This window comes from Hemiscyllium ocellatum, chromosome 8, assembly GCF_020745735.1.
Source record: "Hemiscyllium ocellatum isolate sHemOce1 chromosome 8, sHemOce1.pat.X.cur, whole genome shotgun sequence".
NCBI lineage: Eukaryota > Metazoa > Chordata > Chondrichthyes > Orectolobiformes > Hemiscylliidae > Hemiscyllium > Hemiscyllium ocellatum.
In genome coordinates this window covers 28,198,741-28,635,564 of record NC_083408.1, presented here as the reverse complement: position 1 = coordinate 28,635,564, position 436,824 = coordinate 28,198,741, and the positions used below count along the sequence as shown (strand labels likewise).

General features: G+C 41.4%; 4 protein-coding genes and 1 non-coding gene across 7 annotated transcripts; 3 read left to right on the top strand and 2 right to left on the bottom strand.

Moving 5' to 3' along the window:
• Positions 1-25,188: 25,188 nt before the first annotated feature.
• Positions 25,189-123,631, top strand: vps39 (VPS39 subunit of HOPS complex). Its single transcript, XM_060828743.1, has 25 exons — positions 25,189-25,317; positions 29,160-29,225; positions 30,330-30,394; positions 38,518-38,560; positions 54,235-54,329; positions 56,064-56,162; positions 59,219-59,311; positions 68,125-68,308; positions 72,827-72,947; positions 74,719-74,839; positions 78,488-78,617; positions 80,045-80,187; positions 81,232-81,372; positions 90,159-90,300; positions 90,884-90,970; positions 91,549-91,622; positions 91,991-92,089; positions 96,460-96,577; positions 98,949-99,077; positions 100,671-100,773; positions 103,954-103,999; positions 104,398-104,547; positions 110,367-110,501; positions 111,693-111,784; positions 119,471-123,631. The coding sequence occupies exons 1-25, from the start codon at positions 25,245-25,247 to the stop codon at positions 119,550-119,552; spliced, it is 2,631 nt and encodes an 876-aa protein (XP_060684726.1). The 5' UTR covers positions 25,189-25,244; the 3' UTR covers positions 119,553-123,631.
• A 45,610-nt stretch (positions 123,632-169,241) lies between these two features.
• On the top strand, positions 169,242-273,906 carry LOC132818040 (cytosolic phospholipase A2 zeta-like; the record flags this gene model as incomplete). Its single annotated transcript, XM_060828647.1, has 19 exons — positions 169,242-169,320; positions 175,719-175,855; positions 180,942-181,064; positions 182,765-182,805; positions 192,388-192,434; positions 198,468-198,528; positions 207,078-207,162; positions 209,732-209,845; positions 212,628-212,665; positions 217,760-217,895; positions 223,136-223,272; positions 228,513-228,735; positions 240,555-240,669; positions 241,843-241,985; positions 242,894-242,996; positions 252,547-252,729; positions 267,511-267,677; positions 272,229-272,415; positions 273,409-273,906. Coding segments are annotated over 19 exons (2,325 nt in total), but the record flags the coding sequence as incomplete, so codon positions are not given.
• On the bottom strand, positions 224,842-224,915 carry trnai-aau (transfer RNA isoleucine (anticodon AAU)). The gene has a single exon. It is a non-coding gene; the product is annotated as a tRNA-Ile (tRNA).
• A 2,288-nt stretch (positions 273,907-276,194) lies between the features above and the next one.
• eif2ak4 (eukaryotic translation initiation factor 2 alpha kinase 4) lies at positions 276,195-407,593 on the bottom strand. 3 transcript variants are annotated; one of them, XM_060828744.1, is made up of 40 exons: positions 407,376-407,593; positions 406,682-406,797; positions 395,922-396,024; positions 392,438-392,611; positions 387,554-387,634; positions 379,889-380,052; positions 377,142-377,257; positions 376,842-376,999; positions 375,147-375,682; positions 372,970-373,085; positions 367,379-367,539; positions 363,229-363,632; positions 356,937-357,009; positions 353,190-353,231; positions 349,149-349,247; positions 346,923-347,045; positions 341,028-341,132; positions 338,793-338,856; positions 337,496-337,575; positions 336,618-336,719; positions 331,562-331,612; positions 323,713-323,949; positions 322,108-322,183; positions 313,033-313,154; positions 312,640-312,689; positions 310,665-310,833; positions 309,480-309,596; positions 301,975-302,040; positions 301,514-301,684; positions 300,211-300,345; positions 297,220-297,324; positions 296,881-297,009; positions 294,529-294,609; positions 291,746-291,855; positions 289,497-289,555; positions 287,283-287,380; positions 284,736-284,804; positions 283,134-283,178; positions 282,440-282,558; positions 276,195-278,034 (listed from the first exon to the last, which is right to left on the bottom strand). In XM_060828744.1, the coding sequence occupies exons 1-40, from the start codon at positions 407,487-407,489 to the stop codon at positions 277,977-277,979; spliced, it is 4,998 nt and encodes a 1,665-aa protein (XP_060684727.1). In that variant the 5' UTR covers positions 407,490-407,593; the 3' UTR covers positions 276,195-277,976. The 3 variants fall into 3 exon arrangements, with proteins under 3 accessions (XP_060684727.1, XP_060684729.1, XP_060684730.1); XM_060828746.1 differs by lacking the exon at positions 353,190-353,231; XM_060828747.1 differs by lacking the exons at positions 379,889-380,052; positions 392,438-392,611; positions 395,922-396,024; positions 406,682-406,797; positions 407,376-407,593 and having other exon boundaries at positions 387,554-387,631.
• Positions 407,594-417,852: 10,259 nt separating this feature from the next.
• LOC132818039 (EEF1A lysine methyltransferase 3-like) lies at positions 417,853-425,606 on the top strand. The gene is made up of 3 exons (XM_060828646.1): positions 417,853-418,008; positions 419,703-419,814; positions 425,194-425,606. Exons 1-3 carry the CDS (start codon positions 417,853-417,855, stop codon positions 425,604-425,606), a joined length of 681 nt encoding a protein of 226 aa, XP_060684629.1.
• Positions 425,607-436,824: the final 11,218 nt, after the last annotated feature.

The following is a 436,824-nucleotide window of genomic DNA, read 5'->3' as shown; positions in this document are numbered from 1 at the left end:
CCTCAAGGATCTAATTTTCAGCTTCTTGTCTAATTTCCTATATTCTCTCCACAGCAGCTCATCCTTTTCATACCCATGTCATTAATTCCAATGTGTTACGAGAGCCTCCTGCTGGACCCTCTTCTCCTTTTAGAATATACTGCACCCTCTCCAAGATATCCCTGATCCTGGCACCAGGGAGGTAACACACCATTCTGATGTTTCATTGTCGGCTGCAGAAATGTCTGTCTGTGCCTCTGACTAGAGAGTCCCCTATCACAATTGATCACTTGGAATCTGACATACCCTTCATTATATTAGAGCCAGTATCAGTACCAGAAACTTGGCTGTCAGTGCTACATTCCCCTGAGAGTCCATCAATTCCTACATTTTCCAAATCAGCATACTTGTTAAAGATGGGGATAGCCACAAGTGAATCCTGCTCTCCTGCCTACGCCATTTACCTGTCCTGGAGGTAACCTATCTACCGGACTGTATCTGCGGTTTTTCTTCCTTCCTGAAACTGCCATCCTGTGCACCCCCTGGCTCTTGCAAATTCCTTATTGCCTCTAACTGCAGCTTAATTCTCCCTAACCCCTCACATCTGACAAGCACATCCTTGCATCCTAACAATCTTTAGACCCAGAAAATAGCAGTCTTACTGCTCCAGAATAAGGTAGTATCTGTGTTCTATATTATGAAAGTTGAATTAGATTAGATTACTTACAAGTCCACACCAACCCACTGAAGCGTAACCCACCCATTCCCGTACATTTACCCCTTTACCTAACACTACGGGCAATTTAGCATGGCCAATTCACCTGAACTGCACATCTTTGGACTGTGGGAGGAAACCGGAGCATCCGGAGGAAACCCACGCAGACACGGGGAGAATGTGCAAACTCCACACAGTCAGTCGCCTGAGTCAGGAATTGAACCTGGGTCTCTGGCGCTATGAGGCAGCAGTGCTAGCCACTGTGCCGCCCAAAATCAAGAGACAGAACTCAATAAAATGTGTATTATAAAAAAAAGCTACTCTACTCACGATTGTGAATTTACAAAAAGAAAGTAAGGTTACACTTTCAAAAATAAGCCACTTTGCTGCTCCCTTGCTGTATGCTCCCAACACAGGTTTCTCCAAAGTCAGCTGTGAATTTTACGATTTATTTTTCTTAGAATGCACTCCAATGTCCAGGGATACTTGAAACTAAATGTCGGAGGCGGTCAACAGTTAAGGTTCATTGCTGGGTCACATAGCTATGCAGGTTTACTTTTCTGTTTTCTTCACCTCCAGTGTCCTATCTGCTTTGTGTCTCACTTTTTAAAGTGCTATTGTTTTGATTTTTTTTGAAGTTTCAAAATACAACAGCTTATAAAACAGTAATTACTGCTCTAAAAATTCAAGGAAATCAGCTCCAACACTGAAAAGGAGCAGCTCTTACAGCCACATCTGTTTCCCATCCTCCATCCTGGATTACCTGTTGGCTGACATCAGGTACCATCATAGATCTGACATGCTATATAGTTCATGTGTCCCAGTTTTAAGCATTTGGCATAATGGGGGCTGCACTTCATTTGTCATTTCGTACATTGAACTATCCACAGTATCATCTAATCTCTGGGAAGAACTCCATCTCTTTAATCTTCTGTTTAAAATCGCGAATCTGTGAAATGTTGGTGCTGTACTTTTGTTTTGCACTTATCTTACAAATATTTTTCTTTTGTGCCTGATGGAAAGGGTACAGCAGTGAGTCTAACTTGCTTCTTTGCTATACTGTTTGAACTTTCCAACATCTCGTCGAGGTGTACTTTCCCCAAATGCATGCCACATTCTATTTCTGAGTTGTCAAATTCTCATCATTCGTATCTGCTTCAGTATTTCACTTTTTTTTAATTTACTCCTTGGCTTGTAACCCCCATCTCTTCTATAATCATCTACAGGTTAAAACTACCTATCTTCCAGTAATGGACTCTCAATCATATCTTAGTGATCTGACACATTCATTTTGATAATTTTTATGATTTTGCGCATTTATATGTTTATCAAGGGTTATACGCATTCCATTTTGATACCTACTATCAAGAATCCAGAAAAAAGAAATGTGTATACAGAGCAAAGCTTCTCCTAATCTGGCCCAATAATTTACCTAACCCCTGACTGCAAGTACAACCATCACATATCAGGGTGGCATACTTTTCTTTCCATTTCCTTGAATAATCAACTTATTGCCTCTGAGTAAGATTCAAATCAGTGTCAAATTAATGGATTTGTTTAAACTGTGAATTCATAACCACAGAACTGTTTGCAAATCACCAAATGACTTTCACCTAGATTAGTATGTTCATCAACTGGGTCATGGTCTTTGCTGTACTTGATTTGTGAATACATAAAAGAAGTAATATTCATGGAACTTTAAATAGAATGAATTCCAAACAGTGTTGTTCAAATTGGATTGATTCCAGTTTTGGAAGCTGAGAAAAAGAAATTCCAGCTTTTGCATGTGAAGAATTTTTGCAGCAAGGAAAACATCCATTGTATCCTGTATGCAATTTCACACACAAAAACCATGTCAGAGAACCTGAATTAACTCAAACCCTTAACTTTTTTCATAATATTTCAAATGTCTTGGTGTCTTTTTTTCTCTTGGGTGCTACATGAAAGCAAAACATGAGGTAGGTGAAAGTACATATTATATTCTACCAGTGGCATCTTATGTTTTTGTTAGGTGGGAAATATTTTACATCTGCAATTTTGCACAGTTTGTTGCTAAAGCATTCTTAAAGTATTCAGATGAATTTGATACTTTATCCCAGTGGATAAATTACTTACTGCATTAACAGTACTGACTTGTAGTTTTTATTATGTCAATTTCTCCCAATGTTTGAATCTTTAATTGCCAACCATTTTTCAAACTTTAAAGCAATGCCTTACAAGATTTTCAGTATATTGAGCTCTGGCCATATTCAAAACAGCTATGTATGAGAATCTCACTTGGCTAAGCATCAAAGTCCAGCAATTCACTCATCAGTCAAAGCAATTGTGAACTTTGTTTTAATTAAGTCTATGAATAATTAATAGGATTGAGGCTTTGAACAGCTATACACTTTTAACAATTTTGGGAGCATCTCAAAGACTTCCCATCTCCAACAATATGGCACACCCTCAGCACTGCAGTGCTGTGTATCGACCTGGCTTAGGAGCTCAAATCTTTGGAATGGCATTTGGACCCATAATGTTGTGATTCAGAGGCAAGTGTTAACCACAAAGTCAGCATTCACAGGAATGGGTGTCTACCACTGATTTTCATGTCCCATTAAACAGAAGCAAGTCTTCTAAATTGCCTGTCTTGCTATTTGTCTGCCTTTGTTGCAGTTTCCAGCATGCTGCAGAATACACTTACCCCAATTCCAGCCAATGCCATGAAAAAATAGCATGTGTAGACAGCAGTTGAAACCAAAATGTTAGGAAATTGCCCAACTCTCATGAGGATGAAAATCTGTGCTCAGATAAGGATAATATTGTGACATTTTCCACATTGGTTCACACAGCAAAAGCCACCAGTAAAGTAACCGAAGATGAACAGCAGCTAAGAGATTCATACAAATGAATTCCTATGAACTGTAAAAGAGAGAACTGGTTCAATAAAGACCTCTGGTGGAGACCTGAAACACAAAGCAATTGCTGGCAACACCCAGCAAGTCTGACAGCATTTGTGGGAAGAAAGCAGAGTTAATGTTTCATGTTTGGTGCCTTCAGGATACTGATGAGAGAACTGCTTGATTTATATCATGCCATTGTCAACTTATATACTTTGGATATCCCAGCAGTTTCTTTTTTTTTTGAATGTATCATTCCTAACTCCTCAATCAACTTTTAATCGAAGTATTATTACTAAAAATAATGTTTAATTTTGAATCACCTTTAGAGATGTTAGCATACACCTCTCGAGCAGGTGGGATTTGAACCTGGGCTCGAAAATAATGTTTATAATTTTTCACAGAAGTGGACAAAGATTTTATAATTAATTCCCACTAGTTTGTTCACTTTCAATTCTTCAAATAATAGGCAGCAAGTGAATTCTATCTGTAAACACCTGCATATGAGTAAGTATTAAACAAAGGTTAACTCACTCTGGTGGAGATGATGGTTGGGTCTACATTTACATCTCCTATTTTCAAGAGTATTGGTTGTGAATTGATTTGAAATATGGGTTAACATTTGAATTTTGAATTGCCTGTAATAGATACAAACTATCAATAGTGGTGTAACATGCCAATGGTCTCCTGTAAAATTTAAAGATAATTATTGCTTCCACACTAAAAGTGAGGAAAGAAAATGGTGGATTTTTGTTTTTAGTCCATGGGTGTCTGATTTAAAATCAATTAAAAATACAATTTCTTCAAAAATCATTTAAATATGTATGTTCATTGACCCAATAACCAACTTTGAAAGTCAGTAACGGCAAAAAGATTGGAAAGTTCTAATTATTTTAAGTGTTGAAGTCAACACAAACTCACCAAATATTAGTAAAATATTTGTTCAGAAACAACCATGATTTCCTGATGTGGGTGACTGGGACAGTTGTATTTGTTACCACAAATGGATCCAAAGTTGCTAGGACACTTTCGCGGACATGCCCAATCCATTATTTAGCATAGAATCAGTCATGTTAAGTTGGGAAATCCGGGAAAGGATTGACCATATGCCAGCATGATAAAATAATTATTAGCATCTTACTTATAAATCATAGGATCCCTTGTGTGGAAGCAGTCCAATTAGCCCATTGAGTTTGCACTAATCCTCTGAAGTATATCATGCCCACCCCCCTACTTTTTCCTTGTAACCCTGTCCTTCCCATGGCTAATTCATCTAGTCTGCACATCCCTGGACACTATGGGCAATTTAGCACAGCCAATCCACCTAAACTGCAGACATTGGAAGAATGTACAACTTTACACAAATTGAACCCGGGTCCCTGGCACTGAGGCAGGAATGCTGACTACTGAGCCACCATGGCACCCAGAGAAATTAGCAGGATGCTTGGTCCTTCCATAAAAGTTGCTCCTGTAATGTTGATAGATGGCCAATTACTCATCAACAGAAGAGAATAAGTGTTATATTTGGCCAAATATTACTGTTAATTACATTCCAGTGAATCGGATGTCTTCCAGACAGCACTGGAAGTCGACTTGCCTGCAGTTTCTTGTCATGGATGAGTTAGATGAAGAATCCTTATCACTTGAGTTTGAGAAGGCCATAGATCACCTACCAAACATAAGGGCACCATGAAAGAAGACGTCCCAGTACTAAGGCATGGCAAGTACAACTTATTGTCAATTCTTTATGAATTTTTCTGCTGCAAGGGAGGCTCATTAGAGATGAGTCACATCAAAATCACCTCACTCTGCAAAAACAAAGATAACAAGAAGAGACTGCAAAATCTACAGAATATCTCCTTAGCACCACAAAGAAGTTCTTTGCTTGGATCATATTTGAAAGGCTCCATTTACTTGCAGACTTGGTGTACCAGGATACATGGTAGTTTCTATGTTTGATCGGAAAGCTATAACTTTTGTAGTTCTTTTTAAAATATACAGCACTATCAGCTCAACAAGATTTTAAGGAAAAATGGCTTTCCACCATAGTTCCTCTGTCTCAACCGTTCCTTCCATTACAACATGCACTGCACTGCACTGTATTGTTTGGTGCTTGCACCTCCGATAGTTTCAGAGTAAAGAATAGGGTGAAACTAGGCTGTATCCTATCCACCACTCTTTGGTATCATCTGCGTGATCCTAATCTTCACTTTCCTTGCAATTATGGAAGGAGTATGTTTGCACTGTGAACTAAATAGTAAGCTCAACAATTCTTTATCAAGACTGAAAATAACGACAAAAACATATTGTGTCCTGGTCAAAGAACTGTTCTATTCTGACAATGATGTACTAGTTTGCCACACGCAAACTTAGCTACAGAGACTAAATGACTGTTTCTCCTATGCCTATAGTTATATTCTACCTAACTAACCATCAAGAAAACCCATGGTCCTAGACAAAATTTTGCATCTCCACCCAATCGAACATACATGATAGGAAATAATAAATTTTGCTATCTTGGAATCCTGGTGAAAGTGTGTCTTTGCTGCAGAGCTCAATAAGTGTATAAGGAAATAAATCTACCATACTTGTGCGTGCATACACAGGCTGACTTCTGGGACGAAGTTGATGGTTTAAAGGGCCTGTGTTCTCAGCACCTTGTTATGTGGCTAAGAAAAATTACTGTCTGCTGCACATTATGGATACACCCTGGTAGAACAAATTCAAAATATGGCAGCCCTTTCAAAAGCAGACTCCCAGGTATATCGCCAGTGATGTTTAGAGGCAGGTCCAGGTACATCCGCAGGAATCGTGACAGTTACATGTATAAGGTAGCCAAAGCCTGACAGCCAGTGGGTTCACAGTTCACAAAGCCTTTTCCTTCAGAATACTTGCAAGTATCACATGAAGATGCTAGGTACTACCTGCCACATCACAGAGTCACTAGCTGGTCAAAGAGGAAATTGGTCACATATCCCGTCAACCTTGGCATGACGATCAATGAGGTCAGCTTAGTAACAAGTGCCACCAGTGAAAACCAACAATATGCCACTCTAAAGTTTCTGTACAATTTCAATATTCAGTTTACAGATTGGTTTCTACTCATCAAAAGAAAAAAAATCTCTGCAACCAGAAAAAAGTCATGGACTTGAAACATTAACTCTATTTTTCTCTCTCTGCCAATGCTGTAAGATTTGCTGAGTTTCTCCAACACTTCATTTTTATTTCTCTGCACAGAAGCTGCCTGCTATATATTTCCAATATCGTCAGTTTTTTAATGGAATGAAAGATTTCTTTGGAAAGGTAGAGATAGTATACCTTCAGAGAAGTAAAGGGTAAAGTCATCATAGTCTTACCAGATCATAGGCTTGTTCTTTCATTAGAGAGAGATGACAGATGATGATTCAACCTGAGGGTCACCTTGCCTCGACAAGGGAAAGGTTGAGAAGCAGAATCTTTCATGGTAAATTCAGCTGGTTCAGGATTTGTACCCAAGCTGTTAGCATCATTCTGCATTGCAAACCAGCCATCCAGCCCATAGCCCTAACCAACTCTCCCTTCCCCACCCTCTATGAAAAGTAAGAATAACATGAAACAGTATATACAAGCATATTTTTGACATAAAATACACAATTCAAATTTGTCATTATTCCTCTGCGACAATTGTTAAATGCCATTAACATGAACACCATGATATTGAAATCTTCTCTGTCAGTATTGAGGTTTGCTGTAGTGTTTGCCTGTATTATAATTGTGTGTAGGCATATACTTTTCAGAACTGATAGAAAATGCAGCAGGAACTACTTGCTTTGCATCACACTCTTCTTCTCTCAACTGTAGCATTGGCCATTGATGATTATCTCAATATAAAGCAATTGCAAGGAAAAATAGATTTCATAACTATGAAATATGAGCAAAATATCTTCAACAATATCAATGAGAAATATTTAAGGATTTATGAAAACAATCAATCCTGAATGACTAGTCAGAATATATTAAATAAAGAACCAGACACTCGGTGTGCCATATTTTCTGAAATTTCTAATGCACATAATATGATTTTTAACATACATATATTAAGGTTAAAAGGAGGGAGGATTCAAAGGAGAAATTATTGAGGGTGAGGACCAGTTCAGCCTTCTATTATCTTATATTAAGACAGTTGAACTTAACCACAAAGCATAAGTATCTTCAATTATACTTGTAAGCACGGGGTGCATAAAAAGTCTTGGCCTCTCTAAAAGTCTGCTGTTGAGCACCATCCTTCTGCCAACAACTTCGACAGTCTGAGTGGGTCGGAGTGTGCAGTTTCATCAGTCAGTTCAATATGCTTTTGATCTCCCAGAAATGTCAATTTGATTGTACTTTATAATTATTTTAAAAAGCTAAATGATGAATTTCAAATGGTTTAGGGCTCTGATTGGGACTGTATCATTAAAATTAGGGTAAACGAGAGGAATGGTGTGGTCTGTGCTGGAGTCTACTTTATTGTAAAAGCTGGGTGGTAATTAATAAAGATCAGAGTTACTGAAAGAGGGGTGATGTCTGTATAATCATGACTGTTGGTATGATGAACAAAAGATTTTAATATTTTGGAACTTGAAAGATGTTATTGGTGTCAGGATTGCAAATCTGTCTCTGTTTTAAAGATGAAAGGCTGTTGTAGTCAAAGTTAACTAATTAGGAACCCAGGAACAGGCTATTCAATATGATCATGGTAGATCGAACGTTTCAATTTCTTTTACTCACCCCACCTCTATAACTCTGTACAGCATTGGTAATCAGAAATGTATCGATCTCTACCTTAAGCATACTTCCGCAGAACTCTGTGGTACAGAATTCTAAAAAAATACAACCCTCTGTGTAAAATAATTTCTCCTCAACTCTGACCTAAATGTCATCCCGCTAATTTTAACTGTGTCCCTTGGTTTTAACCTCCCCAACCAGGAAAACATTTTACAAAATAGTTAGTCATAAGATAGATTTAGGCAGGTTTGAATAAGATCACCTCTCATCCTTCTTAAATATTACAAAGAATAGCATTATATTAAAGACAATAACAATCCCTCTGTACAGTATAGAGAAGGGTAATTCACGTATTACTATGGACAACAGCTGCCCCTATGCATAATATAGAAAATAGCAGTACCTGTGTGTATTATGGAGAATAGCAGCCCTAGAGTATGTTAGAGAGAAAGGTAGCCCTTGTATTTATTCTAGAGAATTGCAGTTGCTGTCTATATTATAGAGAATCAGTTTATATGTTTTTATAGAGAATAACAGTCCCTGTGCATATTATAGAGTACAGCAGTCCCTGTGTGTGTTATAGAAAATAACAGCCCTTGCGTATAGTAGCAAGTAGAGCAGTCCCTATGCATTCATTGCTCAGACCTTTGATTATAGGTGTTGGGGCATCATAAGACATAGGAGTGGAAGTAAGGCCATTTGGCCCATTGAGTCCACTCCGCCATTCAATCATGGCTGATGGGCATTTCAACTCCATTTACCCGCATTCTCCCCATAGCCCTTAATTCCTCGAGACATCAAGAATCTATCGATCTCTGCCTTGAAGACATTTAGCATCCCGGCCTCCACTGCACTCTGCGGCAATGAATTCGACAGGCCCACCACTCTCTGGCTGAAGAAATGTTTCCGCATTTCTGTTCTGAATTGACCACCTCTAATTTTAAGACTGTGTCCACAGGTCCTAGTCTCCTCGCCTAACGGAAAACATTTTCTAGCGTCCACCCTTTCCAAGCCATGTATTATCTTGTAAGCTTCTATTAAGTCTCCCCTTAATCTTCTAAACTCCAATGAATACAATCCTAGGATCCTCAGCCGTTCCTCATATGTTAGACCAACCATTCTAGGGATCATCCGTGTGAATCTCCGCTGGACACGTTTCAGTGCCAGTATGTCCTTACTGAGGTGTGGGGACGAAAACTGGACACAGTACTCCAAATGGGGCCTAACCAGAGCTTTATAAAGTCTCAGTAGCACAACGGTGCTTTAATATTCCAACCCTCTTGAGATAAGTGACAACATTGCATTCGCTTTCTTAACCTGCATGTTTACCTTTAGAGAATCCTCGACTAGCACTCCCAGATCCCTTTGTACTTTGGCTTTATGAATTTTCTCACCGTTTAGAAAGTAGTCTATGCTTTTATTCTTTTTGCTAAAGTGCAAGACCTCACATTTGCTCACATTGAATTCCATCAGCCGTTTCCTGCACCACTCTCCTAAACTGTCTAGATCCTTCTGCAGCCTCCTCACTTCCTCAGTACTACCTGCCTGTCCATCTAACTTCGCTAGAATGCCCCCAGTCCCTTCATCCAGATCATTAAGAAATAACGTGAACAGCTGCAGCCCCAACACTGAACCCTGCGGACACCACTTGTCACCAGCTGCCATTCCGAAAAAGAACCTTTTATCCCAACTCTCTGCCTTCTGTCAGACAGCCAATCCTCAATCCATCCCAGTAGCTCACCTCGAACACCATGGGCCCTCACCTTGCTCAGCAGCCTCCCGTGTGGCACCTTATCAAAGGCCTTTTGGAAGTCTAGATAGACCACATCCACTGGGTTTCCCTGGTCTAACCTACTTGTCACTTCTTCAAAGAATTCCAACAGGTTTGTCAGGCATGACCTCCCCTTACTAAATCCATGTTGACTTGATCTAATCAGACTCTGTTCTTCTAAGAATTTAGAATCCTCATCCTTAATGATGGATTCTAGAATTTTACCAACAACCGAGGTTAGGCTAATTGGCCTATAATTTTCCATCTTTTGTCTTGATCCTTTCTTGAACAAGGGGGTTACAACAGCGATCTTCCAATCATCCGGGACTTTCCCTGACTCCAGTGAGTTTTGAAAAATCTCAGCCAATGCCTCCGCTATTTCCTCAGCCACCTCTCTCAGAACTCTAGGATGTAGCCCATCGGGGCCAGGAGATTTATCAATTTTAAGACATTTAGCTTTTCTAATGTCAACCATTTTGTAATGGCAACCATACTCAACTCAGCCCTCTGTCTCCCTTTAATTATTGGGATATTACTCATGTCTTCCACTGTGAAAACTGACACAAAGTTCTTGTTAAGTTCTCCTGCTATTTCCTTATCTCCCATCACTAGGCTTCCAGCATTAGTTTGAAGTGGCCCAATGTCTACTTTTGCCTGTTGTTTGTTTCTTATGTATTGAAAGAAACTTTTACTATCATTTCTAATATTACTGGCTAGCCTACCTTCATATTTGATCCTCTCCTTTCTTATTACTCTCTTTGTTATCCTTGTTTTTGTAGCCTTCTCAATCTTCTGATTTCCCAATGCTCTTGGCCATTTTATAGGATCTCTCTTTTTCTTTAATACATTTCCTGACTTCCTTTGTCAGCCATGGCTGTCTAATCCCTCCCCAGATAATCTTTCTTTTCTTGGGGATGAACCTCTGTACAGTGTTCTCAATTATACCCACAAACTCCTGCCATTTTTGCTCTACTGTCTTCCCCGCTAGGCTCTGCTTCCAGTCTATTTTCGTCAGTTCCTCTCTCATGCCCTCATAATTACCTTTATTTAACTGTAACACCATTTCATCCGATTTTGCCTTCTCTCTTTCAAACTGCAGACTGAACTCTACCATATTATGATCACTGCTTCCTAAGTGTTCCCTTACTTTAAGATCTTTCATAAAGTCTGGTTCAAAGCACTAGGTCCAGAATAGCCTGCTCCCTTGTGGGCTCCATGACAAGCTGTTCCAAAAAGCCATCCTGTAAGCATTCCATGAATTCCCTTTCTTTGGATCCACTGGCAACATTATTTACCCAGTCCACCTGCAAATTGAAGTCTCCCATGATCACTGTGACTTTGCCTTTCTGACATGCCTTCTCTATTTCCCGGTACATGTTGCGCCCCTGGTCCTGACCGCTGTTAGGAGGTCTGTACACAACTCCAATTATGGTTTTTTTGCCTTTGTGGTTCCTCAATTCCACCCACACAGACTCCACATCATCTGACACTGTCATTCAATGCCATAGACTTAATTTTGTTCTTAACTAACAAGGCAACCCCACCCGCTCTGCCGACCTCCCTTTCTTTTCGATAAGTTGAAAATCCTTGTGGGTTTAACTGCCAGTCCTGACACCCCTGTAACCAAGTTTCTGTGATGCCTACCACATCATAATCATTCACTAATGTCTACCACATCACAATCATTCACTTATTGCACTTGAACAGAAGGTTGGTGAGGCTTCTTCCTGAGTACTGAGTGCAGTCCTGGTTACCATGCTATAGGAAGAATATTATTAAATTGGAGAGACTTCAGAGAAGATTTATCAGGATGTTGCTGGAATGGCGAGTTCGAGTTATAAAAATAGACTGGACATTTTTCACTGGAGCATAGGAGGTTGAGGGTTGACCGCATAGAGGTTTATAAAATCATGAGGAGCATAGAGAAGGTGAAAAGCAAGGATCTTTTCCCTAGGTTGGGGGTGTTCAAAACTAGGGAATATATTTTTTAACGTGAGAGGAGAAAATTTTAAAAAGGACATGAGGGGCACCTTTTTTTCACACTGTGGTTTATGTATGGAATGAACTTCCGAAGGAAGTGGTGGGTGAAGGTACAATTACAACATTTAAAAGACACTTGAATAAGTACATGAATAGAAAAGGTTCAGAAGGATATGGGCCAAACGTAGGCAAGTGGGACTAGTTTAGTTTGGAAACATGTCAGTGTGGACTAATTAGACTGACGGGTCTGCTTCCATGCTGTTATGACTCTATGAACATAGGTCAGGTTTGCCCAAACTCTCTTCATATAATAGTCCTGCCATCTGGGAAAAAATCTAGTTAACCATTGGTACACTTCCTCTATGATAATATCTTTCCTGAGATAAATAAACTAAAACTGTACACTGACTCTGCCATATTCATGAGTTTGGTGGCATTTAATGGCAAACTCTCATACAAATGAAGTAAGACTTCCCCATTCTTGTACTGAAATTCTCTTCCAATAAAGATACTATTGTGTTAGCCTCCCTAATAGCTTGCTAGCTTACAGAGACTTATCAACAAGAACATGTGGGTCTCTTTGGAGACCTTCGAGTGTAGGTTCTTAGCTCCTTGGAACTAGAGTCGCAGGTAGATAGGATAGTGAAGAAGGCGTTTGGTATGTTTTCCTTTATTAGTCAGAGTATTGAGTACATAAGTTGGGAGGTCATGGTTCGGCTGTTGGTTATTGCATGCGAATTCTAGTCGCGTTCCTATCAGAACGATGTTGTGCAACTTGAAAGGATTCAGAAAAGACTTACAAGGATGTTGCCTGGGTTGGAGGATTTGAGCTATAGGGAGAGGTTGAAATAGGCTGGAGATGTTTTCCCTGGAGCGTCAGAGGCTGAGGGGTGACCTTACAGAGGTGTATAAAATCATCAAGAGCATGGATAGGGTAAATAGACAAGTCTTTTCCCTGGGATGGGGCAGTCCAGAACTAGAGGGCATAGTTTAGGATGAGTGGGGAGGGGTAAGACATAAAAGAGACCTAAGAGGCAACTTTTTCATGCAGAGGGTGGTGCATCTATGGAAATGAGCTGCCAAAGGACGTGGTGGAGGCTGGTACGATTACAACATTTAAAAGACATCTGGATGGGTACACGAATAGGCAGGGTTTGGAGATATATTGGCCGGATGCTGGCAAGTGGGATTAGATTAGGTTCGGATATCTGGTCGGCATGGACAAGTTGGACCAAAGGGTCTGTTTCCATGCTGTACATCTCTATGACTCTCTGTACATCTACATTTCTAAACTTTTATTATTTAAAAAATACTCTCCACATCTGTTTCTCCTGCCAAAGTGGATAACCTTCAATTTTTCTCACATTCCACTTGCCACATTCTTGCCCATTCACTAAGTCTGTGCAAATCTTCTCGAAGATACTTTACATCTTCCTCACAACACATATTCCCACTTAGGTCTGAATCATCAGCAAACTCGGAAATATTATATTTGGTCTCCATCTTCAAATCATTGATATATTATTGCGAACAGTGAAAGTCTCAGTCCTGATCCTTGTGGTGATTCACTCATCACTGCCTGCCAACATTTCTACTTGGAGAGAGGTGTTTCTCTTGCCAAGGAGAATGGGATAAGCGGAATTCATTTTTGGAATCAAGTTGCATGTTTTTATAAACTCATGAATATGGCAGAGACAATTGCGACTTTGATCTTTTAATAGTTGCAGTTTACTGCAATAGAGTTGAGGGCCCGATAAAGCTAAATATCTTAAGAAGAACAAATTGTGGACTTATGGTTTGTATTGTAGAATGTGGGAGGGAGCTCATGCTTAGTTTGGCGACAGAGTTCCTAGAGTGAAAAAGACGAAAAGATTTTCCCAACTTGGAGATAATGGAAGAAATCTAAGTAACCCTCATAATGGAAGGGCAGTTAGGCTGAGAGCACACAAATATAATCCAACACATGCCTGTTCAAAGACAGGACAAGGAAGATATAAACAATTACGAATCAGCAACATTCTGATTTTTAAATCACTAAACATAAATATAGGGAGGCCCAAGCCTGAATTAATTGTTTTGAAGAATAATTGGAGGGTAGTTAGGAGCCACTGAAGGGATTCCCCTGAAGTCTGAAACCTCAGAGAATAACTGGAGCACTGAGGTGAAATCAAAATTAATTCCAGAGAGCTGTGGTATTCTCACTTTGATCTCAAATGGGGTAGTAAATGAACCCTCAAGATATTAATGTATAAAAAAAACTTGTGTGGAATTAGGAAGTAAAAGGGGATCTAGATTTATACTCTCAGCCTTAGCGTGATTAGTACAGCTTGTTTGTTAAAATTATCTTAATGTACGACATAGCTTGTTTTTGTCTAAAACATGAAATCTTGAATAATATATTGCAGGTGATAACTGGGTATTCAAATTTGCCTTTAAACATTAATAGTCTCTACTAAAAACATACAATGTATGACATATAAGTGTAAATATTTCCGGCAACTTTCGCAAAAATACTCTGGAACCCTCATCTCAGGTTACATTTTGTGACAGTGTCAATGAATTGTAGAATAGTAAAGCACAAAAGAAGGCCATTCTGCAGAAATTGTCTATGTTGGCCCTGTAAAGGAACAATTCATCTCATTCCACTCTCCTATCTTCCCTTTTAATCCAGCTTTTTATTCCTGTTAAAATTGTCATTAAATTGCATTTCAAAAACCTCAGTTGACCTTGCCTCCATGCACTCTCAGGGCACTTCATTCAAGATCCTAATCCCTCACTGCTTGAAATGGTTTTCTTATGTTTCAATTACTTATTCTGTTAATTGTTCTAAATCTGTGTCCCTAGCCCTTCCAGCAATGGCAACAGTTTTCTCCTATCTACTTTGACTCTCACAATTCTGAATACCTCTCATCAATCTGCCTGAGCCACATGCCAATTGGCATAGGGATAAGAAAATTAGGGAAATAAACACATGGCTAAGGGATTGGTGTGGGAAAGAGGGATTCCACTTCATGGGGCATTGGCATCAGTTTTGGAACCGGGGGAGATCTGGACCGTTGGGACGGTCTCCACCTGAACCGATCTGGTACCAATGTTCTAGTGAAGAGGATAAATAGGGTGGTCAGTAGGACTTTAAACTTCTGAGTTGGGGGGAAGGGAAAGTGAAAGTGACAGGGAGTATGGAGTTAAATGTAAAGATAAGCAGCAGGATAGCATGTGTGCAGGTGGATTTAAACTTGAGGCAGACTGGGAATGCAGCAAAAAAGAAGGATAACTTAGGACATCTTATGACTTCCAGTATCTCTAATGATAAGAAAGTTAGCATTAAGGCACTTTACCTGAATGCTCGTAGCATTTGTAACAAAGCAGATGAACTAATGGCACAGATCATCATGAAAGATTATGATATGGTAGGCATCACAGAGACGTGGTTGCAGGGGGGTCAGGACTGGCAGTTAAACCCACAAGGATTTTCAACTTATTGAAAAGACAGGGAGGTGGGCAGAGGGGGGCAGGGTTGCCTTGTTAGTTAAAAACAAAATTAAATCTATGGCACTGAATGACATAGTGTCAGATGATGTGGAGTCTGTGTGGGTGGAATTGAGGAACCACAAAGGCAAAAAAACCATAATTGGAGTTGTGTACAGACCTCCTAACAGTGGTCAGGACCAGGGACGCAACATGTACCGGGAAATAGAGAAGGCATGTCAGAAAGGCAAAGTCACAGTGATCATGGGAGACTTCAATTTGCAGGTGGACTGGGTAAATAATGTTGCCAGTGGATCCAAAGAAAGGGAATTCATGGAATGCTTACAGGATGGCTTTTTGGAACAGCTTGTCATGGAGTCCACAAGGGAGCAAGCTATTCTAGACCTGGTGCTATGTAATGATCCAGACTTTATAAAAAATCTTAAAGTAAGGGAACACTTAGGAAGCAGTGATCATAATATGGTAGAGTTCAGTCTGCAGTTTGAAAGAGAGAAGGCAAAATCGGATGTAATGGTGTTACAGTTAAATAAAGGTAATTATGAGGGCATGAGAGAGGAACTGACGAAAATAGACTGGAAGCAGAACCTAGCGGGGAAGACAGTAGAGCAAAAATGGCAGGAGTTTGTGGGTATAATTGAGGACACTGTGCAGAGGTTCATCCCCAAGAAAAGAAAGATTATCTGGGGAGGGATTAAACAGCCATGGCTGACAAAGAAAGTCAGGAAATGTAGTAAAGAAAAAGAGACATCCTATAAAGTAGCCAAGAGCATTGGGAAATCAGAAGATTGGGAAGGCTACTAAAACAAACAGAGGATAACAAAGAGAGAAATAAGGAAGGACAGGTTAAATATGAAGGTAGGCTAGCCAGTAATATTAGCGCTGAAAATGTGTTGCTGGAAAAGCGCAGCAGGCCAGGCAGCATTCAAGGAGCAGGGGAATCGACGTTTCGGGCATGAGCCCTTCTTCACAAATGAGGAAAGTGTGCCAAGTACGCTAAGATAAAAGGTAGGGAGGAGGGACTTGGAGGAGGGGCGTTGGAAATGCGTTAGGTGGAAGGAGGTTAAGGTGAGGGTGATAGGCCAGAGTGGGGGTGGGTGCGGAGAGGTCAGGAAGAAGATTGCAGGTTAGGAAGATGGTGCTGAGTTCGAGGGTTGGGACTGAAACAGGGTGGGGGGGAGGGGAAATAAGGAAACTGGAGAAATCTGAGTTCGTCCATTGTGGTTGGAGGGTTCTGAGGCAGAAGATGAGACGCTCTTCCTCCAGCCGTCATGTTGCTATGGTCTGGCGATGGAGGAGTCCAAGGACCTGCATGTCCTTGGTGGAGTGGGAGGGGGAGTTGAAGTGTTGAGCCACGGGGTGGTTGGGTTGTTTGGTCTGGGTGTCCCAGAGGTGTTCTCTGAAACGTTCGGCAAGTAGGCGGCCTGTCTCCCCAACATAGAGGAGGCCACATAAGATGCAGCGGATGCAGTAAATGATGTGTGTGGAGATGCAGGTGAATTTGTGGCAGATATGGAAGGATCTCTTGAGGTCTTGGAGGGAAGTAAGGGGGGAGGTGTGGGCGCAAGGTTTGCATTTCTTGCGGTTGCAGGGGAAGGTGCCGGTGGTGGAGGTTGGGTTGGTGGGACGGTGATAGGGGAGGGGAGGGCAATATATCCCTGGTGGTGGGGTCCTTTTGGAGGTGGCGGAAATGACAATGGATGATACGATGTATATGGAGGTTGGTGGGGTGGTAGGTGAGGACCAGTGATCTTCTTCCTGACCTCTCCGCCCCATCCCCACTCGGCCTATCACCCTCACCTTAACCTCCTTCCACCTATCACATTTCCAACGCCCCTCCCCCAAGTCCCTCCTCTCTACCCTTTATCTTAGCCTGCTTGGTACACTTTCCTCATTCCTGAAGAAGGGCTCATGCCCAAAACGTCAATTCTCCTGCTCCTCGGATGCTGCCTGACCTGCTGCGCTTTTCCAGCAACACATTTTCAGCTCTGATCTCCTGCATCTGCAGTCCTCACTTTCTCCGAGCCAGTAATATTAGAAATGATAGTAAAAGTTTCTTTCAATACTTAAGAAACAAATGACAGGCAAAAGTAGACATTGGGCCACTTCAAACTGATGCTGGAAGCCTAGTGATGGGAGATAAGGAAATAGCTGGAGAACTTAATAAGTACTTTGTGTCAGTCTTCACAGTGGAAGACATGAGTAATATCGCAACAATTAAAGTGAGTCAGGGGGCTGAGTTGAGTATGGTTGCTATTACAAAAGAGAAAGTGCTAGAAAAGCTAAAAGGTCTTAAAATTGATAAATCTCCTGGCCCCGATGGGCTACATCCTAGAGTTCTGAGGGAGGTGGCTGAGGAAATAGCAGAGGCATTGGTTGAGATCTTTCAAAACTCACTGGAGTCAGGGAAAGTCCCGGATGATTGGAAGATCGCTATTGTGATCCTTTCTTGAACAAGGGGGTTTAGACAAAAGATGGAAAATTATAGGCCAATTAGCCTAACCTCGGTTGTTGGTAAAATTCTAGAATCCATCATTAAGGATGAGGTTTCTAAATTCTTGGAAGAGCAGGGTCGGATTAGAACAAGTCAACATGGATTTAGTAAGGGGAGGTCATGCCTGACAAACCTGTTGGAATTCTTTGAAGAGGTGACAAGTAGGTTAGACCAGGGAAACCCAGTGATGCGGTCTATCTAGACTTCCAAAAGGCCTTTGATAAGGTGCCACACGGGAGGCTGCTGAGCAAGGTGAGGGCCCATGGTGTTCGAGGTGAGCTACTGGTGTGGATTGAGGATTAGCTGTCTGACAAAAGGCAGAGAGTTGGGATAAAAGATTCTTTTTTGGAATGGCAGCTGGTGACAAGCAGTGTCCCGCAGGGTTCAGTGTTGGGGCCGCAGCTGTTCACGTTATTTTTTAATGACTGGGGGCATTCTAGCGAAGTTTGCCGATGATACTAAGTTAGGTGGACAGGCAGGTAGTACTGAGGAAGTGGGGAGGATGCAGAAGGATCTAGACAGTTTGGGAAAGTGGTCCAGGAAATGGCTGATGGAATTCAATGCGAGCAAATGCGAGGTCTTGTACTTTGGAAAATATGCTTTCCTTTATTGGTCAGAGTATTGGAGTACAGGAGTTGGGAGGTCATGTTGCGGCTGTACAGGACATTGGTTAGGCCACTGTTGGAATATTGCATGCAATTCTGGTCTCCTTCCTTACTTACAAGGATATTGGGTTGGAGGATTTGAGCTATAGGGAGAGGCTGAACAGGCTGGGGCTGTTTTCCCTGAAGCATTGGAGGCTGAGGGGTGATCTTGTAGAGGTTTACAGAATTATGAGGGGCAAGGATAGTGTAAATAGGCAAAGTCTTTTCCCTGGTATCGGGGAGTCCAGAACTTGAGGGCATAGGTTTAGGGTGAGAGGGGAAAGATATAAAAGAGATCCAAGGGGCAACTTTTTCACACAGAGGGTGGTACGTGTATGGAATGAGCTGCCAGAGGAAGTGATGGAGGCTGGTACAATTGAAACATTTAAGAGGCATTTGGATGGGTATATGAACAGGAAGGATTTGGAAGGATATGGACCGGGTGCTGGCAGGTGGGACTAGATTGGGTTGGGATATCTGGTCGGCACGTACGAGTTGGACCGAAGGGTCTGTTTCCATGCTGTTCATCTCTATGATTCTATGACTTTATAAAGCCAAAGTACAAAGGGATCTGGGAGTCGAGGATTCTCTGAAGGTAAACATGCAGGTTGAGTCCGTGATTAAGAAAGCGAATGCAATGTTGTCATTTATCTCAAGAGGATTGGAATATAAAAGCACCGTTGTGCTACTGAGACTTTATAAAGCTCTGGTTAGGCCCCATTTGGAGTACTGTGTCCAGTTTTGGTCCCCACACCTCAGGAAAGACATACTGGCACTGGAGCGTGTCCAACGGAGATTCACACGGATGATCCCTGGATGGTAGGTCTAACATACAAGTAACGGCTGAAGATCCTGGGATTGTATTCATTGGAGGTTAGAAGATTAAGGGGAGATCTAATAGAAACTTACATGGCTTGGATAGGGTGGACGCTAGGAAATTGTTTCCTTTAGGCGAGGAGACTAGGACCCGTGGACACAGCCTTAGAATTAGAGGGGGTCAATTCAGAACAGAAATGCGGAGACATTTCCTCAGCCAGAGAGTGGTGGGCCAGTGGAATTCATTGCCGCAGAGTGCAGTGGAGGCCGGGATGCTAAATGTCTTCAAGGAGAGATTGATAAATTCTTGATGTCACAAGGAATTAAGGGCTACAGGGAGAATGCGGGCAAGTGGAGTTGAAATGCCCATCAGCCATGATTGAATGGCGGAGTGGACTCGATGGGCTGAATGGCCTTACTTCCACTCCTATGTCTTATGGTCTTATCTCCTCTCAATCTTCTTTCCTTCTCCAATCCATCTATCCAGGTGACATTTCACATCCCTGTAACCGTTCTCTAATCCCTTTGCATTCATCCCAAAGTGTGCTGCTCAGAAGTAACATACTCAAGTTGAGGTCAATCCAACGAATGATAGCAACATGAATCATTCCTAACAGCTGATTACAAGATCACTTCCACATCCACTTTTTAAGATGCACAGAAAGTTGAGGCAGAATATTGCTAATTGAATAGAAAAATACAAGGACAGAAGCACATCAGAATTTATATATCCATGTGGTTCATTTATCGGAGAATACTTAATTCAACATAGCTGTCGGGAATTTTTACATTCCACTTATTTACATCTGGGATGATCTAATTAGTACAAGAGCTCTATTTCATACTTGTGGAAACCATTTTAGGACCCTGAGGAGCTGTCTTTGGAGGGAACCATTTTGTAGCTAAGTTGTTTTCTAACTGAAGTTGTTTACGAGAATTCTTTTGCTGACCTTGCTGCTGTATCCCCTCACTCACTGATAAGTTCCTCTCTCTCTCTATACGGGAACTCTGTTAGAACCGCACCACTGTTTATCTGCTACTAACTTCTGCAAACAGTGTGCTACGTGACAACCTAATGTTGTTAGACCATCTAATTTGTTAGACATGCATTGTTCTCTAATTAACAATCAGTCATTTGAAATCCTATATAACCTGTGAAACCCTGTAACTTGACGAAGAGGTCATGGTCCATTCGTGCTGAGTGGTCACTGTTCGCTTCCCATGATATCATAAATAAACGTGTCAATTACTCAAGGCCTGTGTATGAAAATTAATGAATAATGAATAGGAAAATTTCTACAACAGTACTGCAGGACTCCAGCAAAATGCACTCACTGGCAGAAGTACAGAAATTGAGCATGACAGGTTTACATGAATATTTATAATGACAGTTACCACGAAATACAAAAAGACTTTTTTTTATGTTGCATATCTATGTTAAAGGGCATTTTAAACCAGAATTGTCATCATAATGTCAAACATTTTCATTATTCATTCATGAATGTAGGCATTGATGACCATTGACCAGCATTTATTGTTCATTTCTAGTTGCCCGAGAGAAAGTGGTGTGAGCTGTTTTGTTTGATCAGTGCAGTCTTTTGGGTGTAAGGACACCCACAGTGCCAGGAGAAAGGGTGGTCTAGGATTTGACCCAGCAACAATAAAGGAACAGGAACAAGTCAGGATGATGAAATAGAGGGGAACTTGCAGATCAAGGTGTTCTAATGTGTCTGCTGATCTCGTCATTCCAGATGGTGGAGATTATAAGTTTACAGAGATGCTGTTGAAGGAGCCTTGATGAGTTACCACAGTGCGTCATGGAAATGGTGAAAGGTGCTGCCATTGTACGCAGTGGTGAAGTAGTGAATGTTGAAGGTGGTAGATAGGATTCCAATTAAGCAGTCTATTTGTCGTGTATGATGTCAAATCTCTTTAGTGTTGTTGGAACTGCATTCATCCAGGCAAATGGAAAGATTCCATGACATTTCTGACAAATGCCTTTTGTCAGGCATGAGGGAAACAGGAAGCAACTTTCTCACCACAAAAATCAAAGCAGCTGACCTTCTCTTGTAACCAATTTTCTTTTGACTGGTCTATATGGACTTCAGTAAGGCGTTCGACAAGGTTCCCCATTGGAAACTTGTTAGCAAGGTTAGATCACACGGAATACAGGGAGAAATAGCCATTTGTATACAGAACTGGCTCAAAGGTAGAAGACCAAGGATGGTGGTGGAGGGTTGTTTTTCAGACTGGAGGCCTGTGACCAGTGGAGTGCTACAAGGATCGGTGCTGGGTCCTCTACTTTTTGTCATTTACATAAATGATTTGGATGCGAGAATAATAGGTACATTTACTAAGTTTGCAGATGACACCAAAATTGGAGGTGTAGTGGACAGTAAAGAAGGTTACCTCAGATTACAACAGGATCTTGACCAGATAGGCCATTGGGCAGAAAAGTGGCAGGATGGAGTTTAATTCAGATAAATGTGAGGTGCTGCATTTTGGGAAAGCAAATCTTAGCAGGACGTTTACACCTAATGGTAAGGTCTTAGGGAGTGTTGCTGAACAAAGAGACTTTGGAGTGCAGGTTCATTGCTCCTTGAAAGTGGAGTCGCAGGTAGATAGGATAGTGAAGAAGGCGTTCGGTATGCTATCTTTTATTGGTCAGAGTATTGAGTGGGAGGTCATGTTGCAGCCGTACAGGACATTAGTTAGGCCACTGTTGGAATATTGCAATTCTTGTCTCCTTCCTTTCGGAAAGATGTTGTGGAACTTGAAAGGGTTGAGAAAAGATTTACAAGGATGTTGCCAGGGTTGGAGGATTTGAGCAATAGGGAAAGGCTGAACAGGCTGGGGCTGTTTCCCTGAAGTGTTAGAGGCTGAGGAATGATCTAATGGAGATTTACAAAATTATGAGGAGCATGGATAGGGTAAATAGGCAAAGTCTTTTCCCTGGGGTCAGGGATTCCAGAACTAGAGGGCATAGATTTAGGGTGAGAGGGGAGAGATGTAAAAGAGGGCCTGAAGGGCAACTTTTTCACGCAGAGGGTGGTACACGTATGGAATGAGCTGCCAGAGGGAGTGGTGAAGACTGGTACAATTGCAACATTTAAGAGGCATTTGGATGGGTATGTGAATAGGAAAGGCTTGGAGGGATATGGGCAGGTGCTGGCAGGCAGGACTAGATTGGGTTGGGATATCTGGTCGGCATGGACGGGTTGGACTGAAGGGTCTGTTTCCATGCTGTACATCTCCATGATTCCAGTTTCTGGTCAATGGTACCTCATAGGATGTTGATTGTATGGGATTCAGTGATGTTAATGCCATTGTATGTGAAGGGTCAATGGACAGATTCTCTTTTGCTTGAGATGGTTGTTATGTGACACGAGTAAGGCACAAGTGTTACTTGCCACTTATCAGCGCAAGCCTGGATATTGTTTAGGTCTTACTGCATACCTACAAGGACTGGTTCAGTACCTGAAGAATCACAAATGAACTGAATATTGCATAATTTTCAGTGAAACTCCTTGCTCCTGACCTTATGGAGGAAAGATTATTGATGAAAAAGCTGAAGATGGTTGGCTTAGGGCACTAACCTGAGGAGCTCTTACAATGATGTGCTGGAGCTGAGATGATTGACCTCCCACAACCACAACCATCTTCCTTTGCACTTGGTATGACTCCAAACAGAATCAAATTGGAAGCCAAAGGAAAGGACAATCTAAAAGTCTTCTTTTTAGTTCTTCAGCTTCTCACACGTTGATCTTTCTATCCTTGGTCTACTACAGTGATAAGGGGTTCTTTTTTCAGGTTGGTGACCTGTAACCAGTTGAGTACTGCAACTGTATACATTACATGTTAATGACTTGAAGGCAGGAAGCAAATGCATCATAAACAAAAAATAGGTAGAAAGGAAAGTTGTGAAAAAGTCACAAATAGTTGAGAGAGATATTGACACATTAAGCAGGCAAAAAGTTGGCAAATGGAGTATAATGTGGGAAAACGTGAAGTTCATTTTGGAACGGAGAACAAAAGAGCAATATTATTTAAATGGAGAAAAAAAATGCAAGCTGCTGCAATACAAAGAGACTTATGGGTATTTGTGCACATTAAGCTAGGACACAGATGCAGAAGGTAATTAGGAAGGGTAATGGAATGTTGGCCCTTATTTCAAGTGGTTTAGGTACACTAGTCAGGAAATCCTTCTGCAACTGTACAAGGGTGCTGGTGAGACCACATCTGGAATCTGAGAGTAGTTTTGGTCCCTGTACGTAAGGAAAGACATAGAACAGTAAGCACGGTACAGGTTCTTCGGCCCTCCAGGTTGTACCGGCCTTTTATCCTGTTCATTAGTTAATTAATTAACTCAAGGCAGTTCAGAGTAGGTTCACTTGGATGATCCTCAATATGGAGAGACTGTTTTATGAGCAAAGGTTAAACAGTTTGGGAGTCTACTCATTGGAATTTAGAAGAATGAAAGATGATCTCATTGAAACATATAGGATTCTTAATGGGCTTGACATAAATACAGGATGTTTCCCCTCAGCGGGGAGAGTCTAGAACTAAAGGGCAAAGTCTCAGATATTACATACCTCCAGAGCTGATAGAATCTGAACCCAGGCTTTCTGGCTGAGAGGTCAAGATGCTACCACTGCGCTATAAAGCCCTCTAAAGCTCATGGAAACCCATAAAGTGTGGAAGCAGGCCATTTGACCCATCGAGACACAACAACCATCCGAAGTGCAATCTACCTACCAACTCTATCTCTGCAACCCTGCATTTCCCATGGCCAATCCACCTGACCTACTCATCTTTAGGCTATGGGAGAAAATGGGAACATTCAGAGGAAACCTACACAGACACGGGGGGAAGTCCACACAATTCTGGAATCGTACCTGGTGCTATGAGGCAGCACTGCTAACCACTGAAACAATGTGCTGCTCTGCAGAGGTATTTCTTCTCTCAGGATTGAGTCTTTGGAACTGCTTGATTTGTTGTGTATGTGGGCTTGAGCAATGTTAGATCAACCATGATCCTCCTGAATGCAGAGAAAGCCCAAGGGGCTGAATGGTCTACTCCAGTTCCAATTTATGATGGTCTTATGGAAAATTCAACCTATGCTTGTAAGCACCTGGTATAGCCATGATTACCATCTACAGTAGCACATAAGGTCCAATAAATACATTGACATCTACTTGTTAAGACAGTTCTCGACTTCGTATTCTCCTTGATTAGAATGGAAAGGACTCAAATTTGAGCCTCGACCAACAGCTGACATGTCTCTCCCTTCTACCCATCACCAAGGACAGTGGTGGTGTCCCTTGGTCAGGAGAACTGAGTTCAAGTCCCATCTGTTCCTGAGGTGTGTAATAGCACCTCTCAACTACGTTGATTCCAGTGAACAACGAAGAACCATTCTCTAGAGAAGGAATTCCGATCAGAAAAACTGCTATAGGGCGCACACTCGTTAATTTTCTCAGTGTAACATGGCCATTTCCACAGAAACTGCTACCACGCTGGTTCGGTCAGTGACAACGCTTCGACTGTCAGAAATTCCGAAGCACTGCCCCGCGCACCTGCGCGCGAGCGGTTGGTGGAGGCGGGGGGGGGGGGGTGGTGTCACGGGACTAAGCGCCTGCTCACTTCTGCCAACGGTAGCGCGCGTGCGCCCGAGCAGCTGATCGGAGTTTGTTTTACTGGCCGTTCTGTGCGGGCGGTCTATGTCGCCGAGATGCACGACGCCTACGAGTCGGTGCCGATTTTGGAGAAGCTGCCGTTGCAAATCGATTGCATAGCGGCCTGGGGTAAGGGCGATTTGTATGTGTATATATATATGTACGTGTTGCGATCATACGTATGGCGACGCGGGCGGATGCTATGGCTTAACGGAGGAAAGGCGAGTGGATTCCGAGCTCATGGAGCCAGATCTTTTTCGAGATGCCGAAGTTGAAGGATGACATTGGAGGACCGTCGTTTACAAACCAATAAACGATCAAAAACTGGGTTTATATCTCTGGGGGAGGGGCTGAGGAAAGTTTTTGTCGCCGATTGATGACATCAGTATCAGCCCAAAATTGAAGTGAGATATCGAAACGGTGGTGGTTTAACAAATGTTTCAACTTGTATAGAGCCTTTTTTTTAGTTCATTTTGAAACACACGAGTAATTTGGCCTGCTTTTTCCTTTCTTTTTAATTTCAAATCTTAAGTCTCTGGAGGGCGATATGTTTTTCCATTTTTATTCATTATCTTTCACCATGACAATGTTTGTCAGTTGTATGCCTTGGCAATGCACATCTATATACCTCTGAAATGTCATGTGGGTTTCTGCCTCTGCCACTCTTGCAGGCAATGAGTTCCAGATTTCCATAACCCTCTGGGTGAAAAGCTCTTTCTTCACATCACCTCCTAAACGTTCTGGCCTTTATCTTAAATCTACACCCCGATCCTTTCGTCAAGGGGGAAAATTGTTTCTTCCTGTCTACTCGATCAGTGCCCCTCAATTTTGTACATCTCAGTTACTCTAAGGCAAAGAACCCGAGTTTATGTAATCTCTCTTTTTAAAATCTCCAGCAACATCTTGGTAAATATCCTCGGCACCCTCTCTAGTGCTATAGTGTTCCTTGCAATAATCCCTTGCAATCTTAAATAGTAAGAAACTGTGACCATTCAGGTACAGAGAAAAGTAAGGATTCATGTAAAGTTATAGAAAAATTTAAAATATTCAATAGGCTTGATACAAAAGGGCTGAAGTTATGCTAGTTGTTTTTTTTTTCAAGCTTTGGTTAAATATAGTTTTCAACTCTGGCACTGCAACCCAAATTGGATACATTGAATTTGGAACAATACTGTGTAAATTCAATTAGAGCAATTGATATAAAAGGATGAAGATACATAGAATACACTTGTTTTTCCTTTTGATTAAAAGTAATTAAATTGAGGTGTTAAAAATGTTTAAAAGGGCTTGAAATACCATCGCTGATCACTTTCCCATATCAGCAACACTCACACTTTCCTTTTAGGTCCCAATTTTATTTCCCATATCTGTACCTGAAAAGAAACTAGCCACCAGTTCACTTGCAACTGCATTTTAAAAAACTCAACTGTCCAGCCTTGACATTGTATTCACCACAATTTCTGCAGCTACTGATTTTCCCTATCATGTCTCCGCCTCCATCTTAGATGTCTTTGCGCCCATAAAATAATTATTCTCTCATACCCTGTATGTTCCCTGGCAGACCTGTCATCTCTGCTCCCTAAAGTCTAACAGTATGCAGGCTTGAATGCATGTGATGAACATCTAGTTTACCCATCAACTTGACAATGTAAAGTCCTATTTGAGCCTGTTCTTGCCTGCAAAAAACAGTCACTATTCCAAAATCTCACTAAAACGCAAAAGTAACTGAGCTTTCTATTCTGCAAATCATTGGTTTTAACACCTTTTCTTGTCTCCTTTACCTTCATGCCAAGGTACTCATGGAGACTTTTGTCACTAAGGTCAACACCATCTGATCAACTACCAGCTGACTTTCACTTTCACGAGTCCATGAAACTAAAATTCCTCTAAAGTTCCTCCCCTCACCACATCCCTGAAGTTACTTTTCTTCAGTGTATTTCCTACTTTCCCTCAAAGTCACTGAGTTCACTCTGCCGATAACAATAACCTGCTAACAGCAAGATATTCCCTTCTGGCACCATGAATTATTCACTTTTCAAGTGTCTTCCTCTCATTTTAATCTGTAGTTGTTGCTCTCTTTTAAATAAAGATCCCACAATCCTTGTAAATAATTGTCTATTTCCAATCTCCTTTTCTTCTCTAAAATTCTTAAATATTGATGCCTCCTAAATCTTCACCCATCCTTCCAGAATTCTAGTTTCAAATCCGTCCAATCAGGTTTCTGCAACTGAAATCATTCTTAACAAAAGCAGATTTGTGACTGAAAGTGGTAAATTTCCCCTCCCATCCTTCTCAATTACGCAGCACCCTTTGATGTTGTTGACTACACCATCCTCTTCACATATCTCCTTCCCTGTCAGTCAGCTGGATGGGATTGCTCTCGCATTGTTCCACTCATATAGCTAATTATAATCAGAGTATCACTTGCAATGGCTTCTCTCTTACTCCCATATCAATCTATTTGTTGTTCCCCTGAGGATCTATCTTTGCACCCCTCCTATTTCTCATCTACATGTTGCCCTTCATTAACATCGTCTGAAATCGTGGCATTAGTTTTCACAAATACATTTACAACTTTTGACTCCACCTCCAGCACAGTTATTCTGCTATAACGCACGTTTCGTCGCGCAAATTGGCTATAACGTGATTAAAGAATTGAGGATCTTGTTTGGACGATGCAAACCCGTTCTGCAGAACGTGTATAGCGGTTTTTCTATTAGCGATTGTCTACAACATGATTTTCTATCGTGGTTTCCCATAATGCGATTTTCTATAATGAGAGGTTGCAGAAGAACGCAGCTGTCATGTTATTGCAGAGCAACCTATATTGTTGCTATATTATTAGTTTGAATATACTACATCCTATACTGGATGACCAGATTTTTCATCCAATTAAATATTGGGAAGACTGAAGCTATTGATTTCAGTTCTTGACTTGAATCTAGCAGCTTCCTTTTTGACATCAACAGCATTATCATCACTGGGTCACCTACCATTTACGTTCTGGTAGTTCTGATAAGCAAGAAGTTCTCAATAAATACTATGGCAACAAGGGTATGTTAGACTGGTTATTCTACAAACAACTCATCTCCTCACTCCCCAAAACCTTTACGACATTAGGAAAGTGTAAGTCCTGAAGTGTGATTAAGTGTATGAGACTTCAATGTGAATCTTGAAATCGTGTTGTTCTGACAAAGCAGCAAACGTGGTAAAAATGAGCCACGAATGAGAATTGTGAAAAATCTCCCAGAAGGAAATTGCGAATGGCCAAACACTTTTTTTTCATTACTGACATATGAAAGTCTCTGGAAAGACGTGCATTTATTTGTCCATCCTTAGTTGCCTTTGAATGATGAATGATGTATAAATAATGAAATTTATCGTGACTTTGTGAAATTTTCACAACTAGTGACAAAATTATAAATTCTGTCCTTTGTGGTTTTTATTCAGAATAGTTTTACTGTATATGTCTGTACATACTGATTGTGATAGACATAATTTGAGTGCATGAGCTTAGAATATTAGGCAAAGAGAAGTGAACAAAAACAAAAACAGAAATTGTTGGAAAAGCTCAGCAGGTCTGGCAGTATTTGTGCAGAGAAATTCAGGTAACCCTTTCATAAAACTGAACGACATTGGAAGTAAAGGATTAGTACTTTTTTTTGTAGTTTGTGGCCAAAAAACTACAAATGCTCTATCTCTGTGAAGCGGCTGACTCAAACCCAGCGTTCATGGAAACTTTTCGGTTGTTGCGCAATTGTGCAATTTAGAGGGAGCATTTCTCATTCACTAAATGTAGGATTGTATGACTGTGTACTCTAACAATGATCCTTTTCAACAGCGTACCTGTAAGTGAGCATTTCAGGACTGAAGTTTCCTGTAGACTATGATGATGGCTTTTCAAATACTTTGTAACTTCATACTCTTACTCTAAAACTCAACCTTATTATATCCATTTATTTCCACCATAGAGGATAGACTTCTTGTTGGTACTAAGCCAGGACATCTTCTCCTGTACAGGATCAAGAAGGAATTAGGTGAGTAGATTATTCAGTCTTAGTTAAACAATATAGTGCAAGATTTTCTGATTGCTGGAAAATGAGGGATAGAAGACGTGAGCAAACCTATTGCAATGTTTCAAACTTTTCCACTAAGACTCTTCCTTTTACAAATCTCTTGATTTGTAACTTACAAACATAAGGAAAAAATTAGTTAAAATAAATTGTCATTGCCAGATGCACTTAAGGCAGTCTAAGCCAAATTGTGTTGCAAATTGTTTGTGGTTGCAATTTTTCACTCATCATTCCTAAAGTATGAATGTGATCACAGCAGGAAATAGGAGTGATACCATGGAAAAATAAATTGAACTTCAGTGATAGCTCTTGCCACAGAGTAAAGCTGATTTTTGTCATACCCAAAATGTATGTGTAATGCACGTTTGTAATCATTCCTATTGTATTCAAAAGTTTGTACCTTTCAGTTGAAATGAATGGAGAAACCAGCTTGGAGGAATAGAGATCCAAAATGGAATATCACCAATGTAATTTTTATTTTAAAATAGTAATGAAGACTTCAGAATTGAATGTGTTTCCCACAATTTCTCTTAATTTATCATTTCAAGTTGTCTACTCCTTCCACCATTACTGATTTGTAACAGTCAGTAGTGCACCCTTATTTTACATTTTTTAAAATATCTGTCCAGACACAGATTACAAAGATAAATCTTCAGTAATGCAGCAGTATTAAGAGAATTCCATGACGTAACTGTTGAAGTTTATTGAAGTGCAGGCGACAGTGCTAATTCTAACTGTAAAGGAAAAACAGAAGGATGGAGTTGCGCATTTAGTTACAATTTGTGCAGTTTTGATAGAAGTCAATTAAATGCAATTTGCATTTTGCACTTGGTTATCTAAATATTGAGCGAATCCCACAAATTAAAAACGCAACAAAAAAAATAGAAACTCCAGATCTGCTTGTTCATTGTCTGGAACCTAAATTATTGATATAGTGACAAAATTGGGGAGAGACCTTAAAAATGTATATATATCTAGAGAGCTGAAAATTATTACTGGCATTGAATTATGTAAATATTTGAAATATCATTTGTTGCATAAGTCATTACGTTTCCTTTCTTTAAACAGGTAGCAACAGATTTGAAGTCTTATTAGAAAAGTCTAACAAGAACTTTTCAAAGAAAATTCAGCAGGTATGTGTGGCAGTCTTAATTAAATACTTTCCAAGGGGCAATGGTGGTGTTTGTGGAGCTCGTAAGATAGAATAATCTAACTGATACATTAAGATATATTCAATGTTTTCCTCTTCAATTCTTTTAGGAGAAAGTGAGGACTGCAGATGCTGGAGATCAGAGCTGAAAATGTGTTGCTGGAAAAGCGCAGCAGGTCAGGCAGCATCCAAGAAGCAGGAGAATCGACGTTTCGAGCATGAGCCCTTCTTCAGTCCTCACTTTCAAGGATGCCTTCCTTGAAGAAGCTCTCTTCCTCCCTCTACAAGGATTCCTGAAGAAGGGCTCATGCCCGAAACGTCGATTCTCCTGCTCCTTGGATGCTGCCTGACCTGCGCTTTTCCAGCAACACATTTTCAGCTCTTCAATTCTTTGCCTTCTGTCTGAAAATAGTTATTTACAGTGGTGTATTTATCCATTTGCACTATCTAGACAACTTGTCACTTATGTAAGAAGGTACCAGATAATTTTGATTAATCACCTGTATAAGTGGAAAAGAAGGTACATGTCTTAAGTCAATGCTGCAATAGCATTTCTTGAGGTTTCACACCTAGTGATCATTCATGTGAATCATGACAGTGAGTAGATATATCCTCTTCACCTGAGGAATCATGAAGGAGTAATGTTGAACAAGAATTGCGTTTTGAGTTTGTGATTTGGAACTTGCAAACCAATCTTCCAAAACTCAAATTTGAAAATTATTATCCTACTCTTCAAATCCCTCCATGGCCTCCCCCTCTCTTTAAAGTGACTGTTGCAGCCCTTTAAAAGTTTTAGCTTTCTCTCAGTCTAGCGTTGTACAACCCCACTTCCTCTTTTCAGTGTTGGTGCCCATTTCTTCAGCTGAAGTTAATTCTTTTTTTCCCTTTTTAAAATACAGCTTGACATTGACTTCTTTTACCAAATTCTATTCTAATATTTCCTTCAGTTTGGTGCCAGTTGTTATAGGATGAAATTTTTTAAAAAGCTATTTTTTAAAAAAATGCAAATTGCTTTTGACCCCCAAGGTTGGGGCAAGTTTAATTTATCTATGCACCTTTTTAATACTGGGGCTTCCCAATAGAAAGATTGTTATTTTCCTTTTGTTTGACTTAGGAATTGATGGCTATGTTGTTCCTTCGTTACTTCCGCCTTGCATTGAGTTACCACGGAAGAGTTAAATCCTGTGTTGCAGTTAGTTTGGTGATTGAGATAACACTCTGAACGGAGCCTCAGTCTTCTGGACTGCACAGCCAATTTCTCTCTCTCAACTGCTGAAAAATTCCCTGCAATAGTTATTTTCATGATTACAGGAACTAATCACTTAGAATTTGAACCAAGTTCTTAAACCCACAGATCCAGAATTTCTGACCGTGATCTGACAGCTGGCCCACATTTTCTCACCATGCACGTCTCTGACAGTTAATCTCACTGCGCACATGTCAGTTGTCATGCTACTGCACTTTGGAACATGAGGCCAGAGAAAAGTACCTGCTCTTAATAGGCTAAATGCATTTTGTTTAGTTCAGTCCAGAGGTAAAGTTTTGTGGTGGCAATGCACATACATGAAGAAGAAATACACTTGGAACGGATGTGTGAGACGTTTATATTACTGTAGGAGACGATTCAGCCAATCATGTCCGTGTGCACTCTCTGCAAAAGCAGTTCAGATAATCCCACTCCTCTGCCCATTCTCTGTGGGCCTACAGTTTATTTTCTTCAGCTGCTTATCCAGTAGGGCCATTCAGGATCAAGAAAAGTACAGAGAACTCTGCCGAACCCCATGTCCAAACAGGCCAACTGGAAACAAGTTCTGACCACAGAAGTAACCTCCTGTCCCTTCATGCTTGAAGGTAGTTGGCAACATTTTGAATGTACCACTGAAATGCAGCCAGAGGCCTTCCTGCAGTGTGGTCAACAATAGAGTAACATCTCAAAGCATTGATGATTGACAAATCTGGGTCTGAAAAGAAATCAAACATGTATGGCTTCCATGTGGAAAAGAAAAATTAATTTCTGTTCACAATTGTAAAAGACGAGAGCATTTGCTTTTTATGTTACCAAAGTATAAAGGTAAAAATACCATAGTCTTACCAGACTATAGGCTGCTCTCTCTCATGAGTAAAAGAGAGAGAGACCACCAGGGGTTGGTTAACTTGAGGGTCACCATGCCTCATGTGAAGGGAGAGGTTAAGAAGGGGACTCCTTCATGATAACTTCGGCCAATGCAGGAATTGAATTCATGCCCTAAGTGTTACTTTGCATTGCAAACCAGCTGTCCAGCCACTGAAGTAACCAGTGATTCTTTATTCAATGACTTTAAGAACAAAGAATAATGATGGCAAACCAAAATATGTCACTTAGAGTTTCCACAGTATCATGACAAATTTTTGAAGAACTACAGCAGGACCTGAAGGACTGACGGTGCAACAGTCATGCCTTGTGCACATGCAGCCATCATTGCATTTTCCAGACATGATCCTGATTTCTTCTCTTTCGCCAATTACCACTGTATAAGCCACCAGCAAGTAATAGCGAGTAAAGTCATGAATTTTTCTCAGAAGATTGTAAACTTGGTTCAAGTTAGTCATTCAGTGTTACTTGTTTAAATGCTTACTCAGTGCTGGCTATGATGAACTAATCCTCCATGCTGATATCAGATGTTTAACTTAAGGGAAGATCTGGCAAAGGTTCTAAATTTGATGCCTGAAGTCATCACTTTTCTTAAATCAAGGAATGAAGTACAGTATGCAATGAGATGTTGCACAATGCATGGTTGCTTAGCTTCAGATTCCTTACAGACATAATATCCACACTGAACTGAACCGTAAACAGGAAAGAATACAGACTTAGCACATATGATGAATGCTGTGAATACTTTTCAATTGAAACTAGGTCTGTGATCCTCCTGATTTATATTTGGGGGAAAAAAAACCCTTCTGAGTCTGGAGATTTATATTAGAATAAAATCACAAAGACAGAGAAAAATGAGTCCTCTGTGAAAATTTCAGCGCTCACCTAAGAAAGTTAGCCCACAAATTTAATAGACAATTTCAGAAATTAGATATGGTTGTTGATTTTTGTTATATATCTCTCATTCATTCTTTCAAGTGGATGTTGGTTGGCTACCAAATTCCATCAGGTATTGATCCACGTATGAGCAGTAGCATTGGTATGGAAGTAGTTATGAAGCAAAATGGTATTGAGCTTAAAGTCAGATCAAGAGCCAGTAACTTCTGAGGACTCATAAACAGAAAACTACCTGCTTTTATCATCCTGTACTCTTTGAGTGAAAGGTTGCTTTTACTCCTGTACCTTTTGTGAGACTGTGTTCTCCAAAATGAGGGTAATCAAGGCTCTTTAGTCATGCCATTATTGCCCTGTTGAAACAATTGTTGACTTCATTCACTGCCACTGTAGCCGTCAAACAGACCACATTTTTACTACTTGGAGTGTAAATTAGAATGCAAGTTGGACTGCTATATAACTGAATTAATGAGGAGAGTTTTGCAACTTGGAAAAATCAAGTGGTAGATGCTTTTAGCAGTGCAGACAATGTCTTTGGAGCAGTATGGGTATTACATTATAAGGTTAATAGTACTAGGAGTTTTTCAGTTAAGGAAAAACTGACTGACAATGGCCTTCCCATTTGGTGTTCATCAGTTTTTTTTTGCAGAACTGAGCTGGCTCTCGCTCTCTTTCTTCCTCCCTCCCTCCCTCCCTCCCTCCCTCCCCTAGATCCAACACATCGCCATCCATACATCTGAAGTCATGATGAACTGAGAAACACAATCCTCTTCAGTTATGAAGTTTTGATCTTCAGAATTGTTTTCTCGACCCTTGATATTTGTATCTAACCATCTGTCTTTGTTTCCTATCTGTGAATATGTGTCATGATTTGGAGATGCCAGTGTTGGACTGGGGTGTACAAAGTTAAAAATCACACAACACCAGCTTATAGTCCAACAGGTTTAATTGGAAGCACATTAGCTTTTAGAGCGTCGCTCCTTCAGGTGGTTGTGGAGGACACGATTGTAAGACAGAATTTATAGCAAAAATGTACAGTGTGATGTAACTGAAATTATACATTGAAAAATACCTTGATTTTCTGTTGAGTCTTTCATCTGTTCGAATACCATGATAGTTTCACTTGTTTCATGTTTAAATGACGAAATCTTTTTTAAAACGTTGCATTCTCGACTTAACTGTAACAATTGGTGTGAGCTAGACAATATGTTGAAGGTGTTGGTCCCCTGTGTTCTCTGTCTATGCCATGATGTTTAGATTGATTCTAATCTAAAAAGTGAGATAACGGTTTTCTACATGAATTGATGCAGTTTTTGAACAAAGTGCAATGTAACTCTGCAAGTACAAATTCACCCCACAAAATATACGTACATGTAGGTTTTTGTGTGTGTGTGTGTGTGTGTGTGTGTGTGTGTGTGTGTGTGTGTGTGTGTGTGTGTGTGTCTGTCTGGGTTGGGGGGTTGAGTGTCTGAGAGAGAGAGTCTATATGTGTGTGCATGAGTGAGTGTAGAGCTGTCTGTGTCTGTGTCTGTGTCTCTGTATAGTGCAATAGTGGTCACCTGTAGTGTGACATGAACCCAAGGTCCCAGTTGAGGCCCTCCCTATGAGTATGGAACTTAGCTATCAGCCTCTCCTCGGCCACTTTTCACTGCTGCCTGTCCCAAAGTCCGCCTTTGAGGATGGACACCCGAAGGTCCGAGACAGAATGTCCTGGACTGCTGAAGTGTTCCCCAACTGAGAGGGAACCCTGCTGTTTGTTGATTGTTGTGCGGTGCCCATTCATTCGTTGCCGTAGCCTTTGCTCGGTTTCCCCAATGTACCATGCCTCAGGGCATCCTTGCCTGCAACGTATATGATAAACAACATTTGGCTGAGTCATATGAGTACCTGCCACGTCTATGGTGGGAGGTGTCCCCACGTGTAACGATGGTATCCATGTCCACACTCTAACACGTCTTGCAGCACCTACCGTGACAGGGATGTATGGAGTTATCCTGAAAGCTGGGCAGCTTGCTACGGACAGTGATCTGTTTGAGTTTGGCAGTTGTTTAAAAGGTAAGCAATGCAGGTGTCAGGAAGGTCTTGACGAGGTGCTCATCCTCATTGATAATGTGTTGCAGGTCATGAAGAACATGGCGTAGTTTTTCAGCTCCTGGGAAATACTGAACAACAAAGGGTACCCTGTTGGTTGCAGCACATGTCTGTCTCCTGAGGAGGTAATTACGGTTCCTTGCTGTGGCACGTTGGAACTGGTGGTCGATGAGTTGAGCATCGCACCCCGTTCTTATGAGGGCATCCCTGATTACTTCCAGGTGCCTGTCACGTTCCTCCTCATCTGAGCAGATCCGGTGTACGCATAGGGCTTGTCCAGAGGGGATGGTTATTTTAATATGTTTTGGATGGAAGCTGGGGAAGTGTAGCATTGTGAGGTTGTTTGTGGTAGTGTGTGGTGCTGAGGTGTCCATCCTTGATGAAGATGCATGTGTCCAAGAATGGGACAGATAGTCGAGAATAGTCCATGGTGGTTTGATGGTGGGATGAAATTTGTTGATATCACTGTGTAGTTTTATCAGTGACTCCTCGCCATGAATCCAGAGGAAGAAAATGTCGTCAATGTACCTGGTGTATAATGTTGGTTGGAGATCCTGCACAGATCTGAAGTCTTGTTCGAACCTGTGCAGGAAGATGTTGGCATATTGTGCTGTAAATGTGGTCCCCATGGCTGTTCCATGTGTCTGGATGAAGAATTGGCTGTCAAAGGTGAAGACGTTGTGATCAAAGAAAAAGCGGATGAGTTGTAGGATGGTGTTTGGAGATTGGCAGTTGGTGTTGAGTACTGAGGCTGTTGCCGCGATGCCATCATTGTAAGGGATGCTGATGTCGAGTGCTAAAACATCGGTCGTGACGAGGAATGTTCCCGGTTCGACTGGTCTGTGGGTGTTAAGTTTCTGTAAAAAAAAAAAAAACCCTTGTTGCGACAGAAGCTGGGGATCCCGTGTACAAAAGGTTTCAAGGTGCCTTCAACATAGCTGGAGAGATTCTCACACCAGTCTCAAAACCAATCACAGCATTATCATCAAACCAGCAGATAAAAGAGGAGCCATTGTCATTCAGAATGGAACAGATTACTGCAAGGAAATGTACCAAAAACTGAACAACCAGGAATACTGCAGGCAACTGCCTGCTGATCCGACCAAAGAACACGCCTGTGAATTAAACACATTGATCAGGACTTTGAATCCAGTCCTTCAGAGTTCCCTACACGTGCCACGTACTTCTCGTTTAGGTGACTTCTACTTCCTTCCAAAGGTACACAAAGCCAATGTACCAGACGTCCCATCGTATCAGGCAATGGGACCCTTCGTGAGAATCTCTCCGGCTGTGTCAACCAGTAACCCTCCATACCAATGCTGATACGTGGATTAATACCTGATGGAATTTGGTAACCAACCAACATCTACTTGAAAGAATGAATGAGAGATATATAACAAATATCAACAGCTATATCCACATGGAAGCCATACATGTTTGATTTCTTTTCAGACCCAGATTTGCACTATACACACAGACACTCCTACAAACGCACACGCGCGACACAGAACACACACGCATATCCTCTCAGAAACTTAGACCACTCTACACTCACGCGCACACATATACACTCTCTCTCTCACAGATACTCACAAACCCCCAACCCAGACAGACAGACACACGCAGACGCAAAAACCCACATGCGCACACATTTTGTGGGGTGAATTTGTACTTGCAGAGTTACATTGTATACTTTGTTCAAAAACTGCATCAATTCATGTAGAAAACCGTTATCTCACTTTTTAGATTAGAATCAATCCAAACATCATGGCATAGACAGAGAACACAGGGGGCTAACACCTTCAACATATTGTCTAGCTCACACCAATTGTTACAGTTAAGTTGAGAATGCAACTTTTAAAAAAGTTTTGTTACTTATACATGAAACAAGTGAAACTATTCGAACAGGTACTTTTCAATGTAACTGAAATTATACATCACATTGTACATTTTTGCTATAAATTCTGTGCCTTACAATTGTGTCCTCCACAACCACCTGATGCTCCAAAAGCTATTGTGCTTCCAATTAAACCTGTTGGACTGTAAGCTGATGTTGTGCGATTTTTAACTGTGAATGTGTGTGTGTGTGTATTTGAAGTTTTAAGGAGTATAGGTTGAGTTGCATAATTGTAGATTTGTAATCTTTTCTCTGCCACTTGTTAAAAGTTATCTGTTTATAAACAGTTAATTTCTTTTAAAGAGACGATCTGTCAGTTGAATTTGTCCAGGATTGCCGTCACTCTGACAAATTTGTTGCCTTGTTGGTTTAGTAGAGTGTTTACATGTTTCTGACAACTTGTGGAATAGTGGGAATCAATTACTGGTGATTACTTCAGTGTTTAGTCACAACAATAGCAAGGTTAATGATTATGCTAATAACACACTCAGTCAATTTCCTTGTCTCATTGTATGGCACACTAGCTATAGTGGTACTTGGGGTGAATGAAAAGTGAAGCTTGGAAAAGCACAGTAGGTCGAGCAGCATCAGAGGAGAAGGGGAGTCAACGTTTCAGATCAGAACCTTTTATCAGGACTGATGATTCTGAACTAAAAATTTGACTCCCCTTCTCTGCTGCTCGACTTGCTGTGCTTTTTTCAGCTCTACTCTTATCCATTCTGACTCTCCAGAATTTGCACTCCTCACTTTCTCCAATACTGGTACTTGCCCTGGCTGCACATCCAATCCTCCTTTTGACATTTTTATAAAGGGCTTGCAATTGGGGAAGAGTTCTTCTTAATTTACAAACAATTTTGATTTACGTTGCCTTACATTATGATCTGTGAGTTCTTTCCATCAATTTGTGTTGGCAATTTTGCCAATTGTGTACCTTTCACATGCTACAATGTACGTGTCTCCTTTTTTAATTGAACATTTAATTAATTAAGAATGCTAAATGTGAGAGCTAAGCTGAGTCCTGTGATTTAAGCATGACTGATGTGTAATTTAGTTATATTGTTCCATCCTGAAAATTTTTAATTTTTTTTTCCAGTTATATGTTGTATCCCAATTTAAAATACTGATCTCTCTCCTGGGTAAGTTAAATTGAACTGTTGATGTTTAGTCCATATGAACACAGAAATTATTTTCTATACCAGTGCAATAATTTTAGAAAATGTAGCTTATTTATGTTGCCAGTTAATTATAATACTCTCAAAATTAAGTGAGTAGTTGCTGTTAAGATGTAGCGACTAAATTCAATTGTTTTGCAAGTAGTGGGCATTAACTCAGAATTCACTTGAGCTCCTATGAAATAGTCTAGAACTGTGAGTGTTGTGTTAGGAGATGCAGGGTTGTAATGTGCAAAGATGAACTCCAGTTGAATGCATCATCAACTGGTTTTCCAGAGTAAACGGCACCTTGTATACAAGTTCATTGCATCATTGATGGATTTATTCAGGTTTTTTGATACATTTAGCCATTTTGTTGATTATGATTTTCTTAAAGCATTCTTTGTTTTTTTAAAAAAAATCTTGCTGTGTTGTCCCTGTTGTTTTGTTTCAGTGTCAGATGGCATAGAACAATGAGCCACAAGAAAGTAAAAATTAAATCTGCTTCAGAATAAGATTCTATTTCTCTATTGTCACTCCCCAACATCAAAGATTGCTCTCCCCAGATCATACTCTGCTTCTGTTGTTGGTCATTAAGATTCTGGGTAATCCAAGATGGCGGATGGAAAAAATTTCTGGCTGTAACAGGTTGTTCCTTTTTTGTTGAGGTGTTTTAGGAATTGGAGGTGATCTCCTCGAATTCCAGGAGCAGCAATTACTGTTTTGTATGTTGTTGCATTGTTTTGGAACTTTGGAGAAAAAAAAGTTAAAACAACATTAGTTTTAAAAGGAGGAGGAACAGACAAAGGAAGCACATGGTGAGATCAGTGCAGGAGAGAGAGAGAGAAAGAAACTGACACCACAGTGACCTGCACAGTTACTGCCTTTGCTCTTTGAATTCATGTATCGCTGGCAATCTGAGTGCCTCTGGGAAAATAAACAAACGGTGAAATTCACATCTGGTCTTGGAGGAACTTGTTTGGGAGAGGTCACAGAACAGAAACAGAAGTGAATATTTAAGTGTGGCCTTACAGTAAGTCTGCAGTAGTGAGTAGAATGGGTTCTTTCTTGATATGTCTCTTGATTAAACTTAAAATATAAGCCATAACTATTCATTTAACCTGGAGCAGTGTAGACGAATAAGACAATTTAATTTTCTGGGTCTGTAGATTGTGAAGGAGTAAAAATGGCCTTTAGTAGAGTGATATGCTCTTCTTGGAGAGGAGAAAGTGAGGTCTGCAGATGCTGGAGATCAGAGCTGGAAATGTGTTGCTGGAAAAGTGCAGCAGGTCAGGCAGCATCCAAGGAACAGGAAATTCGACATTTCGGGCATAAGCCCTTCATCTGGAATGAGCAAAGTGTGTCCAGCAGGCTAAGATAAAAGGTAGGGAGGAGGGACTTGGGGGAAGGGCGATGGAGATGTGATAGTGGAAGGAGGTCAAGGTGAGGGTGATAGGCCGGAGGGAGAGTTTACTGGTTACTGAAGATTATATCTGCAATAAATGCTGTTGGTTGCGAATCCTGTCAGATCAAATGGATCAGTTGGAGAGACAGTTAGAGGCAATGAGGAATTTACAAGAGCAAGGCGATGTGATGGATGGTAGTTATAGGAAGAGGTAAAAGTCACAGATGCAATCACATAAATGGGTTAACTCCAGAAAAGGTAAGAAAGGTAGGCAGTTAGTAAGGAGTCTTCTGTGGCTTTCCCCATTTCAAACAATTATACTGTTTTGGAAAATGTAGGGGTGATGGATTTTCAGGGGAACGTAGCATGAAACAGCCAAGTTTCTGGTATTGAGACTGGGTGTGAAGCAATGAGGGGAACATAGGGTTCCAAGAGACCGATTGTATTAGGAGACTCTCTAGACCAAGGTACAGACATAAGTTTCTGTGGCCAGCAGAGAAAAATCAGAATGGTGTTGCTTCTCTGGGGCCAGGATCAAGGATGTCTCAGAGAGGGTGCAGAATGTTCTTAAGGGGGAGCGGGGCCAGCAGGAGGTGCTTGTGCACATTGGAACCAATGATATAGGAAGGGAAAAGGTTGAGACTCTGAAGGGACATTGCAGAGAATTAGTCAGGATTTTAAAAAGGAGGTCCTCGAGAGTAGAAGTATCTGAATTACTCCCAGTGCTACGAGTTAATGAGGGCAGGAATAGGAGGATAGGCAGATTAATGCATGGCTGAGGAGCTGGTGTATGGGAGAAGGATTCACATTTTTTGGATCATTGGAATCTCTTTTTGGGCAGAAGTGACCCGTATAAGAGGAATGGATTGCACTAAATTGGAAGGGGACTAATATACAGGCAGGAAAATTTCCTAGAGCTACTCAGGAGGATTTAAACTAGTAAGGTGAGGGGATGGAACCAGGGAGATAGTGAGGAAAGAGGCCAATCTGAGACTGGTACAGTTGAGAACAGAAACTAGTCACAGTCAGGGCAGCATGGGGCAATAAATTTAAACTGCATTTATTTCAATGCAAGGGGCCTAACAGGAAAAGCAGATGAACTCAGGGCATGGTTAGGAGCATGGGACTGGGATATCATAGCAGTTACAGAAACATGGCTCAGGGATGGACGGGATTGGCAGCTTAATGTTGCAGGATACACATACTACAGGAAGATTAGGAAGGTACGCAAGAGAGGAGGGGGAGTGGCGTTTTTGATAAGGGATAGCATTACAGCTGTAGTTAGGGAGGATATTCCCAGAAATACGTCCAGGGAAGTTATTTGGGTGAAACTGAGAAATAAGAAAGGGATGATCACCTTATTGGGATTTTATTATAGACCCTCTAATAGAGGGAAATTGAGAAACAAACTTGTAAGGAGATCTCAGTTATCTGTAAGGATAATAAGGTGGTTATGGAAGAGGGTTTTAACTTTCTAAACATCAACTGGGACTGCCATAGTGTTAAGGGTTTAGATGGAGATGAATTTAAGTGTACCAGACAATTTTCTGATTCAGTATGTGGATGTACCTACTAGAGAAGGTGCAAAACTTGACCTCCTCTTGGGAAATAAGGCAGGGCAGGTCGTGGTGTTTCTGGGGGAGCACTTTGGGGCCAGCGACCATAAGTCTGTTAGATTTAAAATAGTGATGGAAAATGATAGACCAGATGTAAAAGTTGAAGTTCTGAATTGGAGAAAGGGCAATTTTGACGGTATTAGGCAAGGACTTTCAAAAGCTGATTGGGGGCAAATGTTCACAGGCTGGAAAATGGGAAACCTTTAGAAATAAGATAACGAGAGTCCAGAGAAAGTGTATTCCTGTTAGGGTGAATGGAAAAGCTGGTAGGTATAGGGAATGCTGGATGACTAATGAAATTGAGGTTTGGTTAAGGAAAAGAAGGAAGCACAGGATAGAATCAAGTGAATCCTTCAAAGAGTATAAAGGTTGTAGGATTATACTTGAGGGAAATCAGGAGGGCAAAGCGGGGACATGAGATAGCTTTGGCAACTAGCATTAAGGAGAATCCAAAAGGTTTTTACAAATACATCAAGGACAAAAGGATAACTAGGGAGAGAATAGGGCCCATCAAAGATTAACAAGGCAGCCTTTGTGTGGGGCCGCAGAAAATGGGGCAGATACTGAACAAGTATTTTGCATCTGTATTTACTGTGGAAAAGGACATTGAAGATATAGAATGTAGGGAATTAGATGGTGCTGTCTTGCAAAATGTCCAGATTACAGAGGAGGATGTACTGGATGTATTGAAATGCATAAAAGTGGAAAATTCCCCAGGACCTGATCAGGTATACCCTAGAACTCTGTGGGAGGCTAGGGAAGTGATTGCTGGTCTCTTGTTAAGATATTTGTATCATCGATAGTCACAGGTGAGGTGCCAGAAGACTGGATGTTGGCTAATGTGGTGCCACTGTTTAAGAAAGGTGGTAAGGACAAGCCGGGAACTATAGACCAGTGAGCGTGATTGGTAGTGGGCAAATGTTGGAGGGAATCCTGAGGGACAGGATATACATGTATTTGAAAGGCAAGGACTGCTTATGGATAGTCAACATGGCTTTATGCGTGGAAAATCATGTCTCACAAACTTAATTGATCTTTTTTGAAGAAGTAACAACGCATATTGATGAGGGCAGAGTGGTAGACATGATCAATATGGACTTCAGTAAGGCGTTTGACAAGGTTCCCTATGGGAGACTGATTAGCAGTTAGATCTCATGGAATACAAGGAGAACTCTCCATTTGGATACAGAACTGGCTCAAAAGTAGAAGACCGAGGGTGATGGTGGAGTGTTGTTTTTCAGACTGGAGGCCTGTGACCAGTAGAGTGCCACAAGGATCTTTTCGTCATTTATGTAAATGATTTGAATGTGAGCATAAGAGCTATAGTTAGTAAGTTTGCAAATGACACCAAAATTGGAAGGGTAGTGGACAGTGAAGAAGGTTACCTCAGGTTACAACAGGATCTTGATCAGATGGGCCAATGGGTTGAGAAGTGGCAGTTGGAGTTTAATTTAGATAAATGTGGGGTGCTGTTGAAGTGGAGTTTTGAAAAGGCCCAGGGAATCCCTTATGGGCTCAGATTTTTAAAGCCTCTCTCTTGGTTCGTCCTGGATATCGTACTCTTTGGAAGTATGGAATAAAAACCTCTTACAGACAGTTTACTTTAATTCTAGTCATTTCCTTTGTTCACTCATAGCATCATTGTTGCAACGTAACACTGATGTCTATAAGCTAAACTAACTAGGTTCTAATAATCTTGGAGAGTAGGATACCAGTTCTTCAAGTGCCCCAGCAGGCTACTCCAATCTGCTGATACAAAGTGGCTTCCTTTATACAAATGTTTACAAAATCTTTGCATGTTCTTAGTACCATCATAAAGTCCCAAAATGCAATTAAATTCAATCCATAGCAGATCAGCTCTAAGAGTTAACATTTTACTGGCTTCAATAATCTCAGCACTAAAATGCTCGCGCTCTCTCTCTCTCTCTCTCTGGTGTCCTTATGAACTCTCAAGTCAGGGTCTTGTAACAGCAAAGATGTTTTTTCCTTCTGTGTGTCTGTCCCGCTTACAAGGGGTAATGAGAATCCATTATAATTGACAGGATCTGACCGTTAATTACAAGGCTTTTGATAGTACCGAGTTTTGTTTCAGGGTCAGAATCAAACACTGTCATTAATTTCACAAAGGAATGGCTGTGAATGTTATCACTTGGTGTCCTTTTCTCTCACAGATTCATTGATGCTAAGGCAAATGTTCTTAATTGCCTTATAGCATCCTGTTATCACTTGGTGAGCCCAGATGTCCCTATCTTCTGCATTTCTTGAGTTACCCCCTTTTTGAGTCTTCCTGCCTGTCTATTTTCTAGTGCAGTACATGTACTCTATAATTCAGCATTACATTTTAGTCTAAATGTTTGAAGACAAATTTTAAGGCTATAGACTTTCTCACTTCTGCATTTTGGGAAAGCAGATCTTAGGACTTAATGGTAAGGTCTTAGGGAGTGTTGCTGAACAAAGAGACCTTGGAATGCAGGTTCATAGCTTCTTGAAAGTGGAGTCACAGGTAGCTATGATAATGAAGAAGGCATTTAGTATGCTTTCCTTTATTGGTCAGAGTATTGAGTACAGGAGTTGGGAGGTCATGTTGCAGCTGTACAGGACATTGTTAGGCCACTTTTGGAATATTGCATGCAATTCTGGTCTGCTTCATATCGGAAGGATGTTGTGAAACTTGAAAGGGTTCAGGAAAGAATAACCAAGATGATGCCAAAATTTGGGCTATAAGGAGACTGAATAGACTGGGGCTATTTTCCCTGGGGCATCGGAGGCTGAGGGGTGACCTTTATAGAGGTTTATAATATCATGAGGGGCATGGATAGGATAAATAGGCAAAGTCTTTTCCCTGGGGTGCGGGGAATCCAGAACTAGAAGGTATAAGTTTAGAGTGAGAGGGGAAAGATATAAAAGAGACCTAAGGGGCAAACTTTTCTCGCAGAGGGTGATATGTGTATGGAATGAGCTGACAGAGGAAGTGGTGGAGGCTAGTACATTTGGAACATTAAAAAAACATTTGGATGGGTATATGAATAGGAAGGGTTTGGAGGGATATGGGTCAGCTGCTGACAGGTGGGACTAGATTGGGTTGGGATATCTGGTCGGCATGGATGGGCTGGACCGAAGGGTCTGTTTCCATGCTGTACATCTCTGACTCTATGACTCGAAATGTGATAGCCAAAATTTGGAAGCAGGCCTGCAGCAAGAGAAGTCTAAGGAAGAAGCTGTTATGGCTTCCACTGAGATGAAAAGCAGAAAAAATTCTGAAGTATAATTTGGAAACCAAAATGACATAGAACCTGCTTTTACACCTTACTATCATAATTAAGATTCTGTACATCAATTTTACTGTGGAATGTAATAGTTTAATTTAAAATCTCTTAAATTATCTTATCCTATCTTAAGAGGATGATAAAAAGATAAAGAACAGTTTGAACCAGCATCAATGAAAGTATGCCATTCAGACTGCTTATAGGAACAATTAGTGCTACCTGAGGTAGCGTTCGTAACAGAAATCTAGCAAAGAGGAAGTGAACCTTATGCATCAAACTTTGCATTCATTACAGTATCTAGTGAACAGTATCTAGAAATGTTAAAAATTGTGTGTTAGTTTGAATAGCTAGCTACTTGCATGCTTTCTGGTATGAAAGGCTATTTGTTTTGTGTATTCTGGAAAAATATTTCGTTTTGCTTAGCAGGGTGCAGAGGCATTAGCTTACCCAATTATCGGTTGCATTTTAGCCTTAGAAACACACGCAATAAGTGACTGTTTCAAAAACCATTTGTATTGCCTTTTTATGTAATAAAATACCCGATGTGCTTTACGGTTACATTGCAAAATAAAGCATGGTTTGATACCAAATTGGGAGAAATTTAAATCAGATGATCAAAAACTTGGTCAAAACTTAGGTTATGAATATTTTTAAAAATTAAAGTGAAATGGAAAGGAATAGGGAGACAATTTTTAGGATTTTAATTAACTCATCTAATTCTATTCAACTCAGGTCATGGTCATCATTTTGACGTATCATGCTCCACATCAGAGCTTCAGGAAGGCTCCACAAAAAGCATGCCACACTTACACACGCACACAGACAGACAGAGATGCATGCGTGGGTACACATCTCCTCCATTTATAGTACATTCGTTCATGGGATGTGGGCATTACTGGGTAGCATCATAGGATCCCTACAGTGTGAAAACAGTCCATTTGGCTCAACAAATCAACACCGACCCTCAGAGTATTCTACCCGGACCCATTTTCCTGCCCTGATACACTACATTTCCCCTGACTAATCCCCATAACCCACACATCCCTAATGGGCAATTTAGCATGGCCAATTCACCTAACCTGCACATGTGGGAGGAAACTGGAGCACCTGGAGGAAACCCACATAGACACAAGGAGAATGTACAAACTCCAGGGAGAGCTGCCTGAGACTGAAATCGAACCCAGATCCCTGACGCTATGAGGCAGCAGTGCTAACCACTGAGCCATTGAGCCCATGCTAGGTGAGCATTTATTTCCCAATCCTAATTACCTTTTGGGAAATTAAGAATCAGTCACATTGCTGAGAGTCTGTAATTGCATGTAAGCCAGAATGGGCAAGGTTGCTGGATTACTGCCATGGCACAAATATCTCCAGAAATGTGTACCATTACCACTCCAGATAGCTGATTTGCATTAGAGTGATGTCAACAGCATGGGTTCAATTCCCATAAAGCTGAGGATACCATGAAGGTCCTGCCTTCTCCTTACCTCTCTAATGAGAGAGAAGTCTTACGATCCTCTGGGACTTTGGTGACGTTACTTTTACCAATACGCCACGGCTTCACCCTAATTTCTCAAACCCCTCAGTATCAGCATCACTGCACTGCAATGCAAGCCAACTATCCAGAGTTTCTTCCTTGACCCCGCGACTCCTTGTCCATCTCCTTATCGAATGCCAGTGGAATACAGAGTAACTTCCAAGATGATGTCAACAGCTCATGCGCATTTGTGACAACATCAGCATGTACACTGGTTCTGATGGTTCTGAGCATTGACCATGATGATATTGGTGGTGCACATAAATGCATCCATTCATGGTGACATCAGAAGACTGTATGCAGATATCTTCCATAATGGGCGGCACGGTGGCACAGTGGTTAGCACTGCTGCCTCACAGCGCCTGTAGACCCGGGTTCAATTCCCGACTCAGGCGACTGACTGTGTGGAGTTTGCACGTTCTCCCCGTGTCTGCGTGGGTTTCCTCCAGGTGCTCCGGTTTCCTCCCACAGTCCAAAGATGTGCGGGTCAGGTGAATTGGCCAAGCTAAATTGCCCCTAGTGTTAGGTAAGGGGTAAATGTAGGGGTATGGGTGGGTTGCGCTTCAGCGGGTCGGTGTGGACTTGTTGGGCCGAAGGGCCTGTTTCCACACTGTAAGTCTAATCTAATCTAAAAAAAAACTTATGGCCACCTGACATCATGGACTATCTTTCCACATTCAAGGTGCATTTTGGCTGTCTGGAAATGTGCAGGGATAATTTTGGTGTTCTAGATAATTATTGTATATCCAATCTGAAACCCTCTCCTTCTTTCCTATGGTCATGCAAATGATTCAGTTTTGAAAATTATTCTAAATTCTGCATGAACTATCTTTTCCAGGCAGCGAATGGCTACCCATTGTATATCAATGCATTAAAACGTTCCGCATCTCACTGCTCGTTATTTGATGAATTCCTATTTATTTAAATACTTTGGGAGTGGAAGCAGTTTCTCCCTGTAGTAGAAGATCTCTTTTAAAGACCCTCCTCATCATCATCACTTCTAGGGAAATAATCACAACTTAGAGTCGTAGAGCTGTGCAACACAGAAACAGACTCTTTGGTCCAACCTGTCCATGCTAACCAGATATCCTAACCTAATCTAGTCACATTTGCCAGCACTTGGCCCATATCCCTATAAACCCTTCCTAGTCATATACCCATCCAGATGCCTTTTAAATGTTGTAATTGTACCAGCCTCCACCAGTTCTGGCAACTCATTCCACCACTGTCTACATGAAGACGTTGCCCCCTTTATCCCTTTTAAATCTTGCTCCTCTCACCCTAAACCTATATCCTCTAGTTCTGAATTCCCTCATCCTGTGAAAAAGACCTTGTCTATTTACCCTATCCAAGTCTGTCATGATTTTATAAGCCTCTATAAGCTCACCCATTAACCTCTGATGCTCTAGGGAGAACCACCCAGTCCTCCCTATCGCTCAAATCCTCCAACCCTGGCAACATCCTTGTAAATCTTTTCTGAACCCTTTCAAGTTTCACAGCCTTCTTCCTATTAGCAGGGAGACCAGAATTGCACTCAGTATTCCAAACAGTGCCTTACCAATGTCCTGTACAGCTGCAACATTGAGCATATACTCAATGCTCTGACCAATAAAGGAAAGCATGCTAAACATCGTCTTCACTATCCTATCTTCCTGCAACTCCATTTTCAAGGAATTGTGAACCCACTGTCCAAGGTCTCTTTGTTCAGCAAAACTCCTCCGGACCTTCCCATTAAGCATTTAAGTCCTACCCTGATTTGTCTTTCCAAAAATGCAGCGCCTCACATTTATTTAAATTAAACTCCATCTGCCACTCTTCAGCCCATTGGCCCAATTGATCAAGATCCCATTGTACTCTGAGGTAACCTTCTTCACTGTCCACTACACCTCCAATTTTGATTTCATCTGCAAACTTACTTACTATACCTCCTGTGTTCTCTTGCAAATCATTTGTATAAATGATGAAAAGCAGTGAACCCAACACCAATGCGTGTGGCACACCTCCAGTCTGAAAAGCAACTCTCCACCACCACCATCTATTTTCGACCTTCAAGCCAGTTCTGTGTATAAATGACTATTTCTCCCTGAATTCCATGTGATTTAACCTTGCTAACCAGTCTACTATGAGGTACCTTATCGAATGTCTTACTTAAAGTCCTTCTCGAAGCAATTTTCCGATCCCTAGCTCCTTGAAAGTGGAGTTGCAGGTAGATAGGATAGTGAAGAAGGTGTTTGGTGTGCTTTCTTTTATTGGTCAGAGTAATAAGTACAGGAGTTGGGAGGTCATGTTGCGGCTGTACAGGACATTGGTTAGGCCATTGTTGGAATATTGCATGCAATTCTAGTCTCCTTCTTGTTGGAAAGATATTGTGAAATTTGAAAGGGTTCAGAAAAGATTTGCAAGGATGTTGCCAGGGTTGGAGGTTTTGAGCTATATGGGGAGGTTGAACAGGCTGCGGCTGTTTTCCCTGGAGCGCGGAGGTTGAGGGGTGACATTTATAGAGTTTTATGAAATCATGAGGGGCATGGATAGGATAAACAAGCAAAGTCTTTTCCCCAGGGTTGGGGAGTCCAGAACTAGAAGGCATAGGTTTAGGGTGAAAGGGGAAAGATTTAAAAGAGACCCAAGGGGCAATTTTTTCACACAGAATGTGGTACAGGTATGGAATGAGCTGCCAGAGGAAGTAGTGGAGGCTGGTACAATTGCAACATTTAATAGATATATGGTAGGATATCTGGTCAGCGTGGACGGGTTGGACCGAAGAGTCTGTTTCCATGCTGTACATCTGTATGACTCTTATGAGTAATACTTTTCTAGTAACAAAAACAAAAATAGCTTAATCAGCAAAAAAGTGTTCTGAACGAGGGTCACTAGATCCAAAACAATAACTTGACTTTCTTTCCACACATAGTGCCAGACCTGCTGAGCTTTTCCAGCAATGTTTGCTCTTTGCATCTAACTCCTACCATCTACAGTCCTTTAGTTTTTATTTAAAACTATTATTGTAAATCTGATCCGAATGCTGCTCAAGGGCTTTACAAACTTCCTCCCTCCCTGTCCATTCTTGCCATTTCCTATCTAAACCACTCCTCCAAACTATTCACCAACCCTCCATTTCACAGCTTCCTTCACTATACAACCCACTTACCACCTCTCACTTTTTGATCTTCTTGCCACTTCTCACCAGTCTACACTGTCTTCTCCCTCTTTCTCTTCCACTTGCAGCTCCTCTCACCAACTTCCTCCTTCTCATCAACACTCTTCTGGGCCTCATTCCAGTAAATGCTTAGGACAGGGTGCAGGAGAAGAAAATTATGATTAAGAGGTGGCAAGCAGCAGGATCAGGACAAGGAATAACTAAAGGAGGTTGAGGAGGTAGCAATGAGTAGGCGGTAAGTAGAATGAGTTAGTAAGTTTTAAGAATTCTTAATAACTTAAAAGTTAGTAAATTCAAGTTAGAGCAATTTTAGACGAGTTGGTTCAGTGCTGCTAGTAGGTTTTTAATATGAAAAATAACATGTCTGGAATGTGATCCACCATTATTGCATCTTTTCTTCTGGGAATGTCTTTTTTTTGTTTGGCATATTTTCATTAGCAAGTTAATTTATGAATAAGCAAAACCAAGAACTGGAATGCTGGTAATCTGAAAGAAAACAGAATTCGCTGAAGACACTCAGCGGGTCTGGCACCATCTGTGATTCTGCTTGCTCTTCAGTGTTTCAGGTCCCGTGATCCTCTTTCAAACCTGATGAGTTTCTTCAGGAACTTGTTTTTGTTAATTTAGGAAAACATTAGGAGAAGTAAACAGGAATTGCTGTATCCCCCAATCTTGATAATTAATGTCAAAATGTCAAGAATCGAACATTTTGCCTTGTAATTGCATACTTTAATTATTTTTTCATGTATGAATCAAGTTCACCAGTTTAGTTCATTACAATGAATGAATTCAATCTCTGTGACATATAATAAAGTAAAATGTCATCACGTAGAACCAAATCAAATGATCTATTTGGATTTGTACAGAATGCTAAATTTTCTTTCCTCTAGTACATTTAGCTGTTTCTTAAAACAGGTCTAGCATTCTAGATGAGCTGAAAATGTGTTGCTGGAAAAGTGCAGCAGGTCAGGCAGCATCCAAGGAGCAGGAGAATCGACGTTTCGGGCATGAGCTCTTCTTCTCAGGACCTTCTGGACCCTGAAGAAGGGCTCATGCCCGAAATGTCGATTCTCCTCCTTGGATGCTGCCTGATCTGCTGCACTTTTCCAGCAACACATTTTCAGCTCTGATCTGCAGTCCTCACTTTCTCCTAGCATTCTAGATGAGCCACTTCTTGGCATATATTGCAGCTTTATCCTGCCTTTTGGCCTAAGTAAGCAATTGTGTTGACAGATTTTTATAAACGGAAGAGGGCGTAGAAGGATGGGTTAGTAAATTTGAGGATGACGCTAAGGTCGGTAGGTTTGTGGATAGTGACGAAGGATGTTGTACCTGTGCAGAGGGGCATAGGTAAGCTGCAGAGTTGGTCTGAGAGGTGGCAAATGGAGTTTAGTGCAGAAAAGTGTGAGGTGATTCACTTTAGAAGGAGCGACAGGAATGCAGATTACTGGGCTAATGGTAAGGTTCTTGGTAGTGTAGATGAGCAGAGAGATCTCAGTGTCCATAAACATCCCTGAAAGTTGCCACCTAGGTTGATAAGGTTGTTGAGAAGGCATATGGTGTGTTGGCTTTTATTTGTGGAGGAATTGACTTTCAGAACCATGAGCCCACGCTGCAGCTGTACAAAACTCTTGTGCGGCCGCACGTGGGGTATTGTGTGTAGTTCTGGTCACTGCATTATAGGAAGGATATGGAAGCTTTGGAAAGGGTTCAAAGGAGATTTACTAGGATGTTGCCGGATATGGAGGGAAAGTCTTGCAAGGAAAGGCTGAGAAACTTAAGGCTGTTTTCGTTGGAGAGAAGAAAGTTTGAGAGGTGACTTATTTGAGACATTTAAGATAATCAGAGGGTTAGATAGGGTGGACAGTGAGAGCCTTTTTCCTCAGATGGTGATGGAAGTGGGGTAGCTTTCAATTGAGAAATGATCGATATAGGACAAATGTCAGAGGAAGTTTCTTTACTCAAAAAAAGTAGGGGCGTGGAATGCATTGCCTGCAGCAGTAGTAGACTTGCCAAATTTAACGGCGTTTAAATGATCATTGAATAGACACATGGATGAAAATGAAATAGGGTAGGTTAGTGGGCTTCAGACTGGTTTTGGCACAACATTGAGGGCAGAACAGCCTGTACTGTGCTGTTATGTTCGATGTTCTGTATTCTAGCTATGACAATTGTGTTGGCTTATGTGGGAAATGTAGAAGACGTATTTAAACTTGCGAATGGATGGAGCCAGGTAGATAGAAGCCAATAGAAGTTAAATATATCAGAAACTTCGTCACAGTGTTGTAATTTTTTTTCATCAAACTGTTCAGCGATGTTATGATGCAACTCTGGAGCAGGTGGGAATTGGACCCAGGAGCCCTGTCTCAGAGTTAAGGCACTACGACTGCACCATAAGAACCCCAATTTCAGTCTTGTATGATGTGGGATTCTCACTCAGGGTTCATGTTTGAAGTAGAAATTGCAGTGTCATTTAAGATTGGAAAGCGCAGTGTCGGAAAATGGGTAGAAGAAAGAGATATGAGATTAGGGTGAGCAAATGTGATTAGGGCTTTTTACTTGTGAAGAGTGTAAGTAGTAGTAAAATTTTATTGGCCTGAATGTTTTGTCTAGTACAGTGTGGATGTGCCTCCTTCAATATGTCAAGCATTGTTCATACTTGTTTAAGATCCTCATATTAGGTTTGCTTTCAAAATAAAAAGTCATCATTTTAACATTCAGAATAAAAACCAGTTAATCTCTGGTGTGATCAGTAGTTTCTAAATGGCACCCCATCATAATGCATTGGAAACCTCAGGGGTTTGGATACTAAGTCATTGAATTCTTAACCTTGTATTCTTGAAAATAATAATAGAAAGTAGTAGAAATTCTTGAAAGTAATAGAAGACAGTCCTGAAATTTTACAGGTTTTTTTTACTCCTTCCTAGAAATATTGACTCCTCCTTCCTAGAAACATTGACTCCTTATTAAGTCAGGTAGACTTTGGGCATTGGTTAGAATCAAAACTCTGGATGCATTGGCAAGCTTTATGACAAATGGAAATCATTGTGCATAACCTCTGACCTCCATTCATTCCTTCATTGCCAAGTTTCCACATATGCATACCATCAGTCAGAGTCATTAGATTGTGATCAAGAATAGGTCCTCTATTTATTTATTTATTTTAACCATCTAGAGTAGGTAAAGTTAATTGTTGCACTTCAATTGCCATTCGAACTAATTCAAATTGGAACTTGGGCTTTTATGAGAAATGTGTGATTTAGTTCACTCTTCCTTTCTCTGATCATGCAACAGCAGTTGAGTTGCTATAAACCAACCTCATTGTGCCTAATACAAATCTGATGACAGGAAATGTACCATTGTCAATAATAGAATCATATTGTGCTATGACTCGGTGGAAGTGTTCCATCACTGATCTTAAAAAAAAAATTTAGCACCTGTTGTGACCAGTGGATTTCCCCCATTTCCTCAACAAAGTCTAGGATGGATTCAGTTTTATAAATGTATTTTAAAGCAGTCCTTCGTATAAGGCCTAAGTGTGTATATGCTACTAAATAGCATATTGAATCATCTGTGTGATTTTATTTTATTGAGCATTTGATTAACTGTTCTGACCTGTTGCAAATTAATATTTCATAAGTTGTGCATACTGTATTTTTCTTTTTAACTTAGTTGTTATTCTCTAATATTCAGTTTGATGACATTTACAGAAAAACCTCAATTATCAGAAAGACATGGGCGAGCAGTATTTTATTCATATAATCAAATACCGAGCATCGGGACCTTGCAATCATGTTTGGATCATCTGTAATTCAGATAATTGTATGACAGATAATCAAAGTTCCTCTGTACGATAATGCAGAGAAACATTACATTGGCTTCTCTATTATAAGAGTTTGTACGAAGGTTCAAAATCAGTCGTACTGAAAGCTTGCATGAAGGTTCAAGAGAAGATCAGTTAGGAAGTAAAGTCTGATAAATCAATATATGATTTTATTTCTTTTTCCCTGGAGGTAGAGGGTGAACAAGTTTAAGCTTCTAGGAATTACTTGAGGTTAGTGGACGCTCTGGTCTTGTGAATTTAATAACCCTGTAGTATTTTGCTGTATGTAGTGAAGTATACTAGTTGTGTCACGTTTGTATTTTAAATGATGGAAAGTATCCAGTCCATTAGTTGTGGTTGAGAGCGGTGCTAGGTAGCACTGCTTACAAGTTTGATGTAATCTTTTTAGGCAATTGAAGAGAGACATTTTAATCTTAAGTTGTGCAACTTTGGAACGCTGCACCTCAGAAAATGGTGAATTATGGGGTTATTAAATGTTTTTAAGGCAGAGATAAATGGTGTCCTGTTAGATAAAGAAATCAAAGGTTAATGAGGTTAAATGTATTTGTGGAGTTCTGGACACAAACATACCAACCATAATTTTTCTTGTAAAGTAGGTTTAGGCTTGAATTCATATGTTTATGTAGTAGCAGGTTTTTGATAGTCCAAACTGGAATGAGCACCTTCAGCATCTGGATTTAGTTAAAATAGTTAAGAGAGCATCGTGCAAACTTGACATGCTGGTTTCAGTGACGTTTTCCCGTAAGATACAGGTAGCATGCTAGAAGACTGGTATGTCAATAGAAAAGTGTGTTTTTTTCTTAATTGAGTTCTAATATTTTCTTTCTTTTATAGAAAATAATATTTATGTTCATGACTTGCTTACGTTCCAACAAATTACTGTGGTTACCAAGGCCAAAAGTGCCAGTCTGTTTTCGTGTGACTTAAAGGTAAGAGGCAAGATGTACTAAATAGTAGTATTACTTTTGCTTTGCAAGAGTATGGGATATCTCCCAAATTTAAAATAGAAATCAAAAGGAAGTGATGCTGCTGTCATAATTTGTATTTTTTTCTGTTGGGCTTCACCAATAAAGTAGAGAGAGCATGTGAGAAAATAAAGATGCATGTGTCGCTGTTGGTAATGCTGTTTCTTTAATGCTCCTAAGTAGTTCCACAGGCTTTCTTTCCTTTTAAAAATAGAAAAATTCTCTTCCCCACCACTTTTGGAAAAATGAACCGCATTCTTATTCTGAAGCTTTTGCTGGTGATTGATATACATTTGCACAATACAGGCAACCTTGTATCTTTGGCAAGTGCTTTATATTTGAGTCCAGACAGTGACTAGGGGACATTGGGAAATACAGTAAAATGAAGCAGTTGTACTAACTGCTGTCTTCACACCTGCATTTTCCAGAAATATCCCAAGGTACTTTTCCATTCCTTTTTAAAATACAGCATACCACAAACAACTATTGCCGGCTGAGACCACTAATCAAAGTAAGGTTGGCACAGTTTCATGCTTGCTACACTAGGCAGTGTTTTTATTTGCTATTGTAATCTGGAATGCAGGTTCAGAATTTAATTTTATGCATCGACATGAACAATAATTTTTAACATGGACTCTGTTATTTGGGAACAATCCAGTATAAACTAACTTGTATTTTAAAAATTCAAGGAAAGGCCTGTAAGATGTCTATACTTTGAAATTCATTTGTATTCTGGGCATCTTGCCTCGTTACAACATTTTATTTTATATTTCTTCTATGCAACCTCTCCTGTTTTCGTTTTAATTCTGTCTTTTTTTTGTTTTCCTTAGATGTACCTGCTTTGTTTTCCTGACAATGAAAAGATAAATTGCTGTCAGTGTTGAGATGGTTGCAAAACTGATTTATAGGGATTCCAGGAAGCTGTACTGCTGTTCTTGCTTATTCAACATTTTTCATTCATCTTTTAGCCTTTTCTTTTAAAAAAAAAGCCAAGCGCTGCCTTCCATCTACAAAACTGACTGGCAGATTTCTAGTATTTTTTTTAAATGTCTTTTCAGTTGGATATAAACATTTTGGCAAAGTTGGTATTTGTTATTCATTCCTAATTGCACTTGAGCTGCTCCTGACATGTTCTCTTGCACTTCTCGGTGCTGATATGGGACTTAGTGTAAGTATTAGTGAATTTCACAGCTGAGAAAAATTCAGAGAACAGAACTTTTGTTTTGTCATTAAAACTTATTTTCTAATACACAATTAAGTTTAAACATACATATCACCAATGTCGGAGTTATTGCCCATTTTCTCCCCCAGAAATCCCATTACGAAATCTGGCTTCTTCTGGCTGAGTTGCATGGCTCAGCCACTCCTTTGTCTTAATAGCCTTTGGAAGAACCCTGAACGAAAGTTTGATCTTTGGACTTAAAGATGTATTTTCTATCTTCTGATTGTAGGTGAGGAAGATCTGGTTGCAGTGATCGTTATGCAGTCACTTGTGAGAATAATGAAAAATAAAATTGTTGTAGATTGAATATAAATAAAAGTCAGGTTGTGAACACTATTTGTGTAGATTTGTATATCAAGGTGTTTATATTCCATATTAGCAAGTTGTCAATTATATATTTTCAGGTGTTTCAACCAAAGGAAATTGGACTGACTGGGATTTCTTGAATCAATTGTTAATGTATTCTGTGTTTTTAGCGATCTGACAGTGATGAGCTGATTCTCAATATGTGTGTAGCTGTGAAGAAGAAACTTCAACTCTACTACTGGCGGGACCGAGAGTTTCACGAAACGCAGGTGAGTCATTCTCAACTCGAGATCTCCAGGAAAATATTATAAAACAAAGAGCCTGTATCCAGAATCCATGATCTTCTGAAGATTAAATGGAAGTGCAGAATTCGTATCTTGCTCCATCTTCTTTATGATGTAAAGTGACTAGACTTTGAGAATTTTCTGATTTCATTCAGCTATCATTGACCAGCTAATTTATTTTTGTGATGATGAATGTGGAAGACATATCAAGTCTCTGGTGCCTCACAGCGCCAGAGACTGCCTCACAGCGCCAGAGTTGCCTCACAGCGCCAGAGACCCGGGTTCAATTCCTGACTCAGGCGACTGACTGTGTGGAGTTTGCACATTCTCCCCGTGTCTGCGTGGGTTTCCTCCGGGTGCTCCGGTTTCCTCCCACCTTCCAAAGATGTGCGGGTTAGGTGAATTGGCCATGCTAAATTGCCCGTAGTGTTAGGTTAGGGGTATGGGTGGGTTGCGCTTCGGCGGGTCGGTGTGGACTTGTTGGGCCGAAGGGCCTGTTTCCATACTGTAACTAATCTAAAAAAAAACACCAGCTCCCCTGCTCTTCACACCAGTTCAATGCATCTTTTAAATCCACCAGATTGAGCTTCTCTTTAACGCCTGATTAGAAGGATGATAGTGCAATCCAAAAAAAACAACAGTATGAATCGGGGAAACAGCAGACCATTTTTGAATCTGCTTCATCATTCAATAATGGCATGACTGATGTGGACATATCCTGCTTACCTCTTTGCTTCACAAGAATATATCTGCCTCTACTTTAAAAATATTCACCCACCTTTTGTGGTAGAGAGTTCCAAAGAGAATGACCCTCTGAGATTTGTTTTTTTCTTTGTCCTAAATGGGTAACACTTTATTTTTAAAGAGAAAGCTTGCTTTTCACCCTCAAGATCTGGTATGTTTCAATCAAGGGAGTTCTTATTTTTCTAAGTTTTGTGAGGAAAGCCTAAAACAACCTACCCATTGCAGGAATAATCCTATAACTCGCCAGTGCCTATCCACCATCTACAGAGCACCATGGCAGAGTGAGTGCGGTTTTCAGGGTGAGTGCGGATCCAAACCCCAAATTATTGACACAATCCAGGAAAAATCTGTTTAATTAGCACTCCGTCCACCAGCTTCAGTGTTCATTTGCTTTCCCACTGATGCTCAGTGGCAGCAATATACACCATGACCAAGATGTGCCGCAGTAACTAACAAAGTTCATGTGTTTACACCTTCCAATACCACCATCTTTACCATCCAGAAGGTAGCAGATGTTTGAGACAATGACTATTTGCAAATTCCCCTCCTTGTAATGCATCATCCTGTTACAACTATGACTGGCAAAATGTGCTAATATCAAGCGCCACTACTCCACTGGTTACACCATTAGTATAAATGTGTTGACTCCATTGCCAAAATGACCAATTGCTTCTTTCTCGTACTGCTGTCTGCAATAACAGACTTCTACCAAGCTTCTTTAATGAACTTAAAATAATTCATTGTGGGTGGCACGGTCACTCGGTGGTTAGTATTCTTACCTCCCAGTGCCAAGGACTGAGGAATGATTCCACCTTTGGTCCGTGTGGATTAGATTAGAATCCCTACAGTATGGAAATAGGCCCTTTGACCCACAAGTCCATACCGATGCTCCAAAGAGTAACCCTACCTGGATCCATTCCCCTACCCTATATTTACCCCGACTAATGCACCTAACACTATGGGCAATTTAGCATGGCTAATTTACCTAACTTACACACCTTTTGGATTGTGGGAGGAATCCGGAGCATCCGGAGGAAACCCACGCAGTCGTGGAGAGAATGTGCAAACTCCGCACAGACAGTCGGCCTAGGAAGCAATTGAACCCAGGCCTCTGGCACTGTGAGGCAGCAGAACTAACCGCTGAGCCAGCGTGCCGCCCTAGTTTGTGCATTGTCACTATGTCTGCATGGATTTCCTCTACGTGCTCCAATTTTGGCCCACAATCCAAAGATGTGCAGGTTAGGTGGATTGGCTGTGCTAAATTGCCCATAGTGTTCAGGCTAGATGGATTAGCCATGGGAAATGCAGGGTTACAGGGATAGGTAATGGGTGTGGGTCTGGTTGAGATGCTGTTTGGAGGGTTGGTGTGATATTGATAGGCCGAATGGCCTGTTTACACACTTTAGGAATTCTATGATTCAATGAGTTATAAACAAAACCTTTTTTTATATTTTAAAAAAAAGGGCAACCACCAGCTTTCCCTCTGATTTTTTTTTAATAATTGCCCAGGCCTCTGAGGTCTGTGTCTGGCAGCAACAACCAGAACCGGAAGCAAATGTTGTAATCAGCATATGCAGAACATAAGAGAGGGTGTGCAGCCGCACATTTTAGAATGAATGATAACCGCTACTGCTATGGACAGCTGATTTGTGATGCAGTGTGCTGCCAACTCAGAGGCTAGAGGGAGAGGATTGCCTCGTTGATGAAGTAAACTGACGTTCCTTGGTGAAATTCTACATCAACCCTACATAGTGGCACTGTAGATGTGCCTAACTCCTGTGGACTGAAGAGGTTCAAGAACTGTATGGTCAAGACCATTTAGTGATGAGAAATGCCTGCTGGCTCAGCCAGCAATGTGATCAAATATTTAAAGAACCAACCCCTTTTACCCTGTCACTGACCCCAGCCATCATAGTTCCCACCATGATGGGCTGAATTAAATCTAGCCCTATATATCTAATGTGTTTCCGAAATAGACCAAAATTGGATCTTATAAGGGATATTGTTGTTTCTATGGTGGCCTATTTTCTTGCACATATTGTTTGTTCAGGTGTGTGAGCCAAATTCTTCAGTAAGTAGCAAAAGCAGAGTACAGACAAATTTGATAGCTTTTGTTACAAAAGAAGCAATTGAAATGTGAGAGAGAGAACAGTGTATCGTGGTAATATTGTATTAAGTTTCAGACCAGCCTGCTGAACCTCAAATGGCCGCTGGTCCTACATATTACAATACTAACTGAAGTGCATTCCAAGAATGAGGAATCTACCGAGACCAGTTATCATCTCTCTTTGTTACAGGCAGATTTCAGCGTTCCTGATGTTCCTAAGTCGATGGCTTGGTGTGAGAATTCTATCTGCGTGGGCTTTAAAAGAGATTATTATCTTATTCGGGTATGTAGTTCGAAGTTTTTAAGCATGACCTTTCACAAAAAAATTAATCTTGTCAGGTGTACAAAATAAAGCCGAATGGAGCTGCAGAAACATATGATGGAGAATAAACAGAGGGTATTTGTAACCTAACAAATTTAGCATATTGAAAACATTAGAATTACAAGGAGGAGTAGGCAATTCAGGCCTTGGAGTCTGCTGCACCGTTCAACATGATCATAGCTGATCTTATCATGATATCAGCTCCATTTCCTGTCTGCTCCCCATAGCCCTTTTTCCTGCCTTTCATTAGAAACAGAATTTCTTTCCTGAACCTTTTTTTTGATTCTGTCTCCACTCCACTCTGGGCAGAGAGGTCCACAGATCTTTTGAGAAAAGTAGTTTCTCCTCATCTCAGTTGTGAACCTGCCTCCTCTCACTCTATATCTATGGCTTCTTGTTCGAGACTGTCCCACAAGAGAGAAAATCTGCACAGCATACACCTTATCAATCCCCTTCAGCATTTCATATACCTCAATTGGATTCTCATCATTACTCTGCACTCCAATAAGCCCAAGCTATTCAACTGTTCCTTACATGACAGTCCTTTCATCTCTTGAATCAATCTGGTGAACCTCCTGTGAACTGCAACCACATCACTCAGTGGTTAGCACTGCTCCCTCGTAGCACCATGGAACCTGAGTTTGATTCCAGTCTCTGGTGACTGTCTGTGTGGAATTTGCACATTCTCCCTGTGTCTGTGTGGGTTTCCCCCAGTTCCTCTGGTTTCCTCCCACAGTCTAGAGATGTTCACGTTAGGTGAATTGGCTGTGCTAAATTGCCCATAGTGTTCAGGAATGTGTAGGTTAGGTGCATTAGTCAGGGGTAAGTAGAGGGTAGAAGGAATGGGTCTGGGTGGATTACTCTTCAGAGAGTCGATGTGGACTTGTCAGGCCATAGGGCCTGTTTCCATACTGTATGGATTCTATCATTCCTGAAGTTTGGAGAACAAATCTGAGCAAAATATTACAGGTGTGGTCTCACCAATGTCGTATAGAGCCTTACAGTGCAGTACAGGCCCTTCGGCCCTCGATGTTGTGCTGACCTGTGAAGCCTATCTCAGCTGTACTGTTCCATTATCATCCTTAAGTTTGTCCAGTGACCATTTAAATGCCCTTAAAGTTGGCAAGTCTGCTACTGTTGTAGGCAGGGAGTTTCACACCCTTAGTACTCTGAGTAAAGAACCTACCTCTGTTCTATATCTATCACCCTCAATTTAAAGCTATGTCCCCTCATGCTAATCAGCACCATCCAAGGAAACAGGCTCTCACTGTTATTAAGTCACCTCTCAACCTTCTTCTCTCTAACAAAAATGGCCTCAAGTCCCTTTCCTCAAAAGACCTTCCCTCCCTACCCGGCAAAATACTGGTAAATTTTCTCTGCATCCTTTCCAGTGGTTCCACATCCTTCCTATAATGCGGTGACCAGAACTGTATGCAATACCTCAAGTGCAGCCGCACTAGTGTTTTGTACAGCTATGACATGACCTGATGGCTCTGAACCTCGATCCCTCTACCAATAAAAGCTACCACACCATACACTTTTAAAACAATCCTATCTACCTTGGCGGCAACCTTCAGGGATCTATGAACATGGACACTGAGATAACTGCTCATGCACGCTATTAAGAATCTTAATTAGCCCAGTACTGTTTATTCCTTCCAAAGTGAATCACCTCACACTTTTCCAACTTAAACTCCATTTGCCACCTGTCAGCCCAGCTCTGCAGCTTATCTATGTCCCTTTGTAACCTGAAATAGCCTTCCTCACTGTCCACAACTCCATCGACCTTAGTGTTATCCGCAAATTTTCTAACCCATCCTTCTATACCCTCATCTAGATAATTTATATAAATGACAAACAGCAGTAACCCCAAAACAGATCCTTGTGGTACACCACTGGTAACTGAACTCTAGGATGAACATTTCCCATCAGCCACCACCCTGTGTCTTCTTTCAGCTAGCCAATTTCTGATCCAAGCCGCTAAATCACCCTCAATCCCATGCCTCCATGTTTGTGGAGTAGCCTACCATGGGGAACCTTATCAAACGCCTTACTGAAATCCATATACACCACATTAACAGCTTTATCCTCATCCACCTGTTTGGTCACCACCTCAATGAATTCAATACAGTTTTGAGGCTCGACCTACCCTTTACAAAACCATGTTGACTACCCCTAATCATATGTCTGTATTCTTCAGTTGTCCTGCCCTTTAATATTTTTTGCCCAGCCTGCATGGAACAATTACTTCCTCAGGCCTGTATTATCTTTACCCAGCACTAAAATTCTCTTATACAATTCAGTCTTCACTCTTTTAATCAGAATTTGAAACTCTAGCACGTTGTTGTCAATCTTTCCAAGAGAATCCTGAACTACAAGACATTTTATCAATCCTTCCTTGTTACATAATACCAAATCTAAAGTAGCCAGTTCTCTCGTTGGCTCCGTGACATGTTTCTCTCGGAGACAATCACTCATACACTCTATGAACCTTTCTTTGAGGCTTCCCTTACCAAGTTGATTAATCCAATCAATATGCACATTCAAATCACCCATATACCATTGTGCCCTTCTCACAAGCCATTATTATTTCCTGGTTTATTCTCTGCCTTATGTTCACCCAGATGAATTCAGCATTTTGGCTCCTCGTGGCAGTATCATTTTTAAAAGCCTCAATGTTATCCTTAACTAATAAAGCAACTTCACCTCTTGCTCCTTCTGGTCTATCCTTTTGGAATATTGAGTATCCTTGGACATTTAACTCCCAGTCTGGTTCATCTTGTATCCCTGTTTCAGTAATCCGCACCTTGATTGTTTAAGTCTCTCATCTGTTAGAATGACCATGATAGTTTCACTTCTTTCAAATATAAATCAGAAAACTTTTTTTAAAAAGTTATCTTCTCAGGTTAACTTAACAATTGGTGTCAGCCAGATAAGATGTTGAAGGTGTTAGCCCCCTGTGTTCTCTCGTCTGTGCCATAAGGTTTAGACTGATTCTAATCTTAAAAAAATGAGTTTTCTGCCCCACCAAAATGGACCCGTTGGTTCTTGCAGCAGACACGGAGGAGTTCATTAGACGAATGAGACTTCAGGAATTCTTTCAAGGTGCCAGCCGTGGTCCCAACAACCCCACTGACGAACCAGACCAGTCGTCACAGGGATCTGTGGACAAGTGACCAAAGAAGGAGTCAACTTGGACCCCACTAGAGGGCCGCTGCCCTGGGCTTGATATGTATGCTTAAACCATTAGGAAATATATAAATGCCAGGTTCATCAGCCATGCCCACAAGGTAGTGGAAAACACCACCCGTTCACAACGCAACGCCATCCATGCTGTCAAAACTAATCGCAACATTGTCATCAAATCAGCAGATAAAGGAGAACCCATCGTCATTCAGAATAGAACAGATTACTGCAAGGAAGTGTACTGAAAACTGAACAACCAGGAACACTACAGGCAACTACTGGCTGATCCGACCAAAGAGCACACCCATGAACTAAACACGTTGATCAGGCCTTTGGATCTAGTCCTTCAGAGTTCCTTACATACCCTCATCCCACATATTTCTCTTGTAGGTGACTTCTACTGCCTTCCAAAGATGCACAAAGCCAATACAGCAGGGCATCCCATCATATCAGGCAATGGGACACTGTGTGAGAATCTCTCCGGCTATGTCAAAGGCATCTTGAAACCCCTTTGTACAGTGAATCCCCAGCTTCTATTGCGACACCAAGATTTCTGACAGAAACTCAGTACCCCCCTACCAATCAAACTGGGAACATTCCTCGTCACGACGGATGTTTCAGCACTCTGCACCAGCATCCCCCACAATGACTGCATCGCAGCAACAGCCTCAGTACTCAACACCAACAACTGCCAATCTCCGAACACCGTCCTACAATTCATCCGTTTTATCCTCAATCACAACGTCTTCATCTTTGACAACCAGTTTTTCATCCAGACACGTGGAACAGCCATGGGGAATAAATTTGCACCCCAATATGCAACATTCTCATGCAGAGGTTCAAACAAGACTTCTTCTCTACGCAGGACCTCCAACTAACATTAAGCACTAGGTACATTGATAACATTTTCTTCCTCTGGACCCTTGGTGAGGAGTCACTGATAAAATGACACAGTGATATCAACAAGTTTCATCCCACCATCAAACTCACCATGGACTACACTCTACTATCTGTCTCATTCTTGGACACATGCATCTTCATCAAGGATGGACACCTCAGCACTACACTCTACCGCAAACTCGCAGACAACCTCACAATGCTACACTTCTCCAGCTTCCACCCAAAACATCCCCTACGTGTACACTAGGTCTGTTCAGTTGAGGAGGAACGTGACTGGCACCTGGAAGTACTTAGGGATGCCCTCCTAAGAACTGGGTACGATGCTCAACTCATCGACCGCCAGTTCCAACGTGCCACAGCAAGGAACCGCAATGACCTCCTCAGGAGACAGACATGTACTGCAACTGACAGTGTACCCTTTGTTGTCCAGTACTTCCCAGGAGACAAAAAACTACGCCATATTCTTCAAGACCTGCAACACATTATCATTGAGGATGAGCATCTCGCCAAGACCTTCCCCATACCTCCGCTGCTCGCCTTTAAACAACTACCAAATCTCAAAACAGAATATTGTTTGTAGCAAACTGCCTGACTTTCGGAACAACTCCATACGACCCTGTCACAGTAGGCATTGCAAGACGTGTTCGAATGTGGACATGGATACCACCACTACGTGTGGGGACACCTCCCACCATGTACGTGGCAGGTACTCAGCCAGCATTGTCTACCTCATATGCTGCAGGCAAGGATGCCCTGATAATGGTTCATTGGTGAGACTGAGCAAAGGTGACGGCAACGGATGAATGGGCGCTGAACAACAGTCACCAGGCAGGAGTGTTCCCTCCCATTTGGGGTACACTTCAGCGGTCCAGGATGTTCAACCTCAGACCTTCGGGTGACCATCCTCCAAGGCGGACTTCGGGACAGGCAGCAACGAAAAGTGGCCGAGCAGAGGCTATTAGCTAAGTTCCCCACAGGGAGGGCCTCAACCGGACCTTGGTTCATGTCACACTACAGGTGACCACCATTGCACTACACACACACGCACACTCATTCCTGCAGAGACACATACACCTATATGCAGACATTCAGACAGGCAGTCACACGTGATCCTAAAGACACACACACTCCCCCACACTCACATGCACCCTCTCACAGACATAGACCCCTTTACACTCTCACTGTCACAATCTCTTAGAACTCTCAACCGCCCCACCCCAGACACACGCGCACATAGACACACGTGCGTGGGCATACACACATGTACGTTTGTGGGGTGAATTTGTACTTGCAGAGTTACATTGTACTTTGCTCAAAAACTGCATGAATCCATGTAAAACTATGTTAACTCATTTTTTTGATTAGCATCAGTCTAAACATTATGGCACAGACAGGGAGTACAGGGGGCCAACACCTTCAGCATTTTATCTGGCTGACACGAGTTGTTAAGTTAGCCTGAGAATGTAACTTTTCAAAAAGTTTTCGTGATTTACGTATGAAAGAAGTGAAATTATCATGGTCATTCTAACAGATGAGAGACTTAACAAGCAATCAAGATATTTCTGAATGTGTAATTTCAGTTATATCACACTGTACTCTTTTGCTGTAAATTCTGTGTCTTACGATCTTATTCTCCACAACGACCTGATAAAGAGCAGTGCTCCGAAAGCTAGTGCTTCCAATTAAACCTGTTGGACTATAACCTGGTGTTGTATGATTTTTAGCTTTGTAGATCCCAGTCCAACACCAGCATCTCCAAATCAAAGGTTGTTATGACTGTGAAACAAAATGTGATTGAGACTTGGAATGATAGTATAATCTGGCTGGCTTTGCATTGTTTACCCTAAACATTTATGATATTCTTTAGTCATCTCCAATTCAGTAAAGTTATCTGCTTCATTTGATTGTTAACCAATCTGTTGCTTCTGGTTACTATAAAAGTGTAGCTTCTTGTAGTGTTTCACTCTAGGGCAGGAGGCCTGAGTTCAAATCCCACCACCTCTTCCAGAGGTGTGTAAGAACGTCTCTGAACAGGTTGATTAAAAGTATCTATCTATAAGTGTAGCTAATAGATTGTGTGCCAGGATATTCTCCACTCTAGGAAACCATTTTGCCTTGTTCATTGGCAAGTTTTGGCTGAGTACAAAGCATTAATTAAAAAACTTGTACTTGCCCATGAGATGGACAAAGCCATCTAAATACGTGCAGCCAATAGTATTAAATGCAAAAACATTGCTGTGACTTAGAATGATTTGTGAATGGAGCACTTGTCACATGTTCTCTGTAGGCCATTTGGTACTGAGATGAGAAGAAACATTCTCTCACACACAATGATGAGCCTGTGGAATTCTCTATCACAGGAAGTGGTTGAGTCCAAACATTTAATGTTTTCAAGGAAGAGTTAAGAATAGTTCTTAGGGCTAAGGGGATCAAAGCATAAGTGCAGAAAGTGGGGGCAGGCTACTGACTTGGATGATTGGCCATGATCGTATTGAATGTCAGGGTAGGCTTCAAGGGCTGAATGGCTTTCTCCTGGTTCTATTTGTTATATTTCTTCCCCATCCCATAGTTGTGTTAATACTTAGAATATGTTTCAACAAATCCCAAAATGCATCAGCATCGCATCATAATTGTTGACCTTCAATTTTAAATTAGTCCAAAACAGAGGTAGTTATACAGCCATTCACAACAGAGTGTCAGCAGTAAAAACATCTTTCATAGTAAAACACCTCCCAGAGTCTATGGGTTTCATCATTTATGTAAATGATTTGAATGTGATCATAGGGCGTATGGTTAATATGTTTGCAGATGGCAGTAAAATTGGATGTGTAGTGGACAGCGAAGAAGGTTATCTCGAGAGTACAACGGGACGTGGATCAGTTGGGCCAATGGGCTGAGGAGTGGCAGATGGGGTTTAATTTAGATAAATGTGAGCTACTGCATTTTGGAAAGACAAATCAGGGCAGGACTTGTGCACTTCATGATAAAGTCCTGTGGAGTGTTGCTGAACCAGGAGACCTTGGAGTGCAGGTTCATAGTTCCTTGAAAATGGAGTCGCAGGTAGATAGGGTAGTGAAGAAGGCGTTTGGTATGCTTTCCTTTGTTGTTCAGTGAATTGAGTGCAGGAGTTGGGAGGTCTTGTGGAGGCTGTATAGGACATTGGTTAGGCCACTTTTGAAATGCTATGTACAATTCTGGCCTTCCTGCTATAGGAAGGATGTTGTGAAACTTGAAAGAGTTCAGAAAAGAACTACAAGGATGTTGCCAGATTTGGAGAGTTTGAGATATGGAAAGGCTGAATGGCTAGGGCTATTTTCCCTGGAGTGTCAGAGACTGAAGGATCAAGTTATAGAGAGTTGTAAAATAATGAGGGGCATGAATAGGATAAATAGACAAGGTTTCTTCCTCAGGTGGGGGAGTCCAAAACTAGATGGTCTAGGTTTAAGGTGAGAGAGGAATGATTTAAAAGGAAACTAAGGGAAACTTTTTCATGTAGAGAGCAGTGCACATATGGAATGAGCTGCCAGAGGAAGTGGTGGAGGCTGCTTTAATTACAACATTTAAAAGTTATCTGGATGGGTACATGAATAGAAAGGATTTAGAGGGGCATGGGCCAAATGCTAGCAAATGGGACAAGGTAAGATTAGGATGTCTGGTCAGCATAGATGAATTGGACCGAAGGGTCTGTTTCTGTACTGTATATCTGATTCTGTGACACATTTGGCTATGACACAGGTGTGGGCAGTTCTTAACATCTCCTTGGAGCTGATACAAGCATAGATTATTTTAAGTTTATTTAATTCTTCTGAGCAGAACGTATTCATACCAATGATTGAAACAATCATGCTAATATCTTAAAATAATACTTCATCAGGATGAATATTTTTTGATAGTTCTTTCTGCACAAGCGTGGTCTAAAGAGTTCTCTGAAATTTCATTTACCATATAGTTGCTGAATACACAAGCTCACTGAAGGTTAAAATGTTAAACATAATGCAACCTTTAAAACATAAGGCTGCAGACTTATGGAAGGGTGAGAAGGAGGAAGAGTCGCATTTGATTAAATGTAGGTGCAAAATGGAGCATGTATACTTGGCTTGAGACAAAATTCTTCAAGCAACTTACTGGGTTATCAACCTGACAATCGGAGGTATTGCAACCAAAGATACTTAGATTTCTGTAAATTATGGAATGAAGAAGTTGGAGTGCCTCCCCTCAAAAGGTGGAGAAACAGAATAGTTGGCTAGTTTAGCCACACAAAGAAATGTCTCCTGCTACTTGAGCATAGAACAGCAGATGTTCAATCGAGTCCCTGATCATTTCAAACTCGCTGACTGATTTAGCGGGAGACAAGAACTTTATATGATTTGTTATCTGGTAGACTGCTGAGAATTTCCATCTTTATTTTGGATATTTGAGAGTGGTGGCCTTGCTGTCTTGTTCGGAATTGCTTGAACACATTTAGCTCTTTGCTCAAAACAGTGCGAATCGGGAACAAAGTATCTGGAGGAATGTGATTATGCAGCATGATTTGCTCTTCTCCACAGTGGATTTACTATGGATTGGAAATGTGTTAGTAAATTCAGTTGTGGTGTTAGTATGTCTAAAAGCTATTTGTTTAAAGTTACCTTGATTAAATTATTTTGAATCAATTCAAACAATGAATAACCTGCCTCCCTTCTAAACAGTTGGATGGGAAAGGTTCAATAAAGGAGCTTTTCCCAACTGGGAAGCAGCTGGAGCCTCTTGTGACTCCTTTGGATGACCAAAAGGTGGCAGTTGGGCAAGATGATTTAACGGTGGTACTGAATAAGGATGGAGTCTGCACTCAGAAATGTGCCCTGAACTGGACAGATATTCCACTTGCCATGGGTATGAAAACTTTAAGTTGATTGTTCAAATATCTTGCGACTGTTCAAGAGATTTTTATTTTGTAGAATTGCTACAGGGTATGTAATTACTTTGGACTCTGAAGGATAATTAATGGATGCTAACTAATAATTAGGTAGTGACAGTCAGTGCTATTACAACAGGTTAGAGGAGTACTCCGTTTCATTCGTCTCACTACTCCACAGGTCACAACATAAAGTAAAAATAATTTAGTTGTTACTAAGATAAGTTACAAGAAAATCAATTAAATACTTCATCGTGTTTTAAACAACAAGATCTATCAGATTTGTTTCTTAATAAATTCAGTTATTGGTATGCATCAAAACAAAATTTCACCAATTTTTGTGTCTTTATTGAATGATATTCACAGGCAGAGATAAATTCCTATCCTTCTAAGTATCCCAAAAGCGCACAAATCACATGCTTTCTTGGAATTGAGCGCACAACTTTCACTGTAAAGATTGGTTTTCTTGAAGAAAAAACATTTTGAACAGTAATTTATTCTTGAGTTCTCATGTGATCAAGTCACAAAATCACATTGGTCTGTGAGCTCTTGCAGATGCAGCTGCTCAGGGAATGCAGTGTAAGATGTTATATCAATCACTCTTTAAAAAGAACACCAGTTTCACACTGAATTCAACAGGAGGATTTTCTTTTTTGAAGTAGGGGAGATCAGCTGGGCAGCTTTGCTTAACAAGCTTTTGTCTAACTCCAATGAAAGTAAAATATTGTGGGTCTGGAATTCTGAAATTAAAAATACAATTGCTGGAATAGATCAGCAGGTCTGGCAGAGAGAAATAAAGTGAACTTTTAGAGTCCGATGACTCTTCAGAACTTTTGATGCAAGTCATTCACGCTGTTTCTCTTTCCCCAGATGCTGCTAGATCTGCTGATCTTCTGAAGCACTTTTTGTTTTGCTTCCTATAACTCAGCTTGTTTTTTAACAAGCTTTCCTTCACTGAATCATCTGAAACCAGAATCTCTTCAAGTCAGCCACTCCCATAAGGCATTTTCAGCAGAGCAAACCATTATCACCGGTCATCTGTTTTAGGTTAAGCTATTTTTTAATGTAGATTAAACTAGTTTTTTAAAAAAAGACTCGAGTATCAATAATTACCTTTTTTTTTAAAACAAGTAAGCCGCTTTGGCTATTTCCATAAAACTTGAAATACAATAATCCACTTTCAACAACTCTTCAAAACCAAAGTCCTCACAACAATTTTAAATATAATGCATTTCTTGTGGCGAAAACTGTATACTTCTGTGTTACTACCTTTGGTGGATCTGCCCTGCAGGTGGGACAGGTCATACTCAAGGATGGCAATGTTGTCTGAGTCTTATTTATACCTTTCAGACAGAGTCGGGCTCGTGCTTAACTCATTAGTGGGGGAGCTCTCCCAATTTTGGCACAAAATACATTACTCAAACTGTTGCTCTTCTTTCAAAATCAAGGATATAATTGACTGTTTAATATATACATCTCCATTACTCCTCCTATTCAGCTTCCTCTCCATCATTTTCATTCTTAGATTTTTGCATCCACTGTATAAATAGACAATGGAGACTTTTGGTTAGGAGAGGAATAAAATATCAAGAAAAATACTGACAGTAGTACTGAAAGCACATTTTGGCAAGACGGAATCGAGTGGACTATGTCATTAGACTACGATTCCAGAGGGACCATGGTACTATTCTCACTTGCCATAAAAATCTATCTGGTTCACTCATGTCCTTGAGGGAAAGAAGTCATCTGGCCTGATCTCCAGACCTGCAGCAACGTGACTCTTCAATCACCTCTAAAATGACTGACAAGCTATCCAAGTGTATTCAACCACTAGAGAGGATAAAAGGAATGAAACCAGTCAAACAAACCACTGTTAACCTAGCTGTCAGAAATGACAAGGGCAAGCTCAGCACTCTTGATTTTGCACAGTCCTTGTTCTAAACATCAGGAGGTTTATGCCACAATTGGAAGATAAATTAAGCATTAGCCTGACCTCGTCTGCAGGTAACAATTTAGTGAGTATGTGCATGATCCCGACAACATTGCTGTTCTTGTTTATGACCTGTCCCATCTGCATGGCAGACCCACTAGAGGTGGTAGCACAGTGGTATGTAATCTTGAGGGAGTCACCTTTGTCATACTCAACATTTGACTCTAGACCCGATGAAATCCCATTACATCAGGCCGTGGTTAAGACAACCATCTGTACAAAGCCACAACTAATGACCGGTACTGTTCTAAGTTGAATACCAATTTGAAGAAACACTGATTGTAGCAAGGGCACAGAATGTACTCAGTTGGGGAATTTCAGTTTCAAAGAGTGGTTTGGAAGCACCATTACTCACCAAGCTGACTGAGAGAAGGGTGGAGCTGCTGAACTGGGTCTGCAGTAGATGATGAGGGAACCCACAAGAGGACAAAGCCAACTTGATGTTGCTTTTCCCAGCTACTTGTCTCAGATGCATTGATGGGTGACAGTATTGGTGGAAATGACCACTGCACAGTCTGAGAATGAGAATATCCTCCATTGTGTTGTGATGCACAACCAAGGGCTAACTGGTTTAGCTTTCAAAACTAAACATCCTTTACTGAGGGTGATTTTGAACAGCAAAGTTGTATTCAGCATAGAGTCAGAGATGTACAGCATGGAAACAGACCCTTTGTTCAACCCGTCCATGCCCACCAAGTATCCCAACCCAATCTAGTCCCACCTGCCAGCACTCGGCCCATATCCCTCCAAACCCTTCCTATTCATATACCCATCCAAATGCCTCTTAATTGTTGCAATTGTACCAGCCTCCACGACATCCTCTGGCAGCTCATTCCATAGACGTACCACCCTCTGCGTGAAAAAGTTGCCCCTTAGGTCTCTTTTGTATCTTCACCCCCCCCCCCCCCTCAACCCTAAACCTATGCCGTCTAGTTCTGGACTCCCCGACCCCAGGGAAAAGACGTCATCTATTTATCCTATCCACGCCCCTCATAATTTTGTAAATCTCTATAAGGCCACCCCTCAGCCTCCGACGCTCCAGGGAAAACAGCTCCAGCCTGTTCAGTCTCTCCCTGTAGCTCAAATCCTCCAACCCTGGCAACATTCTTGTAAATCTTTTCTGAACCCTTTCAAGTTTCACAACATCTTTCCGATAGGAAGGAGACCAGAATTGCATGCAATATTCCAACAGAGACCTAACCAATGTCCTGTACAGCCACAACATGACAACCCAACTCCTATACTCGTACATATGCCCCAACTACCATTATCATAAAACCAATGAATCCATAACATAAGTTAGAATGTCAAATAGTGGTAGCAGCATGCGATAGACAAAGTTAAGTGATTGGACAACCAATTAATTAGATCTAAATTCCACAGTTCTGTCGCATTCAATTGTGAGTGGTATTGAGCAATTTGTTTTCTATTTATTCATTTGTGGGATGAGGGTCTTGCTGGCTGGCCAGCGTTTATTGCCCATCCCTAGTTGATCTTGAAAAGGTGGTGGTGAGCTGCCTCTTGAACTGCTGCAGTCACCTGCTATGCATTGATCCACAATGCCTTTACAGAGAGAATTCTAGGATTTTGACCCAGTGGCTGTGAAGAAACTATGATATATCTCCAAGGCAGGATCGTGAGTGGCTTGAGGGAAGGTTGAAAGTGGTGATGTTCCCATATATCTGCTGCCCTTGTCTTTCCATATGAAAGTGGTTGTGGGTTTGGAATGGGCTATTGATACCAGATGATTTGCCTGGTATCATTTCTTTAAGACTTTGTAGCAATTTGTATAGTTGAATGGCTTGCTAGGCTATTTTAGAGGGCTAAATTGAGAGTCAATGACATTGCTATGGGTCTGGAGTCACATGAAGGCCAGACCAGGTGGGGATGACAGATTTCCTTTCCTGAAGGGCATTGAACCAGATGGGTTATTTCAATAATCAACGAAGATTTCATGGTTATCATAGATTCTTAATTCCAGATTTTTTAAAAAAATCATAATTTAATAATTTAACAATATAATTAATAGAGGTAGATGCTCCCCAAATTTACCCATCTTCAATGATGGAGTCCTATAAATTACTGCAAAGATAAGTTTCAATTCCAACCATCTTCAGCTAGAAATACCAAGTGAAAGATCCAGCTCTGCTTCCTCATGAGGTCTCCAACTTATAAATGTCGCACTTCAGTCTATTTGATTCATTCAATGTGATATCAAGAAATAGCTGAATTATGGAATCTCAGAATTGTTAAGAATACATCGTGGTTTTATTCCCTCTCAATCTCCCATACTATTACCATTGAGAATAATTGTAGCTTAGATTAATTAAATCAGCATAGCCAAGGAATTGATTTTGAACCAACTGCCGCACTGTTTTAAAAGTACTTGTTTGTGGCAACCGTGAAGAGAGAAACACTGAGCAGACTTTCCCACTAAAGCCAATACAACTGCTCAAAGAAAGTTGTTTCTAAGCAATTGCATTCATTTTATAATTGTCTCCAATAGAACATCAGTCGCCTTATATCATAGCAGTGCTGCCACGATATGTGGAGATCCGTACCTTTGAACCACGCCTGCTGGTACAGAGTGTAGAGCTGCAGAGGCCACGTTTTATCACATCGGGAGGGTAAGTAAATGCATGTGACCATTTTGTTGCCTTAGCAAAACAAACATTGCACACACAAGGTTTTCAGGAAGTTGAAACAGGAACAGAAATTGCTGGAAGAAAGGGTCACTGAAGAGGAGTAATTGGACACGAAACATTAATTCTGATTTCTCTCTAAAGATGTTGACAGAGAGGCTGAGTATTTCTGGCAATTTTCTGATTTTGTTTCTGATTTCCATCATCCGCAGTTCTTTGGGTGTTTTTTTGTTTCAGGAAGTTGATCCTTCCAGGCAGGCTGTTTTTGGTCAACTGAGAGCAAAATCATTATAAAGCTGGAAAATGTAAGTGTCACATGGAATGGGGATTTGAATGCATTGCCACAAATTACTAAAGTGAGTTCATATGAACACACCAATTAGGAACAGAACTAGTACATTCAGCCCCTTAAGCCTGCTGTGCTATTCAGTAAAATGGTTTGATTTGTTTGTGTTTTAAATTCCGAATTCCCATCTAATCATATTGATGTTCAGTTCCCTTACCTTAGACAAAATACCTCCACCTTTTAAAAATATTTATTAATTGCCACCGCCATCCAACCTCCACTGCCTTAAGACCTGAGAGCTCCAAAACATCTCAACCTTTGGAAAAAGAAATTTCTACTTGACTCCAAGCCCAAAGGGTGTTCTCTAATTTTTAATCACTACCCCTAATTCTGGACTCATCCACAAAAGAAATCATCCTTTCCATGTGGACCTTGTCAAGCCTGTTTAGAATTTTATATAATATATGTATTATCTCTAAACTTAAAACATTAATTAATAGTGCTGTTCTGTTGTGCACTGCATAGTTTTGTTGTACATGATTAATTTAGTTAATGTACAGTACCTTTTATTCTCTTAACAGCCTGCAGTATTTAATATGGCAGAAGACCTCAATGTCCGTCAGACTGCAAAGCTTATGCTTGTGCTCAGTGTTACTGTTATCTGAAGAATGCATGTTATTCAGCTGAAATAGTGAGATACACATGCCACGCTATATAGCCTCAATATTGTTCTTATAGTGTGGAACCAATAGTTTACACAGCACAATATAAATTATTCTGATAACATGAGGGCTACTTATTATCCCTTGGCTGTATGTTCCAGAAGCTTGTTTGTACTACTGTTTTTTAAACTCACTGTGTCATCTCACATTCGTACAAATCAGTAATTAAGTACATCTTTTATTTCCACATTGATGTCATCCTTCTGTATCACAACACAGGCAGTCCTAGAGTCTTATTTTGCTTCAGCCATCTTCATTTTCCATGCGGCCATAAGATCAGCATTGTTTTAGCAATCAAAGAGAAGCACTGGCCTGAATGTTTGTTTATTTCTACCACTACTGACCCAATTATAATGGTGTACTTTCTTGCTTGAAAGAATGGTGTAACTTGTCAAAGTAATGAGCACCAGAAGCATGCAAATACCAAGCTGATTCCACCTGATCTGCTCTTCCCTTTCTAAGAAGTTGCTCAACACCTCTCAGAAATATATATTTTGTAAGCAGCCTGTTCAGAGATGTTACGACACATCTCTGCAGCATGTGGGACTTGAACTTAGGCTTCTTCACTCAAAGGCAGGGACACTACCTTTGCGCTCCAAGAACCCTCATCTTACAGAAATAATTTAATGATCAAATAGTGGTCACCTGGAGTCATTTGTGATAAACCAACTAGCTGGCGACATGTAATGAATGATCCAGTGTTGATCTCTTTGCCCTTTTTTCTCTCCTTCTGGTCTCCACTTCCCAGGCCTAATATTGTTTATGTGGCTAGCAATCACTTTGTATGGCGACTGGTACCAGTTTCAATTGCAACTCAGATCCGACAGCTTCTTCAGGACAAGCAATTTGAATTGGCCTTGCAGCTTGCTGTAAGTATTCACAACATTTACTTTCACAATTGCATATCTTCTGAAATTACCCCAAAAGCTCCGTGTATACTCAAGGTTCTTGCTCCATGTCTCTTCCTGCATTTGGTAGATGAAATGATCTCAACCTCTGGCTGCAGTTTTGCAGTATCATGTCAAATAATTTTAATAGGATCATTGGTTAAAAAATATGTTCTGTATCATGTTGAGAGATGTGAATTATAGATACTAGACTATTTCACGTAACTTTTACTGGATGTATTTTATTATCTCTGGTTGTAATTAATTTTATTTTTTAATTCTTTAGTAAGGCATATTCCAGAAAGATATGGACAATGAACAGATAAGACCGATCAATACATTCAATTCAGTGCAGTGGCATGTATAGTAATACAGCTTGGAGAAAAGAGGGTGAACAGATTTTTCTGATTCGAATAACGACACAAGTCTGTGGATGCAGAGAGAGTCATAGCGTCAGTCTCCATACTGTATAACTCTTCGGTCCACACCAACCATTGTCTCAGACTATGTCTATATCTGTCTATATCTCTCCAAATCTTTCCTATTAATGTACTTATCCAAATGTCTTTTAAACATTGTAAGTGTATCTGCATCCACCACTTACTCTGGCAGTTCATTCCAAACACTAATGACTTTGTGTGAACATGTTGCCGGTCATGTTCTTTTTAAATCCTTCTCCTCTCGCTTTAAAAATATGCTCCCTGGTTTTGAACTCCCTCACCCTAGGGAAAAGACCTTTGTCATTCACCTGTATGCCTGTCATGATTTTATAAACCTCAACAAGGTCACCCCTCAACCTCCTACGCTGTTGTGAGAAATGTCCCAGTAGTTTTATATCTCAACTCCTCAGATCTCTGAGAACTTGAAATAAGACAAAAATATTTTTAACACTCTCATTGTTGAAGAAGTATTAGATATATGTTGCCAAATCAAAACCCCAAGTTAAATATGACCCATCGGCAAGGCTTCCTGCTACTTCCAGTCCGTGTAATCAAACCCTTTCTTTTCCAGTTCAGATTTCATGGATTCCCTTTTTCCTTGTAATTCAATGCTTTATTTTTCTCTTACTTTGAAAGGTTTTGGCTTTTCTCCTATTACTTTTCATGCCTTCTGATTTTCTTCCATGAAATTCAAATTCTAGCTGTTTCAATTTTTGTTTAATTCCCTTCCACTTTCCATTTTGAGCTGCTTCATTTATAACTGAATCCTAACTAATTTAGCATTTTACATAGTTTAATCTTTTCATCCTCAAGCTGCAGATAATGAGGCAATACTTCAACTGCTTCTATTTTCATAGTGCCAACTTGTAAATTTATTTATTATTAATCAGCAGTGGCATAAAAGTTAACATGTTTTACTCTTGCACACAATGCATAGACAAGTTCTCATTTAAAGGATGTAGCTATTTTAATTTACAATAAATACAACAGATTTCATTGTGAAATATTGAAATCAATGTGAATGCTGGCCTTTCTTAATGTACTTATGGATTCTAAATCCTATAAAAGCCCCTGAACTGTTACTGTTGAAGAGGGATTTTAAAGAGGAGTCTGAGTCCCATGTTCAGTAGTACAAATAAATCTTTGTTTGGAGCTCCTTGCCAATGCAGCATGGGAGAGATCTCTAGGGAACTCTTTTTTTTTAAATAAAGTACAGGATATGAATAATGCTGCATTACAATAGTGAGACCTCAGTGTTTACCACATCCTCTCTGATCTACACATCCAATTATTTCAATACATGATCAATGATTGGCAACTTCATGGTCAAGCCTAGATCCTCCTCCACCCTTGAACCTCACCCCTCCAAGCGCAACAGGGGCAACACAGCACCCCCCCTCCCCAAGTCCTCACCTTCCACCCCACCAAACTCTGGATACATTGTGGGTAGAAATGGCAGAGGATGATACAAACAGACCCCACCAACAGAGATATATTTCCTTTCCCACCCATATCTGCTTCCCTGACTACCTTGTTAGATCCACGCCCCCCCCCCACCAACCCACCATCCACTCCCGGCAACTTCCCCTGCCACTGCAAGAAGTGCAAAACCTGCATCCACACCTCCCCGCTCACCTACGTCCAAGGCCCCAAAGGAGCCTTCAACATCTAACACAGATCTACCTGTACTTCCACACACGTTCATCCACTGTGTCTGTTGCACTCGATGTGGTGTCCTCTACATTGGGGAGACAGGATGCCAACTTGCGGATTGTTTCAGAGAACATCTCTAGGACACCCACACTAAATAACCCCACGGCCCTGTGGTTGAACACTTTACCTCCCCCTCTCTCTTCGCCAAGGACATGCAGGTCCTGGGCCTCCTCCATTGCCAAACCCTAACCACCCGATGTCTGGGACCTCCAACCATTGGATCAATGTGGATTTCTCTAGTTTCCTCCTGCCCCCCCCCCCCCCCAATCTTATTCCAGTTCCAACCTTCCAACTTGGCACCATCCTGTTAAACTATCCTACCTGTCCATCTTCCTTCCCACCTACCCATTCCACACTCCTCTCCGATCTATCACTCTCACCACCTCCTTCATCCACCTATTGCATTTCCAGCTACCCTCCTCCCTCAGCCCCATCCACCTCCCATTTATCTCTCAGCCCCCTTGGCCCACAAGCCTCACTCCTGATGAAGGGCTTATGCCCAAAATATCAATTCTCCTGCTCCAGGATGCTGCCTGTCCGGCTGTGCTTTTCCAACACCACACACACTTCCACATTTTAATACTGACTGTAATGTGCCTTCCCAAACATTTTCCATTTGTATCGTATATTTATTTATCTATTTATTTATTTATTTATTTATTTACTAGTGACTTTCCAAACTCTGTTATGCAATTTATAATCCTTTCCTAACCTTAGTACAAAAGATTAGAAAGGATGTTAATTTCTATCAATAGTTGTAATGTTTGTAATATTAGCCCTAATATAAAATTATTTTATAAAGTTATTCTTGAGGGTGGCACGGTGGCACAGTGGTTAGCACTGCTGCCTCACAGCGCCAGGGACCTGGGTTCAATTCCCGCCTCAGGCGACTGACTGTGTGGAGTTTGCACGTTCTCCCCGTGTCTGCGTGGGTTTCCTCCGGGTGCTCCGGTTTCCTCCCACAGTCCAAAGATGTGTGGGTCAGGTGAATTGGCCATGCTAAATTGCCCGTAGTGTTAGGTAAGGGGTATATGTAGGGGTATGGGTGGGTTGCGCTTCGGCGGGTCGGTGTGGACTTGTTGGGCCGAAGGGCCTGTTTCCACACTGTAAATAATCTAATCTAATCTAATAATCTAATCTAATCTAATCTTAATAGAATTCTGTGTCAAATCTGACAATTTAGGGACCAGCTTCCCTCTTTTGAAAAGCTAGACAAAGCAGTCTCTTTGTCTAGTAGCTGCCATTTACAACTTCTTCTATTTGCATGCTGCAAGATGGTTTAAAATGTTTTTGATGTCAGGATGGACTTTTTTGTCATTACTTTAAATACTTTTTGTACTGTTGCTCTTTACTAAATGAGATAGCACCTATTCAAATCCCATTGATAGGAATGATATTCAATAACATCTACAGTTTTATCAAGTCAGGCCACCCATTTTTGAGTATTTTGTCTGAAGAGTTGCTGTTTTTGTTTCAGAAAATGAAAGATGACTCCGATAGCGATAAGTGGCAGCAGATCCACCATATTCAGAACTTGTTTGCTTTCAATCTGTTTTGCCAAAAACGCTTTGATGACTCCATGCAGGTCTTCGCGAAGCTTGGCACAGGTGACAAAGTGGCTTTATTGTTTAAAACTTGGGTCACCCGTATTTACAATGCAGTAAAGAATTGAAGTTCAAAAGAAAAGACCATTGATATCCTCTCAAATAAAATATTTCTTATTGCTTTCATTTCATTCCAGTTATCAATTTCATGAGGCATGAATTGTTGCTCAGTGATGCTGAACTTGTATTTTAATGCTTCCTCTGTTGAAGAGGTGAAAGAAGATAGTGCTGTATTTGGAGTTCTTGAAAGCAATTTGGAGTCAACAGCTTTATGATGGTTTTAATGTCACCATGTGAGAATACAGTGGAAAGTGGTAATACTCAAAATGTGATGCTTTCAAGAAATTGGAGGGATGGTTTCCTTCTGAAATTATCTGCAAACTGAAGAGTCATGAAACACATGTGGATGGTCACTTTTTATGAAGTACAGAAGCAGTGAAAAGCACTGAGTTCGAGTAAATTCAAAATATGACAGTGAAGAACGTTACCTCAGATTCAACAGGATCTTGATGAGATGGGCCAGTGGGCCACTGAGTGGCAGATGGAGTTTAATTTTGATAAATGTGGGTTGCTCCATTTTGGATAGACAGATCAAGGCAGGACTTCATGGAAAGGTCCTAGGGAGTGTTGCTGAACAAAGAGACCTTGGAGTGCAGATTCATTCTTCCTTGAAACTGGTGTCGCAGGTTGGTAGAACAGTGAAGATGATGCTTGGTATGCTTGCCTTTATTGGTCAGTGCATTGAGTATAGGAGTTGGGAGGTCATGGTACATTGATTAGGCCACTTTTGGAATACTGTGTTCAATTATTGTGTCTCTGCTGTAGAATGATGTTGTGAAAGGTTTCAGAAAAGACTTAGAAGGGTGTTGGCAGAGTTGGAGGGTTTGAGCTGTCGGGAGAGGCTAAGTAGGCTGGGGCTATTTTCACTGGAGAGTCTGAGGCTGAGGGATGACTTTTATAGAGGTTTATAAAATCATGAGGGTCATGAAAAGGGTGAATAACCAAGGTCTTTTCCCCAGGATGAGAGATTTCCAAACTAGAGGGCTTGATTTAAAGTGAGGGGGGAAAGATTTAAGAGAAATCTATGGGGCAACTTCTTTAATGTAGAGGGTTATGCATGTCTGGAATGAGCTGCCAGAGGAAGTGGTGGAGGCTAGAACAATTAGAACGTTTAAAAAGCATCTGGATAGATATATGAATAGGAAGGGTTTAGATGGATATGAGCCAAATGCTAGCAAATGGGACTAACTTAACTTCGGATATCTGGTCGGCATAGACGAGTTGGACCAAAGGATCTGCTTCTTTGTTGTACATCTTTATGACTCGATGATCTATCTCTGCTACAATTTTTGGACAGTTTTTGTTACCAAATAGAGCTGAATTAAATTCATTATGTGCTCTTCATTAACTTTCTTAATTTGATTTTGCAGATCCCACTCATGTAATTGGGCTGTATCCAGATCTGTTGCCAGCTGACTACAGGAAACAGCTTCAGTACCCAAATCCTCTTCCCACGTTATCCACTGCAGAACTGGAGAAGGCACATTTAGCACTTATAGACTACTTGACACAGGTAAACATGCCAAGTGTCCCTGACCTAATAGATTTAAATGAACTTAGGAAGAAGATATAGGGCTTATACCTAACCTCTTGTGAATGAATGAATGTGTTTGTGAGCTCAAGACCTGCTCAAATTAAAAGTACCTGGGAAGCAGCTGAAAAGAATGTGGATCAGATAGCCTTATTCGGCTATCAGTTAGCTCAACTTGCTATGTACCAGATGGCCCCTTTGTTTTGTTTTTTCAAGTTTTACTGCTCTTTCAGTACTTTTCCACTGGTTCAGTTATCTTCCTCAGACCTCGTGTCTGTTTCCCCCTCTGGGGCCCACTGGCTACATCAGCCTGAGAGCTACTTCTACCTAACAGTAGGCTGCTTTGCGGCATGGTGGCTCAGTATGGAAGGTACGGAGGCTCACTGTTAGCACTGCTGTCTTACAGCACTAGAGACCCGGGTTCGATTCCAGCCTCAGGCGACTGTCTGTGTGGAATTTGCACATTCTCCCCATGTCTGCGTGGTTTCCTCTGGGTACTCTGGTTTCCCACCACAGTCCAAAGATGTGCAGATTAGGTGAATTGTCCATGCTAAAATTGCTCCTAGTATGCAGGGATGTGTAGACTAGGTGCATTAGTCAGGGGAAATGTAGAGTAATAGGGTGGGGGAATGGGTCTGAGTGGGATACTCTTTGGAGGGTTAGTTGGACTTGTTGGGCCAAAAGGCCAGATTCCACACTGTAGGGATTCTATACTTGATGCAATTGTGCCAGGTAGAGTGAGAGGTGCAGGGGTCTTATTTATACAGTAGAGTAAGTACCCTAAAATTTGGAGGTAACTGGGAAGATTGGTATGTTTCCTGGTGTTAATGTATATCATTGGACTTGAAGTGCTTTATATCCATCTGTGAGAAGATGTGTAGAACTTAATGTGGGTGAGTGGGTACTGGGAACAGTGGAATGAAGTATTTAGTGATCTGATAGGAAAGCGCACAGTGGTTTTAAAGCCAACATTGTTGTGATCATGTCCTTCATTAGCATTTTTATAATTCTTTCATTTCTTCCAAGAAACGAACTCACTTGGTAAAACAGTTGCATGATTCAGAACCCTCTACCACATCACCCCTGGTGGAAGGGACACCAATCATCAAGTCAAAGAAAAAATTGCTCCAGATCATTGATACAACATTACTGAAGTGTTATCTTCATGTGAGTATGACAATGTTTTGATTGAGTAAGGCAGTAAGTGCAACTTTGGAAAGAATGTTACATTTTTTTCATTCCAAGTTCTGAACCTGGAGAATGATATTTAGAGGGGTTGGGTACCTGATGACTGTTGTCCTCCTCCTCACTCATCGTAAGGCTGTACAGTAATACTAAAAATGTCTACAAATGTTAAAAAGACAAATGTAAGGATATTATAGATAAGTACATGTAATATTTGCAATAAGGTAGACAAATAAACAACACAAATAACTGTAAACAGGTATGGCATGACTGTGATTATAGAGCATAGCTATATGGTGACTAAGGCTGGGAACTGAGCATCAGAAGGTATTGCACCTTCAAGCACAACAGGCAAATTTTTTTTTTAAAATTGTTAGTGAAGTCAGTGCAGTAGTGAAAAAGGATACTGGTTCAGAAAATGCAGATGCAGCATCAGTCTAGGTGGAACCGAAAAGCAACAAGGAGTGAAGAAACGTTGGTGTGGGTTGAGTGTAGAATGACCTCAATTATCCGAATGAGACAGGCGCGGTGCATTTTGTTTGGATAACAGATTGTTCAGATAATGCTTTTGTGGGATCTTGAGATCTTGTTTGGATAGAGCGAAATTCAGATAACAGAGGTTGTTCTGTATATGCCTCAAACCAGTAGATAGAGATTCCATTCAACAGGAAATTAGAGATGCGTCTAACAAGAGGTTACAATAATCACAGGTGACTTTAATCTGCATTTTAAACTGGTTAAACGACATCAGGAATGAATTTAATGTGGTATAATTGTTAGACTGTGTGCAGGACTTTTAGACCTGTTGATACAGGAACTGACTAAGAAACAGGCTATCCTTGATTTGATTTTGTGAAATGTGAAAGGGTTCATTAATAATCTTGTTGTGAGATGTCCTTTTGGAAGAGTGATTGTGACATGATGGAGTTCTTTTTGAAACAAGAACTTTATACCTTTGTTATTTATTTTGTTTAGCTTTGAGGGATGAATTGTAGTCGATAAAGTAACTTCATTTAAAAAAATGACATAGATTAGGCATGGCTAATGTTTGAGGAATGATTACATGCATTGCAACAGTAATTCTTTCCTTTTGGGCGAAAGAACATAACAGGAAATGTGGCTAACAAAATTAACTTCAGGATAGTATTAGTTCCAAAGAAGAGTTATATAAAATTGCTGGAAAAACTAGCAAACCTGAAGTTTGGAATGAGTTTAGAATTCAGCAAAGAGCCAAAAGATTGAAGAAGAGCAGAAAAATAGAATGACAGTAAACTTGCAAGGAAGATTTTCAGCCTATCACACATAAAAAGGAAAATGTTAGTAAAGCCAAATTCCAGGCCCCTAAAGTCTGAATTGGGCAATTTGGCATTGAAGATCAAAGAAATAGGTGCAATTAACCAACTACTTTTAGTTCAGGATTCACAGAAGAAGGCATAAATAACTTGCCAAAAATGCTAAGGAGCAAGGAACTATTAGGAAGAAGGAATTGAAGGAAATTGGTATTGTTTAAAGAAAAAAATGCTGGAAAAGTTAATAGGACTAATAGGTGATAAATTCCCAAAGTCTGAATTTACATCCTGGAGTACTAAATGAGGTGGTCATGAAGATTGTGGATGCATGGTTGTTGTCTTCCAAAATTTCTGTCACTACTGATCACTCCTGGCAAATTGGAGGGTAACAAATGTAATACTACTGTTTTTTAAAAAAAGGAGGGAGAGAGATAACAGCAAAATACAAAATAAAAAAAACAAAAGAACTGCAGATATTGGAAATCAAAAACAAAAGCAGAAATTGCTGGAAAAGTTCAGCAGGTCTGGAAGCATCTATGGAGAGAAATCAGAGTAAACATTCTGGGTCCAGTGACCCTTACTTATAGCAGGATCTGAAATGTTAACTCTGATTTTTCTTCACAGATGCTGCCAGAACTGCTGAACCTTTCCAGCAATTTCTGGTTTTGGAGCAGGGAAGTACAGACTCTTTAGCTTAATCTTAGGTTTAAAGAAAATGCTGAAGTCTATTAAAAATGTGCAATGGGACTCCACAAATCCAGTATGGATTCCTGAAAGGGAAATTACATTTGACAAACCTGCAGATGTAACATGCTTAAAAAACTAGTAGAACAGACCAGGAAGAACCAAATTGATGAGATGTAATTAGATTCTCAGAAATGTTAAAGTTCCAGAAAAGAGGTGAGTGTCCAAAAATCAAAGCACATGGAACTGGGGGCAGTATACTTGGTAGGGATTGAGAAATTGATTAGCAAAATAGGAATAAATTAGTCTTTTTTTTAACTTGGAGTAGAAGTTGGTGAAAGTGGTATACTGCAGGCATCAGTGCATCATTCCCCTGTTATTCATAATACATTTCAGCAGTTTGGATAAGGCAGTCAAGTTTAATACTTGTAAGTTTGTCAACAAAATAATACAGAATTGACTGGTGAATAGAAAGTTAAAAGGTCTCGTAGACAAATTGAGTGAATGGGCAGAACCGGTATAACGTGGATAAGTGTGAACTTAAAAATGGATTGTCAGGGTATTATTAAAATGGTGATAGATTGGAGAAAGCATGATGTACACAGCAACTCGGGTAACTTTGTACACCATTCACTGACAGCATGCAGACAGATGCAGCAAACAGTTAGGAACACAAATGGTATATTGACCTTCTTTGCAAGAGTATATAATCCATCATTGACAAATCCGTCATCCCAGGAATCGAAGGCGGGGAGGTTGGGTTGACTAGGCCTGTACTCGGGAGAAAGACTGCAGATGCTGGAGATCAGAGTCGAGAGTGTGGTGCAGGAAAAGCACAGCAGATCAGGCAGCATCCGAGGAGCAGGTGAATTGATGTTTTGGGCATAAGCCCTTCATCAGGAATGAGGCTGGTGAACCAAGGGGGTGGAGAGATAAATGAGGGAGATGGGACAGGGAGGCAGGGGAGACTCGCTGAGAGTGCGATAGGTGGATGGAGGTGGTATAATGGTGATAGGTCGGAGGGGGGATTGGATTGGATAGGTGGGAAGGAAGATGGACAGGTGGGGCAGGTCATGAGGGCGGTGCTGAGCTGGAACTGAGATAAGATGGGCGGAGGAGAAATGAGGAAACTTATGCAATCTATGTTGATGCCATGGGGTTGGAGGGTGAGGTGTTCTTCCTTTAGGCATTGGATGGCAAGGGAGTAGCAATGGAGGAGGCCCAGGAGCTGCATGTCCTTGGCAGAGTGGGAAAGGGAGTTGGAGTGTTCAGCGACAGGGTGCTGAGGTTGGTACAGGTGTCTTGGAAATGTTCTCTGAAGCGCAGTGTGAGTAGGCGTCCTGTCACCCCTGTAGAGGAGACTGCATCAGGAGTAAACGATGTGTGGAAGTGCAGGTGAAACTTTGATGAATGTGGAAGGGTCCTTTGGGGCCTCAGATGGAGGTGAAGGGGCAGGAGTTGGTGCAGACTTTGCAATTCCTGTGGTGACAGGGGAAGGTGCCAAAAGGGGAGGTGGGTTGTTGGGAGGCATGGACGTGATGAGGCAGTGGTGGAGAGAACTGTTCTTTCCAAAAAACGGATAGGGGAGTGTTGGGGTCTGTTTTGTAGTTGGTGGAAATGGCAGAGGATGATGCGATGTAAATGGAGGTTGGTGGGGTGGAAGATGAGGACCAGGGGGTTCTGTCATTGTTGTGGTTGGAGTAATAGGGTTCGAGGGTGGAGGTCCGGGAAGTGGATGAGATGCGCTGGAGGGCATCATCAACCACGTGGGAGAGGAAATTGCAGTCTTTAAAGGAGGAGGCTATCTGGTGTGTTCTGTGGTGGAACTGGTCCTCCTGGGACCAGATGCAGTGGAAGCCAAGGATTTGGGAATAAGGAATAGCATTTTTCTCAGAGGCAGGGTGGGAGGAGGTGTAATCACGTAGCTGTGGGAGTTGGTGAGTTTATAGAAGATGTCAGTGTTGAGTCGGTCACCATTGCTGGCGATGGAGAGGTCCAGGAAGGGGAGGGAGGTGTTTGAGATGGTCCAAGTGAATTTAAGGTCGGGATGGAATGTGTTGATGAAGTTGATGAAGGTCAACCTCCTTCTGGGAGCATGAGGTGGTGCCGATGCAGTCGTCAATGCAGAGAAGGAAAAGGTGGGAATGGTTCCAATGTAACTACAGAAGGTCGACTGTTCCACGTAGCTGACAAAGAGGCAGGCTTAGCTGGGGCCCATGTGGGTGCCCATGGCTCCCCCTTTCGTGGGAGGAAGTGAGAGGATTCAAAGGAGAAATTATTGAAGGTGTGGACCAGTTCAGCCAAACAAATTACTCTCAGTGGAAGGGTCCTGGTGAGAATGTCAGAAGAGGAAAGAACTGAGAGCTTGGATGCCCTAGTCGTAGCAGATGGAGGTGTATGGGACTGGATGTCCATGATGAAGATGAGGCATTGGGGGCCAAGGAAACAAAAGTCTTGGAGGAGCTGGAGGGCGTGGGTAGTGTCCCGAATGTATGCAGGGAGTTCCTGGATCAAGGGGATAGAACAGTGTTGAGGTATGTGGAGATGAATTTGGTGAGGCCGGAGCAGGCTGAGATGATGGGTCACCCTGCTCCGGCCTAGTCAGTCTTGTGGATGTTGGGTAGAAGGTAGAACCGGGCATGCGGGGTTCCTGAACTATGAGGTTGGAAGCTGTGAATGGGAGATCCCCTGAGGTGATGAGGTTGTGTACTGTCTGCAAGATGATGGTTTGGTGATGAGAGGTGAGGTCATGGTCGAGGGGATGGTAGGAGGAGGTGTCTTCAGCTTGGCACCTGGCTTTAGGGTGTAAAAGTCAGTTGGCCAAACTACCACTGCACCCCCCTTGCCTGCTGGTTTGATGGTGAAGTTGGGGTTGGAGCAGAGGAAGTGTTGCGTGTTATGAGGATGAGAGATTGGAGAGCTAGGACGCAGGGATGATGTTTCTCCTGACTGGGTGGTCCAGAACGAAGGATCTTGGGGTATGATAAGTCATTTTGGACTGAGATGTGGAGGAAATTCTTAAGTCACACAGTCATCTTGAACCTGTCGGTTTCCTCTGATTGTAGTCCAACTCCTGATATTCAGTTAGCAAAATCTAATCTGTTCTCTTTGTTTATAAAATGCGCCAACACTAGAATGTGAAGTTGTTGGGTTGCTATTGAAGCCTATTAATAGGCGTGCTTTAGATGCTGCTGCTTGTATGTCGTATGGTTATTTAACAAGAAAGTTCTCTTTTGACTTAGTTCGTTTGTGCAGCATTCTTGACATCATTCTGATAAGTGTGTTTTTGGCTTCATTTCTAATCTGGGCTGAAGCTAAACAGGTTTACAAGTTGTAGCACTATAAAATTGTCCTCAGCACCTATGAACTAGGGAAGATAACTGCCCTGAGCAATACCAAGTGATTGCTTACATAATATTTATATGGATCAGGTAACAAGATTCTGGAGTCTTCCATAGTTGTTGATCAATGAAATCAGTTGTAAGGAGCATCGTAAAGGAGTCGAGAGAGATGATGATGTTTAGGAAATATATTTCAGAACTTGGAAGTAAGCCAGCTTTGAAGGTATTGTTGCCACTGGTAAAACAAAGATGTATATTTGGAGGAGTACAGCAATGTTAAACAACTGGAGAGCTTAAAGAGAGTACAAAGGTGAAGCCAAACAAGATTATTGAGAAATTTGGGAGTAAGAACGAGAATTTTAAGATCCAGGCATTGTTGGACTGCGCATCTATGTAAGTCAGCAAGCACAAAGATGAGGGATGAATTAACCGTAGTACAAGTTTAGATACAGACAGTACAGTTTAGGATGAACTTGTGGAAGGTAGGAAACTTACAAAGAGTGTGTTTGCACAGTTCAAGCAGAGAGAGAGTATTAAAGCTATGTGTGCGAGTTTCAATAGTAAATTAACTGAGGCAGGATCAGAGATTGATAGTAGTGTGGAAGTGGATGTGGATGATTTTGATAATGAAGAATCTGACAAGGGTCAGTTACTTACCTCGGTATCAAATCAAAAGCCCCAGAGTGAAAGTTGTTATTCAGCCATAGACAACTGTTAGGGAGAGTGAAGAAGTCACTGGCTAGGGAATGGAATTTGTCATGGGGATCAGAGGCATTAATTCAATCTTCCTAATGTTTAATCGGATGAAATATATCCTCATCCAGTCCTTGATATTATGTGAATAGGATGCTGCATACATCACAGGCAATAGAGAAGTCGAGAAAAGTTTGCCAGCAAAAGTATCTGTCCACTTGTAGAGTCCTAGAGATCTACAATATAGTTAAAGTCCCTTCAGCCCATCATGTCCATGCCTGTCAAAATGAAACCACCTAATCCCATTTTCCAGCACTTGTATGCCTTGCAAGTGCACATCTAAATGCTACATATGAGCAATTTACTGCAGATGCAGGGATCTATACTTAAAATAAAATGCTGGAAGTCACAGCGGACCAGGCAGCATCCATGGAGAGAGAGCGGGCTAACATCAGAGCTGATGTGAAGTGTGGAGGGATCAGCATTTTATGCAGCAGTGGAGGGTGGACTGCTGAGGGAGTAAGGGTGCTATATATTAAGTGATGGGAATGTGAGAATGGCAGAGCATTGGTGTGTCTAACTGCCAAACTGGAAAGAACAGACACTGGAATGGAGGGGTGGGGGAGTGGTTGGGGGGGGCGGGGGGAGGACGTGGTGACAGAATGCAGCATGTAAAGCTAAAAGAAAGGGCAGGAATGGGAGTGAGTTCACAATCTGAAGGTGTTGAATGCAATAAATTCAGAAAGTTGTAAAGTGCCTGAAGATGAAATGTTGTTCCTCCCAATTTCTGCTGTGATTTGTTAGAGCATTGCAGCATCGCCCAAAGGACCCATTTCTGTGCTATATTGTTCTGCGTTCTATTACAGCATGTCAAGAACAGACAAGTGGGCATGTGAGCAGGATGCTGGAAAGGTCGCTATGGAAAGGTCAGGGTCATGCTTGCATACAGACTAGAGGTATTTCACAAAGTGGTCATTCGGTCTGCATTTGGTTTCTGCTACTTAGAGTTGGATGCAACAAATACAATGGACCAGATTAGAGGATGTCCAGGTGAAATGCTGCTTCACCTGGAAAGACTGTTTAGGTCCTTGGATAGTGAGCAGGGTGGAGCTGAAGGGACACGTGTTGCACCTGCGGGTTACATGGAAAGGTGACATGGGAGGTGGGGGAGATTTGGTGTTGGTAGACTAGGGTGTCCCGGTGGGAACAGTCCCTGCAAAATGCAGATGAGGGAGCAAGGGGAATAAGTGCTTGTTAGTGGCATTTTACTGGAGTTGTCTGAAATGGCAGAGAATCATCTCTTAAATTTGAAGATTGATGGGATGAAAAGTGAGGACAAGTGGGACCCATTCAGGTCAGATGCAGATGAGGGCCCTGTCAACCACAGTGAGTGGGAAACTGCGGTTATGGAAGATTGAAGACATGTTGTGAAGGTGGCATTGTTCAAACAGATATGATGCAAGTGAAGTAAATGGGAGAATGGTATGGAATCCTTACATAATGTGCAGTGTGAAGAGCTGTAGTGAAGATAGCAATGGGAGTCAGAGGCTTCATACTGGATGACAGTGGACAGTTTTTTTTCCCCAAAATATCCTCACTTTTTATCCCACTGGCCTCTGTATTCAAAGGATCATTCTCAGCCATTTCAGACAACTCCAGCAGAACGCCACCACCAAACACTACTTCCCTTCACTCTCTACGAAATGCATACTGGGAGACCGTTCCCTTCAGGACATCCTAAACCATTTCTTGCCCACCAACACCACCCTGCTTCCTACGCCACCTTCCCAAATAACCACAATAGGTGCAACTCCTGCCCTTCACCACCTCCCTGCTCACTATCCAAGCGCCTGAACAGACTTTCCAAGTTGAAGCAGTGTTTCACCTATATCTCCTCCACTCTGGTCTATTGCATTTGCTGCGCCCAGTGTGGCCTATTCGACATTGGAGAAACTAAATGCAGACTGGGTGACCACTTTGCAGAACACACCTCCATCCATACGCAGGCATGATACCAACCTCCCATAGCCAGTCATTTTAACACTGCATCTTCTCTCATGCCCAGTTGACTGTACCCGGCATGCTGCAATGCTCCAATGCAAGTCACAATGCAAACTGAGGGAACAACATCTCATCTTCAGACTAGGCATTTTACACGTTTCTAGACTTAACATTGCATTCAACACATTCAGATTGTGAATGCACTCCCATTCATTCCCTTTCTTTTAGCTTTACCTGTTGCATTTTCCATCACCATGTCATCCTTTCCCCCCCAACCCCCACTCCAGTGAGACTGTCTGTTCTTTCTAGTTTGGCAGTTAGACATACCATTGTTCTGCCATTCTCATATTCCAATCACTTAATCTGTATTATCAGCACCCTTACTTCCCCAGCACTCCGCCCTCCACTGCTGCATAAATGCTGCCCCCTCCATACTTCTTGTCGTCTCTGAGTTATCCAGACTTGAATGTTACCTTGCTCTCTCTCTCTGTAGATGCTGCCTGACCCGCTGTGATTTGTAGCAATTTTTTGTTTTCAGTCTAAATATTACTTAAATGTTGTGAGTGTCTCTGTCTCTACTACCCTTACAGGGAGTTCCAGATTCTGCCGTCCTCATTGAATAAAGTTCCTTATTTATTTTTGGAGGATATTGATGAAGCTTAGCATGTAGATGAGAAATGGGAGTGAAGTCCAATCAGCCTCTCCACCCATGATGCAGTTGGCAATTTGTGATCTTTGTTGCCCCTTGTTTTATTTTCAGACAAATGTGGCTCTTGTGGCCCCCCTCTTACGGTTGGAGAACAATCACTGTCACATTGAAGAAAGTGAACATGTACTGAAGAAAGCGCACAAATACAGCGAGCTCATCATTCTGTATGAAAAGAAGGGTCTGCATGAGAAAGGTGTCAAGATTTGTTTATTGTATTTTTATTTTAAATTTTCTCTTGTAAACATAGAAGCAGGAGGAGGGTATTTTGTGCTCAAGTTATTGCATGATTCTGTTTGATCATCTGTATCTTTACTGTTTTGACTTATTATGCATTTTTAACCCTTAATACATCTCTGAATGCAAACCTGTTAATCTTTGTGCCAAAATTTTTAATTGATCCCCAATCTTTTTGGAGGCAGTGGAGGAAAAACTACCAGATTTCTGATACCTTTTGTAAGAAGTGACTTCTCATGTCATCCCTGAACCACCTAGTTCTAATTCACTGCAACGTCCTCTTGTTACGGATTACCCTCACCAAAAGAAATTCTGTCTCTCATATTTTCTTGCATTACAATGGCAGTTGTATAATTGTCCTAAAATCACAATTACATTTCCCCCTAATATTTTCTAAACAAGTATATACAAGCTTAGTGCTGGTCTTGGAAAGACTTTAATAATTATTGTCACGTTTTGTAGTGAAATAATTTCCTGTTGCTGCTCTGCATCTGTCACTCTTTCATCTTTAATGATGAGAACTTTACTGTTTCCCACTGTAGCCCTGCAGGTTCTCCTAGACCAGGCAAAGAAAGCCAATTCACCACTAAAAGGCCATGAGCGAACTGTGCAGTACCTCCAACGACTGGGTTAGTAAGGATTCCTATTTTTGTATCATACACTCAATGACTAACAATGCCCTATAATATACAATTCTGATAACCATTTGATAAAGACACTGGCCAAATAAGGAAAACGCTTGATCATGGCACTACGGTGTGTTAGCTAATCTGAGACAAAGCAAGACTTTACTGTTAGAATTGGTCTCTATACTTAGTACCTATAGTGAAGAAAACAGCAATTGATCGTGATCCAGTATAGTATATTTGTAGAGTGAGATCAAGAATGATTTTGATGCACAGTTATGAGCATTTATTATTCAGATTCTAATATTCAGATATTTGGCAAGTAGAAAGCTGTCAGTATTAATGTTTAATCATGAGCATATATAAAATCTGAAATTTTATAAATAGGAAATCCGACGTAGAATTCTTTTGAAAGCATCAAGATTCGGGCAGTCATTTGAAGTTCTCCATTAAATTTGAAGTTCTGTTATTTTAGGTTTGATCAGTCGACACTTCTTGCACTTAACTTAAGCAAGTGGTGTTGCAGATGAAGCTGTTCTCTATATATCTCTCTGCTCTGATCTATTTCTGTTTCTTTTTAGGGAAAGACAACTTGAATATTATTTTTGAGTTTTCTCTATGGGTTCTAAAAGCATGTCCAGAAGATGGGTTAAAGGTACAATTCAAAATATTCTTGAAAGTTTTATTTTCAGCTAAGGATTTTTAATCAAATCCTTCAGAAATGTTATTATACATGTCTAGAGCAGGTAGGCCTTGAGGGAGTTCAACCACTGTGCCATAAGAGCCTAAGCACCTTTCTATATACTTGCAATTCATTAAGCTGATGTTCAACTCTACCTTGTACAATATTTATCAGCAAGAGAAAATTGTTTACCTGCTGCAGCATGATGAAGATGTATGATGTAGATAGGGCAATGTGTGACATGAATGGAAGGGTGCTGTTTGCAGCAGAAATGAAGTTGTGAATAATGCAATAAATAGTTTAATGTATTGGTTGAAATTTAGTTTTCCTTCTGTGTTCAGATATTTACAGAGGATCTGCCTGAGGTGGAGAACTTACCAAGAATCAAAGTGTTGGACTTCCTAAAGGATAGCTGTAAGGATCTTGCTATTCCATACCTGGTAAGAACCATTCTTGTTTGTATGCTGTATTAACATTCATCGCAAGTGATGCTTCCCCCATTTCATACACCACTCAATGTAAACTTCACCTCTGAATGATTACTTGAAGTGGGTAAAAAGTGATGATTGCATGGTTTGATTTTCAAGCATTTCCATTCTGCTTGCTATGTAATTGTATGATAAATTTGAACAAACAACACAATAAAATAGAAAGCATGAAATGTGTATTGCAGCCAAGAATAAACTATTCTCCAACCCATCCTTGTTGTTTCATCTAAATAATTTCCTGTACAGTCGTCTATTATTTCACCCAAATAGACTCATAAAGATGGACAGCACGGAAACAGACCCTTCGGTCCAACTTGTCAATACCGAGCAGATATCCTAACCTCCATCTAGTCCCATTTGCCAGTACTTGGCCCATATCCTTCTAAACCCTTCCTATTCATATACCCATTCAGATGTCTTTTAAATACTGTAATTTTACCAGCTTCCACCACTTCTAGCAGCTCATTCCATTCACACACCATCCCGTGTGTGAAAAAGTTGCTTTTAAATATTTCCCCTCTCACCCTAAACCTATGCCTTCTAATTCTGGACTCCCCAACCCCAGAGAAAAGACTTTGTGTCGATTTATCCTATCCATGCCCCTCATGATTTTATAAACCTTGATAAAGGTCACCCCATATCCACCGATGCTCCAGGAAAAACAGCCCCAGCCTATTCAACCTCTCTCCCAATAGCTCAAATCCTCCAACCCTGGCAACATCCTTGTAAATCTTATTTGAATCCTTTCAAGTTTTACAACATCCTTCTGATAGGAAGGCAATTAGAATTGCATGCAATATTGCAAAAATGGCCTAACTAATGTCGTGTACAGCCACAGCATGACTTTCCAACTCCAGTAGAGGTCCTCACCCTCAACAATTTCTCCTTTGATTCCTCTCAGTTTCAAGATTAGGATAGATAAAAAGATAGATACAAAGTTCTGAGGAAGGGTCACTCAACTAAAATGCTAACTCTGCTTTCTCTCCACAGATACTGCCAGATGTGGTACATTTTCCAGCAATTTCTGGTTTTGTTGAAAATTAAAATTCATTGTTCAATTTAGAGGTCCTGTGGTAGCATAAAGTAGCAGTAGCCAGAATGGGGTCAGCTTAGAATATGGGCAAATGATTAGAGGACACATTGCTGCATTAGATGGGGTTAATGTAGAGTTGGGGAATGGGTCTGGGTGGGTTCCTCTTCAGAGGGTTGGTGTGGACTTGTTGGGCCAAATGGTCCGTTTCCACACTGTAGGGATTCTATAGAACACTACTGTACTTTCCTTCTTAACTACTGCCTTCCCAGACTTTCTTTTTAAATGAGCCTCTAACTTCCTTGTGTGTCTTTTTGTTTCAGCATCTTCTGAGGGCCATTCGCAGCACTCACCATTGTGTTTGCTGTACATAGAGACAATTAGTACCATTCTAACTTCATACTGATTTACATGCCACTATTTGTTAATCTTTCTAATCTCCCTCCCTTCTGATGCTCACTCCGATGGATTCTGCTGCCAGGCCCCTGTCATTCATAAGTGTACGATTGATGATTGCAGAAAGATTAGCCTCTTAGTCTAAAGATTGACAGGCTGGATGGATTAACCATTGTAAATATAGGCTTATAGGGATAGGGAAGGGGTCTGACGAGATGCTGGTCAGGTTCAGTGTGGACTCGATGGGCTGAAATAGCCTACTTCCAACTGTAGGGATTCCATGATTTTTAATTAAACTTCCACTCTTGACTACACCTTTCCCCAAATCACTGAAGTGAGAAAGAGAGCTAAGAAGAGCCAGGAGGAGACATGAGAAGCTGTTGGCAGATAGGATCAAGGAAAACCTTAAGGTGTTGTAGAGGTATACCTAGAGTAAAAGAATGATTAGAGTAATATTAGGGCCAATCAAGCTTAGTAGTGGGAAGTTGTGCCTGGAGTCCGAGGAGGTGGGGCAAGTGCTAAATGAATACTTTTCATCAGTATTCACGCTAGAAAAAGGCAATGAGATACAGGCTACTAGACTACATGGGAGTGAGGTGCATAAGGAGGAGGTGTTCGCAATTCTGGAAAATGTAAAAGTAGCTATGTCCCCTGGGTCGGACGGGGTTTATCCTTGGATTCTCTGGGAAGCCAGGGAGGCGATTGCAAAGCCTTTTGGCTTTGATCTTTGTCATCGTTGTCTACAGGAATAGTGTCAGAAGACTGGTAGGTAGCAAATGTTGTTCCTTTGTTCAAGAAAAGGAGTAGAGACGACCCTGTAAATTATAGACCTGAGAGCCTTCTTTCGGTTGTGGGTAAAGTGTTGAAAAGAGTTGTAAGACATAGGATTTATAATAATCTGAAAAGGAATAAGTTGATTAGAGATAGTCAACATAGTTTTGTGAAGGGTAGGTCGAGCCTCACAAACCTTATTGAGTTCTTTGAGAAGGTGATCAAACAAGTGGATGAGGGTAAAGCAATTGATGTGGCGTATACGGATATCAGTAAGGCATTTGATAAGGTTCCCTATGGTAGACTATTGCACAAAATATAGAGGCAAGGGATTGAGGGTGATTTAGCAGTTTGGATCAGAAATTGGCTAGCTGAAAGAAGACAGGGTGGTTGTTGATGGGAAATATTCATCCCAGAGTTCAGTTACTAGTAGGATACCGCAGGGATCTGTTTTGGGTCCATTGTTGCTTGTCATTTATAAAAATGACCTGGATAACAGCATAGAAGGATGAATTAGTAAATTTGCGGATGGCACTAACATTGGTAGAGTCGTGGATAGTGACGAAGGATGTTGTAGGTTACAGAGAGACATAGATAAGCTGCAGAGCTGGGCTGAGAGGTGGCAAATAGAGTTTAATGCAGAAAGTGTGAGGGGATTCACTTTGGAAGGAGGAATAGAAATGCAGAGTACTTGGCTAGTGGTAGGATAGATGAGCAGAGAGATCTGTGTCCAGATACATAGATCGTTGAAGGTTGCCACCCAGATTGATAAGTTTGTTAAGCAGGTCTACAGTGTGTTAGCTTTTATTGGTAGAGGGATTGAGTTTCAGAACCATGAGGTCATACTGCAGCTGTGCAAAATTCTGCTGCAGCTCCATTTGGAGTATTGCGTACAGTTCTGGTCACCCCACTATAGGAAGGATGTGGAAGCTTTGGAAAAGGTTCAGGAGATTTACTAAGATGTTGCCTGGTCTGGAGGGAAGGTTTTATGTGGAAAGGCTGAGGGACTTGAGGCTGTTTTCATTGAAGAGAAGAAGGTGAGAGGTGACTTAATTGAGACCTATAAGATAATCGGAGGGTTAGGTAGGTTGGGCAGCGAGAGTCTTTTTCCTAGGATGGCAATGGCTAGCATGAGGGGACATATCTATCACTTCTCAATTTAAAGCTGTTCAATATCGGGCGTAGTTTCTTTACTCAAGAGTAGTAGGGGCGTGGAACGCACTGCCTACAGCAGTCGTAGACTCGCTAACTTTAAGGTTATTGCTCATTGGATAGGCATGTGGAGGAGAATGGTAGGTTAGATGGGCTTCAGATTTGTTCCACAGGTCAGCATAACATTGAAGGCCGGAGGGCCTGTACTACTCCGTAATGTTCTATGTTTGTGGAGATGTGACCCATAACACAAACAATAATATTGTAGTTATCCTCCTAATCTTGGGGCTTCTCCTTCTTTGAACCTCTCACCTTGTTTAAATTTTTGAAATATTCATCTTGTTTAACATCCTCGTTCTCTATCAAAGATTTAACCCTAGAAACTAACCTTGTGGTGCTATTGCTTTTTAAGACTGAACTCCACTATTCTTCTCAACTTCTCAAAGTGCTTTGATTCTCCTGCCACTAGCAGCACTCTATTCTTTAGGTAAACTGATGGGATATTTCCTCATCAGGAGGCACGGATCTGAGACAGCTCAACAATGCATCTTTACCCAGTCAAATTGACTTTTAGATTAGATTAGATTACTTACAGTGTGGAAACAGGCCCTTCGGCCCATCAAGTCCACACCAACCCGCCGAAGCGCAACCCACCCATACCCCTACATTATCCCTTACCCCTTACCACTATGGGCAATTTAGAATGGCCAATTCACCTGACCCGCACATCTTTGGACTGTGGGAGGAAACCGGAGCACCCGGAGGAAACCCACGCAGACACGGGGAGAACGTGCAAACTCCACACAGTCAGTCGCCTGAGTCGGGAATTGAACCTGGGTCTCCAGGCGCTGTGAGGCAGCAGTGCTAACCACTGTGCCACCGTGCCGCCCACAAACCATTGATACTATCACTGTCGCAGGTCATCTTTATTAATGTCGTAGAAATAAATGTTGTTTATCCTCCTCTTTCCTAGGAACATATTATCTATATCTGGGACGAAACTGGGCCAGTCTTCCACAACTGCCTGATCCAACTATATCGTGAGAAGGTGCAAGCCCTGATGAAGGAATACCTCAATTCTCTGCCTGAGGGTAAGAGCTACGACTGTGAAGAATCTGCATTGTATGCAAGTGCATTTCCTTCTGAGTACATATTTTCTGCTATTAGTTTGCTCCCCTCTCCTTGAAAGCATTTGCTTGAAGCACTTTGCTCACCTTGCTTGATAGTGCCATAGCATTGATCTCCCTTGCTGTCAAATTCCACCCTGTTAGAGAAAGTAGGATTATGTAGTCCATACCCACATTTATACTGAATCCGGCTCAGAGGAATAAAAGTAGCCAATCCACTTTCCAGTACCACAGCCCTGCGCAGCAGCAACAGAACTTTATATGCTTCTCTTTCTCATAAAAGTCGCTCCGAGTTACTTTTAGTTGCACTTGGTGTGCAACAAAATATCAGTACAATAAGATGGGAATTGAATCTTGTACCATTCAGCCAAAATTGAGTAGTTTTTTTTCTCATGGCGACGACTATTTCTCTCTCTTCCAATCTTTTTCTTCTATTCTTCACTATATTTTTAATGGGGTGTACTCTCCATGTTCAATTTTGAACCTATTCTCAACAAATAATATGGTTGAATAGAACAGTTGCGCAGCTTTAAGTCTTATGAAATAGGAAGATTAATGCCAGTATGAAGAAAAAAAAATGAAGGACAAGAAAAGTCATGGTGTATGATTGTCTTTCGGATTGCAGTATGGCATTGAGTGGTGTGCCCAAAGCTCAGTGCTAGAATTAGTGCTTATATACATCAACAAATAAAAAGAAGTTATATAACATGAAGTCATTGGATCTTTGCTGCAATAAGACTAGTTTTCTCCAAAGAAATCAAGGTAATTTTAACTCAACATGTGTAGAAAAAGTTAGACTTAAAACCAAAAACTTTCGCATTTGCTGGAGATCTAAAACTAAGCACAGAAATTGTTGTAAAAACACTGAGGGTCACAGGTCTCGAAATGTTAACTCTGTTTCTCCCCAAAGATGCTGCCAGATCTGACTGAGCTTCTGTAGCAATTTTGTTTTGTTAGAAAAATACAGAAAGCTGGTGAGCTGTTAAGTGATTTGTTGATTTCCCAGGCCTACTTTGGAATATGAGAACTTCACTTTTAAGATCTGTGCAATTGAACATTACAAGAGCTTCATGCTGGAGCACTATCAAGTTGCAAATGTTGGGATTTACACTACATTGTGTTAAAACAAGATAAAGAAGCTCTTAGTAAGCACTTTATCTTTGGCATACTGTTCCCAATGGTAGTGCTGGACGTGGGTAGCATTTCTGTTCTCATGTCAGGAGCTCACAATTAAGTGTGGATGTTATGGACTCTGGAAGAAGAAAGAGACCAAGAGGGAACACATTTTCGTGATGATAATGAAAATTAACTGAGTTATTTAAGCTAAGACAAGTAAATCCATTTTCTAAGTATTTGTGGAAGAACAAAAGTTGAGTCCCTTCTTTGGAAAAGCAGTACACAATCTTTTACATTCATCTAAACAGGCATTTGAGTCTTACTTGAACGTCTCATTGACAGTGCACAGCTCCCTCAGTATAAAGCTGGAATGTCAACCTTGATGAAGTCACAGTGAAATCTCAATGAAGTTGACGTTTTCAATCCACTTTAGAAAATAATTAAAAATGGAGATTACATTTTTGAATGTGAAGTCTTAAGTCGAAAGGTCTGTAGTCTCTTCTTTGCAACATCGTCAGTGGCGCCAGGTTCCGTTTTTCTATTTGGATCTCATTTCATTATTGCTGACTCTGTTTGTGCAGGGATACCAACAGATTTTAGTTTGACGTTTGTATTCTGGCTCAAATTTGTTGTCTTTTCACGGTCGTCACAAATATGACTTCTCTTTTGCCTTCCTTAGCTTCTTCAACATCAAATACTAGGTACACCTATTCCCTTTTCTACGTGCAATATTTTGGTTTTGTAGTGCATCAGCACTTAATGGTTATTGTTCAGAGATATACACTTAGACCAGACAAGTGCAAAGTGTTGCATAAAGGAAGAAGAACATGGATGATCCATTACTCCATGAAAGGTTTTGAAGCCATTCAAGATGACGTTAAATGAAAGTTAGGAGTTTTGTGCACTTGATCTGAAAATCAGCAAATCCTAAGAAGTTCTGAGCTGTAAGGTGAAAACATTAGGATACCAGTTATTATATACTCAAAATGTGTACTAGTCTAATTAAACTGTATGTTGAATACAGGATGTAGATCGTATCCATTTTGTCCAACTCATTTTGTCATTTCTGAGCAGCCAGTTTATCCGAGATTTTCTGCCTGTTTCACCTTCTTAAAACATCACCAAAACTTGAAGTCTCAAGTTCCTTTTTTTAAAACTTTCTCGTGCTTTGCATGTAGTTTAAAAATTGTATTGTAACCACTATGGTTTATTGTTCCAGATGAGATTCCTGTTCCTGCTGGAAATGAGGATGGGGAGTTGGGAGAGTATAGAAACAAGCTGTTGTGTTTCTTGGAAATTTCCACACATTATCAACCTAGCAAGCTCATCAGTGACTTTCCATTCGATGGTAAGTGGCCAAACGTCCAGACAAAATGATCATAAATATAACTTGTTTGAATATTTCATTGCTTTTGTGAAACATGTGTAATGTGTATTGAGATAGTTGTTATCACCACTGTGTAGTTTTGTTAAATTTATTTAATGGAGGTATGTTATAACATTAGCAGGTTAATTAAAAATAGTTGTACATGTTGCTGCCATACATTTTGACATTATTTTTGAGCAATGAGGGAAGATTGGATAGGAAGGATTTTTATTTTAGAGCAGTGAAGGTTGAGAGGGGACCTGATAGAAATGTGTAAGAGTATGAGGAGCATAGATGAGGTATATGGTATACGTTGTAAAACTGTTTGATTCAGGAGTCTTTTCTGACCTCTGAAATTTTTTATTTGTCCCAAATTATTGTATTAACTCAAAGACATTACAGCACAGAGGAGGCCATTCCATCCATTGTGTCTGCGGAGGAGGCCATTCCATCCATTGTGTCTACGCCAATCAACAAAGATCTAACCACACCTAATCCCATTTTCCAGCTCTATTCCATAACTCTGGAGGTTGACTTTTCTAAAAAGAAAATGGGGAATCTTTATCATTTAGTACAGTCTGAATGAATGCCTACAATCCTAATGGAATGAGGGAATACGTGAATATATCATTTGAGAGCTAAATGGGTTTAAATTGGTTGTCTGAACAAAGGGCGCTAGTATTCAATGTGATGAGAGTTTAAAGGGGTGTGGTCAGCTGAAATAAAGCTGGATCGTAAAAGTGTGGACTTGAATTCTGTTTAAATGCTGTTATCATTTCAAGCATATCATAGATAAATTCTGTCCCTTAGTCCTCTTTGTAATATCTTCTCCACCACCAAGGTTTAAAATGTCTGGCCTGTAATTTCTTCCTCCCGTTTTTAATAATGGATAATGTTAGCAGTTCTTCAGTCCTGGCATTTTGCTTGTGGCCAGAGTGGATTTGAAAATTGCTGCTGGGACCCCTGATATATTCTCCCTCATCTCCATTACCTGCCTGGTATAATCTCATACAGGCCTGTGGATATATCAATTTTAAAGCTGTTAAACCCACGAATACTCTTCTTCTCCCCTCCCCCCATATTAACTTCTGCTAAAAATGTCAATCTTCCACAGTGGTGTCTCTACCTGCATAATCATTTTTCATTGTGAAGAAGAATCAAAGTATTTATTGAGGATTATGACACATATTCTGGGTTATCTCCAATTTCTACTATGATCCATAAAAGGCCCTATTCTTTCCTGAGTTAATCTCTTCCTTATTCTACATTTAAATAAGACATGTCTATTGCTCTTCTGAAGTGTCATCTTTAATTCCTTCTAAAATTGTCCCACAGGTCTTGCCTCCTTCTCAAAGCTCTCTGTGTCATCCCTGTTCTGGTTCATTCTTTTCATGGGTCTTTGTTTTCTGAAATGTGAAGTTGGAACACGGTTATTGCTTTTTGACTTGTCTAGACTTTACGACCGTGGCAACTTCATACGCTGCAGCTTGGTCTTTATTTTAAGTGAAGAAAGTCCTCAATGGGAAAAAGGAGGTGAGAGTGAACATGGTAATTATGTTTCTGGTTGTATTTCAGGGTTACTGGAGGAGCGAGCATTGCTGATGGGTCGGATGGGTCTACATGAACAAGCCCTTTTTATTTATGTTCACATACTGAAGAATATCAAAATGGCAGAAGAGTAAGTAAATCACATTGCATATTTACTGGATTTTATATATTCATTTCAAACTTCATCGGACTATTTTTAAGATGGAAATGGTGGACGTGCATTGCTAACGTCCTTCTGTTCAAATTGAGCACTGCACAATGAATACAATTACTGTTCCTTTGCTATATAGTTCTCCACCAGCTGTCAGCAGGATGGGTTTGATGTACATCTTGCATACTCAATTTTTATTAGTACAAATTTGTACCTGTGTCTGCAAGTTAATTTGTCTCCTGTTGGGGAGGGAGTTTTCACTTAGTTACTTTAGATTAGATTACTTACAGCGTGGAAACAGGCCATTCGGCCCAAAAAATCCACACCAACCCTCCGAAGACCAACCCACCCAGACCCATTCCCTTACATTGACCCCTTCACCTAACACTACAGGCAATTTAGCGTTGCCAGTTCACCTAACGTGCACATTTTTGGACTGTGGGAGGAAACCGGAGCACCCGGAGGAAACCCACGCAGACACGGGGAGAATGTGCAGACTCCACACACAGTCGTCCAAGGCTGGAATCGAACCTGGGACCCTGGTGCTGTGAGGCTGTAGTGCTAACCACTGAGCCACCGTGCCACCCATAGTCATAGAGCTATTTAACTTGGAAACAGACTTTGGTCCAACACGTTCATGCTGATCAGATATCCAAAATTAATTTAGTCCCATTTGCCAGCATTTGGCCCATATTCCTCTAAAAGGTTCCTATTCATGTGTCCATCTAGATGTCTTTTCAATGTTGTAATTGTACCAGCCTCCACCACTTCCTCTGGCAGCCCATTCCATACACTCATCACCCTCTGTGCAAAAAGGTTGGCCTTCAGGTCCCTTTTAAATCATTCCCATCTCATTCTAAACCTGTGCCCTCTAGTTCTGGACTTCCCCACCCCGGGAAAAGATCTTGACTGTTCACCTTATCCTTGCCCTTCTATAAGGTCACCCCTCAGCCTCCAACACACCAAGGAAAAATAGCCCCAGCCTATTCAGCCTCTCCCTATAGTTTAAGCCCTGCAACCCTGACAACGTCCTTTTAAATCTTTTCTGAACCCTTTCAAGTTTCATAACATCATTCCTATAGCAGGGAGTCCAGAATTGCACACAGTATTCCAAAAGTGGCCTTACCAATATCCAGTACAGCCACAACATGACCTCCCAACTCCAATTCCCAATGCACTGACCAATAAAGAAAAACATACAAAGTGACTCCTTCATAATGAGAGGCATAGTTAGAGTGAATAGTCAAGACATTTTCCCAGGGCGGAATGGCTATCATGAGGGGGCATACTTTTAAGGTGATTGGAGGAAGGTTTAGGGGAGATGTCAGAGGTAGGTTCTTTACACAGAGTAGTGGGTGTGTGGAATGCGCTGCCAGCAGTGGTAGGAGAGTCAAATACGTTAGTGACTCTTGGATAGGCATATGGAAGGTAGTACTTGAAGGGTATGTAGATTTGTTTGATCTGACAGTAGGTTAAAGGATCAGCACAACATTCTGTTCTATGTTCTTACAGACATGAATGAGTTGTTTTAGTTTTCTGTCACCTATTTCCAATTCTTTGCGAGCAAAGCATGGTTGTGGATACACCAACTTTCACAGTCTGTTAAAGATGCAGCCTTTTGGGTGCCTTTGAAGGTGGATTATCTCATTTATCCTTTCAATAAGGGAAGTTGCAGAGAGAGCAGTTCAATACAAAATGGTAAGCGAAAACAGTTGCAGGGAATGTTCTCCACATACCAAAAGAGAAAATGCTGGAAAATCCCAGCAGGTCTGGCAGCATCTGTAAGGAGAGAAAAGAGCTGACGTTTCAAGTCTAACTCACCCTTTGTCAAAACTGTTGGAGAGAAGAGCAGTACTACTTCAGGGTAGGCATTCCTGGAAGAGAGGTGGCAGTGGGTTAAACACTGGATAAAAGCAAAATACTGCGAATGCTGGAATCTGAAACCAAAAGATTAGGCAACATTATAGATACAACTCAAAATGAGTTATGGTAACGCATTTTTAAAACTGCAATATCTTCAACAGTTTTCCTTGCTTTAAACCAGTACCTATTCCTAATTTTTTAGTCCAGTTCAAAACAAAAGTGATCTTTTACAGTATTTTATGTTTAAGATCAGATTTAGATTAGATTAGATTACTTAGTGTGGAAACAAGCCCTTCGGCCCAACAAGTCCACACCAACCCGCCGAACTGCAACCCACCCAGACCCATTCCCCTACATTTACCCCTTCACCTAACACTACAGGCAATTTATCATGGCCAATTCACCTAACCTGCACATTTTTGGACTGTGGGAGGAAACTGGAGGAAACCCACGCAGACACTGGGAGAATGTGCAAACTCCACACAGTCAGTCGCCTGAGGTGGGAATTGAACCCAGGTCTCTGACGCTGAGGCAGCACTGCTAACCACTGTGCCACCGTGCCACCCACAAATGCCTGAAAAAGTACACCTACAAACACAGACTTACCATTTCACCATAATTCTCTTCAGAGAAGAAAGCTGTTGGTGGCGTACAATTCAAGAGGCGCTAGGATTCCTCGAAGATCTGACTTTAAGAATATGCTTTATTTGCAGTTCAGGATATCAGAGGCTTCTCCTTCTGTTGTGACCAGGAAACTGCAATGAAATGTGTTCGAAATTGTACTCAAAGGATGGTAAATTGCGACCTTCTGTACTTTAGAGGGCTACAGAATCATGGAATAAGATTGTAGAGACTCAGTTGTTCACAATACCAAAGACGAAGATTGCTAGATCCCTAATATTATTAATACAGTGCAGGAAAATGAATGGGGTAGAAGATTAATCACAATCTAGTTGAATGGAAGAGCAGGCTTCAGTTTGAATGACTCACTCCTGCTCCTATATTATTGTGTCCTCTATTTAGAAATTTAATTTCAACTATCTTACCAATTTCCTCTGTAAGTCTGACTTCCAATACACAGCCTCAGTGAGTTGTGACAGTACTCAAAGAAAATGTTAGAAATTCGCCTATTGGATTGATTTCTTACTAATCTTGCCAAGTTCTATTTAGCTTTTTCTAGTTCAGAAAATTGTTTTTGAAGTGGAGTTCACTTGCTTTTACCCTTATTAGTGCAATTCAAATGGATGTGATTTGATAGGTTGATTTTAATGAGTACGTTTTCCTTTCCAATTTCAGATACTGTCACAAACATTATGACTGGAACAAGGAAGGTGACAAAGATGTGAGTATACAAGTACTAATCCATCCTGTGCAGTAGAATTACAGTTTTAAACTGTAGGGGCTCAAGTCTTGTAGCCCTTACTTAAGGGAGGGAGGAGGGGAGGTAAATCCAATGTGTAGCTGTACTTCGAGTTAAGTGAATACCAAGATGGAGAAGCTCCCCAGAGGACTTGGGCAATTTGTTAAATAGTGATCAGGGCAGTTGTATTCAGCACTTCAAGAGTATATGGTGCTATTTATTGATGTTTACGTACTGGCTTGTCTCACATAGCTAGTTAAGTTAGTCAAAAACATATTAATATTGTTAATGAGACATTGTCATGATTTTTTTTCTCTTGCTCATAATCACAGTACTTTGAAAGGTAAATGGTTACATAAACAATACAATTATTTCATTAGGTGTATCTTTCTCTACTACGTATGTATTTGTCACCTCCTGATATTCATTGTGTTGGACCAATCCGGATGGAAATACTAGAGCCACAGGCAAATCTTCAGGCTGCACTGCAAGTACTAGAACTGCACCACAGCAAACTTGACACCACAAAGGTACTGTCAGTGTTGTACCTGGACAAGCAGATGTAAAATTCAGTGCCACTTTTTTAGTACTTGTCAACAAGACTGAAACTGCATAAAGAATTATTGCACTAAAGTGCTAAAGATCCTCGGTTAATGTTGAATTTGAAATATGAGGTAGGTGACTTTTTTGTCTGTTCTATTCTCCAATAAGGAAGCAAACTTCCAATTATATGATCTCACATGTCAAGTGCAAACTTGTTAGCTTGGTTGGCTCGAGTCCTCTTTAGCATTACTGTGATGTCTTCTCTGACCAGTAATGCAACTCCTCCACCCCTTTTACCTCCCTCTCTATTCCACCTGAAGATTTGATATCCTGGAGCATTTAGTTGCCAATCATGCCCTCCCCTCAACCAATTCTCAGTAATAGCAATAACATCATATTCCCAAGGCAAGTCACGGTGATAATGGGAGACTTCAATATGCTGGTGGACTGGGTAAGTAATGTTGCCAGTGGATCCAAAGAAAGGGAATTCATAGAATGCTTACAGGATGGCTTTTTGGAACAGCTTGTCATAGAGCCCACAAGGGAGCAGGCTAATCTGGACCTAGTGCTTTGTAATGAACCAGACTTTATAAAAGATCTTAAAGTAAGGGAACCCTTAGGAAGCAGTGATCATAATATGGTAGAGTTCAGTCTGCAGTTTGAAAGAGAGAAGGCAAAATCGAATGTAATGGTGTTACAGTTAAATAAAGGTAATTATGAGGGCATGAGAGAGGAACTGACGAAAATAGACTGGAAGCAGATCCAAGTGGAGAAGACAGTAGAGCAAAAATGGCTGGAGTTTGTGGGTATAATTGAGGACACTGTACAGAGGTTCATCTCCCCAAGAAAAGAAAGACTATCCGGGGAGGGATTAGACAGCCATGGCTGACAAAGGAAGTCAGGAAATGTATGAAAGAAAAAGAGAGATCCAATAAAGTGGCCAGGAGCAGTGGGAAATCAGAAGATTGGGAAGGCTACAAAAAGAAACACAGGATAACAAAGAGAGAAATAAGGAAGGAGAGGATCAAATATGAAGGTAGACTAGCCAGTAATATTAGAAATGATAGTAAAAATTTCTTTCAATACATAAGAAACAAACGACAGGCAAAAGTAGACATTGAGCCACTTCAAACTGATGCTGGAAGCCTAGTGATGGGTGATAAGGAAATAGCAGGAGAACTTAACAAGTACTTTGCGTCAGTCTTCACAGTGGAAGACATGAGTAGTATCCCAACAATTAAAGTGAGTCAGGGGGCTGAGTTGAGTATGGTTGCCATTACAAAAGAGAAAGTGCTAGAAAAGCTAAAAGGTCTTAAAATTGCTAAATCTCCTAGCCCTGATGGGATACACCCTAGAGTTCTGAGAGAGGTGACTGAGGAAATAGTGGAGGCATTGTTTGAGATCTTTCAAAAGTCACTGGAGTCAGGGAAAGTCCCAGATGATTGGAAGATCGCTGTTGTTACCCCCTTGTTCAAGAAAGGATCAAGGCAAAAGATGGAAAATTATAGGCCAATTAGCCTAACCTCGGTTGTTGGTAAAATTCTAGAATCCATCGTTAAGGATGAGGTTTCTAAATTCTTGGAAGAGCAGAGTCTGATTAGAACAAGTCAACATGGATTTAGTAAGGGGAGATCGTGTCTGACAAACCTATTGGAATTCTTTGAAGAGGTGACAAGTAGGTTAGACCAGGGAAACCCAGAGGATGTGGTCTATCTAGACTTCCAAAAGGCCTTTGATAAGGTGCCACATGGGAGGCTGCTGAGCAAGTTGAGGGCCCATGTGTTTGAGGTGAGCAACTGGTATGGATTGAGGATTGGCTGTCTGACAGAAGGCAGAGAGTTGGGATAAAAGGTTCTTTTTCGGAATGGCTGCCGGTGACGAGCGGTGTCCCGCAGGGTTCAATGTTGGGCCCGCAGCTGTTCACATTATATATTAATGATCTGGATGAAGGGACTGGGGGCATTCTAGCGAAGTTTGCTGATGATACGAAGTTAGGTGGACAGGCAGGTCGTACTGAGGAAGTGGGGAGGCTACAGAAGGATCTAGACCGTTTGGGAGAGTGGTCCAGGAAATGGCTGATGGAATTCAACGTGAGCAAATACGAGGTCTTGCACTTTGGGAAAAAAGAATAAAAGCATAGACTACTTTCTAAACGGTGAGAAAATTAGTAAAGCCAAAGTACAAAGGGATTTGGGAGTGCTAGTCGAGGATTCTCTAAAGGTAAACATGCAGGTTGAGTCCATGATTAAGAAATAAAAGCACCGTTGTGCTACTGAGACTTTATAAAGCTCTGGTTAGGCCCCATTTGGAGTACTGTGTCCAGTTTTGGTCCCCACACCTCAGGAAGGACATACTGGCACTGCAACGTGTCCAGCAGTGATTCACACGGATGATCCCTGGAACGGTGGATCTAACATACGAGGAACGGCTGAGGATCCTGGGATTGTATTCATTGGAGTTTAGAAGATTGAGGGGAGACTTAATAGAAACTTACAAGATAATACATGGCTTGGAAAGGGTGGACGCTAGGAAATTGTTTCTGTTAGGCGAGGAGACTAGGACCCGTGGACACAGCCTTAGAATTAGAGGGGGTCAATTCAGAACAGAAATGCGGAGACATTTCTTCAGCCAAAGAGTGGTGGGCCTGTGGAATTCATTGCCGCAGAGTGCAGTGGAGGCTGGGACGCTAAATGTGTTCAAGGCAGAGATTGATAGATTCTTGATGTCACGAGGAATTAAGGGCTACGGGGAGAATGCCGGTAAGTGGAGTTGAAATGCCCATCAGCCATAATTGAATGACGGAGGGGACTCGATGGGCTGAATGGCCTTACTTCCACTCCTGTGTCTTATGGTCTTACTAATCCAAGTCCTAATTCATCTGCTTTGCCTACTATACTTCTTGCATTAAAACAAATGCACCTCAGACCACCAGTCCCTCTGTGTTCATCCTGCTTTCTGCCTGCTCTTCCTCTTAGTTGCGCTGATTTTAATTATCTAGTTCCTTACAGGCTGTAATTACTGCTCCTTCCTGTCCACCAACCTCATTTGATTCCCATCCCCTGCCGCATTAGTTTAAACCCTCCCAAACAGCATTAGCAAAAGCACCCCCAAGGACATTGGTTCCAGTCCCATCTCCCCCAGGACCAGTCCCAATGTCCCAAAAATCTGAACCCTTCCCTCCTGCACCTTGTCTCAAGCCACGCATTTATCCTAAATATTCTATCATCCTTTTCTGACTCGCACGTGGCACTGGTAGCAATCCTGAGATTACTAGCTTGGAGGTCCTACTTTGACTTGGTTTCTAACTCCCTAAATTCTTCGTATAAGACCGCATCCCATTTTTTTTTTTACCTGATATCATTGGTGCCTACATGCATCACAACTGGCTGTTCGTCCTCCCCCATGAGAATTTTCTGCAGTCGATCCAAGACACCCCTGACCTGTGCACCTGGGAAGCAACATACCAATCGGGAGTCTCATTTTTGACCACAGGGAAAAGCCTATCTGCTCCGCTTATAATTGAATCCCCAAGACCATATAGACCTTCTGTACAGCAGAGCCAGCCACAGTGCCATGAATTTGGCTACTGCTGCCTCCCCTGGTGTGTCATCTCCCCCAACAGTATCCAAAACAGTATACCTGTTTTGGAGGGAGATAACCGCAGGAGACACCTGCACTATCTTCCTGCTCTTTCTCTGCCTTTTGGTCACTCATTCCCTTTCTCCCTCCTAATCTGAGGTGTGACCAATTCGCTAAATGTGCTATCCATGACCACTCAACATCGCATATGCTCTAAAGTGAGCCCATCACAGCACCAGAGCCATCATGCGGTCTACCAAGAGCTGCAACTGGACACACTTCTTGCACATAAAGGAGCCAAGATACCAACTGTGTCCCTGAGCTCCCACATTGAACAAAAGGAGCATAACACGGGTTATGGATTGATAGCGCACATTGAATAAATAAATACAATCTGGTAGGCAAAACACAACTATAGCTGTAGGATGACAAGAATTGGGTCCTGAATATTGAGAGGTTTTTATATGAAAGAAAAATAGGAAATCAAGTAAAGCTGGAAGGGTAGAACAGTTAATCAAATATGGCATTTGTGCAGTAGTTAGAGATTACCTTGGTTCAGTAGATTAGGATTCAGAATCCGTTTGGGTGGAGATGAGGAATGTTAGATTAGATTTGATTCCCTACAGAGGAATTGACTGCAGAAAATCCTCAAGGGGGAGGGCGACCCTCCAAAGAGTAACCCAACCAGACCCATTCTCCTACCCTATTTTTACTCCTGACTAATGAACCGAACACGATGGGCATGGCCAGTTCACCTGCCCTGCATATCTTTGGATTGTGGGAGGAAATCCACGCTCCATATTGGAGGGAAGAAATAATTAGTGGAAGTGATCTGTGCTCTTGCGCCCCCACCCCAGCAACAATAACCACAATGTGAAATAAAGTAAACGTATTGGGTTCTTGTGATAAAGCAATGGCAATAATCATGGCTGACTTTAATCGGCATATAAACTGAAAACTGGCAGTGGTAGTCTGGATAAGGCCAAAGAATAGTTTTATCATAGAATAATAGAATCCCTCCCAACATGCAAATTTTGATATGCTTTCTTCAAACAGCACATTTTTAAACTGACCAGAAAGCAGGTGATTTTTAGATTTAAATATTGTGTGATGTGACAGGATTAATTAATAACCCTGGAGTTAAGGCATCCCTAAAGAAAACTCAAAGAAACTAAAAATCAATAGACTTTGATCGACATTTAAGGGATATTTCAGCATACTCAGAATAATTACATTCCTACTGTAAAGACAAATATTCACTGGAAGACATGCCATCAAACTTATATGACTTGTTGGAGTATATTGAATGGCAGAGAGTAACCAAAAGGTCATCAAGAGGAAGAAATTAGAGTAAGAGAGAAAACTAACTAAGAATATAAAAACAGGTAACAATTTTCTGAAGATATTTCTTAAAAATGAAAGAGCAAGTATAGAGTAGATATTAAAGATATGGCAGACAAAATGACCAAATATTTTGCTTCTGTCATCGCAATAGAGCTTAAATGAAGTATTCCAGTAATAGCTGAAAATCATGAGGTGTTAGGGAGAATGTAATCAAGTTGCTTTATGACATTATCTAGGTATTAAAATTGACCATTCAGCAACACATCTTTCTGTAGTTCCTTGTTAACAAGAAGGAGTCTGTTCAAGCATGGTGATTGCATAAGAGTACATCCAATACAATTGTGCAATGCTGAGAACTTCTATTAGCTTCAACCTGCAGGGAAAGATTTGAAATTATTTGGTGCTTGTTGTTCAACTGCGTCTGTAACAGAACTATCAAGGGCAACTGAAGTGCTGATTTAGGAAGGTAGAACTATTTCTCCAAACTGCAGATTCATATTTTAAAATTCTGAAATCATACAAAGATAATAAAAGATACCCTGCATTATAAAAGAAGGTGCCAACAAACATAATTATCATAAGATCACAAATGAGCCATCAAGGCATTGCCTGCTCAAGGAAATTTCAGCCAACTGGCCATGGTTCATGTCAGGCTGACCACTGGGAGTTAGCAACCAGTTCAATTTTTGAGCACCTCAGAGCTGAACCTGATCCTTTTTTGAGTAAGCATATTCCAGTTGACGTCAATATTCACAAAACATCATAAGTAAGCATTGAAATTGTTGTAAAACATAGCATATATAGTGAACAGTATTTCACTGTGTTAATAGGCAGGGATGTTTTTCCTATTTCTGTAAAATTTCTATTAAAAATGTTTCTACAGACTTTGAATCTGCTACCTGCCAACACGCAAATCCGGGAGATCAGAGTATTTCTGGAGAATGTCCTTGAAGGAAATGCTCAGAAACGACGCTGCAATCAAGTTATGAAAGGGCTCCTTCATGCAGAGTTCCTTCGTGTAAGTCACTTATTTGTACTTGGACCCAGTGATTTAAAAATTGGTTTCAGGTAACTATTCCTCATCCAAGCATATGGTCTCTGCAAACAAAAGTACTTTACATTCTCTCTCACAATTGCAATGACAAGAAAGCAAGTTCCATCACTGCTAGTTGCATCAATTTCCAATGGGCTCAGCTCAATTTTATACTTTTGCCCTTTAAAGAGCCCCCACGAGTAAAATCATTTCCCGTTCAGTCCAACTCCAATAGACTAGACTGAGCATTTTCGATACACTTTTAGAAGCAATTAGTACTTCCCTTTTCATAACCTATTACAAAATCTTTAACAGGAATTGATTCTTACGGTGGATTAAGTACTGAGATTGTTTACCTCTGAGACTCTAATCGAAATTCAGAACCAACATTGGGAAGACCATAATCTCTGCATCCAAAAGTTTTAAGAGGTATTATTTTGGGCATAAATCCATATGGCACAAGTGTCCCTAATTTAGTAACCTCATCCAGGGATGTCAAGAGATGCTTGCCTGGGAACTCGGGTGAAAAATGATTTGAAATGTTCTTTTGCTTGAGACCATTTAGGCTGGAGTTCTGACAAATATATATTTATGCTTCCTATCTCTGGCCATAAATTTCTCAGTCCGATCTGTTTACTCAAGGTGAAACCTGTATACAATAACATCTCTGATACTGATTAATGTAGAATTTCAAGAAAAGTAGTTGAATAGGGTAAGGAAGCAGGGTAACGTGTACTATATTAGCCCTAGATAAAGCAAAAAGTGAGAAATTGAAATTAATTATTTGACAAAAAGTTTTATAAGGGCAATGGGATTATTGTGCCAGTTTACATGTTTTGTTTGGTAGGGCTGCAATGATGGCAATTTCAGCTTCGGTTAAGAATCTCATCAACAAATGTGGACGTAATTAGTCTAGGGATACACTTTAATGTAACACTGAGTGCTGTTTTGTGGTGATACCTTATTTTAGATGAAATGTTAAAGCAAATGGTTCCTTCCAATGTGTGTGATACGATTTGAAGAAGCAAAGGAAGTTCATTGGACACACTGGGTGCTATGCAGAAAATAGCAAATTGTATTTGGCTATTCTATGAGCGACTGTATTCCAAAAATACTTGATTGGCTGAGTTAACTACTTTGGCATATAAAGTGCACGTTCTCTTTTTTATCTAATAGATCCAGGAGCAGAGGATTTATCACCAGGAGGTGAAATGCATCATAACAGAGGAAAAAGTCTGTCGGGTCTGCAAGAAGAAAATTGGAAACAGGTTCAGTCACTAAATGTTTCTCCCTGTAGCAAATGGTTACCTGTGGAAATCTGACCTCCATTCACTCCTTGGCAAAAGTGGTGTTTGGAGTCCCCAAGTCTTTACCAAAAATACTAAATGTATTATGTTCATTTGACCTGTGACTAAAAGCCAGCAGTTATAATTATGTTTCCAAATGTAATTTATGCCCATAAAGAGCCATTTTAACTATATAACAATAGGTTCTGTTAGGAGAAGTAACAACAAGGGATAATGAATTAATAACATTGCACAAGAAAATTAACGAACAGGGTTTTAAGGTCAAATGTACTGTTTCATATGCTCCTTCATATATTCCCACTTTGATGAAATCATGATGCTTATCCAGTCATCTCGGTATATTAATTACTTCCAGGACTTTGGAACCGTGAAAATATTCCCTTCCTCAAAAAAGCTTCAGACTTCTATAAATAGGATCTTCACAGTGTGGAAACAGGCCAGGGTTGGCATAAAAACTGCTGTTTTCTACTTTTCACTTGCTTTTTGCAACATTTGGTGCTAAACTGCCAAATGGATCTTGGTTCTTGAGTTTATTAATTTACAAATGGCTTGCTGTTTCCTGGTATGAATTTTGCTACATCATTGTTCTCAGTATGCATAGAAATCCTGGTATTCATACTGTGTTGGATTGTTTCACAAGATGCACTATTACGAACTAATCCAAGCAAGGTGGATCTCTAGCAGCACATTTTCTTTGCTTTATTAATTTTATGACGCACATAATAAAATTAACAAAGGAGAAAGTGATGACTGCAGATGTTGGAGATCAGAGTCGAGAGTGCGGTGCTGGAAAAGCACAGCAGGTCAGGGAGCATCTGAGAAGCAGGAGAATCGACATTTTGGGCATAAGCTGTTCATCAGGAATAAGCCCTGATGACATTTCGGGCATAAGCCTTTCCATCAGGGCTTATTCCTGATGAAGAGCTTATACCCAAAATGTCGATTCTCCAGCTCCTCAGATGCTGTCTGACCTGTTGTGCTTTTCTAGCACCACAATCTCAACTCTGATCTCCACCATCTGCGGTCATCACTTTCTCCTGAGTTAATTTTATTATGTGTGTCCTAGAGGAAGAGTTGAATATCTTTTTTATTGTTTTGATTTATTGTAGTCATGGACTGAGATACAGTGAAAAGTATTGTTTTGTGTATTAACCAGACAAGTAATACCTCACGTGAGTACATCAAGATAATAGAACAAAATGGAGAATAGTGTTACAGCTACAGAGTGCAGAGAAAGATCAACTCTGATATATAAGAGGACCATTCATAATTCTGATAATAGCAGGGAAGAAGTTGTTCTTGAATCTTTGATACGTGTTTTTAAACTTGTGAAAATTCTGCCCAATGAAAGTGTGGAAGAGAATATAACTGGCATGGGAGGGGTCTTTAATTATTTTAACTGCTTTCCCAAGGCAGTTGGAAGTGTAGATGGATTCAGTGGAAGAAAGGCTGATTTGTATGGTGGACTGGGCTACATTCACAATTCGCTAATTTCTTCTGATCATAGAGCAGTTGCCCTACCGAGCTGTGATGCATCTGGATTGAATGCTTTCTGTGGTCCATCTATTAAAAATAGTAAGTGACATTGTGGGCATGCTGAATTTTGTTGGCCTTCTAAGGAAGTAGAGGCATTGGTGTGCTTTCTTGATTGAAGTTCAATGTGGATGGACCAGGAAAGATTGGTGATATTTACTCCCAGGAACATGTCTTCCAATCCATTTCTTGAAGTCGATGACCAGTTTCTTCATTTGTTGATGTTGAGAGAGAGATTGTTGGCCTCATAGCATGCCAGTAAACTTCCTATCTCTTTCATACGCTGTCTTATTTTTGTTTGAGATCTGACCCACTGGGGTGTCATCAGCAAATTTGTAAGTGGAGTTATGGCTGAATTTGGCCATAAGTCGTGAGTGTAGAAGTATAGTAAGGGGCTGATTGCGCAAACTTGAGACACTGGTGTTGAGGAACGTCGTGGAGGAAGTGTTGTTCCCTATCCTTACTGGTTGCAGTCTGTGGGTCAGGAAGCAGAGGACCCAGTTGTAGAGGATAGAGCGGAGTCCTAGGTCTTGAACTTTCTTGATTTTGGTTGGAATTGTGATGTTGAAGGTGGAGCTAAAATCAATAAATAGGTGTCTTTTGTTATCCAGATGTTCCAGGGATGAGCATGGGCCAGGGAATTGGCATTTGCAGTAGACCCTACTGTAATGATGGGTGACTTGTAGTAAATCAAGGAAATCTGGGAGTTGATATGTGCCATTACTAACCCCTCAAACCACTTCATAATGATGGATGTCAGAGCCACCAGGCAGTAGTCATGAAGGCTTGTTGCCTGATTTTACTTTGGCACCAGGATGAAAGTGATTGTCTTCAAGCAGATGGGGACCTCTCATTGGAATAAGAGAGGTCAAAGATTCTGTGAAATATTCCTACCAATTGGTCTGTATAGGATCTGAGTACAAGGCTGGGTCTCCATCTGCGCCAGTCACTTTTTTTCTTGGGTTCACTCTTTCACGAAGGTTGATCTGATCTCTGAGATGGCAACTAGGTACATTTGCAACCGAGACTATCTGGACAGGTGACATCACTTCACTGACCTTCTGTTTATAACAAACAGAATGTATTGAACTCATCGGGAAGGAATGCATTGTCATTCTGCCCAATTTTGTTTTGTAGCACATTATATTACCTAAGACTTGCCATAGTTGACATATATTCATAGGTTAGTCTGGGACTCTAGTCTGGTATTGTCTCTTACTGACCCTGATAGGTTTGCAAAGATGATTGCAAAGCTGGGGTCATAGCACTAGATGTATTGAGATGATAATTTCACCTTCAAAATTTAGGCCTATTGCATGTGACATGTTGGAAACAGCTGACCCTTTAGCTATCTATAACTTCATTTTTTAGATTTAAATGAATTTGAAGCTAACAAACTGATTCTCAAGCTCAAACTGTATATTTCATGTTGAGATTAATATAATAGATACAATAGATGCATATTTTTGTCCTCCCTCGTGGCAAGTTTGCTGACTGTTATTTATTAGCAAAAGAATAGCAGGTGGAAACCCCACCATCCTCCTACCTTTATCCTGATTCAGACTGCAGCTAACCAGAGCTACGGATCAGATGATAAGGTAGCTGTGAAGGCAGATACAGCGTGCAGAGTCTGAGAGGAAGGATAGACAATTGATAGGGTAAAGTTGCAGTCAGTGTGATAGGTTAAAATGTGTGTATTTTAATACAAGAACTGTCAGAAAGAAGGGTGATTAACTTAGCGCATGGATCGTTACGTGGAGCTACAATATTGTGGCCATTGCAGAGACTTGGATATCACAGGGACAGGAATGGTTGTTGGATGATCCAGGATTTAGATGTCTCAAAAAGAATAGCAGAGGAGGTAAAAGAGGTGGGAGAGTGGCATTGCCAATCAGGGACAGTATAACAGCTGCAGAAAGGGAGGTAGCTCAGGAGGGTTTGTCTACTGAGTCAGTGTGGACGGAAGTCAGAAACCAGAAAGGAGCAGTCACTATTGGGAATTTTCTGTCGTCTTACCAAGTAGGATTAAGGAAAGTCCCAAGACATTCTACACTTATGTGAGGAACAAGAAGACGGCCAGAGTGAGGGTAGGGCCGATTAGGGATAGTGGGAGGACCTTGTGGCTGGAGTCAGAGGTGGTGTGGTATGTCCTTAATTAATAGTTTGCCTCACAATTCAGTAGTGAGAGGGACCTTGTCGTCTTTGGGGGCAGCATGCAACATGCTGATTTGCTCAAACAGGTTGATATCAAGAAGGAGGATGTGCTGGAAATTTTGAAGAACATGAGGATAGATAAGTCCCTTGGGCCAGACAGAGTATACCCAAGATTACTATGGAAAGCGAGGGAAGAGATTACTGCCCCTTTGGCAATGATCTTTGCACCCTCACTGTCCCCTGGAATAGTGCCAGGTGATTAGATGGTGGCAAATGTTATCCCCTTGCCCAAAAAAGGAAGTAGAGATAACCCCGAGAATTGCAGAGCAGTCAGTCTGTAGTGGGCAAATTATTAGAGAGGATTCTGAGAGATAGGATTTATCATTATTTGGAAAAGCATAATTTGATTAGAGATAGTCAGCATGGCTTTATAAAGGGCAGGTCATGCCTCAGAAGCCTTATTGAATTCTTTGAGGATGTGACAAAAGACATTCAAGATAGAGCAATGGATGTGGTGTACATGGGTTTTAGCGAGTCGTTTGATAAAGTTCCAATGGTAGGCTCATTCAGAAAGTAAGGAAGCATGGAATACAGAGCAATTTGGCTGTCTGGATACAGAATTGGCTGGCCCATAGAGGGTGGTGATATTAAGCCTGGAATTTGGTGACCAGTGGTGTTCTGCAGCGATCTGTTCTGGGACCTCTGCTCTTGTTGTGGTTCTGCTCGCCGAGCTGGAAGTTTTTGCTGCAAACGTTTCGTTCCCTGGCTAGGGAACATCATCAGTGCTGTTGGAGCCTCCTGTGAAGCGCTGCTTTGATGTTCTTCCGGTATTTATATTGGTTTGTTCTTGCCGCTTCCGGGTGTCAGTTTCAGCTGCAGTGATTTGTATGTGGGGTCCAGGTCGATGTGTCTGTTGATGGAGTTTGGGGATGAATGCCATGCTTCTAGGAATTCTCTGGCTGTTCTCTGTCTGGCTTGTCCTATGATAGTGGTGTTTTCCCAGTCAAATTCATGTTGCTGGTTGTCTGAGTGTATGGCTACTAGAGATAGCTGGTCGTGTCATTTTGTGGCTAGCTGATGTTCATGGATGCGGATTGTTAGCTGTATTCCTGTTTGTCCTATATAGTGTTTTGTGCAGTCCTTGCATGGTATTTTGTAAACTACGTTAGTTTAGTATTTTTACATCCGCATCCATGAACATCAGCTAGCCACAAAACGACACGACCAGCTATCTCTAGTAGCCATACACTCAGACAACCAGCAACATGAATTTGACTGGGAAAACACCACTATCATAGGACAAGCCAGACAGAGAACAGCCAGAGAATTCCTAGAAGCATGACATTCATCCCCAAACTCCATCAACAGACACATCGACCTGGACCCCACATACAAATCACTGCAGCTGAAACTGACACCCGGAAGCGGCAAGAACAAACCAATATAAATACCGGAAGAAACATCAAAGCAGCGCTTCACAGGAGGCTCCAACAGCACTGATGATGTTCCCTAGCCAGGGAACGAAACGTTTGCAGCAAAAACTTCCAGCTCGGCGAGCAGAACCACAACAACGGATACCCGAGCTACAAATCTTCAATCAGATTTTAAACCTCTGCTCTTGGTGATTTTTATAAATTACCTGGATAAGGAAGTGGAAGGGTGGGTTAGTAAGTGTGCTGATGACACGAAAGTTGATGGAGTTGTGGATAGTGCATAGGTTGCAACAGGACATTGACAGGATGCAGAGCTGGGCTGAGAAGAGGTCCCGATAGAAGCATTACATCAAAGACGTGTGTCCAACACTGATCGTGTCTTTTGTTTACAGTGATTAAAAGTGCTTCCGAGAACAGTCCTGAACTGATGAGCATGCACGCTCTCTCTCGCGCGCGCTCTCTCGCGCTCTCTCTCTCCTCCTCTCGTCCATACTTTCCCTGGTGTTCTACACAGGTGTGTACCCTAAACCCCCTTCCCCAGACAATTTCTCTAACATTGTTCTGTACAGGGCAAGATGTAACCTGTCAAAAAGTTACAGTAAAATGGCACGCGCGTGCTATTTAGAGACTCACACCCCGAAAAGGCAGTAGCAGCAGCAGAAGTCGTGTTGATGTCGAATTCGGCTGTCCAGGAGAGGGGAGCGGGGGGGGGGGGGGGGGGGGGGGTGGGTGGGGGGGGGGTGTAGGTAGTGTTGGGAGCTGATAGGGGAGCATTCGAGGAGCGGTGTTGGGGGTTGACAGGGGTCACTGGTAGGGTGGGAGCTCACATGGGCTGTGCTGCTGCTAGTCTCCTGAACGGGGAACAGACTTAATAGAACACTCTGAGCTCCAGAGGAGAGGCATTGAATCGATTAACCAAAGAATCAATTATTTGAACAATGTAGCGCCCACCCATCTCGTTCGGATAATCGAGGTTCCCTGTATTTAGATTGCTAATGTTTTCCTTGTGTGTTGTTTTAGCTTTAACAGGGTAGATCATTATTTAGGATATGGATGAATTCTTCTAATTCTGTCCAAATACCCTGTATACCAACTGTAATGTGTAATAAATCAAAATCTAGCCCTCAAGCAGACCCCTCAAATATATTTTGTACCTGATTGCAGCCCTACTTCAGAAATTAAATACATCTTGTATTTTACAGAAAATTTGCTCTTATGCCTACTCATGCTATTTTTAAGCTGTTAGAACATTACAGTGCAGTACAGGCTCTTTGGCCCTCGATGTTGCACCAACCTGTGGAACCAATCTGAAGCCCATCGAACCTACACTATTCCATTCTCTTCCATGTGCCTATCCAATAGTTATTTAAATGCCCTTAAAGTTGTCAAGTCTACAACTGTTGCAGGCATAACATTCCATGTCCCTACTCCTCTCTGAATAAAGAAACTACCTCTGACATCTGACTTATATCTATCACCCCTCAATTTAAAACTATATCCCCTCATGCTAGCCATGGCTGTCTGAGGAAAAGGCTGTCAATGTCCAACCTGTCTAAACCTCTGATTATCTTGTATGTCTCAATCAAGTCACCTCTCCAGTGAAAACAGCCTCAAGTCCCTCTTAAGACCTTTCCTCCATACCAGGCAACATCCGAGTAAATCTCCTCCCGAACCTTTTCCAAAGCTTCCTATAATGCAGTGACCAGAACTGTACACAGTACTCCAAAGGTGGCCACACCAGAGTTTTGTGCAACTGCAGCATGAACTCATGGTTCTGAAACTCAATCTCCACCAATAAAAGCTAACACACCATATGCCTACTTAACAAATCGATCAATCTGGGTGGCAACTTTCAAGGATCTATATACCTGGACACAGATCTCTCTGCTCATCTGCACTACCAAGAATCCTACCATTACCAAGTATTCTGCATTCCTGGTCCTCCTTCCAAAGTGAATCACCTCACACTTTACATATTAAACTCTATTTGCCACCTCTCAGCCCAGCTCTGCAGCTTATCCATGCTTCTCTGTAACCTACAACATCCTTTGTCGCTATCCACAACTCTACTGACCTTAGTGTCATCTGCAAATTTACAAACCCATCCTTCTATGCCCTCAGCCAGGTAGTTTATAAAAATGACAAACAGTAAACCCAAAACAGATCATTGCAGTACCCCACAAGTAACTGAACTCCAGGATGAATATTTTCCATCAACAGCTGCATATGTACAAATCCCTTTCCATCACTAAAGTAAACATAACTGAATTGTGGTCATTATTACCAACCTCACCTACCTCCAAATCTAATACCTGGCCAGGTTTGTTACCCAGTACCAAATCTAATGTAGCCTCACCCCTTGCTGTCCTGCCTACATACTGTGTCAGGAGACCCTCCTGCACACACTGGACAAAAACTGACCCATCTAAAGTACTTGAACTTTAGTATTTCCAGTCAAATTTGGAAAGTTAAAGTCCCCCATGTTGATTTGCCTAGTTATTTATAATTGTTTTCGTATCTTCTACAGTGCTTTTGCTCGTTACCCGAATGGAGTTGTGGTCCATTATTTCTGTTGCAAAGACCGCAAGGTTTGTCCCACAGAGGCATAGATGTGACGAGTCAAAATCAGGATGCAAGACCCTCCTGTGTTCTCAGTCGACATTTGAACAAGATGAACTTTCAGATAGGTGGCCTGACTCTGTGTTAGAGGATGAGTGGGCAGATGGTATGCACTGTGTAATATATTGTTAGTTTCATTAATATTGTGTACAGAAACTGATATTGGCATGGATGCTCTATACTTACATTTGTGAATTGCTGAGAAATTGGAAGCTAACTTCTGTGTACAGTTGTATATTTGACCTTTGCCATTTCCAGAAAATAGTTGCACTAAATCCAGAGAGTCTGAAAGAGCACTGTCTGAGTGCTTCAGGTTTTTTTTTTAAAGACTCTATTTTTGGACTTCTCTAGAGATTAAATTCCTTATGAAGAGGTGTGACATTTTGAGGGTTTACCTTAAATCTTCTGTTCAGATTGTAATTTCATCCTTTATTTGCACCTTGCATTTATTATGAGTGTTGTGTGCCTTGTTCTAACATGCAAAAAAAAACTAAGCTTTCATAGTGATGCATTATGTATATAAATAACATGTTCATGACTAGTATGGACTCCATTCCATGCTACAACATTTGTCTTCTGACAGTATTGAAGCCATGCAGCTCATCTGATGATTTCTCTAATTTGGAATCTTGAATCCATATGTTAACAAAATTGGGTGTATCTTGTAACTTATCTTCACACGTGCTTAGAAGTCTAGTTTGAATTGAAAAAATAATTTTGTTGTGCAAAATACCACTTTAGATTTCTTTCACTTTTAAATCTCACTTATTAAAGTAACTTGTAATTTGAAGTACAAAACCAATCCCCGCCTCTTTGGCTGGGAAGCAATTTTGTAGTTGCACTTGATTTGTTTCCCTTCATCATCTGCCTATCTGAATTGAAAGAAGAAACAAAACCCAAGGATTTTTAACTGCTGATTGCCAGTATTTGAAGTGGAAATTCTGAGTTTATGAATGTCAGATAAGAATATGACTAAGTTCAGTGGTGATCCTCTGCACCATTCCTCCAGAACTATTGGACAAAAATCAGTACCCAGGCAATATGAATGATCTACCAGAGGACTATGGGACTGCTGCAATCTTGTCTTTTGGTTACAATCAGTTCTGCTGTAATGCATGTTTCATCAATGCGAATTGGCTTTAACGCAATTGAAGAATTTAGGCCATTATTTGTAGAGAACAAACTTTCCTAACCTGTATTAGGTATAATACGATCCCAGCCCATTAGTTTAAATGATGCTGCTGCTATGAGTTTTTCTTATAATGTGGGATCGCATGGAAACGGAACTATCATGTTACATCAGAACTGACTGCGTAGTAATGACTAAAAAAGTAAATTTTAAACAGTATTCAAAATGAATGGGAATGTTTTTGTGTATCTGGCTAAATGCAATTGGTGATGTCTGGTTGTCAAAATGAATTTGTTCCAGTATAAATCCTGTTGAGTGCTTAGAACCAAGTTTGAATTTTAATATTTAGCGGATGGTTAGATTTTGGAAATGGGTTTATAGTTTTGTTTCAAAAATTGTTGCTGTTTCTAAAGTGGAAGATGTTGAAAATTGTCTTTCTGCACGTTCTCATCTGAATTCTATACATGCCATCTATTCCAATGAGCTGGGATACTGTAAAATCACGTAAATTCTGATCAATTATTTACTTTTGACAACACTTTTAAGAACAGTATGTGGAAACAAAAGTTGAAGACTAGAAAATGGAGTTTGAAGAAGTAATTTGTTATTGATTATTCCGGATAGTAAGCCTCAAGGGTACAAAACATCCATGTCAGTTTTGCATGTCAGTCTTTCGGTACACTATTCTGAATTGTTATGTTGATCCTAAATTTAGGATTAATTTAGGTACTCGAGTAATAGTCAAATTTTTTTCGACCTTTTAAGATTATATTCATACCTGTCAAAATTCATACCATATTGTTAGCAGAAATCCAACTATCTCTAAACAAATAAAGAAAAATGAACAATGAATTTCAGTAATTCTGAAAACCCGAAGTGGAACACAACGGCCAGCGGACTAGAAGACTGGGAGCATAGCGAAACAACTGGCAGACTGGAAAGCTGGAGTGGGACGTGACGACCAGCACACTGATTCATCTGTTATCTATGAAGAACTATGGTCGACTTTTGCATGAGATATGTGGAAAATTCCAGATTATTTGGCCAAAAATAGGGGGTTGACTTTTACATGAGAGCGACAATACTCGAGTATATATGTTAATTCCTAATGGCCTTATTGCATTATTGCATTTCAACTTGGAGCCCCCAAGTTGAAAAATAGAAAATAGACCGAAGCTTGCTTGCATGGCAAACCTCCATAAAATTATCAGCTGGACAAAGGAAAAACAAGTAGGTTAAGGAAGTTGTGGATATCAATATACTGAATTCTGTCTTCTGGAGAACAAACAAAAATCCAGACTGACCATAGATCTGCATTGTGTCTAAATGTTGGAGTGCTCACCTACTTAAATTGGGATAATATCTGGAAGAACAGAAATAATTTGGAAGGCAGAGATAAGGCGTTAATCATGGATAAAATATTTAAATGGACTACTTGTGCAACAGATGACATCACATTAACAATACAGCAAGTCCTCATTTAATGTTGTGTAGGGTTCCTGGAAATGATAACTTTCAGTGAAACTTTGTTGCAGTTGGGTTTCGCCAGACCTATTTTATCAGAGCAAAACAATTATACCAAGTTTAAATATTTTGCATTACTAAATTTCTACATTGGTGAATGAAATAATGTATAAAAGGATAAACAATAAAAGTGTAACTTGCTACTTATAGTACCTTCTTTTCACCAGTATTCCTGCTTCCTAACCCTTCTGCTCCTTTTCCTCCTGGTTGGTCCAGACCCTTCGTGAGCCATGGCCTCTGACCTTTCCTCTGACCACTTTTCCTGGTTTACGTTCCCACTCAAGATCCAGAAGCTGGAGCTGCAGTGTTATCGAAGCGAGAGTCCTGATTGTTCAGATGTGCTGGGGCTTTTGCAGTATTTTTTCAAATGTTCCCACTTGCATCTCCTTAACCCTCACTTTGAGCATGGTTTGGGAGAAGGCAGGAGCAGCTTTGAAAATAATGTGATGATCACATGAATTACAAAAGACCCAGCAGCGCTCAACCATAGGTGCTTGCACTTCCACAATATTAGGCCCTCAACTTTGGATCAAATCTGGATCATGAATGGGAATGCAGAGATGTAAGTAGAGCATGGGTGAGCTAAGGAGTGAGAATAAGGTTATAACCCATAGGTTGACAAATGGGGAGAAGTCATTACCTAAAGCTTCAAGGGGGCAAGAAAGGGGGCAATTCTGAGGACAAGGAGCAAATGCAGTGTCAATAGTTTTGTGCAGGAATCAATGTTAAAACAAATTTTGCAATGCTGAACAGGATGATGGACCCAATTAACTTTCTGACATTAAAGTGAAATTATATCGAACAGGGTAACTTCAAATGAGGTCTTTCTGTATTACATTCTGCACCATGCAGACAATAAAGGAAGTTGATTGAATAGTGATGATTAGGCACCAATTTTTAAAAATTTAACGGTGACACGGAGAATGTGGCAGCTTGATATTGCTTTCCATATTTATTGAATTTAGATCTGTGTGATCATGTTTGAATGTGATTAATTTTTCTGTGTTTCATATTTTGTACTTAAAGTTGTCCAGTATATGCTTGTGAATGAGAATTTTTTATTAACTATCCAGAATGAAGCATCAATGGCTGAGTGGAATTCAGCTCTGACTGGGTCTTGACTTCCATTTTTTGCTATCAATAGAATTTTGAATTTAGTTGGAATGACTTCCATTCGGTTATACATGTTTGCATATTCACCAAGGAAAACTTCATTATTTACAATAAATTGATATTTGTTTGTTTATTTTGAAAGGTCCTGTAAAAAAACACGTATACTAGACAAGTTAAAGTGGAATTTCTGGATAGAGATGCATTTGTTCCTCCAGGACTGTTTGCATGTTATTGTGACCATTACGGTCCCTTTATCTGCCACGTCTGTGTTTTTGCAGCAAAAGTAAAAGTTGGGTAATGTTATTGCCTAATCTGCAAAATTTCTGACTCATTAAAATATAGTGCTCCTTTTTACCTGAAATCTGTCTGAACATAGATAATTTTTAAAACCTTTTCTCTTCCTGAGAGAAATCAAAAGTTGGTCATTCAAGGTCACTGACTTTTAAGGTTACATTTAGTACCTCGTTAGCGTTTTTCCTGTGCCTCCCCTCCCAAGTAAAAGATAGAATATTGAAATTCTAGGCACCTCATTGGTAGAAATAGTTTGTGTTCTTACCTCAATATTTGACTGTTGTATTTACAAAACCTTCCAATTCTGCAATAGATTTGTGCTTGACTAGTGAAGTAAGCCTGTGTTCGGTAAAGTGATCGCATCTAATACAATTTTGGGACAGAATAAGACTAGATCATAGTCTACGTATAGGGATTTTCATTATTCCAATGGGCAAATATGCAACCAATAATCATAATTAGGTTCACATATGAATTATGCCTCCATATCTAAGTATTGGAGAACAGTTGGCACCTGTGAATCCGCACTTTTACATTAGTGCCTTCAGTACATGATGGAAGTAAGCAAGGTGGTACAAGTACTTATAAGCCATAAGTTACAGCTTAGTTTTACTATAGTTAATGTTGTGAATATTGCCATAATTGTTTCTCTCCCACTTCCTCCACTGAACAATAGCTGTCAACCTCTTCTCACAGCAGGTCTCACCAATGTAAACTGGAGTTGACTCTTCAACTGCAAAGTGCATGGATGCAGTGGCTGTTAACAGATCTAGTGACGTGAACTTGCAATTTTCTGAATCAAAATATGGGAGTATGAAATACTAACTGAAATAAAGACACAGTACGATAGAGAAATAATTCACATAGCAGTTTTTTTTAAATGATCTGAAGTGCCTAAATGTGGAGGGAGAAAAACATTTTCATCAACTGCCATCATATTTCTAGTTAGTCTTAACTACTGCACACCATTCTGATCTTCTGTCTTATTGCAAGGCATTGCTATGGAGATGTTAAGGGAAAATACTGTCAATATTAACAACAGGTGCTTTTCAGTTATTTTTGGAAAAATCAACTCTTCTCTGCTCACACTCCAGAAGTTCTACGTTTTGATAGTGCTATGTCACACCTAACCTCTAATGATTGAAAAGCTTGTGCACTTTTTAGCCTTTTTAGAAATTAAAGATTTGCTCAACAGCGATTCTGATGACTTCTGTATTTTGTGTTCATCTCAAATGCTTTTGTATTATTTTAAGCTATATTTGTACGTTTGTATAAATGAAAATCATTTTTATGTTCCATTTTACTTGATCTGCTTTACTGAAAAAAAAATAGAAAATGAAATAGCGAAGAATGCTTATGACTCTAAATATTGTTTAGTTATAGAAATGCATTTTTGGAAAATCATGGAATGTGCATTTAATGGAATTCTTCTTAAAAATATTTAGGTTCATAGTGTAAGCTGATTTAGGTTCTCTCTTTTGAAACAGAAATTAGAATGCAGTAACAGCTACAATATCCCTGGCTTTAGGAATGAAATGCCACCCTGATTACTACCCTGTTGGGCACTTTCAGTTCATACGTTAAGATGTCAGCTGAGTGGTGAGGCTTAGCTATAATAGCGTCTGAAGGCACGTAAATTCTCAGCACTGATTGACTCCAACCATAAGTGAAGTATGAGAAGACAGCACATTGTTTACCTAGTTAAGGCCTTAAAAAGAGGCTAAAAAGAATCTAAAATTGAGATTTAATGCAATGAGCAATTGTTTTCACTCTTTTTCATTGAGAGAAATATTTATTTTATAAGAAATTACTGGATTAGCATTTACGATAATTTTGACTAGTTGATTTATTTTTGTCAAATTACACAGCTTTGAATCATATAAATCCTATATGGAGTCATAGAGATGTACAGCATGGAAATAGACCCTTCGGTCCAACCTGTCCATGCCGACCAGATATCCCAACCCAATCTAGTCCCACCTACCAGCACCCGGCCCATATGCCTCTTAAATATTGCAATTAACCAGCTCCACCACTTCCTCTGGCAGCTCATTCCATACACACATATGTGTGAAAAAGTTGCCCCTTAGGTCTCTTTTATATCTTTTCCCTCTCACCCTAAACCTATGCCCTGTAGTTCTGGACTCCCCACCCCAGGGAAAAGACTTTGCCCATTTACCCTATGCATGCCCCTCATAATTTTGTAAACCTCTGTAAGGTCACCCCTCAGCCTCTGATTCAAGGAAAACAGCCCCAGCCTGTTCACCCTCTCCCTATAGCTCAAATCCTCCAACCCTGGCAGCATCCTTGTAAATCTTTTCTGAACCCTTTCAAGTTTCACAACATTTTTCCAATAGGAAGGAGACCAGAATTGCATGCAATGTTCCAACAGTGGCCTAACCAATGTCCTGTACAGCGCAACATGACCTTCCAACTCCTGCACTCAATATTCTGGCCAATCAAGGAAAGCATACCAAGCGCCGCCTTCACTATCCTATCTACCTGCGACTCCACTTTCAAGGATTCCACTTGGAATCTACGACTCCAAGGTCTGTTTGTCCTGTAATGCTCCCTGGGAACCTGCCATTAAGTGTACAAGTCCTGCTAAGATTTGCTTTCCCAAAATGCAGCACCTTGCATTTCTCTGAATTAAACTCCATCTGCCACTTCTCAGCCCATTGGCCCATCTGGGCAAGATCCTGTTGTAATCTGAAGTAACCCTCTTCGATGTCCACTACACCTCCAATTTTGGTATCCTCTGCAAACTTACTAACTGTACCTCTTGTGCTCGCATCCAAATCATTTATGTAAATGACAAAAAGTAGAGGACCCATAACCGATCCTTGTGGCACTCCATTGGTCACAGACCTCCAGTCTGAAAAACAACCCTCCACCACCACCCTCTGTCTTCTACCTTTGAGCCAGTTCTGTTTTAAACTGGCTAGTTCTCCCTGTATTCCATGAGATCTAACTTTGCTAATCAGTCTCCCATGGGGAACCTTGTCGGAACACCTTACTGAAGTCCATATAGATCACATCTACAGCTCTGCCCTCATCAATCCTCTTTATTACTTCCTCAAAAAACATAATCAAGTTTGTGAGACATGAAGCCATGTTGACTATCCCTAATCAGTCCTTGCCTTTCCAAATACGTATACATTCTGTCCCTCAGGATTCCCTCCAACATCTTGCCCACCACCGACATCAGGCTCACTGGTCTATAGTTCCCTGGCTTGTCCTTAACACTCTTCTTAAAGAGTGACACCACATTAGCCAGCCTCCAGTCTTCCGGCACCTCACCTGAGACCATCAATGATACAAATATCTCAACAAGAGGCCCAGAAATCACTTCTCTAGCTTCCCAAAGAGTTTGAGGTATACCTGATCAGCTCCTGAGGATTTATCCACCTTTGTGTTTCAAGACATCCTGCACTTTCTGCTCTGTAATTTGGACATTTTGCAAAGTGTCACTATCTATTTCCCTACAAACTATATCTTCCATATCCTTTTCCACAGAAAATACTGATGCAAAATACTCGTTTAGTATCTCCCCCATTTTCTGTCGCTCCACACAAAGGCCGCCTTGCTGATGTTTGAGGGGCCCTATTTTCTCCCTGGTTACAAAAGTCGGTGGAGTTGTGGATAGTGAGGAAGGAAGTGGTAGGTTACAGCGGGATATAGATAAGTTGCAGAGCTGGGCGGAAATGTGGCAAATGGAATTCAATGTAGCTAAGTGCGAAGTCGTTCACTTTGGTAGGAATAACAAGATGATGGATTACTGGGCTAATGGTAGGCTACTTGGTAGTGTGGATGAGCAGAGGGATCTTGGTGTCCATGTACACAGATCTCTGAAAGTTGCCACCCAGGTAAATAGTGCTGTGAGGAAGGCATATGGTGTACTGGGCTTTATTGGCAGAGGAATTGAGTTCCGGAGTCCTGAGGTCATGTTGCAGTTGTATAAGACTCTGGTGCGGCCTCATCTGGAGTATTGTGTGCAGTTTTGGTCGCCATACTATAGGAAGGATGTGGAAGCTTTAGAACGAGTGCAGAGGAGGTTTACCAGGATGTTGCCTGGAATGGTAGGAAAATCTTATGAGGAAAGGCTGAGGCACTTGGGGCTGTTCTCATTGGAGAAGAGAAGGTTTAGGGGAGATCTGATAGAAGTGTATAAGATGATTAGGGGTTTAGATAGGGTAGATACTAAGAACCTTTTACCGCTAATGGAGTCAGGTGTTACTAGGGGACATAGCTTTAAATTAAGGGGTGGTAGGTATAGGACAGATGTTTGGGGTAGATTCTTCACACAGCGGGTTGTGAGTTCATGGAATGCCCTGCCCGTATCAGTGGTGAACTCTCCTTCTTTATGGTCATTTAAGCGGGCATTGGATAGGCATTTGGAAGTTATTGGGCTAGTATAGGTTAGGTAGGATTCGGTCGGCGCAACATCGAGGGCCGAAGGGCCTGTACTGCGCTGTATCCTTCTGTGTTCTATGTTCTATGTTCTACCCTTTTGTTCTTAACGTATTTGTAAAAACCCTTTGGATTCTCTCCTTAATTATATTTGCCAAAGCTATCTCATATCCCTGTTTTGCCCTCCTGATTTCTCTCAAGTATACTCCTTCTGCCTTTGTATTCTTCTAAGGATCTATCCTGTCTATACCTAACATATGCTTCCTTCTTTTTCTTAACCAAATCCTCAATTTCTTTAGTCATCCAGCATTCCCTATACCTACCAGCCTTTCCTTTCACCCTAACAGGAATATACTTTCTCTGGATTCTCTTTATCTCATTTCTGAAGGCTTCCTGTTTTCCAGCTGTACCTTTACCTATGAACATCTGCCCCCAATCAGCTTTTGAATGTTCTTGCCTAATATGTCAAAATTGGCCTTTCTCCAATTTAGAACTTCAACTTTTAGATCTGGTCTATCCTTTTCCATCACCATTTTAAATCTAATAGAATTATGGTCGCTGGCTCCAAAGTGCTCCTCCACTAACTCCTCAGTCACCTGCCCTGCCCTATTTCCCAAGAGTAGGTCAAGTTTTGCACCTCCTCTAGTAGCTACATTCACATTCTGAATCAGAAAATTTTCTTGTGTATGCTTAACAAATTCCTCTCCATCTAAACCCTTAACACTATGGTAGTCCTAATCTATATTTGGAAAGTTAAATTTCCCTACCATAACCACCCTATTATTCTTACAGATAGCTGAGATCTCCTTTCAAATTTGTTTCTCTGTTTCCCTCTGACTATTAGGAGGTCTATAATACAATCTCAATAAGGTGATCATCCTTTCTTATTTCTCAGTTTCACCCAAAAAACTTCCCTGGATGTATTTCCATGAATATCGTCCCTCAGCACAGCTGTAATGCTATCTCTCATCGAAAACACCACTCCCCCTCCTCTCTTGCCTCCCTTTCTGTCCTTCCTGAAGCATTTGTGTGATGGAACATTAAGCTGCCAGTCCTGCCCATCCCTGAGCCATGTTTCCGTAATTGCTATGATATCCCAGTCCCATGTTCCTAACCATGCCCTGAGTTCATCTGCCTTCCCTGTTAAGCCCCTTGCATTGAAATAAATGCAGTTTAATTTATTAGTTCAACCTTGTCCCTGCCTGCCCTGACTGTTTGACTCACTTCTGGTCTCAACTGTACCAGTCTCAGATTGACCTCTTTCCTCACTATCTCCCTGGGTCCCACCCACCCCAGCACCTTACTAGTTTAAATCCTCCCAAGCAGCTCCAGCAAATTTCCCTCCTATTATATTTGTCCCCTTTCAATTTAGGTGCAATCTGTCCTTTCTACCCCAAAAGAGATTCCAATCATCCAAAAATATGAATCCTTCTCCCATACACCAGCTCCTCAGCCATGCATTCATGGGATGGCTGAGGAGCTGGTGTATGGGAGCTCCTCCTATTCCTGCTCTCACTAGTTCGTAGCACCAGGAGTAATCCAGATATTGCTACTCTTGAGCACCTTTTTAAGTTCCTGCCTAAAACTCTGCAATCGCCCTTCAGACTCTGTTCCTTTTCCCTTTTTATGTCGTTGGTTCCAATGTGGACAATGATCTCTTGCTGGCCCCCCTCCCTCTTGAGAACATTCTGCACCCTCTCTGAGACATCCTTGATCCTGGCACCAGGGAAGCAACACACCATTCTGATTTTTCGCTGCTGGCCACAGAAACGTTTGTCTATACCTCGGACTAGAGAATCTCCTAACACAATTGATCTCTTGGAATCCGACATACCCCTTGTTGCATTAGAGCCAGTCTCAATACCAGAAACTTGGCTGTTCATGCTATGCTCCCCCGAGACTCCATCCCCACCCCTACATTTTCCAAAACAGCATACTCGTTTGAAATATCTTCAGTTAACTTGCATGCTGAGAGGTTGCTTGCCAGCAATGCTGTTGCTCTCGAATAAAGGTAAGATGATGGCATGCAGCATGTTAATTAGCATGCAGACCATTTTTTTGGATTGTTTTGCAATGTCTTTTTAAAATCAGTTGGCAAAGAGCAGTGCTGTCGATGTGAACTTCTGCTAAATAGCAATAGACTGGATGGTAGGTTCCTGATCTTTCATGGGGGAATTGGAGTCTGGGAGTAATATTGTCTCAAATAGAGAATATCCGATTGGAGGACGAACCTAAATATATATAGTCTTTTGTTCCATATTGTACTTTCTCATTGCAATTTAGCACAACTTAAGCTTAAATCTAGAAGTAGTTCATTCAGATAAGTGTTTGGTCAACATTGAGGGCAGTAAATTTTAGAATAAACTAACAATAAACCTAAACAAACTGAAGGGGAGGAATAGTAGAAACATGAAACCAGCTATCAACATAAGTTTGAATGTATCTTAGAAATAATATGAGTGGCTGGAAAGCAGAAGTTTTAAGGTACTGTGCAGCTGTGCCACTGACCAAGTGGACTGAACTACAGTCCCCTCCCAGGATTGGCTGGGATGCTACAATTTCAAAGCCTATAAGCAAAAGAAAGGACTAGTCGTCAAGATTCTCAGTCATGTCCACTATTTCTACTATGTAAATGACTCAATTCTTAGTCAGTTCTTTGAGCTGTACTTCCATAAGTAGCCTAATGACATTCAGTTCTGTGTTTACAAGTTAAACAATGCCCACTTTTGTGATTCCAGGATTGTACTGGTTCCCACGTGGCTTTATTGTTGCAAATGTTAGAAACGTCAATGAAAAAAGCTGGAAAATTTGCAAGGAAATGGGAAGAAAATATCTGCCTTTGATCCTACATGAGGATATCACAATTAGCAGGAAATGGAAAAAATAAACAATATCCTGTGTCTCTGTTGGTACTATTTTAGCTGGCTTTGGTTATGTATATAAGTCATGCAGCACTGTAGCATAATGGTTATATTACTGAATAGAGCAGAAGTATGGATTAATGATCTGGATATATGAGTTTATGTCCCACCATACCAACTGGGGAATTGAAGTTTAGTTAATTATGTAAAACTAGAATTAAATAAAGCTACTATTAATAATGGTGATCATGTCATTAAAAACGGGGTAAAAACAATGACTGCAGATGTTAGAAACCAGATTCTGGATTAGTGGTGCTGGAAGAGTACAGCAGTTCAGGCAGCATCCAAGTCACAGCAAAATCGACATTTCGGGCAAAAGCCCTTCATCCCTCCTGATATACGGCTTTTGCACGAAACGTCGATTTCGCTGCACCTTGAATGCTGCCTGAACTACTGTGCTCTTCCAGCACCACTAATCCAGAATGTCATTAAAAATGTCAGGTTTCACTGTGCTGTTCAGGGAATGAAATCTGGCATTCTCAATTACTTTGGCTTTCAAATTATTTTAGACCCACAGCAGTATAGTGCTGCCCTCTGAAATAGTCAGTTATAATAAACTGCTATGAAAATGTCTAATAAGAATAAACCAATTGATCTGAGGGTCGGAACAGTTTAGAAGTTAATGAAAAAAAACTATCGGGTTGATTCAGAAGGAGAAAGTAGAGTATGAGTATAAATCTGCAGAAAGGATAAGAACTGACTCTAAAAGTTTCTATAAGCATGTAAAGAGAAAAATGTGTCCCTGCTAGAAACAGGTAAACAATGGGGAACACAAATCACTGACAAACTATTAAATTCATACTTCGCTTCTGTCTCTTCACAAAGGAGGGCACAAATAATGTACTGGAAATTATGGGGAACACAGGGTTTAGTGAGAGGGAGGCTGAAGCAAATCTGTATTTGCTGAAGCAAATCTGTATGTGAGCCAGCAGTGCTAACCACTGAGCCACCATGCCATCCATTAATGGAGACGTTAATGGGATTGAAGACTGATAAATCCCGAGAGCCTGACAATCTATGTTCAAGAGTACTTAATGAAGTGCTCCTTGAAATTGTATACGCAGTGGTGGTCATCTTCAACTGTAAAATTAGCTCACATGGGATTAAAGGATACTGTATTGAGATGGAGAGAAAATTGGTTAGCAGACCAAAAACAAAGAGTAGGAGGAATAAGTTAATCTATTTCTGAATGGTAGGCAGTGACTAACGGAGTACTAGAGGTTCAGTGGTAGGACTGCAGCTCTTCACAATATATATGAATGATTTATATGAGGGAACTAAATGTATTATCTCAAAATTTGCAGATGACACCAAGCTGGGTGGCAGAGTGAGCTGCAAGAGGGTTGCAGTGTGAGTTGGGCAGGCTGAGTGGGCAAATGCACAGCATATGCAATATACTATGGATAAATGTGACGTTATCCATTTTAGTAGCAAAAATAGCAAGGCAAATTAATTTTTGGCCATAAATTGCAAGAAGGGAATGTTGAGCGGGACCTGAAGGTCCTTGTGCACCAATTGCTGAAAGCCAACACACAGGTGCAGCCGGAAGTAGAGGGCAAACAACTTTGGCTTTCATAGTGAGAGGATTCCAGTGCAGGAACAAAGATGTCTTGCTGCAGGAGAAAGTGAGGACTGCTGGAGATCAGAGTCTAGAGTGTCTTGCCAGAAAAGCACAGCAGGTCAGACAGCATCCAAGGAGCAGGAGAATCGACATTTTGGGCGTAAGCCCTTCATTCCTGATCTTGCTGTCTTGCCGTAGGGCATTGGTGAGGCCACACCTGGAATAGTGTGTGCAATTTTGCTTTCGTCTGAGAAAGAAGACTCTTGCAAAAGAGAGTGCAGCAACAAGTTTACCAAATTGATTTCTGGGTGGCCAGGTTAATTCTTGTTGAGAGATTGAGTCAGTTAGGATTGTATTCACTGGAGTTTAGAAGAACAAGGAGGGTATCTCCTTGAAACCTGTAAGATTTTTAACAGGAAAAGGCAGGTGAGATGCAAGGAGGATGTTCTGATGGTGGGGGAGACCAGAACCAGAGTTAATAGTTTAAGAATAAGCCAACTGAGATGAAAAATGTCTTCACCTAGAAAGTGATCAGCTTCTGGAATTCACTCTCTCAGAATGTGCTTGAAACCAAAACATGTTTTCAAGAAGGAGATAGATACAGCTCTTGTGGCTAAAGAGATCAAGGGATATAAAGGGAGGAGAGGCTTTAACTATTGAGCTTGATGCTCACCTATGATTATAATGAATGATGAAGCAGGCTCAAGGGGCAGTTGGCCTACTCCTGCTCCTATCTTCTATGTTTCTATGTAAATATTTTGCCATTAAAGTTGATTAAATGTTACCACCCACCCTCCCATAACTATGAAAAATAGTCACCTATTTTGATCATGTCTAGATTCTATAGGTCTCAATCCTTGGCTTCCTGTTACTTAGAGTTGAAGTTCTCCAATCACAGTTTTTTCATCTTCGTGGAAGTCCATCTACCATGATCATACAAACCTTCAATTCTTTTTCATCAGTTCATAACTACCAGCCTTTTCGATTTGAATTATTATACTCTTGGTTCCATATTTAATTCAGTTTTTGTGGTTCTGTTCGCCGAGCTGGAAGTTTTGCTGCAAACGTTTCGTTCCCTGGCTAGGGAACATCATCAGTGCTATTGGAGCCTCCTGTGAAGCGCTGCTTTGATGTTTCTTCCGGTATTTATATTGGTTTGTTCTTGCCGCTTCCGGGTGTCAGTTTCAGCTGTAGTAGTTTGTATGTGGGGTCCAGGTCGATGTGTCTGTTGATGGATGTTCTTGCCGCTTCCGGATGTCAGTTTCAGCTGTAGTGGTTTGTATATGGGGTCCAGGTCCATGTGTCTGTTAATGGAGTTTGTGGATGAATGCCATGCCTCTAGGAATTCCCTAGCTGTTCTCTGTCTGGCTTGTCCTATGATGGTAGTGTTTTCCCAGTCAAATTCATGTTCCTGGTTGTCTGAGTGTATGGCTACTAGGGATAGCTGGTCGTGTCGTTTTGTGGCTAGCTGATGTTCATGGATGCGGATTGTTACCACACACCTTACATTCAACAATCAGATATATGAACAAATCAACGGAACACCCATGGGATCACCAATCTCAGGACTCATAGAGGCAGTTATGCAAAGGTTAGAACATACAGCCCTACCACAAATCCAACCCAAACTCTGGATCAGATACGTCGATGACACCTTTGTAATCATCAAAAACACAGAAATAGAAAAAACACACCGAATCATCAACGCCACACTCACAGGAATACGATTCACAAGAGAAGAGGAAAAGGATAGCCAACTCCCATTCCTAGACGTGTTAGTAGAGAGAACACCCAACGGAGAATTCACCACAAGGGTACACAGGAAACCAACACACACAGACCAAGTCCTAAACTATGAAAGTAACCACCCCAACACACACAAACGAAGCTGCATCAGGACACTATTCAAAAGAGCCACAACACACTGCAGTACACCAGAACTGCGAAAAGAGGAAGAGGAACACCTATACAAGGTATTCGCCAAAAACGGAAACCCACGCAACTTTATCACCAGATGCCTAAGAGATAGACCACGGAACGAGGACATGCCACAACCAAAAGGACTAGCCACACTACCATACGTCAGGAGCGTCTCAGAACTGACAGCCAGACTACTGCGATCCTTAGGACTCATAACAGCACACAAGCCAACTTCCACACTCAGACAACAACTCACTAGAACAAAGGACCCAATAGCCAGCACGAGCCAAACTAACGTAGTTTACAAAATACCATGCAAGGACTGCACAAAACACTATATAGGACAAACAGGAAGACAACTAACAATCCGCATCCATGAACATCAGCTAGCCACAAAACGACACGACCAGCTATCCCTAGTAGCCATACACTCGGACAACCAGGAACATGAATTTGACTGGGAAAACACTACCTTCATAGGACAAGCCAGAGAGAGAACAGCCAGGGAATTCCTAGAGGCATGGCATTCATCCACAAACTCCATTAACAGACACATGGACCTGGACCCCATATACAAACCACTACAGCTGAAACTGACACCCGGAAGCGGCAAGAACATCCATCAACAGACACATCGACCTGGACCCCACATACAAACTACTACAGCTGAAACTGACACCCGGAAGCGGCAAGAACAAACCACTATAAATACCGGAAGAAACATCAAAGCAGCGCTTCACAGGAGGCTCAAATAGCACTGATGATGTTCCCTAGCCAGGGAACGAAACGTTTGCAGCAAAAACTTCCAGCTCGGCGAACAGAACCACAACAACGGACACCCGAGCTACAAATCTTCAACCAGACTTTAATTCAGTTTCTTCAGGCAAAAGAACCACCGTGGGTCCTATCTGCACTATTCTTTTTATTGCTTATGTGGAAATCATCTAGTTTTGTTATTTTGCCTGTTCTTGTTTTGATCTCTGGTATTTCATTGAACTTCTTGGAGAATTTCTTTACCATTTCCTATTTCCACCTTTGTATTTTTTGGCCCATTTACTTGTCCCATTTCCTATCTGGACTTGTCTCTACTTATTATTAATTTCCATTAATATATTTTGTTGTATTATCAATAATTTCCAGACATCATACTCGAGAGTGAAGTAAAAAACATTCTTAGACTCTTGCCTGCCTTAGACCACATCTGAGACCTAGCACAAGTTTGTGCAAGACCTATCTCCTCTCACAATGGGTCAAAATCTATTGAGACGTGAAAGGTATTAAAATTGTTAAAACAGCTTTGGTTTAAAAAATTGGTTTTGCTGGATTTCAACACGAATTCCACAAATCACATGATTTACAAGTTGGCCAAAAGTTCTGAAAGCTTCTGACAGTATGTAGAAGGGGAATATAGCCAGACTGATTACTCTTATGGGATTTTCCATCTATTGTTTGACTATCACACAAAACATCTTAACAAAGAGGGTTCAGACTCCCAGCTTCGAAGTCCAATTCAATAATACAAGGGGCATCTTGAATCTCATTGTGCTTGCAGTAGTGCTGAAAGAAGCTATCCATCTCCCAAGATATATTATGTCGATTTCCCCAGGGAGGTGGAAACTCCTTTGTTAATGTGAAAAGTTTAGTAATGGCTATCCATTATCTGGCAGTGTCTGGCATTGTGATTTAAACACCTCTGAAATTTGAGAGATTTGATCAATATTTCTGAACTTTTGAGTTGTTTTGCTGTGAAACTCCTTTACAGAGGACTGCACCAGATCGAGACTCTGAATGAAGCTGAAGGCTATAACTCCCTCAAATACCTGTTTACCAAAGGGATCTTGATGCACCTAGAAAACCAATGATCTCCTATCTACTAACCTTGTCAGGAACTCCCATCTCATTTTTGTGGCCTTATCACCAACTGTGAAAGAATTCTTTGACTGCACACTGCAGCCATCCAGACTCTGATCTTAAAGTTAACTGATAACTGCTACTATTTTTTTTGGTTTCAATAATCACAGATGTGAAACTCTGCTCCTGAACATGTACTCAAGAAAGATACAGTGTATGTGTGAAGCCACATAAAACAGGATTGAATATGTGGAATAAATCATCCTGTCACTTTAAAAATTGACTTCAAACAATTAGGGTCTTGGGAAATATGCCTCAGTCTTTTCAAAATTAAACCAATCTGTGGATGGGATGAGCTGCCAGAGGAAGTGCTGGAGTCTGGTACAATTGCAACATTTGGATGGGTAGATAACTAGGAAGGGTTTGGAGGGTTATGGGTCAGATGCTGGCAGGTGGGACTAGATTGGGTTGGGATATCTGGTCGGCATGGACGGGTTGGACCGAAGGGCCTGTTTCCATCCTGTGCATCTCTATTTACAGAGTGGTGGCAGGGAAATAAAAGGATTCAATCTGTGTACTCTATTCTGTAATGCTTTGTGTAATTTAATTGTGACTGACATCTACTCATAAAAGCTAAAAACACCAGTTTAGGAAGTGCTTGCGCATGCTCAATAAGCCTTCCTTTAACACACATGTTACAACTAAAGTCAGATGCAGGCACCAATTTCCTTTCTAGTCAACTCCACTTGTTCAGTCCAATTTTAAATTTAGCCATGTGATGATATGGCTAATTGCATAGATTTTAAACTTTATCTCGCTTAGTATTAGAAGCATTTCAGGCATGTTTCTTTCATAAACAAAGAATAATTAGTTTATTGCAAATAAAACCTTGGGCTGTCCAAAATGATGATGTGATAGCAGTGCTGCATGCAAGCTCTTACCTGTTCCCATCTGCTTTCTTTTTCTTTCGCTTTTTTTCATTTCATTTTTGTTTTCTTCAGCGGCATTGGTGCCGCAGCGAGAGCAGGTCATGTGCAGAATAATGGCAGCCTCCCAGCAATTGGAAGCTGCAGCACCACTAACGTCTTCCCTGCATTCAGGGCCAGCAGCTATGGATTTGTCTAGATAGTGGTACCAGTGAGACATCTCTGAGGGTTCTTGGTACGGTGGCGGCCTGACCTGGCAGCGGAACCGGGGACTCCTGGTGTTGGCCAGACAGTGACGGCAGCATGGTATGCCTGAAGAGGGAACTCCTGGCGTCATCAAGGCAGCAGCAGAGTCAGGAACTCCTGGGTGAAAGGTGAGTGTGGCTTCAGCATGGGTCTCGGTGTCAGCAAGGTAGGCCCAGTAGCAAAGCAACGGTGACTAAAGAGTAGTGACTCCTATGTTGGTGGGCCCTGCACAGACTCTGTCAAGGTAGTGGAGGAGGGGTAGCGACGCAGGTGTTGTGTCGCTGGTGAGTTGACTTGGGATTCATGGAGGTGGCAGAACAAAGACAGACTTTCTTTCAGTTATATTTTTTACTCTTTATTGTTTAACATCTGTCACCATTTTGAATAGTTTGTGTTGTATTTACTGTATTATTCACTATAAATTGCAAGTGACCAATTATTCAATCATTCAAATTCAAATTAAATATTAGATTCTCTACAGTGTGGAAACAGGCCCTTTGGCCCATCAAGTCCACACCAACCCTTCGAAGAGAACCCACCCAGACCCATTTCCCTCTAACTAATGCACCTAACACTATGGGAATTTAGCATGGCTAATTCACCTGGCCTGCACATCTTTGGACTATGGGAGGAAACCGGAGCACCCGGAGGAAACCCATGCAGACACGTGGAGAATGTGCAAACCCCACACAGACAGTCACCCCAAGGCTGGAATCAAATCTGGGTCCCCAGCACTGTGAGGCAGCAGTGCTAATCACAGAGCCACCGTGCTGCCCTTGATATGAATCTTGAATGCTGGCGTAGAATTTCAGAAGAACAGTCAAGTTGGTGGAGTTGGCAGATAGGTGGCAGATGAAGTTCAATGTGGAGAAGTATGAAGTAAATCATTTTGGTAGTAAGAACATGGACACACAATTTTAAATGAAGTTTTCAACTTTTGAGGGGACACAGGAGCACAGGGACCTGGGTGTATGTGTGCACAAGTCATTGAAAGTAGCAAGACAGGTTGAGAAAGCGATTAATAAAGCATACAGTATCTTTTAAATAGCTTTATCAATAGGGGGATAAAGTACAAGAGCGGAGAGGTCACTTGACATTAGGACTATTTACGCTGAAGAGAATGAATTTGACAGGAGATTTGATGGAATTATTCAAAACAATGAACAGAGTAGATGGGGAGAAATTGCTCCCACTAATAAAGAGGATGAGGCATAGATTTAAGTAACTGGTGCAAGCAGCCAACAAAAAAAAAGTGACATCAGGAAAACACTTTTTCATACTAAAATGGTTAAGCCTGCAATGCACTGCCTAAATGTGCAGCTCAATTGTAATATTCTAAAAGGAAACCAGACTGTCGTCCAAGAAAGAAAGAACATGCAGAGATTTGGGGAGAAAGCAGGAGAATGGCACTAAGTGAATTGTTCATTCAGGCAGCCAATGCAAACATAATGCACTGTAAAAATTCTGAGATTCTATAATTGACATTCTATGATCAATTGTCATTAAAAAAAACATCTAGTTACTCACAATCTTTCAGGGAGGAAATGTACAGTCCTTACCTGGCCTGGCCACATGCAACTCCAGAACCACAGCAACTTGACTGACCCTCAACTGCTCTCTGAAATGGCATCCCACCAAATCCCTTGGTCTAAAGGTAATTAGCAATAGGTCACAAATGCTAACGACAGGAATGCTCCATGAAAGAATAAAAGATAAGCCCACAAGATATAGCCTGTCATTCATACACATCTACATTTCTAATACAAGATTATTTTAATAACTGCTCCCATTTTTTTAGTCAGAGGGGCTCATTGGTATACACTCAGTAGTGTATTTCAGAGGTCTACCAGCTCATCATCCACCATTCCCAGGCAATAGGACTTTGATAAGACTCAGTGCTACCCACCATAAGTTCTCCCTCCATTGGCCACTGTTATTCAGTTTTAACCGATCATCTTGTCTGGATCCACGTTTTACTTTATACTTGTCTCATTGTCACCCTTTCCCCTACCTTATTCTATCATCCCTTTTGTCATTTAATCGCTTCTGTCCTCTATCCCGTCACAGGCTTTTCCCATTATCTCCTGCCATTACCTCTATGTGTTTGTATTTAAAACTTAAAATCTTCCAGTATTGATGAAAGGTCACCAATTCAGAACAAATTTGTAACTTTTTATAGAGTTGTTGAGTCATAGTGCTGTACAGCACGGAAACATGACCATTTGGTCCACTTCATATGGAGATGCTGAATAACATACTGAATACTTCCTTTTTCATTCTTGTAACAATTATTAGATAGTAAGTAATGATGTTTATTCTGCTTGATTTTCTTCCCCTTTGCCTCACCCAGGCTAAATTTACAAATTAATATCTGTCAATTGAATGGAGAACAGGGCAGGGACTTTGAGTGCATGCAAAATTCTCAGATTAATGGTTTACTGAAATATCCACGAAACATTTTTCTGGTGTAATGTTCCAAGAAACCACTACCACATTTGTGTTGCAAAATAAAAATTACACAGCCTAGAATGTTGACCATTAAACCAAAAGCTTTGTTTATATAAAGTGGTAGCTGGAGTTAGTATCCTGATTAATTTAAGTTGCATCAGCAGTTACCCGTGCTGAAGGGTTTGACCAGAAATTAGAGCTTTGAGACAAACGTAAGAGATCATATAGAATTCTGCACCTGCAAAACAGTTCACTGAAGACTTTACTCAAATATGCAATGATTATTGACAGAAAAGCATTTAGACTGTCCAAAAAAAACATGTTAAGTTTAGAGTGTTAAGTCATAGAATCCCTACAGTACAGAAACCGGCCATTTGGCGCATCAAGTCCATACCGACCCTCCAAGTCCATACTAGACCCATTCCTCTACACTATTATTCTATGTTTCCCCTGACTAATGTACCTAACCTAAAAAAAAAATCCCTGATCAGTAAGGGCAATTTAGCTTTGTCAACTCACCTGACCTGCATATCTTTGAACTGTGGGAGGAACCCGGAGGAAACCCACGCAGACATAGGGAGAGTGTACAAACCACACATAGACAGCCACCCAAGGCTGGAATTGAACGCGGGTTCCTTGCACTGTGAGGCAGCAGTGCTAACTACTGTGCCACCCACTTGCATTTAGACAATTTCAGGCAAACCCTTCGTCATGCGTATACAGCCCATTTTTAGTGCATTGGGTAGAAATTGTCATATTGGAGGTTTTTAAGAAACTTTCCTTTAAGAAATTTCCTCTTTTATAGATCAGGTGACTATTCCCTTATCCATCCATTTCCTCCACCTTCACAGTCTTTTGCCCTTCCATTTGAGCTGCAAGTTTGTGGTATTCAATACGTTCACCTGTTTAAAAAAATTCCCTTCTTAAAAGTGCTCCCTTAACTAAAAAAAAACTGATGCGCAGGTGTTTAAGTTTCAGTTTGTAGTTTGATAATAATGCTGGCTGGTTCTTGCCTGAGCAAAGGAATTGTACCAGGGTCCCCTTTTTTTTGCCTCCCTCCGTGAATTCTGCCTGTTGTCAGATCTTCAGGTTGAAGTGAAAAGTCTTCTCCTTGTTATTGTTTAATTTCCGCACTTGGTGAATGACCCCCAGTTGGGGAAAAAAAAATGAAATTGTATTTAAAGTGTCAATTTAGCCTGGCTTCAGTCATTGCAGCATACCTACCATGAGGTCACCATCGGTTCCTGCCATTCTGTAACGTTTTTGTTTTGAATGCTTTCTGTGCTTCAATTTCAGCAGGGTTTTTAAATAACCACACAAAGAAAGGATGTGATCAGAGTTGTCATATCCAGCCTGTTAGGCAAGAGATGAAGGTAGGCAAAAGCCACCGTTGAAAATCAGTAGTTCGGAGTGCAGTGAACAGGCTGCAGAAGGATAATATGCTGAGTCACAACGTCAGCAGAAGAAAGGCATAGAATGCATGCTAAAAGTGCTTATTTCCCAGTCCTGTTAATATGAGGCATTACATCTGCATGCTGCTCCAAAATCTGGGCATGTCTGCTGAACTGAGGTTAAGAGACATAAAGAAAAGATTGTTAGGTTGTATTCTATCTCATCTCTAACTTCCAGTCATTTTACCTAACTATTCCTCCCGTTTTGTCTGTAAGTACTTTGTGTTCATTTCCAAAAGAGACACATGAAGCAGACCATGTAAGTTTTAAGAGTGTTGGAAGTAGCGAGTAGTGAAGGATGAATAGGCTTAGTTTCCTTGAAAGTAGATAAATCGCTAGGCTTGGATTAATAGCCCAAATCTTCCAAACGCAACATTCATCAGTAAATTTCTACTCACCCCTTTTTTTTAAACTCTCTTTCCATTCCCCGTATTTCCAAGTTCACTTTGCAATGCTGGGGATTTCGGAAATGCACAGTGTATCTTTTCATCAAACTGAACCCAAGTACTGTAGGTCAATCAGGGAAGCCAAGTCACATTCCTTTTTTTAAAATGAAGAGCATAGAATATAGAACATAGAAAAATACAGCGCAGTACAGGCCCTCGATGTTGCGCCTACCCAAGCCCACCTAACCTACACTCGCCCACTATCCTCCATATGCCTATCCAATGCCCATTTAAATGCCCATAAAGGGGGAGAGTCCACCACTGCTACTGTCAGGGCATTCCATGAACTCACGACTCGCTGAGTAAAGAATCTACCCCTAACATCTGTCCTATACCTACCTCCCCTTAATTTAAAGCTATGTCCCCTCATAATAGCTGACTCCATACATGGAAAAAGGTTCTCATTGTCAACCCTATCTAAACCCCTTATCATCTTGTACACCTCTATCAAATCACCTCTAAACCTTCTTTTCTCCAATGAAAACAGCCCCAAGTGCCTCAGCCTTTCCTCATACGATCTTCTGACCATACCAGGCAACATCCTGGTAAACCTCCTCTGCACCCGTTCCAGTGCCTCCACATCCTTCCTATAGTATGGCGACCAAAACTGCACACAGTACTCCAGATGCAGCCGCACCAGAGTCTTATACAACTGCAACATGACCTCAGGACTCCGGAACTCAATTCCTCTACCAATAAAAGCCAGTACGCCATATGCCTTCTTCACAGCATTATTTACCTGGGTGGCAACTTTCAGAGATCTTTGTACATGGACACCAAGATCCCTCTGCTCATCCACACTACCAAGTATCCGACCATTAGCCCAGTACTCCATCTTCTTGTTACTCTTACCAAACTGAATTACTTCACACTTACCTACATTGAACTCCATTTGCCACCTTTCTGCCCAGCTCTGCAGCTTATCTGTATCCCGCTGTAACCTGCCACATCCTTCCTCACTGTCAACAACTCCACCGACTTTCGTATCATCCGCAAACTTGCTCACCCAACCTTCCAGCCCCTCCTCCAGGTCATTTATAAAAATGACAAATAGCAATGGTCCCAAAACAGATCCTTGCGGAACACCGCTAGTAACTGCACTCCAAGATGAATCTTTATCATCAACTACTACCCTCTGTCTTCTTCCAGTCAGCCAATTCCCGACTGTTTCCTCCGGGTGCTCTGGTTTCCTCCCACAGTCCAAAGGTGTGCGGGTCAGGTGAATTGGCCATGCTAAATTGCCCGTAGTGTTAGGTAAGGGGTAAATGTAGGGGTATGGGTGGGTTGCGCTTCGGCGGGTCGGTGTGGACTTGTTGGGCTGAAGGGCCTGTTTCCACACTGTAAGTAATCTAATCTAAAGTAATCTAATGTAATGTAATCTAATCTAATCTAATTCCTAACCCAAATCTCTAACACACCCTCAATGCCATACCTCCATATTTTTTGCAGTAGCCTACCATGGGGAACCTTATCAAATGCCTTACTAAAATCCATATACACCACATCTACCGCTTTACCCTCGTCCACTTCCTTAGTCACCTTCTCAAAGAATTCAATAAGGTTTGTGAGGCAAGACCTGCCCTTCACAAAACCATGCTGACTATCCTTGATCACATTATTCCCATCGAGATGCTCATAAATCCTATCCCTTACAATTCTCTCTAAGACTTTGCCCACAACAGAAGTGAGACTCACCGGCCTATAGTTACTAGGGTTATCCCTACTCCCCTTCTTGAACAAGGGAACCACATTTGCTATCCTGCAGTCTCCAGTTACCAGCAGTAACTACTCTGGTAAATTTATCTATTTACTAACGTGCTGGACAGCTATGGAGCATTTACACTCAATGTAAGTGGATAAGGGGATGGAAGGGTTAAGTTATGTGCGTAAGGAGCAATATGCATAGGGTGACAGGGTGGGTCACGGACAATAGAGGATAAACGGGGTGGGTTGGGAGTGGAAAAGAGGAAAAGTGTCAAGGAGGAGTGGGACAGAGAGGGACAAAGCATACAAATGAGGATCTTGTTTTATACTTAACCAGGATTGGATGTTTGGGAGGGATGTGTTGAGTCACTTCTGAAAGTTAAGGGGCACCCAAACAGTCAGTTGGGTCCAGAGGTCTGCAAGAAGGAGTTGGTTTCAGATGGTGGTTATGTGGTTAAAGTCAGAGAGCATTTAATTCCACAAACTTCTGCCTAACTATTTGTAAGTCAGTGCAATGACTGCCATGAGATCTGATGTGTTTTTAAGGTATTGCCTGTGGCCTCAGGGGTCTTAAAATCCAGGCCAGATCTATCCCATGCTAAGAAAGGCAAGAAATGAAATAAAGCTGTGACCACCATGATTCAGTTCTCTCAGGTTATATAGACCATAGGATATTACAGCACAGTACAGGCCCTTTGGCCCGCGATGTTGCGCCACCCTGTCATACTAATTTGAAGCCCATCCCACCTACACTATTCCATTAACGTCCATTTACCTGTCCAATGATGATTTAAATGCATTTAAATTTGGCGAATCTACTTCCATTGCACGCAAAGCATTCCATACCCTTACTGCTCTCTGAATAAAGAAATTACCTCTGACATCTGTCTTATACCTATCTTCCGTCACTTTAAAGTTGTGTCCCCTCATATTTGCCCTCCCCATACTTGGAAAAAGGCTCTCCCTGTTCCATTCCTGAAGAAGGGCTTATGCCCGAAACGTCCGAATCTCCTGTTCCTTGGATGCTGCCTGACCTGCTGCGCTTTTCCAGCAACACATTTTCAGCTCTGATCTCCAGCATCTGCAGTCCTCACTTTCTCCTCTCCCTGTTCCACCCTATCTAACCCTCTGATTATCTTGTATGTCTCTATTAAGTTACCTCTCAACCTTCTCTCTAATGAGAACAGCCTCAAGGCCCTCAGCCTTTCCTCATAAGAAATTCCTTCCATACCAGGCAATATCCTAGTAAATCTCCTCTGCACCCTTTCCAAAGCTTCCACATCCTTCTTATAATGCGGTGACCAGAACTGTATACAGTACTCCAAGTGTGGCCGTACCAGAGTTTTGTACAGCTGCAGCATAACCTCTTGGTTCTGGAACTCAATCCCTCCATTAATAAAGGCCAAAACACTGCATGCCTTCTTAACAACCCTGTCAATCTGGGTGACAATTTTCAGGGATCTGTGTACATGGACACCGTGATCTCTCTGCTCATCTGCACTCCCAAGAATCCTACCATTAGCCCAGTACTTTGCATTCCAATTACTCCGGCCAAAGTGTATAACTTCACACTTGTCCACATTAAACTCCATTTGCCACCTCTCAGCCCAGCTCTATATCCTATCTATGTCTCTCTGCAACCTACTACATCCTTTGTCACTATCCACAACTCCACCGACCTTAGTGTCGTCCGTAAATTTACTAACCCAGCCTTCTAAGCCCTCATCCAGGTCATTTATAAAAATGACGAACAGCAGTGGACCTAACACCGACCCTTGCGGTACGCCGCTAGTAACTGGACACCAAGATGAATATGTCACATCAACTACAACCCTCTGTTTTCTTTCAACAAGCCAATTACTGATCCAAACTGCTATGTCTCCCACAATCCCATTCCTCTGCATTTTGTATAATAGCCTACTGTGGGGAACCTTACCGAACGCCTTGCTGAAATCCATATACACCACATCAACCGGTTTACTCTCCTCTATCTGTTTGGTCACTTTGTCAAAAATGTCAGTAAGATTCGTTAGGCATGACTTACCCTTTACAAAACCATGCTGACTGTCCCTGATCAGATTATTCTTTATTAGATGGTTATAAATCCTATTTCTTATAACCTTTCCCAACACTTTACCAACAAATGAAGTGAGACTCACTGGTCTGTAATTACCAGGGTTGTCTCTACTACCCTTTTTTGAACAAGGGAACCACATTTGCTATCCTCCAGTCCTCAGGCACTATTCCTGTAGACAATGATGATTTGAAGATCAATGCCAAAGGCTCGGCAATCTCTTCCCTTGTTCCCAGAGGATCATGGGATAGATCCCATCCGGCCCAGGGGACTTGTCTATTTTCACACTCTGCAGTATTTCTAATACCTCTTCCTTGTGAACCTCAATCTCTTATAGTCCAGATGCAAGTATCTCTGTATCTTCCTCACCAACATTTTCATTTTCTATAGTGAACACTGTCGAAAAATATTTATTTAGTGCTTCCCCTATCTCCTGTGACTCCACACACAACTTCCCACTATTATCCTTGATTGGCCCTAATTTAACTCTCATCATTCTTTTATTCCTGTCATACCTATGGAAAGCATTAGAGTTAACCCTGATCCTATCCACCAACAACTTCTCATGTCCCCTCCTGGCTCTTCTGAGCTCTCTTTTTAGGTCTTTCCTGACTTCCTTGTAACCCTCAAGCGCCCTAACTGAGTTTTCACATTTTGTCCTAACATTTTGTCAGTGGCAGTGGGTGGCACTGATGCCTCATAGCGCCAGAGACCCGGGTTCAATTCCCGCCTCAGGCGACTGACTGTGTGGAGTTTGCACATTCTCCCCGTGTCTGCGTGGGTTTCCTCCGGGTGCTCCAGTTTCCTCCCACAGTCCAAAGATGTACGGGTCAGGTGAATTGGCCATGCTAAATTACCCGTAGTGTTAGGTGAAGGGGTAAGTGTAGGGGTATGGGTGGGTTGCACTTCGGTGGGTCGGTGTGGACTTGTGGGCTGAAGGGCCTGTTTCCACACTGTAGGTAATCTTAAAAAAAAAAGCTGCTGCCTTCTTCTTGACCAGGGATTCCACTTTCTTAGTAAGCCACGGCTCACGCGTTCTATATCTTCCTCCCTGCCTGACAGGTACATGCTTATCTAGGACACACTGGAGCTTTTCCTTGAATAGAGGATTTTATAGAGGGTTTCTACAATTTTATTTTTTGGAAAGCTTATGGATATTTTTGAAGCTGGTGTTCTCTTTGGGGGTGCTGTGAAGGCAGGTTTGATCAAGATATCGAAAATGCTCAAGTGGCTCTAAGATTGATGTGGATTGATTCACTGCAGCTCCTCGGACAGTCATAGCATTACTGAGCTTGGAAAGAGCTGTTCCAGCAGAGCAGCCTTCAATCATGCTTGGATCTGGTGACTCAAATAATGCAGACTGTAGAGAGGGCGTTAAACAATTTGTTGGGAGGGAGGATTTAGGAGAGGGGATATGTCATCATACAAAGTAAAAGGATATGGCAGTATTGCAGAGCAATTATTTGGATAACGGTAACCAGAGTGGGACAGGAAGGGACAGAGGATAGCAGTCAATAGAATAAAAAGGAGATCGGAGATAAAAAGGCAAACTTAACAAGCTTGTTACTTAAGTGCACATGATAGTCAAAAGAAAGTAATGAATTAATGGCACAAAGTGGAAGCATTACAGAAACCGTTACATGAAAGTTAAAAGTGGGAATTAATTATTCAGGGAATGTGACTTTCAGAAGGATAGGCAGAAAGGAAAGGGAGATGGGATAACTTTGTTGATACAAGATGGAATGTGTACTGTAGCAAAAAAAAACTAAAATACAAAATTGCTGGAAAAGCTGAGCAGGCCTGGCAGCATATGTGAAGAGAAATCAGAGTTAACATTTCGGGTTCAGAAGATCTGAGGAAGGGTTACCAGACCTGCTGATTTCACGGACCTGCTGATCTTTTTCAGTAATTTCAGTTTTTGATTCTGCTTTATACTGTATCTGCAGTTCTTTCACTTTTTATGTAGCAAGAAATGACCTTGGCTTATTTGGTTGTGGGTATCCCGTGACCATGATGGATCTGTTCACGAGGTTTCCAGAGGCTGTGCCATTGAAAAAGATGTGTGATTGAGGGGTTAGTCTAGTTTTTCTTTATTGTAAAAAGAAATTAAATCTGACCAAAGGTCAAATTTCATTTCATGAGGTTATATATAATGTAGGAATGAAGCAACTCAAGTCATTTGTTCACCAGCTGTGGTCACAAAGTGTTTATTTAAAATTCATTCAAAGGATGTGGACATCGTTAGCTAGGCCAGCATTTGTTGCCCATCCCTAATTAACCTTGAGAAGGTGTTGTTAAGCTGCCATCTTGAACCACTGTAATCTATTTGATGTAGATAGACCCATGGTGCGATTACGCAAAAGTGAGGACTGCAGAAGCTGGGGATTAGAGTCGAGAGTGTAGTGCTGGAAAAGCACAGCAGGTCAGGCAGCATCCAAGGAGCAGGAGAGTCGATGTTTCAGGCAAAAGCCCTTCATCATTTCGCAGGTTCCCTCCTCAGGCGGCTGTCTGTGTGGAATTTACGCGTTCTCCCTGTGTCTCTAGATGCTCTGGTTTCCTCCCATGGTCCAAATGATGTGCGGGTCAGGTGGATTGGCCATGCTGAATTGCCTATGGTGTTGAATGCATTAGTCAGGGTAAATATAGGATAAGGGAATGGGTCTGGGTGGGTTACTCTTTGGAAGGTCGGTGGGGACTTGTTGGGCCGAAGGGGCTGTTTCCACATTGTAGGGAATCTAATCTTTCCCGTAATGTGGCACCAATAACTATATACATATGCCAGCTGATAAGTATCTTGTGCGAGTTCAACAAAACCTTCCTGCTCTTTAACTCTAAGCCCCTATTAACAAAGCTGAAAACACCATGGTTTATAAACTGCTCTCTCACTTGTCCTGCTGCCTTCAATGATCTGTACATACCCAGGCCCCTCTGCTCCTTCACCCCTGTTCGAATTGTATGCCATATTTTCTATTCTCTTTCAATTTTTTTTTAAACAACCTCACTCTTTTCTGCATTGAAACCCATCTGCTGCCTCTCTGTCCACTGTTCCATCTTGCAAATGGCCTTTTGGATTCCAGTATTGTCCTCCCCATAGTTTGTAATCCTTCCAAGTTTAGTGCCATCTGCAAACTTTGAAATTGTCCTCTGTAAACCAAGATCCAGATAATGTATTTCAAGAATGTTGTGATCTCTATTCCTTTCACACGTGTTTGTATCCCATCAAAAGTCGCACAACACCAGGTTATACTCCAACAGATTTATTTGAAAACTTTTGGAGCGTAGCCCCTTTGCCAGGTCACCTGTTGGACTATAACCTGGTGTCGTGTGACTTCTAACTTTGCCCACTCCAGCCCAATATCGGCACCTGCACATCATGCTTGTATCCCAGTTGATATCTGGGAAGTCCCAACTGTTATTGCTGTGTTGTAGAGTCATACAGTTGTACGGCACAGAAACGGACCCTTTGGTCGAACCAGTCCATGCTGGACGTAATCCCAAACAAAACAAGTCACACCTGCAGGCCCCTGGCCCATGTCCCTCCAAATCTTTTCTATTCATGCATCTATCTAAATGTCTTTTAAATAGTGTAATTTTACCCACATCCTCCATTTTCTCAGGAAAATGCTCATGCGAACCACCCTGTGTGTAAAAAAAATTTACCTCTGATGTCTTTTTTAAACTCACTCATTTCATCTTAAAAATGTGCCCTTGTCTTGAAATCTCCCATCCAAGGGAAAATACACCTACCACCAACTCTATCTATAAATTTGAATGTTCGTGCTACGTTCCCCTGAGAATCCATCGCCCCCTACATTTTCCAAAACAGCATACATGTTTGAAATGGGTATATCCACAAAAGACTCCTGCACTAGCTGCCTACCTCTCTCACCCTTCCTGGAGTTAACCCATCTATGTGACTGTGTCTGAGACTTCCCCCCCCTTCCTATAACTGCCATCCATCACATACTGTTGCTGATGCAAATTCCTCATCGCTTCTATCTGTCTCTCCAACCGATCCACTTGATCTGATAAGATCCGCATCCATAGGAATTGGCTGGCTGGAAGGAGACAGAGGGTAGTAGTTGATGGATTATGTTCATCTTGGAGCGCAGTTACTAGCGGTGTACCACAAGGATCTGTTTTGGGACCATTGCTTTTTGTTATCTTTATAAATGATCTAGAGGAAGGACTTGAAAGCTGGGTAAGCAAGTTTGCGGATGACACAAAAGTCGGTGGAGTTGTGGATAGTGAGGAAGGAAGTGGTAGGTTACAGCGGGATATAGATAAGTTGCAGAGCTGGGCGGAAATGTGGCAAATGGAATTCAATGTAGCTAAGTGCGAAGTCGTTCACTTTGGTAGGAATAACAAGATGATGGATTACTGGGCTAATGGTAGGCTACTTGGTAGTGTGGATGAGCAGAGGGATCTTGGTGTCCATGTACACAGATCTCTGAAAGTTGCCACCCAGGTAAATAGTGCTGTGAGGAAGGCATATGGTGTACTGGGCTTTATTGGCAGAGGAATTGAGTTCCGGAGTCCTGAGGTCATGTTGCAGTTGTATAAGACTCTGGTGAGGCCTCATCTGGAGTATTGTGTGCAGTTTTGGTCGCCATACTATAGGAAGGATGTGGAAGCTTTAGAACGAGTGCAGAGGAGGTTTACCAGGATGTTGCCTGGAATGGTAGGAAAATCTTATGAGGAAAGGCTGAGGCACTTGGGGCTGTTCTCATTGGAGAAGAGAAGGTTTAGGGGAGATCTGATAGAAGTGTATAAGATGATTAGGGGTTTAGATAGGGTAGATACTAAGAACCTTTTACCGCTAATGGAGTCAGGTGTTACTAGGGGACATAGCTTTAAATTAAGGGGTGGTAGGTATAGGACAGATGTTAGGGGTAGATTCTTCACACAGCGGGTTGTGAGTTCATGGAATGCCCTGCCCGTATCAGTGGTGAACTCTCCTTCTTTATGGTCATTTAAGCGGGCATTGGATAGGCATTTGGAAGTTATTGGGCTAGTATAGGTTAGGTAGGATTCGGTCGGCGCAACATCGAGGGCCGAAGGGCCTGTACTGCGCTGTATCCTTCTATGTTCTATGTTCTATAAACAGCATTTATGGCAGATATATGCCACAGTAACCCTTAAACTCTCTTTAAACTCCCACATCTGACAAGAAGTACATATCGCTACAAAGGCCATTTTTGCTCCTTCACAATCTACAGACCCAGAAAATAACACAGGCTTATTTTCCACAAACACTGCCCCAGGTTAAATTAATAGCTATGGCTTATATTTTAAGTTTAATCAAGAGACATATCTCCAAAAACATATAATCAAGAAAGAATCCACTGTACTCACTACTGCAGCCTTTCTCTTGGACAGACTTAAAACAACAATTAACTTATCTGATTCTGTGCTGTGAACTTCGCCCAACAGTTACTCCAAGATTAGTTGTGAATTTCACTGTTTGTTAATTTTCCCAGATGCACTCTGATGTCCGGCGATACACGAATTCAAACAGCAAAGGCAGTAACTGTGCAGGTTCTCTCTCTCTCTCTCTCTCTCTCTCTCTCCCTCTCTCTCTCCCTCTCTCTCTCTCTCTCTCCTGCACTGTCCTCACCATGTGCTTCCTTTGTCTGCTCATCACCCTTTTAAACTGTTGTCGACTACTTTTTTTTTCCAAAGTTCCAAAACAATGCAACAGCATATAAAATAGTAATTGCTGCTCCTGGAATTCGAGCATATCGAGAATATGACTCTCATTATTTTATAAACTTCATCAGATCACATCTCTGTCTAGAGTCATAGAGATGTACAGCATGGAAGCAGTCCCTTTGGTCTAACTTGTCCATGCTGACCAGATATCCCATCCCAATCTAGTCCCACCTGCCAGCACCCGGCCCATATCCCTCCAAACCCTTCCTATTCATATACCCATCCAAATGCCTCTTAAATGTTGGAATTGTACCAGCCTCCACCACATCCTCTGGCAGCTCATTCCATACAGGTACCACCCTCTGTGTGAAAAAGTTGCCCCTTAGATCTCTTTCCCCTCTCACTCTAAACCTATGCCCTCTAGTTCTGGACACCCCAATACCAGGGAAAAGACTTTGTCTATTTACCCTATCCATGCCCCTCATAATTCTGTAAACCTCTATAAGGTCACCCCTCAGCCTCTGACGCTCCAGGGAAAACAGCCCCAGCCTGTTCAACCTCTCCCTATGGCTCAAATCCTCCAACCCTGGCAACATCCTTGTAAATCTTTTCTGTACCCTTTCAAGTTTCACAACAGCTTTCTGATAGGAAGGAGACCAGAATTGCACGCAATATTCCAACAGTGGCCTAACCAATGTCCTGTCCAGCCGCAACATGACCTCCCAACTCCTGTGCTCAATACTCTGACCAATAAAGGAAAGCATACTAAACACCTTCTTCACTATCTACCTCTTAAGTTCCAGTGAAGAGAGTCCTAGCCTATCCAGCCTTTCTTTTTTACTCAAGTCATCCATATCCAGCAACATTCTGGTAAACCTCTTCTGAACTCTCTCCAGCTTGATAAAATCCTTCCTCTAATTGAACGACCAGAACTGGACCCGGTTTTCTAGAAGAGACCTCACCAGCGTCCTGTATAACCTCAGAATGACTTCTCAACTCATCTACTCAAAGAACTGAGCAATGAAGGCAAGTGTACCAAATACCTTTTTAACCACCCTGTTTATATGTGATGCAAACTTCAAAGAATTATGTACCTGCTCCCCTTGGTCCCTCTGTTCTACAACACTACCCAAGGCCCTACCATTAATTGTGTAAACCCTACCCTTGTTTGTTGTACCTTGCATTTATCCAGATTAACTCCATCTCCCATTGGCACATTTGATCAAGATCAAATCCCTTTTGTAATCTTATAAAATCTTTTTCCCCATCTACAATGTCCTCAATTTTGGTGTCATCCTCAAACTTAATAACCATGCCTTTTTATGTTCTCATCCAAATCATTTATATAAATGAAAAACCTCGAACCAATTATTGTGGAACACCAGTAGTCACAGGCCTCCCGTCTGAAAAGCAACCCTGCATTATTTTTCTCCGTCTCCTGCCATTAAACTAGTTATATATCCAATTGGCAAGCCCACCCTGAATCCCATGTGATCTAACTCTACTAATTAGTCTACCCTGCAGAACCTTGTCAAAGGCCTTACTAAAATCCAAAATAAACAACAGCTACTACTGTTCATCATCAATCTTTAGGGTAACTTTCTCAAAAAAACCTTCCACGTTTATGAGACAATGATTTCCTCACACAAAACTATGCCGAGTATTCTTAATAAGTTTTTTCCCCTTTCAATGTCCATAAATCCTGTATTTTCTAATCACCTCCAACAATTTACCCATAACGTAAGTCAGACTCTCAGATCTGTACTTCCCCGGTTTCTCCTTACAACCTTTCTTAAACAAAGGTATAATATTCGCCACCCTCAGGTACCTCACCTGTAGTTATAAATGATGAGAGAGCATAGTTTTAGGGTGAGAGGTGAAAAATATAAAAGGGACCTAAGGGGCATCATTTTCACACAGGGGGAGGTGCACATATGGAATGAGCTGCCAGAGGAAGTGGTGGAGGCTGGTACAATTACAACATTTAAAAGGCATCTGGATGGGCATATGAATAGGAAGGGTTGAGAGGAATATGGGCCGTGTGCTGGCAACTGGGATGCGATTAGGTTGGGATATCTGGTCAGCATGGACAAATTGGACCAAAGGGTCTGTTTCTGTGCTGTACATCACTATGCCTCTGTGCAAATATTTCTGCAAGGGCTCTCATAATTTCCTGTCTTACTTGTCACAACGTTCTGGGATACATTAGATCAAGTCCCAGAGATTTATCCATCTTTTTATTCTCTCAGACCTCCTGGTCCCCTTCTGTAACATGAACTCTTTTTAAAACATCAAAGTTTATTTCTCTGCATTCTCTAGACCCTATTTCTAACTGACGTGAAATTTTCATTTGGTATCTCTCCTGTCGCTTGGGGTTCAACACAAAGATGACCATCTTGATCTTTAAGAGGCACCACCTGCTCTCTAGTTACCCTCTTGCTCTTAATATATTAGTGGAATCTCTTCAGATTATTTGTCTTCCTAATTTCTTTTAAGAATGCCCCTACCCTCTTTATATTAGAGATTCAATAATGGACGGCACAGTGGCTTAGTGGTTAGCACTGCTGCCTCACAGCACCAGGGACTCGGGTTCAATTCCAGCCTCGGCCAACTGTCTGTGTGGAGTTTGCACATTCTCTCTGTGTCTGCATGGGTTTCCTCCGCGTGCTCCGTTTTCCTCCCACAATCCAAAGATGTGCAGGTCTGGTAAAGTGGCCATGCTAAATTGCTCATAGTGATACGTACATTAGTGGGGGTAAATAGGGGGAATGGGTCTGGGTGGGTTACTCTTCGGAGGGTCGGTGTGGACTTGTTGGCCAAATGGCCTGTTTCCACACTGTAGGGAATCTAATCTAATCTTAAAAAAAAAGTTGTCTGTTTCTAAAATAAGTTTCTCTTACATTCTTGCCTTGAACATCCATTGTTCCTTAATCTTAGCCCCTTATCCTTCACTCTTAACAGAAACAAAATGCCTCTGAACACTCATCATCACAATCTTGAACGCCTCCCATTTGTCAGACATTCTTTTAGCTGCAGTCTACTCCAAACAACTTTTAAAAGTTCTTGCCTCAAACCATCAAAATTTGCCTTGCTCCAATTTAAAAACTTTAACCTTTATGGAAAGCTTATTCTTTTCCATAACCAGTTTGAAATAGAATTATGATCAGAAGACCCAAAGTGTTCCCCCACTTTTACTTTAATCACCTGTTGTTTTTGCTCTCAGAAATGTACATATACATTTGCTCCTCTAACTATCTCCCACTATTTTGGGTCAACAGTTTATACCTAGCAGTTTGGCTGCTCCTTTTTTGTTTGAGCGCAATTCACATGGCCTCATTTGAGGTCTAAAAGCCATGAGGCCCCTTCAAATCCTCAACTTCTTTTTAATAGCAGCTGTGGCCTGACTGGCCTGTCCTTCAACCTGATTGTTATTCTGAAATGTCCAGTGGAAAGGTCAGGTACTTTATTCTTAAATTCTCAATTCCTCATCGGTTCACACTTACCAAGCCATAAACAAGGTCACAATGGGCAAAAGATTGGAAAGCACTGGATTGAGCCTTTCCGATTTTGAGTCTAATTATGGAATATGACAAAATATTACTTGCACAGAATTTAATAAACTGTTCATTATAATGTATACCTTGCTGTATTTCAAAACTGCATTAAGAAAATTTTACTAAAGTAGATCTTACTTAGTCTCAAGGTTGGAGGAATGTGATAGAATCTGCAGTTGGTAGGACCAATGATGGAGTATGTGAAAGATGACTTGCTGAATGCATTGTCCTGGTCTGAAAGCTTGTATTTTTGGAGTGGTCACTATCTGAAAGGAAGTCTGAATATTCAGGTTTCTGGAGACATTAGGATAATAAGTAAACTGAAACTGAAGATGACTAAAACCAAATAAAAGCCACAGTTGATTTTTATTTGCTTGATAAACTAAACTTTTTCCGAGTGGAATCCTGTCTATTGGCTTTTGATTTTATGTTAATATTATTCAGTAAATTTGGTTTGTCTCCATGGGCATTATGACACCACCATGCTCCTTCTGGACACATTAGCAGCCATTTGCTGTCTTGATGCAAGCACAAATACTTTCTTCAATAATGGCATCCATAGAAGACACACTACCAAGTTGTGAGAAATGTTCCTCCATCTTGAGACTGATGCAAACACAGTTATATCTGGTTCTTCATAAAGTGTGCTTGAAGTCAGCTAAAATAACCCAAATGTTGGAAATATTGATTTGGAATTGACAGCACTTGGGAATTTGTTAGCTATTGTTTGGATGGATGTCTTCCTTGTGGGCAGGTAGGACACAATCTTCTCATAGATAAAATTTCTGGTTACTGACTTTAGTAAAGGCATGTAGTCTGGAGAGATTAAAGTGTTTCCTTGAATGGTACCCAACATGATGCATTCTTCTGGTGGCTTCCTTAACCATTGCAGCAAAGAAGAGCTGGAAAAGTTGGTAAACAACAGTGCATGCTCACTTACTATTTCTTGGAACAGCACAGACAAGGACTGAAATTTGGTTAAGCATGGACCATTTATGCCAAATTTAGTGTACCCAGTGAAAGTCCAGAGGTAGTCCATTTACAGAAGTCCCCATAAGCACTAATAACAACATGAACTGTCAGTTTAGTGGACATTCATGCTTATTTTGTTCAACAGATGCCATTATTCGGAACACAAAAAAGTCACTTGCAACTTGAACATACACTTATAACAAGAAGGTCTAGTATATATATCATTGTTCAGAGAAAGTTCATTGCCCCCAAGCCCAGATGAATCATTGAAGTTGTATGTGTAATTGGTCATGATAGTTGTAATTTCACGTTTCTTTGTATTTGATACTAAATTCCAAGTTTGTGGCTTCACTAAACTACTTCTATTAAGTCAAGTAGCCAAATATTTGAAACTTGTGGACAAGTAAGATTAAATCACATTGAATTATTTTAAGCATGTTGAAAAGATTTTACTATAGAACAAGCATCTTCAACTGTTTGACCAACGGCCTTCCATCTTAAGGTCAGATGATTGAAATTAATGAAAGATAGAGTTAATGGTAGTTGTCTTTTCCTTAGGATGTGGGATTTCAAGACTAGGGGGCACATTGTTAAGGTGAGAGGAGAAAGATTTTTAAAAAAGATATGAGAGGCCATTTTATTTTTAACAGAGGGTGTTTTGCATATGGCATGAACGTCCTGAGGAAGTGGTGGATGTGGGTCCAGTTAAAACATGTAAAAGACATTTGATAAATCCATGAATAAGAAAGGTTTGGAAGGGTATGGACCAGGAGCAGGCAGGTGAGGCTATATTTAATTTGGGATTATGTTCGGCATGGACTGGTGGCTATGCTAATGCTCCTCTAAAAAGATTATGTTGTCCTTGGTGGGTTTTTTTTCCAGGAAGGTCATAAAAGCAATGATTCCAAAAGGTCTGGTTTTAGATGGATTTTAGGACCAATTTGATTATAGCTAACAGATACTGCGTCAAGGAAAAGGCTTTTATGTTTTTTTTAAAAAAAACACACTTGTAACCTTGGCCAGTTCTCCCAGCTCAGCCTTTCTCTGGTTTGATTTGGTATTCACTGAAAGCAGTCAGGCAATTTTGAGGCAGTTCTGATCCAAAAAAAGCTACATGGAAGAGGGTTGTCCGTACTGCCATCTCTCTCTCTCTCCTGCAAGACTCTGTTAACTTTACATTTTGTGCTAAGTGGTGTTTATGTGGATTCTTGCAAGTCTTGGAAACAGCATCATTAAGTTGGTATCATCTGTTGGGTTTTTAGATAGGTTAAGTTATTTTGTATTCTAGTCTCTTTTGTTTGTGTTTCATTCCATAATTTTGTAAATAAACTCTGTTTTGTTTAAAACTAAGTGGTTTGACTAGCTGCATCCCTCCTGGAGTATCCACTTTACACTTGCTTAAAACAACTAGCAAAGTTAGGATCTAGGCTACTTTCTTGAACTATTTTGAAGGAGTCTGGCCTGGTCCATAACCAAAGGGTCTGTTTCCATGGTGTGTGACTCTAAGTGGGAATAGCAGTGATGATGACGCAGTGATCAGTATAATTTTTAACTTCTCAAATACTGAAGCTGCCTGCATCCACAGGCAGTAAGTATTGTACAATATCCAGTTTGGGCTGATATGTGACAAGTGACATTTGTGTTATAAGTGCAGCAATGACCGTCTCCAACAAGAGCAAATGTAACTGTCATCCCTCATATTGAACAGCATTACCATTGCTGGATCTCCCACCAAGTGACATCCTGTGAATTGTCATTGATTAGAAGCTGAATGGGCTGACCACACAAATTCTATAGCTCTAAGTTCAGGTCAGAGGCTGTGAATTCTGTGTCACCTCTTGTTTCCCCAAAGCCTGTTCACACAGCACAAGTCAGGAATACTCCCTGCTTGTATGAATAACTGCAGTTCCAAATCCATCAGCAAGAGCAAAGAAGTCTACTTGATTAATATTCACTCCATCAGCCACCAACACACTGCAGCAATTCACCAAGTCTCCTTTAACTTCAAATCGGGGCAGTAGTTATAAAAGCAGATACTGGAAATTTTCTGAAGAAAAGCTGAATTGCACTCTCAAAAGGTCAACTCAGTTTCTGTATCTATAGATGATGCCAGGCTTGCAGAATTTTTCCAGGATTTTTAAACAGGGACGTCAGTTGCATAAAGAAGATTGCCTCCTGTAAGTTGGAACTATGTTGCTGCTCCTTTAGTAAAGGTGGATTAAAGTCCTGAGCCTCACTCTCTAATGGTATTGTGGATGTGCCTATATCACGTGGACTGCAGAGGCTCAGGAGCTAGCTCAACACCACTTTCTCGGTGACAATTAGGGATTTGTAACATTGCTGACCTAGCATGTGGCACTCTTGTGATAGAATACAAATCAAAAATGTGAATCAGCTTTAGGGCTTCAATTTTCTGACTATAGATATTGTCTTGCTTGTTACTTGCTGGGATATTAAATTTGTATGCAAAAGTATTGATGGAGTGACATAACCATTTGCGATGATTTTTAAATGAGTTGTTACAGAATTCAAGGTCATGTGCCTTCAATCAGACATGCAAAATATATTGCAATTATTGGAATTCTGGAATAAAAATGGAAATTGCTGGAAAGACTCATCCAGTCTGGCAACACCTGTGTGAAAAGAAACAGAGTTAATGTCTAAGGTTATGACCTTTGTCAGAAAGTCAGCTGAGGTTCACAAGTGGCAAGCATGACATCTGTATCTCCCACCACAGATGCTGCAAGATTTTGAGTATTTTCAGCATTTTTTTGTTTTTATAGAAAACGAATCACTTTTTTGAAATTGAGTTTTGCCGTATGGTTCCAGTAAAGTCTGGTTTATGAGGTAGTATATTTACATGTTTCAAAGACTTTCATGTTATTAGGTCTCTGCCTTTGTTTAGCTTGATTACTTTTCTATGACTGTCTGCTCATTTCATCTTGTTCTAAGGCCACCACTCCTTGTTGTGCTTCAGTAGTCTTGTATTTCCTCACTGTTTTCCATTGTTCTGGTGAATTGTTCAGTGCTAAATGACTGATTACCCATGTCCCTATGGAACTGTAGTCTTTGTTAACTAAATGATCACCTCTACATTCTCAGAGTGATTGAGTAATATCAAGTGTGTGGATGTTTTGTTAGTGGCAGGCATTGTTTGGTTAAAGACTAAGAACCCATGCTCATAGTGTGTCTGAATAGCTCTGAACGCAATCCTTGAACCGGACACATTTATTGTCAGTCTCTGGTGCAGTTGGTTGGAATGTTCAGCTTATAATCAAACAGTTTGTTGTTTGAGACCATCCAGAGATAAAATCTTCATTATTGAGGAAGCTCCTTATTGTATAATGGTTCATATCCCTTTTTTCTCAGGAGATTTGTGTTCAGCTTCCTAGTGGGGATACATCATTCTCTATGTCTAGCTGTGGAAGATCAAGTCAGTATTTACTGCAGGAGACAGGGTGCATTATCAGCTTCAGGAATAACATTTTAATTTAATTTTGTAAGTTTCATTTTAAGACTTGTTACATTTCAGACTGGGTTTCTTAAGTTGACCAGTTCATTAGAGTACTCTAAACAGTCAGCCAAGACGCTGGGTCAGTAGTTAGTAGATATAAACCTCCAACGCTATTTTGAATATAACTGCTTTCAAGTAAAAGATTTGTGAGGTGCTGCATTTTTTGAAAGCAAATCTTAGCAGGACTTATATACTTAATGGTAAGGTCCTAGGGAGTGTTACTGAACAAAGAGACCTTGGAGTGCAGGTTCATAGATCCTTGAAAGTAGAATCATAGGTAGATAGGATAGTGAAGAAGGTGTTTGGTACGCTTTCCTTTATTGGTCAGAGTATTGAGTACAGGAGTTGGGAGGTCATTTTGCAGCTGTACAGGACATTGGTTAGGCCACTTTTGGAATATTGCATGCAATTATGGTCCCCTTCCTATTGGAAGGATGTTGTGAAACTTGAAAGGATTCGGAAAAGATTTACAAGGATGTTGCCAGGGTTGGAGGATTTGAGCTATAGGGAGAGGTTGAATAGGCTGGGGCTGTTTTCCCCAGAGTGTCGGAGGCTGAGGGGTGACCTTATAGAGGTTTATAAAATCATGAGGGGCATGGACAGTGGACAGTGTTTCTCAGGTCACTGCTGGGATTTCATTGAACAAGACTTTCCACTTGAGTGAGCTGTCTCAAACACTTTCACAGAAATGCATAAAACCTTTATAATGGCAAACACCTCTTTCACAAACTTTCCTGCAACTAAAGGTGAGTTAGACCATAAGAAATGGGAGTATTTGGCTCAGCGAGTCTAGTCCATCAATCAGTGAGATCATGGCTCAATCATTCCTCTCAATCATTCCTTTTGAGTAAAAGCTGTCAAACTCAACTTTGGATATACATAATAACCCAGCCTCTACATTGCTTTGTGGTGAAGAACTCTGCAAATTGATTACCCTCGTGAGGCATGCCTCCTCATCTCTGTTTTAAATGTGCAATCCCTTATTCTGAGATTATGTCCTCTGGTCCAACACTCCCACAAGGGGAAACAACCTGTAAGAATCAAGCTGCCAAGGATCGAATTTGTTTTAATTTAAAGAATTGTGAAGGTTTACTGCATGGAAGAAGGCCACTCAGCCCATTATGTTTTGTGCAGCAGGCAAATACTCAATCAGCCTAATCGTGACATTGTGCTGCTTTGAATGGATTACCACGACCAAACTACACCAGTTAAAATAAATATTCCCCTTTATCTTTCACAGTGTGCCATATCATATTCAAATCCACACTGTAGGTCTTAAACTTGTTAGCACAAATGCTTTTATGAGTGACCCAGTATTCTGGAGATATTTTTCATTACATGAGATGAGATAATAGTATGCTGACAAATGCTTAGGCATTCTGAAGATGACTCCTAGTGCATGTGGGCTCAAATGTACAAAATTAATGTCTCCTTTGGTGAGATTAATATAAAAAAATCCAAATAACACTCCAATCCAACAGTGAAAGTTAGAATAGATTATTGGTGTGAAATAAATTCTGACTAGATTCATATTATGCTTCACATGCCAAGAGAATAGTTTGCATCAAATTTTAAAATTTTTCCTATTCCTCAATATGATCCACACAAAAGGTAATTTCACTGAGAGTGTATTCTGTTTAGTTTGATACAAGCTAGTATACATTAAATAGTACCCAAAAAAGGTTCCTTAATTTTTTTTTAATCTCTTGTCTCATAAAATGGGAAGTGACCAAAATTTCCTTTTCAAAACACCTCTGCAGTTGTTTCATAGTTCTACCACAAGATATGTGATGTAGTGTGAATGCAAACTCGAGAATAATGGGATTTAGCTATAGAAAAACTAGTTAAATAGCAAAGTGGTCATTTGCATTAATGACTTCTTACTGCATAATTCTTTACTATGCTACAATTGTTCAACAGTTTAGCTCCTTCACTTGCAGATAAAAAGTGGACTTGAATGGTTATATTGTGCTCAGCTGACAAAAGGGACAAATGGACGGCAATTAAAAGCTCAGGTTAAGTGGAACAAGCAGAACAACACTTCCAAATTTCACCATGTTCATGAGAGTGTCAACACGAATTCTCCCATGTGTGGTTAGTGTTCTGTTTAAATCAGAAGATATACCAAGAAAAGCTACGCCAATGTCTTTTAAGGTACTGTAACTTTGAACTTTACTCAACTGCATACACTATGTTTTGTTTTCTTTTAGTTCCCTATGTTAGAAATAAACACATTTTAAACTTTGAAACGTTAGAGTTCTTTGTGTTCAGTACATGGCATCTGGAAAGAAGACTGCCTTAGACCAGTGTACATATTGCGCAACAGAACTCTCCAGTCCAGCTGTGAATGTGGCCCCTTGGAATACATACAAATAATAATGGGTGAAGGTTAACTAGTTCTTAAAAACGTAATGCCTCTATTGTTATAATTGTGGACAGCATGGTGGCACAGTGGTTAACACTGCTGCCTCACAGCGCCAGAGACCCGGGTTCAATTCCTGCCTCAGGCAACTGTCTGTGTGGAGTTTGCATATTCTCCCCCATCTGCGTGGGTTTCCTCCGGGTGCTCTAGTTTCCTTCCACAGTCCAAAAATGTGCAGGTTAGGTGAATTGGCCATGCTAAATTGCTCGTAGTGTTAGGTGAAGGGGTAAATGTAGGGAATGGGTCTGGGCGGGTTACTCTTTGGAGGGTCGGTGTGGACTTGTTGGGCCGAAGGGCCTGTTTCCACTATAAGTAATCTAATCTAATAATTATGCATTCATTACATTTTCTAAACTACAGAGGATTATTAATCAACACTTTTTTTTAGTAATAACTGAGTTTTTTCAGTCTTTCGTTACATTTTTTAAAAATATGATTCATTGTATTGCTTAGGTGATAAGAATATTGTGCATATTGTGTAGATTTGGCTTGCAATTTTCTTATTGGTGAATTGGAGTGCTGTAGGGGCAATGTTGATCTGGTGTTTCAAGAGCCATTTATAATTATGTTTCTGCTGTTGTTGATTGTGTCTGATTTTCCAGCTCAAACACATTGAATATGGACTCTCTTTCATCTTATTTGCATATCAGCTTCTGTCTCAAGTATCATTGATCTTGGAGCCACAGCTTCAGCATAGTTTTGCTGGGTTCCACCTTTTCATGTATGTGTATAATTGCCCTTTCAATAATTCAGGCAAGAATTTGAAATGCTCATTGAAGCACTGACCATCTTCTACCCGCGCTAAACCTATATTGTTCAGTGAATTCCTTAAATTGCCTGTATACAGGAGACAGTGGCTTAATGGTATTCCAAAGTCATAATCCAGAGATCCAGATAATGTTCTGGGGACCTAAGTGTGAATTCCAGCACAGCAGATAGTAGAATTTGAATTCAGTGAAAGAAATCTGGAATTAAATCTGATAATGACTGTCATATTGTCGATTTGTTGTTAAAAACAGAAAAAAATATGGTGCAGTAATGTCCTTTCCTTCATGCTTAGTGGCCTGTTCTAGCCTACATGTAACTTCAGCCCAACAGCAATATGGTTGACTCTTAACTGCCTTCTGAAATGGTCCAGCAAGTCATTACTGAATCAACTGCTCCAAAGTCTAAGGAAGGAATGAAACAAACAAACCATCTAGCATCGAAAAAGGGACAGAAACAAGCAATGACAAACTCAGCCCTGTCAATCCTGCAAAGTTGTGAAGAAGTGTTACACCTGAAATGACGACTACTTCACCACCTGATGCTGCCTGGCTTGCTGTGTTCTTCCAGCCTCCTGCTTATCTACCTTGGATCCAGTATCTACAGTTTTTTTTTTGTCTCCTACTAATATCTAGGGGCTAGTCCATAATTGGAAAAGTTGTTGCAAAGAATAGAGCTGAAAATGTGTTGCTGGTTAAAACACAGCAGGTCAGGCAGCATCCAGGGAACAGGAAATTCGACGTTTCGGGCCAGAGCCCTTCATCAGAAATGTTTCAGGCTCTGGCCCGAAATGTCGAATTTCCTGTTGCTTGGATGCTGCCTGACCTGCTGTGCTTTAACCAGCAACACATTTTCAGCTCTGATCTCCAGCATCTGCAGACCTCACTTTTTACTGTTGCAAAGAATAGTCAAGCTTCAGTCAATTAGGCAACAAATTACATGAAAGCTCTGCTGTTCTGCCACATCTTAGTTGTGACAATAGTTAAAAAAAGAATTAATCAAGTCTTTAATCAAAGAATTATTTGCGGAGGAGTCTCTGCAAACATCCACATCCTCAATAATCACATGGCTTGGCTCAGCCACAAAATAGATCTTTTAATGGCCTGATACAAAGCATCTAAGCTGATTTAATGATCCAAAACATGCCCAAAACGTTGACTCTCCTCCTCGGATGATGTCTGACCTGCTGTGCTTTTCCAGCACCACACTTTTTGGCTCTGATCTCCAGCATCTGCGGTCCTCACTTTCTCCTAACATCTTGATTGGTTTGCCAAATTTAAATCCTTCCAAGATTTAACTTTGCATCCCACCCAAAATACATTGTCAGCACGACATTTTAGGTAGAAAGTTTTATTGAAAAGAAAGAGGTAAAACATCCTATTTCTGCCCAAACTTTACATAATTCAGTCAGGATGTAGTTGTTACCCTTTAAGTTAATTTATCCCCTCAGTCGCCATACCGCTCAGATTTGGTTCTTAACTTTTAATCCTCCATATGATTGATCCTTTCAGTGAGAACTCTTAGTCCACAAGCCAGCTTAAATGTTCCTGACCTCCTCTATGACTGACAATCCTTCCAGAATAAGATCATTACAGTTTGGCTGGAACCCTCATAATCTTCAACATCATTTATCCTTCCAGTATTGATTATTGACCTGAGTCAGGCTGACAAGTCCTGACTCCCTCCTGACTGTAGTAAAGTTGTCCTCTTTTATTAAGATTCATTTCAAACATACCTTAACCACATCATGAACAACAGGAAATTGCTGAGAGCTAATCCTCCTGAGTATATTTCACACTTGATCCAGTCAAGTATGATTAGTGAAACAGTGCAGTCCTTTTCCATGGAAAATGCAGTCCAGACAACCTGATCAGTTCACTGTGGTTCTAAACATCACTGCTGTTGTTTGGTGATGATACAAGACTAACAAAGGTTTGAATGATTTTTCTATACATAGTTGCTCCCAGACAACTTGGGCCAGATCCTCTTTTATTATATTAAATCTGGTCTTCCCCCAGTTCAGAGCCTTTACCTCCAATTCATCTTTGTCCTTTACATAACTATCTTAAGTCTTTTCGCATTATGGTCACTATCATTGAAATGTTCCTCCACTGACACTTCTACCACTTACCTGCCTTTGTTCCCTAAAATTAGAACTTTCTTTAAACTAGGTTAAAAATCTCCTGAGCCCATCTTAAGAAGTGTGCCCCCTCTGAGCCTTTCACATTTTGTCTATCTCAGTTAATCTTGGGGAGTTAAAACTCCCTAATATTACCCTTTAAATTTTATATTTCTCTGACAATTGCCTACATATCTGTCCCTGTATCTCTCACTGTCTGTATGTTTGAGGATCTATTGTGGACTCCCAGCAATGTGATTACACTCTTTTTGTTTTAAAGTTCTATCCATATGGTCGAATTTGAGGAACCTTCTAAGATATCATCCTTCCTTTTTGGAGTAATTGACTCTTTAATCAAGATTGCGACACTATCTCTCTTACACCTGTCCCTTTCTTGATTGAAGTTTCTACACCCATCCTGTCCCTCCCTCAGCCATGTTTCCATGATAGCAATGACCTCACGTTACCACGTGCTAATCAATACCCTCAATTCATCTGCCTTACTCTCAAAACTCCTTGCATTAGCATAAATGCTATCCAGACTCTCCATGCTCTCTTATGTTATAATCTGACTGTGTATTCTCTGCCTTGCAAATGACTTGTTTATTTTTCTCTATGATTGCCTGTGTATCGTTCTCTGCTGAATCTCCACTCTGTGAATCTCATCCCTTGCCAAGCCATTTAAATCCTCACTAACAGCACTGGCAGAATTAAGATTAAGCCCAGCATGACTCTTCGGAACTTCTGAATTTTTTCTTCCCTATAAGCGCCTGTGTACCATTTTCTATTAAATCATCTCTCTTGAAAGACGGTTTTCCTTAATGCCGCTTTAAAATCGAGGAAAACAACTTGCTCATTATTAATCAATCAGCTGTCTGTTTTGTGCTGCCTTTCATCAACCTTATCAAATTCTGTGGGATTCCTTTGGAAGTTAGCTAATGCTACAATTGGCTCACTCTCTCACCCTATCTCCTGCTGATTTCATAGCCACAAAATCTTCTGATCTCTAGCTCTTTCTACTGTTCGTTTTGTGGTCCCAGATATCGCTATTGGAGAGAATTCTTAGGGATAAGCTCTGTTTTACACATTTGGAACAGCAAAGCCTAATTAGGGGCAGTCAGCATGGCTTTGTACAGCACTGGTCATGTCTTAATAACCTAATTGAATTTTTTGAGGATGTGACAAAAGTGATCAGTGAGGGTTGAGCAGTGGATATTGTCTGCATGGATTTTAGTAAGGCTTTTCAACAAGGTCCCTCATTATAGGCTCATCCAGAAAATTAAGATGCATAGGATTCATGATGACTTGGCTGCGTGGATTCAGAATTGGCTTGCCCATAGACAGAAGGTAGAGGTGGAAAAGTGTTTTTCAGACTGGAGGTCTGTGACTAGTGGTGTTCCACAGGGATCTGTACTGGGATCTCTGCTGTTTATGATATATGTAAATGACTTAGATGAAAATGTAAACGGGTGGATTAAGTAAGTTTGCAGATGATGCAAAGAAGTTGTGGGTAGTGTAGTGTGGCAGGATGTAGATCAATTACAGATATGGGCAGAGAAATGGCAAATAGATTTTAATCCAGGTAAGTGTGAGGTGCTGCACTTTTGGAGATCAAAAATTAAGGAAAAGTAACGGTAGGACTCTGAAAACATTGATGTACAGAAGGATCTTGGGGTTCAAGTCCATACCTTGCTGAAAGTGGCTACACAAGTAGATAGGGTGGTAAAGATGGTGTATGGCATGCTTGCTGTTATTGGTCGAGAATTGAGTACAAGAGTCAAGATGTCATGTTGCAGCTTCACAAGACTTTGGTTAGGCCATACTTAGAGTGCAGCATTTAATTCTGTTTGCCACATTACAGGAAGGATGTGGAGAAGGTGCAGAAGAGGTTTACCAGGCTGCTTTGGAGATGCTGGTGTTGGACTGGGGTGTACAAAGTTAAAAATCACACAACACCAGGTTATAGTCAAACAGGTTTATTTGGAAGCACTAGCTTTCGGAGCGACGCTCCTTCATCAGGTGGTGATTTTTAACATTGTACCAGGATGCTGCCCGGATTAGAGAGTATGAGCTATAAGGAGCTAGAAAAACTTGGTTTGTTTTCTCTGGAGCGATGGACGCTGACGGGAGACTCAATAGAGGTCTATAAAATTATGAGATGCATAGGTAGATAGATTTGAGGATCAGAATCTTTTTCCCATATGTAAAACTAATGGCATGCATTTAAGGTGAGGGGGGGGGGGGTAAGTTCAAAGAAAATGTGAGAGGCAAGATGTTTACACAGTAATAGGAGTATGGAACACACTGGGGTGGTGGTGGAGGAGGCAGGTACAATAGAGGCATTTAAGGGACTTTTAGATAAGCACATAGGCAAGGAATGGAGGGATATGGACCAATGGCAGGCAGAAAGGATTAGTTTAATTTGGCATTATGTTCTCATCATCGTGGACCGAAGGGCCTGTTCCTGTGTTGTACAATTCTATGTTCTGTCTGTGAATTTATGTAGTCATTCACAGCTTCAGCACACCTTTCTCTCTCTTTTGCTGTATATTCCTTTGGCATTGTTTCACTGCATCAGCTCTGCTGCCTTTATCATGTGTTCATTGAAGGCTAGATATTTGCATAGTCAGCATTTTTATCTGTCTGCTCCTGGCTTCACGTGTTGTCGCAGTGTCTATAGCCTGTGCTGGTGAGCTTAAATGTGTTTGTCTCCTGTCCACAGAAAGATTTGTTCACCCTCTCTTTATTGCTTATGCCTTTTCAAAATCTAGACTATCAATTCTGTTTAAACTTCTTACGATGTCTTTATGACAACACTAGCTTCCAAATTCATTGTGAGTGGTGCTTTCATTGTTGAGCCAGTCAACATTTAGTTGTTTTCACATAGTGCACTCAGCTTTTTATTTTCTACATCTGTAGTACTTGTTTAGGTCAATTTATCCCAATCAGCATTAAGTTAATTTAAAATGTTATTTTGCTTACTCAAAGATGTTTTTTGTCACCATATTACATCTTCTCTTGCCTTTTGGTTCCCATGTGTTAGAAACAATCTTATTTTAGACTTTGTAAGGTTGGAGCTTTTTGTGTTTAATACAGCATGCCGTGCTACCTGGTAAGAAGACTGTCTGAGACCTGTATATTGTTGGATGTCACGTGGTTGACTCGTGCTGCCATTAGCCAAGCTATTCCAGTACAGTTATAAGAATGGCATCATAATAACACCCCAACATGTCCAGTCCACAAAAAGATGGCCTGCCCTTCTGGTCACAGTGTTGATATGACTGACCCAAGTCCCTTTCTAGTCATTATGTGTGGGGATTCAACAATAGTAATGTCATTGAATGTCAAGGACTGATGATTGGATTCTCTATTGTTGGAAGTGGTCATTGCCTGGCACTTCACAGAATCATAGAATTGTTAACAGCTCAGAAGGATGCCATTCCACCCATTATGCCAACAATAGCTGTTCAAATGAGCTCTTCAAAATTCTGTTGTGTAAATGTTACTTGCCACCTATTAGCTGAAGCCTGGATATTATTCAGGTCTTGCTGGACTGCTTCATTATATGAATGTGGCTGAATGTTATGAAATCATCAACAAACATATCTATATCTGACCTATTGGAGGGCAGGTCATTGAAGCAGCTGAAGATGGTTCGGCGTAGAACACTATCCAGAGAAACTCCTGCAGAAATGTTCTGGAGCTGAGCTGATGTAGCCCTGGAAGCCTATCCACCATTTGCAAGGCACAAGTGAGATGTGTGATGGAATTACATTTGACTTGATGAGTTTTGCTCCAGCACCTTACAGAAGCTTGATGTCATCCAGAACCTTGTAGCCTACTTGTTTGGCATCTCATATAGCACCTTCAGAAAGGTTCCTTGGACAGCACTTTCTAAACCTACAACCTCTACTTCCCAGCACTGCTGACTCACTGCTTCCCATAATGGCTGGTGTATAACCTAATTACATTTGTTTATTTAATTGTTCTTGTTCTCCTGGATAGTTCTGTAGTGGTAGTTGATACCTAATTTACCTGTAACTAGATTAGCCTATAGTAGTTAATCGTGCTTCAATATTTGCACGACCTGAGACCAAAAGATCTTAATACTGTTCTTTGGGATACCGTCAGACTTCAAATGCTTGACAACTTTCATATTATCTAAAACTAGAATGGCCTGTTCTCATTTGCACAGAGAATTCCTTTCCCACCTCCTTTCTTAATAAATCCAGCTACAATAAACAGCAAAGGAGACTAACACAAATAATCCCTGCGACCCCTCCAACCAATAAACTATGGTGTATATTGTGTTCCTTCATTCTTTCTGGGTCAATACCCTGGGACTGAGTACCTAACAATACTGTGCATTTCTTGCATCGCATAGATTTTACTTATTCCAGAAGGCAACTCACCGTCATCTTCTCGAGCACACTTGGGTATGGGCAATAAATGGCCATCAATGCACGCATTCCCTTACAAGAATAAAAATAGATCTGGATCTTACTGAATTATTTATTCACTAATTCAAACAGAAAGATGAAAAACAGAAAGTGCCAAACAACATGTCTGGCAGCATCTGTGGAGAGACAAATAAAGTTAACTTTTTGGTACTTTTAATTGGCATCAACTTTCACTGCATGACTTTGGGTAATAATGCTGCTTTCCTTTTCAGAAAGAGAGTCATCCTTACTATGACTTATCTGTGAAAATTCTACGAGCAAAAAATATTGTTGGAGGAGATTTCTGTAAGTAGTTACCTATTTATCTATTGTGTATTTGTGACCCTGCTGATACTTTCAGAGGTTGTGCCTGTAATTGGAACAACAGTAGAAATAATTGTGTACTGGCAGTTAATACCTATTTTACCTGTAGCTACTTTAGCCTATAGTAGTTCACCATGCTTCAAAAATTTGTATGACCTGAGACCATAAGATCAATATTTTGTATACTGTTCCTTGGGATACTGTCAGATTTTGAATGCTTGACTATTTTCATAGTATTTAAAACTAGATTGGCCTGTTCTTGTTTGGACAGAAACTTCTTTTCTCACCTCCTTTACAAGACAAAACCAGTCACAATATACAGGAAAGGAGACTAACATGAATAATCCCTGATTCCTGCATGCAGTGAATCTCTAAATGTATGTGCAGGTATTACTTGGAGATATCCCAGTTATGTGTATTTTTATTTTATGGAGATGTGGTTTCTGATTTTCATCATCTTAATCTGGTATGTACAAACATAGCTCTTGTACAGAAGTAGGTCCCATAGTTTCCTTTTCATTTAAAAAGTTCTGAATAAATGGCCAAGAGGAGTCTCGATAAATTTAGAAAAAGACTTGTTTCCTCGCAGTGCCCTATCTCTTCCTCCTCACCAGTACAATTTCCTGTACTGTGCCCCAACAATTCAGCATAAATATCTCAATATCATTCTGATTCCCTCAACCAAGCGTACAAAAGGCATTGGGTGGCAAAGAGTCCCTGGAGTCTCATTGCAAAAATATATGGTGGGATTCATTATATGGTGACATTATTGCGCTCAGTTCTTTTTAGTATTTCCCACTTCTCAATACCAGGGAAGCCTGTGCATGTGGTAATGGTGAGGTATCAAATTCACTGGGACCCACTGAAACACCAAATCTGTTTATAGCATTCAGTTGCTGAAAATCCTTAACCTGGATACCATTCGGATGAAACACAAATGGAGTCAGAGCAGCAATGCATACTGCCTTGTCATGAGTCCATAATAGAAGTAATCACTTTCCAGTCACACAAAAAGACCTTATGAACCCATTTGTGTATAATGTGTTTTCTCAATTCTTTGATGGATGCTCTAGTGTCGTGCTCCCCTTTGGTGTGTTGGGACAGGCTGCTGCCCCTTTTCGTCGGAAAAGGTTTCTTGCTATCCACCCTGTCTATACTTTCCATGATTTTGTAGGCCTCAATCAGATCCCCACTTAACCTTCATCGTTTCAATGAAAATAATCCGAATCTACTCAACCTCTCTTCATAGCTAGCACCGTCCATACCAGCCCTAGTGAACCTCCTCTGCACCGTCTCCGAAGCATCCCATTCTTTTGGTAACATGACGACCAGAACTGTATGCAGAATTCCGAAAGTGCCGAACCAAAGTCTTATACAATTGTAACATGACCTGCCAACTATTGTACTTAATACCCCGTCTGATGAAGGAAAGCATGTCATATGTCATCTTAACAACTCCAGTGACCTGCATTGCCACCTTCAGGGAACAATGGGCCTGAACACCCAGACCTCTCTGTACATCAATTTTCCCCAGGACTTTTCCATTTACTGTATAGTTCTCTCTTGAATTGGATCTTCCAAAATGCATCATTTCGCATTTGTCCGGATTGAACTCCCTCTGCCATTTCTCTGCCCAACTCGCCAATCTATCTATATTCTGCTGTATTCTCTGATAGTCCCCTTCACTATCTGCTACTCCACCAATCTTAGTGTCATCTGCAAACTTGCTAATGAGGCAACCTACACCGTCCTCAAAATTATTTATGTATATCACAAACAACAGTGGTCCCAGCATGGATACCTGTGGGACACCACTGGTCACAGGTCTCCATTTTGAGAAGCAACCTTCCACTACTACTGTCTCCTGTTGCCCAACCAGTTCTCTATCCATCCAGCTAGAACACCCTGGACCCCGTGCGACTTCACCTTCTTCATCAGACTACCATGGGGAATCTTATCAAATGCCTTACTAAAGTCCATGTATATGACATATGCATCCCTTCCCTCAACAATCAACTTTGTCACCTCTTCAAAGAATTCTATTAGGTCTATAAGATACCACCTTCCCTGCACAAAACCGTGCTGCTATCACTGATAAGCCCATTTTCTTTCAAATGGATATGTATCCTATCAGTCAGTATCTTCTCCAACAACTTCCCTACTACTGACGTCAGGTTCACAGGTCTGTAATTACCTGGATTATCGCTGCTACCCTTCTTAAACAGGGGACAACGTTAGCAATTCTCCAGTCCTCTGGGACTTCCCCCGTGTTCAAGGATGCTGCAAAGATATTTGTTAAAGCTTCAGTTATTTCCTCTCTCACTTCCCTCAGTAACCTGGAATAGATTCCATCTGGACCTGGTAATTTGTCCAGCTTAATGCCTTTTAGAAGGCCCAACGTTTCCTCCCTCCTTATGCTGACTTGACTTAGAGTAATCAAAGATCTAACCCTAACCTCAACATCCGCCATGTCCCTCTCCTTTGTGAATACCGATGCAAAGTACTCATTAAGAAGCTCCCATTTTCTCTGACTCCATGCATATCTTTCTTCCTTTGTCCTTGAGTGGGCCAACCCTTTCCCTCATTACCTTCTTGCTCCTTATGTATGAATAAAAGGCTTTGTAGTTTTCCTTAACCCTGCTCGCCAAGGATATCGCATGACCTCTTTTAGCTCTTTTAATTCTTCAAAGTTAAAGGCCCATATTCTGTCAGTCTCAGTTGGTCTGATAAGTTGCAGCTGTGACATGTTCATTCCAGTATGAGTGTCCTTTTCATCTGCCTTAAACATACCCATAAAAGGTGTATACATCCATGCTGTTGCTATGTGCTGCGCAAAGACACCTTGGTGCATCCTCTGAGGCTTCCTCCATCTTGCCAGAGACTAATGTTAGGATCTCAAGGCTGGTAACCGCAGAGACCACTGTTTCACCTGGTGGGGAAACAAAGAATGGTTGTGAAAGTCACCATCATCAGTAAGCTTCACAGGATCAATGAGGAGAGATCACATCCAGAATGAGGTACAGCCATATTGAGTATATATGCTTCTGGGATTTTGGAGCAGCTCAGAAATTTTGTGATGCAGGGAAGAAGTTTTTTTTTCTTTTGGTTAATAGTTTCTAAGGCCTTTTAAACAGGATAAATTAAAGCCCAGCATAATAGGCCTAGCAGAAAACAAAGGGTGACAGCACAGGGAAACTGCAAGTTTATTGGTTGGTAATAGATACTAATTTGACTATGTTATTATAAGGTACTTTCACATTAAAGGCAAGTAGGAGAAATATTTTGCAGATTAAAAACTAAAAACGCATAAGAAATTAAAAAGAAAAAAATTTACTATAAATAAAATCTATTACCTGTAATAAAAGAGATGGAGGGCCAGGCAATCTGTTGTAATTGCATGATATGGGAGCTGGTGGACGCCATTGTGGTTCGTGTTAGCCACATCTGTCATAAGTGTTGGTTGTTTGAGGGACTCTGGCTCAGCTGGAGTTGGCGATTAGCTGGAGTCTGAACTTTGAACATCGCGACACATCAGAGAGAGGCAGACTAACTTGGATGCAATGCTTGAGGAGGTGTTCACACCTTTAGATTAATGACCTTGAATTCAGTCAGTGATCAGGGGCAGGAAGGGTGTGATTTGATTACGAGCAAGGTAGGCAAAGGAATTCAAGAGGTAGTGTCGAAGGTGCCTCAGCCTTGAGCTTGTCTAACAGGTTTGAAATTCTTTCTCCCTGTGTGGATGAAAGTGGGGGCTTCAGGGAGGATAAGCAAACTGACCACACCGCTGTGGTACAAGAAGCCATGGAAGGGTGGAGGTTTGTAAAGAGACATCTAGTTGTAATTGGGGATAGTATAATCAGACAAACAGGTACTGTTTTCTGTGGCCAAGATCAAGAGATCTGAAGACTGTGTTACCAGCCTGGTGCCTGAGTTCAGGATATCTCATGTGGGCTTCAGAAGGACTTAAGAGTGGGAGGGGAAAGATCCAGTTGTTATGCTTTATATAAGCACCAACAATATAAGTAGAAAGAAGACAAAGGCTCTATTAAGGGAATATGACAACTAAATTAAAAAGCAGATTCAAAAAGGTGGTCATGCCTGGATTACTACCTAAGCTATGAGATAATCGGCAGAGTCAACAACATTAAAGAGGATAAAAATGTGTCTCAAAGATTGGTGTGCAAGGAATGGGCTCAAAATTTGGGATATTGGCACTAGTACTGAGGAAGAAGGGAGCTGTTCCAATGGGACAGGCTCTGCCTGAATCCTGCTGGGACCACAGTCCTGGCAAATCACATAACTAGGGCTTTAAGCTAAATAGTAGGGGATGGATTCAGTTGCGTGGAAAACTATCAAACTACTGCTTCTCGGATGCCGCCTAAACTGCTGTGCTTTTCCAGCACCACTCTAATCTAAACTTTGGTTTCCAGCATTTGCAGTCATTGTTTTTACCTGGAAAACTACCAAATCAAAGGTAGAGGAAAAAGTGGGATTGCAGGTTAGTGATGTGCTGATTGTTACCACAATATAAAAGGGACTGTCAATATGCATGAATGTCATATTGAACCAAGAAACCATAAGTGTGGGAAATTCAAAAATAGAACAAGCGTAAATGCTTTGTGTCCTAATGCAGGAAGTACTTGGAATAAGATACTTCGACTGTGAATGTGTAAATTGGGGTAAATAAATATGATCTCATTGGCATTAAGGAAACTTGGTCACAAGGAGATCAAAACTGGGAACTTAACATTGAGGGATATTTGATTTTTTTGGAAGGACTGGAGGGACAGGTGATGAAATAAACACAGCTGTGAGAGACGTTCGAGGCTCACAGGATGTCGAGTTCGCTTGGGCAGAGGTCGAAAATGGCAAGGAAAGGAAGACATTGATGGAAATATAGTGTACAGACCCCCAAACATTAGCCACTCTGAGAGAGGCTGTAAATCAACAAATAAGAATAGGAGGATGTAAAAAAATAGAGCAATAATTATGCGTGACTTAGATCTTCATGTTGCTTGTGTTAATCAAATTTAAAAGGGTAACTATGGCAACTGGTTCATAGATAGAGATAGCTCTAAGGAATAGTCGCCTAAACAGTGGCATGCAAAAATATATCCCAGAGAGGAGGAAAGATTGAGAGAGGCATAAGCCAGCCATGGCTGACCAATGAAGTTAAAGAAATTATTAAATTGAAAGCAAAAGCATGTAAGGAGGAAAAAGTCAGTGATTGCTCTGAAGTCTGGGATAAATTTGGAATCCAGCAAAAGAGGAATAAAAAGATAATAAAGACAGAAAGTAAACTACTAAGGCAATCTAGCAAGGAAAATAAAAGCTGACAATAAGAGCTTCTTTGAATATATCAAATAGAAGAGAGAGGTCAAAGTGAATGTAGGACTCTTACAAAATGAACTTGAGACAGTTATGAGGGATAAGGAAATGGTAGAGGAGTTTAACAGATATTTTGCATTAGTCTTTAAGGTGGAAGATGCTTCAAACATCACACTAATACTAAACAATATGGGATAGGAATTAAGTAACATCTATTTGTGGGCGGCACGGTGGCACAGTTGTTACCACTGCTGCCTCACAGCGCCTGAGACCCGGGTTCAATTCCCGACTCAGGCGACTGACTGTGTGGAGTTTGCACGTTCTCCCCGTGTCTGCGTGGGTTTCCTCCGGGTGCTCCGGTTTCCTCCCACAGTCCAAAGATGTGCGGGTCAGGTGAATTGGCCATGCTAAATTGCCCGTAGTGTTAGGTAAGGGGTAAATGTAGGGGTAGGGGTGGGGGTATGGGTGGGTTGCGCTTTGGCAGGTCGGTGTGGACTTGTTGGGCCGAAGGGCCTGTTTCCACACTGTAAGTAATCTAATCTATTTTTCTCTCTCTCTTTCTGTCTTGCTCTGTCGTTTTATTTCTTTCTTTGTCTCTCTCTTACTCCTCTTTCCCCCCCCCCCCCCCACTCCCCAATCCACTGGCCCTCTCTCTCTTTCGATTTTCAAAGGAGCCCATCTTGTAGTGGTACACACTGCTGCCACTGTGTGTGTGTGTGGCCAGTAATAAATGTTTAAGGTGGTGCTTGTGTTTCGAAATATAATCAGAACAATCGTTATACTAGCATGATAATATGTTTCTATTTATAGAAATGAAAAGGCATGTGGTTTTCTCAGCGCAACAAGGTCCTCCCAAAAAAGGATCAAACAAGATTTTGTTTGATACATTCGAGTAATAAGTTAAGACTCCTGATATTTTTTAATAGTGCTGAACTAATTTTAATATGCAGGAGTAGCAGGGACCAAGGCTGTCTGCCTATTCTATTGTGCAATAACATGCCTGAACATGCATTGAAATGGCTTTTGATTGTTTCAAATTTGATTGTTCCCAGTACGTGCAGCAGACTGTTATGTTTCTTTGCACCTCCCTACGGCATCTGCAGTTGATTACAGAACAAAGACCATACCCAATACCAATAATCCTGAGTGGAATGAAACCTTCACATACAGGCTACAGAGTATGGTGAAGGTAAGCCAGGCTTGAGAAAAGAAGGCAATGTATAATGGTATGGAACAGTGAGTTCTCATCTAAGTATTACATGAACTATCCTGCAGATTGGAAAAGGGACGCCCTGTTGTATTGCTGATTTCAAAGCTGCTAAATTTAGAATGATTTTATGGAAGAAATTAACATCATTCTATTGAGTTACTGAAATGTCATATTGCATTATTATGGAAGGGAGACGGATGCAAAGCCATATTGGGTCACATTGGGAAGGATATACAGGGACCATGTTAGATTATATTAGGGAGCAGTTTATAGAGACCATATTGCGTCAAAGTGGGAATGGTATACAGAGCCCATGTTGGGTAACATTGGGAGAAGTATGCAGAGACCATATTTGATCACTTTGGGGGTGGAGGGCATTAGATCATATTTTTCAGGGGGTTGTGATGCTGGAGCTCATTTGTGTCATGTTTGGAGGAGTGGGTGGCAGTGCCCATACTAGGTCATGGTGAGTATAAAGACCATATTGTGTTACAGGTAAGTAAATCCCATATTATGTAAGGTTGAGGAAGGTGTACAGAGTTATGTTAGGGGTGGATATGCAGATTTCATATTGTTATGTTGGACAAGGTGTGCAGAGTTCTGCTATGTGCAAAATCTGTATTTTGTCACTGTGGGAAAGTGTGTGCATAACCATATTGTGCTGTGTTGAGAAAATGCAGCAACCAAGCTATGTCACGTTGAAAGTGGTGAAAAGGTCGAGAGGAACAAATGTTCAAGGCATTTAGAGGTTCAAGAATTTCAGAATATCTGTGGTTGACTAGGATCGTAGTAGTATAAAGAGCAGAGTCCTAGATGGTCTTTGGGTGATTTTCTACTGCAATGTGTTTCTAGTCCACTGAGAAAGATGGTACTGCTTGACCTGGTCCATGAGCATATGGTGGACTATTTGAATCAGATGTTGGTAGGGTAAAATTTGCAGGCTTAAATAATCATAGCTAACCTGAATCTAATGATACTATAGAGAAGGATAAGGAAAAATCCAGAGTAATGATAGTTCACTGTGGTAAGAATGGACCTGACTAGATACATTTAACATGAAGGTTGGTAGAAAGTGTAAAACTGTAACTGAACAACGGATGACCTTTAAAGAAAAGCGTGTTCAGGTGGAGTCAAGGCAGTGATAAAGGGGAAAATTAAGACATGAGGCAAAAGAAATAGTGATAAAAAGGAAGAAGTGTCCTTATGATAGATGTTGGGTGGATAATAAATTGAGAAGTAGGCTGAATATAGAAAGGTTCAGAGAGAAATTGAAAAAAAAAGAAAGGCTATTAAAGCCAACATAAAAGACAATCAGAAGTCTTCTATAGGCATTGAATTAGGAAGAAGCATGTAGTCAATTAGCAGCCAGACAGGGAATTTAGATATGGAGACAGAGGTATTGTTGAGTTTGTAAATAAATATTTGTATCTGTCTTTGCCAAGGATGTGAAGGTATAGTGCCAAGTCATGGTGAAAGAGGAGGTAATTTAGATGCTTAAATGTTCAAAATTGATGAGCTATTTGATAAGGCTACCTGTCCTTAAAGCACCAGGATTGGATGAGATTCAAAGATATTGAAGGAAGTGAAATTGGGAATTGTGGAGGTACTAGTTGTCCTTGGATGCAGGATTGGTGTCACAGCACTGGAGATTCCAAATGTTATACCCCGTTCAAGAATTACAGGCAGTTTTAGATTAGACGAAATTCCCTACAGTGTGGAAACAGGCCCTTCAGCCCAACAAGTCCACACCGACCCTCCGGAGAGTAACCCACCCACACCCATTTCCCTCTAACTAATGCGCCTAACACTATGGGCAATTTAGCCTGGCCAATTCACCTGACCTGCACATCTTTGGACGTGTTTCAAAATTTTCAAATGATACAAAACCTGGGGGCATTCTGTGAGGATGGTGTCGAATCTCAGAACGTATATGTATATCAGGGGAATGAGCAGAATAGTGGCAGATGAAATTAAATGCATTGAAATGTGAAGTTATTCATTTTGGTAGATTAAAACAGAGAAATCATAAAATAAAGAATAAAATTCTAAAAAGTGTGTAGGGGTAGATATTAGATTACCTACCTACACCGACCCGCCCCCACCCAGACCCATTCCCCTACACCTAACACTACAGGTAATTTAGCATGGCCAATTCACCTGACCTGCACATCTTTGGGCTGTGGGAGGAAACCAGAGCACCCAGAGGAAACCCACGCAGACATGGGGAGAATGTGCAAACTCCACACAGTCAGTCACCTGAGGTGGGAATTGAACCCGGGTCTCTGGAGCTGTGAGGCAGCAGTGCTAACCACTGTGCCACCGTGCCGCCCACCATGCCGGTACGTGTATGCATGCGTACACATCATTGAAAGTGGCAGGATTGGTTGAGAGTATGGTTATTAAAGCATATAGCACCTGAAGTTCAATTAGTAGAGCATAAGCAACAAAATCATATTACACTTGTGTACAACAATATTTCATTCAGTTCTGAGTACCATATTTAAGAAGGGTTTGAAAGCATCAGAATGAGTGCAAGGAAAATTCGTAAGAATGTTTTCAGGGAAGAGGAACCTTAGTTATGAAGATAGACTTGAAAAATTAGGACTGTTTTTCTTGTAGGAGAGAAGGTTAAGAAGTGATTTGATAGTATTCAAAATCGTAGTCGATGGTTAGAGTAGGTGGGAAAAGCTGTCCCCATTGATGGAAGGGTTAAGAATACCAGGACGTACATTGAAGGTACAGGCCAAAAAACAAACAATAGAGACATGAGGAATTCTTCATAAAATTAGTGGTTAGGGTTTGGAATGCACTACATAAGAATAGCTAGAAGCAGGTTCAGTTGAGGCATTTAAGAAAGTAGTAGATCATTATTTGAAAAGAAAGACAATGCAGGGCTACAGTGCCAAAATGGAAGTGGCTGTGGTGATTTACTCTTTAGGAGAGCCAGCAGAGATGTGGTGGACTGAATGATCTCCTTTTCTGTAATCATTCTGTAATTGTCTATGATTCTGGATACTGCATTGTTCATTTGGTGTTACATGAGGAGGGATGGGAAGAGCCCATGTTGTAGGCAAAAATGAGGACTGCAGATGCTGGAAACCAGAGTTTAGATCAGAGTGGTGCTAGAAAAACACAGCAGGTCAGGCAGCATCGGAGGAGCAGGAAATTCCTGATGAAGGACTTTTGCCCAAAACGTTGATTTTCCTGCTCTTCGGATGCTGCCTGACCTGCTGTGCTTTTCCAGCATCACTCTGATCAGAGCCCATATTGTATCCCACTGGATGTAGTGCTCAATGCACATAATGTGTCACGTTGGAAATAGCCCAAAGCCCACATTTTTTTGCAGTGGGGAATTTTGTCACATTTACACTTACTGATAGAGATTGTTTCAAATAGTGTCTCACACTGTTTTACTATTTGGTTTAATTGGAGACTGATAAGTTTCCTTAGACGTTCCTTTAGACAGCCATAAGTTTCCTTACACTCATAGAGATGTGCAGCATGGAAACAGACCGTTAGGTCAAACACGTTCATGCCAACTAGGTATCCTAAATTAATCTATTCCCATTTGCCAGCATTTAGCCCATCTCAACCCTTACTATTCATGTACCCATCCAGATGCCTTTTTAAATGTTGCAGTTGTACCAGCCTCCACTACTTCTCTGGCAGTTCAATCCATACACACATCACCCCTGTGTGAAAATGATGCCCCCATAAGTTTGTTTTAAATCTTTCTCTTCTCGCCTTAAACCTATGCCCTCTAGTTTTGGACTTCTCTACCCTGATAAAAACGCTTTGACTATTCACCATATCTATGTCCCTCATGATTTTATGAATCTCTATAAACTTACCCTTCAGCATCTGATGTTTCATGGACAATAGCCTCAGCCTATTCAGCCCCTCCCTCTATCTCAAATCTTCCAACACTAGCATTAGCCTTGTAAATCTTGTCTGAACCCTTTCAGACAGATTTGAACACAGTATTCCAAAAGTGGCCTGACCAATATCCTAGGGGACGGTGAAGCCTGCAGATGCTGGAGATCAGAGTTGAGAGTGTGTTGCTGGAAAAGCACAGCAAGTCAGGCAGCATCTGAGGATAAGGAAAATCAACGTTTCTGGCCAGAACCCTTCATCGTGAATATGAACAGCTCCGGCCTGGAACGTTGATTTTTCTGCTCCTCGGATGCTGCCTGACCAATGTCCTATACAGCCACAACATGTCCTCCCAACTCCTATATTCAATGCACTGACCAATAAAGGCAAGCATACCAAATGCTGCCTTCACTATCCTATCTACATGCGATTCCACTTTCAAGGAACTATGAACCTGCACTCCAAGGTTTATTTGTTTGGCACCACTTCCTAGGACCCTACCATTAAGTGTTTAACTCCTACCATGATTTGCTCTACCAAAATGTAGCATTTCACATTTATCTAGATTAAACTCTAAATACCACCCCTCGGTGCATCTAATAGAGGTCCTGTTGTATTCTGAGGCAACCTTCTTCGCTGTCCACTACACTACCAATTTTGGTGTCATCTGTAAATTTACTAACCGTGCCTCCTATATTCATATCCAAATCATTGACATCAATGACAAAAAGCAGTGGACCCAGCACCTATCTCTGTGGTATACCACCATTCATGGGCCTGCTGTCTGAAAAGCAACCTTACACCACTACCCTCTGTCTCTTATCTTCTAAGTTAAAACTCTCACAACACCAGGTTGTAGTCCAACAGGTGTATTTGGAAGTACAAGCTTTCGGAGCACTGCAAATTTTGTATCCAGGTGACTAGTTCTCCCTGTATTACATGTGATTTAACCTTGTTAACCAGTTCACCATGCAGACCGTGGTCCAATGTGTTGCTGAAGTCGATATAGACAACATCCACCACTCTGTCTTCACCAATGCTCTTCATCACTTCTTCAAAAAATTCACTCGTTAGTGAGAGACAATTTCCCTTCCTTAACAAAATATTGTTTGCCTGATGATCTTGTATTGTGCAGTGTTTTGTTATGATGTATTTTCTGTTCTGTTTGAGAGATTTTCCTTGTTTTATTTAGCATGTATTGGAGCTCTCCCTCTATGATGCCAATGTTAAAGGGACAAAACATCTATCGACCGTAGCCATTGATATTGGAAAGATTGAACATGGGAGCAATTTGAAGACTACTGTAAACCTGAAGGTGAAGTATCTGTTTTGCTGTGATAGAATCGTGACCCGCACATGTCCCCTTTTCTCTACATATTAAGGGAAAGTAGTGTGTGCTGTAAATGTTTTTAAAAGGAACCCAGCCAACAGAGTTTATGTTTATAAAAGGGAAATCCAGCTTGTCATAGGACTGTATTATGACAGAAGATTGCCTATGCAACTACAATAGCTACACTTCAAAAGTAAGGTTCTGAAATACTGTGAGGACAGTAAGGTCTGTGCAAATGCACATTGCTTCTCACTTGAGACTTGTTCTGATAATCATATTATGCCAGAACTCAGGAAAAAAATATTGGTTACTCCCATTTCCTGGTTAGTGGGCCTTCTTTCAAGCACTGATTTTCTTTTGCCATAATACCACATGGACTAGAACCAGGAGTAGACCATTTGGCCCATCAAGGCTGCTTCACCATTGAGTAATATCATGGCTGATCCAACATTGCTAATATCCATTTGCCTGTGTTTTCCCTGTAACCCTTGAATCTCTGCTTGATCAAGAATCTACATATCTCACCCTTAAATATACACAATGACTCTGCCCCCACAGCTGTCTGAGAGTCACCAAAGACTCTCAACTGCCTGAGAGAAGACATTCCTCCTCATCTCAATTTTAAATTAGCGCTCTTTTATTCCAAGACTATGTCATCAAGTCTTAGACTCACCCACAAGGGAAACCATCTTCCCAGCATTTTGCGTGTCAAACCCCTTTAGAAACTGATATCTTTCAATAAGATCACCCTTCATTCTTCTTGACTGTAGTGAGTAATATTCCAACTATTTAGCCTTTGTTCATAAGACAATCCTTCCACATCAGGAATCATCCTCTGAACTGCCTCCAATTAAATAATGTCTTCTCTTAAATAAACTGCTCACAGCACTCCAGATGTAGTCTCACCAGCAGCTTGTATGGTTGCAAAATGAACAACTTTGCATTTTCTCTTTATGTGCCAGCGTTTTGTCCATTTACTTAACCTTCAATATAACTCTGTATGTTTCCCTGTTCAACTATCAAGGTTGTAATGTAGCTAGGGATAGAAGGAGTCAAAAGTGGGCAATCCTCACACAACTTTTGAATGATCATGAGTTAGGTGCCACAGGATCTTCGTACCATGACTTGATCTTTATCAAAATGATTTTATGTTAATGAGTATTTATTAATGCTCAACACACAGCAAACACACTGTTGATTTGATCATTGTTTCTCAAACCATGAGAAGGAATTTCACCTTTCATCTAGTTAATGTCACCCCACACACCATGTTTCCAGCTCTGGTGAGCTTTTAAAATTCTTCCTGTTAGCCTTGGATGGGCAGTATTGTGGATTTACGAGAAATGATATCTGAATTCCAATGATAAAATTGCAAAGATGAGTTTCGTAAGCTAGGGTTGTATTTCCTGGAATATAAAAGTTGGAGCATAGGTGAATGCGCAGCTGTGAGTAACTAAATACTGTAGTTACTCCTGTTTCCTGCATTCCTCATTTACATTTTTCTCGCTCACGATTACTGAGGCCAGTCCTAGTGCTGGTATTCAAGAAATGTCTTGTAAAAGTAATATGAAGTCAAAGACAATCCGATTACTAGATTTCCCTGCACCTCAGCTCAATGCACCATTAAAAACTGAAAGCAATAAATGAGCAATGGAATCTCATTACATTTAATCTGTTCCCTTTAGGATGACGAACAACTGGAAGTGGAGTTTCACTTGGCAAAATCGTGAGTGTTGAAATTACGGGGTGTATCAGGATTTTGAGGATAGGAAAAATGTCTTTCAATAATATTGTCATTTTTGTAACCATTTCTTTTCAAAGCCTTTTGCTGTGGGTACCAACATTCAGCCATGTGATTTTTAACAAGCGGCTGATTATTTTGAACAGAGTAAGCTATAGACTGACTGGTTTATGCACTAGTTCAACTTTTGCCATCTTCTATATCTATATATTTGAGAAATTGCACAGGTATCATTTTCATAAAAGAGGACAAATCGTATCAGACCTATTATCACCTTATCAAACCTCTTATTAGCATAGTGGTGGAAGTAACATTAAGCGATGCATATCCATCCATAGCCTGCTTACTGATGCTCAGATCAGATTTCACCAAAGCCACTGGACCACCAACTTGTCACAGACTTGATCTTGATATGAGTGCAGGAGCTGACATCAGCTGTACAAGTAAGCAGCAAAGCACTGCATACAGCACCTAGGAACCTGCTGTAATGAGGTAAACAAGAGTCAGGAGAAAGCCCTGAAACTAAACTCCACCAAGTCAAAGTCATTCATTACTCTAATGATAAAAAGCATAATCGTTGTTCCGAGATTTGGAAGAGTTTTAGAAATTTACAAAACGTGACCAAAAATAAAAAAACAGAAGAAATAGAGTCTGAGAGTAAACCAGCTAGGAATACAAAATCAGCTTGTAAAAGCCTTTATGAATTTATGAAAAGAGACATAATGAGAGTACATGTTGGTCCCTTAAAAACAGGCAAAGAAAAGTTTTTCATGGAAAATGATGTAGTAGTAAAGATGCTGGACAAATATTTTGCATGTACCTTCATTATATGAGGACATAAATTATATACCAGAAATAGCAAATGGCCAAAGGGGCTGTTCCTTTATAGTAAACAGAAGATAACTAATAGAAAAAAAGTATTAGAGGAAACTTAAGAGACTAAGTTCCCAAATATCCAAGATATGGTGTTGTACAACCTAGGGTTCTAAATGGGGTAGTTGCAGAGTTACTGGTTAAGATCTTTCAGTATTCCCTAATGTAACAGTGCTTCAGGAAAGAGGGGAGATAGAAAATAGTGAACTGAAGGTAGTTAACGTGATTTGTGTTATCAGGAGGCCAGAAATTATTACTAAGAAAGACTTAACAATACACTTAGACAATCATATTGTGATCAGAAAGAGTCTTATTGTTTTGTGAAAGTAATTTCAATTTTGAGAAATGTGTGCATGGACGTCATTGGGTAGATTTGAGCCAGTAGATGTCATAGAATTATTACAGCATAGGAGAACGCTATTTAGCCCATTATGTCTGCATTGGCTTTCCAAATGAGCAGTTCAATCACTGGTATTCTGCTGCATTTTTCCATAACCTTGCACATTCTTCTTTTTCAGTTAATTTCTTTTTAAAACTTGAGTTGAACTTTCCTCTGTTGCAGCCTCAGGCAATCTACACATTAATCGCTCACTGAATGAAGTGTTTTCTTCATCTCACCTTTACTATTGCCAATTACTTTCAATATGAGCCATCTCACTTTTGATCCTTTCACAAGTGAGAAGTTTCTTCCTATCTACTATATTAAGGCGCCTCACGATTTTGAATACCTCTAATAAATCTCTTTACAGCCTTCTCTTGAGGAAAATATGTAATATGCTTTGACTGCCAAAGGACATTTAAATAAGTTACCACACAATGGTTTAGTGTATAAGTCAGGGCTGATGGATTTGAGTGATGTACAAATATGGTGTAAGGATGAGTTAATGAACAAGAAGCAGAGAGTAGGAATAAATGGGCATTTTCATTTGGCAGACTGTAATTAATGAAGTATCGTAAGAGTTGGTGCTGAGCCCTTAGCTATTTACAATATAATTAAATTACTTAGACAGAGTTGAGTGTAATTGATTCAAATTTGTTAATGGTATAATGCTAACTGGGGACACAAGCCATGAGAAGGACTTGGAGATTGCAGTGAATGGATAACAATATGGCATATGGAATATAATGTGGAGAGTTGAGATTTGTTAGTAAGAATAGAAAAGCAGAATAATTTTTTAACGGATGGGAAATTTTTAAATGAAGATGTTTAGAGAAACTTCGGTGTGCAAGTACCAAAAGATAATGCTCATCTATCTCTCTGACTATGAACGGCTCCAGCATTGTGGAGTTTCACAAACTTCCTAAGGGGTTATTGTTGATCAGAGGCTTAACTGAATAAACCTCATCACTACTGTGGCTACAGAAGTGGGACAGACTGAAATGTCGAATTTCCTGTTCCTTGGATGCAACACATTTTCAGCGCTAATTATTACAATACCCAAATTGATCTTTATCTATGGATGTATACTCATATGACAATTAAAGCCACACAGGGCCTTCCTCAGTGGCAGAGATAAGATGATGGCGTACTACAGCTATAGTTTTCTTCTCATCCTGGGAGAGAGGTTCCCCTGGGAGAGAGGTTCCCATTGTTAAGTTATTGATGTGATTTGATTTATTACTGTCATGTGTACTGAGGTACAGCAAGAAGTGTTATCTTGAGTGCTTTACAGGCATAATGTACTACACAAATGCATCAGGATAACATAACAGAGTGCAGGATACAGTTACAGCTGCAGAGAGAGATGAACATTTATGAGATCCATTCAAAAGTTTGATCGGGAAGAAGCTGTTCTTGAATCTGTTTGTATGTGTATTCAAACTATTATATCTTCTGCCCAATGGAAGAAGGTATGGGAGTATAACTGGAGTGGAAGGTGTCTTTGATTATGTTGGCTGCTTTCCCAATGCAGTGAGGAACATAGATAAAGTCAGTGGATGAGGCTGGTTTGCATGATGGACCGGGCTGTGTTTAAAGCTCTCTGTAGTTTCTTCAGTCTTGGAAAGAGCAGTTGCCATACCATGCTGGGATGTTTCCTGTGGTGCATCTGTAAATGTTTGTAAGTGTCATTATGCACATGCCAAATTTTCTTAGCCTTCTGAGGAAATAAAGGCGTCATTGTGTTTTCCTGACTGCTTGTGAGTGGACCAGCACAGACTATTGGTGTTCGTCACTCCCAGGAAGTTGATGCTCTCAACCATTTCACCTCAGCACCATAGTTGCTAACAGGGGCATGCTCTCCACTCTTCTTCAGTAGGGAGTGGATCTCCCTGTTCATACCTGGTTTCCAGTTGGGGAATGTTTGAATTAACTTCTTGAGCACACAATCATCTACACACTAATGAAGTCTGTAACAGTAACGGCATACTCATTTAGGTTGGCCACTGAGTTCTTGAATATGGACCAGTCCACTGACTAAGCAGTCCTATTGACACCTTTCTGTTTCCTCAGACTAACACTATACTACTTTCTGTATTGGCTCCTCACACTTCAGTTTCTGCTTATAAGTTGGGAGGAGGAGCGCAGTTTTGTGGTTGATTTTTTTTTGTTGCCTATCATATGCTAATTCCCACACCTTTAACGGAAAATATGTTGCTTTACATTTGCCTTCCACATTTGATTATAATCTTTTATGTAAATCATAAGATACCATCACCACTTTCATGTCAGGTAATTTTCACCTTTTCTGCCACAAACAGGTAGAAGCTTACTAGGGTTCTCAACCATAACAATCATCATCATCCCATGTTTATTCATCTGTAAGTATCAAGATAGCAGCTGCTCTTACCTACAGTTCTTTAATGGATCTGATTCTTCCCCTTTGATGTGACTCAAACGTATCTTAACGTTCCCTGATTTAGATCTTTTCTGAGTCAACATTTTCTTTTTCGGTCTAACACGTGTATCCTCATAATTCAACATATTTCATCACTATTCCATGAAGGTCAACTTCCAGGTTCATTTTCTGAATCTCCTGTTTGACTTGCGCAAGACTTTTCCTTAAATTTAGAGAGCCCCCCTTCCCCGCTAAAAGTTTCTGTGCTTCTCGTCCCTTCTGTCTTGACCCATCCAAAATAACATGTTGGAATTACTCTAATTTTGTTTTTCAAACATTTTCAATTGATTGACATGTGAATACCAACCCAGTTTCCTAGTATTATTACAAAGGGAAGGTCGACACCCCTCTGATAGTTAAAACTGAAACACCCAGAGAAGCTCCCCTCACCTCGTAATCTGATAAAAGAAGTGTGAAAAGTAGTCTAACTTACCTCTTCCTGATCTGTTATAAAGGAATGATTAAATCAAATGGGATCCTTTCACCCACTCTAATTAACAAGTAACAATTTATTTACCTAACTCCAACAGTGAACAAATTAACAGAATTATTAACAAATCAAACAATCTCCCTCTAACCACCTATTCCTGAATAAAACAATATTCTAATAGTATACTGTTCCAATAACAAGTGTACAACTTATATAAAGTAATGGGAAAATAATGAATCAAAACTTAGTCTCTGAAAGTTCACACAGAATGTGTCTTCTAGAATGTTCCTCTCTCCAGCCTTTCTCCTGCTGATCTCAAGTCACAAATGCCTTTCTTCTGTTGATCCTGCTGTCAGGATGTTTTATCTGTGAGTTCTTCTGTTAGGACCTTTAGCTAGAACTGACGTGGTATGTTTTATAGGTAGATGGTGCTTTTTCTTTAGAGCGCACAAAGATTTCTTGTGAGAGCCCAGTATTTATTTCTCAGATTGCGTGTTTGTCTCTCTTCAGATGGCAATTAGCTCTCCCCTCTCTGTGCAACTGCCCCCATCTTTATATCCCCTATGACACATCAAATTCTTACAATGTGATTGGTTTCACCACCATGAGTTTTAAATTCAATTGACTTTGATTGCTGAATGCTTGGTTTAAATTATTTGGCTGAGCCCAGCTTGTTGCCAAAACATTAAAACAAGACCGCTGTTTTGCCTGCCAGCTGTAAGGCCTTTTGATACACATGTTTCAGCTTTGGGGCTCTCTGTACTTTGGGGCTTGCAAACTTCCAGGCACAGTCTCTCAAAGGGATCACGCACAGTGTTTCAATTCATGAGTATTCTAACAACTTTGTAACAGTAACTACCATCATTTTGTTTACTGAGGTTTTGTCCACTGTAACTATTTGGCCCAGCATATTTTCAGGACAAAAAGATCAAACTTGACTTATTGTTCCATATTTAATTATGCTTGTTTTGCCCCTCCATCAGTTTATCCAGCGTCCATTCATTAATCTAGTATGCCTCCATTCTCTTTTTTTAGCACACTGATCTGCACTGTTTTGAGCACATATCAAATAGTTTTCCACATCATGTTTCACGTCCTTTGTTCTGTTTACTATAGCCTTCACTCCCTGATGTCCTTGCACATCATGGCACTGATCGATTATTTGATTTCTATCATGTTTTGGAACCATTCACTTACCCTCCTTCATTATCAGTCTTTTGTCAGTCTCTACCTTAGATTTCCATCTGGTACCTGAGTTGGGCATTCTCCTTTCACAGTCTCTGTCAGCATTGGGTCCACTGACTGAGCTTCCACTAAGTCCTCAACCTTAATTTGTGAGATGGCTGCAGTATCTATTTAGCCTGTCTTTTCCCCTAGGTGTCTTCCCTTGTATAAAAGTGGATGAGTAGATTGTACGTAGTTGCAGTCCTCGCTCCTTCCTTTGCTAATTCATCCAATCTTCTGTTTCCCTTTCTTTTCGCAGTGGGCCTTGATATTTCTTATGCCGTATTTTTCACATTTTCCCTTTCTGCTTCAATTACTCTGTTTGCCAGTGGTGCAGATGGAAGAGGATTTCCATCTGGTGAGGTAAAACCTTTTGCTTTCCCAAGGGGTAAAAATTCTGTCTGACATATACTATCAGAATGTATGTTTAATGGTGGTAGATATCGGTCAGAATGGGAATGCAGCTGTTGGCAGTTCTGCTGCCTGTGCACTTGTGCTGGAGGGTAATTTTAAAACAGTATCTTCCACTGTATGTCCTTGTTAGTTCTCTATATGAATTCTTCATCCCATTAGACTGATGTCCTCCACTGTCGGGGATTGTGAACAAAACTTTCCAACACCTTTTTTTTTAAATTTTGTCCCTGGTTGTTTGATCCAAAAGGTCCTATAAGTGCTTTTGATGTCATCACCTGGCGTTCACGTGGTTCTCTGTGGTCGTCAAAGATTGCAGAAGAATAAGTAATAGGTTTAGTCTTCAGGGCAGCACAGTGGCTCAGTGGTTAGCATTGCAGCCTCACAGTGACAGGGACTTGGGTTCAATTCCAGCCTTGGGCGACTGCCTGAATTGAGTTTGCACGTTCTTCCCTTGCCTGCGTGAGTGTCCTTTGAGTGTTCCAGTTTCCTACCCCAATCCAAAGATACGCAGGTCAAGTGGGTTGGCTATGCTAAATTGCACATCGTGTTAGGTGCATTAGTCAGAGGGAATTGGGTCTGAGTGGGTTACTCTTCGGAGGGTCAATGTGGACTTGTTGGGCCAAATGACCTGTCCTCCACATCTTAGGAAACCAGAGCACCCGAGGAAACCACGCAGATACAGGGAGAATATGCAAATTCCACACAGACAGTCACCCGAGGCTGGAATTGAACCTGGGTCCCTGGCACGGTGAGATAGCAGTGCTAAGCACTGAGCCACCGTGCCACCCTCAAATGTTCATTGAATTTCCGTCTGTAGCAAAAAATCATCCACATACTACTCTGCATTCACACTGAGGTAAGGAACGCAGTCATTGTGCCGATCGCTGGTGAAAAATCGATGGAGACTTTGGGGAAGACTTGTCCAAGTGTATTGCTGCCTCTAGAGAGTGAATGCAAACTTGTACTGACATTGCCATTGCAGTGATATTTACCAGAATCCATTGCCCATGTCAAGAGTGGTAAACCATTTCAACTGACACTCTGTTTCATCATTGTTCTGTGGCTAGTGGTTGTAGTTGAGGTAGTCAGAAGTGTGACATTGTTGAATTATGGACAGTGGATCATTAAGCACCATGATCCATCTGGTTTGCAGACTGGCCAAATTGGAGAGTTAATGGTGAACACAACACACCTTGGAATGCCTTCCTGTAGCAGACTGTCAACAATTCTTCCTCTGCCAGCTTGGGAAACGCATACCGTTTCTGGGAATCTGTCTTTCAAGCAAGATTTCTCCTCCATTTAGCCACAGTCAGCAGCATGTTGTTGCTCAGTAGTCATTGTGCTGGTCATCCAGGTGCCATAATTCTGCCGTAGCACACATCCTGTTTCTATATTCCTCTTCTGGGACCATACCCAGTGCTACTCCTAAATTTGAAAGTATTTTCCACACTCGATACTTCACTGGATCAAAGTACAATCTATTTCGGCTCATTATACCTATTTCTAAGATATGTTGCATTGATGGGGTTAAGTCCACAACTATATAGACACTATATATGTAACTGAGTATTATTTTATTCTGGGTATACCAAGAGGGATCACTCCCCCTCGCTCAGTTTAGAGTTGTTCAGGAGCTCCTGCTATCCCATGAAAATTTTGTGAGGTGGCCTCCTATCTCTTCTGCTACCTCTGGGTGGCCAAACAGATCCTATTCTCCCTCCTGAACCCATTCTGGTGAGACCTGACATGTGACTTCCCTCTAAGTCACTTAGGCAACCCACTAGTCAATGGCGTTTTTCACCACAATCCTTCTACTCTGGCATCCCTTTCATCATTCTATAAGGAGGCCATAGGATGCTCAGGTTGGTACATCCTTGCAGCACCTCCTTGATATTGGGGTGCTGGTCACACAGTACCCTGAAGGGGTTGCCAGTACATGGGATGAGTTTGGGCTGGTGCGGCACCGGGCAGCATCAGTGGTGTCTGCGTTGGCAAAGTCCATCAGGCACTCAGTGGCAAGGACGTTGGTGAAGGCGATATGGTGCCAAGAGTGGTTACTTCTGTTCTAGCAGCGTGTGGAAGGGGACTCATGCCTGGCGATCAGGCCCATAGCCCGTGACAGAGCACTTAATGGTTGAACGCCTCTTTTTTTCTTTATTTTTCTGCCTTTATTTTCTCTGGTCTAGTTTATTTTTCTGTGTTTTAAGATGGTGGCAGAGAGTGATGACACTATGCAATGCTTTTTACTGTATTATGTCATAAAATACACATGACAGATAAATGAAATCAAACCAGTTAACCAAGGATTAAAAGTATTTTATTACAATATTAATGAGTAAGTAACAAAATACATAGAACTTACAAGCTGTAAAGAATACTGACCTGTAGGATGTAAGGTAAATAGTCTCAGCCTCAGTGCTGTTTCTCGCTGGGGTCCCTGACCTATGATTCCTTCAATGAGGGTTGTTCCTAGATTCTTGCTATCACTTGCCTCTATTTCAATGTTATATCTTCATCTTGGTATCTGCCTTTATTGTTTGCCCCCTGAATGGACCAGTGATCAACAATCCAATAAGTATTGATTTCTAGTATACTCACCAACTCTACATTCCACTGAGGTCCAGCAAGCATCTATCAGCTATGAGTTTCAACTGGTGTCTTAACATTGTAGCTTTCTTGCCATGTTTCTGATCAAGCACAAACAAAGGAATGCTCTGCAGACTTGGTTTGTAATTGCTAACCTCTCATTTTCTGTATTTTTATATATTGCAGAGTTCAGTAGAGTCCAAAATCCACAAAAGAGCAGTTGCACAAATGAGGGATCTGTTCCTTCAGATTTAGAAGATTAAAGGGCAAGTTAATCAGCGAATCATGTTATTAAAGGGAATGGATGGGTAAATAGAGAGAAACCAGCAGTGGTTAGCACTGCTGCCTAACAGCGCCAGGGACCTGGGTTCAATTCCCGCCTCAGGCAACTGACTGTGTGGAGTTTGCACGTTCTCCCCGTGTCTGCGTGGGTTTCCTCCGGGTGCTCCGGTTTCCTCCCACAGTCCAAAGATGTGCGGGTCAGGTGAATTGGCCATGCTAAATTGCCCGTAGTGTTAGGTAAGGGGTATATGTAGGGGCAGGGGTGAGTTGCGCTTCGGCGGGTCGGTGTGGACTTGTTGGGCCGAAGGGCCTGTTTCCACACTGTAAGTAATCTAATCTAATCTAGTAACACTGGATGAGAAAATTAGGACAAGGAGCCTTTGCATAAATGTTAGAGCCAGGCCTTTGGGAAGTGAACGTTTAACATGCAAAAGACGGTAAAAGTATCAAATTAACTTTAATAAACAGCTAAAGATGCTATATCAGTTGTTAGTTTTAAATCTGAGGTAGAGTTTTGTGAACCATAGGCAATAAGGGGCATGAAATAAAGGCAGATGCACGATAGTAGGTCATAGACAATGTCCTACAGTCGCAGACTGACTCAAGCAGCTTCATGGTCTATTCCTATATTTACATTTCACACTGTGCAGAACACAGACAAGTAGGCCTGTTACAAGGACCCCAAAACTAGCTAGAGAGAGGAACACATTAAAAGCTCAATGTTTTATTTCACCACCTATTTTCATTATTTCATTTTATATCTTCCTAGTATTGAATTCACTCAGCAATGTTCCATCCTGATATAGTATGGAATCTTTGGTAGTTTTGAGTGAATATTGCTGTAAGATAATTCAGTCTTGGGTCTTTCACTATATGATCCTTCATTTATAATATCAATGTGTTCCTTTTACCCTTTTATAGCAAAGATCCTCCTGTCGAAATCTTCACTAATGGCGTGCTTGTGGTGAGTTATGAATTTATTTTAAGTTACTTGATTTAGTTAAAGTCAGCACATACCTGTTCACTGATTACAAATGGCGTTTTTCCTTATGAAAGAATAGGAGTTAGAAACTGTACTATATGTCTGAGGTTCACTCATTTACTTCCTTTTACCTCCATTTTCTTCAGATGTATTTGCATCACACACCAAATCACAGTAACTGTATACTTCAGGAATCCATTGTGATTGTTTCCCCTTTCTTGAGCTCACTTGTACTAAAAGCAGTTCATGAGAAATTGGAACGGGCTGAAACCTGGTACCTTTGTTCTTTTTAACTAATGCTGTATTCTTCTGTTGCCCCTTCCAAAATGAGCAACTTCACATTTTCCCACATTATACTCTTTTAACCAACATTTCACCTACTTGTTTGAGCTATGAGTATCCCACTGTACACTGTTTGTATCCCCCTTGCAACCTGTCTTTCTACTTAGTTTTATATTGTCTGCGAATTTAGCTATAGCACGTTCAGCTTCTTATTCCACGCCTTTAATATCTATTGTAAACAGTTGTGCTAGCACTGATGCCAACTTGAAAAAGAACCCTTATTCCCACTCACTGCTTCCTTCTCGTTAACCAATTTTATATCTTTACTAATAGCGCTACCTCTAGCACAGAGAACTCTTGTTTTATATCTTAACAAGGTACCTCACAAAGGTTAAATGCCATCTGGAGATCCAAATGCAACACATCTGGTTCCCTTTCACTTTCACGAAACCATGCTGATTATGCTTGATTAGATTACTGATTTCCAAATGTTCTGCTATTTTATACCTTTAATTGAATTTAATACTTTTCCAACAATAGATGTTAAGCTATAGTTATTCACAGTTTTCCTCCTCTTGTATAGGGGTGTTATTGTTAGCAGTCTTCCAACCCTCTGGTACTTTGTCAGAATCTAATGACTTTTGGAAATTTACAACCAATGCATCCACTATCTCTGTAGCTACCTCTTTTAGGATCTCAATATGCAAACCATCATATCTGCCTTGTAGCCCCACTAGTTCGTCTAATACTACTTCTTTAGGGATATTGATGGTATGTACTTCTTCGCCCGTTTTCTTCAGTATTAATGGGGTGTTTGAAGTACCAGAGAATAGAATAGAATCCCTACATTGTGGAAAGTGGCCATTTGGCCCAACAAATCCACACTGACCCTCTGAAAAGAGTATCCCACCCAGACCCATTCCTCTACCCAATTACTCCAAATTTTCTATAACTAGTCCACCCAGCCTACACATCCCTGAACACTATGAGCAACTTAGCATGGCCAATTCACCTAACCTGCACATCTTTAGATTGTGGAAGGAAACCAGAGAATCTGGAGGAAAGCCACGCAGACACAGGAGAACATGCATATTTCACACAGTCACCTGAAGCTGGAATCGAACCTGGGTCCCTGGCACTATAAGGCAGCAGTGCTAACCACTGAGCCACCATGCCCCCATCCACTTAAGGACTGATGTCAAATATCTGCTAAACTCCTCTGCTATTTCCTTAATCCTCATAACTGTCTCCCCAGATTCATTTTCTAAGGGGCCTGTGTTCACTCCAATCCTTCTCTTCCCTTTTTTTTATTCTTAAAGAAGCTTTTATTGTCAGTTTATATATTCCGTGTTAGTTTGCTCTCATTGTATATTTCCTGTCTTTATTATCTTTTTAGTCCTCCTTTGCTGGATTATGAGTTTATCTCAGACTTCAGAGCTATCGCTAATTTCTGTCTCCTTTACATGCTTTTGCTTTCAATTTAATACTCTCCTTAACTTCCTTAGTTAGCCATGACTGGCTGATCTGTCTGTCAGAATCTTTCCTCCTCACTGGGAAACAATATTGCTGAGAGTCATGAATCACCTCCTTTAAATGTCTCCCTCATTCCTCTTAACCAATCTGCCCATTTCACTTTGGCCTTGAACTTTATTTATGTACAGTTGTTTCCAACCCAAGTTTCTCACTCTTGTACTGAATATTAATTTATATTGTATTATCACTACTTCCTAAGGGGTATTTTACTTTGAGGTTATTTATTAAGTCAAAAATCACAAGACACAGCATTATAGTCCAACAGGTTTATTTGAAACCACAACCTTTCCAACTCCTGCTCCTTCTTCAGGCAACTGCCAAAAGCTTGTGGTTTGAAATAAACCTATTGGACTATAACTCAATGTTGTGTGATTTTTGACTTTGTCAACCCCAATCCAATACTAGCACCTCTACATCATGGTTAATTTTTAAAGTTCCTTCATTACCCATTACTACATCCAAGATAACCTGCTCCCTGGTTTTTCCATTACATATTGCTCTCGAAAACTATCCCTTATGCACTGTGAATTTGTTGTTGTAGCCACTCTTTCAAATTTGATTAACCCAGTGAACATGAAGATTAAAGCCATCCATAATTATTGCTGGTTTTTTTTTTGACACGCTCCTATTATTTGTTGCATTGTAGCCTTTCTGACAGTGTGGTTACTGTTGGGAGTCTGTTTACTATTCCAACCAATATTTTCTTGCCTTTACTGCTTTCTATCTCTACCCAAATGGACACTAACATCATCTGAATCTCGATCATTTCTCATAGCTGTCCTTGTTTCATCTCTTATTTATAGCGCTACCCTACCAACTTTTCCATTCTTCCTGTCTGCCCAAAATCTCAAATATCCCTCAATGTTGAGCTCCCAGTGTTGATCTCCTTGTAACCATGCTTCCATATTGGTTATGAGATCATATTCATTTACTTTGATTTGTGTCATCATTTCGTCTATCTTTGAATGCTTTTTGAATTAAGATACAAAACTTTTTAAGTTTGTTCAATTATTAAATTTTCCTACACTTCTGTTGTTCTTTGGGACTGGAGGATTTCAGTTATAGGGAGAGGCTGGATAAGCTGGGACATTTTTTCCCTGAAGCATTGAAAATTGAGGTTTATAAAATCATGAGAGGCATACATAAGGTGAATAGCCAAGGTCTTTTGCCTAGAGTAGAGGAGTCCAAAACTAGGTGAGAGGGGAAAGATTTAAAAGGGACATAAGGTGCAATATTTTCACACAGAAGGTCGGTGTGTATATGAAACGAACTGCCAGAGGAAGTGGTAGAGGCGGTTACAATTGCAACACTTAAAAGACATTTGGACAAATACATGAATAGAAAGGGTTTAGAGGACTATAGGTCAAATGCAGGCAAATGGAACTGGTTTAGTTTGGGAAACCAGTCGGCATGGATGAGGGGACCAAAGGGTCTGTTTCTGTGCTGTGTGACTGTATAAATCTGTAACATGGCATTCAGATATTCTGACCCTTCCTTTTATTTTCTGATATCAATCAGCCCCGTCACTAACCTATATTCCTACCTTCTCCTTTACCTTTCATTTTATAATTTCCCATGGAACTGAATCCACCACCCCACTATTTAGTTTAACGCCCTGGCTACACCCCCATTTTTTTGATTCTCCAGGACTGTGGTCCCAGCATGATTCAGGTGGACCCTTTCGGAACAGCTCCCTCCTTCCTCAAAACTGTCTCATGAATTCAAACACATTTCTTCCACTCCAATCTTTGAACGACATGTTTACTTCTTTAATCTTGTTGACCTTGTGTCAATTTGCTGGTGGTCAGGTAGTTAATCTAAGGAGTGTGACTGCCTCCTGAAACACAGCATCCAGGTAACTCACCTCACCATCCTGTTATGTTGCAGTGTTCACAGCACAGACTCTAGATCATCAACTCTGAGGTGGAATTCCTCAAGCAATGCTTGCCACAGGTGTGGTCACTGTGAACCACAATGGGGTTCACCAGCTCCTACATCATGCTGGTACAACATATCGCTTGGCCCAACATCTCTATTTTATTTACATAGATTTTGGGTGGCACCATGGTTCAGTGGTTAGCACTGCTGCCTCACAGCACCAGGGTCCCAGGTTTGATTCCAGCCTCGGGTGACTGTCTGTACGGAGTTTGCACGTTCTCCCCGTGTCTGCGTGGGTTTCCTCCGGTTGCTCCGGTTTCCTCCCACAGTCCAAAGATGTGCAGGTCAGGTGAAGTGGCCATGCTAAATTCTAAATTGCCCGTAGTGTTAGGTGCATTAGTCAGAAGGAAATTGGACTGGGTGGGTTTCTCTTTGGAGGGTCGGTGTGGACTTGTTGGGCCGAAGGGCCTGTTTCCTCACTGTAGGGAATCTAATCATAGTTCTTAAGTTTTTTTAGAACATTTCCTCTTGGTCTCTCAGTTTTTAATCTTTAAATTGTTTCCCATATTTATCTTTGATCTGAAATTAATTAGCAATCATTATCAAACTAAGAACTTGCAGTTTTCTTGTGACGACATTTTGTTTTTATACTGGGCCCCTGATTCTGGGCTTCAATTTATCCTGTATTAAAATAAAACCTTATAAGTAGAAAAGCAAAAAGCTTCTCTTTTCCCTCTGCACTGAATTTCCACATTGTTCCAAAATCCCCAAATATGCACTCATTCAGGCTGTGCTTTGCTCCAGATGCAATCGTTCCTTACTGACCATGTGTAGCTTACTGATCATGGTACAGAAGTGATTGTCGTTCACTAAAGTTTATATTTCAGAATATATGCAACACTAGTTCACCTTTATTTGCTTCCAAGCGTGACTCAGATAACCAGTCACTGATGAAAATTACAGTGATTCCTGACATTATCATGAGCAAAAAGGCAAACATGCAGTGAAATTACATATATATAGAGATGTACAGCACAGAAACAGACCCTTCCATCCAACTCGTCCATGCCGACCAGATATCCCAACCCAATCTAGTCCCACCTGCCAGCACCTGGCCCATATCCCTCCAAACCCTTTCTATTCATATATCCACCCAAATGTTGCAATTGTACCGTCCTCCACCACTTCCTCTGGCAGCCCATCCCACACATGTACCACTCTCTGTGAAAATGTTGCCCCTTAGGTCTCTTTTCTATCTTTCCCTTCTCACCCTAAACCTATGCCCTTGAGTTCTGTACTCCTCTACCCCAAGGAAAAGACCTTGACTATTTACCACATCCATGCCCCTCATGATTTTATAAAAGTCTATAAGGTCACTCCTCAGCCTCCGACGCTCCAGGGAAAACAGCCCTAGCCTATTCAACTTCTCCCTATAGCTCAAATCCTCCAACCCTGGCAATATCCTTCTAAATCTTTTCTGAATCCTTTCAGGTTTCACAACATCTTTACAATAGCAAGGAGACCAGAACTGTGGTGTAACCAATGTCCTGTACAGCCGCAACATGACCTCCCAATTCCTGTACTCAATACTCTGACCAATAAAGGAAAGCATACCAAATGCTTTCTTCACTACCCTATCTACCTGCGACTCCCCCTTCAAGAAGCTATGAACCTTTGTTCAACTCCCAAGGACCTTACCATTAAGTGTATAAGTCCTGCTAAGGTTTGCTTTCCCAAAATTTGGTAACCCAATACCTGTAATCCAGAGCCTGTGCATTTGATATCTCCTGCTTATTTTTATTCTGAATTAATTTGCTTTCTGTTTTTCCCCTTGACTAGGCTCAACCCTGTACAGGTGTGGAAACCAAAGTGAAGAAGGTCAACAATCTCCACCAGGTAGGCACAGGTAAGTGCTCTATGGTAAGAGTGTCATAGGTTTGTGTTCTTCCTTATAGGCTTGTATGTTACTGCCTAATAAAGTTAAAAATCACACAACACCAGGTTATGGTTCAACAGGTTTAATTGGAAGCACAGACTTAATTGTGCTTCCAATTAAACCTGTTGGACTATAACCTGGTGTTGTGTGATTTTTAACTTTGTACACCCCAGTCCAACACCGGCATCTCCAAATCATAAAGTAGGATAAATTGTCACTGCCCAAAGCCACAAATGATGTCAATAAAACAACAAACTCGATATGTTGGAAATCATGTAGGCAATTGGAATACCCACTCCACTGCTTCAGGACTGGAAAGCAAGCTGACATCTTGTATCTGGATGACGTAGCGTAGAATTACTGTGTACCTTCACAGAAGATAACTTAAAGGGCAACTTTGCTTGTTTGTCACTTTGGAAAAACAGTATTATGAAATCATAGAGAAGAAAAGGTGGCTGTTCACTCCTTTGTAGCAACACCAGCTCATTGAAAGAGTTTTTCAGTTAGTTCCGTTCCCCTGCATTTTTACTCAAAACCGTGCATTTATTTTCTTTTTGCTTAATTAAATAAAATATCTATTCCTTTTATTAAATGTATTATTGAGTGGTTTCTGTCACTCCTTCAGTTGGTAAATACCAAGTCATAACTTACCCTGTCTACCCCTTAGTAATTGAACGTCTTGTGTTATTTGGTAAATAGCCCAGATAATGTAGCATAAATTCAGTTTAGAATAGAAATGAATTCCTACAGTGTGGAAACAGTCCGTTCGGCCCAACAAGTTCACACCGATCCTCCGGTTTTGCCCAAAACATTGATTTTCCTGCTCCTCGGATGCTGCCTGACCTGCTGTGCTTTTCCAGCACCACACTCTAGACTTTATCCCTGATGGTGCCTAACCCACACATCCCTGAACATTCGAGGCAATTTAGCATGGCCAATTCACCTCACCTGCACATCTTTGGTTTGTGGGAAGAAATCGGAGAACATGAAGGATACTCATGCAAACATGGGGCGAATGTGCAAACTCCACACAGACAGTTGCCTGAGGTTGGAATCAAACCTGGCACAGTCCCTGGCACTGTGAGGCAGCAGTGCTAACCACTGAGCCACCGTGCCACCCTCAGTTTCATACAGAATATGATACAGAATTATTTAACATCTTTGACCACAACATGCACTCACAAATAACTAGGTGTACACTGTTTCCTAAATTGCTTTTGCTGAACTGCACATGGCAGTTAGTCATATGATTCTTAGCTCATTAGCATACTACAGAAACACAGCTGCTAAAGCAATAACGCAACAAATACCTTAAATCTGTGCTTCTGATCACCACCCTATTCCCATTTCATCAGATTAGTTTGCTTTTATTTAATCTCTTAAAGTCCTTCATAACTTTGAGCACCTCTATTCATTTTTGCCTTAGTACTGTTTAAGAAGGGTGGTAAGGACAAGCCAGGGAACTATAGACCAGTGGGCCTAACGTCGGTGGTGGGCAAGTTGTTGGAGGGAATCCTGAGGGACAGGATGTACATGTATTTGGAAAGGCAAGGACTGATTAGGGATAGTCAGCATGGCTTTGTGCGTGGGAAATCATGTTCACAAACTTGATTGAGTTTTTTGAAGAAGTAACAAAGAGGATTGATGAGGGCAGAATGGTGGACGTGATCTATATGGACTTCAGTAAGGTATTTAACAAGGTTCCCCATGGGAGACTGATTAGCAAGGTTAGATCTCATGGAACACAGGGTGAACTAGCCATTTGGATACAGAACTGGCTCAAAGGTGGTGGTAGAAGGTTGTTTTTCAGACTGGAGGCCTGTGACCAGTGGAGTACCACAAGATCGGTGCTGGGTCCACTACTTTTCATCATTTATGTAAATGGTTTGGACGTGAGCATTAGAGGTATAGTTACTAAGTTTGCAGCTGATACCAAAATTAGAGGTGTAGTGGACAGCGAAGAAGGTTACCTCAGATTGCAATGGGATCTTGACCAGATGGGCCAATGAGCTGAGAAGTGCCAGGTGGAGTTTAATTTAGATAAAAGCGAGGTGCTGCATTTTGGAAAAGCAAATCTTAGCAGGACTTATATACCTTAATGGTAAAGTCCTAGGGAATGTTGCTGAACAGAGACCTTAGAGTGCAGGTTCATAGCTCCTTGAAAGTGGAGTCGCAGGTAGACAGAATAGTGAAGAAGGCATTAGGCTTTCCTTTATCGGTCAGAGTATTGAGGAGGTCATGTTGCGCCTGTTCGGGACAGTTAGGCTACTGTAAGAATATTGCGTGCAATTCTGGTCTCCTTTCTATTGGAAGGATATTGTGAAACTTGAAAGGGTTGAGAATTTACAAGGATGTTGCCAGAATTGCAGGGTTTGAGCTATAAGGAGAGGCTGTTTTCCCTGGAGCATCAGATGCTGAGGGGTGACCCTATAGAGGTTTACAAAATCATGAGCAGCATGGATAGGATAAATAGACAAAGTCTTTTCTCTGAGGTGGGGGTGTCCAGAACTAGAGGGCATAGGTTTAGGGTGAGAGAGGAAAGATATAAAAGAGACCTAAGGAGCAACCTTTTCATGCAGAGGATGGTACGTGTATGGAATGAGCTGCCAGAGGAAGTGGTGGAGGCTGGTACAATTACAGCATTTAAAAGGCATGTGTTTGGGTATATGAATAGGAGGGTTTGGGGGATATGGGATGGGTGCTGGCAGGTGGGACTAGATTGGGTTGGGATATCTGATCGGCATGGACGGGTTGGACCAAAGGGTCTGTTTCTGTGCTGTACATCTCTATGACTCTTGTCTGATCTAGAAAAAACACTGAATTATATCACAACTTCTCTCGTCTCCCATTCATCTATCATTCTACTAAGTTTTTAATGCACCTCCTCCATGACCTCGGTATCCTTCAACATTACATCAATGTCCAAATTTCTCAACCACACTCTATAACATTTGGTGGGTGCAGTGATGGAAGCTATTTTACCAGAGAAGGATCTTAGTCACAACCACTACTACATTGAAGATGTTTAAAACTCACACATAAGAATATAGTAGATGAGTTTTTTTTCCCAATATCTACTTGAAAAGACTTCTAAGTTTTTCTTTCTTTCTCTTTCTCTCTTTCTCTCTCTCTCTCTCTCTCTCTCTCCCTCTCACACTCACTCACTCACTCCCATATATATCCTGTAAGAACCTGTATTTGATTTTACCTTTTTTGTTAAGGGGGTGTTCATGGGGATGCTGTAGGTGTTTGGAACAGCATCATTAAGTTGCGATAGAGTTGATTGAGAGTATATATATTTTCAGATATATTATTCTACATTCTGTTTTTAGATTAGATTAGATTATTTACAGTGTGGAAACAGGCCCTTCGGCCCAACAAGTCCACACTGACCTGCCAAAGCGAAACCCACCCATACCCCTACATTTACCCCCTACCTTTGTAGTTGGACCAGCTGCATCATTCCTGAACTATCCAGTTTACCCCTGCTTAAAACAACTAGAAAAGTTAGAGTCTGGGCTACCTTCTTGAAATGTTTTGAGATGGCCTGGCCTGGTCCCTAACAATGTAACTTGGGTATCTGGCCAAAGATTTGCACATTAACAAATAAGCACGTTGTGCACAGTATTCCATTTTTCGCTTGGGGACTGTAGTGATCGGGGCCAGGTGGACCTCGCTGACTGAGGTTCTTGATTGGGGTTGTTAACCTCGGCCAATCAGGGAAACCGTGGCTGACCAGGAGATTACAATCTCATCAGTTAAGATTTGGAGATGCCACTGTTGGACTGGGGTGTTCAAAGTTAAAAATCACACAACACCAGGTTATAGTCCAACAGGTTGGATTATAACCTGGTGTTGTGTGATTTTTAATTTCATCAGTTAAGGACTGAGTCTGAGCTGGCTGGCCAGCCATGGCCTGTGTACTATGCACTAGCAAATAAATAGTGACCCGGTGACTGGACCTGGCCTCTCTGCAGTTATTTAAGGGACTCTTCCACCTTCAGGAATAAATATCAAGGTTTTAGAGTCACCTTCTGTGTTCTTTACCCATTCACACAGGCAAGGCTCTCATGACATGAGCTGCTTTCAGCAAGCCAACTCGCTTTCATCTACATATGGTCCCCATTATCAGCTTTCCTTCCTCCCTGGAATGCTATCAATCATCCATTCTCTGCCTGTCATTCTCTCTCTGGGCTCCATCTCCATGTATTGTTCACTTCCTCCTCCAACACATATGTACATGGATATTTTCCTAGTTAACATAATTTCTGAATAAGTGTCACTGGACTGAAAATCTTAATTCGGCTTTCTCTCCACCGATGTGGGCAGACCGGCTGTAGAACATAGAACATAGAAAAATACAGCGCAGTACAGGCCCTTCGGCCCTCGATGTTGCGCCGACCGAAGCCTACCTAACCTACACTAGCCCAATAACCTCCATATGCTTGTTCAATGCACGCTTAAATGACCATAAAGAGGGAGAGTCCACCACTGCTACTGGCAGGGCATTCCATGAACTCACAACCCGCTGAGTAAAAAATCTACCCCTAACATCTGTCCTGTACCTACCACACGTTAATTTAAAGCTGTGTCCCCTAGTAACAGCTGACTCCATTAGCGGAAAAAGGTTCTCACTGTCAACCCTATCTAAACCCCTAATCATCTTGTACACCTCTTTCAAATCTCCCCTAAACCTTCTTTTCTCCAATGAGAACAGCCCCAAGTGCCTCAGCCTTTCCTCATACGATCTTCCTACCATGCCAGGCAACATCCTGGTAAACCTCCTCTGCACTCGTTCCAATGCTTCCACATCCTTCCTATAGTATGGCGACCAAAACTGCACACAATACTCCAGATGAGGCCACACCAGAGTCTTATACAACTGCAACATGTGTTTCTGAGCAGTTTCTGATTTTTATAAGTCATATTTCTAGCATCTGTAGTTCTTTGTTTTATTATCAAATTGTGAATAAGTTGTCCTAAGTTCTTGAAGAGGTCTAGGAAGATGCTGCCTGATTTGATGAATGATAAAACTCTGACCTCCTTCGTTTGAAGTTACTTAGTAAATGTGATTGCAGATAATGAGAAAGGGAGAACAGCAGAATGTTCTTATCTATTGGCAACCTACATGGATGTTGGAATAATGGTTGTTTGGTTGCAGTGAGTCTGATTTGAGAGAGGTTAGCACCATAACAGTTACAGAGAATGTCTTTTGCTCTGCTGGTCAAGTAGGTGAAATGTAACGTTTGCTTTTGTCCCTTTGCTTTTTCAGCAGAATTTAATGACTCAGAGTGCGAGTACAGCAGAAGAATTGCCTGTTATTGTGTTTTGCTGTATCTAACTTGATTCTCTGAGATTAATTCCCTTGGAAACTCTCTGACTAGAGGGTATAATCTCAGAGTAAGGGGGTTGTCCATTTAAAACAAAGAGGAGGAAGAATTTTTTTCTCTTAAGGGTTGTGAAAATGCACAGGCTGCACCATTAAATATATTCAAGGCTGAGATAGATAGACAGACAGACAGACATGTTACTGGGACTGGAGGATTTGAATTGAAAAGGGAGGCTGGATAGCATGGGACCTTTTTTCTCTGGAGCATAGGAGGTTGAAGGGTGATCTTATAGGGGTTTTATATTGAGGGGCATAGATACAATAAATAGTAAAGTTCTTTTCCCCAGGATAGGGGAGTCCAAAACTAGAGGGCACCAGTTTAAAGTGAGAGGAGAAAGATTTAAAAGGGACTTGAGGGGCAACTTCTTCTCACAGAGGGTGGAACATATATGAAATGAATTGCCAGAGAAAATGGTAGATGCAGGTACAGTTACAACTAAAAGATGTTGAGAAAGGTATGTGAATAGGAAGGGTTTAGAGGGATTTGGGCCAAACACCAGCAGATGGGACTAATTTAGTTTGGGAATGTGGTCAGCATGGACATGTTGGATGGAAGGGTCTGTTTCTGTGCTGTATAACTAAACAACTAGGAGTATAGATGAGGCATGTCAATATCTGACACCAAATCACATCAAAAGATGCCAGGGAAGTGACCAAAAGCTTTCTTAAAGACATATATTTTAAGGAATACTTAAAGAATGATAAAGCAATTGTGCAGTTTAGGCAAGGAATTGCAGAGCTCAGAACCATAGCATTTGAAGTATGCTATCAGTGGTGGAGCAGTTAAAATTGTGGATACATGCAACATTACTCCTTGCGTACATTCATTTTTGATATTAGGAATTGCGAGATTCTCCTGAGAGTCACTCCCTACTCTTTGTTTACTCCCTACGACCCTGCTCCTCCTCATACACGCGCACACACTTGTGAATCTCTGCCACCATTACTCAACGTTGACCTGCCTCCCCAGTATTGGCCTCTTTCAAAAGAGGCCAACACTCTTGGTGGGCAAGATTCTCATGCTGTGGTAATAATTCCTGAAATATACCAACCAGTGATTTGTCAAATCTCTAATTGGCATGGAATACCAACAGACCTTGCAGAAATAAGCGTTGGAAAGCACTTGCTGACTCTCCGGTTAGTGACCACGATCCCCATCATCTGGCACCAGACTCGTTCTGTAGTATGCAATACATACATCGTTTATTGTTTAAGTTATTGATGCAAAGTAAGTCCAGTTTTGCTCTTGCAGGTCTTAATGCACAGTATAATATGTCTGTGAGAGTTGATGGAGCCTATGAAGAGGAACAGTACACCGCACTCAAACCTCTGTCAAATCCTGTGTGGGATGAAACATTTTTCTTCCACGTCGACAAGAGTTTGGATCCAAAACTGAATATTGACTTGATACAAACCAGCAAAGAGTTGCAGGTTAGAAACCTGTTTATGTAATCATTCCACTTCCTTTAAACCATTATTTTAACACACTCAGTGCGTGAGGAGCAATTACTGCGAGTGAATAAGGAGGCCTGTTGAATGTTGCTGTTTTAAATTAAGAAAGTAGATCAGCAGGAGGCTGAAAGAACACAGCATGCCAGGCAGCATCAGGAGGTGTAGAAGTCAATGTTCCGGGTGTAACTCTTCTTCAGGACTGTTGTTAAATTTAATAAAGACGCTTCATACTTGTGCATAAATCACAAAAAGCTAGCATCCAGTTCAGCAGGTAACAGGGAAGACAAGTGGAATGTTGGCCATTGTTTAAAAAGGAATGGATCACAAAAATAGGGAGATCTTGCTAAAAATCATATAATGCACAAGTCAAACCACAGCTAGAACACTGAATGATTTTGGTCCTCTTGTTTCAGGAAGGATAAGGAAAGAAAGATTGAACACTGGCATGGAGGAACAGTCTTATAAGGAGAGGTTGAGTAGGTTGCACCTGTATTCAATTGGAGTTTAGAAGAATGAGAAGTGACCTTATTGAAACAATCAGGATAGATGCAGAAAGGTGGTTTTCCCCTTGTGAGAGAATATAGACGCAGAAGGTATAATCTCAACAAGGGGTTGCACATTTAAAACAGAGATGAGAAGGAATCTCTTCTATAAGAGTTGTGAAGCTGTGGAATTCTTTACTTCGGAGGGCTGTTGAAGCTGGGTTGTTAGATGTATTCAAGGCTGAGATAGGCAGATTTTTAATCAGTAAGGGAATTGCGGGTTTATGGGGGAAAGGCAGGAAAATGGAGTTGAGTTATCAGATCAGTTATGATCTCATGAAATATGGAGCGTACTCAGTTGGCTGAATGGCCTACCATCTACTGCTGTGAACTATGGTCTTTCCAATCTTTTGGACTTAAGTTAATGGATTGTGGAAATGTTTAGATTCATTTTTAAAAGATCAATGAAAAGACCTTGAATGTTCTTTTAACCCCTCGGTCATTCATAACGGGGAAGGTCATCATGCCTTCTCTAGCAAGGAAACCCTCAATATGTCTGGCCTGTGCACACTCAAATGTCCCTGAAGTCACCTGAATAAAGCTGCAGGGAGAAAGCGAGGACTGCAGATGCTGGGGATCAGAGCTTAAAAATGTGTTGCTGGAAAAGCGCAGCAGGTCAGGCAGCATCAAAGGAGAAGGAGAATCGACGTTTCGGGCATAAGCTCTGAATAAAGCTGCAGGACTAGCAGACTTACTGTTGAGCAGGCTGTCTCCATCCCTAAGTATACCGAGGTTTAGATTAGATTAGATTAGACTTACAGTGTGGAAACAGGCCCTTCGGCCCAACAAGTCCACACCGACCCGCCGAAGCGCAACCCACCCGTACCCCTACATTTACCCCTTACCTAACACTACGGGCAATTTAGCATGGCCAATTCACCTGACCCGCACATCTTTGGACTGTGGGAGGAAACCAGAGCACCCGGAGGAAACCCACGCAGACACGGGGAGAACGTGCAAACTCCACACAGTCAGTCGCCTGAGTCGGGATTTGAACCCGGGTCTCAGGCGCTGTGAGGCAGCAGTGCTAACCACTGTGCCACCGTGCCGCCGTTTAGTGGGAGGGAAAGGAGTAAAAAGGCCTACTGAGAGAACTTTGGTGGCACAGATGATTGTAAATGATTCTCAAGTGTTGTAAAGATTTATGGGCTTTAATCATACCTCTGGTTATTAGTCTGTCTGTGGAGAGCCAATGGCATTGTTACAGCATCTGGTATCACTTAATGGCCACAGGCAAGGTAGTATGGATGAAGTGCTGAAAGTCTAACAACATATACAAGCAAGGCAAACAATGTATGTAAATGACATTGGATTATACTGACACCACTGGCCCTCCTGCAACATCCCTACTGTTTAGCTACCTCTGTGCAGAAAAGTGTAGCTGCTGTTGAGTTGTCCAATAACATCTTTGGTATGGAGGTGCAACCCACAAAGACTAATACCCAGGGTGGGGAGTTCGCTGGTCTCTATCATCTGTAGTACATGACACAATGTGTTATGTCCCTTAAAAGTTTTAACATTAGAGGGTGCTGCTCTGCCCTCACTCACAGGTCGAGTCATTTACTCCACCCAAGCTGAGTGCAGCAGCAACCATTTCCTTCTCCATTCCCTTTCCAGCGGGAAGGGAATTCCCAATGGACAGCATTCCTCAATTCCTTTGACTCGAGTTTCGTTAGCGTTCCATAATGCCACACTGGTGCAAGTAATGCCTTGATGTCAAGGGCGGTTACCCTTGCTTCTCCTCTGGAATTCACTTTTTTGTCCATGTTTAGACCAAGGTTTAAACCATTCAGGAGCTGAATGACCATAGTGGAACTCAAGCAGAGCCTCACTGAGTTTATTAGATTAGATTAAATTAGATTGCTTAGTGTGGAAATAGGCCCTTTGGCCCAACAAGTCGCCACTGACCCTCTGAAGAGCAACCTCTACCTTTACCCTTCACCTAACACTACGGACAATTTAGCATGGCCAGTTCACCTAACCAGCACATTTTTGGACTGTGGGAGGAAACCGGAGCAGCCGGAGGAAACCCACGCAGACACGGGGAGAATGTGCAAACTCCACACAGACAGTTGCCTGAGGCGGGAATTGAACCCGGATCTCTGGTGCTGAGAGGCTGCGGAAGTGGCAGCAGTGCTAACCACTGTGCCACCGTGCCGCCCATTATGATTGAGAATGGACTGGTGAGATGATAATTGGCCACAGTACACATTGGCTTTTTGTGTACTGAATTACTTGGAAAATTATCTACATTACCAAAGAGACACCAATGTTATAACTGTAGTTGAACAGCTGGCCCAGTGGCATAGCATGTTTTGGAGCATAGGTCTCCAGTATGTTAGCAGAATGTTGTCAGAGCCTGAACCTTTGTGCAATACAGCATCTTCAGTTTTTTTTGTATCAAGTGGAATGAGTTCTGGCTGAAAATGCTTGCTAAAGATTCAACTTTATTTCTTACCCTGATTTGCTGGCCCCCCCCCACCACCATTTTTGAGGATGAAGATATTTGCAAGCCCCTCCTCCAGTGAATTGTTTCATTGTCCACCACCATTCGCAAGTGGAAGTGGCAGCACTGCAGAGCATAGATTTGATCTGTTGGCTTTAGAATTGGCTAACTCTGTCTGTCACAGGCTGCTTATGCTGTTTGGTATGCAAGTAGCCCTAAGTTGTAGCTTCACGAGGTTGACACCTCATTTCTCGGGTATTCCTGGTACTGTTCCTGACATATCCTCCTGCACTCTCAGTTAAACTAGAAGTGAACCCGGGCTTGGTGATAATGGTAGAGTGGGGGATGTTATGGGCCATGAGGTTACACACTGTGGTTCAGGATAATTTGGGTGTTGTTGATGGCCCATAGTGTCTATGGATGCCAGTATTGAATTATTAGGCCAGCTCCATTTGGCCTGGTGATGATGCCACACAACACGACGGTATCTCCATTGTAAAGGCAGTACTTCATCTCTGTAGGACTTGCAATGATTGTTTCTGTTGATACTGTCATGGACAGATGTTTGCGTGATATGTAGATTGTAGAGGATGAGGTCAAACATATTTCCCTTTCTTTTTGTGCTCTCACACTTGCCATAAGTGTCCTTTAAGACTCAGTCAGTAATGGTACTACCAAGCTACTCTTGGTGATGGAGATGAAAATCCTGTTCATGGAGCTCCTGCCACTCTCTGCTTCTTCCAAATGTGGAGGCTAGCAGATGGTAATCAGCAGGAAGTTTCCTTAAGTTGAGCCTGATGTTATGAGATTTCATGGGTGCTCGACTCAGGATTGAGGATTCCAAGGGCAATTCCCTCCTGACGGTATACAACCGTTCTGCCACTTCTGGTCAGTTTGTCATATTGATGGGACAGGAATGGGCCAGGGTTAGTGATGTTTGGGAACTTTTCTGAGAGAATTACAATGTCAGGTCTTTGCTTGACATACCCCAGGCATTAGTGAGGAGCATTGACAGGGTTATGTATGTTGTTGTTGTTTCTGATGTCCTGGGTCAGTTAGCTCAGTTGGCTGACTAGCTGGTTTGCAATGCAGAATGATGCCAACAGTGTGGGTTGAATTCCCATGCTGGCTAAGATTACCATGAAGGACACTCTTTCTCAATCTCTCCTCTTGCCTTTGGTCTGCTAGGATGATGGTGACTTTTCCTTACCGGGTGATCATCCGGTTTAATTTGTCTTAACAGGTTTTGTATTGGTTAGATACAGCTGAGTGGTTTGCTCGACCACTTTAGAGGATGTTTGAAAGGTAGCCACATTGCTGTGGATCTGAAGTCACATCTAAGCCAAATCAAATAAGGATGTTAGTAAATTCTCATGAGTGACAATATGATTTCATGGTCACCGTTAGAGTAGCTTTTACTCCCAGTTTTATTCAATTTAACCCTCTGCCATAGTAGGATTCTGATGTTCCTGAAGTGTCAGCCTGGGTGACTGTATTATTAGATCAGTGACAGTATCACCATACTTTATTACATCTCCATAATTCTCAGTCTTAAATGTCACACCTCTCATTCTGACACTGTGATAAGTGGCTCTAAAAAACACACACAGACAACATCCCCTCCTGCCCCAAGCAATTTTCCTGCATCTACTCTGTTAAACTCTTAAGAATTTAAAGTCTTAAATGCTTCAATCAGATATCTTGAGAGAAGTGGATAGGGTTTTATTTTGGGACACTAAGATACGAAAGGACTGGATATTTTCAATCGAGCAGATTCAATATACTTGTTGCTTCACTGTGAACATTTTCTGCACGTTTGTCACAGGATGATATGCATGTTGAAATGGTGAAGGAAACCTATATTGTGGGTTCAGGGACCCTGCCATTGTATCAGCTTCCTATTGGAAAGAATGTGGACGTGGTAATGAATCTTGACAAGGTGAGCAATATTTAAATCCATTGGTCAGCTTCTAGATTTTTTTTCTAAACTATCTGTTATAGAGTTATCAAGATATACAGCATGGGAACTGACCTGTCCATGCTGACCAGATATCTTAAATAAATCTAGTCCCATTTGCCAGCATTTGGTAATATTCATCTAAATCCTTCCTATTCATATACCCATCCAGGTGCCTTTTAAATTTTTAATTATAGCAGCCACCACTTCCTCTGGCAGCTGTCTGCGTGAAAAGGTGCCCCTTTGGTCCTTTTAAATCTTTTCCCCTCTTACCTAAACCTATGCCCACTAGGTTTGGCCTCCCCGTACCCAGGGGAAAAGACCCGCTATAACGTCACCCCTCAGCTTTCAATGCTCCAGGGCAAAACGGCCCCAGTCTATTCAGCCTCTCCCTATAGCTCAAACAATCCAACCCTGGCAACTTCCTTGTAAATATTTTCTGTACCCTTTCAAGTTTCACAACATGGAGACTAGAATTGCATACAGAATTCCAATAGTGGTTTAACCAATGTCTTGTACAGCTGCAACATGACCTCCATTTTCAGAGCTGTTATGATACAGTTCTGAAGCAGGTGGGTCTTGAACCGAGACTTCCTGGCTTAGAGCTGGGACACTATTCTTGAGTTGACTATAGGTGTGATATTTCTTATCATTAATTAGATTATTAGTGAGCAGTCTGTTCATAACTGCTCAGTGCTAAGAAAGTGGTGTTGAGTAAGGTTCTTGTAACACTTACTGGTCCCACGATAGGTCAGCATTTCAGCCTTTCTGCTGACTTTTAGAAGTTGTCCTATTTCATTTCACTTTTGCCTAAAATAGTCAGACCTTCTGTTTATTTTAAATAAAAGATGAGGATGCAATGCTTCTCTGTGCGGTTTCAGCATCTCCCCATCAGTTCACTTTCATGTCATGGCAGAAGACTAGCATTTAGTGCAGAAGTGTTGGTTTGACTTCATTTTTAAATCCCACTGCTGCAATGTAAATTGGAAAGCACCTTCAAAGAGTGGGCAAAAGCACAACAGCCAAATGCCCTGCCCACCGTCCCCCACTCTATGCCATAAAGTTTAATGACTCCAGTCTTGTCAGAGAATGGGTCTATCCTTTGATTTCCCTGGAGAGAAATTATCCCTGACTGAGGGAAACGGTACGCTTCGACTCTACGAAGCGTAGAAAGCTGTTATGAGAGTCTTGTGGTGCAATGGTAGTGTCTCTACCTCTAAGTCAGAAGTCTGGGTACTAGTCCCACCTGTTCGAGAAGTATGTCATAACAATGTCCAAGAAAGCCGATTGACAATAACTAGAGGAAGGTGTGAAGTGGTTGAAATGTTGTGCAATCATTAATAGTGGCCTTCACTTCAATTTAATACAATTTAAAACTGAACATTATGCCTTCTGAATCAAATTAAAGTGAATCACACTTTCCAAGCCCATTTGTCCATTATTATGAGTGAGCAGTTTGGAATTCTCTTAACTGTTTTGACTGTCGCTATAGATTGCAACTGGCCTGTTAAAATGAATTCAACAGCAACAATTTTATGAATGCAAGCCATACCAAGGCTTCTGTGTATACTGTTGCAGTGCTACTTCAAGCTGTCAAATTTGTCAGTGCAAGAATATTCCTTACCTCAGATGGAAGTGGGGAGGAGACCCAAGCATTTTCCTCAAGAAAAAAGCTGAAAACTTGCATCAACCAGCTTACATGTCCCCTGCATGCCCTGTTAGATTTTAACATTTGTCAGAAATCTTCTATCCAGCTTGTTGACTGGGAGAACCACTGGCATGTGGTGCCATGAAGAGTAGAAATAAAATGTATCTCCTCCCAACCAGATGGAGGAAAGAAATAACATATAGAGGCCTTTTGGAAGGAAGCATGATACCTGAAAAAGCAAAAAAAAAGAGTATTTTCAGGGTTTTTTTGAATTAACTTTCCACAGACAGAGATTTTGTGGGCGGCACGGTGGCACATTGGTTAGCACTGCTGCTTCACAGCGCCAGAGACCCGGGTTCAATTCCCGCCTCAGGCGACTCACTGTGTGGAGTTTGTACATTCTTCCCGTGTCTGCGTGGGTTTCCTCCGGGTGCTCCGGTTTCCTCCCACAGTCCAAAGATGTGCGGGCCAGGTGAATTGGCCATGCTAAATTGCCTGTAGTGTTAGGTAAGGGGTAAATGTAGGGGTATAGGTGGGTTGTGCTTCGGCGTGTCAGTGTGGACTTGTTGGGCCGAAAGGCCTGTTTCCACACTGTAAGTAATCTAATCTAATCTAATCAGACCATGAACTAGTTGTACATCATGGTCTCTGGTTGTAACAAGAAAGAAAAATTTATCTATCCTCACATGTTTATTCATCAGTGGCAGCTTGAATGATAATGAATTTAGAGTGTGATGCTGGAAAAGCACAGCAGGTCCGGCAGCATCCAAGAAGCAGGAGTGGGCCATTCCTGATGAAGGATTTTTGCCTGAAACATCAATTCTCCTGTTCCTCGGATGCTGCCTGACCTCCTGCTTTTCCAGCAACTCACACTTGGCTCTAATTTCCGGCATCTGCAGTCCTCACTTTCGCTGGCTTGAATGATAATACTTCCCCCAACAGGTCCACAGAGTATTTGATCTTTTCAACCATCACTTTTTCAATGCTAGAAGTGGGGAAGGGATGCTGAAAATACATGTGTTTAGGCAGTAAAAAAAAATTCAGAGGAGACTAAGTCAGAGAGGGAAGCTTGCGTTGGTTAGCAGAAGTAACTTTGCCTCCCCGTATCTCTCGTAGGATCAGAATGTTGACCTGAGACTAAAGGCTAAGAAATGGTGAGTTCATTTTGATCTCTGACTTATGTTCCATTAACTTTATATGCATATATCTAATGCAGTACACTGTTTACCTAAATGTCAGTCAACCTAACCTTTAAATATTACTCTTGTACTTGGGGAGAGCTGCTTGAAAATCAATGTTCCAAATGGATGAATGCTGACTTTGCTTCCAAGGGCTGAAAATGTGCGGTAGTGGAGTTTTTTTTCATTCACTTATGGGTTGTGGGCATCATTGACTAGCCAGCATTTACTGCTGATCCCTAGTTGTCATTGAGAAGGTGGTGGTGAGTTGCCTTCTTGAACCCCATCACAGACTTCACTAGTAAGTGTGTAGCAGACTGCATACTGAAAACGTTAATCCTAATGTTCCCCAACTGTAAACCAGCGCAGTAAACTCCCTATTGAAGTCCAGGTCTGAGCTGTACAGCAAATCCAGGTACGACCTTCGTAAGACCATCAGAGACACCAAGAGGCTTGAGTCCCCAGTCCAACCACATAAACACCCAATGTTTATGGCAAGGCTTGCACGACATAACAGGCTACAAAGTAAAATCAAAGGGTACTTAAGGACAACAGTAAAAGATAGCAAAGGGAATAAGAGAAGTGATGAGCAGAGGAATCAAAGGTTAGAATCAAACAAGGTCACAGTAAAACAAAATAAGAGGAATAGGACAAGGAACATGAAAAAGACTAACCTTAAGGCTTTGTATCTGAATTTCATTCAGAATAAACTGGATGAATTAATCATGCAAATATATATAAACAGGTATGTGAACATTCAGGTTACGGGTAAGGGAAATGGCTGCAGAGTGACCAGGGATGAGAAGAAATCAGCTCAGACAATGTAGAATCTGTGTGGGTAGAATTGAGAAATGCCAAGGGGTAGAAAAACATTTGTGGGAGTGGATATATAAGCCACCAAAATGTAGTGGTGATTATGGGAATAATATTAAACAAGAAATCAGGAATGCATGCAGTAAAGGAACATCTGTAATTATGGGTGACTTTAATCTGCACATAGATGGGGCAAATCAAATTAGTCACAACACCATAGAGGGATAATTCCTAATGTGTGTACATGGTAGTTTTCTGGACCAATACACTGAGGAACCAACTAGAGACTAGGTATCTTAGACTGGATATTGTACAGTGAGAAAGGAATAATTGTTAATTTAGCTGTGAGACCTCTTTGTGATGAGCGACCATAATATGATGGAATTTTCTTCATCAGGATGGAGAGTGAGGTAGTTGACTCTAAGAGTAGGATCCAGAATCTTAAGAGAAACTACGATAGTATGAGGCCTGCATTGGCTATGATTGATCAGGAAATGTTATTGGAAGGAATGACAGTGGACAAGTAATGGCAAATATTCAAAGAGCAAATAGGTGAACTACAAAAATTGTTTATTCTTATCTGGCACAAGAGTGCAAGGAGATCAGTGGTCAAACTATGGCGTATGAGGGACATTCGAAATAAATAATAAGGTGCAAAGAGCAGAGGATTGGAAGCAGTTTCGAAGTCAGCAAAGGAGGACCAAGGGATGGGGAAAATAGAGTATGAGAGTAAGCTTGTAGGGAGCATAAGGCCGAACCGTAATAGTTGGATAGGTATGTAAAAAGAACAAGATTGGTGAAAACTAATGTAGATCCTTACAGTCAGAAACAGGGAATTTATAATAGGAAAGAAAAATAGTTAATGAACTCATTTAAAATCATACCTCTGTTCTGTCTTCACCAATAAGAACAGGAATAACCTATTAGAAATGACTAAGAACATCGGGTTTAGTGAGAATTAGAAACCTCCCTCCTGATCTGCGTTTAAACTGAGATTGTTGCCTGCTCAGGTTCTGTTCCTCTCTCTCTTTCAAACCTGCCTTAATAATTTTTGCCTTCAAACCTGCTGTCATCACTCTCCATTTTTAAAACAAACCACTTATCATGCAAACTATCATACAATCTGCAAACCTGCTCTGCTCTTCTCTCCAATCTCTGAATGTGTTCTCTTCTTCCTCATCCATTCCCATAATTCCTGGAATTCCATGTTTGAATTGCTCTAGTCATATTGTTGGTCCCAGCAAAATATCTAAATAGTTTTTACCTAAATCCTGCATGACATTTGGTCTTCCTGCTTTTTAACCTGCCTGCAGTGTTTAGCGCAATTGATCTCCTCATTCGTTTTGATGCATCTTGACCATCATCCAACTGTGTGAGTAATGCATTCAGCCTGGTTCCATTCCCCTTCAATTGTAACCAGCGAATAAACGTCAGTGCTTGCCCTGCTTATTCTTGCGCTCATTCTCATTAGCCCCAATGTTCTGCAAGCATTTATCCTTGCTGCCTCCAGTTTCCTGTCAGCATTTTGTCTCCCAGCGACATCATCTGAAAATACATCAGCTTCTACATATACACTGACAACAGTCAGCTTTATATTGCTATCTCCTATTACTCATTCCTCTGTTTCTAAATTGTCAAAACTGATTGTCTCACACTCAGTTTTGTCTCTATTATGAATCCCATTTCCTTATAACTAACTAATCATCTCCATAATTGAGACTGTGCGCCAGACTATTTGCAACCAAAGTGTTGTATTTTGACCATCAGTTGGGCTTTCAAATACATATCTGCGTATTGTGAAGACCAGCAATTTTCACCTCCATAACATTGCCCAGTTGACCCATCAAATGCAGCTCCACTGTTCTGTTGGTTTGCTACTGTCAAAGTTGGCTATTCTAACACTAACATCATACCCTCTGTAAAATCTGCTGCCTGTGTGTAACTCAAAAATCTCCATCCATCCATCGCGCCATACTCTTAATGTACAGCTCCCTCTTAATTATCCAAAAACCTCCCTTTTAAAATTTTCATCTGTATTTTAAAATCCCTCCTTGGCTTGGCCTTTCATAGTTCATTAATTTCCTCCAGCCCTGAAACACCTCAAGATATCTTTACTCCTCTAATTTTGGCCTGTTGTGAGCATTCTCGATTTTACTGGCTCCTCCAGTGGTAACCATGCCTTCACTTGCATTGGGACTAAGCTCAGGGATTCCCTCCTTAAACCCCTTGGCCTCTTTATCTTGTTCTCCACCTTAGACTTCCTGATGAAGGGCTTATGCCCGAAACGTCGAATTTCCTATTCCTTGGATGCTGCCTAACCTGCTGTGTTTTAACCAGCAACGCATTTTCAACTTCTTAAAATGTATCTCTATCTGACTGAATGTCTCCTGACATACCTTTGTGTCAGAGATTTGTTTTATAATGCCTATGTGAGTTTTGGTTGTTTGGTTATGCTAAAGGCCCCTTCTGAATACAAGTAATTGCTAAAAAGACTTGAAGACCTAAATAAATGAGCTAAAAACAATGACTGCAGATGCTGGAAACCAGATTCTGGATCAATGGTGCTGGAAGAGCACAGCAGTTCAGGCTGCATCCAAAGTGCAGCAAAATCGATGTTTCGGGCAAAAGCCCTTCATCAGGAATAAAGGCAGTGAGCCTGAAGCGTGGAGAGATAAGCTAGGGGAGGGTGGGGGTGGGGAGAAAGTAGCATAGAGTACAATGGGTGAGTGGGGGAGGGGATGAAGGTGATAGGTCAGGGAGGAGAGGGTTGAGTGGATAGGTGGAAAAGGAGCTAGGCAGGTCGGAAAAGTCCGGACAAGTCATGGGGACAGTGCTGAGCTGGAAGTTTGGAACTAGGGTGAGGTGAGGGAAGGGGAAATGAGGAAACTGTTGAAATCCACATTGATGCCCTGGGGTCGAAGTGGGGCGGAAGATGAAGCGTTCTTCCTCCAGGCTTCAGGTGGTGAGGGAGCGACAATGAAGGAGGCCCAGGACCTCCATGTCCTCGGCAGAGTGGGAGGGTAAATTGAAATGTTGGGCCACGGGGCGGTGTGGTTGATTGGTGTGGGTGTCCCTGAGATGTTCCCTAAAGCGCTCAGCTAGGAGGCGCCCAGTCTCCCCAATGTAGACGAGACCGCATCGGGAGCAACAGATACAATAAATGATATTAGTGGATGTGCAAGTAAAACTTTGGATATGCAAGGCTCTTTTAGGGCCTTGGATAGAGGTGAGGGAGGAGGTGTGGGCACAGGTTTTACAGTTCCTGCGGTGGCAGGGGAAAGTGCCAGGATGGGAGGGTGGGTTGTAGGGGGGCGTGGACCTTACCAGGTAGTCACGGAGGGAACGGTCTTTGCGGAATGCGGAAAGGAGTGGGGAGGGAAATATATCCCTGGTGGTGGGTTCTGTTTGGAGGTGGTGGAAATTTCGGGGGATGATTTGGTTTATGTGAAGGTTTGTAGGGTGGAAGGTGAGCACCAGGGGCGTGTTCTGTCCTTGATACGGTTGGAGGGGTGGGGTCTGAGGGCAGAGGTGCGGGATGTGGACGAGATGCGTTGGAGGGCATCTTTGACCACATGGTAAGGGAAATTGCGGTCTCTGAAGAAGGAGGCCATCTAGTGTGTTCTATGGTGGAACTGGTCCTCCTGGGAGCAGATACAGCGGAGGCGGAGGAATTGGGAATACGGGATGGCATTTTTGCAAGAGGTAGGGTGGGAAGAGGTGTAATCCAGGTAGCTGTGGGAGTCGGTGGGTTTGTAAAAAACATCACCTTCATCCCCTCCCCCACTCACCCATTGTACTCTATGCTACTTTCTCCCCACACCCACCCTCCTCTAGCTTATCCCTCCACGCTTCAGGCACACTGCCTTTATTCCTGATTGAAGGGCTTTTGCCCGAAACGTCGATTTCGCTGCTCGTTGGATGCTGCCTGAACTGCTGTGCTCTTCCAGCACCACTGATCCAGAATTTGAAGATCTAAATGACTTGTCCTTGTATCTGTCTCTTCAAAACCTTTTTTCACAAATTCAACAAAGGTAGATTGTGCCTGTATGTACTCATGGATGTTCTCTTCTGTAGAACTTGTTTGGAAATTACACTTCATACATTTCAGAGAGTGTTAATGTCTTTTTAATGAAGTTTACTATTTAGTCTGACCATTGCTTTCAGGTCAGTCTTAACCCATGAATTCAGTGGGTTAAATTGATTTATACTTCTTCACTCAATGGATTGCGTTTGACTGTGAATGTCTTTGTTGCACAGTTATGATGGTCTTGATGTGCGCCTGAATTTTGACATTGCTGATCCAGAGAAGGAATTCCTTGTAAAAAGAAAGAAATATAGTGCACGAGCACTGAAGAAGCTGCTGAACCTAAAGAAGACTCCTACGGACAGCCATGTATGAAGTAAAGCAAAGAATGTGGTGAACTGGTTACACGCTTTTCATTTGGGGGTAGAGGGGAGGGAAAGAAACCATTTTCTGTTGTTCAAATTAACTATATTAGAGCAACAGACGCACTGCAGCTCTCAACAGTTTCAGTTTACTTTTTATAATAATGTAAAACGTGCTAACAATAATACTTGCTATAAATAAAGTAATTATAGTAGCAATGTAACTGTTTTAATAATTGAGGTGAGGGTTAGTGCAACTGTTTCAAATCCCTCCACATTGGCTAGAGAAATGTTAAACTGGGGGAAAATTGGACAGTTCGGATCTGTATCCGGTGGAATTTAGAAAAATGAGAGATTTCTTTTCTGAAACATTTGAGATCCTGAGGGATTTTGATTGGATGCTAAAAGGTTGTTTTTATAAAAGATACTAGAAATACTCTGAAATAAGGAGTTCCCCTTTAAGGTAGAGATGAGGAGAAATAATGTCACTCAGAGAATTGTGAATTTATGGAATTCTCTACCCCATTGATAGGGTTCTGGATGTTTCATCATTGAATATGTTTTCAGGCTGTTGTGGGCTGAGGTAAACCTTATAGAGGTTTACAAAATTATGAAGGGCATGGATAGGGTAAATAGGCAAAGTCTTTTCCCTGGGGTTGGGGAATCCAGAACTAGAGGGCATAGGTTTAGGGTGACAGGGGAAAGATATAAAAGAGACCTAAAGAGCAATTTTTTCATGGAGGGTAGTACAAGTATGGAATGAGCTGCCAGAGGAAGTGGTGGAGGCTGGTACAATTGCAACATTTAAGAGGCATTTGGATGGGTATATGAATAGGAAGGGTTTGGAAGGATATGAGCCAGGTGCTGCCAGGTGGGACTGGATTGGATTGGGACACCTGGTCGGCAGGGATGGGTTGGTCCGAAGGGTCTGTTTCCATGCTGTACATTTCTATGACTCTGAGTGATTTGCTGTCACTGTAAGACTTTTGTAAAGTCCCGGCTGCTGAGTGAGTTGAAGAGGAACATTGAGAAGAGGGGCATGTGTGACAGTGTGTGGTGGGGGGTAGAAGAGCAAATTACAATGTAAGAGGGGAGAGGCAAATCACTGAATTTTCTAATTGTAGGGATATGAAGAGCTTGGCTGAAACTTACATGAGTATATAAAACAATAACATTTTTACAAAATATTGTACTTTAAAATATATTTTTATGTTGATGACTAATATGAAAACTTTAGTAACGTTTTCAATGTTAGAATGCTGTCTTATTGCTGCTTACGTTATGCTAGCATCCGAGATATTGTTAACTTTTTTAAAAAGTAGATATTTTTCATGTTATATGGGCATCCATTGTAAGGCCAGCATTTATTGCCTTCCATAATTGCCCTTGAGTAAGTGGTGTTAAGTTAAAATAAGGTTACATGCTTAAATTATTAGACTTTGCAAATCATTTTCCAATTTGAAGTGACTTAATGTTTGGATTCCATACAGGCTATTCAGCAGGGCAGTCTGTTATCATAGAATCCTAGTGTGGAAACCGGCCATCTGGCCTGTTAAGTGCCTCGATGACATGATTTATTGTCCAAAGGATTTTCAAATCCTAATGTCTTTGACCACTAAATTTCAAGCCTGATAGTTTATCAACTTTCAAGAATCTTGAATACTTTAATATTTCATTCCTCACTCTTATGTATCACATTAATTGTTTAATACACCTCTTAGTTGTAATATCTGTTTTGACTCTTCTGTAAGAATAGACACAGTGAGGTTTCTTCTCAGATATTTGACAAAGTGGGCATTGGTGAGAGATCTGGGAATCAACACGAGGTGAGAAGTAGGGGCTTATCGATGTGATAGGCAAACAACCCTGTATTCCAAATGTGTATTGAGCAGTGAGATGAGATTCTCGTTAGAGAGTGGCAAGAGACCTTAGTGAAACTGTCATTGTATGTAATTTCCCATTCTCCAGCCTGCCAGATGGAAATTATCACCCACTAGTTTCTAACATGAAAATCAGAGCAACCACTTTCCAACTCCAGCTTTGCTGCTTGTTCCTGCAGACCTCCATGTTGGACAGCAGTCACTAATATCCCAATGGCAGCAATTGCATGCATCACCTATCCATGAACCTTGGCATCAAAAATGTATCAGATTCACCACACCCTTATGGCATGCCTTCAATCCACTTGAAAGACAGTTCTGCACTTCCATGCTGCTTTTTGGAGCACCTTTCCTTGGAATGTGCTGCAAGAACAATACAACAGTCTCATGTATTCAACCAGACCATAGCTCTGAGATCTTCACTTGCTCTCTTATCATCCTCTGGCTTTTGCACCTGCTTGGCTGCTTCTGGCCTTGCCTTTTTGCACTTTGACCCCTTCAGCTAGAGCTCTGGGCAGTCTATCATGTTTGCCAGCAGTAGTCAGTTTGCTGTATGGCACCATGTGGCATTAACATGTTCATTAGATCATAGTTAGAATACTCTGTGCAGTCTTGGAATCCACATTAAAAGATTGCACTGAATAGGATGCAGAGAGAGTTACCAGGATTTTGACTGGGCTAGGGAATTTTCATTACGAAGAGAATTGGATAGATTGGGGTTGTTTTCCTTTGAGAAGAGAAGAATGATATAATTGCAATTATGAGGGGCATAGGTAGGTTAGACAGAAAGAAACTTTTCCCCTTGGTGGAAGCATCAGTGACCAGAGCATAGGTATTAAGTAAGCGGCAGAAGGTTTAGTGGTAATATGAGGAAACACGTAAACAGTGGTGGGAATCCGGAAGTCACTACCTATCAGAGTAGTAGAAGCAGAAACACTCAATATTCAGGAAGTATTTAGATGTGTAGTTATGATGCCAAAGCATATAAGGCTATGGACCGTTTTTGGAAAATGGGATTAGAATCATCAGTTGCTTGTTTTGGCTGGCACAGACTTGATGTGCCTAAGGTCCTTTACCTGTACTGTGGGTCTCTGAGTCTATGACCTCTTTTAGGCCACCTCTTCATCTTCTGTTTTCCAAAGAAGTGTTTCAGTTTACTCAATCTTTTCTAAATGTCTCCTAATTTCTGATAACATCCTTGTGAATATTCTGTTTTCCCCAGTTTTAAAAAAATCCTTTTTGAAATACAGAGAGTGGAACTTCTGCCCAGTACTCTAGAGGGTAGAAATTGGGATGCATTAGGTCCAGTTCTAAGTCATGAAATGAGCACAGTTTAGCAGTGGGAGTCGTACTGTATGTAGCTACTGATGCCATCACCAAATCTGGGATTTTGTCAACAAAATGTCAGTGTTCACAATTTTGTTTTTTCTTAGGTCTCAAAAATGGGAGTGCTCCCTGACTGTCACAGAGATTGAGATATGTTTCTGCTACTCCCCCCCCCCAGCCATAAACAATCCAAATCTATCTCCTGACACTTAGTTAAGAATAGCTGGGAAAATAGCGAAGCAGCCCAAAGTCCTCATCTTTCACTTGGGCCTTGTGGAGACTTATTTCTGTCGGTCCCCAGGTCTCTTGTCTCAGCTTCACAACGAGGAGAATTATTTTCTGTTAGAGGATGGTGAGACTGTTATACTCTCGAAACCTTGGTAGAGGAAGACCATTTGAATGTTAAGAGGACTCATGTATGGGTGTAGGTTTGCTCTCTGAGCTGTAGGTTTGATATCCAGACATTCCATTACCTGACTAGGTAACATCATCAGTGGTGACCTCCGAGTGAAGCGAAGCTGTTGTCTCCTGCTTCCTTTTTATATGTTTGTCCTGGATGGGTTCATGGGGTTTGTGGTGATGTCATTTCCTGTTTATTTTCTGAGGGGTTGATAGATGGTATCTAGATCTATATGTTTGTTTATGCCATTGTGGTTGGAATGCCAGGCCTCTAGGAATTCTCTGGCATGTCTTTGTTTAGCCTATCCCAGGATAGATGTGTTGTCCCAGTTGAATTGGTGGGTTTTTTTCATCCTGTGTAGGGCTACAAGGGAGAGAGGGTCGTGTCTTTTTGTGGCCAGCTGGTGTTCATATATCCTGGTGGCTAACTTTCTTCCTGTTTGTCCTACATAGTGTTTGTGGCAGTCCTTGCATGGAATTTTGTAGATGATGTTGGTTTTGTCCATGGGTCTTTAAAAGACCCAGTACAACCCATGGCGACAACAGCTTCGCTTCACTTGGAGGTCGCCACTAATGATGTTATCTAGCCAGGTAATGAAATGTCTAGATATCAAACCTACAGCTCACTGAGCAAACCTACACCCTAAACCTCAACCTGAGCTACAAACCTTGCAGGGCTCATATACATCAGACATTTGATTAGTGCTATGATGCAGGGATAACAAGCCAGACCAGTCGGCCTGACTATCACTGGATTGGCAACACGGTGAAATCAAAACATTTAGTAACCCTCAATTACTCGGTTGTCCCTAGCCAGACTTTACACAATAATATATCTTGGAAACCAACTTTAACTTCAACACAAATTAACAATTTATTATTAAGAAGTAACTTTAGCAGAACACAGATAAAACTACAAGGCAATATAATTAATATCCACAATCTAAGCAGCAATCAATCATAAAACTGCCCCTACCCTCTGACCCCCAGTCAGCTTTCACACCAGTAGACAGACACAGTTGAGGGATAAATTTAAAAAATAAAATTAAAGAAACATAATTGGCCATTTCAATGATGAATACTAGGCCTTGTGAAATTCTTCAATGATGGGTTGTATTACAGGTACTTAGGACTGTATATCTTGCTTGAATTCTGAATTTACCAGTCAGTGCAAATAGCTTAAGCAGACCTCTGGAAACGTTTACTACTTTCTTACAGACTGGGGTTCTTTTCTCAGAACTTTCACCAAGTCAGTAACTGGAGAGTAACCAGATGGAGCAAAAACTAGTTTCATAAGAATCAGGAAAATACAGTTGCTTCTAAAATATAATTGCTCCTTTTAATGTACAAGGTTTGACTTTTATAATACTGTATGGATTAAAAAGTGTTGTGTGTCATGATCTTGAGTAAAATTACAGAGCATCATTCAACTTTTTCTTTTCAAATTTAAGGTAAGTGCTTCCGTGGTCTAGTTCTCACTTGATTGGGACTTAACGAGAAAACTGTCTCTCAGAGTGGGCATGCTCAAAAGAGGCCAAATGGTCTCCTTTAGTGCATGGAATTACATAACTTCATTAAAACAATCATTGGAGAAATGGTTTCCCTGTATGGCGCTCTGACTCATCCTGTTTATAATTTACAGGTACCTGTTATAGCAATCCTTGCCTCAGGGGGTGGAATTCGAGCAATGACCTCCCTTTGTGGTGCTTTGCACGGGCTGCAGCAGATACAAGTCCTGGACTGTATAACCTACATGATTGGAGTGTCAGGGTCAACTTGGTGAGTTGAGTTGAATCGATAATGTATTTCTGTTAAATATCTTGCATGATCTCGTGTACTTATCAAGGGTGATATTTCAGGAAATGAAACTATTTCCCATTTTTGTATACGTAAGCCCCAATATTGGTTGGTAGGCTACATGGAAGGGGATAGTCAGCCAGAGAACCCAGTACAGCCAGGAACATGAAGACTCTGTTGACCTTCATGACAGGACTACATATAATAATATTCCCTGCCTGACAGCCAACCTAGAACATAAGCAGGTCCCTTTTCATCCTCAAGAAAACCTGAAAAATAAACTTTACATGTACCTTCTGGGTCTACCTACAAGATATAATACCTAACAGCTTTTGCATCTTAGAAAGGTTGACACTGCCCCTCATTATTCTGCTCAGCCCCAATTAATTAGAGATCACAAACACAGATGGGACTGAGAACTGACAAGGATTTATTTAACAAACAGCGATATCACGGAAGAGATTTGACCCCACTGAAACAGTCGCGGACAGGCTGTTCAGAGGGAGCCACAGCTTCTTCCCAGAGAATACAGTGGAATTTTATACCCTTACAACAATGAAGTGTGAGTTATGAGACAATGGTGTGAGTTGTACAACAAAGAGAAATAAAGTTCATTCATTGAAAAGGTTCAAGTGTCCAGTATCTGACAATGAATTTCTTAATTGACTCAGGAGATTCCAGTCCTTGGCTGGAGTAGGCATTAGTGGGTTTCATCCTGGTATCAATGTGTTCGTATTGTTGAAGAGGCAAGCGAAGTATCTTTTGGTTGAAGGCTTGACTCCTAGTGGGAACAACTGTGCCTGAAGGACAGCAGACGTGCTGGGCTATTGTGGAGTGCGAGGCTCATTATCAGTTAACCTTAAGAAGTATATTCTCTTTGTCTGGGGCTGGATGAGTCATGTCCTGAGGTATATGTGATGTCTGGGGCAGTTGATTTGGACAATTTGAGGCATTGTGGGTAGGCTACGTGCAGACATTTTGTGCTGTCTGTTTTGCGGCCATGTCATAGGGAGGCCAGGACCCATATTTTCTCCCACAGTTAAACACAGCATGGATTAAACACCGAGTAGAATTGCCTGTATAATGTCTCAATTTCCCATGGGAGGTACAGCACAAATTAGATACAGAATGAAGCTCTTTTGCGGTATGACATCAAATACGAAGGGAAGGTACAGCAAGAATTACTCTGGAATCAATGTTTAGATTAGACTTACAGTGTGGAAACAGGCCCTTCGGCCCAACAAGTCCACACCGACCCGCCGAAGCGCAACCCACCCATACCCCTACATTTACCCCTTACCTAACACTATGGGCAATTTAGCCTGGCCAATTCACCTGACCCGCACATCTTTGGACTGTGGGAGGAAACCAGAGCACCCGGAGGAAACCCACGCAGACACAGGGAGAACGTGCAAACTCCACACAGTCAGTCGCCTGAGTCGGGAATTGAACCCGTGTCTCAGGCGCTGTGAGGCAGCAGTGCTAACCACTGTGCCACCGTGCCGCCCACAAACCTTGACACCGCACAGTTGACGAGACGAGCGCTGCACATGGTCAGTGTGGGGATTGAACCCACGACCTTGGCGTTATTAGCACCACGCTCTAACCAGCTGAGCTAACCGAGCGACGCGATGTTATGTTCTCCATCTCTATAAAAACTGATGATTTTTAAAAAGTTATTTGAATTTCCAGGTAATAACTGAAAGTGTGATGCTGCAAGATTCTATTGTAACAAAAGCTGTCATACTTTAATGACTTAATGCTATCTTTCAAATAACGTTTTATTCCCCCTGAACATAACTGAATAAAACAGAACTGGTCAAAGGTTGTTCTCAACTCCCAAGTCTTTACTTCTGTTATTTTCCTTTCTTGGCCTAAGAATATTCAATGTCAGAACTTCCTTCTACTGTGAGGAGTTTTCCCCAGAAGATCATGTTTTATTGTGGGCTGGGGAATCCTCTAGTTTAATTTTATGTCATTAAGAAAGCGCTCCAATTCTCATTCGCTTTTTGATTAGATTAGATTCCCTACAGTATGGAAACAGGCCCTTCGGCCCTACTAGTCCACACCGACCCTCCAAAGAGTAATGCACCCAGACCCATTTTCCCTTACCCTATATTTACCCCTGACTAATGTGTGAATTTTGTCATGCGTGAATCCCAACACGTTAGTGTGCAGGTACAGTACGTAATCAAAAGGCTAAATATAAAAACCAAGTGCTTTAGATGCCAGAGATCTGGAATACAAACAAAATACTGGAGACCCCAGCAGATCTGGCAGCATCTGTATCGAGACAAACTGTCCACAGATATTGCCAGACCAGCTGAATTTCTCTAGCATTTTGTATGTCATCAAGAAGATTAATGGGAGCTTCAGTTAGTCAGGACATTGTGTGACCACATCTCAAATACTGTGCACACTTTGGTTTCCTTATTTAAAGAAGGATGTAAATGTGTAGAGGCAGTTCAAAGGAGGGTTACCTAGAATGAGTGAGTGGGGAGGGAAGTGTATCCCTAGTGGTGGGATCTGTTTGTAGGTGGTGGAAATGGAGGAGAATGATGCGATGTATCATGAGGTAGGTGGAGTGGAAGGTGAGCACCAGGGGAGTTCTGTCCTTGTTGCGATTGGAGGGATCAAGGGCAGAGGTGAAGGAAGTGGTGGAGATGTGCTCGAGGACATTGTCGATCACGTGGGATGGGAAATTGTGGACTTTGAAGGAGAACATCTGGGATGTCTATGGTAGAATTGGTCATCCTGGGAGCAGATGCGGCATAGGAATTGGGAATAAAAGATGACATTTTTACAGGAGGCAGGGTGGGAGAGGTGTAGTCTAAGTAGCTGTGGGAATCGGTGGGTTTGTCATATGTTAGTCGGTCACCAGAGATGGAGAGGTCTAGGAAGAGGAGGGAGGTTCTGCGATGGATGGTCCAGGTGAATTTAAGGTCAGGGTGGAAGGTGTTGGTGAATTTGAACTGTTCAACATCCTTGTGGGAGCACGAAGTAGTGCCGACACAGTCATCGACGTAGCAGAGGAAAAGGTGGAGAATGGTGCCGGTGTAGCTGTGGAAGATGGACTGCTTCACATACCCGATGAAGAGGCAGGCATAACTGAGGTCTCCTCTACACTGGGCATTCAGGGCACCCAACTTGTGGATCATTTCAGAGAACATCTGAGACACCCGCATCAACCAACTCCACCGCCACGTAGCTGAACACTTTAACTCTCCCTCCCACTCCACCAAGGACATGCAGGTCCTGGGCCACCTCTATCACCAATCCCTAACCACCTGACTCTTGGAAGAAGAACACCTCATAGCAAAGATCATTCTGGATAGGAGCAAGAGTAAAGAGTTGTTGTTATGCGGGTCTTTAACTTTCTAAATTTTGACTGGAAATACTATAGTTGGGTATACTATACTATAGTAAAAAGTGAGGTCTGCAGACGCTGGAGATCAGAGCTGAAAATGTGTTGCTGGTTAAAGCACAGCAGGTTAGGCAGCATCCAAGGAACAGGAAATTCGACGTTTCGGGCCAGAGCCCTTCATCAGGATACTTTAGATGGGTCAGTTTTGTCCAATGTGTGCAGGATTGTTTCCTGACACAGTATGTAGACAAGCCAACAAGGGATGATACAAGGGTGGCACGGTGGTGGCTCAGTGGTTAGCACTGCTGCCTCACAGTACCAGGGTCCCAGGTTCAATTCCAGCCTTAGGTGACTCTCTGTCTGTGTGGAGTTTGCATATTATCTCCGTATCTGTGTGGGTTTCCTCCGGGTGCTCTGTTTCCTCTCACAGTCCAAAGATGTGCACATCAGGTGAATTGGCCATGCTAAATTGTCCATAATGTTAGGTGCATCAGTCAGAGGGAGATGGGTCTGGGTGGGTTACTCTTCGGAGAGTTGGTGTGGACTTGTTTGGCCAAAGGGCCTGTTTCCACACTGTAGGTAATCTAATCTAATACTACATTGGATTTGGTACTGGGTAATGAACCTGGCCCGATGTTAGATTTTTAGTTAGGTGAGCACTTTGATACTGACCACAGTTAGGTTTGTTTACTTTAATGATGGAAAGCAATGGGTATATTATGCAGGTCAAAAATTATTGCTGAGGGAAAGACAATTATGATGCGATTAGGCAAGATTTAGGATGCATAGGATGGGGAAGGAAACTGCAAGGGATGGGCACAATTGAAATGTGGAGTTTATTCAAGGAACAGCTACTGTGTGTCCTTGATAAGTATGTACTTGTCAGGCAGGCAGGAAATTGTCAAGCAAGAGAGCTGTGGTTTATGAAGAAGTTGAGTCTTTTGTCAAGAAGAAAAAGATGGTAGTTGGGGGCTGGGCCCGGAGAAGTTATTGGCAGATAGGATCAAGGGAAATCCTAAAATTTTCTGTAGGTGTATCAGGAATGAAAGAATGACTATAGTAAGATTTAGGGCCAATCAAGGGCAATAATGGGAAGTTGTGCGTAGAGTCCGAAGAGATGGAGAAGCGCTAAATAAATATTTGTCTTTCTCCATTGTGAATACTGACATGTTGTCGATGAGAATAGATTAGATGGGATTGAGGTTCATGAGGAGGTGTTAGCAATTCTGGAAAGTGCGAAAATAGATAAATCCCCTGGGCCGGCTGGAATTTATCCTAGGATTCTCTGGGAAGCCAGGGAGGAGATTGCAGAGCCTTTGACTTTGATCTTTGTCATCATTCTCTACAGGAATTGTGTCAGAAGACTGGAGCATAGCAAATGCTATCCCCTTGTTCAACAAGGAGTAGAGACAACCCTGGTAATTATAGACCAGTGAGCCTTAATTTGGTTGTGGGTAAAGTGTTGGAAAATGTTATGAGACAGGATTTATTATCCTCTAGAGAGGAATAATTTGATTCGGGATAGTCAACATGGCTTTGTGAGGGGTTGTGCAGCCATTCATGAACATCCCCACTTCTGACCTTGCGATGTAAGGAAGATCTTTTAAAAATCAGCTGAAAACAGTGTGGAAAATAGAATTCAAGAGGAATATGGAGCAGTGATCACAATAGAAACCAGCAGCATATTGGGTCTCAACACACTCCCAATGCTGGGATTCAGGTAAACCAGTAATCTCAATAAGTTTTGATAATTATCACAATTAGTCACCCACAATAACCCTTTAATGATTATCACCTTTGTCATGCCTTCTAATACATCAACCAGAAAAGCTTGTAAAACAAATGTAACTTCTCCCAGGTGTATGTCTACGCTGTATCAGGATGCCAATTGGTCTCTCAAGGATTTGAAAGTTCACATTGAGAAACTTAAGGAACAAGTGACTAAAAGCAAGACCAGTGCCCTGTCCAAGGATCGCTTGGGGTATTACATCAATGCTTTGGTAGAGAAAAGTCGTTCAGGGCACAATGTATCAATTACAGACCTGTGGGGACTCATCATTGAATCATTTCTCTCTGGACAGGTACGGCCTTTGATAACATTCTCTGTATTATTTCCACTCTCTATATTACTGCTCCACACCACTACCGCCCCCCCACCCCCTCCCCCCCGCAACTCTCTCCCACCCTGAAAAAAAACCCATTTACATAAAGCATGATCGATGTACCTACAACACATGGACTGCAGCAGTACCTTCATAAGGGCAATGAGTGACTAATGTTACCCTTTCCTGTAATGCCTCTGTTGTGGAAATTAAATCGACTTGACTCAACTATTAACAAGAGCAAAGAAAGGAGCTTTATTGTTACCTCTGCAGAAGTGACTCCAGTACACAAATGCTAGATGCCTTCATGTAAAGGAGTGCCTTAACATGGTACAGACACTTGCTTTATTCTGTTTCTTATCATGCTGTCAATGGCGAATCCCCTAGTCTTAGACATAACAGTTCTTTAGCTTTTGCTGAGTTCAACGATTGCAAGGTTGAGTTGAATGTTTACAGAATTCAAACAGAGATAAACTGACTACAGGCCTTCATCAGAGTATTGTTTAACTTCTACAGCATTAAGTTAAAGAAAAGCATTCGCTTTCAAATTTCACAGTAAATGGATAATTAATTTCACAGTAAATGGATAATTTTCCATTACAGCCTCCATCCCAAATTTACAACTCCATTAAGCTACCAGTTTTTCCACATGTGATCATTCTGGTGTGGTATGGTGTTGATCCACTCAACAACAGATCTTCTAATTTCTGTACGCCCTCCAATCCTACTGGTTTGACTTCAATGAGCAATGTAACTAAGGAGAGAACAAATGAGGTGAATCCTGTTGTCTTCCTATGAACCTTGATATGTAAACAGCCATTGGCCAGAGCTTGTCACCCTGAAGTCATTCTGTACAATGTGAAAATGCATTGCCTCAGTTTAGATTGTGCTTGAAATTAAGCTGTTAGAATGTCAAAACCAACACTTCCATTTCCAGTTTGCACTCAATGATGCAGTGACAGAGAAGAGGCACATCTTTATAACATTTTCACAGAGGTATCCAGCAGATCATTTGGGAACCCTGGCTAATAATCAGATGTCTGTCTTTTTGTGACAACTAAAGAGTCATAGAGATGTACAGCATGGAAACAGACCGTTCGGTCCAACCTGTCCATGCCGACCAGATATCCCAACTCAATCTAGTCCCACCTGCCAGCACCTGACCCATATCCCTCCAAACCCTTCATATTCATATACCCATCCAAATGCTTCTTAAATGTCCTCTGACTGTGTGGAGTTTGCACGTTCTCCCCGTGTCTGCGTGGGTTTCCTCTGGGTGCTCCGGTTTCCTCCCACAGTCCAAAGATGTGCGGGTCAGGTGAATTGGCCATGCTAAATTGCCCGTAGTGTTAGGTAAGGGGTAAATGTAGGGTATGGGTGGGTTGCGCTTCAGCGGGTCGGTATGGACTTGTTGGGCTGAAGGGCCTGTTTCCACACTGTAAGTAATCTAATCTTAAATGTTCACCACATCCTCTGGCAGCTCATTCCACACACGTACCACCCTCTGTGTGAAAAAGTTGCCCCTTAGGTCTCTTTATATCTTTCCCCTCTCACCCTAAATCTATGCCCTCTAGTTCTGGACTCCCCAATCCCAGGGAAAAGACTTTGTCTATTTATCATATCCATGCCCCTCATAATTTTGTAAATCTCTATAAGGTCACCCCTCAACCTCTGACGCTCCAGGGAAAACAGCCCCAGCCTATTCAGCCTCTCCCTATACCTCAAATCCTCCAACTCTGGCAACATCCTTGTAAATCTTTTTAGATTACTTACAGTGTGGAAACAGACCATTCCGCCCAACAAGTCCACACCGACCTGCCGAAGCGTAACCCACCCAGACCCATTCCCCTATATTTACCCCTTCACCTAACACTACAGGCAATTTAGCATGGCCAATTCACCTAGCCGGCACATTTTTGGATTGTGGGAGGAAACTGGAGCACCCGGAGGAAACCCACGCAAACACGGAGCGAATGTGCAAACTCCACAAAGAGAGTCGCCTGAGGCAGGAATTGAACCTGGGTCTCTGGCGCTATGAGGCAGCAGTGCTAACCACTGTGCCACCATGACGCCCACTTTTCTGAATCCTTTGAAGTTTCACAACATCTTTTCGATAGGAAGGAGACCAGAATTGCACACAATATTCCAACAGTGGCCTAACCAATGTCCTGTACAGACGCAAGATGACCTCCCAACTCCTGTACTCAATACTCTGACCAATAAAGGAAAGCATACCAAATGCCTCCACTATCCTATCTACCTGCGACTCCACTTTCAAGGAGGTATGAACCTACGCTCCAAGGTCTCTTTGTTCAGCAAAATTCCGGAGGACTTTACCATTAAGTGTATAAGTCCTGTTAAAATTTGCTTTCCCAAAATGCAGCACCTCACATTTATCTGAATTAATCTCCATCTGCCACTTCTCAGCCCATTGGCCCATGTGGTCCAGATCTTGTTGTAATCTGAGGTAACCCTCTTCGCTGTCCACTGCACCTCCAATTTTGGTGTCATCTGCAAACTTACTAACTGTACCTCTTATGCTCGCATCCAAATCATTTATGTAAATGACAAAAAGTAGAGGACTCAGCACCGATCCTTGTGGCACTCCACTGGTCACAGGCCTCCAGTCTGAAAAACAATCTTCCACCACCACCCTCTGTCTTCTACCTTTGAGCCAGTTCTGTATCCAAATGGCTAGTTCTCCCTGTATTCCATTGAGATCTAATCCTGCGAATCAGTCTTCCATGGGGAACCTTGTCGAACACCTTACTGAAGTCCATATAGGTCACATCTACTGCTCTGCCCTCATCAATCTTCTTTGTTACTTCTTCAAAAAAACTCAATCAAGTTTGAGAGACATGATTTCCCACGCACAAAGCCATGTTGACTATCCCGAATCAGTCCTTGCCATTCCAAATACATGTACATCCTGGCAGCATCTGTAAGGAGAGAGAAGAGCTGACGTTTCACGTCTAACTGACCCTTTGACTCGAAACGTCAGCTCTTTTCTCTCCTTACAGATACTGCCAGACCTGCTGAGATTTTCCAGCATTTTCTCTTTTGGTTTCAGATTCCAGCATCCGCAGTAATTTACTTTTATACATGTACGTCCTGTCCCTCAGGATTCCCTCCAACAACTTGCCCACCACTGAGGTCAGGCTCACCGGTCTATAGTTCCCTGGCTTGTCTTTACTGCCATTTGTTTTTGTAAATATATTTAATAGCAATTTTTTTTTACTTTAATTATTGAAAAAATCACAAATATCAGAATAATAAAAAGAAAAAACACAAATTACAATACAACTACTATCTATAACTATTAACCTACTCTATAATACAAAGCAAAACCTAACACTATGCAAAGCAACACCAAAAAAACCACAAAATACAGAACAGCTATCCTGACGCAAGGCCCCCAAACACAGGAACAGGAGCATTGTATACATACCTGTATAACTCGGGAGACCCTCTCCAGGGCTTGACAAATCTAATCATCCTGGTTAAACAAACGCTCTAGTTAAGATAACTGATAAACCTATATCCAAACAACTCAAGTAGGGCTGCCATGTCTTATAAAAATTGTCTGTTGTGAAAAAGTCCAAGGGAATGCGGTCCATAATTAATTTCTGCCATCCCAGCAAGCCTGGTGAGTTCTCAGACACCCAATTCATCAGAATATTCTTCCATGCACAGTATGCAAGAATATTAAATAGTTTCTTCCCCTGCCCATCTAAAGATGGTAAATTCAGTAGACCTAAGAGGAGAGAGAAAAAGGTAAAAACAATGAGTGGAGATGCTGGAAACCAGATTCCGGATTAGTGGTGCTGGAAGAGCACAGCAGTTCCGGCAGCATCCGAGGAGCTGCTTCTTCGATGCTGCCTGAACTGCTGTGCTCTTCCAGCACCACTAATCCAGTAAGAGGAGAAATATCAGGTCTACTTTGACTTCAGTCCTCAATACCCTCCCTATCTCTCCCGCCACCGCGCTCCAATAAACACTGAGCCTGCAGCACAACCAGAAGCAATGGGTAAGAGTACTTACACTTATTTTACATTTGGTGCACACTGAAGATGCCCCTTTTTTAAACTTCGCCGGACGGTCTGGGGCCAGATGAGCCCTGTGCAGAACTTTTAACTGCGTAGCGCATGTCCTGTTACAGATTGAGATCTTTTGAGCATTCTCCCATATGTTCTCCCATGTTTCAGTAGAGATCTCCACTCCCAGCTCTTGCTCCCAGACCTCACATAACCGGTTAATACCTTGCCAGGCCCTGCCACCCAGCAGGTGATAGAGAGCACGAACCGAAAGGGCGCTTGTGGAGCATAGCAACAACCTCCCTGTATCGGGCTTATAGGGCTTAGTGAGAAGCGTAGTCGTCTTCTGAATGAAATCCCTAACCTGAAAAAAACGAAAAAGGTCTCTGCTGGGCAACCCGTATTTGCGGCTCAGTTGCTCAAAAGACATTATAACCTCTCCCTTAAACAAGTCTCCCAAACTAGAAACTCCTCTCGCTGCCCATAGTTTGAACCCTGGTATGCCAATTATTGGTGTAAGTGGTGAAGTCTTGGATAAACAACCCTCACTCTGACGCATCGCCCTCCATGCCTTGATTGTACTAATGACAGTGGGGTTCCAGCAGTGGTCCATAACTGTCCTCATCTTATCCATGAACAATAGGTTAATAAGAGGGTACTTTGCCCGGGAGGCCTTAATATCCAGCCATATTGAGTTTGAATTGTTACCTACCCAATCGTAGACAAAGGACATCAGGAAACTCAATTGATACCTCCTGATGTTTGGAAAATCAACTCCTCACCTTCTTGAGGCAACTGCAATTTAGTAAGTTTGATGAGGGGCTGCTGAAGATGCCAGACAAAGGAACCAAACCACCCCATAAGCTTCCGCAGCGTTGACCTGGGAAACATTATAGGGAGCATATGCGTGGGATAAAGCAAACGAGGAAGAACGTTCACCTTAATGAGAGATATTCGGCCCAGCCATGAAATTGGAAGAACCTCCCATCTCTGGAGATCTTGCCTAATATTGTCGAGCAAGTGAGCAAAGTTAGTCCAAAATAATAGATCAAACTTGGGGGTAATAAAAATGCCTAGGTACCAGAACCCTGCCCATGGCCACTTAAAAGGGAACTTAGAGCCACCTTCACCTTCTGGCACATCCTTAAGGTTCTCCAAAGGCATTGCCTCCGACTTTGCAAAGTTAATCTTATATCCTGAAATAGCCCCAAATGAATTGATACATTCTATCAAATGGGGTATGGAGGTGATCAGGTTCAATTAAAAACAGAAGGACATCATCTACGTGCAGTGTAATCTTGTGTGCCCTCGATCCCACGTCTGGAGCAGTAATGTGGACGCTCTGACGAATAGCCTCTGCTAGCGGCTCTATCACCAGTGTGAACAACAACGGTGAGAGGGGGCAGCCTTGCTGACTACCCCTACCAATCGTAAAATTTCCAGACTTCACCCTATTGGTGATGACCGCGGCCAGAGGGTGGCGATATAAAACCTCCACCCACCTAGCAAAGACTCCACCCAAGCCAAACTGTTCTAAGACGTAAAAAAGATCCGGCCATTTCACCCAGTCAAATGGGTCAAATCACCAACCTCTAAATTGATCGTTGCTGACAAACTTGGACCACATTCAGCAACCTTCTAATATTATTAAAGGACCTATGGCCCCTTATAAAGCCTGTCTGATCCTCTTTAGTAATATGGGGCAACACCCTTTCCAATCTTGGACAGAATCTTGAAGTGTGAATTTAATTTAATAGAGAGATGGGCCTGTATAAGGCACAATCCTCAGGAACCTTTCCCTTCTTAAGAATTAAGGAAATATTAGCTTCTCCCAAAGATGGTGGAAGGTATTCATGCATATAGGAGTAATTGTACATCTCCAACATCGGCCCTGACAGAATCCCTATAAACTCCTTATAAAACTCACCCAGAAAACAAATTTGGCCAGGCGCTTTCCCACTCTGAAGTTGCCTAGCTGCCTCTTGTATTTCCTGAACTGTCAAGGGGGCCTGTTCCAAGGTTACGCCTGGGAAGTCCAGGTTCTTAAAAAAAGGTCTCCATTTTAGCACTCCTGTCTTTGCACCCTTAAGACCGATACAATTCAGAGTAAAAGCTCTGAAAAGTCTCATTAATCTTTTTAGCATCGCATGTAAGTACCCCGGCGTTGTCTCTGATTGCAGTAATGGATTGGGGAGCAGCCTTTTCCTAGTCAGGTACGCTAAATACTTCCCTGGCCTATCCCCATATTCGAACACCCTCTGTCTAGCAAAAGCAAGTTCTTTCTTTGCATTTTGTGTCAGTATTGAATTCAGGCAGCCCGAAGGGCCGTGATCAACTATAGCTTAGTCACCAAAGGCCACGCAAAATGTGCTGCCTCCGCAGCTTTCAACCGCGTCTCAAGTAGACACTGCTGTTCCTCTTCCTGTTGTTTCTGGCTAGCCGAATAGGAAATAGCTAATCCCCTAGCAAAGGCCTTAGCAGTCTCCCACAGCATGGACTGACTACTAGCTGTGTCTGAGTTGATAGTCAAAAATTCCTGAAACTCCTTCAAAAAGTATTCCACAAATTTGGAATCCTTAAGGAGAAAAGGGTCTAAACGCCTGTGCCACAAACCTAACCCTTCACTCTTGGCCTTGACCTCCAAATATACCGCCGTGTGATCAGAAATAGCTATATTCCCAATTTTACAACTCCTAATCAAATCCAGAAGGGCCGAGGGAGCCAGAAAGAGGTCAATCCTCATGTGACGTTTATGTGGGTTTGGAAAAAAGGTGAAGTCCCTACCAGTAGGGTGAAGACCTCTCCAAATATCCACCAGCCCCAACTCCTCACATAAGTCAACCACCTGCTTGGCTTGCGAAAAAATTGTTGGGGACCCACAAGGCATCCTGCCCACTGTCGGATCCAAAAGACAATTAAAATCCCCCCCCCCCCCACCCCCCTATAACAATGTGCCATGTTCCAAAAGCACTCAACTTAGAGACAGCACTAATCAAACATTTGAGGGGATGCACCGGAGGACAGTAGACATTTAAAATGTCGTATACCTTCCCACGTATCAGGACTTTAAATATCACAAACTGTCCCTGCTCATCTTTCACCTGCTCTAATAATGTGAACAGAAGATTTTTCTGGACAAGTACTGCCGCTCCCCTACTTTTAGTAGTAAAGGATGAAAAGAATACCCGGTCATAACTCCCCTGTTGTAATTTCAGGTGTTCCCCATCATCAAGATGGGTTTCCTGCAACAAAGCGATATTAACCCTTTCCCTCTTAAGGCTAGAAAGCACTTTTTTTTCCTTTTAATAGGGGAATGACTTCCCTTAATGTTCCAGGTGCTCCATTTAATAAGACACTTAGCCATAACCCCTTTCAGACACCCTTGAACCCCTTGGAGGGAGAACCGTGCTTACAAAGCGCCGAGCATAAATAAATAAAGACTCATAGAATCGAAAAACTATATCTACAAAAATTACTCTATCTAACTATAAACAACTATTACTACCAAAAAACTACAAAGAAAACCAAATATAGAACCTTGAATGGAAGACTCTTCCCCCTGCCCATAGGGGGCACTCACCCCACCCATCCCCTCCTTCACAGCTCCTTCAAACCTGGACTGCGCCCCAGCCTTAGGCCAGAAAAAAAAACAAGGAGATGATCCTTAAATCAACAGAAAAAAAGACAAAATCAGGATGAGCACTCCACTCATCCCTGGCTTCATGACACCCCTACTTGTGACTAAAAGAGAAGCAGAACAAACAAACAAAAAGGAGAGAGACAACAAAGAACATCCACAAAATTTCCCATCAGAACATTATTTATTAAAAAAGGAACAACTTATTCCAAAGTCTTTTCACCCCCTTTCCAAAAAGAAAATTATTAGGGAGAAAGAAAGGAATTTAAAACAAAAGGAAGGGAAAACATGGGGAAAATTAGAAAATACAACAAACATTAACCATATTCTTCAGGCTAATCCGTCTATTTTAAAGCGTCCACAAAGATTTTAGCCTTATCCACCAAGTCAAGTGTATAAACTGAGTCCTCGTGGCTGAAACGAAGCACTGCGGGGTATCTTATGAAGTACTGGATACCCACGTTCCTCAGTCTCTTTTTAACTTCATCGAAGGACTTCCTCTTTCAGATTTCAGCTGCTGAAAAATCCTGGAAAAACATGATTTTTGACTCCTTGTACAGCAGCGCCTGCGGATCTTTTCCCAGGGACCTGGAAGCTTCTGTGAATTTTTGCTTGTCCTTATATGAGTGGAAGTGCACCACGACCGGGCAGGGACGCTGCACCGGCCCTGACCTGTGCACTGTAACCCGATATGCCCTTTCAATCTGAAGCCTGCTGGACTCCATATGAAGGCCCAAAAACTTCGGCAGCCAGTTTTCAGAGAAGCTTCTCGCCTTCCTCACCTTCAGGGAGCCCGACGATTCGGAGATTTATCCTCCAACCTCGATTTTCGAGGTCGTCAATATGGTTTTGCAAGGCCCGCACCTCTCGCTCCAGCACCTGGATCCGACTGGATGAGGACTCCATTGCAGCTTCCGAGGCCTTAGTTCGACCCTCTACCTCCTCCAGCCTCTTCCTGAGGCCCTGGATTTCCTGCTCATGCTTCTGCAGCCTGGATGTGATAGGTTGGACCTGGGCACGAATCTCCCTATGGATCTCCTCAATCACAGCCATAACTTTCAAGGTAAGTCTCTCCATCACCGCAGCCAATTCCTGTGAATCTGTCAGTTCCCCGGGCAGTTCAGGAGAGGCTGCTGCTGCTGCTGTCTCTGACATGATAGGTGCTGTAGGGGAGTGTCCTCCCTGCTGCTGTTTGCTTGCTCCTTTTCCCTTTGGCATCCTTCCCACTCCCAAATATTAACCAATATGTGTTCTGTAAGGTTTTAAACTAATATTTCCACCACATAAGTTGGCCAGGGATGGCAAAAGAAACACTGGTATGCCATGGCTGTTAGGCAGAGCTGTCCACAGCAGTTCTACAGAATCGCCGCCATCTTGCCGAGTCCCCTTTTACTGCCCTTCTTAAACAGTGGCACCACGTTTGCCAACCTCCAGTCTTCCAGCACCTCACCTGTGACTATTGATGATACAAATATCTCAGCAAGAGACCCAGCAGTCACTTCTTTAGCTTCCCACAGTGTTCTCGGGTACACCTGATCAGGGCCTGGGGATTTATCCACCTTTAACCGTTTCAAGACATCCAGCACTTCCTCCTCTGTAATCTGGACATTTTGCAAGATGTCACCATCTATTTCCCTACAGTCTATATCTTCCATATCCTTTTCCACAGTAAATACTGATGCAAAATATCCTTTACTGAAATTAAACATCAAATAAGAGAGTGACTTGACTATCATACCAGACACCAGGATGCAGCTGATGAGAGGCCGGTCTTATTGTGCTTATGTAAACATAACCAATAAATGTTAGTACATGGGTATTCTTTGGGAAATGTTCGTTTGTAGCCAGCATTTCTGAATGAATTGGAATTTCTTGCAGTTGATTTGCTGGTGGATTACCCATCACACTTGCCATCTTGAGGACTGGATTAATTAATGTGATATAAACAAGGGGCACCAGTCCCAGTTAATAATTTATTATTCACAGCTTGTGAGCGTCACTGGCTAGGCTAGGATGTAGTAGGCATCCCTAATTCCCCAGATGGCAATTAAGAATCAACTGCATTGCAATGGGTCTGGAGTCATGTGTAGGCCAGACCAGGTAAGGATGACCATCTCCCGCCTGAAAGGACATTTGTGAGTTGGATAGAGTTTTCTGACAATTGACTGTGGTCTGTTGGTCATTATTAGAACCGTAATTCCAGATTTTTATTGAATTCAAATTTCAGCATCTGTCTCAGTGGATTGTAACCCAGGTCAAGCATTGCCTGGGTCTCTAGATTAATAGTGTAGCAATAATATCACGAGGCCATCACCACCCCATATTCATTATCAGTAGTTGGATATTCTGATGATTTGTGCTTTTCATTTGGATACAAGATCACACCAAGAATGATCTTTCTCATATCATCCCAGTGCAGCTTGTGTACCAGTGCAAAACATACACCCAAGTCATTCAGAGCCTCTTGCCAATAGAGGTGAATTTGTAACAGAAAAGACAAAATAATCTCAACATCCTAGAAGTGGGATCAGCCTTATTGTAGTCATTTAGATAAAGACTAAGGGAAAAAAGTTAGTGATGAGTAAGCCTGTTTCATACAATTAGTCTTTGAAATCATCTGGATATCATGGATTTCTATCAATTGTTCTCCTCCATTGATTCTTCCAGTGCACTGAAGGGTATGGAAACCTAGCAATACATGGGGAGCTTGAACTGTAGACTGTCACCTTGTCCAAGCTAAAAAGTTGACTAAATCTTTGCTTTTGTCTGGCCTTAACTATGTTCACCTGATCAGTAATGAAGTTAGCAATTCAGTTATTTTACTTTAAACTTCAGCATAAAAAGCAATTTACAAAGAGAGCATTGCAACCAGATGGGACACCATTAAAAGTTTTGGTTTTTTGTTGAACCAAAGGAAAAATGACATGACCTTGAAGTGTTCTAATCAAACTGTAGCTAGTGTTATCTTACATAACAATGCTGCGCTTAATCACGAGTAAACCTCAGTGTGTGCTTATTCTTAGCAAATGACTTTGCACTTATCTACGAAATACATACACGAATAGCTGTTAAAATAGTCACCTTGTCATAAATATCCAAATTTCCTTATTTAGTTAACTAATTGGCCTTTCGGTCCATTGTGTCAGACAGGTGTCAGGGATTGCCACACCTATAACAGGAAGATCAGGTTGTTGCAACAGCAGTGGCTGCAGCGATTGTGCTTTACAGTCCCAGGTTGTTCTCTCAGATTTTCCTCCACCGCCTTCCATCTGGCCTTGGAGAAAGATGAAGACATAATTTATGCTCCATCGTCTTCAAATGTTTGAAAAGAACCCTCAATTGGATGCTCTCCTTTCCGAGTTTAATGCACTTCAATAATTTTGAAATGGTTGATTTTTGCTCTTGTCCGTTTTTCCTGCAATTGGCGTTGTCCCAAGTGAACAAGCTACAGTAATAGAGACAAAATTGACACAAAGAAAATTCTTTTTAATTGGGGATCATTGTAGCTAAACCTTCAACAGTCGAGTCAATGTAGGAACTCATAGCAATTAGTTTGGTGTATCACACAGTTCTTGAGAGATCCTCAATAAAGCCCTGTACTCCTGCACAAAAGGAGTATTTTTTTGGAGATGCTCACACCTTTACCAGTGTTACCGTGTGCAGCTTCAGCACTGAATGCATTCCAATGTGAGACACTTGGCTTGCACACGTGCAGTCTCAATCAGGCCACCCAGTGTTGATCTATTCTGCCTGCATCAAAGCAGTTTTTACTGTTCCTGCATTCGGAGGATTATGGTAGTTGAATTTTAAATGGTCTAATCAACTTCGAGGTCATGACGATCATTTAGGTGTATCACATTCCACATCGGAACTCCACAAAAAACATGCATCACACACAACTTGTCTATTTATAGTAGATGATTAACCTCAGGCTCTTGCATGAACAACACTGTGTCAATCAAATTGTTGCTGTGCGAGCACTCTCCTTTGAATACAAATATGCCCAAAAGATAATTTGCACTGTCAGCAGAAATTTTGTTGCCTTTTACCCAAACAAGGCTCTAGTGTTTTAAATAGTGTGTGTGTGTATGTGTGTAAAATACTGAAAGTAATATCTCTGTATTTAGGAGAATAAAACCAAGCTGTCAGACCAGCAGAGAGCTGTAAGGAGGGGACAGAACCCGTTTCCTATCTATGCCAGTCTTAATGTGAGGTCAAACCTCAGCGCTCGAGATTTTGGAGGTACAGATCTTGTTGGGGTGTGTTGTGTTGTTACCAAACCTTTGCAGGGAGGGGTCATCAAAAATTTGCTAATGTATTCCTGTCTCTGGCTGGTTTTTCCCAGGGGTGGACTGAGACTGGTACTGGCAAGCACTCTCACTCAACTCAGCAGGTTGAATTGGATAATGGGTAAACTAATTTCAGTCTGTCACAGAGATTGCAATTTTCCCAGTGATACATGGGTACTATTTGTGGCAGTGCCTTGGGAACTTGGAGGAGATGTCAGTATAGTGGAAGGTCAGAGCTGTTGAAAGTTCAAGGCTTCCTAACCTTTAATGACAGAAAATGACAAATTTATGTCACTGATAGTGCTGAGGATGCGGCAATGACAGACTGATTGTGCATCTCTTCTGCCCCTGCTGTATCCTCCTGCTGCAGTACTCTTAATGCAGGTTCAGTGAAGGCAATGTCTCATGCAAAATCAATCTCTCACCACCTAATGTCACTAATTTGGTATTAAATCTCAAAGTGTGTTGTTAATTGGTAGGAAGTTTGAACAGGGAGGCTTGCTACTGCTGATAACTGCATCTGGACATAGAAATGGCCCAGACAACTGAAAATTATCTCCATTCAGAAATGTCTGCTCTGTCACTCAACAGATGCTCTCAAATAGAGAGCAGGTCAGTTTGGAGTTTGTAAACTGGGTGGGAATTTTCATTTGGAGAGACTGCCTGTTGTTTTGGTAGGGGAATTCAGTTCTTACCTCAATACCTGTCCTTTTGTGGGAGCTGGCAACTGGTGCATTGCACACTTCAAACTTTTTTATGCCTCAATTCACCTGCCTATCCCACCATACCATCAGAAGGGTATCCTGACAGCATTTTAAAAATATGGAGAAAATGCCAGTACCATTTCGTCGATCGAAATCATAAGTGACTGGTTCATACACTTGTTGCTGTAACTCTGCAATTAATGTCTAGAAGGAGGTGAGGTGGAAATCATGCTATTCCTAAATGCTCATGCACATGTCTCGTCCTGCTGAGAAAGTGGCCATTGCCATTTCACAAGTTAAGTATCTTGGGGCTGCAGACCGTGTGAAAATTGTCTTTTATTTTCATATGGATGCAACTTGGTGTAACGAGTCTACTATGGAGACCACAGCCAATAAGAAGCAAAATCTTCTGTCTTTTGCAGAGTGGTTTGAGTGCACTCCTTATGAAGCTGGACTTCCAAAATATGGAGCTTACATCCCCATTCAGCATTTTGGAAGCAAATTCTTCATGGGATATCTGATAAAGAAATGTCCAGAAATGAGAATCAGCTTCTTGGAAGGTACAGTTAACAATCAAATCAGAAATCTAAAAGTCTCACTGCATATAAATTTAGAAGTTAAACTTGGAGTCACGGCTTCTGTGTTTGTTAAGAAAGAACAGTCTTTCTTATTAAAAGTTTTATTCAAAGTCTTTCTTTTAATATCCTGGGGTGACAAATACCGTCTTCTTTCTTCTGTTAATTCCAAAGGTTCCTCCTCTTAACATATTTTTAAATTCCCACTGGGTTTAGTCATCGTCCTTTCTTGTAAAAATAAAATAACTAAAGTCTGGCATTCTCTAATATCCATTATTGTGCATCTATCTTTGACAGACCCAAACTTACCACAGAATATTGGTTTGATATGGGGAAGTGATGTGTAATATAGTTTTGTATTTGTGTAATGTTGATTACATTCGTGAATGCATTGGATTAGTTATCTTAGGCAAGGTTAGGGGGTCATAAAATTGGAATTGACACCCCAGAATGAGTTAGGTTTTGGGCTTTGTGGAGCAATACGTTTCATGTTCTCTTTCCTAAACCATATCCAGTGCCCAGACTGAGAACGTGAAGTTTGTTCTGACATACAGGCAATCTCTTCCATTAAGAATATTTACTTGACTAATTTCCTGAAGGGTTCAGTATACCACTACATGTACTTTGAACCCGAGAAGAGTGGAATAGATAGACCCTGGGTGGGAGGGCTTCTGCTTTTGTCCCTCCGTGGAGGTGACTCAGCATCCTGGGAAGGAGGAGTGGGTGATGATTCTAGGGCGAAGAACGTGATTGTGAACAACTGGCAGGAATTTGGTGTAGCCTTGGGGTGCCCCCTCAGTGTGGGATCTCTTCACTCTCCAGTGGGGGTAAAGGATCTAAGAAGTTAGAATAAGAAATACTCTGAAAATGACTGTTGTCCTCCTCCCCTGCAGGCCAGTGGGGTAGTGCTTTTGCAGCCAACCTGGAGGAGATCCTGAGGGAGATGATAGGCACCTCCAACATGTGGATGCAGAACTTACAGAATGCTATCAAGATAACAGGTACTAATCTATCTTTTTTTTTGTTTTAGAACTGCTGGTAATTTCCATTCTCGCCCTGCTATTTGTGCAAAGCCACTGACCAAGATCTAGGACACCTTTCTTTGAGAGCAACAGGGAGACTTATAAATCATGAAACTTATGATTGAATGGGAAACTTTTGTCTTTTTCTCTTTGACATTTGGGTAGTGCCGTGGAAATCAATCCCTACTATTCCTGGAATTGAAATGAATGTTAAGATTAAATGAAACTACTCCCTATTTGCCTCATTGACTGCTACCCAGGATAATGGCAAATTATACCAGATTCTTTCAGTAGTAATTAAAGATTAACTCTTTTTGTAACATACTTAACTTGAACAAGAATAGGATTTCTAATTTAAAAATCACACAACACCAGGTTATAGTCCAACAGGTTTAATTGGAAGCACACTAGCTTTCGGAGCGACGCTCCTTCATTAAGTGATAGTCACCCCAGTCCAACACCGGCATCTCCAAATCAGGATTCCTAATATTTAACTTTACCCCCAAATTCCCACACAGATGCAAAAGAAAAAGGCATAAAACATCATTTTTTTTTAGGAGAAAAGTCAGGAGAACACAGCTGTGTCGCATCAGTCCAAAATACAATCCTTTTAATTCATCAGGGATGCTTTGGTGTTACTTGCACTGCCATAATCCGCCTGTTGCTCGCTAGTTTCGTGTTTGGACCCAGGTTTTTCTTTTCTCAGTAAGCTTCAGATTCTTCCTTTCAGCAACTCTGAATATAGTTTTTCTCTGCTTTTCCAACACAGTTAGCGAGACACTTTCTTTAAGAACAAAGGGATGAGAGAGAGAGAGAGAGAGAGAGAGATGCCGAAATTATAACTTGTTGGGGCCTGTGTTGTCTTCTGTTAAGGGTAAAAAGTGAGGTCTGCAGATGCTGGAGATCAGAGCTGAAAATGTGTTGCTGGTTAAAGCGCAGCAGGTCAGGCAGCATCCAAGGAACAGGAAATTCGACGTTCCGGGCATAAGCACTTCATCAGGAATGAGGAAAGTGTGTCCAGCAGGCTAAGATAAAAGGTAGGGAGGAGGGACTTGGGGGAGGGGCGATGGAGATGTGATAGGTGGAAGGAGGTCAAGGTGAGGGTGATAGGCCAGAGTGGGGTAGGGGCAGAGAGGTGAGGAAGAAAATTGCAGGTTAGGAGGGCGGTGCTGAGTTCGAGGGAATCGACTGAGACAAGGTGGGGGGAGGGGAAATGAGGAAACTGGAGAAATTTGAGTTCATCCCTAGTGGTTGGAGGGTTCCCAGGCGGAAGATGAGGTGCTCTTCCTCCAACCGTCGTGTTGTTATGTTCTGGCGATGGAGGAGTCCAAGGACCTGCATGTCCTCGGTGGAGTGGGAGGGAGAGTTAAAGTGTTGAGCCATGGGGTGGTTGGGTTGGTTGGTCCGGGCGTCCCAGAGGTGTTCCCTGAAGCATTCCGCAAGTAGGCGGCCCGTCTCCCCAATATAGAGGAGGCCACATCGGGTGCAGTGGATGCAATAGATGATGTGTGTGGAGGTGCAGGTGAATTTGTGGTGGATATGGAAGGATCCCTTGGGGCCTTGGAGAGAGGTAAGGGAGGAAGTGTGGGCGCAAGTTTTGCATTTCCTGTGGTTGCAGGGGAAGGTGCCGAGAGTGGAGGTTGGGTTGGTGGGGGGTGTGGACCTGACGAGGGAGTCACGAAGGGAGTGGTCTTTGCGGAACGCTAATAGGGGAGGGGAGGGAAATATATCCCTGGTGGTGGGGTCCGTCTTCTGTTAAACTGTGTTAAACTGCAGCTTGGCTAATCAGAAGCTTATTGCAATGCTGAGCTCTCCTGGACTCATAACAAATAGTTGCATTTGAAAAACAGTTCAAAAGACTGCCTGAGCAGAGTTCCCCTGAACATAAACAGGTGCTGCTGCTTTGTCTGAACACAGTATTCCCAAAATTAACATTGTTGCATAGGCATCAGTTAGCTCCACTTGTTTTTCCAAAGCTGCAAATTCCTGTTATTTCCTCCTCTTTTAAAGCAGTGTCCATTTTTTTTCTCATTTTCAGTCTATATTCCAAAAAATAAAAAGTTGTTGTCTCTTACGTTCATCCTGATGAGTCTCCTCCAGAAGCTCTACAGCATCACAGGCGCCAATCTTCAGCGAATTCAATTCACTCCACATGATATCAAAAAATGACTGGAGACATTGGATACTGCAAAGGCTATAGGCCCTGACAACATTCCAAATAGTGGTAAAGAAATGTGTTCCCGAGCTTAACAGGATAATCCAACCCAGTCAATTATCGTCCCATTCGTCTACCTGCAAACATTAGTAAAGTGATGCAAGGTGTAAATAGCTGTACTATCAAGCAGCGCCTGCTTACCGACACCCAGTACATATTCCTCCAGGGCCACTCAACTTCTGACTTCATTACAGTGTTGGTTCAAGCATGGACAAAAGAGCTTAATTCCGGAGTTGAGGTGAGTATGAATCCCCTTGACATCAAGGTCGCATTTAACCAAGTGTGGTGTCAAGGAGCCCTAACAAAACTGGATATCAATGGCAAACTTTCCACTGGTTGGATTCATACCTGGTACATAGGAAGATGATTGTAGTTGTTCAAGGTTAGTCATCTCCACTTCAGGATACCTCTGCGGGAGCTCCTTGTAGAGTATATAAAACAGTATAGCACAGTACAGGTCCCTCGGCCCTCAATGTTGTACCAACCTTTTATCTTTACACTCAGAGCAAACTAAGCTACACACCGTTTGTTTTACTGTCATTCATGTGCCTATCCAAGCGTCACTTAAATGTTACTAACGTATCTGACTCTATTACCACCATCGTACCATTCCATGCACCTAACACCCTCAGTGTAAAGAACTGACCTCTGACAACTTCCCTAAACCTTATTCCAATCACCTTAAAATTATGCCCCTCTGTGATAGCCATTTCTGCCTTGGGAAAAAGTCTCTGGTTAGCCACCCTATCTATGCTTCTTATCACCATCTTGTACACCTTGATCAAGTGTACATTCTCATTCCTCCTTTTATCCAGTGAGAAAAGCCAAAGCTCCCTCAACCTTTCTTTATACGACGTGGCCTCCAGTCCAGGCAGCATCCTGGTAAATCGCCTCTGCACCCTCTCTAAAGCTTCCAAATCCTTCATAAATGAGGCAACCAGAACTGAACACAATATTCCAACTGTCGTCTAACTAGGGCTGTATACAGCTGCAGCGTAAACTTATAGCTCTTAAACTCAATCCCCCTGCTAATAAAAGCTAACACATCTTACATCTTAACAACCCTATCAACTTGGGTGGAAACTTTAAGGGATCTATGGATGTTGACCCCAATATCCCTCTGTTCCTCCACACTGCCAAGAAACCTGCCTTTAACCCTATAATCTGCATCCAAAATGAATCACTTCACTCCTCTCTGTGTAGAACTCAATCTGCCACTTCTCAGCCTAGTTCTGCATCTTGTCAATATCCCCTTGCAACATACAACAGCCCTCTACACTATCCACAACTCCACCAACCTTCGTGTCATCAACAAATATACTAATGCATCCTTCCACTTCCTCATCTAAGTAATTTATAAAAATCACAAATAGCAGAGGTCCCAGAGAGATGTCTATGAAACACCACTGGTCATGGCGAATACTTTCCATTTACCACTACCCTCTGTCTTCTATGGGCCAGCCAATTCTGTATCCAAACTAACAGATTTCCCTGTAACCATGCCTCCTTACTTTGTCAATAAGCCTACCATGGGGAACCATATCATATGCCTAGCTAAAATCCCTATACACCACATCCACTGCTCTACCTTCATCAGTATTTTGTCACATCCTCAAAGAATTCAATAAGGCTTGTGAGGCATTATTTTCCCCTCACAAAGCCATGCTGACTGTCTCAAATCAAACTGTGCTTTTCCAAATAATCATAAATCCTGTTTCTCAGAATCCTCTCCAACAATTTGCTCACCATCGATGGAAGACTGATCTGTAATTCTCAGGGTTATCCCTGTTGCCTTTCTTGAATAAGGTAATAACATTTGCCACCATCCGATTATCTGGTACTACTTCAGTGGCCAGTGAGGATGCAAAGATCATTGCCAAAGGCTCAGCCCTTGTTTCCCATAGTAACCTTGAGTATATCCTATTTAGATCAAGAAACCTATCTATTTCCATGTTTTTCAAAATTTTCAGCACATCCACCTCCTTCACATCAACCTGTTTGAGCAAATCAGCCCATTTCATGCTGTCCTCACAAAGGACAAGGTCGCTCTCACTACTGAATACTGAAGCAAAGTATTCATTCAGGATCTCCCCTACATCCTCCGACTCCAGGCACAATTCCCTCCACTATCCCTGATAGCCCTATCCTCACTCTAGCCATCCTCTTGTTCCTCACATAAGTGTAGAACACCTGAGGGTTTTCCTTAATCCTACCTGCCAAGGCGTTTTCACGCCCTCTTCTAGCTCTTCAATTCTTCAGTTCTTCCCTGGCTACCTGGTAACCCTCTAGAGCCCTGTCTGATCATTGCTTCCTCAACATTAAGTAAGCTTCCTTCTCCCTGTTGACTAAATGTTCCACATCTCATCATCCAAGGTTACTTTACTTGCTTCAATGGGACAAACGTATCCAACACTTGCAGCAAATGCTCCCTAAGCAATCTCTGCATTTCTGCTGTGCATTTCTCTGAGAATATCCCTTCCCAATTTATGCTCCACATTGTAATTCCCCTTTCTCTAATTAAATACTTTCCTATACCATCTAATCCTATCCCTCTCCATGACTATAGTTAAAGGTAACGGAGTTGTGATCACTATCACCAAAATGCACTCCCATTGAGAGATCTGACACTCCCAGTAAAGTGACTGCTCCCTTTCTGTAGGTGCAACACTATCCCTGATTAACAATGCTACTCTCCCACCTCTTTTCCCCCTCTCCCTATTCCTTTTGAAACATCTAAATCCTGGAACATCCAACAATTATTCCAGCCCTTGTGATATTCAAGTTTCCGTAATGGCCACAACATTGTAGCTCCAGGTACTGATCCATGCTGTAAGCTGATCACCCTTATTCCTGACACTTGCGTTAAAATAAACACACTTCATTCCATCACACTGACTGCAACTTAGCCCTATCAACTGTCTATCCTTCCTCACAGACTCTCTGCATGCTGTATATGCCTGTTTACCAGTTACCCCATCCTTTGATCCATCGCTCCAGTTCCCATCACCTTGCCAAACTAGTTTAAACCCTTCCGAAGAGCTCTAACAAACCTTCCACCCAGGATATTGGTGCCCTTTCAGTTCAGGTGCAACCCGTATCCTCCTTCCAACCATCTTCAGTTTCTTTGATCTTTCCTCTAATGTAAATTCAGAAAAGGGGTTGTTTACTGATGAGTAGCATTCACATCTCCTCAGACACTGAAGCAGTCCATGTTCAAATGTAGCAAGACATGTTGTGCCAGTTTAGGCTAACAAGTGGCAGGTGACATTCACAGCACACAGATACGAAGCAACAAACACTTCCAAAAACCAAGAATCTAACTAGTGCCCCTTTACATTCATTGGTATTGCCATCATTAAATCCCCCATGATCAACGTTCTGGGACCAGAAACTGAATGGGGCTACCTATATAAATACTGTGGCTACAAGCACATATCAGAGGCTAGGAAACACATATCTCACTACCTCATTCCCCACAGCCTGTCTACCATCTGTATGGCACAAGACAGGAGTGTGACTGAATATTCCCCACTTGTCTGAATGCAGCTCCAAGAACACTCAAGAAACTTGAAATCAACCAGGACAAGCAACCTGTTTGATTGACAACACATCCACAAACATTCAGGCTGTTCACCATCGACACTCAGAAACAGCAGTGTGTGTTATCTCCAAGATGCACTGCCAAAGTTCACCAAAGATCCTTTAGACCACTCCTTTCAAACGTATGACAACTACTGTTTAGAAGGAAAAGGGCAGCAGTCGCAAAGGAACACCACCACCTTCTCAGGGGCAGCTGGGAAAAGCAATATGCAATAGTTTGACCAGGGACCCAGATATCCCATGAGTGAATTGTAAAGATTCATCCCCATCTGACTTCAGCTCCCTTAAATTTAATAAGCTCAGACTTCAGCATTTACGGTGAACAGCTGGTTGAGACATTCACACTTGGCAGGATCACCTAAGGCACCATCAGGTCCTGTTCACATTGAGTCATAGAAATCTGTAGCACTTCCATGGGCCATTTGGCCCTGTGAGGTTTCAATGGTCAAAAACTATTTGCTCTAATCCAATTTCCAGCACTTGGCCCATAGTCTTGAATTCCTTGGCATTGCAAGTGCACATAAGTGCATACTTATAGTATGAGGGTTTCTGTATTTCCCACCCTAACAGGCAACGAGTTTCAGATTCCTACCACTAGGTGAAAAAGCTTTTCCTCACATTTACTCTAAACCTTCTGCCTCTTGTCTTCAATCTATGTCCCCAGTCATTGATCCCGCCATCAAGGGGAAAGGTTTCTTCCTGTCTATTTTATCTATGTCCCTCAATTTTTTACATCTCAGTCATATTCCCTCTCTGTCTCCTCTGTCTAAGGAAAACAAACCCAGTCTATTCAGTCTCTCTTCGCAAACTAAAACTCTCCAGCACAGGCAGCATCCTGGTAAATCTCCTTTGCCCTTTCCAGTGCTGTCACATTCTTCCTAAAGCGTGGATTCCAGAACTGCACACAACATTCTTGCTGTGGTCTTAACAATACTTTATACAGATCCAGCATTACCTCCCCGCTCAAAAAACTCTGCCTCAGCTAATAAAGGCAGGTATCTTGTACGCCTTCATACCCACTTTATCTACCTCTCCCCCACCATCTTCAAGCACTGGTGGCCATGTTCACCAAGGTCCTCCTGATTACCAGGACTTTCCATTCATCATGTATTCCCTCACCTTGTTTTTCCTGGCAAGTAGATCACTGCACACTCATGCAGATTGAATTCCTCAGCTAATTCTCCTCAGCTAAAACTGCTCATTATTCCAGGAGTTTTCTAGAATGCAACTAGGGCTTATCAGACACATTGAAAAGTCTTCTGTCCTGCCCCCTCTGCCCTCACCTCCAACAAATAGATAATTAGTTGAAGAGGAGAAATTTGGAGGACAGTGGGAGAATTGCTATTGCAGGAACATGCCAGGAACATCCTAGATGCCAACCAATCCAGGAGTCTAAACATTCTGTGATAAGTCAGGAACGTTTAAAATTCCTTCATTATTCAGTTACCTGTTCTCCAGAGCATTATCTTAGGCCAGTTACAATATCCACTACACCACTGCCCTAGATCTGAAGCCAGCTTTTTCTCTCCCATCAAGGTCATGTCCTTTGTAGCGTCCTTGTCCATCTGCTATTCCCTCAACTTTATTTCCGCTAAACTGCTAACCAGTGAACTCACCAACTAGCTCCATCTTCCTTAGTGAATGTTACCAGGTCATTGTTTCCCCTCCCCGCCCCCAACTTCAGACCTGCTGTCATTACATACTGTCTCAAACAAATCCATCCTTGAGTCCAGTGTTGTTGCAAAGTATCTTTGTCTCTAGAATCCTTGAACATGTCACCTCACAAATGCATGTCCATCTTTTCTCCACTCTGTGACTGTAACAAGGATAAATTTCCTCCTTCCTCGTCTCAATCTGTTAGCAATCTTTGACATAATTGACCACACCATTGTTCTTCAAGGTGTCCCTACCATCATCCAGCTAATCCATTCTTATCTAAACATTGAATTTCAGATCCAATGACTTTTTCTGCTGCTATTGCATTAGCTCTGTTCACAGGAGTATCCCGGGTTTCTTCTTAATTTCTTTCTTCCAAGCTCAAACCTTCATATTCTTTTTGATCCTGAGTTGATGGTCCAACACCAAGATACATACATCCATCTCTGTAACATCCTTTGTCTCTATACCTGCCTCAGCTCCTCTGTTTCTCAGTCTATTGTCATGCCTTTGAGAATAGTAAAGTTTAGAAATAACAACCTATACAGGACAGTTCCCACTTTATAAACTTCAGTTCAGTCAGAACTCTGCTGCATCTATTTTAATTGGTTCACCTATTTCTGCTGTGTTCACTGAATTGGTTCCTGGTCCATCAACACTTCATTTTTAAAATTCTTCATCCTTATCTTCAAATCCCTTCATAGCCTGGCCCATTCCTATTGGTCTAATATATTCCAGGCAGACAACTCTCCCAAGATCTGTGCATTATTCGAGCTTGAGCCTCTTGATCAGCTTTGATTTTCATTCTTCTGCTAATTGATAGCTGTGACTTCAGCTGACTGGGCTCTCAAATCTGGAAATCCCTCCCTAAAAGACACTCCCTGAGACCTACCGCTTTGACCAAACTTTTGGTGTGACTACTTGTCCTTTTATGTCCTGATCTGTCTGCGTTAAATTTTGTTTGTGAAGTGCTTTAGGACATTTCATTAGAACATAGAACAATTCAGCACAGAACAGGCCCTTTGGCCCCTGGTGTTGTGCCAAACATTTGTCCTAGCTTAAGCACCTATCCATGTACCTATCCAATTGCCGCTTAAAGGTCACCAATGATTCTGACTCTGCCACTCCCACAGGCAGCGCGTTCCATGCCCACACCACTCTCTGGGTAAAGAACCTACCCCTGACATCCCCCCTATACCTTCCACCCTTCACCTTAAATTTATGTCCCCTTGTAACATTCTGTTGTACCCGGGGAAAAAGTCTCTGACTGTCTACTCTATCTATTCCCCTGATTATCTTATAAACCTCTATCAAGTCACCCCTCATCCTTCTCCGTTCCAATGAGAAAAGGCCTAGCACTCTCAACCTATCCTCATACGACCTATTCTCCATTCCAGGCAACATCCTGGTAAATCTCCTCCGCACCCTCTCCAAAGCTTCCACATCTTACCTAAAATGAGATGACCAGAACTGCACACAGTTCTCCAAATGTGGCCTTACCAAGGACCTGTACAGCTGCAACATCACCTCACGACTCTTGAATTCAATCCCTTTGCTAATGAACGCTAATACACCATAGATCTTCTTACAAGCTCTATCCACCTGAGTAGCAACTTTCAAAGATTTATTAACATAGACCCCAAGATCCCTCTGCTCCTCCACCTTACTAAGAACCCTACCGTTAACCCTGTATTCCGCATTCTTATTTGTCCTTCCAAAATGGACAACCTCACATTTGACTTGCATTAATGTAAGTGCAAGTTGTAACTGTCTTACCAGATAGCACAGTTATAACCATGCCTGTTTATAAACGCATATCTCGATTTGGAATGAACAATGAAAACATATTGAGGCTCTTAAATAATAAAACACTGCTTGTATGGTCTATAAACATCACTCTTCGGTTCAAGGTACCTAACAAGCTTTTACTTGTTTTGTACAAAGTATTAATTCTGTTGTCTTGCATATTACGGTTGTATCCGTTCAAGTGTTTGATATCACTAAGCTTCACACCCTCTCCTGATCTGAAAGTGATATGTAAACATGTTTTTGATACAGATAATCCACAAACAAGAAAAAATCAACCTCCAACGCGGACAATCATTCCATCAGGCCTGCTAGACAGTATGGTAAAGAATTTATTTGTGTCACGCCTGACTGGGTCAGAGATCTGCAACTTCCTACATGGCCTCTTTCTGCATCAGCTTTATGAGCAGAACCACTACTTCATGCGTGGACAAAGTATGTTTTCCGTCTGTAATGCTGAAATGTTGTGGTAATGCTGCAGTATTGACATATGCTAACTGGGTGATGCCACTAATTATTCAGATCACATTTACCATGGTATGACCCATAACAAAACTATGCTGTCTATCCCTGATTAATCTGTCGCTTCTGTGCTCTGATTGTAACAATTAGTCCAGCTCCAAGGTCAGACTCACTAGCTTATAATTATTTGGTCTACCCTTCCCACATTTTTTTTGAATAATGGTACAACATTTATTCCCTATTTACTCCCTACCGTCCTTTAACAACCTTGGATATAATTCAAAATGAAAGAACCATGGATGCTGTAAATCAGAAGCAGAAACAGCAATTGCTGGCAAAGCTCACTAAGTCTAGCCGCATTTGTGAAGAGAAATCAGAGATAATGTTTCCGGTCCGGTGATCCTTCCTTAGAACTTCCTGAGATGCTGCCAGTTTTCATAGAGATGTATAGTACAGAAACCAAACTTTCCGACCAACTCATCCATGCCGACCAGATATCCCAACCCAATCTAGTCCCACCTGCCAGCACCTGGCCCACATCCCTCCAAGCCCTTCCTATTCATATACCTATCCAAATGCCTTTTAAATACTGCAATTGTACCAGCCTCTAACCCCTTCCTCTGGCAGCTCATTCCATACATGTATCACCCCCTGCGTGAAAAGGTTGCCCCATAGATCCCTTTTATATCTTTCCCCCTCACCCTAAACTTATGCCTTCTATTTACCCAATCCGTGCCCCTCATAACCTTCTAAACCTCTAAGGTCATCCCTCAGTCTCCGACGCTCCAGGGAAACCAGCCCAGCCTATTCAGCCTCTACCTATAGCTCAAACCCTCCAGCCCTGGCAACATTCTTGTAAATCTTGTCTGAACCCTTTCAAGTTTCACAACGTCCTTCCTATTTGAGGAAGACCAGAATTGCACACACTATTCCTTAGCAAAGTGGCTTAACCAATGTCCTGTACAGCTGCAATTTGATCTCTGAACTCTCGTACTCGATGCTCTGACCAATAAAAGAAAGCATACTAAACATCATCTTTATTATCCTATCAATCTGAGGCTCTACTTTCAAGGAAATATGAATCTGCACTCCAAGGTGTCTTCATTCAGCAACACTCCCCAAGACCTTACCATTAAGTGTATAAGTCCTGCTCTGATTTGCTGTTCCAAAATGCAGCACCTAGCATTATCTAAATTTAAACTCCATCTGCCACCTTGGCCTATTGGCCCATCTAATCAAGATCCTGTTGTAATCTGAAGTAACCTCTTTCGTTGTCCATTACATGTCCAATTTTGGTGTTATCTGCAAACTTACTAATTAATACCTCCTATGTTCACATCCAAATCATATAAATGATGCATAGTAGTGGACCCACCACTGATCCTTGTGGCACTCCACTGGTCACAGGCCTCCAGTCTGAAAAGCAACCCTTCAACACCACCCTCTGTCTTCTACCTTCAAGCCAGTTCTGTATCCACATGGCCAGTTCTCCCTATATTCCATGTGATCTAAGCTTGCTAACCAGTCTACCATGAGGAATGGTGTCAAACGCCTTACTGAAGTCCAGATAGATCACATCCACTGCTCTGTCCTCATCAATCCTCTTTGTTACGTCTTCAAAATACTCAATCAAGTTAGTGAGACATGATTTCCCATGCACACAGCCATGCTGACTATTCCTAATCTGTCCTTACCTATCCAAATAGATGGAAATCTTGTCTCTCAGGATTCCTTCCAATAACTTGCCCATCTCCAATGTCCATAGCTCCCTGGCTTTTCCTTACCACCTTTCTTAAATAGTAGCACCATGTTAGCTAACTTCCAGTCTTCTGGCACCTCACCTATGATTACTGATGATCTAAATATCTCAGCAAGGGGCCCAGCAATCACTTCCCTAGCATTCCAAAGGGTTCTAGGATACACCTGGTCAGATCCTGGGGTTTCCCGATGAAAAGCTTACGTTCGAAACATCGACTGTCCTGCTCCTCAGATGCTGCCTGACCTGCTGTGCTTTTCCAGCACTACACTTTTGACTCTAATCTCCAGAGTCCTCATTTTCTCCTGAGGGTTGTATTCACCATTATGCATTTTAAGGCACACAGCCCCACCACATCTGTAATATATGGACCATCTATTTTCCACGTTCTGTATCTTCCATGTCTTTCTCCACAGTAAAAAATGATGCAAAATAGTCATTTCGCATGTAGACTGCCTTGCTGATCTTTGAGAGGTCCTATTCTCTCGCCTTTTGTCCTTAATGTATTTATAAAATCCCTTTGGATTCTCCTTAATCCTATTTACCAAAGCAATCTCATGTCCCCTTTTTACCCTCCTGATTTCCCTCTTAAGTATACTCCTACTGCCTTTATACTCTAAGGATTCACTCGATCTCTCCTGTCCATACCTGACATATGCTTCCTTCTTTCTCTTCACCAAAATCTCAATTTCTCTTGTCATCCAGCATTCTCTACACCTACCAGCCTTGTCTTTCACCCCTAACAGAAACATATTGTCTCTGGACTCTCATTTTTGAAGGCTTCCAATTTTTCATCTGACTCTTTACCCGTGAATTCTAAAACTAATAGAATTATGTTCTCTGGCCCCAAAGTGCTCTCCCACTGACACCTCAGTCACCTGCCCAGCCTTATTTCCCCAAGAGTATGTCAAGTTTTGCACCTTCTCTAGTAGGTACATCCACCTACTGAATCAGAAAATTTTCTAATACACACTTAACAAATTCCTCTTCATCTAAACCCTTAATACTATGGCAATCACAGTCTATGTTTGGAAAGTTAAAATCCCCTACCATAACCACCCTATTATTCTTATAGATAACTGAGATTACAAATTTGTTTCTCGATTTCTTGCTGCCTATTAGGGGGTCTATAATAGGATCCCAATAAAGGTGATCATCGCTTTCTTATTTCTCAGTTCCACTCAAGTAACTTCCCTGGATGTATTTCTGGGAGTATCCTCCCTCAATACAGCTATAATGCTATCCCTTATCAAAAACGCCACTCCCCCTCCTCTCTTGCCAACCTTCCTAATCTCCCTGGAACATTAAGCTGCCAGTCCTGCCCATCCCTGAGCCACATTTCTGGAATTGCTGTGATATCCCAGTCCCATGTTCCTAACCATGCCCTGAGTTCTTCTGCCTTCCCTGTTAGGCCTCTTGTATTGACATAAATGCAGTTTCAGTCCTACCTCTTTCTCTGCCTTGTTCCTCCTGTTTGACTTGCCCCTTTTACCAAGTGTACCAGTCTTTTTCCTCACTGTCTCCCTGGGTCCCCCCACCCCACCCCAACCTTACTAGTTTAAATCCTCCTGAGCAGCTCTAGCAAATCTCCCTGCCAGGATATTAGTCCCCTTCCAATTCAGGTGCAGTCCATCCTTCTTGTACAGGTCACTTCTATCCCAGAAATGATTCCAATTATCCAAAAATGTGAATCCTTCTCGCCTGCACCAGCTCTTCAGCCACACATTCATCTGCTCTAACCACCTATTCCTATCCTCACTAGCTCATAGCACTGGGAGTAATTCAGATATTACTACTCTCAAGGACTTCCTTTTTAATATCCTGCCTAACTTCCTATATTCTCCCTTCAGAATTTCATCCTTTTCCCTTCCTATGTCAATAGTTCCAAAGTGTACAATGGCCTTCTGCTGGTCCCACAACCCTTTGAGATTATTCTGCACTCTATCCCAGATATCCTTGATCCTGGCCGCAGGGAGGCAACACACCACTCTGATTTCTCACTGTCGGCCGCAGAAGCGTCTGTCTGTGCCTCTGATTAGAGAGTCCACTGTCACAATCGATCACTTGAACCTGATATACCCCTCATTATATTACAGCCAATCTCAGTACCAGAAACTTGGCTATTCGTGCTGCATTCCCCTAATAGTGCATTACATTTTCCAAAACTTGCTTGAGACAGGGATAGCAACAGGAGAGTCCTGCACTACCTACCTCCCTCTCACTCCTTTCCACGCCTGACAAATTTATTACATTCTTCAAGGAGGTAATGAGCAGATAGATAAAAGGGAGCCAATAAATATTTGGCTTTCCAAAAAGTGTTCAATAAGGTACTACTAATAAGTCTACTTAAGATGCCATGGTGTTGGGGATAGTATATTAGCAGAGATGGAAGAGTGGCTAACAAGAGAGTTGGGCTAAGGAGGGAATTTTTAAAATGGTGACCTGTAACTACTGGAGTGCCTCAGGGATCAGTGCTATGCCCACAATTATTTACAATGTACATTCATGACTTGGATGAGGTAAGTGAACACTTTAGCCAAGCTTGCAGATGACCCAAAAATAAATGGGAAGGCAAAGTCGTGAGGGTGACGTTGACAATCTGCAGACAAATAAAAGGTAAATGAGGAAGCAAAAGCTTGACAATTCGAATATAATATGGGAAAGTTAGGTTATGCCAACCTAATCCTATCGCAACCCTAACCTTAGAAGAATGTTGGACTTGAGAGGTTATATATGGGAAGATTATTTCTCCTTGTGGAACAGTCTAGGACCAAAGGACACAAATTTAAGCTGAAATGAGGAGGAATTGATTTCTCTGAGGGTAGTGATTCTGTGAAATTCTTTACTGTAAAGGGCTTTTAAGGCTGGGTCAGTGAGTATTTTCGAGGCTGAAAAAGACATTTTCAATCAATAAGGGAATCAAGGTTTATGAGACAAAGGCTGAAAGTGGAGTTGAGAATTATCAGATCAAGGGGATGAGCAAGAATCCAAGGAAAATAATGAAAGGTATCTCAATGGTGAGGGGTGCAGACAAGCATTTCTGTGACCACAGATGTGACTCCAGGATGGTCTGTTCCCTCACTGTGCCAGGATCTGGAATATCACTGAACAGCTGCAAGGCATCCTGAAAGGGCAGGATGGTAAGTCAGACATCTTGGTACAAGTTAGGTAGACTGAGGAATGAAGGCATGCATTAAGAATTCAGGGAGCTAAGCAATAGGTTGAAAATCAGGACCTCCAAGGTTGTAATGTCTGAATTACTCCTGATGCCACATGTTATCAAGTACAGATATAGGACAATAGAGCAGATGAATGCATGGCTCAACAGTTGATGCAGGAGGGAGAGTTTTAGATCTCTTAATCACTGGAAGCATTTCTGGGGAAGCTGGGATCTGTATATGTGGGGCAGTCTGCGCCTGAAATAGAATAGGCCCAACATCCTTGTGGCAAGGTTTGCTAGTGTTGTTGGGAGGGGTTGAAACTAGTTTGGCAGTGGGAGGGGACATAGTGTTGGTCCAATTGGGACACAGCATACTTTAGTAAGGGAACCAAAGGACAGCAAGTTCAGCTATGTTGAGATACAAAGGAGTAAGAAGAGGCTGTATGACTGCTAATGCTAGGATTCTTAAGGGTGTGGATTGACATGTGAAACTGCAATGTTTTAGACATCAGAGGTGTGTTTCAGGAAGGCGCAGGATTGGCGACTCATTAATCTGGGATATTGGATCTTCAGGCGAGACAGGGAAGGGTGAAAAATTGGAGATGATACTGCATTATTAATTAAGAAGTCCATTACCTAAGTATGTATCTTCAAATGAGTCTGTGGGTAGCACTTTGGAAGATAAAGGGCAGTCTCAAAGCTGGCATTTATTGTAGGCCCCCAAAGCAGGCAGCAGAGGAGCAGATAATAATTAGAAATTATATTAAGGGATTTCAACTTCCCAATATTAATTGGGGTAATCATAGCATAAAGGGAAAAGATCTAGAGTCATGAATTATTCAGCATGGAAACAGACCCTTCGGTCCAACTAGTCCATGCTGAACATAATCCCAAACTGAACTAGCCCCATCTACCTGCTCCTGGCCCATATCCTCCAAACCTTTCCTATTCATGTGTTGATCCAAAAGTCTTTTAACATTGTAATTGTACCCACATCCACCACATCTGCTGAACCATCCACTGTGTAAAAAATTTGCCCCTCAGGTATTTTTTAAATGTCTCTCCTCTCACCTTAAAAATATGCCCTCTAGTATTGCAAACCTCCATCCTAGGGGAAATACAAATACCACTATTTATTTATTTATTTAGTTATCTATTTCTTTTATAAACTTATCCAGCCTTTCTTCTTAACTCCAACCTTCCATACCTGGCAACACCCTGGTAAATCTCTTCTGAACCAGCTTAGTGATATCTTTCTTATAACTAGGGGCTAATGCCAACATTGGGACAACTATCTCTCAGATGAGTCAAGCAGCAGCATGACATTTCTACTCACGGAATTGTACCTTAAAGACACTCCCAATCATCATCCCTGGATATGTCCTATCTCACCAGCAGAACTGATTCAGCAGAATGTACAATCAGTAAGGAGTTGCCCTGCAAGTCCCCAACATTGACTCCACACCCCAGGAAGTCTCCAGGCTTCACGTGAAACGCGAGCAAATAATTCTCCTGCTGATTACCACACATGGTCCTCTCTCAGTTGATGAGAGAGGATGAGAGAAAACACTTGGAGGAAGCATCGAGAGTGGCAAGGAGAGTTGTTTTCTGTCAACATGTTCAATGTCTGTTAAGGACAGGTGCAGTGCTGAGTCAAATTTAGAAGAGTGAAACCAGACAGGTGGTCAGCGTTTTAGTGGCAATGAGCACAACATTTTAAGTTTATGGAAAAGGAAAAAGATGGTCTGCAAAAAAAAAGGGTTTTGCATTGAGGGGGAAGGCAGAATTTATTAAAATAAGGCAGGATCTGGCCAAAGTAAACTGGGAACTTGTGGGAAAATCTCAAGTAGAACATTCCAGGGTGTTCAGAAAGGGAATGTAGATAGTACAGCCCAACATGTTTCCTTTAGGGAACAAGCCCAGAAAACCCTTGGTGTCCAGGAATATTCAGGACTGGTTAAGAAAGAAAAGAGGCTTCTAGAAGATGCAAAGGGAACAAAACAGTGGACACCCTAGTGGAATATAAATAGTGTAGGGGGTTTACTTCAGCAATTAGGAGAATAAAGAAGGGGCATGTAAAAACATTGGCAGGTAATATTAGGGAGAATCCCAAGATATTCTCAGTGTAGCATAGAGAAGAGGATAACCAGGGAGAGAGAGTAGGGCCCATTAGGAACCAAGAGGGCAGTGTGTTTGTGTGGAGCTGAAAGACATTGAAAGGATATTAAATGAGTGTTTCACATTTACCTTCACTCAGGAGGAGATTGTGGGTGCAGAATTTGGGAAGAAGGACTGTAAAGTTCTTGAGCAGATTGACAGAGGGAATGTAGAGGTATTGGAAGTTTGGCAGGCTTAACAATGGGCAAATTGCAAGTCTGGATGAGTTGTATCCCTGAACGCTGTGGGGGGCAAGGCAGGAAATTACAAGGGCTTTGACCCACATTTTTAATTCCACTCAGGCTACGAAAGGTTGCTGGTGGACTGGAGGATAGCTGAGGTGGTTCTGCTTTTCAAGAAGTGTGATGGAGATAACAAGGGAATTACAGACTAGTGAGTCTTAAATCAGTAGTGTGGAAAATTCTGAAGGAGAGAATTGATCTCATCTTCATTTGGAGAGGCACAATTTGATCAGGGATCATCTGCATGCATAACAAATTTGGTTGAGTTTTTCAAGGTGGTGGTCAGGTGTGTAGGTGAGGGTAACACACTTGATGTAGTTTATGTGGATTTCAGCAAAGCCTTTTACACTGGAGACTAAAAAAGAAGGTAGGGGCACATGGGATTCAGGGTAACTTGACAGGTTGGATCCAAAATTGCTTCACTGGTGGGAGACAGAGGGTGGTTGTAGAAGGCTGTTTGTGTGGAGGCAGGTGTCTAAAGGCAGGTGACCCACCACAAGGATCAGTGCTGGGTCCTTTTTTATTCATTATTTATATGCAAACAATATAGATGAGTGTGGGAGACAGTAATAACTTCCAGCATGTTCCTGGAGGGTGAAGGGCAAGATTAGCAAGAATAGGGAACCCTGAATAATGAGATATTGAGGCTTTCACCAGAAAAAAGGAGGCATGGCTCAGTTACAGATAGTTGGCATCAAGGGAATCCTTAGAGGTATATAGAGGATACAGGAGTTTACTGAAGAAGGAAATCAGAAGGATGAAAAGGGGGCACAAAACAGCTTTGTCTGGGAAGATTAGGGTGTATCCAATAGAGGTTATTTAATATATTAAAGGAAGATTAATAACTAGAGAAAGAAGAGGACCACTCAAGGACCAAAGTGGACAGGTAAATAAATCTCCTGGTCCTGACCAGATATATGCAAGAACACTGCAAGAAGCTAGAGATGAAATTGGCGGGATCCTGGTTGATATTTTTGCATCACTGTTAGCCATGGGTGAGGTCCCGGAAGACTGGAGGATAGTGAATGTTTTGCCCTTATTCAAGAAAGGCTGCAGTGAAAAACCTGGGAAGTATAGACCAGTAAGCCTAACATCTGTGGTGGGTACATTACTTGAGAAGATTCTGAGAGATAAGATATGCATGCATTTGGAAAGACCGGGTTTGATTCGGAGTAGTTAGCATGGCTTTGTGTATAAGAGGTCATGCCTCACAAATTTGTTAGAGTTCTTTGAAGTGACCAGGAAGGTTGATAAGGGCAGTGTGCTTAAACATAGTCTATATGGATTTCAGTAAGCCTTTTGATAAGGTTCCACATGGTGGGCTGCTCTGAAAGTTTAGATCACGTGGAGTCCGGGGGAGCTGGCAAATTAGATACACAATTGGTTTGATGGTAGGAAGCAGAGGGTAATAGTGGAAGGATGTTTGTTGAATTTGAGGCCTGTGATTAGTGATGTGCCTCAGGGGTCATGCAGTTTGTTATCTATATCACTAATTTGGTTGAGAATGTACAAGACATAATTAGTAAGTTTGCAGATGACATTAAAATAGGTGGTATTGTGGGCAGTGAGGGAGGTTATCAGAAATTGCAGCAGGACCTTGAACAGCTGGGGAATTGGGCTGAGAAATGGCAAATAGAATTTAATATAGATAGGTGTGAGGTCTTGCATCTTGAAAGTCAAATCAAGGTAGGAGTTTCATGGTGAATGGTAAGGCCTTAAGGAGTGTAGTGGAACAAAGGGATCTTGGAGTTCAGATGCACAGTACTCTGAAAGTGGAGTCACAGGTGGACAGGGCAGTGAAGACGACTTTTGGCACATTGGCCTTCATCAGTCAGGGCAATGAGTATAGAAGTTGGGAACTTATGTTGCACTTGTACAGGACATTGGTAAGGCCACAGTTAGAGTTTTGTGTTCAGCTTTGGTCACCTTGCTATAGGACGTTATTAATCTGGAAAGGAGTACAGAAGAAGTTTACATGGATCTTGCCAGGATTCAATGGTCTGAGTTATAGGGAGAGGTTGGACAAGCTAAGACCTTTTCCTTTAGAGCATAGGACACTGAGGGGGGACTTAATAGAGGTGTATAAAATCATGAGAGGCATGGATACGGTGAATATTGTTAGTCTTTTTTCCCAGGGTTGGAGAATCGAGGACTAGAGGGCATCAGTTTAATTTCAGAGGGGAAAGAATAAATGGGAACCTGAGGGGCAACACTTTTTTTTTAAGAGGGTGATATACATATGGAATCAGCTGTTAGCAGAAGTGGTTGAGGCAGATACATTAACATTTAAAAAGCATTTGGACAATACATTGATTGAAAGGATATGGGCCAAATGCAGGGAATTGGGGTTAGCGTAGATGGACATTTTGGTCGGCATGGACCAGTTTGGGCCAAAGGACCTGGCTCCATGTGGTAGGACTCTAAGTAAGCTTCTGGGTGATATAAAGATTGGCCAGTTGATTAATATTAAGAAGGAGGTCTTTGGTTACAGGAAGATATAAATGGTTTGGTCAGTTGAGTATTAGTGACAGAGGAAAATCACCTATACAGTGTATTCAAAAAGAACAGATACCCAATGAACACAGTCCACGGCTTTCTCAGCAACAAACTCAACCAAGCAGAGAAAACACATCCAGAAACCCTAGCCACTCTTCCCCATATCAAAGACATCTTGGAAATGACTGCCAGATTACTCAGACCTCTTGGCATCCTTGCATACAGATGAGGGAGGATACCACTTCACCTGGGACCACGCATTCATCCTAGGACAAGCCAAACAAAGACACTCACGAGAATTCCTCGAAACATGGCATTCCAACTGGGAGTCTATCATGAGAAAAAGAACAGGAAATGACATTACCACAGGAAATGACCAACTCTAGGAAACCTAAACACCCAAATAGAAAGTGGTCCATACCACCAGCGCTTCACCCGGAGGCTCACTGATGATGTTACCTAGTTATGGTGACAAAACATCTGAAAATGAACCTTCCAGCTCAGTAAGCAAACCTACATCCAGAACCTCAACCTGAGCTGCAAATCTTGTCAAAATTCGCTGATTTTCAAATTTCTTGTACATGCATTTTGCTTTTAATACTTTTGAGGTTGGGGGCCTGGGCTGGATGGTGCCGCAAGACATAGCGAGCAGGGCAGCGGTAGACGTCCGGTACGTGACCACCGCCATCCGACGTCATAAAACGGCGGTGCTCAGACCTGACGTAGTGCACCAGTTGGAGGACGCTCAGGTGTACAGTGGGATCCCGTCCGTGCTCACCCCAGCCCAGACGGAATTTCACATTGGCCCCAAGGTCCCGTACTTCCCGCGGGAGCCTGTGCCCCACAACCTGAGCCGCCTCTGGAATTTTAATTTTGGCTTTTCAAGGACGTAAAAAAGCGGGCCCTGTATCGACTGCTGCTGCACACCGTCCACCTCTTCTCCCTCATCCACCGTCCTCCCCCTTTCTCTCGGGGATCTGGGGTGGAGGGTGCTGCATGCAGCAGTCCCCTGCAACCGCAGATTTCGGTGATTCACGGACTCCCAGCCCAACTGTTTGTTCTGTGGTGCTGTGGAGTCCGTGGACCATGTGTATATTGGGTTTGGGCGTTTGCACTCCCTCTTTGATTTTCTGAAAAACCTTCTCCTCTACTTTTGGTTGCACTTCAGTCCCACGGTCCTGATCTTCGGGCACCTGGTACGGAGGGCAGGTCTGAAGACCTCCTCGTGGTCTGCTCCTGGGCCTGGCCAAACTGGCCATAAACAAGTCCAGGCAGTGGGTCATGGAGGGGGTCGTTAGGGCCGACTGCCTGCCCCTCTTCCGCGGTTACATTAGAGCCCGGGTGTCCTTGGAGAAGGAGCACGCAGTGTTCAGGGAGAGGTGGGCGCCGCAGGAAATGGAGTGCATCATTTCCCTCTTCAACTCTATTTTGATTTAGTCCTTGCCCTCCCCTTCACTATTTTGATCACACAGCATTGCCCTTTGATGTGAAGGGCACTGCTTGTCACAGGCCACTCGGGTGTTTTCCTATTTTCCTGGTGGTGGAAATGAAATAAAGATTTGTGCACTTTGTGTCTCTCCCTGTGTCTCACACCTGTACACACACACCATGGGTGCTGGGGGAAAAAATAAGCACTACCGCAGTTAGGCAGGAGTGTGGGGGTTAATTATAATAATAAAAAAACAGGAAAAAAAAATACTTTTGACGTGTACCTTCATGTACCTGCAGTTAAGGACATATATAGGAACATCTGGTGAAAGGAGTGCTGAGTGATATTATGCTTTGTCTAGAGTCAGTTCACTGCCTTGATCCAAAGGTGAAGTCTGGCTTTTGAGATGAAATATGGAGAGCTTGGATATGTTTGCTGCTGCAGCAAGAGACAGCAACTTCAAACGAGGGATAAACTAAGGGGTAGAGTAATAGCAATTCTATCCAATGCAAAGACTGCAGTTCATACTTAGGATTTTTTAAAAAAAGAAATCAAATTATTAACATGGAATAGGACAACAGTGATTGTGTTAGATTTACCATTCGTAGAAAACAAGATGTACGTAAGTTGTGTAAAAGTTTGAACATTGACATGTTCATTTTGAAGGGAGCAATGCAATAGCATCCTCTTGTGGTTTTTGTTAAACTTGTACCGTGACAAATTGGTTTAGTTCAGTATTTATGTGCGGAAAACTGGTTTTAGTCTGTCCCATAAATATATCATTCTTTCATTCTTCTCGACTTCAATCTTTCCTTCCCATTGTGTCTGTCTTCTTGAGTCATAGAGATGTACAGCACGGAAACAGACCCTTCGGTCCAACCCGTCCGTGCCGACCAATATCCCAACCCAATCTAGTCCCACCTGCCAGCACCCAGCCCATATCCCTCCAAACCCTTCCTATTCATATACCCATCCAAATGCCTCTTAAATGTTGCAATTGTACCAGCCTCCACCACTTCCTCTGGCAGCTCATTCCAGACACGTACCACCCTCTGCGTGAAAAAGTTGCCCCTTAGGTCTCATATCTTTCCCCTCTCAACCTAAACCTTTAGTTTTGGACTCCCCGACCCCAGGGAAAAGACAGTCTATTTATCCTATCCATGCTCCTCATAATTTTGTAAACCTCTATAAAGTCACCCTTCAGCCTCTGACGCTCCAGGGAAAACAGCCCCAGCCTGTTCAGCCTCTCCCTGTAGCTCAGATTCTTCAACCCCAGCAACATCCTTGTAAATCTTTTCTGAACCCTTTCAAGTTTCACAACATTTTTCCAATAGTAAGGAGACCAGAATTGCATGCTATATTCCAACAGTGGCCTAGCAATGTCCTGTACAGCCGCAACATGACCTCCCAACTCTGTACTCAATACTCTGACCAATAAAGGAAAGCATACCAAATGCCTTCGTCACTACCCTATCTACCTGCGACTCCACTTTCAAGAAGCTATGAACCTGCACTCCAAAGTCTCTTTGTTCAGCAACACTCCCTAGGACCTTACCATTAAGTGTATAAGTTCTGCGAAGATTTGCTTTCCCAAAATGCAGCACTTCGCATTTATCTGAATTAAACTCCATTTGCCACTTCTCAGCCCATTGGCCCATGTGGTCCAGATCCTGTTGTAATCTGAGGTAATCCTCTTTGCTGTCTACTGCACCTCCAATTTTGGTGTCATCTGCAAACTTACTAACTGTACCTCTTATGCTCGCATCCAAATCATTTATATAAATGACAAAAAGTAGAGGGCCCAGCACCGATCCTTGTGGCACTCCACTGGTCACAGGCCTCCAGTCTGAAAAACAACCCTCTACCACCACCCTCTGTCTTCTACCTATGAGCCAGTTCTGTATCCAAATGGCTAGTTCTCCCTGTATTCCATGAGATCTAATCAGTCTCCCATGGGGAACCTTGTCGAATGCCTTACTGAAGTCCATATAGATCACTATATGAACTATAGTCCATATAGTTGCTGACAGTTTAAACATATATCCTTCTCAGGGAGACTACACTGTAAACTCAACTTTCCTACCTGTACACTATAACCCTCTTTATAATAAAAGACCAACATTCTATTTTCATTTCTAAATAATTGCTGCAACTGAACATTAATGCATTTTGTGATTCATGAATTCAGACCTCTTTACTGCAGTTTACTGTAGTCTCTCAGTTTAAATAAAATTCAACTTGCTATTCTTCTTCCCATACTGGACAGTCTGCCATTTTCTTACATCATACTCCATGTGTCAGTCTTTGTCTACGCATTTAACTATATATTCCATTGTAGACGTTTTTGTATCCTCCTCATAACCTGCTTTCCTATCTTTGTATGATTATCAAACGTGGCTTTAATACAGGTGATGCCTGCTTCTCAGCTATTAATGTAAATTGTAATTAGCACTGGTCTCTGAGATGCTTCACTAGATACAGTTTGCCTACCTGAAAATAATCAATTTATTATGATGTTCTTTAAAATTAGGTTATCAGCAATCTTTTCCAATGCAATCTACCCACTTGTGTAGTAACATTTCCTGGGCTACTGTAGCGACTACCTTTTGGAAATTTAAATACACTACATCTGCAGGCTCAACTTTGTGCACCTGACTTGTTGCATCTCAAAGAACTCAGAATTCCTTTACACAAAATTATATTGATTCTGCCTAACTGTATTATGCTTTTCTAATGCCCTGCTACAACCTCATGAATAATAGATTTTCCCCAAAGCCAGATGTTGAATTAACTGGTCAATAGTTTCCTGTCTCCTTCATTTAAAATCATTGGTGATCTTCTACATGACCTCCGCCTTCCTGCCCTCTGCCATAGTTTTTGATTTCCTTGCTGTCCAAAATTGTGACTATCTAAATCTTGAATCTTTAACAGACTTGCCCAGTAGAGACAAAAAGTTTCATAACCCACCAAGAAATTCTCTTCATGTTGGCCCCTCATCTGAGTGGGACTCTAGACCTTTCAGCCAGTCTCATATATCCTTCAAAAGTCACCTAAACTTATTATACATTTCAGTGAAATCATCCGTCATTCTCTGAACTGCAAGAAATGGACGCATTCCACCCACCTCAATATTCAAGTTGTGATGTGATTGTAGATCTGTATAAAAACTGTTCAAACTGTCAGTTGTGTAATTATAAAAGTAGCCTTTTGGAAATGAAACACCTAGCTTCTGAGTTAATATTTTGAGTTCGATATGACACCTTTTCATCTAAAGAACAGACTACTAGACTAGAAATGATAACTCTATTTCTGTCTCCCAGATAGAGCCTGCTGAGCTTCTCCAGGATTTTCTGTTTGTTTCAGATTTCCAAAATCCACACTATTTTGCTTTTAACTAGCTTATCCGCCTGGCTGTTTTGACATGTTAACATTATTTTCACGACCGAAGGAAACATTTTTTTGGTTCTCTTTTGCCTGTTCTTTTAATTTATGCTATTTTTAACAAATCTTCCAGTTGAACATCTGGACTCTGCTCCAAACAATCTGACACCAATGGCAAAGCAGTTGTATTTGGTTGATGCTGGATTCTCAATTAATTCGGCATTTCCACTTGCCCTACGGTCACAGCGACGTATCGATGTCATCCTGTCCTTTAGTTTTAGCCGAGGATCGCCATTTAAGGTAAGGAGATTGATCTGTAACAGTGTTCCATGACAAGATAGTTATGTGACCTCGATGTATATTCTGCCCTGTAAGCTGAATTTCTACCCAGACGTTATGCAATGTATACAGTGCTTATAATATTAATTGTGTTTGTCCTCATTTTAAAAAAATGTAGAATTTAGATTATAAAAAAGAGGATTTGAGTTTGGTACATGACATTTATTTACATGCTATATCATATTTTTAAATCAACTTATTTGACTGTGGTCTGTCAAATGTGTGTGGTCTGACAGTGGTCTGACGTCTGTGGCCATCACATCCTGATGAGACTGATCCCAACGATGCACCATAAACCTTGCACTATGTTGTAGCATGTATGTTATGCTAGCTGAGTTATAATCATGAAACTGAATTCAATAAATCTAGTCATTTCTAGCTGGTACCACAAAATACCCGATAAAGTTGCCAGGTTGTCATAAAAGCTCATCTGGTTGCCTACTACCATCTGAGCTGAAGGAGGCTGCTACTCATGCTTCTTCAAACTGCAAACATTTGTGTACAATTTTGGTTCCCTCACTTGAGGGATGTTGTTGTATTGGAAGCAGTTCAGAAGAGGTTCACTAGATTGAGGGCAGAGACGAGGGATTTGTTTTATGAAGAGAGATTGAGCAATTTAGGCCTATAGTCTCTGGAGATCTAGGAATTGACAAAGTTGACATTGAGAGGATGTTTGCTCATGTGAGGAAATCTAGAATGAGGGGTCACAGTTTTAGAATAAAGAATAGCAGATTTAAAATAGAGATGAGAAATTACTTCCCTCAAAGGTTCATGAGTCTGTGGAATTCACTATCCCAGCACATGGTTAATGCCAGCACATCTTGTAAATTTAAGGAGTTAGAGGAGAGTAATGGGTAATTAGTAATGAGTTGAAAGGTGCACAGAAGGGTGGAGTTAAGGCTGAGATGTGGTCAGCAATGATTTATGACAGAGCAAACTTGACTGGCTAAATTGCTTACTTCAACTCCTAGTTATGCTTTTAAGTATACCTGCACTGAATGGTCAATTCTCTATACCCTTGGGACAAGATGATATGAGCAATAATTACTCAACTGTTGGGGTTACCTACATCCAGGAAAAAAAACCATAAATATAGTCAAAGGGAGAGAGAGAGACATTTGTCACAACCATACATTTCTAACACATAGTTCTTTAGTTATTTTGGTCATTATACCTTATAAGTATGGATTCCCAGGAATGTTTCTAAGACAAATGCTCATTATCAAAGACTTAACAGTGACATTTGTTATAGTCTTAAGGATTGCTGTAATGACCACTTTCCTGGCCAAGGCATCGCTTGATTCCCTAATGTTTCAACTATACCTTGTGTAGTCAGTTTCTGGAAGCAGACCAAATTCAATGAACTTTGCTCAAAATGGTTTTTTTTCTCGTTATGTTTAGATTAGATTACTTACAGTGTGGAAACAGGCCCTTCAGCCCAACAAGTCCACACTGACCCTCCGAAGAGCAACCCACCCAGACCCATTCCCCTACATTTGCCCCCTCACCTGACACTATGGGCAATTTAGCATGGCCAATTCACCTAACCTGCATGTTTTTGGACTGTGGGAGGAAACCGGAGCACCTGGAGGAAACCCACACAGACACGGGAAGAATAGAACATAGAACAGTACAACACAGAACAGGCCCTTCAGCCCACGATGTTGTGCCGATCACTGATCCTCACGTATGCACCCTCAAATTTCTGTGACCATATGCATGTCCAGTAGTCTCTTAAATGTCCCCAATGACCTTGCTTCCACAACTGCTACTGGCAACGCATTCCACGCTCTCACAACTCTCTGTGTAAAGAACCCGCCTCTGACATCCCCCCTATACTTTCCTCCAACCAGCTTAAAACTATGACCCCTCCTGTTAGCCATTTCTGCCCTGGGAAATAGTCTCTGGCTATCGACTCTATCTATGCCTCTCATTATCTTGTATACCTCAATTAAGTCCCCTCTCCTCCTCCTTTTCTCCAATGAAAAAAGTCCAAGCTCAGTCAACCTCTCTTCATAAGATAAGCCCTTCAGTCTAGGCAGCATCCTGGTAAACCTCCTCTGAACCCTCTCCAAAGCATCCACATCTTTCCTATTATAGGGCGACCAGAACTGGACGCAATATTCCAAGTGCGGTCTAACCAAACTTTTATAGAGCTACAACAAGATCTCACGACTCTTAACCTCAATCCCCCTGTTAATGAAAGCCAAAACACCATATGTTTTCTTAACAACCCTGTCCACTTGGGTGGCCATTTTAAGGGATCTATGTATCTGCACACCAAGATCCCTCTGTTCCTCTAATCCTATCCTTAATCCTGTACTCAGCTTTCAAATTCGACCTTCCAAAATGCATCACCTCACATTTATCCAGGTTGAACTCCAGCTGCCACCTCTCAGCCCATCTCTGCATCCTGTCAATTATCCCGCTGCAGCCTACATACTGTCAACGACACCTCCAACCTTTGTGTCGTCTGCAAACTTGCTGACCCAGCCTTCAATCCCCTCATCCAAGTCATTAATACAAATTACAAACAATAGAGGCCCAAGGACAGAGCCCTGTGGAACACCACTCACCACAGACTTCCAGGCAGAATATTTTCCTTCTACTACCACTCGCTGTCTTCTGTTGGCCAGCCAATTCTGTATCCAGAAGCTAAGTTCCCCTGTATCCCATTCCTCCTGACCTTCTGAATGAGTCTACCATGGGGAACCGTATCAAATGCTTTGCTGAAGTCCATACACACCACACCCACAGCTCGACCCTCATCAACTTTTCTGGTCACATCCTCAAAGAATTCGATAAAGTTTGTGAGGCATGACCTGCCCCTCACAAAGCCGTGTTGACTGCATTCAATCAAGCCATGCTCTTCCAGATGGTCATAAATCCTATCCCTCAGAATCCTTTCTAACACCTTGCAGATGACAGACGAGAGACTTACTTGTCTGTAATAGCCGGGGATTTCCCTATTTCCTTTCTTGAAGAGAGGAATTACATTTGCCTCTCTCCAGTCCTCAAGTACTACTCCAGTGGACAGCGAGGATGCAAAGATCTTCACAAGTGGCAAAGCAATTGCATTTCTCGTTTCCCAAAGCAGCCGAGGACATACCTGGTCTGGCCCTGGCGACTTGTTAATCTTAATGTTTGACAAAATTTTCAGCACATCAGCTTCCTTTATCTCTATCCATTCCAGCATGCACACTTGTTCTTCAAAGGTTTCATTCACTACAAAATTCGTTTCTTTCATAAAGACAGAAGCAAAAACTCATTTAGGGCTTCCCCTACCTCCTCAGACTCCACACACAAGTTCCCTATGCTATCCCTGATCGGCCCTACTCTTTCTTTGACCATTCTCTTATTCTTCACGTAAGTGTAAAATGCCTTTGTGTTCTCCCTAATCCGTTCTGCCAAGCCTTTCTCGTGCCCCCTCCTGGCTCTCCTCAGACCATTTTTGAGCTCCTTCCTCACCTGCCTATAATCCTCTAGAGCTGAGCTTGACCCTAGCTTCCTCCACCTTATGTAAGCTACCTTTTTCCTTTTGACGAGAAGCTCCACCGCTCTCGTCATCCAAGGTTCCTTTATCTTACCCCTTCTTGCCTGTCTCAGAGAGACATATTTATTCATCACTTGCAACAACTGTTCCTTAAACAGTCTCCACATGTCTATAGTGCTTTTACCATGGAACATGTGCAAACTCCAGACAGTTGCCTGAGGCGGGAATTGAAGCTGGGTCTCTGGCGCTGTGAGGCAACAGCGCTAACCACTGTGCGACTATGACTGGGTTTCCTTCCACAGTCTAAAAATGTGCAGCTTAGGTGAATTGGCCATGCTAAATTGCCCGTAGTGTTAGGTGAAGGGGTAAATGTAGGGAAATGGGTCTAGGTGGGTTGCTCTTCGGAGGGTCGGTGTGGACTTGTTGGGCAGAAGGGCCTGTTACCACATTGTAAATAATCTAATCTAATCTTAAATGGTACTTAATTTTCTACTGAGATACAACCAAGGCAAGTGCAGTGCTGAGTAATCAGTTAAAATTCAAAACGTTGGAAAGGCAGGATTGGAGTTTATTATTTTGTACGTATGTTCTTGACAAGGATGAGAATGTATCAAATTTTGACTAGAAATTTAGGCTTTTGTCTATTAATATTTGGAAAGATGCAAGAAAACTGGTAAATCACAGATCAGCACAGTTTAGATTGTATATAGGATTCCAAAAAAATTCTCATCAAACGTGGAAAAACCATTTTCCCAGTTCAGTGGCTTTGTTATTCTTATTGGGGAGGGAGGAATCAATCAATCAGCTATAAATCTCAATTGATTTGATAGGAAAGCCAGAAAATTCCTCTGTGCTGTCTAATAGGTTAGAAACATTGAGATATTTATTGTGAAGTAACTGATAAATTAACTTTACAGAGAAACATGTACAAAGTTATACATGTTTCAGTTATATCCCAAACTTACTGTTCATAGTTTTTAACCTTTGTTCTCCTTTCGATCGTTCCCACTTCTAACCAGGTTCTGAAGAAGACTGCGGACTTTTGTAAAGAACATGATATCCCTTTCCCAAAAATTGATGTGGCAGACATTCTTGAAAATAGTTTACAAGAATGCTATGTCTTCATGGATGAAAACAATCCCAGAGTTCCTATAGTAGTTCATTTCCCCCTCACAAATGCCACATTTAAAGATTATGTTTCTCCAGGTAAGAAACTATCCAGCACATAGCAAAACAAACTACTGCTAGATATGATTTCCTGAAGAAGGGCTTATGCCCGAAACGTCGAATCTCCTATTCCCTGGATGCTGCCTGACCTGCTGCGCTTTTTCAGCGACACATTTTCAGCTCTGATCTCCAGCATCTGCAGACCTCACTTTCTCCTACTGCTGGATATAAACAATGGCAAACTAGTGATTAAAAAAAATCATTTCTTTTATCCAAATATTAACCTAAGAGTCTAAATCCCACTTCCTCCATGAGGCATGAACTCCTTCAGTTAAAATCACCATTCTTATCACCATTCCTGTGCATTTGTGAATCAGTAACTTAGTGTGTTTCCTCAGGCACTTCTCAGCTTTCTTTAAAACTGATGACTGAGCTCCTCAAAAGGCAACCTATCTACTCCAACTCATTTTCTATCTCAAGCCTTCATTTCCTTCCCAAGCCTCTCTTTTGTCACCCTTCATTCATACATTTATCAATTCAAGTTTTCGTTTTTCCAACAATCCCATCCTGTGTTCCACACAAATGTCGAAGGCATTTGACCCACATTTCCCTGAAAACCAAATTCCCTTTTCACTCCTACTCTTGCTCCCACCAAATTCAAAATCCTCTCTTTCTCCATTCCACAATCAGTTTTGCTTCTCCTGTATCAGTAAGTTACTTCACTTACTCTTTCATCTTGTCTCCATTTCATTCCCCTCTATCTTGTCCTCTCTAATCACCCATGTCCACCTTCAGGATCCTGGAGCTCATGCTCACTCTCACTATCTTCTTTTCTTCAACACTCCTGTAACCTATCCCAAAGATAATTTGTAAAGCCTCCAACTCTTCAGCTGTTACTCAATCTTTTATTTTCTCCTTTAAGTGTTCTGTGATATATTGCTATGTTAATCACTAATATATAAATGTGCATTGTCAAAAGTACAAAAAACTGAGTAGTACTTTGTCAGTCACTGCTTTCTGTATCTATTGTAGGAGTCCCACGTACATCTGAGGAAGATAAAATCTATCACAGTTTTGTCCTGGAAGCTGAGAATTCACCGTATAGCACCCTGAACTTTACGTACACACCTGATGATTTTGACAAGCTGATTGATCTAAACTGCTACAATGTGATGAACAATAAAGATATTATTCTGATGATCTTGAGCAAGGCATTAGCCAAAAGGAGAGCCACATAAATGAATTCAGCTGGTTCAGCCTTAATCTCCTCATTATTTATTGTGTTGCAGAAATGTTAGCAGACATCTAGCTCAGACCTTGGTCTGATCTGTTGAGAACATGTCACTGGCAAGTATCAAATTCTGATGCATGTGCCTCCTCCCTTTAGTCTTCTGGTTTAACCTTCTAGAAATGCAACTCAGCACATTGTTGGGATGTTTATTAAGTTTTAAATCCCAAAGAGTATCAAATTGTCTCTCAGTCCAAGAACTCTGACCTCTACTGAAAGGTCATCAACTTATCAAAATTGAACGGCTCAGATTCCGACTTAGATTAGAAACATAATTTCTGACCCTAATAGGCTTAAAACTTGTCCACTTTACATGACCTTTACTCTGGAAATTTCTGGACACGGAATTTCTGCTATGAATCTGTCCAGGAATCCTTAAACCTAGCAATGGAAGTGATCATAATCAAAACCATGTCCCCTTTTAAATCAAAGTGCTTTATTCTGTAGTTTAACTGTCCAGTAGACACTGATAACTACCATGGAATGATAATATGTGAAGTGAGTGAGTAGGGTGCCAGGAAAATGGATTAGTGCTTAGAGTGTGTTTTTCTTGAGTGGGGTGGTGACTGCAGCAAGGAGTTTGGCTCAGATGAGGGGAGGGATGTTGGTGGCTAAGTGCTGGGAGAGCGTTAGGTCTGGAAGGAAATTGGCAAGTCCGGATTTCAATTTTAGTTAGTTAGGTCAATTTTTAATCATCTGACTTTTCCCAAGCAATTGCCCATGCTAAATTGCCCATCATGTCAGGTGCATTAGTCAGGGGTGAATGTAGGGGAATGAGTCTGGGTGGGTTGCTCTTCAGAGGGTCGGTGTGGACTTGTTGGGCCAAAGGGCCTGTTTCCACACTGTAGGGAATCTAACCTAAAAAAAAGTTCACCAGTCTCCAAGGGGATTTATAATGATCTGGCTATCTATTATCTGGGGCATTAACTCTATTTCTTCTCTATCACTGCTCCCAGACTTGAATATTTTAAGCATTTTGTTTTTATTTCAGATTTCCAGTGGTCACAAAATTGTACTTTTGTACTTTGCTATCTACATTACTGTCACCTTTTACTCTTCTAATTCATCGTCAAATATGAGGTGTTACCTGAAAAGAAAGCAGTTTTTTAAAATTATTTGGTGTAATTCATATTTAAATTATTCATGGACTTTGTGTGTCAGTCTACAGGCAACTGCTCCAACATAACATTTGTCAAGAGAAAAAAAATCCAATCAGCTTCAATTTTCCATTATCTACAAAGAACATTTATAGTATGCTTAGATTGTCAGTTTATCAGAATATTATCACTTAAATTTGAATTACCAATGTTTAAATGAATTGTTTGTTGGTATTTAAGATTTACTGACCAAGATGCTGTTATTCCTCCTGTTAATCAATTCTGGGAGTACCTCCTATTGAGGGACATTCTGTAAAATATAATATTCTTTAAATTTACATATTAAATGATTCAGTGTAGATATTTTCTAATTAACCTGTTCAGATGTTATTATAGACCTCTGGAGTAAATGGGACTTAAACCTAGGACTGCAGGTGCAGACATCAGGATACTACCACTGCATCACTGTAAGCTGAGGTGAATTCAGGGCTTCACTAATCATCAAAACACGTTTGGGAACAAATCCATTTCCAGACTGGCAATCTATAGCCAGAGATCAATAATCGGGTCACAACTAGTCTACAATTTACATTCATGACTTGGTTGAAGGGATGGAGTGGCTTGAAGACACATTTTGTGAGGATAATACAAGGGAGGCTACAAAGGAATTTAAACATGTTAAGTGAATGGACAGGAAATATTATTGAAGTGGACACAAAGCATCTGGGTGTCCTTGTGCGTGTGAGAACAGCAAGTAATTAGGAAGGCAAATGGAATTTCGTCATTTATTCTGAAGTGAAATAGAATATTAAAATATGGACATCTGTGTATAGTTTTGATGTCTCCTTAAATAAGGAGACACTTGTATTGGAAGCAGTTCAGAGAAGGTACATTTACCACAGTCTTGAGATGAAAGGTTTGTCTTTGAGATAAGGATGATTTTATTGAAAAGTAAGGAATTGGGGATGGGGGCTGGCAGAGAAGATGCTGTGAGGATGTTTACCATGATGGGGGAAGACCAAGAAAGATAACTTCAAAAATAAGTACTCTCCTATTTGGTAGAGATGATGCATTGTATCCTGGTGGCTTGTATGTTAGAAATAAGATCAGAGGAACATAGCAAGAAACAGTTTCAAAATTAAATGATTGTTGGTTGGATATACAAAAAGCTTAATTGAAATTAAGATTATATAGTTGAAGCATGAGTGTATTCTTTTCAATAACATGTTGGTGTTTGTGCATTATCTTTGCTCATCAGATTGTTCAGGGCAGGGGCAAGCTATACAGAGCAATTTACAATCAGTCTGGGCTAGGTTTGATAATCGATTTAACTAACTAAGTCGCACACCTGTTCCTTCACACTTGAACAAAGCCAAAAAGTGATGAGACATAGAGAAATGTCAGGACACAGGTATCTCACAGAGGCATACAGATTTATTTGTTTTCACTGGAGGTTTATTAAAAATCTAAATTCACTTTTCCAAAGTTGTGTCCACGGTAAGGAAGCATTGGCCTTGATTCATGGTAATGACATTTTGTTTAATTGTGATAAGTTTTCTCAGTGATTTAGGATTTTTTTGAAGAGTAGAGTGGGACTGACTGGATTGCTGTACTGAGAATGCTAAAACTAACGGGCCAAGTGATTTCTTCCTATACCATGGAAACTTGGGAAAGCCCCAGTTAAACGTCAGGACCTATTCCCATTGAGCCATGGTTATGTGTCCTTCTCTCTTGTGTTAAGACGGGAGGAACACTGAGTGAAATACAGATAATCAATGATAAAATGCAATGACTACAGCTAATCAAACTGAAATCAGCCATAACAAATCTTCCAAAATCCTATGTTTGTTTATTTTAATACTTGAGTACATACTCAAGTCACAAATTTACCTTCAGTATTGTTCCCAACCTCTGTCCGGTTAGCAAACAGAGGTGGAAGGCTGCACTCAGCAGTCTACATGAAAAGGAGCTGCAACGTGAATACACTCAGGACAAGGTAAACCAGTTTGAACGTGCTAAGCCAATCACTGACCCAATGTTACTGAGGGTGACAATCTGCTGATACAACATGGAGATTACTTTTGGTTAAGGAACACTATGGTTTAAATTCATATACCATGATTTTTAACTAAACCAATGTGTAAAAATTCCTTTCCTGCAGTTTAATGTAGTCACTGATTAAGGAATGCTATGGTTTGAATTCATACACCATGATTTTTAACTAAACAACGTGTGTGAAAATTCCTCTCCTGCAGATTACTTTATTCACGGGAAGAGTCATTAAATAGCATGGATCCTATGTATCCTTCAAATTCAGTACAGTCTCAGAAAATTCACTTTTGAGAGCCAGGATCAAACTGATGATAGTCACCAATTGTTGGATCATACCTGGAAATTAATAAATTTAAAAGGCACTTTTTCTCCACTTAGAGCACATAATTTTGTAACTCAAATAGACAATGTGACCCAAGTGGAAAGCTGCAACTAGGAGTATGTTTGAATACGTGGCAACACTGCAGGCTCAGTGTCCCAGCAAGCACTGGGTGTAGCCTGAGTGAAAGTGGCTGTTCAAAACTCAAGCTTTTCTCAGCTGAGAGCAGGGAAATACTCGATCTCAGTGAGGTGGTATGGGACCATATTCAGCTTAACACCACCTTATTTGTGACAGTAGGTGGAGCAGATGATCTGCAGAGGCACGTGACAAAACAAATCATATACAGTGAAAAACAACAAAGGAACTGCTCACTAACACATTTCATACTGATGAAATACTTATTTTTTGCCGTAAAAAATAGCATCCTGTCTCAATCAGGAAAGCCTACAGTATTTACAACATGAAAAAGATTCTCAGTTATTTTAAACTCCAGTCCATGCTGTCTGAAACACTCAGAAGCCTAATTTAGCCAATAGCCTGCTGGTGCCCCAACCTGGTAAAACAACTACACAGGTTGTCTGACAGCCTCCAAAACACTAGAAACAGTGGGTCACCACCTTTGCTTTGGTAGGTGGGCAAGGTTTGGAGAAACTGAATGAAAGTGCAAGGCTGAGGACATCTGGAGGAGTGCTGCCTGGATGGTACGTGGTTTAACACGTTGCCTCACATCAGTACACAGCTGGAGGGAAGAATTTCTATTGATTCAAATACTCCGACTGATGCCCAGCTTGTGAACTCCACAGGTAGTTTCCTCGGTCAATACAACCCTTCTGTACAAACATTAGAATAGAATCCTGTAGTAGTCGTCTCTGTAACTGTACAAAACGAGGCAGGATACTCTGTAGAGACATAAACATGCAACAAGTTCAGAAGGCAGAACATAGTTAGAGCTAGTTGTAGGATACAGGTTAACTGACCCTTACCTTTTTACAGGGTTCCCAGTTCCTTGCTGTGGGTATAGATCCCTACTATGAAATGTGTTCATCAATGGGGCAGCACAGTGGCTCAGTGGTCAGCATTGCTGCCTCACAGCACCAGGGTCCCAGGTTTAAGTCCGGCCTCGGGTGATTGTGTGGAATTTGCAACGTTCTCCCAGTGTCTGCACAGGTTTCCTCCAGGTGCTCCGGTTTCCTCCCACAATCCAAAGATGTGCAGGTTAGGTGAATTAGCCATTCTAAATTGCCCATAGTGTTAGGTGCTTTAGTCAGAGGGAAATGGGTCTGGCTGGGTTACTCTTCAGTGGACTGGTTTCTACAGTGTAGGGAATCTAATTTAATCTAATCATTTAGTTGCAACCTAGTCACCAGTGAACAAAAAACAGCAGAAAACAAAAATACCTCAGAGGGTCCATATTACATCTAGTATAGGACTGAAATTATTATCAAAGTCACAAAAGCTGGAGCTGTTGAGACTGGGAGAGAGACACCTCATTTCAGAATCCCCTGCTGCTGCTTTCCTGAGACTAGTTAATGGGGAAGTGCATGAGAAGCTTTACACAGTACCAAGGGTATGGTTTACCTGCATGGGACAGTTTGATGGACGTGTGGAGGGAGCTTTACCCACACCTTAAGAACACAAAGAAAGGGCAGATGACAATTTGGCCTCTTAAAGGGACCATTTGCCTCAACTGTTCTCCATATCCCTGAATTTCTTGAGAATACAAAAATCTACCTTTCTCAGCTGTTAAATATATTTGACAATGGAACATTTACAACACTCAAAGAAGAAATTCTTAATTTCAATGCTAAGTTCTCTGCCTCTTATCCTGGAACTGTGTTCCTGTGTTATAGATTTACCAGGCAGAGGAAACAAGCCATCAGTGTCAAGCCTCTTCAAAATCTTAACTCTTAATGAGATTCACTTATTATTCAATTCCAAAGAACGTACACCCAATTTGTTCAATGTGTTGTTTCCAATGAAATTATATGCTGCCTTAAATGTGGAGATCAAAACTGCACATAATGCTCCAGATATACTACATTATGTTATTCTGGTGAGATTAAGACTGTATCTGCACCCCAAATCCCTTGCAATAAAGGCCAACATATAATTTGTCTAAACTGGTTACTGTACCTGCAGGCTATCCATGCATGCCTTTTATGAGTACACCCTAGTCCTTCTGAAAATCAACATTTAAACATTCACAATTTTAAAAAAAATTCTTATTACCTAATGAACAATGGTTTTAAAAGAATCATAACACCAGGTTATAGTCCAACAGGTTTATTCGGATTATAACCTGGTGTTGTGTGATTTTTACCTTTGTCCACCGCAGTCCAACACCAGCAGCTCCACATCATGGCTACCTAATGAATGATCTCAGACATCCCATATTACAGAACACCTGCCACCTGGTAGTTCAATCACTTGATCTGTTATACCTCTTTATACCTTCTCTTCACTTACATTCTTATCTAGCTTTGCATTAACAAAGACTTAGATATGTTACCCACAATCTTTTTATTCAAGTCATTATTATAGCGTGTAAATAACTTATCAAATGACTTGGAAATTCAAGTATACTTCCTGCTGGCTTCCCTTTACCCATCCCACTGATTTAAGTTCTCAAAATTTAAAAATGAATACATCTGCCAAGCACAATTCTGCTTTTGTATAGCCATGTCAATTCTGACCGTGCAATGATTTTTGAAATGCATTGTTAAGATTTTCCAAATAGGTTCCAACATTCTCCTGATAGAATCATAGAGGTGTACAGCACGAAAACAGACCCTTCGGTCTGACTCGTCTAAGCCGACCAGATATCCTAAATTAACGTAGTTCCATTTGCCAACACTTGGCCCATATTCCTCTAAACCCTTCTTGTCCATATACCCATCCAGATGCCTTTCAAATGTGGTAATTGTACCAGCCTTCACCCACTTCCTCTGGCAACTCATTCCATATACACACCACCCTTTGTGTAAAAAGTTGCCCTTTAGGTCCCTTTTAAATCTTTCCCCTCTCACTCTAAACCTATGCCCTCTACTTCTGGACTCACACATGTCAGGGAAAAGACTTTGTCTATTTACCCTATCCATACACCTCACGACATTATAAACCTCTAAGGTCACCTGGATGCTAAAACAGCCTTAGTCTATTCAGCCTCTCCCTTTAGCTCAAACCCTCCAACCCTAGCAACATCCTCAAATCTTTCTTGAACCTTTCCAAGGTGACGGATGTCAGGTTTTCCCTCTACCGTCTTCAGTATTCCATCAGGGAATACTGAAGTTACATTCGCTCCCTTCTGATTAGATTAGATGATTAGATTACTTACAGTATGGAAACAGGCCCTTCAGTCCAACAAGTCCACACCGACCCGCCGAAGCGCAACCCACCCATACCCCTACATTTACCCCTTTATCTAACACTACGGGCAATTTAGCATGGCCAATTCACCTGACCTGCACATCTTTGGACTGTGGGTGGAAACCGGAGTACCCGGAGGAAACCCACGCAGACACAGCGAGAATGTGCAAACTCCACACAGTCAGTCACCTGAGTCGGGAATTGAACCCGGGTCTCTGGCACTGTGAGGCAACAGTGCTAACCACTGTGCCACCGCGCCGCCCACTAATGTGTGTTAATGGCTGTTCATCAATATGGTAACTTGTACAAGCGTTATTTCTACAGTACTTCTTTCAGAACCTTAAGGCAAACCGTCATGGTTCTGGAATCTTTCAGCTTTTAGTCCCTTGGGTTTCTCCAATGCTTGTTCTCTGTTGGCATTAAGTTCCTCACTTTCTTTAGTCACTCTGTTATATTCTGTGTTTCGCCAATGCGAATTCATTGTAACAACTCACAAATGGGGGATGCAGTTTCTAAAGCGTGGAATGTTTAAAACATGTTGGCTGTAACGCCAATACAGCACCAACATATTTTAAATGCTACTTCTAGTGTAATTTTTCTATAAGAGGAGGTTGCACAAGAACACGATGATCGCATTATAGAAGAACTGACTGTATAGTAACTTGTGTCTCTATTGTCAAGTCTGATACAAAAGTATCTTCTTCACTGCTGTCATTTCCTTTGATAATTCCAAAAACACTGAGTCCTCTGGCATATTTCCATTTTTTGCAACTTTATAAGCCTCTTTTTACATTCTTAATACTTTAAAATAACTAGATCTAGGGGGCATAGCCTCAAAACAGAGGGGGGAGGATTTAGGATTGAGTTGAGGAGGAATGTCTTCATCCAAAGAGTTGTGAATCTGGAATTCCCTGCCCAGTGAAACAGCTGAGACTCCCTCGTTGAATGTTTTTAAGGCCAAGGTAGGTAACGTTTTGAATAGTAAAGGAATTAAGGGTTATGGTGAGCAGGCAGGCAAATGGAGGTGAGTCCACGAAAAGATCAGCCATGATCTTATTCAATTACCTCCTATTTCTTGTGTTCTGAGTAAGCCATTGGTAGCACTTTCTCACAGAATTTTTGTATGAAATACAATGAATGTTTATTCACGATTTTAATTCACCACCACTTTAAATGTTTTCCATTGTTTACTTACTACTATACCTTTTAGCTTATTTGTCCATCATAAATCCAAAACAACAATCTTGAGAGGAGCAGAGTGGATCACTCTGCAACTTATTCTGGACATCGCTAATGTATTGTGACTACTTCACCACCAGAGTATCTTCTACTGTGAGGTTTCTAATTACCCATCCCACATTACATAGTATGAACAATAACATGGTTTTACATCCAAGAAGGTATACTCTGTATCTAACCCCTTGCTGTACTATCTTGGGAGTGTTTGATGGGACAGTGTCAAGGTAGCTTTACTCAGCATCTAACCCCATGTCCTGGGATACAAAAAACAAAAAAAATGTAATGGATGCCTGAAAAGCTGGGGCTGAGCCTCATTCTCCAGCTTGATGAGCACAAAACTACAAATTTCATTTTAGTTTGGCTTCTAGAATGGATTTGCAGTTGTAGTTATTCAGAAATAGCATCATGAACTGGGAATGTAAAGCCTGCTATATTCCAGAGTTTCGTGGTATTTCTCAAGAGGTCAGAATATTTAATCAAAGTTTCACCTACTGTACTATCCCCCAATTCTCCCAGGATTTCCATGCAGTATCCGGAGCAACATCCAAGAATATGCCCAATGCTCCATTACAAGGAATCCTCCCCCACTGCCTCCACAAACAGTACCCATCACAACAGCCAGGAACTTCACCAATGTGGCAATAGAGCAGCCAGGAATCTCTCCCACTACTCAAGTACTCAAATTTGCTTCCATCTTACCTCTTGATCAATTTGAAGTGATGGATTTGGTCACAGATGGATTTCAGGTAGCGCTGTTTAGTTGACCGGGAAAGCAGGTGTTGCACACTGACATTGAACGCTTGCTCATCTCCACCGTACTAGGACAGCAGGAATAACAAATCAGAGCAGAACGCAACACCCAATAATTCCAATACTGATATACATGCAGAGTGTTGAGGTGACCCAACAGAAAGTACACTCTCAGATTTGCTACTGACCAATAAGGAGAACGATGCAGAATACACAACCTAGAATTAGGCTCTGTTGAAGCCATACAGATTAGAAGCTGTGGAGTTTGATCAGTGGCTCCAGCAGAAAATTATCTTGTGTCAGATGTCAATCATTGTTTTACAACAGGCCTCAGCAGCTCTAGGCTTGGCAATGAAAAAAATCTGATCAAAGGAGGAATCAGTCTGGGCTGTGATCCCAATCATACCATGGATTAACCAGCTAACCCAAACTACCTTGAGGAGTGAGTAGGTTTGTGACAGATCTGTAACAAGTTAACCATTCTTACTACAGTATGGAAGGGACCTGTGAGAAAATGAAGGAAGTGAGAGAAAATAAGCAGATTTTATAAACAAAAAGAACACAACAGGAAGCTGTGGGAGTCTTCACCAAACTCCCTGGGAAATAACAGTCATTTACTAATGATATATAAATCAAATCTTACCTCAAGCGATAAGAAGCTGATCAGAGTTTCCTTCGATATGTCAACCTGCAAATTACATCACACACCTAGTTCCATATGTGATTTATTTTCCCAAATTCTACAGCTGGTGGAATTTAAATTCAGTTAATAAATCTGAAATATAAAGCAGTAACAAGTGACCATGAATCCTTTGCTGATTGTGCATGGCCCATCAGGGTCACTAGTGCTCTTCACGGAAGGAAGTTTTGCTGTTCTGACCCTGGTATACGTGTGACTCCAGATCCACAACAGTACAGGTGACTCTGAACTGCCTCTGAAATGGCCTACAAAGCCACTCAGATCAGGAGCAGTTAGGGAGGGGCACCGAATGCTGGGCCTGCCAGTGTCACCCACATCCCGGGAAAAAAAGACAAAGCAAAGGCCCACGGGTCAAGTCACATTCCAGACATTTTTAAGCAGTAAATCCAGGCTGACCTTTCATTGCATTACCCTTGCCTACCAATAATCTACCATCTCAGCTTTGAAATTTTCAATTCACTCTCCAACTCATCAGCTTTTTTCAAGAGTGGGAAAGATGATCAAGCATCCCAGATTTTCTGGAGCCATACCCAAATGAGGCTTTTTACCCCTAGTCTTGGGTGAGAGCATGTTTTGTACGGGATTTTTGGAGCAGCAGAAATTGGAAAGTTTGTGGTTTGTGTTTAAGGCTGGCCAGCAGGTAGATCTGAAAGGCAACAGCATAACGGCACAGGCGACTATGCCCATCACCATACACATCCACTTCACCAACTTGCATGTTTACCAAACCATCCTGCTCTCACCTCACCAACACACACACAAATTTCCAGAGCATTTGTGCGAGGAACTACCTCCAAACACTCCTGTAGAATGACCTAACTTTAATTTTAAGGTTATGCCCTCATATTCTACATTCTCCTACAGGAGGAAAGATGGAATTCCTGTCTATCCTAAAAAGAAATTCACACATCTTAAACACTTCAATTAGATCATTCCCTTAATGGTGAAGAGTGTTTAAGAAATCAGTCCTTGTAATTTAGCCCTTTTGGCCTAGAATTATTCTAATGAATCTGTGTTACACCAATCTTTTCAAGCCAACATATGCTTCCTGAGCTTTAATGTCCAAAAACTGAAGAATATTCCAAAGTGGCTCTAATCATTACTTTATGAATTATGCTTGATATAAAGGCCAACATTGTTCCTGTCCATTAATTATTACTGATTACTATACATGTATTTCTCAACCATTTTGTTTCTCCACATTTCTATTTTTAAAAAATATACTGATCTCTCTACTTAGCTTCAAAGTTTTCAGTATGACATTCACAAACTCATTATCAAAGGGAAAGACATCAAAATGGGAAGCTCTGCTTAGACCAACTCTACAAAATCAGGGCACTTTGTATAAGCCAATTTTAATAGAAGTCTGTTTTCTCAGTGCCATTCATCCCTCCCCCAATCTCCTTGAGTCAGTGCCTTTCTTCAGGCACTGAATGAGCAATGAGTGCCCCTCTCCCCAATGATCATGGCAGCTCCACAGTTGGCTGCAGTTTCAGATTCTAAATCTGCCCAGCACCCACACATGTCAATGTTTCAGTGACTCACCGCTAAAACCTCAATGTCATTGCTTTTCTGCTGCAGGTTACTGACAAAGGTTTGAAGTCTTGAGAGAACCTGAAAAGCGAAGAGCTGCTTTAAGAATGACTTAAGTTGGGTACAGGACATGAACATCATGAAAGAAATGGTGTTTGCTGTACTGTTCTCTCAAAACCATTCACTGTTGTCTAGTCATCAGTTTTACTCATGTAGGTTTTGTTAATCTACATGTTTAGTAGACAGTGATGAATATCTAACTACATAGTTGTGCTCACCTGCAAAGGTTATGCTATTTTAGAATTTACATGAATATGAAGTCAGCTGCACAGCAAGAGCTTTTCTGTTGAAGGGAAACAGCCGATGGAGTTTAAATTGCTAGCACTTAAATTAGAATGGAAATAACAATAGCATTGTACAGTTGTTAAAAGATCACCCAGTAAAATTTTCCACAGGATTTGAAATCAATCATTAACAGAAAGTTGGACTTGTTGAGAAGGCCAGAATTTATTGCCCATTCCTAACAGTCCTGGTAAAGTTGCTGGTAAGTTGCCTTATTGAACAGCTGTGGTACATTTGGGTGTAGGGGTACCCAAGCTATTCCCACATATTTCCTGCCCTTGTCTTTTGAAGTGATGGATTTGGAAAGTGTTGTAAAAAGAACCTTGGTGAGATGCTGCAGTGCATATTGCTGTGTAAGTGGTATGGGATAGTGGATGGTGAAGCTTGTGGATGGGTGCTAAACAAGCACGCTGCTTTAATACAAGTTAAATACTGCAAATGCTGCAAACCTGGAATAAAAGAAGAAAATGCTGAAGAAATTCAGAAGTCCTGAGTGGTGCCTTCTGGATGGTCGGCAGGCTTTGGTGAGTCAGGGAACGATTGAACATAGAACACAGAACAATACAGCACAGAACAGGCCCTTCGGCCCACGATGTTGTGCCGAACATCTATCCTAGATTAAGCACCCATCCATGTACCTATCCAATTGCCGCTTAAAGGTCGCCAATGATTCTGACTCTACCACTCCCACGGGCAGCGCATTCCATGCCCCCACCACTCTCTGTATAAAGAACCCACCCCTGACATCTCCCCTATACCTTCCACCCTTCACCTTAAATTTATGTCCCCTTGTAACACTCTGTTGTACCCGGGGGAAAAGTTTCTGACTGTCTACTCTATCTATTCCTCTGATCATCTTATAAACCTCTATCAAGTCACCCCTCATCCTTCGCCGTTCCAACGAGAAAAGGCCGAGAACTCTCAACCTATCCTCGTACGACCTATTCTCCATTCCAGGCAACATCCTGGTAAATCTTCTCTGCACCCTCTTCAAAGCTTCCACATCTTTCCTAAAGTGAGGCGACCAGAACTGCACACAGTACTCCAAATGTGGCCTAACCAAAGTCCTGTACAGCTGCAACATCACTTCACGACTCTTGAATTCAATCCCTCTGCTAAGAACGCTAATACACCATAGGCCTTCTTACAAGCTCTATCCACCTGAGTGGCAACTTTCAAAGATCTATGTACATAGATTGACTATGAATCCTGTGGAAAGTCAATGACCTGCTCTAGTGGACATTGTATTTATATGGTTTTGGACAATAGTAATCCCTCGTGTGCACAAGGTAGGAGGTTCAGCAATGATAATGTCATCAAGTATCATGGAGAAATGGTCAGGCATGCTCCTCCTGGACGTACTTATGTAGCCACCTGTCAGTGCAAGACTGGATGTTATTCAGGTCTTGCTGCATGGGCACACAGAATGCTTCAGTATCTGAGCAGTCAAGAATTACATTGAAGGTTGGTGCGACTTGAATCTTAAGTTTCTCATTTAATGCATTATGTTGGCTAATCTCTCAAAAGAAGAGGTAGTTCTCCCTTTTCACACATATATCACCTATGAAGAAGCATTCTAATAGAGCTCTGAATATAACATGTCTTCCTGAGATGTTTTGTTGAAGCATGACTTAAGAATAATCGGTGCTGCCATGTGCATTGGAAAGGGAAGAGAGTGTGAAAGCATCACAGGAGGAGCCAGTAAAATTATCCCTTGAGAGACCTGGGCATGAGGTCTATTTTCAGCTTAGGTCAATGGCAGAGTATGAGAAAATGGGAATGAAGCATTGAATAAAATAAAGCACCACTAACACAAATCAAAGAAATTACCAACAAAACCAACAGGTTTAATCGGAAGCACTAGCTTTCAGAGCACTGGCAACCATCTGATGAAAGAGCAGTGCTCCGAAAGCTAGTGCTTCTAATTAAACCTGTTGGACTAGAACCTGGTGTTATGTGATTTTTAACTTAGTACACCCCAGCCCAACACTGGCATCTCCAAATCATGACCAATAAAACCAATATCCAACATATTTCTGTTAGAATCTATTATCACTGGCGGCTGATCGAGGGTTCAATTTTTCAAATCTACAATGATCTGATCTGGCAGTGCAGTGTTATCTGGCAATGACGTATTTTCTTTCCAATCTCAGCTACAGTTTGGTTTAGGTTCTGTCTAAAGTGTAGAAGCTCCCAGAGAGGAGATCCACTTCTTACCTTTTCCTCATACCGCCGTTTCATGCTTGCTGACAGTTTCTCAGGTGAAATTAGATTAAAATTTGGCACTAACGAGCTTCCATGTGATTCAAAAGGTCCTGTGGGTGAGGGCAAAATGGTAAAGAGACACTTTTGACATACCTGGTGAAGTAGACAAACATTACTTTTAAGAACAGAATGTTATAATTATTTAATATACTGCTCAAACCATTGTTAGGGGACAGGAGATGAGAGCACACAGATATTCAAATCCCTATCTTAAAATTATCCGGCCTTGCAATATGCCTTATAGTCAAATCACCTCATCCTGACATCTTATGCCTCCACTAGGAGTCTTCTTCAGAACCCTAAATTGGACAGCATTTGCTAAATAATCCAGCATGCCAATAATAATACTGACAATTAATTTAAGATCATCAGTAAGGTTCACATGTGGCTTGTACCTGCCAAAAACTACATATATTAATACGTGGTCCTGTTCTTTAGAGATGGAAATAACATATACATGTTGCTAATTTCAACATTGTCAAAATGTTTCAATAAAACTTGGCCTTTTTCAGCAGTACTCACGTTCTGTATTATTTCAAGATATTCTTAAGCTAAATTAAAGATTACTGAGGTTAACTAATCTATTGCGTAAGTCAGAATCTTACTGTGTCTATTGTAAGATTCAATGTCAAGAACAGCTCAGAGTGAACACATTTAAAGCAGGAAATGCTCAGCAGGTCCGACAGCCATGGAGAGAGAAATAGCATAATTAACAATACATGTCAATAACCTTCCTATTAGAAACATGGAAGCACTGAGGACATGGAGTGTATTATGAGTGTACTTGCACACCCATCACCAAGAGTGGCACAGTAGCAACACAACTAACTGAAAACTAACAAGCACAAGAGTCAGCAAACAGTAAGAGATCTGCGAAGCAAATGAAAGACCACTGAAAATGAGAATGACAGAGCTGCTGGAACCTCAAGAATGCACATGCTGCACTATGTGGGAACTTCATCACCCATGTCCTGGATGATCATTTGTGCAGCAGGTATCATCGCGTGCAGCAGCTTGAGCTCTGCATGTAGGAACTGAGAAATGGCATCAATGCATTGTATTGACAAAGCTGAGAGCTACATCAATGGGTCATTTAAGAGTACGCAGGGAAGAAAGGGAAATAAGTAACCAACACATAGTCACAGAAGACCAGGCAGGTAGAACAGGAACCCTCTTCAGTGAATCAGGCTCACCATCCAGTATTCAGTTCTGAATATCAATCAGAATGATGGCTCACGTGAGAAGTGTACCCAGAGTCAAGACTATGGCACCATGAGTCAGCTGCATAGGGGACTCATGGAAGACTGGAAGAGGAATATTGACAGGAATTTGACAGGTTATGGAACAGGTAGATTTGTCTGTGGCCTTGGCACAAATCTACAATTGCATGTTGTTTTCCTGGTGCCAGGATAATGCACGTCCATGGGCACCAGTGTGTGTTTGCATGTATGAAGGCGGGTATGTGTATCTATGGGCATGTGTGTGTGTGTGAACATGTGCACACGTGTATATATAAGCCAGTCAGCAGGTGGTGCTTCAAAGTAAATGGTGGCCTTGGCAATGTTCTTTAAGAACAAATGAATCAGATTTACAAAAGAAACTAAAGGAATTTCTTTCTTTCTTTAAAAATAAAAGAAATTATCTTGGTTTGTGTGACTGCATCAGTGGTAAAGCCACAGGTAACCCAGGGCATGTCTCCATTATCAAAGTAGCTCCAGAGTTGGAGGGCAGCTTTTGCTAAAAAAAAATTCTACTACAAGATAGAAATTCAATTGTTCCTAAGGAATGTCACAGTAACAAACTGAACTCAAACAGTGCCAGTCAAAGCCTTAATATTATTTCAATTAGGATTTTTTAAAAAATCTTCAGCATGCTTAGAAGAGGTGGAAAGTTGTAGTTACCACCAATGCTAACTGCCCTGTCTGCACTGTAAAGTCACCAAGCCTATTTATTACTCATTTCCCAAATCGATTCAAAACACTGGGAAAAATTATGCAGATCTCAGGATGTGAAATGGAATTGGCTCATAAATGGTAAACCAGTGAATTCTCATGGTTGGAATCAATCACCCATATCATTATTCAACATACTTGTCCCACTTCACAGTGAGAGACTAAGACAATGGTAAATGTTGAAACAATGCTTGGTCACGGAAGCTAACAGTACCTGCAGAACCGCTGAGTGATCCCTTCAGGTTCTGAGAGGAGGGGCTCTCTGGAGATTCCCTGTTTAAAAGAAAACACAAGGAAGATGGTCAACAGAACCCAACCTGGGAAACTTCAAGCCTGGTAAGGATAGGAGTGGTCAGGTCAAGAAATGATCAGTTTTCATAAGTCGATTTCATTCATTTTCGCTTTTTTTTACATGACCATTACAAACTTCTCATTTGAATAGCTTGCTCGTGATGTGACCATTCAGCTGCAGAGAGGAGGCCATAGAGCTCAAGGGTTCAAGTATATTATAACCAGCAGTGAGACAAAAAGGCACATGAATTTCGTAGGACAGTATATTCTTGCTTCTGTGCTCTATGAAAGGCAATGATCTCTTCCCTCATGTAACTGGTGAATCACACACGTTAAGGGGATTCTACTTTTAATCGTATTTTCAAACCAAGACACAATGAGAAAATAAAGGATTGCAGTTTGAAGAAATCACAATTGAATAAGTAAAACATTACAGGAGTCCATTCTGTTTGTTGTGTCTGTTCTGCAAGAGAAACAGTCAGTCCCATTCTCTCCATGACCCTACAATTACCTCTCTTCAGATGCTTAAATCAATTTTCTTTTGAAAGCCATCATTGAAACGGTCTCCATAAACTTCCAGGCAGTACCTTCCAGATCCTAACCTCATGTATATCTGTATCCTCTAGCCCTCAAATTCTCTATCAAATGGAATAGTTTCTCTCTGTCCAGGCACTTTTTAGTCCCTGAAAGTCTATCAAATCTCAACCATCCCCAGCTTCTCAATTTATCCATACACCTGAAGTGCCTCATTCTTGGAAGCATTCTTATCAGTCTTTTCTGAACCCGCTCTGATGTCTTCACATCCTCCCTGAGGTGTCATGCCTGAACTGGACAAATGCTACAACTGAGGTAAAAAAAATCAAAGTTTTATAACTGTTCAAAATTATTCAGAAAGTCCACAATCCCATATACTTTATTAATTGTCTCAACCTGCCCTACCTCCTCCAATGTTTTAGAACAGAGAACAGTATTGCACAGAACAGGCCCTTCAGCCCACGATGTTGTGCCGACCACTGATCCTCATGTATGCACCTCAAATTTCTGTGACCATATGCATGTCCAGTAGTCTCTTAAATGACCTTGCTTCCACAACTGCTGCTGGCAACGCATTCCATGCTCTCACAACTCTCTGTAAAGAACCCGACTCTGACATCCCCTCTATACTTTCCTCCAACCAGCTTAAAACTATGACCCCTCGTATTAGTCATTTCTGACTTGGGAAATAATCTCTCGCTATCGACTCTATCTATGCCTCTCATTATCTTGTTTACCTCAATTAGGTCCCCTCTCCTCCTCCTTTTTAGATTAGATTAGACTTACAGTGTGGAAACAGGCCCTTCGGCCCAACAAGCCCACACCGACCCGCCGAAGCGCAACCCACCCATACCCCTACATTTACCCCTTACCTAACACTACGGGCAATTTAGCTTGACCAATTCACCTGACCCGCACATCTTTGTGACTGTGGGAGGAAACCGGAGCACCCGGAGGAAACCCACGCAGACACGGGGAGAACGTGCAAACTCCACACAGTCAGTCGCCTGAGTCGGGAATCGAACCCGGGTCTACAGGCGCTGTGAGGCAGCAGTGCTAACCACTGTGCCACCGTGCCGCCCAATGTTTTCTCCAATGTTTTCTGTATACATATCCCCATGTCTCCAACAATTCCACTGCAGGTCCCCCATCATTCTCACAGTTCACAATATTTCCAAGTTAATGTGAACCATAATTCTAAACTCGGATCCCAACGTTCCACAAAATGCAATACTACCGAAACATTCACTAAACCTACACATCACAGTTAAATCCAAAAGTCAACAAGGGCCCTTCACTGAATCAGTAGAAGACAGACAGGAATTCTGATGATGTTGACTGCAATTAGCTCAGAATTAAGAGTCCATTGCAGAAAATCCACAGTCTCCTCTATCAATTAAAAAAAAAGTAAGATTTGTTTCTGCTCTTTCCTCTTGCAATTTCAATATGAATCCAAATTCTTTGGTTCAGATTCACAAGTCTCCTGTACTTCAGAACCCACTACCTGATCTGAGCTGAACTTCTCTATGCTGGTGAACACAGCCTTGGCCTCCAGTCTCCCCTTACTCTACTGGCTAGTTCATACAAGACACCAATCATCACAATCGTTGACCCTCTGGTCTACAGTAAAACTCTCACCTGTTGCTCTTTTCGTCTGAGATTTTAGATTTGATTTTCTTTAAGTGCTCCACTACCTCTGCTTCCAGAATTCGTTTTTCAGTCTGTTTGTCCTTTTCAAACGATCGCACCTGAACACAGCAAAGAAAAAATCATCACAACATGACAAATGCCCAACTTCCTTGGCACAGTCATGAATTCAGAATTGCTGTCTCAGCACAACCATGCAGCCGGGAATTAGAGTCATAGAGGTGTACAGCACAGAAACAGAACCTTTGGTCCAACTTGTCCATGCCGACCAGATATCCTAAATTAATCTAGTCCCACTTGCCAGCATTTGACCCATATCCCTCCAATCCCGTCTTATTCATATACCCACCCAGATGCCTTTTAAATGTTGCCATTGTACCAGCCTCCACACCACCTCTGGCAGTTCATTCCATACAAGCATCACCCTATGCATGAAAAAGTTGTCCCTTAGGTCCCTTTTAAATCTTTCCCCTCTCATCTTAAACCTTTTTGACTCCCTTACCTTGGGAAAAAGAAATTGGCTATTCATCTTCCAATGCCTTTTATGATTTTATAAATCTCTATAAGGTCACTCTCAGCTTCCGATTTTCCAGGAAAAGTAGTCCCAGTCTATTCAGCCTCTCCCTATAGGTCCAAACCCAGCAACATCCTTGTGTATTTGTTCTGAATCCTTTCAAGTGTAATCTTGCCGAAATACTGGGGGTTGTAATCAACTAGATTTCCTAATGAAGAGCTCATGCTTGAAACGTCGACTCGCCTGCTCCTCGTTTGCTGCCTGACCAGCTGTGCTTTTCCATCACCACACTGACTCAAAATATTGGGGGTGCAAAGTTGGCTATTTCTCTTAAAAGGTAGGGAATTCCCAGTTTCCATGAGTTCAGACAGGATCTCTCATAACTCCTCCAACCACACTTTGCCTGTTCCCTACAAGATCACATACCTTCTCCTTCTCAATCATCACTTTTCCCAATCACACATAGGGTCTTACCAGCGATCTCAAAAACCAAACTAACTTCACACAAGGTATCCAACCAATTCCTCATGCCCAACCATAAGCAAGCTCTAAGTTTTCCTTCCTATCCTTTCATCACCAGATCTGCCTTTCCCAGATCAGATCCGTACCCCCATGTCTCCCCAGCAATAGCGTCTCCTCCCTCATACTGCCAGGCTCCTAAACTCGTGCCTAAAACTGTAAAACATTATAATTCAATTGATTAAGAACCTATAAACCTTGCACTGTCATTTCATATCTGACAAAATAAGAACAGGTAAAAAAATGGTGGATATAGGAAGGCTACAGCAAAAGGAACACAGAACAACTATCACAGGAGCAACATCTGTTTCTATAACCTTGCAGAATTTACTAGATCAGATTCCCTACAGTGTGGAAACAGACCCTTCAGCCCAACCAGATTTATTACTCAATTTTTATATAATTTAATCAAATCAGAATACTGTAACTCTGATAAGACAACAGCAGCAAAACACTCCTAATAAATATATTTTACTGCCTACAGGGAGATTTTTCTGACCATTGAACTAACATCTGCGAAAAACTTGAGATGCTCTATTACCACCTCTCAAGATACACTCGTCAAAAATGCAGCCAGTGGTACAAATCAATTTATTATCTCAAAGGATTCTGTTGGGTATTGACAAAATCAGCAATGAAGGGATAGTTGGTGGCACACATTCCCTGTCTGGCCATCTTGTAACACTACCTCTACTGCTGTTACAGAAATGTCATCTGCATTCTTAAAACCATGAGGCACGGTCACAGCCAATACAGACTGTAAAAGCTATGGTGAAATTATTTTCAATTACCTGACCAGAATGGGGCCAGAGTGAAAAGGGAAACATTTACGTAGAAAATTCAGTTTCATCTTTCCGTGTGCTTTATCTTTGCTTGTTCCATTCTTTTGCTTTTCCCTCAATATTAACACAGGGGTCTGACAAAGGAAATCAAACCTGACAGGGAGGAGACTTGAAGTTCACTGATTGCAGCAACTGACAAAGTATTGTAGATGTAAGTGATAAGCAGCTTGGGTGATAAACAACCACTTCACAGTGGGGCAATTGGTAGTAGCTCACATAAGCTGTCAGCTGAGACTGGGAGAGATAATGTACAAAGCTTTAAAGGTTTACAAAGTAACTGGAAGAAAAGGAGTCAGCAATGAAGGAAATAAAGACAGTGACACTCATCATCACAGAAGTGACCAGCCCTAGTGTCTGGGACTCCACTGGAAAACTTCAGCTAGGTTCATCATTCATGGGTAATATTTAAAATAGCTTGTGAGTCCTATGCTTTACTTTGCTTCATTTGTATTAGTTGATAAAGTTCTGTTTGTTCATCAGTTGGATTCAGAATAAATAAACTGACTGGTTGGAGTGATTTTTATAAGTATTCTGCCCCTTCACTTCCCTCATGAAGTCATGAACTCATGCAGACAACTGTCCAAGTGCAAATGTCAGAGTGATTGATGAAATACAATCTTAAAAATGCTGGGTTGACAGGGGCATGCTGAAACTTATGGATAATTTCCAATCTGCAACATGATTGACTGCATGACAATTAAACTCCAGATGGCCCATGTAAACATTTCGGTAATATAGTACCAGTTAGATTTTGTGGCCTTCTAAATGATGCAGCTCCAACACAGTATTCACTGATTCAGTAGTGTATATGATCATCAATATGGACGTATTTGCTTTTAAGTAAAGAGCACTGGGGATTTTAATACTCAGATAAATCTTATAAGTTAAAAGTGTATTACCTTCACGTGTTTACTCTCCTTATCTGAGATAAGGATGGAGTGACTGATTCCAACCTGTTTGCAATGCTCCTGAGCTTCTTCCTGAGATAGAAAATGCCAGCACTGTAACTACATTCACTTGAAATCAGAAACATAGCTTTAATTCATACTGAGCACAGGATGTAGTCAGTTAACATTGTTATGGACCAGACCAAACTCCCTCAAAATTAAGATAGCCCAGACCCTAAGTTTTACAGGTAAGTAATTCCAGATGCAATTCATTCAGTCAAACTACTTTAAGCAAACACACTATTTTTACACTACAATTAAAATACACTCAAAACAAAAACAAAATAGAAGAATTTTCTTAATTGTAACTTTATCGAAATGTTTTACAGAATTATATATATGTACAGGAGAAAGTGAGGACTGCAGATGCTGGAGACCAGAGCTGAAAATGTGTTGCTGGAAAAGCACAGCAGGTCAGGCAGCATCCAAGGAACAGGAGAATCGATGTTTCGGGCATAAGCCCTTCTTCAGGAATGAGAAAAGTGTGTCCAGCAGGCTAAGATAATCCGCTGCACCCGATGTGGCCTCCTCTATATTGGGGAGACAGGCCACCTACTTGCAGAACGTTTCAGGGAACACCTCTGGGACACCCGCACCAACCAACCCAACCACCCCGTGGCTCAACACTTCAACTCCCCCTCCCACTCCACCAAGGACATGCAGGTCCTTGGACTCCTCCATCGCCAGACCATAACAACACGACGGTTGGAGGAAGAGCGCCTCATCTTCTGCCTAGGAACCCCCCAACCACCTAGATTTCTCCAGTTTCCTCATTTCCCCTCCCCCCACCTTGTCTCAGTCAAATCCCTCAAACTCAGCACCGCCTTCCTAACCTGCAATCTTCTTCCTGACCTCATCGCCCCTACCCCACTCCGGCCTATCACCCTCACCTTGGCCTCCTTCCACCTATCGCAACTCCAACGCCCCTCCCCCAAGTCTCTCCTCCCTACCTTTTATCTTAGCCTGCTGGACACACTTTCCTCATTCCTGAAGAAGGGCTTATGCCCGAAACGTCGATTCTCCTGCTCCTTGGATGCTGCCTGACCTGCTGTGTTTTTCCAGCAACATATTTTCAGCTCTATATATATGTACACACCAACTATTATTAATTAACTGTTCCAATACAGTGATAGCCCATAAACACACCCTTGGCAAAGACAAATTCAGTAAAATATCTTGTCTCACATGCAATTCTAAGAGAACCCCAGCTTTTAGCTGTAACAGAGAGAGAAAAGGCTTCCACATCTAGCTTCAAGAACCCAGCAACTGCTGAAAGCTAAAACTAAAAATCCTAGTTCTTTGGGAGCGTGACTCCATCCATTCAGGTTGCTTCTATTATTCCAACTTTAACAAAAAAAAACCCAAGGCCTCACAAGCTGTTTATTTTATTCGCTTTGAGCAGATTACTCATCACCTCAGTCTCAACCTTTCTTCATAAAAGAAAGGGGACAAAATACACCTCTTAAAGCCATAGTATCATCACAATATAACAAACAAAGATTGATTTAGTGTGAGAATAAACCATGAGGCAGGATATACCGTACACAAATTCAATTCCTTGACATGCCAAGTTAACTCATCTCAGCTAGGGTTATCAAGAGTGGAGCTAGTGAAGACATCCACGCATCTTCTTACCCTTTTGCTGTCAGATGACCACTATCACACAGTTCATGTGACCTAGCTTAGTTGAGACACTCCCTTTTATTCCAATAATTTACACATGAAGAATGACCAAGGCTCCCATGGGCTATCAGTGGGAGACCAGATCTAAGGCCAAGTCCTCCCAACAGTCTTTTAATAATGTAGAGCCAATTCTTATCAAAATGAACTATATATTGTTTACTCTAGACAATACTTCTCATTGCACCAGATGACGGCTATTCTTGCAGCACTAGACCACATAAGCCCTTAAAGACTGGATGCAGAATATAGGTCTGAAAGGGTTAATACTTGACTGAGCCCACTAAGCACTACCGACACTGATGATGTCATGAGGAACTGGTGGGATAGTAAAGGTGGAATCTTGTGGGAAATGTACCCAAGGTTCAATCCTGCCAACAGCCTGATCTTATAACCCGTAAGGGCCAGACACTAGATAGCCTCAGCCCAGAGAAAAACTACACATTTAGAAGATGTAAACTGCAGTACACACAACACAGACAAGCTGAGAAATCATGGTGTTAAACACCAAAGTACATCTGCCTCCTCCATTCCCCTAAATCAAGATCTTGGAGGTCAATTTCCATCAATGGACCTCTAGTCCCTTAAATTATACTTGCATCCCAAATCTACTACATGCATTACCTGGGTAACATTGTGCAGCAACTCAGCTTTTATCCCAGATTTCCACAATTGCAGGATGAGGCCAATAGCCCTGTCCAGTGACACGCTCCCGACAGCAACCACCAGGATCTCACAATGACAGGTAACAGGCTACAATGGAAGACAGTTGGTTGGAGAGTTATGAACCTGCAGTTCACAAATAGCTTACTGTTAAAAGCTGAAGAAGCAACAAAGTATTTACACTGGAATCCATCTCTCAGCATGGTCCCAATCCTTACTCTGTTGCTCAACACTTCTTGTTTTTGGTTGATATATTTCACTTGAAACCAGCAATGATATAAAACTCTTGGGATAACTCACCTGTTCAGATGAGTTACAAAGGGTGGAAATTTTATCCAAGGCAAGGCTAACTCCTACAGCAGAGGGAAGTGGCCCTACAACTTGCGGTCTCTGGAATTCGAGGATCTAAGGAAGAGGAAAAACAAACTCAATAGTTCTTATTTCTTGAGAAGAAAAATGAGATTTACAAACCATTTTGCATAACTCTGCAAAAGCCAAAAGAGATGAATGCAGCGCTTGAAGTAATTCCCATAGTCTGGCATTGCTCTATGACTGATTTCTGACCTGGACTAATGCAGGTGATCTCAGCAAGGTAAGCTGTTGCTCCCGCTTCCATTACAAATGATCTCAGTGCTGTTGACAAAGAAGGGAGTGGGGAACTGAAGAACCATAAACATTCCAGAATTCCTGCTCCAGTCGTCCTTGCTTGAAACTGGATGTATGGGGATCACTAAACAAGGTCAAGATTAAGCCCAGTAATGATATCATTCACTGTTGAAGGTGATGTTTGCTCTCTTAACCATAAATAATGGGAGGTTAGGTGATGGACAAAACAATTGCCTACTCCAGGTCTATGACAAATCAAGAGACGAGATGGGGGAAACGAAGAAAAAAAGAACTGTGGATGCTAGAAATCAGAAAAATAAACAACTTCTGGAAAAACTCAGCAGGTCTGGCAACTTCTGTGTAGAGTCGAGAGTGTTGTGCTGAAAAAGCACAGCAGGTCAGGCAGCACCCGAGAAGCAGGAAAAATCAATGTTTCAGGCAAAAACCCTTCATCAGTCTTGGATGCTGCCTGACCTGCTATGCTTTTCCAGCACCACACTCTCAACTCTGATCTCCAGCATCTGCAGTCCTCACCTTCTCCTTAATTCTGTTTTCTCCCCACAGAAGTTATGTTCTGAAAGGTCACTGGACCCAAAATGCTAACTCTCCACAGAAACTGCCAGACTTGAGTCTCTTTTTCCCCAAGGAATTAGGGGAATTGGAGAGCTATAACAAGCAGAAACAAGCATTTTGCATCCTAATTTGTGGCAGGACAGGAGAAAGCTGCTTCCAATGATCACTGTAGACTACTCAACTGGCAAGTGAACAGATTCACAATTCAGCTGATTTTCTTCCCTCACCAGTTTAAGTGCCAGACACCTTTCTACTACATTACAACTGAGCACATAAATCACGATACAAGGAAATAAATGATCAACCTGTCACTCTGCAGTACAGTGCATGAGAGCTTCAACAAACTTCTGTGCTGCAAACACCCAGGTAGTTTATTATTTTGAATGCGTGCATTCAGAGGTGCAGACCCTTCCTAGACCATGGGTCCACAAAAGCCATGTCTCTTTTTCTCTCTTATCCACATGAGTGGGGTGAAAGAGAAGTTGATTCTTCAAGCATGGATACAAACAGATTCTCACAAAATTTCCCACTTAGACCATCAATAACAGTTATCACAGAGAACAGAAAACAAGTCGATTTGCACATCCAGTACCCATAATCAACAATGTGGTTCCTACAATGGGACCCTATTAAGATAATTCAATAAATCAGACAAATTGAGGATAACGGCATTTCATCATAATGGTCATGTAGCACCTCAATCACATAGATTTTTAATCAGAGACAAAATATATAAGATATTGGTCTTTATCTCAAAGGATGACGTTTAACATGTGCAGGTATGTTCTTCAGAGACAATTCAGTACCAAATCATCCAGCAATAGGGAGAATAACCCTGAACCAATGACACTATGACAATGACTTAGATAGTGTGAGCTCTGCATAACAATACATTTAGATTTAAATTAGATTAGATTCCCTACAGTGTGGAAACAGGCCATTTGGCCCAACAAGTCCACACCGACCCGCCAAAGAGTAATGCACCCAGATCCATTTTCCTCTGACTAATGCTCCTAACACTATAGGCAATTTAACATGGCCGATTCATGGACCGTGGGAGGAACTCGAAAGAAGTCCACATAGACAGTCACCCAAGTTCGGAATTGAACCCGGGTCCCTAGTGCTGTGAGGCAGCAGTGCTAACCACTGAGCCATCGTGCCACCACTGTGGAGGAGAGACATGGACTTGAAGATGAGTTAAACTGGATGGGAGGGAAATGTCAACTTTCACCTCATCTGCTCTTATGCAAGACTGCATATTGCTACCAGAGGACAACAACATCACACAAGAGAAAATGTCGGAGAAGTTGGTGAAGTGTGGAAATGCGCCACACAAAACAGATTCAACCCACAGTCCACATCAAAGTTACCTAGCTCCACTGAGACTGCATCAGAGATACTGAAATGAACCACATTGCCTCAAGGCTAAAAGAATAATAATAATCATCAAGAAAGCACTGATGGAAATTTAAACGATGTGAACTGCAGCTCAAACCAGAGTGAACGTCAGTCATGATGACTTGCATGCTTCAATAAACCAACAGCTCTCATTGTCTAGTATAGCACATGAAAAATGTGTTATGATGTACCCAAGAAAAGGATATATTAAAAGAGTATATTGTGTGTATGTGACTATACAAACATAGAACAATACAGCACAGAACAGGCCCTTCGGCCTTTGATGTTGCGCCGACCTGTGAACTATTCTCAGCTTGTCTCTCTACACTATCCCAAAATCATCCATATAATTATCTAAGGATTGTTTAAATCTCCCTAATGTGGCTCCAGCAAGGAGAACAAAAATATTTCATGACCTACACTAGTGTGGACACTGAACCATTTGTAAGGTGCAATGTTATAGCAATTAATTTATTCTGATCAAGATCCCTGATCAAAATGTAAACGGCGGCAATTCTACCTAAAGCATTACAGCTTTTTTGAAGGAGGTATCTGTCACTAACTGAAGTCAACATTTGTTAGTAAACAAAAGAAATTCACTTGCTCGTTTTAACACTACATAGTCAAGAATGTGTGACTGGACGCATTTGGACGAACAGAATCTTATACAGGGGATCAGTGCTACCAAGGAAAGGCAGGACCAAAATAACTCACCAGATTGTCATACCTCCCTCCAGCTGCCAAGATATCAGGCACAATGTGGTGTCGCCGCTTCACGAGTGCTACAAACTGAAAAATTACCCCACTGTGCTGCTGTACCTTGTAGACAAGGCCCAGGTTCACGACTACCTATAAAACAAGGAAGGCTGATATCAACATCTGTTTGAGCAAGGTCTTCAAGCTTCTTGTACCTTTGCACTGAAGCTCAATCCAAGCTTAAAGAACACAACTTCATTTTTTTTGATCAAGCATTTTATTGCCTTATGGGTCTAACACTGAGTTCAACAATCTCACATCCTGGTCTCTGCACTTTGTTTCTTTTCAAATGATACCTGCCGGTAATGATTCTGCTTTTCACATTTACACCTCCTCCAGCCATACCTTTGCTTTTGCATTTGTTCCATTACCGTCTCTTCTTACTTTGAACGATCCTCTCTGCTGCTTCCCAACTGATCACAAACTTTCCCTTTTCCTCCATCCAGCCCTGCCCTTGCTTTAAAACTGTTATATCTCCAAGTACTGAGTTCAGATAAAGAACCGGCAAACTGGAAATGTTGACTACTTCTCACAGGACCTTTACCACCAAAGCCGCTAAGTATTCCTGCTCGTTTTGACAAGCTGAAAGTCTGTTTGTTGAGAGTCCCAGGATATACAAATCCATCTCACATACCACCAGTCAACTTCCTTATCTCGCACCTCTTTTGGCTGAGTTAGACCCTTTTCACCAATTTTAACCCCTCTAAATTTAAAGTCAATGCTAGGGTGTGGTTCTATTTGCTGCATGTGCTGTTTAGCACCATTTTTTGTAAGGACAAGGAATCAAGGTGCTTGTTGCACAGTGGTAAGATCCCTACCTCTGGATCAGGAGGTCAAGGTTAAAGTCTCACCTGCTCCAAAGGACCATCATAACCTTTAAAAAGTTTTTATTAATTTTATTCAGCAAGTGTGTGAACAGGGAATCAGCAGGTCACTTCGATTTTGGAGGAAGTGGAGTCCACAATCCTGAGTCGTATAGAGTGACAACGATGAGGAGAAACACTAGCAGATGGCATCCCTGCCAGGGTGGAGGAGATCAGTGAGGACTAGTATTGTTTGCAGATTAAAAGTAAACTGACACCACTGAACCTGGTGAAAGGTGGTGAATGATGGTATTACACATCTCTAGAGCAAGTGGCACTTGATGCTCAGCCTCCTACCACTCCAGCTATATGGTTCAACTTCAGTACATTAACAAGTTGAGTTATAAAGTGAAATCCTTGGTCTCTGTTTCAAAGCATTCATTAGAATTATGACCAACCTTCAGTTTGACATCAAGTTTCTTTAGGAGTTCCATAACTTCCTCAAGCTCCTTTAATGCCTGCTTTACCAGCTGGCTAACAGCCATCTTCCCCTTCATCAGAGGCTTCAGCACATCTCTCAGTTCTTTCAGATCCAGCTTATTCTCAGTATACTTATATAAATGCAAGAGCTGAATGAGAGAAAGCAGCACTGTAAAAACAGAAATTTTCTTTCCTGCCAAGCCCTTCATCACTAATGCACAAAGTAACAAATGCATTTAAAGCTAAATAACCGCTGGGGAAATGGAATAGAAATATATTGACAGGTGCAATAAAGAAAATGAGAGGGACTTCACATTGAGCGTTAACACACCCAGAGACCAGTTGAAACTAATGAGTTATAAATCCGCTGTACATTCAAGAAATTCTATGCTCTGAGGCAGATGTCACTGTGTGGAAAACAAGCAACCGCTCAACTTACATTGTTTGGTGACAGTGACAGATTGCAGAACTTGGCTTCTACCTCTTGCTTGGTCAGTTTCCCCATCTGGCATGGAAAAGAGAGATTGACATGTATCAAAGGAGATGGAAAGAAATCAGTAGATCTAGCAAGGTACCAAACTTAAATGTTTAATAGAGGTTGATCAAAAGCAGATTTTAAGGAAGTCATATGCAGCACTGTGATATTTATGAATGTTGATCAGAAGATCAATCTCCTGGACAATTCCAGGTTATCAATCGTGAGGCAAGTTCCTCAAAGCACAACTCTCATTAGAGAAATGGAACAGAACAGACAGCTGTGAGGGCTTTGGTAACATGGATGGATGAATCTGGAGACCTAAAAGAGTACAAGTCCTAACAACTGCCCAGACACACTATATTTAGTAGTGGCCAGTACTTTCAACCACCAGGTTAGCACCAGTTCAAACTTTCAACATTTAAAGGCATAGTTTCAGTTACACTTTCCAATATCCTTTTTTTTTGAAGAACAAACCAATAATAGGGGAGCAGAATGTTCACCAGGTTAGAAATTGCTTTTCCGGAGATCCAAAATGGTGGCGACTCAGCAAGTCTGAGTCTATAGTGCTCCTCCCAAGACCTAGGCAAAGCGGGCCACCCTCCTCCACCACACTCACCAAATCAATTAAAAAGAGTTTTTACTTAATGTAATTAGTGGTTTAGTACTAAGTTTGTACAGTTCAGTCTCCTGTAAAAATGACTAGGGGGGAAAGGAGCCCGCAGTTCTCAGCAGGCAGGAACCCCTCCCCCACCCTCCCCAGCTGCAGCAGAGGCATCCGCAGCCACCCCGGGGGACTTACTTACGGTGGCAAGCCTTGTGGAAATAATCTCCAAATTCGATGTGAAGATCAATGCTTTCATAAGAGAGTCCCGAAGTCGGTGGAATTCATTCTTGACCGCGCTACAAAAGCGCAGCCGAGACATCGAAGAAACTGAATGCCGAGTCGGAGGGGCGGAGCTAAAGGCCGCAATCTCCGAGGCTATTGCAGAATCGGCCGTGGCTCGGGTCCGGACTCTCGAGCAGCAAGTCTGGACCTTAGAGAATCACACTGATGACCTCGATTCTTGAGGTTATCGAAAAATATTTTAGTTTGCTGGGCCTTCCCGAACGGGAAGAAGACCAGCTTACAAGGTTCCTTGAACAGTGGCTTCCGCAGTTATTGAATCTGGAGGCTAGATCAGGCCAGGTAAAGATAGAATGGGCCTACCAGGTTGCAATATGTGGGCCCAGCTTGAACCAGTGCCCCCACCCGGTCCTGTTCCGGCTGCAGAGCTATAAGGTGAGGCAGATGCTCTTGGAAGCCTCCAGAAATCTCGGGAAAGATCCCCAAGCCATGATTTATAAAAGATCCAAGATCATGTTATTTCAGGACTTTTCCCCAGCTTTGGTCTGAAAGAGGAAGGCATTTGATGAAGCAAAGAAGCGCTTAAGGGATTTAAACATTCAACACTCCTTGCGCTACCCAGCTGTACTACGCTTTAGCTATGAAGGGTCCATGTACAACTTCGGATCACCGGAGAAGGCCAAGGAACTTTTGGACTCTCTTAGATTATAAGAGTTAATTGATGTTGTTTTGCCCTACCCCCACCCCGTTTTACCACCCCCCCTTTTTTTTTCCTTTCGTTATCTTACTGTTTAATATTATCTCCAGGGGGTGGGGAGAAGGGTTTATTTATTCATCCTTTACTTAGCAATTTCCTTTCCCCCTTTTTTTATATATATATACAGGCCAGGGGGTCTGGTTAATGTGGATGGGGGGATGATGGCTACCTTACCTTATTTTATCTTTGTCCTTGGAAGCGGGGTTGTTTTCCTCTGCTTTTTTGTGTTAATATATTTAATTATTATTTGCTGAGACTGTAATTTTATATAGTCATATATGTTCATATATAGTATTACCATTGCCAAATATATCCAGGTGTTGGTGGGGGGGGGGGGGGGGGGGAATGGATAGGGTAGTTCTAGTTTAGTAGTACACTAGAATTTTCTTTATCGTATCCTGGGGTGCCTGTGTCAAGGGTGGGGCACTGGTTGAGAGAGGTTATGATGGGTTTTTTGGAAAAGAAGATCTCCATTTAAATATATTGTATACTTTTTTTATCAATTTAGAAATAGTTTTTTTTATTATATTGATCTGAATGTACTAAAGAGCTTTTATTTTTGTGAATTTTATATGCTTGGGATGTTTTGGATAAATACGGGTTTTGTTGTGATCTGATGTTAACACATTCCAAGCATGTATATCACTACTCAATTTGTGTTATCCGTTAAGATTTTTTTTTCTCTTGAATAATGTAAAACTTTTAATGATACACTCTGGTTAGTTGTAAGTTAGACGAGTAGTTCGTTGAGTTTTGACCTTTTTTTTTCTCTTGGTATTTCTGTTTTCTTGTTTGATAGATTTTGGTGATCATTTATTTAAGATTTAACTATATATCAATGTTTATACTTGGGTTTTTTTAGTTTTCTTTTGTAAACTTGTTAAAACATGTTAAAATTTTCAATAAAAATATCTAAAAAAAAAGAAATTGCTTTTCCACAATCGATTTACAGCTCAGGCTGTTCAAATAAAAATGTTTTCTGACGGCTATAAAATTCCTACCATGAGCTTACAGGCTCAGTCAGGTGCTAGTCAATATGAACTCAAACAAGAAAGGAGCCTTTATTCAGCAAATCACATTCAATAGAGTCATAGACTGGTCACCACAGTAAGGATAACATGTCACAGTAAATCAGAAATAAGGGTGGCTTCGAAACATGCAGATGCAACTAAGTAAAGGGAGCTTTACTCAATATTTAAGTTGCCTCCATATGAAACCAGAATCTCTTAAGTGCTGTCTAACCAACATTCAATACAGACTGAGTTTCATTACTTTTTAATCCTCTATTCTAGAAATAAAACTTGATGCTTGGCTTGCTTTTTTCAAAGATTTTCTTGCTGATGTATGGCACAGCATTTAATAACTAATGTCTTTATACAACAAGGTCCTTTTGCTTTTCTTCCCCTACTAGTCTCGTACCTTCCAAGGTAAAAGATAATATTCTTACCATCAAAATATTTTTAATGGAAATGCTAAATGGTTTTTGTTCAAGTACTTATTCTTATGGAATAACACTTCCCACCTCTTATTTTCTGCTTTCTGTCTTGAAGTCAGCTGTCAATTCAGTCTGCAATATACCTCAACCAACGCTCTTTGGCCTTATTCCTTAGTCTATAATGGGGCATTATAGAGTAGCTGCACTTATGTGGAGTAACCAGACTCCCGGACTCTTCACGGAAGCCCAGCGCAGACTCCTGGGATTGAGGTGAAGCCCAGTGTGGACTCCCTGCTTTAGTAAGACTGTAACGCTGAACTTTTGCGTTTACTTCTTCTATGTTTCTAATTTATACCTAAGATTTTATATCTATCTTTACAAGGAATGTAATGCTGCTTTTTTTTAAAACTTTATTTTTTCATTTTTCTAATTTATACGTACCTAACTTTTATTACCTAGCTATCTCTGTACTTAAAATTATGCTAGAAATGGGAACTTTGTTCACTTTTTGCTCTATTTATGTATCCCTATACTTGAACACACGGGACAATAAACATAATTCTAATTCAAATTTCACTTTCCAAAGTTCTATTCTTGGTCCCTGAAAATCAACTTACATCCAATCTTTCATTCGGATTTTTTTGCACATTTATGTCCTTCTCTTTCATCATCTTAAAGGGCATGGGTCACATTATAGTCACTAACGCTGATATGGATCCCAACTTTTGTTTCTCTTATCTGGACTAGTTCATTGCCCAATGCTAGGTCCAATAGCAAATTGTTTGGACTTTTCACATATTGGATTAGTCCTGTAAATATCGTAAGAACTCTGTTGTCCCAAATCTTCTTTCTTACCTGTGCTGGCCACTTAACAGCGGGTGGTTGAAATTTGCGATGACAATTATTCGAAGTTTTTATTTCCCACTTTCCAGGCGGCTGCACACCTCATTTATTAGTGTGATAGATCCTTCACTATCTTTTATTTCTATGCATGTGGGTTCTACTATTATTTTGCAGCTAGCTGTATCTCTTTCTTTTCCAATGTCATTATACTATTCCACCTAAGTGCAACTACCCTGCTCCCCGTTTTCCCTCTATAATTCCTAAATCTGTTAGAACCTGTCAATGATCCCCTCCATCTTCTCGATCTCTGACCTTTTTCACAAGGACATGGGCCACATCTGGTTCAGGTGGAATGCATCTGATCAGTACAGTCCTTCCAGACCCCTTAAAATGCAATCCACTTTCCCATGACAACGATTTAACCATGTGTTAAGTCTCCTGCTCTTTCTGCTCTAATGCCAATTTGCACATCGATTTGGACATTAATCCAGAGATCACTCTTCTCAAGGTTTTTAGTTGAAGCATGATCCTCATATTCTTTCACCAGAGTGGCCTTCCTATTTCTATTTAACTTGTTTGTTCCAACTTGGACCAAACTAGAGCCAACCACTCCCTTTCCAGGTTCTTCTCCAGCTATTGTGAGTTATCTATTACCCTGGAACAGTCCTTTCAGATTCTTGTTCTTGGCTGCAGAGAACACATTCAATCCCATAATTACAAAGACCATTATTACAAGTTGATCTGTGTTGTGCCTGTTCTTCCTCCAATCTTTTTCCTTATCGTCAAAGATAGTAAATACATCATTCCTGTTGGGCAGGACAAGTGTTTACAAGATCTCTTTCTCAACATTTCCAAGGTCCCAGTGACTCAACTCACTATCACTCACACCCTTCCTTTTCCGTGCACATCCTTTACCCTGGAGTGTGATTACATGCTGAATAAAACCAGCCAGAAACTCTTTCCACTCCCTTGTGTCAGAATTTCTCTAATCCATGCTCAAATGATCTACTGACAGACAGATCCAAGATGGACACAGCTCTTGCAGACATGTTTAATCAGGACAGTTTCACCACAAACTTCCACATTCTGCTGTCCAGACACAGAACTTCGTCATTTTTTATAGATAGTCTTGTGTCATTTATTTATTTAATTAATTTAATCAAATCTAAGCTCTGCAGTCCCGCCACATCCACTCATTAATGCTGTTGGATAGTTAAACAACCCACTGGAGGTGGAGCTCCACAAATATCCCCATCCTCAATGGTGGGGGAGCTAAACGTATCAGTAAAAGATAAGGCTGGAATATTGTGACTACCTTCAGCCAGCAGCACCAATTGGAAGGTCCAGCTCATCTCCTCCAGTGGTTCTCAGCATCATGGATGCCAGTCTTCAGTCAATTCAATTCACTCCACATGATATCAATAAACAGCTGGAGGCAAAGGACATGGGCCCTGACAATATTCTGGACATAGTACTGCAGATTTGTACTCCAGAGTTTGCCATCCCCTAGCCAAGTTGTTCTAATATAGCTACAACACTGGCATTTACCAGATAATGTGAAAAATTGCCCAGGTGTGCCCTGAACACAAAAAAGCAGGTCAAATCCAACCCAGCCATCCCCTTGTCATCTGTTAAGTGATAGAAAGTGTCATCAACAGTGCTATCAAGCATTACTTGCTCAGCAACAATTTCCTCACTGACACCCAGTTTGGGTCACGCCAAGGCCACTCAGCTCCTAAACTCATTATAGCTTTGGTTCAAACATAGGCAAAAGAGCTTATATTCCAAAGATGAATTGAGAGTGATTGTCCTTGACATCATGGTCACATTCAACCAAGTGTGGCATCAAGGATCCAAAAATGGAATCAATGGGGTAGGAGGAGGAAAACTCTCTGCTAATTGGAATCATACCTAGCATGTAGGAAGGAGCTTGTGGTTGCTGGACATCAGTCATCCTCACCTCCAGGACAAGTGCTTCATTAATGACCTTCACTGCATAATAAGGATGATGATTGCACAATGCTCAGCACTGTTTGCAACTCCTCAGAAACTGAAACAGTCCAAATTTCACAAGACCTGGACAATATCCAGGGTTGGGGTGACAAGTGGCAGGCAATGACAAGCTCCAAGAAGAGACAATCCAACCAAACTCTTGACATTCAATGGCACGACCATCATTGAAATCTCCCACTAATCAACATGCTGGGGAACACCATTGACCAGAAAATTCACCTGACCCGTGATATTAATAAAGTGGCTATATTAGCAAGTCAGAGGCTAGGAATACTGCAGCGAATAACTCACTTCCTGACTTCCCAAAACCTATCCACCATCTGTGAGGCACAAGACAGCGGTGTGATGGAGTACCTCCTATTTGCCTGAATAAATGCAACTTCAACAACAGTCAAGACTTTTAGTACCATTCTCGACAAAGTAGCCCACTCAATTAGCGCTACATCCACACAAATCCACTATCTCCACCACCAATATTCAGTAACAATGGTGTGCACCATATAAAAGATACACAGAAATTCAAGGTTCCTCAGACAGCACATTCCAAAACCAAGACCACTTCCAACTAGAAAGACACGGGCAGCAGAAACATGGAACACCACCACTTGCAAGTTCCCCTCCAAGCCATCAGTTTGACTTGGAAATATATCGCCATTCCTTCAGTGTTGTTTGGTCAAATCCTGGAATTTTCTCCCTGATGGCACTGTGTGTCTACCTGCCGCATATGGACTGCAACCATTCAAGAAGACAGCTCACCACCACCTTCTCAAGAGCAATTAGGGATGGCCAGTCAATGTTGGCCAGCCAGCAAAGCCGATGAGTCAAGATTAGAGTGATGCTGGAAAAGCACAGCAGGTCAGGCAGCATCCAAGGAGCAGGAAAATTGACATTTCGGGCAAGAGCCCATCATCAGGAATGACTCTAATCTCCAGCATCTGCAGTATCCACCTTCACCTAGCAAAGCCTATGAGCCATGAGTGAATTAAAAAAATTAATCAGTGACTATTTATAACTGTACGAAGTGATTTAACTATTTCAGCTGTAAATTCAATACTGTCTTCATTCTCGTCTGGTACTAATTTTAACAATTGCCCTGGTTTATAGAAAATATAAACTTAAAACACACTAAATGATCACACATCTGCTTACCTAACAAAAGTCTCTAGATTTCCACTCTCAGGACTCATGTTCCCTCTCTTGTTCAATAAAAAGAACAGATCATCATTTCTTTGTTTCATATTGCCAACTTTTCTCACTCCCCAAATTCCTAAGGAAATAATACTTACTTAATCTAATAAGGAGTAAAGTTTTATGACCAACATTATGTTATTGAGCTGAACTTCAGGTTACTTAACTTCCTATCCATTTTCTTGATGAGTACAAAGTTCACATGAGAAGAAAAAGAAACCAAAAACAGTTATTTTACCTGGACATCTTTTTGTTGCACATACTGCGGAGGTTGCTAGAAACTCTCATGGTTAAAACACAAAGCATGTAGATCAGAACAGTTTGGCATCCTTCTCATTTTGCTGCTTCAACATCAGCTGCAACTTGAGGAGCCCCACAGAACTCACCATTGAATCACACAGGATGTTACATACTGGTTGGAGTTTGTCTTCTGGTATCCCACAATGCAACAGCACTGCTTTCAACAGACTGGTATGGTTCAGATAGATGCTGTAATTGAGTTCCTAGAAAACAAGTGCGTGCAATAATCACTCAAGGGCGGCATGGTCAAAATTAGAATTGTAAACATTAGTACAACCTTCTGATTTTAAAAAGAAGAAAGAAAACGATTGGAAACATGCCCCCAATTTAAAGTGTTTCATACTTTTACATTGGAAAAGCAAGTTGTCACAGAGTGTTGTCATTTCTAAGTAGATATCTCAAGTCAAAAACAGTTCTCAACCCTTGTAACAGCACTAATCCTGACTATGGCAAAGCATTGACACAGCCGCTGCTTGTTTTCTGTCCTTTTCATGAGCAATGACTGATGAGCTGTAAATGGGAGCACTACAAGAGCAGTGACAGTGTCCAGCGGCCACTTCTTCCTGATCTAGCCAAGATTATTTCAGTTCTAATCCTATACACCCACATTATGGAGCACCAAGTTATCAAAGAATTAGTGTCGTTTAATTATTCATTATCTATTAAAAGCTCAAGATCAAACCAGCTTCTCAGTTGCTAATTTTATATAGAGGAAATTAGTCTCCAGCATCTGAGGTCCTCATTTTCTCCTAGTCCCTGCCTTTGCCATATTAAAAACCTAAGGCATACTGTATACTAAAGACCACCCATTTCAGAACAGCTGCACATTAGAGAGATCAGGATTGGTTAGCCATCTCCTATACTCAAACAGGCGGAACTAGAAGGATAATGAAAAAGAGTTATGTTGCACTAATACTGTGCTATTCACATTACTGTGTACCAAACAGGCAATGAAGTTGTGGGAAAATACAGTAGGAAAGTATACATAGCAATATCCCAAAAACAGCAAGGAAGAGAAATAATCAATTTTGTTTTTTTGTTTAGGAAGTATATAAGGATGATTGTTGGAAATCACTGTTTTAATTCCAGTCAGCAAAATTGCTAATTTATCTCAAATCTGGGCAACTAAGGTGTAAGGATACACCAAACCATGTAATGAATAATGTCCTAACGTGTAGATGAGACTGTAAGTTGCAAAATGTTCACTCCTAAAGACAAAAATAAACTGTATTGGATGAAATGAGTTAACAACAAATGGACTAATTTCCCACCTGAAGTACAGGAAATTCCTGAATAATTTCGAAAACCGTGTAGATCACCTCTGCATCTGGCAGTAGGTTGTTTGTGACTGGTGTGACAATGTCAAACGCACATTCCAAGAGTTCTCTAGGGTGACTGCGGTCTGGCTTTCGGGGTCTGAATACCCGTTCAATGCAGTACCTTGTGACCAAAGAAAAGACCAACTTGGATCAAAAATAACTTATATTTATAATGCACGTTTAAATGAAATAAAATGTCCTGAGGTGTTTCACATTGATCTATAAAAGTAAGTGACACCAAGTCACATTAGACAGAAGACTAAGAGCTTAGCAAAGGTTTTAATAGGAGCTTTAAAAGGAGAAAAAGGTAGAGAGATGGAATGTCTAAGGAGGGCCAAGGCAACTGAAGCCATAGGTTGCTGTAGTGCAGTGATGAATAGTAGGGATGCTGGAACAGCTGGAATTAGGCAAATACTGATATCCTGAAGGGATTAAGTGTTGCAGATGGAGACAAAGACATGGAGAGTTTAGAAATCAAGGGTAATAATTATAAATATTGAGGTAGTATTTGTCAGGAGTACAATGGTGATAGACAAGTTTTTGTAATAGCAGATGCAACAAAGATTTTTGATGATTCCCAAGTTAACAAAAGGTAGAAAGAGGGAAGCTGGAGGCAACAAAACCTCTAAAGGGGATTTAAGTGGCAGAACAACTGAAGATGGGACAAAATCAAGTGATACTACTGAAGTAGAAAGAAGTTGTCATTGTGATAGTGTAGGTTGTAACCCAAGACCTTGGTTGGTTAGTCGATGTCGTGGATTAATAATGCAGTAATCCTTTGAGTTTGCGGTGTTCTGATGGGAACCAGGAAAACAGGATGGGTATTAAGTTACACTTGAGAAATAGAGTCAAGAGTGCTGGACTCATGTACAAGGAGAGATCAGCAACACCCATGAGGACAGAGAGGAGAGGGGATTTGGCTTGGTGGCCTAAGGAAAGGGAGGCAAACTGATCTCAAATCTTGATGACAAAGAATCGGCAAGGTCCTCGTAATTGTCATTCGGGGTGATGGTTGAGGAAAGAGGGAAGAAGGGTTTAAGGTGGTCAAGCAAGGTTTTTAACCAAAATAGAGTGTCATTCTATGAGTGTTAATATCAAAAATGACTATACCTCCTTCTAAGCTTCCCTATCATATATAAAACACAAGATGCAAATGTTTAGTTACAAAATAAAGCTCTGCCAAGCATGCCATTAAGTGCTAGTGCTTAAATACAAAACAATCCCTGTACACTAAATACAATCAACCATACCCCAGCTCAGAAAAGGTGAAATAAAGTTAGGCTCCCTCTCCAATGATCCATAAATTCTCCTGACCAAATTTAGCTTATCTCTGGTACTTTATCCTATCAATTTGTCATACTTCAATCTCAAAACAGCATTCCACTGCACCAAAAGTTTCAGTTTCATGTCATAGCCATGGCCTCCAAGATTCCTAATTTAATACAACTTGTGTCAACCCAAAGTATTTACTCATGCTTCATGTCCATTGTGAGCCAGGCTATATCAAACCAGGCCAGCTGAATCGAGAAAATATTCAGAATGTGACAAGTGTCCTGAACTGACCTGCTGCCCACTCTTCCCTCACTGTGGCATCATAAGCCCCTGGCATCATGTGATATATCCTGTTAGACCACTGTCATGGAATCAAGATGTGGAAATGTGGGGTTACTTCTCACTCAGATTACAGTGACTGCGCCTTACGTCAGGCTATAATCCAATGGCCAATTAACGAGAGGAAAAGCCAGTTGGTCAGAAGTAGATACTTGGCCATTGCTCAGGACTTCAGTCCACAGCTACAGAGGCTAAGTGTATCACCACAACCTAGACCAGTCAGCTTAGCACAAACTGTGAAACTAACAAAGCCTTCACATGTCAGGTGGTCTTACGAACTGCGCCATAAAAGCAGCTAGTGACCATTTCTGCTCACCTTTTTAAACTAGTGATGTTGTTTCTTGCCACAAATCGTGCAAATGGTATCTAAAACAATTTAAAAAAAACATAAATACAATACTTTGTGGTAGATAAATTACAGAATACGTTTTTAAAATTTAAACTTATGCATTTTAAAAGCAACATTCTTTCAAAATTTTTCAAGTGAAAAATAAAATGTCTACTCTTTAACAAATAATGTAGAGAACTACTCTGGAAAGGATCTGCAAACACAACTTTATTTACCTCGCTGAGAACAGAAGAATCACTACCAACTTAGGAGAGCACAACAAATATGGAGGATTATGGCTGTTCAGCAGCTTCAGGTAAAGCTAAAATCAGACATTCATTCAGGGAGACCAATAATATCAACGCACATTACACAACTTACCCGGAGGTCATGGGGAAGCATGACCAGCATGCCACTATGGTCCATGAAATAGGCTCCCTCACTACCTTCATACAACTTCTTGTTCTTTGGCATTAATAGAGGTGTGTGCAACCAGGTAGCTCCTGTGAAAGATTACAAACTTAAGTTCTGAGGTAAAGCTTTGTACCTCCAATTAATCAGAGAAATGTTTAAAGTCTAGGGAAAAGGCATTTCAGTAAAGTAACACATTTATCCAATGAGTGAGGTGAGGAAAGATATTAAATCAATTATCATAGATGTTGGTTAGTTCAAAAAATGAGGAAAGTGAGGACTCCAGATGCTGGAGATCAGAGTCAAGCATGTGGTGCTGGAAATGCACAACAGGTCAGGGAGCATCTGAGGAGCAGAAGAATAGACATTTCGGGCATAAGCTCTTCATCCAGAAGGGCTTATGCCCAAAACGTCAATCCTCCTGCCCCTCGGATGCTGCCTGACCTGCTGTGCATTTCCAGCACCACACTCTCAACTCTAATTCAGTACATGAAATGATAGATCATACAACACAAAATGACATTATTTTGGCCTAGTGTGCCTGTTTAAAACTTCTTTGACAGTGCTATCTAATTAATTCCACAATCCTGTTGTTCCTCCCCAGCTTCGCAAATAAATTTCCTTCACTTACCGACAGAATTCTCTTTTTAAGATTAGTATTGCATGTGCCTTCACATGTTCGGGTAGCGTTTTCAAAACCACTGTGTATTTAATAGGTTTCACAAAGTTTCCCTGTTTTTCTTGCCACTTAACTTCAATCTGAGACCCTTTTGCCAATAGAAACTGCTTCTTTCCATTTACTATGTAACTATTTATGATTTTGAACTTTACTACCATATCTCCTTGCAACCTTTCCATTCTTAGGAAACAAGCCCAGTTTCTCCAATCTCACCATACTTCAGCCTCAGTTCTAGTCTAATAAGTTGTTTCTGCAACCACTATTGGGCTTCGATTCCTTTCTAAAATATAGTGGAAAATTGAACACAATGCACCAGACAAGCCTAACTAAAACAAAATAGCTTCAGTTTTGCCTTTCATGTTCAGTGCCCACATGCTTCAACGGTTGCTAGTGATAGCAGGGGGAGGGGACAATATGAGCAAAGGAGAGAACACATGTGGGAGACAGCACGTGAGCAAGGAAAAGCAAGTGTCCACGAATGCAGGAGAGAGAATGCATGCAAGGGAGACCATGGACATGAGAAATAGAGGGATACAGCATGAGGGTAAGTGACCACAAGTGAGGGAGAGAGCATGAGAGCGAGCACGAGAGAGAGAGAGAGAGCAAGAGAGAGAGAGAGAGAGAGAGATGGTGCAGGGTGGAAGTTCACAAGAAAGGTTCAAAGGGAGATGAGGAGAATGCTTTGAAAAGAGGCACTGTTCAGTGAGTTGAGGATACAAAGGTTGGGATGACAGCTAAGTGAAGAGACAAGAATTAGGGTAGAGTAGAGGTAAGAGTGTGCACATACGGTGTGTGAAAATGCATGTGTATGTGTATACAGATATGTTTGGAAGAAGGGCATGTTTGAGAGTTTGTTCATGTGTGCGTGTGATGTGTGAATTGCCAGTAGAGAGCCTTCATCAAAGTCTTCAATCATCAGGGAAATTGTGAAGAGTTGGGGTCGATAACATTTTTTGAAGAAATTTTTAAAACACTGATTTAGATCAATATTTATTGATCTATAATATTGTCAGAATGGGCTCATACTGGAGAAAACTTTGATAAATACAGTTTTAGAGGCCTCCAACAAGAGTCAGATCTCTGAAAGTGGCCACACAAATAGTTAGGGTGGTAAAGGAAGCATATGGCATGCTTGTCTTTATACACCGAGGAACTGAGTATGAGAGTCAGGATGCCATGTTGCAGCTTTATAAGACAAATTCTGCTCACCACATCACAGGAGGAATATTGAGGTTTAGAAAAGTGTGCTGAGGGGATCCAAGATGGCGGCGACCCAGCAAGACTGAGTCCACAGTGCTCTACCCAAAACTTGGGAAAAGTGGGCTATCCACCCCCACCACACTCACTAAACCATTTATAATAGTTGTTAACCTTAAATAGTTACCTATTAGTACATTTAAATAGTCTAATACTAGCTGGAAAATGAGTAAAGGGAAGGGAACAGGCGGCTCTAAGAAAGCAGGGACCCCTCTCCCACCCTCTCCCTCTTCAGCTGCAACAAAAGTATCTTCAGCTGCTTCAGGAGATTTACCAATGAAGATGAGCTTTGAGGAGATGTTTGCCAGGTGGGAGGCGAAGATTGATGCTTTTATCGATGAGTCTCGGCAGAGCAGAGAAGCACTATCAGCCGAGCTGCAGAAGCAGGGCAGAGACATTCAGGAATTGGAGTGCTGAGTCAGAGAGGTGGAGTCGAAGGCCGCAGCCTCAGAGACTGGGATAAAATCGGCAGCCGACCACATCCGTTTTCTCGAGAATCGAGTCCAGAACCTAGAAAACCACATTGATGACCTCGAAAATCGATGTCGTAGAAAAAATATTCGGTTGTTGGGCCTTCCCGAGCAGGAAGAGGGAGGCCAGCTGACAGCATTCTTAGAGCATTGGCTGCCACAACTTTTAAATCTGCAGGCTGGATCAGGCCAGGTAAGGGTAGAATGGGCCTACCGGGTCACAGTACGTGGGCCCGGCTCAACCCAGCGCCCACGCCCGGTCCTGTTCCAGCTGCAGAGCTATAGGGAGAGGCAGATGCTCCTGGAAGCCTCAAGAAATCTGGGAAAAGATCCCCAAGCTATGACCCACAAAGGATCCAGGATCATGCTGTTCCAGGACTTCTCCCCAGCTTTGGTCCGAAAGAGGAAGGCATTCGATGAGGCGAAGAAGCGTTTAAGGGACTTAAATATCCAGTACTCCTTACGATATCCAGCGACGCTATGCCTTAGCCACGAAGGATCCATATATAACTTCGGATCACCGGAGAAGGCTAAGGAATTCTTGGACTCTCTTAAATAAGCTGTAAGAGATTGTGGACGCTGGTCTGCCTTTCCCATTATGTTGGTTTACATCCCTTCATCTTTTCTTATCTTTCCCCTTATGTGTGTATGTATATATATATGTTGGGGCGTTTGGTTAATGTTGATGGGGGGAGGTGGTTACCTTATTCTATTTTACTTCTGTTTTTAGGAGCGGGGTTGTTTTTCTTTCCCCTGTTATTTTGTGGTATTATATTTAAGTATTACGTGTTGAGATTGTAATCTTATAGTTATATATGGTATAAATATTCCCAAATATATTTAGATGTGGGTGTGGGTGGGGGTGGGGTGTTCACTGTTAACTCTAGCTTTATATTATATTTGAATTCTCCTCATTTTATTGAGGAACACCTGGGTCAAGGGTGGGGCACTGGTTGGAAGAGGGTAAGATGGACTGTGGGAGAGGAAGTGACGCTCCCTGGGAACAAGGGAGAAAATCTCCAATTCGGAATGTTTTATATTTTTTATACTTAGAAAGAGTTTTTTGTTATATTGTTTTGAGTGTATCAGAGAATCTTTACTTTTGTAAATCTTGTATGCTCCATGCTCGGGATGTTCTAGATAGGGTTTCCCCTCCCGAGGGGTCTCGGATCTGTCCAGATGATTATGGCTGAACAGTCGGTTAAGTGGTGCACCTGGAATGTCAGGGGGAGTAATTCGCCAGTTAAAAGGAAGAAAATATTATCAAATCTTAAGAAGGAGAGAGTTGATATAGCTCTCCTACAGGAGACACACCTGTCGGATAAAGAACACTTAAAATTACGACAGGGCGGATTTGATCAGGCCTTTTTTTCCTCTTTTAATTCAAAAAGCAGGGGAGTCGTTATCCTTGTCCGGAAGAACTTCCCTTTGAAAATTCTAAATCAGATAAAAGACGAATCTGGACGATATATTTTGATTAAAGCCCTCATAAATGGAGAGGAATATGGGATCTTAAATGTATACTGCCCCCCGGCACACCCCTTTAAATTCATAACGGAAGCTTTTTCAAAACTGATGGCCTTTGGTGCCCGTCATACAATTATAGGGGGAGACTTTAATTGTATTATGGATCCGGAAATAGACAGGATTCCCAAGAGTGCCGCTGGAGTATCTCCCAGATCTAGACAACTGGCGGACCTGAATAAAGAATTAGGATTGGTAGATGTATGGAGATGTCTCCATCCACAGGGTAGAGATTTTTCTTTCTACTCTAATCCACATAAATGTCACACAAGAATTGATATGTTTTTTGCCCCATCGATTTTTCTAAACTCTATAGCAACCTGTAAAATAGGTACTATAGCAATCTCTGACCATGCCGCTGTATACATGGAAACTAAGGTAAAGAACAATGGGACATCTGCTCGGCATTGGCGTATGGACCCCTTCCTGATAAAAGATAGCAAATTTTTAAAGTACTTCTCCCAAGAACTTAAAACTTTTTTAGAAATTAATACTGGTACGGCTAGCAATCCGTCAATGATGTGGGAGACCATCAAAGCTTATGCACGAGGTTTGATCATCTCCTATTCAGCGACCCAGAGGAAAATGAAGGGAGAGCAACAGCGTCTGCTCGAAGCTCGCCTAAAAGCAGCCGAAACAGCATACGCTGATAGACCTTCTATCACAAAATTGCAGAGGATTACAGCTCTTAGGACAGCTTTAAACACCGCGCTTACTCAAACGACTAAAAGGGAAATATTATTTGCGAAACAAAGATTATATGAATATGGCGACAAACCGGGTAGACACTTAGCATTTCTTGCAAAGAAAAAGAAAGCCCCTCAAACTATTCCGACCATCAAGGAAAGTACAGGTACCCTGACTCATGATCATAAAAAGATCAATGCGACCTTTAAAGAATTTTATTCTGAACTATATAGATCGCAGGATTGTGAAGATAGGATTAGGAGGATGCAGTCATTTTTTAAAAATTTGACCTTCCCGGGCCTGACTCCGGAACAGGTGTCGGCCCTAAATACCCCTTTAACAGTCCAAGAAATACTTGAGGCAATTAGGCAACTTCAGAGCGGAAAAGCACCAGGCCCGGATGGTTTTCAAGCTGAATTCTATAAAGAATTTACAGGAATATTGGTTGACCCACTTATGGATATGTATAATTTTGCGCATAGTCAGGTCTGTCTCCCGCCCACGCTGAAAGAAGCAAATATTTCTCTTATCCTCAAAAAAGGAAAAGACCCAGAAGATTGTGCATCTTACAGACCAATATCCTTACTAAATGTAGACTTTAAAATTCTCTCAAAAATGTTAGCACTAAGACTAGAAAGGGTACTGCCATATATTATAAAGGAGGACCAGACGGGATTTATTAAGGGCCGCAGATCATCCAATAATATCAGAAGGGTCTTGAATATGATCCAAGCCTGTCATCAGGGAAAGATACCAGGAGTAGTAATTTCATTGGATGCGGAAAAGGCATTTGATAGGGTTGAATGGTCATATTTATTTTACACATTGGAAAGGTTTGGCGTTGGACAGGTGTTTACCAAATGGGTTTCAACATTGTATAATGACCCCAAAGCAGCTGTTATTACTAATGGGTTAAGATCGGATGGCTTCAGTGTGGGTAGGGGCTGCCGTCAAGGATGTCCTCTCTCACCATTGTTGTTTACACTGATAATCGAACCATTAGCAGAAGCCATCCGGACTGATCCTAATATAATGGCCCCGAGGATTGGTACAGGTAAACACAAAATTACCCTCTATGCAGATGACATTCTCTTATTCCTCAGTAATCCTTTAATGTCAGTGCCTCGTCTAATTCAAGTTATTAATACATATAGTGCATTCTCAGGCTATAAAATTAATTTTTCAAAATCGGAAGCCATGCCAATGGGTGGTCTGGCTATGATACCCCACTTAATGGACGGATCCCCTTTTCCCTTCCGTTGGTCCCTGGAGGGCTTCTTATATTTAGGTATTTTTATCACGCCAGTATTTGATCAGCTGTATAGGGCTAATTTTGTACAATTAATGGAAAGGATAAGGCAGGACCTCCAGCGATGGAGAGACCTTCCGATTTCCTGGCTAGGGAGAATAGCATTAATTAAAATGAATGTTCTGCCCCGTCTCTTATATCCTATGAGAATGCTCCCGCTGATGCTGCCAAGGCTAGCCCTACGTAAATTATATGGCTGGTTGGGCTCCTTTATTTGGAACCATAGACGGCCCCTTATTAAGCTGAAGAAGCTACAGCTTCCACAGGCAAGGGGAGGACTGGACTTCCCAGACTTTAGGAAATATCAGTTAAGCTCCCTACTAAGTTACATAGCTGATTGGGTTTCATCTGATCCACAATCAATTTGGCTGGATATCGAAGCCTCCCAAGTAAAATACCCACTTATTAACCTTTTATTTTCAGATAAGAGGAAAATCATTACAGACCACTGTAAAAATCCCATAATATTAAACACAATTAAGGCCTGGAATATAATGCGGCAAAATGAGGGTAACTCACATAAAACATCCCCCCATGCACCAATAGTAGGCGCATGGGGATTCCAACCGGGGATTACAGATGCCACCTTTAAACTCTGGAGATCCAGGGGCATCTCATGCTTAGGGGACCTATTTAAAGATGGGATCCTGATGTCCTTTGAGCAGCTGCGTCTGAAATTCGGAATACCTAATGGGGATCTCTTTCGATACTTCCAAGTTCGAGATTATATACAGAGGAAGACTACATTAATAGATAGTCTTTATAAATCAGACAGAGAACGTAATGTCTTACGACCAGTGGGGACATCCTCCGTTAGTACTATATACCATTTGCTACATGAAGGAGTCTCAGGAGACATGGATGACCTGCTTAAAACATGGGAGCAGGACTTGGGGCTAGAAATCTCTGAGGATATGTGGAATGACATTTGGGAAAATGCTAGAAGAATTGCTATCTGTAACAGAACTCAGGCTATCCAACTAAAGATACTTCATAGGGCCCATATAGCTCCGGCTCGACTGGCAAAATTTAAGGCAGGAGCATCTCCAATGTGTCCCAAATGCAAAATAGAGGTGGGTACTCTTGTACATTGTCTGTGGACTTGTCAGAAAATCCGCAGATACTGGACTAAAGTGGCAAATACCCTGACAGAAATTTTAGGAACGGAAATTAGGGTGGACCCTGTATCTCTCCTTTTGGGCTTTTCGAACCTCTCATCTCTGGATATGCATGGGAAGAGACTATTTTCTATTCTCTCTTTCTGTGCAAGGAAAAATATTTTGGTGAACTGGGTGGCTGAGGGCCCCCCTGGACTTTCAAATTGGCACAGATTAATTATGGAATATATCCCCCTTGACTTCCTCACAAATATGGTGCACCGAAAGACTGAATTATTTTATAAAATATGGCAGCCCTTTTTGAATTATATAAATGCAGATATTTCGGCTATCCTAACAAGGGCTTTTATTTAGTGAAGATTTCAGACCGGGCTGCTCCGGGGCCCCTTGGGAGAGGAATCCTGCGCGAATACGGGTTTTATTATATTTGATGTTTATACATTCCGAGCATGTAAGAGACTTAGGTATACACTCTGGTTAGTTATAGGTTAGATTAGTAGAAAGTTGAGTTTTTTTTTCTTTCTTTTTTCGTTTCTTTTTTTTTCTTTTTTTGTTTTCTTTCTTTTTTCTTTGTTAAATTATGACTATTGTATATATGATTTAATTGTACATCAATGTTTGTGTTTGAGAGTTTTGTTTATTTTTGTAAATTTGCAAAAATGTTAAATTTCAATAAAAATATCTACAAAAAAAAAAGAAAAGTGTGCTGAAGAGGTTTACTGGGATGCTGCCTCAATTAGAGAGTATGAATTGTAAGGAGAGGCTAGAAAAACTCGGGTTGCTTTCTCCGGAGTGGCAGAGGCTGAGGGGAGACTTGATAGGAGTCTATAAAATTATGAGATGCATAGATAGGGTTGACAGTCAGAATTTCTTTCCCCCCAGAGTTGAAATATCTAATATCAGGGGCATGCATTTAAGATGTGAGGGGCAAGTGTTTTTACACTGAGAGCTTAGGAGTCTGGAACCTGTTGCCAAGGATTGTACTGGAGACAGATAAGACCAAGGGCAGGCAGAAGGGATAAGTTTAATTTGGCATCATGTTCAGCACGACATCGTGTGCAGAAGGGCCTGATCCTGTGTTGTATTGTTGTATGACCATCCTTTTCTAACATATACACCCATATATTTATGATGAAATCCTTGTAAATTGTCTGTCAGTCCTCTCCAGCGTTTTAAATGCTTTTGACACAATGATGGCCCTGAACTATGCACAGTACTTGAACTCTATGATTCTATTAAAATAAATCAAATTGGCTACACAGAACACACAGAACAAACATTAGACAGAATCAGAAGATAGGAGAAAGGATGGACAGCAGATGCTAGAGAGTCAGACACAGCAGGTAGAGGCAGCATCCAAGGAGCAGTAGAGTCAATGTTTTGAGCAAAATCCCTTCATCAGGAATGTGGAGGGGGAAACGGGCTGAGAGATAAATAGGGGCATGGGGGAGGTAGGTGGGCTGGCAATAGGTGGATGCAGGTGGGAAGTGATTGTGATAGGTCAATGGGGAGGGTGGAGTGGATTAGATTAGATTACTTTTAGATTAGATTACTTACAGTGTGGAAACAGGCCCTCCGGCCCAACAAGTTCACACCGACCCTCTGAAGAGCAACCCTCCCAGATACATTCCCCTACTTTTACCCCTTCACCTAACACTACGGGCAATTTAGCATGGCCAATTCACCTAACCTGCACATTTTATGGACTGTGGGAGGAAAACGGAGCACCCGGAGAAAACCCACAGACACGGGGAGATTGTACAAACTCCACACAGACGGTTGCCTGAGGCGGGAATTGAACCAGGGTCTCTGGCGCTGAGGCAGCAGTGCTAACCACTGTACCACCGTGCCGCACACAATAGGTGGATAGGTGGGGAGGAAGGTGAAGAGGGTCAAGAGGGAAGTGCCAAGCTGGAGAGTTGGATCTGGGATGGGGGGGAATTGGAAACTGGTAAATGTTGATGCTGAGTGATTGGGCTAGTCGCAATAGAGCATACTCACCATGCCTTCTGAACACACGACACACTGTCTCATATACAAAGTGCCGGAGGATGGCGTGGTGCGTTGAAAAACTGCCCTGAAGAAAGAAAGCCACTTCAGTTTGTTTTTTTTTAAAACATGAATTATAATCTGACTGCATCAGGCATGGACTTTCAGAATGACCACAGCTAACATACCTGCAGAAAAGGTGGTTAAACCCCATTACAGCATGGTTTCTGACATCTGATCATTTTTTCAAACTTACTGCCAGCAGCTGGTCAGAATATCAGCACAAGTGAACACTCATGGCATTTTTATTGGTATAAGGTCAGAATTCAATAGTTTGTGAATTATTCTCCAACCACCTTCCACATATGCTATAAATTCTGTGTCTTACCATCTTATACTCCACAACCACCTGATGAAGGATCAGTGCTCCGAAAGGTAGTGCTTCCAAATAAACCTGTTGGACTATAACCTGGTGTTGTGAGATTTTTAACCTTGTACACCCCAGTCCAACACCGGCACCTCCAAATCACACATACCACCATGCAGTGCTGAGGAAGGGCTGATGATTTCAGTTTTAGCCTTTTAAAAATCTTGCAAGAGGAGAAGATTTACAAGGAGATTGTGGATGGGAAATGTAGCAAAGCTTCATTTAAAATCGATGACCAAGATCTTTATACCCTATTGAATAGTACAGGGCCAGGAAGGGCAGGTGTGTGAAGCCACACCGTCAATAAAGGAGAGTGGGATGGGTAAGGTTTGCCTTTAAACTGAGGCATAAAGTTTTAAAGAGGGCCACAAGGGTACAGGTACCTAAAAACCTAAGATGATCATGTTGATGATGCTGTTGCCTCACTGACAGTAAATAATAATTGATTTGGAGCAGGGAAATTGGTTTTAGCAGGTAGGAACCAACAGGCAGTCTTGAAATCTCCAAATCCACATCTCCCATACCCTGCCCATCTGAACTATTAGTGGTGTGATTTTCAGCAATATGATTTCCCTGGAATAAATCACCAGCGTAAATCAAGAAATTACATAAGAGAGCCAATACTTTGTTGTATGCAGACAATATTAAATACAAACAGGTAAGGCTGATAAGAATGGAGTTTTGTTTCTGCTATTGGCAGGTCTCTGGTGGAGTTCTAATGCTGAATAATATAACATGCAGGTGTCATTACTATACTGGACTTCTTAATATTACAGATGAATAGCATATATTAGAAAAGACATGGGTTATAAATATATCACACCATAGCAGCCTCTTGGGATTCAGAGCATAATTATTTATTTTGCTTTATTCTTCTTGTTACATTAACTTCAAACCTGCTGACAAGCTCTTAATCACAAGTACATTATTACTATTCTATTTCAATCTGGCGGCACATCACTGTATCTGAATAAAGCCAAATCAAGACAAGGTGAGCTCCGATAAGAGATCATTGACTTGAAATGTCAACTCTGGTTCCCGCTCTAGAGGTGCTAGCAGATTTCCATTGTATTTCAGGTTTCCATTTCAGTTTTGCTGCGTCTGCACTATTTTGGCTTGAGGTTAAGTTTAATTCTATTCCCAATAGATTCAGCAAGTGCAGTGACAGTGATGCAGTATCAATTCCCTACCTTGTGAACATCAATATCATAGGTGAAATCCATGGCAGGGGTGATATGCTGGGAGAAGATTTGAGTGACCAACGTCCGGTAAACTTTGCTACTGGTGTTCGCCAGTGCGTGGTGCAGCATTTCATGAAGTTCTGATTCCTCCATCTGAGGTGGGGGGAGATGCTTGCTTTTCAGCAGCTCTACTGCGGTAGGACGTTTTGCTGGGTCGTGATTTAACAGCCAGCCGATGATCAACCGCTTTAAAGAGAACGGCAACAACAAAACATTAACTGTGGATCAAAACAGATTTCATACATTGCCTACCTCCACATGGAAATGGATAGAGCTGTACAGGAGCTGGATTAGGCTATTCATCCTAGCAAATCTGCTTCATCATCCAACAGGTCAGGTGATTGGTCATTTTGGACTGAAACAAGGAAAGTTTCTTCATTCAGTAATTTGCAAATGTGGAATTTTCTAACCCAGAATGCTGCAGATACACAGTCTATGATCATGAGATGAATTTGGGGAAAGAAAAGACGGTCAAGGAAGATATAAACTTAACCATAATATTGAATAACAGCCACATAGCCTTCGGCCCTTCTTTCTTTAAACCGCCCTTATAAACTAATTTTTGAAGATGACATTCTGATAACAATCCTCTTAAAAATGAATACGTACTCCTCAAGTTATGATTCCAAAACGGAATGCAAAATGGTGGCTCAGTGGTTAGCACTGCTGCCTCACAGTGCCAGGGACATGGGTTTGATTCCACCCTCCGGCAACTGTGTGTAGAGTTTGCACATTTTCCTCATGTCTGCGTTGGTTTCCCCCGGGTGCTCTAGTTTTCCTCCCACAGTCCAAAGATGCGCAGGTTAGGAGCATTAGCCATGGAAAATGCAGGATACAGGATACAATGATTTGTTTGGGGCGGTGGGGGGCGTACTGTTTCAGTGTACAACTCAATGGCCCAAATGGTCTGCTCCCACACTAAGGATTATATGATTCGATCCAAATGGGGCCTATAATTAAACTTCTAAACAATTAATGCATAAATTGTACGTTGTACTGCAAGTAATAAGTAACTCTATTCAAGGTGCTACAATTTTATTACAATACACGTAGAGATGTGTATTTACATAGCAATCAGTGTTGCAGTAGTGTATACCAACTATCTGGTGCACCATAGCAACTCATGAAGGCTCCTTCGGCATCACCTTCCAAACTCATGATTACCACACAGACAGACATGAGCAGCACAAACATGGGAATGCCACCACCTGCAACTTCCCCTCCAAGACACACTATCTACTGACTTGGATCATCATCATTGTTCCTTCACCATTGATAGTTAAGTACTAAAGAAGCCCACTCACCACCACCTTCTCAAGGGCAACAAATGGTGGCTAAGCCACATTGTCTGAAAGCATTAAAAAAAGGCAGCTGGCAGCAGGTTCCATGCTCTAAATATTGAGTAAGAAGTGCATCATTATTTCCCTATTAGGTTTATTAATATCGATATTAATAATATCTATACGGGACAACATAGATAGGAAAAGGGATGGGGATTTAAGGCAGAAATCAGGGAGCTAGGGTGGAAGCTTAATGCTAGAACAGAGTTGTTATCTCTGGTTTGTTGTCCATGCCACGTGCTAGTAAGGTGAGGAATAGGGAAAGAGAGGAGTTGAATACGTGGCTACAGGGGAGGGTTTCAGATACCTGGATAATTGGGGCTTGTTCTAGGGTAGGTGGGACCTCTACAAGCAGGATGGTCTACACCTGAACCAGAGGAATACCAATATCCTGGGCGGGGGGAGATTTGCTAATGCTCTTTGGTAGAGTTTAAACCAATTCAGCAAGGGGATAGGAACTTAAATTGCAGCTTCACTGTCCAGGAGGTTGAGAGTAGTGAGGTCAGAAATGAGGTTACAAGGTCGCAAGACCTCACCAGCAAGCAGGAAGATGGTTTGAAGTGTGTTGACCTCAATGCCAGGAGCATCCGGAATAAGGTGGGTCAACTTGCAGCATGGGTTGGTATCTGGGATTTCGATGTTGTGGCCATTTCAAAGACATGGATAGAGTAGGAACGGGAATGGTTGTTGCAGGTTCTGGGATTAAGATGTTTCAGTAAGAACACAGAAGATGGTAAAAAGGGGAGGTGTGGCATTATTAGTCAAGGACAATATTATAGTGGCAGAACATTTGAGAATTAGTCTACTGAGATATTGAGGTTCGAAATAGGAAAGGGGAGGTCACCCTATTGGGAGTTTTCTATCAGTCTCTGAGTAGTTCCAGAGATGTAGAGGAAAGGATAGCAAAGATACTTCTGGACAGGAGCGAGAGTAACAGGGTATTGTTATGGGGGACTAACTTTCCAAATATTGACTGGAAATGCTATACTTAGAGTACTTTAGATGGGTCAGTTTTTGTCCAATGTGTGCAGGAGGATTTCCTGTAGACAAGCCAACAAGGAGCGAGGCCACATTGGATTTGGTACTGCGGAATGATCCTGGTCAGGTGTTAGATTTGGAGGTAGGTGAGCACTTTGGTGATAGTGATCACAATTCAGTTATGTTTACCTTCGCGATGAAAAGGGCTATGTATATACTGCAGGGCAAGAGTTACAGCTGTGGGAAACACAATTACGATACAATTAGGCAAGATGAAGGATGCATTGGATGGGGAAGAAAACTGCAGGGGATGGGCATAATTGAAATGTGGGGTTATTCAAGAAACAACTACAGTGTGTCCTTAATAAGTATGTACCTGTCAGACAGGGAGAAAGTGGTTGAGTGAGGGAGCCGTGGCTTGCTAAAGAAGTGCAAACTCTTGTCAAGAGGGGAAAAAAAGGTTTATATACAGATGAAACGTGAAGGCTCAGTTAGGGCGCTTGAGAGTTACATGTTAGCCAAGACAGACCTAAAGAGATGGCCAAGAGGAGCCAGGAGGGGACATGAGAAGTCATTAGTAGGTAGGATCAAGGAAAACCCTAAAAGCTTTCTGTAGGTACATCAGGAATAAAACCATGACTAGAGAAAGATGGGCTAATCAAGGATAGTAGTGGGAAGTTGTGCGTGGAGTCCAAGGAGATAAGGGAAGCACTAAATGAATACTTTTTTATCAGTATTTTTTACTGGAAAAACACAATGTTGTCAAGGAGATTACTGGGAAACAGGCTACTAGACTAGACAAGATTGAGGTTCATAAGGATGAGTTGTTAGCAATTCTGGAAACTGTGAAAATAGATAAGTCCTGTGAGCCAGATGGGATTCATCAGAGGATTCTCTGGGAAGGCAGGGAGGAGACTGCAGACCTTTGGCTTGGATCTTTATGTCATGTTTGTCTACAGGAATAGTGCCATAAGACTGGAGGATAGCAAATGTTGTTCCCTTGTTCAAGAAGGGGAGTAGAGTCAGAGTCAGAGTCAGAGATGTACAGCATGGAAACAGACCCTTTGGTCCAGCCCGTCCATGCCGACCAGATATCCCAACTCAATCTAGTCCCACCTGTCAGCAACCGACCCATATCCCTCCAAACCCTTCCTATTCATATACCCATCCAAATATTTTTTTAATGTTCCAAATGTACTAGCCTCCACCACTTCCTCTGTCAGCTCATTCCATACACATATCACCCTCTGCGAGAAAAGTTTGCCCCCTTAGGTCTCTTTTATATCTTTCCCCTCTCACTCTAAACTTATGCCTTCTAGTTCTGGATTCCCCGCACCCCAGGGAAAAGACTTTGCCTATTTATCCTATCCATGCCCCTCATGATATTATAAACCTCTATAAAAGGTCACCCCTCAGCCTCCGACGCTCCAGGGAAAATAGCCCCAGTCTATTCAGTCTCCTTATAGCTCAAATTTTGGCATTATCTTGGTTATTCTTTCCTGAACCCTTTCAAGTTTCACAACGTCCTTCCAATATGAAGCAGACCAGAATTGCATGCAATATTCCAAAAGTGGCCTAACAATGTCCTGTACAGCTGCAACATGACCTCCCAACTCCTGTACTCAATACTCTGACCAATAAAGGAAAGCATACTAAATGCCTTCTTCATTATCATAGCTACCTGTGACTCCACTTTCAAGAAGCTATGAACCTGCATTCCAAGGTCTCTTTGTTCAGCAACACTCCCTAAGACCTTACCATTAAGTCCTAAGATCTGCTTTCCCAAAATGCAGAAGTGAGAAAGTCTATAGCCTTAAAATTTGTCTTCAAACATTTAGACTAAAATGTAATGCTGAATTATAGAATACATGTACTGCACTAGAAAATAGACAGGCAGGAAGACTCAAAAAGGGGGTAACTCAAGAAATGCAGAAGATAGGGACATCTGGGCTCACCAAGTGATAACAGGACGCTATAAGGCAATTAAGAACATTTGCCTTAGCATCAATGAATCTGTGTGAGAAAAGGACACCAAGTGATAACATTCACAGCCATTCCTTTGTGAAATTAATGACCGTGTTTGATTCTGACCCTGAAACAAAACTCGGTACTATCAAAAGCCTTGTAATTAACGGTCAGATCCTGTCAATTATAATGGATTCTCATTACCCCTTGTAAGCGGGACAGACACACAGAAGGAAAAAACATCTTTGCTGTTACAAGACCCTGACTTGAGAGTTCAAAAGGACACCAGAGAGAGAGAGAGAGAGAATTTTAGTGCTGAGATTATTGAAGCCAGTAAAAAATTAACTCTTAGAGCTGATCTGCTATGGATTGAATTTAATAGCATTTTGGGACTTTATGATGATACTAAGAACATGCAAACATTTTGTAAACATTTGTATAAAGGAAGCCACTTTGTATCAGCAGATTGGAGTAGCCTCCTGGGGCACTTGAAGAGCTGGTATCCTACTTTCCAAGATTATTAGAACCTAGTTAGTTTAGCTTATAGACATCAGTGTTACGTTGCAACAATGATGCTATGAGTGAACAAAGGAAATGACTAGAATTAAAGTAAACTGTCTGTAAGAGGTTTTTATTCCATACTTCCAAAGAGTACAATATCCAGGACGAACCAAGAGAGAGGCTTTAAAAATCTGAGCCCATAAGGGATCCCCTGGGCCTTTTAAAGAAGAGACAACCCTGGAAATTGACCAGTGAGCCTTACTTCAGCTTTGGGTAAAGTGTTGCAAAAGGTTATAAGATATAGGATTTATAATCATCTAGAGAGGAATAAGTTGATTAGGGATAGTCAACACAGTTTTGTGAACAGTAGGTCGTGCCTCACAAACCTTACTGAGTTCTTTGAGATGGTAACCAAACAGGTGGATGAGGATAAAGCAGCTGAAGTGGTGTATGTGAATTTCAATAAGGCGTTTGATCAGGTTCCCCATGGTAGGCTATTACACAAAATATGGAGAAATGTGATTGAGGGTGATTTAGTGGTTTGGATCAGAAATTGGCTAGCTGAATGAAGACAGAGGGTGGTGAGTGATGGGAAATGTTCGTCCTGGAGTTCATTTACTAGTGGTTGTACCGCAAGAATCTGTTTTGGGACACTTGTTTGTTATTTTTATAAATGACCTAGATGAGGGCATTGAAAGATGGGTTAGTAAATTTGCAGATGACACTAAGGTCGATGGAGTTGTGGATTGTGCTGAAATATGTTGCAGGTTACAGAGGGACATAGATAAGCTGCAGAGGTGGCAAATGAAGTTTAATGCGAAAAAGTGTGAGGTGATTCGCTTTGGAAAGAGCAACAGGAATAAAGAGTACTGGGTTAATGGTAAAATTCTTGGTAGTGGAGATGAGCAGAGATATCTCGGTGTCCATGTGCGTAGATCCCTGAAAGTTGTCAACCAGGTAGATAGGGATGTTAAGATGTGTGTTAGCTTTTATAGGTAGAGGGGTTGGGTTTCGGAGCCATGAGGTCATGCTGCAGCTGTACAAAACTCTGGTGCAGCTACACGTGTAGTATTACGTACAGTTCAGGTCACTGCATTTTAAGGAGGATGTGGAAGCTTTGGAAAAGTTGCAGAGGAGATTTACTAAGATGTTGCCTGGTATGGAGGGAAGTTTTATGTGAAAAGGTTAAGAGACTTGAGGAGGTTTTCGTTAGAGAGGAAAGGTTGAGGGGGGACTTAATTGAGACATAAGATAATCACAGGGTTAGATAGGGTGGACAGCGAGAACGTTTTTCCTTGAATGGTAATGACTAGCACGAGGGGACTTAGTTATAAACTGAGGGGCGATATAGGACAGTAGTTTCTTTACTCAGAGTAGTAGGGCATAGAACACACTGCTTGCAGCAGTAGTAGACTTGCCAACCTTAAGGGCATTTAAATGGCCATTGGATAAACATATGGATGAAAATAGAATAGTGTAGGTTACATAGTCTTCCAGACTGGTTCCACAGGTCGGCGCAACATCCAGGGTCGAAGGAACTGCACTGTGTTATCATGTTCTATGTTATTTTACTAAATACCTTGTCAATATGGACCACACTTTAAAGCTTCCAAATGGAAACGTTTTCTCCACATCTAGCTTTTCCAGCATATTGATAATTTTACAGACCTCTTTTAGGTTTCTCTCAGTCTTTGCTTTTCAGCCTCCATAGATATTTAGATTGGTTTTTCTTTACTTTTTAAGGTATCGACTTAACGTCAGTTCATATGTATGTACATTTAAGCTATTTTGTCACTTAACTGCCCAACTAAAAATGTTGCAGTATTAATTGCTTTTTTATTCATTCAAAGGATTTGGGCATCACTGGCCAGGCCAGTATTTATTGCCCATCCTGAATTGTCCAGAGAGCAGTTCAGAGCCATTGCTGTGGCTCTGGAATCTCACATACACCAAACCACATAAAAATGGCAGTTTCCTTCCCTAAAGGACAATTGTGAACCAGATGGGTTTTTCCAGACAATTGACACTGGTTTCATGGTCATTATTAGACTCAATTCTAGATTTTAATTGAATCCGAATTCCATTATCTAACCCATCTCCTCTGATCATCACTGAAATCTCTGGATTAATAGGCTAGCAATAATACCACTAGACCATTGCCTATTTATTGACATTATCTTCAAAGTAATTAAACATCCCAAAGCATTCACAACAGCATCATAAAATAAAATATGACATGGAACCACACAAGGATATATTAGGTCAAATGAACAAAACTGCTTTGAAGAGGCAGGTTTTAAAGGAATGTCTTAAAAGAGGTAAATAAGGTTTCATGCTGGCAACTGTAGGGATGAATTGAAGAGCTGAGCACCTAGACCACTGAAGGCAATGGTGGAGCAATTGAAGTCAGGAGCCAAATTGGATAATACCTTGATTATCACAAACAGATTACAAAGGTACAGATGGCTGAGGCCATGGATGGCGAGCTCAGCATAAGTTATGAACCAAAGTTTGTTCTGTGTGAAACTGTTGGTACTGAGTCCAAATCATGAATGCAAATTGACAATAACAATGGCCCCAGCAAGTAATTGTAAAACATAGCTTTCAACCTGCCTCCAATCTGAATAACTACCTTTTATTTCCACTCTCTATTTCTTATTTTCCATGTCAAATTTCAATCCATGCAAATTCTTGTTATTTGACTCCGTATGTCCTAACTTTGGTCATGATTTTTGACCTTGACACTGCACATTGCTGAAACCTTTCCTTTCAGGATGTCAGAGCACAACCATTTGAAAAGTACCTTACCCGAGCCTTTTGCTAACTCAAGAAAATTGTTTTGAGTGGCACAACAAAATGAGTTGGAGTATTTTGCTGAGAAATGGTTAATTTCTGCTTCAGAAATACTTAAGTTCCATTCCTGGAAATAAAAACTGCCCGCTCTACAATCTACAAGCCAGAGACACTCTCTAGGTCATAATAGCGCATGGAACTGCAGTAACCAGAGACTGTACCTGTTTTGAACATCTTTCTTCATCAAAATCTTCAGGAAATTCAATTATTGGCTGCAAGAGGAAAACATAACTTCAGTTAGAAAACTACTTCCAGTGTTTCTCTATCAGGTACGTGATATTTCATCCCTAGGTGCACCAATGCAACAAATAAGGTTACACAGGACTATTCTGAGCTGCTACAAAGGTGAGAGAACAATGCAAGGTTCCCTCACATCGCCATTACTCACCACAACCAGACATTCCAATCAATCCACAAATTGTGCACATTGACACAATTTGATCAGACTATACTGTCTTTTCTCTTTCACATTCAAATGCTCCCAACATTTGTTCCCCATGTTCATGACTGTAAAGTTTAGGGTGTGAGCCAATGATGTTTTTGCTTCAAATATTGTGCTGAGGCAAGAGAAGCTAGTGCAAGGTAATGGGTCATCTTTCATTTTCTGACATTCACCAAACCATTGTCAGGTCAGATGTCAACCCAAACCTCAGAAGAGCACCAATCAACGTTAGGATGAAAGACAATTTAACAGTTTTCAATTGAGAGATTGGGTAAATGTTTTAACATATACTTTACATGCGTCACTATTGCTTCTGTTTTTGAGTAAACCCATAAATCTGAAAGTTTTTTTTAAAAAAGTCTACATTGACAGGTGTTACAGGGAGATAGTCACACTTCAGGTACAGGAAAAAGATAACTGGGTTGCAGTCAGGGGACAGAAAGGGAAGAGGCAGAAAGTGCAGGGACAGTTCTGGCCATTCCCCTCAATAATAAGTTGCGGGGGATGACTTACCAGGGGTAAGACGTGAGGTACACGTCTCTGGCACAGAGTCTGTCCCTGTTGCTCAGAAGGGAAATGGAGGGGAAGAGAAGATGAGCAGTGCATTCGTCATCAGGGACTCCATAGTTAGGGGAACAGATAGGAGATTCTGTGAGAATGAGAGAAACTCACGGTTGGTGTGTTCCCTCCCAGGAGTCAGGGTTCACGATGTCTTGGATCGTGTTTTCGGGATCCTTAAGCGGGAGGGGAGCAGTCCAAAGTCATGGTCTACATAGGCACCAGTGAAATAGGTAGGAAAAGGGATGGGGATTTTAGGCAGAAATTCGGGGATCTAGGATGAAGCTTAGTGCTGGAACAAACAGAGTTATCATCTCTGGATTGTTACTTGTACCATGTGCTATCAAGGCAAGGAACTGGGAGAGAAAGGGGTTGGCTACAGGGATGGTGCAGGAGTAAGGGATTCAGATATCTGGAGAATTGGGGCTCATTCTGGGTTAGGTGGGACATTTACAAACAGGATGGTCTACACCTGAACCAGAGGGGTACCAACTGTGGGAAAATTTGCTAGTGCTCTTTGGAAGGGTTTAAACCAATTCAGCAGGGGGATGGAAATCTGAATCGTAGCTCCTGTGTACAAAAGGTTGAGAGTAGTGAGGTCATAAATGAGGTTTCAAGTTTGCAGGAGTATATCGGCAGGCAGGAAACTGGTTTGAGACGTGTCTACTTCAACGCCAGGAGCATCCAGAACATGGTGGTGAAGGGGCAGCATAGTGGCTCAGTGGTTAGCACCGCTGCCAACAGCGCCAGGGACCTAGGTTCAATTCTTCCCTCGGGAAACTGTCTGTGTGGAGTTTGCACAGTCTCCCTGTGTCTGTGTGGGTTTCCTCCAGGTGCTCCAGTTTCCTCCCACAATCCAAAGATGTGCAGGTCAGGTCAGTTGGCCATGCTAAATTGCCCATAGTGTTAGGTGCATTAGTCAGGGGTGAATATCAGGTAGGGGAATGGGTCTGAGTAGGTTACTCATCGGAGGGTTGGTATAGACTTGTTGGGCCGAAGAGCCTGCTTCCATACTGTACGGAATCTAATCTAATCTAAACTTGCAGCATGAGACTTCGATGTTGAGGCCTTTTTGGAGACATGGATAGAGCAGGGACAGGAATGGTTGTTGCAGGTTCTGGGGTTTAGATGTTTCAGTAAGAACAGGGAAGGTAGTAAAAGAGGGGGAGGTGTGGCACTGTTAGTCAAGGATAGTATTACGTGGCACAAATAATATTTGTTGAGGAACTCATCTACTGAGGTACTATGGGCTGAGGTTGGATACAGAAAAGGAGAGGTCATCTTGTTGAGAGTTTTCTATAGGCCTCTGAAAAATTCCAGAGATGTAGAGGAAAGGATTGAAAAGATGATTCTGGATAGGAGCGAAAGTAACAGGATAGTTATTATGGGGGACTTTAGCTTTCCAAATATTGACTGAAAATACTATAGTTTGAGTACTTTATGTGGGTCAGTTTTTGTCCAATGTGTGCAGGAGGGCTTCCAAACACAGTATGTAGATGGGCCAACAAGAGGTGAGGCCACACTGGATTTGGCATTGGGTAATGAACCCGGCCAGGTGTTAGATTTGGAGGTAGGGGAGTACTTGGGTGATAGTGACCACAAATCGGTTAACTTGGGTGATAGTGACCACAATTCGGTTATGTTTACTTTGGCAATGGAAAGGGATAGGTAGATAACATAGGGCAAGATTAATAGTTGGGAAAAAGACAATTCTGATGCAATTAGGCAAGATTTAGGATGCATGGGATGGGGAAAGAAAATGCAGGGAATGGGCATTAGAAGTGGAGCCTATTCAAGGAACAGCTACTCCTATCTGAGGATTCTCTGGGAAAACAGGGAGGATATTGCAGAGCACTTTGGCTTAGATCTTTATGTTGTCATTGTTTACTGGAATACTGCCAGAAGACTGGAGGATAACAAATGTTGTCCCCTTGTTCAAGAAGGGGAGTAGAGACAACCCTGGAAATTTTTGACCAGTAAGCCTTACTTCGGATGTGAGTAAAGTGCTGGAAATGATTATAAGAGATAGGAATAATTTGATTAGGGATAGTCAAAAATGGTTTTGTGAGCAGTAGGTCGTGCCTCACATGCATTACTGAGTTCTTTGAGAACGTGACCAAACAAGTTGGGATGACAGTAAAGCGGTTGATGTGGTGTATGTGAATTTCAGTAAAGCGTTTGATCAGGGTCCCCATGGTCGACTACTGCATAAAATATGGAGAAATGTGGTTGAGGGTGATTTAGTGGTTTGGATCAGAAATTGGCTAGCCTAAAGAAGACAGAGAGTGGTGGTTGATGGGGAAACGTTCATCCTGGAGTTCAGTTACTAGTGAGAGGTGTACCGCAAGAGTTTTGGGTCCACTGCCAAGTGTAAATTTGTGGATGACACTAAAGTAGGTGGAGTTGTGGACCATGCTGAAGGATGTTGCAGGTTACAGAGGAACACATAAGCTGCAGAGCTGGGCTGAGAGGTGGCAAATGGAGTTTAATGCGAAAAGTGTGAGGTGATTCACTTTGGAAGGAGTAACAGGAATGCAGAGTACTGAGCTGATGGTAAGATTCTTGGTAGTGTGGATGAGCAGACAGAGCTCTGTATCCATGTACACAGATCCCTGAAAGCTTTTATTGGTAGAGGTACTGAATTTCAGAGCCACGAGGTCATGTTGTAGCTGTACAAAACTCTCTTGCGGATGCAATTTAAGTGTTGCGTACAGTCCTGGTCACCGCATTATAGGAAGGATGTGGAAACATTGAAAAGGATTCAGAGGAGGTTTACCAGGATGTTGCCTGGTATAGAGGGAAGGTCTTATGAAGAAAGGCTGATGTACTTGAGGCTAGTTTCATTAGAGAGGTGACTTAATAGGGACATACAAGATCATCAGAGGGTTAGATAGGGTGGACAGTGAGAGCCTTTTTCCTTGGATGGCTAGCATGAGGGGACATAGCTTTAAATTGAGGGGTGACAGATATAGGACAGATGTCAGAGATAGTTTCTTTATCCAGAGGGTAGTAGGGACATGGAAGGCACTGCCTGCAACAGTAGTAGACTTGCGAACTTTAAGGCCATTTAAATGATCATTGGATAAACATATGGATCATAGTGGAATAGTGCAGGTTAGATTGCCTTCAGATTGTTGCATCGACCTGTGAAACCAAGGAGGGCCGAAGAGCCTGTACTGCACTCTAATGTTCTATTTTCTAAATTTACACAAAGCATCCGTAGGTTTCAAAATTCAACATTCAATGGATTACTGTGCAAGTGTGTTTTTGGTACTCAAGAACAATCAGAAAACAACAAACTGCATTTACACAGGGCCCTCAATATAATAAAATGACACAAGGTCCATCACAAGAGCATTCAGAAATAAAGTATGACACTAAGCCGCATAAGAGAAAATGAGGTCTGAAGATCAGAGTTGAGAGTACGTTGCTGGAAAAACACAGCAGGTCAGGCAGCAGAGGAGCAAGAGAACCGAGGTTCAGAGCCCTTCTCTGGCCTGAAATGTCGATTCTCCTGCTCCTCTGATGCTGCATGATCTGCTGTGCTTTTCCAGCAACACAGTCTCGACTAAGCCACACATCACCATCTTAGGGGAAGTAACTAATAGCTTGGTCAAAGAGATAGCTTTTAACAGTATCTTAGAAGAAATAGAGGTGGAGAAGTTTAGAAAGGAAGTTCAAGACCTTGGCAGCTCAAGGCACAACCATCAAAGGTGGAACGATTAAAATTAGAGACCAAAAGTTAAAAAAAATGTGCAGGTTAGGTGAATTGGCCATGTTAAATTGCCCATAGTGTTCAGTGATGTGTAGGGGAATGCATTAGTCAGGGGAAAAGTAGAGTAATAGGGTAAGGGAATGCGCCTGAGTGGGATGCTCTTCGGAAGGTCAGTGTAGACTTGTTGGGCCGAATAGCCCACTTCCACATTGTCGGGATTCTATGATAGAAAAGTACAAAAAAACCTCAAGGATTAAAAAAAAGACTAAGCATAAACAATTAACAATATCTAAAATGGTGCAACTCCTTTAGCGCCTGGACTGCATATAATGGAGACAGACAAGATTTCCTGCCACTCAACCTAGCGTTGTAATTTGGACACACATACAGAAATTAAAAACACAACTTAGTTATTTCTCTGAGGCAGAAATGAATTTATTGATGATGACTTTGAATTGAATTCCAATACATTTCTGTTAAGGGTCACTATGCCAACACTTACCATTCGTAATTTGCTGAGAATAGATATCCTTTCAGATGTTGTGTCCATGGGATGATAGGACATCTCAAAGAAAATAATTCCCAAACTGAACAGATCCACTTTCTGGAAGAATGATAGTAAATAAGATATAGTTTCACGAAGTAACAAACACGCACAAGCACACATTTTCGTTTGTAGTCACATATGATGCAGATAAAGCAGTGGCATAGGCAGGGAATTATCATCACTACTTATTACACAGTGCAAATCTTAACATTTAGTCACAGATTTTCTTTCAAAATTAATAGTTCTATGAAGCCAACAGGTTCATGTCGGGTTTAAATAAACTTGTCGCTAGACATTTGCTATAATACAATTTTTTTAAAAACTCATCAGTATCTGGGATCACCTTGGCAACAAAACACAGTTCAAGGAGTGAAATTTCACCACTTATCAAACATTGACGGTTTGGGATTTTCCACTGTGAACATTTATAGGAACCATTCCTGGTGACAGCGACACTTACCTCAGCAGCAATTCAAGCAGTTACCAGTGTGTCAAACTAACCTCATCAGGACCTGTTCAATCGCAAACATTTATGATCTCAAAAATAAATACCTCAGCACCATGTACATTTTCTAATCAATGTTTTCAGAGCTGTTACGACACACAGGAACAGATGGGACTTGAATCCGGGCCTCCTGGCTCAGAGGCAGGGACACTGCTGAGGCACCACAGGAGTCTTCACTTTAGGATTATATGATATAAACAGAGATACACTACAGATGTGATACTTAAAAAATGAGTGATTCACAAGTAGGCAAGCAGCTGACCAGTGCCAATAAGTAAGTCTGGCATTTATTATTTTTGCTCACAATTAAAAAAACACAACAGATTACCTGATTGTAGGAGGCTTTCGTGTTACCCTGTACTTCAGGGCTCACGTACAAAGCAGTACCAACCATTCCAGTCAGATTCCCTGTAATTGAAACAAAAACTGATCTGTAACCTTCAGTGATTCATATTGATCCCAGGAACTGTCACGTCTCAAACAGAGATTCACAGCTTGAATGAAGGATTTGGACCTTTTGGATTCCATCCTTTTTCCTGTAGATGAGATCTGGAATGTTTTATTTGAATGAGTAAAGTTTCTTGACTTATTTGGTGATATTGGCTGAGGAACTATTCACACCAGAGGAAATCTTGCTTTTCAAGCAGTGGTGAACCACCAGAACACACAGCCACTTGGTTTGACCTAAAGGGCAACAATTCTGACAGTAAAACACATCTTCATTTCCACAGTAGGTTTTCAGTAACATACGATTACTCAACATGATTTTATTCATTCTTGAGATGTGGGTACTGCTGGCTAGGCCAGTATTTCTTCCTAATTGACCAGAGGCAGTTAAGGGCCACCACATTTCTTTGGGTCTGGGGTCAGATGTAGGTCAGATTGGGTCAGGATGGCAGTTTCTTTTCCTAAAGGATATTAGTGAACCAGATATAGTTTTCTCGATAATCAATACCGGTTTCATGGTCATTATTAGACACTTAATTTCAGATTTTATTTAAGTCAAATCCCACGCTTTGCCTTGGCAGGATCCAAGAACACTACCTCGATCTCTGAATTAAAAGCCTAGACATAGTACCACCTGGTCATCACTTCTCCCAATGTAAACAATATCACAATACTCTTTAAAGAGGGGTCAGCAAGGTTCCCAAGCAGCGTATTCAAAAACGATGAAGATATGATATTTTGTTTTGAAAAGGTACATGTTAAGATTATGCACCCATATCTTGGACTACAATTTGAATTCACAAGACCCAAGGAGGCAAAAATACTTCCAACTCAATTAAACTGACACTTTAAAATGCATATCAGGCAAATGGAAATATTGAGGGAGCAAACTAATAGATAAGTGACACATTCAAAATGTCAAAATGAACAAAATTACCATTATTTGGTTGATATTGGGGGTCAAATACCTAGCCTTGCAGGGCTGTGACTTGCCTACACAGCCTAGTTCAATTGGATTAAAATTTCCTGCAAGTCTACTCATCAAGTAATTGGACCTTTCCATGGTCTACCTGTTTCCTATCCTTAAATTAATTGATTATGTAGGAGCTGGAATATAAACCGTTTTAACCCAACCTCCATGTCACACAGTCATACCGTGATTTGGGAAATAGCCTCACCTGCTGGGTCAGATTTGATAAAATGAATGGATCCACTGCCTTCTGTTTCCTGTCTGTCACCTGCCTGTGGGAAAGAATATTTTAAAACCAAGAATTGTGCTTTTGGTTTCTGAAGGTAGACACACTAGGGAAAAACAAGTAAATAAACTACCATGCAAACATACAAATTATAAGTGGGCGGCACGGTGGCACAGTGGTTAGCACTGCTGCCTCACAGCGCCTGTAGACCCGGGTTCAATTCCCGACTCAGGCGACTGACTGTGTGGAGTTTGCACGTTCTCCCTGTGTCTGCGTGGGTTTCCTCCGGGTGCTCCGGTTTCCTCCCACAGTCCAAAGATGTGCGGGTCAGGTGAATTGGCGAAGCTAAATTGTCCGTAGTGTTAGGTAAGGGGTAAATGTACGGGTATGGGTGGGTTGCGCTTCGGCGGGTCGGTGTGGACTTGTTGGGCCGAAGGGCCTGTTTCCACACTGTAAGTCTAATCTAAAAAAAAAAGCAGGAGTAGACCATTTGCTCCAGTACTTAGTGAGATCACAGCTTATCTAGTTGAGGCCACAAATCAACATCCCATAGTACGAGATTACTCTCTTGGCACCTGTATCTAACTAAAAAGCAGAAGTTGCTGGAGAAACTCAACAAGTTTGGCAGCATCTGTGGAGAAAAAAAGATTTCCAGCATTTGCAGTTCTTTGTACAAATTGTGCATCGCACTCTTGAAAATTTTAATTCAACCAGCATCCAGTCTTTTGGGGAATTCTAATCCAGATTTTCACTACCCTTGATGTGACTAAGTGCTTCCTGCTTTTATTTCGGCATAGTCTAGCTCTAAGATTGTCTCTTGATCTGGATTCTCACCACAACAGGTTTCCTGTAGCAACCTTGACAAATCTCTTTATCGTTGTCTGTGCTTCCGAAAATCACAGGAATACAAGTTTAGGCATCCTGTTACAAGTCAGCTAAGATTCTTGATTACCATGGAGATGACAGATTATTGGGGATATGCAGGAATGTAAAGTTGAGATTAAAATCAAATCAGATTTTATTGAATGGCTGAGCAGATTTGAAGGGTCAAGTGGCCTACCCTTATTCCTTGTTTATATGTACTGATTGGTAATGAACAAAATGCAGCAGAGGCAGGTCTTATCACATCACATTTGTAAAACCCAAATTTTACAAAGGTTAGAAAAATCAAGAAGGGAAGTAGGTCAGGATCTTTTCACCAAAGACATACAAAATGAGTAACAAAGTTTCTGGGTAAGCTAAACAAAATGGATAATTTAAACATCCTCTAAAAGTATGGAAAGTTTCTAGAAAGTGAGGATGAAGAGGAGACTGTCGAGAAGGTTGGTTACAGCAGCTTGATCAGTCAGAAAAGAATGAGCTGATTTGGCCAACAGCAGTTTCCTCTAACTAAACATTATTTTCCACAGTTCTGTATTGAAGCATGACTTTTAGAGTGATGCCTATTTAAGCGATCAACATGCAAATACCCAGAAGATGTCACTAAGCATAGGTTCTCTACACCGAGACCGATCTTTATTGTATGTCTTAGTTCAGCTTACTTGAAGATCCTATGGCTTTTTTAAACAGAATCCACATATCTCACTTGTACTTGTGTTATGTTTAGTAAGTAAAAGAACATTATTAGAGCCTAGAATAAGTGGGAGGTCTTAGCTCGTAGAAATCTCTTAGCTAACCTAGTCATCAGTTCCTAAAGCTGGCAGTTGAGGGGGAAACTGATCCCTCCCACCTGATGAGGTTTTTTACAATCTGACAACACATTGACAATGAAACGTGCTACCATCTACCAGAGGAATAAAAGCAATTGTCAGGTATTTGGCAAGGGATTACAAAGTAAATTTTGAAAGCTCAGTCTCCTAGATGTCCTGAATTTGAATATTTTAAACAGAAAAAGAATTCCTTGATTACAAAGTATAAATATCGTGTGCACACGCAGGATAAGCACATTCCTCAAAAAATACGCAGAGCAAACAATAATCATTCCCAAACACTGACATAACTGCAACGCACCAAGTATTGTACACAAAAAGGGCTTCCATCTTAGGTAAAAACATTCCTGATTAAGGGCTTTTGCCCGAAACGTCAATTTTCCTGCTGCTCGGATGCTGCCTAACCTACTGTGCTTTTCCAGCACCACTCTAATCTAGATTGGGCTTCCATCTTAGTCTATCCATGTGTGATGTATAATGTTTACTTCCTTTTCTCGTCACTTCTTACCGGATTAGCCAGATGATCTGTGGCTAAGCCAAAATCTCCTATTTTCACGTGATCATTGGAATCCAAAAATATATTAACAGGTTTCAGATCTCGATGAATCATGCCCTGAAATGACAAGGAACAGAACAGCTGGTCAGGACAAGGTAAATCCATAGGCTCATTAGCAAGGACTGGAAAATGTGACTCCTCACATCCAAGTCAAAAATCAAACTGGGATTCAGGCAAAGAAAGTCTGGTTCCACCTTTTCCTTTCCCTCTCACCCACTAAGATGTAATCTTTTCAATTTCATATTTTGTTTTTTTTTTAAAACCAGTACTCTCTCCTTTTGTTCCCCATTCCCACACAACCCCCATCTCCACCCTCTAAATTTCAGTGGACAAGTAATTTATACTTTCATCATCAAATCTGGCTGGATCACATAATGCACCATACGGTCCCCAAAGTGTCCACTGTTCCAGAATCACAGAATATAACAATAACCGTAGCCTGTCTTCCTCACTGTAAACCTTTCTATTCAATCCCTCTTCTCTGTCCTGACCACCCTCACCTCCAACACAAGTGTAAGGGGCTCATGGAAATTTCTTGCATTCGTACAACATATTCCCCTGATCCACCAAGTTTCAATCATGTTCTCTCCCAAAGTCATGATTTGGAGATGCTGGTGTTGGACTGGGGTGTACAAAGTTAAAAATCACACAACGCCAGGTTATAGTCCAACAGGTTTAACTGGAAGCACTAGCTTTCGGAGCACCGCTCCTTCATCAGGTCGTTGTGGAGTACACAACTGTATGATACAGAATTTATAGCAAAAGTTTACAGTGTGATGTAACTGAAATTACACATTGAAAAATACCTTGATTGTTTGATAAGTCTCTCATCTGTTAGAATGACCATGATAGTTTCACTTGGTTCATGTGTAAATCACAAAACTTTTTTTAAAGAAGTTACATCCTCAGTTTAACTGTAACAATTGGTGTTAGCGCAAATAAGATGTTCAGATGTTGAAGGTGCTAGCACCCTGTGTTCCCTGTCTGTGTCATAATGTTTAATCTAAAAAGTGAGTCTTACATGGATTCATGCAGTTTTTGAGCTAAAGTGCAATGTAACTCTGCAAGTACAAATTCACCCCACAAACGTATATGCGTGTGTGTCTGGAATGGGGGTTTGTCAGTGTCTGTGAGAGAGAGAGTGTATGTGTGTGTGTCTATGAGTGTAAAGTCTCTAAGTCTGTGACAGGGTGCATGTGAGTGTGTGCGTGTCTGTAAGGGAGTGTGTGTGTGTGTGTGTGTGTACGTGTACGCGCACGCCTCCATTTGTCTGTCTGTCTGGGTTGGGGGGTATGCACTCACACACATATATAATACACATTCTCTCTCAGACACTCACAACCCCCCACCCCAGACACACGCGCGCACACACACACACACACGCACACACACAAAAATAGTGTTTGTGGGGTGAATTTGTACCTGCAGAGTTACATTGTACTTTGCTCAAAAACTACATGAATCCATGCAAGACTGTCAACTCACTTTTTAGATTAGAATCAGTCTAAACATTACAGTTAACCTGAGAATGTACCTTTTTTTAAAAAAGTTTTGTGATTGACATATAAAAGAAGTGAAACTATCATGGCCATTCAAACAGATGAGAGACTTCACAAACAATCAAGGCAGTTTTCAATGTATAATTTCAGTTACATCACACTGTAAACTTTTGCTATAAATTCTGTGTCTTACAATTGTGTACTCCACGACGACCTGATAAAGGAGCAGCGCTCCGAAAGCTAGTGCTTCCAATTAAACGTGTTGGACTATAACCTGGTGTTGTGTGATTTTTAACTCTCCCAAAGTCTTAGATTTCAATGTCACCTACCCTACAGTTTGGCCAACCCCAACTATTCCCCAAACTGTTGATAATTCAATTCCCTTCTTGCCCCTTATGTTAGTTGATCTTGTTTTAAGTTTTCTATCCTAAGACATTCTCCTTTTCCATTCAAATCTGCCATCATCTGCCTCCAAAAATGATTCGAGACCGCCCCCCCCCCCCCATCTTTGCAATCTGTCATCTCATATCCAATCTCCTATGTGTCCCTAAAGTCCACAAGCATGCCAAAATCCATGTCCATCTTTCCCATGTCTGAAAACCTCAATCAAGTGTCTTCTCCTGGCACAGTAATGAAACTGCCATGATCAAAGTTACAAATAACATCTGATCTGGCTGTGACTATGGTAAAGGACCCCTTCTTGGCCTAAGTAAACTGTTCTTGATTTGACCAGACTCAAACCCTCACTTTGTGCACTGTCTGATGCAGGACAACATCATTCACAACCTTCACATCCTTTGTAACCCTTGGTGAGCTTCCAACGCAGTGTTCCACCTATCATGAAGATTGCCTCATATCCAGCTCAATGACATTGCCTACATCCATCCGAATCTCAGCTCAACTATCAACAGCCCCATCATATCAACTGCAAACCCAACCTACCCAATGTGCAAAATACATCAAATGTTGAAAGTTATTAAATAAAAACAGAATATGCTAGAAATACTCAGCAGGTCTGAGTGAAGAGGAACAGAGTTAATATCTCTGTTTTATAAGCTATCATCAGAACTATTCCACTGTTCCCTGATCATCCTTCCAGTCCACACGCTCTAAGCTTGAGTTCTTACTCACATTTCGTCAAAGCTAATTCGCTGTAATGTGATTGATGAATTGAGGACACTGCTTTTACAGCATGAATTTTAAAAACATGTGTCAGCTGTAATGTAATTACAGCGCCAAGACTTTAAGCGCTGTTTCTCAAGCATAATTTTTATAAAATGCAAGACTGCGCAAGAATGCAGCCACCGCGTTACAGAAGAACTGACTATACTAGCTCACGTTAAGTTTCATTCACCTATCACCTCTGTGCTCTTTAACCTGCTAGCTCCCAGTTCAGCAGTGTCTAGATTTTTAAATTCTCATCCTGGTTTTCAATTATCTCCTTGATCTTGTTCCTTCCAACCGATGCAACTGCCTCCAACCCTGCAAAATTAAAGATTTCTGAACTCCTTCAATTCAACTCATTCCTGCAACCCTGAATTTCAGGGACACGAATGGTGACAAAAAGGAAATAGAAGTGGTTAGGAAATTTAATTTGAAGTAGTAAGGAAGTGGAGATGAATTATGGAATTAAATCAAGGCAAATGGAAACACATACAGAGGATGAGGAACATTGCAGTATTCTTCAGACAGAAATGAAAGAAAAATCAAGAATAGGATTAGGGCCAGAAGATAAATTTCACATCAAAATGGCAGAAATATTACTACGTTCAGGGAGACTATCAAAGCACTAGAAGAAAGGATCAAAGAAGTAATCATTTAAGACAGCAAAGGGAGAACAAACTAAGGAAACATAAAGGGTTGAAAATCAACAGTTCAATAGGACAATAACAACACATTTCAAAAATAAACTGGTAAATGGTTAACAGAGACACTATCATAAATTTATTTTTAAAAATCAGAAAAGGAAATTGAGCCAGAGGAGTTCGATTGAGTTCAGGGGACTGTAACAAAAACTGAAAATGCTGGAAATATGCAACAGACAATGAATGTTTCATGACAATAGAAGCAGTATTAAATCACTCAAGTCAGAGCTTACATCAGAACTATAGACCAGTTAGCTTAATGAGCAGCAAATATAATGAAATACATACATGATTTGGAGGAAGGCGTAGGTTGCCTCATTAGCAAGTTTGGAAATGACATTAAGATTAGTAGAGTAGCAGCAAGTAAAACTGATTGTCAGAGAGTATAGATAGATTGGAGAGTTGGACAGTTTAATCCAGACAAATGCGAAGTGATGCATTTTGAAAGATACAATTCCAGAGCGAACTATACAGTAAATGGAAAAGTTCTGGGGAAAACTGATATACAAAGAGATCTGGGTGTTCATGTCCATTGTTCCCTCTAAGTGGCACTCAGGTCAGTAGAGTGGTCAACAAGGCAAATGGCATAATATCCCGTCTGATGAAGGAAAGCGAGTACAAGAGTTGGCAGGTCATGTTACAGTTGTATAAGACTTTGGTTCAGTGTACAGTTCTGGAATACCGCATACAGTTCTGGTCGCTGCATTATCAAAAGGATGTGGATGCTGTGGAGAGGGTGTAGAGGAAGTTCACCAAGATGTTGCCTGGTAAAGAAGGTGCTAGCTAAGAGAAGAGGTTGAGTGGATTAAGATTATTTTCATGGGAAAGAAGACAATTGAGGGGGGACCTGATTGAGGCCTACAAAATCATGAGGGGTGTAGACAGGGTGGATAGTGAAAAACTTTTTCCCAGAGTGGAGGACTCAATTACTAGGGATCACGAGTTCAAAGTGTGAGGGGGGAAAAAAGTTCAGGGGAGAGATCTGTGGAAAGTTTTTTTTTACGCAGTCGGTGGTGAGTGCTCGGAATGTGTTGCCAGCGGAGGTAGTAGGGGTGGGAAAAATAGCGTAATTTAAGATATATCTACACAGATACATGAATGGACAAGGAGCAAAGGGACACAGATCTTTAGGCAATAGGTGGCAAATTTAGATAGAGGATCTGGATCAGTGCAGGCTTGGAGGGCCAAAGAGCCTGTTCCTGTGCTGTCATGTTCTTTGCTCTTTGTTCTTTGAAATCTTTACCCAAAGATATAGCAGAGATACATCTAGAAATTGTTTGGCCAACCTTTCTGAATTCTTTGAAGTAATAAAGATTGGACAAGTATAACATTAGGGATGTAATATATTCAAATTTTCAAAAGAGCTTCAATAAAGTACCATATGGTAGACTCACAAATAAAATCTGAGTGCATGGAAATGGGATAGAAATAACAAACTAGAAATCAGAAAAACAGTGTAGTGATTAAAGGTAGCTACTCATCTTAGTAAAATGGTGTTCCACACAGATGGATGGTAAGACTACAACAGCTCACGGTTTACGTTAATAATTATTTATATGTAGGAATCAGAAGTACAATTACTAAAGTTGCAGATGACATCAAATTGGGTGGGTACCTTTAATGCTGAGGTAGAACATAGGAAACAGGAAGAAATTTATAAAATTGCAAAAAAGGTGCTGCAATCAAACGGATTTTAGTATGAGGTAGTGTAATTTTGTATTAAGAACCAGAGTCTGAAAAGATCTAAGTAGCAAAGTAATTGAGGAATGATGACACACTGGTCATTATCACAGTAATGAAAGTTAATAAGGCCACGAAAAGCAAACACAGCACTGGGATTCTTTTTCTTGAGGAAATGAATTGTAAAGTAGAAAAGTAATATTAAACTTGTTTAAAAAAAGTCAGTTAGACGAGAGTACAAGCACAGTTGTGGTCTCCATTTTATAACAAGGACTGGAGAAGTGACAAAAAAAAATGTCAAGATCGCACTAGAAATAAAGAATATGTGCACAACTGAACATGCTGAGGGTCTTTTTTTAAAGAAAATAACATTGTTGGGGTGACCGGATAGGTGATGAATTAGTTCTATAGACTAGACATGGAAAAAATAAATCCATTTGTGGGCATCCAATATGGATTTCAGGAGAAATTTCTTTCACCAATGTGTGATCAAAATGTGTAATGAGGTAAAACAAGGAGCATTTGAGGTGAATAGTAGACGTGCATTTAAGGAGGAAGTTAGATAAATAAATGAAGGAGTAAACGAATACAAAGAAAGGCAACAGGGTCAAATATAATGGATTGGAAGGAATATTTTATGAGCATGAACAGTGACACTGACCAGTTGGATTGAAACGTTTGACTGAATGATTCCTTTCTCACTTCTAAGCTCAATTCCTACAACATGAACAGTATCACAAGCTTTTTGAAAGTTTACTTACATTAGAAATTACAGTTCCCCTAATAGTTCCTGAAAATCAAACCTGTTCATGGATGTAGGCTAATCCATCAAGGATTTCCCTGAATAGCCTCCAGAGACGATTGATATCTCTATACAGTCCCCGGTCAATGGTGTCGCGCAAAGTGCTTTTCTCACAATATTCCATCTGAAAGCAGTCAAGAAAATTTTAGTCTACAATTTATACATCAAGCAAATTCAGCAACTCAAGTCATTAAGTGATCCGCAAGATCATTTGTTTAATTGAATTATACCCACAAAATCCCTCATCTGCAACACAGGGCAAGCCAAAGTCTCCCTCACAACTTAGAAGGTGGGATTTACTTGATAACGTGAAAGTATTTTTGGTTATAAAATATCATTGGTATTATTTCACTCAAGAGATCATTCACAACCAAAGGCTGATTTGTTAAGTAATTTACACTGAACAGTCCATTATATACTAAGGAATCAGACTTAAAATGTACATATATGTAACAACCATACAAAACAAAATATAATAACAAATTCAACTGATAAAAGGGAAGAGGGCATCAGGATGTTAAAAGCAGGTTAATACTGAATTAAAATTACAAAGCAATACAGCATTTCTACATTACCAGGCACTGAAATGCATATAAATGTCATTGTTCAATTGTTTCATTGAGGACCTGAACCGGTGAAGGAACAGAGCTACCTTTCAATCCTGCAATTTACAAGATCTAATCTAAAGTCACAGTCATAGTCAAACTCTGAGCTGCTTTGGTTGCTCTAGGTTAGGGTTAGAGTTAACGTGGTGGGTGTAACAGTTCTAAAATTGCATAGCTTCAATAAAGGCATTTTACAATCTTGCTACAAATATTAACTCATCTTTGTAAAGACATGGATTGTGTGACATGAAGAGCTCTGTTGTACTATCAATATTGAGGACCTGAGCTCAATCTCAGCATGAGCTCCTGTATTATTTTCATCTGGTGGGTGGTGCATGTGTAAAGCCGGAGTGCCAGACAATCTCAGTATTCAAACAAAGGACAAAGGGCAAAAGTGTAAAAATGATGAGGGATCGCAAACAGACATTCAGGTATTTGTTTTAAGTGTACTATCCATTTGACTATCTCACGTCAACTTGGCTTGAACACATATACATCTGTCAGGGTGGAATTGCCTTACGTTATGTCAAGCCACACATACCCACACCTACTAAAGTCTACTTGCATTGTTCTAGATTTAGCAAAGTTACGAAATTACTGGGTTTTTTTTCCCTTCCTAGAGAAATGTATGCATTTTGCTCAGTGAATTTCCTCAGGACTTCTCCTATTCAGCCCCACAATGTGACTGGAAAACCATATAAATGGCATTATGCAGACAACTGGACTCTCCCAATTTTCTTATGGTAATTCACAACTGCTATGACTGGCGGCACAGTGACTCAATGGTTATCACTGTTGCCTCACAGCACCAGGGACCCAGGTTAGTGTCCCACCTCGGGTGACTGTCTGTGGGGAGTTTGCACATTCTCCCCATGTCTGCGTGAGTTTCCGGTGCTCCAGTTTCCTCCTACAATCTAAAGCTGTGCAGGTTAGGTGATTTGGCCATGCTAAATTGCCCATCGTGTTAGGTGCGTTAATCAGGGGTAAAACATAAGGTAGGGGAATGGGTATGGGTGGGTTATTCTTCGGAGGGTCAGCGTGGACTTGTTGGGCGAAGGGCCTGTTTCCATACTGTAGGGATTCTAATCTAATCTAACTTGGCAGATGGAAGAACTATTTTGCTGCCCTGATATTGACTTTTCGCATATAGTGGTAGAAAATGTTCATGAAATGTCTTATCAAATCCTCCTGATGTCATTAAATTTGAAGCAACTTGGGCCATCTAATCTGCAGTCACTTATGTCAGTATCCTAAATACTGTCCATTTTCATAGCATAATTCCAATAGCAAGGATCGTACAATGCATATATCACCAAAATAGGTCCACCTGTGTCAAATGGGATTTATGGTGCAGGAGGGAAATGCAGTTTCCTTTCAAATGGTGCAATATAACAATAAGCAGCTTTCATTGCTGAATTGTAGTATTTCAGGAAATTATTCAAATTACTGTATGTTAACAGAATACACACATGGTGTGCAATCCAGGGTCCAGTCTATTATCAGAGCATATATACAGGACAAAGTCTGGAGTAGCATGTTACAGAATATAAATACTCTGCAATGTGGAGTACCACTGCTACTTGAATATATAAATAGTGCAGAGGCTGGATAGGATTGGTTACCTGAATATACAGATAGTGCACTGTCAGTGGTTCTATTATGACCTCTGCCTTCTCCATTTTGCCATCCTCAGGATTCTTTGCATATGTAGATTCCCTGCCCTGTATATTAACAATAATCACAGAATGTAACAAACACAGAATAGAAAACATATTACTTATGGTGAAATTTACACATAATCTGAGCTAAAATGTAAGTTACACTCAAGCCGCTAAGAGAATGTGAAGACGACACATCCTTGGGTTAGGCAACAAACAGGCTAATGTTAGATTTTTTCTGCCACTTACGTCACCTGCCAAAATGGTCACTCGTGCATTTGTATAATTTCATAGATGCCAACGCTCTCTAGGTCTTACCAAAGAGATCATTTTTTTACATATAAATCGAAGACTGTTCAGCAGGAGCAAGTTACTCCAGCTGATGCTCACCTACAGTCACAGACATGGTCTCTCACCCAACATCTCCAGTTTGAGATCTCTTGATCACCAAGTGTAGAACATTTTTCTCCATGTGGCTCAATTGGTCAAACCCTTTACTAATTAAACTACTTGGGGAAAAAGGGGGCACGTTGCAACATATTATCTGGATTTTTTTCCTGAGAAACCTAGACAAAGTTCAAAACATCACCCTGTGGTTCAGAACAGGTCCCAAACATCACCATGGTTGTACAGACTGGGAAAGACATTATAAATTTAGTAACAACAACCAGGCTTTCCATGTTAGCATTATTAACAAAACCCACAGCTCATGAAGGAATTTTTAAATCATAAAAGTGTGTCTTCACTAATAACAACAGCAAAAAGTCTGAAATCTTGGCCTTACAAATCTCAGTTGAGTTCTCTTACTATGTCATCCTGAGGAGAGGAAAAAAGTCACCGCCCAATAATACATCTCCACCCACCCAAGCCCCATTGTCCTTTCCTCTCACATCCCCACAACCTTCCTCTCTTTCTACATTACCCACCCTCCCCTACTACCCAACCCTTTACAGCAGAGGAGTTTACGGAAACATTCAACAGAAGAATTCAAAATTCTAACGGGATTTAAGAGAGCAGATAAGGAGAAACTGTTTCTAATGACAAGCTTAGTAACTATTCATAATATATGTTAATGACGTGGATGAAGAAAATAAATGTAGTACCTCAAAGCCTACAGAAGTACACAGAACTGGATGGAAGGGTGAGGGATAAGGAGGATGCAGAGATGATGCGGAGTGAGTATACAGGCTGTGTGGGTGGGCAAAGGCATGGAAGGTGCAGCGCATGTGAATAAATATGAAGTTATCCATTTTGGTAGCAAAATGGGATGGCAGATCATTACTTGATTGGCTGTAAATTGAGCGAGGAGAATGTTCAATGAGTCCTTGTGAACCAGTTATAGAGTCACAGAGATGTACAGCATGGAAACAAACCCTTCAGTCCAACTCGTCCATACCAACCAGATAATCTTAACTTAATCTCGTCCCATTTGCCAGCGGCTTGGCCCATATCCCTCTAAACCCTTCCTATTCATATACCCATTCAGATGCCTTTTAAGTGCTATAATTGTCCCAGCATCCACCACTTCTTCTGGTTGCTGAAAATAAGCACACAAGTGCAGTGGGCAGGAAAGGGGACAAACTGCACATTGGCCTTCGTAATGAGAGTAACAAGGATGTCTTCTGGCAATTATACAGTACATTGGTGGAGCCACACCTGGAATAGTGTGCACAGAGGATGCTCTTGCTATAGAGACAGTGCACTGAAGCTTTATCAAACTGTTTTCTGGAATGGCAGGACTATGTATCAGGTGAGATCGAGTTGGTTAGGATTGAATTCACTTTCGTTCAGAAGAATGAAGGGGAATTTAATGGAAATCTATAAAATTCAAACAGGACTAGACAGGTTAGAAGCAGGAAGGCTGTGCCTGATGGTGGGGGGAGTCCAGTACCAGGGGACGTTCTTTAAGGGGTAAACCTGTTAGGACTGAAATGAGAAGAAATGTCTTCATCCAAAGAGTGATGAGCCTGTGGAATTCACAACTGCAGTAAGTGGTTGAGGTCAAAACATGATGTGTTTTCTTGAAGGATGGAAACAGCTCTTGTGACTAAAGAGATCAAAGGACATAGGGGAAAAGCAGGTTTAGGGCACTGAATTCAATGATCAGCTGTGATCATATTGGTTAGCAGATCAGGCTTCAGGGACCAAATAGCCTACTCCTGCTCCTCTCTTCTGTATTTCTATGTCGATCACTTAGATTGAAGACAATTAGCAAACGGTCCCAGAATAAAATGAGGTACACTGCTTTTATGCACTAAGTGGTAGGGTGGTGGAAGCAGTTCCAGTAGCTCTTTCAAAAAGAAACTGGAATATATATTTGAAAAGAAAATATTTGGAGGACTAAGGGCAGATGAGTGGGACCATCTATGTAGCTCTTCCAAAGAGCCAGCGCAGATCCATGAGATGGAATGGTGTTCTTCAGCAGTGCATGATTCAGGGCTTGTTTTCTTTTTACTAGAGATAGGCTCTAGGCAATAGAATTGTTGTGAGGTCAAGAAGTCTTGCAAACCAGTTTTCTGAATATCCCATGGAACATAAAAAAAGGTCTATGTAAACAAACACTGCAGTTATGAGAAAATTCATTCATAGGATATGGGTGTCACAGGCTGTGTCAGCATTTTATTGCCTGTAGCTAGTTGCGCTTGAGAAGGTGGTGGTGAGTTGCCTTCTTGAACTGCTGCAGGTAGATCCACTGCCATTAGAAAGGGAGCACCAGGATTCTGGTACCCATAGGGAGGGCCTCAACCGGGACCTTGGGTTCATGTCACATTACAGGCGACCACCTTTGCACGATACACACACACACACCCTCACAGACTTAAGACACTCTGCACTCACCACACACACACACACACACACACACACACTCTCTCATACTCTCAACCCCCAACCCAGACAGACAAAGACCCACATGCACGCATATATTTTGTGACGTGAATTTGTACTGGCAGGGTTACATTGTACTTTGCTCAAAAACTGCATGCATTCATGTAAAACTCCGTTATCTCACTTTTTAGATTAGAATCAATCTAAACATCATGGCATAGACAGAGAACACAGGCAGCCAACACCTTCAACATATTGTCTAGCTATCACCATTGTTAACAGCTAACCCGAGAATGCAACTTTTTAAAAAAAATGTTTTGTGATTTACACATGAAAGAAGTGAAACTACGATGGTATTCTAACAGATGAAAGGCTTAACAGACAATCAATTTTTCAATGTATAATTTCAGTTACATCACACTGTAAATTTTTACTATAAATTCTGTGTTAGGATTGAGCCCTCCACTACCACCTGATGAAGGAGCGTCGCTCCGAAAGCTAGTGTGCTTCCAATTAAACCTGTTGGACTTTAACCTGGTGTTGTGTGATTTTTAACTTAAAATGAAGGTATGCAGCTTCATAGTACCGTCAGTTCTGCTCTAACACGGTAGTCCATTCTCGTGCAACCCCATTATGAGCAAATCAAGTAATAACAGCATCATTTAATCTAATGGGGCAGGAATTGAGTTATAACCAATACATACTTTAAAAGTTTGCACTTTTGAAACAGTGCCCCCAATTAGTCAATCGTGTTATCGCAAATTTGCATGAACAAACGCACGTTATAGCAGAACTACCAAGCATTCAAAGACCAACTACATCCAATCAGTGGGTTAGTTAGTTAGTCATTCATTCCATCTCTATTAAAATTGGGTGAATTCCATTCCTATTTTGATTTTTTAAAATTACATTTTAATCTCTCGTGCAACCCTAACCCACTTGTCCTTTTGGAATTTAAATTTTAACTTGATGATTCTACTCAAATATAAATATTCACCCAAATCCTACATCCAGGAAGCCTCTCATGCAGAATTTCATGAATTTTTTCCACTTTTCAAAGGGATCTGGCCACTTGGGACACAATCACACATTGTGTAGAATGCACTGAATTTAAATGCAGATTTATGCCTTAATCAGTATTAACACTCAAATGTCACACCACTGACTGCATTGACATACCAGCTCAGAAAAGGATGAAAAGTCAACAGTGTATCGGAAGTCCTAAAGGAAAGAGACAGCATCATTATAAGATGGTGCCCAAATGGGCACAAACAGCATAACCTGGACCATAATAAACAATTTTAAATGATAAATAGAAGTGGTTGTACCAGGGCTCATTTTGAGTTGGAATTGTACTTTACATGCCTACAGACAATGAGCCATGGCAACAACCAATCTTAGGAATACAGATATTAAGTATAGAATATTTGCTACCTCCACCCTTCCCATCAGCCACCAGTATACAACACTAAGCATGCCAGAAGCCTTCTTTTGCCACATGAAAGTGGAAATTATTTTCACACAAGCATATAAGAGAGTATAAGAGATCGTTCAATTATGCAGGCCATCCTGGCTAGGATCAGTGACAGGTTCAATAAACATACACATAGGGGCCTCTAAATTGTGATCACAAATGAAAGGCTCTCCCTCAGCAAAGATGCAGCCAACTAAGATCAGCTCATTTGGACCATCAATTAAACTTTTCCTATGCAACTCAATGGTATACTGTGGATTCTGATTTTAACAGTTGCTGCCAACCCTATTCAAAAACCTGAAAGAAAATACTGTGACTTCATTAACTGCTTAATTTTAGACCATAAGACATAAGAGCAAAAGTCAGCCATTTGACCAACTGAATCGAATGACACTCAATAAGATCACAGCTCATCTGATAATCCTCAACTCCATTTTCCTACCTTTTCCCAAAATAACTTGATTCCCTTACCAATTAAAACATTGTCCATTTCAGCCCTAAATATAATTAATGACACAGCCTGACCAGTTCTCAGTGTAAAGAATCCCACAGATTCACTACTTTCTGAAAAAAATTCCTCCTCCTCCTCCTCTCTCTCTCTCAAATGGGCAACCATTTAAGATGACAATTAAGGTTAAAAGTCTTGGAGCAGAGAGATTATTCTAACTGGTCCTGGAGTCTCCTACAAAGGGGAGAATCCTGTCCACATCTACCTAAGAATCTGATATGTTTCAATAAAAGGTTTTCTCTCATTCCTCTATACTCCGACGAGTACAGGCCCAACCTTGCCTCATAGGAAAATTCATCCATACCAGTCAATCAAGTGAACATTTTTTGGACTGTCTCCAATGCCAATGCCAGAACCAAAAAAAAATCCTCATCTCTACCTTAGATATACAACTTCTTATTTTTAAACTGGTGACTCTTAGTTATAGATTCACCGACACGAGGAAACATCTTTTCTACATCCACCCAGTGAAGTTTCCTTAAGATCTTACGTGATTCAATCAAGCTGTTTCTTACTCTTCTAAATAGAAACAGGCCTTCCAGTCCAACTCGTCCATGTTGACCGTGTAGCCCAAAATAAACAAGTCCCACTTGCCTGCATTTGGCCCATATCCCTCTAAACCTTTCCTATCATTTGCCTGTCCAAAGAGGTTTTAAATGTCATAACCGTACCTGCATCCACCACATCCTCTGGCAGTGCATTCCACAAATGAACCATCCTCTATGTGAAAAGGTTACCCCTTGGATCCCTTTTAAATCTTCTCTCATCTTAAAAGTATGCTGCCTAATTATGAACCCCCACCTGATGGAAAAGGCTTTTGCTATTCATCTTATCCATGTCCCTCATGATTTTATAAACTTCTATAATGTCACACCTCAACCTCCTACACTCTAACGAAACAAGTCCCAGCCCATCCAGCTTCACCTTATAACTCAAATCCTCCAGTCCCAGCAACATCCTGATAAATCTTTTCAGAAATCCTCTCCAATTTAAAAAATATCCTTCCTATAGCAGAGTGACAAGACCTGCAAGCAGTACTCAAAGGTGGTCTCACCAATGTCCTGTACAACCTCAACATGATATTCCAAATCCTATACTCAACGGTCTGAGCAACAAAGAGAAGTGTGCTAAACACCTTCTTAACTACGTTGTCTATCTGTGAAGTAAATTTCAAAGAAGCCTGGGTCTCTTTGTTGACAACACTACTCAGGGCCTACTATTAACTGTAGAAATGTCCTGTCTTTGCTAGTTTTGCAATGTCTTGCATTTTACCAAATTAAATTTCATCTGCACTCCTCAGCCCATTGGCCCAATTAATCAAGATCATTTGTAATCTTAAATCAATCTTTTCACTGGTGGCTACGTGACCAATTTTGGTGCCATCCGCAAACTTACTAACCATGCTTCTTAAGTTCCCATCCAAGTCATTTATATAAACGACAAACAACAGCAGACCCAGCACCGAGCCCTGTGGATCATCACTGGTTACAGGTCTCCAGTCCAAATAACATCTTCTACCACAGCCTACCATCAAGCCAATTTTGCATCCAATTGGCAAGCTCTCCCTGAAACCTATGTGATTTAACTTTATTAATTAGTCTACGAGGCGGAACCTAGCTAAACGCTTTAATAAAATCTGTGCAATCCACGTCTACCACTCTGCTCTCATCAATTTCTTTGGTTACTTCCTCAGGTAACTCAATTAATTTTGTGAGATACAATTCCTCATAAACAAAACGATGCTAGCTAGCCCTCATCAGTCCTTGCCTCTCCAAATACATGGAAACCCTATCTCTCAAAACCCCCGCACACCAACCTACCACTGACGTCAGACTGACCGATCTATATTTCCCAAGTTTCTCCTGATGGGCTTTCTTAAATAAATGCACAACATTAGCCACCCCCCCCCCCAATCCCCCCGACAATCCACCCGCCCCCCCCCACCACCCCGAGACTGTCTAATATTTCTTCAAAAGTCATTCCAGGTGTTAGTGCAACAAATCTTTGAATTGCTCCAACCAGAAGTAAGGAAACCTGTACATCGCACTCCAGCTATGATCTCATTAATGACCTGTGGAACTGAAGCATTACCTCTCTAACATTTGTATTCAATTCCCCTAATAGTTTACATAATTACTTGCTGTACCTGATGCACTAGGGCACCCAAATCCCTCCACATCTCAGAGCTCTGCAATCATTCATCATTTGGAGATGCTTTTATTCTTCAGTCAAATTTCACATTTTCTCATAATTTACTCCATTAGCCTGCTCTACGACAACTCACTCAACCTAGCAATATCCCTCTATAGCAACATTATGTTTTCTTCACAACTTAATTTCCTATCTATCTTATAATCATCAGCTAATTTAGCAACCATACCTCAGTCTCTTTACTATTTATATGAATTACTTGGATGAAAAGTTGAGGCCCCAGTACTGATGTGCCCCCTTGGCACATCACTCGTTACAGCTTGCTATCCAGGAAATGATTCATTTATGCCTGCTCTGGCAATAAACAGAACCCAATGACTTTCTGCTGCTCTGCCCAGGCATTCAAACCAAGTACCAGAGGCACTGAATCAATTGTAGGACTGAATCTCCAGTCCTAGCTTGTTAATGACTGATAATATCAATAGGTATAACAATGGGAAAAGGTGCCGAGTGCAATGGTGTGAAGAGAGCCGAATATCAGTTGGTAGCCAGGAAAACAGGGAGTTTTAGATTCTCAATAGACTATTGAGCTCCTTCATGCCATCAGATTCAGTTTATTCCTGAACAATGTCTTTAGATATCATAATCCACAAAGTGCTCCAGAGAATAACTGAAAAGCTGTACAAGAGAATCAAAACAATGTAATGGCTGTAACCTACAACCTTTTTACTTAGGTAGAGACTTCCAAATTGAGCCAAGCTGCTTATTTGCAAGTAATATACTGATTACTCACCGCAGGGTTGTTGTTGCTGTTGCCACTGCCATTCTCAAAGACAATGTCACTGTCTGAATAAATGTCAACTGGTCTGTAGAAACAGAATACATTTGATATAAAATTCAGTGCAATTAAGAGGCTGAGAGACTATCTCCTTCCCCACCAATGGGCAGCATGGTTGCCCTATGGTTAGCAATGCATCCTCACAGTGATAGGGTCCCAGGTTCAATTCCAGTTTTGGGTGACTGTCTGTGTGAGTTTGCACATTCTCCCCATGCGTGCGTGGGTTTCCTCCCACAATCCAAAGATGTGCAAGTTAGGTGAACTGGCAATACTAAATTGCCCAGTGTTCAGGGATGCGTAGGTTAGGTGCACTAGTCAGGGATAAAACAGGATATTATGGTTGGGGAATTGGTCTGGCTGGGTTACTCTTCGGAGGGTCGGTGTGGGCTTGTTGAGTGGAAGGGCCTGTTTCCATACTGTAGGGATTGTATTCCGTAAAGAATCCCAAAATTTTCATGAGTTTAATCACAACAATATCTTCAAAGCAGTTTACCAATTACAGTTTCAAAATTCCAAGTACATGTATTGCTGGAATCACTGTGCCACATCAAGCAGTTTCTTGTCATTGTACTTCTTTTATTATAGCCTTATTTCTTTTTATTAAGTAGTTCAAAGCAAAGGTTAGAATGTGAATTCTATCTGCTGTGTTGACTTGATGAGTACATGACCCAGCAGTTAAAGTACACAGCTGTGCAGGGGGAAGTCACTGTGTACACACACACAGTGATTAACAGCAGCCATAGGGATAATGAAATGCTGCATGCCCTGCTAGTCTGCTCTGCCATTCAATAAGATCGTGGTAATAAATGCTGCCTAGCCAGTGACCCCCTTATCCTGTGAATTAGTAGAAAAGAAAGGTGATGCCCAAAGACACCATGACTTGTTTACATGGACTTACAATATAGAAAGTTAAAGGCGTAGGGTGTTGAACACCTTAAATCCAAAGGTCAGGATTAAGCAAAGAATAAAATATTTCTGCTTATATGGTTAGAAATTCTGTTTGTTAGATCCACGTTCACAATTCTTTTGAATTTCTTAAGTGTCAGCAGTGTTGTTTTCAAAAGCATAAGTCATGAATGTTAAATAGAACCAAAGTTATTTAAAATCAGATGGAACAACTTCAAAAGGATATTTAAAATCAGGCAAATTATAAACCAGTGTCCAATCTGATCCTATCAACTGGAATTTTTAGGTTAAGATTACCCTAATCAGAAATAAAATCCCAAATCTTGAATTGTATTGGCCGAGTCCAGACTAATGCTTGTTCTGAATGTGATCTGTTTGAGAATCTCAGATGAAATGCTAACCTTCAACACCAAATGGCTAGCTTTGCTCTTCCGGCACTACATTTAAGAGTATTTCTTTGTACAATGTGGCACAGAACATCACCAGCACACTGATATGGGTACACTGTTTCATCTAGACTGCACAAAATGTGAGCAAAAGTTAATGCAACATTCTACATTTATGCCATCTGAATTTCTGCTGGTCAGGCTAGTGTTACTGTTTCCCGTCACATCAAATGTTATATTTAAACCATAAAATAGGAGCAGTGGAATAAGAACTCATCATAGTTACTCCCATGCCACTATGCAATTTATGTTCAATGTAAATATTGTTCCATTACTGTTGCCCCATAGACTAGATGTTGCACACATCCCAGAGATAGACACTAATGGTCATGAATTTAATGGTCCAGCATTCATTGACCATTTGTATATTGATTGCCAAAATAGATCACAGTAATACATTAATTTAGCTTCATCTTAAAATGTCTGTCTCTCAACTATTCACTCTTCAAGGTTTGTGTAAAATTTGTAGCTCAGGTGCCAGTCGTCGTGGTTGTGGATATGTTTATCAAGCTGGGAAGTTGATTTGCAGACGTTTCGTCCCCTGTCTAGGTGACATCTTCAGTGCTTTGGAGCCTCCTGTGAAGCGCTTCTGTACTGCATCTTCTGGAGTTTATTTGGTCCTGTTCCTGCTACTTCCTTTGTTCGTTACAGTGGCAGGTAAATTGGATCTAGGTCAATGTGCTTGTTGATGGAGTTCATGGATAAGTGCCATGCTTCTAGTGTTACAACCACAACACATTTTACTCTCCTCAGCATCCACAATGGCTTCTCCATTGACATGATGCCATTTGTACTTTCGCAAAATAGAATAAATGATGTGTGAAACAGAGTCATACACCACAGACACAGACCCTTCAGTCCAACCAGTCCATACTGACCATAAGCCCAAAACTAAACTAGTCCAACCTGCCTGTGCTTGGCCTTATCCCAACAAATATTTCTTATTCATGTACGTATCTAAATGTCTTTGAAATGTTGCAACTGTACCTGTATCCACCACTTGCTCTGGGAGTTCATTCAACACCCTCTGTGTAAAAAAAATGCCCCTTCTGCTTTTTTTTAAAAAATTCTTTCTCCCCCCCACCTCACCTTAAGTATGCTCCCTAGTCTTGAAATACCACACCCTCAGGAAAAGACACCTGTCATTCACTTTCTCTATACCCCTCATGATTCTATAAACCTCTTAGGGTCACATTTTAACCTCCTACATCTCAGTGAAAAAAAGCCCCAGCCTCTCCCCCAAAATTCAAATCCTCCAGTTCCAGCAATATCTTGGTATATCTCTTCTGAATCTTCACATTACTGCGGGTTTGGCATCACACGGAAGCCAGGCCAGGTAAGAAGGACAGATTTTCTTCCTTGAAGGACGTTAGTGAATCATATATGGGGATTGTACAATGAACAACAAAAGCTAGTTTCAGTAATGAAAGCTATCAATTTCAGACTTATTAACTGAATTTAAATTCCACTAGCTGATGTGGTAGAATCTGAACCCAGGTCCCAAGAATATTAGAGTAAAAAGTGAGGTCTGCAGATGCTGGAGATCAGAGCTGAAAATATGTTGCTGGTTAAAGCACAGCAGGTCAGGCAGCATCCAAGGAACAGGAAATCCAAGAATATTAGCCTGGGGTCTTTAGATGACTAGACCAGTGACAATATTGCAATGCTATTCTCTACCCATCACCTTCTGTGCTCAAATTGCAATTTGGGGTGGGGGGGGTCTGATTTAGAAATAGTTGTAAGAGTGGGAATGGACAGATCCTTCACATGGAAGCAGAATCAAATTCTCTCTCTCTCTCTCTCTTTCCAGGTGGAAAGGCTGCATTCCAAGTCTTCCTTAACAATGTTGAACAAGAAAAACATTTACTTCTGTCCCGCCTGTGAGGACTACAAGAACACAAAGACCAGCTCCAAACTTGTGCTCAAAGCCCAGATCATTTACGACAAGTTTGTCAAGGGCCAGACCCAAAAGGAGGCAGGTTTGCCTTACTTCTCTTTTGAAGATTGTCTAATGCGTATTTTTTCTTTTATCATCAGTCCGCCATTGACTGAATCGGGGAAACAGGGCAGGAGGTTGTCAGAGTGGTCAGTGGGCACTGGAGGTGATGGGCAGCTGGAGTAGAAGGGGGAGTCAAGGGGTTTGGAGGAAGCTAGATGGGGTGGACAATGGGAGGTGAGACAAATTGAGGAACATGATTAGACCTGTACCTCAATTGAGGATATCATCTTCTGATTGAAATCCTGCATGGTTCCAATTCCTTGGATCTCTGCCACAGAGAGATCTGGGTATCCAAGTGCATGAATCACATGAAAACATTAGCATGTAGGAACAGCAACTGGGCAGGCAGGCAAATGGAATGTTGGTATTTATTGCAAGGGGAATAGAACACAGAAGTAGGCAAGTGCTGCCAAGCTATTCATGGCTTTACTGAATCCACATTAGGCTTCCTTAATTAAGGAAGGAAACAATTGCAATTGAAGCAGTTCAGAGAATGTTCACTCAACAGATGAAAGGGGTTATCTTACAAGGTTAAGCAAGTTGGGCTGATATTCAAAAAAAGTTAGAAAAATATGTTTTTATTGAAACATATAAAATCCTGAGTAGATCTGAGAGGGTGGATGCTGAGCATGTTTTTGTAGAGGGACTCTAGAGTTTACAAATTCAGGATCACCCATGTAAGACTGAGGCAAAAGATTAACTTTTCTCAGATGATCTTTAATCTTGGTCATTTTCTTCCCCAATTGGCAGTAGAGACTGAATTATGGAGTATATTCAAAGTTCAGTAAGATAGATTCTTATGCATTGTCAGTGGTCTTCTTTTCTTGGGGTGGGGTGGGGTGGGGGGTGCAGAAAGTGCAGAAAGAGTGCATAGACATGAAAACGGAGCTGACACCACAATCAGATCAGTCATACATCTTGTGATAACCACTTGTTTACTGGAGATCACTTGCCTCAGTTTATGACAGTCAGGTTCCAGTTTTTATGTTAGATAATGTTTGGAGCAACTGGGGAGAAACCTACTAAAGTAGAAATGTTGCCCAGCTCAATTCTATGGTTTCTGAAAATGAATCTTTTTGTGGAATCTGGAGTGCTGGTCTAGGTACTGTCATATGAGAAGCCCCTGAAAGAGGTCGTCATGATTTCCTCATTGACTGCATCTACAAATATTCACAGTTACACCACATGCACCTGTGCACCAGCATGTCACACCTACAACCATGGTAACCATTTCAAGAACCAAGACTTATTGGTTAAAATGTTGTTTTTTTAAAATAGCGAATCTTTGTAGAAAGAAATCTGTTTATATTTTCTTTTATCAGATATATGCATGTGTTGGAAAATCTAGAGGATAAACATTGAAATTTTCATTTTACGAACAGTATGCTGGCCTGTTTTGCATCTTCATTAAAGAAGTTTTGTTTCACAATAAAATGAATAATTTTCTACTGTTTAAAGAAGCCTAGATGATGGATTTTTTTAATCCTAGCCTAATCCAGAGAAAGCATAAGATTGGCCATATTGGAAACAGTGTAAAATAGTAAAATTTACGTTATGATCCGTGGAGTAATGAGACCAAAGACAGACAAAGCACACCTCCCATCTCAGGCATAACATCACATTATGCTGCATCTGCCACCTTGTTGACCATTAATTTCACCAATCTGTATCTCTTTGCAGCCTCTTTGTATCCTCCACGCTGCTTTCCGCAAGCAGCTTTCCATCACACAGAAATGGAACACAAATCTAGACAGATGCCAGGTTTAGTTCTTATCTGATCTTGATCAGAGGCACTGAAAGGATAGACCTTCGTTTCAATGTATCATCCAAAACAATGCCCAAATTGAAAGAACTGTCCAAGCAGGAGAAGCAGCCAATGCACTTCCTTTGTGAGCATGGTAACTTCAGCAAGCAGACACTAGGGGATCCCTAACTTTCATTCTTGCTGACCTGCCAGTGTTCTATGAGCTTAAACAAGTTAAGCATTGCTACCTGTTAAATGAAAGGAAGGTGATACATACTACAATCTGCTTGGTATGGAGATTATCCTTTCCGTAGTAATAACCCAGCCTCTCTCAGTCCATTTTATTTCTTTGGTCAGACAACTAGAGCTCTTGTAGTTAGTGTTCCACTCTTCCATCCTCCATGAGGTTGAGCGCATCCTTATTTTTAAATCCTTTCAGAATCTTGTTCATTCCTACATTTGTAATCTCATCCAGTCTTACAACCCTCCTCAAACACCATCTTTTCTCCAGTTCCTCCCTCTTTGCATGCCACTTTCTTTTGACCCTCTATTGGCAGTCAGGCATCTATGCCAAAGCTCTGGGGTTCCCTCCCTAAACTTAATATTTTTTCAACCTTGTCTTTAAGATGTTCCTTAAAATCCAACTCAAGTTTTTGGCCCCACGTCCCAATGTTTACTATGGCGCGATTCCGAGCAATGCAAATACTTAAGATAATTAATTGAGAGCATAACTTTATGCCTTATTCTTTTTTTTATAAAATCGCCCAGCTCAATGCTCTTGCTCTATACTCAGTGACGTCTATAGGACAGTATGAACATGGATTGCAGGCAAAGATATCATTAGCCTCAGCTGAAAAGTTTCAGCTAAAATGGTCCTCAGTACTCATTATCCACGTTCATCTGGGTGAAATATTGGAGGCCTGCAGTTATCTGTTTATCCAAATACAGCATCAGTCAACATCTTCAGGACAGGAATGAAACTATCCTGAGGAGGACATAACAATGGAAAAGTAGGCTGGTCCTGAATCTCCACTGAATCTCTGAGCTTGCACTACATTTGCTATTTGAAATAGCTTGCAAATAGTACCCCAAACCAAAAAGCCAATCAGGTCCAAACGTATTAGCTAGTACGGAATTCTGGTTCATACTTACAAAAACGATGCGCAGAATACATCCTCTTCATCATCATCCTCATCACTCGACTCTCTCTCAGTGCACTTAATGCTCGATGATCTGTCACATGATGTGCTCCATTCCACGGAACTGGTCGTGACGGGGGGTGGGGCATTCTTTTCAATGTCATCGGACATCATTAGCTTTTTTTGATAATCCGCCTCAGGTTGGGGTGGAGTCTCTGGCACGTTTTCTGAGGATGGGCTTGAGGCAGGCTGGATTTCATGTTTCTCAATCCAAGCATTGTAGTACCTTACAATGTTTTCATGGTTCAGACGTGATAGCAATGTCACTTCACCCTTTATTCTACGGAAATGTTTACTGGAAGGATTCACCAGAATGCGTTTAACAGCATAATAGCAGCCATCTAATTTATTCTTCACCTGAAATCAAGCAGAGTGTTGAATTTAAATAACTATTTAAGGTCATAAGAATGCATGATATTGAAGACGACAATAAAGAAGTTTGTTTTTAAGACAACCATCTAAAATGGTCAAAGCAAATATCTATCCGGGGATAGGAGAGAATACAATTTATCAAGCCCACAGAATTTTGCGGGAGATGAACATTTGCAAATGCTTAGGAACCATCACATGTCCGTAGGGACATTGTGATTCATGTCAAATAGTACATCAAAATAATGGATTAGTACCATACATACTCATGTAAAAATCAAACCTTTTAGACTATTTTTAAGGTTAAATTTATGGAATTGACTATTACATGGATACCACCTTTGAAGGGCTCAAATTCATGCTACAGTCCAAAATACCGTATCATTAGCAAAAACTCAATTGATCTCGAAACGAATAAAGACAAAAACCCAATGAATTACAGTAATTTCATATGATAACTTATAGCACTCCTTTTGTTGATTTCTGATTACAAACTGGTAAAACTGTAATATTATTTGGATCAAAGGAGCTCAAAAATGGACTGAGGAGAGCCAGGGGGGCACACATGAAAAAGGCTGGGTAGGAAGGATTAGGCAGAACCTAAAGGCATTTTACACATATGTGAGGAATAAGAGAATGATCAGGGAGAAGGCAGGGCCAGTCAGGGATAGCGTACAGAACTTGTGCGCAGAGTCTGGGCAGATAGGGGAAGCCCTTAATGAGTTTTTGCTTTGGTTTTTACTAAGGAAAGGGACCTTGTTGTGAATGAGAACTTTGAGGAGCTGGGAAACAAGCTTGAACAGATTGAGATTGAGGATGTTGATGTGCTGGAAACTTTGGCAAACATTAAGATTGATAAGCCCCTAGGGCCAAACCAGATTTATCTTAGGTTGCTCTGGGAAGCGAGAAAGAAGGTTGTTAAGCCGCTGGTGAAAATCTTGCTTCTTCACGCTCCACGGGAATCGCACCGGAGGATTGGAGAGAAGTGAATGTTGTTCCTCTTTTCAAGAAGAGTAATAGAGAAATCCCTGGCAATTACAGACCAGTCAATCTTACGTCTGTGGTCAGCAAGGTTTTGGAAAGAATTCTGAGGGAAAGGATTTATGATTATTTGGAAAAGCATTGCATGGCTGTGTGAGGGGCAGGTCATGCCTCACAAATCTTATTGAGTTCTTCGAGATGGTGACAAGACAGGTTGAAAAAAGTCAGGTAGTGGATGTGCTGTTTTTGGACTTCAGCAAGGTATTTGATAAGGTTCCCCATGGTAGGCTCATTCACAAAGTCAGGAGGTATGGGATACTGAGAGATTTGTCTCTCTGGATTCAGAGAGACTGACAGAAGGTAGAGTGTGGTTGTAGATGGAAAGTATTCTGCCTGGAAGTCAGTGGTGAGTCGTGTCCCAGAGGGCTCTGTTCTTGGGCCTCTGCTCTTTGTAGCTTTTATAAATGGCTTGGTTGGATTAGTAAATTTACCAATGTCACAAAGGTTGACAGTATCAAGGGCTGTTGCAGGCAGAGGGTGGTGGTGGAGAGTGGTTTTTCAGACCAGAGGCCTGCGACCAATGGAGTGCCACAAGGATCGGTGCTGGGTCCATTACTTTTTGTCATTTACACAAATGGTTTGGATATGAACATAGGAGGTTTAGTTAGTAAGTTTGCAGATGACACTAAAATTGGAGGTGTAGTGGACAGCAAACAAGGTTACCTCAGATTACAACGGGATCTTGATCAGATGGGCCATTGGGCTGAGAAGTGGCAGATGGAGTTTAATTTAGATAAATGCGAGGTACTCCATTTTGGGAAAGCAAATCTTAGCAGGACTTATACACGTAATAGTTAGGTCCAAGGGAGCATTGTTGAACAAAGAGACCTTGGAGTGCAGGTTCATAGCTCCTTGAAAGTGGAGACGCAGGTAGATAGGATAGTGAAGGCGGCATTTGGTATGCTTTCCTTTATTGGTCAGAGTATTGAGTACAGGATTTGGGAGGTCATGTTGCGGCTGTACAGGACATTGGCTAGGCCACTGTTGGAATACTGCATGCAATTCTGGACTCCTTCCGATTGGAAAGATGTTGTGAGATTTGAAAGGGTTCAGAAAAGATTTACAAGGATGTTGCCAGGGTTAGAGGATTTGAGCTATAGGGAGAGGCTGAACAGGCTGGGGCTGTTTTTCCTGGAGCATCGGAGGCTGAGGGGTGACCTTATAGAGGTTTACAAAATCATGAGGGGCATGGATAGGATAAATAGACAAAGTCTTTTCCCTGGGACGGGGAGTCCAGAACTAGAAGAGTGGGGAGTCGAGAACTAGAAGATTTAGGGTGAGAGGGGAAAGATATAAAAGAGAACTAAGGAGCACAACTTTTTCACGCAGGGGGTGGTATGTATATGGAATGAGCTGCCAGAGGAAGTGGTGAAGGCTGGTACAATTGCAACATTTAAAAGGCATCTGGATGGGTATATGAATAGAAGGGGTTTGGTGGGATATGGGCCAGGTGGGACAAGATTGGGTTGGAATACCTGGTTGGCATGGACGAGTTGGATCGAAAGGTCTGTTTCCATGCTCTACATCTCTATGATAATGACTTTATGAGGGTGGGATGAAAGGAGTTTGTCAGTGCCTACTACCATTTTAACACATCAGCTACACAAAATTGATCATTTTAATGCTGATTGTTTTTCTCCACCCACTTGTACTCAGGTTTCCCTCCTAAAAGCACCAACTCATGCTTCACTAGTATGCATGCTGGGTACTTCCCTCAATCTTCATAAATTTATTTTTCTTTGGGAAAGGTTTTCCAATTTAAAAAATACCATATAAATTCATATTGGTGTGCAAGTTTGGTTCAACTGTAGTACTGTTGCTCCTGAATATGGCAGAATACTTGACTACACAATTTATACCATTACTTCACTGCACAACACAAAAAAAATTGAGATATCTTTACTATAACATTAAATGAAGACCTTGTCAATTCTCAACACTGATCTATCTGCAGGAGAACTTTGTGCCCAGGCCAAAATTATTCCAAATTTGCAATACAATGAGGAGAGCAAAAAAGTGTGAATCAAGTTGGGCAGTTCCTTCAAAGACCAGTATAAACATGATGAGCTGAACAGCCATTGTAGTATATGTTTCTATTCATTCCAAAACCAACATCACAAAATTAACTATTAACTAGACAATTATGATAATGCTATGACTGCCTGCCTAACAATCACCATGATATTTTAAAAGTATTGTCTGCAAAATGAGCTGATACAATCGTATGATGTGAAAGATATCATATTAAAAAACTGGAGAAACCAGAGACACAAACGGAACAATATGTTGATATGGTGAGACAAATTGGAGGGGAGGAAGCTTGTGTGGAGCATAAACACAGACCTTACACAGATGAGTCAAAAAGCCCACTTTGTGCTGTACATTCGATATAATTCTATGTTGTACCTATACAACAAATGGGGAGTCAAATTTTAACTCAGAGTGAAACTAATTAACAATTTAGGTTCATCAGTAATTCTCCATTCTGAGGGGAGAATGGAAATATAGTAAACTAATTGACTCTTGCGCCAACTTTATATTTGAAACAGGGCACTGTGATCAGACACATTTTAAAACCAGTGTTTTAGTTGACATTTAAACATAAATTACATTATGAATCTACATATGAAGAGAGAGTGTTCCCAGAGATTGTGGAGGGGACAGTTCAGAATTTTGTTGCACCAGTTAGGTACCTTGATGACAGCTCCAAAGGCACCTTCCCCCAGAAGTTGCAGCTCCTCAAACTCATTGTAATAACGCGATAGCTGCTTCTGGGTGTCTGAGTAAAGAGACGCAGTGAGGATCTGGCTGTTTGGGATAACAGTTTCTGCACAATCTGTTCCACCTGCTGAATCTGGTGACAGGAAAACGAGCCACATTAGTGAAGTGTACATAACAAATGGGAATGAAAAATAAAGTGGAATTTTATACAGTTCATTATACAGTTACAGCTTCCTCTCATTCTGCAATCCTAACGTGCTCATAAACAACAACCTGCTAAAGAAAAACAATTTTTCTATAAGGTGGGTAATGTTCCTGACCTGCAATTTTTATAATAAAAACCTATTGTCTTCCCTGATCCAAAAACATCTTCTTAGTAACTCCTAATAACTTATTAGCTCTAAAGTTTCTCCTTGCTTGCCACCTCTCCCCCTTGCTTTTTCCCCTCAATGACATGCCCATTGTCATTTCTTCTGCTCATCCTTTCCTTGCTGAACATAACTGCTCACTGCCTATCCTGCATGCCAGCTCTCCACTCTGACCTTCCCACATAAACCTTCCAATTCACCAGTTTCCTCTGCTACTCCTACTCTCAAGAAGTCGCAAGGATCAGCAAAAGGACTTTAACGGTTTAAAATTTATACAATTGATTTAAATGAAGAAACGGAAGGCATTGATGCCACATCTGCCGACAACACAAAGATAGCTAGGAAAGCAACTTGTGAAGAGGACACAAGGAGGTGACAAAAAGATACTGGATGTCAAGTGAGTTGGAGAGGATGTGTTAAATATACTATCACTAAATTATTAATTCAGAAACTCAACTAATGTTCTAGGGACCTGGGTTCAAATCCTGCCACATTAGTGGAATTTGAATTAAATTAGAAAGAAATCTGCAATTACAAAATCTATGGATAACCATGAAACCCATTGCTGATTATCAGACAAACCCATCTGGCTCATTAATGTCCTTCAGGGAAGAAAATCTGCCATCCTCACCTCATCTGTCCTACGTGTGACTCCAGACACACAACAGTAGGGCTGACTCTCAACTGTCCTCTGAAATGGCCCAGCAAGCCACTCAGTTCAAAGGCATCTAAGGATTGACAATAAAGTCTGGCCAGCCAATGACACCCAGTTCCCACAAGTGAATAAAAAAATACTATTTGGAAACTCTGAGATTTTGACAAGTAGTATAAAAAAGCATATTATCCAAATGGTAAGAGATTGCAGAGTTCAGATGCAGAATATTCTGGTGCCCTCAAACATGAATTGCCAAAGGTTATTATGCAGGTCAAGTAACTCAGAATGGTAATAGAACGTTATCATTTATCACAAGGGGAATTGAATATAAATGCAGGAGTACAAAGGGGAATAGAATGGGAGTGTTGCAATATTAATCAAGGAATAGCAGTGAGGAGGAGCGAGATTTTGAAAGGATCATCACATGAGGCTATATGGATAGAAATGAAATCCACAAAAAAGCATGCATGCTGTTGGGTGTGTAGTATAGACATCCAAACAATCAGAGAATCAAACATGTAATCACATTTCAGAGAAGTGTAGGAATAATATTGCAGCAATAGTAGGGGATTTTAACTGTCTAAATAACAACTGGGATAGTTCTAGTGTGTAGGGTAGGAAGGGAACAAGATTCTTAGATCGCATCCAGGAAAACTGGAATGGAGAAACTGGATGGAGGTAGGTGGAACAGTACTCAATAGTAGGAAAGAAGATACTGACTGTAACTCAGTTAAATTTAGGATAGCTATGGAAAAAGCGAAGGATGGGACGGGAATAAAAGTTCTAAACCAGGAAGGGCTAATCTTACTAAGCCGAGATACAATTTGACCCAAGTGGACTGGATGAAACTGCACGCAGGTGTAACTGCAAACAGCTGCGGGAGACATTTATGAAGGAAATAGCAAGTGTACTGGACAAGTATATTCCTGTAAAGGCAAAGATTATGACCAAGACTTGAAAACTCTAGATGTCAAGAAACAAAGATGAGGATTAAGAAAAAAAAAGTTTATGGCTTGACTACAGCAGAATCTCAAGACTACAATTTAAAAAGTCCAAGGGAGAACACAATAAGATACATTGGCATGTAGAATATAAGTAAACTCGAAGAAAATTTTAAATATATAAAAAGCAAGAGAATTAACTTGGGAAGGGCAGGCCCCATTATCCTGTATGCACGTGGACCTGGAAGATATTGACACAATCCGTAACTTAGTACTGTGCATGGTCTTCGCAACGAGAAAGGAAAATGCAGTAGACACACTAGGGCAGAGTACTGAAAAATATCCGAAAAAATTAAACAAAGAGGGAATGGGCATTATCTTTCTTGCAGCAACGAAGGTTAAGATGAGCCTGATAGTTGTATAAAATAATGGAGCATAATCCATTTACATTCAGAGAGAGTCTGGATTTAACTTAAGATGTAGAATACAAAGAAAAGGGTTGAGGCAAAATCTTTTCTTTCAGAGGGTGCTCCAGAGGGAGTCTGAAAGGGTGGTTGGGTCAAAAACTCTTGCAAAATTTAAGCAGTATTTAAAATTCAACTGGTGTTGCTATAGCTTCCAAGGCTGTGGACCAAAAATTGGAAAATAGGATTAGTTCAGACAGATTTGTTTGTTACTGATCAGCGCATACATGACCTCCTTCTGTGCTGTAAACATTTTTGAGTCTTTGAAGTGATGTTTTAGTTACACTGGGCACCTCGTGAGACTGTAATGAAGTATTGTGCATGGTTTTGGTCTTCCTTATTTAAAGGAAGATGTAAATGTGTTGGAAGCTGTTCCGGGAAGGTTCACTAGACTAATACCTGGAATAGCCAGGTTACAACATAGAACAGTACAGCACAGAACAGGCCCTTCAGCCCACGATGTTGTGCCAACCACTGATACTCATGTATGCACCCTCAAATTTCTGTAACCATATGCATGTCCAGGAGTTCTTAAATGTCCCCAATGACCCTGCCTCCACAACTGCTGCTGGCAACGCATTCCATGCTCTCACAACTCTGTGTAAAGAACCCGCCTCTGACATCCCCTCTATACTTTCCTCCAACCAGCTTAAAACTATGACCCCTTGTGTTGGTCATTTCTGCCCTGGGAAATAGTCTCTGGCTATCGACTCAATCTATGCCTCTCATTATCTTGTATAGCTCAATTAGGTCCCCTCTTCTCCTCCTTTTCTCCAATGAAAAAAGTCCTAGCTCAGTCAACCTCTCCTCATAAGATAAGCCCTCCAGTCCAGGCAGCATCCTGGTAAACCTCCTCTGAACCCTCTCCAAAGCATCCACATCTTTCCTATTATAGGGCGACCAGAACTGGATGCAGTATTCCAAGTGCGGTCGAACCAAAGTTTTATAGAGCTACAACAAGATCTCACGACTCTTAAACTCAATCCCCCTGTTAATGAAAGCCAAAACACCATATGCTTTCTTAACAACCCTGTCCACTTGGGTGACCATTTTAAGGGATCTATGTATCTGCACACCAAGATCCCTCTGTTCCTCCACACTGCCAAGAATCCTATCCTTAATCCTGTACTCAGCTTTCAAATTCGACCTTCCAAAATGCATCATCTCACATTTATCCAGGTTGAACGCCATCTGCTACCTCTCAGCCCATCTCTGCATCCTGTCAATGTCCCGCTGCAGACTACAACAGCCCTCTATACTATACTGTCAACAACACCTCTAACCTTTGCGTCATCTGCAAACTTGCCGACCCATCCTTCAATCCCCTCATCCAAGTAATTAATAAAAATTAATTAATTTAAAAATTAATTTAAAAATATAAAAATAATTCATAAAAATTACCAACAATAGAGGCCTGGCAAATTGTCAATCTTAATGTTTGACAAAATTTTCATCACATCAGCTTCCTCTATCCATCCATTTCAGCATACACACCTGGTCTTCAAAGGTTTCATTCACTACAAAGTTCGTTTCTTTTGTAAAGACAGAAGCAAAAAACTCATTTAGGGCTTCCCCTACATCCTCAGACTCCAGACATAAATTCCCTATGCTATTCCTGATCGGCTCTACTCTTTCTTTAACCATTCTCTCATTCCTCACATAAGTGTAAAATGCCTTAGTGTTCTCCCTAATCCGTTCTACCAAGCCTTTCTCGTGCCCCCTCCTGGCTCTCCTCAGACCATTTTTAAGCTCCTTCCTTGTCTGCCTGTAATCCTGTAGAGCTGAGCTTGACCCTAGCTTCCTCCACCTTATGTAAGTTTCCTTCTTCCTTTTGACGAGAAGCTCCACCGCTCTCGTCATCCAAGGTTCCTTTATCAAGGTTGTCTTATGAGAAAAGGATAGACAGTAGGCTTGAAAGCACTGGAGCTTAGAAGAGCAAAAGACAAATAGATTGAAGTATACAAAATCCTGAGCAGTCCTGACACTGTGAACGTGGAAAATACGTTTCCGTTTATGAGGGAGTATAGAACTAGTGAAACTGCTTGAAAATCAGGAGCCACCCATTAAAAACAGCAATAAGTCAACATTTTTTCCTTCAAAGGGTCATGAGTCTTTGGAACACTGCTCTTGAAAAGGTGATGGAATATTACAAAGGTAGATATATTCTTGTTAAGTAAGGGGTTGAAAAGTTATAATCCTATCAGCCAGGATCTTATTGAATGGTAGAGGAAGCTTGTTGGGATGAACAACCTACTCCTGGTTGCAAATGATGCGTGTGTAGAGAGGTTACTAGAGAATGTGAGCGAGAGTAACCATACAGAAACAAATTGGTGGCAGCACTATACAGGAAACACGCCCAATTTACGAACTGTGCTAAAATGAAACCCTGATTAGAATGCCTGAATAATCAAAAGACAGGAGTACGAAATGTTCCTTGTTCTGGAGTAATGCAGTGTTAGGAAATGTCACATAAAACCTAAAATCTGACCCTCTAAAATCCCAAGTGGCAAAAAATGCCAACATTAGTAATGAAGAATGAATTACTTAGTGCTTCAAAACAAATGTAAAACATATGACTCAAGTAATTAGTAATCAATGAAGATAGTAGGAAAACATCCAAAATGTTACAATAATCAACAAGATAATCAATAAAATCCAAGCTATTCATAAAAATGAAATGCCTTTACAGAAGAGCGGCACGGTAGCACAGTGGTTAGCACTGCTGCCTCACAGCGCCTGAGACCCGGGTTCAATTCCCGACTCAGGCGACTGACTGTGTGGAGTTTGCACGTTCTCCCCGTGTCTGCGTGGGTTTCCTCCGGGTGCTCCGGTTTCCTCCCACATTCCAAAGATGTGCGGGTCAGGTGAATTGGTCATGCTAAATTGCCGTAGTGTTAGGTAAGGGGTAAATGTGGGGGTATGGGTGGGTTGCGCTTCGGCAGGTCGGTGTGGACTTGTTGGGCCGAAGGGCCTGTTTCCACACTGTAAGTAATCTAATCTAAGAGCTAGTGTACTAGATTAGAGAACTTGGAAGAACCGAAAGCTCTTCATGGCTAATGATTTTGCTGACACTCGCCACTTTGTGGTGGGTGAGGGAAAACTTCTAATGTGGTGTACTTGTGGTAGGCCTCTCACCTTCTCGACTGTCTTCATTGCAGGTCGATGGTGTAGGTACCAGTTGGGGCTTCACAAAGGAATGTTCAAGCAGCTGCTGAGGACTCCAACGTGCCTTATCCTCCAAGCACACACATCTACAACAAATGTCAACGTTAGAAACATCATCTGACAAAATTTACATTGTGAGCTACTCCATGACCAACAACCGCCCACAGCTTTATTAGTTTACTCAATTAGATGCTTTATTTTGAACTAAACCACTATTCTCAACAGATCAATGGGGCTGGGGTGGGGTCGGAATAAGAGGATCTTAAGGAAATTATATTCTATTTGGTCAATGCTTAAATTATTTCGATAGTTGAATACACATAGTCTGTATACATGGAATATTTAGTTGAGGACAATGCACTGAAATGAACTAGGCACTGCCTGACATTTTGAAGAGCCAATGAATCGTAGCCTTTATGTTCCCACTCAGTTGTACCGTGACTGGGAGAAAACTACATAATTAATTCTACCCAAAGGGACTTCCAGTCACTGTGAGGAGATAGAGATATACACATACTAAATCAGGTGTGAAACTGAAGGACTGAAAACAGTCAAGGTATATCCATACTGAGAACTGGTCTTCAATAGGGGCATCAAACCATATTTGTCTGTCTTTTCATTTAAGAGGTCACACAAGGTACTCAAAGTTTCTAAGGGGAATGATCTGAACTTCAAGTGTCTAAGTCACAACTAAGTTTTTAAGAGAATTGTATTGGTAAATATAGAAAATCTTTCATATATTCACCCAACTTGTGAAGCTCCATTAATAGAATTATCCAAACTAAATGGCTGCACAAAGAAAGCACTATTACAGATACAGCAATGAATGGCAATTTGTTTACATGAATTGAGTGAAAGAAACATCCATTTCCCACATAAAACACCTTTTTTAAGGGGACTTATGTTTTTTCAAAGTGTTGGTTTCCTTCCTGAAGAACATTTGTATTGAGACGATGGAGAGATGAAGATGCAGCACTCATTTTAATGTACTAGAATTCTGATAGTTGTGTAACACAGAATAGATCAACATGTGGATATGGATTCAAACTTAAAAATCCCCCTGTACTGAGGTACCAACCTCAGCCATACTTGCAACAAAGCACCAAAGGACAGGTCAACTGCTTCCCAAATAGAAAGGGACAAAGAAAGCCAAAGAAAGAGAATGACAGAGTTAGCCAGCACAACATAATCTACTTTGTGTAGGAACTGGATATCTGATTTATATTCCAGCTGTTTGCGTGAATAGAGTTTTTTTTTTAAACTACCCATAAGCCAGTTATAAAACTCCACGGTCACATGAAGGTATCAGTCTGAGATATAGGGCATTTTCAACCCATGTCTCGTCATAAACACACTATCTGCTTAGGTACTATAACTCCTATTCCCACAAACCAGAGAACATTAACCATATCTTAGAAACAATCCACCGCTCAGCAAGAATGTTTTAAATGGTGAGGACTGCCTGACAGGCAGGGAGTTCTTTTGCATGTCTTAGCCAACATTAAAAACATAAGAATAAACTGTGGATGCTGGAAATCTGAAAATAAAACAAAAACAGAAATTGTTAGAGAAACTCAGGAGATCTGGCAGTATCTGTGGAGAGAAGGTAGAGTTAACATTTCGTGTCTAATGACCCTTCTTCAGAAAAAAAAACATGATTAATTAATCTTTTACTGTATCACCATTTATGGGGCCTAACTGTGTGCAACTGACCTTCATGATTTGCTAAATCACAATCTACATTTTAAAAATATTTGTGACTGTAATGTACCACCAAGACAACCTGTGTGAAAGGCACTATAGAAGTGTGAATTTCTTCTTTCATTCATATTTCTGGTAATACTCCAAAGTTTTCATTCACAAACCAGTTCCCATTGTGCAAGGGATAACCACATTTTTTAAAAAAAAGAGAAATTAAAAGTAGCTATTTCATTATTTAGTTGGTTTTACACAGAGCTTTTTTTTATTACTTAGTTGGACCTTGAGGTTGGAAACTGATGCTTCTCACTTGCAATATTGGCCCTGTTGTGGCAGAATTGTGTTAAGCACTAGGCACCAGTTAGGAAATAACAGTCTCACCTCTTAACAGAATCTCAAGATATAGAACCCATGGACAATGTGTAGCAGAATCAGAGTCTGCAACTTACTTGTTGAGGAAATCCTGAAAGTCGTTGGGCAGATTGTTCGGCACAGTTATTGGGTATTCTTTTACAACACTGCCCTGGCTGAGAGCCAGCAGAAGGAGGCCCAGCCTCCATACATCCCCCTTTTTACCACTCTTGTAAGGCAGAGCATTCTCACTGAATCGTACTTTAGTCTGTTCAAACACATCCTCTTTACAAATGTCAGCCAGCCGCTTAGAGATGCTGTAATCTGTCAACTTCACGTTGCCTTCCCCATCTACCAGAACACTTGAGGCACTGAGGACCTTATGTACCACAGAGTTATTATGGAGGTAGTCCAAGGCTGCCAAGAGCTGTGCTGCATAGTGCTGGAGTCGCTCAACTGCAATGCGTGTCCCTTTGTTCAGAGCATCCGAGAGGCTGGAACCATTAACATACTCGACAAGAAGGTTGACCAAAATGGAGTTCTCCTTCTCTTTGCAGCACATTGTCATGTAACGTACCAGGTTAGAGTGGCTCAGTTTCAACAAAGAGTTAAATTCACTTTCTGCACCTTGGATCTAGAAAAACAGAAGCAGAAATTCAGTCACGTCTCCTGACAGCATCCCTCTGGGTTGGGATATGTGCTGTAGAAATGTGGTTGTTACGGTATTGAAGGAATAACACAGAAATCACAAGTACAAATCCCACCAATGGCAAATTATGAAGTTTGTAGAAATCACCATGAAAGTTCCTAGATTGTCACAACCACCGATCTGTTCTTTCTCAAAGCCTTTGGAATAAGTCCCTCAACAACTCAGTCTGACCTAGACTAAGCCAGTCCCAAATAATATGGTCATTCTTAAAATGTTCTGAGGACAGGCAAGGAGAAAGCAAATACTCCAATTGCTCTGGTGAGTGAATGGGTGAGATCAAAATCAGAGGCACAAACCCATCCAGCAGCAAGAGAAAAATGATAAAACACAAACTTTCCATATTAGTTTTCATTGGATACAAATGCTGCAACAAAGCTGTGCTCAAACACATTTATTGTTGCCAAAGACCTGCTAAACACCTTGCCATTATCTGAAGGGAAATGACCACAGTGGACTATAAAAATGGACTTCAAATAAATAAGATTTACTTCAATGTATGATTACTTTCGAAGCTGAAATTTAGAATGGGGAATTTTATTTTGAAGGCATCAAGAGGAGAGCTGATGATGTAGTGTTAATGTGAAACACTAGCAATCCAGGACCCCACTATAACAGCCTGGGGACAGGAGTTCAAATCCCACTATGGCAAAAAAAACCTGAAATTAATGGCGACTGTAACATGTGTCATTAAAAAAACCATCTGATTTATGAATAATCTATGGGGAAGGAAATCTGTCATGCTTACCTGGTCTGGTCTACATTCGATGCCAGACCCACAGGAATGTGGTTGACTCTTAGCTGCCCTCTGAAATAGCTAATCAGTACTCGAGCAATTGGGGATGGTCAACAAATCTAAAGCCTTGCTAGCATACCCACATACCATATAATAATAGTGAACATCACAAATGGTAAGTGCAGAAATTGATAGTATTGCTCCAGTTATTACTTCAGAATATTACTTCAGGATAAATTTATCCATTTCCACATCAGACATCATCAGACTGATCAGACCAGTGGTAATTCACAGTACTCTAGATCATGAAAACAAAACTCACAGATTTCCTGTTCAAATAGGCATAAATACCTGCTTTCTGCATTTCTCGACTTTGTCCTTCTCCTCACTAGTGAGGAACTTGCCCATTTTTTTCTGCCACTGAAGAACCCATTCATAGATTACCACAAAATTTCCTGTCAATTCTTCCAAGCCATAGTAGACTGACCGGTTCAACTGCTCGTTCTCACCTGTCACAAGACAACAAATGAGAAATTTTCCTCTCACCTCCTAATTTACCACCATACCAACCAAATTCAGAACCAAGGGTCAACAATCAAATGTTCAAATATCACTGAGCAAGTATAATAGTCAGCTAAAATTGTTCCTCACCGATAAGTTTTCCCCTGTGTACGGTGAACCCTCCAGTTGATCCCATGTTGAAATTTATAAGCTTGTATGGTTGGGCACTGTCCTCATTGCTACATACAGAAAGCTGCCGTTCTCGCCTGCAAGTGCAAAAACATTTTCCATTACAAAGTTTATCATCAATAGAACTATATTGAGACTTGAATCGACCAATTTTGTACAGCACTTTTGCAAGACTGATGAATATATTAACTTCAATTAAAACAAGCCCAATTTAAAATGTGGATCTAACCAAGTGGCCTAACAGGGGCGATGGGTAGACACATTCTAGACAGAGTGATCAAGAAATTAGTATGAATTCTACTTGCATTTCAGGACTAAATCTGCCAAACATTGCCAATTTCTGAATAGGAGGTCTATACCCAATCCATGCTGTGTCAAGCTAAAACCTATTTGGACAAAATCGTTACTGAGATTGCTCTTAAGTCTACCGCTGTAGTGAGATTCAACAACATAGGCCAGGCTAAAGAAAATGATTATAGCTTCACTGACTCAAACATATCCTTGGAATTTCACGATAGGGACAATATTCCTAACTGAGAGATGCTGCAGCATGCTGATTCGATCAGGATACACTCATTGCTAAGCCAATGACGCCTGCAGTGGCTTGGTCATATTCACTGGATGGATGCTGATCTGGACAGTGAACTGGTCACTGGCCACAACTTCTTGGGCTGCTACATCTCTGCTCCAAGAACACCTGAAAGTGAGCTATTAAGGTGGCAAACACTGTCTGCCATGCTGGAGGCACAGTTTGGAGAGGCATTAAAAAAGACAACCAGAAACAAGCAGCTCAGCTGGCTGAGAAGAGTGTCCAGAGAGCAAAGAAATAAAGAGGCCAGTGAATTGTGCCCTCTCAGCCTACTGTCTTCCTCTGCAGTAAATGTGGCAGAAATTGCCATGGGGCTCCTTAGCCCCACTAAGTGATGTTTAACAGAGTCTATCAACACAGTGTAAGCCATCATCTTATGATATAGAAGGGTGCCGCAAGATGAAGAACGAGAGAGATGGACAACTAAGTTCCCCAGTGCTAGTGAGTTAGGTAGCACAGTAAAAACTGCATGTGGGAGCAAAAAATTACAATAAGACATCGATAAATTAAGGGCAAAAGACAGTAACAGATGGAGTTAAACATGAGGAAGTACAAGATCATCCATTTTGAATGCAAGAGAAATAGATCAGAAATAAAAACAAAGTGCGACAGAAACTCTAAGTCTGGTAACATCTGTGGAGAAAGAAACAGACTTAACATTTCAAGCCTGATATGACTCTTCTTCAGAAAAACGTCAGTTTATTTTATAAACATTACTAGCAGGACAACAGGGGTCTTTTCCCTCGGGTGGGAGAGTTCAAAACAAAAGGGCACATTTTAAGGTGAGAGGAGACAGTTTTAAAAAGGATACATGGGGCAATGTCTTTTTTAAACACAGTGGTTCACGTGTGGAATGAACTGCCAGAGGAAGTGGCAAATGTAGATACAGTTACAACATTTAAAAGACATTTGGATAAGTACATGAATAGAAAAGGTCGCGTCGTTTCGTGGCTAGTTTCCACGAACACCAACTAGCCACAAAACGACATGACCAGCTATCCTTAGTAGCCACACACACAGACAACAAACAACATGAATTCGACTGGGACAACACTACTATTATAGGGCAAGCCAAACAGAGAACAGCCAAGGAATTCCTAGAGGCATGGCACTCATCCACAGATTCTATCAACAAACACATCGACCTGGACCCAATATACCGGCCACTGCAGCGGGCAGCAACTGACAACCGGAAGCGGCAGAGACAAGCCACTATAAATGTCAAAGGAAACATGACAGAAGCGCTTCACAGGAGGCTCCCAAGCACTGAGGATGTCACCTAGAAAGGGGACAAAACGTTTGCAACAAAAACTCCCAGCTCGGCGAACAGAACCACAACAACGAGGTTATGTTGAATTTTTATGAGACACTACTTAGGCCTCAGCTGAAGGATGGTGTACAATTCTGGATACCACATTTCAGCAGGAGATGGAACAGTGGTAATGTCACTGGACTGGTAGCCAGGAGGCTGATGGTGAAATCTAAATTCAATTACAAAAGTCTGGAATTAAAAATTAGTCTAATAGTGATTACACAACTGTTGGTGATTGTTATAAAAACTCACCTGGTTCATTAATATCCTTTAGAGAAGGAAATCTGCAATCCTTACTAGGGCTGGCCTAAATTGGACTCCAGATCCACTGCAAATCTGGTTGACTTTTAAATGCCCTCTGAAATGGCCTAGCAACTTACTCAGTTCAATGACATCAGGACAAACAACAAATTCTGGCCTTGCCAGAGATATTCCCATATTATGCAAAAATCAAATTTATATAAATATCATGAGTGGGTCTTGTTTCCATTACAAGGATGCACCTAGGGTATCCAAGGCAGTGGGTACCCCACTTCAGCCTAACAAGCTGTCCTAACACCAATCTCAACAGAATATCTCTTAAAGGGTCAATTTTGATATTTCCATTTTCCCTAGTCTTTCAAATGCAGAAAGAAACCATACACATCATATTTTTTTGAAAATCTCACTCAACATCCATAAATGGCACATTGAAAATGCTAATTTGTTAACGTGACTGATGAACTACTAGCGCATTAATTCAACTAGGTTCAACCTGCATTTGGCACCCAAGCTCTTGTTCCCTAAATTCTGCTATGAAATCCATACTTTGAGCGGCCGTTGGAATTGGTTCGACGCTGGTTGTTCCCTCCCTTTTTGTGGTCAACTTGGTCCGCTGCATTTTCATTCGAGTTGGTAGGAGATTGCCTGTTTGAAGCAGGAATTTTAGAAGAATTTCCTGGAATGGTCACTTGTGCACTTGCCCGCCGCTCCTGGGGGACGTGAAGAAAGAGAGAAAGTAGAAGTGGAAAATTACACTTACAAACACACATCATTATGGCTTGGAGGGAAAGAGAGCCTGATTGGGATTCACTGAACCCCCATGGGAGCATTTAGTCATGGATGTCGGGCAAGGACAAGAATTAGCCACTACTATACAGTGGCACAGTGGCTCAGTGGTTAGCAGTGCTGCCTCAGAGTGCCAGGAACCCAGGTTCAATTCCAGCCTTGAGCGACTGTCTGTGTGGAGACATTCTCCTTGTATCTGTGTGGGTTTCCTCCAGGGGCTCCGGTTTCCTCCCACACTCCAAAGATTTGCAGGTTAGGTGAAATAGCCAAACTAAATTGCCTATCGTGTTCAGGGATGTGTTGGTTAGTTATACTAGTCAGACTACATGTAGAGTAGTTGGGGTATGGGTCTGGGCGGGATACTCTTTGGACGGTCGGTATGGACCTGTTGAGCAGAAGGACCTGTTTCCACACTGTAGGGATTCTAAACAAAAATTCTATAATGCCCTCCCTCACAACCATCATTTGGTCTGCCAATCTCTTCTTTAAACTTTGCTGTGTACACCAGCCATTTTCCCTTGACAAACCCCTTTATATTTCACATATACTGTTCCATAATTTTTTCTCAATCCACACGTAATTGAATATTTTTAAGACTGAGTTAGACCAGCAGGAGAGTCAAAGTATATACAAAGTACAGAAAAAGTGGAGCTGTAGTCACTACCAGATCAGTGATTTGAGGCGTTGAATGTCTGGCAAAATTCAACTACATCCTTGTGCAGTTCAGGCCAGTAAAAATGTTTTTATATTTTAGCTTGAGTTTTTCTTACCCCTAAATACAACACCTACAACTCCTTTCTATAACCCATTAGCAATGCAACTTGATGAACTTCTGCCCATTTCTGATCTGTCTGAGTATACGATGGTCTCCATTTCCTCATTAAGACATCATTTTTAATGTAGTAGCACACCGGGATACATCTGGATTTTTCTTCAATGTATGCTTTTTGGTACAATTGGTTTAGTTTCTCATCTTTCTGCTATAACTCAGTTAATTTCGCTGAACTAAAGATGTCTGCTTTGTCATCTATTTGCTCCTGGTTTGTGTCAACCATTTGATCAAACAGGGTCTCTGCTCATTCCACTTCAGCTTTCTTAGCTGTTCTCTTTGATCTCTCCTGTTTTAACTAGTGACTTTGTCACCTCATTACCAGAGTCTGGAAAAATCCCGAGTTGTGCATCTTTTAATAGCTTATTGCATCAGTTTCCACTGGCTTTTCAACCACAGTAGGCAACACTCCTACCATGAATCAGCTATATTATTATCAAGGACAAATTGCATTCCTGGAGTTAACAATTTGTCCCATACCCCAATTCCACTCTTCACTGGACACTCTAACCTCACACTACATAATTGAGCACTTCTGGTCACGGCGTGAATTCCCATTACTAGCATCTTTTTCTAGCCATAGTCCTTCAGAGGTACATATCTTCTCACCTTTCAACATCAAAGAGTGAGAGGATTGTTTATCTCTTTATATTGTAACCTCTTTATCTGCTGCTCCTGGCCTATGCGAGTTAAACTATATGCCTTCAAATGTAAAGTTAAGAAGACCCAGCACTTCCTCCTTAACCAACCTCCAACCAGATTGTACATTTTGGTGCAGCCTCCGCTGTTACCACTCCAACAAAATATGCTAGCTTGTCTTGTTTCCTATATCGGCTTCCCAGTGTTTTTTCTAACCCACCAAAACTGATTTCACGTGGCCCAATTTGTCGTAGTGAAAACACCAGACCTTTCTAACTAATCTTTCCCCTTCAAGGTTTCCTTTTTATCCTGTGGTAAGTCATCGTTATGATTTTCACCGAGATCCAGCTTTTCCTTTATATGTAAGGACTTCTCTTTTCCCCAATTTCTAACCCTCGCGGATTGAAATTGATTTTGGAAGCCAAAGTTTAATTTATGGACCAACTCATAGTCAGCAACCATTTCAGCTGCTAATCTTGCCATTTTAACTCTTTACTCTTCCACATTAGTTCTCACTATTTCAGGAAATTAATTTTTGAAATCCTGGCAAAGGTTCAACTTCTTAAGTTCAAATTCTCTCTCTTTCTTCCTTTCCTCCCTCTCTCTTCTCTCTTTCTTTCGTTTTGTTCTGCTAAAGCAATTTGCTCTTTTTTCTCTTTCTTCAGCTTTTAATCCAAATAGCTTCATTTCTTTTGCCTCTAACTCAAACTACTGCACTTTCAATTGAATTTTATCCATCTCGAAAGATTCTGATGGCGTTTCCAGCAAATCTCAATGCTGGGCTATTGCTGTAATTCTCTCTCCTTTCCTCATGGAAGGAGGCAGCTCCAACTTCAGCTTGACTGCCAATTCCAGCAGCTTAACCTTATCCGCTGCTTTAGAACCCTCAAGATCACTTCTTCTACCCCTATAAAACACTTAGTGGCTGAAAGAGCCACTGCTATCCCAAGCACTATTTAAACCAACCGAAAGCAAAACCCAGAATAAAAGACACTAACACCTAACACTTGTTGCTTTCGAGTCCAGCAACCCTCATCCCGTATCAGAACTGTAGAACAAATCCTGCAAAGAGCCCCCAATCTGTTATGGACCAAACCAGACTCCCTCCAAACACTTCAAGAAGATAGCCCAGACCCTAACTTTTCTAGATATTTTAAACAGATAGTCCAGGAGTGATTCAGCTAGTCAAAGCTCTTCTGTTTTAAATAAAACAGTATTTATTTACAGAATACCGAATGAACCACAAGCAAAAGAGAACAGAATACACAATACCTTAACTTATTCTATCCCAACCTAATGACGCCGTTCCAAATTTCTGCAACCGAGAGAGACACAGAGAAAGAGAGAGAGAGAGAGGGGGAGAGAGAGAGAGAGAGAGAGAGAGAGAGCGAGAGAGAGAGAGAAATGGATGGCAAAGAGATTCAGCATGGAACACCTATTGCCATGTAGCTGTTTCTTTGACCAGGAGCCTCAAAATACTGACCAGCAGCTCTGAACAGCCAGACTGCGAAAAACCAAACCAAACCAGAGAAAAGCTGAGCTGGGAGGGCTGGTCACTCCTCTTTCATTGTACAATTTTTTTTAAACTTGAAAGCCTTTTTCCTGGGGCAATATCTGCTAGTTATAACCAAGTTGGTCCCTAAAGCCCATCCCAACTAGACACACCAGAACCTCTGCATTTATGAAAAACAAAAACCATGTACATCCTGTCCCCCAGCATTCCCTCCAACAACCTGCTCATCACCGATGTCAGGCTCACTGGTCTCTAGTCCTTACCCTGGCTTGTCCTTACCACCTTTCTTAAACAGTGGCAATATGTTAGCCAACCTCCAGTGTTCCGGTACCTCACGTGTGACTATCGATGATATAAATATCTCAGCAAGGGGTCCAGCAATCACTACTGTAGCTTCCCATGCAGTTCTAGGGTACACCTGATCAGGTCCTGGGGATTTATCTACTTTTATGCGTTTCAAGACATCCAGCATTTCCTCCTCTGTAATATGGATATTTTTCAAGATCGCACCAAGATTTCCCCACATTGTGTATCTTCCTTGCCCTTCTGCACAGTAAACACGATACAAAATAGTTGATCAATATGTCCATCTCCTGTGACTCCACACAAATGCCACCTTACTGATCTTTAAGGGGCCCTACTTTCTCCCTTGTTATCCTTTTGCCTTTAATGTATTTGTAAAAACCCTCTGGATTCTCCTTAATTCTATTTGCCAAAGCTATCTCATTTTCCCTTTTTGCCCTCCTGACTTCCCTCTTAAGTATACTCCTACTGCCTTTATACTCTTCCAAGGATTCACTTGATCTATCCTGTCTATACCTTACACATGCTTCCTTCTTTTTCTTAACCAGACCCTCAATTTCTTTAGTCATCCAGCATTCCCTACACCTATCAGCTTTTCCTTTCATCCTAACAGGAATACACTGTCTCTGGACTCTTATCTCATTTCTGAAGGCTTCCCATTTTCCAGCCATCCATTTACCTGTGAACATCTGCCCCCAGTCAGCTTTTGGGAGTTATTGCCTAATACCATCAAAATTAGCTTTCCTCCAATTTAGAACTTCAACTTTTCGATCTGGTCTATCCTTTTCCATCACTATTTTAAAAATCCTGGAATTATGATCGCTGGCGCCAAAGTGCTCCCCTACTGACACCTCAGTCACCTGCCCTGCCTTATTTCCTAAGAGTAGGTCAGGTTTTGCACTCTCTTTAGTAGGGACATCCACATACTAAATCAGAAACTTTTCTTGTACACAATTAACAAATTCCTGTCCATCTCAACCTTTAACACTACAGCAGTGCCAGTCTACGTGTGTAAAGTTAAAATCCCCTACCATAACCACCCTATTATTCTTACAGATAACGGAGATCTCCTTACAAATTTATTTCTCAATTTCCTGCTGGGTTTCTTTCTCTCTCTCTCTCTCTCTCTCTCCTCCTGCACTGACCTGACCATGTGCTGTCTTTGTCTGTCCCTCTCCCTTTTAAAAGTGCCGTTATTTTAACTTTATTTTCCTCCAAAGTTCCAAAACAATGCAACCACGTACAAAACAGTAATTGCTGCTCCCGGAATTCAAGGAAATCACCTCCACCTTAAATACCTCAAAAAAGGAGCAGCCTGTTACAGCCATAAATTTTTCCCATCCTCCATCTTGAATTACCCAGAATCATATTTAAGGAATAATGTATGCTAGCAATAGTTGAACATTCTTTCTGGTGCAAAATTACAAAAGGAAAAGTGACCCAAGCACAATTTATAAAAGAAATCAAGTATAGCATTAGAATCAAACAGGAATCATATCAATTTGCTGGAAAAAGTGGCAAAGCTAAGGATTGGGATCAGTTTAAAATTCAGCAAAGGAGAAACAAGAGACTAATTAAGAGGTGTGAAACAAGAGTGTAAGAGTACTACATGAATGGTAATAGTAAGAATGTACAAACAGAAAGATTAGTGAAGACTAGGTCCCTTGCATGGGAGAAACAGGAAAATTGATCGCGGAGAACATGGAAATGGCAGAGCAATGAAACAACTACTTCAGGTTTGGATTCACAGAACATGCAAATAATTTCCCAGAAACAGTAGAGAAGCAAAAGTCTATAGGGAATGATAATTTGAAGAATATTGATATTTATAATTTAAAAAGTAGAGAAAATAACAGAACTGAAAGGTGACAAATATGCAAGACTTCATAATCTACATCCTAAAGTAATAATGGAGGTGGCCATGGAGGAAATGGATGTTTTGGGTTGTCATCTTCCAAAGTTCTGCAGATTGTGAAACAATACCAGCTGAATGGAGAGTGGCAAATGGTTAGACAGTGTCAACATTCTTCTATGCAAGGGTAAGTCCACTTGAAAAATCTACTGGAGTGTTTAGAGGACATTACTGATAAACAGGTTCAGCAGACGTGGATTCGGTGTATTTGAATTTTCAGAAAACATTGATAAAGCCCACATAAATTAGAGTGCTAAAGCACATGCATGTGGGATAATATACTAGTATGGAGAGAGAACTGATTAGCAGACAGGACACCAAGAGTAGGAATAAATAGGTATTTTTCAGAGTAGAAACTGGTAGCCAGCTTGGTACCACAGAGATCAGTGTTTGATCCCCAGCTATTCACAATACGTATCAACAATCTGAATAAGGGAATCAAATGCAGTATTTCCATGTCTGATGACACAGAATAAGGAAGAATTGTGGATGGTGAGGAAGAGGTAAAGAGGCTTTCAGATGATTTTGGCAAGTTGAGAGAGAGGACAAATACATGGCAGCTGTCCACTCCTGTGTAGGAAAAACAGAACAGCAGAGTATTGATAAACTGGTGAAAGATATGGAAACATTGATGTGCAAAGGGACTTGGGAATCCTTGCATACCAATCGCTGAAAACAAGCATACAGCTGTTTGAAAACCAAATGGAATGTTGGTCTTCATTGCAAGGGGATTTCAATACAGGAGCAAGGTTGCCTCACTGTAGCTGTACAACTGGTGCGGTTTTGGTATAAAGTATATCCTCAGAAAGGATATACTTGCCACTGAGGAAGCACAGCAAATGTGCACTAAACTGGTACATGGGATGGCAGGTTTATCATGCAAGCAAAGATTTATTCAGTGGAATTCAGAAAAACGAGAGGAGATCTAAAAATTCTAACAAGGAGAGACTGGGTACACAAACAGTGTTCAGGTGAAGGAGCGGGGAGTTTACAACAAGAGATCACAGGTTCAGGTTGCAAAGTATCCCATGTAGGACTGAAATGAGGAGACATTTCTTCACGCAGAGGGCAGTGACTTTGCGGAATTGCTTTCCACACGTGGCAGTGGAGGCCAAGTCACTGAATATATTTAAAAATCAAATAGATAGATTTCTAGGCACTAAAGACATCAAAGGGATTGAGTAGAGAGTCAGAGTATGCATTTAAACAGAGGATCAGCCAATATCATATTGAATGAAGGAGCAGGTTTGATGAAACCTACTATTTTCCATTTCATTATTTTGCATTTTCTATGTTTCTAATAATATGCTTGGAGGTGTGCAAAATTTGATTAGCCCTCATGATTCAGAGCACCATATATACACAGTTATTCATCCATACCATGAGTGTTCCATTTCTGAGAACCCCTGCGAATGATGAAATTTGTGAGTGTAGAGCTCATTTACACGTAGGTTAAAAAGAAGTTAAAAATTGCAGATACACAGGTGTTGATTTTTGTTAATACTTACTTTTTGGGGCAGATAGGTGAATTCCATGCAGGATTTATTTTACAGAGGAATTATTGGTTTCAAAGGACACATAAAGACAATGTCAGTTAACACCCTACTTTATCTGTGCAACATCCAGTGGCCAAATGGTCACGTGAGTTGCTATAACAAGTTCAAATAACCTCCCTTTCCATCCCCGACTCCCTACAGCCACTCCCCCTCTCTTCCACTCCTCCCAGCCACCTACCAGATTCATTCCTCCAACTGACCAACCAGGTTGTACCCTCTACCTTCTTCACCTATCCCCATTTCATCCCCCCAGCCCCCACTACCCCCTTTATCTGAAGCTCCCCCTACACCCACCCTCAGTCCGGAAAGAGGGTTACATACAAAACATCGACTTTTCCACCTCCTGATGCTGCCTGGCTTGCTACGTACTTGTCTATTTTGGATTCCAGCATCTGCAGATTTTTTTGGCTCATAATAAGTTATTCACAGGTTATCCACAAAGGTGATGAGAGCACACAGGACTTGATGGTAATACTGAATCCATGTGTTTGTTTGACATTGCTAGCCTACCTACTAAAGTAATATCGAAAGAAGCCGCAATTATCTGGATTTCAGCATTATACCATTGCAATCTAGATTGTCTACCACTGTCTGAATCTGTATTCATTGAATTAAGAATTTAGCAACTATCCCTCAGAAGCCAGAATCTTGAAAATAATGTATCCCCACATACCTGTTTGGCCAACTGAGTTAGTTTCTTTGCATCTCTCTTTTCCTCTTCTAATCTCTGAATTTCTTCAAGGATTTCACGTTGCTAAAAAAATAAGTTGAACAACATTATTACTTTTGTCTTAATTTTTTTTTAAAAATCACACGTTGGCATAGAGTGAACTGGGCGGTTAAAAATATGAACACAACATGTTCATAACATCCAGGTCAGGCAGCATCTGTGAAAATGGAAGCAGAGTTAACATTTCAAGTGACCTTTTAACAAAACTGAAAAATATTGTTTTAAAGCTGTTACATCTCTAGATAAAGTTTGGAATACAAAAAGAAGTTGCAGTGAATCGTCATAAATTGGTGATTACATCTTAGCTAAGTATTTTGGTCAATCTGTGGTGCCACACTTTTCAAACTATGTCAAGATAGTATGCAGAATGATTTACTAGAATGCAGGATGTAAAGTCTCAGTTATCTGCCAGACTGGAGAAGCTGGGATTGTCTTACTACAATAGCAAAGCTTAGGAGAGAATTAATATAGGTGTTCAAAAATCAAGAAGTATTTTTATGGAGCTAACACAGGTAGTTGGCCTATAATGCGATGTTTGCATTTTTGAGCATTATAGAAAAATCATGCTTTAGAAACAGCGCTTAAAGTATTGGCAATGTAATCGCATTACAGTCAACACACTTTTTAAAAGTTTGCGCTTTAGAGACAATGTCCCCAGTTTGTTAATCATGTTTCAGTGAATTCCTGTTAACAAACGTGCATTACAGCAGAACAACCTGTAAATATAAAGAATTTCCACTTACGAATTCAAAACCAGGAAACAGAAGTTTAAAATGTTTGCCAAAAAAAGCCACAGGGAAGGCATGAGAGGTATGAGAAGATCCCTTCCCTTAGTTAGGAAGGTATGATAAATTTAAAAGTTGGTGAAAGCAGATTCAGCAGTAACTTTCAAAAGGGAATTGCATTTCTGCTTAAAAAGGAAATCACTTCAGAGTAAATATCTAGGAAGTGGCACAAATCAATAGCTCTTTCAGAAAGCTGGCACAGAAATGACAGATTAAATAGCATTTCTGAATGCTATACAATTTTGTAGTTCCACTATACAAGACTAGCTGTCACAGATAATTCCCAGCTAATGAGTGTGGCCCCGAGGTCAAGGATTGGGAAGCTCATCAACGTTATAATGGACTAAACTTTAGCAATACCACTCAGAACATCTGGGAACTCAAGTTTTCCAGACTTAAGGCGAATCTTTACAGAAGGAAATTATCAACTCATTTTCAAAATTGATCTTAAGAATCATAGTTTCAGATATTCACTGATCAAAACAATAAAGGCGAGCCTAAATGTTTAAAACTGAAATCAGAAATTATATTGTGCAGATTTCTTTTTCAATTAGAGACTAAAACATAGGAAGAAATTATAGATCACAAATAAATTACTCCAGCCCATCAATCTCTATACACAACACATTGCAACCACTTGAAAAATGTACTGTGGTACTCACATTGGCATTTCTTCTTATCAGACGCCATTTTAAGGCTTGAATTTTAAAATAGTTTACAGGGGCTGACATCAAAGTGAGTACTTTGTCATGACAACAAACTACACTCAGTTTGAGGCAACATTTTTGAACATTTTTTGGTGAGACAGACAGTATTCGACACATTCATTAAAAATGTCACTAATGCATAGATTCAAGACTTTAATGTTGCTGTAAGAGTCATAGAATTGTACAGCATGAAAACAGACCCTTTGGTCCAACTCATCCATGCTGACCAGGTACCTTAAATTAATCTAGTCCCAGTTGCCAGCATACAGCCCATATCCCTCTCAACCTTTTCTATTCATATACCCATCCAGATGCCTGTTAAACGCTGGAATTCGACCTGCCTTCATCACTTTCTGTGACAGCTCATTCAATATATGCATCACCTTCTGCATGAAAAAGTTTGTCCTTTAGGTCCTTTTTATTTGTTTCCCCTCTCACGTTACACCTATGCTCTCTAGTTTTGGACTCTCCTACCCTACCCTACCCTTGAAAAAAATACCTTGGCTATTCACCCTATCCATGCCCCTCATGATTTTATAAATGTAAGGTCACCCCTCAGCACTTTATTCTGAGATATTTTTTTATTAGCTAGTAAAACTGATCATGTTCCCTTAATGTTCTGAAATTTTTCTCATCAAATACAAAGGAGTGATTCCATGACAAATAGGTTGATGGCATGAGGTAAAGGAGGGCCGCCATAGAACAGTAAAATGATCAAAAGATAGATCTGCAAGAGCTGAAATTAACAAAACCAGAATCATTACTAGCAACTAACGTCCATAAACAACAAAAAGGGAGCAGTTACAATCTGAAATTACTCTGTTGAGTCTAGAAGACTGTAAAGTACCATAATCAAAAGCTGTGAGCGCTGCTCCTCAAACTTCTGCAGATTTTCATTAGAAAGCCAAGGACAAAGATCAGACTAGGAATGGAGCAAAGAATGGAAATGACAAGCAGACAAAAGCTCCAGTCATGCTTGCGAACTAAATGGAGCTGTTCCAAAGTGATCATCCAATCTGCATTTGGTGTGTCCAATATAGACAGGTGCACGTTGTGAGCAACAAACAAGGTATAATATGATGAAGGAAGACAGCGGCATAGTAGCAATGTCACTGAATTAGTAATCTAGAGGTCCAGGTTAAACCTCTGAGGACATAGGTTCAAATACCATGACTGCAGCCAAAATAATTTAAATTTAATCAATAAATCTGTTAGAAAAGATAGTTTCAGTCATGGTAGCTTTGAAACTGCCATTTATAGTAAAAAGCCATCTGGTTCACTAACCTCTTCCAAGATACAATTCCAGATGCATAGTATTGTGGTTGACTCTGGACTGCCCTTGGTCCAGTAAACCAGTCTGTTCAAGGACAGTTAAGGATGGGCAAAAAGCACTGGCTTTGCCAAGGTCACTCACATCTCATCAAAGAATCATTTTAAAACAAGTATCAATAATTCATTGCTTCACCTGGCAGTAACATCTGGGGCTCTGAACAGTGGGAATAAGGCAATAAAAGAGGCAGGTGTTAGACGTCCTATGGATGCACAGAAAGTGCTGTGGGAGGGGAGGGGTTGTGGCAAAATGGTTCGGGTTGTGAGAGAGGAAACAATGTCTGGGTAATGTTGAAAAAGGTGGCTTCATTCAACATGCCGCTCAAGCAAAGGTTTAAATACTTGGATCACACCTTTTTCAGTATGTTTCCCTGTCCAACAGGTATGTAGCTATTTGGACATAAATTAAGGCTTTAAAACGTAGACCTGTTACCTGTAACAATAAGATCCTCAGTTGTTTCTCAACAGTAGGAGATGCAACTGAAAGTAGAGTACAAATGGTGTGAGTCAAGTGGAATGTCGACAGGCTATTATTCAACACTTGTTATTCAGCCTGTCGACACTCCACTCACACCACTTGTATGATCCTTTGATCTCTCCGCCTATAAATTCTGTGCCTATGTGCTTCCCTCCACTTCACCTGACGAAGGAGCAGCGTTCCAAAAGCTTGTGATTTCAAATAAGTCTGTTGGATTTAATCTGGTGTTGTGCGACTTCTGACCTTGTCCACACTAGTCCAACATCAATGCTGTTCCAGCCAGTGTACCACTTCCACCTTCAATAACCACAAGATCTACAGAACCTTTGCCATCTGTATTTTTTTTCCATTTGTTCACAAGATGTGAGCATCACTGGAAGCATCAGCATTTATTGCCCATCCTTAATTACCTTCAAGAAAGCAGTGAATCACTGTACAGACTGTTTATAAAACCACACTGTTAGGAATTTTGGTCTAGAGACAGTGAAGGAACAGAGATATATTTCCAAGTCAGAATGGTATGTGGCTTGGAGGTAAACAGGCAGGTGGTGATTCTCCCAGGCACCTGCTGCCCTTATCCTCCAGGATAGTAAAGTTTGCAGGCTCGAAAGAGCCTCAGTGAATTACTGCAGTACATCTCATGGATTGTGCAAACATTGTGTCCCAGTGGTGAAAGGACATATAATTAATGGTATGTCCCTGGGTAGTGCTGACACACAGAGAGACCTAGGGAGTTAAGGTACATAATTCTTTGAAATTTGCAACACAAGTAGACAAGGTGGTTAAGAAGGCGCTTAGCCCGCTTGCCATTACTGCTCGAACCTTTGAGTACAGGTGTTGAGTTGTCATGTTGAGGTTGTACAAGTTGCGGATGAGGCCTCTTCTAGAGTACTATGTGCAGTTCTGGTCACCCTACTGTAGGAAGGATATTATTAGATTGGAGAAGGTTCAGAGATGATTTACCAGGTTGTTGCAGAAATGGAGGGTTTGAGTTAGAAAAATAACCTGCATAGGCTAGGACCTGTTTCACTGGAGTGTAGGAGGTTAAGGGGTGATATTATAGAAGATTATAAAGTCATGAGCGGCATAAAGCGAATAGCAAAGGTTTTTTCCCTAAGGTGGGAGAGTTCAAAACTTGGGTGTTTATTAACGAGGTGAAAGGAGAAAGTTTTAAAAAAGACATGAGGGACAATCTTTTTTTCACTCAGAGAATAGTTCATATGAACTGCCACAGGAAGTGGTGGATGTAGGTACAGTTACAATATTGAAAAGACATTTGGACAAGTACATGAATAGGAAAGGTTTAGAGGGATATGGGTCAAACACAGGCAGGTGGGACTAGTTTGGAAACGTGATCGGCACGGACTAGTTGGACCAAAAGTCTGTTTCCATGCTGTATGACTCTATGATATCTCGGAACAGGTTGATTAAAAATAGTATCTACAAAAGAAGTAACATATAATGATTACAGTAATGGAAAATTACTACAAGCAGGAAAAGAAAACGCAAAGGATCATGCAACACATACCATTTTTTCATCTTGCTTCTTCTTCTGTTCTATCCTGCGTTGTTCCTCCTGTGCAAGTCGCCGCTGTTGCTCCTGTTGGTTCTTCAGCATTTCCTCATAGAAGGATTTGGAGGGAGGAATGTTGTTTTCACTGAGAAACGTCTGCACATGATCAGCCAAGACGAATATCATCACCTACCAAATGAAACACCATTACACAGGGTTACAACTAACATTTCATCCCTCAGGAAGAGCAACTGTGAGACACGTCTATTTTAAGCAATACAGTCATTAAGAAGAATTATGTCCTACAAAAGCCAAATGTCTTCGAAACATAGGAACAGGAGTAGGGCATTCAGACCAGAGGCTGTTCTGCCATTCAATGAGATTGTAACTGATCAGTGGCCGAACTCCATGTATAACAGCTTTCGTTCATGTGGTTTAATACCTTTGTTTAACAAAAATGTATCTATCTTAGATTTAAAATTAACAACTGATCTAGCATCAACAGCTATTTGTGGAAGAGAGTTCCAAACCTCTACTGAGCTCTGTGAATATAAGTGTTCCCTAACATCTCTTCTGAACGCTCAGGCCCTAATTTTCAGACTATGCTCCCCAGTGCGAAAAACCCCAACCAGTGGAAAATGTTTATCTTTATCTACTCGGTCTGTCCCTGGTAGTATCGGGACGATTTTGATCAATAGCCCCTTAACCTTCTGAATTATAGAGAAAACATGCCGAATTTGTATAACCTCTCTGCATGCCACAACCCTCAAAGCTCAGGTATCATTCCAGTTAATGCTGTACTCCCTCCAAGACCAATATATCCTTCCTCAGCTGTGGTGCCCAAATCTGCTCACAGCGGAATATAACCAGGGTTATGTATAACTGCAGTACAACTTCTGCATCCTTATACTCCAGTCCACTAGATATTTAAAAAAAAGCATTCATTCACCTTCTTGATTATTTTCTACACTTGTCCATGGCATTTTAAAGATCTATGCACCTGAAACCCAACTCTCTTTGGACATGTACTACAGTGAACTTCATATCATTTAGAAAACACCCTGATCTATCTATTTTTTGGTCCAAAATCGGAAAATATCACACTGGCTTACACCGAATTCCATCAACCATCAACCCATTCAACTCGACTATCAATATCCCTTTGTAACTTTACCCTATCATCTACACAGTCTACAATGCCACCTAAGTTTGTCCCATTTGCAAATTTGGTCATATGACTTTCAATTTCATTATCTAAGTTATTAATAATGAATGTGAATAACTTTGGCCCTAACACCAGTCCACCTATGCTTTGCTCAATCTCTGGATTGAGTTGAGGTGACCAATCTTGGGCAGGATTACAACTGAAGCTTTTGTCTTAACTCCACAAATTAAAGGAAGGAAACTGGTTGAGTTACTGGACTGCTTGCCTGTAACACCTGGCAGAAAAGCAAAAACGCACATTTATCGGACAGAAAGGCACTCAGCTATGAAGTTATGTCCAATTAAATGGTCCACAGGGCATATAGCGAGCTTCTGAATAAAACAAATTTCGATTTGAAAGCAACAGGTTCTTCAGTCCTTCCTGCTTTCAAACTTGTACCTCAGCACCAGTCAACACTTTGCAAGGAGTTAAGTGATGAAAGAAAAAATGATTTCAACTTCCCTCTGTTTTATGTTGCCTGTGATTATTATTTTGCCTGAAGACATAAAGCAATCAGTTACACATTAGGAATTACAAGATTGGGAAGAAGAATAAGTTTGAATTTATCGGATACAACCTAGGGGCTAATTGCCACGACTGTAGGAATTAAATGAGTTTTTATAGAAAAAGGATTACTACATCCTACTAACTAGCTCAGTTATCTGGACGGCTGATTTGATGTGAACAGCACAAGTTTCATCCTTGCACTGTCTGAGGTTACCATGAAGGTCCTGTCATCTGAACCTCACCCGAGGTTAAATTCACTATCGGTTGTCTCTCCATTTCTCTATTGGCTACGACAACTACACTTTTTTTTCACTAGCTGCATATTTCAGCAGGTATGAGCCTCAACCATCCTAAGGATCCACATTAGCAGAAATGACAGTGAGACATTAAGGGATTAATTTGGTCTGCTGACCTTCAAGAAACTTAAAGTCCCAGGGGTAGGGTGGTACGTTTTTCTGTCTTGCAGGTAGAATGTAAAAAAAAAATGTCCATTGCCATCGCCTACTATTCAAAAATCAATTTACATTGTCATCGCCTGCTATTCAGAGTAAATTTACACTGCCATCTCCTACTTTTCAGAATCAATACGAGTATTGCAGTTAAAATTCTGACCACACCCTGCAGTTAAAAAAATGATTTACACCAGATCTTCTCATTAAGTTCTGATCTATATCATATGGTTTCTGGAAATAATCAAATCACTTCACTGTGTCTTGAGTGGCATGTGACTATGGGGGAGCGGCTGGGGGTTGTCTTGTGGGTATTACTGGCTAGGATGTAAAATTCTGTATTAAAAGGAGGACTGGTCCCATTGTTCAGAGATCTCTTGACACATTTCACAAGCATTGCAGAGAGTGTTAAGGGTTCCTCCAAAAGCTTGTACTTGCTTAATACATTTTGGCTGTTCACAGAAGTTGCCACATTGCAGTTGTATCAAGTGTGTAAGAATCTCAAGAAAGAGAACCTAACAACTGAAGAGGAGCTCTGTACAGCCTAAGGCCTGTATCAGGATTTGGAATAGACTAGATTCTAACTCTTATCGATAGGATAAGAGAAAGACCTAGCATGGAAGATTTCTGTTTATTGCACAAGAATGAAATGTAAGCATACCTAATCACAGGGGTATAAACATCGGAGGTTTTCTGTACGTATCAGACAGAGTTCTGCTTAGACAGCCGAAGTCTGAAGTTGTTTGAATAAGTTAACCCTACATACCTATTGCCTCCTGTGGTTGATGTAGGGAGATTAACCACATACCACCTTCACCTTCCAATGTCAAAAGGGAAAGGATTCACTATACCTGAGAGTTCCACAAAATAAGCAAAACACGATCCAATAATTGTAAAGTATTTTAAATTTTCATTGATTAACTGAGTTAACCATGTAAAACAAACCCCCACACAAATATTGAGTACTTTTTCCAAGGAAAGCATGGAAAGTCAAAATGCCCTAAGATCTGCCACATACTGCAGTACTGGGAAACACTTACAATCAGCATCACCAATTATGTTAGCCCTCTTGAAAAATGGATCTGTGAATGTTGGGCTAGTACAAAAGAAGATTTAGCTATGTAATGCAACAGTAGTTTAAAGATTAGCAGGACATTACCTTTATTTAGTGAAGCAAAGCCTTTAAGCACTTGTATAGGACAAATATGGTACAACACTTGTGATTCTTAAGACAGTAGGGCACTAAGTGCATAATGTAAAAAGCAAACATTATGCTGTGACATTGGGCTCAGATTACATTAAACTCTTGACTCTCACACACAGACTCTCATTTCCATACCTCTCCACAATGATCTTTAGCGAGCTTCACCAGCTCTGCATGCAACCGATTGCGCTTCTCATTAGACAGGCCTTTTGTTCTCTTCAGCTCAATTTCTGGAGGTCTGTGGGAACGACAGTGAAGTAGCATAAATACAAGATCAGTCAGGATATTGTGCATAAAGCTTCAGCCAACAATGATGCATTTCATCAACCCAGTGCAAAGCACACATCAAAATCGCACTGAGTTTGCGAATTAAGAGTACTTTTCTTACTAGTTTTATCTCTTCCCCTTGACTGAAGGCTTTAATTGATAACTGGAGTTTGTCCAATGAGGAAGTACTCAACACTTGCTGTTACATTGCTGAGGCACTTAATTTTTATACTTAAGCCATCAGATGCTGACAGCAAACCACTCAGTCGTGAGCACTGCATTTGATCTAAAACCATTCACACTCAGACATGCGAACACACTTAACCTCGGGATGAGAGCCTAATAAAATTTTGTTTTCAGTTCCAGCTTTAAATCAGCCTGAGAACAGGCTGAAGGAGTTGTGAGTTGAGGGTTAAGAGTTTATAATAACCACATCATCTCAACTTTCTGTACTTTTGACTGCGCACTGAAATGGGAAAGGAACTATTTTAAAAACCAAAGATTGTTGAAGGATTCCTGTGCCGATTAAAAGGAAGCAACCTGAAATTCATTATAAGTATTGTTTACACAGTTGCTTGTTCAACCAGTAGTAGAAGCCGAGTTTCAGATGGGCTGGAGCCAAGAGGTGTATCTCAATGAAGCTTAGGCTGGCAACAAGTTCCTGATTTGTCAATGAACTCATAACCAATTATCGATGACAAAAGCTTTCTGCCCGCCAACAGTTATGTAATTGGCTCCCAGGTAGTAAAGCAAATTGGGGGTGTGAACCAAAAACTGAAATTGCTGGCAAAACTCAGCAGATCTGGCAGCATCGGTGGGGAGATACTTTCTGCTTGGGAGGCTATGGCCTAGTGCTATTATCACTGGACCGTCAATCCAGAGATCCAGGTAACATTCTGGGGACCCAGGTTCAAATCCTGCCACAGCAGATTGTGGGCATTTGTATTCAATAAGAATCTAGAATTAAGATTCTCATGATGACCATGAAACCATTGCCGACTGTAGGAAAAATCTATCTGGTTTATTGATGTCCTTTCGGGCATGAAACAGTCATCATCACCTAATCTGGACTACGTCTGGACTCCAGAACCACAGCAATGTGGTTGACTCTTAACTGCCCTTTGGGATGGGCAATAAATGCTGGCCCAACCAGCGACACCTTCATCCTATGAATGAATAATAAAAAATGCTTCCAGACCTGCCGAGTTGTACCAGAAATTCTTGTTTTCATTTCAGATCACCACCATCTGCAGTTCTTTGTTTAATTTTGGCGGAGTGAATGTTTGAAAGAAGCAATTGGATCTGAAAAAATATGTTATAAAGCGGAGGTTGGCCCCAGTCTGAGAACTAAAGACTCAAAGAGGAGCATCTTGCCCTACATTCTGTAAAATGTGTGCGAGAAAGGTGTAACCGGTCTTTCAGCAACGCCTAATGGTTAAGTAAAGTAAATCCCTGACACTCACTTTAAAATCAACAAATAACAATTTATTTAACTCCAGCAGTGAAAAATTAACTAAACTATTAACAAACCGAATAAATTCCTTCTAACTACTAACTATTCATGAATAAAACAGGATTCTAATGGTATGCTGTTCCAATAAATACAAGTCCCACTCATATAACAAAAAAACAGATTTCAGTCTCTCGAAATTACACAAGTTACGTGTCTTCCAGAATATTCTGTGCGTTCTCCAATGGAGGAATGCGTTTTCCGCTGATTCTTCTATCAGAAATTTAAATGGTGCTTTTTTCTATAACATAGATGACTGTGAGAGCCCATTTCTCTCTCGAGAACTAAGGGCACTTAGGTCTGACAGATGGCAGTTAGCTCTCGGGTCTTTGTCCAACTGTCTCCTTCTTTTATACCCTTGATAATATATTAATATTTCTTACAATAGGATTGGCCATATGTTGTTGAAACTATCAGATTTTAATCTAGTACGTTTCTGGTATCTAAGGGCCTGATTCAAATTGATTGTCTTCATAAAAATTGCTGCTTGACCTGTTAACTGTACGGCTTTTCTAAAGAAGATAGCTTTTAAAGTAGCATTCTGGTCAGTATGAGAATCAAGTCAGCAAACCCTGTGGGTAATGATCATTGGATTGCCTTCCCAGTATTTCACTCTACCCATGACATCCATGTGTATTCCCCCCTGCCCCACCTCTGTGTCTATGTTTGTAGAACAGGTTAAAGTTTTAATGAGGCGCATTAGATGTCAACAGTTTGTAATCGTTTAACTGCAATTAGAATTTATTGATTTGTAATAAATAATGATTGTTCTTACATACAGAAACCTAGTCTGTGCTTTCTGTCAAACTGGGTCTTAAAAACAGGTAAATGGGGGAATTCTGCTTTCTAACAATCTTTAACTTCTGTGACAACTCCAGGAATAGTGAGGCTTGATTCCTAGTGCACTACTCCAGTGAGGCATGACAAGTTGGAGTCAATCAATTTTACACGTTTATGGTTCAGTCTCTCACTAAATAGACTTGCTGACCTAACATGAGCTGGACTCATAGACAACACCACCAAAAAATGCAACGCAAAACTGCATCAGTGTGTGAATACACAAATTATATGCAGAGGTCACAAGAAAGGGAAGTAAACATGAATAAAGGATTAAAGCGCCGGCAGCAACCCTGGCAGTCATTAAGAGTCAAAAATATACACTCATGTTACTGTATCCTGGTGTACAACATTCCAGCGGGATTTGACACATGAAGGCAGTAGCCATTCTGAACTTTGTTGAAGTGACACAAATGCGCTCACAAGTGTGACGGAACCTAACTTGCAAATACAATTAAGGCGTTGTGCTGTTCCAATAGGTTGAGTTCAGATGTGGACTGGTGTCAAAGGTATAGCGCGAGAGTGGGAATATGGACAAAGCAGATCAACCATGTATTGTGCATCAGACGTGATAGCTCGCATAGGGGTGTGTGCGTGTGTGTGTGTGTGCGTGTGTTGCCAGTACAAGTATTGGGTCAGTAGGAAGGTCACTCGGCACCTCAAGCACACTTAAAATACAATTAAATCATGGCTAATGTGTTCCTTAACGCCATTTATCACCCTTGATCCATATCCCTCTATATTCGTACTTAAGAACATTTCTCTCTTCCTGCCTGGAAAATTCTAACCGACCATCCAATCTTTTGGAGTGAGAGTTCCACATTTTCATCATTTTGTAGAAAATGCTTTGTACTAAATACCTTACCTCTAAATGCAAAATTATGCCTCGCTGTTCTAGTCATCCAGCTAAGGAAATACTATAAGTTCATTTCTAATTTTAAACACATCATTTAGATGACCCATCATCTTCTAAATCGGTACAGAATAAAAGTTAGAAACCAGCGCTCATAATTCAACACAAAGTCTGGATTAATTCTGGTGAATCTATGCTGTACCCACTCCAAGGTGATTTCATTCTTCCTGAAACACAACGGCCAAATCAAAGGGCATCACTCCAGAATGCCCAGCGTAGAGAGAATTTACGAAGTAGTCCGACAGTTAGGATGGTTATTTGAAGTGTCAGTATTTGTGTCTTGATAGGCAGCTTTATTTCTGAATCAACAGGGGCAGTATGAGGGGAAGGGCATTGCAATCTCAAACTTAGCGCTCTCGTCATCCAAGGTTCCTTTACCTTACCCCTTCTTGCCTGTCTCAGAGGGATATATTTATTCATCACTCACAACAACTGTTCCTTAAACAGTCTCCACATGTCTATAGTGCCTTTACCATGGAACAATTGCTCCCAGTCCATGCTTCCTAACTCATGTCTAATCGCATCATAGTTTCCTCTTCCCCAATTAAATATCATCCCATTTTGCCTAATCCTCTCCTTCTCCATAGCTATGTAGAATGTGAGGCTGTTGTGGTCACTATCACCAAAATGCTCTCCCACCACAAGATCTGCCCTGGCTTGTTTCCGAGCACCGAGTCTAGAATGGCCTCTCCCCTCGTCGGCCTGTCAACATACTGAGTTAGGAAAACCTCCTGAACACACCTTACAAAAACAGCTCCATTCAAACCTTCTGCTCGAAGGAGGTTCCAATCAATATTGGGAAAGTTAAAGTCACCCATTACAACAACCCTACTACGTCCACACTTATCCAAAATCTGCCGACCTATGCTTTCTTCAATCTCCCTGCTACTATTGGGTGGCTTGTAATAAAGGAAAAAACATTTCACAGAGGAAGTGGAACACGTGCCATCTGTCAACAGCATCTTCCGCTTAAGGTCTACTAAGGGAAGTACAGAAATCTAGTTGGAAAAGCTATTTATCAAACATGGCCAAGAAGCAGCTTTCCTGTAATGACTCCATTTACTAAATTTTGAACATTGTTTTGTAATAGTGTTTTTCAATATCTACATCACAAACCTCTTTGCTTGTATACATTTATTTGGCAAGTGGTATTCTCTGCTGCCGGCAAAATAGAAGATCTTGACAGATATTTACTAGAGATTATAGAACTGTGGTTATATCAACCCCTTCACAGCAGAGGAAATTCAGATTTGGATAAGTTCAGAGACAACAATATATATCTGTGGATGGAAGTACGCGGGACATATCTACAAGCGAAGGACTGCTATGGTTTAAGAAGGCACCCCAGCACCACCTTATCAAAGGTAATGCTGACAACACCACCTTTATAGGCCACTATCAAACAATAAGGCAGAAAATAGGAAGGAGATAGAGTGCTTGGTGTCATGGTGCAATGATAAAAATCTCTCTCAATATTGCAAAACAAAAAAACTGACCATTGCATTTAGGAAGAAATGCGCCCGTAGTTTGATCAATGGAGCTGAGGTGGAGAGGGTTGAGAAAGTCAAGTACCTAGGAGTGACGATAACCAACAATCTGTTGGACCTCCAATGCGGACGTGGCAGTCAAGAAGGCATAACTTGCCTTTTCTTCCCACTTAGGAAATTTGACACGTCCATAAGAAACCTCACCAACCTTTCCAGATGCACCACAGAAAGCATTCTATCAGGATGCACAATGGCTTGGTATGGCAACTGCTGTGCCAAGTATAGTAAAAAACTACAGAAAGTTGTGTGCACAGCCCAAACCATCACAGAAGCCAACTTTTCATTTACAGTCCTCTTGCCATGGGGAAAAAAACCCTCGCGCCCACCACTCTCTTCCAACTTCTTTCATCAGGCAGAAAATACAGAAACCTGAACACATGGTCCAACAGGTTCAAGAACAACTTCTTCCCTGCTGTTAACAGACTGATGAATGGACCTTTCTAATTTCAAATCTAATGCTGATCTTGCCCTTGTGCACCTCCTGTGCAGTCGTAACCTTGTTCTGTCTAAGCACCTTATTATCTTGTATGTCTCTGTTACAATCTGCTTGTATCACATGCAAAACGAAACTTTTCACCGTACTTAAATACATGTGACAACAATAAATCAAATCAAATTAGGCATGGGCAACGAATACTGTCCTAGCCAGTGACAGCCACATTTGTGATCAAATATTTTTAAAAATTAACACAGAAGTTACTTTTGGATAAGGAAATTAAATGTCAAATTGTAACAGGTCTCTCTGAAGTGGCATCAGGTTCCAATTTTCTTCGGACAAAAAAACAACTTTAAACTAGACATAGCACTGCAAACACATTCCCCTTAAATTTCCTCCACACAAAAAAACACAAAAAGAATCTGGATTTGCAAGTAAAAGGTTGCCTTTGACTACAGAGAGGCTTTTGCACTTTTTGACAGAATAACAGGTTTGTGAACCAGCTACACTTTCCAATAGCTATAATAGTCAGCACAGTTTCACGAAAGGGAAATTATGTCTGAATCATTTATTCGCGTTTCTTGAGGAGGCCTCCCCACTATCCACTCTGGTTGAACCAGTTGATGGTTGTGATTGGACTTCCAGAAGGTGTTCAACAAGATACCTCACAAAAGGTTAAATCATAAGATAACAGCTTATGACTTTGGAGGTAGTACATTGGAGTGAATAGAAAATTGATTAATGGGCAGGAAGCAGTGGGTGGGGATAAGGGGTTCTTTTACAGGTTGATAACCGGTTACCAGTGGGGTTTACACAAGCATCACTACCGTGACCACAATGTTTACAATATATATTAAAGGCTTGGAGGAAGGAAGCAAATGTACTGCAGATTTGCAATGACACAAAAATATGTGGAAAGCCAAGTTAAGAGAGGACTACAAGCAGTTAGGGAGAACTGTTCTTTAGTTCTCCCTAAAAAAAACCTAACAACTTCACAATTTCCCATGTTATACTCCATTTACCAACGTTTTGCTGGTATCTCCCCAGTTAATTTTGTTAAGGAGAACAAAACAATAGAGTATTACATAATGGAGAAAAACTGCAGAAAGCTGCAACATAAAGGAACTTGGGTTACTTGTGCACAAAATCATAGAATACCTAGAGTGTGGAAGCAGGCTATTCGGCCCACCAAGTCCACTCCAACCCTCCGGAGAGCATCCCACCAAGACCCACCCCCTTTCCTATCCCTGTAATCCTGCATTTCCCATGGCTAATCCACCTAGCCTGCATATCTTTGGACTGCTGGAAGTAAACCCCCAGACACAGAGAGAATGTGCAAACTCCACACAGTCAGTCACCTGAGGAAGGTGCAGCAAATAATCAGGAAGGCTAATTGAATTAAAGTTATTTCAAGTGTATTGGAGTTTATAGGGGTAGGGAAGTCTGACTGCAACTGTACAAGGTGCAAGTGAGACCATCTCTGGAGTACTGTGAGCAGTTTTGGTCCGCTTATTTAAGAAAAGTTACCATTTCATTGGAGGCAGTTCACAGAAGGTTCACTTGGATGATACCTGGTGTTGAGGGATTGTCTAAATGAGCAAAATCTATACAGATTGGGACTCTACTCATTGGAATTTAGAAGAATGAGAGGTGATCTCATTGAAACATAAGAGGTTTCTTCAACGGTTTGACAGGGTAAATGCTGAGAGGATGTTTCACCTGATGGGAGAATCTAAGACCAGACAGCATACTCTCAGAATCAATGGGCAGCCATTTAAGACCAGGTTGAAGAGGACTTTCTTTTCTCAGAGGGTTGAGAGTCTTTGAAACTCATCAAGTAATTCCTTGTATGTATTTAAGGCTGAGATAGATGGATAGATTCTTCACCGTTAGGAGAATCAAAGGTTATGGAGAAAGGGCAGGAAAGTGGAAATAAGGAGTGTCGGATTATCCATGATCATATTGTACGGCAGAGCAGCCTCAAGGAGCTGAACAACCTACACTTGTTCCTATTTCTTATGGCCAAATGGCTCAAATGACAACACTGTATTGTCTACCTCTGTCTATGCTATACCTCTGTTTCCAACACTTTAACTTAAGCGCTTTCCATATTGTCCATTGTGTACATCACATACCTTGATTGCAGTACTCATTAAATCAGACAAATTTCAACACAATAATTTTGACAACTACCATTTAAATAGAACTGTTTTCATAAATGACAAACACTATGTTTTACAGCTATCCACACAAATGACAAATTTGAATTTCAGCAACGTGAAGTTAAGTGGTGAGCAATTTAAGACACAATCACTTACTTACTTTCTAAGTCATGATTTGGAGATGCCGGTGTTGGACTGGGGTGTACAAAGTTAAAAATCACACAACACCAAGTTATAGTCCAACAGGTTTATTGTTGGACTATAACTTGGTGTTGTGTGATTTTTACTTTCTAAGTGATGCAAAGTCACTGTGGTGACAGTCTTAAATTGGATATTGCAAAAAAATGCACAATAGTACATTTTCTGTCTTGATATCTTATTTGAGGCAGGTTGAGACCAGCTGTAAAAGCCCGAACAACTATGATTCTAGACATCACACCGTACACATACAAACTAGGATCACACACAATTGTATGTGGGAGATGGAAATGACAAATTGATACAGATGGTAACTTCAGACACGGATTAAAATTACGAGACAATTTCTTGGAATGTAATATGGATTTCCACCATTCTGGGCAATATCTTATCCTCTTTTGAAAACTCTTAACACAGATCACTGATGTCAATCAAAGCTTTGGCAACTCCAACAAAATTTGATGGGGCACTTGGACAAAGTCTTAAACACAAATCCATCACCCTGAAATTTAGTTATTTTGTTCAGGCTTTAATAACTTCTCCTAACTTTCTCATGTCATGTTAAAGCCTCAACTCTGCAGTAGAGCTTTCAATATCCCTGTTATTTGTGATCCGTTGCAAGATATTTCTCTTCTTGCTCATTCTTATACAAACAGGGTCATAAACCAAATTTCCATTAAATTTTGTGATCACTTCCACTCTTTTCAAGTAGGATATTATTTTCTTAATCAATTTCTGACATGTTAAAATCATCTGCAAGTACAGTGAATTCCTTACCAATCACCTTCCTTATCCCTTCCCAAATTTCTGGATCCACACTTTTACCCAGCCCGTAATGGTCCAAATCATATCACAAGGAACACCTCATCTCTGCTAACATCTATGAACACTTGCCTTTCGGTTGTATTTTCCCAACCCCATGAAAGGTGGGATAGGGAACAAGAAAACTGGGCAAAGCCATGTCAGTCAACTCCCTGACACATTCCTAACTCTGACATGCCTTTCCAACGTTGGTCTGGGAACAGGTTCAGCAATTCTCGACTTACAGATAATTTTGCCCCCACCAAACTTCCCTTTCTCTCTACCTTCACACCCTGAACTCCCTCCGCCATACCCCGCAGTGTGGAGACTGCCGGCTGACTGAGATCCACAGGCCAGAATACGATCAAAGCTGGAGACTCCATATCCTAATGGCCTCTTAAAGATCAAAGGCAGCAACCACATCCATCACAATTCCTATGGAAGGCATGCTCCTGCACTGCAATAGCCTTGCTGTTTTCAGGTCTCTTCAGCTGACAACTGCTGTGCAGACAAGCGTGGGCTCACACTCACCTGACTGGGCAATGGTCTTCCTTCCTGACTGGACTGTATCCTATAAGTTGCCTACAAAACATTGCTTGGTGCCCTCATATCTTATTTGCTAGATATTGTTCACTAATGTAAGCACTTTGATTCTCTGGTTTCCCATTTACACTCTTACCACACACTAGCAATATCAGCATTTTCTCACCCTCCCAACAATAAAGTTAACTTATCAAACTTTTTTGAACCTATGCAGCTGTTTTTTTAAACAGTATCTTCTGGTCACCAGTCCTCAACAGTTTCAGAGATATAAATTTGCTCTGCACTGAATTGCAAATAGAGTCATAGAGATGTACAGTATGGAAACAGACCCTTCAGTCCAACCCGTCCATGCCGACCAGATATCCCAACACAATTTAGTCCCACCTGCCAGCACCCGGCCCATATCCCTCCAAACCCTTTCTATTTATATACCCATCCAAATGCCTCTCAAGTGTTGCAATTGTACCAGCCTCCACCACATCCTCTGGCAGCTCATTCCATACACGTACCACCTTCTGCGTGAAAAAGTTGCCGCTTAGGTCTCTTTTATGTCTTTCCCCTCTTACCATAAACCTACGCCCTCTAGTTCTGGACTCCCCGACCCCAATAGACTTTGCCTATTTATCCTATCCATGCCCCTCATAATTTTGTAAACCTCTATAAGGTCACCCCTCAGCCTCCGACACTCCAGGGAAAACAGCCCCAGCCTGTGCATCCTCTCCCTATAGCTCAAATCCTCCAACTCTGGCAATACCCTTGTAAATCTTTTCTGAACCCTTTCAAGTTTCACAACATCTTTCCGATAGGAAGGAGACCAGAATTGCAATATTTCAACAGTGGCCTAACCAATGTCACATACAGCCGCAACATGACCCCCTCCCCCCAACCCAACTCCTGTACTCAATACTCTGACCAATAAAAGAAAGCATACCAAACGCCTTCTTCATGATCTTATCAACCTGCGACTCCACTTTCAAGGAGTTATGAACCTGCACTCCAAGGTCTCTTTGTTCAGCAACACTCCCTTGGACCTTACCATTAAGTGTATAAGTCCTGCTAAGATTTGCTTTCCCAAAATGCAGCATCTCACATTTATCTGAATTAAACTTCATTAGATTAGATTAGACTTACAGTGTGGAAACAGGCCCTTCGGCCCAACAAGTCCACACCGACCCGCCGAAGCGAAACCCACCCATACCCCTACATTTACCCCTTACCTAACACTACGGGCAATTTAGCATGGCCAATTCACCTGACCTGCACATCTTTGGACTGTGGGAGGAAACCGGAGCACCCGGAGGAAACCCACGCAGACACGGGGAGAACGTGCAAACTCCACACAGTCAGTCACCTGAGTCGGGAATTGAACCCGGGTCTCAGGTGCTGTGAGGCAGCAGTGCTAACCACTGTGCCACCTACCACTTCTCAGCCCACTGGCCCATCTGGTCAAGATCCTGTTGTAATCTGAGGTAACCTTCTTCGATGTCCACTACACCTCCAATTTTGGTGTCATGTGCAATATTATTAACTGTACCTCTAATGCTCACATCCAAATCATTTATGTAACTGATTAAAGGTAGTGGACCCAGCAACGATGTGTGCAGTTATGCATGGCCTAACAACTGTATGCACAATCCCACCGAATTCCAAAGTTCTAGTGGAGAGAGGACCAGGTACTCACACATCTGGGTACTTGACTGGGCAATTGACATGTAAATCCACAGCAACGTGACTGTCTGCAACATTGATCAATCCCTGAGGGTGCAGCGCAATGCAGATTTCTGGGGGGCGTTTCACCTGGAACAGAGACCTTAATTCAGAAACACAAGCAACTCCGACACTCTGTGTCTAATTCCCTCACCCGCACAATCCCTGATCCCCACCACCCCATTTCCCACATCCCTCACATTCGCTAGTCACCTCTTCCTACTGACTCCTCTGCTCATCCTACAGCCTTTCTTGCAAGATACCCTCAAATCCACGTCTCCCTTCCTCCTGCCAACTTTCCCCTTTTTCAAGTCCCACTCAATCCCCACATCCTCTGCCCCAGTCTTTCCCTGCACTCCCACCCCAAACAATTTCCTCTCCCCACATACCACTCTCATCTCAGCCTCCTTTAATTATACTACCCTCACCTTCCCGTTAATATCACACAATCGCTCCAACCTCCTCCCTGGCCATTACCACCGCCGCCCCCCCCTCCTCTCCCCCTCCCCCCACCCCAGCTCCTCCTCCCCCTCTCCCTCTCCCCCTCCCCCCAGCTCCTCCTCCCCCTCTCCCCCTCCCCCCAGCTCCTCCTCTCCCTCTCCCCCGCCCCCCCACCCCCACCCCAGCTCCTCCTCCCCCTCTCCCCCCCCCAGCTCCTCCCCTCTCACCTTCCATGGGTCTTGCTCCCGGAGGTCACTGAAATCCTGGCCATAGATGGAGTTCAGGGCCTGTACCTCGGCCTCCTGTTGCTCCGAGTGAGATTCCTGCTGGGGGCCGCTCATGGTGGGACCTGATGCTGTTGTTGTTACCGCCGCCGGCGCGGGGCTCGCGAGATGCGGCCGGGCCGCGAGGACACTCCGCCGCTCCACATCTCTCCGACCGCACTCTCACCCCGGAACCGCAACCGGGCCCCACGGCATCAACCTCCGGGTCACGTTACCCGGGGCAACCATTCCTCTCTTCCCCACCCGCCATTACCTGTATTCTCGTTATCCACTCCTTGCCCCATTCCCCCCTCTTCACCCCACTCTTCCCCCTTTCCTCCCCCATTCCCCCCCCAATCTCCCCCCATTCCCCCCCCAATCTCCCCCTTTCCTCCCCCATTCCCCCCCCAATCTCCCCCCATTCCCCCCCATTCCCCCCCATCTCCCCCCATTCCCCCATCTCCCCATTTTCCATCTCATTCCCGTTTAACCCATCATTCGTATTTCCCCGTTCGCTTCCAACCCTCATTCCTCTCTCTTCCCCCCATTTCCATCTCTACCTCAATTCCAATCTCCCCATTCCCCCTTCCTCCACTCCCCCCACCTCCCCATTTTTCCCCCTCACCCCTGTTTCATCTCTCCCCCACTCCAGTCTCTCCCCATTACCATCTGTTCCCCCAGTCCATTTCTTTCCCCCATTCCCCATCTCACCCCATTTCCCTCGCACACCTGCCCGTTCCCCTCTCTCCCAGTTCCCTCTTTCTCCCCCATTCCCCTCTCTCTCCCCCCAAATCCCATCTCTCCCCCCACCATTTCCATCTCTCCTCAATTCCCCTCTACCTTAATTCCAATCTCCCCATTCCCCCCTTCCCCACTCCCCTAACCTCCATGTTCGCCCCCCATCCCTGTTCCATCTCTCCCCCATTCCCGTCTCCCCCCATTCCTTTTCTTGCCCCCTTCCAGTCTCTCCCCATTACCGTTTCTTCCCCATTCCTGACTCACCCCCTCATTTCTGTCTCTCCCCAATTCCCCTCTACCTCAATTCCCATCTCCCCATTCCCCCACCTTCACTCCCCCACCCTCCATTTTTCCCCCTCACCCCTGTTCGATCTCCCCCCATTCTCATGTCCCCTCCATTCCCCTTTTCCCTCATTCTCATGTCCCTCCATTCCCCTTTCCCCCTTCCAATCTCTTGCCCCATTCCAGTCTCTCCCCATTACCATTTCTTCCCCCATTCACCTCTCTTCTCTCCATTCCCGTCTCTTTCCCTCCATTCCCGTCTCTCTCCCTCCATTCCTGTCTCTCTCTCCCTCATTCCCCTCTCTTGCCCCCATTTCCCCTCTTTCTCGCAGTTCCTCTTTCTCTCCGTCCCTCTTTTTCCCTCTCTCCCCCATTCCCTCTCTCCCCATTCCCATCTCACTCCTTCCCATTCCCCTGTCTCTCCCTGCTTTCCCTCTCTCCCCATTCCCGTCTCAATCCTCCCCATTCCCCTGTCTCTCTCCCCATTCCCCACTCTTCCCTATTCCCCTCTCTTCTCCCCATTCCCCTCTCTTCTCCCCATTCCCTTCTCTTCCCGTCTCTCCACCCCCCCCATTTCCGTCTCTCCCCATCTCTCCACCCCCCCATTTCAGTCTCTCCCCAAATCCCCTCTACCTCAATCCCCCTTCTCCCCATTCACCCCACCTCCACTCCCCCACCCTCCATTTTCCCCCTCACCCCTGCTCCGTCTCTCCCCATTCCAATCTCTCCCCCATTGCGTTTCTTCCCCCCATTCCCACCTCTCTCCCCCATTCCCACCTCTCTCCCCCATTCCCACCTCTCTTCCCCCATTCCCACCTCTCTCCCCCATTCCCACCTCTCTTCCCCCCATTCCCATCTCTCTCCCCCTCATTCCCGTCTCTCTCCCCCTCATTCCCGTCTCTCTCCCCCTCATTCCCGTCTCTCTCCCCCTCATTCCCGTCTCTCTCCCCCTCATTCCCGTCTCTCTCCCCCTCATTCCCGTCTCTCTCCCCCCATTCCCGTCTCTCTCACCCATTCCTCTCTCTCCCCCATTCCCCTTTCTCTCTCCACCTTCCTTCCCCTCTCTCTCTCCCCCCTTTCCCCCTCTCTTCCCCCCTTTCCCCCTCTCTTCCCCCCTTTCCCCCTCTGTCACCCTCCCATTCCTCCCTTCTCCCTCCATTCCCATCTCCCCATTCCACTCTTCCTGTCCATTTCCCCATTCTCCCCCTCCCCTACTTCACCCTCCATTCCCCAATTCTTCCCCCTTTCTCCCCCTCTCCAGTTGTCTCCCCACTCTCCCTTTCCCCTATTCTCCGCTCCCCTATTCTCACCCCCATTTCCCACTGCCCTATTCTTCCCCTTTCCCCGCTGCCCTGTTCTTCCCTATACCCTGCTCGCCTGTTTTCCACCAATTCCGCTCACCCCTACTTTCCTCCATTTTCCCTCCCCATTCCCTCCTCCCCCATTCCCTCCTCCCCTATTTTCCTTCCATGTCCTCTTCTCTGTTTCCTCTTCTCCTCTCTTTTATTCCGCTTCCTCCGGGCAACAGAGTCATTTCTTCAAATTCTTCTTGTCCTCCCTATGAATCAGGGAGTCTGTTTCCTTGCTCAATGATTGCCCAAGACAGCGTCAGATGACCTTGGTGAATTCGCAGCACATGCACCATGACAACCGTTTCTGTGTTTCCTTCCTTCTCTCATCAGAATCCATCTTTAACAGAAGTCAAATGCAAGTTATACCCTATATACATGACAAAACAGTATTGATAAGCTTGCAGTCACTTCTCAAAGAGGTGCTGTTATTCACTGCCTGCCCCTTTGGGAAGGATCTAACTGAGGGTCGTGAATTGATTAAAAAATTGATTCAATGCATAGAGGCTATTTCTTCCGGTCAGGATGTCCAGATCGATCGGGCACAGTCTAAAACTTAAAGATAGGTAGTTGAGAAGGGAAATTTGGACTTCCTTTGGCACATATAGGTACCTTGAATCTGGAATAGTCTTCTGCAAACTTCTGAAGCTGCTGAGATAGTTAACATTTTAAAGATTGAGGTCAACAAAGTACATTAGACAAGAGAATTTGGAGAAAATGCAGGTAGATTAGGTTAAGGTAATTATATGGCAAAATAAGTTGAGGGGCTGAACTTCTTTCTGACCCTCCTGTTAAGGAGCCCCCTCTTGTGTCAATTCCTTTCTGTCTTTGTCAATATACAGGTAGATGGGATTATGAAGTCAAGTTTCTGTTGCTTGATAGTTGATGCACCCACAGGACTCTCATTGTGGACTGAGATAATGATAGACCATGGGTAATGGTGAGAGTGTGGTGCTGGAAAAGCACAGCAGGTCGGTCAGCATCCAAGGAGCAGGAGAATTGATGTTTTGGGCAAAAGCCCTGAAGAAGGGCTTTTGCCCGAAACGTTGATTCTCCTGTTCCTCCTGACCTGCTGTGCTTTTTCAGCACTACACTCTCCACTCTATAATCTCCAGCATATGCAGTCCTCACTTTCGTCATGGATAATGTTACTCAAATATATGCTGTAACTCAAGGGCATACGTAGAAATACGTCATTGTAATCTGAGATAAGCCTTTGTGAATGATACACTAGGAACATTCTGGCCTTTATAATCTCCAGTGATACAATGAATAGAGTTGAGAAGTCCAAGTATGATTCCAGGGTTGGAGCTGTCAGTTATAATAAATAAGAACCACAAGAACTGAATTAATTCACATTGAAAACTTGAAACTTTTTAGAACTAAGTTGTACGCAAATTACCTGAGTGATGACTTTCAAGCTGTCCAATAAATGTGAACAATGAGTGACATATTCATTGATATTCCTGGGCTGCCAAGGGGTCACAAAGCTTAACCAATGGAATGACCAGGACTAATCAGCTTGGGTGTTTCTTTCTGTAAATAGCAGAAATTGGAACTGATAAGGGCTTCCTCAAAATAGGCAGAGAGACACAGGAAGAGACTAACAATTGAATGGGATGCTCCCAGTGATTTGTCTCAGCCCAGTACTGGATGTTCCTGCACAACAACAGGACACCAAGTGAGGGGAGATTATCAGCATAAGGAAACCTCCTATTCTGATGCTTCACATCACAACTGCACAAGAGTTAGGACAAAATGTGAGGTTGTAGCAATCTGAAGAGATTATGCCCTGTTAAAACTGCCTTGCAGTGGGAGCTCTCAGTGAGAACCTAGCAGTTTCAGGTCAACTGTACTGAAGAAAGTTTAACATCAGTGAGGACCGCAGAAAAATTGCAAAGTAAGTTTTCTAATTTAAATTTGTTGGTAACCATAGTCCAAATGCTTATCTCTCAGTGCATTGATTTATCTTCAGAGCTCCTGATTTATAACTATTATTTCAATTCATGCTGGTGAAGAGCTCTGGGCAGTTCTGGTAGATTTGAAACTCCCAACAACTGTTTGTCCCTCCACAGTTGTTATCTCACCAGATGAATTTTCTTTTAAATATTTTTTATAATTCACAACATCTGCAGTATTTTGCATTTGATCCCATCATTTGCTGTAAAAGTTCTTCTATTTCAGTCGAACTCTGACAACCCTTATTTCAGTCTCAACTCCAGCCCAAATAGCTATCTCATGAGACTGATCACTGCCCAATTTTGAGTGGTAAAAATTGTGATAACAAACTTAAGATGGGTATCGCAAATGTTGTTCAACTTAACTGAAATTATTTGAGGTACAGTGAAACTGTGCTTGGTCTGAGGCCAAACTGACTTGGGTGTACATTAGTCACAAAGCCTGGAGTGGTCAGTCATGGAGTCTACACTCGTTATACGGAAGCAGTATTAACAGCCAGGATTTCCCAATTGCTAACTATTCCAAATGCCGATTTTGTAGCATGGAAAATGGTTATAATATACAAAGCATTTTGATAAATAAGACACTGACGCTGATGGCTTTTAACATCCAAGCTATACTCCCTAACTAACACAAATACATTAAGGTCAAAAGGGTAACTCGGGAGAGAATAGGGCCCCTCAAAGATCAGCAAGGCAGCCTTCGTGTGGAGCCGCAGAAAATGGGGGAGAGACTCAATGAATATTTTGCATCAGTATTTACTGTGAAAAAGGATATGGAAGATGTAGACTGTGGAGAAATAGATGGTGATATCTTGCAAAATGTCTACATTACAGAGGAAGAAGTGCTGGATGTCTTTAAATGGGTAAAGGTGGATAAATCCCCAGGACCTGATCAGGTGTACCCGCGAACTCTGTGGGAAGCTACAGAAGTGACTGCTGGGCCTCTTGCTGAGATAGTTGTATCATCGATAGTCACAGGCGAGGTGCCAGAAGACTGGAGGTTGGCAAACCTGATGCCACTGTTTAAGAAGGGTGGTAAGGACAAGCCAGGGAACTATAGACCAGTGAGCCTGACCTCGGTGGTGGGCAAGTTGTTGGAGGGAATCCTGAGGGACAGGATGTACATGTATTTGGAAAGGCAAGGACTGATTAGGGATAGTCAACATGGCTTTGTGCATAGGAAATCATGTCTCACAAACTTGATTAAGTTTTTTGAAGTAACAAAGAGGATTGATGAGGGCAGAGCGGTAGATGTCTTCTATATAGACTTCAGTGAGGCGTTCAACAAGGTTCCCCATGGGAGACTGATTAGCAAGGTTAGATCTCATGGAATACAGGGAGAACGAGCCATTTGGATACAGAACTGGCTCAAAGGTAGAAGACAGCAGGTGGTGGTGGAGGGTTGTTTTTCAGACTGGAGGCCTGTGACCAGTGGAGTGCCACAAGGATCGGTGCTGAGTCCTCTACTTTTTGTAATTTATAGATTATAGATTAGATTACTTACAGTGTGGAAACAGGCCCTTCGGCCCAACAAGTCCACACTGACCCGCTGAAACGCAACCCACGCATTCCCCTTCATTTACCCCTTACCTAACACTTCGGGCAATTTAGCATGGCCAATTCACCTGACCCGCACATCTTTGGACTGTGGGAGGAAACCAGAGCACCCGGAGGAAACCCACGCAGACACGGGGAGAATGTGCAAACTCCACACAGTCAGTCGCCTGAGTCAGGAATTGAACCCAGGTCTCAGGCGCTGTGAGGCAGCAGTGCTAACCACTGTGCCACCGTGCCGCCCATATTTACATAAATGATTTGGATGAGAGCATAAGAGGTACAGTTAGTAAGTTTGCAGATGACATCAAAATTGGAGGTGTAGTGGACAGCGAAGAAAGTTACCTCAGATTACAACAGGATCTTGACCGGATGGGTCAATAAATGCGAGGTGCTGCATTTTGGGAAAGCAAATCTTAGCAGGACTTATTGAGTTAATGGTAAGGTCCTAGGGAGTGTTGCTGAACAAGAGACCTTGGAGTGCAGGTTCATAGCTCCTTGAAAGTAGAGCCGCAGGTAGATAGGATAGTGAAGAAGGTGTTTGATATGCTTTTTTTTATTGGTCAGAGTATTGAGTACAGGATTTGGGAGGTCATGTTGCAGCTGTACAGGACATTGGTTCGGCCACTGTTGGAATATTGCGTACAATTCTGGTCTCTTTCCTATCAGAAAGATGTTGTGAAACTTGAAAGGGTTCAGAAAAGATTTACAAGGATAACGCATTTTCAGCTCTGATCTCCAGCATCTGCAGTCCTCACTTTCTTTTACAAGGATATTGCCAGGGTTGGAGGATTTGAGCTATAGGGAAAGGTTGAATAGGCTGGGGCTGTTTTCCCTGGACATCAGAGGCTGAGGGGTGATCTTATAGGGGTTTACAAAATTATGAGGGGCATGGATAGGATAAATAGACAAAGTCTTTTTCCTGGGGTCAGGAAGTCCAGAACTAGGGAGCATAGGTTTAGGGTAAGAGAGGAAAGGTATAAAAGAGGCCTAAGGGGCAACTTTTTCACACAGAGGGTGGTACGTGTATGGAATGAGCTGCCAGAGGAAGTAGTGGAGGCTGGTACAATTGCAACATTTAAGAGGCATTTGGATGTGTATACGAATAGGAAGGGTTTGGAGGGATATGGGCCGGGTGCTGGCAGGTGGGATTAGATTGGGTTGGGATATCTGGTCGGCATGGTCGGGTTGCACCGAAGGGTCTGTTACCATGCCGTACATCTCCATTACTCTATGACTCGATTTAGTTAATGGTAGAAAAAAACTATTTACGAAACAAAGGCAAATAATTAAACTCAGAAAACTTAATTTTAATTTCTGAGAGAGTGTGAGGAAAATAAAATTTGCAACTCTTGCATAATATGAGTGGTAATCCAGGAAGCAACCAGCAGCAAGCTCTGACTGTAATATTCATCCTTTCATAGATATCGTTAAGATTAGATTAGATTACTTACAGTGTGGAAACAGGCCCTTCGGCCCAACAAGTCCACACCGACCCGCTGAAGCGCAACCCCCATACCCCTACATTTACCCCTTACCTAACACTACGGGCAATTTAGCATGGCCAATTCACCTGACCCGCACATCTTTGTGACTGTGGGAGGAAACCGGAGCACCCGAAGGAAACCCACGCAGACACAGGGAGAACGTGCAAACTCCACACAGTCAGTCGCCTGAGTCAGGAATTGAACCTGGGTCTCAGGTGCTGTGAGGCAGCAGTGCTAACCACTGTGCCGCCCACTAAAGTGGAGTGTAAAAGATTAAATTCAGCTTTCATGATCTAAGTACCATTTGACTCCCCAATATTATATGAGGTTTTGATTCAACTGAAGCATCGGAAGCATTTTATGAATTGTATACAATAATTAAAGCATGGATGGATGTAATTTATCCTCTTCCCTGCTTCCACATCTTGTTTGTATCTCAATGGCTTTGTTCTCAGTGAGGCAAACCCACTTTCTCCATTTCACACCTAGCATGGACACCTAATTTACATCTCTAACTCTCCTTTATCACCAACAGCGGTCCTTTCTCTTTTGCTCTGGGCACCCTCACTATAGGCTCCATTCACTCCTCTTCCTCCTCCTTTTCCCACCCTCCAATTCTGTCAACAACATAAAACCAATTAGCCTCTAGCTTCTTTCAGTTCTAATACTGCTAACTCCAACTCTATCTCTCTACAGATGCTGAGCATCTCTAGCATTTTTTATTTTTATTTCAAATTCCCAGCATCCACAATTTTTTTGCTTTTAGTTATGTCTTTTTTGTATCTCCTCTTTATCACTTTTTAGCCTATACAATGTCTCATGTACCTTCTCTTTCACTACAACTTTGGTAGCATCTTCTTCCATTATTAAAGACAAATGAAAAGTATTAATTTAGTACCTCAGCTATGCTCTCTGCCTGCATGTGTAACTTCCCTTTTAGATTCCTAATCAACCCCTCGCCTCCTTTTACCACCCTTTCACTTTTAGTATGTTTACAGAAGGCTTTCAGATTCCTCTCCTCTTATCCTACTTTTCTCCAAGGAAAACAGTTCCAACTTCTACTGTCGATCTCCAAACCTGAGGTTTGTCATCCCTGGAGCCATCCTGCACTCTCTCCAATGTGATCACACCCCTCCTGAAACTATACACAGTATTCCAGCCGAAGTCAAACACATCTCCACAGATGTGCCTGAAATGCTTAGTATTTTCTATTTCCACCTCTTAAGACAGGGGAGAGTTTGTCATGTAGGGATCTATGAAATGAGCCAGTGCCACTTAAAACAACTTGCATAACCTAATGTCAACTGTTTTCGTGTAGTACTGCGAAAAGGCACGTCTGCAAAAGTAATGCAAATATTGGTGAGCAAATGAGGAGCAACATAAAACATGAAGTGAATAAGAGTTGAAGTATTTTAGGAGTCCTGAAATACCAATGTTATTTCAGTATGATCTCCATGAACAGTTCATGGTGAGAACAATTAATTGGTTCAGTTTCACAGAGAAGATGCGACCCCAGCTCTGTCCTCCAGGAATACATCCACCAAATTGGCAACTCTATTAAGCAGTGGATCAGGGTACTGGGGACGGAACAATCCTTTCAGAATATTGATAATAAAGGGGGGGGGGGGGGGTGGATTAATTTACTGGTGGTGTCACACTGGGGATGTCAGAAATGGCAGAGGATGACCTGTTAAAATTCAGGTTTTAGTGGAATAAAAGGAAGAATTCTACCATGATTCTAAAATAGAGTACAAGGGGTAAGAGGAAAACTGCAGGTATTGGGGTGGACAGGGTGGAGGAACCTGACAGTCATGGTGGGGTGGCTAATTTTTCAGTCAAAGAAAAATGAAGACATACAAGAAGTATCAGTACAGAAGATTGCACTTTTGGAGCAGATGCAATGAACACAGAGGAACAGGGAGAGTGGAATGTCATTACAGGATGTGGAGTGAAAGGAAATGTGGTTTCGTTGTTGGCAAATTCAGAGGGAGACAGGTTAGTGTGAGTGAGGGGAAGCACAAAAATTGTGATGGCTGCTGACAATCCTCAATTAAAAGATCTTGAGGGTAAGAGGTCAATGGGAAAAGTGCAGGTGAATCACAAATACAGGAAATAGACAAGAAGGTAGAAAACTCTTGGAAGCGACATCCAAAATCCCATGAATGAATAACAAAGATTAATGCTTGGAGCAAGGCTTCCCAAAGTGGAGTTCAGGATCCCTGAGCTGACATTTTGAGATTATAAGTTTTGAGACAGCAATAGCTGCAATGGAGCTGTGACCAAGCAATAACAGCTGCACTCCCTTCTAATAGGGGTCCAGTCTCACTGCACACATTACCACCTCTCCATGCTCACAGTAACCCACCCCCATTCTCTCAGAGGGGTCACAACAACATTCAAGCCTCGAAATGGGTTCACAGAGGTAAACATGTTTGGGAAGCATTGCCTTGATGATTCAGCAATTGTGAGTGTATCCAAAATGGGGAGAGTGGAATTTCAATTGGTATTCACATGAAATTAGCTGAAGATAGTTGCAGAGGAAGGAGATAGGGCTGTGAAAGTAGGTTTTGATGGATATCTGATCAAATGCAAAGCTGGAAATTAAAAAGCAATGAAGTTGAACCAAGTAAAAGCAACAAGCAGAAATCCTGTCAGAGCAGTGCTTCTTCAAGGTGGGCATGCCTGGAGAAGAGGTAGCAGTTAAAGAGACACTAATACATAACGAAGAAACTGGGTGTGCTCATAAATTGAAAAACAGAGTTAACATTTTAGGCCTATGACTTTTCATCAAATCTCTAAGATTAGAAATGTAATAGCTTCATCCTGTCTTAAAAATATCAGGTCTTAAAATATAGGCTGCAATTCAACCCCTTTAATTTACTCACTTCAGATTAAGTTAACAAAGTTTATGTTGTTTCCATCTCAGAGTTTCAATTGCTTCACCTACTGTACATCAAATAGACAGCACACACTGAGACAGAATCATACCAGGCCACTGGAAGAAAGTCGCTTGTCAATTTGAGAAGGTCAGTCAGGATCACCAGGGTGTTGAGTGACTTCAGAGAGAAGAATGCAATCACAACAGGAAGAGAAGAACTGCAACAGCTCTGAATCCAAGGAAGGAATCAACAAACTAGAAAGTCGCTATCAATTTTGCGGGCACCATTTGAGAATCACTCGGGACTTCACCAGTAATCTTGGGATATCCGCAATAATCTGGGAAGCTGTAAGTCCAACATTTAGTGTGAATGTATTGAGCTGATAGAAGTAAAACTAACCTGTTGCCTGTGTTTCGTGCTATCCAACCTCCTCCTTGTCAACTCTGATGTTGTAGTTACTCATTTGATACAGTCAGTTTCTGAGTTACTATATATAGGAAGATAGGAACCAGCAGATGACGAAAGATAATCTAGTTTGCTTTCTACCATTCTGGTAGTTGTATGGTACAATGATACTCATAATAAAAATGTTGTTGCCTAATTACTATGATCAATTTCTACTAATAGGATTACAACAGATCCAAATATAGGGTGAAGAAAATTCTGTGATGAAGATGGGAGACAAAATCACTGATTCCCAGCCAGTGCTACTTGCACCCACTTTATGTTTCAAATTATTCAGATACCTGATCCTAGGCTAGAATGAAATATTATGGGGAATTCCTTACCAATCCCAAAAGGGATTCACAAACAAGTTCCAGGATATAATCACAAAATATGTCACCAAATATCCTACACATCATTTGAGAGGAGTGACATCATAGAACATAGAACATTACAGCACAGTACAGGCCCTTCAGCCCTCGATGTTGCGCTACCCTGTCATACTAATCTGAAGCCCATCCCTCCTACACTATTCCATGTACATCCATATGCCTGTCCAATGACGACTTAAATGCAATTAAACTTGGCGAATCTACTACCGTTGCAGGCAAAGCATTCCATACCCTTACTACTCTCTGAGTAAAGTCTCCTCTGGAAACCCATTTAGTTCATTTTAAAACATTTGTACCAGATATGCACTGAATCTATTTGATGCTGAGGACACCACTCCTTTATCAACATCCCTGCAAGTGCTTGAGCCAGTCTCAGATCTTCCTGGCTAGGATACACACAGTTCCTATCTTCCTGGGCAGAGGACCTTTTAGGCACCATATGCAAGGTTAATATTCTCCTGGGCACAACAGACAATGTCAGTACGTTCCTGGAACCATGTACCTTCACACTCACCACATTTGGATTTCAAATCATCCTGGGATACAAATATTTTGTTTGAAGCTGCCTCGACACTGCCTATTGAGTGTGCATACTCCTGGTCAGAGTTAACATCTTCACTAGCATCATGTATCGTTTTTCCATCTGCAATGGCTTACATCCTCTTTGGATTAATCTGTTATTGTTATGTTATCCTTGACACCATAATAATAAAACAGGAATAAAGATTTATCGTCTGGGCAGAGGTATTGTGTTTATACCATTTTGGGACCCAAAGGTTTGCTGCCTCCCTGCCACAATATATTCAAACCTTATTCTCCTTGGCACTACTAGAAAATTTGAAATAGATCTTTTGTTGTGAAGAATTTTTGAAAATCCTGAATTTGTGAGCAATGCTGTATAAATGCAAGTTCTTTTCTTTTTATTTTTAAGGGGTTATACCCTCTTTGACACTATACACTACTTCTCTATGATCCCTGACACCATTGGTTTGAACACAATATGTACTGTCCAGACTTTATATCCTTCATGCACGATGCACTAGTTTGTAACCTTCATGACATAATGCAGTGAAGCTACACTGTTCTTATTCCATGTACTGACTCCCTGAATCCTGTTTGTCTGCATATCATATTCACACCCTGCCCTGAGCTTACATATTCTTTCATGAAAAATTATTGCTGAATTAATGAAACATCTTTTTCAGGGCCTTGTTCTCTGTCAGTACTTTGAGCAAGAAAAGATTAGTTTTTCTGGGAAGAAGGTGATTGAATTGGGATCGGGGACTGGGATCGTTGGAATTCTTGCTGTCTTGCTAGGTGAGTTAAAGACTTTGTAGGTGTGAAGGAGATCAATGGACTATCAAGAAACAGAATCGGTCACAGAAATAGGCCCAACAAATACAACACTAGGCTTAAGATCCATATGAGCTTCGACACCCCCATTCTTCCTTTCACACCATCAATGTATCTTTCTGTTCCTTTTTCTCTCCTGTTTGTCTTACTTGCCCTTAAATGCATCTCTTTTAGTTGCCTCAGGTATTCCTTATGGTAATGACTTTCACATCATAACCACTGTCTGGGCTAAACAGATTTCTCCTGACTTCTGTATTGGATTTATCAGTGACTATGTTTTGTTTATGACCACTTAGTTTTGGTTTCCCCCACAAAACACCTTCTCTATGCCTATCTCATCAAACGTTTTCATAATTCTGAAGATATCCATCAATCCTCAGTTTTTTTCCTTATCTTTAGAAAAGGACCACCAGCCTCATCAATCCTGCCTGACAGATTCCTTTTCTATATTAACAACATCTTTCATATGGTACTGGCTTCAAATATTGAAATAGTATTTTTTTGATTCCTGAGTGTGTATCATTTATGTAAATTGTGAACAGTAATAGTTCCTGTATTAATACTTATGGGACACAACTTTCCATCTTTTGTCAGTCTGAACAACTATTTTATCATTAGTTTTATTTTCCGTTTTCCCACCTTATTGAAGAACAGTACTAGGTTCCCACAGAATTGTAATAGCGGACTGCAATCTCATTCCTAATACTTCTAGTATGCATCAATGTACCCTGTCTCGATCAGAGGGATTTATCCTCATGAAGGTTGATTAGTTACTGATTGTTTCCTCCCCACTTTCTATCCTAAACGTGTTAACATACCTTTTTGATCCCTCTTCTAATGTCATGCTGAATCCTCAGTGTAAAGGAAGCAAATAAATTTTCATAAAGAGTTGTTTCAATCTTTGTCTTTCTCTTGAAAGTTCCTTTCCAATCACTGGGTTTCAAATAATGTATCATTATGGATCAAGTTCTGTCTTCCCTCTGGGAGGTACGGTGTCTCAATTGTACCGCCGCTAACCTAAAAATCTCCTGTCAACGTAAATGTAACACGTTTCAGAGTCATAGAGGTCTACTACACAGAAAAAGACCCTTAAGCCATTGAGTCTGTGCTAGTCAAAACAATCACCCAACTATTGTAATCCATTTTCCAGCACTTGGCCCATAGCTTTGTATGCGCTGGCATTGCAAATACACATCTAAATACTTATTAAATGTTATGAGGGTTCTGATGTTACAGGCAGTGAGTTCCAAATTTTCATCACCCATTTCAGAGAAAAAATTTTTCATCACATCCCCTATAAACCTTCTGTCTCTTACTTTAAGTCTAAGCCTCAGTTATTCATCCCACCACAATTGGGAAACATTTCTTCCCCTCATAATTTTAAACATCTTAATCATGTCCCACCTCAGTCTCCTCTGTTCCAAAGGAAACAAACGCAGTCTATCCAATCTCTCTCCATAACTGAAAACTCTCCACCATCCTGGTCATTTGAACACATTTTGCCTTTTAGTTGCTGAACTGAGGACTGAATAATCTCGAAAATAGACTCTCTGCTCCTGATGTAATATTCTTACATCACTCTGAACATCTTGACTCAGATGGAGCATTGAACTGGGAACTTATGAGTCCTTGTTCGCTCCAATCAGTATCCATGTTAGACCCTGTGAACCAATAAACATTCCTCTCGAATAAAATCCAAATGTTGCTGTTATTCCAATGTTAGAACATTAGATGTCATTGGTATTTAGCTTTCCTTATCATACGATGCAAAGACTAAGAAAGTGAGGACTGCAGATGCTGGAGATCAGAGCTGAAAATGTGTTGCTGGAAAAGCGCAGCAGGTCAGGCAGCATCCTGAAGAAGGGCTTATGCCTGAAACGTTGATTCTCCTGCTCCTTGGATGCTGCCTGACCTGCTGCGCTTTTCCAGCAACACATTTTCAGCTGCTAACCTCACTATTACCAGGGTTGAATAATTTGAGCTATAGGAAGAAGTTCAATAGGCTGGGGCTGTTTTCCCTGGAACGTCGGAGGGGTGACCTTACAGAGTTCTATAAAATCATGAAGGGCATGGATAGGATAAATAGACGAAGTCTTTTCCCTGGGGTGGGTGAGTCCAGAACTAGAGGGCATAGGTTTAGGGTGAGAGGGGAAAGATTTAAAAGAGACCTAAGGGGCAACTTTTTCATGCAGAGGGTGGTATATGTATGGAATGAGCTCCCAGAGGAAATGGTAGATGCTAGTACAATTGCAACATTTAAAAGGCACCTGGATGGGTATATGAATAGGAAGGGTTTGGCGGGATATGTGGCAGGTGCTGGCAAGTGGGACTCGATTGGGTTGGGATATCTGGTCGGCATGGACGAGTTGGACCGAAGGGTCTGTTTCTATGCTGTACATCTCTATGACTCTATCACCTATTTTGCAACCATTGCTGAAAATTATGATTTAACCTCTTTCTTTTTGATCAAAATTAGCTTGTTAATTTTGATTTTTTTTAAACCTAAATTTAATTTGACATATAAAATTAAGAAAAACCCAAAGATTATTTATGAATTCTGAAAGGGCAAATTTGTGTGTGGAAATATTGTTATATAAGTGGTTTGCCTTTAAGAGATGTCACTTTTAAGAAGTCCATATGCAATGTATATACAATGTTGCAACTCTGCCTGACAGTACAAGCTGTATATTTGCTGTACCATCCGTTTCATATTTTTATGTATTTAACTGTTTTAAATAAACTTACCCAGCGAGTTAATCAATTCCCGATATGATTGATTATTAAAATATTATCATGAACAGTGCAGATAGAAGATATGAGCATGGAGCTTCACAAATGCATTGCTTCTCTTTTTCCCAGAAGGGGAGGTGAAACATAATAGTTAAGTAGTGGGGTATGAAATATGGGATGGTTAAACACAGTGAGGGGAGGAAATATTAAAATGTCAGCACCTTGAAAACAAATGTTGAAATGAATCTGAGGAGTATTAAGAGAAGCAAGAAAATAAATAGTAGAGTCTGACTATTATTTTCTAATCACCACTAGCTTAAGGCATGATGTCAAAGGATTGAATGACTGCTAATGTACGATGGTTTAAAAAGAAATTAGGGTTAACCCAAGTAATTAAAGTTCTAATCACGGTTGTGAGAAAATCATGGCATAAGTTTTAAAGACTGTATAAATTATCTTTAAAATCAGGACGGTTTGCACGGATTTATTGAGGGAAGGTGCAGTCTAAATAACTTCTCAAGTTACAAGATGGAGGTAGTTTATTAGATGTAGTCTTTATAGAGTATATCAAGACTTTTGGCAAGGTTCCACATGATAGTTTGTTCCAAAAATCATATTTCCCTCAAAGAGGAAGTGGCAAATTATTTCAAATTTGTTTCAGTGTCAAGTAACAAAGATAAATGACCGAGAAGTGTTTTTGTGATTGTAAGGCTGTTTCCCACGGAGTTCACAAATTCACCAAGTTCCATGCTGTTTGTCTACAGATAAACAATGTTATCAACCCTTTCTGTTCCCTCTTCAAAAAACACCAGCAGTTTAGTTAAATACAATTTCTTCTTTAGAAATTTGTACTGATTCTTTCTAATAAACCCACCCTTCACCATGTCACTACTGATTCTATCCCAAACAATTGTCTCTAGGAGTTTTCCCAGCCCAGATGGGTCTTATGCTTATGATCTTTACTGAAGGACGCAATATGTTTGCAATTTTCCAGTCTTCTGGCACCTCCCCCGAATCTAAGGAAGACTGAAACATTATCTCAGCCGGTCCTGTCAACCTTAAGTACCAACAATCTACTCAAAACTTCCAGCCTATCAATTTTGATCTGTTCTAGTGTTTGAGTTCCATCCTCTGTCACTATGCCCCAGGGAACATCTCTCTCCTCTAGTAAAGACAGCTTTGCTATGCTCTTTCCCTCTGGGTGTAAATCTTTATTTTGATCCCTAATTGACTCTATTCTTCCTTTTAGCAATCTTTTACTCTTTATATGGCCATATAAGGTTATTTCTTTATTTTGGTTGCATCTTTTCTAATTATTTATTTTTGCTTCTCTTATTTGCTTTTTGGCCTCCCCTCTAAACCTTCAACATTTCTCTTGGTTCTCAGTTTACCCGACACATATCAGATGCATTTTTTTTGCTTTTTTTTAATCTTAATTTCCTTTGTCATCCAGTTCTGGATTTGTATTTTCCACCTGTTTGGGGGAAAATATCCAAACATCTCCTCTTAGAAAGTGTCCCATTTTTAGTTAGTATTTTTACCACCAATCTCTCATTCCACTCAATCCTGCCCAGCTTTGTTCTTGGCTCTCCCCCAGTTGATTTTTCTCACTCTGGATTAGAGTCAGAAAAATATACAGAATGGAAACAGACCCTTTGGTCCAACTCATCCATGGCAACCAGATATCCTAAATAAATCTAGTCCCATTTGGCCTATATCCTTCTCAACCCTTCTTATTCATATACCCATCCAGATGCCTTTTAAATGTTGTAATTGTACCAGCTGCTACTACTTCCTCTGGCAGCTTGTACCATACACGCATCAGCCTCTGTGCGAAAACATTGCCCCTTAGGTCCCTTTTAAATCTTACCCCTCTTACTTTAAATCTAGCCCACTACTTTTGAACTACTTTTTAGGTTTGTTTATTTGCCCTATCCATGACCCTCATGATTCTATAACATAACCTCTTAGTTTTTGATGCTCCAGGAAAAATAGCCTCAGTCTATCAGCCTCTTCCTTTGGTTAAAATCCTCCAATCCTGGCATAATCCTTCTAAATCTTTTCTGAACCCTTTCAAGTTTCACAACATCCTTCCTGTAGCAGGGAGGCTAGAATTGCACACTGTATCTCAATAGTGACCTAACCAATGACCTGTACACCTGCAACGTTACCTCCCAACTCCTATACTCAATGCACTGACCAATAAAGGGAAGCATACCAAACCACTTCTTCACTAACCGATTTTCCTGCGACTCCACTTTCAAGGAAGTATGAACCTACACTTCAAGATCACGTTATTCTCCATATCATCCTGAACCTTATAATACAATGATCACTATCTCCCAAATGTTCCCCCATGACATCCTCAGGCAGTAGAAATTATTGTTCCCTTTCTAAGTTTGGTTTCTTGCACCTCATACTTGATGAATGTAAGTTCGACATTGCATCTCATTTCAGCAATGTTTAATCTCACTGTTACCCCGAAAACGACTTTTAAATAAAGAGTACTTGCAAGAGATTAAATGGGTTCTAACATCAGTTCATTGGGAAACTAAACAGAGCTGGACTCTAACCACACGACAAAACAGTGACTATTTAAAATTTGTTTGACAGGCGGAGATGTCACCCTGACAGACCAACCAAATGTTCTCAGTCAAATACAGTTCAATGTTGCCAACAACATCCCCGTCTCAGTTCAACAGCGGGCCAAAGTCTCTGCTCTCATTTGGGGTGAAAACCAAAATCAGTTCCCCACAAACTACGACTTCATCCTGGGCACTGATATTGTCTACAGTTCACGGGACTTCCCTGCTCTCATAAAGACCCTGCAACACCTCAGTAACGAGAACACCGTCATCTACATCTGTTCCAAGATGCGAGAGACCATGGGGGCCATGGATTTCCACGAAAAGCTCCTCCCGGTGGACTTCAACACGGAGATTGTTCACAGAACTGCAGACAAAGAAATCGTTGTGTTCAAGGGGACCAAGAAGAGCCCTGGAGATGCAGAGAAGCCACAGATGTGACACTTTATATTAACAAGGGTGGAGAGGTGACAGGCTTCCTATCTTTGCAGAGTTCGTGTTACCGGTGACTCTTTCACAATAAGTTTGCGAAAATTGTCAATACTCTTATTCAATCATTTATTTGTATTTTTCCACCTCCCCATTGTATTCAGGGTTTGATTGTTAACCCAGCAAGCTCCTGAAGATCTTTTGTCTCTTCACTCTAAGTTTGGAAATTGATGTTGGAAGATTATGGAATTTCTAGGGAGTCACCTCAATAACCAATTCCTCCGTCCGCCAGGTTGAAGCAAGACTTCAGATTCAAATTCTAAAAATCAACTGCAACAAGGTCCATATCACTAATAAAGTTGTCACTGAATGATTCCCAATGCACCTTTCTGAGTGGATTTGCACTGAACTCCACTTTGGCTCAGCCTTTACATCCTCTGAAGCCACTAGAGGCACTATGCTGCTCAAAGTATCCCTTCCCTCACCCAGGATAAACAGGCCATCCCTAAAAAATATACTTCGCGTCCCAACTTCACCCCAGAGGGAGAGCTGCTTCGATCATTTGGTGAAAAAGACGTTATATTTTCAGACTAACAGCCTGATATTATTAATTATGGGCAGTTCTAAATTCCACAAAAACGTGACTAATGCAAATTACACTACACCAGGTTCTACATTAAAAACCGTGATGTTGGAACTGCTGGGAGGAGTTTGTGCGGAATACAACTGATCGAACGAGCTGATATTAGCTTAATATTTCTCACTGTCTAACACTATAACTTTTTTCAACACTGAAAAATAGTGGAATAATAAAAGGTGTTTCCTTAAGTGTTCACACTATTCTTTCGCGTGAGCTCGGGATTGAGTGGATATTTACTCCCTGAGGAATCATCGTTCATGTTGTGACCAACTAAATTCATAAGGTTCAATGCTGCAAAAGGGAATGTTGGCACCACACTTTGCCGCCCTCACTCTGCGCACTCGTATCATCACCCTACACATGCACAGACTCCCAGTGACACCGACACTCTGCATACACCCAGCCTCACCATCAACCTAACACAGGTCACATTGTCACTCTCCACACACACTCCCAAGTCATACTGTCACTCCTTGAACAAAAAAACACTTTCTCCCAGTTACATCATCACTTCAGACCACACTCCCGTCACTCCGCGCGCCTACATACACACACGGTCTGCAGATCTTCATTTTGCTCCTTCACGGGCTACAGGTGTTACGGGAAAGGTCAGAGTTTATTCCCCATCGCTGGCTCTCCTCGAGGAGAAAGTGGGGGGTGGGGGAATCCCCTGACCTAAACTGCAGCGCTTTGACTGGTGAGCATCCTCTTGTGCTGTTGTTAAGCAGGGATTTTGAAGCAACAATAGGTTTCCAAATCATGCTGGTTTGTGACATGGAGCTGTCCCATGTGTCTGTAGCAATGGCTCTTCCATGCTGTAAAGGCCGTGAGTTTGGAAGGTGCTTACAAGTTGTCAATATACACCTTGTACCGGGTACTCACTGATTTTCGTGTTAAATGACAGCAATTGTAGCATCTTTATAACAACCCTTTCTCATCATAATTGTCAACATTACTGAGATTAGCATTTAATTTTAATTTTCCTAACATTAATTCCATCAACTTTTCCATCATTGTGGGATCTGCACCTGCATCCCAAAAGTATTAATCCATGCCTCTAGATTGTTAGTTAAGAGACGGTACCACTGCACCACAGACTTGTCTAAAGTCAAGCCGCAGACTCCCAACTTGCACTTGTAGGTGGTGAACAGGCTTTGAAGTGCCAGGTGAGTTATAAATCACAAAATACCCAGCCTCTGACTCGCTCATGTAGCTAAATTTATCAACATAAGCAATGTACTTAAGTTTCTGTTTAATGGTAACAACCCCCATCCTCTACAAGATGTTGGTGAAGGGGGTTGGTAGGTGTTTGACAGTATTAAGGTTCAGGATGTAAGTTTACTGGCTGAGCTGGAAGGTTCGTTTTTAGATGTTTGGTCACCATTCTAGGTAACATCATCAGTGAGCCTCCGATGAAGCTATTATCCAATGACATTGTTAAGGTGATTGAACTTCTCCAGAAAGTGGTTAGACTCTGTCTTGTTGGCGGAGATGCTCCTTTCTTAGTCCTAATGTGGTGCAATTGATACCTATCTCACCTGTCCAAGCTAATCAGTCTGAAACCTGCTTTTCCATCAAGTTCTGTTTTTGTTTCCGAATTACAGCATCCTCTTTCAGTTTTATTGTCTAGGTCTAGTTGCATGAGAGCAAAGTGTGCATTGTTCTCTGAGGAATTGCTGACGGAACTGAACTGTATGGGGGAAGTGGGGGTGCCTTATACACATCATCACAGCAAATAAACACACGTACAGTTAGCAATAGTAGGCCGGCCTTCATTGGAACGATTTAGCATTTCAGGGTGCAGAGGCCACACCTGCAATAAACTTTGTTTAGGGTCCTTAAAAATACCAGCTTTGAGGCCTTCAATAAAAATTCACTAGATCAGTTCCTGGTGTGGGGGAAATCAATCTTATGATGACAGATCGATTAGAATGATCTTGTTTTCTTTGGACATGGGAAAAGAAAGGGGTGATCATAGTTAACTCACGAGAGGCATGACAGGATTAAAGTTGACAAGTTAATTTGCCGTCAATGAAAAGTCTTGCACTTGAGGGCACAGTCTCAGGTTGAGGAGCTTGGTTCCTCAGCCTATAAACACCTTCCTTATGAATGTTTAGACTTTTCTACCCCGATGGCTATTGATGCACGAACAATGCTCCTCACTGAGATCAATAGATATTTGACCACTAAGGAGCATGAAGATAGTGTGTTTTTGTGAAAAAGATACAATCCCACGGTTTCCTCTAAGAATGTTAAAGAAAGTACAGAAGCACATTGTAGAAACCCTAACTATAATATTTCAAAATTTCATAGATGCAGGTCATTAGCAAGTTGAGAAAACCCAGGCCATCCTTCTAGATTGGAAAATTACACATCACTCCCCTTTCAAAGGGTGAACGAGTGAAACCAGAAAATTATAGACCAATTAGTCTAACATCTGTGATCAGCATGATTTGGAGACACCGCTGTTGGTGATTGTGAAGAATAAGATTGTAAAGGCACAGAATTTATAATAAACTTTACAGGATGATGTAACTGAAATTATATATTGAAAAAGACCCAGATTGTTTCTTTCATATGTAAATTGCAAATCTTTTTTCAAAAAGTTACATTCTCAAGTGCACTTTAACAGTGGTGTCATGTCGGCAGATAAGGTATTGAAGGTGTTAACTCCCTGTGAGGCTGTCTGTGCCACAATGGTCAGACTGATTCTAATCTAAAAGACAGATTTACAGAATATTAGATGGATTCATGCAGTTTTTAAGCAAAGTAAAATGTAATTTGGCAAGTACAAATTCACCCACAAACTTATATGTGTATGTGTGCATGTGGATGTGTGTGTGTGTGGGGGGAGGGAGGTGGTCATGAGTATCTGTGAGAGGGTGTGTGTATATGTGAGTGTAAAGGGGTTTAAGTCTGTGACAGGGTGTGTGTGGGAGTGTATGAGACAGGGTGTGTGTGTGTGTATGGTGCAATGGTCATTGCACCACACACACACACACACACTCTCAGACCCTGTCTTATATATTCACACATACACACCCTCTCACAAACTTAAACTCCTTTATACACACACACATATACACACACCCTCTCACAGACACTCATGACCACCTCCCTACACACACAAAGTTTGTGGGTGAATTTGTACTTACCAAATTACATTTTACTTTGCTTAGAAACTGCATGAGTCCATCTAATATTCTGTAAATCTGTTTCTTAGATTAGAATCAGTCTGACCATTATGGCACAGACAGCCTCACAGGGAGTTAACACGTTCAATACCGTATCTGCTGACATGACACCACTTGTTAAAGTACACTTGAGAATGTAACTTCTAAAAAATTTGAGATTTCCATATGAAAGAAACAATCCAGGTCTTTTTCAATATATAATTTCAGTTATATCACACTGTAAACGATTGCTATAAATTCTGTGTCTTACAATCTTATTCTCCACAATCACCTGATGAAGGAGCGGTGCTCCGAAAGCTAGTGCTTCCAAATAAGCCTGTGGAGCTATAACCTGGTGTTGTGTGATTTTTAAATTGGTGGTGGGGAAATTGTTGAAATTCAAAGTTTGGGAGAAGATTTGTAGATCGGGTGCTTGTTGTGGTTCTGTTCGCCGAGCTGGGAATTTGTGTTGCAGACGTTTCGTCCCCTGTCTAGGTGACATCCTCAGTGTTTGGGACACTACACAGGACAAACAGGAAGACAGCTGACGATCCGCATCCATGAACACCAACTAGCCACGAAACGACACGACCAGCTATCCTTAGTAGCCACACACGCAGATGACAAGCAACATGAATTCGGCTGGGACAACACTACTATTATAGGACAACCCAAACAGAGAACAGCCAGGGAATTCCTGGAGGCATGGCACTCATCCACAGATTCAATCAATAAGCACATCGACCTGGACCTAATATACCGACCACTGCAACAGACAGCTGGAACTAACAATCGGAAGCGGCAGATACAAACCACTATAAATGCTGGAGGAAAGATCACAGAAGCGCTTCACAGGAGGCTCCCAAGCACTGAGGATGTCACCTGGACAGGGGACGAAACGTCTGCAACACAAATTCCCAGCTCGGCGAACAGAACCACAACAAATTGTTGAAATATATCATCAAAGATGGGATAATTGAACATCTTGAAATTTTCAGTTATTTAGGGAGAGTCGGCATGGATTTATCATAGGTAGCTCATGCCTGACAAATGTTATTGAATTTTTTTGATGATATGACTGAGGTAGTAGACAAGGGAATAGCTATGGATATTGATTATATGGGTGTCCAGAAGACAATTGACAAAGCCCCATATAAGAGATTGTGAACTAAGGCAGAAGCCCAATAATGGAGGGTGAATTACTGACATGGCTAGGAAATTGGTGGAGTGATAGGTGACAAAAAGGAGGGATAACGGATAGGTACTGAAATTGGCAGGATGTGACTAGTGGTATCCCACATTATTGATGAAGAATTTGGATATTAGCTTAAAATGTCTTCTATCCAAATTTGCTGATGACACATTAGGTGGCATTGTAAACAATGTAGATGAAAGTCTATCAATGTCATTTTGTAATTTTATGCTATGAAAATGAGCAAAATTGTGGCAGATGGATTTCAGTGTAAGCAAGTGTGAGATTATCCATTTTGGACCAAAAAAGGATAGATCAAAGAACTTTCTAGATAGTATGAAGTTCAATACAGTGGATGTCCAAAGAGACTTGGGAATTCAAGTACATAGATCATTAAAATGTCACAAACAGGTACAGAAAGTAATCAAGAAAGCTGTTAAGGCTGGCTTTCACATCTTGGAGGACTGAATAACAACATCACAGAAGTTATTATGAAGCTGTACAAATCCCTGGTTGGACCCCACTTGAAGTACTGTGAGCAGATCTGGGCAGCACACTTTAGGAAAGATATACTGGCCTTGGAGGGAGTACAATGTTGATTTGCAAGAATGATACCTGGACTTCAGTGTTTGTTTACGAGGAGAGGTTACAATGTTTTCTCCAGAATTTAGGTTGAGTGATCTGATTGAAGTCTTCAAGATAGTAACAGGAAAAGACAAGACAGATGAAGATAAACAATTTCCACTGGCTGGGAAGTCTAGAACTAGGAGGCATTGAGAATTAGGGCCTGACCATTCAGGAGAGATGTTAGGAAGCACTTCTACACAGAAAGGGTGGAAGATGTTTGAAGCTTTCTTCCAAAAATAGTAGGGGATGCAGGATCAGTCGATCATTTTGAATCTGAGAGATATAAATCTTTTGTTTAGCAAAAGTATTAAGGAATATCGGCCAAAGACAGGTATATATGGAGTTTGGTCACGGATCAGGCATCATCTTATTGAATAGTGAAACAAGCCGCAGGGGCTGAATAGCCTACACCTGTTCCTATCTAGTGGCACTAAGTCAGGAATAACCTGCTCACCATGCTTAAGCGTGGCCTCCACCAGGTTCACTCATCTCCATAATTACAGCCTCAGTCCAGACTGTTGTCAATTATGATGACCCTTGACATCAGAGCTTCATTTGATAGTGTCACATCAAGGATCCAAAGAAAACAAGATGAAAAATCTATACTGTATCAAGCACAAAGGTAGTTAGTTGTGTTTGCTGAAAGACAATCATCTCAACTACAGGACATCCCTGAGGAGTTCCTCAGGGTCGTGTCCTTGGTCCAACCATCTTCCGCTGCTTCATCAATGACCTTCCCTCCAACATAAGGTCAGAAGTGGGGATGTTTGCTGATGATTGTACAATGTTCAGTAACATTCAGGAAACTTCAGATACTGTTCAAGTGCAGCAAGATCCTGAGCAATCGTCATACTGAAGTTGATAAATGACAAGTAATATTCACTCCATAAAAGTGGCAGGCATTAGGAATCTCCAAGAGAATCTAACCACATCCCCCATGAGGTCTACTAACATCAAAATCATTGACTCTTTCAAATAATCAATTGGGGGTTTACTACTAATCAGAAATTAAACTGTCCCATCTATTATAAATACTATAGTTATAACTTGCAGCATGTGTTGGCACCTGGGAATTTGATATTGTGTCCATTTCAGAGACATGGATAGAGCAGGTTCAGGAATGGTTGTTACAGGTTCTGGGATTTAAATGTTTCAGTAAGAACACAGAAGATAGTAAAAGTGGGGGAGGTTTGGAATTGTCAGTCGAGAACAGTATTACTGTAGCAGAAAGGATGTCTGAGGACTCGTCGACGGAGGTAGTGTGGGCTGAGGTTAGAATCAGAAAAAGTGAGGTCACCCTGTTGGGAGTTTTCTTTCGGCCTCAGAGATGTAGAAGAAAGATAGCAGAGAGAGTAACAGGGTGGTTGTTATGGAGCATTTAACTTTCAAATTATTGACTGGAAATTCTATAGTTCGAGTAGTTTAGATGGGTCAGTTTTTGTTCAGTGTGTGCAGGATGGTTTCCTGTCACATTACGTAGACAAGCCAACAAGGGGTGAGGCCACATTGGATTTGGTACTGGGTAACGAACCTGGCCAGGTGTTAGATTTGGAGGTAGGTGAGCAATTTGATGATAGTGACCATAATTTGGTTATGTTTACTTTAGTGATGAAAAGGAATAGGTATATACCGTAGGGCAAGAATTATTGCTTGGGGAAAGGCAGTTATGATTCGATTAGACAAGCTTTAGGACGCATAGAATGGGGAAAGAAACTGCAAGGGATGGGCATAATTGAAATGTGGACCTTATTCAAGGAACAGGTAGTGTGTGTCCTTGATAAGTATATGGCTGTCAGGCAGGAAGAAAGTGGTTGAGCAAGGGAGCCATGGTTTACTAAAAAAGTTGAATTTCTTATCAAGAGGAAGAAGGCAGCTTAGGTTAGGGTGAGACGTGAAGACTTGGTTAGGGTGCTTGAGAGTTACATGTTAGCCAGGAAAGACCTAAAGAGAGAGCTAAGAAGAGCTTGGGAGGGGGAAAGACGTGAGAAGTTGTTGGCAGGTAAGATTAGAAATTGGCTACTTGAAAGAAGACAGAGGGTGGTGGTTGAAAGGAAATGTTCATCCTGGAGTTTAATTACTAGTGGCGTACCACAAGGATCTGTTTTGGATCAAGTGCTGCTTGCCATTTATAAAAATGACCTAGATGAGGGCATGAAAGGACAAGTTAGTAAATTTGTGAATGACACGAAGGTCAGTGGAGTTGTGGATAATTCAGAAGGATGTTGCAGGTTACAGAGTGACATAGATAAGCTGCAGAGCTGGGCAGAGAGGTGGCAAATGGAGTTTAATGCAGAAAAATGTGAAGTGATTCACTTAGGAAGGTCCAACAGGAATACAGAGTACTGGGTTAATGGTAAGATTCTTGGTAGTATAGATGAGCAGAGAGAACTCTGTGTCCTTGTACATAGATCCCAGAAAGTTGCCACCCAGGTTGACAGGGTTGTTAAAAAGGAATACGGTGTGTTAATTTTTATTGGTAGAGGGATTGAGTTTCAGAGCCACGAGGTCATGCTGCAGCTGTACAGAACTCTGGTGCAGCCACACTTGGGATATTGCAAACAGTTCTGGTCACCGCATTATAGGAAGGATGTGGAAGCTTTGGAAAGGGTGCAGAAGAGATTTACTACAATGTTGCCTGGTATGGAGGGAAGGACTTACGAGGAAAGGCTGAGGGACGTGAGGCTGTTTTCACTAGAGAGAAGGTTGAGAGGTGACTTAATAGAGACATAGAAGATAATCTGAGGGTTAGATAGGGTGGACAGGGAGCCTTTTTCCTTGGATGGCAATGGCTAGCACAAGAGGACATAGCTTTAAATTGAGGGGTGAGAGATATAGGCAGACGTCAGAGGTAGTCTCTTTACTTGGAAAGTAGTAGAGGCATAGAATACCCTGCCTGCAACATTAGTAGACTCACCAAATTTAAGGGCATTTAAATGGTCTTTGGATAAACATAGAACATAGAACATAGAAGGATACAGCGCAGTACAGGCCCTTCGGCCCTCGATGTTGCGCCGACCGAATCCTACCTAACCTATACTAGCCCAATAACTTCCAAATGCCTATCCAATGCCCGCTTAAATGACCATAAAGAAGGAGAGTTCACCACTGATACGGGCAGGGCATTCCATGAACTCACAACCCGCTGTGTGAAGAATCTACCCCTAACATCTGTCCTATACCTACCACCCCTTAATTTAAAGCTATGTCCCCTAGTAACACCTGACTCCATTAGCGGTAAAAGGTTCTTAGTATCTACCCTATCTAAACCCCTAATCATCTTATACACTTCTATCAGATCTCCCCTAAACCTTCTCTTCTCCAATGAGAACAGCCCCAAGTGCCTCAGCCTTTCCTCATAAGATTTTCCTACCATTCCAGGCAACATCCTGGTAAACCTCCTCTGCACTCGTTCTAAAGCTTCCACATCCTTCCTATAGTATGGCGACCAAAACTGCACACAATACTCCAGATGAGGCCTCACCAGAGTCTTATACAACTGCAACATGACCTCAGGACTCCGGAACTCAATTCCTCTGCCAATAAAGCCCAGTACACCATATGCCTTCCTCACAGCACTATTTACCTGGGTGGCAACTTTCAGAGATCTGTGTACATGGACACCAAGATCCCTCTGCTCATCCACACTACCAAGTAGCCTACCATTAGCCCAGTAATCCATCATCTTGTTATTCCTACCAAAGTGAACGACTTCGCACTTAGCTACATTGAATTCCATTTGCCACATTTCCGCCCAGCTCTGCAACTTATCTATATCCCGCTGTAACCTACCACTTCCTTCCTCACTATCCACAACTCCACCGACTTTTGTGTCATCCGCAAACTTGCTTACCCAGCTTTCAAGTCCTTCCTCTAGATCATTTATAAAGATAACAAAAAGCAATGGTCCCAAAACAGATCCTTGTGGTACACCGCTAGTAACTGCGCTCCAAGATGAACATAATCCATCAACTACTACCCTCTGTCTCCTTCCAGCCAGCCAATTCCTAATCCAAACCTCTAATGTATCCTCAATGCCATACCTCCGAAGTTTTAGCATTAGCCTACCATGGGGAACCTTATCGAACGCCTTACTAAAATCCATATACACAACATCTACTGCTTTACCCTCATCCACTTCCTTGGTCACCTTCTCAAAGAACTCAATAAGGTTTGTGAGGCACGACCTGCCCTTCACAAAACCATGCTGGCTATCCCTGATCACGTTATTCCTACCCAGATGTTCATAAATCTTATCCCTTACCATTCTCTCTAAGACTTTGCCCACCACTGAAGTCAGACTCACTGGCCTATAGTTACTAGGGCTATCCCTACTCCCTTTCTTGAACAATGGGACCACATTCGCTATCCTCCAGTCCTCTGGTACTATTCCCGTTGACAACGACGACATAAAAATCCAGGCCAATGGCTCTGCTATCTCCTCCCTAGCTTCCCATAGGATCCTGGGGTAAATGCCATCAGGCCCAGGAGACTTATCTATATTCATCCTTTCCAATATTCCCAAAACCTCTTCCCTGCATATTTCCAGGGCATCCATTCTAATTATTTGTGATTCCATATTCACATCAGCAACAGTGTCCTGTTCCTGAGTGAATACTGATGAAAAGTACTGATTTAATGTCTCTCCAATCTCCTCCGCCTCCACACACAACTTCCCACTACTATCCTTGACTGGACCGATACCTACCCTAGTCATCCTTTTATTCTTGACATACCTATAGAAAGCCTTTGGGTTTTCCCTAATCCTACCAGCTAAAGACTTTTCATGTCCCCTTCTCGCTTCTCTTAGCTCCCTCTTTAGCTCCTTCCTGGCTACCTTATAACTCTCAATCGCCCCTACTGAACCTTCACGCCTCATCTTTACATATGCCGCCTTCTTCCCTTTCACAAGGGACTCCAATTCCTTACTAAACCACGGCTGCCTCACAAGGCCCTTTACACCATGCCTGACTGGTACATACCTATCGAGGACACGCAGTAGCTGCTCCTTGAACACTCCCCACATCTCATTAGTGTTCTTCTCTTGAAGCCTGTTTTTCCAATCCACACATCCTAAGTCATGCCTCACTGCATCATAATTTCCCTGCCCCCAGCTATAGCTCTTGCCCTGCGGCACACGATTATCCCTCTCCATCACTAAAGTAAAAGTCACCGAGTTGTGGTCACTGTCCCCGAAGTGCTCACCTACCTCCAAGTCTAACACCTGGCCTGGTTCATTACCTAGAACCAAATCCAATATAGCCTCCCCTCTTGTTGGCCTGTCGACATATTGTGTCAGGAAACCATCCTGCACACATTGTACAAACACCGACCCATCTAATGAACTCGAGCTATAGCTCTCCCAGTCAATATCTGGGAAGTTAAAGTCCCCCATAACAACCACCCTGCTACCTTCACTCTTTTCCTGAATCATCCTCGCAATATTATCCTCTACTTCTCTAGGACTATTAGGAGGCCTGTAGAAAACACCTAACAGGGTGACCTCACCTTTCCTATTTCTAACCTCAGCCCAAACTACCTCAGATGGCAAGTCCTCTTCCATCGTCCATTCCACTGCTGTGATACTGTCTTTGACAAGTA

Excerpts from the sequence above, each read along its gene's own strand:
- vps39 (XM_060828743.1), top strand. The coding sequence starts at position 25,245 with ATGCACGACGCCTACGAGTCGGTGCCGATTTTGGAGAAGCTGCCGTTG. Across the intron at positions 68,309-72,826 it reads AGATATTCCACTTGCCATGG|AACATCAGTCGCCTTATATC; the intron begins GTATGAAAACTT and ends TGTCTCCAATAG. Across the intron at positions 72,948-74,718 it reads CGTTTTATCACATCGGGAGG|GCCTAATATTGTTTATGTGG; the intron begins GTAAGTAAATGC and ends TCCACTTCCCAG.
- LOC132818039 (XM_060828646.1), top strand. The coding sequence starts at position 417,853 with ATGCAATCACAACAGGAAGAGAAGAACTGCAACAGCTCTGAATCCAAG. Across the intron at positions 418,009-419,702 it reads CCGCAATAATCTGGGAAGCT|GGCCTTGTTCTCTGTCAGTA; the intron begins GTAAGTCCAACA and ends CATCTTTTTCAG. Across the intron at positions 419,815-425,193 it reads AATTCTTGCTGTCTTGCTAG|GCGGAGATGTCACCCTGACA; the intron begins GTGAGTTAAAGA and ends TTTGTTTGACAG.
- eif2ak4 (XM_060828744.1), bottom strand. The coding sequence starts at position 407,489 with ATGAGCGGCCCCCAGCAGGAATCTCACTCGGAGCAACAGGAGGCCGAG. Across the intron at positions 349,248-353,189 it reads TTTCATCCTTTTCTGAGCTG|GGCAGGGAATCTACATATGC; the intron begins GTATGTCAATGC and ends GTTAATATACAG. Across the intron at positions 297,010-297,219 it reads TTTGTAACTCATCTGAACAG|CCTGTTACCTGTCATTGTGA; the intron begins GTGAGTTATCCC and ends CTTCCATTGTAG.